This window comes from Dermochelys coriacea, chromosome 6 (assembly GCF_009764565.3).
Source record: "Dermochelys coriacea isolate rDerCor1 chromosome 6, rDerCor1.pri.v4, whole genome shotgun sequence".
In the NCBI taxonomy this organism is placed as follows: Eukaryota; Metazoa; Chordata; order Testudines; family Dermochelyidae; genus Dermochelys; species Dermochelys coriacea.
The window spans coordinates 105065711-105642426 of NC_050073.1; the positions used below are offsets into that span (position 1 = coordinate 105065711).

Sequence of the window (576716 nt, forward strand, 5' to 3'; positions counted from 1 at the left end):
CAGAACCCGTACCCCCTCCTGCACCCCAATCCCCTGCTCCAGCCCCCTCCTACACCAAACTCCCTCTCAGGAAAAAAACTTGTATACAGGGACCCCACAAAATCTAATAGCCCCGGGCCCACAGGAGAGTTAATCTGGCCCTGACTGTCTTTCCTGAGCAACACTTCCATACCAATATTCCAGTTGTATGTATTATTACATCACATCTCTGTGATGCCAACTATGTCATAGTTGTGACTATTCACTAGTATTTCTAGTTCTTCCTGTTTATACCCATGTAGGGAGGTTGCCTACATGTAAAGATAGAATGGGGATTCTCAAATTGGGGGTCATGAGCCCTTAGGGGGTCACAAGGTTATTACGTGAGGGTTGTGAGCTGTCAGCCTCCACCCCCAAATTCCCCTTCACCTCCAGCATTTATAATAGTGTTAACTATAAAAAAGTGTTTTTAATTTATAAGGGGGATTGCACACAGAGGCTTGCTGTGTGAAAGGGGTCACCAATACAAAACTTTGAGAACTACTGTATTATCAGGATGTTATGGGGGGAGGGGGAGAAGAGTGCTAGTAAGTTGCTAAAATTTTCTCAAGTAAATTTGTCTTAATTTGATCTTAAAGAAAAAAGGTTAGCGAAAGCATTAAGGAGGCAGTTTTACAGTGGAGTTAGTGATGGCACGTGACAGGAAGGGGGACTTTTTGTTGTTTTGGAGAGAGGGATCCTTCCAAACCCTAAGAACAGGGCATAGAAAAGTGTGTATCTTCCAGTTAGAGAGAAGGAGAGAAAACTTCCAACCAGTAGGCTCCAAGCTTAGAGCCTCATATTCTGCCATTTAAATCAACAGAGGGGGATTGAACTTGGTTTCTTAATAAAACAACGAAAAGGCAAGCGATGGAGGCTAAATTTTAACTACACATCACAGGAAAAAGTGGAGGTTTGGCCCCTGGATATTTTAAATATAGAAGATCAAGAGCCACTGAAGAATGTCCAGGACAAACTTGGCACGTAGCACTGAGTCCAATAGTGCTGCTTTACTCATTTGGAACCCTGATTGTATGGAGGGGGTGAGTTATAATTTACTATGAAAATTGGCCTCAGGAGCCTTGACAGTCAGAGGACGATTCATAGCAACATAGAAGTTTTCCCTGGCATCATGATTGTGATGTGGGTGCAAGAGTGTACAATCTCCCTCGTTGTAAGTGGATGAGGATTATGTATTGTTATTGTTTCACTGTGGTCTCCTTTTGGCTCCTATATTTCATGTCTTTTTGATGGCTTGCGGGAAGTGGGTTCTTCACATCTAGGTTGCCGGTGCTAGTCCACCCCATGTCAGTTGTTACCACACTGTCGGTAACCTGTCTGAAATGAGGTTAGTGACCCAGTTGAATTCTCTATGGATATGAGTCTATACCACAAAAACTGCCATCTAATTGTGAGTCTTGACATAATGATCAGTGATGGAGTAGGTCATGAAGACTCCCCCAGGGGATGATAAGGGTTGAAGCACATGCCAGCAGGCAAAGTAGAATGAGAACTGGTAGAACATTGTGTGCTGCTCACCATGCTGACCCTGCTCTGAACAAACAGTAGAGTTCTTTCAACTCAGTGCATTTCATGAGCACTAAAGACAAAGAGAAGAAAATATTAAAAAAGAAAATTCCAGTAAGCAGGCCCTTTCTTCTAGCAGGGTTTCTGTTTTCACTGTGTATTCTGTACAGAGATTTGTATATTATTAATAACTACATCCCCTCAATTCAGGCTATTAGAGCAGAGTTTTGAAGAACAAACTGGGCATTCCTGCTTATATTGGATCCTATTAGCACTGTCCTAAAGAGAGATTTTCAACAGTTAGCTGTCCAATTCTTATTGTATTTCAATGGGACATGGGTGCCTAACTCTTAGGGCAAGTCTACACTGCAATTAGACACCTGCGGCTGGCCCGTGCCAGCTGACTTGGGCTTGCAGGGCTATTTAATTGCGAGGTGGGAGGGTTCGAGAGCTCAGGCTGCAGCCCAAGCCGGAATGTCTACACTGCAATTGAACAGCCCCTTAGCCTGAGCTCTGCAAGAATCAGCTGGCACAGGCCAGATGCAGGTGTCTAATTGAAGTGTAGATATAGCCTTAGAGTCCATTGAAAATCTCAACTCTAGATGTCAGTTTTCAGCAGAAGTTTTTGTTAGCCTGAAGCACTTAGGGCCTGATTTTCAGAAGAGCTCCCTCACATTCAGGCACCATTAGAAGTAGCCAGATATTCAGTGGGAACTGCTGAATGCTGTGCAATTTTGAAAATCTAGCCACTGATCTAGGTACCTAACGGGGAGCTGAACTTTTTTTGAAAATCTGTCTTTTACAGGTTTATCTAGAATAAAATATATAGTCATTCCAGGAGGAAACAAACCCTATTGTTCTGTGGGGTTTAACTGTCAGGACTACACAAGCTGCATTGTTCCAGGTTTCAGACTGTTGGCTGAAGGAGTCCCCTCCAGGCTGTTGGACATTATTGTTAGATGGCACAATTAAAATGTTGGATCTGTTTCCCAGCTGTGTTAGATTACTGTAATCTATCTGTCCTTCGCATTGCTCTCTCACTGCTCAAACATCTTAAACATGGACTTTTATTCTGGCAGTAACCTGAAGAGAGTGCACAGACACAAGAGCAATTTACTTGGCTGTTCGCTCAGTGTTCCCTTGTCAATGTTTTTAATAAGAACTCTTTCCTTCCCTGTCCAGCCTCTCCTCCAGCTATAGCTTTTGGTGAAATCTTAATCCTGTATTTATGATGTTGTGTGTTGCCATAGAAATGATTGTTATGTCACACATTCAAGCACTGTGGCCTCACGGTGGTATCTAAAAAGAGCAGAAGGTGTGCGCTAAGAGATTCTGGCTGAGCCACAGTCTGAGTAGTTGGAGAGAAAGTGACAGGAGGCTCAGTTTAAGCTACAAACTTGCTCTGGCATTTCCAGTTCATTTCCAGTTCCTGTTTTGCAAAGGATCTGGCCACATGCAGTTTAACAGTTTGTACGTTCCAAACTCTCTGCAACCAAACAAGCACAGCACCTCCTCTGTATCCAACACAGTCTTAGACTGGCTTCTGATTGAAAAACCTGTTTTCCCACGTGATTAGCCCCATCCCCAGCCAGGTTCAGCTGCGCTTCACCTTCTAGCTGGGATTCTGAAAAGCACTCCTAGGATTTAATTAAAAAAACCAAACAAACCATGACACTATTTGGCTCAGTTGATGACTCCTCCTTAGGAAACAGCAGAAATGCAGGCCCCTGCCAAAGGGCCCCCAATCATCTTTATACCCCATCACAGAAATCAAGCCTTGTTCAAATGCATACTTCCATTTTTCTCTCCTGCTACAGCTCCTGCCCCATCCCATCTTACTGCAGCTCAGGCCTGTCTGTGGGTCCGCACTATGCTTAGTGTGTTGCCAACTCTAGCACTAGCCTGTAGGCCCCCCGTATCTCATCAGTCAAATCTTCTGGACTATCATAAAAAGGCAAGGGCAGGACCTAGGCTTTTGCCACACGATAATACTAGAGGTATCAGTGAGGATGCAGCTGCTGTTGGTGGTACAGCAAGCCCAGCATAAATTTATGGTGATGGATGGACCCAAACCCAATCCCCACATCTAAACGTTATTGCATTTGGGGGAAGCTTGGATTTGACTTTGCATCTAAACTTTGTGGCTACCCCACTCTCTACAACGAGCCAAAGCAAAAACCCTACACTTTATATCCTCCCTCAGCTTTGGGGAAGTTTAGAGTCAAACTTTGCCCTTCAGTAGACCTTCTTAGATATAAATATATAAAAATGACTTGGGGCACTGCCACATCTTCCCAGTACATGCTAAGCCAACTCCTTGCTGTAAGAAGTTCTTCTGAAGAGGTACTTTAATGAAGTAATGTCCTACACACTTTGGCAAAATCCTTCAGAGGAAATACATAAATCCAGATGATGGGAAAATCTGACATCTCTGAATAGCATCAGGCTTTATACAAGAGTATGAACCTAAGGAAAGCATGGAAGCTTCATGTCACAGGGTTTACTCACCGCTGGGACACCCCTTGTAGCTCTCTCTGGGGATCAGCTCTGCCTGGTCTGATATGCCACGACCCCACTTGCTCACTAGGAGTCACAGTGCTTCCTGGCTTGGCCCTCTGGCCAGGTCACTATGCAGAGTTCCCCTTCTGGGGTAGCCAAGTTGTACTGGCCAACCTGCCCACATGCCCTCTCAGGCAGTCTTCTGTAAGTGCTGCTTTCCCAGTGGCTGGTAGGGAAACCCAGGTCGACCCTCTACTCTGGGTTCCAGCCCAGGGACTTTGTCAGCAGCAACCAAAGTCTACACAGTCTCAACACTCAAAGATCTTTCCTTGAGCTTCTTACTACTCTGATTTCCACAGACTTTCTTCCCTGCAACTCCTCTGGATAAACCCTTTCTACAGGGCTAGGATCCCAGGACTCCCCCCCCCCCATGTTTCCTCTTACCCACCTCTCTGTCCCCAGAGAGTGACTGCAGACTCTCTGCCTGCAGCCCCCTTCTTCTTCAGTTTGATGGTGTAGCAGACTTGCTTCCTCAGCCTATGATCGCCATGAATTGTATCTTGTACCTTTGTTATGACTTAGAGTCTCACACCTTCCCCTTCTTTCTTAAAGAAATACAGAAGAGGGTTGTTGTTTATTTTTTTGTTTGTTTTTTTAAATTGGACTCCATTTTCCTTGTATTCTTGTTAGAAGTCACACAGAAAATTTTGTTATTCTGAGTTTCCATAAACCTTATAAACCTCTCCTTTCACAGGTATAGCCTTTGCAATCCTAAAGGATATGATTTATCATTTTCTGGACCTTAAACATTAGACATAATCCATTTTTGTACATGTTAATCAGAAATAAATTACTATTTAATCCACAATGCCCTTTTAGAATTCTAGAGTCATTTCACTCTTTCTCTCAGGGCCTTGGATTTCCTCAGCATTGTCAACTGTAGGGCATACTTAGCCCCCAGCTGCTCTAACTTGCTGGCTTTATATAAGCCCACCCTGCTCCTACCCAGCAGGGCTTTGTCTTCAATTAGTGCTTATCATTCAAGCCAGACTCTCCCCCAGGAGAAGCCTCTAAGATTGATTGGACCCTTCTGAGTCACCTTAGTTACTTCAGGGGTGGTGTGGGGTAAACATGCTTCAGGAGAAAATTATAAGAAGATGGGCAAATCAAGTAGCAAGAATCTCTTCATAGGACACTTCCTACATCCAAGTGTAGTTTCCAAAGTGACATTGTCTCTCTGATGGGAACAGCTCAATGATCACCATCCGACCATCTATTGATGTGACATTTCAGGCAATGGAGGATTTACCCAGAAGGACTGCATGCAGTTTTTCACTGACACTACCATTCCAGAGAAGGAGCAGGTGAATGGCTAATTCTGCAGTCTAAGGATAGAGTAGCAGTGGTGGAAAGGGTCGCTGGTGCTCTACACTTATGAGAGAAGATTCCTTCTAATCCACAGGGCTTCTAAGAGAAAACCCTGCACCAAGCCCTTTCATGTAGGCTGGGCCCAAAATACAAGATTGAACCCCTTGAAAAAGGTATTCTGCATCGGGTGGATCTAAGTGAAGACAGCTGAGGGGTGATGTCATTATGATCAAATGCTAGGGCCAGTGCAGTCAAGAGAGAAGCTTTGTGGTTTCCACTGGGACCAGGATTTGACTTGTAATGCAAGATGCTAATTTGTAGTCTATAGCCTGAGAAGTCTAAAGGGTAGGTTGTGCATTTATGGCAATACATTAAATGCCCTCTCCCTTTTTTTTTTCTTTAATACAAGAATATATCACTTGTAAAATATTTGGCCATTGTGCTCGGATAACTTTCTGCACTTCTTTATCACCTTTCATCATGTTACAAACACTTAAGCCTCGCATCACCTTAGAGAGGTTGCTATTATACACGCTTTATAGCTGGGGAAATTGAGGCACAGAGAGGTTGCAAGGTGCCTGAGGGTAATATCTACTAAGAGCTAGGATTAGAAGCTGAGAATCCTGATACCCAATCATTGACTCTAACCAATGGCCTACAGCCTCTCCTCATGCACAACTGTATGTGAATAGATGTATCATTACTATGGAGGCATCTTGTGTAGTATACTCTATTTATAAAGAGCCACAAAGATTCTGTATAATATCTAAAAGAAAAGGAGTATTTGTGGCACCTTAGAGACTAACAAATTTATTTGAGCGTAAGCTTTCGTGAGCTACAGCTCACTTCATCGGATGCGTTCAGTGACCCTGTGTATTGTGAAGCTGAGGCCTAAGGTATCTGAATAAATGCTTTGTTGCAGGCTTACATCAGATTTTCTTGCCTACTCTGGTTTTAGATCTTAACCATATTTACACGTTCTGTCCCCTGATCTCTTTTTCTCTCCCCACCCCCCTCCATTTGATACTGTAATTTGTCATCATGGACTTTAGTTTTAAGAAATATTTTTATTTAAAAATAAAAATCAACATTCTCACTTTTATTCATAGTTCAGATGCAATTAAAATTGCTATGAAACTCCATAGATTAATAAAAGCACTAGCGAACAAGGGCAATCTGTCATATAGCACATGGGCTGGTTTGAAGGGTTTCTCACAGAAAAGCCAAAGAAAATAGGTTTCATTTTTTTCTCATCATTTCTAGGTAAGCTTATTACATTCACGTGCATAAACTCATCCAAATCCCCTCTAATGGGGTTACTGGGAGGTAATTGATGGGACACCTTGAGTGTCACACCTGCTTTCAGACAGACTCTTCTGTTCCTTCATGCAAGTAAATGTGTTGTGCCTTCTTTGGACTCTCTGGGCCAGATATATGTAAACAATCAAGAGAAGATAATTCTCACTTTCCAAGCATTACTAAATAAAGTTAATTATATTTATGAAAAATGTGTGTGAATGTAAAGTTTACTTTGGAGCAAATAAATAGGACCATTGGCCATTTCTAATGGTTTCCTATGTACCACAGGCCCTTACTAACTCATACTAGCTGTTTGTTCACAAGGTGCCTTATTAACCTCTGAGCACCTGAATGAAAATTGCAATTACCAGAAGGCATCACTGCCCAATGAGTGCATAAAGCCCCGGAACCAGGATAAAATTTACGCAGCATTATTATGATGTATTATTTCTATAGCACTTGGAGTGCGCTAGGCGTGTGTATATGCAGTACTGCTTGTATGCATAGATTGCGGCTTGTTCTGTGCTCAGCACCGTCCTATGTGCGTGTTTATGGATGGTGTGTGTGCTGTGCCCCTGTGCACGTCTGTGCATGTGCTCTGCGGCCACTGTATTCTCTGCATTATGTGGGAGGTGCATAAACACTGTACGTGTGTGTGCATGTCTGCTGGGTGCACATGTGCATGCTCTGCGCGCGCTGTCTGGGTTGGCGGGTGGTGCAGGTCGTGGGCCGGCTGCCGGGGGAAAAGCCGAGCTCCCGGCGGCGGCAGCAGGCGTGGGGCTGGCTGCAGGCTGGCGGAAGTGTTTGTCGGCAGCAGTGGGCAGCAGAGCTCCGCGGGCTTTGTGTTGGTTTCCTCTCGCTCACGCGCCCAGGGAGCGGGGAAGATGGCAGGGCCCCGGGACCAGCTGTCAGCCGCCGGGGACCAGCTCCACAGCGAGCGCCCTTGACGCTGGAAGATGCGATTGCAAGGGCCGCGGGGGGAGAGCAGCCCCGGCGCAGCAGGGAGCCCCAGCCCCACGTCGTGCAGCCGATGCGGCAGCCTCCGCGCTTCCCTGGCGTTCACCGCGTTCGGGGGGGTCCGACATTAACCACCCGGCCGCAGCTCGCCGAGCCGGACGCGCAGACCGGCTTCCCCGGGGACGCACCGAGCGAGTCCCCTCAACTGCAGGGAAGATGAGGTGAGTGCGGCCGGGGCGGCGACGGATGCGCCCCGCGGGACCCCGCAGCCGCAGGCTGGCTCGGGGGAAGCAGCTCGGAGGCGGCTGATCGACGCGGCCGGAGCGGCCCATCTGGCGGCCGGGGGGGAACCCGGGCGCCCGGCTGCAGCCCCGCCTCTCCCCGGCGGGGAGCCCCGGCGGCCGGGCGTGTGTTCCCCGGGGGCCGCGTGTCCCCGGCCCCGCTGCCATGGCTGTGGCTGGCGGGTTCCGCCCACCTGGCTGCGCGCGTAGCCCCGGGGGCGGCCCCTGGCCTTGCCCGGGCACGCCGGGCTGCGAGCTTCGTTCCCCGCCCGCGGACACGCACCTGGCTCGCGGCGCGGGAGGGGAGCCCCGAGGGCAGGGCGGAGGCTGGGGGCTGGGGGGGGGCGCCGACGTGCTGCCGGGTCCACGCGGGTCAGTCATTCGCCTGTGACTTTTACGAAGGCGGGTGACTGGCCGGGGTGCAGCGCTGGGGCGATTGGAGCAGGGCAAGAGTAGTGGGGCGGGGGTCACTCCCCATCCGATGCAGTGAGCTGTAGCTCACGAAAGCTTAGGCTCTAATAAATGTGTTGGTCTCTAAGGTGCCACAAGTCCTCCTTTTCTTTTTTCAGGGTAACACAGTTGCTCTCACTCGCACCGCCCTTGCTTGGCTCAGTGTTTGTGCAGGGGGAGGGGACCCCCTCGGCCCCCACGCCGAGTTTGGGGGGGGGGGTTTCCCGTGGGCGCTTTTGGGTCAGCTGTCTGTCTCTCAAGGACTGGTGTAATTTGCTGCCCTTTGGAGGGAACGGGGGCATTTCCTGCACAGGGGGAGGAGGTTAAGCAGCGCTGCGCCTCCTTGTCCTTCCCCGGACGGATAATACTAGTGGGTGGTGACATCTTTGGCATGTTTGACTCTCATCACTTTAAATCCGTAGGCCAGATTATGTCCGTGGTTATAAAAGGCTGCAGGCGGGTTTGAAAGTAGTGCAGCAGCCCAGAGCTGGGGATCTCCAACGCTGATGTTGTTTGGGTAAAAAGAAAAGGAGGACTTGTGGCACCTTAGAGACTAACAAATTTATTAGAGCATAAGCTTTCGTGAGCTACAGCTCACTTGGGTAGCACACGCCAGCGTCTGCCGAGGCTCCTCTTCCCTTGCCCTCTGGGCTGCAGACCAGCATGTAAGATTGTAAAAGAGCTTCAGGGGAGCCGAGAAAGTGTCCCCTTGAAAGATTTCAGTGTAGATCCTTCCTGATCATGCAAAGACCTTCCTCTGACAGGGGGAGCCGGCCAGATTGCTGTAGGTTTTTTCCAGGGCAGTTTGGCTATCATGACTCTTAGGAGCAGAGAACATAGATTTCATGTAATCAGAACAGAGCTGGAAGGAAGAGGTCATCTGTTCTACACCGTAATTCCCCCCCCCCCCCCAACCAGTGCAGGAGTTCAGTCTCCTTGTAAATGTCTCAAAGCAATGTGGTTTCCACTGTTTCCCCATCCCACTGTATAATACTGTTGATTCCTTCTGCTTCACCATCCCCTTTATTTATTAAAGCACTATGGCTTGCCTCAGGAATGGGAATCACAATCAAAGACCAAATTGTCTTCTGTTCTGTGTCTTTGGTGACTTGGAAGACTTTTGTTTTGTATTGCTCATAAGAAAGACAATAGCATTTTTTTCCCCATAGGGCACTCATTATATGCAGCTATATCATGCTTCAAATGGTCTCTTTTTAAAACTATTTTTTTTTCTTTTGGGGAGAAATTTGTTTTGCCGCCTTAAGTGGGTAATTTGATTTTGTATTTTTATAGGTGTCCATTGTTGATATATTGGTGTCTTTTGGATACAATCATATTTTAATACATACCATGGATATTAGTATAAATACTGAATTGGTTAAATCCAATATATATCCATTTACTGGCAGGTTCTATCTAACTTACTTCCCTCCTCAGAAGGGAAAGAAAACCCACTTAAAATGTATTTAAGTATAAAATTCTCCTCTAATAAATGTAGGTTGTATTACTCCAAGAGATCCTGACGGACTGCAATCATTTAATAAAAACCTTCAAGAATCTTTCTATACGTGTGTTTATTTATATTGCTTTTCAATGGTGAATAGATTTCAGTATCTTTCTTTGCACTGAAATTAAATGTTTTTCAGTTTGAAGTAAAAATTTACTGTATGTTTTAATTTTTCCTTTGTGTCCTCGGTTTTGTCTTATTCCAAAGAGATGAGCTAGAACATAATAATGTATGAATAGAGAACATGCCATATATTATGGCTGACCTATTATAACTTATTTTCTCACTGTCTGATAAAAGTGCTTTGAGATCCTCCAAAGATAGATGCTATATAAGTGCAACGTATTATTACTTATTCAGTACTTAAATGTGCAGAAATATTACCTCTCACTGTACAATAAATATTGCTAGATTTTTTTTAGTAGCAGATTTCATTTATTTTTGCAAGCATCATACAGTTCTATCATTTTACAGAAATACATCTATAAACACAATCTCTTCATATTCTAGCAATTTTTGTATAGTTTCCTGCCGATTTGTTAATCTTCAGTATGGCTTATAAAACACCTCCTTGTGTTTTGAGAGGCATCCACAATAGAAATACATGGAGCCGGCCATAGTATTTTGGTCTGTCTTTTTCACCTTTACCCTCCCAAGTAGCTAACTTATGTCCACCTCGATCATACCACTGTACACACGGCTACAAGCTATACACCAGTTGAGAGGGCTCGCCCTCAACCTATGTAATTGGTTTTATCGAAAAATGGGTACTGAGAAGCTGAACCTCTTTTTTTTTTTTTTTTTTTTTTTTTTTTTTAACAGTGAGGGTGATCTAGCCATTGGAACAAATTACTGAGGGAAGTGGTAAACTCTACACCTCTCGAAGTCCTCAGAAAAAGACTGTATGCCTTTCTGGAAGGCAGCGTGTGCTTGAGTAAAGTACATTTGCCTTAATGCAGAGGTAACTGGGTGAAATTCGATGGCCTGTATTAGACAGGAGGTCAGACTAGATGATCTAATGGGTCTCTTCTGGCTTTAAAAATCTGTGAATCTCTCCAGACTTCTGTTGCAGAAGTGGTGCCGGCTTGTGCTGAGTCGCACAGAGGGGCATTGCTGGCACATGATGGCATATATCACATTGGTAGATGCGCAGGTGAACGAGCCTCTGAATAGGGAACACCATCATACTGTGGCTGATGTGATTAGGCCCCATGATGGTGTCCCCTATTCAGAGGCTCGTTCACCTGCGCATCTACCAATGTGATATCTGCCATCATGTGCCAGCAATGCCCCTCTGCCATGTACATTGGTCAAACTGGACAGTCTCTACGTAAAAGAATAAATGGACACAAATCAGACGTCAAGAATTATAACATTCAAAAACCAGTCGGAGAACACTTCAGTCTCTCTGGTCACTCGATTACAGACCTGAGAGTGGCTATCCTTCAACAAAAAAACTTCAAAAACAGACTCCAACGAGAGATTGCTGAATTGGAATTAATTTGCAAACTGGATACAATTAATTTAGGCTTGAATAGAGACTGGGAGTGGATGAGTCATTACATAAAGTAAAACTATTTCCCCATGTTATTTCTTCCCCCCACCCAACCCCCATTGTTCCTCAGATGTTCTTGTTAACTGCTGGAAATGGCTCACCTTGATTATCACCACAAAAGGTTTTCCTCCTTCCCTACCCTCCTTCCTGCTGGTAATAGCTCATCTGAAGTGATCACTCTTTTTACAGTGTGTATGATAAAACCCATTGTTTCATGTTCTCTGTGTGTGTGTATATAAATCTCCCCCCTGTATTTTCCACCTCTTGTGATTTAAGGACTTCAATAGCTCAGACATAGGTGAGGTTTTTCATAGGAGCGGGTGGGTGAGATTCTGTGGCCTGCGCTGTGCCGGAGGTCGGACTAGATGATCAGAATGGTCCCTTCTGACCTTAGTATCTATGAATCTATAAACGTCCCTTTGTTTTTTGAGTCCTACTAAGGTTTTTGCTTCAATGATGTCTTGTGATAAATGAGTTCCACAGGCTAATTATGAGGGTGGGTGGGTGGGTGGGTAGTAAGCAGTAGTATTTCCTTTTTATTAGTTTTAGATTTGCTGCCTTACAGTTTAATAGAATGTTCTCTTATTAAGAGTAAGGATGAGCAAAAGAGTCTGTTATGCCTTTTCTATGCTGATTCTTCTTTTTCATCTCTTCTCTAAACTGAAAAGACTGGAAGTATTTAATCTCTTTTCACATGGAGGTTTTTCCCCCCATATTACTAATTATTTACATCACTTGTCTCTGAATTCCTATTTCTGCTATATCCTTTTTTGAGATAGCATGTCCAGATCTGAACACTGCTCCAAGTGAGGGTATACTGCTGATATACATGCTACTATTGTTATATTTCATTACATTCCTTACACGTTGTAACGTTTTGTTTGGTTTTTTTTTTTTTGACTGCTGTTGCTTACTGTGCAGTGGTTTTAGTAGAGTTGCCTATAGCTTATTTGGAGTTGTTAGTTAATGTAGATTGTGTAGCAATGGTTAAAATTATTCCTTCTATTTGTTCATTGCTTTGCATTTATTAATATTGAATTTCATCTGCCATCATGTTACCTATTGACTTGGCTTTATTTATTCCCTCTGGAGTTCCTCACAGTTTTCTCTAGTTCTGACTAACTTAAATAATGTTATGTCAGTTGTGCAGAATTTGCCACTTTCCTGCTATAACCTTTTCCAGATCATGAATGACCATGTTAAATAACACTCATCCTGGCACAGGACCTTGGCACACCTCACAGTTAATACTATGCCACAGTGAAAGTTGACTATTTACTCCTCTTCTGTGGTTTTCTGCCTCTTAGTTTTTGTTCCATGACATTACAAGTACCTCTCTACCTTTGTGATACTTAATTTTCCTTAATAGCCTCCTGTGAGGGACCTTATCAAGGGGAAGTACATTTTATCAACCTGCTCTCCATTATTCCCTACTTAGTTGACATGCTCAAAGAATTCTAGTAGGCTAGAGAGACATGGTTCTCCTTTGCAGACACTCTGCTGATTAGTCCAAATCATGTCACGATCACCTAGGTGTTTTATAATTTTATATTTAGTTTATTGCTTCAACTGGTTTCCTTGCTAGTGAAATAGGTTTCACTGGTTTTGTCATTCCTAGAATCACTCCCTGGTGGTCCAGCAGACTGACTGATTCTCTTGCAGGTTTCCTGCTTCTGATATATTTAAGGGATTTCTCATTGTTCGTTGTTATATCTTTGACTATTTGTTCTTCAATTTCTACCTTGTCCCTCCTAATTTTCATTTTGCACCTTGTCCATCATAGCTGATGCTCCTTTCTATTCCCTTCACTAGGGTTAGATTTCCATTTTTGAAAGGATACTTGTTTGGCTCAAAAAAATCTCTTGAACCTTGCCATTTAGCTATTTTGCCATTTCTTGCCTTCTTGCTTCCTGCTCTCAATACTCTTTCTGTGTGCTGGCCATTGCATGTGATAAACCGTATTGAACCTCCTTTTTGTCTTAGATTTGAAGTATTGAGGAAATTTATTAAACTTCCAAATTAAATGGATTTTCCTTAATGTTGAGCCCACAAATTAAATTAATTAACTCAAGTATGGATTTCTTGTATCTGAGGAGATCCTAGTAACAACCTCATGTTTCCTTCCTGAATCTGGACCTGAAGATAAATATTCAGCTCTCCAATCTGCTTTTTATTTCCTTTGATCAGAGCTTTAGGAAATGTAGAAAACCTCAGTGTCAGTCTTCATCAATCTGATTTCCATGGTCTCCACTCATTTAAACATTGGCTTTATTCCTGTAGAAGTAGTTTGAGTTTTAAAATGTGTCCTATATTTTCTTTTCACTCATTTCAGAGCTGCCAGTGATCCATAAATCTTCTCTTATTCACCCCAAACCTTGGATCTCAAGGGTACCGAGGTAAAGTTGAAGTAACTATCATAATTTCTTTGCCTGGGCTGACACAGTTGGGTAAATAAATACTTTTACTTTTACCCGTAGGCAGATTTCATCAGCGGTAATTGAAGGCTTCCATTTCATCTGCTTTTCTGATCTAATGCGTAATAATGAGGGCAGTTGCTATCTCCACTCTAACTCAGAGCTCAACAGACATGTGTCTAAGCTATTCATGGACAAAGCTCCCCTCCTCCACTCCCCTGCTGAAGTTTTAGAGAGTTGCATACTAATAAAAGCACAGTTCTCATCGGAACAGAGGCATGACCTAGTAAACTGAGTCAGGCTGTGTGAAATTGCAAACATTTAAGTTTTTGATGAGAGACAATTTTGCCACCACCAGATTTTTCACAATTGAGTGTTCACATCAAAATGCAAACATTCAGATTTTTATAGATTGAGTCTCAAAAATCGATCTTAACCCATATGAAATTCTGAAATTCAAAATTATGAAAACAGTAAAGTTTTTCCAAAGAGGGATTAAGAGGCAAATCCTCCCTCAAAATACCCATGTAAACCCCCTGCCAGCAAAATGACCCCTCATGCAAAAAAAAGTCAATGTTTCAGTTTTCTGCTACCACTGATTGAAATCGTAACAAATTGCAAAGCTTTCAAATTTCACTGAATATTTCATGCAACCCTATTCTGAGAAGAGACTGGGGAGCCAGGAACTCATGAGCTCTGTTCCCAGTGCTGACTCTAACTGTATGCGTTCACTACAGAGTATGTCTTCACTTCTGTTGCTAGGATGCTGGCCCAAACCCTTCTCTTGTCCACTCACCCAGCCCTCTACCCTAAGTGTAGTGGTGCTTTACACCAGGGCTAACTGGCCCAGCTGGGGTATGCTACTTCAGATGCTGCTTTCGCACAGGCAACCCACTATGCAGTGAAGACTTGCGCTATATCACTTGAATGTTGATAGACTTCCAGTACCTTCCCACAGTTTCCCCTTTATGATCAGAAGGGCAGACTCATTCACTCACAGTTTACTTGGAAATAAAGCTGTTTATCTTACTGCAGCACCCAGAACCATGAGAGACGCCCCCAGAAATCCTAGCAACCCACCCAGGGGAGTGCAGCACCTGTGAGGACACCGTAACTTGGGTATGGCTTTCCATTGTGGCTGTTCAGACCCCGGCTAGGCTAACCCGGCATTCAGACCTGGGTGCTGATCACCTGGATTAACTCTGTAGTGAACACATACAGACTCATGGTCGTCTGCAGCAATTTAGTTATTTAACTACTTTGGCTCCACTATCCTATTTGCAGAATGAGGATGATAGTACCTACCCGATGACGTGTTAAGATGTATTAGTTCGGTCCCAATCCAGCAAAGGATTTAAGCATGTGCTTAATTTCAAGCACACGAGTAATCCCATTGAAGTGCTTATTTGCTTTCCTAGAGCGGAAGCTTAGTATTTGTGAAGCACTTTGAGGATGAAAAGATACAAATGCTAAGTAATATAATATGTATTCCCTGTATTCCATGCACCTCTCTCTATGTATCCTTCTGTCTCCCATGTGCTCTTCCCTCCCTCCTCATCAGTGCCTCTATTCCTTTCTTTCCCTGACTCTCATGCATCTGTTAACTACCCCACCACTGCTCCAATAACCAACAGACATAAAAGAGAATGAAATGGAACTCTGGGTATGTCTACACTTGAGCTGGGAGATGTGATTCCCAGTTCACACAGATGTACCTGTGTCAGCTCCGCTTTTGTTAGCATGCTAAAAATAGTAGTTTAACCAGAGTTGGTGCAGGTACTAGTGCACTACAAATAGTAAGGTAGCCAGGGTAGCCCAGGTGGTAGCTCAGGCTAGCCCCCCCCCAAATAAGTACCCACCCGAACCCCTGAATACATAGTCAGGTGGCTAGCCCAAGCTGCTGCTCAGGCTACCTCAGCTACCGTACTATTTTTATCACACTAATAAGAGCGGAGCTAGCACAGGTTGTCTTAAATACCTTTTAATGGCGTGCTCTCCCCTTTTCCCTCTTACTTTTTTTTAAATTGTTGGGCAATAACAGCGCTCCCTGTGTGTGCATGTGTGTATAGCAAGTAGGACAATTGGGCCCTATCCTGACTGGGACCTTTGGGAGTTGTCACAATATACAGTATAAATAAATAAAAGTGCAAATATTGTAGCTGATACAGAAATAAGTGGGTTTTTTTGTTCAGTCATTTTTGGTTAATATCTGTTTCAGTAAGTAGGAGCTTTAGCACAGACTAAAATTATCTCATAATGTAATGGCGTAATTTTAGTAACCTATTGTAATTTTACTGTATTATGAAAGTTGAAAGTTGCAATTTGTTTATACGCTAATCTCTGTCAATTGATGGCATCTTCTGGGTTGATTCAGATGAACTTCTGATCTCAGCAATCATTTTCTTAAGAAACAAAAGTTGATAGGCCACTAAATAAGTCGTGCTTGCTTTCCTCATTCAGCTAATCTCATTTTAGTGCCTCTAACCCAGTCAAGTAAGTAAAGCAAACAGGATTTGGCCTGTCACAAATGCACCAAATGTATTTACTTAGATTTACTTTTTATTTAGTGTTTTATACAGTGGCCTGGTTACAGAGTCACTTTCTTTTTGCCATATTTGTTGCTGTTACATTTTCCCCAAAATAAGAACTGTCCATTTATTCAAGCACAGACAGAAGAGTTGGGTAGCTTCTCTTAAGTATAGTACTTCAGGAACCTTACTGTATCTGAAATGCTGTTTTGTAGGCTGTGACAGAAATAGCCCTAACTCTGCCTTAGTAACCTTGTATAGCAGTAAGTATTTTCCCTTTCTCTCCTCTTGCAATGGACTGAAAGCAAACTTTTAAACCAGCGCACTGGCTATTTTCAAATTAATGGGTTTTGCATTCAGGCTGAGGAAAGCAAGGTACAAAAATCTGCTGTTGTTCTAAATTGAATTGTTCACTCCTTTTTGGTTCGCGGCTTGAAACTTTTTTCTTGATTACACCTGTTTGTGAGTAGAAGATTATCAACATGCCAAACTTCCCTTGCTTCATATGGAGTAAACATCTTAAGGCAACATTTAAAACAATTATTTTATTTAAAAAGGAAGAGGAGGAAAAAAAAAAAGGAAATTCTGTCATCCAGAGAGCTTGGAGAGCAGAGATGTGTGCAGGCAGCTATAACAGAGTGGAGATGAGTGTCAGATACAGATTAAGAGCCAAGCTGTGCCCTAGGATACGTGTATAAAACTCCCATTGAAGTCAAAAGGGATTAAGCATATGTACTGGATTCAAGAGCAATATGTATTCAGCCAAATGGGAGAGCAAAGAGGCTTTCTAGAGTCTGAACTGCTTGCTGGACTCGAGCAGCATCTGTCACCCTGACCAGAGTGCTGGGATGTAGAATATTAAACATACAAATACTGCAAAAGTACCTATGAGGGGTGGTACAGAGACACCATGATAGTATATAAGACATCGAATCACGAGCAGCCAAGCCAAACCACATCTTTCTCTCTTCTCAAGACCTTGCCAGATTTGGGCTCTGCTGGAGTCTGGAGCCTGCAACTCCTGACCATCCTTGCTGATCTTAACAGCTGCCCCAGCAAGGTATAAGATTGGAGGCAGAAATGAGGCTGGCTGATGCCAGGCATTAAGACCCCTACACACATGCTTAAGCTTACTAGTGTGGGAAGTTTCATTGATGTCAATGAGTTCAGTGCAAGATTGGGGCCCAATACAGGAGATGAAAATACTGTCCTGATCTTAATGTACCTGGATTAAAAAACAAAACAGCAACAAATATTTTCCTCTCTGAATTTTAAAGAACATGACACAGTAAGGGAAATCCTATACTCTAAAGAAAAGAAGACTACGTTTATTCTATTCCTTCTTTGTGTGCAGCAGTTATCTCTCAGCTAATATAGGGGACTCACTCTGAATTGTATTTTCATGTTGTTCATAGGTCCTGGCAGTTCACTGGTATCTGAACTAATTCCACAAAGAGATAAACATATACCCTGCATGTAACCCTTGTTTCTTGTACATCCAGGACATTGCTGCCCAAAGTCAACCTCATGGGTATATGTGACTACTCCTGTTCCACGGTCCTTGGAATGTGTTAGTTGTTTGTTATTTATACTGCATCTTGGGTATGTATGGTGCTTTACAAGGTGTTCTGAGAGATTACAATCTGGAATTAGAGCAAAGTCATAACAAATGGACAAAAGATCAGGAGCAATAAATGAAAGGATATCTCCCTTGCGAGATGTTGTTTCTTGCAGTGAATAAGAAACAAAAGGTTGCATCATGGTTGCTTTTAAAATATATAATATTAGATTTGAGGAAAGAACTAGTTGTGGTACAGTGGAGACTGAGAGTCTCTAGGCCAGACAGAAGTGAACGAGGAGGGGTGTTAGGACTGGGCAATGGGCGATCTGACCTACTGGTCACAGCAGGAGTCAAGGGTCAGGCCAGGTCCGATGGCAGGAGGTCAGAGTCCAAGACAGGCCAGAGGGTAAACAAGAGTAGGTGTCAGGAGCAGGCAGGGTCAGGTTACCAGGAGATCAGAAGCAGGCAGTAGGTGCCGGTATCGAAGGGGGAGTAGCCCAAAGCAGGGAGAACCCAGTTGCATGAACAGCTTCCTGTTCCTGTGCTTGGTTCACAGCTTCTAAACCCATCAGGATGCCCAGCATTCTGCCAATCAGTTTCTGTCAGAGTTCAGCGCCTATTCTGATGACCGTTAGCAGGTCACTGGGTGGCAAGTTGGAGCTTACTAGCTGCAAAGAACTCTGTGCAAAGCCAGACCAACATGTCTGAGGAGGAGTAAGGTGGGGCAGGGAAATGAGGGGGAAATGGCCTGATTCTGGGCCAGCTTCAAGACTGCTCTAAGTTACCCAGCTACAGAGGAGCTGCTTCACTGGCTGAGGATGAGAAGCACAGTTGGGGTCATGGATCTGTCCTAAGTTCAAGTCCCCTAGATTTGTTTCTTGACAAAGAAGTGCTTGAAATGTGTCATGAAAAACAGGAAGGTGGAATTAAGAGACACCAAATAGGTTGCTTGTGTTGAGCCAGGTGGCCTTTCCCTTGTCCTAAAGCAGGGGTAGTCAGTTCTTTTTTATCAAGGTTGAAATTTCTTAATCAAAGCATAGTCAAGGTCCAGACTCCCGAGAAAATTAAACAAAAAATAATAAGTAAATAAAAAGATTTTTAGGGGTCCATTCAAAAGTGTCTGGTGTTTTTGACTCTGCTATATTTCTCTTCACACTGGCTCTCTTAAGATACTAAAAGGGAAAAAGCCAAAGGGATTGGATTTCTCCCAGTTAATGGTCTTCCAACCTAACCAGTGAAGCACTAGTCAGTGCTTCTCCAAATTATATAGGAGGGTACAGAGGACCATTTTCTGACCTTACACACTATGAAATCCCATCGATTTCAGGATATAAGTCAGGGCAAAACTTGACCCGTTGTCTCTGAATTTGGTGGAGTGACACACCAGTAATTTCAAAGAAGGCAGTTAAGTAGCTTAGGACTCTGCCTCGTTCTTGTCAAAAGTTTAAACTTTGCTTTTGATTTAATTAAAAGTTCAGATTTAAACTTTACAATTTCCATCCACCCAATGTAAATAAGATTTGCTTGTTTTTCTGTCCTTAGCTGATAAACAAAAACTATTGGCAGAATTGTATAACCAAATGTAATTACAAGTCTTTGCTGGAAACAGAAAAAAAAAATCCAACAACCCATTGTTTTAAAATTATATAGTGTGAAAGCTTGTGAGCATTACAGAAATAGCACAGGAGAAAGTTTCAGAACTAGACATTGAACTGGAGAAGATGGAAACAAGTTCACAAAGGGAATAAATGCATATTGTGACTTGCCTCAGACGATGAAGCACCTATGTTGAAAGGTCTGCAATATGAATAGTATTTTTCAATTTAGCATCATGCAGTTAGTCAGTCAGTACCTCAAAGTATGAAATCTGTGTTGAATATTGGTTGTGTTACTGATGGATTTTTAACATTGCTTTCATTCAGGAAGGAGTGTACATGGAAAGAATTGTTCCTACTGCTTAGGGCTCAAGGCCTACATTTTCAAAAGGAGCTAGTCATTTTTGGGTAACATCAATTTTTAGATGCCTACTTGAGACATTGCCAGGTCACAGACTGTTTTGAGTAAATAAAATCCTTTGTAATAATTGCTGGAAAGCCACACATCTTGGCTCCATTCCCAGGCAATGTATTCTGCTGATGTTTCATCAGGTGATGGAAACCTTTCTGCCACTGCTTGTATGGGTACCAGTGAGAAAAGCCAGTCATTGTAGATTCTATATACAAATGTGTCCCAAATGCTTTAGAGAAACACTCTAGCAGTAAGGTCAAACTCTGGCATGTGTAGTCAATGAATATTTATTTAATTACTAATTTAATTCAGAGGTCAGATTGATTAACCAATATGAAGGGCATCAGATGTATAGACATATACAAGACTTCCAAGCTCAGGTGCTAAAACAATGCCTTCTTTTTTTCTTTAATGTACGCCTTCCATATCCGCTTGGGCATCTTGTCCATGATATGAGTCTGTTCTTTCAGTCTCCATCTCTTGTTGGCCAAAGTCTGTGGCCACAGATCCAATTTAGGCCTGATCCTGTGAACTTTCTGTGAGCAGAACTTCCATTCGCTGCCGTGGTCATTCCTCACATGGGGATGGTATGGGAGGAGCCCAGTCCTGCTAACTCAGAGTACGAGGATCCTGCTTTGACTATACAAGCAAATGAGAACAGAAGATTCCCTGAAAAAGCTTATTAGAAATGTCATTAGCTACTAGAGGTCATAGTCCAAATGTGATTCTCTCTTGGAAGCATGGCCTACACCTCCATGTCAGTGAGGTAGGGTTGGAGTGTTGGGTCAAATTTGAATACTCTGAGTCCAGAGCGAAGAAATGTGATGGATTTGAATTGCAGTTTGACTCCACAGATGGCACCTGCATAGGAAGGAAGTTTTAGAGATTCATGCCCTAAATATGATGATGTGCATTTATTTTGTGTCCATATTTTTGCATGCAGGACAAAATCTCAATGAAATTGAGTACCATAGGACAAACGTGTAAAGTACATTAGGAGGACCCGCTTTTGAACTTGCGCCACTGAGAATCGGCAGTGATGCTATGAAAGTCGGTAGAGTGTAAATAAGGTGAGAATTAGGTTAGAGACTGAATAAATACGAAAAGTGACTTTCGCACTTCATTGAATCCTTATGGTTGCTTTTTTTTTTCCTATTAAAAACCCTAGACAGGTACATTGCGTTTTTTGTGGGGTTTTTTTTTTTTTTTTTTTTTTTTTAACGTGCAGGATGTTTTCAAATATGGATTAGTAATCTGTTATTTTTTAAAATAGACATGTATTCATCCGTTTCTAGGAATTTTTTTTTCAGTACATCGTTATAATGTCCCATTAATGTCAGCCAGGATATTGCAAATGTTGAAAGACTGAGAAATGAAGATTTGCAGTTGCCAGGCCTCTCATTTCTTCAGTAGATTCAAGATGAGTTTTAACAAATCTAAAAAGCAAGAGGAAAAATCACATAGACAGGGAATTAGCTGAGCCCATAACCTGAACTCAATAGAGCACACCGACCCTGAGTTAGTGTCCAAACCCTACCCTGGCCTGGGGAATGAATTTTTTTGTATCTCAAAACCACTATCAACAAACTGTGACTGTTCCTAGGGGTTTCTCCAGGATTTCCTTTGTCCTAGTTTCCTATTGTCCAGTGGTGTCAAATATCTGTCCTTCACGTAGCTCACCTGGGCTACACAGAGTCAATAGAATCTAAGTTTTCATTTGGGGGAAAAAAAAAAGGTTTCTGACCCTCATGGTTGGAAAGATACCCTTCCAAATTTAAAGGATGTATAACTCAGTGTAGTCATGTCTTCCTGAGTGTGCAGAGAGCCTGAATCAATGGGAGTGTATTACAGCTAATTGCTGTCCCAGACCTATAGGCAACAAAATATAAGACAGCAGGGACTCCAGGTACTATACTGGTTCCAGACAATCCCAAAGCTGTCACCTATAGAAATAATTGTGACTGAAAATTGGAAAAGGTTCAGAGAAGAACTACAAGAATGATTCAAGGTCTGGAAAACATACTTTATAATGAGAGCTCAATCTGTTTACCTTAACAAATGGCTACATTTAGAGTACTAAACTGTACCGATATAAGCACTTACATCAACACATGCTAGAGATCCACGCTAAGGCATTGTGCTATTTGAACTATATCTGTTTCTAACAGATCTAATTAAAAACATGTAAGCCAAGCCAAAGAGAAGGTTTAGAGGTGACTTCATGGTCCATAAGTACCTGTACAGGAAGATGTCTGATACTGAAGGGTTTTTCTGTCTAACAGAAAAAAGTGTAACCAGATCGAATGTCTGGAACTTGAAGCTAGATGAATTCAAACTGGAAATAAAGTGCAATATTTAACCATGAGGGTAGTTAACAATTGAAACACTTTACCAAGGCATGTGGTGGATTCTCCATCACTTGAAATCTTTAAAACATGACTGGATAGCTTTCTAAAAGATATGAACTAGTTCAGACACAAGTTATGGGCTTGATGCAAGAATTACTGGGTGAAATTCTATATTCCCTGTTGTGCAGGAGGTCAGACCAGGTAGATGAACATAATGATTCTTTCTGCCCTTTTAAAATCAATTAATAATCAATTAATAATTCTAATTAACTTAGTTTAATATATTTAATGAATTAATGTAATTAATTTACTCTTAGATGTGATTTCCATGCATTACTCATGGCCTGATTCTGTATTGTATTGCTTTCCCCGATGTATAATCCCTAGCCATGGAATTTAAGTGCATATACCTTCTGACTAGCCACCAGCAGCACTCTTTTGGTCCACTCTACCCAATACCATAGGCTCCCTTACCTAGTTTTCATGTTGCTTTTCCTACATTTTCCCCTTTAACTTCCTTTTATCCTCTATGATGAACTGGTGATTTGGCCTTTATGTATACTATATGGATGAGTGCAACAGAAATGCAAAGATAAATCCGAAAATGGCAGAGATTTTTTTTTTCCCCCAAGAGTGGTTACTTATTGAACATGGATAATTTTAAAGTATAAAAATGAAAGAATTTCTAATCAAATAGCACCAAGAAAATGCAGTGCCATTTATTTTCCCCTTTAGGATTTTATCAATATTAAGGAAAATTGCTATTTTAAAAAAAATCATACGTATACATTTTATAAGTAGAACATGCAAATGTGAGAAATTACAGCAAATTTTCTATGATATTTAATAACATTTTAATAGAAAAATGTTTACATGATAGAATTAGGATTATATTAATTTTTATCCAAAAGTATCATTTGAAAGACTCAATATGTACAATTGTGGTAATATAAATTGTACATGTGATTTTAGTTAAGGCCTTTACAAATATGAAGAAAATTATAGAAACATTAGCCCTGACTCTGTAAATATTTATACACATGCATAATTTTAAATGAGTAGTCCAGTTGGCACTATTCACCTGAGTAAAATTGCATATGTGATGAAGTTTTTGCAAGATCGGGGCCATAGACAAGGAGCTTGATTTTGATCTCACATAATTCAGGAGTAAATGAATGGGGATGAGACATTTGTTAAAATCAAACTGTGCTTATCTTTAAAGTATAGTTATCATAGGTTGTGTGTGACACTGGGACAGAGTATGTGTTAGTTCTGTTAGGTAGAAAGCAGCTCTGTACTTTTGCATATGAGGGACTTCTCAATAACATCTTAAAGATAAGTTTAAATTGTATTTATAAATTAGCAAAAGGACACAGCAGTCATGCTGTTATTAGAGATGGGTGAGCCAATGTTGAGTAAATAAAGAACTTACCTGAAATTTAGCCCAAAATTTAACATGAATCAAAACTCGGATACTAAAATGATGGGGCTTGTAAGCACACAGTGTGAAGATTTTTAAAGGGATTTAGGAGCATTGTACTCCTAAATCCCTTTGAAAATCTCTCCCTAGAGCAGTGGTGCCCAAACTTTTCCTGTTCTGCCCAACCCTTACACGTAATGAAATCTGTCTGAACACCCCTCCCCCCCTCGATCCCATTACTACACAGTTGTCTCAGTAGAGGAGTTTGGGCTGAAGTGGGCAGAACTGGGTATTCGGGAGGAGCTAGGACTAGAGGCAGAGTTGACCTGGGAGCGGAGAGGGAATGAGGGCAGAGCTGGGCTGGGGGTACAGCAGGGGATGGAATGGAGCTGTGGCTAGGACCGGAGCTGGGCTGGGTGACGCTCCCTTCCCTCTCCCCATGGGGACTGACCCGAGCCCTACTGCATGCCCCCTCAAACGTTCTAGGGAGTTCTAGGGCATGCCCAACAGTTTGGAGACCAGTGCTCTAGAGAGAGGAAATGGTTATCTTTTGGGTTTAATTTTGTGTACCTATACACTTCCTGGTATCAACTCGGACTGGAAAAAATGCCAAAATACTGCATGAAAGGCTGGTCTCACCAGCTAGGAGGTTCCAGAAATCTTATGGGACTTCCAGCCCAATTTGATTTGAAACCAGCCTTTGAACTCTTCCCATTTCACCCCTATTGTAATATCAGCAAACCAGACGTTTATAAACAATATGGTTCTTCATTAGGTGATGACGTTTAGTAAGACTTTGAAAAAATGTACTGTTATCGCCTTATATGGAGAGTTGCTCCAAACTTGGCTGTCACCAGAGAATATTTTTGGCTCTGAGACAATTTCCTTTACATGGCTCTTCAGTAAATAATCTCCAGTGTTTGGATAGTGATGGTTAACAAGAGATGGGACTGTTGTATAGGATTATTTTTGTATGAAGAAGAGAGGATGGAATGCAATAAGTAGGTCAAAAATAGAAACACATCTTGTTTGGCCAGAAATTATATGTATAAATCTTAACTGACTTTTAAGTGGCCTGTTTTCAAGGCAGATTTTTTTTAGTGCGTTGAGTTTTGTAGATCTGTTTGCTCATTGTTTTGTTGTTGAGTGCTTCTAGATTTGTAGCATTAGTGGGATTCTGTAGATGCCACTCTAGAAATATATATGGTCAGATCTCTTTCCCCATCCCAATTCCCGCCATTGCAAACTGGCTCCTTGGGAAAAGTTTCAGTGAAGAAGGGGGTGGGAGGAAAAATAAGAGAGGCAACTATAATAAGGTATGTCTTCATTGCACAGTTAACATGGGGTTTAGCCCCAAGATTACTATCGGCCAAATCTCTGGTTTGGAGGAGCTATAAGCCTGGAAGTATGGATTACAACCATATCTGTCCTTCACTTGGCCTAGAACCGTGGTCCCCAAACTGTGGGGCGTGCCCCTCTAGGGGGCTTCAGAGAAATGTGCAGGGGAGCATGATGAGGCATGGGCCAGACTCCACAGTGGGCCGGGAGTGAGTGCCACCCAATCCTGCTCTGCCCCCAGCTCTGTTCCAGCCCTGCCCGCAGCCGAGGCCCCAGCCTTGTATGCTGACAGCTGCCCCACTCCTGGCCCCGGCTCCCGAGGTGGGGTGGGGGGCTCGGACAGATTACATTACAGGTAAGAGAGGGAGTGTTATAAACGTACAGCTAAGGGTAGCATAAAATCCCTCCTTTACCTGTAAGGGGTTAAGAAGCTCAAATAACCTGGTTGGCACCTAACCAAAAGGACCAATAAGGAAAGAAGATACTTTCAAATCTGGGGGGGGGGGTTTGTTTGTGCTCTCTTTGTTGTGCTCTCTCAGGACAGAGAGTGGGACCAGGCAGGAAAAAAACATTTCCTAAAACCCTACCTGAAATAAGCATCTAAGATTACAAAAATTGTAAGTAAAGGAAGGAAATGCATTAGATTATCTTTTGTTTTAGCTTGTGAATTTTCCCAATGCTAAGAGGGAGGTTTATTCCTATTTTTGGAACTTTGAAGTTAGGCCTAGAGGGGAATCCTCTATGTTTTAAATCTTATTACCCTGTAAAATTATCTTCTGTCCTGATTTTACAGAGGTGCTTCTTTTACCTTTTTTCTTTATAATAAAGTTCTTCTTTTTAGAACCTGATTGATTTTAGTGTCCTAAAGATAAAGGTGTACTTTTATTAAAGGCAATTGGTTAGTATATTATTCTCAAGTCTCCCCAGGAAAGGGGGTGAAGAGACTTGGGGGAATATTTGGGGGAAACAGGGACTCCAAGTGGCCCTTTCCCCTGGATGTTTTTCTAAATCACTTGGTTGTGGCAGCAATACCGTCCAAGGACAAAGAAAGGATTTGTGCCTTGGGGAAGTTTTAACCTAAGCTGGTAGAAATAAGTTTAGGGGGTCTTTCATGTAGGTCCCCACATCTGTACCCCAGAGTTCAGAGTGGGGAGGGAACCCTGACAGGGCGTGACACAAAAAGTTTGGGGACCACTGGCCTAGAACCAGCTCGCTTTGCAGTGAGCATGCAGGCTAAATCATTCAAGCGCTGACAGTCCACCAGTGCCTTCCCACAATTCCCCCTCCCCGCCCCAGTTACCCCGCAAATGACTGGGCAAGAATCTTAGAGCGTCTCAGTACAAAGAATTAGGGGAGATGCCCCCAGACACACATGAGTGCATGCAGAAACAGTGAGGATTCAGTAACTTGGGTAGGGCTTTGCCATGGGAATGCTTGCTAGGGAACACTGGTCTAGGCTAATCCAGGTGTTCAGACCCAGGTGCTGATCACCCAGCTTAATTGCACAGTGAAGAGACAGCCTTAGAGGCCAGTAGCAGGCTAGAGAGCATGATAGGAATGGAAGGACTGAAACAGAGAGGAGCGTGGTGAGTGTGAGAGAGGAGGATGATGGCATTAGCAGCCACATTTTAGAGTGACTTGAGAAGAGAGAGTTGAGAAACAGTGAGGCTAGACTAATCTGAGTGCAGAGCTTCCTGGCCATTTCCTCTCCAACCCCTAGCATGCCCTCATGTTGGACAGTGCCCAAGACAAAGGGGGCCTATGCCTGGCAAAATTCTCTAGTGGCTTATTGTACCCTCTATGCAGCTCCAGGGTGGATAGCAAGTATCCCATTGTACTATGCCAACAGGGAGACCATTGAGGTATTCCAGACAGATTGCTTAGGAAGTCTAGTTTAAGTGATAGGGATGACATGGTCAACTTAATGTGGAAAGCATTAGCTATACTGAGCCTAAGTCATCGTACTGTGTGGAAACCGACTCCACAGCCCCTTACTCAGATGTGAGAGTGCTACTAGTGCTATACATGGACAATCCCAATAGTAAAACCTTGGTAGATGTGCTTTAGATAGTGTGTGTGTGTGTGTGTGAGAGAGAGAGAGAATGGTAGCCTGTGGTTGAGAAATTACATCACTGGCAGTTATAGTTACCTGTCTCTGCTGGCTGTAGTCCATCATTCCGCATCATTGACCGTACATTTCTATGGCTACTAAAGCAATTTGTTTGTCATTGGTCTAATGATTGACCCCGGGGTCAGGTAGAAGATAAAATAAATGAATAACACCAAAAACATGTGCCAGTGGTACCCAGGGAAAATTGTTACATGTTGGAATTTTGCAATACCCATTCCACTTAGAGCCTCAAAATAGGACTTACCTGGGACGTAACTGGCACATAGGCTATGTGGTAGAGAAACTTCACCTAACAGGTCAAATTGCACTGTCATTTACACCTGTGCCATCTCATTGACTGCAGTGGTGTAAATGAAAGCAGAATTAGGCCCTCAGAAGATATTACTTTGTAGTTGAAAAGTGAGCTTTTAAGTCTTAATTCTCTATGCTGCATCCTACCATGTCATTAAGGAGTTCACTACTAAATGTTAGGAAAGTTTGTTCTTCTTCCTGTGTTTATTCAGATAGATGCCAAGGCATACATGGTAATATTTTCACAGGGTAAGACTTACCCGTGTCCTGACAACAGGCTTGATAATGACACCAAGATTTAATAGGCATTAATATGCTCAGCTGTGTGTGGGAAGTTGCTTAGTTCATGTTGGCTATAACTTTTGACTGCAAACACTCCACCATATAATTAAATGCTTTAGAAGATCCTCTGGGCCATTTGGTTACTTGAAAAATACTGCAGATATCCAGAGTATTTTTGGTGGCATGTGAATATTCTTCTTTGTATTAATATAACAGCATTCAAATATATATGTAATATTTATCCACCTTTACATGGCATGTTTTCAACATATGAAAGCCAAAAGGTCCACTGAAATTGCGTGGCTACTGGGGGTATCTATTCATATATTGTTTTAATTTCTGCTGAATATTCATTTGGTGGTGATTATATTGTAATACCAACACCCCCTCCTGCCCAAAAAAGCTGGCTTACCCTAATTATGGCCAGTTTGAGGGACATTTCCATGGAAAATTGACATCCATAGTTCATTTTATTTACTCACATAGTGCCTTTTCTGTCTGCTATTCAGTTTTTAAATAGGTTATTAGGATACTAATCAGAAGAGGTGTAACTACTATAAGATGTTATGGGTGTTTTCTTGTGAATGTTGATGTGGTATAATTCTTAATTGCTAGGACAACTTTTATGCTGTATGAGTCAAATTAAACTTTGTTGTATTAAAAAAGCTGTGGTTTACCATTTTTTATCTAGAACAAATAATACCTTGCTGCCTTTGATTTCAAATTCATGCTGTCCTGTACCTTTCCTTGGTATGGATTTTATAGTACATTAAATAATTTTCTGTACATAGGCAAAAATCCAGGTCAGGCATACATTTTGAAGGTTTTGATCATATATAGTAGTGTTTCAAACAACGTGTCTGAAAACAGTGAATCTTGTTAATTTTTGGTAAGGCAATAATGTGAATGCATTGGTTTTCAATGAAGTGAGCTGTAGCTCACGAAAGCTTATGCTCAAATAAATTAGTTAGTCTCTAAGGTGCCACAAGTACTCCTTTTCTTTTTGTGGCTACAGACAAACACGGCTGCTATTCTGAAATCTCTCATTACTTTTGACATTCAGAGCAAGTGTTCTTTCTCTATTACTGTTTTGCCATGTCTTGTCTATTTAAACTGTCGGCTCTTTGGGGCAGGAACCATGTCAGCTATATATTTATAGAGCACACAACACAATGGGGCTCCAAAACCCGACTAGGTTCTTTGAGCATGACCCCAATGAAAATGATAAAGAATGTAATTTTGTAATCACCTTTGTTTTTAGTTGATTGATTAATTCTATTCTCAATTGAATTGAGTTCTGTGTTATTGCAGAATCTGATACCACTTAACCCCAGTGGTTAGAAAGACCTTAGGAATTGTGTCCACTCTACCTGGTCTCCCCACCCTCCTTGAAGTATTAAAGCAAAGCAAATGGTTGTGTTGGAAACATTTCCGTTTCAAAGCTGTGATGAGTTACTGGTATGTGCTCATCAGCACCTTGGATCCTGTACAGAGCATCTATTAAAGAAAATGGGTGTGCTGTCCAAGCAGCAAGACTGACCTCAGAGGAGCACAAGCTTGGGACTGATCTCAGGACGTCCACTCCTGTGGTCATCCCTAGGCACTAGATCGGTTGCAGGGAGTAAAGCAGCTGATGTTCAGACAAAATCAGAGAGGGGTGAGGGCAGGTTTTTGTTGTGCAAATGTCCCTGATCTGGCATACTTTTAAAGCATCATCAGAAGTGCCTGTATGGGACAGGCGAGCTGGAGGAAGGGGAAACATGGTCATTAATGCATTACTACGCTAGCTTTTTCACAAACCAATTGTATTTACATTGGATATTAACAGTATTAAAGAGTATGTGGGGGGAAATCTGTTGCCAGACATACTCATGCAGCCCCTCCTGGGGTTGTGCAGGTGATGGAATTGGGTCCTGTGTGTTTGCAATCTTTTGCCATCAGAGTATTTTTCTCTCCACACACAGATTCAAGCTTCTTTTGCCAGAATAACCTCCATGCTGGTCAAAATAAAGACCACAGAATGAAGGAAGTGAGGAATTTCTCAGTCAAGAGAGTTATTGAAATGAACAAGAATAGTTTTCTTGTCTCATCACAGCATGTCACTATCTCATGACAAAACATGTTATAAGTACTATAGCTGAAAATGGAACATGTGATTCATTTTTTTTTTCCTACTTCAATATCTGGAGGTTCAATGATTGCCAGTGATGTTGCTACTAGTACCATGCTGTTGTGTCTATACTGTCACCAAAGATGCCGTAAATGCCATTGTTCACTAAAGTCTCTTGGGCTATTGGAATTGTTTTAGGGATTCTCCCAATATTAGAATAATCTAAGGTAACCTTTCCCACCCCCACTCCACTAAACACTTTCAAATCTTATTTTGCTAAACCCAATAAAGACCATTGAACTCAAAGAAAACTCTACTGAAGGAGATATTTAAGCAATATCCTTGGCTGCTGTCTATGATCTCCATACCTACCACTGTGCAGAAAAGATAGCGCTGATCAAATGTATCCATACTGCTCAATGTGCTGCCTTGTCTTTATTTTCCTTCTCCATTTCCACTCTGTTTTTGCCTCCTCTCCAACTTAAATTAATGCTGGATCATTCCATTGAGTTCCATTTTCAAAGAGGTCAAATCCACATCACCAAAATTATAACACAGTCCAATGACAAATGCAAACATAGTGAACTTCTTTCCCCTTGCCGAGGTAAACAAGCACTTTATTCAAATATTTCAATCTTGTGTGATCAGATGGTACCATTGAGCATCTGGATGGATAAAGCATCACTGGAAAATTGAGTCAACAGAGTGAGTGCTGGACAGGCAGAGAGAGTTCATACTCTTACACTAAATGAAACTGAGCTCTGTGTAGAGCAGAGGTGGGCAAGCTATGGCCCGCATGCCACATCTGACCCATGGGACCGTCCTGCCTGGCTCCTGAGCTCCCAGCTGGGGTGGCTAGCCCCACGGCCCCTCCCCTGCTGTTCCCCCCTCCCACACAGCCTCAGCATGCCGCACCACCAGTGCTCTGACCTGCCACTCCTGCCGGGCAGCACGGTGGCGTGGCTGGCTCTGGCATGGTAAGGGGGCAGGGAGTGGGGGTCCTGGCTCCCAGTCAGGGGACTGGGAGCAGGGGGCGGTTGGGTGAGGCGGAGGTTCTGGGGTGGAGGGTCAAGGAACGGGGATTGGGGGGGCTGGATAGGCATGGGAGTCCTGGGGGGCCTGTTAGGGGGCGGGGATGTGGATGCGGTCGGGGCAGTCAGGGGACAAGGGGTGATTGGATAGGGGGTGGGGTCCCCGGGGGGCCGTTAGGGGCAGTCAGGGGAAAAGGAGCAGGGGGGGATTGGATGGGTCGGGAGTTCTGAGGGGGGCAGTCAAGGGGCGGGAAGTGGGAGGGGACAGATGGGGGCAGGGGCCAGGCTGTTTGAGGAGGCACAGCCTTCCCTACCTGGCCCCCCATATAGTTTTGCAATCCCGTTGTGGCCCTTGGGCCAAAAAGTTTGCCTACCCCTGGTGTAGAGGGTTAACATAAGGCCTACATACAACTTGAGTCCCATTTAAGCACTGGGGGGAATTTCACCCACAGCCTCTGGCAACATGCCTCAACCCTGTTCTGGATTGTCATATTTCAAAGCCCCTTCAATCATTTTCTCCTTTGCTAAGATTTCCAACAGGGATGACCATTTTTGTCACATGGACACCTGTCTAGTAGGAACTAGACTGAAACCACCAACTCATTTTATATAAGCCACTGAACTGCTGTCAAATGATAATAAATTAAAGTAACTGGCATGGCTTTAACATGGGTCAGATTGGAAGGGAGAAACTGAAAGTCTGGATTTTCTGTTATTTTACTGTCCAGTTGCTGACATACACTTATGTTCTAGTTTATATGTTTCTGTTCCATAACGTAATAGCAATTTTTGGTGCAACGTGGGTCTTTTTCCCCAAGTGATTGAGCTTGGTATCCAAGCAGAGAATGAATGACCTTGCCATTGAGTGATTCTTTGTCTTTTGCTGATTCTGATGTACAGGACTCTAATTGTCTCCTTTTTGACACGTTAAAGCCAGTGTTAAATGCCCGTACTCGGTATGTCAGAAGTTGCAGCGCTTGCTTCTTTATTCCATCTTTGACGTGCTACATGATTTTGCAGGGTCTTCCAATTTAACTAGAAGGCCTCCGGCAGGATTATTCCATTCAGGTTTAAAATGCTGTATGACAATGATGGCAGTAGATCAATAAGGCTCTGGCATTTCTTTGCCCCCTTATGTCTTCTTTAGACACTTAAGTCATACAAGTTCTGTCAGGAAATCTTATGCTCATCTTCATTCATGTGGACACTGCGACATTATGCTCTAGATTGTCCAATCTAGTGGGAGTCTTAATAATTAATTTAATATCAAGAAATTACACCATTAATTCCCTTGTAGGCTGAGAATCATGCTTGAGCGGTAAGTGACACTACAAGCCACTGAGAAAACACTGGATAAAAATTTAAGTTTTAAAAGTTATCTCAATAAGAACTTTCAACAATTGACCTTTACTAAATGTAAAAGGTTTCTGGAGCGTGTTTACCTTTTTTGAGACTTTCTCCAGCCTTCACAGAGTGGCCATTGATGAGGGTGTCAGGGTTTGAACAGTAGACTGTTTCTTTAGCTCTTAAGGTTTTCCAACAATGAGAAAGCATGTCAGTGATTTAGTGAATTCAAGTGCAAGGTGAATGGATTTGTTTTTAAACAGTATTTTATTAATATAATATTTTAAAGCTGGCATTAGAAATCCCAATGTTGCACACAGAGGCCAACACTGTGGGAGCTTAGCCACAGTCTTCAGATCAGGGTTGGGCCAAAAAGAGGGTAGAAGAGAGTGCTTCACATTTTCTTTCCTCATACAGACTAACATGGCTGCTACTCTGAAACAAAAATCTCACAGGGCTCTATCTGTGTGCATCCCTAATCTGAAGGGATGAAATGAACCCACTGCCATGGGACAAACAGAACCAAATACGCATACAGTAACCATGTACTGTAGTAACAGTGTGCATCATGAGCTTTTTAATCCAATAGTTTTGATTGAAGATTTACCTGAGCGAAGTCTTGACAGTGTTGCAATAAACCCAGCATTTCAATTACCTTATTGCCCTCTCATTTCTACTCATTTAGCAGTTCATGTGGCAGCATATATATATAGTTGCCAGCATTTTTAGTTTGATGTAAAGAGAGCTGTATCTGCAGCTTAATGTTTAATGTTTGCTTTATTTATTTGCTCTAAATTCCTTTCTGTTTTGCCCACATAACAATCAGGATTATAATCACAGAAAAGGAGAGTATGCTGGTTTTTGTATATCATCTCATTTTTAATTGCCTTATTTGATCAGACCAACAGGTCCATCTAGTCCAGTATTTTGTCTCTGTCGGTGACTAGTACCATGTGCTTCAGAGGAAGAAGCAAAAAGAACCCCAAGTGGGTAATCATGTAACAACCTGCCTGTAGAGGAAGTTTTTTTCTATCCCTATCAGTTAGTAATTGGCTTAACCCCTGAAGCATGAAGTTTGTAGCCTTTCCAAACTTTGTTTTAATCTTATCTACTGTAACTGTGTTGTTTTCATTGTCTATATAAAAAATTTTGAAGGAGAAATTAGTTAAGGACATTGAAGTTAATGGTAAATGGGACAAAATACAACATGGTTTTACAAAAGGTAGATCGTGCCAAACCAACCTAATCTCCTTTTTTGAAAAAGTAACAGATTTTTTAGATAAAGGAAATGCAGTGGATCTAATTTACCTAGATTTCAGTAAGGCATTTAATACTGTGCCACATAGGGAATTATTAGTTAAATTGGAGAAGATGGGGATCAATATGAACATCAAAAGGTGGATAAGGAATTGGTTAAAGGGGAGACTGCAACGGGTCCTACTGAAAGGCGAACTGTCAGGTTGGAGGGAGGTTACCAGTGGAGTTCCTCAGGGATCGGTTTTGGGACCAATCTTATTTAATCTTTTATTACTGACCTTGGCACAAAAAGTGGGAGTGTGCTAATAAAGTCTGCAGATGATACAAAGTTGGGAGGTATTGCCAATTCAGAGAAGGATCGGGATATTATACAGGAGGATCTGGATGACCTTGTAAACTGGAGTAATAGTAATAGGATGAAATTTAATAGTGAGAAGTGTAAGGTTATGCATTTAGGGATTAATAACAAGAATTTTAGTTATAAATTGGGGACCCATCAATTAGAAGTAACGGAGGAGGAGAAGGACCTTGGAGTATTGGTTGATCATAGGATGACTATGAGCTGCCAATGGGATATGGCTGTGAAAAAAAGCTAATGCGGTTTTGGGATGCATCAGGAGAGGCATTTCCAGTAGGGATAAGGAGGTTTTAGTACCATTATACAAGGCACTGGTGAGACCTCACCTAGAATACTGTGTGCAGCTCTGGTCTCCCATGTTTAAAAAGGATGAATTCAAACTGGAGCAGGTACAGAGAAGGGCTACTAGGATGATCCGAGGAATGGAAAACTTGTCTTATGAAAGGAGACTTAAAGAGCTTGGCTTGTTTAGCCTAACTAAAAGAAGGTTGAGGGGAGATATGATTGCTCTCTATAAATATATCAGAGGGATAAATACAGGAGAGGGAGAGGAATTATTTAAGCTCAGCACCAATGTGGACACAAGAACAAATGGGTATAAACTGGCCACCAGGAAGTTTAGACTTGAAATCAGACGAAGGTTTCTAACCATCAGAGGAGTGAAGTTTTGGAATAGCCTTCCAAGGGAAGCAGTGGGGGCAAAAGATCTATCTGGCTTTAAGATTCTACTCGATAAGTTTATGGAGGAGATGGTATGATGGGATAATGGGATTTTGGTAAGTAATTGATCTTTAAATATTCAGGGTAAATAAGACTAATCCCCTGAGATGGGATATTAGATGGATGGGATCTGAGTTACTATAGAAAATTCTTTCCTGGGTATCTGGCTGGTGAATCTTGCCCATATGCTCAGGGTTTAGCTGATCGCCATATTTGGGGTCGGGAAAGAATTTTCCTCCAGGGCAGATTGGAGAGGCCCTGGAGGTTTTTCACCTTCCTCTGTAGCATGGGGCATGGGTGACTTGAGGGAGGCTTCTCTGCTTCTTGAAGTCTTTAAACCATGATTTAAGGACTTCAATAGCTCAGACATAGGTGAGGTTTTTCATAGGAGTGGGTGGGTGAGATTCTGTGGCCTGCGCTGTGCAGGAGGTTGGACTAGATGATCAGAATGGTCCCTTCTGACCTTGGTATCTATGAATCTATGAATCATTGTGGGATCTCCAGTCTTAATCCTGACTTTCAAGATCAAATCCTGGTCTTGGTGAAGTCAGTGGCAAAACTTCCATTATCTTCACTGGGGTCATTACACCCTCAGTGTCTAGGAATCTCATATACTTTCACTGGACCCTACCATGAAGAAGCAAGATGGTTTTCTGATGTCTTTGTTCCTCTTTCCTCTGATAACGTGGAGCTCTTCTTTTTTTCTAAGTAGGATACTCAGAAACACCTACTTTTCATTTCACCTCTCCATCTTAATGTTTATTTTTGAGGATAAGAAATACTTTGATGGCCAAATTCACCCTTCATTTACATCAGACATCAGATGGTGTACCCAAGGGCAAAATTTGGCCAGGTATGTTTTTCTGTTAAAATAGGAATAAATGTATATTATACTAACTTTTAATACTCTCTTTTAAACAAATGAGACAATGCAAACAAAATCTAGTGTCCTTTCTGTGCAAAAAATGCTCTTGCCCCAAATGAATTTAATGAAGATTTTCTATAAGTCTCCAGTGTCATTTCTTTCTCTTGTCTTTTCCTCTCACTCCAGCCTCTCTGCTCTCAAGCACACTTCCCAGTTGGAATCCTCAATGAAACGTCCTTGAGAACAAGGTGTATGCTTTACCTAAACAAATAGCTATTTTAGGGCCTGATCCTGCATTTCTTGCATACCCAAAATGCCCATTGAGGCTTGATGTTCAGGGAACACAGACTTCTATGGATTTCTCTCTCTCTCGTTTTTTTCTGCCATGTTTATAAAACACAAGGTCTCTAAAGCCTCTCCAGATTGTTTTGGAAGAACATATGCTTTGCCTTTTGAAGTATTCTAAGAATGTTGCTCTGGTGTCTGTCTTACTCCAGCATCCTTATGTTTTTTTCCTTATCTACATACAATACATGTAACTTTTGGCCTTTGTAACCGGAGCTTGAGGTATCTTCTGTTGTGTTGTGATTCTTGTCATATACCACTTATACTTTGGCAACTTCCTACCCTTGTGCTATTTGAGCCACGTTTTAATCATAAGGCATGTAAGGAAACCTGTTTTATTCACATTTTAAAGAAGCTTCCCATTTGGTTGAACCCCTGTCTCCTTTGCCTTAGAACTCTTCTTGTTGCTTTGGAGATGCATTGCTCTGTTGCTAGGCAGCTGAAGCATCTTCAGTTACATGCCACAATTTGTGAAATTCTTAAGTTATCTCCTTGTTATTTTCTTTCTTTTTATTTGGAAATGTGACTATTTGGCTTTGATCCCTCTTCATTCAGTTGCACTGATGTGATTTATTAGCATTAACCCCCTGAATTCCTAAGAGCCACATGTATTGGGGCAGATTGAAAGTGATAGCAAAGAAATGGGGAGTAAAGGAGTTAAATTGGTCAGGATTAGTCTACAGTAGGTGGTGATTTCTTGCAGCTAAACTATTTTAATGTGTTTTGGCTTCCATGGAAGGGGTGGATCGTAGTTGTAATTTGTTGCAACATTGACAGTTCATGTGAATAAAAACACTACATGATATTAAAGTATCAGTGCAAGGTAAGAAAATCTGTTTAGATAGGCCTAAATCTATCAGATTGTAACAGTAATACCATATTTCTGGTCTGTTTCCTCTTCCTCCTCCTCTATTTGAATTTATTTTTGATGTAAAATATGAACCCATAATTTAACCATTGAGTTTGTCATGTAAAGTATTTGACTTATTTGGCTTGAATAATAAAGATATCTGCCTTTTATTCTTGGAGTATACTGCATTAATCAGACTTGCTGGAATGATCACATGGTACTCTATGCCTTTCCCTGTTAGCTGCTGCTTGTCAGCAGCTGGCTGAGCTGTAGGCTGCAGGCCAGTATCTGCATACCCTTTCTCTTCAGAATATTTCAAATATACTGCTTCTTAATTATGCATTTTGCTGCAGTTTGACAAACTAAATGGTTCTCCTGCATGTTAAGAAGATTATTTTAAATTTCAGAGAATTTGTCTAGTTACTAGGCCATGTATGCATTTGAAGAATTCAGGTAGGCTCTCTATTTTATACATCAGTGTGCTTGGTTTTTGTTCTCACAAGGTTTTTGCTGAGTAATGTCAGACGGCTTCATAGTTAGTTCTCCAAAATGTAAATCTTTCTTGTATTTTAAAATCTCTACCCTGAGTATTGGGAGAAGTGTGTAGAAGAACGAGTTGCAGGTAAATGATAGCTAACTGCATGACGGAGAGTAAAACTGGATAATTGATTACATCTTGCCTCTTCTGGCTACATGACTATAAAATGTGTGCAAGTACAGTATAGAGTTATAAAACCGAAAGTGTTCTGCTGAAAAGGGTCTTTGCTATTTTTGGTTTCTGAGACCTGACAGATGCTGCTTCTCTAAAAAATACAGATTATGATAATTAAGGGGAAAATATTGATGCTTAGATCATAGCTAGGATTAGATTTTTGTGCTGCAGCACAATCTACATGCCTGTTTTTCATAATCCTGTAGCTGTAGAATTTCATACGATATTTCTAAATGTGATTCATATGGTTAGATTGGGGTTGGGTTGGGTTTTTGTTTGCAAACATTTGAACAGCTGTGCTTGTTAAAGTACAAAATTAGCATATTTTTATTTAATATTAGTGCTGTTCAATACTGGGTCCTCCCCCCCAAAATAACTCTCTCCCTATGCAGATTCAAGGTCTATTTAAACCATAACAAGTTTTTGAAGATAGCTGAAACAAAATGAATAGACATTCTAACACGATTGATGTTTTCACCTGCATTGAAACTGTACTCTATGAAAATTTCTGATCTTCAGTGGGTCTTTCACTTTGTTTTAGGTTTATTCACTGTTTCTTATAGGTCATACTATAATATTGGCCAGATAAAAATGTTGATAGTATTATGACAACATCGGGGTAATCTCTTGCTATATTTTCTGTTCTATATGCCATTGCTATAATATAATATAATGAAAAAATCCTTTGATTTATTTAGATGTAGAAAAAAATGGTTTAAGTATGTAACTAGATGTGAAGGAGATTGGCTTTGCATTCACAATACACATTCAGTGCCTGATTATTTTTTTCTATTAAACTTTTTTTAACATCAGACAAAATATTGATTCCATTTTGTTAATCTGTGCTTTGCCAGATGACGTACGTGTGTGTGAGTACACATCTTGATGCTGACAAGTAGTAGAAATGAGCAATTGGAAAAAATAATAATTAAAAAAACACCATATGTCTAGAATCTAACCATAAATGATGAAGAAATACAGGCTAACAGGGACTAGAACTTCTACTGCTTATGAAATGCTGCAGGATACTGCCTTAGTGAAAAGATTTTACTGTAACACTTTGTGATGCTATGTTACTGCAGTTGTCATAGGATTGTCAAGAGATGCTCACAAATCTTGATTTAGCCAATTGTTGGCAGTAAGTTAAATTGCAAACAGGCACACAGTCTACTATGTCATTATTTGATTTAATATTTCTTTATATTGCACCCAAGTGTTTAAAACATATTATTAATACAGCAATATTCTGATCAGATTTGTCACTAGGAAACAAATTAATTTGAAAAGTGTACTTAAAAAGCTGTAGCTAATTTCCAGTGGAGGCCCCACTCATGTCAAGACAAGGAAGATGTTTCCATAGTTTTGCAGCAGAGAGGTTTATTTTCTGGTCTATACCCCCTCATAAGGCTTGTGAATGTACTAGCCTTTCCTTCTTAGGCTTGCTTTTAATATTATGTTGAACTTTACATTCATGAACTACTAGTGCATTCTAAAATCCTCCAAGCTGGCAGGATTGTGGCATCTATGTAGTAACATTTAGAATGACATTTATTTTATTTCAGAGTAGCAGCCGTGTTAGTCTGTATTTGCAAAAAGAAAAGGAGTACTTGTGGCACCTTAGAGACTAACAAATTTATTAGAGCATAAGCTTTCGTGAGCTATAGCTCACTTCATCGGATGTATCCGAGGAAGTGAGCTGTAGCTCACGAAAGCTTATGCTCAAATAAATTTGTTAGTCTCTAATGTGCCACAAGTACTCCATTTATTTTATTAGGCATTTCAGTGGTATTCTGTTGAGGGTGAATCTGGATGATGATCTTCTTTATGGGATTATTATTCGCTCTTACTTCTATAGCTGTATTTATTTGTGATGGGACCACTCTGTATCTCACAAACTAAAAAAGGATTGGCCTAGTTCAGTATTTGGATGGAGGACCTATGCCTATAAGATATGGAGTTGATGATTCAGTAGTAGGTGGTGCTTTTCCCTGAATTAAAGACTCAACATGGTGTTAAAGGCACTATGCTGTTGGAGGTGCCATCTTTGTGGATAAAATATAGAACTGACATCATGGCCACTTGTGCTCACTCAGGGCCTGACTTCTGTTAACAAAGTAGGTGCTCACTTGCATTTGCTCACGTACAAAAACATGCATCCAGTTTAAATCTCGGTGTCTGTCTAGCCAAGTGCGAGCAAAGCTTCCATTTGTGCGTGCATATACAATTGAGCACATGCAAGTTTACACTTACTTTCTGACTAGATATTGGCCCTAAGGAACCCAAAAAAATCTCTGAGAAAGAGGTGCACAGCCATGGTGTCTTGGACAAATTCCAGATAGTGTAGAGTGATTGCGTTCTGTCTACCCAAGTTCCCCCTGGAGCTTCAATTTGCTATAGTGACCTTCGCTTCCTGGCAAATGGTTGGGTAGTGCTGGGTACTCTTAAACAGCTGCTGGACTTCTCTGCAGAAGCATCTCACTTCAGGACTGGATGAAGAAAGCAACCCCGGTGTGCTATTTATAAAACACTTATTTGTAAAGCACTTTGGGATGAAAGGCACTCGGTAAATATAACCAGTGTGGATGAGTGGGTGGATGAGCCAAGAGTTGAACCTCAGAGGAAACAAAGGAGCTAAAGTCCATTGGGAATTTCATAATTCCATGTTCTAGCCAAGGTCAGTTTTTTTTCCTGACATTGGGACAGGGCATTACCCCCTAAGCAAACTGAGGGTTACAGAAACTTACACGGCCAGGTCCTCAGTTTGTGAAGTCATTGGATCTTTACCTCCTGACATCAGCTGAGGATCTGGTCCCTTGTCTTTACTAATTATTTTTATCGTCAGCATAGGCTCAATAGCTTAACATGCATTTTTTTATATGTAAAATGAAGCCAATTTGCTCACGAGCTGGATTTTCTCAACCTCTCACTGATCTCCTCACCTCACTGTGATAGGTTGTTGTGGATAACGTTAAGAGAAGATTGCTGTGCTTTTGGCCAAGAATGTATTGTACTTTTGTTATGTCCAATCCAGATCAGTCTTTGTAGCAACAGAAAGCTTTGTTAAACCAAGTGTAGATTTTCCTCTTGTTGCGTTAGGTATATTAGCCTGAGGTATTACTTGGAATACTCCCCAATGAACTAGTGTCTGTCTGTTTCTAATGCACCTTCACCATCTGGGAACTTTTCTAGTCCCCTATGCACTGAGTAAAACTAGGAACAATACAAAAAAGGGAAATTTAGGCTCTACCGTTTGTGAATACGGCAAGTACATTTGTTTTTCAAAAACTGATATAATGCATTTCAAAACAGAAGTAGACTATTTATATTTTGTGAGCATATAGCACCTCTCATTTGAGGATCTCAAAGTGCTCAAGAACATTAATAAAGCCTTATAATAACTCTCTGAAGAAGATATTATGATGCCACTTCTGTAGATGGGTAAACTGAGGCACAGAGTGATTAAGTGAGTTGCAGAAGGCTACACCCATGAGTTTTGTTGCACAGTTGGAATAGAACCCAGGAGTCCTGATTCCTAGCCTTCTGCTTTAACCACTGCCAAATAAAAAATATAAATACCTCAAAATAGAAAAAAATACACCATTCTGAGTACTGTTTGACTAAAGCAAATTCCGGTGGTAAATAATCCTAGATTTACTTGTTGGCTGCAGTTTTTCCCATCCTATTTCCAGCATTTCAGGTACCTCTGGTTGGGAGCTCCAGTGGGATAAGTTTAATAAAGAATAAATAAAAGAAAGTTGCTTGTCTTCCATCCTACTCTATGAAAATGGAAATGATATTGAAATTTGAAGTGGAGGCAGATGGATGCATCTTCAGAAAGGAATAGCAGAAAGATCTCCAGACCAGATAAATTCAAGTGCTCTGGGTGGATGAGGGCCTAACTTTCCAAAAATGACTAGTTACTGTGGATGCATCAATTTTTCGGTGGGACATCTTAAAGGGGCCCTAATTTTCAGAAGTACTGAACAATCATCTTTTGAAAATCAGGCCCCCTTTTAAGGTGTCTTAAATTAGGCCCCAAATTCAGGAGTACTAAAATCCTGTAGTTACTTTTGAAAAGTTAGATCCTAACCTTTTTCTTGCTAGAGAAAATGACAATATTAATGATCAAGGGAGAGGAAAGGAGAAGTTCAAGGAACATTTCAGCCTTTGCAAGAATGTAGTTTTTGTGAGTGGCACTGGTATTATAATTGTTAGGGAAAGCCAAAGCTACTTATTGTTCTGAATCCAAGGGATTGTGACTTCACAGGTAAGATGAAGTGACTAGTGAAAAAAATTTATAAAGTGGGGTAGTTATTCTTTTCTGACAAGAAGAGAAGGAAGTTTAGAGAGTTAAGGAAGTAAAGCTGCTTAGGTTAAATGGTGTTAAAACAGAAGAGGCAGGGGAGAATGTTTAAAACAGGGTGTCAAGGGTTTTGCAGATTCAGATGCTATTTTTGAGCAGCATTTGGCAGACAGTGTCTCAAACCACTGAAGTAACCTGCAGCACTGAATTTACTGCAGTTGCAGCATCATGAACAAAACATTTGTGAGATTACTTAACCAATTGCAATTAAGAATGTTTGCAAGCCGGAGTTTAAAACTGACATTTCAATGTCAGTGGACCAAATCCAGTTATAGTTGAGATGGTGCTTTCGTTCAGAGTCTTTAGTGGCTTAAACCTTCCAACAGACCAACCAGTACCCTTCTTTTTATTCCTTCTTTACAAATAGGGAAGTTTAAAATAAAAAACTGACTGACATAAATGTAATATCCAGGTTGAAGATTTTAATTGCTCACCAGAGTCAGAAAATCCAGTTATAATTCCCATAGCAAATGTAACTCTGCCACATTATGCATCTCCTAAGGCAGTAAGAGAAAATAGTGCATGGGCACAAACAGGCCAACTTATGGTTGCTGTGAGAACCATTCCACTGACACTCTTGCATCTTGTGAGATTAAAATCTCAATTTTAATGTTATGACTAATTTAAGGCCAAATTCTGTGGGCTTTCCAGGAGCAAATCGCTAAGAGAAACAAGTTTGTTTACATTTATGAGAGATAATGCTGCCCACTTCTTAATTACAATGTCACCTGAAAGTTAGAACAGGCATTCGCATGGCACTTTTGTAGATGATGTTGCAAGATATTTATGTGCCACATGCGCTAAAGATTTATATGAATTTTGCTTGAATAAGGCCCACAAAATGTGGCCGTTCAGTGTTTTGTATTTAATTGTGTGAATGTTGAAATCACATTTAAAAATATGAAAAACCCTTCTTTTGGACAGCCAGTAAAGTTATTCAGGCATGTTACCAACCTATAACTGCTGAGAGAATGTTAATTCCTCATGCGAATGTTAAATTCCCTTCCTCTAATAGCTGATTATTGTATCAATGAAAGTTTTCAGCTACGTACATTGTTTTCTCGAGAACTGATACCACAGTTGGCCCCATGTTTCATTGATTTAGAAATTAGAGAAATTAGATGTTTGACAAAAAGGAGTTGTGGTTTTCTAAGGAGAAGTAACGTGAGAGAACATCCCTGAAGCACACATGACTCTGAATACACTTGCTGGAGATTAAGATATTCATGGAAGTAATATGTTCCTTCTATGTTGTAATGATTCTCTTAAGCTTTATCCCAGTGATAAAGGTACTAGGGAGTATGCTGGGTAGGGATGTTTTTACTAGGGAGTAAAAAATTCTGGTGAATGGGATGCACATAACCTTATCCTAGAGATCCAAATATTAGTAAATATGTCCATGTATACTGTGTTTATGCAGTGGGGCCCCAATCCTGACGAGGACATCTGAGAGCTTCTATAATATTAATAACTGTAATGGATAGAGATTCCAGCAGGCAGGAGGATTGCTATAGGTTCTACTAGTCTTCCAGCTATAGTGGTCCTGAATTTTGTGTCCTCATGGTCTCCACCTGGTCCTTGGAAAATATTTATCTAGTGTCCCTATTGTAATTGCTATGAACAAAATTTGACATTCTGTGTGTAGGCAAGATCCAGGCTTGAGTCTTGCAAGACTAATATGTATTATCAGAGATGTATGGAAATGTATGCCTGGCTTTTAAATAAAAACAAGATCCTGAATCCTTGAATATCTTACTTGAAAGGAATGAAGCAACTTGATCTATACAATGCAGTGATGGTTTTATTAAAAAATAAAAAAATCTATGTCTAGTAGGGAAGGATGAGCCAGCTTTAGCCTGATCTGCCTATGCACATCCTTGCATCAAAATTCAATAAAGGTTTGAAAAAGTGTGATCAAGATACTTCCCTACACACAACCACTACCCATTGCTTCTCACTCAGGGGGGTGTCTTCATTTGGATGGAGTGCTGGTTTCCACTAGCATAGTGTCCTCTTCAAGAGGTAGTCAGTGTCTCTCCCTCTAGCCCCAACTCCAGCCATTCATCTTCAAGGGAGGCCAGTTACCCACTCTCACCTGTTCCAGTACAGTGTGACCAAGTACACTTGCTGTAGGATCTGCTGTTTTCAACACCTATAAAACTTATATATCGTACTTTGTAGCTTCCCTACAACTTTCTCCCTAACAGCCTGATCTGAGAATCTTTCTATTGACTTCAGTGTGTTAGATTGGATTCCATATTCCTCATCTTGTTCTCAAAGTCAACGTTAGACTCCTCTTGACTTCAGTGGGAGTAGGAATATGGAGCCCAATCCAAAGCCAGAGCTTGGGAGATCCATGCTTTCCTCCCTTCTCATAAGAAGAGTGATTGTGTTGGCATTTGCGTGAACAAAAACTGAATAAGGACCTCACAATTTGGTACCATGAGAGACTGAATTTAAAAGACGTATTCCCAGCTGGAAAAACCATGCCCCATGAGCACTGCATTAACGGACTAGGAGAGGGAAGAAAAACATGGTTATGGACAAAAAAGGAATAACAAGAATAATAATATTCTGTGTATTGCTATAGCACCTTCCATATGAATCCTTAGCATGCTTTACAAACATTAATGAATTAAGCCTCACAATACGCCTCTGAGACTGGTGTTATCTTTGTGGGAACACAGAGGTTCAGGGAGGGACTTAACCTAAGTCACACACGCAAGCCTGTGGCAGAACGCAGAATAGAATCCATATCACCTGCCCCCATCCCTCTCATTTAAACATGATGACAGGTTTCAGAGTAGCAGCCGTGTTAGTCTGTATTCGCAAAAAGAAAAGGAGTACTTGTGGCACCACAAGTACTCCTTTTCTTTTTATTTAAACATGAGGTGTTACTAAACTGTGTGCTCTAACAAATCCTAGCACAGGGAGGCAGTATGGTCTAGTTATTGTAGCAGATGGGACTGGGAGTCAGGGTTCTTGGGTTCTATTCCCAAAGCTACCACACACTTCCTATGTGACCTTGACCTCTCATGCCTCAGTTCTCCCAGCTATCAGAAGGGTCTAATAATGATACCTGTTTTACAGGGTTATTGAGATGCTTCATTAATGTTTGTAAAGAGCTTTGAGAGACACAGAAATGAGGTACTTTGTAGAGTAAGTGGATTGTTACTTGATTAAAATACTAAATTTCATGAAGTGAGGTGAGAAGCTGGCAGGAGCACTGGAAAATCAGTTAAAACAAAAACCTGTGACCCTCCTGATTTTAACACATTGTGATGGCCACTGAGAAGACTTACTTACCAAAGTCCATGATTATGGGGTTACTGTCTCTTTAACATGACACTTACAGCTACAGACTGGTGAAGATCTGCACAGCTAAGCAGCAGCAGAAGGATTTCAGCCACATCAGGCTTGGAGAGTTCAAGCTTAGATCTAAACTGTGGATCAAACTGCTCTCTCGTGTAACAGGGCATGTCTCCTACTGAAGTCAAGGGGAGTTGTCTGCTAGTGGCAGGGCTGAATTTGGCTCTCCTCTTCAGTCAGTGGGGGTAGCACTCGTACGAGAGCAAAATTTGACCCACTGGATATTGCAAAGTTATCAGATAAATATCCAGGTATAAATAGCACCCATACTAGGTGATATATACAACTGTTTTAAAACACAAACAGACACACTGGCCATCCTCATAGCAATAGCTAGAGAGGCGGTAAGGCTGGGCAGAAAAGAGGAAGAATTCCCAGGATGAAGGGGCTGTAAAAATACCCCATTTCCTTCCAGTCTCAGCAACAATGAGAGCAATGTCTTGCTCTGCAGAAAAAAAGGAGGGAAAGTCCTCCTCTTTGGGAGAAGAGGAGGAAGGAACATGGAGAATAACCTTTCCAAAGTGCCTTGACTCCAATTGAGTGTGATTCTCAGACTGCTGTGCTGAATGGTGTTAATGTTTAAAGGGTACCCAGGATGCCAGGAAGATGGCAGCCCAATGAGGGCGATCACTAGAGCTGACCAGAGGACAATGATTCTCTTTTGTAGCAACTTTCAAGGTTTTGTTAATTCTACATTGGCACAAAAATGAATCCTCTTGAATGTTTTCATAAAAATGGGATTGTATGTCCATTTTCAGATCCAAACCTGAGCTTTTTGACTTGGGGAGGAGGGGGTGTAGCTTGATGGGTAGGGCACTGGCCTGAGAGAGATCAAAGTTCAAATCCTTGCTTTGCCTGATTCCAAGCCGAGTTTTTCATCCCAGATCACTCTGAATTAGACAGAGCAAGGGTTTGAACTAGGGTCTCCCATGTCCCATACCCTATCCAGCAGGTGCTAGGCTGTGAGAAAGTCCTGCTCTCTTAGTTGAAACTGATCCATCTCCATGAAACCTGTCCGCTTTGAGAAAACAGCATGTTTCCACTAATTTTAATTTAGGCAGAAATGTTCTAACCAGCTCTAGCAATTGCTCCCTTGCTGCTGTTTGGCTACAAACTGTTTTTACAAGGGTGGGTTAGCAGGGCAGCAGAGTATCAATTAACACAGGGTTCAGATTCAAGAGTATCCATTTTTCTGTCCAGGTTCCTATTTGGCCTTCATTACCATGTTATCCGGGATTCAAGTAAGAGGGTTTTTTTTGTTTTGTTTTTTTCCCTTCAACATGAGGGGGGAAAAAATCTAAGGACCAGAAGTCCACCTAACACTTCAGTTTAGGCACCTCAGTGGGCGTGGCCAGATTTTTCAAAAGTGCCCTGCACCCAGGTACTGCCATTTTTCCTAGCAGTAGCTGCTGGATGCTGAGCGCTCTTGAAAACTAGTTATCGTATTTAGGTGCCTGATTTGGAGTTGAATAGTTGAGTTCTTTTGAAAATGTGGCTCAATTGTGGGTGCTGAACTTTTTTTTTTAAATTGGGGCTCTAAACATATGTCTGTCTAAAAGGATGAGGTTAGATAAAATCTTAGATTGCAGAAAACGGAAACAAATGTAGAAAGCCCCTAAAATTGTAGAATCTGGTGTAGAATCTGTCAGGTTACAGGTTATTTACAAGTAAATAAGATTAGATAAAGTGTTCTCTCATAAGTGCACACTTAACTTGGCATGCAGACCTTACAGCTCCCTGCAGATGATTTTTCATACAAGGTGAGCGATATGTTTGAGGGTTTGGGCTTTGTTCTGTTTTTTTAGTTTAAAGATATGTTTGTTGATATTTCTTGTCTTCAGTGATAACATGGTGGTTGTAGCAAATGGTGGACAAAAGCATTTTCTGATAAGAAAACAAGGCAGGGCTAATGTCAAAAAGGTCCAGCTTAACCCTAGAAAAATTAGCTTCAGGTGAATGAAATGTACTCTGTCGTGTGACCTTGTCACCATGAAAAGCTTCAGACAATAGCATCTATCCCTAACCTTGCGTGTAAACAACAATTACAGCATTTCTTGGGAATAAATAAATGCATGTCCCAGTTATGCCAAGTTATTGCAGCATCAATATATGTGCTTTGAAAACAAAGCATACAGCCCAACCTTAATCATACACTAGAGCAAGGGAAACAAACCCTCCAAGCCAAATGAGTACTGAAACATTATGACATGTAAAAATGCAGTATAGCGCCATTGGACGCATCCCCATATGGATGGGGGGCAGTCTGATTGCAAGGGGCAGTCTGCAAGAAGGACAGTGTATAATGCCAGAGGGAGAAAAAAACCTATTCTCAGACTGGAAAAAGATGTGTCAAAACATAAAGATGAAATATCAAAGATTTTTCTTGCATCTTATTGCTGCCACTAGCACTGGGTAATAAATTCACTGAAGCAGGTTCTTGGCTGTTGTAAATCAGAATAGCTCCACTGAAGTCACTTTATTCTAATTTTTATCAGCTAAGGATCTGACCCATTGAACCTAACTCCAAATACACTTGGACACCAGGAGCTCATAATCCCAATTTACACATTTGTTGAATGATCTGTTTATGAGGGGTAGTGTAAAAAGGAGCAAAAGAAAAACTCACATGAAAAAATAGGGTAAAAGGCGGTGCAGCGAGCTAGGAGAGTGCATCACACACGCGGAGAGACTGCATGTGGGTGGAGATGCAGGTGGGGAGAAGATGAGGGGGAGCAGGAATTCCACCAACAAATAATACTGTGGGCCAGATTCTTGGCTGGTGTAAATTGATATAGCTCCATCGTTTCAGTCCTTCAGTGGTGTTATGATGTTTTACACCAACTGACAGTCTGGCCCAGTACATATTCTAGATCCTGCTGTACTTAAGGGGAAAGAACTGAAACTTGGGCCTGATTCAGAGTGAGACTAAGCACCCACTGAAGTCAGTGGTCGCAATTGCCCTTTATGATGTGGCCCCGTATGCTGCTCCAGTGGCATAAAGAGGATTTGACGGCAGACATCTGCAGAATAACCTAACATGGGGATTCTCTCTAGCCAGCATAGAACCAGGATAATGGCCCTATACCAGCCCCATTTCCCTATCCCCAGCATAGGGGGTATGTCAGGAGGAGGGACATGGAAGGGAGTGTTAGCTAATCTCTGTTGGCAAAACTGCTCATAGAGGGCCACTGGAAGCCAACCCAGGTTAGAGCATCCATGAGGCTGCTCTAAATTGTAATGGGCAAAAATTGGGGAGTTGCAAAAGGTGACTTCAAGTCAGCTTTCCCTGCTCCTATCCTGCATCCAATAGAGGAAAGGAGTATTGCAAAGTGAGGCCTAGTGAGTGTTGTGGGTGCCCAGCAACTCTGAGGATTTAAGATCTGTGATTGTCTGGAAACGACCATGGAATTGCACATGAAAGAAAACAATTTATGAAATCAGAATTCAATCAATTCCTGTGTACTGCAACAACGCAAGGGAGGAGGGATGTCATGTCCTTTTGAGGGAAGAAGATCCCTAGATCATAAACGGGCATGTGGATTTCAGGTAAGCATGCTCAAGTCCCAAGCCTGCTCAACCTGGTGGAAAAAAGCTGTTAAGAAAAGCTGACGAAGAGGCAAAATCTGTCCATTGCTGTGCAGAAGGTCACAGGCATACTGCAGCTAGGCACTCTTGCTAGCTAGATGATGATGATGAGCAGGAAAGCAGTACTCCAAAGCTCTCTGTATCCAGCAGATTAACCAGCGATTTCCTCAGCTGCATGATGAGCTCAGCTACAGAAGCATTAAAGTAAAAAATAGTTAGAAACTCTACTAAGATTGCTCGGTGAAAACATTACTAGACTGCAAACCTGTCAATAAAGCAAAGATTAGATGTGGCTAGATTTGGAAAATATCTGTAGGAAGAGGTGCTGTTTGTCTCTTCAGGTCCTACATCTGTGTTAGAGCAAACTCAGAAAGGCAGCAGTAAAGATGGGAGGCCAGAGCCTTCGCTGCTGGAATAGGCACAAGTCCACTGACTTTGCTGGAGCTACCACCATTACATGGGCAGAAGTTCTGGCCCAGAATCATTATTGTTTATTCTAGACCAGAGAAACCTTGGTTAACACAACATCTGTTTTACGTATGGTCACATTCCAAAGTTCTAGTCAGACTGTGTTTAGTCTACGGACTTGAGAGACATGTTTCCCTTGACAGTGGGGTCAATATAAGAGTGACACTTGGGGCAGGAGCCTGAGTATTTGTCTTGGATGCCAAGATTATTTGCAAACATTACCAGATATAATGTTGGAGCGACCACACACTAAAAAAAAGAAAAGGAGAACTTGTGACACCTTAGAGACTAACAAATTTAAGTTAATTAAGTTAGAGTAAGGAATATTTCCAACACACCTCTGACCAACATATTAACCCACAGAGACCTTCCTACCATAGTCTCTAAGGTGCCACAAGTTGTCCTTTTCTTTTTGCGAATACAGACTAACACGGCTGCTACTCTGAAACCACACACTAACAGTGACCTCTGTGCTTCAAAACACAAGCACTCAAGCGAGGTAGCAGTTGGTCAGTTGTCCTTGCTTACTCAAAAGTGCATTGCAGTGGATGTGGATTAGTTGAATACTTGCAAGTCTGAGTGAGGAGTACAAGTCCTTATCATGGTGTGTGAGGGTGTCCATAAAGATAAAGAATTGTGAAATGATCTTGGCAGCTGGGGAGCAGAGTAGAATCTACATGTCACACTATGTATGGAGTTGGACTGGCTAATCAAAACCAGCCTTTGTAGCTTTCAGTGGAATATTTTTTATTATGGCAGGTAGCCTCTGCTCTGCTTGCATAGCTGTGTGTGGCCAAGTAAGCTCTCTGTGGCAATGACTCAGCGTATTTCATTCACCTTAAGATTTCACTCACTCTCTACTCTTTAATGCATCCGATGAAGTGAGCTGTAGCTCACGAAAGCTTATGCTCTAATAAATTTGTTAGTCTCTAAGGTGCCACAAGTACTCCTTTTCTTTATGGGGAAATGGTTTTACTTTGTGTAATGACTCATCCATTCCCAGTCTCTATTCAAGCTTAAGTTAATTGTATCCAGTTTGCAAATTAATTCCAATTCAGCAGTCTCTCATTGGAGTCTGTTTTTTGAAGCTTTTTTGTTGAAGGATAGCCACTCTTAGGTCTGTAATCGAGTGACCAGAGAGATTGAAGTGTTCTCCAACTGGCTTTTGAATGTTATAATTCTTGACGTCGATTTGTGTCCATTCATTCTTTTACGTAGAGACTGTCCAGTTTGGCCAATGTACATGGCAGAGGGGCATTGCTGGCACATGATGGCATATATCACATTGGTAGATGCACAGGTGAACGAGCCTCTGATAGTGTGGCTGATGTGATTAGGCCCTATGATGGTATCCCCTGAATAGATATGTGGACAGAGTTGGCAACGGGCTTTGTTGCAAGGATAGATTCCTGGGTTAGTGGTTCTGTTGTGTGGTGTGTGGTTGCTGGTGAGTATTTGCTTCAGATTGGGGATCTATCTGTAAGCAAGCACTGGCCTGTCTCCCAAGATCTGTGAGAGTGATGGGTCGTCCTTCAGGATAGGTTGTAGATCCTTGATGATGCGTTGGAGAGGTTTTAGTTGGGGGCTGAAGGTGATGGCTAGTGGCGTTCTGTTATTTTCTTTGTTGGGCCTGTCCTGTAGTAGGTGACTTCTGGGTACTCTTCTGGCTCTGTCAGTCTGTTTCTTCACTTCAGCAGGTGGGTATTGTAGTTGTAGGAATGCATGATAGAGATCTTGTAGGTGTTTGTCTCTGTCTGAGGGGTTGGAGCAAATGCGGTTATATCGTAGAGCTTGGCTGTAGACAATGGATCGAGTGGTATGATCTGGATGAAAGCTAGAGGCACGTAGGTAGGAATAGCTGTCAGTAGGTTTCCGATATAGGGTGGTGTTTATGTGACCATCGCTTATTAGCACCGTAGTGTCCAGGAAGTGGATCTCTTGTGTGGACTGGTCCAGGCTGAGGTTGATGGTGGGATGGAAATTGTTGAAATCCTGGTAGAATTCCTCAAGGGCTTCTTTTCCATGGGTCCAGATGATGAAGATGTCATCAATGTAGCGCAAGTAAAGTAGGGGCATTAGGGGACGAGAGCTGAGGAAGCGTTGTTCTAAGTCAGCCATAAAAATGTTGGCATACTGTGGGGCCATGCGGGTACCCATCGCAGTGCCGCTGATTTGAAGGTATACATTGTCCCCAAATGTGAAATAGTTATGGGTGAGGACAAAGTCACAAAGTTCAGCCACCAGGTTAGCCGTGACATTATCGGGGATACTGTTCCTGACGGCTTGTAGTCCATCTTTGTGTGGAATGTTGGTGTAGAGGGCTTCTACATCCATAGTGGCTAGGATGGTGTTTTTAGGAAGATCACCAATGGACTGTAGTTTCCTCAGGAAGTCAGTGGTGTCTCGAAGATAGCTGGGAGTGCTGGTAACGTAGGGCCTGAGGAGGGAGTCTACATAACCAAACAATCCTGCTGTCAGGGTGCCAATGCCTGAGATGATGGGGCGTCCAGGATTTCCAGGTTTATGGATCTTGGGTAGCAGATAGAATACCCCAGGTCGGGGTTCTAGGGGTGTGTCTGTGCGGATTTGTTCTTGTGCTTTTTCAGGGAGTTTCTTGAGCAAATGCTGTAGTTTCTTTTGGTAACTCTCAGTGGGATCAGAGGGTAATGGCTTGTAGAAAATGGTGTTGGAGAGCTGCCTAGTAGCCTCTTGTTCATACTCCGACCTATTCATGATGACGACAGCACCTCCTTTGTCAGCCTTTTTGATTATGATGTCAGAGTTGTTTCTGAGGCTGTGGATGGCACTGTGTTCTTTAATGAGGCCAGAATGTCAATCCAAGTACCGTAGCCTACCCTAGATATGTGTACCCCTGGAGATGCACAGAGGTCTTCCAGGGGGTACATCAACTCATCTAAATATTTGCCTAGTTTTACAACAGGCTATATAAAAAGCACTAGTGAAGTCAGTACAAACTAAAATTTTATATGCAGACAGTGACTTGTTTATACTGCTCTATATATTATACACTGAAATGTAAGGACAATATTTATATTCCAATTGATTTATTTTATAATTATATGGTAAAAATGAGAAAGTAAGCCATTTTTCTGTAGTGTCTTGTGACACTTTAGGATTTTTATATCTGATTTTGTAAGCAAGTAGTTTTTAAGTGAGGTAAAACTTGGGGTACATAAGACAAATCAGACTTGTGAAAGGGCTGCAATAGTCTGGAAAGGTTGAGAGTCACTGCCCTAGCCCCTTGGATTGCATTGCTTCCAGGAGGTACACTCATGCATTGACAGGGATACATACGCCTAATAATGCAGTGTTATCTCCATGATTACCATCATGTTCCCCAGCCTCAGTTAGCTATTTGCCGCTTTTACAGATCCAGACTTACACGGCTACCTCGCTGATACTCAGAGATCAAGTATTCTTCAGTTTGTCTCAACCCAAGTCCTACTTAGGGCAGTACTTTGTAGTAGCTGCTGACAGCTTTTATTCAGAAAAAACCATCAACAGGCAAAGCTCTGAGTGATACCCATTGTATTCTTGTCAGACTGTATATTTATATCTACATTTCTATCTACTGCTGTAAGTGAAACCATTTACCTCATAGCTCAGGATACAGAATGTTGCAATGTGACCATCATCTTAGAGAGAAGACACATTTGTTTATAGGTTGGTGGGGTTCGAAAGGTGTAAGATGAAGGCAGTTTGATTTTGTTTTGTTTTTCCAGTCCAAGTTGTTGTGTACAGTGACAAGTGCGGTTTCTAGACCGGAATTATTTGTGTGTTAGTCCATTAGTCTTGGCAGAGGCCTGAAGATTTGCTTATGTTGCTGAATTCACATCTATTTGTCTGATGTACTTACTGGCAGAATGCTTTTTTTTTTTTTTTTTTTTTAAAGCAGACAGTAAGAAATAAATGAAAGTGCCTTGCATTCATACATGTTTTAGTGTGGGCAACTGTAAATATGGGATCCTGGTCAGTTTGCAAAGCATCTGAAAACAAGACTTGAAACCCTGAAGAAATATGGATAGGAATATTGTTAAGTATGAGTTATTCAGAGTAGTAGCGTATCGCTATTTATTCCAGTCTTCATGAAAGAAAAATGACCAGAAGGGCTGTTCCTATAAACGCAATGGATAATAATAGTTCTGTATACATCATAATTAATAGCTCTTTGGACTTCATTAGCTCCTCCCAACCAAGAATCCCAGAGCACTTTAAAGACGTTAATGAATTAAGACTCACAGCACCCCGTGGGATTGTTGTTATCGCTACTTCACATTTAGTGGAAAAAATGAGGTTAAATGACTTGCCCAAGATGCCAAGTTAGTGGAAGTGCTGGGAATACAAATCATATCTCCTGACTCCTCCAACCTCTAAACTGTACTCCCTCTCTAACACCTGGACTGGAATGTCTTGGCTTGGGTTAAAATTTCAGGCCAACCTTCTAGGAAAGCAGGATACCCTAGAGATTGTCTACAATGACGATTGGCTCCAATTTCAGCCAAAAAATAGCAAGCCAGAGCTCTCGTGTGAACAGGCAAACCTATTGTAAAATGCACTCGTGTAAATCGTGACTTATAGCAGTTTATCCTGTCTACAATAGGAGTTTGCACCATTGCAGCTCCACCTGTTGCTGACTACTAATGGCTTATATCAGGACAACTTCTCAGTATAGACAAGGCCTAAGGTGTATGTCTCAGACAAAGTGTAAAGGTGCTCCAGCATGTAAGAGTTTATTGAGTTCCTGCCTATCACATGGCTGAGGTGCATGATGTTATTTAAAGCAGGGGTTCTCAACCTTTTTCCTTCTGAGGCCCCCACAACATGCTATAAAAATTCCATGCCCATCTGTGCCTTAACAATTGTTTTTCTGCATATAAAAAACAGGGCCAGCGTTAGGGGTAGCAAGCAGGGCAATTGCCCGAGGCCCTATGCCACAGGGGGCCCTGTGAATCTAAATTGCTCAGACTTCGGCTTCAGCCCCGGATGGTGGGGCTTGGAGCACCAAACTTCCCAGGGTGGGCTTCAGCTTTCTGCCCTGGGCCCCAGCAAGTTAAGGCTAGCAGTGCTTGGCAGACCCCCTGGTTGAGGCTTGCAGCCCCCCAGTGGGCCCTGGACCCCTCGTTGAGGACCACTGATTTAAAGGTTTCAGAGTAGCAGCCGTGTTAGTCTGTATTCGCAAAAAGAAAAGGAGTACTTGTGGCACCTTAGAGACTAACAAATTTATTAGAGCATAAGCTTTTGTGAGCTACAGCTCACTAATGCATCCGATGAAGTGAGCTGTAGCTCACGAAAGCTTATGCTCTAATAAATTTGTTAGTCTCTAAGGTGCCACAAGTACTCCTTTTCTTTTTTCACTGATTTAAAGAAAGGGGGAAACTGGTGCAAAGGAAGCTATCAGAGGGAAAGAGTGTGCCCTTTCCACTCCCTGCTGGAAAACCTTTCATAGTTATTACCCAGTAGTCTGAGCTGATTTATTCTGATTTTGGGGAATAAGTCAAGCCCTGAAGAAAGGGATATGAGGAGACCTGTAGTTGGGACTCTTGTTCTGATCCCATATGTTGAGGCTGCTCATGAACTCTCAGGCAGACTTTTTTAGAAGGTTGGCCTGGAATTTGAACCCAAACTAGCACCTTCTGGTCCTTGAGCTGTAACCAAAGATTAACGGACAACACTGGGGAATGGGGTCTTTTTCTGGGTCAAATATTAACAGCTGGTGGCTGTGCCGTGCTTCTTTCTTTAAGGCTTGCATGTGTTCTAGAGAGTTTAAAATTCTGCTAGTATCACTTTTGTTTTCTGACCTCTTCTTTTCGTACTCTCCCTAACTTATAGCTTCTATATTTTGAAGATCTTTCATATCTAACTTCAGTTTTAAGTTTTAAACATGTGAATGCCAAATCTTTCTGATTTGAGCGATATCACAGCTTTGTGTGTTTATTGCTTGACTATGTTGCCTTTATTGTAAGTCAAGACAGAATTCACTTGTGATCTGGGTAGAAGCAAAAGAATGTTAAATGATTTCAACATTTTAAAGGTATTTTACACAGCGGCTACTGCACCCCATCAAACATGCTGATCCATTGCCCACTTGGAATGAGCACTTAACAGTTCTATTGTATTTCTCTGACACCGAAACAGTTCTCTGGGGTGTTGTAAGCTTACCTTAAATTCTTCCTTGAGGTATGTTTATAATGTGATTCCTGCAGTGCATATAGTAGTCTGCAATTTCTTGAAACCATCTTTCTATGTGAACGAGAATGACAGGGAAGTGTCCTTGTTTCCTCAAGACATTTTTCCATCAATGAGTTCCATCAACAGTAGGCCACAGAACAAATAGGAGAGAGACTTTCTTTTTTCCTTTCCTTTCTTGGCTCATATAGAGGAGAGAGTTCTTAGTGTTCTGGTTGTCTTGTATTTTCGGCCTCGTCATTTCTGGACCAGACTGTTCACTCACACTGTGTTTTCCAAACTTTTTGAAAGTTGAGTCCCCCCTTCTGGAAAATGATACAAGTTGTGCCCCAGATCAACCTCTCCTTATGTTAAAGGCCTACCCCCAAATGAGTGTTCCTTGTATGGTTCTTCTTTCTTATATGCTTCAGTGAGCAGTGAAATCGTTAACAAAGTTGACATTTAAAATATCATTGGCAGCTGAGTTAGTATCCATGGAAATAATGGGACTGTTCACAAGTTGTTTCATGTTCTCTGCAAACTCGGGCAGTTATCAAGTGCTCTGGAGAACAATTGAGACCATGTCCCTCCCCATCCCAAACTAATTCTTTGTGTCCCACTATCTATGGTAGTGCATCCCACGCTATGGGAAGTGCTGCATTAATATTTCTAAAGTAATATTTACAGCAACCTACCCTATGTGAAATTGAGGGCTATCTCTGCCCAGGAGCAGCATCTCTGCTCTCCTTGTGGTTTGCGGTGTTGTAGCCATATTAGTCCCAGGATATCACAGAGTGTGGATGAGGTAAGGTCTTTTACTGAACCAACTTCTGTTGCTAAAATAAACAAGCTTTCAAGCTACACAGAGCTCTTCTTCAGGTCTGGGAAAGGTACTTGGAGTGCCACAGCTAAATACAAAGTGGAACAGATTGTTTAGCAAAGGTAATTAACACACATTCTAAGGGACCATTCCAGGTGAAGTAGCCCATTAACACCCTTGCAGTCATAGGACAAAAAGGGGGTAATCCATGGGTTACAGATTGTTGTAATAAGCCATATTTCCAGTTTTCAGAGTAGCAGCTGTGTTAGTCTGTATTCGCAAAAAGAAAAGGAGGACTTGTGGCATCTTAGAGACCAACAAATTTATTTGAGCATAAGCTTTCGTGAGCTACAGCTCACTTCATTGGATGCAGTCAGTGGAAAATCCAGTGTCTTTATTAAAACCCTGATTTTTATAGTGTCTAGAAAAGTTATGAATTTTGTCCTATGACTGCATTCACTTAGCCTTGAATGGTCCATTACAATGTATGTTAACTACTTATGCTAAACAATTTGTTCCACCTTGTACTTAGCTGTGACACTCTGGGTATGTCTACACAACAACTAAACACCCATGGCTGGCCCATGCCAGCTGACTTGGTTTGATGGGGCTTGGACTGTGGGGCTGTTTCATTGCTGTGTAGACTTCCAAGCCCGACCTCTGGGACCCTCCCACCTTGCAGGGTCCTAGAGCCCATTTCAAGCTCAGAAGTTTACACAGCAGTGAAACAGCCCCACAAGATAAGTCGGCTGGCATGGGCCAGAACTCAGTAGCTGTATATTAGTGCACACTTTCTACTTACCCAGAATGCACTACTGTCAGTCAGATGAGTATGTAAATCACTCATTCTTAATGTTGCTGTGCTGACATCTTCATTGCAATTATAAAATACTAGTTGCCATCCCCTCAGCAAGAGAACTACTTTCACTTGAAAATGTACTGATAGCTTTCCTCCTGTCAGCTTAGACAAATGAGAAAATTAACTACACAAAGAAATTTTGCTTAGAGTAAAAGCCATCATCTATTTGACCTAGTTTTAAAGAAGGCAACTGGCTAAGTAAGCAGATGTTTTAGTTCAGGTTAAACCAGTAGTAAAACAGTGTACAGTGGCAAAAAACTCTCCATTTAAAATAAATGGCCACTAAAGAAATATATTTATCTAGTGACATACCATACCTTAAATGGCAAATATTTTGCTTCTAGAAATAAATGTACTAGAGATATTGAACAGTGTTCTGCAGCATTATAATTCTAAAAGAAAAGTGCTTGTGATGTCCTTATTCATGGAAGAAAAGGTACATATTGAATTAGCAGAGCTAGATTCTCTGAGGTAAAAAGAAAAGGAGTACTTGTGGCACCTTAGAGACTAACAAATATATTTGAGCATAAGCTTTCATAAGCTACAGCTCACTTCATCGGATGCATGCAGTGGAAAATACAGTGGGGAGATTTTATATACACAGAGAACATGAAACAATGGGTGTTACCATACGCACTGTAACAAGAGTGATCAGGTAAGGTGAGCTATTACCAGCAGGAGAGAAAAAAAAATTTTTTTGTAGTGATAATCAAGGTGGGCCATTTCCAGCAGTTGACAAGAACGTGTGAGGAATGGGGAGGAGGGGGGAATAGTTTTACTTTGTATAATGACACATCCGCTCCCAGTCTTTATTGAAGCTTAATTTAATGGTGTCCAGTTTGCAAATTAATTCCCATACAGCAGTCTCTCGTTGGAGTCTGTTTTTGAAGTTTTTTGTTGAAGAATTATGACTTTTAGGTCTGTAAGCGAGCAACCAGAGAGAGTGAAGTGTTCTCTGACTGGTTTTTGAATGTTATAATTCTTGACGTCTGATTTGTGAACCTATCCTTGAAACAAAGCCCGTTGCCAACTGTGTCCACGTATCTGTTCAGGGGACACCACCATAGGGCCTAATCACATCATCCACACTATCAGAGGCTCGTTCACCTGCACATCTACCAATGTGATATATGCCATCATGTGCCAGCAATGCCCCTCTGCCATGTACATTGGTCAAACCGGACAGTCTCTATGTAAAAGAATAAATGGACACAAATCAGACGTCAAGAATTATAACATTCAAAAACCAGTTGGAGAACACTTCAATCTCTCTGGTCACTCGATTATAGATCTAAAAGTGGCAATTCTTCAACAAAAAAAACTTCAAAAACAGACTCCAATGAGAGACTGCTGAATTGGAATTAATTTGCAAACTGGATACAAATAACTTAGGCTTGAATAGAGACTGGTAGTGGATGGGTCATTACACAAAGTAAAACTATTTCCCCATGTTATTTCACACCCCCCCCCCCGACCACTGTTCCTCAGACGTTCTTGTCAATTGCTGGAAATGGCCCACCTTGATTATCACTACAAAAGTTTTTTGTTTGTTTTTTTCCTCTTCCTGCTGGTAATAGCTCACCTTACCTGATCACTCTTGTTACATTGTGTATGGTAACACCCATTGTTTCATGTTCTCTTTGAATATAAAATCTCCCCACTGTATTTTCCACTGCATGCATCCAATGAAGTGAGCTGTAAAAAGCTTATGCTCAGATAAATTTGTTAGTCTCTAAAGTGCCACAAGTACTCCTTTTCTTTTTGCGGATACAGACTAACACGGCTGCTATTCTGAAACCTGTCATTCTTAGGAAAGACTCCCATTGACTCCAGCCCATGTTGCATTGCATATGTAAACTGCTGTCCACTATTCCCCAGGTATCTTTCTTCTTAAAAGTAATAGTGCAACTCATCCTAACTTTTGACTACTGCAGATCTGCTGATGCAACTTTTATAGCTCACTATCAGCTGAGCCAGAGAAATTAATGTATTGTCAACCTCATCCTGTAAGCTACAGTTGTTTATTTATAGCTTTTAGGTGACCACCATCACCTTTAATTTGTGAGCACCTCACACACACTAATGAATTTATTCACAGTACAAAGTCCCCATTTTGCAGACGGGTCTAGTCTTACTCTCAGAAGTTGCCTAACTAAAGTTACTAATCATGTAAGAAAAGCAAGCAGGATCTGGCCTCATCTCGCCAGGTCAGTTCAGAGGAGGAAATCACTAATGTGAGGCTCATTTCAGCAAAGCATTCACCATGTACTTAACTTTAAGCTGTGCTTAATTCTCATTAAGTTGGTTGGGGCTAAGGCCTAGATTTTTGGCATTGCAGCGCTCAGCGTTGTACCGCCTAACTGATTAAGGAGCTTAAATCTAATTTTCAGAAGGGATTTAGGCATTTAGTACCAACAGTCAATTGGATGTAGGCTCCTAAGTGCCTAAATCCCCTTTGAAAATTAGATTTAGGTTAATAAATTAGATGCTGTGACACTTTTTGCTCAGCAACGCCTGCTTACTTTAAAAATCTGGGGCCTAAGTGATTTGGTGAATTGGGCACTTAACCAAATGTTTATAGTTAGGAATGTGCTTGAGTGTTTTGTTGACTCAGGTTCTTATCCTCAAATAAAACTGGAATATGACTTAATTTCCGATTAGCCAAGACAGAAAATTCAGAGAATGCTACTTTCATTATGAGTGTAGATAACATATTTAGATATTAGACAGACATATTTAAATATCCACAGTCTCAAGTACTTTGGTTTAACTTCAAAAGTTGCAATAGTTCCAGGTTTGTAAGCAAGAACAAACCCTAGGGATTTCCAGTCCTAGGGAGGCTGGGCAGAAGGAGGAGGAATGGGAAGGTGTTACAACAGAACTGTTTGGAGAAATATAAAGCTAATATGGCTTATAATGGGAATAGAGCCTGTGTCCCCATATGGAATTTCAACTAGGCACTTCGATCTGGAAAGATAATATGAAACTGATGCACTTGGCAAATGGACTAGGAAGGGCTATATCTAATGCAATTGCAATGTTTTCTTCAGGATTAGTTACTTTTGATCGGATTTGCTGAGTATATTAGATCGAAACAGTCTATTTGAGCATAGTGATAATGTTATGTCCTGAATGGTGAAGGTATGGAGTACCGTGTTTTATGTTGTAATAACACATTTCATGCAATTTCTTATCTAATGTTCTCTCTGGGATTAATAATCTTCATTGATATTTTAGGGACCATTGACACTTGGCCAAACAAAATGTGCCAGAATCACCTGTGTACGTTACTGTTGAGCTGTGGCTCTCCACTCCCAACATTTTCTCATCTCTTTGCATCCAGAGCCTTCTATCCTCTCTTTATCTTGGATCATTCAAAACCTCTCCAGTTTGTGCCCTTTGAGTTTCTCTTTCCCTTGCATTTGCAGGCCTCTCTGCTGGAGGCTCCCCTCTTCTGGAGAGTGGTCCTCTCTAGCTAAAGATAAAACAATAAGGGAGGGAAGCCTAGTTTGCTGCTGTAGCACCTGTTTTCTGGATAAAGTTACCTTTGCCAGCCCCTCTCCCTGGGCTGCACCTTTTGGAGGTGCAGATTGAAATCTGAGCCTAGAAGTAATAACGGAGAAGCCCTAAAAACTTGCAGTAGTGCAGCTGAGTAATAAGACATATATTATATATCCAATCTAATGTACCATCTCAATTAGGGTACCTCCTGAGGCATTGGATATGAGATTCTGCTGTGAGGCGATCTGAATGTCTTACTGGCTTGTCTTAAGGAGCTTAAAAAAATTATCTTTCTCAATAATGTTTTTAATTGGATAAAAAGAAACCAACGTTTTAGAGTAAAAGGAATAGAAAAGAGAAAATATTTTTTTTTTTAAATTAAGGCTTAGAATTGACTCTGGTGAATAGCACATTGTGGCGATTCTTATCCATTCTGATGCCACTATTATTGCGGCTTCATTAACGACATACACAGGCAGGCTTCATTAAAACAGAGAAGAGCACCTCTAGGTGCAGGGCACTGTTACCCTGTGTTAAGCACGAGAGAGCTTTTTATTTTGAAATACGAACTGCAGCATAACAAACAGGTGCTAAAAGAGCAGAGCCGAAAGTCATCATTAGTCTGTTCTCTCCCATGTAATGTGCCTGCAGAAAAGATTCTGTCCTTTAAGTATTCCTGAGACAGTTTCTACTGGGGTCTGTGTTGAGATGGGAGCAGCATCTCATACTCTGAATGAAAAGAAGTACTTGTGGCACCTTAGAGACTAACAAATTTATTTTGAGCATAAGCTTTCGTGAGCTACAGCTCACTTCATCGGATGCATCGGAGCTGTAGCTCACGAAAGCCTATGCTCAAATAAATTTGTTAGTCTCTAAGGTGCCACAAGTACTCCTTTTCTTTTTGCGAATACAGACTAACACGGCTGCTACTCTGATACTCTGAATGGTATCATTTGAAGACAGAAGACACAAAACAGCCAGTGGGTTACATCTTCTTCTACCTGAATATACAGTACAGGGAAATGATATCTTTTCTTCCTTTTAGTCAGCATTCAAGGTACTTCTCAAGGATATTCCTGTTTGAATAGCTAGAATTTATGCCCTGAAATTGATGGCGTTATTTTATAGGGTCAGGATTTAAGAAAAATAAAGAATATTTGTATTTTAAACAATGATTAAATGTTTTCAGATGTGAGTTGGCTGGAGCCCATGCACGTCTGATCTTTCCATGTGTGTGGATCCTGGTTAAAATCTCCATTCCACAAGGGCAAGTGCTTTGATCAAAAGGTGCAAGTAGCACTGTAACCATGGAGTCTGGAAACACCATGTCCACAATGTGTCCGTGTTCTGCCAATTTTTAATTTCTTCCTTGGTAGTTAAGCCACTCACATTCCATCAGTGAAACCTTTATCGAAATTGTTGATTTGACTCTTGTCCCTGCTTGTTCAAAGCATTGTTCCTGATACCAGTTTGAGAGAGGTGGATGATGCAAGTGATTTTAGTTTTCCCCCCACTGAAATGTGTTGGACTAGTCACAGATCCACATTTCATGGCTGAACAGCATAGATCATGGAAAAGGCTCTTTGAGTTTTTGTCAGCAGCTGCAGCAGCTGGGAAATCGTGAATGAACAGGGAAGCGGAAGCTAGAAACCAGCAGCTCTGTAAATGTGAATTACAGAAATGAAATCAACGTACAGGACTCATTCTGAAACTGAGCTTGAAACAAGAAGATATTGAATGTGTGATTTGAATAGAATATTAGCAGTTGCTATAGTTAAGGCTCTGTGGGGAGAAAATTCACTCAGGGCTGAAAATGTCTGAGTTTGGGGTGGTGGGGTTGTCTTGGGTGGTGGGGTTTGTTTTCTTTTTTTGTTATGTTTTTTAGATGTTGTGATTTAAATGAAAGTTGTGCCTGTTTTGTCAGCTTAATAGTCCAAGAACCATGTGTCCAGCTGCTGCCACTGACTTTGTAATCCACTGTTGTATACATAACTGATTATTTATGTAAAAGAGAGTACGCAGCATTTCATGTACACACACAGAATTTGTGATGCAAACTGAGTACCCAGTTCCATGATTTGCAGACACCTGTTGCACATACTCATTTTTGCAGGCACCATCAAGATCCTTTAGATATTTGCACTGTTTAGGACCCGAGCTATGAGGTGACCGGGTTTTGCATTATCTTGGCTCCATGAATAACTCTCCAAAGAAGTGGGGGAAGCCTGTTTTTTTTAAAAAAAAAGGTAAATTCAATTACTATACCAGGAGTCAGATAGTGAAGTCTGTAGAGTTGCTACAGCTATACTCATGAGGGGTTATTTTTGTTTTGTTTTTTGTTTTGTTTTTTGTGATTCCATAAACGTGATTTCAGGCAGGAACTTTTTATTTAATTAAAGAAAACAAGTTCAGGCAAATACAAAGAGTGAAGTGCCAAACAATTTGGTAGAGCCACAAGTTCCCATGTTCGAGGCTAGTCCTTAATAACTCAAGACCGTTTAGTGTAATGGTAGCATGGACCGCTCCTTTAGAACTTTAGAATCCTCTTGAGCAGGATGTTTATGTAACATACTGGATGAATGTTATCTTTGTTCCCTTCTAGTGGCTAGAATACATAAGAAGTTTATGAATACACTACAGTCGCCAAGCTAATGTCTCTTTGTGCATTAGCTCAAGCAGTTGGGGGTCGTTGTTATTTTAGATGCCCCAGGTTCAATCCCTGCAGTGCAGATAAATGAATCAGGTGGTTAAATTGTCATCCAAACCCTCTCTTTGGTGCAGTTTAAACTCATTTGGGTCATATACGGCTTGACAGAGTTTTCTGGTGCGGACAGATATACATTCTTGAAAACAATCAGCACGTTTTACTTGTGACCCAGCTCAGTATTTATACTCCCTGTCACGCTGCCTGGAGTGGCTCTTGACCGTGAGTGCCTACTTTAGGGGCAGACTGTCAAAAACAGGGCATCATAATCAAAAAGGCTGACAAAGGAGGTGCTGTCATCATCATGAATAGGTCGGAATATGAACAAGAGGCTACTAGGCAGCTCTCCAACACCACTTTCTACAAGCCATTACCCTCTGATCCCACTGAGAGTTACCAAAAGAAACTACAGCATTTGCTCAAGAAACTCCCTGAAAAAGCACAAGAAGAAATCCGCACAGAACCCCTAGAACCCCGACCTGGAGTATTCTGTCTGCTACCCAAGATCCATAAACCTGGAAATCCTGGAAACCCCATCATCTCAGGCATTGGCACCCTGCCAGCAGGATTGTCTGGCTATGTAGACTCCCTCCTCAGGCCCTACGTTACCAGCACTCCCAGCTATCTTCGAGACACCACTGACTTCCTGAGGAAACTACAATCCATTGGTGATCTTCCTAAAAACACCATCCTAGCCACGATGGATGTAGAAGCCCTCTACACCAACATTCCACACAAAGATGGACTACAAGCCGCCAGGAACAGTATCCCCGATAATGTCACGGCTAACCTGGTGGCTGAACTTTGACTTTGTCCTCACCCATAACTATTTCACATTTGGGGACAATGTATACCTTCAAATCAGCGGCACTGCGATGGGTACCCGCATGGCCCCACAGTATGCCAACATTTTTATGGCTGACTTAGAACAACGCTTCCTCAGCTCTCGTCCCCTAATGCCCCTACTCTACTTGCGCTACATTGATGACATCTTCATCATCTGGACCCATGGAAAAGAAGCCCTTGAGGAATTCCACCATGATATCAACAATTTCCATCCCACCATCAACCTCAGCCTGGACCAGTCCACACAAGAGATCCACTTCCTGGACACTAAGGTGCTAATAAGCGATGGTCACATAAACACCACCCTATATCGGAAACCTACGGACAGCTATTCCTACCTACATGCCTCTAGCTTTCATCCAGATCATACCACACGATCCATTGTCTACAGCCAAGCTCTATGATATAACCGCATTTGCTCTAACCCCTCAGACAGAGACAAACACCTACAAGATCTCTATCATGCATTCCTACAACTACAATACCTACCTGCTGAAGTGAAGAAACAGATTGACAGAGCCAGAAGAGTACCCAGAAGTCACCTTCTACAGGACAGGCCCAACAAAGAAAATAACAGAACGCCACTAGCCATCACCTTCAGCCCCCAACTAAAACCTCTCCAACGCATCATCAAGGATCTACAACCTATCCTGAAGGACGACCCAGCACTTTCACAGATCTTGGGAGACAGGCCAGTGCTTGCTTACAGACAGCCCCCCAACTTGAAGCAAATGCTCACCAGCAACCACACACCACCCAACAGAACCACTAACCCAGGAACCTATCCTTGCAACAAAGCCCATTGCCAACTCTGTGCACATATCTATTCAGGGGACACCATCATAGGGCCTAATCACATCCTCTACACTATCGGAGGCTCGTTCACCTGCGCAACTACCAATGTGATATATGCCATCATGTGCCAGCAATGCCCCTCTGCCATGTACATTGGTCAAACTGGACAGTCTTTATGTAAAAGAATAAATGGACACAAATCAGACATCAAGAATTCTAACATTCAGAAACCAGTCGGAGAACACTTCAGTTTCTATGGTCACTCAATTACAGACCTGGGGGTGGCTATTCTTCAACAAAAAAACTTCAAAAACAGACTCCAACGAGAGACTGCTGAATTGGAATTAATTTGCAAACTGGATACAATTAACTTAGGCTTGAATAGGGACTGGGAATGGATGAGTCATTACACAAAGTAAAACTATTTCCCCGTGTTATTTCTCCCCCCCACCCCACCCCCCACTGTTCCTCAGATATTCTTGTTAACTGCTGGAAATAGCCTACCTTGCTTGTCACCATGAAAGGTTTTCCTCCCCCCCTCCCCCCCCCCCGCTGCTGGTGATGGCTTATCTTAAGTGATCACTCTCCTTACAGTGTGTATGATAAAACCCATTGTTTCATGTTCTCTGTGTGTGTATATAAATCTCCCCCCCTGTATTTTCCACCGAATGCATCCAATGAAGTGAGCTGTAGCTCACGAAAGCTTATGCTCAAATAAATTTGTTAGTCTCTAAGGTGCCAGAAGTACTCCTTTTCTTTTTGCAAAAACAGGGCAGACACCTCAAACTGGTGGTGTGTTCTATAGTTAGATTTTACCAAGCTAGTAGCAAATGTAAACTCCTGGATCACTATACCAGTCTTACAATGGATGGAGTCACAGACATCCCGTCTGTCTTACCCAGGCAAACTGGACTTAGTGATAAATGGTCACTTACACCAAAAATCACAGCACATTTAGGTTGCTTCCATTCCCAAGAGACCAGTCACTTACCCCAGATCAATTGGTACGCTAGACCCCATACCAAAGAAAAGGTCTGTAGCCAATCCTGTAATAAACTATCTAAAGGTTTAGGCGTAATTTACAGGTTAAAGCAAGCAAACATATGTAAAAATAAGTTGCCATCTGAATTCTAAGAGTAACAGAGTTGTAGTGATCTATCAATCCAAAGTGTCTTTCAGTGCTGACCCAGGAGGCAACCCCTGGGGATCTCTGGCTTCAGTTTGTGGTTGGCCCTGTGAGAGTTCAAACAGTAAAGAGATGAAAAATCTTCACATCACTTACGTCGCTCAGAGGTATTTTTTTCACACACAGGAGCGCCATAAGTTTTGACAACATAGGTCACGTCTACACTACCACTTAACATACAGGAGAACTGCTCTGGTCTCCAGCTATGAGTTTGTCAGTTCTTCACTAATGCCTGCAGTGTTGGCAAGAGCTGGCATCTGGCTTACCAGTGTCACACCTACCACTTCACACATGGAAATCTTGTGAAGTAGTCCCATACACTCTTCCTTAGCTCCCTGTGGGTTATGGAGTTTGTATGTTATTTTGAAGAATTGTGCTCATTGTGAATTTGCCTAATAGCATCCATCCGAATAATAGACAGCCTTAATGGAAAATTCCACTTGTAGTGACTTAGAGATTCAAGTTTCTTCCTCCTCCTTCTAAATCTCCATCTGAACAGCTGTTTGCATTTCAAGTAAGAAATGATGTACTGCTATAGTAACAAAAAATGCAGTAGGATCTTTACCCTTCATGAGACTTATATTTAAGCTGGGTTTTTTATTAGCACCTTTGTTTGATTACTATTTGAGAGATCAGGGGAGTTAGGCTTCAGTTAACTGGAGGACTAGGTAGTAATTTGTTCTTTGGCTACTGGCCTGGGCATCTGAGTTCTTGTCTCAGCTCTGCTGCTCATCTGGGCAAGTTGCTTTATCTCAATGTGCCTCTGTTTCACCTCCCCCCCCCCAATCCTAAACCTAACCCTAACCTAAGGATTTCTCTTACTATATGTTTGTACAGCACCTAGCAAAATGGATCTTCCAGGCACTACTATGATACAAATAATGTATGGAATAGAATATTATTAAATTTATTAAAATAACATATTTAATATTTGTATTGTAGTAGCACTAGAGGCCTCATTCTGGGAGCAGGGCTCCGTTGGGCTAAGCACTGTACGCACACTTAACAAAAAGACAGTTTTATTGCTTCAAGGAAAACAGATGCGTTTTGGCTGTAGCGGGGGAGAAATAACTGAGCATGCCATAAAGTCTGATGGTCCCAGAAAGGCCGTATAGTCTAATGTCTCTGTATAAGGAGAGGTTGGATTTTGTGTACAGGAATGCTTGCTAGGGGGAGAACTCATTAGAATAGTTTAAGAGCTAGCTTAAACCAAGAACAAAGAACTTCCACAAGCTTCAGCAGTTTCCTGTCCACATGCAAAACAAGTTTCTTTAACCTGGTTTCCCTAGGTAAGAACACATAGCACATCAGCGAAGAAACCATTTAATTAAAAACAATCAAGCACGTGCACATGCAGGACAGGAATAGAGAAAAGTCCCCCTTGATAGATGTTGGTATCTCTGTTTTGTTGCTTTTATCCTAGAAGGCACTTGGATACCACAGTGATGACCGTTGTTTAATAATTTAAACAGAATAGATGAGAAAAACGAACAACGTTTGCCTCATGGGTGAGGAGGAAACCCACCTTGTGCAGCCTCAAAGGATACACTCTGAAATTTAGGAAGGCATTCAAAAAGACCATAGATGGAGAGGGAAATGAAAAGCTTGTATGGCATGGGATACTGAGCTCACCTGGGAATATGGTGAATTGGATAATGCAATGATTGTGTATGTATTAGATCAGAGGTTCTCAAACTGTGGTTCAAGCTCCATTCAAGGCGGTCCGCGGGTAGTTCCCTCTAAGGTGTGTGCCTGGGTGACAGCACACAAGAGAATGAAGGGCCACCCACCTAATTAGTGGAGCAGCACAGGTGTGGCACCACTAATTAGGTGCCTGGACCCTGGAGAAGAAGCACGTGTAAGGTGAGGTGGTGGCCTTGGGGGGCAGTGGGCTGAGAAGAGGGTGTGGGGGGAATTTGGGACGTGGAGGGTTGCGGCAGCCAGAGAAAGAGGCAACTTTCCCCAGCTCCAGGGCTGCAGCTGCTGGGGAGAGACCCCCCTCCTTTGCAGCCTCAGTTCTGTGGCTACTGTGATGGAGGAGAGACCCCCCTCGTTCCCAGCCTCAGTTCTGTGGCAGCTGCGGTGGGGGAGAGACCCCTCCACCTTCCCAGCCCCAGCTCAGGGGCTGCCGCGGCGGGGGAGAGAGTGCACATCCATCGCATTAGAAAGGTAAGACTACTGATATTAAAAGTTGAGTTTTGTGCTTTTATTTGTAGAACAAAAAAATGTTGTTGTTGTTTTTTATATAGCGCTTTTATCCAAAGTGCTTAACAATAGTTAGCTAACGGTACAAAAAGCAACATTTGGAAAGATCGTTAAGTGGTCCACCGAGACCCTCACAAATTTTCAAGTGGTCTGTGGAAAAAAAAAAGTTTGCCTCTAATTCAGTGGTTCTTAATGTGAAATCCTTAAAAGAAAGCTGCAGAGAAGTACAAACAGAACACAGTACCTAGGAGAAGAATGACAGTCAAACCTGATTCCAGGGAAATTAATTAAACACCTCACAGGTTTACAATGAGGAAATACTAATCTGGAGAGTGTGATAAGGGTTTCCTTTATCCTTTATGATTAGGCCTCATAGCCTGTACTACTACAACAACTTTTCACATCTTCGGACTAGACAAGATTTATACTGAACGCTTTTTGTCTTTGTGTTTCTTCTCACGAGGTTTTTGTTTGTTTGTTTGTTTGTTTGTTTTGTAAATAAAAGTTTGTTTAGCTGGAACTATCAGGTCTTATCCAACTCCCAGTAGAATTAGAGGGAGTCTTTCCATCATCTTTAATTGGAGTGAGATCAGGTCCAGGCATTGGATTGGATGTTAATGTGGGGATATAGATGTGGAACGAACATCCCAGGAAGCAAAAGAATCTCTGCCCTCGATGGAGAAAGAGAAGATCAGGTGTTTGTAGAAATGGGCATACAAAGGGAGATGGTATATGCCTACAGCCATGCCACAGATTCAGGATGGTAAGCTCTATGCCGACTAGGACATGCATGAGACTTTCAGTGCCAGAGAATGGTCACCTGTTGTTTAAGGTTGAAAACCCCCTCCATTTTCTCTTACCTTTTTAAAATCCCCCTTTGATACCAAAAAACAAATCTATTATCCCAGTAAAGCAAGATTGTATTTCAACACCTAAAATCCCAGGCCCCCAGCTCAGTAATTAACCAGAAACTCCAGGATGCTAGGTGTGTTGCACATTAAAGTACAATATATATCCCAATCCCTCTGTCTGCCTGTTCCTCTGGGGATTGAGGGAGAAATGGGATATGACTAGGTCAAGGAGTAATGGTGTTGCCAGGAGTGCTTTCACTTCCTTGACCATAAGGTAGGATGGTGTTACAGGAAGAAGGACTGCTGAGTGCAGATGGGATCCACCTGTCGAGGAAGGAGAAGAGTATCTTTGGGTACAGACTGGTTAACATAGCAAGACAGGCTTTAAATTTCGGTGGGGGCCGGAGACAAAAGCCCACAGAGAAGTCAAAAACCTGAAGGTTTGGAACCTGGGGGGAGCATGGGCAATTATAACAGGTACAAAGGAGAGACAAGAGGGAATGTAGAGGGGAAATCAAATCAGCATCTTAGATATTTGCATACTGATGCAAGAAGTATGGGGAATAAACAAGAAGAACTGGGAATACTAGTGAATAATCACAACTATGACATAGTTGGCATCACAGGAACTGGAATCTTAGGCACTGACTACATGGGAGCACCCACGGAAAAAAATTAGTGGGTGATTTAGTACCCACTCGCAGCTAGCTTCCCGCCTCCCGTCCACCGGCGGCCCCAGCAGTCAGCTGTTCCACAGCATGCATGGGGAAGTGGGGGAGGAGCAGGGATGGGGCATGCTTGGGGGAGGGGGTGGGAAGAGGTGGGGGCAGGGCCTGGGGTGGAGCAGTGGCGAGAAGGGGCGGGCGTGGAGACTTGGAGGAAGGGATCGGGTGGGAGCGGGGCCTGGGGCGGAGCGGAGGGTTGAGCACCCCTGGCCGCAGAGGAAGCAAGCACCCGTGACTGACATTTTGAGTACAGCTTGCTCAGGAAAGACAGGCAGGAGAAAAAGGGATGAGGTATTGCATTGTATATCAAAGATGTATTCACTTCCACTGAGGTTGACATGGAAATAGGAGACTTGTTGAAAGTCTCTGGGTAAGGATAAAAAGGGGTGACTGTCATGGGGGGGGAGGTACAATAGACAGGAAGAAGAAGTGCCTGAGGTTTTTAAACAACAACAAAAAATCATCCAAAGCACAAGACTTGGTGGTGATGGGGGGACTTCAACTACCCAGACATCTGTTGGGAAAATAATACAGCAGAGTGCAGATTATCCAAATTACTGAAATGCAACAGAGACCATGTTTTCCAGAAGGCGGAGAAACCTACTAGGGGAAAGGCTGTTATAGATTTGATTTTGACAAACAAGGAGGAACTGGTTGAGAATTTTCAAGTGGAAGGCAGCTTCAGTGGAGGTGATCATGAAATGGTAGAGTTCTTGATTCTAAGGAATGGCAGGAAGGAAGCCAACGGAATAAATATAATGGATTTTAAGAAGACAGACTTTAGTGAATTCAGGGAGTTGGTAGGTAAGATCCCATGGGAAGCAAGTCTAAGGGGAAAAACAGTTTGAGAGAGGTGACAGTTTTTCAAAGAGACATTATTAATGGCACAGGCGCAAACTATCCTACTGTGTAGGAAAGATAGCACGTATGGCACAAGAGCACCCTGATTTAACCAGGAGCTCTTCAATGATCTGAAACTCAAAAAAGAGTCCCACAAAAAGTGGAAACTAGGTCAAATTACAAAGGATGAATATTAAAAAATCAACACACACAGGTAGGGACAAAATTAGAAAGGCCCAAGCACAAAATGAGATTAAAACATTCTAGAAATACATCAGAAGCAAGAGGAAGACCAAGGACAGGGTAAGTCCATTACTCAATGAGGGGGGAAAAGACAGGAACAGAAAATGGAAATGGGAGAAGTGCTAAATGATGTTTTTGTTTCAGTTTTCAGCAGAAAACTTAGTAGTGATCAGACATCTACCATGGTGAATGCCAGTGAAACTGAGGTAGGATCTGAAGCTCAAATAGGGAAAGAACAAGATAAAAATTACTTAGGCCATGTCTACACTACAGGCCTATGTTGGCATGACGATGTCACTGAGTGACGTAGTTATATCCATAACTCGCCATGTAGACAGCGCTATGTCGATGGAAAAGCTTCTCCTGTCGACAGAGCTATCCCCTCTCAGGGACATGGATTAACCATGCCGACGGGAGAGCTCTGTCATCAGCATAAGAGCATCTTCACTTAAATGCTACAACTGTGCCGATGCAGCATTTTGAGTGTAGACCAGCTTTTTTACAAGTTATATGTCTTTAGGTAGATACGGTCTGATGAAATACATCCTGGAATACTCAAGGAGCTGAGTAAGGAGATATCTGAGCCATTTACAATTATCTTAGAAAACTAATGGAAGATGGGAGAGATTCCAGGGACTAGAAGAAGTCAAAGATAGTGTCCATCTATAAAAAGGAGAGTAAGGACAATCCGGGGAATTACAGACCAATCTGCTTAACTGGAACAAATAATCAAGCAATCATTTTGCAAACACCTAGAAGATAATAAGATGATAAGTAACAGTTAATGTGAATTTGACAAAAACATCATGTCAAACCAACCTGATAGCTTTCTTTGACAGGGTAACAAGCCTTGTGGATGGGGGGAAACGGTTGATATGCTATAGCTCAGGGATGCCCAACCTGCGCCTAAGAAAGAGCCAGAATTTACCAATGTACATTACCAGAGAGCCACAGTAATACATCAGTAGACCCTACCATCAGCTTCCCCCTGCTCCCAGCACATTCTGCCAGCTGGCCGACAGCCCTGCCAGTCAGCACCTCCCCCTCCCTCCCCGCACCTCCCGATCAGCTGTTTTGTGGCCTGCAGGAGGCTTGGGGTGGGGAGGGGAGGAGTGAGGGTGTGGCAGGCTCAGGGGAGGAGGTGGGAAGGGGTGGAGTGGCGACAGGGCCTGTGGCAGAAGCAGGGGTTGAGCAGTGAGCACAATTGGAAAGTTGGAGCCTGTAGCTCCAGCCCCAGAGTCGGTGCCTATACAAGGAGCCGCATATTAACTTCTGAAGAGCCACATGTGGCTCTGGAGTCAGAGGTTGGCCATCCCTGCTATAGCTTGACTTTAGTAAGGCTTTTGATACTGTCTTGCATGACCTTCCACAAATAAACTAGGGAAATACAACCCAGATGGAGCTACTGTAATGTGGGTGCATAAGTAGTTGGACAACCGTTCCCAGAGACTAGTTATCAGTGGTTCACAGTCAAGCTGGAAGGGCATATTGAGTAGAGACCCACGGGGATCAGTTCTGGGTTCGGTTCTGTTCAATATCTTTATAAATAATTTAGATAATGGCATAGACAGTACACTAATAAATTTTGCAGATTATACAAAGCTGGGAGAGGTTACAAGTGTTTGGAGGATAGAATTAAAATTCAAAATGATCTGGACAAACTGGAGAAATGCTCTGAAGTAAATAGGATGAAATTCAATAAGGATAAATGCAAAGAACTCCATTTAGGAAGGAACAATCAATTGCATACATACCAAATGGGAAATGACTGCCTAGGAAGGAGTACTGCAGGAATGAGAAATGACTGCAGAATAGGATTGGGGAGTGCTTGTGGATCACAAGCTAAATATGAGTCAACAGCATAACACTGTGATAAAAAAAGCAAACATCATTCTAGGATGTATTAGCAGGAGTGTTGTAAGAAAGACCCAAGAAGTAATTCTTCCGCTCTACTCTGTGCTGATAAGGCCTCAACTGGAATATTGGGTCCAGTTCTGGGTGCCACATTTCAGGGAAGATGTGGACAAATTGCATAAAATCCAGAGGAGAGCAACAAAAATGATGAAAGGTCTAGAAAACATGGCCTATGAGAGAAGATTGAAAAAATTGGGTTTGTTTAGACTGGAGAAGAGATGACTGAGGGGGGACATAACAGCTTTTAAGTACATAAAAGGACATTACCAGGAGGAGGGTGAAAAAATGTTCTCCTTAACCTCTGAAGATAGGACAAGAGCGATGGGCTTAAATTATAGCAAGGGCAGTTTAGGTTGGACATTTACGAAAATCTTCCTAGCTGTCAGGGTGGTTAAGCACTGGAACAAATTGCCTAGGGAGGTTGTGAAATCTCCATCATTGGAGGTTTTTAAGAACAGGATAGACCAGAGGTGTGGAAACTAAGGTCCACTGGCTACATCCGGCCCACGGGACCGTCCTGCCCAGCCCTTGAGCTCCCCACCGGGAAGGCTAGCCCCCGGCCCTCCCCGGCAGCCATGCCATCGCGCGCAGGGCAGTGCAGCGCAGCGCAGCGCAGCAGCGTGTCTGGCTCCGGCTGGGCGGCTGCCAGACATGCTGCTCTGAGCGGTAAGGGGGCCGGGGCTGGGGGGGTCTCAAGGGGCAGTCAGGGAGCAGGGGGTGGTTGGATAGGTGTGGGAGTCCTGAAGGACCTGTCGGGGTGGTTGGATGGGGTGGAGGTTCTGGGGGGGCCTCAGGGGATGGAGAACGGGGGGGTTGGAAAGGCGTGGGAGTCTCGGGGGGCCTATCAGAGGGCGGGGATATGGATAGGGGTCAGGGAAGTCAGGGGACAAGGAGCAGGGGGGTTGAATGGGTCAGGAGTTCTGAGGGGAGTAGTCAGGGGGTGGGAAGTGGGAGGGGTCGGATAGGAGCAGGGCCAGGCTGTTTGGGGAGGCACAGCCTTTCCTATCCGGCCCTCCATACAGTTTTGCAACCCCAATGTTGCCCTTGGGCAAAAAGTTTGCCCACCCTGGGTTAGACAAACACCCATCAGAAATGGTCTAGTTCAGTGCTACTCAGACCTCAGGAGCCAAATTAGCGATCAACAGTGTGAATGACAGGGGAACTATTTAGTTTATATAATATTATTCTCACAGCAAATAAGTTAATAACAGTGCAAGTTGATAACTTAATTGGTTAATAACACGGTAAAGCATCTTGACTGGTTAATAACTTAGATTGTTAATATTAAAACACTGTGATTTAATTATTGTGTGCTGCAAAGAGCCTCAGGAGACACATTAAAGATCCACTTGTGGCTCGAGATCCACAGTCTGAGTATCACTGATCTAATTATTATTTAATTCTCCTTGAGTGCAGGGGACTGGACTAGATGACCTATTGAGGTCCCTTCCAGTTCTGTGCTTCCATGATTCTATGATCACAATGGAAGAGAGCTGGAACTGATTGAGAGTTTGTGCCATGGGAACAGGCATAGAATCTACCAGGAATGCAAGGAATGAGGAGAAATGTGGGGTGTTCTCTGATTCAATTCCCAAAGCTTATGAGTTTTGCTCACTGCTATTGTCCTGTTAAAAACAGGAGGCCGCAACTCAAATATTAATTTACTTACACACACGCACACATGCACACACACACACATACACACACGCTTAGGTAGAATAATCTTACAACTGTGTTGCAATAATGTTCTTCTAAACTGATATAAAAATAAGGTTTTGTATTTAATTGGTCTGTATTAGGTATTTTTTTCATATTCTCTAATGTATTTACAGCAAAATTACTAAAACGTCCAGAGCGTTTTAGATGAAATGCTATAAATAGCTGAGGGATTACTAAATAGTAATATGTGCTGAATAACCTTTGTACTTTAGCAAATTGCTAAACCTACAGTGAAAGCTGGTAGCTGAAGAATGTGTGTAAGGAATGACATACACCTGACTTCAGACATGGAACACAAAATCCTCATATCATTTCAATGGGAGCACTGCATTTGTAGGGAGACCATTGGAATGGAGTGCCTCCATGGGATCTTAACGAGAACTGAGTGCAGGATTTTGCCCTTAGATGTCTTTTGAGCAAATCAATGAAGTGCCCTGTAGAGCCACAACGGTTTTTCTCAAGTTTCTTCATCCTTTTTTAAAGGCAAAGCAGTGTTTTAACATCTTTCAGTGCAAGTCTCTGAAAATAAAACTGCTGCTGCTAAAGATTTTTCAAGAAAAATACAAAAGAAGCAGATGCAATGCAATGAACAAGACTATTGAAATTATTTAACGATCATCACCAAAATCAGGACGGAGGAATGTAAACAGAACAATCTATTACTTTACACTTCTGGTTTTCTGTTTGTTTGTTTCTAATTTAGACACTGTAAAGGACCCATGCATGATCATAGGATCAGTGTATACTAGCTACAGATGTAATCTAAAAATGTTGTTTTAATGGTGATGTCATGTATGAATCATGTTGTATCATAAGCGAATTAATGCGGTATGACATGACGCTTCGTCACCAATATGGAGGTACTTTCTCCAGCAGAGCTGTGTTTTAAAATTCTTTCAGCCATTTTCAAGAGCATATTTTTTAAAATAATGTTTTCTCATTAAGGCATATTTGCTATTACTGATTCAAACAAGCAAAAATATAGGGCCAAATTTCACCATGATTTATACTCCATTCTGCCTCAGTGAAATCGGTATACAAGTCAGCATGCAGTTTGACCTAGGATCTTCATTGTGAAGTATAGATAAGAAGAACATTTTATCATCACTGGCATTTGAAAATTATTTCCCAAAATCAATATTTCATTATCCCTAAAATTAATGGAATATTTTCAGCACATTTTTTAAAATGTTGATTGCCTCTTAATTGTGATAGAAATCATTTAGCTTTCTCTGAGAGACAGTGTTACAAATGTACCAGGGCCCACATAATCCCTGTTATCATGCTGACATCTGTGGAGCTACACCAGGGTTGAATTTGTTTCTGTATGTGTTAGGTTATATGTGCATGGAAATATAAGAGGGCTGGTATAGTGACTTTGCACATGCCAGAAAACTTGCTTACAGCAATGAGAACCCATGGCAGAAGTTAGTTACCCTGATTCTGTCTCCTCCAGTAAGTCATAGGGAGACCAATCCACAGGTCCTCCAGAACTGTCATTGCAGAGGGGAGCGTGAGGCAAATCGGTGTGATCTTGCATATGCAGCTAGACGTATCAAGCAGCGGTCCATACAAATAACCATCACTCTTGCATATTATTCTTACTCTTAGTAGCAATGGGATGAGAATAGTGCTGGTATCAAGCAGGACATATTAACACAGCTCTTACACTGTATAAGTTTCATTCTCCCATTCTTTAATATTTCAGTAAAAGCAACTGTTCGTGATATGAATTCATTGCTACAATAAAGGTCAGATCCACCACAGCACTTCTCCTTTCTGTCCTGTAGTCTAGCAGCATAAAACCGAACTAAGCTGAAACTGATAGTCTAGAAAAACAGAAAACCAAACCTTGTAGATTAAGGAACGGAAATGTACATCTATGTCTATAATAACCTCAACTTGAAAACCAGAGCTGCCCAAAGATCACCGCTTCTTCTAATGAATTATCGTGAGAACAGTCATGGTCTTTCTTTGCTTTCTTCATCTCTCTTCTGCAACAGCACATTGCACCCCTGAATTGTGTGCCAATAAAAGGCTTCTGTTTTCTGTTAGTGCCACATATTCTGGGTGTCAGAGCGTGCTTTGGTGCAGCTGGCATCCTCGTGGAGATTACAGGCATCAATTTCCAGATGCTTGGAGCATCTACGGCATAGCCCAGGGAACTGGAACCTCAGTCAGTTCCTGAACCGAATGGGTTTTCATTTAACAGCACAAAGACACCCCTAAGCACCAGTAATAGAAAGACATTATCAGAATTTAATTAGATTCAGCATTGTTTTACAAATCTGAAATTAAACACTTTCCTTACAGCATTCAACTAGTACCCAGACTTGGTAGCCAGAAAGTTTTATTGATGCCTTGTGTTTTCCAGAATGATAACGTATTCCTTTTTTGCTGGTGAGTCAGAAGAGTTCTTCCTACAACATTCCTTCTGAAAATAGTTAAGGCTTAAGCATTTGAATGTCTAAACTTGGCCTAAGATAGGACTGAAATGTAGAAGAACATAATGCAATAAGAGTATCCATTTGCACACATATATGGTCAGATCTTCCACTGGTGGAAAATAGCATGGTAGCTTAGCACATGCAAAATGTATTGTCCATAAGTAAAACTTGGAGGCCTTTTGAAATTTTTGGTCTGGAATGTCTTTCCCCGATATTTTGTTCCTCAGACACTAACCCCAATTCACAAAGGATTCTAGCCCTGACCATGATAACCCTAGAATATTAACCTAGAACAAGAACCCAGTCAGAGCAATTCTCTGTCTCAATAATGTGGAAGGTCTTGTATTTTCTAATCCCATTAGGCTGGTGTGTTTCTCTTAACATAGTTTACAGAGAGCCTATCAGTTTCTGGCCTGGTCTATACTTAAAATATATACCAGCCTATTTTTGTCGGTCAGGGGTCTGAACAAACCATATCCCCTAGCAACATAGCTATGCTTGCAAAACCCCTGGTGTAGATGCAGCTATGACAGAAGCGGGCTTCTGTTGGCATAGCTAACATCATTCAGGAGGTGATGTTCCGATACCACCAGACTGTTCCTTCTGTCAGCACACACACACTATATCTGCACTTGGGGACTCTGCCGGCATAGCAGCACAGCTATATTTATGCCAGCATGTCCTCCGTAGTGTAGACATTATCTCCAGAAGAGTCTCCTAAGGGACATGGTTAGGGACATTTAAAATTAAGAGTTCCCTCAACTGGTAGATTTCCAGATGGAAATCCTAATAGATGTAAATGCTGATGCTGGGCATAACAAAACTGTGATGAGAGAGGCAGTTGTAGCATGAGCAGAAATTTGTCTGAACTAACAACATGGATCTGAAAACCTCAGACTATTTCTTTCCCCCCGGAACCCAAACATAGATTTGGATCCGAACCCTGCATGCAACTTTATAACGAGTCCAATCAAACACTTGCAAACTTTGTGAATAGTGATTACAAAAAAAAATCAACGAGGAGTCCTTGTAGCACTTTAGAGACTAACAAATTTATTTGGGCATAAACTGTCATGGGCTAAAACCCACTTCATCAGATGCATGGAGTGGAACATACAGTAGGGAGGTATAAATACACAGCACCTCCCTACCGTATGTTCCACTCCATGCATCTGATGAAGTGGGTTTTAGCCCATGACAGTTTATGCCCAAATAAATTTGTTCATCTCTCAAGTGCCAAGGCACTTTGTTCATCTCTAAAGTGCCTCGTTGTTTCTGCTGATACAGACTAACATGGCTACCACTCTGAATAGTGATTGTTGACTTGAAATTTCAATCTGAGGTTTAGGCCCATCAACTCTTCTGGGTGAGCCATGCCGCTAGGGGGAAGAGGTAGGTTGGGGAGCATCACAGAGAGAAAAGCATGCTGCATGGATAGCTTGGGAACTGTGGGGCTGACACCAGATTCCTTGGTAGGATGCTGGGATTCCGTAGGCAGTTCCACTAACCCCTATGCTCAATAACTCTCTGATAAACAACTGTTAGTCCCATGATTTTGGCATGACAGTGATTTAAATGAGCTGTCACCATGATTATTCTAGAAACCACAATCAAGGTATTTCGACCACAAAAAAAGTGTAGTAATAAATTAATTCATTTAACATGTACATTTATTTACAGCAGCCTTGGGTTCTGCAGTGCGCAGCTGCTTAGTCTTCAAAGCTTCACTTGAAAGCGGCACTGGCTCCAAAGACATCTAGTCCACCATCCTATTATCTGGAGAAAAATAGTTTAATAATGGCCACTCGAAAGGCTGTGACAAGAGTGCACAGTATAGAGGCATATAAAAGAAATAGAACATCTACCTGAGTAACAATTAATGTAGAAAACTTGCTGCCCAAATTGCTAAATCCATATGGGCCTCGAAGCACTAAATAGCCTTATTTGCCATTACTTTGAGTGGTAATTTATCCTTGTGTGAAGTGGATATAAAAACGCTTTCCACAGCAGCTTTTTACACCCACTTTGCGTGGGTGGAAATAGCAATACAAGCTGTAGAGGAGCAGAAATTGAGGCCCAAAGATTCTTCTGCCATGAAACTTCGTAGCGCCACCAAGCTTTTCAATGTTCCTATGAAAAATAATTCTCCTCAGTGCTAAATTTGAGCCCGTTGGTGTAGTACCACATTTCCTCCACAGTGCTGTGGTGATTGTCAGACTTGAAAGAAGGACCTGGTTGGTGCTCCTTATTTGACAGTAGATCTGGCATAGTGAAGCTGCTCTGACTTGTCAGACTACAGCACTGGGTGGGAAACAGAAAAAGAAACTTCAAGTATGTGGAATGCAGATGTATGTTTGTTTTTTCAGAGGCCTTTTCAAGCCATTTATGTCCTAAATCTATCATACCTTTTGAAGTTGTGTGTTTGAAATGGGAATTCTGCTCTTTATTCTACCTGTGCCTGCATCTTGAGAGGACTTTGGACACTTGAGGTTCTGCCACCCAAGGAGAGTCTGAGTTGAAACCCTCGCTCCTTCCTGTGCTTTCTGGCAGGATTCAGGCAGGAGATGGAGGGAGCTGAAGCTCATCAGGCAGTTGTGGGCTATGGAAGAGAGGAAGCAGCCCCAATCACACGAGGAGCAGACTGTGTGTCACAAGCTCTGAACAAGGTCTCTGTCTGTGTTTGTGCTCTAGAAAGGAAGAACTTTTATTTTGGAGCTGTTTGTTACCTTGGCGATGGGGGGAAATGTGTGCCTGGAAGAGCCCAAGCTGTGACCTCACTTTTGAGGGGTGTTGCTTTTAAATTGCGAATTCCATTAATTATGCACTATGCACATCTCTGCAGGTGCCAGGATCATACCATGTGGACAATATCTGTCTCCTCCTTACAGATTGCTCTTTAAAAATTTATTCAGGGAATTGGGGAAAGTGATCTTCTTAACTTGCCTTCAGCAGGAGGTTGTTTTGTTTAAAAGATGTTTACATCATCCTTTGTTTCTGCTGTTAAAGTACTCTGGCCTTTCCCTTCAAAATTCTTATATCGTTGGAACACTAATGCCTATTAATTCATTATGTAAACAGCTGCTGTTGGCCCCAACTCCAATTTCATGTTCTCGGTTAGACTCTTTGGTGCCATCCTTTCAACACACAAAATATGTATGACTCCGGTTAAATCCGTGGAACTCATGCACATTCCAGGCACCTTTTTGCATTCTCCCATGCCATCCCTTATGTGTGCAAGGAGCTCCCCAAGTCACCACTTTGTCCTTCAAGTCCCTTAAACTGTCCTGTGCTATGAGACCAAGCGAGGTTGCAACGGTTAGGCAGTTGGCATGCTTTGCCCACAGCCGAGCATTGTATCCATAAAAAGAAAAGGAGTACTTGTGGCACCTTAGAGACTAACAAATTTATTAGAGCATAAGCTTTCGTGAGCTACAGCTCACTTCATCGGATGCATTTGGTGGAAAAAACAGAGGAGAGATTTATATACACACACACGCACAGAGAACATGAAACAATGGGTTTATCATACACACTGTAAGGAGAGTGATCACTTAAGATAAGCCATCACCAACAGCAGGGGGGGGAAGGAGGAAAACCTTTCATGGTGACAAGCAGGTAGGCTAATTCCAGCAGTTAACAAGAATATCAGAGGAACAGTGGGGGGTGGGGGGGGAGGGAGAAATACCATGGGGAAATAGTTTTACTTTGTGTAATGACTCATCCATTCCCAGTCTCTATTCAAGCCTAAGTTAATTGTATCCAGTTTGCAAATTAATTCCAATTCAGCAGTCTCTCGTTGGAGTCTGTTTTTGAAGCTTTTTTGTTGAAGTATAGCCACTCTTAGGTCTGTGATCGAGTGACCAGAGAGATTGAAGTGTTCTCCAACTGGTTTTTGAATGTTATAATTCTTGATGTCTGATTTGTGTCCATTCATTCTTTTACGTAGAGACTGTCCAGTTTGGCCAATGTACATGGCAGAGGGGCATTGCTGGCACATGATGGCATATATCACATTGGTAGATGCGCAGGTGAACGAGCCTCTGATAGTGTGGCTGATGTGATTAGGCCCTATGATGGTATCCCCTGAATAGATATGTGGACAGAGTTGGCAACGGGCTTTGTTGCAAGGATAGGTTCCTGGGTTAGTGGTTCTGTTGTGTGGTGTGTGGTTGCTGGTGAGTATTTGCTTCAGATTGGGGGGCTGTCTGTAAGCAAGGACTGGTCTGTCTCCCAAGATCTGAGAGAGCGATGGCTCGTCCTTCAGGATAGGTTGTAGATCCTTGATGATGTGTTGGAGGGGTTTTAGTTGGGGGCTGAAGGTGATGGCTAGTGGCGTTCTGTTGTTTTCTTTGTTGGGCCTGTCCTGTAGTAGGTGACTTCTGGGGACTCTTCTGGCTCTGTCAATCTGTTTCTTCACTTCAGCAGGTGGGTACTGTAGTTGTAGGAATGCATGATAGAGATCTTGTAGGTGTTTGTCTCTGTCTGAGGGGTTGGAGCAAATGCGGTTATATCGTAGCGCTTGGCTGTAGACAATGGATCGAGTGGTATGATCTGGATGAAAGCTAGAGGCATGTAGGTAGGAATAGCGGTCAGTAGGTTTCCGATATAGGGTGGTGTTTATGTGACCATCGCTTATTAGCACCGTAGTGTCCAGGAAGTGGATCTCTTGTGTGGACTGGTCCAGGCTGAGGTTGATGGTGGGATGGAAATTGTTGAAATCATGGTGGAATTCCTCAAGAGCTTCTTTTCCATGGGTCCAGATGATGAAGATGTCATCAATGTAGCGCAAGTAGAGTAGGGGCATTAGGGAACGAGAGCTGAGGAAGCGTTGTTCTAAGTCAGCCATAAAAATGTTGGCATACTGTGGGGCCATGCGGGTACCCATCGCAGTGCCGCTGATTTGAAGGTATACATTGTCACCAAATGTGAAATAGTTATGGGTCAGGACAAAGTCACAAAGTTCTGCCACCAGGTTAGCCGTGACAGTATCGGGGATACTGTTCCTGACGGCTTGTAGTCCATCTTTGTGTGGAATGTTGGTGTAGAGGGCTTCTACATCCATAGTGGCTAGGATGGTGTTTTTAGGAAGATCACCAATGGACTGTAGTTTCCTCAGGAAATCGGTGGTGTCTCGAAGATAGCTGGGAGTGCTGGTAACGAAGGGCCTGAGGAGGGAGTCTACATAGCCAGACAATCCTGCTGTCAGGGTGCCAATGCCTGAGATGATGGGGCGTCCAGGACTGCTGAATTGGAATTAATTTGCAAACTGGATACAATTAACTTAGGCTTGAATAGAGACTGGGAATGGATGAGTCATTACACAAAGTAAAACTATTTCCCCATGGTATTTCTCCCTCCCACCCCACCCCCCACTGTTCCTCTGATATTCTTGTTAACTGCTGGAATTAGCCTACCTGCTTGTCACCATGAAAGGTTTTCCTCCTTCCCCCCCCTGCTGTTGGTGATGGCTTATCTTAAGTGATCACTCTCCTTACAGTGTGTATGATAAACCCATTGTTTCATGTTCTCTGTGCGTGTGTGTGTATATAAATCTCTCCTCTGTTTTTTCCACCAAATGCATCCGATGAAGTGAGCTGTAGCTCACGAAAGCTTATGCTCTAATAAATTTGTTAGTCTCTAAGGTGCCACAAGTACTCCTTTTCTTTTTGCGAATACAGACTAACACGGCTGCTACTCTGAAACCATTGTATCCATAGTCATCTTTGCTATCTTGTGCTGTTCCCCTTCCCTCATCATGTCTGTTTGTTGTTTTCACCTGTTCTCTCCCATCTTACACTTAGATTGTTAGGTCTTTGGGGCAGGGACTGTCTTTTATGTTTGTACAGTGCTTAGTACAATATGGAGCCTGGTCTCTGATTGGCGTTCTTAGGTTCCCCTGCAATAAAAATAATAAATATAAATAATAATCTGCAAGGGGTGGGGAACAGAGCTGTTTGGCCTGATTCACTTCTCATGCAAGTGTAAACCACGAATGACTCCACCAAAGTCAATGGAGTTCTACCAGTGTAAAGCAGATAGGAGAGGAGAATCAGGTCTCTATTTTCAAGCCACTGTAATTCTCATGCTGGCTCCTGAAAATACTGCCTTTTGGATGCAAACGATCCTTTGGGGCTATTTCCTGTTACTTTGGTGGTGAATAGAAGGTAACATAGTTGCTGTGCTCTGGGGAATAGACTAGTCAGTTCCATCACTCCATAGAAGCATAGGTGCTGGAACTAGGGGTGCTGTCGCACCCCTCTAGCTTGAAGTGGTTTCCATTATATATAGGGTTTACAAGTTGGTTCAATGGCTCTCAGCACCCCCGCTATACAAATTGTTCCAGCACCCCTGCATGGAAGTGAAAGTTGCATTATGCTACAGGTTTCAGAGTAGCAGCCGGGTTAGTCTGTATTCGCAAAAAGAAAAGGAGTACTTGTGGCACCTTAGAGACTAACAAATTTATTTGAGTATAAGCTTTCGTAAGCTATAGCTCACTTCATCAGCTGCTACAGCTTTGCTCCCTTATCCCCCTGGCTTTAAGATTTTCCAGTCATGCTTTATATTCATGTATCTATTTGATTTCTGTGGGCCCCACCCCACAACAGATCTCAGCTTCCATCCAGCCCTTAGCCACCCTATCTTCCCCTCATATGTCCCTATGAACCCTGCTTTCCAATGCTCTTTTTCTGAACTACCCAACTATGGGCACCCCAACAATCCTAGCTACCCCTCCAGTCACCTACACATAGCTAGCCCCTAGAAGCTCCCTGGATACCCCACAAGCTTTTTCCCACATGGCTGCGTTTAAGATTTTCCCTTCACCCTGCATATTCATATATCTATTTGGTTTCTCTGGGGGCAGCAAGAAACTTTTCACAGGGACAGACAATCACATGCCCTTTTTTCTTGGCAAAATTCTAATAGGCTGCTCTAGGAGGGATCACTTTCAGTGCATTGAACCCATCACCTCAGAGACTCTTGGAGAGCTAGTATTTACTGTGGTGCACACCTTCCCTATGCTGCGCAGGAAGCACTTATAAGTGAATCCATCGCAAAACAGCTGGGGGGTTCGGGGACATTCTAGAGGTACAAAGTCTGTGGTGGATTTCCAGAGCTTTTTGAGTTTAGGGGGCTCCCAGTGACATCAGGAATGCAGGATTGGGCCCCAGAAGAGAATCACAGAAACTCCACATAAAACAAAAGAGATTGGCTATCACCCATGCAATCCATGTGTCACAATGGTAAGCACATTCAGTAAGTGTGAAGTAAATTGGCACTGGAAAGAAAGAATATTCTACAATAACTTTATTTAATTTTGACCTGTAAATTCGAAGTGCCCATCCGTTGCTCTGGGTACTTTCACTGTGCTTAAAACATACAATAGCAAATGTTTCCGTCAATGGAATAGAATAAGATACAATACAATAAAATCTGCAGCATATTTATAAATGACCTGAAGTAACTGGTTTCATACTTAAGTGAGTCTGTCATACATGAATGCACTAACCCATATACCCCACATACTCCTGGTGATTTTTTTTTTAAATTGTTTGGACAAAACCCCGTGTAAAACTGGACTATATTGAAGTTGGGAGGAAATACTACACTCCAGGGCATAAAACGAGTTCCTGTATTGCAGGTTGGTCTTCCTGAATGTTCTATCTGTGGTTTTTGTTATCAGTAAAATAAATTAAACTCTGAATCTATGAGTACTTGAATATTTAAAGGCCCCAGTATGCAATGCAGGGATGCTGTGATCTTTAGAAGGACTGACAGCTTTCCCGCTGGATATTAACATGTCTGCTTTATACACCATAAATGTCAGAATTGCTACTAGCCTAATTAAAGCAGTAGGTCAACCACTGTCTTTCTCTGTATAGGAGTTTGAGCCACTAGTGACATTAAAGAGAGCTCCTTTGTTGATTTTTCATTTTATCCTGTAATATCCTTAAAATGTTGTATTTCAGAATGTGGCATCACTGATTATAGCAAAAAGGGCGTCTACAAGGGATTGCACTGTAAAAGACAGTTCCACCCTCTACCCCCACTTTGAAAACATGAACCATAATGTATGGACTTGATGTGATAATGACAGGCCCTTACATGGCCCTTAGGTTTGACCTACATGGGCGAGGAGCATTGATTTATTTTTGTTCCAAAGCAAAATGTACATTCAAAATGACAGTTAAAGCAATAGCAGCATTATAGATCCCAAGACCTATACAGATAGACAAACAAAAAACTTACTGAAGGGTAAATAGTCTAGCTATTTCAAACTACTTTCTGTTAACTTGCAAGCAAAATAAAATTGCCATAATCTTATCCTTTCCTTACTTTAATGGAGAAATCAGTTTGGTGGTTTTGGTTTTTAAGTGGAATTTAGCAGTTGTGGCTTTTCCATTTCAAAATTTAGAAAACAGTGGCGCTCATATTGAATGTATGAAAGATGTGATGGCTGTTTACAGTTTAAACCATTAATTTTCTGATGGTTTCTTCAGTTGCTTCTCTTGCCATTTCACCTATCAAGACATGCACTGCACTACAAGAGAAGTTAGGGGAACAGAACGCAAATTATTTAAAGCCAGTTGCAGGTTTTAACGTGGGACCTCTTGTGCTTGTGTGTGTGTGTGTGTGTGTGTGTGTGTGTGTGTGATAAATATGTAAGGTGTTGAATTTTACAGTGGAAATCTTTGTGCAAAATTGCAGCATTTTTTAGAGAAGTGGGCAAAAATAATCAAGTACACAAGCAGTGATATAGTGTTCAGATCAAAGCCTGTACGCTGCAGTTGTTTCTTTGATGGGAGAATATCAGCAGTAGGCAAGAGATTTCATCTTTCACCAATGCTGAGTCTATCATTTCTCTTTAAAGAAAAACTTGCCACGGATCTGTGCAAGTCCTGGATAGGCCCTGACGAAGGCTGAAGGTGTGTGGGGTATGATTCTGGTCTTTCTTTATCATGTTATCACTAGCACTCAGTTGTTTTCATTGCTCAGCCCTGAATACCCATCTTTGATTCTTTCTGCTGTATGCTGTTACTCCCCTTTTCATATAATGTAACATGACCCCAAAATGGACTAGATTGGTTACATTCAATTTATTGAAGGCCAAATTTGCACTCACTCATACCCACAAGTAAATCTGAGTAAAGAGGCTTTGCACAGGATGCTCTAAAGAAGGCGGGAGGAAGACGAATCCTCTCACCTAATCCAATGGCTTGTGCTGCTACTACAAATTAAAGACATCATGAGCAGCTGGAGGCTTCTGATGCAGAGGCTTTAGGCCTGTAGATTTGTGTAGTGGGGCATCCATTGGCCATGCCACGACACACCTCCAGTCTGAGAGACAGCAGAGCTCTGTAGCATGCAGAGTATGGGGAGGTCTGCAGCCACTGAGTGGCCTCTCTGTGGCTCACCCACCCTTGCAGTAGAAGTGTAGCATTTCCACTTAGGCCTCATTTAGGAGCTTCCGTGCCCATCCTGGGAATGGCAGCATCAGTGCAATGTGAAGGAAGGAGAAAGGGGTGGTAGCAGCATTTGGTGGATAGCAGTTATTTGTTCCAGTTCTAGCCCATTCGTATTAGCTGTTTGCAGCTGAGTATCCTTCTCCTGCATGTAGCTCAGGGTGCTCTGGCTCATGTGCATACACTCTAAGCCTACTTATTCCCTTCCTGATGTCCCCTCCCCTTCAGATACTTCAGTGCACTATTCATTTCAGTGTGATCTGAGGAGAAAATTAGTCCTGGATCCTTTTGCAAACTATCAGAACTCTGTGTGTGTGTGTGTGTGTGTGTGTGTGTGTGTGTGTGTGTGTGTGTGTGTGTGAGTGATATCACATTCCTACTTGTAAGTTAAAAGATGAGAAGCTGAAATAGTTTAAAATCACAAGCAATGTCACAGAAGAGGGATCTTCATTCCCCTTCCTGCCTCACTCTCATTTCTGCCCCTCCCTCCTCCTACTCCCAACCCTGCACTTTTCTGCAATGCTGCCTCTGTAGAAATTGAAAATTACATAAAGGGATGTTTTCCATTTATAGGAGAGATTCATCGTTTGCTACTGTGTTCTTTTCTTTGTGGGGTGGTTGTCATTCCATGGAAAACGAAAGCTCTTGATTCCCCCAGACATACATGGTAGTTGCAAATTTATGTTGCCCTTTTCAAAAAAAAGATGGGCTCTTTCTGCCAAATTAGCTGCGGCGGATCTGTGGCCAGGGGCTGCTCTTCAACGGGAATGGAATTAAAACCACCTCACTCATTTCCGATGGGAACCGTAGCTGTATGTTCTGCTTGGGATTTTCAAATAAGCCTGAGGTGTTAGGTGTCAAACTCCCACTGAATTTCAAAGATGTTTGGGCACCTAACTCCCATAGGCCTTTTTGAAAATCCCAGCTAAACAATAAAGGCTTGTCTGCACACAACTGGAACTGAAATAATTGCATATGGTTTAACTCAGACTGTTCATTATTTCTCTGTAGGCCTGTGTCTGGACACTCTTATTTCAGGATTAGTGTCATGATTTTATTTAATTTCAAGCAATGCAAAAATCGCTCTTAATTTGGATTGAGTGTCCATATACAGGCTTGCACCAAAATAACATAAGGTGTAAATTAAAACTGATTTAGTTATTTTGGTGCCAGTTTGTGTGTAGAACAACCCTTAGGAGGAGAAGCATGCAAGAGGCAAAGATTATAATCAGCTTTTTGATTTATCCCATCAAATGGCAATGTTTCTTTCTGGGCCAGAGTGTGGTGATCATTTACTCATGTGAGTAGTCCATGTGAGTAAATAAGTAAGGGTTTCGCAGTCACCATAACTAGGTCAGCTGTACTATAGTTCCCACCCACTCAAAACAGAATTGCACAGCTGGCTATATGCATCACTGTTTTCTTTTCATGTCTTCCTAACCACCCACCCTATGTCATTCCATCCCTCAGAATTATTGTGAAGCTACTGTGGGAAAAACAGCTCCAGCCTAAGGGGATTAGTGAGACTGGCTGGGATTCTGCTTCTCTGCTCTTTGCAGTAGAGGCAAATTTTCTATAGCATTTACATTTCAAATTCTTCTAGTGCCCGTAGCTAGGTACCATTATAAATATTGAAATGCAGTTTTTTGTAGCCCTTTTGGTCCTGGATCTTAGAGAGACAAGGTGTGTGAGCTAATACCTTTTATTGGACCAACTCTCTCACCAGTGGAAGTTGATCCAATAAAAGATATTACCTCCCTCACCTTGTCTCTGTAAATACGGTTGGACCTTCATCATAGAACATGGGATTTGAAACCGCTTTGATGTGCATTGTAATTGACAGCACTACCAGGTGTGAGTGCTGTCTAGAGGTTGTTGGTAGTATGCTCCGTGCAGCACAAACTTCAAGGCAAATGCTGGAGGCGCTCAGAATACAAGGCCACCACAGGCTCTAGCAATGGGCATTGCCATTAAACACTCCCAGACTTAGTACGTGAAGGCAGATACATTCCCAAGGCTGGCAGGAAGGCACAATGGCTTATGCTGTTACAGTGAAGGCTCAACATTGGACGTTTCTAACTCAGGGCTACATCCAGCGCCACTGAAATCAAGAGGAGCAAGATCAAGGTCTCAGCCCCTGGGGCCACTCCAGTACAGGAGTATAAACGTAACTGTGCTCCATGGGGCTCCTCCAGTCCATCCCTGTTGTGTTGAAGGAAAAGGAAGTGACAGTCAGAATACAGAGCAGCTCAGGGACAGAACATGTGAGGTTGGAGCAGCAGGCGGGAAGAGGCAGACTGGAAGCCGGCTATAGACAGAAGGAAAGGGGACAGGTAGCCTGAGAGCTGGGACAAGGAGGCTGGGTGAAAAACCAAGCAAGAGAGCAGACTGTGGCTGGCACGGGGCCTGTAACAGAAGGACAGGCCTGGAACCCCACATCTGGTCAACAGGCTAGGTGACTACATGTGGGGTCCAGGCCTGTCCTGCTCTTACTGCCCCCCTGCCAGCCAAAGCCTGCTGGCCATGTGGTAAATGACTCCAGCTGGTTCTGAGAATCCCATGGTTATCTGGTAAATAATGTGTTCATGTGGTTAAAATACTGGTAGTGAAGATAGTTTAAGAGCTATAATCCTTCCTTTGCTGTACCAAAGGAGACCGATTGTTTGGGCTTATGAGATTGGCTGTCTGAAGTATTACTGATAGGGGCCAAATCCTGAGCCCACTTACGTGGGAATATCAGGCTCCAAATTTACATGGATGATGAGCTGTCACTGTGGATGTTAAGTGCTGCTTTGGCTACCAGGAAAATAGGATGCTGCTCTCCCATAGACAGCTGAGACTTCCTCCCAGAGGGCCTCACAAAGCCAGGAAGGTGGATTCAGTACATCCAAGTGTGACAGCAGTCATCTTGACTTACACACAGGTGACCGAACTGGGGAACCTCCAGAGCTAAATGCACGAGTCTTTGTTACCTGATCTTAAGGGCCAGACTTTGTAGCTGGACCTATATCTGCTGTGAACTGGGTGGAGGGGGAGACACACAATCCGCTAGTGTACATGGCTTGACACTGATTTAGGAGGGGAACAGTGATTCATTGGCACCATGGACATGAAATACATATTAAGATGGGGGTTCTCATCCTCCGCTTCACTGTGGAAATACATTTTCATGTGAGCAGGGCCCTTTCACTTGGGCCTGTCTGCGTTTTCTGAGATTATAATTATTATTAAATACTATAGTGTCACCCAGAGTCCCTAATCAGAATCAGGTCCCCAGTGAGCCAGACACTGTGCAGACATACCGAACGTGATGTGCTCTGCCCCAAATAGCTTATAGTCTAAGAATGAGTCTAAAATCTCAAAGACCCTAACAAAGCAACACCAGGTTTTCTTCTTATTTTCATTTGAAAACTGTGTGAATGTAATTCTAAGTGGGGATAAAAGCGAGTGACTGAGCGCAATGGGCATATGTAATACACATGAATAGCTTTGGTTTTAGTTTTCTCTTTTTTGTGGTGGGGGGAGGATTGTTGAAGACTCACTTTTTTTAAAACAACTATGTGGGTCAGTTGATCAATTGGAACTGGTACACAGCACTATACAGGTGGCAGATGAGAGGACATAAGAAATCTTGAAAACAACTTGAGGTGGCAGTTCTGCACCTACAAGTCCTACCTGAATCTAAGGTACAAAAGGTCCACAAAAGAGATCATAGGGGAAATAACAGATTCCATGAACTGCTTAATGCAGAGCTGTAAGCTGAAAAACATTCCACGCTCAAGGCTGAAATAATCTGCTGTGCGAGACGGGGACGTTTTGTTTTCACTTATCATGTATTTCACAAAAGTGTTCTCAAAATTCACTGCCTGATTTCCAGCGTGGTTGTATTATTAAGTAAATAAGGACCATTGTTTGTGTGTTAGAAGCCAATCATCCTAAACAGAGAAAGAGATGAAACAGGCAAGGACGGCAGAAATATTGAAGAGAAAAGGCTTATGGCAAAAATCAGACATTACTTTAGAAACTGCTGTTTGAAACTAATGCTCCCTAACCCCGTTCCACTACCTGTCATGAAACTACAATCTGGATTTGAAAGGAGGTCTCAGAGGTCAATGTTTTATCCATTAAGCTGCTACTGCCTAAACTGAGAGTGCTGCTGAAGAGACGATACAGAGTCTAGCTTGATTTTGTATTCTGTTTGCACGTTGGGGAGTTGGCTTAAACAGACCAAATAACAATAAGATATTCCTCAGATGATAACAGACCAATTATAAAGTTCACCTCATGCAATTGTGCTGTGAATTAAAGTTTCATGCACTGTCTTTAGTTTGGGTAGGTTCTTTGGGGTGCAGTAATAGCCCAGTTCAGACATAGGCAACCGAGTAGTCATAGAATCATAGAAGATTAGGCTTGGAAGAAACCTCAGGAGGTCATCTAGTCTAAGCCCCTGCTCAAAGCAGGACCAATCCCCAACTAAATCATCCCAGCCAGGGCTTTGTCAAGCCAGGCCTTAAAAACCTTTAAGGATGGAGATTCCACCACCTCCCTAGGTAATCCATTCCAGTGCTTCACCACCCACCTAGTTTTTCCTAATATCCAACCTAGACCTCCCCTACTGCAACTTGAGACCATTGCTCCTTGTCCTGTCATGTGCCACCACTGAGAACAGCCGAGCTCCATCCTCTTTGGAACCCCCTCTGGTATTTGAAGACTGCTATCAAATCCCCCCTCACTCTTCTCTTCTGCAGACTAAATAAGCCTCTGCCTCAGCCTCTCCTCATAAGTCATGTGCCCCAGCCTCCTAATCATTTTAGTTGCCGCACGCTAGACTCTCTCCAATTTGTCCACATCCTTTCTGTAGTGGGGGACTAAGTTCCCTCTAAGCTGCACTGCTGCACAGCTACCTATTAACCCAGCATGGACCTGCTGCAGCCGGGGGAGAGGCGCCCCTCCCCTGGCCCCAACGCAGACCTGCCCCAGACTTGCCAGGTCCACCAGAGCTCTTCCCTGTCCTGAGCTGCTGAGGCAAGAGAGGGCTGGGGGGAGTCCCCTCTCTCTCCCTACTGCAGCCCTGGGGCAGCCTACACCCCCAAACCCCCCATCCCTGGCCCCATCCCAGAGCCCACACATCACCTCCATGTTGGTGCACATAACAAAATTCATTCCTCACATGGGCGTAAAAAATTGGAACACTGGTGTGGGCCCCAAAACTGGACGCAAGATGTGGCCACACCAGTGCCAGATAAAGAGGAATAATCACTTCTCTCAATCTGCTACCTTATTTGAGGTAATATTAATTTAGTCAGACTTTCAAAACCTGTTTCTAACTTAAAGGTCTAATTATAATCTGGCTCTGGACACTGATTTCCACGTTCTTATTGAAGTTGAGAAGTACTGTTGATTGCATTTGAAAGAGAAGAATCTGCCTTTCCTAACTAGTCTGGCTGTGACTCTCAGCATCTTTAGAGGAGGTAAGGAGCGTTAGCCATTGGCTTAAAAAGCTGGCTTGAGAGCTTTCTGGCCATGGCTGATATGGAATTGATACTCGAGTGGACACCCCTGGTGCGTTATTGGAATGCCTCTGTCACATCGTATGAGCGCTCCCAATTTAGTTTCTTAAGGGAGAGTAAAGGTTTAAAGCTCAGCAGCTGGGTGACAGGAATTGGGGGGCACAAAGGAAGAATGAGGCAATTTAAAACTGCCCCCAACTCCATGCACACGTCTGTCTTTTCAACAGAGCTCACTGGTCCTCTAGGGCCTTTCATTTCTCACCACTTTCTGCTGTATTCTGATTCTCCACTGTTACACATCAGTTTTCCCCAAGTGCAACTCCAGATATTTCAGTAGTTTTCCACCTGGGTAAAATCAGTGTAGCATGATGAGAAACAGGTCCTATGCTGGTAGCTGTTAACACTCCCACTATGCTACTGAGGCATTTGCACTAGAATACTGGGTTGAAAGTGGTTCTTGGTTTACACACTGCTGCAAAAGAGTGAGGAGGATGCCCGAAGAGTCCTGGCAACCTTAGAAGCTAGTCAGAAAAACAGAATTTTAAAAATTTCAATATAGTTAATTATCGTCTCTTGCCCTTACCCTGGTGTAGTTATTGACACCTGGGCAGAGTGGGCAGATGCTGAGTGTGCAAATCCCACCATTCCCATTTGGTAGCATCTCACAACCCCTTTGCAGAGGAGGATATGACTACATAGGCCCAAAATGTTCACTCAACGTTTTGTTTAATCCTGCTTCTAGAAGCTATAGGCTTGATTCTATACATTCTTATTTATGTCTAGAATTAGGTCATATTTTTCACAGCTGGTGTATACCTGCATGCACCAAAGACAAACTCAAGGCCCACTGAACTCAATCAGAATCTTTCTGTTGAGGTCAGTGCATTTGGGGTGAGGCTCCAATCGCTCAGAGCTGTTAACCTTGTTTTGTTAATTTACTGGTGAGTTTTGTTCTCGCTTGTTACGAAACATAAATAGAAAAGTAGCAGAATGCTCTTGTCTGACATACACTATGCAAAGAACCTACTCTTGCTCGCGTTGAATAGGAAGCTTCCCATTTACTTCAATGGGGGTAGGAATAAGGGCCAAATAATGTTAAGATGCAACTCAGAATGCACTAAGAACCTCTCTGTTACACTGTAAGAGATGTTGAAAAAAGAGGAAGAAATACAGAGACATACTCAATTATAACTGTTATGATAAATCCCTTCCCAATAGGAGATGCTATAGTCTTAGGTGGATTGGCAAGTTTGGCAGTTTACTGTGTCTAAGAGCATTATGGAGAATTGTAATCTAATCCTTTGTTCTTGTTCTATTCATCTGGGGATAGATTTTCAGTTGGTTTATATGGGTGTAGCTCCAAAGAAGTCAAGCTTCTAGCCACCACAAGCCAATCTTTTCCTGACCCTCCATGTTCTCTGAGAAGTATCACTATTGAAAATACATTGCTATAACAATCTTTATCTAATGCTAGGCATTTACTTGGGATTGCCACTGTCCTACACGATATCCCCTTTGTAACCTTGACACATTCCTTCCTAGCTCTACTTCCTTCCTTAAACATTAAAGATAATAATTTAGCCCTCCTACAGAACATTACCTTCATTTTTTAAATTATATTTTGGGGTCTGTCTTTTGTAATGAGCAGTTCTTACTCATTGAGAAAGCACTTTCCAAATTTATCAAACCCATACTCAGTCTCTGGCAGTTTGAGCTACTGTATCCCTTTTCCTTTTGGCCCTCTGCCAGGGGCGAGAGGAGGGAACAAAACAGTAAAATCCACAATGAATATTCTCTCTCATTACCTTTGTGATTTGTCAGACTTTTAGCAGAGTCTTGCAGCTCTCTCATGTCTTCATCTCAGTCTAATGCCCCTTACTTCACATGACCTAACCACGTCTTCTCACTTGATAACCGTTATACCTCCCTCATCCATGCATTTCTAGAGTACTTATGATAAAAGCATTTCCATTAGTATCCAGAAGGCTGTGTCATGGTGCCCTTGCCACAATACATGGATCTTACACATTAAGTAAAACATGATATGCAGGTTACACTGTTCAGCAGTTTTGCTTCTGGTGTTGGGTAGCATTGGAAATAAGTTAAATCTAAAATTGAGCAACTATAAAACTTTCTGTAAGAGGTTCCTAGTCTCTGTTTTTTCATGATTGTAAAGTTAATACCCTTCTTAGCTATTTAAAATTTTTAAAAGATAGAATCCCTCTAAAATAAAAGTAAGGACAGAAATAACATATACAGCTCACCTTGCCTGCTGTCTATAGTTGTTAAAACCATTTGTGATAACCTTGTTTACTGAGGTAAAAGGAAATGTACAGGGTAAAAGTGAGAGTAACAGCTGTAGACCACATGTTCATTGACATTCCGTATTTGGTTCAATGTACATGAGAATGTCTCTCGACAACTCCTGTAATTAAAAATGAGTGTTAGCCAATATTCAGACCATAAATAGCTGCTCTTGAAGCTTAGATCATTTTCTACCTTTTATCTGAAATGTTTTTACAGGGAAAAATAAAGTAAATCTTTTACCAACATTAAAAGCTACAGTACAGAGCTGGACATAAAGCATTCTGTACCTTTTTAGTCCTCAACATCTAATTTGAAAAGGCAGGAAAACATTAGAAATGAGCCAAAGCCCATTAAAGTGAATGGGAGTCTTTTTGTTGACTTCAGTTGGTTTTGGATTAGACCCATAGTGCATGGTTGTTTCTAAACAGAAATATGGAGCTACTCATTTTCATCCTTAATTCGCAGGCTCTCCACACTTGGAACTGCTGTTCGCTATAATGCCAGTTCTGGCAGCCGAGAGATTGCAAGATTGGGCCTTTTCTTTAGCCTTTTCAGGCTAAAATGTAAATGCCAATGTTTATTTTATGATGACTGTAAAATGTCTCAGACACTCAGAATCCCAAGTCCTTTCATATTTTAAGGGGAACATTTTCTGTATCATATTAAATAAACTGCATTTAATTGTGGTGCTCCAGTTGTTATGAAATTGCTGATTTGTGGTTGTGCAATTAGCTGACTCCAACAAAAATGGCATTGTAGATATTCTGTACGTGAAGGGGCAGATGATGGTCTATGAATTGTTCCATTGCTGCTTAGCGTGGGGTCTGGGCTCATTGCTCTGGTATCACAGCTTATGGGAGAGGAGAATTTAAGGCAACCACAGAGTTAATACTTTGTAATTCAGCATCTCTAATACAGAACTTAAATTGCTAATGTGATACAAGCTATTTGTATCATCAAACAAAAGAGGCTGCTCCTTTGAAAGCAGATGAGGCCTGCGCATGCTGTGAAGCCAATCCGAGTTTTGCTGTTGACATACAGTGGAGCAGCGTTGGGCCAAGCCTTTAACTAAGTCTTTACCTTTTGGATTTAGAAAACTTTTTTTTCGGGATGTATAGTGGGTTCCCATGTTGAAGTGGTTAGAGGAAAAAAAAGACCACCTACTAGATATTCACGTCACGACTGGATGTAGTCCTCAGACAGCAAATGCATCTGATGATTTAACTTGACCTCAGAGCTGCTTATAATGCTGTAAGGTTGGAGGAAGGAATGGGGATTTTTGTGTGTGAAAGGACAGACATTTGTTAAAAGTGGTACTAATAGTCTCCGGATTATATTTATCATTTCACATATCTTTCCTGACAATATATTAGTTGTAACTGAAGCTCCTATTTCTTTCCCAGTGCACAGCTATTCCCTGCAGAGCTCCTTCAGAACCGTAGAGGTTGCAGTCCTGTCCCCATGCTGCATGGAGGAGCTCTCTATAGCTTTACTGAAGCCTCTGGGCACTGATTGTACCTGTCCCATCATTTAATGGTGAGGGATAGACAATACACAGGAACAGAGATCCACTTGCCTTTCCCTGGTTCTGCCCCCAAGTCCTCACCATACGCTAGCATATAAGAACTCTCCGTGAAGCTGGGCTTCATGAGTGTGTGGTAGACACCTTGTCCGCCTCGCCCAATCCTGCCCTTACTTGTGCAACAGAATCGTACATCATGTTGTTGTTATCATCTTGTCCCCTGATACTTGTGCCAGGCCATGAAGTTCAAGAATGAATTCAGTCCTTTGTGAGGGCTTGAGCCAAGGTGTCAGATCTGAAGAGTGTCACTTTCCTTACAATATTACATTCAAAAGCATGGGCTATATCTCAGTCCCCTCTCTGTTGATTTACATTCCTGTGGAGTGCCATGTCTGCAATCTCACAATAATGGGTATTTTTTCTGAGATGCTTGGATATTAATCACATGATTTTTTTTTATCTGTTGACCCTTTATTTCTGCTAATATTTTCCATGATAGGGCATCAAAATCCTTAGCCATTGTCTTTCTTACCTGAATTTCCAGTCTTCCAACTTCGGCCAAATCATCAGCTACCTCACTCCTATATATACCAAAGAGTGATGAAATCCATTGAAAACTCAATCTATGGCCTTGCTTTCTGATCCTCTTAGCCTCCTTATGAATTGTATTGTTGGTAGTGTTCTGGTTCCTCCTGCAAAAGGACACGCTATGATTGCAGAGGAGGGGGGAAGGATTTGTCTAAGGAAGAGCAAGTACACCACCTCAAAATCTGCATAATTAAGCTCATTAGAAAGATATTGGGGGTGCTTTATCTGCCAAATGTTTGCCTAGTTTTTAAGTAATTATTTTGGGTGCACACTAAGGTTGAAATCCAGGTCTCGTTTAAGTCAATGACAGAATTTCCATTGACTTCAGTGGGACCATGATTTCACTCTTAATTGAATAGCCTCTGACAACTACTGTTGTGGAGCTGGCATGCTAAGTAGGCACAATAGCTTCTCTGTCAGAACAATAATTAACATCTTATTAAATATTTAGAAACCTCCTAATACTAAACAAGTAGATCATATTATACCCTGAATTTTTTATTTTTTTACAGTTCCCTTTGAAGTGAAATGAAGGTTCTGTGGAACATGGGGAGACTAGAGCCCTGAAAGACTTGTATGGCATTTTTTACATACAGGGCTAATGGTTAGTGGACAAAGAATTTTTGATCCATCTGCACATGTAATGGATCCAAATCTGGGAGCATGAGGGAAAAAATGGTCTTATATATTTATATATGACTGACAGCTGTAAAATGAGTTTTGCAAATCTGGATCTATGTAGTGTATATTCGTGCATACCTTATGCAGCATTCATGCATATATTGTGCATACAATTTTTCTTACTGATTTTCAACATTTATTAGTGTGTCATTTTAGTAGTGAATTCTCATGTCTATTAATTATGCTGTCCGTAAATGAAAGACATTAGTCTATGCAAATACTTCCTTTTACTGTTCACTCATTGTAATGGGTTTCTTTTTAAGATAAATAAAAAAACCTAAATATGAAACAACAAATAAGTACGCTTAAAAAAGTAATTCAGATAGTCTGAAATATTGTGTTAATTGTGGAAAAAGCATGTTTTCAGCTTGTTTTCTTTCAAAATAGCTCATAGATAGTAGAGTTTATTTCGGATGATTGAGTATAAGAGTCTTGTTGTTCATTCAAACCTAGGACATCTTAAAGTGCTTCTTTTCATTCTTAAGGAAGTAAATGGTTTTCATATCTTGACATGATGTATCATTTTGAGACTGAGCCAGTAATCTATCTGGGTTCAATCGATAGCTCCTAGAACTGATAGCATATCATACATCTCATCCGAAAATCATGCGTGGCTTGCTGATGCAGCTTTCTCACAAATACAGCGCCTTGTCCTCCTTCAAATAGTATCCCTCATTTAATATGTTCAGTAGGTGTGTTGCTAAAAAGGTTCCGGTGATATTTATACCGTTGCAGCTAGGGCTAGGGTCTTGCATGCAAGAAATTCTGATCTTCTTGCAGAGATCTAAACCGATTGTTTAGACATATGTTCCTTTAACATTCAGTCCTTGTTAGGTCTCCATTTGTACTATTTGATCCTATTTGTACTTTGTCCCAAGGTGATATTTCCTTCACAGTACTCTCTTTCTAGTCTAAATCCATCAAGGCATTTTAGCAGTGCAAATGAATGATTAGAGATACTTCTGCTGGAATGTATACAGTAGTGATTAATTTAAATTAACTTGGCACTGGAAGTCAGCACTGGGTTTTATTCCACTTGCTGTCACTGATTTATTGTGTGACTTTGGGCAAATCTCTCAGGACCTGGTATTTTGAGGAGTTGCACACCTACAACTCCAGTTGAAGTTAGCTCAGCACCTCTGAAAATAGCACCCTCAAAGTGCAGCTATGGCCAGAAAAAACTGTTTTCTCTTGCTCAATGGATCCAATCACTGTGTATATTAAGAGTCAAAACTGCTTATTTTTAGCAGGAAAATTAAGTGGGGACTGAGTTTGAGCCTCTTTCCCCTCCACTCCCAGGCATTTGGCAGCTAGCCTAAAATATTTTTGCGAGGGACCAGACCTGTGCCTGTAGGATCAGAGAAATGTAAAGGTGGCTTAGAGGCACCTTTGCTGCAATCCCCACCAGACTTGTACAGAGCACAGCATGGCCACTTGGGTGACTTTGGCACAATTATTTTGTGATTTGGGATAATAATAATTTTTAGAGACAAATTTTTCAAGCCATGCCTCTGAAATATACAGCGAAATGCTGTTCATGCAGTGACAGATTGTATAGCAGTGAGATGAGTGTAAGTCTACCCCCCTGAACTTGTTGACAGAAACACCTGCTGCAGTGAGGCATTTACACACTAAGGGCATGTCTACAGTGGCAGAGTTACAGCGCCAGGAGTTATAGCGCTGCTCAGAGAGTGCTGAAGGGAAACCGCTGTTCTGTGTTCACACTGTCAGCTGCCTGAACAATAGTGTGTTCACACTCGCAGTACTTTCAGTGGTATTTGGAGCGGTGCACTCTGGGCAGCTGTCCCACAGAGCACCTCTTTCTCTTCTGCTGCTAAGAGTTGTGGGAAGATGGAGGAGGTTGCAGGGCATCCTGGGTCCTGTCTCATGTCTCAGTGCCCCGTGATGCATTGCTTCGCATCCCAGCAGTCCTTGTGCTTCTGTCTGCATTTGACACCATCTTTCAACGGAATGGATCTCGAACTGCTGACCAGTATGCTGTTCACTCTCACCAACACATCACGAGTGGTAGTGGAGTTTTATTCCTTAAACTACAAAGGCAAGAGGAGTGCGACATTGATCTCACCATGCATAGCAGCTACTACATGAAATTGCTTGTGGCATTCACGGAGGTGCTGACAACAGTAGAACACCCCTTTTGGGCTCGGGAAACAAGCACTGAGTGGTGGGGTCACATAATGATGCACGCCTGGGATGACGAGCAGTGGCTGCAGAACTTTTGGATGAGAAAAGCCACATTCATTGGACTGTGTGATGAGCTCACCTAGCCCTGCGGCGCGAGAGCTGCCCTGCCATTGGAGAAGCATGTGGAGATTGCATTGTAGAAGCTGGCTACTCCAGACTGCTACTGATCGGTTGCTAACCAGTTTGGAATGGGAAAGTCGACTGTTTGTTTCCCTAAGTCTGCAGGGCCATTAATCGCATCCTGCTCCGAAAGTCTGTGACTCTAGGCAACGTGTGTAACATTGTGAATTGCTTTGCACAAATGGGCTTCCCTAAATGCAGAGGGGTGATAGATGGCACACGCATCCCAATTCTGGCACCAGACCACCTAGCCCAGGGGTGGCCAACCTGAGCTTGAGAAGGAGACTGAATTTACCAATGTACATTGCCAAAGAGCCACAGTAATATGTCAGCAGCCTCCCATCAGATCCCCCCATCCCCAATCCCAGTGCCTCCTGCCCATCGGCAGCCCCGCCGATCAGCGCCTCCCCCTCCCTCTCCGCACTTCCTGATCAGCTTTTTTGTGGTATGCAGGAGCACCCGCCCAGCACATTGGAAAGTTGGCACCTGTAGCTCCAGCCCCGGAGTCGGTGCCTATACAAGGAGCCGTATATTAACTTCTGAAGAGCCGCATGTGGCTCTGGAGTTGGCCACCGCTGACCTAGCCACTGAATACATTAATCACAAGGGGTATTTCTCAATGGTTCTCCAGGTACTTGTAGATCACTGTGGGTGTTTCACAGACATTAATGCACGCTGGTCCGGAAAGGTTCATGATGCACACATCTTTCGGAACACTGGCCTGTTCAGGAAGCTTCAAGCAGGGACTTTCTTCCTGAACCAGAAGATCACCGTAGGGAAAGTCAAAATGTCCATTGTGATCCTGGGAGACCCTGCCTACCCCTTAATGCCATGGCTTATGAAGCCATAAACGGGGCAACCTGACGGCAGCAAGGAGTGGTTCAATGACAGGCTGAGTAAGTGCAGAATGACTGTTGAGTGTGCTTTTGACTGTTTAAAAGCCCGCTAGCACTGCCTCTATGGGAAGCTGGACCTGGCCGATTACAATATTCCTATGTTTATAGCTGCGTGCTGTGCACTCCAAAATATTTGTGAAGGGAAGGGTGAAAGCTTCGCTTAGGGCTGGACTGCAGAGATTCAGCACCTGGAGGCTGAGTTTGAACAGCTAGAGACCAGAGCTATTAGAGGGGTGCAGCGTGGGGCCATAAGGAACAGAGATGCTTTGAGGCAGCAATGTGAAGCTGAAAGCCACTAATATTCGTTGCTATGCTTGGGAGTGCAGTGCTTGTAATACTAGGAGATGATTGGTGCAGATGATGCAATGTGTGGGTTTAACATAATTGCATGTTGCTTTGCAGGTTTCTTTTTGCTTTAAATTAATAGAATAATTAAGTGGATGGCTAAAGATTTGTGTATGTCCAGGGATCTCATCCAGCCGCCTTCTTCGGAGTACAATGCAACGGGTGCTGTGCTTCAGCAGGGCCAAACTGCAGAGGGAGGGTGTTGAGTGCAGTGGGCAGTGGGAGTCCACAGTGTCACGCTATGCGGGGGGAGGAGGGGAATGCCGCAGATATAGACTGGAGCCAGGAGGTTCCTAAGTGTTTGTTGATGGTGTCTTGGGGGGGGGCGTGCATGGGAAAGAATTTTTTGACAGCGGCTGCAGGGGAGGGTGGGCGCGGAGCTGCTCGGTTTGAAGAGATAGTATCACCTGGAGCGTGTCTACTTGGCACTCCATAATCTTTAAGAGCCTAGCTCCATGGCTTTATTCTGGCATGCTGCATTCTCCTTTCAGTCCCCCTTCTTGCTGTCCCGCCACTCCTTCAATTCCTGTTTCTCAGCGGCGGAGTGCATCATAGCCTCACGCAGAAAGTCCTCCTTAGTTCTTCTTGGCCGCTTTCTAATTCTGCGCAGCCATTCAGCCGCCGATAACAAAGAGGGAGGCTGGGCTCCCAAGGTCATCTCTGTGAAGTTTAAACGCAACATTTTACAGAAGCAGTATTGTTTACAATACAGAGAACGCTGATTCATTGATTTAAAACACAGCCAGTACTCACACACCTGTCACTGTCTGGCTGACCTCAGGCAAGCACACATGAGCCACAAGACCCCCCAAAATGGTGAGTAGCCCCAGGGGCAGGGTAAATCACTCTTCCTGAACCCTGCTATACACTGGGCACGTGGCTCTTGGGAAGAGCCAGCACTGTAGGGGAGGCCTGATAATCATTTCTGTCCTCACACTTTCAACAGGATGTGATCATTATGGAAGATACCTCACTGCTGAGGGTGAGCAGGGAATCAAGGGAGGGTCTTCTCCAAGCCTGCGACTTTTGCCCTGGTCCCTATGCAGCTTGCCTGTGTGCAGCAATGGTCCCTCCGCTCCCATGATGTCACAGCAGCATGGGAAAGTTACCGTTAATGGGGCAAGAAACAAAGCAGTTCTGCTGAAGAACCTGTAGCAGCGGATTGCCCAGCGTCTCCATGAGAGTTTCCTGGAGATTTCCTCGGCAGATTCCCGTGAAGTGAGGGAGTCAATCAACAGCCTGTTCCGCTGCTCAGACTAGACATGCGGTGGGAGACAAGCCTGCTTCCGGCAACCTCCTACCCCCAACAACTCGCTTCAGCGATTCCCAAAATCAGATCCACTTAGCAGGGGCCTCCTCTCCTGTTTCCACTTCACCAACATCTGGCAGTTGTGACTGGCTAGCCTCCTCCAGGGTAGAAAAGAGCTCCTGGTTGCATGCATCTCTGACCTCTGAGTCATCCTCTGCCTCTGGGTCCTCTCCACATCCTCGTCCCAGATTTCCTCCTTCTGGCTTGATCCACTTTCGACTGGCACATGAGCCACCAAAATATCCACAATGCCATTCGCAGTGGAGGTGGGATCGCCACCAAGTATCATGTCCAGCTCTTTGTAGAACCAGCAGCTCGTGGGTGCAGCACCGGAGCAGTGGTTTGCCTCCCGTGGTTTGTGGTAGGTGTTCCACAGCTCCTTCACTTTGACCCTGCAGTGCAGTGTATCCTGGTCCTGGCCCCTTTCTGTCATGCATCGTGAAATCTGTCTGTAGGTATCATAACTCCTATGGCTGGAGTGCAGCTGGGACTGGACAGCCTCCTTTCCCCAAATGCTGATGAGTCCAGCAGCTCAGCATTGCTCCAAGCGGGGGATCATCTGCTGCGTGGCGCAGCCATTGCCACCTGGAAAGATGCGCTGAGACCACTGCACGCATCACCAAGCAAACAGGAAGGGGACTTCCAAAATTCCAAAGGAATTTATGGGGTGGGGATGATGGTTGGTCACCTGAGGGCAGGGCAGTAGAGTTCAAACTGATGACCAGAGAGGCAAGAACAGGCATTGTGGGACACCTCCCGGAGTCCAGTCGCAGTGCTGTAATCAACCAAGGTGTCTACACTGGCACCACAGCGCTGTAGCCCCGGCGCAGAAAGCCATACGCCTCACGTCGGGGCGGCTTTTTTACAGTGCTTCAGCTGCGCAGTTTCTGCGCCCTAAGTGGCTTGGCAGTTTGTACACCTCGGGAGTTATAGCACAGAAAGCTGCTTTACAGCGCGGAAACTTGCCAGTGTAGATATGGCCTAAGTAGATGTTGTTGTTGTCTCTTACTACGCGTAGGAGCCAGAGAAAGCACATGCCACTATGTCCAGGAGCCACTTGAGGTAAGCGATGCTCAGAGTCTGCACCCCCTGAGCATCTCCCCATACACCAACCTCCTGCCCCAGCCCTGATCCCCCTCCCACTCTCCAAACCCCTCGGTCTCAGCCCGGAGCACCCTCCTACTCCCCCAAACTCCTCATCCCGTAGCCCCACCCCAGAGCCCGCACCCCCTCCCGCACCCCAACCCCAATTTTGTGAGCATTCATGGCCCACCATACAATTTCTATTCCCCAATGTGGCCCTTGGGCTAAAAAGTTTGCCCACCCCTGGTCTATCATATAGTTTGGTGACATTTTCCTATCTCCCAGTGACTGCTGAGAATCCCACGCACACATCCTGTGATGTTTTACTGTGATCCCAATATGGGCCAGTTGAACAGGCTTTTAAAATCAGTTCTGTGATATTTTTTTTAAAAAAAAGACAAAATAAATTAAAATAAAATAAAAATGTCATAAAATAGCTCTCTATTATCATCTAGAAGCAGCTTTGTTTCCTTGCTCTTGTCACTCGCACTTCAGCTTTATTTTTTTAAAACCTTCAGGAGTTGTAACCTGGAATAGTATTTACATCAGGCCAGATTCTCTGTTGCATGTTGCGGGAGTCTTAGCACAGGCTGTGTAGCACAGGCTGGAAAAGGAAGAGGTGGCTGACTCCCACCTTTTCCCTCTCCAAATTTTGACCTGGCTGGGGGCCTGCCTGGTCCCTAGTGCAACTTAGACCAACCCAGGTTACCAACTCAGAACTGAATAAGTACTATTCAGCATGAGTAAGGAATGCATTGATTATCAACTCTTCTGAGCAGATACGCTCCACCAATGCAAATGGTGACTTTCCTTGCCTGCACAGAGGGTTTGCACTGATATGCTAGCTCAGTGGTTCTCAAGCTATTTTACTGATGACCCCTTTCAGATAGCAAGCCTCCGAGTGCGACCCCCCCCCTTATAAATTAAAAACACTTGTTTATATATTTAACACCATTATAAATGCTGGAGGCAAAGCAGGGTTTGGGGTGGAGGCTGACAGCTTGTGACCCCCCCATGTAATAACCTTGCGACCCCCTGAGGGGTCCTGACCCCCAGTTTGAGAACCCCTGTGCTAGCTGCTAAAATTAGAGGTATCCCTCAATATAGACAAGGTCTCTGTGTTTTGTACAGGATAAAGTACAGTGACTGTGTTGCACAAATGATAGTAATTTTGTTGGATTTTTTTTTCGTCACTGAACCCATGACAAGAAAAACTAATTAAATGCTTTTAATATCAACATTACCAAAATGGAAAAAATGGCAGTTGATCTCATCTTAATCCATATTCTCGGTCTTGGACTATTGCTTCTTTTCATCTTTTTATACTGAACAAATTTTCTTTTTCTTTTTTTTTTTTTAAACCTGGTGTTATTTCCTGCTCTCTTTTTTGGTAAAACTTCCGTTTTCCTGTTTGGGTATAGGGCTTTATGCATACATTCTCAAACTGCATTACTGCTGAGTTTTTGTTCCGCTCTATAAATTGGAGAAACAGAATACCTGATTTAGCACAAATTACATGTGACAGATTGATAATACGTTGTTTCTGAATCTTCTGCTAAATCCTTTCCTCAATGGCAAGCTGGTAAGTAACTGGGGACTCTACTGTGAATATATAATGACTTTGTTGAATAAAACTCATATGGTGTAATATAAAGAATAGCATGTCCTATTTAAACTGTTACTTTCAGAAGGTTTGTGTTTTAGTTATGAAAAGATAATTAGATTTTTGTGGCAATAATAGATTGCTCTGGTTCTGGCTTCCAGTGCTGAACTTGCATCCGATGAAGTGAGCTGTAGCTCGCGAAAGCTTACGCTCAAATAAATTTGTTAGTCTCTAAGGTGCCACAAGTACTCCTTTTCTTCTTTAGCGCTGAACTTTATTCACTGGGCCAAATTCATCTCTGGTGCAAGTCAAATGATTTCAGTGTAGTTATCAGAAATTCATTTGTCCGATTGAGAACTGAAAGGGAATAAGAATTCGCCTGTGTGGATCTCATTGGAGGATCGAGGCCTTATATAGTTTGTTGTGTTGTGTACAGTTATGCATGTGTCTGTGTCCTGATGGATAGTTTCGTGTTTGTAATTTGCATATGTTTGAATTTTTTAAAATCTTTGTTTAAAACTTTGTTCTACTCAAACACACTCCAATGGCTTTGAGAGTGTTTGTTTGAAAGCATTAGCTGGTGTCTAAAATTTGCATTTTCCGTTCACAGTATAGTTTCTGATTGTGCATGTTGTTTCAGTATTTTCCAGAATTAGTTACTTCTTGTTCTTATTTCTATAAAAAGGGAAGTAGTTTACATTAGCAATGGCCTGATCTTGTAAGGATACTTCATTACAATTATATCTCAGCATATGTAATAGACTAATCAAGTCTGTGTCGTTTTTCTTCCTACGCTTACCATCCTGATACTTACTTCTAAGAATTTGGTATGTGTCGTGGAGGTTGTTTGCAAGATAGCATGGGGGACGCTATAAAGTACCACACTTTATTACAGGAAGAAACAGTGAGTAGGTTAAAGAGTTAATGGATCAGTGCAAGGTGGAGGTGTGCATACATTGCTTAAATAGCTTGAAGGACAAGGGAAAGCTTCCGCCCGGGGGTATGGCATGTTCCTATGTATCTGATTATTTTGACAGGAATGATGTTTTTTAATGACTAAATTGCTGAGTATGCCTTTTGTTCAGTAGCTGTTTATATTTTTTTAAGATGCTGAGTTGATGTGTTCCCAAGTGGAGTTTGCCTTGAAACCCTTTTTTCCTTAAGTTAATTGCTCTATTTCGCAAGAATGTCTCAGAACAGGAGACAGAGGAGTTAAAATGAATCCACCAGCTACTACCCAAAATCTTAGCAGGATAAACTAAGTGCTGGGGCCAGATTCTGCTCCGAATTTTATTGGTGTAAATACAGAGCAACTCCATCAGCCCTGTTCTGAGTCGCTACTGACTCGCAGCTCATACGCCATTTATATGTGGGCACCAGACGCAAACACATCAGAATTCTCTATTCATTCACATCAGTGGTACAGTAGGATAGAATTGGTAGGAGATTACTATCAGACCTCTATGAATCATTTGTTTACTCTGTGGTGTCTCTTTACATATGTTATACTTGCATTCCAGATTACTTCTAACTTGCTGCATCAAAGCACTGAGACATGACCATGAGGTAAATAACTGTGAGCCTTATTGAGCGTGGCTGCACTACATGAATTTTCACACTGAAGTGACTAAGCCCCCAAAGTCCTGGTCTACTAGGACTGGACTCTCAGAGTAAAATCTGGATTCTCTATGACTTGTCTCTTCTTTGGTTTCTAGCTCACAAGTCTGGATGGATGTCTTCACACATTGCTCAATATAGTGTTTTAATAACCTCAGAAAGGAGACATCAATTAAGGGAACACCATCAGCATAAAGAGCAACTTCTGAACCCTGTTCTTTTGTAACAACACATAGTAGTTGGCATTGTGCTTGTTAGTCACACAAACCTTCTCTGTAAACTACTTCCTTATCTGTCAGGCATGTTCTGAGGCTTAATTCATTAACAATATCAAGCCTTTTTGAGATGTATGGATGAAAGATATTATATATATATATATGTATATGTATATGTATGCAGGGGTTCTCAAACTGGGGGTTGGGACCCCTCAGGGGTCACAAGGTTATTACATGGGGGGTCGCGAACTGTCAGCCCCTACCCCGAATCCCGCTTTGCCTCCAGCATTTATAATGGTGTTAAATATATTAAAAAGTATTTTTGACTTATAAGAGAGATCACACTCAGAGGCTTGCTATGTGAAAGGGGTCACCAGTACAAAAGTTTGAGAACCACTGAGTACAGGATTGTTATAATTTTTATTATTGGTATCTTTGGATTTAAGATATTTTATAGAGACATGGGAGTTTTAACAAAGAAGCAATTTAAGGGCAAGTCTGTGAATGGCTATACGCAGGTGCATAGTGTGGATGGATCTTCCCCCTTTGACAGCTCATCCAAGGGCCAGCCACAATTACAATCCCTCAATGCACATCAAAGGAGGTGGAAAGGAGGCTGGTGCATAGCTTGCCCCCTGTTCACCAGACTTCAGAGTGCATTAGAGAAGGGAGCATAAAAGGTGGTGTGACCTGAGGAGAGCCTTCTGTGCATTGGGTCATAGGGGGGATGAGAGACCATGCCTCCCCCTTAGTTGGGCCAGTGGCTAAATGCCCTCAACCTTCACAACAATTTTGGTCAAGGGAGTTTTCTACTTGTTCCCACTGCTGCTCTAATGCAGGAGCAGAGTCCTGCCTCGCTTGGTATCTGGTAGAGCAGGGGTGAGCAAACTTTTTGGCCCGAGAGCCACATCTGGGTGGGGAAATTGTATGCAGGGCTATAAATGTAGGGTAGGGGGTTGGGGTGTGGGAGGGGGTGCGGTGTGCAGGAAGGGGCTCAGGGCAAGGTGTTGTGGGCAGGAGGGGAATCAGGGCAGGGGGTTGGGGTGTGGGTGCAGGAAGGGTTCAAGGTGTGGGCTCCGGCCTAGTGTCGCTTACCTCGAGCAGTTCTGGGATGGCAACAGCGCGCAGTGGGGCTAAGGAAGGCTCCCTTTCTGCCCTAGCCATGCACTTCTCCCAGAAGTGGCCAGAATGTCCGGCAGTGACTCCTGCAGGTGGGGTGGGGCAGGCGGCACCACCACATGCTGCCCTCACCTGCATGTACCACCCCTGAAGCTCCCATTGGCCACGGTTCCCCATTCCCAGACAATGGGAGCTGCAGGGGGCAGTACCTGCAGGCGAGGGCAGTACATGGAGCCCTCTGCCCCTGCTCCCCCAGGGGCTGCAGGGACATGGTGCCAGTCGCTTCTGGGAGCGGTGCGGGCCCAGGGCAGGCAAGGAGCCTGCCTTATCCCCGCTGCGCCACATCCCGTGGGCTGGATTGAAAGCCCTGATGGGCCAGATCCGGCCTGCAGGCCATAGTTTGCTCTCCCCTGTGGTAGAGGATCCTCCAGAAGTGATGCTGGCTTCGGACAGGAAGTAGAAGTGATAGATTCTATGGCAGGACAAAATTAGTGACCTAGTCTGCAACAAATGCTAAGATGCCAAATATGGGAAGTGTTTTGCTTGTAGTAACTTGACTGAATGCTTTTTTGCCTTGAAGTTTCTAGAGGTATTTTTAAGCTCCATTTAAATAAGTAGGTTGGACAAAAACTGCAAATATGGTGCCAATCCACAAATGGCCATTTCTTTAAATAATTACATCTAATTAAAAAACATTTTCTATCCACCCTAATCATTACTTCATTTGGTGTGATGAAAATAACTGAAATAATTCTGTTTAGCAGAATAGTCCATTAGAGTTTGCAGCTGACCCCAGCTGCTGCAGGAATGTGGTCTCCACTTTTGTATCTTGTTAACCTTTGAGGTTGATGTTTGTATATCACACTAACCATACTTCTCGTTATGTACAATTTCTTATTTACATAGGTTTTTTAAAGATAATGTTGGATGAATTATATCGGCATGTGAACCCAGCTATTACTTGCACAGCAGGTTTAACCACACAAATGTGACTTCCTGTAAAAAGTACAATATGTTAAAAACATATTGTAGAGGTTTTTTGTAATTTTTCCTTGTGAAGTGGATTTGTTGCAAGGTAGAACAAGTCCTTGACCACCCAAATAACTTCTGATATCAATAATAACGATCAGGCTGGTGAGAAAAAATAGTACAAACCAAGTTTTGATAAACAAAATGAAAACAAAAGTTTAGGAAAATGTTCACTAACTAGCAGTTTGCAACTTCAAAGAACTTTACAAAAACATCTTAGTTAATGAAGAAAAACTAAGTGATTATTAGCATCCTCATTTTAAAAAGTGAGGCATATTCTTAGCTTTTGTGAAATATCAAGTCAGTGGAGCTATGGCTGTTTACACCAGCTGAGGATCTGCTCCAGGGAAACAGTCAGAGTTTTGTAAAAAAGAAAAGGAGTACTTGTGGCACCTTAGAGACTAACAAATTTATTTGAGCATAAGCTTTCGTGAGCTACAGCTCACTTCATCAGATGCATTCAGTGGAAAATACAGTGGGGAGATTTATATACATACACAGAGAACATGAAACAATGGGTTTTATCATACACACTGTAAGGAGAGTGATCACTTAATATGAGCTATTACCAGCCGGAAGGAGGGGGGAAAGGAGGAAAACCTTTTGTGGTGATAATCAAGGTGGGCCATTTCCAGCAGTTAACAAGAATATCTGAGGAACAGTGGGGGGTGAGGTGGGGGGAGAAATAACATGGGAAAATAGTTTTACTTTATGTAATGACCCATCCACTCCCAGTCTGTATTCAAGCCTAAATTAATTGTATCCAGGTTTGCAAATTCCAATTCAGCAGTCTCTTGTTGGAAACTGTTTTTGAAGTTTTTTTGTTGAAGGATAGCCACTCTCAGGTCTGTAATCGTGTGACTGGAGAGATTGAAGTGTTCTCCGACTGGTTTTTGAATGTTATAATTCTTGATGTCTGATTTGTGTCCGTTTATTCTTTTACGTAGAGACTGTCCAGTTTGACCAATGTACATGGCAGAGGGGCATTGCTGGCACATGATGGCATATATCACATTGGTAGATGCACAGGTGAATGAGCCTCTGATAGTGTGGCTGATGTGATTAGGCCCTATGATGGTGTCCCCTGAATAGATATGTGGACAGAGTTGGCAACGGGCTTTGTTGCAAGGATAGGTTCCTGGGTTAGTGGTTCTGTTGTGTGGTGTGTGGTTGCTGGTGAATATTTGCTTCCGGTTGGGGGGCTGTCTGTAAGCAAGGACTGGTCCATCTCCCAAGATCTGTGAGAGTGATGGGTCATCCTTCAGGATAGGTTGTAGATCCTTGATGATCCGTTGGAGAGGTTTTAGTTGGGGGCTGAAGGTGATGGCTAGTGGCATTCTGTTATTTTCTTTGTTGGTCCTGACCTGTAGTAGGTGACTTCTGGGTACTCTTCTGGCTCTATTTCTTCACTCTGTTTCTTCACTTCAGCAGGTGGGTATTGTAGTTGTAAGAATGCATGATAGAGATGTTTGTCTCTGTCTGAGGGGTTGGAGCAAATGCAGTTATATCGTAGAGCTTGGCCGTAGACAATGGATTGTGTGGTGTAATCTGGATGAAAGCTAGAGGCATGTAGGTAGGAATAGCGGTCAGTAGGTTTCCGATATAAGGTGGTGTTTATGTGACCATCGCTTATTAGCACCGTAGTGTCCAGGAAGTGGATCTCTTGTGTACACTTGTCAAAGCTGAGGTTGATGGTGAGATGGAAATTGTTGAAATCATGGTGGAATTTCTCAAGGGCTTCTTTTCCATGAGTCCAGATGATGAAGATGTCATCAATGTAGCGCAAGTAGAGTAGGGGCATTAGGGGACAAGAGCTGAGGAAGCGTTCTAAGTCAGCCATAAAAATGTCGGCATACTGTGGGGCCATGCAGGTGCCCATCGCAGTGCCGCTGATTTGAAGGTATACATTGTCCCCAAATGTAAAATAATTATGGGTAACAGAGTTTTGTGTAAGTCTGAGAGCCAGTATGGGCTTCAGTGGTACTACTCACATGCTCCAGTACTTTGCTGGATTGGGGTCCGAGTGCTCAACACTGTGCAGGATGCAGCCTTTAGTTCTGAAATTGGTTAATTCCATGGTCACTATAATCTTTTGTGGAGGTGAGTTCATGGCCAAATAAAGGCTATGATCAGCTGTCATGGTTACAGGGTGAGCTGCGGTTTAGCTCCTTTTAGTCCCTCTCAAGTGCATGCCTCTTGGGTGGAATTATGTGGCCCCAGTGTTCTTAGACTGGATCTCTGGGCTGCAGCTCCCCTGTGTAACAGTTAGCATGACAGACCAAACTGGGTTTGGCACCTAAGAGCCTCTGAGCAGTTGCTGATTAAAGAGACTCAAAAACAGCTTCTTCAAAACAAAGGGTTATTTATTAACCTGAAGGTACATAGCAAGCAGAGAAAGAGGCTAACAACAAAAGGCCTATCCACCTGGTCTTACCTAACTGTATTCTTTGCTTGCAAACTCCAGCAGCTTCTGCCTGCTCACCTCCCTTTCTCTCTATGCTAGTGTCTTTAATGGTTTAGTGCTCCTTTGATCTTGGGTTCCAGCCTGGGAAAGATTCCTTTAATTCCATGCAATCATGTAGGAAAATATCAAACAGGTAAATTGAAGTGCACCTGATATTCATAAAAATAATACAGATATCACTTGTTCTCCACATAAGCATTTTACATTCTCTTTCGTCACAGCTTCAGTATTGCTTACATTATCTTTGGTAAGCTTTACAATGAACATGGTTCTAACTGCTGCTATAAGAGGATGTGGTCCATTACATAGGGCACTGAACTGGAAGTCAAGAGACATGGGTTGTAATTGTTATTAGTCATCTTTCTTATGGTAGTCTCTAGGAGTCAACTAAGAACAGGGCTCCATTGTGCTAGCCACTGTACAAACATAGAATAAGAGACAGTCTCTACACTGAAGAGCTTACAATCAAAGGGCTTGTCTTCACTGCAGTATTAACTCAAGGTAATTTAAGTGTTGCCTCTAACGACTCTCAGGTGATAACCCATCCCTTATTTCAAGGGATCATCCCTTATTTCTTTGATTTGTCCCTTAGGGTAACCACCCATCCCTTATTTTAAAATGTATTGAATTGAATTAAAACTGATAGTAAGTACCATTTTAAACATTAAATTGAAGCTTATAATAATTGCATTGTATATCTGAGGGCAGTGGAAATATACACTTAAGAGAAAAATACATGATGTGCTAGAGGAAATGGTGTTTGCCTAAAATGTCCCTTACAATAAAGGAAATAATTTTTCCTGTGGTTTTCCCTTTTTTTCCATCCAACAAAGACGCTTACCTTACCCGACTTCCTTTCACGGTTCTCTACCGCAAGGTAGGTGGTGCTTTAAACTCGAGCTAGCTGATCTAAGAGGCGGTTGGGGTTGCAGCTCCCATGCTGCAGATAATTGAGCTAGTAATCCAGTGGGAATTCAGCTTCTCTGCTGTTAATTCAATCACTCTGTGCAAACGTTTTCACTTAAGCATCACTGACTGGAACGTGGGCAGTCGGGCTTAGTGACTGGAGTCCAGAGCCAAGAGTCAGGCTGAAGTCAGAAGTCAGAGACAAGGTTTAAAGTCAGGTTATCTGAAGTGGCAAAGCAGGGGAAAGGCTGGGTCCAGGACAGGAGTGGGGCTGGAACAAGGCAGGAGAAGAGCTGGAATGAACGTGGGAACAAGTAGGCAAAGGACCTAATGCAAATGTGGGTGAATACTTGAGCTGCCATTGGCCTAATACTGCTGCTGGGCTTAAGAGCATGTTTCTTGGTTCTTCTAGCCAATTGGGTGGCCTGGCCAATCAGGTGATTCTGCTGCAAGCCAACTCTTATTCAGCTCTCAGTCCTCTGTTCCTCACTAGGTGGGTGGAGCTAGGTGGTTCCAGCCCTAATTCATGACATCGAACTAGGCTAACTCAAGTAGTTAACTTGAGTGTGGCTAATTCAAGCTAACTGCAATAAAGACAAGGCCTAAGTAGACAAGACAGACAAGTGAACAATGCGCTGGCAGCAAATATCATATTCTGCATTTTATTTTATTTTTTTGCGAGGTGAGGAGGGTTTTTTTTTTTTTTTTAATTTCAATCCTTGGATGGAGTTATCTGAGGGGGGGATTCTATCCCTGGCCTGTATCTCAGGTACCCCAGTGTAAATGAGGATAATTATCATAATTTCTATAGTGCTTTGAGATCTGTGGATGAAAAATACAGCTGACCTAGCTTAATTGGTGTCTGTAAGTGTTTCTGTTGAAATAATAAAATTATTTTCGTATTAAAATTAAATACTATTGTTTAAAATCAGTTCAGCATAGTATAGTAGTTCAAATAACCTTATATTTGGAGATCAGTTTTTCCTTTTACTGTTTTTTACATAGAAAAGGGTGATCTGAACCTAAGTAATTCAGAGGTTAAATTTTTTCATTTTTAAGATTGTCCCTTTAAAAAAAAAAAAAACTACAGTATTGTACAGTAATGGCCCTTAGAGGTCCTGCAGTAATACACTGCAGTATCTCTCCTGTAAGCTGCAGTATTTTAGACCATTACAATAGAATACTTCAGTACTTTTCTCATAAGGGAGTGTTTATATCCAGCTATGGGCCTTAAGAGAAATACATTTGATTGTCTCAGCTCAGTTCATAGTAAATTATGGGTAAAAAAAACCCCAACAACCCTACTACAACTATAGGGCAGGGCTACACAAAACACAGTGGCGTGACTTCTCCCTAAAGGATCGTGTACATTGCAGGAAAACTCATTTGCCTTCACAACTTTTTCCCTGTGAATCAACAGAACATTTATTTTTCAGCTTGCATAAAAAAGAGCAACATATTTCACATGCATTCATGCTACCATGGATGTTTTCTGAATTATTACATTTTTTTAATATTATGGAGGGTAATTCTATAATAGCCAGAATGCAAATTAACAATTAAAGCCATGACATCAATAAAATCTGTTCAGTGGGTTTCATTAATATTACATCTCAATCAAACACTTATGCCATTTAAACAGTTTTTATTACTGCCCCAGCTACACGCCTTAAATGATCTAGAATTCTCTTGTTCTATCCTATGGCACAGTACTTTAAATATGTTGAAAACATAGATATCTCTGAGATATGTTTTCTAAAGTAGCTTTGCAAGTATATTCCATGGTTGCTTTACTTACACAAAAGTACTCAGATTTTAAATAAATTTAGGCCACATTCTGATATCCTTACTCATGTTGGATAGTGTGACAGATATGGCAATTTCCTGCAATGTCATTGGAAGACTTTATTGAATTATCTTTTTGTGCCCTTAACTGTGAAATATAGAACCTTAGTGAACAAATAACCCAATTGAAGTCAGTATTTCTTGTGTAGTAAGAAGCTGCTATATGTGAGCATAAAGATATCAAAATCCTGCCCTCTAATAATATGTAAATTAATGAGATCTGTGCATGGAGGGGTTCATCTATGTCTACATATCCCCACTCCTGTATGGAAGGTTAGCTCAGACCCATTCCAAAGGCTTCTCTGTGGACCAGCATCTAATCAAAGGTGCTCTGTATCCTTTGATATCACTGGCAGTGGAGGGCCGTTCGCACCTAACAGGATCAGGACCTTCAAGAACAACTCGTACGTCTTCCACAGCAACCCTGGAAACATATCACGTATCCTACAGTAGGTAAGATGTTAGCAATGCTGGTAAATGAGCCTTTATCTTTGAATGTTCCAGATTACATGTGTCAGTTTTCAGGGAAGCCAAACCATCCAGGAAGAAATTATATCTTAACTCATTGTTTCATAGATTCCAAGGCCAGAAGAAACCATTGTGATAATCTAGTCTGACTTCCTGTTTAACACAGGCCATAGAACTTCCCCAAAATTATTCAGAGAGCATATCTTTTAGAAGAACATTCAAACTTGATATTAAATTGGTCAGCAGTGGAGAATACACAATGATCCTTGGTAAATTGTTCCAATGGTTAATTACCCTCACAGTCAAAAATGTCCAGGTGAGTTGCATCATATGAGCATTTAACTTACATGAATTGAACTATACGCACTCAGCCAAAAAAAAAGAAAAATAACAAGATAACTGTAAATAGTGCTGGCGATTCCACCGACCATTCCACTCAATGAGTGTATGCCCCGGAGTAAGCGTGAGATGGGAGACGTGAATTTGCTGTTCCCTCAGTCAGTGTCAGTTCCCGCATACCTCTCATAGTGTGAGCATCTCAATGTGCTGAGTGTGATTCTAGTGTTTAAAGATACTGTACGTATTTTTCGTACAACATGGCCCCTAAGTGCAAGCTAACTACTTCATCTGGTACACAACCGAAGAAACAGTGATCTGTTCCAACGCTGGAGGAAAAACTGGCTGTGTTGGACTTACTGAGAGATAGTATGTCGGTCTCCAATGTGGCGTGTAAATATGGCTGCAACGAATCTAGCATCCATGCCATCAAGATTTTAGAGAGAGAAATTCGTCAAGCCGTGGCATCAAGTGCTCCAATAACTGCTAAGGTGACAAGCCAGGTGCATGATAAGACTTTAGTGAAGACTGAAAAAGCATTAAACTTATGGCTGGAAGACGTGAACCATAAAAGTTTGCCTATCGATGGCTCTTAGTCTCTACACACTGTTCAAACCTCCCCCCGAAGAGGGACAGAGGAATTCAAAGTCAGCCAAGGTTGGCTTAACAGTTTTAGGAACCGCTTCAATCTCAAAAACGTGCAGACTACTGGTGAAGCTGCATCTGTCAATGAAGGGGCAGCAAAAGTCTACCCTGAACAATTAAAGAAAATCATAGAAGAAAAGAGCTATCTTCCAGAACAAGTTTTTAATGCTGACGAGACTGGAAAAGTAAAATAAAAAATCATTTTTTGTCGAGCATGCTGTTTTGTTTTGACATAATTGTTCTGTTTTGCTTTTAACTTCTTAAAATGTTGCATTTATTAGAAAATATGGTTGTATATAACATAGCACAAAAGTTCAAAATGAAAACTAATTTCAAAAGAAATAAATGAAAACATTTCAATCTGAAAATATAAAAACTGGACCTTTCAGTATTGTCCGAACTTTTTTTCCTGGTTTTCTTCCAAAAGAAAATTCCAGTAAAATTGATTTGATTTTGCAAAGCATTTTAATTTGGATGCAATATGGTTTGGTCAAAATTTCTCCGAACAGCTGTCATCAATATGAATAAGGGTGCAGATGTGCAATTGATATAATGGAGAACATTGTATTTGGCTGCTGAAAGTAGATGTACTTTACTCTGAAGCAGCCTGTTCTTGATGTCCTAAACATTCACTGACTCCAGGAAGAGTTGCTTATGATCAGCAGGTACTCAGCCCTGTCTTAGTTTGGCCTGTAGTTAATCAAACAGCTGGGTTTTTTTTATAAGCAAACATATGCGTTATAATGAGAGAGTGGGGTAGGGGCAGGGCCATGAGCTCCATTTTGTAGTATGAACTATCCTCCCCTAAAAACATCAGAAGTTGAATTGTGCTTTTCAGAAAACCTTTCAAACAACTTATGATTACTCTGCCAAGAGGTTTGACCAAGTTGTTGTTGTGCTTAAAGGTCCTAAAGGATTTCGGCCCCATTGTACTATAATGAAAAATATTGGTAATAAAAAGTCATTCCCTGTCCCATATAACAAGACAACAACAGGTGGATGGACATGGGCATATCCTTATAAGAGACCTAAAGTACATACATAAAGAACATTAGCGTTAATATTTCAGACTATACAAGCTCCTTCTCCTATATGCTCCAGTAACATAACCTACCAATTTTCATGCTGTTAAGTAATAACAGTCTATTATTCTGGACTTCTTAGCTTTAGGATAATTAATGGATTGTCTGCCAATATAGGGCATACTGTCTGTCTCTGACTATCTATCTTACTTATCAGCATCACGTCTGAGCATCTCTCACAGGTAGAAATGACAACAATGAATCTCTCTCTTTCTACCTTGATGGCACAAGAGAGGATTGAAGTTTTTTCTGGTTACTGTTTGTTTCTTTGCTTGTTTTTTTAAAGATTAATAAGACAGCTCTTCAAGCGTTACTGCTTTTCATTAGATACTTGAAAATACTTTACCATCCGCCCATCCTAAACTAAGAAAGAGAGCTATGTATGAAGAGGTATGTAGGTATAAAATTATTAGGATTGTCATGAGCTCAGAATTTATGCTGGACATAATTATAACAATTTCATTTATATTTTTAAAAGGCCATAGGCTTGATCTTGCACTGGTTACTCATGCAAACTTATTGTTGTGTGCAGGATGAGAGCCCAGATCTTGGATCACAGAAATTTTGAGCATTTACCCATTTCTTGTGAGAGTAGTCCTAGTGTGTGCAACTGCTGGGAATTCAGGGTAGCAATAGTTGAAATACTGGTTGACAGTCCAAAAATGTCAGTGATGGATGTTGATTATTATGTTCTGTGTTCGTGTGACCTCAGCTATATACCAATGATATCGGTTTCATATGAAATATGTATTTTTACAGTAATCTGGAGGAGTGCACCGTTTGTCTGAGAGAACTGCTATTCAAATAATAAATTTCAGTGGGAGGGAAATAATAAACTCATGTGAAATTGCAGAACAAAAATAAACATTTACAGTAACTACCTTATAATGATTATGCACTTTAACAAGATACTTTTGTTGCTTAAAACTACAAATACACACTAGTACTCATAGGTGCTGGAACTAGAAGTGCTGGGGGTTCTGCCTCACTACTTGGCTTGAAGTGGTTTCCATCATATATGGGATTTACAGTTTGGTTCAATGGCTCTCACACTCCCACTATACAAATTGTTCCAGCACCTCTGCTAGTACTAAAAAAATAAAAAATATAAAAAACTTAGATAAAGTTCAGAAAAAAAGCAACCTCTGTTATACTTCTTCAGTTGGGGAAATCTTCCAACCACAGTTCCCCCAGAAAACTCCAGAATTCATGTTGTCATTATCTATATTTATTTAAAATTCTTCTTATTTAAAAGTTCTTCACATTTTTAGCTCAGGTTGAAAATAACTGAAATACGTGAATCCAGATATTCTGATTTTTTTAATGTAATCTTGTATTTCTTAACATTTTGGGCTACTTCTGAAAGGCGATTATTTCACTAATTGAACTGCATCTCCCCAACCCCTTGATCTTTCCTTCTTTGCTGATAGCTGAAGTAAAACTGTTTTTTAAAGAGCCTGTGCATCTTCTACAGTGAATTCTGGGACTTCTAAATGTGTCATCAAGTTCTGAGTATTACAGACTTTAGCTGGATTAGTGTAATTGATTTCTTCAGTTTACCTAACAGGGCTTTTGGTTTGAGGGTCCACTTGCTTCCAGTTTAAATTGTGTGTCTAAACTTTACTCCAATTAATTTGCCAATGAGCTACAACATATTAATAATGTCAAAGCAGATATGAAAGGCCTCACTTGTCAACAGGTGCAAATTAAATAGAGAAAATGCTTTTGGTTCCCTTTCTTAAAGTGTTTGTGAATTAAGTTTTCACTTAGGTCCTAGTATTGGTGTGCAAGATTAAAAAAAAAAGTCAAGAAAAGTAACACTGAAGAGTGTGTGTGTGTGTATATATGTTTACACACATATTTAACCATTAAAACATTAATTTGGCAGGCACAATGCAAAATGCCAGCCTTCTGAGGTTAAAAGACCGGGCATGCAATGTATGGTTAAAAAGTATTTGATAATTGTGTTTTCCTCAGAATAGTTTGCAATAAACCACACATTTACTGTATTTTATGGTTGTGTTACTTTTGTTCTCCAGCGAACAGAGTATTTGCCAAGCCCGGGCTTCAGTTATGGTCTATGATGATACCAGTAAGAAATGGGTGCCAATAAAGCCAGGACAGCAGGGATTCAGCAGAATCAACATATACCACAACACTGCCAGTAACACCTTTAGAGTAGTTGGAGTTAAACTACAAGATCAACAAGTGAGTAACTATTCTTTTGTGTCCTGTACATTATCCTTTGATCTCTAAAGATGTAATCAGTTATATAATTAATCCTACTCCTACAAAGGGTATATACATTTATACTCTGTTCCATAGAGCTCTGTCCTGTGTGATTTCTTGATCCAGGGCTGTACCTCTATTTATTATAGCTTGTTATTTGTCCTTTTATGTGAGAGAGAAATCTCATTGAACATGAGGCATGGAAGAATTTGCGTGTTTTCCGCTCCATTTTATTATTCCTATTTTCTACTGAAGGCTTTGCTCCCTGCAATTCCCCAACTGCTCTTTACTGCTCCATTCATGGTACAAACTTCTAGTGTTCCTGCCAAATAAGAAATCATTCACTCTTCCTGAGACTCCTGCCTTCTTGTGATGAGTAACTAAGTTCTCATATTGCATTTTAAAAACCTAGACACATATTCTGCTCTCATTTATAATGGCATAAATGGAGCTATGTGAGATTTACACCATCAAAACTGAGTTCAGACTCTGCTCCCTAGTCAATTGCTATCTGTATGATATGGGGGCACTGTCAGAGCAGTATCAGGTGTGTCAGGCTGAAGTGTGAAAGTGTGAAATTTGTTCCCAGGAACTATAAATAGATGTCTCATTCTAAATGTAATATTCACATTCAAGTGAACAAATCACATGATTCTGTAAACTGTTAAATCAATGAATTAGTCCCACTTTACATTTTAGAACAAGGGCCTGGGAGTCAAGAGTCCTAGCCCTGTCATTCACTTGTGTGATGGGGCATGTCACTTAACTTCTCTGTCTCAGTTTCTGCCTTTTGTAAAATGTAATGATGCTTACTACTCTGCTTAGAAAAGCGAACTGTGAATGGAAAGTGCTACATATGTGCTAATTAGTATTTAATGTTAGAAAATCTGATGCACCCACCACCTTCATGTTTTTTAAAAGGAAAACCAAATAATTTCTGGAAAATGTAGTATGTTGGTTTTCAACTATTTACAGTGTACTTTTGAAACTGTTTAAAATATTTTTTCATCTCTATTTTTATCCTTTTCTGGTCAGCAAAGATGTTATAAATATACATAAAACTTGAATCTTTTTCTTGTATTTTGAATAGTGCTGAAATATGTAAAGCTGCTGTGTTTAATTAGTAACAATATCAGATATCTTTGTTTATATTTTGGTATCATTGACTGATGTCAGGATGGTTGTGAAGTAGTGCACATTAATGAACTTCTAGTACTTAGCCCAGTAAGGGAAGCACAAATCGTTGTTTCACATTGGCCCAACATAAATAACAGCTGTTATATTTTGTATACAAAGTTTTCAGCAATTGGGTGATGGCTTTTTTTCCCCTGAACTACTTATTTGTAACCCAGTGGGCTTTCTTAATCAAATTATAACAATTTAAATTTAGGACAAATTCGAGACTTAAATTGTAAATCTTGGCAGTGGTGCTTTAAATATGTCAGTTAATTAGCTTTAGCCGCTGGATTGGATTACAAATGTCATTGTTTGCATGAAGTAAATAAGTAGACACAGGTCATCACTGAAAACATCTGAATTCAGAAGGAAACATATGTAAGAAGATAAAATCCATATGACTACTGAGTGGAGGTGTTCAGGCATTTGATGACAAAAAATAATTGTGAAGCTTCCTGGCACTAGGTTAAAATCTCTTCAGAAAATAAAAAGATATTAGAGAAAATACTAATTTAAAGATGATTACAAAAAATGCATCATAATCACAAAGTTCATTGGACAGAGCATAAACTGATAGATAAGACTGGGATTTAAAAGATCATTTCAAAGTTTTTCAGGTTCAGAATTTAAACTTCTTCACAGCTCTAAATATCACATCTTCTGTAGTGGTTTATTACTGCAACCAAGATTTGCTAAATAGTTGCTTTTAACAACAACAAATGCCATCCAATGCAAATTGTTCTCTGTTCAAACCAATTCATGTACCCTCATACTGACTTCAGTAAAGTCCCATTGAAAAGTGAGGGTTTGTTAAAATTAACTATTTAGCTAGCAAAGCATGTTTTCTGAAAATGGCCAGATCCTCAGCTAGTGTAAATTGGCATGAAGTGAAATCACCCGGAGCTATGCCGATGTATACCAACTGAGGATCTGGCCCAAAATCCCTAGCACAGGGTCAGTTTAAACTTGTATTGCATGCTGATTGGCAGGATGAGAGAGAGAGAGATCAGTATAATTTACATGACATGACCTTTGTTTGCTTTTAATGTCTTCTGTTTAATTTACTCCTTTCCCTAGATCTCTCAGAATCTTTCATTTTAATTTGCATTCTCTGTCTTCTGCTGCATCTTCTGCTGCATGTAGGTTTTCCCTTTCTTGTCTTTCTCTAGCTGCTTTTTCTTGCTTTTTCTTCTGTCCCTTTTCCTGGTTTTCATTTAACGACATTTACAACTTAGTCCTTATTTTCCTTACCTTTCTATCTCTGTTTGTCCTTTTCTCTAAATAGTCACCACTGAAACGCTCACCAAAAAGGTTCCATCTCACTAGTGTGGTTTTTAAGATGATGTTGAGTGTGATCATATGTAAATTTAACAACTGGAAGTGGTCATCAGACCATTTTATAGGTCTTACTTATGGGTCTCATTTGCACGCTTCGTTCTCTCTCTCTCTTGGCTGCAATGTTTAAGTACTTATTAATGACATAGTGCAAATGAAGTCATCTGTTTCCCCTGCACAGACGCACGTATCTGTGTAGACTCATACCAACATGATCAGCAACCCCAAAAAAGCAGCAGCAGTACAGAATGAAGCTCTGGTCACCAGCACTTTAACCACTTCCATTTTGTTAGTCATTCGCCTTGAATATTTGTCTGCAGAAGTCAGCTTCTTTTAGTTTAATTCAGAGGTATGATTGAGTGATTTTTTTAAGTGAGCAATTTAATATCAAGTGATATGGCCTCAGGAGGAGCGCCTTATTGAGATGCATGTGGCAGGGCTGTGCTGAAGAAATAGATGGGACAAGTCAAAAGTGAATCACGCTAGGCTGGAGGATTTACATAAAGTCCCGAGCTAGAAAATTATTATAAAAAGGGGCCTTTGGAGAAGGTGGCACTTTTCAGAATTGACCGCTGCAAGGTTTGGCCAGAATTGGAGCTTGTATCCTGACAGCATCCTTGTGGTATAAATTTGCCACATTTTTGAAAATGTTGGGTCAAATTCATCCCTGGTGTAGGTGGGTACCTCTTTTATTGAAGTTGTTGGGGCCTGGGCCTGCTTGTAGCAGGATTAAATTTGACCTGCCCTGTGGAGGTATTAGCCATTCTGAGGTTATTAGGCTATAACCCTCTGAATTTTAGAGTATGTACAGTTGGTGACAATCTGGGGAAATGTTGCAAGGGCCACAAACATCAAGCTGAAAGGAAATGTCCCTGCATTATTATCTTATAGTAGTGCCCAGATCCCAATCATAGACAAGGCCCCTGTTCCAGATGTCATACAGATCCATAACAAAAAGACAGGCCTGCCCCAAGGTCCTTACAATCTAAGCATAATACAAAAGACAACAGATGGCTACACAAACAAAGGGAGAACAAAGTAACATTGACACATTTCTGGCCATCATGAAAAGCAATGGTGGCATTGAAAGATGGCAAATATAATATGGATATACAAATATTTTTTCACACAATTCAGAATTAAGCTGTGGAACTCATTGCCAGAAGATGTCATCGAGGGCAAGAGCTTAGCAGGATTCAAAACAGGATTGGACGTTTATGTAGATGATACGATTATCTGGTGTTTCAACAGTAAATATTAAAAGGGATATGTGATGGGGTGTACGGATCCTGTGCTGCAACAGCTACAACAGGGTTAATGGACAAAGCAACTACTTCCTCGCGTGTAGCTGATTATATAACCAACAGCAGGGTGGGATACAAGGCTGCAGCTCAGGCAGAGAGGTGCTGCCGTCAGGGTGTCTGTGGAGAACTCTGCACCAGCCACAAAGTCAAAGACAGGAAGTGGCTCAGGGAATCAGCAGTGAGTCTGAGGAAGCAGAAGGTATCAGCTTAGTAGTACAGGGTTCCGGTACTGGAACACAGAGAAGAGGGAGAGTCTGGGTTCCCATAGAAGGGATGTAAATGCCTCCTGATGCAAGGGGGTAAGGACTACTGAGCTCAGGTTGGGGTTGAAGACCTGACATAAGCTCCTAGGACTGTTTGTTGGACTCTTTTTATTATCCTGGAAAGGGTGGAGCCTTATAAGTGACCTGATGGGAGGGCTGAGTTGTGAGAAGGGGCAAACCACCTCAGGCCCAAAGTGGCCATTGATAGGGTGTGCCAGAGGCTTCTACACCATGCCTAGCCATGATGGGGGCACACTGGCCAGTGAGTGAACCTTCTACAGGGAAAAAGGGTTTTCAGAGGGAACAAAACCATCATGCTTCAGGCCTGAAGTTAAACTCTAACTATTGGGAGTTAGAAAGGAGAATCCTTCCTGGTGGGCAGATTAATCCATCGCTGTTTTCTGCAAGGTTTCTTGCACTTTCCTGTTGGACAGCTGCTGCTGGCCACTGTTGGAGCTAAATACTTCTCTAGGTGGACCACTGGTCTCGTCCAGTGTGGCAAATCCTAGATTCTGACATATGTAGCTCTAGAGGAAACTTCCCCTAGAAATGTTATAAAAGCTATGTTCCAAACAGTGGAAAATTTTTCTGTATTTATTTATTTTATTTGCTACTTTGAAGCATTCAACTTTCCATTTCACAATTCGCCTTGTGATCTAAGCACCATCTACAGCAGATGCTACTCTGCCTTCATTCTTTCAGCAAGAGGCAAATCAGTCCCGTATTTGCTTTATTCTGAAACTACTGACTCATGCCACTTCCTTTCCATTTCCTTTTAACAAGAGCCACCCTTTGGAGCGTGAGGACAGGTTGTATACTTATTCTTCTACACGTCGGTTTTTCTGGCAACCTGGAAAGTAGCAGTATTCCAAGAGTTAATACGGGCGAGAGGGTTCAGAATTCTGTCTCTCCTCCACCTGAAGTGGTTAAACCCTCAAAGTGAAGGCAGCGTTCTGAATTCTTCAGACCACATGGGATTAAATGCTCTGAGACGCAAACTGAAGAGTTTACCTGCATTAGTAAATAATTCATTGGAGAGGCTTTTTGCAATTTTCATCTTTAATTATGTTAGTCATCAAATGCTCCACACCCTTTAGTGCTCTTCAGATTTGTACAGTCCTGCATCTGAAAACCAAAGACTCTCTCCAAATGAAGAGGACAGACTGTTCAGAGTCAAGAGAGAGCCACACACCAGTCTTCCCAAACGTTTCTTCAAAGGCCCTGGCTCTGCCTCCCTGACTTAAGTTAGTCAGAGATGGTTGAAAACCTTAATTTTTTAAAAATTGGTTTATGTGAAAAATACTTGCTTATTAGCCCAGACATAAGACCCCTTTCGCTCTCTACAGACCCATTTCATCATGGGCATCATTCTTGCAAACTTCCCTATATTCCTTGCCTAAGCCCAGAGGGATTGTCTGTAGGATGAGCAAGTAGTTCTGCCTCTGTGTGATTCATGCATTGCCCCCCTCCTCTCCCCCGCATCCCCTGCTGTGTCTGCCATCTAGTGGCAGTAATTGTGGTCTTGCAGAACTCGACTGATACTGCTAATTTATATCCCATAGTCAACTGAGCAGCCTTGTGACAGCAACAGACTTCATTCACTAGACACATGAGCTGGTTGGGAATAGGTAACAGAGGTGCAAGATTCTGGATCCCAGATTCAATCCTTTGAGTAATCTAAATGACAGCAGGGGCTGTCATTGGTAGGGTGGGGGTTGTTTGTTTTAATTATTACTGGGTTTTTTTGTTGCTTTATTTATTTTATTTGTATTACAATCGTGGTTTGCAAACCTAGTCGTAGACCAGAGCCCTATTGTGCTAGGTGCTATACAAACACAGAACAAAAAGACAATCCCTGCTCCAGAGAGATAATAATCTAGGTATGACATATATTTCTGAGGCATATATCACTTAAGTATTTGTAAAAAAAAAAAAAAAAAAAAAAAAAGATTCTTCTTAAAAAAAAAAAGAAGAAAAAAAAAGAAGGCAAAGCATAATTGCCCATTTTGCTTCTATTCAGATAAGCTTTTCAAATAAAAATCCCTGTGATCAATCCTGTGTGCCAGTTTGAAAATGCTGCTGTGGTAGGAATTATAGAATATCTACTATGAGAGCTCCAGATCCACCACGTTCTAAAGAGACAATGCTGATGTTAAACTAACTTGTGCTCTTAGTGTAACCGCTCTCATTCTGGTCTTTCTGTAGTTCTCTGGCTGGCCAAATCATTATCTGTACTGAAAAATATGAAATCTTAAACTCAACAATCCACAGGTATCTGTCTGAAACATCACCCAAAATGGCTATGTCTCCTGTTTCTCATCTCTCACAACTGTGAATCAGGAGCTTCTCCAGTGAAGTTGGTGGTGACAAAGTAATGTGAGATCAGAATTGTACCTGTGGTGATTAAAGTGTAAGTTTAATCATGATCTTCAGTTGATATTGATTCTTGAACCATTCACTAAGCACCAAGTCTATAGAACACAAAGGATGTGTCTAGAGCTAACAAGGAAAGTCTCATTTTAGGCTAATTTCCAGTATCTGGGTAGCGGGGAAACGGTGTTAAGGAAGCCATGATTGTATCATTAGTTACCCACTAATATAATACCTGTCTTTGGATTAAATAACATTAACATTTTATTTTATGTAAATTCTATATATGATTATCAGATGTCTGTTAAATATTTATTGTGGCAGGATTGTGCCATCCTAAAAATGGTAATGGAAATGTGTGGAAAGCAGGTACTGTGCTTATACGTTCGCTACTTGTCTAATATTCTTCAGCCAATTTAAATTTTTTCATCCACTGAAATGCCAAACTTCTTAGAGTGATGAGTCATCCATCTGTTAAATTGATTTAAAAAAAAAACCAAAACCTCAAAACCACTTTTGACTCAAAATGGAGGAAAAAATTATCAGAAACTTAATTAAACATACATATAATTAATAATCAAATTAATTACACATAATTATTAATAACATTCTAATAATACCAAATACTTACAATGAACCAGATAGATCACTGCTGCATTCTGAGAAAGATTTGCAGCTCGTGTATACAGGGAAACAAACATAGGTAGTACCCATAATCTCTGTGTTGCTAAATTGAAGATCAAGTTAAAGAGGATGAAGAAGGTTAAGAGGAAGAAAGCCCTTCAGAGGCACAGTTGAAAGATCCAAACACAAAAAGTGCTTTTCAGCTTGAACTGAAGAACAGATTAAGTGTTCTAATAGAATCAACTAAAGAAAACCAAGACAGTGATACTCTGTGGGAAAACGACAGGTTTCAGAGTAGCAGCCGTGTTAGTCTGTATTCGCAAAAAGAAAAGGAGTACTTGTGGCACCTTAGAGACTAACAAATGTATTAGAGCATAAGCTTTCGTGAGCTACAGCTCACTTCATCAGATGCATCAAATGCATCCGATGAAGTGAGCTGTAGCTCACGAAAGCTTATGCTCTAATAAATTTGTTAGTCTCTAAGGTGCCACAAGTACTCCTTTTCTTTCTGTGGGAAAACATTAGTGTGTGCCATCTAGATAGCGCAAAGACAGTCCTAATAATAACAAAATCTAAAGGGGAAGAATGCTGCTTGGGCAACAATGGAAAAGAGAAGCAGTAAAAAGAAAAAAATACAGAATGCTAAGATGTGTGAAGAATACAGAGCTCTACAGAAAGAGGCAAAAAGGAGGAGTGCTAGAAAGGATGAAAAGGCATACATGGACAGAAAATGTCATGAGGCTGAAGATGACAGCCAAAGAGGTGATTTTACAACCTTGTATAAAACAGTTAAACAGCCAAAGGAAACTTTAGCAGCACGGGAGGGCTTGTGCAAATGGAAAGACTCTTAGTGCAGAAGAAGAGCAAAGGAAAAGATGGGGAGAACATTTTTAGGCTGTTTTAAATAGACCAAGAACAAGCAAAACTCCAGAAATACATGATGAAGACTAACAACTGACTGCACGCATCTGAAGAAGTGGGTATTCACCCACGAAAGCTTATGCTCCAACACATCTGTTAGTCTAGAATGATCATGGATCTCTACAATAATGCAGAATGTGCAGTCAGAGATGGTTACAACATCAGCCAATGGTTTGTAGTGACAACTGCAGTAAGGCAAGGTTGTATTATGTCCCCACTATTTTGCGTTGGTCATTGACTGTGTAATGGCAGAAGGCAGCTGAGGAATTTTATGGACAAATGTATTGGATGATCTTATTTTTGCTGACGACATTTGTCTTGCTTTATGCAAGACAATGCAAGAAATTAATGCAAGATCACTTAATGCAAGAAAAATAATCCAGCTTTTGGCAAACATAACAAAACAATTTTGTTCATTAACAAGGGGAAGCCAAATATATGGCTATCAATGTCCCAAAAGCCACCATCAGAGTAGATGGAGAAGCACAAGAAGTCAGTCATTTTACCTATGTAGGGAGTGAGATGTGCAACAATGGTGATGCCATGCTATGTGTCAAGCAATGAATAGCAAAAGCAGCAAACAACTTTCATAAACTTGGAATTATGGAAAGGTAGCATGATTGGCACTGATATAAAAATACAATTCTTTAACACCAGCTTCATGTCTGTCCTCCTTTATGGAGACGAATCATGTAAATCTGCAACATAAATTCATGTTAAGACCATCTCATTCCAAAGTAAATGCCTGTGGTATATCTTCAGAGTCCATTAAAAAGAGTTTCTTGGACATCAGAAATTCTAAGTAGAGCAAACCAACCTAAAGCATCAAGCCTGGTAAGAAGACAACAGTGGTCACATTGAGGATACCCTTTAAAGATGCCATCAACTTCCATGTCAGGTGAGAACATGGACACCACCTGGGAAGAGAAAACAGGGCAACATAGAGAAACATTGTACAAAACAGAGAAAGAAGCCAAATCCATCAACATAACACTCAGAAGCCTGAACAGACCAGCACAATGCTGATATAAATGGCAGAAACTGGTGAATTCCCTAAGTACCTGAGAATGCAGGAGGATAAAGAAGAATACCTAATATGAACATAGGACTTTTTATCTCCGAAGAACTGTAAATCATTAGCTAATTAATCCTGCTGTTGATATTATTTGGGTTTGTGTCTCCTTAACTCCAAGCTACTATACTACTTTCAAGCTCTGAGACATGCAGGATGTCTGGTTTCATTGTTTGTGCCGTAGTTAAGCCTGGAGTGAATTTCACTGCAGAAAAAGACGATTCAGAAGAAGGATTTAGAACCGACCTTTCTGCTTATATTTGACATTATAGTTGTAAACACAGAAGAGACAAATCAATAGGCTTACCTGTTTGCTGGATATACGGTATATTGTTAATTACTAAAGTAGATAAGGCTGGAGATGGAGTTAAGAGATTTAAAATTTCTGCAGGTATCTCAGAGGGGAATGCATTTTTGTGACTTGCCGCTAGGGCAGTTAGGCCCCAATCCTACCCCTCACTCAGTCAACAGAATGAGATGTCACCCCCTATACAGAGCTCACCTGCCAACCACTAATGAGTTAAATATTTCAGTCTAACAGAGACACATTTTCAAAAGGGCAGCTTCCCTTTTGTGGGCAAAGTTTTCATCTACAGAATTCATGTCTGTAATTGCAACACTGGCACAAATCTAGGCAGCAGAGCATGAGTGTGAGTCAGGCAGCTAGAGTTGCAGGTACTCTGACTTACACTTGTAAGAAGGGAGGCTTCTTAAAGGTTTACCCCAAAGTTTCCTTCTGTATACGTCCTTGCTACACAAGCCACTCCGGGGGCTATTTAATTATCTGACACCTCAGTATTATTTTCCAATAGCCCTTCATGGTGAGTGGGCTGCCAAAATATGTCTGTTTTCTGCTTCCTTGGTCTTCTTTTCTCATTCCTATCTAAACACTTTCACTCATGCTGCCCCCTGCACTTAAAATAGTCTCCCAGACAGTGTGCTGCAAACCCCCTCCTCCTACTCCTGGAAGTCACTTCTTATCACTCAGTGATGGAGCTGATTCACATACTACCTAATCTCAACCCCACTGAAGAAAGACTCCCATTGACTTCAGGGCGCTTTCAATCAGAATTATAGCCTGGAGCTTGGTTGGGCCTATTGTAAAGTGAGGGTCAAAACAATCCCAGCTGTAGGGGCCAGCTATGAAGTTCGGACCTAGATTTGCAATACTTGAATATTTGGAATTGTTCTTATCCAGTTTCAGGCTTATCTCTCCCCCCAGCCCCACTTGTTTGGTAAAGAGACAACCTCCGCTGAGCACACTGATATTTTAATGGCACTGTATCTGTGTAACTTTGGACTGTGAGACCTTCAGGATAGGAATTTTTGTTTTGGCCTTACGTTACCTGTCATAAAGTGCCAGTGTAGCTTACTGGTGAGTGTGCATTATAGCTCCCCGTCTGTGCTCAGTCCAGAAAGTACCTGAGGCTATTATGGCATCAATTAGGGATCCTTCACTATTTAGTTTAAGCTATAGCAGCTCACGCTTTTAGCTTTGGAGGTTCCCAGTTCAGTCCCTGGTGTGTCAGCCAAGATGACAACCATCATGCTATAACTACAAACCTTTACTAATTAGATGCCAATTGTTTTCATTTGTCTCTGAGCATAGCACTTGGCAGCTCCATCTTTAGGAGAAGAAAAAGATGAAAATCAACAAAAAGATAAAAAAAACATTGTAAGCGTTTCTCTCCCCATGCCATTAAAATGCCTTTTTATTTCTGTAGCCATGAGTGGCAGCTACAGAACTTGCAGCAAGGCAGCAGGTCAAAGTGGACACTCTGAGTCCTCTGGTACTATCTGTGCCTATCTAATTCTAGACAAAACAATTCCTCCACTTGAGAAACTGGTAGTAACTTGGAGCATGCAGGAGGAGCAAGTCAGGCCTGTGGCATCCACTTAAATATGTAACCTTTTGTTGGGGGAGGATTGGTGCCAATGAATCAGTTCCTCCCTTTCTCCAACAACTGTGGGTGATTGCTCCCCAACAGTCGAACACCTATCTGCAACATGTACACAGCTGTATGGTGGAGCTTTTGAGGGAGGCATGAGCAGGTAACAGATTTTTCAGGTCGAGCCCGTGTGCCCCGACACTGAATTGAACAATTCTAAATCTCCTCAGCAGGTATGCATCTGTAAATGTCAAAACTCACTTTTGCCTATCTTGTTCTGGAAGGTGTGCATATATTTTTTTTTTTTTTTGCTATTACAGACCTGAAGTGATCCTTGCCTTTTCTTTCCTATCAGAGAGTTGAATATTTGTAACCTTCATCTATATCTCAAATTGCAGGTAGTGATTAATTATTCAATTGTGAAAGGACTGAAGTACAATCAAGCAACACCTACCTTTCATCAGTGGCGCGATGCACGGCAAGTCTACGGCTTGAACTTCGCAAGCAAGGAAGAGGCTACCACATTCTCCAATGCAATGTTGTTTGCGCTGAATATCATGAATTCACAGGATGGAGGTATTAGCAATCACTTTGCTCTACTCTTTTATTAATCGCTCTGCTAGCCTGTGGTGCTTGCTGTCTGCATTTAAGTACCTCAGTCATATGTTGCAGGTACACCCGCTATCTGTGCCATGCCAAAACAAGTAAGCACAAAGGTGTAATTTAATCTCCTTGTTGAGGGTCTTTAACCAACAGTTGCTGTGGTGGGCCTGTACATATTTGTATGATTTGCTTTTCCTTCTTTCTTTCCATTTTTCACTCCGTCTAGTCCACACCAAGAGATTATTGGCAAAATTTTGCCAAACTTACACTGCACAGTAGCTGACTGGGCAAGTAGCTCCATTTATTTATATGAAACTACTGGTGGAGTAATGTACAACTCAATATGAGTAAGAGAGGCAGAATCTGAATCTAAACAAACAAAAGCTAGAGGAAAGCTGCGACATCTCATAAAACTTCCAAAGTAAAACTATTTCCTCATGTTATTTCTCCCCCCCCACCCCACCCCTCACTGTTCCTCAGATGTTCTTGTTAACTGCTGGAAATGGCCCACCTTGTTTGTCACCATGAAAGGTTTTCCTCCTTCCCTTCCCCCCCGCTGGTTATGGCTCATATTAAGTGATCACTCTCCTTACAGTGTGTATGGTAAAACCCATTGTTTCATGTTCTCTGTGCGTGTATATAAATCTCCCCACTGTATTTTCCACCGAATGCATTGGATGAAGTGAGCTGTAGCTCACGAAAGCTTATGCTCAAATAAATTTGTTAGTCTCTAAGGTGCCACAAGTACTCCTTTTCTTTTTGCGAATACAGAATAACACGGCTGCTACTCTGAAACTTGGAGCTTGTATTTCTTCAGGTGTCTTATCTGTCAGTTACAAACATTGGCTACGTTGGCCTACCTCCCTTGCATAGAGAGTACATATATGTACAGTGTTTGGCTTCTGGTTATAGGACACAGTAATGGCCAAAAATTTAAACCTTGGCTTTGGCTTATGCTGTTACAAGTAGTATATTGACTGCAGTTCAGGTTTATAGTGGAAAGTAATTGCTTCATGAGTTGAAAAGGTGACTGATGGTTTCTTGCCAAAGACACAGACTAGGGGCCGTATTGCCCAGTGGAGGTCACTTTCATAACCTAAGAGGTTTTAAGTTTGTTCTGTAAGCTTAAAGCCTTTGATCTATAGTATCTGAATCAAATTCTGTGCTCAGTTATGTGTCTGTTACTGCACTGAAGCACATGGGCTAACTGAGTGTAGAATGTAACTCTAAACGCTTTGTTATACTATTTATTTTATTTTCCTGCCAAAAAATGCTTCAGGCCTCCATTTTCCCTCTGGAAGTGCTTCATCTCCAGTTGCCCTCCACTGAGGCATCTGTGTTCGATTATAGTTTCATGTTACCATCTCACCCAAGTGCAGTGCCTCATTGGCAGTAGTGGCAGCCATCTTAAATAAATTAAGTAATAACTCAAATATTTTAATAATTTCTGACTTACACAAAACACACTAAAATGCCATTTAAGCTCAGAGCAATGTCACACTCATCTCCTAATGACCCCCAGAGCATCTGGAAGTATGTCTTTTTTACTTTATATACCATGTGGCTGATATTTTCTCCCCACAGGTTTTATGTTTGATAGATTGATAAATTTAAAAAATCAACAGAGAGCAAGAAAATTTGCCCCACATGACACACATACCATGTCTCAGAAGGATCAGGGCATACATTCTGCCTTTTTCAGCCCAAGGGGTAGTGGGGGGCTCTGCTAAAGTAGGAGACTCCAGGAGGAATTCTGGCTGATTCAGCACTTCTTCCCCCTCACCCAAGCCCACCTTTGCAGGACCAGCACAATTTGACTCTGAATGTCTCCAATACCAGATCTTATGTTGTGCACATGTGAGGCACTTCAATTCAAAGAAGGGCAAAGCCTGAAACATTATTTTAGGGCACATGATAAGATCTCAACCAATTAGATTGTATTTTGGCAATTGAAGACTGTAATGATGAAGTCATTGGATTTAGCTGACTTTCCATGATTAACCTGGTTTTCTTCCAAAACTTCCTTAACTTTTCATCTGAAGTGTCTTATGCTTTTTGTCTAGCCAAAGAACAGTGTTTGTTTTTGCAAAGTATGACATTGTTCAAAGAAGGTGCCTTGCAACCGGGGGGTACTTTGAAAAATGATAGGTTTTTGCTTTTGGTTATTTAACTTTAATATATCTTAAAATGCTTCAGACTAAAAACTCCAAACTTGTGTTCTAAGCTAGTTGTCCTCATTGAGGACTAAGTGTCTCTAACAACAATGCATATTTTAGGAAGGAAATTGTTAAATGTATTCATTATCAAATTTTGAAACCTTGAAAACTCTGTCGGACCAAATTCTTAGCTGGCCTTCACAAATTCTATTTGTGGACACACAGAATTATGAGCATGTGTATTTATAGGCAAAAACCCTGCCTACACACTTTTAAAAACTCTGTCACCTGCATGTTGCACAAATGTTAGATTTTGCATATGGGAAAGCCATTAAGAGAAATAGATTTTTCAGTGCAAAATCCTAACAGTTATGCGAACATAGGCTTTAATGTTGTTCAAGTGCACATGCAGAGGTTTCCAACTGTAAGAGGTAGGAGTGCAGTGTATGCACACACAGGTTTCACACCCACAGGTGGAGGCCAGGCACTGAAATTCAGGACCCAAATCTTTACTGCAAAGTAGAGGTTCTCTTTGGAAATCGTAATCTAAACCTAACACATGGGGAAAATGTAAGCACAGTGCATCAGCACCTTCTGCTGCTTGTACTAGACATGATGTGCTATTTTTAGTGTGTGCTTGCTTCATATATCAGCTCCATGACCCTGTTGTTTTGGTGCCTGCAAGGCCCACTGTGGTTTGTTCGAGGTTTTGGCTTCAGCTACTACTACCCTCTTTAGCTCAAACACCCGACTGTATAGACTACAATTAATCATGAAGATTTGTAAGGAAAAACTGAGAATATATCATGCCACTAGCAGATGCAGAGCCAGTTTATTTTAACTGGAGTAAAACTGTAGAAAAGACAAAGCTTAGAGTCTGCCCTCAGAGCAATGATGTGGTCTCTGAGTGACACATTAATCTTAAATTTAGAGTTTAAGCAATTACGGCAGTCAGTTTTTCAGCAATAAAAGTAAACTTCTTATGCAGTGCTGACTTTTGAATAAATGAGGAGAAATGTCAAATACATAAATAGACATGAACTACAAGGGAAATACGTAATTGAATCCCCGGTCTCTTTACCTGTACATGCCACGGGGCTGCTATCTTCAGAGAAGCACCAGGATATATACAAAGGACTATGCAGTGATGCAGCTTTAAAATTCCACAGAGCTTGCCTTGTTGTGCAGAGTGAATGTCATTGTATGACAATGAGTTTCTGGTTTTAAAAATAAAAGACACCCTTCTCCCATAGATCCAGTGGATTATTAATGCTTCAGGCTATCCAGGTATTTCTTCAGCAAGTACACAGTGTGGGTTGCATTTTCAGACTGGCATATAAGGAAATACTAAAACAAAACCCCAGATAGCAACAGTTGGGTTAAAAATCTAGACCTAAACTTGCACCTAGCTCTTGGTTCTGTAGCAGTTGGTAACAGCCCTCTGGATGGATTATGTGCAGGAATTGCACCTGGTACTTCTTGATTTAAATATATAAGCATCTACCTCTATACTTGGAGGACTACGTCCTGTAGCCAGCACATACGCCTCTTATGTGGACCAGCCTCTAGAAGGGGACAAAGACCACCACTATGCTAAGGGAGGTTACAGGTTGACATAACCCCATAGATCCTATAATGGGTGAAATCAAATGCTTAGATACAAACTCCAAGGCTTATGTCAATATTAGGTATGTACGTAATTCCCAGTATTGTAATGGGAGCTGTGTGCTTAACCCTTCCTTTCAACTCCTTCAAAATGTACAACTGAATGTGCTCAGTGGGTTACAGGTAACTGTTCACGGCAGTAGCTGTATATGGTAGGGAGCATACTACAAGCATTCTATCCAAAACTTGTTCCTAACAAACACCATCCAGCCTTCAGAATTGTTGATTGTAGTCAATCTGAATCATGATTGTTTATTTGTCAGTGCTTGCATATGCCTCATTATTTTGATTTCCTTATGTCTCTCTTTATTCTGTTCTCCTTCAACTTTGTGCTAGAAAATAAAAAGCTGGTCCTAAGCCATCCAGCAAAGTTAGAAGTGATATCATTGATTTGTGGATAACTACTCCCATGCTTAATGTTATTAGTGGCACCATTTATTAAGGCCATCAAGATGACAAATGGGTTCCCATTAAATGAATGCCTTTCATGAGCCTCCACTTCACAGAGAGAAGTCCAAACTTGTTTCCTGGCACGAGTTACATCTTGCAGTTACTGCCCCTGGCTGCTCCTTCTCATTCACAGCCTAGTGTTCAGTTGGCAGAGGAAGCACCCCTTCTTACCCAACTCCAGACATCCTATGAGGAGTATTTCATATCACCCCTCTCCTGGTTCTTTAATACATATCATGCCAAAGGCATCTCTGGTGCTTTACAAATAGACAAATCTCTGACCCGTAGAGATGTCCAAGTCTCTGACCCTTGGAGATTACAGTCTACATTAGATCAAGTACGCAACAAAAACCAGCAGCAGAACAGTGGGTAGGGCAGGGAGGTAATGGGGGGAAGACATCAGCAAACAAAAGGGGGCAAATTAATCCCTGGCACAACTGTGTAGCTCCACTGAAGTCTATAATCTTAGATGAATGTAGCCTGAGAAGAGTGGTTATTCCCACAGTGCGAGGCTAAGCCTTTAGGTTCAGCTGTGCATAGGGGACAGCGCATGGCTGCGTTGCCTGAGGAGGGGAATCAGAGAGTCACATTTCCTTCCCTACTCCTCTCTTGCTCTGGAGAAAAGTAAATTGCTGGTGTTGGGGGCAGGCACAGTCATGGTTACACACACACACACACACACACCCATCTGTTTGCTTGCAGGTGGAGTCTCAGGAATGCAGTCTTTTCTCTCCTCCCCATCCCCACAGAACCCCAAAGCTGCAGCAGAGTAGATTCCGTGGGAGCCACACAGGGAAATTGAGGGTGTGGCTTTACTGCCATGTGACTATGTGGTTTCACATCTTTCTGACTGGGGACGCTGAGGGGCTTTCTGATATTAATAATTCAGTATGATTTGGAGAAAAATGGAGACTCTGGTTTATTTTTGGTGCTGCCTGATAATTTAGTATATTTTGTATGTTGTGGGATTGCGGTTTCCTTTTTGATGCAGGTGTCTGGAGCTTTCTGATAGATGCCTCGTCCTTGTTGTTTTACAAAGCTAGAGAATCAACAAAATATTTCTATTTCTGAATTTAAATTCTACCTGAGCCTTGTGGCTGGAGGGCCTCATGGACGGAGTGTGTGCTAGAGAGAATTGGTCGATGGAAACACAAGATCAGGCTGTACTTGCTGGGCAGTAGGCACAAGAACAAGAATAGGTTAAAGGGCGTGACTAGGGAATGACTTTCACTGTAGAAAGCAGTTTCCTTCTCTTGTGTATATTTGCCTTACACACACACACACACACACACACACACAGATAAATATATCTCTCTATATACAGTACAAAACTTGTAGAGTTCAGCTGACTACCTTCTGGCACAGATCAGCACATAGCACTGAGATGGCTGCAACTCAGGTTACCAATAAACTTTACATGGGGGACATGTTTTGGCAATGAGTAGGGATGTTCCTCCTGTTTTTCGGTTAGGAGCTCTGCTGGCAGCTCTTTTTCTTTTTCACCATTCTGTGTAGGTCATTTTACATGTACCTATCCAGCACCCTTTCCCCTGGGCTGGATCCCAGGGAGTTTTCAGAATTTAGGATCCTTTCCACTCCCTCGTCTTTTCAGCATGACTCCTCTTCCTCTGGTATTGCACTGTTCCAGGAATGGCTGCATTTCACTGGTGACATAGGAGTAGGATAAAGCACTTTGGGATCCTGAAGAAGGAAAGGCATGCTATCAATATAAGATATTAATCTATCAAGTTCCAGGTACACTGGTAAAAGTGCAGCCTATGACATAAAATCTCTCCCATTCATGATGCATCTATCAGCATGATATCTGAATGCAGATTATGGTGCGTATGACTCTGAATGAAATGTGATGCATGTGTGTCGTAGGGTAGCTGGTCCCTGTGGATAGACTAAGCCCAGCACCCCTGAATGAGAGCAGATGAGTCCAATCCAGCCAATTAAAGAGGGCTAGGCTACACCTGAACCTATAAAGGGCAGTTGGAGGAGGGGTTGTTTGAGACAGGCTGTGCCCTGGCAGGGAAAACCATACCAGAGCCGAGGGTCCTGTGGTGGGTCCCCTGTAGTAAGGGGGCCAGTTGCTCAGAGTGACTGCCCTGGGGCTGCTGCTGGTCAAGGAGTAGAATTGGTCAAGATTGGGAACCTGCCAAAGGTCCAAGAGGGATGGAGCAGAAACCTGAAAGCAAGGAGTTAGCTAAGACTGTTTTTCTATTTGTTTGCTGGCTTCTGTTAAGAAAATAAACCTCCTTGCAAGAGACTGGATGTGGCACTGCATAGTTTGGAGCTGGGGTGGTGGCAGGCCCAGTGACCATGTGCTTTTTATTTTTGGCAGTATTTCAGACAGTTATCAGTCAAATCATTTTCAGTTAGAACTATTCCAAGTAGTTGGGCATATTTCTTAATACCTGTATTTCAAAGACAGCACAAGCCACTGCCTGCACTTTAAAGAATGGAAAAGTTAGAGAGTCAGCCCTATGCATAGACCTTTACCCAGTGCCATCAGTGCTGTGGTAGATAACATTGCCCCAAGACTTTCCACTACAACAAAAGACACATTGTGTGGGAAGACAAAAGACTTCATCCTCATTACAGTGCTGCATAATGCATCAATAATGGAGTATGCCAGCCACAGAACATAAACCTACGAACCAAGACCCATTTGCCGCAAGCTAGGAAAAATTAATGGCTGATGACATTTCTTCCACCCTAACAAGTTTGCAAACCTCTGTGGAATAAAGAGTTGCCTGCCCCGAATTGTCCCACTGACATCATGAAGTGTGAAGCTGGTCTTCCATATTATGAGAGGTGGATACACCTCAGTAGTCTAAGTGGGATTCTCCTCTGCATGTCTAGGAAGCAGTATCCTGCCAACTGCCCTCCACTGGACCTTCTTCCTTGTTGGACCCTTCCTTCTAGAAGAGGACTAGAAGCACAGTGGGTATCAACGGAGCACCAACTCCTGTCATAGCTAGTAGTGACATCACCCACTGCTTTCAGCCAACAGATGGATTATGCTTGAGGATTAGCCCTGTGTGCACATTACCCATTGGTAAGTGTGTGTTACAGTTCCCCCCGTGCCCAGTCTGTATAGCAATTCATAATTTTAGCTCTGGAGGTCCTCAGTTCAACTCCTGGCATGCTGGCCAAGATGAAGGCTGTCATACGAGCCTGCTGTCCATGCTTCCCAAGGAGCCACTTCCTCCCTCTTTGTGGCTGCACAGAGAGTCACAATGCTCCTTTGCAGCATCCATGAGTGTGTAAAACCTTCTAAGTGGATGGACACCCCATCCCCACCCCGTGCCCTCTTCACTGTGTCAGTGGATACATGGCCCTTTCACAGCATATGGACCTTCATACTGCGTCTCCCTCATCCCATGATTTGACCTAATATTAATAAAAATTAATTTTAAATATCAGTGAGACCATTTTTGGAGTAGTTGGGGGAAGAGGTGTGGTGCTTTAAACATTCCGTCTGCAGCTAACCCAAACTTTGTAGGATTTGGCTAGAGCAGGAGAAGCAGAGAAGGAAACTGATTAATGTAGTGTGTGTTATCTTGGCTCAAGAGGAGTGAAAGGCAGGATGTAAAGAAATGGTATAAACGGTGAATAGATAAACTAGAGCTGAAGAATCCTTTGAGCTCTAGTGCTCGAAATGTTATCAGTATTTTCACATCAGGGAGCATCAGAGTGTCAGCTTAATTTTTCTGCTCTTGAAAGGTGGACGTCATTTACTTGGTTCAATAAGCTGTGGTGGAAAGTTTTCTCCTGTGTCCTTGACAACTCTCCATTTTGGGGCAACAGAGTTCTTTATTCTATCTGAAGTTCAACACCTCCTTGCCACTTTCCACAGGACTCCTGCATTATTGCACTTTAGACCAGCAACAGCAGCAGAACTACTGTAATTCATCTAGAACAAAGGATTTCCTGTCATCTTTGAAGAGCATAACAAATCTAACAGCTCTGTAGTCCCTTCTCTGCTGCACTGTGTGAAAAACACTTCAGGAAGGAAATTGAGTCTAAAGAAGAAAAAGTGTTGAGAGAGCTAAGAGGGACTGAAGTATGTGGAGAGAAAAAGGAGAGTAGTACATGTGAGACTCTCCAGCTTTATCACACTCTACCCTGTTTACATTCCAGAGAGATGTACAAACTGGTGAAATTCCCAGAGTTCAGGGACAAAAGGTGCTTTCACCCTGGCTTTTCCACTAGTCCTGATAAGTGACAGAAGTATTTGAAGAGCATGAGGATTTGGGAAAATATCCATCAGCCCTTAAGAAATGTAGTATTTTTTTTGTTAATGGCAACCTAATCTAGGCTTTAGTTCCTGATTCAGTGGAGGACATCTACAAACTGTTTCCTTCGTGAATGTGCTTTCTGGACTCACTAGTGATGACTCCATTTGGGGTTAATTTGACCTATAAATCAACATGTCCTACATTAAACATCTACCATCTTGTTATGTAGGGGTAGATTATGACTTCAGGAAAGGGATAATGTGGAAGTTCCTTCACCCCAGGAGGCATTGTTAGACCGAGACAGTCTTGTGAATCATTGAGTCACAATCCCTCCCCTGCTTCTTCCTTGCTCCGCATGAGAGGGTATGATGGGATCCCCGGGGTACAACCTGAAACTGTGGGACCACTGTGCTTCCTTAACTCTCTAGCCTGGGTTGTCTCTCACAAAGCTAGGCCAGTGACAAGCAGCAAAACCCCTCCAGGTGCTGTGATCACTCAGCCATCAACAGGTGGAGCTACACACCCAGCTAAATTGCATAAATACTCTCTGAGCCACTCATGAATCATACAGAGAGGCACCAGCAAATCACCCCAGCTCCCAGCCTTGCACCCCAGAAATACTGTCTTACACTGCTCAAGAATCCCTTGGACAGTGCAAGCTCACAAGTTCACCACTTCTTCAAAGGAAAGTCGACATGCACCAGCCTTTGTAATCTAAAGTGAGATTCCCCAAGCATTTCAACCAAAAACGCACTGTTTTACGTTTTACCTAAAACAGGTTTATTAACAACAGAAAGATAGATTTCAAGTGATTATAAGTAGCAGGCATAGAGATCATATTTGGTTACCTTAGAAATAAAAATAGAAACGCATTCTAAATTCTAACTTTAACGGACTAAGCAAGAATTGAATCAAGCAGTCTGTCACCCTAACAGATTTGCAGGCAGCTCACGGTTCCTCAATACACAGGCTGGATTCCCTTCCAGCCTAGACCAGTCTCCCTAGTTCAAAATCTTTGTCTTCCAGACTGTTTTCCAGGTGTTGAGACGTGTGGGAGAGAGGTCAAGTGACGATATTAGTGTTCCTCTTTTATACTTTCTTCCAGCTGCTAGAAAGACTCTGGCTGTGACGTGGGGTCAGGCAGTCCTCAGTGCATACGTGCCTTCTCTGAGAAGCTTCTGGGATAGCAATTCTTCTTGATGAGCTATAAACACCTGTCTGGCCCGTGATAGCTGCTCCTACTGAAAGGCTGGCTGTGGGTGTTTCCCAACCTCACAGAATATTTCAGCAATCATATAGCAATACTTCATATCTTCATATATAATGATAGCACATGCAATTCAACAAGATGTTATGGTTCAACAAATCAAGACCTACAAAACGATACCTCACAAGGCATGCATTGTACAAAACATATCATCATCATATGACAGTGGTGAATATGGGGGATCCAGGGCGCTATGTTGAGGTACAGAGTGTCACAGGGGGTTGTCCTATTCCATCAGGAAATTACTTCCATCCTCCCACCATGTTGCTCAGCTACCCTGGTCAGTGAGTAGGGAGAGTGGAGCCAAGACTCTGCCCAATCCCTGCCCGCTTTCTCCAGAGAGGAATAAACAGGGGAATAGCTCCACTTCTTCCTGTGGGCCTGAAGCCAAGGTCCAGATAGCAAGGTGAAGGGGTTCAGCAAGGCTTCCTACTCCCTTGTGCTGGCACATTGTCCCATCCTTAATCTAGCCCTCTTTCAGACAGAGAAAATCATGTAGTTTTTGTTGTTGACAAATAATTTGGTATATGCAGGGGGAGACCATAGCTTTTACGGCCTGATTCTGCAACTGTCACTCAGGTTGAGTAATGGTGTGTAATAACAGCAAAACCAGACTCCTAGACTGGGATCTTCAAGGAGCCAAGGGGAGATAGGCACTGCAATACCACTGAAAACTTAGTTGGCTCTGGTTGCCCAGTTCCCTTGGGCTCCCCTGAAACTTTCAGCATCAGTATTTGGTGGTTTCTCTAATACATTTCATTTCTGCTCTTTGCTGCATTTTGCTTGGAATCCTCAACCAAGTCTCTCTCAAAATCTGCAGCATAGAAGAAACAAATGACTTTCACTGATGCGAACTGTCGGCTTCTCTTTCCTTTCTCAGCTGGTTTAATCTGGTGTGTTGAGTCTCAGCACTGCCATTTTGGCTCGGTGATAATAGACTGGGGGATGTTTGTTTGTTTATCGGACACCAAATTTCTTTCAGAGAAAGAGAAATCAATCCTTGAAATAATTTTGATTTTTAAAACCTCTTTCAGTTTTATGTTCACTTGCTACCATCCTTATTTAAGTGTTTGGATAATCAATATCCTCTGGTGGCTGTAGAAAAGTGTGACTCATTTTATTAAGCATAAGAATTAGTTTAACAGGACAGGCATTTTATTTTTATCTTTTTCTTTGGCCCTGGTCTGTCAAATGTGCTTTCATTCAAAGTGGAACTGTGCTTTATTTAATTCTGTTCCTATAGATAATTGTTCCCCTCCCCCTTTTATTTTTATTGGTATTTTAAAGTCTTTTAAAACTAAAAATGTGAAAAGAAAATTCTGTGACGCTGCTGTCACTGATTAAATGAGAGGAAAACAATAAAAAATAAATTGTTGACAACATAGTGAATTTGCATGCAGTGTGATTGTAGCCATGTTGGCCCCAGGATATGAGAGGGACAACTCATATCCTGGGACCAACACAGCTACAATCACACTGCACACATCTCAAAATGTTGTTGACAACATAGTGAATTTAATATCTTTTATTGGACCAACTTCTGTTGGTGGAAGGGACAAGCTTTTGAGCTTCACAGAGCTCTTCCTCAGGTCTGGAAAAGGTGATGAGTATCCAAGCTCAATAAGAGGTGGGTCAGATTGTTAAGCATAAGGGGCTCACACATGCTGTAGGAGACCACTTAAAATGAAGTGGACAGTTAAGGATTAGCAAACAGTCTCAGGGGTTGTAATGAGCCATAAACAGCTGCATCAACATCAGACAGCTGCAGCGGCACAGGAGCTAGCAAACAGAGCTGTAAACAGGGGAGTTTGAGTGGGAGTTCTCTAGGAGGAGAGGGTATTTGTACTTGGTTTTGTATTTTTAGTATTTGTGTGTGTAGAGGCTTGTAGAGGCTTTGTGCTGGGAGAGAAGCTGAGCCCTGATTAGGGGGTGGGGCTTTTCTGACTAGAGGTCCTATAAAGGTAGCCAGCCAGTCAGGCAGCGGCACAGGAGCTAGCAAACAGAGCTGTAAACAGGGGAGTTTGTGTTGTGGTGCTTGTTTGGGGTTTGCTTTTGCTGTGGGGGAGGGTGGTCTTTTTGGTGTGGCTTGTGTTTCCAGATTAACAGGACTTAGGTGGGAAGGCGATGACAGATACAGAGGCAGCTGTGGGAGTGACTCCTGTAGTGGAAGACGCATTGAGGATGACTGGATGTGGAAGCTGTGGTATGTACATGATCCTGGAGGGGAGACCTGCTAAGAGCTTTTTCTGCACGAAATGCCGTCTGATAGGACTGATGGAGGAAAAGATCCGAGGTATGGAGATGCAGGTGGAAAGTCTGGTTGAGTTTAGGAAGGGGTTTGAGCAGATGATGGAGCAAAGACATGAGGTATCTGAAGGGAAAAGCTCAGACTTACAGATGGAAGCAGGGCTGGGGAATTTTGAGGGGAGACTGGGTGAGGAAAATGGTCAGTGGAAGCATGTGACTAAAAGAACCAGGCAGAGGAAAAGACGGGCTAGTGAAGGAGAAATAGAGCTTAGGAACAGGTTTGCAGAGTTGGAAAATGAAGAAGGGGCTCAGCAGGTAGTTGCTGAAGGTAGAAGGGTAAGGAAGAAGAGAAGAGAGGCTAGTCCTATAGGAAAAGGGGAAGAGTCAAGGGACACTACACCAAATATGAGCCCCAGGAGGATACAGGATGGGTTGAAGAGGATTATAAGGGAAAAAAGGAATGGAAAGAACTTGCAGCCAGAGGGAACAGGGGAGAGACTGGAGAATAGCACTGTCACCAGGAAAAGGCAGGTCTATGTGATCGGGGACTTTTTATTGAGAAGAATAGACAGGCCTGTAACTAGAGCTGATCCAGAGAATAGAAGAGTGTGCTGTCTTCCGGGTGCTAAGATACGGGATGTAGACCTGAGGTTGAAAAGGATCCTAAAGGGAGCGGGAAAGAATCCCTTAATTATCCTTCATGTGGGAACAAATGATACGGCTAGATTCTCGCTGGAAAGTATTAAGGGAGATTATGCTAGGCTGGAGAAGACGCTTAAGGAAATTGAGGCTCAGGTGATCTTTAGTGGGATCCTTCCTGTTCCTAGAGAAGGGCAACAAAGGTCTGACAAGATTGACTGTCAACAGATGGCTTAGGCAGTGGTGCTATAAGGAGGGCTTTGGGATGTATGGCCACTGAGAGGCATTCATGGACAGAGGACAGTTCTCTCGGGATGGACTTCATCTGAGTAGGGAAGGAAATAGACTTCTAGGATCAAGGCTGGCACAACTGATAGAGAGCTTTAAACTAGGAATTTGGGGGAGATGGTTGGGAGACGTCCAGGTAATCTCCACGCCAGATTTTAGCATTGAGAGGGAAGAAGACGAAGTAAGAAAGGATACAGCCGTGGGTAGGAGAATGTATATAAGGAGCGAGGGCAGTGTGGATACTAGTCTAATAGGTTATACTGGCTGTAGAATGACTGTGCCTAATAGGGTACAAAATGTGAGCGAGGCCAAACAGCAACAATTAAGATGTTTATACACCAATGCGAGGAGCCTAGGTAACAAAATGGAGGAACTAGAGCTCTGGTGCAGGAAGTGAAACCAGATATTATAGGGATAACAGAAACATGGTGGAATAGTAGTCATGACTGGACTACAGGTATTGAAGGGTATGTCCTGTTTAGGAAAGACAGAAACAAAGGTAAAGGTGGTGGAGTAGCATTGTATATCAATGATGAGGTAGAATGTAAAGAACTAAGAAGCGATGCAATGGATCAGACAGAGTCCGTCTGGGCAAAAATTACATTGGGGAAGATAACTAGTAAAGCCTTTCCTACGATAGTTCTTGGGGTGTGCTATAGAGCTCCGGGATCTAATTTGGATATGGATAGAGCCCTTTTTAAATCAAGTAAATACTAATGGAAACTGCGTGATCATGGGAGACTTTAACTTCCCAGATATAGACTGGAGGACTAGTGCTAGTAATAATAATAGGGCTCAGATTTTCCTAGATGCGATAGCTGATGGATACCTTCATCAAGTAGTTGCTGAACCGACTAGAGGGGATGCCATTTTAGATTTAATTTTGGTGAGTAGCGAGGACCTCATAGAAGAAATGGTTGTAGGGGATAATCTTGGCTCAAGTGATCATGAGCTAATTCAGTTCAAACTGAACGGAAGGATTAACAAAAATAAACCTGCAACTAGAGTTTTTGATTTCAGAAGGGCTGACTTTCAAAAATTAAGGAAATTAGTTAGGGAAGTGGATTGGACTGAAGAACTTATGGATCTAAAGATAGAGGAGGCCTGGGATTACTTTAAATCAAAGCTGCAGAAGCTATCGGAAGCCTGTATCCCAAGAAAGGGGAAAAAATTCATAGGAAGGAATTGTAGACCAAGCTGGATGAGCAAGCATCTTAGAGAGGCAATTAAGAAGAAGCAGAAAGCATACAGAGAGTGGAAGATGGGAGGGATCAGCAAGGAAAGCTACCTTATTGAGGTCAGAACATGTAGGGATAAAGTGAGACAGGCTAAAAGTCAAGTAGAGTTGGACCTTGCAAAGGGAATTAAAACCAATAGTAAAAGGTTCTATAGCCATATAAATAAGAAGAAAACTAAGAAAGAAGAAGTGGGACCACTAAACACTGAGGATGGAGTGGATCTTAGGGATAATGGTAGCATGACAAATGGGAATGAGGATATGGAGGTAGATATTACCATATCTGAGGTAGAAACGAAACTCAAACAGCTTAATGGGGCTAAATCGGAGTGCCCAGATAATCTTCATCCAAGAACATTAAAGGAATTGGCACCTGAAATTGCAAGCCCATTAGCAAGAATTTTTAATGAATCTGTAAACTCAGGAGTAGTACCGAATGATTGGAGAATTGCTAATATAGTTCCTATTTTTAAGAAAGGAAAAAAAAGTGATCCGGGTAACTACAGAATACAAAATACAACATGGTTTTACAAAAGGTAGATCGTGCCAAACCAACCTAATCTCCTTTTTTGAAAAAGTAACAGATTTTTTAGATAAAGGAAATGCAGTGGATCTAATTTACCTAGATTTCAGTAAGGCATTTGATACTGTGCCACATGGGGAATTATTAGTTAAATTGGAGAAGATGGGGATCAATATGAACATCAAAAGGTGGATAAGGAATTGGTTAAAGGGGAGACTGCAATGGGTCCTACTGAAAGGCGAACTGTCAGGCTGGAGGGAGGTTACGAGTGGAGTTCCTCAGGGTTCGGTTTTGGGACCAATCTTATTTAATCTTTTTATTACTGACCTTGGCACAAAAAGTGGGAGTGTGCTAATAAAGTTTGCAGATGATACAAAGCTGGGAGGTATTGCCAATTCAGAGAAGGATCGGGATATTATACAGGAGGATCTGGATGACCTTGTAAACTGGAGTAATAGTAATAAGATGAAATTTAATAATGAGAAGTGTAAGGTTATGCATTTAGGGATTAATAACAAGAATTTTAGTTATAAGTTGGGGACGCATCAATTAGAAGTAACAGAAGAGGAGAAGGACCTTGGAGTATTGGTTGATCATAGGATGACTATGAGCTGCCAATGTGATATGGCTGTGAAAAAAGCTAATGCGGTTTTGGGATGCATCAGGAGAGGCATTTCCAGTAGGGATTAGGAGGTTTTAGTACCATTATACAAGGCACTGGTGAGACCTCACCTAGAATACTGTGTGCAGTTCTGGTCTCCCATGTTTAAAAAGGATGAATTCAAACTGGAGCAGGTACAGAGAAGGGCTACTAGGATGATCCGAGGAATGGAAAACTTGTGTTATGAAAAGAGACTTAAGGAGCTTGGCTTGTTTAGCCTAACTAAAAGAAGATTGAGGGGAGATATGATTGCTCTCTATAAATATATCAGAGGGATAAATACAGGAGAGGGAGAGGAATTATTTAAGCTCAGCACCAATGTGGACACAAGAACAAATGGGTATAAACTGGCCACTAGGAAGTTTAGACTTGAAATTAGACGAAGGTTTCTAACCATCAGACGAAGGTTTCTAACCATCGGAGGAGTGAAGTTTTGGAATAGCCTTCCAAGGGAAGCAGTGGGGCCAAAAGATCTATCTGGCTTTAAGATTCTACTCGATAAGTTTATGGAGGAGATGGTATGATGGGATAATGGGATTTTGGTAAGTAATTGATCTTTAAATATTCAGGGTAAATAGGCCTAATCCCCTGAGATGGGATATTAGATGGATGGGATCTGAGTTACTATAGAAAATTCTTTCTTGGGTATCTGGCTGGTGAATCTTGCCCATATGCTCAGGGTTTAGCTGATCACCATATTTGGGGTCGGGAAGGAATTTTCCTCCAGGGCAGATTGGAGAGGCCCTGGAGGTTTTTCACCTTCCTCTGTAGCATGGGGCATGGGTGACTTGAGGGAGGCTTCTCTGCTCCTTGAACTCTTTAAACCACGATTTGAGGACTTCAATAGCTCAGACATGGGTGAGGTTTTTCGTAGGAGTGGGTGGGTGAGATTCTGTGGCCTGCGCTGTGCAGGAGGTCGAACTAGATGATCAGAATGGTCCCTTCTGACCTTAGTATCTATGAATCTATAAACCCAAGGTCTCTGTTAAGTCCATGGTTTTTATCAGGGAGTCCGACATTGGCACATGCAGGCCCACATTTTCAATGATCCTCAACAAATTCCCTAGAACAGTTAGTGAGTACACATGCAAATGTGTTTGTGCATTTTGCACACGTTTTTACTTCTCTGGCCACCAAATCTCTGCAAGCAGATGGCTCCTTTGCATGTGCAAATAGTTTGTTTTAAGTTACCAAAAGAAAGATGCCTTCACATTTTAAGAACAAAGTTAAGGAAGCCTATTGAAAATTTGTTCCTGAGATAAAAAGAAAAGGAGTACTTGTGGCACCTTAGAGACTAACAAATTTATTTGAGCATAACCTTTCGTGAGCTATAGCTCACTTCATCAGATGCATTTGGTGGAAAATACAGTGGGGAGATTTATATACATAGAGAACATGAAACAATGGGTGTTACCATACACACTGTAACCAGAGTGATCACTTAAGGTGAGCTATTACCCGCGGGGGAGGAGGGGAACCTTTTGTAGTGATAATCAAGGTGGGCCATTTCCAGCAGTTGACAAGTACGTCTGAGGAACGGGGGTGGGGTGGGGAATAAATATGGGGAAATAGTTTTACTTTGTGTAATGACCCATCCGCTCCAGTCTCTATTCAAGCCTAAGTTAATTGTATCCAGTTTGCAAATTAATTCCACTTCAGCAGTCTCTCCTTGGAGTCTGTTTTTGAAGTTTTTTTGTTGAAGAATAGAGACTGGGAGTGGATGGATCATTACACAAAGTAAATCCATTTCTCCATGTTTATTCCCCACCCCCCCCCCCACTGTTCCTCAGACATTCTTGTTAACTGCTGGAAATGGCCCACCTTGATTATCATTACAAAAGGTTCCCCTCCTCCCCCGCGGGTAATAGCTCATCTTAAGTGATCACTCTGGTTACAGTTTGTATGGTAACACCCATTGTTTCATGTTCTCTATGTATATAAATCTCCCCACTGTATTTTTCCACTGAATGCATCTGATGAAGTGAGCTGTAGCTCATGAAAGCTTATGCTCAAATAAATTTGTTAGTCTCTAAGGTGCCACAAGTACTCCTTTTCTTTTTGCAAATACAGACTAACACGGCTGCTACTCTGAAACCTGTTCCTGAGATGTTTCTTCCATGTAATCAAAATAAAAGGGATAGTGTTCTGGTCTGTCTTTCACCTTTAAATTAGGTAATTTAGCCACTGGACAAAAGATGGTCTCTTTAGCATACTTGAGTTCACTACAAGATGCGTTCTCAATCAAAACACTCCCCGCTGGGGAGCACAGAGTCCACCAATGGCATAGGTAATGATGCAGTTGAAGAGTTATGGCCCAACTATGCAGCCCTCTCTTGCAACAGACTCAACTGAGAGGAAAATCTCCTGTTTGATTCTAATTGTGCTGAGTGAATCACCATATGCTGCCTCTCCACAGCCCTTTCTGCACCTGGCCGTTCTCCACAGAGAAGTCACAAAACCTCTATTAATTGCCTTCCTCTATGGAGCCAGAGAAACATTCCCTGTGTGTTTTCATGCATCTTCAGAGTCTTTGCCACGTCAAACATCCTAGGTTGCCTGTTATATGACGTTCCAGAAACAAGGCTCATTTTCCTGGGGTAAATGCTCCCCTAATTTCTCCTGTCAGTCCCAGCAAATTGTAGACCAACAGCAAAATTCACTGAGCTTTTTTGCCTGACAAGCATATGTTATAATTCTGCCTCTTCAGCCTCCATTTTAGATAGACGCACTTAAGTGGGTGATGAAATTGAAAGTAAAACCCTTCTTCAGTACTTAATGACACAGCCTCCCCCACTTGGATGAATTTGCAAATGGCAGCTCATCACGACATCTGCATTAGCAGTATAAAGAAAAGGAGTACTTGTGGCACCTTAGAGACTAACAAATTTATTTGAGCATAAGCTTTCGCGAGCTACAGCTCACTTCATCGGATGCATTCGGTGGAAAATACAGAGGGGAGATTGATATACACACACAGAGAACATGAAACAATGGGTTTTATCATACACACTGTAAGGAGAGTGATCACTTAAGATGAGCTATTACCAGCAGGAAGGGGTTGGGGAGGAGGAAAACCTTTTATGGTGATAATCAAGGTGGGCCATTTCCAGCAGTTAACAAGAATGTCAGAGGAACAGTGGGGGGTGGGGTGGGGAGAGAAATAAAATGGGGAAATAGTTTTACTTTGTGTAATGACCCATCCACTCCCAGTCTCTATTCAAGCCTAAAGTTAATTGCAAACTGGATACAAATTAATTCCAATTCAGCAGTCACTCGTTGGAGTCTGTTTTTGAATTTTTTTGTTGAAGGATAGCCACTCTCCTAAACTAAACCTCAACTAAAACCCAACTAAAACCTCTCCAACGCATCATCAAGGATCTACAACCTATCCTGAAGGACGACCCATCACTCTCACAGATCTTGGGAGACAGGCCAGTCCTTGCTTACCGACAGCCCCCCAACCTGAAGCAAATACTCACCAGCAACCACACACCACACAACAGAACCACTAACCCAGGAACCTATTCTTGCAACAAAGCCTGTTGCCAACTCTGTCCACGTATCTATTCAGGGGACACCATCATAGGGCCTAATCACATCAGCCACACTATCAGAGGCTCTTTCACCTGTGCATCTACCAATGTGATATATGCCATCATGTGCCAGCAATGCCCCTCTGCCATGTACATTGGTCAAACTGGACAGTCTCTATGTAAAAGAATAAATGGACACAAATCAGACGTCAAGAATTATAACATTCAAAAACCAGTCGGAGAACACTTCAGTCTCTCCGGTCACTCGATTACAGACCTGAGAGTTGCTATCCTTCAACAAAAAAACTTCAAAAACAGACTCCAACGAGAGACTGCTGAATTGGAATTAATTTGCAAACTGGATACAATTAACTTAGGCTTGAATAGAGACTGGGAGTGGATGGGGTCATTACACAAAGTAAAACTATTTCCCCATGTTATTTCTCCCCCCACCCCACCCCCCACTGTTCCTCTGACATAAAAGGTTTTTCTCCTCCCCACCCCCTTCCTGCTGGTAATAGCTCATCTTAAGTGATCACTCTCCTTACAGTGTGTATGATAAAACCCATTGTTTCATGTTCTCTGTGTGTGTATATAAGTCTCCCCACTGTATTTTCCACTGAATGCATCCGATGAAGTGAGCTGTAGCTCACGAAAGCTTATGCTCAAATAAATTTGTTAGTCTCTAAGGTGCCAGAAGTACTCCTTTTCTTTTTGCGAATACAGACTAACACGGCTGCTACTCTGAAACCTGTCATTAGTAGTATAGGTAAAGATCTTTCCTCCAGGGTTCCCAATTCAATTAGTTTTGTTAACAGATTTTTTTTTAATTTTAAAGAAGAGTAGATCCTATTGGCAAATCACCACAAGCCTGAGAGCACCAAATGGCAAAGTCACATCCAAAGTACAATGCCCTCAGTGCAGAAGTGCACATTAAAATCTGCCAGGACATCAGAGTCTTTGTGGTAATGTGTCATTGTCAATAGAGCGCTGGATTGGCACTTGGGAGACCTGGTTCTGTTCTCCAGCTCTGCTACTGGCCTGCTGGGTAATCTTTGGCAACTCACGTCCCTCTTTGTGCCTCAGTTTTCCCATCTGTACAGTGGGGATGATACTGACCTGCTTTGTAAAGCGCAACTTGCCAAATGACTATGGGAGTGACTCTGTGGGGCTGAAAGCGTACATAATGCCATAGTGCAGATCATCTCAGATTTACACCAGAGTTAAATTGTTAAGAAAATTCTTCCGAAGAGTGGAGTGTTAATTGACATGTGTGTAAATGAAAATTGAGTGCTAGATCGCAATTTAACAAGCTGCCCTAAGAAAGGGATCTTGCCAGCATACCTGCAGTGTCCCTGGAGCAGAGCAGGGCATGAATTGTGACTCAGAGAGTCATTTAATTTCCTGATTTCCCCCTTGGTTTCAGGAGGTAATCCATTAGTGGCCTGTGCTGGTGGCAGATTACTTGTGCTTTTGCCATGGCTCAGCTGTGCTGGCTGGCGCCCATAAGGGAGATGGAGCAAAATCAGTGCAGCTTGTGCTCCTGAGTCATTTATGTGCTTTTGAAAATCCCACCCCAAAGCTACAATGGTACAAAGCTAAATGAGAAACCTTATATTTAAATAACCTAGAACATCAAACTGCAGGAATGGAAAACCATGTAACAGATGGAAAAAGCCTTTCAAGGCCATTATGGTTAGTGTAATCACTGGTTTAACTTAATTCACAACCCGTTAAAAGAAAATAATGCTCTAAATATAGAATTGAGATTTGTGAAAATCAAGCCCATGCAGCTAGTGTCATGGTACAGGGATCATACGAAAACATAAGAAAGGAAAATTTGAATAATTTTATGGAGAAGTGGTAGATGAAAATATTCATCTTATATAAAGAGAGAGGAAAAATTCTATATGGTTAAGAGCATTTAAAATTGCATACAAGAGTCTGGCAAATTACAGAGATTTAAATAGTTGGACTGAAAAAGTAAAGAAAAAGTACTGAAACATGTATGAGAACAAGGGAAATAGCATCTACATTCCAGCAAATTATTTTCTTCTCAGTTTTCAGCTTCTGTTAACAAAGAGCAGAGCTCGGATACCTGTGAGAAATATGTTCTTAAAACAAGGAGGTGGAAGCCGCAGTTTGTACACAGCAAAGCTAAGAGTGTCACATACCAGGAAATCATAAGTGAAATGTTGGTGGTGTTGAAGCCAATGAGTATGTTGCCATTGGCTTCATTAGGGACAGGATTTTACCCCATGTTTTGTGGGATGGAAGCAGCAGAACAGTTTCTGAACAAATTCAAACATGTATCCAGAAATGTCTCAGATTTAGACAGAGGTAATAGATAATAATAAGAGGGAATAGCCATTCTTTATTTTCAAAAGGACTTTTTGCTTTGGATGTTGTACTATATTTAGGAAAGGCAATTTACATTATTTTAGGCCAACAAAGAATTATAATCTTTCAAGCTAGAATTAAGCTAGTAAGAATTTCCGTTGAAAAAGTGGATTTTGGATTATTTTGTTGTTTACAGCTCAACATAAAATATTATTATTATACTTTGTTACTCTCTTGAAGTTAGATATTTTAAATCCTTCTGTAAAACTTTGGAGCAAATAATTTGCTGAATTGTATTTATATATGTTAAATACTGATGTCCAAACTGACTCATGTATTCCATACCATGTTGGTAGGATGCAGTTTTGTATCCACTAAAGATCCAAAAAATAAAAATAATTTTAAAACCAAAATCCAGGAACTCAAAACCAGAAATGGAATATTCTTTTATTTTCTTTAACCAGCAAAAGATACAGTCAATGCCAAATATAGGGCCAGGCTTTCACCTACAGGATCCAATCCTGAAGTCTTTACCAGGCAAAATTCCAGAACATCAGGATTTGGCCTATAAATCTGATTTTCATGAACTGTCGAGTACCTCTAGATCTTGGTATGAGCTAAGATATGTCATTTGTTTGGACTCCACAGCCCCATATATAATGTAAGAAGTTGTACTTGTTTTCCTCTATGTCTGTTTGTCTTTTTGGGCTCCTTCTTTTGGCTAATTTAACACCTGAAAATTATTGTGTGTGTATGTTTGTAAATATCTAATACAGTTTCATATATAAATTACATCATGAGCACAGCAATTAAAAGGGGAAATACAAACACACTGCATCCCCTAAAGGGAAAAGAAACTTAGAATAATTATTTGCTGTATTGTCTTTGCTTTATTTTGATTCAAGCTCATCCTCCAAATTTTTATTAGGGAGGACATAAAGTGATTAAATAAACCCACCTTTCAAACATAGGGACCACAATGCATTGCCTATGTCTTCTTGCATTTAAGGATCAATCAGGAGTACCTTTTAGCTTCCCAAACTCTCACTGAAGTCATTGAGAAAAGTTTGGTGGGCAAGGAATGCAGAGCCGGTCGTTAAATCAGCAGTTCAGGCCAGACTGGTCCAATTTTATAATAGGTTGAATCTAAAGATGGAGTAGTAAGAGTGCTAGGGCCAGATCCTCTGCTGGTTTAAATCAGCATCTCCATGATCTATGCTGATTTATACCATTTGAGAATCTGGCCACTGGTGCACAAAGCAACTTTAGGTAAGGAACTATATGATTAGAGTAGAATTTGTACTGCTAGACTTGGTAGAATCCACCAGCCCCACAAGTCATGGGGTAGATTCTGCTCCTCACTTTGTGAACACTCGGAACATCAACTGAGTAAAATGATAGAATGTCTGCGAGACTTAGGAGAAGTTTTAGAGTGTTAACAGTCTCAATTTAGCCTCTTAGGCAGAGGCAAGGACATAAGAATTTTCATAGCTGGAAATTCCAATATCTGGTCTGATATCTTGTCTCTAACAGTGGTCAGTATTGGATCTCCAAGAGAAAAGTATGGACCCACAGTGAACCTAAATTGTGTAATTTTCCACACTGAGTAGGAATGTGCCTTCAGCTGGTGATCCATTTGTGCTCTGAAGCTTGCAACTTTTATCCTAGTTAGTATAACGACAAATGCTGTTCTTTTTCAAACACCTGTGTAATCGTTCTTTGGAAAACCAAGCCTGATGAACTTGTCTCACTTAGCCAAAAGTGCATGAATCAAAGATGCCACTGGAGAAACAAATGCTGAGCAAGCCCAATGTGAAAGTAACTATTTAAACTAAAAGCAATGCAAAATATACATGTTAGAGTGCTGATGTTTGGAGCTCAGTATGAGTGACATTTACTCATCAGTGTAGGGGTTTCAATAGACCTCAGTACAGTGCAACCACATGGGCGTTTTTTATGCATAAAAGAGGACAAAGCCATGTGCAGGGGAACTCCACACCTCTTGCATGCAGTGAGCTAGGTTCTATGTCAACCCTACATAGTGCAGCAAGAGGGAGGGACATGATGTTGCTGGAGTGTGGACATGACACTTAGTCAGTAATCACAGAGATATGGTAACCATGAATTGCCAGGTAGGGAATGCACAGAGATTGTAGCCCTTGTTTCAGTACATGGGCTATAATGCAACAGGCTGTGTAGCTGCCCAGCCTTCAGGATGGCTAGTGGAATCTTTTCCCACCAGCATAGTTCTGTGCACACAGTCCTTTTACTCAGATTTTCTGAAAGGCTCTGGAGAAAACAAAGAGAACCAAGGGAATTGGTGGATTTCACTTACCTTAGGATGCTGATAGCATTCTGCAAACTGGCAGAAAGCTCCTGTGAGGAAACTGGCAGCAGCTGGCTTAGTGATGCTTTCAGAAAACAAGCCCCCATTAACAAATGCTGGAAGAAAAAAACAGCAATAGCTCTGGTGTAAAAATCAAAATATAGCTCACATGGAGGTGTTGTGCTTCCCAAGTTAGGAGCAAGAGGGAATACAAGACAGGTGAGCCTGACATTTTATATATACTAGTACTTGAAAAATCATGTGATACTCAGTTGGCGGGGATGAACTTTTCTCTCTTGTATATAGTCTCTTGTGGTATCATGTTGGCAAGCAATTTGCTAACAGTAATTTTAAATGGTTTGCAATAAGAGATACATATTGTATTATTAATAATACTTGCGTGGACAATATGCATTTTGGAGTGTAGGGTACAAATATAAAGACAGTCCCTGTGCTGAGAAACTTATCTAAAAAATGGGCACATATCAGACAAATTTGGAGACCTAGAGGAGAGTGCAAGCTTGAAATGTTTTGATTTGTTGGCTGATCTCACTCACCTTTAAAAGCAACTTGAATAGCTAGTGGGGAGCCAGGTGTGGGAAGGAGCAGATGTGTCAGGGTTTTAATTAGAGTAGTACTGCACTGTAACGAGCTGGTTCTGGTGGGACCCAACTGAGAGTGCCAATTCAGGACACATTACTTAAAGCAGGGCAGTTACAGCCCAAGGCTGGGGTTTTTTCACCTCTAAGGCAAACCAAACCAGCCAAACAGAGCAGACTTTGGTCTCACCCCACTGGCTAACCTCAAGTCACACAAGCAATTCCTTCAGACACTCCAGTTTCCCCAGTATCACCATCAGTGCCACTCGTTATGGGGATAAATTGTTATGAAAACCAATACCCCAGTAAAAGAAAAAAGGTTCTCTCAATCCCAAAGGATCAAGCCCCAGACCCAGGTCAATATACAAATCAGATCTTACCCACAAATCATGCTGTTGCCAGTCCTTTAGAATCTAAAATCTAAAGGTTTATTCATAAAAGGAAAGAAATATAGATGAGAGCTAGAATTGATTAAATGGAATCAATTACGTACAGTAATTGCAAAGTTTTTGGTTCAGGCTTGCAGCAGTGATAGAATAAACTGCAGGTTCAAATAAAGTCTCTGGAGAACATCCACAGCTGGGATGGATCATCAGTCCTTTGTTCAAAGCTTCAGTGTAGCAAAGTCCCTCCAGAGGTAAGAAGCAGGATTGAAGACAAGATGGAGGAGCTGCAGCAGCTTTTTGTATTCTCTTGCCATGTGATCTTTCTTTCTTTGTCCCAAATACAAGCTGTCCATCATATGGCATGAAAAAACCTCAGAGTTCTGTCCATAGGCATGTCCCTGCATACCTTGCTGAGTCATAAGGCAAGTCTGCCTTCTCTCAATGGGTCAATTGTATAGCTGATGGTCCTTAATGGGCCATCAAGCAGGCTAGGCAGAGCTGACACCAACTTGTCTGGAGTGTTCTCCAGAAGCATAGCACAAGTTTGAAATACAGACAGTATAGAGCCAATATTCATAACTTTAACTATAAAAATGATACACACCTATAGACAGCATAATCATAACCAGCAAACCATAACCTTGTCTTAGACACCTCATTTGACCCCTTTATACAAGGTTTGGTGCCACTACAGGACTTTGGTTGCAACAATGTTCTATACAGTCCCAGTTCAAGTCAATAACGTCACATGCACATGTTCAGAAATTGCATGTATTGCCCCCTCTCCCCTACCCCACGCCACTTCCTCACACAAAACGGTATTTTGAAGCCCCCAGACAGGTTTGATAGGTTGCAACTAGAGATGGATTCTTTTCCCTTGATCTATACCAATGGTGATTTGAACTTGCCTAAAGTATTCAAATCCAGGGCTTTGGTTTGGCCCATTCTGGAGCCAGAGTGCGGCTGTTAAGTTCAAATCCAGGATGCAGACCTAAGCTTTCCAAAATGTGGAGCAGATGGAATTGTTACTCCACTGTTATGTGTTGGAACATCATCCCTGAAAGCCGCTAAGACAGGGGATGAATGATCAGCATTCAGCCTGTTTCTTAGCTGATACTATGGCTTCTTTCAGTATTACTGGGGCTAATGTTACAGCATAGAATTCAAAACATACTGTGGCACACTAGGGCCATCAGTGGGCACCAAGTTTTCTGGTGGCAGCCCATCTTCACTGGTATCTTTGGATGTTGGTGTATGGAGCACTTGTATTTGGATAGTGTTTATTTTAATTAAATTAATATGTACATTAGTAATGCAGTTCACTAACTTATTGATCTCAGCAGGAGATGGAGGTGTTAGTCACTGAAATAAATATAGTTTGTTTAAGGAGCCTAGACAGGCTTTCTTCAAACCATTCAAGTAATGCAAGCGTTCATGTGGTATTAGTTACAAATGAGGCTAGTCTCCTCTTTTTACCCCATTAAGCTTACTAAATAAGAGTTCATAGACCTCATGAGAAATGCCATGTTCCCCACATCAAAATTTAGTGTAAACCCACCAGAAGTTAAAAATGTGACATAAGCATTTCACATTTTCCTTGAAATCTATAAAAGTTCAGGCGTGAAATTCTGGTCCCATTGAAGTCAACAGTCGGCTCCATTGAAGGCAATGACAAAGCAGGATTTCATCCTAAATTTGTATTATGTGCCCAGTCCTGCCAGACACTGAGTTCCCTCATCTTCCACTGACTTCACTCAATGCTTTTCAGGATTGGGTCCATGTTTGTAGCGCCTTTTTTACATCATTTTTCAGGCAAGTGTGCTTGTTTGATTTGCAATACAAAACATTCTATGTATAACAATGCATCTGATGAAGTGAGCTGTAGCTCACGAAAGCTTATGCTCAAATACATTTGTTAGTCTCTAAGGTGCCACAAGTACTCCTTTTCTTTTTTGCGAATACAGACTAACACGGCTGCTACTTTGAAACCTATTTACCAGTCTGATTTCCTTTGTTTCTAGATTTTATCACCTCTACTATCTGATTTCCTTAAGTATTTAGCACTTGACGCCCAAAGATATGAAAGCTTTTTAAATGAGTAAGAAACCATGGCACAAAGAGTTGTTGAAGGTCAAATCAGTGGCAGGTCTAGAACTAGAATTCTAGGTTCCTGATTCCCTACTTACTGAACCAGGATGCCACACACTGAAGTAAGTAAGACACTGAAAAGATCTGATAGTATGAGAGATGGGCTCCGTTGTATTCTGAAAGGCCCAAAAGTTCAAAGAGGGTTCAGATCTGGGGGTTTGGGTCAGTAAATTATTTTTTTAAAAGAAGGGGGGGGCATTTAAAAAATAAGGATCTGGATTTATATTTCAAACTCTGTTAAAAGTCAAGCATTTTAGATCCAGGTTTTGGGCTCTTTTCTAATTAGTGTTAGATCACTGTGCTAATCCTCTGTCGTATGTAATACACATAGTTCCCCAACAGGCAATATATTTATTCATTCACTGTGTTGCTTTTGTAGCAACTATTGCCGTAGCAACTAGGCACTTTAATTACAGTATTTTTAAAAAGCACATCTTATACTTTCATAGGCCTTGAACAACAAATAGTGTTGTATGCGTTAGAGATGGGTCTGAGTGGCTCAATTTGAAGCCATATTTCGAACATCGTAGAGTGTTTAAATCTGGGGGCTCAGGTTCAGCTGCATCTCTAATTTAAAAAAAAAAATCAAATCAAATAAGTCACTCCTGGGCCAGTTTGTCAGTACACAACTTTGGACAGTTAACTGAAAAACAAAACAATTCAAACCAGCAATAACAACAAAACTAACCAAATGATGAAGAAAATAAATGAGCCTTTCTCTGTACAGTCATGCCTGCTAGCTTAAAGCACCCTCAAGCCCATGTTAGAGATTTTTCTGTTTGGACAGAAAAGGTTAAGGGGCAACACCTGGGCTATAACCTGGGCTAACTCTGTAGCGAAGACATATGTTTGTTGAATAGGGGTGCTTTGGGATCTGAGGTCTTTGCTGTTGGAAGGCTCCTAATTGGCTTATCTAACTCTGTACCTTAAAACCTGTCAAACTACTAAGTGCTGTTTATGACTAAGAATGATCAATCACTGGCACATCTAATGCAAAGCCTCTCAGCAACAGCACCCAAAATATTGCAAGAAAGGAGAATGTTATAGATCAGTGTGATGTGCCAAATGAAAATAGCAGAATGTAGGCAGCTCTCTGTAGAATATATGGTGGGGGGTGCACTAGGGGAATGCAAGCCCCATCTGCAGAAGGACAGGATTTGCACACTCACGTTAAAGGCACAAAGAGAGTCAGAGTAAAATCCTAGTCCTCTTAAAGTTAATGGCAAAATTCCCACCGACTTCAGTGGAGCCAAGATTTCACCTGCAGTTTATAAAAGGAAGAAATGGTACATTCATCATGATAATATGAAAGAAAAGGTACACCATGCTTTCTGCTGACAGTTCTATTTCTGCTCTTGATGACCATTCTAATTCCTCTAACTTTAGTCATCAGAGACTTTAGATATAAATTCTGTGCTTGGCATTTAAAATATTATCAATAAATATGAACATACAGTACTCCATTTTAGGCTAGTTGATACCGGTTCTTTGTTTCTTGTCTGCTACAGTAAAATTTCCATTGTCATGAGCCTAGCCTGCTGCTTTTGTGTCTCATTGACTCTTTTCTCCCAGAGTAGATTGCTTTGTGGATTAGCCTATCAATATGTCATCATCATAAATGCTCACCCACATACGTCCTTCTTCCTGCAAGTCAGGGTTTACTGGTAGATTCAGAAGTTAACCAATTAGAGATATGCTGTATATTTTTTTGTTTTCTATCACATCTGTTTATGCAGATGAAATGTTCCAACATGACTGTGTTTCTAAATCATTTTTGCATTTACTGTGCAAATTATGTACAGAGGCATCAGATAGATGTGCATTGAAAAAACCACTGTGTTGGTTTTTTTTTTTTTTTTGGCCAGCAAGGCCTGATGTGCAAGGAAAGCGATTTTGTACATAACTTACTGACAAAAGCTTATAAAAAAACGCAACAGTGTAGAAATACATCCTCAGTGATCAGCTTGTTTGACTCATCTGTTACATCAGTGCAGATCATGTACACAAGACCTGCTTAGTAGCCAGTTTTACTTGCATATTCCTGTTTTCTTAAGAATTTACTCAAGCATTGGTAGGTGTTTTTGTGCCTTTTGCTTGTGCCTCTACTGTAAGGTTAATGGGATTATAACATAGGTCTGCAGAGCCTGGGACAGTTGCCCTTCCTACATTGCCATAAGGAGGCCAGGTAGTGTCACCTTCAAAGAGCACTGCAGGAAGTACCACCCAAAAGGTCCAGAGTGACAGCACCCTGCAGCCTTTTGATTGGTCAAGTGCACTATTTAATCTAGGAGAGTGGCCCAGGAAGTTGTCTGGGCAATCATATGGACTTTTGCCTTATTGTGACTCCAGACTGCACCTAGCTTTGTGATCTCCAGTGTCTGACCCCAGCCTGATCTTGGCTCTTGTCTCCTCATTCCAGCCTGGTAGCTATTTCTGATCTCCGACTCTAGCCTGACTCTGATTCTTATTTGTCGATCCTGACTGTAGTGATTATGCCAATCCCTGCTCACTGACTACCACCTTGTGGCCATCTTTGACTGGTGGAAACCAGCCTAGCTGTGACTGCTAGGCCAGGTTGCCTATACCCTTGTCCCTTTATAGCTGTTCAGGTTGTGGACTCACCAACAAATATTTCATTTCTCTTTCTGAGTAAGCCTTGTTGATGAATATCAAGCCCATGTAAATTACACAGGAGATGCATCATTCATGATTCAGGGGCTTGTGTGTCTAGTTACGTATGGAAACTAAAATTCCTGTTGTTTATAAATAATTCTTGCTGTGTACTTTTTTCCATTGACGTGATCCTAAATACAGGCCATACTAGGATATTCAAGGTAGGTAGCGGGCCCTTGGAGCTCTTCACTGACCTCTCTTACTCTTTCAGATGACAAGAAGAATCCCTGTGTTTGCTCTCCATGAGCATACATGGGGGAATCCTAGTACTCCCACTAATATTAAACCCCCTCAAAGACATGCTTTGGTGGGTAGCCCAGTACCAATAGTGGGGCAGTGCATGCTGCATCCTTTTAAAGGCCCCCTTCGCTACTTCTGTGTATGCTCCCAGAAGTATTCTGCCTTCCTCAGCTCATAGAATCATAGAATATCAGGGTTGGAAGGGACCTCACAAGGTCATCTAGTCCAACCCCCAGTGAAAGCAGGACCAATCCCCAACTAAATCATCCCAGCCAGGGCTTTGTCAAGCCTGACCTTAAAAACCTCAAAGGAAGGAGATTCCACCACCTCCCTAGGTAACGCATTCCAGTGCTTCACCACCCTCCTAGTGAAAAAGTTTTTCCTAATATCCAACCTAAACCTTCCCATTGCAAATTGAAACCATTACTCCTTGTTCTGTCATCTGCTATCACTGAGAACAGTCTAGATCCATCCTCTTTGGAACCCCCTTTCAGGTAGTTGAAAGCAGCTATCAAATCCCCCCTCATTCTTCTCTTCCTCAGACTAAACAATCCCAGTTCCCTCAGCCTCTCCTCAAAAGTCATGTGTTCTAATCCCGTAATCATTTTTGTTGCCCTCCGCTGGACGCTTTCCAATTTTTCTACATCCTTCTTGTAGTGTGGGGCCCAAAACTGGACACAGTACTCCAGATAAGGCCTCACCAATGTTGAATAAAGGGGAACGATCACATCCATCAATCTGCTGGCAATGCCCCTATGTATACAGCCCAAAATGCCATTAGGCTTCTTGGCAACAAGGGCACACTGTTGACTCATATCCAGCTTCTCGTCCACTGTAACTCCTAGGTCCTTTTCTGCAGAACTGCTACCTAGCCATTCGGTCCCTAGTCTGTAGCGGTGCATGGGATTCTTCCGTCCTCGGTGCAGGACTCTGCACTTGTCCTTGTTGAACCTCATCAGATTTCTTTTGGGCCCATCCTCCAATTTCTCTAGGTCACTCTGGACCCTATTCCTACCCTCCAGCATATCTATCTCTTCCCCCAGCTTAGTGTCATCTGCAAACTTGCTGAGGGTGGAGTTCACGCCATCCTCCAGATCATTAATGAAGATATTGAACAAAACCAGCTACAGGACCGACCCTTGGGGTACTCCACTTGATACCAGCTGCCAGCTAGACATGGAGCCATTGATCACTACCCGTTAAGCCCGACGATCTAGCCAGCTTTCTAGCCACCTTATAGTCCATTCATCCAGCCCATACTTCTTTAACTTGCTGGCAAGAATACTGTGGGAGACCATATCAAAAGCTTTGCTAAAGTCAAGGAACAACATGTCCACTGCTTTCCCCTCACCCACAGAGCCAGTTATCTTGTCACAGAAGGCAATTAGATTAATCAGGCATGACTTGCCCTTGGTGAATCCATGCTGACTGTTCCTGATCACTTTCCTCTCCTCTAAATGCTTCAGAATTGATTCCTTGAGGACGTGCTCCATGATTTTTCCAGGGACTGAGGTGAGGCTGACTGGCCTGTAGTTCTCCGAATCCTCCTCCTTCCCTTTTTTAAAGATGGGCACTACATTAGCCTTTTTCCAGTCGTCCGGGACCTCCCGCGTCGCCATGAGTTTTCAAAGATAATGTCCAATGGCTCTGCAATCACATCTGCCAACTCCTTTAGCACTCTCGGATGCAGCGCATCCGGCCCCATGGACTTGTGCTCATCCAGCTTTTCTAAATAGTCCCGAACCCTTCTTTCTCCACAGAGGGCTGGTCACCTCCTCCCCATGCTGAGCTGCCCAGTGCAGTAGTCTGAGAGCCGATCTTGTTCGTGAAGACAGAGGCAAAAAAAGCATTGAGTACATTAGCTTTTTCCACATCCTCTGTCACTACGTTGCCTCCCTCATTCAGTAAGGGGCCAACACTTTCCTTTACTTTCTTCTTGTTGCTAATATACCTGAAGAAACCCTTCTTAACATCTCTTGCTAGTTGCAACTCCAAGTGTGATTTGGCCTTCCTGATTTCACTCCTGCATGCCTGAGCAATATTTTTATACTCCTCCCTGCTCATTTTTCCAATCTTCCACTTCTTGTAAGCTTCTTTTTTGTGTTCAAGATCAGCAAGGATTCACTGTTAAGCCAAGCTGGTTGCCTGCCATATTTACTATTCTTTCTACACATCGGGATGCTTTGTTCCTGTAACCTCAATAAGGAGTCTTTAAAATACAGCCAGCTCTCCTGGACTCCTTTCCCCCTCATGTTATTCTCCTAGGGGATTCTGCCCATCAGTTCCCTGAGAAAGTCTAAGTCTGCTTTTCTGAAGTCCAGGGTCCGTATTCTGCTGCTCTCCTTTCTTCCTTGTCTCAGGATCCTGAACTCGACCATCTCATGGTCACTGCCTCCCCAGTTCCCATCCACTTTTGCTTCCCCTACTAATTCTTCCCGGTTTGTGAGCAGCAGGTCAAGAAGAGCTCTGCCCCTAGTTGGTTCCTCCAGCACTTGCACCAGGAAATTGTCTCCTACATTTTCCAAAATGGATTTCCTGGATTGTCTGTGCACCGCTGTATTACTCTCCCAGCAGATATCAGGGTGATTGAAGTCTCCCATGAGAACCAGAGCCTGCGATCTAGTAACTTCCGTTAGTTGATGGAAGAAAGGCTCATCCACCTCATCCCTCTGGTCTGGTGGTCTATATCAGACTCCCACCACGACATCACCCTTGTTGCTCACACTTCTAAACTTAATCCTGAGATTCTCAGGTTTTTCTGCAGTTTCATACCGGAGCTCTGAGCAGCCACACTGCTCTTGTACATACAATGCAACTCCCCAACCTTTTCTGCCCTGCCTGTCCTTCCTGAACAGTTTGTATCCATCCATGACAGTACTCCAGCCATGTGAGTTATCCGACTAAGTCTCTGTTATTCCAATCACATCATAATTCCTTGACTGTGCCAGGACTTCTAGTTCTCCCTGCTTGTTTCCCAGGCTTGCATTTGTGTATAGGCACTTAAGATAACTCGCTGATCGTCCCTCTTTCTCAGTGTGAGGCAGAAACCCTCTCCTCTTGCGCTCTCCTGCTCGTGGTTCCTCCCAGTATCCCACTTCCCCACTTACCTCAGGGCTTTGGTCTCCTTCCCCCGGTGAACCTAATTTAAAGCCCTCCTCACTAGGTTAGCCAGCTTGCTTGCGAAGATGCTCTTCCCTCTCTTCGTTAGGTGGAGCCCGTCTCTGCCTAGCACTCCTCCCTCTTGGAACACCATGCCATGGTCAAAGAATCCAAAACCTTCTCTCCGACAACACCTGCATAGCCATTCGTTGACTTCCACGATTCAACTGTCTGTACCCAGGCCTTTTCCTTCCACAGGGAGGGTGGACAAGAACACCACTTGGGCCTCAAACTCCTTTATCCTTCTTCCCAGAGCCACGTAGTCCACAGTGATCTGCTCAAGGTCATTCTTGGCAGTATCATTGGTGCCCATGTGGAGAAGCAGGAAGGGGTAGCGATTCGAGGGCTTGATGAGTCTCAACAGTCTCTCAGTTGCATCGTGAATCCTAACTCCTGTCAAGCAGCAGACTTCTCGGTTTTCCTGGTCGGGACAGCAGATAGATGACTCAGTTCCCCTGAGGAGAGAGTCCCCGACCACCACCACCCGCCTCATTCTCTTGGGAGCGGTGATCGTGGAACCCCCATCCCTAGGACAGTGCATCTCATGCCTTCCAATCGGCGGAGTCTCCTTCTGCTCCCTTCCCTCAAATGTATCATCTAGTCCACTCTCCTTAGTACCTGGGGAGAGAACATGAAAACGGTTGCTTACCTGTATCTGCATTGCTGGTATATGGACGCTCCCCTTTCTTCTTCTGGAGGTCACATGCTGCCAAATTTCTTCACCGTCCTTCTGTCCCTGCTGCGCAGCCTGCTCTGAATCTTCAGAACATTGTGCCCGTAGAAGCATATCCTGACGTCTGTCCAGGAAATCTTCAGTTTCTCTTATGCAACGCAGGGTCATTACTTGTTTCTCCAGACCTTGAACCTTCTCTTCCAATATGGAGACCAGCTTGCACTTTGTACAGACAAAGTCACTTCTGTCCTGTGGAAGAAAGACAAAGCTTGGCATATCTTGTGCAGGTAACAACAGCTGAACGCTCACCATCCATATTACCTTCCTTCTAAGTGCTTCCTCAGGTGTCGTAGTAACTACTCAGAGAAGCCTGCAAGATGCAAGCCTCAGTGGGCTCTCCCCAGGCAAACTCCCTCTGTTAGCCTCTCCATTGTTGTTCGCCGCTCAGCTGGTTCGCAGCTGACTGACTTTTTATAACAGTCAGGCCCACTCAAGGCTCACCTGGAACAAAGCACTCCCAATTCACACTTTTCAAACAATCATAACCTAATGTGGAACAGAGTGGAGGGGTTAGGGCCAGGGGAGGTTGCAGAGCAAGCGCATCTGCACTCACCCCCACATTGGTGACTCCTGTCATGGGGAGCTGGGCTTGGCTTCCGCGCTCCAGGCATTGTGACCTGGCACACAGCGTATCTGCGCTGCTCAGGTTTGGCCTGGCCACTACTCCATCATCATGATGGAGAGATGGTTGGGCCAAAGTTGCATGAGTGGTGCTGTGACCTTGTGTGCCAGGTCTCAACACCTGAGTGTAGGGAGCTGAATCCAGCCCTCCAGAATAGGAGCCATGGGAGCTGCTACTGTGGGACAAATTTTTATTTAGTTGTATGCATTGTGTATCATGTTGTTTTGTTTTTGCAAAAACTACATGGCTTTAAGTAGAATCATAAGTATATGTGGGAGAAGAGTCCCAATACTCCGCCCATTCAAATCAATGTGAAATTTGTCATTGACTTTAGCAGAAGCAGGCTCAGTAGACTAGGATCTATTGAAAAGTATTGTTTATTTAGTTTTGAAATGATTTAAACTAATATTATAGTTAAATGATAGATTCCAGATTATTTGTGAAAAATTTAAAAGGGGTGTGGGGGGTAAGATTAACATTTAACTGGTTAATTAAAAATACACAAATCACCCACGTGATGATACATCTTGTGTTGCCTTTCTGCTGAACAGTAACAGAGGCCAGGACTTGCAGGTTGGCTTCCCATTGGAGGAGAAATCAGTGACTCAGAGTCTGGGTATATCCTTAGTGTATTTTATTTTATTTATCCTATGTATAACAGTCCTGAAACAGAGGTGGTCAGACACCATTCAGGCAAACCTCTCTTTCTGAACTCATAGCCCAGTTGTATTCCCAGGGAGCAACTCTGTCCCAGGAATCAACTACAGTTAAAAAGCTTAAGTCTGAGAATAAATTCTGTTGCCACAGATCTTCCTCCCACCCCCATTAAACTACATCACAAAAGTAACAGCATTTCTTCAAAGAATCTACACTGCTTAACTTCAGTACCCAGAAAGATAATGGAGCAAATAATTAAGCAACCAGTTTGCAAACACCTAGAAGATGATAAGATGATAAGTAACAGCATGGGTTTGTCAAGAACAAATTGTGTTAAACCAATCTGATAGCTTTCTTTGACAGGGAACAAGCCTTGTGGATTGGGAGAAGTGGTAGATGTGGTATATCTTGACTTTAGTAAGGCTTTTGATACTGTCTCACATGACCTACTCATAAACAAACTAGGGAAATACAACCTAGATGGAGTTACTTAAATAAGGTGGGTGCATAACTGGTTGGAAAACCGTTCCCAGAGAGTAATTATCAGTGGTTGACATTCAAGTTGGAAGGGCATATCAAATGGGGTCCCACAGGAATCAGTTCTGGGTTTGGATCTGTTCAATATCTTTATCAATGATTTAGATAATGTCATAGAGAGTACACTTATAAAGTTTGCGGATGATATCAAGTTGGGAGAGGTTGCAAGTGCTTTGGAGGATAGGATTAAAATTCAAAATGATCTGGACAAACTTGGAAAAAATGTAAGTAAATAGGATGAAATTCAATAAGGACAAATGCAAAGTACTAGAAGAAACGATCAGTTGCACACATACAAAATGGGAAATGACTGCCTACAAAGGAGTATTGAGGAAAGGGATGTGGGGGTCATAGTAAATCACAAGCTAAATATGAATCAACAGTGTTGCAAAAAGCAAACATCATTCTTGGATGTACTAGGAAGAGTGCTGTAACCAAGACACAAAAAGTCATTCTTCTGCTCTACACCGTGCTGATTAGGCCTCAACTGGAGTATTGTGTCCAGTTCTGGGCACCACGTTTCAAGAAAGATGTGGACAAATTGGAGAAAGTCCAGAGAAGAGCAACAAAAATAATTAAAGGTCTAGAAAACATGACCTATGAGGGAGGATTGAAAAAAATGAGTTTGTTTAGTCTGGAGAAGAGAAGACTGAGGGGGGACATTACAGTTTTCAAGTATATAAGTATATAAAAGATTGTTACAAGAAGGAGGGAGAAAAATTGTTGTTCTTAACCTGTGAGGACAAGATAAGAAGCAATGTGGTTAAATTGCAGCAAGGGAGGTTTAGGTTGGACATTAGGAAAAACTTACTAACTGTCAGGGTGGTTAAGCACTGGAATAAATTGCCTAGGGAGGTTGTGGAATCTCCATCATTAGAGTTTTTTTTAAGAGCAGGTTAGACAAACACCTGTCAGGAATGGTCTAGATAATACTTAATCCTGTCATGAGTTTAGGGGGCTGGACTAGATGACCTCTCTTCCAGTCTTATGATTCTATGCTCACACACTGAAAAGATTTTTTTTTATTATTTTTTTTAAAAAAACAACTCTGTGTAACAGCAACACCTGGTGACCGTGCCATAACAGTATCCTGCTTTAATGGGTTTCACATTGTTTTATTAAAGGTTCTTTTTAAAGATAAGATTTGATTAGGGCTCATGTGATAACACCAGTTCCATAAATAGGAATTTTCACAACAAACACATTAATATCCGTCTTCACATTGCATAATCAAAACCAGCATTCCCTTATATTTCATGACTCATTAAGGTACTCTGACATTTACTTTATTTTTATTATTTACAATGAGGATTCAGTTGCTTTTCTTCAGTTGGGTCTAGATCCACAACCCACCCACCAGGCTGTTAGATATTCTGAGGCAAGTCTCTCAAAAGTGCCTCTTAAAACTGTTTCAATTTGTATAAATATTCATGGGAGCAGCGACTAGACTCTCCCACCTCCTCGCTGAATGTCCTAACCACCAGGCTAGAGAGTTATCTGCGCTGGCTCTCTCTAGCCCAGTGACTATTTAATTATTTATGCAAAGTGGAACAGCTTCTACAATAAAGGCGTAACGAGGAGTGGAAACATGGGTGAGCCCCGACTTTCGGGTGGACTGGAAAGGACAGACTGTGCTAGCTCAGCTTCCACTTGAAGCCACATCCCTCCACCCCCTTCCTAGCCCTGGTGCCCCCAGACACAGAGCTTCACTAGATTTCTGAAAGGGGGGTGGGAACAGCTCCGTCCAGCATTTCAGGTACCAGAGTGACACTCCACGAGTGCTCCAACCACTGAGCTCTACACACACACACACACACACACACAGACACACACACACGTGTGCGCGCTTGTCCCTGGATATCTTTGGTGTGGGTTAGGCATGCATTAAGCACTCCTACCAGATTGGGTCCCACAGGCAAGATAGGTTGGGGGGAATGCCTAGTTTGTGAATCCCGCCAGGTCTGAAGCATTAGTTAGTGTGCCGAACTGCGTGGTACCATTAGGGCTTAGGTGGCTTTGTGCATGCCATAGCAGGAACTTAGGTGCCATGGGAATTTAAGTCCCTACAGGGTTAGGCAGCTGCTGAGTGGGGTTTTGAGGCTGTCAGTGGTGTCTAAATGTTGGACTTAGGTGGCTAACTGCCATTTTACATGCCAAAGTCCCTCTGCAGATCTAGCCCTTGGTATCTTGTAGTTTTCAGGAGGGACGTGCCACATTGCATTTCTAAAATCAGCAGGAGCCTGGACATAAACAGTTAAGAATTGCATGCACAGAGCTCCTCTTCTGCCTCTCTCCACCCCCACCTTCTTCCCAGCACTTTCCCAGAGCTCAGACTCCAACACTGCCATGTAACAGCTGTGGGCTTGGAAAGCGTTCCAAATGTTGGCATGAACATGTCTCACTGTGTCGAGGGCTTTCCCCGCTTTTAGCCTCCATTCGTTTGAATGTGGTGTAAACATGGAGTCATGTCTTATTTAGGCATTATTTATGGTGGCTGGCTGCCATTGTTTTCCTTAGCAGTCTTTATAACTGGCTGTGGTAATCAGCTGTTTTATGTTTTCTTTGCTCTGCATTGGTATTTCCCCTCATCTATATTATAAATAAATTTGGGAGCTTTTTAAGCCAATTTTTACTTGTATTAGAGATTTAATCCTGTTAAGGTTTCTTAAATTATTTTAAAATGTCCTTTCGGTGCTATCCTTAGCCACCCTTAACCTTCCTTCTGAATTCAATAGCAGATCTGCATGCAGATCAAAGTTAGGTGAAGATCAAAAACAAGGTTAAGATTCAGTTTCTTCCCTCGGCCTAGTTTCCATTAATATTATTGTGTTTTAAAGGGTAATTATACTCCTTATATGCTATGTGGCCCATTCAGTCCTTGGCTTCCTGATAGGACTGTCAGCAATGCAGCTTCTTAACAGTTGTTTTAAGAAAATGAAAGTTAATCCTTTTCTGTCAGCAGTAAAATGTTTTTCAAATGCTTTTACATAAAGTTCCTGTATTTCTATTAGAAAGAGACAAGGTAGGTGACGTAATATCTTTTATTGGACCAATTTCTGTTGGCGAGAGACAAGCTTTTGAGCTTACACAGAGCTTTTCTGTGAGCTCAAAATTTTCTCTGACCAACAGAAATTGGTCCTATAAAAGATGTTGCCTTGCCCACCTTGTTTCTGTAATATCCTGGGACCAGCACGGCTACAACACAGCATAGGAATATATCTGTCAGAATATTGGGAACATATGCCAAGTCTTCTCCTTCTATAAGTGCCATGATTTCTCCGGCGCTACCCCTCACACTTGGGAGGAGCACCCCATAAACCTCGGCAAAGCTACCTTATTATCCTCAAAATTTTCCTTTGCCAAGATGCCTAGGGATTCATTTGTATTCATTCCCAAGAGATTGTATTAAAAAGTCATGATATTTACCCACATGAAATATATGTGTTCATTTATGTGAGTGCTATATAATTAGCATATATTTTACATGTGAGATCATGTCATGTCCAATAAGAACTGATATGAAAGCGTCTCCTCTCATATACTTCTGTCCTTACACATTTGTAACATCCATATAGAAATAGATGCCACGCTAGCTGCGTATAAGGAACACATGCCAATTTCACATGGACTGCTTGTTTGGAAATAAATGTCTATCATTCTTAAAGCGGAATGGGGATATAGATCCTTAATACTGTTGACATGTTCAGATAACCGCCTTTCAAAAATTAGACCCACAAACAGTCTAGATTTCAGAATCCAGTGTATCAAGCACCCTCTGACTGACAGCGCTTTATCAGAAGCCATGTTTGCCTCAACTTCAGGTATGAAAATCAATGAGGGGTATGCACTTCATCCAGAGAAATGAAAATGTGCTCTAAGAATGCCCACCTAAACAGACCCCTTGTTGTACCTGTAAAACAAATTGACCTGTAGTCAGTACTTTTGTTGTTTATTTGTTTGTTTGTTTGTTTGTTGTATTGAGCTGACAACAGTGTGAGATAATTATCACCCTGCTACTGACTTGAACCACATTTGAACCATTGACCTAGCAATGAAATGCTGTATATCTGTTTACCAATCCCTAAGCAATGCAGTCCTAAAAATTCACTTGACATGTTATTAATTAGTGTGTTGATGTTTTTCCAGTGAAAGTAAATCTTTAGATTAGAACTGAGAAAATGGTACAAAGCTATCCCATGAATATTCATTCAGATTTTTAAATGAACTTTTTTCAACTGTGATCATGTCCCTGGTTGTGTTTCCCTGCTATATATAGTATAGAGAATTAAGTTTGTTGGCAGGAGTGTTTGCTAAGTGAGCGTGCTTTAAGTGAATATTGCGGAAAGCAGACTTTGAATTGGTAATGACAAGTATTCATATCAGAATCCTCATTCTAAGAATTATTCTTGTCTGATCATGGAACAGATCACATGATATGTTTCTATGTGTCTAACCAAAACAGCTCATATCCGATGTTGTCAGTGAACTATTCACGTGCAAGAACTGGTAAAAGACCATTTGTTTGCAGAAACTCTTCGGTGAAAAAATGTCAGTAACACACAAGTTGTATCAAAAAACCATCTGTTGGCAGACAGTTTGCACATAGAAAAAGATAAAATTTGCAGAATAAATGGTAGATTTAAAATAATTTATCCAGCATTAACATTAATTTTCTTTTTTTAAGTGTGTTATTACAAAACAATACGGAAGTATCTAGTGACATTGCTGTCACTCTGGTGTCAGTTTAGCAGTTTAGAAGGGCTACATTATTATTGATTTCATTTCAGATTTTATAATTTCATTTTTTTGTGATTTGCACTTAGTATCACTCTAAATGGTAAAAATTAAATAACAACTCTTGAGTGAATGCTAGTCACTAAAGAATCAAAAATCCCAATCTAGCATGTGTATTCAAAACATAGCCCTGAATGCACTGGTGAATTTAAGAATCAGTTTGCTAAAAGAAGTTAACTGTGATTAAATTTATTAAAATTCACTGGAGACATAAATGTGGGTGCACAAGAGCGCTGGTCCAAAACAAAGTGTCTTCAAAACAGCATCAGACTGCTAATTTTTTCTGAGAGACTCGCTGGAGATTCTCAGGCAACTCTTCAGTATTGGTTTATATAGATCTAATGCTAAATAATATTTAGATTTGAAGACTTAATAAGTTATAAGCCTTAAAGTTAGTGTTTCATTTTAGCGTTGTCCTGCTTAATTGAAACTAGTTAGTGTTACCACGTTCACATTGCTATTTCAACTCTTGTGCTTAATGCATATTCTTTCTCCCCTTATGCTGCCTCTCAGACACGACCTATTAACCCTACTGTATTTCACATTGACAAGTGACATGTGATGCTGGTTATGGGTAGGCCGGGACTGATCTTGAAGACTCATCTCCTGTTTCAGTCTCTTCAAAGTCTGCCTAATCTAATACATATATGGTCTAGGAGGGCTTGCGTTCGTTTTTCCTGTCACCACGTTTCTGATTGGAGGACTTTAGGTCCAAAATATCCCAAGGAGTCTTAGGGTGCTTGACTGTACTTCAGATAAGTTTTTTTCCCCCCTTTCCTTGGGGAGTTTCTCTATACACCAGATTTCCCTGATTATGCTAGATGTTGATTGTCAGTGTGTAGCTACAAAACTCTTCCTGATGTGTCAGTTGGATACATTATCCTCTATGTCTAATGTGGAAATCAGTCCAAAGGATTGTTTAAACTGTCTCTCTTTGTATTGAAACTTGGGAAGTAATTTTATTTCTCTAAAATGCCAGTCTGTCGGGCTCGGCAGGATCATCTCAAAGGAGTGAGATGGGCCACGATCAGCCTGAGTATGCATGGTAAGTAGAATCTTAATGTTAATTAAGATGATTTCAAGGCAGTCAGTGCCATATCATGACATAAGTGTTTCAGGCAGAACTCTTCATTGATTTCAATGTGGACTTCTTTGCAAAAACTGATGGTGCAATATGGCCTTCACTGTTTTTGTTGGTTTTATTTTTAATTATTGTTATTTATAAGATCGGAAACTGCTTATTATAAACAGAATATGTTATGTAGCTGCTATAATCTTGGTTAAAGCAGATGTTTAGTATTCTTTCTTTTAAAAAAATAGAAAGTTAGTTTATCTCACATTAGTTGGAAGAAATTAACTAAGGCTAAATGCAACCACTGAATTCTTTGGTACTCATTGAAACTTGAAGATTTTCAGTTTTTGTATGGCTTGATTCTGGTTCCTCTTGTATCGCTTTTTACAGTGGTGTAACCACACTGACTAGTGGAACGATTCTTGATTTACATCTGTGTGTGAAGAGGGCAGAATGCAGGCCCTTTGAGACTAGCTTTGATTGTAAAATATGATTGATTGTCCTCTTGAATAATAGGAATAACCTGTGAAATCTACAGTTTGATCTAAATGTGACATGCACAGTTATTATCCCCCTTAACACAAATAGACTACATGCTTCTTGCAGGGCCCTCTGTTTTAAAGCCACACGAAGAGGCTTTCTAATTACACTTCTTATTCAGCTGACTTCTTTGCTCACCTCCACCTTTTTATGATAGATATGCCTATCTGCTTTACAGAGCTACTCTTGGACTAATCCACAGGGAAATGGAAGACAGATGTGTAATTTTACATATTTTATTTTGCACTCGTGGAAGCCATTCTTTCCTGAAAGCAGTCAGTTAGCAGGAGGATGGAATACCTTACCACTGAAATGTAATTCATTGTGCTAAATTGAAACAACCACATATTCTCTGTACAATGAGTTAAAATAGATCCAGAACTATGATTTATTATAACTTGTAAAGGATATGTATATTGTCTATATTTCCTTAATATCCAGGAAGCAGATCCTGTAGAGTTTGCTCCCCTCAAGCATTCCTAGAAGTTGAACTCACTACCAAAATAAAACCTTTTAGGCAAAGGATGTATATTAATTTCTGTAACATACTTCAAGTAATACAGTTAGTGTGAGCTTGGTCATATATAATGTGTAATGCATTGTTATTTAATTGGATGTGCATGGGATTAGAAGTGGGATATGGAGCTCTTTTTGTCTGGTTCAAATTTCAGCCATGATCAGTAGTGGGCAAAAGTCATTGTTCAACCGATTTCAGAGGTGCTGAGCTACCACCGCTCCTTTGATATCACTGGAAATTAAGGACGCTCAGTACCTTTGAAAATCAGACTTCATCTGTCCAGTCCCTGACTGAGACCTAATTCTTATAGGCACCTAAACAATCTGATTCTTACTGGACCCGTGTATACATCCTAAAAGCTACTTACTACTTAACTCAGCAGAGGGGCCCATGAGGAGGATCTGGATGACCTTGTAAACTGGAGTAATAGTAATGGGATGAAATTTAATAGTGAGAAGTGTAAGGTTATGCATTTAGGGATTAATAACAAGAATTTTAGTTATACGTTGGGGACGCATCAATTAGAAGTAACGGAGGAGGAGAAGGACCTTGGAGTATTGGTTGATCATAGGATGACTATGAGCTGCCAATGTGATATGGCTGTGAAAAAAGTTAATGCGGTCTTGGGATGCATCAGGAGAGGTATTTCCAGTAGGGATAAGGAGGTTTTAGTACCGTTATACAAGGCTCTGGTGAGACCTCACCTAGAATACTGTGTGCCGTTCTGGTCTCCCATGTTTAAAAAGGATGAATTCAAACTGGAACAAGTACAGAGAACGGCTACTAGGATGATCCGAGGAATGGAAAACTTGTCTTATGAAAGGAGACTCAAGGAGCTTGGCTTGTTTATCCTAACTAAAAGAAGATTGAGGGGAGATATGATTGCTCTCTATAAATATATCAGAGGGACAAATACCGAAGAGGGAGAGGAATTATTTAAACTCAGTACCAATGTGGACGCAAGAACAAATGGATATAAACTGGCCACCAAGAAGTTTAGACTTGAAATTAGACAAAGGTTTCTAACCATCAGAGGAATGAAGTTTTGGAATAGCCTTCCAAGGGAAGCAGTGGGGGCAAAAGATCTGTCTGGCTTTAAGATTAAACTCGATAAGTTTATGGAGGAGATGGTATGATGGGATAATGTGATTTTGGTAAGTAATTGATCTTTAAATATTCAGGGTAAATAGGCCTAATGGCCTGTGATGGGATATTAGATGGGTGGAATCTGAGTTACTACAGAAAATTCTTTCCTGGGTATCTGGCTGGTGAATCTTGCCCATATGCTCAGGGTTTAGCTGATTGCCATATTTGGGGTCAGGAAGGAATTTTCCTCCAGGGCAGATTGGAAGAGGTCCTGGAGGTTTTTCGCCTTCCTCTGTAGCATGGGGCACAGGTCACTTGATGGAGGATTCTCTGCTCCTTGAACTCTTTAAACCACGATTTGAGGACTTCAATAGCTCAGACATAGGTGAGGTTTTTCACAGGAGTGGGTGGGTGAGATTCTGTGGCCTGCGTTGTGCAGGAGGTCAGACTAGATGATCAGTATGGTCCCTTCTGACCTTAGTATCTATGTATCTATCTATGTATCTATGACTGACTGTCTTGCAGACAAACCTACCTTCTCACTTGTAGAGGGTTTTTTTTTCCAAAACCAGATTAAGGCACATTGGCACGTCACTGGGTGGAAGCATATCCTGCCACTGCTCAAACCATACTATTTTGGTGGGCTAAGAGAGAACTTTGGTCTCCAGGGCTGTTAGGCCAGCATCTTTCACAAAACTACAAGAATAGGAGAATTAAAATAATTAATTTGGCTCATTTTGCTACAAACATGTATATAGCTCTCTCGTTCTCCTTTGTTTCCCTTTATGGAACAGTTTCATGGACAGGTAGAGAGTGCATCATAAAGTATTGTGTCTGTAAAGAAACAATATAAAATACTTCAAACATCCACACTTTGGAAATTATTTTTCAATGGCTAACATGTAAAAACAAATCCAAATAATATAACAACCCATATGGAATTGTAAAATGTGTATGCAGCTAGAGCAGGAAGTGCTGTTAAAAAAAAAAAAAACTCAAGAAAACACATTACATTTCATTTATTCCTCTAAGCCTAGATCCAGAAAAACATTTTAGTGTGTGCTTCACATTAAGCTCTTTTGTAGTCCCTGGGGACTACTTGCCTGTTTTTCTTTGAGCTCGTGCTCAAGGGCTTTGCTGGACTGGGGCTCTAAAAAGAGAGTCATTTTCTGACAAGTTTTGGGAAAGGTCACTCTGGTGCCAAGTTCTTCTCTGAGCTTCCTTTACAGCTCAAAGCAGGCAAAGGGTGGGACAGGGGACCCTGTTTTCAGTGAGACCACACAGCCGTTCTGGCACTAACTGTCCAGACTCAGCACATCTTTGTAACCTCTCTCACTGTAGGGGTGCAATAATGTCTCACTTACGATGAAATCACAGTGGTGCACAGGGCCAGCACACCATTTAAATGATGTTGGCCTTCTTTGCAATGAAGAACATTACTCCAAGTGAGACTGGTTGTTTATATTTCCTTCTGAGGAGAGCCTTTAATCCAGGGGTGGGCAAACTTTTTGGCCCGAGGGCTACATCAGAGATGCGAAACTGTATGGAGGGCTGGGTAGGGAAGGCTGTGCCTCCCCAACGGCCTGGCCCCCTCCCACTTCCCGCCCCCCCTCAGGACTCCCGACCCATCCAACCTGCCCCCCCCGCTCCTTGTCCCTTGACCTCCCCCTCCCGGGACCCCCGTCCCTAACTGCCCCCCAGGACCTCACCCCCTATCAACCTGCCCCTGCTCCCTGTCCCCTGACTGCCCAGACTCCTATCCACACCCCCACACCTAACTGCCCCTCGGGACCCCACCCCCTATCTAACCCCCCCAATCCCTGTCCCCTGACCGCCCCCCTCCCCCGCACCTCCACCCGCTGTCCCCTGACTGCCCCCCGGGATCTCCTGCCCCTTATGCAACCCTCCTGCTCCCTTACCATGCTGCTCAGAGTGGCAGGAGCTCGCAGCCATGCTGCCACGCTGACCGGCAGAAGCGGCAGGACAGAGCGCTGGCAGAGCAGCAATCTGAGGCTGCGGGAGAGGGGGGACAGCTGGGGAGGGGCCGGGGCTAGCCTCCCCTGCCAGGAGCTCAGGGGCTGGGCAGGACAGTCCCGTGGGCCGTAGTTTGTCCACCTCTGCTTTAATCCCTAGTAGACCCTACCCTTACTTGTTCTGCATGGCAAACACCTGCAAGACAGATTCTCAAAGGCATAACAATTTGCATTCAGTATATTTGTCCACTGTGTCCGTCCCATACTGGTAAATGGAAAGGGGCTCCCATCTAGATGAGAGGTGGATATGGGGGTCCTGGTATGGAAAATGGGGTCCCTTTACAAAACAGTTTCAGAATTACTGATCTAGACTGTGACCTCTCTAGAGCAGAGTGGCTTCATATTTGTTTTTGTCAGCACTTAACAAATAGTAAACAATAATAAAACCAGGGAATCAATTACAGTGGTGACAGGTTTTTCATTTGTGACATGGATAATATTCTTCATTTTAATGTTCTTCTCCATTTAACAACTAATCCAAAAATAACTGTATATAAATTACTAGTATAGATTCAAAATATTCTTTGTGAATTTCAAAATTTCAGAGCACCATCTGAGAGAAAATGTCAAAAATGAAATTGGTTAGAGAAAGCATTTTTGCAGTGTGTATGGGCTCAGATGTCGTTTACTGTTGGGTCATATTTCTTTTATAAATGTATACTCAGAATTAGAGCATGAGGGGAGGTGTCAAACACACACATATTTGTTCCTTTTCTCATTCATACATATGTTGGCTAAGTTCTTTGGACCCTGCAGCTTGTTCTTCACACAACTCTAATCATTTACTAAGATGATTGACATTATGTCTGGTAAAGAAATTATTCAGAAGCCCGCTGTGAGTTAAACACTAAGAACAAAGCATATGGTACACCCCAAATTTGGAGTAAACATTGATCTTGTTTCCCAGATGTAGATAACATAGCTGTTGCTAGATCCATACCCACGCATCTGTGAAAATCAAAAGATGAGTTCTGGTATACATTCTGTTGACCTGATCCTGTGTGCAGAAATCCCCAGAAGTGTTCAAGTTAACCATGTAGATCTCTCAAATAGTAGAATTTGGACTTGGGTGTATAGATGAGCAGGCAGAACATCAGTGTTGAAGTGTTTTATTTCTCTTTACCTACAGTATGTCTTCAAACACTTATGCATGTGAGTAACTGTAAGTACGTGCACGGTTCCTTTAAAGTTAAGCACATGAGTTAATTGTTTGCAGGACTGCATCCTTTGTGAACAAAGGGCTTGTGGCTGATGCAGTATATTTGATACTGCACAGATGTAGGAGAACCCTTTGCCAATCCTACAGGGCAAGGGAAAACTCCAGTCATCCAACAGAGCAAGTTGAAGAAAACTTCATGGGTCAGATCCTCAGCTGCTGTAAATCAGCTCTGCTGGGGAAGAAGAGGTGACGCTGATTTTCACCAGCTGAGGATGCCCATGACAGGAGTGCAGACTTGTAAAATTTCCTCCTACTTGGGGAAAAAAAAAAAACAACAAGAGAGGCCATCTAAATCCAAAGTCCCAGCCTTAACTCTTCGTTCCCTTTCTCCTGCAGTAGTTCTTTACCTGACTTTCACCACAAAAGATAATAACTAAACCTCCATTCAGCAAAAAGATACAGTATGTTAAGGGGATCATTATTCCTCAATACATTAAAAAAGATACAATCCAGTGTACATCAAAGCAATCTCAGAAGTGCTTGCTATGTTTGAAGATGAGATGTTGGCTTAAAAAAATGCATAACATCCATCACAGTTATTTAGATCTCTAACTTTTTGTGTGTCAGGGTGATAAGTGTTACTCTTAATATGATTTTAAGTTTTTCCTGTGTTAATAATTTGAGTGCTTCCTTAGAAAGAAAGAAATTTATTATTATTTATTTATGAAACACTGTAGATAAAGAGAAATAAAAATGACAGGCGCCTGTCCCAGCTTCATTTTAATTTGCACAAAGCAGTCTTTTATTATTTTTTCCCCTTTGAAGTGTCAGATCTCGAAAATCTATTTTTTAAAAAAAACCTATGCATGAAAAATAAATATGCAGGGCAATGAGGAATGGATGCGAAATTTGGAGGAAAAATTAGACATTTTTAGGCCATTCTGGCCTACTAAAGTTGACACGACAGCTCTCCACTGAAAGGCTTTCTGTGTGCCATATTCAGTTCCCTGCACAGATGCGGTTCAGCAAGCAGACAGAAGCTTTTCTACTCGTCAATGAGCCAGCTGTTAGGGCAGATGACTGTGCTTAATTTCAGGTCATTTGGTAACTAGGACAGGCAGACCTGTTTTGTGGTTCAGGCTGGGTGGCAGACTAAAAACACCATCAGTGCAATACAAAATTGCAGTTATGAGCAGCTCAGATGTGTTAGGTTGACTTAGGAGGAGAAGTCAGCTCTGTTCCTTCACTAGGCTTGCACTTGCTTTGTGTGTTTCGGGGTAAGATATGTTTGGCACAAGAACAGTACAGGACATTGTGGTCTGTCTTAGCTGACTTGCCTGCCCCAGCACTGATGATAGCATTCAGAATGCTTTTCACCACACACTGTTTGCAGGCCATGTTAGCTCTGCTTACTCATGTCAGCTCTTTCTCAAATATAAATTATTTCTGTTCAGATGAGGGCTTGGTTTCCAGAGAGGCAAAGAAATGCTGGCACTATGATGGGGGCACACCAAGGGAGAATCCTCTGCTTCCCTTAATAACTGGTAAACGTGGGGCAGTAGGCAGGTAGATGATGCAGGGAGCCCACAGCGACACAGGGGTCGCAAAGCGGAGTAGCAGCTTGTCATTGGATCATGTTGGTGCTGGAAGATGGTCTCTGTGGGGGGCCTTTACTGTAATAAAAAAAAAATTGGGGAAAGGAGCTGCTCTTCGGTGATGGTCTGTTGTCTCGATTTGATGGAGATTTTTAATTTTAATAAAGTATCTTATGTCTCATAGTGGGGGCAGCTTGTCATTGTGGCTGAAAATCTAAACTTCCAGTGGCCCCTTGTTCAGCTTCTGTGCTGTTGGCAGTCCCCACCTACCAGAAGGCAGCACTCTGCATTCATACGCTTTAAGGCCAGAGGGGACCATTATGATCATCTAGTCTGACCTCCTGCATCAGACACGCCAGAGAAATCTCACCCAATAATTTCTGTATCAAGGCCGTAATGACTTTTCTTTGATCTGTAGTATGTATTTTAGGAAGTTATTCACATTCCTAGGTAAATTGTTCCAGTCGTATCATTATCCTTGCAGTTAAAAAACTGCACCTGGGTTCTAGTCTGAATTTGTCTAGTTTAAGCTTCCAACCAATGGATCTTGAAGAGCCATCTAGTGTCAGAAGTCTCTTCCACGTGTAGGTACTTGTAGAATGTGATCATGAGCCCTCCCAAGAGAGACAGACACTGTGACACACACACACAAGTCTCAGCATCTGGTGGTTCAAGCTAACACGCATGATTCTTGTTTAATAATACTGTGGTAGGGTTTCAAATCCTTGGGTGCCCATAAAGGACAGAATGTTATAAACCTGTGATTAATCTCTATGAATATATCCATTTAGAACTCCAATCATTATTGCAATTTCACATAAATCTTAGATTAAAGAGGTTCAGAGAGTTTTAGTGAAAAGATACTTTCAAAGAATAGTTGCTTTCGACTCATCAAAACTTTTTCCTGAGAACTTGTAGACCGAATGATAGATCACAGCATATGGCATATTTGGTCACCAGTTCATTTGTGAATGATTTAGCTAGCATGTTAATCAAATGAGTCTCCTGAGGTACATCTGTTTCTTTTGGTGGATTGGTACCTGGAGCAGTTTTCTTAGGCAAGCTAACATTTGATAGCATAATCAGACACTGAGAATATTTTAAACAACCAGAAACCTGTACATAGCAACAGACAATTTCAATTTCAAATAGTAATAAATTAACTGTTGTACTGCTGTTGCCTAATTTGACTGAGAACATATTGTTCAAAACTATTGCTATATTTCAAGTGCTTGAGCTAAAACTTTCTCTGTATGTTTGTTTGAATGTGGATATATCTCATAAACACCTTCAGGGCATGGCAGCTATTTTAACTCTCATTCAGGAAGTTCAGTAGCTCCTCCCTTTCTTTTCTGGGGGCTAAGTGCATATACCTTATCAGTTACCTTTTGGAATTGTTTACCAAATCACTTCTCAAAAGTATTGAGGAGCAATATAATAATCAGCAAATTTAACAGCAAAACCCAAATGATAGATAAGCCATTATACATCACAGGAAGGGACTGATTCTGCCAACAAAAGTCTCATTGGAGTCAGTGGGAGATTTCTCTATGTAGTGAGGTTGAATCAGATCCAAGATGTATTCACCAATGAAATAGTCACGGTGTAACTCAGATGACATAATTATTTTACAAGACCATTTCATATTGGAGAGAACGGTGCACCCAATCATGCATTCTCAGCAGCCAGGATACTGACTGGTGCTTCGCAAAAAAGAAAAGGAGTACTTGTGGCACCTTAGAGACTAACAAATTTGTTAGCCTCTAAGGTGCCACAAGTACTCCTTTTCTTTTTTGCAAATACAGACTAACACGGCTGCTACTCTGACTGGTGCTTGTTTCTCAGTAATTACTAATTTTTGCATCTAGCTCTAGATCGGATTGTTGACTAATCGCCAAGCCAATTACGGGTAGATGAGGCTGCCATATTTTATGTGTCACCCTTGCTGGCATCTGCCCCAGAATTATGGAGGTGGTGGTCACGACTCCTTCATTAAGTTGGAGTTCTGTTTTGTACCTAAAGCTGGCATTTAGCTTCTCTGTTTTGTGTGAAAAATACAGTGTAATTTCCCCATATTTACAGCACTTGCTCTTTAAATACAGAATGAATTTTCTGAGAATTTACAATTAAATCCATTAATTAGTTTGAGTTAAAATTTATTAAAACTGGGTTCTCTAGGAAGTTTAACATGTCAGTCTTTTCTTTGTCCTGAGTGATCTTAAATAATGTTGCAGCACAGATTCTTCAAACTTTCCAAATTGTTAAAATTAATGAAAATCTTATGCATAGGCCATCTTTGGAAGAAATTAGTTTGTAATTAAGTTAAATTATTAACAATTGTATTTAATTGTTATGTTTATATAGACTGTGGACAGATTGATAGCTTAGGTAACTCTTAAGTGGGGCCATTGTGACATCAGAAGTAACTCATCCAATCACCACCTTTCGTGTACAATTTTGCCCCACGGTGATACCATGGAGGGGTGGGGGAATATGAATAGCAAATGTGTCTAAAATCAGTTTAATCTAATCTTGTATCACAAACACTAAAATGCTTTCATCGTAACCTCATTGAAGTGTAACCTTGACTTTGAGTTTTCTGGGGTTGTGCTGCTTGGTTTGGAGCATCATAACCTCTCTGGAAAAAAATTTACTCTCTAATTACTGATAGGTGCTCCCCACCTTAACTCCAGTTTAACATAGTTATCTCTAAAATTGTCTCAGGAGATTCTCAAACTTCAGGCTCCTGAGGGGAAGCAAGGAAATTCCACAGGCCGTGGGGATGAGATGCTGTACTCATAAGCAATACCGATCCGTGTATGGCTGATCTTGCATCCATTGACTTCAGTGGTGCAGGATTAGGTACTATGCTGTATCAGGTCTCAGCTAGATTGTTTATCTCTGGTGGAAGCAACTTCATAGAGACTAGGAATGTGTGTTGGCATAATGCCTCCCCCTAGCTTCTGGTCAGATGACCTCTGAATTCTACTCTGTTTAGGTTTTTGTGTCATCCTTATCACCCTAGTATCTGAGTGCCTTCTCCAAGTGTATTAAGCTATGTGACTCACATCTGTCCCATGTCAGTGGTGTATGGGGGTAGAACACCTCACGCTCCCTGTGTAGCAGTTGTTGAGACTTTCAGAGTGGAAGCTGATAGTGGAGGTTGAGAGTGGGGGAAAGCAACAGCAGGAGCACACCCTGGAGATGGTGTCTATGATTTTTCAGGGGACAGAGCTGGTGAGCTAAAACATCCTGCCTAGGAGAGACATAATCTCTTTTAAAGAACCAAGAGTCTCAGGACTCCTCCTGCCGAGAATCCTGTGGGATGTGTAACATTAATGGAATTAACTTGGCTTTTTCACTGCATTTTGCTCACCACCGCAGTGTCTGGACTCCTCATGGTCCCGCTTGTAGTTGCCGGAGTCTCTGAATGGGAGACCCCCATCAGAATGTCAGCGAATAAAAATACTTCCAAAATCATAAATCCCAGCATTCACCTTCATTCAGCTTCTGTTTGTACTTCACTTTCACTAAGACCCCAAAGCTCTTAAATGTCTATTGTAGAGGTTCTCAATCAGTGGTCCGGGGCCTCCGGGAGGCCACGAGTAGGTTTCGGGGGGCCACCAAGCAGGGCCAACATTAGACTCACTGGGGCCTAGGGCAGAAAGCCAAAGCCCCACCTCATGGGGCTGAAACCCCCAGGGCTGCAGCCAAAGCCTGAGCAATGTAGCTTTGCAAGGCTACATTGAAACTGTACATTGGCTACATTGCAAGGCTACATTGAACTGTGAAAATTGTGGCGTGGGGCCACAGGCAATTGCCCTGCTTGCTACCCCCTAACACCAGCCCTGGCTTTTATATGCAGAAAACCAGTTCTTGTGGCACAGGTGGGCCATGGAGTTTTTATAACATGTTGGGGAGGCCTCAGAAAAAAAGGTTGAGAACCGCTCATTTACTGCCTTCTGTGGCATGTCTATGATTGATAATGTGATGGGAGCTGGGTATAGGAGTAGAAAAAAAACCCAACCTTAAATTAAAATAAAAAGACAGAGTGCACAAACAAGGTAATTCTCTAATTTTATATATAATGGTTATGTATTACCTCATTTTCATCAAATCTCTAGCTTTCCAGACCTTCATGCACAGACAGAAAACTGCAACCAAACAAAGCCCACTGACTTCACCCATCCTTCCTTAGACTTCTGTATGGCTTCATGCAGGCACAGCGGTCTGTCCACACACTATCACTTGCAGGATTGGAGTCTTACTTTGTTTTCATTGTTAAGGGTTTTGTAATTAAAGTTTTCCAACCTCAAAGAAAAGTCCCGTATCCTTCAGTTCAAAACTGTGTTGTCAGCACATCTCCTACAGCAGGATAAGCTAAGTAAACAATGGGCATAACAAGGGATTTGTCACTCTCTGCAATATATTTGCCAGTAGTTTGTCAAAATTCAGTTTGCACATTGATTTCCTGCAGGGTGAGGGGGGAGAACAGGACCAGCTAGTTGTGAAAACATTTGCCTTCCAGCCCACTGGCATCTGTTTGTACTCACTATAGGGTCAAGTTTTGCTTCTGATGAAGGAGCCAAAGTTGGGGAATTAAAAGTGCTTCATGAAGCCTTTTCATGTTCAGAGGCACAATGTCTGATCTAGCACCACTTGCAGAAATCTGCTACCCTGCCAGGGACATCTGGACCCTAACCTACATGAAGACAAGGACCAAATAACAATAATTCCTCCAAGATCTAAATGATTGAATGGTGTAGAAACATACCTTGGCCGCGCCTGAGAACTGCATTTCTTTCCAAACTTGAGTCAACACTGGCACACAGAGAAGAGCAGGGTCCAGCAAACCACACGCTGACTTATCCTAAACAGAAAGGAAAGGGGACTGATTGTTACAGACTCACTCTTTCCCACCACCGAGTCTCCCTGCTCATTGCTTTCTGGGATCCTTTCATCTTTCTCTTGGGCTTTCTCACTTTGGAAAGGAGCCATCTGGCTCTTGTGACCCAGTGCAGGACAAGTCCATATTCTCATTTAATAATTATGTATGGACATCAAGGCCTCTGAGTGACTGGGTAGCCCGCTCCCCCTGCTTCAGGGATCATCAGGCCAACCATCTCCCCTTCCCAGTATAAAAGTGTCATCATCGGGGGATGACCCAGTGGCATGCTTTCCTGCCCAGGTACAGCAAGGCATAGCAAATCCTCTATTGGATTGTCTGAGCTATCCCTTTCAAGCATCCTGGTCTTTGCCCATGAATGTACTAATAAAACTGCTGATTTCAGGGATGGGGCAGAGTGGAGGAGAGTGTTTTAACTGTCTCATGTGACTGGTTGGAAAGTGGACTTTGTTGCCAAGGTATCTTTTGCCAGTGGTAGGTGTATGGAGGGCTATGTGGTAGTTTGCTAATCCTCATCAGATCAGTCCAGGATTTCTCTGAGCTCTGCCTTGGCTATAAGAGGTATTTTCAGCTGTTGATGCATTTAACCCCTTTGCAAACAGAACCACAAGGTGTAACAGATAAATTCAGCAGCAAAGGAAACATGCGTGTAGCAGACATTCTTGGCAAGTTAAGCTACAGACAGGCAGTAAGTAGCTTTTTTTTTTTTTTTCCGGGCTGGAATCCATGATGGAGTATAGTTGTGGATTTCTGCTTTTTATAGATTTCCTCATTATTTTTGTAAATTGCCTTCCTTTGTTTTGTGCTGTTACTATTGAGAAAGCCAGCTTGTTCCACCAGCAAAGCAGAATAGGTCAGTGTTTTAGAGATTGGTGCTGATATTTTCCATTGGCCAGATGCTTCCCTTCATTGCATGATGCAGGAGGGAAATGAAAACATTGGAAATTCCTCAAACTGTGGGATTGTGAAGCAGTGATTTGAATGACATGCTCTTTTCTTCTAGGAAAAACCTTTGGAAGCACCTGTCCTAACACGACATATACTATAAACGTATTTACTAATAATATTAATATGAATAATTTTGTTTATTTCACAGCAAAATGTTTCATGTGACGAATGTGTAATTATGCAAAACCCTGGGCATGTAGTGCACTGCAGTATCTACCATTATAGTATCATTATCATTTTTTGCGTTTTCCTATCATTATTATTATTATCATGATTTATTTTACAGTATTGCACGGAGGCCCCATTCAAGGATCTGGGCACCATTGTGCTAATCACTGGACAAACAGATAACAATGACTCTTCCTGCCCATAGAGCTGACAGCCTAAGTGTATAGCAAGAGACAAGTGGATATAACAAACACAATGGAGCATAGGAGCCTCTTGAGGCAATTATGATTCATATAATAAGCTGTTGTTGCAGCACACCAGCTGCCTAAACTTTAAGTGTTTTGGAGGCATCATGGCATGGGTGATTTTTACAGAGAGATTTGAAGAAGGATAATGTAGTGGCTCTGCTGGTTTTTATAGGGATTTCCTTCCATGGAGAAGGGGCAGCATAGGAGCAACCACAGAGCTGCTTGTGGAAAAAACTGACTAATAGGCAAATGTCCCTGTAACTGTGCTATAACCCACATGCTGTTTTGAATTTAACTACAGCAGGTGGTAACTGTCTAGTTTTTAAGGGTGCCCAATGAGAAGTATAAATACTGTAGACTGAAAATGGGATATAAATAGTTAATAGAAATAAACATTGGAAAATAAAAAATATGCAGTTTGATCATAAAAAGTCTATAAATGTCACCCAATTGGTTTGAGAATATTTCATATACCAAGGATAGAGCTGCTTTAGAGACTGAGCCCACGGTCAGTAGTACTAAATAGGTATCAGGAGTGATGAGAGTGGTTCTGTTTGATATATTTCTAGTTAGCGGAATAAATTGACTCCAACAGATGATTCACATGTTCTAACTGTACCAAGAGCTTTTCAGTCTCTGTGCAGCAGCTCTCAAGAGTTAGATATGACATGAAAAAAAAAGGTTAAATTCAAGGGGCCAGATCACTAACTAGTGTAAATTAGAGCAGTTCCATTGACATGAATGGAGCTACACCAGTTTATACTACCTTTGGATCTGGCCCAGTGTGTGAAAAATGCAGGATTGGGCCAACTGAAATCACAGTAGGTAGAAGGAAGGGATAAAAGAGAGAAGGGACTGGTGGGGAAAGGAAAAAAGAGAGGCTGAATGAAAGAATAATAGGGAAAAGAAGACCAAGGGGTACGTGTGCACTGCAACTACTAAAAGCAGTAGTTTGGCTATTGCAGCATTGGTGGAGACTCAAGCTCAGACCCAGGGGCTCGGGTGCATTCGAACTCAAGTGACTAGCCCAAGCCTCTGCTGGTGTAGCCACTTCCACACTGCTATTTTTAGTGCATGAGCTAGAGCCCTATTAACATGAGTCTGTCTGCCTGCCCAGGCTGTGAGGCTCATTCCCAGGTGCAATGTAGCCACACTCAGAGAGTAAATATTCTGCAGAGCCTCCTCGCACAAATGACCCATTAACGTCTAGAGAGTCCTTTCTGAGGGATCTGGCTCATTTGAATAGGGAAGAAGTAGCAGACAAAGTGGGAAGGGAGGAAAGAGGTGATGGGGAGGATCAGAAGGAGAACAGGAATGATGGGATGATGAAAACGAGAACTGAGAGAGAGCAGATGGGGATTTTAAACAATACATATTTAATTCTAAATCCAGCATGTCAGCTGTTACCTAGTGGTCCAAATTCATCCCTTGGGTAACCCCAGTGATGCCAGTGGAGTGACACCAAGGGAAATTTGATCCAATATGTACAGAGTCCTTTTCATCAGTATGTATTAGCTTCTCTCGTCATTCTCGTCTTAATTTATTAAAATTAATTGCACATGAATAAGTCAGTAAAGCTTAGACCAAGGTGGTCCAGTACCTGCAGTTTATTTCTGGTTTTTGCAGTACTATTTCAGCAGTGTTTCTTCTCACTGTCCAGACAGTGTGTCAAATGATGAAGTCCAGCGTTCAAACAGTGTGATAGGTTAGGAAGAAAGTCTGAATAAATATTTAAATGGTGAGGCCCACTTCCCTGACATAGTGGTGTATTGATTACACTTGGTGTAACCTGGCCTGTAGTGGGACGGTAGGTAAGTGCTGATCATGAGAAAGTTGCATAGAGGATTGTTCTAAAGCAGGCGCTGCCATACTATGGTCAGCAGGGAATGGATTTGTCATTGCTTCTGCCTCTGCCACTGTGACTGCATCATCCTTTGCAGAATGTCATGTAGGTGATGGAATGTTTTTAATCTGCTGTACCTTGCCTTGCATGCCTCTTTCTGATGTGAATGCTGCTGGAGGCGGGAGCAGTATTTCTTCAAATTGTATAGGTTTGACGTGAGCACATTTTAAAATGGAAACATTCTGCACTTCCATCAGATTCTTGTGGCAAATAGTTTATATGCTTTAAATTATATTTGACTGGTTTCTTGTCTTCTGTTTTGTTAATTTCAGTAGATTGGTACTAAAATGCTGAGTTGTTAACAATATTTAATGGAAATGATCCAACCAGCTGGACCCTTACATCGGCAAGGGCTGTTAAACCAGGAGAAATCATTAGTGTACAGTGTATAATAATTACTCTTAGCAGCACGTTGGTTTGTTTTTCTTTCTTTCTTTCCTTTTATTTACTGCATTAAAATATCCTATTGCTCATGTACCAATGGAATTAGGTATCGTTTTAACAGTACCAAAGTATGTTGCAGTGTAGATGTTGGGGCTCGGGTGGGAGCCCGGGCTCTGAGACCCTGCAAGCGGGGAGGGTCACAGTGGAGACATACCCTTTATGTCCTTCTCCTACAAAGTGCTGAGCTTCTCCTGGAAGCTGCCTCGCACACTCCGCTCCTCTTGACTTCTCTGGAGTTGAGGGATTAGGCCCTTAGGCTGTAGAAATTCAAACCATTTAAGGAATGTATTTAGATTGAGGGGGGAAGTTCTTGCACCCATTGAAGCAAATGGAAGTTTTGCCTTTGACTTCAGTGTGAGCTGGGTGAGGTCCTAAATCTGCATTCTTTTTCCTAATATTTTTTATAAGGGTGGCCTGTTTATTTTTTATCTTGGAGTACTAATTTGCTGAAGTTGCACTTATAAGGCACTCTCAACTTCACACATGAAAATCCATATGTAATCTCTGGATACATACCAATATAAGGCCATGTTCCTGCACTAGTCCTTCAGATCCCTGCACCTGTCAGTATGGTCCCATTGGGTTCAGTAGGACTCTGGGCAGGTGTCTGTGCTCGCTGATCCTAATGCAGAATTATGATTAAAATCTGGTCAAAAGTTGTCCAATGTCTTTTACACAAATGAAAGTTAACTGTACCTTTTTCACTGCACCCTTGTTATTAATTATTAGTATTGCAGCACTCTGAGGCCACCAAAAAATGTATCCTGATAACCCCTGCACCAGACTTACTTCGGCTCCTTGATTGGGCCAGTCCTCCATATAGAGGAAGGGAAGGAAAGGGAAGTCTCCAAGTGTCACCTGCTCTGATTTTATTGCACGTTTTGCAATATTTACTGTTTTTCATAAAGCAAATAAAAGGGAAACAACTTTCGTTTTAAAAAAACGTTTCTAGCACTCCTCATTGCAGGAAAACAGCTTGAAAACATGAATCCTAAAGATTCAAAAGCGAGAAGAGAAATACAAAAAGAAAAGGAGTACTTGAGAAATACAAACAACCAAAATATTCTTTCTTTAAAATATCATGAGTTTTAAGCCTCATGATTGTGAGGCCTGACTTATGATTTCTGAACCCATTATGTTGGCATTACTGGCTTCTTGTGCCACCACCTTCTTCTGTGGATATGTACACAAAGCCAGATCTGAAGGAGCCCTAGCTCCAGAATTAATTAACCAGAGCAGAGTGACTTTGTTTTTTTAAAGGAGAAGGTCTTCCATAGGCTAAACATTCACAATCTATGATTTAATAAACTTTTCTTAGGAACCTTTTGATGGTCCTGCCATAAATGTAACTTAACATTTAACTGACTGAGGTGCTTATGTTCCATAAAGCTGTCTATGGAAACAAGGACATTTCTGTAAATGAAGCAAAGTTTCAGCCTCCCTTCCTAGCAGGAAGGAGTTGCTAACTGTTGTTCTGCTGCTCAGTGTTCCAGTAACAGGTGGCAAGCCTGTATTAGCCTGTATTTCATTAGGACATAATTGAACAGTTACTGAATTATTTGTTTCTGGCTCAGGGCTTTACACAGCAAAATAATACTCCTGGGATGCTCCAGTTCCACCTTTCCATGAACTCTGCTAAATGTGTTTTCTGCATTCATCTCACCAATCCCTCAGTATTTCACGGCTTATGCACACCGCAGGCCTGATTCTGCTACCACACACCAGTATAACTCTATTTACTTCAATGGATCTACTCCCTATTATACAGTACGAGCACAGAATCAGGCCCTGGCCGGTTTCATAAAGGGCTGTGTCTGTACAGTGGTTATCATGTCCAGTAATATACACTGACAAATTTAGTACTGTTCTTTTGCAGCGTAATGGACAGGAAAATTGTGTTGTATCATACTAGGTCTTCTGGGGGAGAGAAGGTTAATGGCAACAAGCGTCACATGGAAAAGGTGCTGAACCAGCAAAACAATTTGCCTTCTGCGGTGTGGAAAATTTTTATTTCAGTTGCACTGACTCTAGATTTGTACCAGTTTAGATGAGAGCACAATCTTCCTCTGTATTGCAGGCCTGTTTTAGCTGCTTGACACTTATGTGAGAGGTAACCCTACCTGATATTGACTGAGCAGATACTGCTAGGATGAAGTGGGCTTGACCAATGTCCCTAATATATTAAATATGAATACGGTCTCTCTTACCACAGGGCACCTACATCTGCTTAGTTTCAGGATCTACTTTATCACAGAAGCATCTTTATTGTGTCCAGAGCAAACAAAATTCACGTTCCCTCATGATTTTCTCTTCTACCTAACTAATTAAACCACTATTGTATAGGACTAGAAATTCCTATGCCAGGACAATGACTGATAATTGTTTTAATACCTACCTCACTGTGTGTGTATCTATCACAACAGATTTAAAATTCACTAATTAATAACCCTGGCAGTTGAGGACGCTAGACCAATAACTTGCTGGTATGTTCACTACTATTTCTTTATTGTGGGATTCCTCTTTTGAAATCTAGAATTGTTCTTGCACCCAATACTCTTTGAGCTTTTAGTGCATTAGGAGCCATATTTTCAAACAATTTTCTTGCACCTGTTTTTTTAACAAAACTGTACACATATTTGTGTGTACATTTGCACTTACAAAGGATGCAGTGTCGTGGTCAGAGGGGGGAACTGCCAGCCAGGACTGCAGGCTTTGTATTCTCAGCTTTGTCTCTGCCTTAGGCATTGTCTACATGAGAAAATTGCACAGGTTTAACTTAAATCAGATTTTAAGCTGGTTGTTAAATTAATGCAAGCACTTCTATGGACACTCTTATTTCAGTTTAAAATGGCTTGCTTTGGGTGAGCTTAAACTGATTTCTAATTGGCGTAAGCTAAACCGTAGTAAGTCTGGTTTAAACCAAAATAAGAGTATCCACACAACCTTTTGTACTGGTTTAACTAACTTAATTTAAAATCACACCTGTCATTAATCTGGGGCAAACTTTCTTGAGTAGATAGGCATTAGTCTAACGATGAGTACATCATTTAATTTTTTCTGCCTCTCAGGATTGCTGATGCTAAATTAACACTTGTAAAGTGCTTTGTCATCCTGAGAGGAAAAGTGCCACAGATGTGTAGCTGATGACATTGTAGTATTTATTCAATATGAAAAGTGCTCTATAAAATCAAGTTCTACCCTGCTACATTATTTAAAAGCAATTAGAGAAGCACAGCATCAATGAAGGATTTGTTTTAATGTATCTAAGTTTTCTGTCTGTCTAAGTATAACTTTGATTTACATAATAAAAAGAAGACACCTAGACAAAGTCTTAGTGCCCTGTGACATTATTAATATTACAACAAAACCCCAGCAGCTTTAATATAATTCAGAATGGAACTCTGCCAGCCAGCCACCTATGAAAAAGCTTCCTTTCATCATTCTGGAGGGCAGTCTCCAAAAAACCCATCAAATAGATGTCTTTTTGCAGCATGTCTGGAAGGTCACCAAATGTGGGCTGTTTCCAATCTAGTGGGGAACAGGGTCTAGAGTCCTCAAAGAGAACGCCCTGCCAGCCACCCCTTCTCTTTAATAATGAGGGGGATCCAGGTCAGGCACCCTTGCTGACCTCAGCTGCTGCAGTATGGCACGGGGAGAGAGGCAGTCTCCAGGCTGTCCCCCGGGTAAGCTGTCCCTAGGCCGCTTAGGGCTTAATAGGTCATAACCAACACCATAACCTCCACCCAGAGACTGATGGGAAGCCAGTGCTGATCCCAGAGCACTGATGTCAGGTGCTTGCTCAAGATGCAGTGCTCAATAAGTGAGCTGTTGTGTTCTGTACCAGCTTCAGTCTCCAAATTGTTTTAAGGAGTAGTCCCATGCAGAGTACATTGCAATAATCTAATCTGGACATAACATATGCATGGGTAATAATGGCAAAGTCCACATCTGAAAGAAGAGGTTCCAACCTCTTGGACAGAGGCAGATTGTAAAAATCTGACTAGGTCACTGCTTTAGTATGCTCATCAAACAGCAGCTAGGGTCTAAAATCACCCGTGTTGTGAACCCAAGAAACTAAGGGTGGACATACTCTCTCAGGCAAAGGGACTGATCTTATCTCTGCCATCTCCTCCAGCTGCTTCCGCCAACTCACCATCATCACCTCAGTCTTGTCTCGGTTGAACCTCAGCCAACTTGCTCTCATCCATGCCCCAGTTTCAACTAGCCTTGGCTAAGGTGCTGTATATGATATCACAATGAAGGGACTAAATTGGAGCCTAGATAGGAAGGAAATTCCTCTCAGCTTCTCAGGTGAAGTGAAGAGGCTGTGGTTGGGGAGACAAAATCCAGCCCCCAACCCAGGTCCTGGGCATGGGTCTGCAGCATAGCACCTCTTCAGCTGCTTCTTGAGCCCATTGGCTTCAATCCTCCAGTGCCACTTGTATGGTGAACTAGGGCCACTATATATTCATACAAATGTGGATCCCATGACCCTGTCATTAGGCCACCACCATGACCATGCTCAGCACACTAGCCTGTGTTTTGCTGGCACAGTGATCCACCCCCTGCATAGTCGGTATTGGTGTGGAGGCCCCACTGTGAAGCTGCTGTGCTGACTTGCAAAAATCAGTGTCAAAACTCGAGCACTTGGGAAACAACTGAGCTCTAGGCAAAACTTTGTGTGTCGTAGATGAGAGTTCCTGTTTCTCTGAATCCAGGTTCATGGATGTTCAGAAAAATGATTGTGGTTTGCTGTTTTCTTAAGTATGTCCAGGATCAGGTAGTGCTTGCATCAGTAAACACACACAAAAGAGCAGATTACAACAACTGTGTTAGGAAAAACGCTGCTTGAAATTGTGGGTTGTTCCCATATAAAACAATAAGAGGGCTCCTTCCTGCAAAGGCTTTCCATTCAGAGTCAATGCAAGCAGTAGCACATAATTTCTCTCAGTAACAGATATCTAGCTTTGATCTCATTTACTAACTAGTTTTCTGAGTCAAAACAATAATAATATCTTTCCCCCTACAATGGCAAAGTGCAGTGGTAATGAAATAGCCAGGTTTTATTAACAAAGTTCAACAAAAGTTCAATAGAAATTGGCAAATATACACAGTAAGACCCACAGTCAGAAAAACCTTGGTAACAGTATCATACTGCAGAGAGTTCCCTTTCAAGCCCTGTTAGTTCAGTCAGGGGAAAGGTGAAAGCTGTACAAAAGGTGACAGAGCAGCGTCAGCACCGGGAAATTGCATTCAGTTAGATTATAAGTAGGCCAAAGGCAGTGCTGCTGGGACTATCAATGTCACATAGGGCCAACGCAGGTGAGGAAGAAACCAGCCAGTGTCAGGATCTGATGTGCAAACAGCAAATGTTTTCTGGGTCAGGAAGCGTTATGGATAATTGTCATCAAACAAAAAAGGGAACAAAACTAATATGGAAATTTTCCAGTGTCTATACACCCAAAAATAGGCCTAGAGCTCAGTCACAAGATGTTCATATAAAATGCAATAAATTATTACAAAGCAAAGAGACATGGAAACATCAGACACCAGCAATACATCCCCTGAATTAATTAACAAAAATGTAGATTGCAGCAGCCATGAAACTGAAACAGTGTAGGAACTGAAGGGTATCCCCTGATCATTGTATTTAGTCACACTGGCGGGGGTGAGCGGGGGGGGGGGTTCCCAAAAGCTGTCAGGGTAGGAGGTAAATCACATTGCAACTTGAGAGGGATGTTTATATGGGGATGTCATTACCAGCTGCATTGATTGCACATGTCTGCTCATATTTAGAAAGCACATGAAAATGTGAGCAGTTAAATGCAGATAGCTCCATTAATTAAAAAAAATTCAGTTTAAGTTATTGTCTGTGATCTGTCTCCTGCAGCACATGCATATATGAAATCAGGCTATTATTAAAATAATCCCTGCGTTCAATATTTTTGTGAGCTTTGGCAGAGCACATTAGAAAACTAAAACAAGCCCAGGGATGAGGAGAGGATTTGAGCAGTGTGAGATTCCACCATTGTGGATTGTAAGACCCTTGCAAACTTTTAATCAGACTTGGGTTTGAATGGGTTTGCAGGGAACTCAAACTTGAAACAAAATTCAGCCAGAACCACAGTTTCCCATGATAATCCTGCCAGGTTTACCAGAAGCTCAGCCCAGGTTTGTAAATGTATTGGAAAACCTGACCTAAATGTTGGGTTTTGAACAAAATTGGATGCATTTTTGTCAGGTTTGCAGTGAAGGTTTCTCATTTCCCTAGAAAACAGCCATTTCTGCCTATATAAGGAGATCAGAGCTGGAATGTCTAAGGAATTATTTGGTGATGCTCGTATATAATCCTGTTAAGGAAGGCGGTGGGGGAAGTGAAGGGGAACAAACTGAGTTGGTATGTTCCCCTCCATGGTCTAGGTGGGGATGCAGGGGCAGCAAAAGCCTCAGAGGCTCAATATTCTCAGTTATCCCAAGTTAGCCCTTCTGAGGGACTTTTCCCCAACTCTCATGTCCAGACCACTGCCTACCCCCACTTTCCAGATTTGGCAGTAAGAATCCATGCTGCCACTGGCTAGGGTGAACCCTGTGACTAGAGTATGCAGCAAGCGTTAATGCTGGTTCGAGCAGCATTATTTTTCCACAAATTTTAATATCATTGTGCAGTCTTTTTGTTTTGCAGGAGAGAGGAGACAAATAAGCCACCCAATGCAATTTCGTTTTTCACTACTAAGCATACCTCTCTCTTGCCACACAGCCAGTGGGATATATGGAATTTCTGAAGTTTTGAATAGCCACGTTTCCTCTGTGCACGGCGTTGCCATGGAGTTTTATGTGGTTTTATTCTCACCTACCCACCAATGCAGAGGAGCATAGGGGATTGAGTCATTACATGCTGAGACTTCATTACTGTCCCTTCACTGACAGTGACATATTATGCATCCCAGTTATCAAGTCAGTTCCACGCTACCACCTCAAAAATGTAATTCTTTTACAAAATTCAGTAACCGCAAAATCACTGCATTTTATTGAAAGCAGCTTGAGGGGGATATTGGGTCAAACGCAAACATTTGTGCAGAAGAGAACTAACCTGTGCGGTGAAAGGAGTAAATTTTAAGTTGGAAAACATTTAAAGCAGTGGAGGATCTTTTTCTCTCCAAAGATTTTCATACATTATCCTACAGTGCAGGGATTTCTATCTAAGAACGTAACTCTGTTTTGCAGACACATTCTAATCTTACACTTATAGCGCTAATTGTCACAATATCCCAAGACATGACAGAGGACTAATGGAACTTTTTGAGCTATATGGCAGTATACACTGAGCATCTGAAATGACCATCTGGCCCTTTAAATGAATATACATGTAAATTCCACACCATCTTGATGGAAGGGGGGTGTGTGTGTGTGTGTGTGTGTGTGTGTGTGTGTGTGTGTGTGAGAGAGAGAGAGAGAGAGAGAGAGAGAGAGAGAGAGAATGTCAGTTGTTTAAGTCCTGAATAACTTCTTCCCATCTGACGACTTCTTTTGCATGTGTAGAGAAGGCCATTTCTTAAGATATCATAGAGAGTTTATCAGTTTCAACAGATAAGTGTTTTTAATGAGGAATAAAATGGCTTCACTTTAAGCACATTACACACTGTTAACAAATAAAAGAAAACAAGATGCCAATTAAAATTCTTTAACTAGGATCTTAAATAAGAGACCCTGCTTATGTGTTATTGTACAGAACAGAGGTATATAGAGCCCTCATCAAGGAGATGAAATCAAGTAATATTAATATAATTAAGCAAAAAAATTTAAAATAGAATTGGCAGAATTCAGTTCAGTCTGTTCCATACTCTAAGAGCTGGAGCTACATAGTATGATTTTTGAGATAAAGGAACAGATTTTTAAAACCTGGCCACCTTTTTGCATCTACAGGTATGTGTGGGCTATTGACCTGTGAGCCCAACCTGATCCTAGAGAGGTTACAAGGCAAGCTTCATTGAGATATTGTGTATAAAAGTGCTTTTATTAGTTATAAGTGATGCCAGTATAGCTAAAACACAAGTAGGGGAACATACAATATGAGTATTCATATTAAGGTAGGTGTGGCAATAAGCTGAGGCCTAGGGATGCCTAGTAGTTATAGTAGTTACAATTTTGTTAGTTTAAGAAGCATAAATACTTAGCATAAGTGACCTAGGACAGTGATTCTCAAGCAGGAGTACACGTACCCCTGGGGAACACAGAGGTCTTCCAAGGGGTATGTCAACTCATTTAGATATTTGCATAGTTTTACAACAGGCTACACAAAAAGCATTAGCAAATTCAGTACAAACTAACATTTCATACAGACAATGACTTGTTTATACTGCTCTGTATACTATATACTGAAATGTAAGCACAATATTTATATACCGGTTGATTTATTTTATAATTATATGATAAAAATGAGAAAGTAAGCAATTTTTTAGTAATAGTGTGCTCTGACACTTGAGAATTTTTTTGTCTGATTTTGAAAACAAGTAGTTTTTAAGTAAGGTGAAACTTGGGAATCCACAAGAGAAATCAGATTCCTGAAAGGGGTATAATAGTCTGGGAAGGTTGAGAGCCACTAAGCTAGAGTTATAGTATTTAGCAATAAGCGCCCTGTTGTAAACATGTTAACCGCAAGATAGTTTAAGCTGGAAAATAACCAGATCGTAGGTGGGTAGGTGTGGCAATAAGCTGAGGCCTAGGGATGCCTAGTAGTTATAGTAGTTACAATTTTGTTAGTTTAAGAAGCATAAATACTTAGCATAAGTGACCTAGGACAGTGATTCTCAAGCAGGAGTACACGTACCCCTGGGGAACACAGAGGTCTTCCAAGGGGTATGTCAACTCATTTAGATATTTGCATAGTTTTACAACAGGCTACACAAAAAGCATTAGCAAATTCAGTACAAACTAACATTTCATACAGACAATGACTTGTTTATACTGCTCTGTATACTATATACTGAAATGTAAGCACAATATTTATATACCGGTTGATTTATTTTATAATTATATGATAAAAATGAGAAAGTAAGCAATTTTTTAGTAATAGTGTGCTCTGACACTTGAGAATTTTTTTGTCTGATTTTGAAAACAAGTAGTTTTTAAGTAAGGTGAAACTTGGGAATCCACAAGAGAAATCAGATTCCTGAAAGGGGTATAATAGTCTGGGAAGGTTGAGAGCCACTAAGCTAGAGTTATAGTATTTAGCAATAAGCGCCCTGTTGTAAACATGTTAACCGCAAGATAGTTTAAGCTGGAAAATAACCAGATCGTAGGTGGGTTTTGAGCAACATGTACCCTCGCAGTTAGCCGCACTGACATACTAGAAATATTGGCAAAGGTGTTGATGGTGATGCAAATATATTGATGCATCTAGCCTATGGCAACAAACCGAACCCCCTAATTATGGTTACCTGAAAAGCTACTTATGCACAGGGACTGAGACTTAGTTGAGTGGTCACTGATATGTAAATTTATGAATTAAGAGATGTAACACCTGATTACTACTGGTGGGTTCATCCTATTATGATGTTCTCCATTTACTTTTCTGTCCAAAGTGAATCACCAGGGATGACACAGAATGGCAAAAGCCATAGTATGGTCATGCCGGGGATCTCCACTGACCTTGTTACTTCAAATGGTCCCCATAAAGTTGTAAGTATGAACAATGCAGGAAACCACTTTACTTATCTGATTCTTATACTTACGTTTATTTATTTTTCTGATTTCAATTATATTTGTCTAGGACCCTGTGAGGTGGGAGGGTCCAAGATCTTGGGCTCCAGCCTGAGCCCAGAAGTCTGCACAGCTATGAAACCGCTCCACAGCCTGAGCCCCGCGAGTCTAAGTCAATTGGCACAGGCCAGCCGCCGGTTTTTCTTTGCTGTGTAGACATACCTTCTGAATCCTTGCGCACAGTGGCGTTAATGACACTCAGGAAACCAGTCTTTACAAACAGAGAAAAATAGAACCAACAGTTTTTAAACCCTTATAAAATAATTTTTCAGTAGAATCTACTGTGTCATAGAAGAATATATGATTAGGTGGGGTAAGCTAAATGGGTGCCAATAAAACCTTTGATGCCCCGTTTAAACTCACTCCTGGCTTTTCCTTCTGTCAGTGATCATCAAAAACTCAGGCCTATAAAACCCTTATGCCACGTCACTCCATCATGTACATTATGTAAACTCGGTGTGTGTTTCTATCTGGAATATGCAGATATCGACACCCAGCCATCCACAGTATATTATTGCTGTCAGTAGTACAGACTGCTGTAGGTAAGGTTGCTAATCAATTTCCATTATACCCTCTTTTTTCATACACTCATAACTTTCAAAAATATTCACCTTTTCAATGCTTTTTGTCTTCCCAATGGGACATTTTTTTAAAAAAAATTGAAAATTTGAGAGAAATCTCAGCAATTTTTGAGTTATGAGAGGAATCTATTAGATATATATTTATAAATATTCTGATCGTAAACATTTTGTTCTGACTATCTTGGAGGATAACTCAAAAAAGGCTGAACCTTTAAATTTGAAGTTTTTCAAGCCCAAAGTCCATAATGATTCTGTGCATTAGGCACTTTATGGCCAAGTTATTTCAAAATGTTCCCTCTAAGGAGACTTCCTGTAGCATTTAATAGAGTTCTGTAAGTATCACCCATTGACTCCAATGGCAAAACTCCCATTGATTTCAATGGGGCCAGTATTTCACCCACATAATTTAATAGAGCATATATTATTAATAACTATGTTTGTTATTTATTTTCATTCCTCTCAGAAAATAACATGTAAACACTAGTGAACTTAATAAAGGTGTCCAAGAAGAGAAGCAGATTAAACTGCTAGGACCAAATGCAGAGATGTGACCTAAATTGGGACATAAGTTAAATGTTGGTAAATCAACATATGTTAGTGAGGATTTAACTTGGCGTAACTCCTTCTGGGAAAGTGGACAGTCAGAATTGGAGAAGGAAAAACAAAACCTGAAACAGACATGCTTTATCTTACATAGTCTCACATCCTCCTGGTTGTTGCTTTTTCCTGCTTTAACACTGCCCTTCTGCCGGCTTCGTACTTCAGAGGCACCAGCTTACATTCACTCACACTGACCTATGCAGAGTTACCAATATGGAATGTACACTGCTGTTTACATGACCCCCTCTGATTGCTATAAATCAATAAGTGCTGTTGAGGCTGCCTTTATGAATGGTGTGGATGAGAGAACAATGAAGTGAAGCTGAGCAACCCTTTTAGGGCAAAGAGCTCTCTCTGATCCATGCTGTGATCTCTTGTCCTTTGATACCTATCACCATTCTGTACTCTATTCTGCATACTGGATATCAGTGGAAGTTCCACACAGAGAACTTGCACAGTGTATGCAGCAAAGGATAGGTTGAAAAGAGCCTATCCAACCAGGCCTGGTTTAAACTCCGTAGAAACTTAAACTGTGCAGCCTGGTAGGATGGTCGATAGTTGTATCACATCATCCTTTCGAATGCTGCAGGTCTGCAGATCTTCACTCTAGCACAATTACATTATGTTGTCTAAAGTTATCACCAATGCCTATGAATTACTTGATAGATCTGTCCCGACATGCTGATATTGGGCCAGTTTCTCTCAATGAAACGGAAGCGATTTACTACACCAGCTCAGCATCTGACTCAGTGTATGTTAAAATTAATAAAGGGTAGAAAACCTGCTCCTTGAATCTTTGCGCTGATTTCTCTAATTACGGGTGTGCAAGAAGTCTGTGAACAGCGCTGTGTTTCAGAAATGGTAGCAATGTTGTCACCACATTTGCTTTGCTAATTATAATTTGTTGTATTTTACATAGGTCCAACTATCCAGCGCCAGGTTCAGAATGGACCCTCTCCGGATGAAATGGAAGTGCAGCGAAGGTAAGAAATAATATTTGAAAAGAATGTATTAGATTCAAATGATTTTATATTTAAAAGAATGACCCATGTTAATTATACTAATTATGGCCCCAATCATGCAGTTGTAGTCAGTGGGGCTCTACCAGGGCAGAGAAGTCTGCTTGTGTATATCCATTTGCAAAATCTGGCCCTGATTTGGTCACATTCAGGTTGATGGCACCTGTAACTGGTCAGACTTAACACTCTGTAGTTTCCCACAGTTCATCTTTGGTTTGTTTAAAGGTTTATCAAAAAAAATTTGAAATTAGGAAATGGCTCCAGCACACAAATTTAACACTGTATATCTCCAATGGGCAGAGTCCCCATTGTCCCATGTACACCCTGGATTCCCAAACAGAACCATTCCTGACTTTATAACAGTGGGCATCAGTGTGTCATTTGTGTACACACATACACATACATTCACACACATTTAAAAGAGAAACCTTCTACCGGCTCATTATTATACTTAAAAATCACTACCCAGACTGCTTTAACCAGCGCTTGGCTCACTTAGTAATGATAATTTTGTACTTTGAATATCATTATTCTGAAAATACTTGGTGAGTTCAAACTACTTAGTTTTAGTGAATTAACATGATTTTATATTTTATTTATGTGCAGTCATTGTATAGAAAGCAGGACACCTTTGCTAATAGATGCCATTTTTTCCATATTTAACTTTTTAGCTGTTTTATACAGCTAAATTCTGGCATGATTCTGGCTTATCTGCAATGATTTTTAGTTACTAAATAGTAAAGAACTCAAACCCCAGATATTTTTTTCAACTAAAAGGCAAGAATAAGATATACTGATATCCAGAGATACAGATAACACCAGTTTTAAAGTAATTTTCATCATGTTTTAGTGTGCTTTTTTCTTAAGCTTAATACGAGAGCTTTATATGATGCTGTATTGGATCAGTTCTTAGCAGTAGCAGATCATGTTGCATAGACCCCATGCTATTGGCAGTATGCGTTCCTGGTGATGAATTTAACCCTTTGGGTCTGGTGCTACTTCCTAAAAGGTTTATAGTTCCCTGTATTAGGACCATGCCTTGACCTAGGATGACAACTGAATAAAACTGTAAAATGGAGTTGTGAATCCAAATAAGAGTCCTGATCTAGATGTGTATCTTGGCTTATAGGCCACTGTTGTTTTCTGTCTCCTATTCTGCCTTGTCTCTGACTGTATGCGTGTCTGCATATTGACATCCAAAAGAAATTACGCTTAGGTTGCATTTTGTTGCATATGTCACCCATAGCCAAACTGTAATGCTAATTTTTGATGTGACGTGCTGATTCAGCCAGAATTCCTCCTGGGGCATTAGGAATGCACAATGGATCAGGAGCAGCCCCTTCCTTTGAAAGGTGCAGCATGCAGTTCTGTTCATAGTGGGCCAACTCTGCTGACCAGAGTGAAGAGTCAGGACTGTGTCCTTTTCCTCATTCCACCAATTTTATGGAGGCTGGCACTGTGGCTAGTAGTGCCTGTGCTCCCCTGTTAGACCGTGGGCAGGTGGACGAGAGGAGAAGGCTGTGTGTCCCAACTCCCCAGCCCTCATCCAGGCGTACAGTCTGTCCCATACCATGAACACCACTAAGTAGGCTTGCAGTTACATTCTGCCATAATACAGGTGACAAAGAATGATTGGGTCAGATCTTCAGCTGGTGTATGCTGGAGCACTGAAGTCAGTGGAGCTACCCCGATATTCGCCAGCAGAGGACAGAACTCTAAGAATTTAAGGAAAGGTTTATTGCCAAGATGTTTTAAATTAGAAAATTGTAAAAATTTCTCTAAATAAGTGGGCCCAAGTCATTGCTGGAGTGAGTGGAGTCACAGCAGGGGTGCAGTTGGACCTTTGGGGGAATTGACCTAAAGTTTGGAATAAATAAGAAATAGCTTTGTAAGGATTTTAGTGGAATGTATTTGCAGAACGCAGCTAAGACCAAGTAGCAGAAATTGTAGAAGTCCGTCTTAATGACATCACAAACACTCAGGGCTCAGAGGGCTTCTGCTATGCCTTGTAGGAACAGCTCACAGTCAGGATATCCCCCCAGGTTCCTTTGGGCCATGGTGCCGCTTATTACCCTACATGCCACTGATGTACTCTGTTTGCTGGTATGTGGGCACGCAGGAATCTCTCCCCTTTGGGACACTGCACCCCTGGTGGTATAGGGAGGGAGTAGTCGCTGCTCTCCACTAAGCACCAGTAGTACAATTCTGTCTGGTCCTTGCAATGCCCCACACACTGCAAATCCACGTAAGGATCAGGCAGGATGTGGCCCATAGAAAAGACTTCAGATTTAATGAAGGTTTCCACATCAGTATTAAAGGACAGGGGGAGAGACTGTTTCATTCCAGAGAGTCGAGATTTATTTCTGGGACTATTCAACTATCAGAAAGTTCACAGAAGAGACTCCCTGATGTGCACCAGTATGCTGGTGGTGGTTCAGAGAGATGTGAGGAATATGCGTGTTTTCTGCAGTGCTTTGTGTGAAATATGCCCTGCACAATACGAGCCTAATCTTGTTCTTATTTAATCACAGGTTTCAGAGTAGCAGCCATGTTAGTCTGTATTCGCAAAAAGAAAAGGAGTACTTGTGGCACCTTAGAGACTAACAAATTTATTAGAGCATAAGCTTTCGTGAGCTACAGCTCACTTCATCGGATGCATTGATGAAGTGAGCTGTAGCTCACGAAAGCTTATGCTCTAATAAATTTGTTAGTCTCTAAGGTGCCACAAGTACTCCTTTTCTTGTTCTTATTGAAGGCTAAGTCTGCACTGCAGACATATGCCAGCATAGCCCTGCTGGTCAGGGATGGGGAAAGGTGTGTGATCCCTGTGCTGGCAGAAGTCCCTAGCGTAGACACAGCTATACAGACAAAGCTGCACTTTTAGTGGTATAGCCCTGTTGTGTTTGTTGGAGGGGTGGTTTTACTTCAACGGTACAGAGCATAGCTTTGCCGATATAGCTGCATCCACACTAGGCGCTCTTTGCCAGTATAGTATACCTGTATTCCTATACCAGTAAAGAGCTCATTTTATAGATACTGTCTAAGTCAATGGGAGTGGCTGGGTGCTCAGAACTTTTGAAAATGAAGCCACAAATATAGGTGCCTAAATATAGACGTAGGAGCCTAAGACCTGGTTTACACTTAAGTTTTACCAGCATAATTATGTCAGTAAGGGATGTGGGATTTTTACCAACACATTGTACCATACATATGCTGGTAAAAGTCCTAGTGCAGTTACTGAACCAGTATTGGCTACGCCAGTAGATGCACTTTTATAAGTGTGTCTACTCTAGGGGAGAGTTCCTGCTTTGATGACGCCAGCATAGTGAGAGCAACCAAAGGCCTAACTGTAGGTGTGTCCGTTTTGAAAATTTTATCCTAAAGTTTTGTGTGGGCAGGAAAATGAAGATGAGGGAACAACGCAAAATGCATTTGTTTAAAAGATTTTATTTAACTGTTTTAAACACAACATAGATTAAAGTCACAGGGTTCAATCTGGCTACTCCTACTCATACTGAGTAGTACCATACTGGTATCAGTAGCCCTTAGTATGTACATAAGGCCCTCTCCTGCAAATCTTTACTCACGTAAATAATCTTTCCTTAGTTCCATTGAGATAAATGTGACAATTTATGTGTGTAAGGTCTGCTCACATAAACAAATGTTTGTAGGATTGGACCCTTAGCACATGTAGGGGGCAGCTGACCAGAGACAACCAGGGCCAGCCTGAAATTCAAGTGTCTGCATTGGGTCCTTCCCTTGGGAGTATATACAGACTTGCAGTTCCCAGCTGGGCCAAGCTCCCCCTCCAGCAGTGGGAACAGTTAAGGAGAAAACTTTCTGCTAGATTTTTCACTTCAGCCCAGCAATGGGACATGCAACACGCTGCCTGGTCTCCATCTCTTACAGTATAATTTCCATGTGCCCTTACTGCTCTTCCAAAAATTGCACCATTGCATACAATTTATACCCTGTGACTTTATGTGGAGGAGTTACATGCCAGGTTTCTATTGTGAATCTAGTACAAGATTGATCACTGCATAATGAATAATCCTAAATATGGATGGGCCAATCCATTGCTAGGAGCCTAAAATGTAGGAATGTCTATCATGCAAATTAAAGCATTTAACTTTATTTGTACATACCCTAATGTAATTTTTCTGGACATGTCTGTTACATATAGTAAAAATCATAAGTTCCACAGTAAATCAAATACATGTATTTTAAAATACAATGCATATAAAATATAACAGGGAAAACCTATTTAAAGCGGCCACTGTGTATTAATTCATTATAGGCAGAGCTGGTAGCACCACCTATAGTTAAGGTTACTCGATTGTACATAAAATGAGGCTGGGGTCCTATGGAAAATATATGATGGGATTATATAATTAGACAGTATCATAATGCATATACACAAAAGGACCAAATTAAGTGCTTTGACTTTTGAGTGCCTGACTTTGCAAATGTAACATTCTTTTGTGTCACCTTAGAGACTAACAAATTTGAGCATAAGCTTTCGTGCCACGAAAGCTTCTGCTCAAATAAATTTGTTAGTCTCTAAGGTGACACAAGTCCTCCTTTTCTTTTTGAGGATTCAGACTAACACGGCTGCTACTCTGAAACCATTCTTTTGTGTGTGTAATATAAATATAATTTCCTTCCACAATATGAGTCACATCTAAGTGTTGAAATATATAGTTCATATCATGTAGATTCTAAAATAACTAACTGTTAATCTAGTTTTAGCTGTTCGGCTTTTTAGTTAACCAAAGAAAAGTCAAATAGATATTATATCAATTATGGTGAGCAATATTTCTTCAGGACTGTTAGTGTGAAAGAGAGGACCTCTAGTGGGAAATTTGGGGAACTGCATAACTCAATAAAATGGAGAAGATTTTTGGAATGTTTTATTAAACCATTGATACTATTCTAATAGGTTGCTTTGTATTATGTATTGCCAACCAAGAGCCCAACCCTGCAAAGCTTTACATATGAAAGTATTGAAATCAACACTTTGCTCATGATCATAAGGCTATTAAAAATTCAGCAGGGTAATTTTGTGGTCATTGCTTATTCAGACAGTCAAGAAATATTGGTCCTGTTGACCTCAGCAGTAACTGAGGACAAAATGTGGCTCATGGTATTTAAAGTATCACATGATCATTCTGTTAACCAGGTGTCCAATACTTTGTTCACGTGCAAAACTCTATGGTTGTAATAAAGGAATTTTTTATATAGCTCTGTGAAGCAGTTGGCTATGTACAATCAACCGCTAAACACAAATAACATTTCTTTAAATTCTTATCAGTATACTGCCGTTCCTTGTGCCCTATATCAGCGCAATATTTAAGCATGTGCTTAATTTAAGCACATTAGGTATCCCATTGACTTTAGTGGAACTCCTCAGCTGCTTCAAGTTAAGCATATGCTTAAGAGCTGGGCTGGATTAGGATCTGAAACACTGCAGTACTCTCTTACTTTAAATTCATTGGCTATTCCACCTTTTAATATCCATTATAGAATTATCACATAAATTACAAGCTTCTGTTACAAGTATTTGCAATATGCTCCAAGTGCAGGGCCCTATTCTGATCTCAATTTCTCTGGTGTAAATCAAGAGAAACTCCCCCGAAATCAGTGGAGTTATACCAGTGTAAATGAGATCAGAACTCACCTCAGACCTTTTGGTCTAGCCCTTATTTCTATAATGGGCAGATTAATGCCCCCACAGATGCAAACTCTATTGCTTGGGCCCATCTCAGTGTATAGAACATTTTCTAAAAAGAGTAAAAAATAAAACCAGAATGTTTTAAAAACCGTTGTTCTAGGCAAGTGATGGAGCAGCAGCAGCAACAGCGCCAGGAATCTCTGGAAAGAAGAACCTCTACCACAGGCATGTATCAAACAGTGCAGTGCAATGTAACTGTAAACAATGCAAACATATTCCTCTCCTTTCCTGTCTCCTCTAGCTGTTGGTGGTTGTCATGTGTTATTACAGAAATAACTGGCCTGCTAAATATAGATATAATCATTATGGGATTTCAAAGCATTTTCAGTTAGAGACTTAAACTAATAAATTGGAACATGGCTGCATTATTTCACCAATTTGACTGAAATTTAAGGTTCAGACTTCAGTGCATACAGCGCAACTCAGATGGGACATGTAAAGGTGGATTTAAGCAAAGCTTTGTGCTCTTCCAGTCCCATGCTAGCTATGAGACCGGCTTAAGACTGAGCAGTGTAAAGGCTGCTCTAAATTATGCTGCTGCCCACAGTGCCAAGGGGCTGATGTCACTGGGGTGCAGAAAAGGCCACACTTTCTACACAGCCACAGGGAGAGTGGGTGGCATAGGAATCGCTCTACTAGCTCCATGGCACTATAGGATCCCCCTACCCAGAGATCAGCTGTCTGTGCCTGGCTCTTCCAGCTTTCCACGGGGTGTACAGAAGAGAATCTGACTGTAAGAATCCGTTAGTTGGAATAATAAGGTGAGAGGGCTTGTGTAAGTTTAGTGGGAAAGTATACCTGATAAGTGGTGAGGTGGGAAGAGAAGTTTCTGTCTACAAAATCTGGCTTTTGCTTTTGTGAAAAAATATGTGCAAAAGAAGCCAGAATTTTTTGTGAATCTGGGGGGAAAGATTAGGTTTTGCTCAACTTTTTTTAATTTAAAAGCAGCTCAGTTGTGTCCACAGAAAATGTCACCTGTGGCAGTCATATAGAACAATGCTCAGCAGCTTTGAACTCCTAATTTGGGCACACACAGCTGTGTGCCATTTTGTGTCAGTTAAAACAAATGAAACCCTGGCTCTGCTTCTGCGAGGAACCTTGACGTAGGCATGATATGTGAGCTAGTGACATTTCCAGCTGAGCGCCCTCTTGCATGTATGGAGGCATCTCTGTGCTGTTCACAACCTGTGTGCCTGTCTTTATGTTCAAAGCGTCACTTCCACTGTCCTTGGAACAAAGGTAATGTGTGTAATTCTGACTCAAGATGATTTGTAGGGTTAGAAGAAGCTTTACAAACATCAAAGCAAAACCTCTAGCCTATGCTGTGTGTGTCACTGCTTTGAACTAAAGGAAGAAACCGCTGTCGATTGCTGCGGTCATCTGGACATCGCTAAAATCATGACTATATACCATCCTTTTTTATTTATTATTTTCTGCTTTCATTTACTTTTTAATTCCTTGTCTCCTAACCACTCTGCCTTGTTTTCATTCCTTGCTGTATACCCATTTTATTCTTTTCACTTTTCTTTTCTGTTCTTTTAGTTTCTACCCTTCAGATAAAAGTGTCTTCTTCCCCCTCCCACTGCCAGTCTCCTCCTCCTGACTACAGTAACTACAGTGCTTCTACTTCCGCTGGTGCTGTCCCTCCACCGCCATCTTATGCCAACGTTATCTCTTCAGCATCTACCATCCCTGAGTCCAGTAGTAAAACCTCTTTCAAATCCTCTAACAGAGCCAGAGAATTCCCACAGTTTCGTCACAGACGTTCTGCCTCTGAGCTCTCACCCTCCCTGGGTTCCTTCTCCTCTCCAGTATGGCCAAACCACAGGACTGTAACACAAAGCATCAAACAGATCTCTTTGTCCCCACCACCTGAGCCTCCTTCCCATTTTCCATTTGCAACTCACCAGCCTCTTAGACGTTCCTCTCTTTCACACTCTCGTCAGTCTTCCTCTTCTCCTGTAACAACTACAACCCCCGTGCAGAAGGGTTTTGTCCTGCAGCCACATATTCCAGAGGTCCTTCCTGTGATTCCTGTCCAGAATGGCAGAATCAGGGAATCTACAGATATAACAGTCCAAGAAGCCTCTGCAGTTGTACCTCAGATAGGCCTGAACAGCCAACCCGAAGAACCTCTAACCATACAAATTCCTTTAAACTCCTCTAGAACCCAGGTAAAAAGCATGGATGGGTCTTTCTTCTCATACTTAGAAACTGTACCCATCTCTCAGCTACCAGTTATAACCAGCCCTGCTGGTTCCTTTATCCAGGCTTCTTTTCAGTCCTCCCAACCTTCACCTCATCCTCCAAAGCAATTGTACCAGGCCATGTCACACTTTGTTTCATTACCTCCTGCTTATGCTGCTGTATCTGAGGTGAATTTGTCCAAGAAGACCCCTCCTTTCATGACTTCATCAACCATTTCTCACTTGAGTAAGTACTTGTTTTGAATTAGTTATAACCGTTAAAAGAGCTTTAGATTTGACGTGATTGTTCATAAAGCCCAGTTTGCTCTGCCCCAGGACAATATGTGGGAAATACTCTTGAGTAATCAAAGACTAATACTACTGCACCAGATAGTTCAGACTAATAGGGAAAAAGTTAGTGCTATAACTGGTGGTGGACTTGACACAAAACCTCATATCCAAATGCTCCAATCTTTGGGGAGAGAGTGTTTTTAAAGTCTGAGGCCAGAACTACCCTAGTATCTGTTGCATGTGTAGTAATGACAGTTGGGGCATAATATTTTTAACGTTTTTTATCCTGATGAAAGGCCTAGTATAGATGCAGAAAAAGTGCTCTTGCCAGTCTGGCTTGTTTCATTTGGGGAACCAGTATAAGGTAGACCGGCAAAAACACTCTTTTGTCCAAATAAGTTGCATCTACAGTAGGAGGGTTTGCCAGGATAGCTGAACCAGCAAACCTTTTCCAGTGTAGACTAGCCCTGCGTGTGGATCTGTATTTTGCATATGTCCTGTATTGTTAAAATGCCTGGATTAGAACAGCTCTGTGTTATGCCTGTTCAAAATCCAGATCAGGTTTTGCAAGTTGGACCCATCTTTCTGTATAAACATATTGTGCTTAAATGGATGTGCCTAGAGAACTTAGGAAACATTTGTATATTTCGTCCTCTGACAAATTTCCTGCCCCAGATATTTCGGCTGCCTCTGTTGGGTCAGACCCACAACTGGTGTAGGTCACTGTATATCCATTTTCTTCAACACATTTATTCCAGTTTACACCAAAGAAGTATCTTGCCCATTATTTTTGAGTGAGGTCAATTTATAATCTCAATTATTTTTCAGCCAGGCCTCAGCCTGGCCTCTAATTTTGTGGATGTAAATTTGCACCTATAATTCACTGTGCTCGCAAGGAATTGCCAGCTATCTCATTTGTGGGCCCACATAGGTAGGGAGATAGCTGATGTACTGCTAATAGCACCTATAATTTGTTGCAGGAGCAGCATTGTGAGCATAGTTATTAGCAGGAGTAATGTTGGGCCCGTAACGTTAGAGGTTATCACTGACCACAATGATGGCTGACGTTATTAAAAAAGCAAAACTAAATAGATAGACAATCAGGTCTTATTGTCTGAATATCATTCCCAAATTTTCCGTGTAAACCAATAAAAAAAACCTCTTTCAAATTAATGTTTGTTGCACAGTTGAGTTTGTAATTGAATAGCAACAGAAGCCTTTGATGAGATGGAGTAATTCTAGGTGACATACCATTGATGGAATCCTCATTCTGTTGTCCCATTATAAATAGGAGAAATATACCAGAGGCGTTAACCTATTCGAATCAATCCATTGAAGGATGCTGCTACATGCAGTAGCTTTTGTTGAAGTACACCGTGGCTAAAATTGAACACTTGCCCCTTAATTTTCAAAGACTGGCAGAGGATTTAGCCACACAAATTTCATTAAATGGAAGTTGTATGGAAATGTGTAGCTAAAGCCGAGAATTTTATTTGAAAAGTGGACTTAGATGTTCACAGAGTTAGTTGATAACATTTATGTATCTGCATCTGAAAAGTCAAAATGAAGAAGAGATATCCCAATAGTAAACCAGAAAGTGTACTCTGTGTTGAGACAGAACCAGAGGAAGGGATAGGTGGTGTTTACATGTTTCAGGGGTTTTGCATAAGGACACAGCTGCCGATGATGTACCAACTAAAACGCAGATGATGTACCATTGACATACTCACTGTGTATCATTCTTCTGATTGTATGTCATCAGACCTTCATTCACCCAAGTGTCAATACAGGTTGTATGTGAGATGGGGGAGAATGTTCTTTATTTTTATTTAATCTTCTGTATGTTTCAGGTCCCATTCTTCCACCTGGTCATCCCTCTGCTGCCACAATCCCTGCTTCGTCCAGTGGGCCCCCACCTCCGCCACCCCCGCCAGTACCTCCTCCGCCTACAGGAGCAGCGCCACCTCCCCCACCTCCACTGCCGGCAGGTGGAGGACACGGGGGTAGCACTGACGATGGGTCAATGTCAGGACTAGCAGCAGCCCTGGCTGGTGCCAAACTCAGGAGAGTACAACGGGTAAGGTTTGTGGCACTGGGGTTTTCACACAATCTGGCCTTCACTGGAGAATGAGGAATGCTTGACCTAGTTTTATTTAACCTTCTGCTAATCTATTTCATGGATAGTCAGAATTCGTTACAAAGCCCAGTGAAATGTGTTTTAAGTGACCATTCCATGGACCGTGACAAGTCAGTTTCTTGTACAGGCTATTACTGAAAGGAAGGCTGAAAAAGATTTGTGCTGGAAACAGGGGTGAAAGTAAAATTAACCTCTTACTGATACAGGGCTGGCTCCTTCCCCCTCCCCCAAAAGGGGTGGGGCTAGGGGTCAGCATCCTCCAGCCACCCCATCTGTGCTGCCTGGCCCATGGCACCCGGGGCTCTAGCGGCGATTTAAAGGGCCCGGGGCTCCAGCAGCGGCAGCCAGAGCCCCGGGCCCTTTTAAATCGCAAGCCCCAGGGCAGCTGCTCCTTTTGCCTCCCCTCTCCCCCGCCCCCTCCCTCCCCGTCGGAGATCGCAACAGGGGTCCCAAAAGGGGAAGCAACATAAAGTCAGCTGTATGGACTGGTACCAGAAGACACTTTTTACCGGTACACCGTACCGACCTGTACTGCCGTACTTTCACCCCTGGCTGGAAACCTGTAGGGTGAAATCCTGGCCCTGTTGAATTCAATGGCAAAACTCCCATTGACTTCAGTGCAGCCAGGATTTCACTCCTAGAGTCAAATTTTTAAATAAGTTAGGTGCACAGTCGCATACACAATTACTGCAGGTGCACATTCAGTGGCTATTTATGACCGTTTGCACTTGCCTTTTCCTGAGCTGCGCGTGCAGTGTGGCTGGGCCTTTAAAGTGGCCACTTGTCCATTAGAAACAGTCCTTAAAGCAGATTTCTGTGTTTGGTTTTGTAATTTTCAGGAGGAAATTTTCCAGTTGGTTTTTTTTCCTGACTTGTTTTTACAGTAATTCACACTTTGATCCTCACTGCTCAGTGAAGATTAACTAGCAGGTGCCTGCATTGATCTCTCATATGACTAAGACATAATTGGTTTCTCTCCAGCGTAACCTGTAGAATATTCACTAGTATTATGCTATCAACCATGATGATAAGTAGTTAAAACTACACTAGACTTATCAAATAAAGGCTTGATTGTGCAGCCCGTGTGTGAGTAGGCGCTCACTGAGAGGAGTACGAGTTGCATAATCTCACCAGAAATTCAGAAGCATTTTATTGTCATTTTCATCATTTGCTCAGGTATTTACAAAATCCACGGTGGGTTTCCCAATCCTAATATGTGAACTAGCCACTGGGTTTGACCTGAATTACATTTGCTTCAGTTCTGACCCATTGTGCTTTCTGCCTCTGACTGCATGCTGCAATCATGGTGCTTTGCACCGAGTGATTATCTAAGATAGTCAGAAAGGGCCGGTGCTTACAATAAATTCCTCTGGTGACTTGCAATGTCAATTTGTGTCTTAAGCCAGAAGATGGTTCCGGAGGCTCCAGCCCCAGTGGGGCCTCTAAGAGCGATGCCAATCGAACAAGTAGTGGAGGAGGAGGAGGAGGACTAATGGAAGAAATGAATAAATTACTGGCAAAAAGGTTTGTACTCCGTCCTAAAGTAAACTTTAGAACAAGCGCACCATCAGACTGTGGAACAATACGCTTTCGGTAGCTACTAGCAATTGAGTACTCCAGTGCCTCTTTGAAACTGGCAAAACTCTGCATGGGATATAGTATTGTGGAAGTTCAAGAGATCAGTTTAACAGCCTGCCACGCTGCTATTCCTGTGTAGGTGTTATTCCCTGGACCCCATTTTTTTTGACATAGTAAACGCATAGATGTTGCCAACAATGGTGTCAGGCCAGCTTGAGCTGCTTTAGCTGAGCCTGCAGATTATGTGGGAGTGAGAGCCTTAGAAGTTACTGATTTTTCTCTCTGACTTTGCTGGTTTACAATCTAAGTCAAAGCTGCTGTGTTCTAAAGGAATGAACTTTAACAGAGCCCTGGGCAGATAATTATTACTGGGTATATCAAGGGGAATGGACCAAAAAAGTATCCAAAACTGTAATAACAAGATTGGTAGCCTTTGAGGTAGTAAAATAAAATAAATCAATGCAGTGCAGGGGGATTAATGCTTGTTATTAGCAATGACATAAGAGTATTTACTGGGTAGTGACAGCAGTACAGGATGCATTCATGTGACTTTTTGGTGTCACTGCAGCTTCTTTATGCTGCTGGAAATCAAAATTTACAGGTGAGTCGCATCCTATGCGCATTTAACTTGCGCAAATTCAGCTATATACGCTCGGCAGGAAAAAAACAAAAATAACGAGATACCTGTAAATAGTGCGGGTGATTCTGCCTACCATTCCACTCAATGAGCATATGACCTGAAGTGAGCGTGAGATGGGAGATGTGAATTTGCTGTTCCCTCAGTCGGTCTCAGTTCCCGTGTGCCTCTCATAGTGTGAGCATCTTGCCACGCTGAGTGTGATTCTAATTTTTAAAGATATGTATTTTTTGTACAACATGGCCCCTAAACGCAAGCCAACTACTTCTTCTGGTGCTCAGCCAAAGAAACAGTGATCTGTTCCAACGCTGGAGGAAAAACTGGCTGTGTTGGACTTATTGAGAGATGGTATGTCGGTCTCCAACGTGGTGCATAAATATGGCTGCAATGAATCTAGCATCCATGCCATCGAGATGCAAGAGAGAGAAATTCATTAAGCCGTGGCATCAAGTGCTCCAATAACTGCTAAGGTGACAAGCAAGGTGCGTGATAAGACTTTTTAGTGAAGACTGAAAAGGCATTAAACTTACGGCTGGAAGATATGAACCGTAAACGTGTGCCTATCAATGGCAACACGTTGCGAGAAAAGGCTCTTAGCCTCTACGCGCTGTTCAAACCTCCCCAGAAGAGGGACAGTCTTTTGAGGAGAAGGAATTCAAAGCCAGCCAAGGTTGGCTTAACAGTTTTAGTAACCGCTTCAACCTCAAAAACGTGCAGACTCCTGGTGAAGCTGCATCTGCCAATGAAGAGGCAGCAAAAGCCTACCCCGAATAATTAAAGAAAATCATAGAAGAAAAGGGCTATCTTCCGGAACAAGTTTTTAATGCTGACAAAACTGGGCTCATCTGGAAAAAAAATGCCCACCGCACTTACATTTCGAAATCAGAAAGACAAGCCCCGGCTTCAAAGCGTCGAAAGACCGTGTGACTGTGTTGTTTTGTGGCAATGCAGCTGGGCATTTAATAAAGCTGGGCTTGATCTACAGGGCTGCAAATCCCCATGCCCTAAAAGGCAAGAACAAAAATCTCCTGTCTGTGTTCTGGCAATCAGATAAAAAGGCTTAGGTGACGGCAACATTATTTCTGGATTGGTTCCACAAGTGTTTCATTCCGGAGGTCAAGCTGTACCTCGAAGAGAAAGGACTTGACTTTAAAGTGTTGCTGATCGTAGACAATGCTCTTGGCCACCCTGCGGCACTCCGGTTTGCACATAACAACGTTGAAGTCTTCTTTCTCTCCCCCAATACCACCTCCATCCTCCAACCTCTCGACCAAGGCGTGATTTGCTGTTTCAAGGCCACGTACATGAGGCTTAAATGCTCACGGATACGTAGCACTATGGATGCTGATCCCAATCATAATGTGATGGAGTGTTGGAAGTCCTTCAACATTGCCGATTGCATCACTTATATTGAACAGGCAGTGGATGCAATCAAGCCTGAAAAAGTCAATGCATGTTGGCAAAACTTATGGAAAGAATGTGTGAATGATTTTAAGGGTTTCCCGACATTGACAAAGAAGTGAAACGCATTGTTCAGGTGGCCAGGGAAGTGGGTGGTGATGGCTTTGTTCACATCCTTGAGGAAGAAATTGAAGAATTAATTGAGAGTCATAGAGAAACATTGCCTAACAAAAAGTTAGAGGAACTGATAAAATCATTTACAGAAGACGAAGATGCTGATGACAAACAGGAAGAGCCAGCAAGTTGGAATCTTCATAAATTTGCTGAAGTGTTCCAAGCAACGAAACACTTGAATGATTTAATTTCTGAATACAATCCCTCTATGGTACGAAGCCTCAAAATCACACGTAGTATTACAGACGATTTGAGACCATATCAAGAAATGTTTGAGCTGCTCAAGACACAACAGCGACAGTTGCCGATCACCATGTTTTTCAAGGAAAAACAACCAGCAGCAGATGAGCCTACGCAATCAACTTCTTGACCTGAACCAGAGCCAGCTACTTTGTCTACGACAAGCTCTCCGTCACCTCCGTCTCCTGGATTGACATCAATCCTTGACGACCCCCTGTAGTTACCCCCTGTAATTAAAAATACAGTACAGTAAAATTATATTTTGCATATGTACTCTTTATTATATACTGTACATTACTATATACATTATACATATTACTGTACAGGGATGTATACATAAAACCATATATAGTATACTGTACTTTATGGGCGATTTAAGGAATTTTCAAGGGTAATTTTGACTATATGCGATTTTCACCTTACACGCTGACTTTAGAACCTAACACCCGCGTAAGGTGCGACTCCACTTACTGCCTGTTGCATAGAGAACATAGACAAGACTGAGTGAAAATAGATGCCCAGTTCTGAGCGTGCAGGCTGGTTTAACCAGGAAAGCACATATCACTCAGAAGTCTGTCAAGACATAAGCAAATTCTGCCCTCAGTTACTTCTCTCCAATCCTGTGGAAGTCAGAGGGTTTGTTTGGGGTAACTGCCAGGAGAATATTCTCTATTCTAGGGCCTCACCTACAGTCAGATCCACATGGGTGCAAGGGTCCCCCTGCATGGATCCAGTTACAGGACTAGAGCCTACATTTTTAATTTTAACTGTTTATTCTTTTCCCCCTCTCTTTTCCCTTCCCTTAGAAACCTCTCCCACCATAGGTTGCCACCTCTCTTAAAACCTGTACAATAAATAATTCCCTCACAACATTCCATCCTTTACAGATTAATAAAATTCTCTCTACTACTTTACACCTTGAAGTATCCTTTGGCCATTATTAATAACATAACTTCTGGCATTGACTATTATTTGTACTGATTATATGTGCCAATGAAATGTTACTGGTCCTAAATATGTTTGGGCAAGTCCACACAAGTGTTTCTATTCCTTGGCAGGACATGAGATATCACGCCTTAAAAATCACATCATTCTGATTCCCTTCTTTGCTTTTTCTTCCTCCCCCCTTCCATTGTAATGTTCATTTTATCAGCCTGTAGCTCACAAGTCACTAATGTCAGAGATGCTTTTGAGTTTATCTTAAAGGATTTTTTATTGTTTTACAAAGTGTAAACAGGGAAAGAGTAAAAATGCAGGAAGAGAAGGAGAGGAATAAATAGGAACGGGTCCACTGTTACAAAGCATACAGATTTAAAATGGCTAACTAATGTTCTCTGCCCCAGAACTTTTCTTATTCAATTAGCCTAGTCCAGGCAGCTCTCCAGCCCCTATTGGTTTCAACCAGAGTTCTATCCACACAAGACAGGCAGTTGTAAAGCACCATGTAAATGTACAGTCCTGAAAAACTGGTTATGAACAATATAAAATGCCAAATATACAATTATCTCTGGTTCATTTGAATTAGAATAGTTATTCACTGGATTCAGAGGGTCAGATTCTGATCTCACTTTGTGCAGGTGTAAATAAAAAATGAAGAGTAAAACTGTTATATTAGAAGTTGTAATCAGGCCAGTGACTAGCACAGTATAAATAATCAGAACAGATGGACGGACAGACAGACTCCAAATGTTAAGGAAAGACTCCATCTCTTATGCTTGGAAGTATTAAGCCCCACAAAAGGTACATCTTTAATGTGTGGCTCTAATCTAAGAAAGTGGCTAATTAAGTGTGGCGTCTGTTTTCACCAACAGATGTGGACCTTTGGTGTATGCAGAGTCATATGTGCTCACTCCAGTGACAAAAATAAGCTTTCCCCACATTTTACTCCTGTTAGCACTGCACAGCCAACACAGCTGAGACTGAGTGAGCCGCAGGTTCTGTTTCCCTGTGGGAGTCGTCAGAAGAATTGTTTACCAAATTCCACCTGTGCAAACCCATTGAAGGCAATAAGACTGCACAGGTGTCCACTGAGAATGTCATCTGAACAAAGTGCAGTTACATGGGTGTGAGTGAGGACTTCCTGTGACCTGCAGAACTTTGTTACTGGTGATGATGTACAAGGTGCAAGGAGAACTTGACTCTTGTGGTGTCGCAGGTTGTGTTTGCAGGGCTGGCAGTCAGAAAAAAAATCGTTTTCCTTTTTCAATTGAACTCACACGATACAAAGTCATTGAGAGACCAACAGAATCCCCATTTTTCAGCGTAGGTCTGCACATTAAGGAGGGAATGTATCCAGGGTAGGCACAGTGTCTGAGAAGCTGGGTTTCAGGTGATATAAAGCATTGCTTGCAAGACTTAGTGATTCCCATGATAGCAGCTGCTATAATCATTTCAGAACTGAAGTGGAAACAAAGCAGAATGAAGTGCTGTCTCACAAACCACTATCATTTCTAGGCCCGTTAATTTTGCTGCAAGATACCAGAACTTAACTCTAACACCAGCCCCTCACCCCAGCAGTGCTTTTTTTGCATTGGTCCACAGAAGGATCTAGAAGTTCCAAGACCTCTGACCACTGGATTTGTCATTCCCCCAAGTGCTGACTTTTGTTTTTGCCAGTGGATGCTGCTCTCTGCCGCTTTCTGCCCACCCCCCATCCCCGTGCAAGCAGCAAGCAAGGTTGAGGCCCCAGGGGGAAGAGGCCGAGTGAGTGCGGGGCCTCGAAGCAGGGGGCGGGGCCCACAAAAGATTAACCCGTCCCTGTAGGTGCTGAGCACCTCTTGTTTTTTTTTTTTTTTCAGCAGGTGCTTGAGCCCTGGATCATCTATGGAATCAGCACCTATGGTGATTCCTTGGAGATAGCATTAATAACTTTACGGTATTTGATATTAAAACGATATAAACACTTCCTTGACTCCGTTCCCCACCTCCGGTACACATACACACCAGTCACACAGCATGGTAGATTTTAGTTTCATGCTTTTTCAGAATTTAAACACAGACTACCTCTGTTTTTGAAATCTGTGAAGCTTTTCCTGCCAACGGTAAGAAGGAAAATCCCTTCACAGATCTTTCCTATTCAAATTCCAAACCCCTAATTGGTTTTGAGAGTTGTGTGAGGTTTTATTTTCCTTCTGTGGGGTGGATGTTGCTGGCCTCAGAGTCAGAAACTAAATAAAAATGCTGCCAGGTTAGTGGAAGAAAAATCTAATGAAGTTGGTTCTGCAGGTGGAGGAGTATTTGATGGATTACAATCATCACAGCCAAGGTCCATGTGGTATGTGGAACCGCATTGCACCTAATAATCTAAAATAGGAAATCAAACATCCCTGAATCTTTCTGACTGAGAGCCCTACCCCCCAGATTAGGTGTTTTTTCCTACAGCTGCCAGGTAGCATTCGCACAATACAACCCTCCCATACAGCTCACACAGTCCATCAAAGAGACAAGGTGGGTGAGGTAATATCTTTTATTGACCCCGATTCTGTTGGTGAAAGAGACAAGTTTTCAAGCTTATTGAGAGCTTTTCTTTGGGTCTGGGAAAGGTGCTCTGTGGGTATGTCTACACTGCAATTAAACACCCGCAGCTGGCCAATGTCACCGGACTTAGGATCATGCGACTATAAAACTACAGTGTGGATGTCTGGGCTCATGCTGGAGTCCAGGCTCTGGGATTCTGCCTGAGCCCAAGTGTCTACACAGCAATTTTATAGCCTGAGCCCAAGTCAGCTGACATGAGCCAGCCATTGGTGTTTAATTGCGGTGTAGAGATACCCAGAGTGTCAGAGCTAAACAGGGTGGAATAGATTGTTTAGCATAAGTAGTTAACACATATTGTAAGAGACCATTCAGTGTGAAGTGGACAGTTAACACCTCTGCAGTCATAGAACAAAAAGTGGGAGTTAGTGGGTTATGGATTATTGTGATAAACTATAAATCCAGTATCTTTATTAAACCTGAAGTTTTAATGTCTAGCAAAGTGATTTTCAGGTTTTCTTTGAGGATGAGGACTGAGAGATCAGATGTGGAGTGATCACTTTGTGAAAAGCGTTCACACACAGGTAGTAAGGCATTTTTGACTTTTATAATTTTTTCTGTGAGAGTGAATAACTCTCCTTGTCTTTCTAATATTGTGGGACCAACATGGCTACAAGAACACTGCAAACAGTCCATCAAATTGAGTTGCACTTGAACGCATCTTGGGCTCGCTACTGCTGGCCACATATCAAAGCAGCCATGAAGTTTGTGCCCAAATGAAAAGGGTGAAGATTTGTAAATGGAGGTGAGGGGGTAAAGAATGAGGGAAAAGGAGGATCCCAGATGCACCTAGACTGTCATAGTAATGCATCCGATGAAGTGAGCTGTAGCTCACGAAAGCTTATGCTCTAATAAATTTGTTAGTCTCTAAGGTGCCACAAGTACTCCTTTTCTTTTTGCGAATACAGACTAACACGGCTGCTACTCTGAAACCAGTTCATAGTGTGTGATTTATGCTTTGAAGATGCAGTGGGCCTGAGTTTGCTTTCAGTTACGCTGGTGCAAATCAGGAGTGACTCCATTCACGACAATAGAGTTAAACTGATATAAAAAACTGTGTGAGCAGTAGAGTGAGTGGTTTTGTTAGGATTAGTTAGATGATGTTTGCACAGTACTTTGAAAATATAAAAGCACAACTTAAGTGCGAGGAATTATGCAGATGAGAAAATGAAAACAATCCACACTTCCCCCAACCTTGGCACCGAGCTTTGCAGAGGATAGAAATGTGGTATGTTTTCTCTAGTACTTTTAGACATTAAGCAGAGCTTGAGAATCAAATGTGCATGCTCCCGCTCCTCAGGAATCACATTATCATTGTGGCTTATGTACTAAAAAGAAAAAGAGAGTAGAAACTGAACAACACTTGCTTTCCTCTGAGCTACGTTGTGCTTTGTAAGCCTCTCTAGAGAGAGAGCAGGTGAACTCCTAAACAGCATGACCTCCCAGAGACACTGGTTAGTTCAACCAGATCTCCTCTTGTGTTGACTCTACTAGCCAGGATAGGAGGAAGGGCCATGGCTTCCTCTCTTCCAGCCCCTTGGCAGTGTCCAGCTACGTAAGTGCTCGTCTGTCCTGAGTGCAAGAGCAGGAGATGGGCCACAGGCCTTCCAGAACCTCCTTCTCCCACTTTCCTGGCCCTCTTATGTTTAGGTTGCACCATGCCCCTCATAGGAACTAAGATAGACTGAAGTGACCTATTAGGCCACTGTCCCATCCCTCTGCCAAGGCAGGATTGTTCCTATATAAATAGGCTTGGCAGAATTCAGTTTTGTTTTTATTTATAAGTTCAGCAGATAATATCAGTGTTTGCTTTTAAGCATTGTTTTATATTTTTATTGATTTCAGTTTTTGCAGTTGTGCAAAATAATGCAGGGGGGGCGGAGATCAGACGACAATTATTTAGTGACAGCAGATATTGAGATTCAAAAAGTTTAAACTTTATAACTATTAAATCACAAGTTGTCAGCATCACATATCAAAATATACAAAGTAAAGAGCCTTAAATTAATCTCTAATAATTTCCCAAGCAGCATTTTTTCTTACTTTGCCTGTCTGTCCATTTAGATTATTCTGCGTGGACATACGTTTTCAGCTGTCTATGTGTACACTGAAATTGATGTTTACCCACATGTACCAATAAAAATCGAATCCTTTCAAGCCTGTGTATAAATCACAGCTGTTTGTAACCTGTTTATCTGTTGAGCCACGTAGAGAATGATGCTTTGCCCTGTCTCAGGCTGACAAAGCAATACATAATCTTGATCTCAGCTCAGGTATTTTTCATTCAGCTTTCTCTAAAGCCCTTGAATGCTATAGGTACCATGAACCTGAGGGCTTAGCAGTTCTACAGCCTTTGGATTGGCTTTTGGGCATTCAGAATTTCCCAGGATCCACCAGAGGCACAGGGCTATCCATGTGAAAGCCCAGGCCTGACTACTGGCTCTGGCCCCCTCCTGGCTTCCAAGCAGCCAGAGCTTTCCCTCACCTCCTGCTACCCTGGAGCCCACACTCAGTGGAGATTGTGGCACATTGGAAATCTAAACATGTCCCCAGTCTGCACTAGCTGCTCTGTGGATGCCCTTTGAGGGTGGTGGGGCGTGTGTGTGTGGGGGGGGGGTTAATGTGCATTTCCCCCAGCCCCACATCTCCATGCCCATGTGCAGATCCTTGGGCCTACAGATTGTGCTCTCTGCGTCAGGGGTGGGGAAGGCAGAACAAGTGAGTTCTGTACATGGAGAGTCCACACTGCGTGTGGATTTAGGGGGGAAATAATCTGGCCCAGTATTAGAACATCCACCTGAGTAGCCTATGTGCCAGTTCTTTTTATTGTAGAAGCAGCCCTATACCTTGCAAGAAATTGCCTCTTAGTTGCTCAGTGCCATGTACATTTCCATTACCCCTGTTCCTTTATACTGTACAACCCTGTACTTCTGTATGGAACCTTGACTCAAAATATTGATCCCCTGCCTGAAGATCCTGCTTCACAGAGGCCTAGTTTGGATTCTTAACCATTGGTCAAATCCTTTGTGCAGCCTCTTCTGCTAAAGAAATTCCACTGCAGTAAAGATAATCCTCAGCAAGGCAGAAATCAGTCTTTCAAATGACAATTGAAGCCTTGTGCAGGAAATGCATTTCTAAAGGGTTGACTTTGTCCTACCTTTTTACCCCTGTGCAAAGGAGGAAAGCAGCGTCACAGTCAGACAAGCCAGCTGACAAAAAGGAAGAGGAAAGCCAAAACGTAAGTGAAACGTTCACCAGTGTTGTGTGTCTGAGAAGCAAAAAGGGATCTCCCAAACTAGCTGATATGTTGCCATCGCTTGAAGGCTGGAAGCATCATCCTTGCCCACTGCACACACAATAAAATGACTAGCAGATGTTCACACAAGCTAAATTCAACTGCTCCAGTGTACTTAGAAACAAGAATCCCTTCTTGTTTGTTCACAGACCAGATATTGTCTAAACCACGTCAGTGGTTGCCTCTTCACACTATGCTCACAGTGGTGTTTTTAAGGTTGAAGAGGCTCCCCCTCATTTATCCTTCAGGAATATTTGTGCCACCCAAAAGGAAAAGCCCCTGGTATGGTAAATCCTATTAGTATCTCATCTCAAATCAGTTCCACATATTTTAGTTCAAGTTTGTTGCATCCCTGGGCAGCAGACATCAGCTGAACTGACCTGTGTCATCCATTATACATGATGGCTTTGGAAAGTAGATTACTTAACCCTTCTGTAAAGCAAAAATCAGCTCGCTGCAGATGACAGATTACATTTAAAGCAGATTTCTAATGGGGAGGGGGACAGTACTTTAGCCACTGAGCTGTTCAAAAGCTGTAATGTATCTTTGTAAATGCATTCTATATCATCAAGTGTCCACTTGTGTCAGTTTGGTAGATCAAACAGTATGAAATTTGGGCTCATGGAGGGATAGTAGTTTCAGTGCATTTCTGTTTGAACCGTTCTGTCCGTGTGCTGCTGAATGTTTCAGTTGTCCTCTAAAAGATTAAATGAAGGCTTCGGTTTTGATTGAATTTTAAAGTGAACTTGGTGCTTGTGAAAGCAGCCACATTATCAGCCAGGAGACTGAAGTCCTTTGTTTATCCACAGAACAGTTACAGCCCAGGAGAGCTTCCCCACTAATCACCATACCTAGGGTATGTCTGCACTTCAATCAGAGGTGACTTCAGCATGTGTAGAAATACCTGAGCTAGCTTTGATCTAAGTAGCTCAAATGACAATAGCAGCAGAGCCGTGGCAGCATGGACTAGCAGTTTGAGTACATATCAAAGCTAGCTGGTATTTCTACATATGCTGCAGTCACCTCTCTGATTGCAGTATAGACATCCCATAGAGGCAGCATGTCTAGGAGGACAGGAGTAGTGCAGTCACCACTCCCATGCAGTCCTTTGCCTTTCTGCTGAGACTCCCATCTGTGCTGTTGCTATTGGCTTATGGCCTTGTAGTGCCTTTAAGGCAGAGCCCCATGCTGTGGAGGCTCACTGCCAATGCAGGAAAGTCCGGAGGCATCATGCCTTAGGCACACTGCTGCTGCAGCTTCAGAGAGCCACCAGCCTCAAAGACAAAGCACCACCTGCTCCCTCTCCTCTTTTGGGCATGGGAGGGCTTCCTACCCCAGGGCTTCCCACCATATTTGGAGAGGCTTGCTGCAATAGCAATGCTGAGGGTGCTTGCACTCCGTGAGAATGAAGGCTGATTTTGCATGATCCTTAGCTAGGTGAGCAGGGCTGAGGCTGCCACTATGGCCGTCCACTGTGCTCACAGCTTTTCCCGAAGCCTGGGTTTGAACCATTTACCTAGAAATGAAAGGCACAATTACCCAGATTCTGCTCCCCCTCAGCTGTTAAATGCTACTGTCTGCTTTGCCATTTGCTTTGTCATTAACTCATATTCCACTCAGACCTTTAGTTGAGTCACATTGTAACTGGCCTTCCTTAGTGTGATGGTTCTGGAATTCACCCATGGATTGTGCAACAATAACAACTTTGCAATACCTTTATTGTTGCTTTGGTACCGTCTATCAAGCCTAATGCAAAGCCAGCAGCCATTCAAACTAACGGACTGCTTTTTCATTTTAGCTGACATGTTTAGTGCTTTGTCATAGGAAGCTCTTAAATAATATTTACAGATCAAATACATTAGTCTGGATTTTGCTCTTTTGTAAAGATTCTCGATTCTGCTCTTTTACCCTTATGTAAACCCTAGTGACTTCAGCCCAATTTCTATGAAGAAATATTGACTGTCCTAGTTAGGATAGCTAAATAAACTGAAACTGCTACTACCATCATTTGTGGAAAGATTGGTCTAAATCCTGTTGTCACTTACTCCCATGCAATCCAGCTGAAATCAGTGGAATTATACGCGGGTAACAGACCAGTATCTGGTCCTGTATTTCTCCAGCAATACAGACAGTTTCTGAACTTTGGGATTAGTTAGCTCAAAGAATGGGCAATGGCAGCCAACACCTTTCAGTCATGAGCATGAGACCAGCCGTGGTTGGTAGGTAGGAAAGGAACAGTACCATTTATTGCCCACAGAAGGACAAGCAATGTTACCGTTTGCCCTCTGTTCACTGACCTGAGTTGGTAGGTTTCAGTTGAGTTCCTAATAGAAAAGTGTTCCCATTAAAAAGAAAAAGAAAACACCACCCATCCAAATGTTTCCCCTTGGTGGTGTTAGTGGAGCGACCAGAGTTTAAATGGACTTGGGAGTGACCTACCATCTCACCTTCGAGATGGTCCCCTCGTGTCAGGGTTAAGGCACATGGGCAAGAAGCTTGCACTGACACTGCCTGTTCTGTGGATGAGCGGAGAGCACAGTCCATCATGTCCATCAGTGACTGTTCACTTGAAAAATGTTGAGTCGAAATTTAAGAAACATCTTATTTTTCTTTATTAGGAAGATGCTAGCACCTCACCTTCACCAGTCACACGAGGCCCTAGCCAGCAGCTGAATTCTTCAGGTACTAAATCTAATTATTAGCACTCTTCATCTTCTCCTTAATCCAGTGAAACATTTTACCATTGGAATCTGGGTTGATTATCTTAGCTCTGAGTAAGGGGGATTTACTAACAGAACATCTACAAATAGTTTTTGTTTTAAAATCTCTTTTGAGCAATAAAGGGTGAATGTGAATTTTCTTCTCAGATCAGCATAAAGACAGAACGGTGAATCTAGTTGTTTGGGCCCAGATTCTCACACACACTGAAATCAATGAGAGTTAGGCCCCTAAATACCTTTGGGGATATGGATCTGGGTTTCTAAGGGTCAGATCTCCCATTAGCTTGTATCTGCGTACGCTTCCGTTATGGGAGTTAAGGGGAGCTGTACTGATTTATACCATCTGATCTGGCCCTTAATGCAATTGCTATTCACAATGGGCCTGATCCCACAAGGTGCCGTGCCAAACGAAGGAAGTTTGAGAGGCTCAGCACCAAACGGAATTGGGCCCGTAACATAATGTGGTTTTCAGTGATGAAGTTGAGAACAAAAGATTAAACCACAGATCATCTACAAGTCATACAGACACTTTGCAGTTCTGTTCTCCCATTGACATTTGAACTAAATATTATAAAATGTAAATAGCCTTTTTATTCATGATATTAGACATACGCACGAGAATCCACTTAACTGGGTTTATCAGAGGGATTCTCCACCTTTTTTTGTTCTGTAGACCACTTTGTAAGCATGAGAGCCTCTTGTAGACCCAGCTCCCCAGAATCCTACTGCTTTATTCTCAAAATGCTTCATACTGCAGACCACCAGGGATGATCCGGAGTCCAGAGACCACTAGTGGCCCATGGTCCCCAGCTGGAGAGCTGCATGTCTGTCATTTCAATGAAACAGTTGTCGCAATTAGTAGAAGAGGCCCTTTAAATGTAGAAAAGTCTAGAAAAACAAAATGAAAATATTGTAATTTAATTAAAATTATACTCATAGTATTTATTCCATATTTCTTCTTTTATTATTTGAGTGATTTTTGTATTAAAAAAGCAAAAGTCAGAATTCCACATCTTTTAGTATGAGGTTAAACATCACTTAACTGCTTGGCACTAGCTAAAGGGGATCAAGTGTCATTGCCCCTCCTCTGCATAGATTTTTACTAATACTGTCCCAATTAAAAGTAGCAGTCATTATTATTCATTATTGCTAGCCTATCTGCTCCCTTGGATACATCTCTGAAAAGCCTCCATCTCAGCTGAATGAATAAATATATAAGAAAAACAGTTCCATGTTTTTACTGGCAAGGGAAGAAACAGAACAAACAGTAATTCTTCATTATTACTTTACAGACCCTGGGAAGAAGCCATGGGAAAGAAGCAATTCTGTTGAAAAGCCTGTATCTTCATTACTCTCTAGGTGAGTTGCATGGGTTACTCTCTAGAATAGTAGCACAGTCTGGACTGTAAGCATGCTATCTACATAACGTGTGCTCAATTCATGTCTTATTTCATTCCATTGCCATAGAAATCCATCAGTGAAGAGTCTTGAAGCTAAGAGTCCCATACAATCCCAACTACCTTCTAAGTACTGAAAAATGATCTGGCTTCTTAATTGTCTCAGCTTGTCCTTCGGGAAATCATGTTGTCGTTGGTACAGCAACTAACATTCATTTGTCCTTGTCATGACTGTCCTCAGCCTGTTGTGCTTTGCTCCTGTCCGCTGCTTTACTAGCTCTGAGCCAGAGGCTGGTCTCAATTGGGCAGAGTGATTGTGAATTTGCAATTTCTGATATCAAAGAAAGTTTGGCTCAGGGAGTGAGTGGTAATGCCATGAACTGCCCTAGGATTTCTGCCCCTGGGCCCTCATTCAAGTAAGCATATGCTTCAGTATCACTGAAGTCAACGGGACTTAAGCACATGCTTCAGATTAAGTGATGCTTATGTGCTCTCCTAAATTGGGGCCCTGTCTCTTGTTTCCTGGGTAATGGGGAGTATTCTGTGCCACAGGGAAGATAAGGGCCTGTCTGGTGTGTCTCTTCATCACCTAACAGCCAGAAGAACCCTCCTCAACAGATCTTTCCGGGTGATCCTTCCTAACAGGAAACACTTTCATTGCCCAGCGCATGAGAACACTCAAAAGCAGAATCCATCTGCACCAAAGAGAGGAGAAATTATTTTTGCATCCAGTAAGGAACACGTGCAGCGAGGAGTGGGGAAGGAAAAATGAGCTGAGTGCAGCATAGGAGCCACCAGAGAGGGCAACCAGGAAAGAGGAGACAGGATGGGTCTGCTTTTGTAGATGGGAAAGTCAAAGGGAGGAGTCCAACAAAACTTGTCCATCCAAATGGCCAAATTACAGGCACAGAACATTGATCACCAGTATTGAAGGGTTAAAGTGTGACATTAGGAAGTTAGAAAGAGGCTTCCTTCCATTCCTTGGCCAGTACCACAATGTGACTATTGTATAGAGCTCTGACCGTTGTTGGAATAAGTTAGGGGTTGGAGGTGGAACATAGTGCTTTAAATTATTCATTTCAATAACGAACGCTTTCTCTTATTTGACACTGTTATTTTGTGCTACAGTGTTGTTAACACACAGAAAAGTAAGTGGGTGAGGGCAGATGTCGGTGCATACTGTGTGAAAGAACAGGGTCAAATCCTGCCCCACATTTCACTGACTTCAGTGGGGTTGCACAGGTGTAACTAAAGGCAAAATTTGGCTGCCTGGGTCTATCGCAGATCCACCATACAATGTCAGCCATTAAAGATGTGCCAGTTTTCATTAGATTCAGATGATCATAATATTCCCTGTCCTTGCAAATGCTGAGCTAAAGCTAGTTACCAAGTTTTCACACAGTAACTGTTGTAAGACCACTGCTGTTTGGAGGATGTTCAGTGGGAAGTGCATTCACGTTCTGTTCTAGGTCTAACACAAGAAACAACTCTGCTTGTTCTCTCATTCATATACTTTGTGGGTGGGATTTTCAAAAGCGCTCCCTGTTGGCCCAGCTCTGCTCCAGCAGCGTCAGTCGGCATTTGACCACAACCAGAGTGAGACGACCACTGAATCCCTTCAGAAAACCCCACTCATAATCTTGCTCATAGCTCACTTGAGCAGCATAAGGATCAGAATTTAGGAAACACAAAGGACTTGGTTGTGCAGCTCTTTCTTGGGCTAAAGGCCCACTGGAATCAATGCAAGACTTGCCTAAGAAAGAACTTGTGCCTAAAGACAATAGCAGAGCCGAGGTTGAAATGTTCTCATTAGGCATAGGCCACTTGATCTTTTTCTAAAACATTTCGTAAAGAGTCACCAATTTCAAAAAAGGGTTCATAACCTCTACTGGCTATTTTAACAAAGCAAGCCTCTCTTGAGGTCAGCCCTTTCAATAATGTCCATTGCGGTTGCCCTTGGCGATAGAAAAGAGACAGGACTCTGGTGTAGTTACACAAACCTGAAGTCTTTGGGATGCTGGGCCAAGGAACACAGCTTGTGCTGCACAGCCTTACCACTCAGCCTGCCTAAGGCAGAACTGAGCAATGGGATGGATTGCTGACTACATTCACTAATACAGTTAGGTTAAGCAAGCATCACTTTTTGGTTTTACCATTATTTTAGCAGCTGACTAAGTCCTGAGCAGTCAAGACAGTGTTTATTTTTTAGGAAATGCAGGTGTGGAGGAGAGACTTAATTTTCAAATGTTTGAGTTAGCCATTGATCCTGCAAACCTCCAGCACTGCTACATTAACTACACAGTGTTGCTGTAGCCGAGTTGGTCCCAGGCTGTTAGAGAGAGAAGGTGGGAGAGGTAATATCTTTTATTAGAGCAACTTCAGTTGGTGAGAGAGACAGGCTTTTGAGCTACACAGAGCTGTTCCTCAGGTCTGAGAAATGTTCTCAGTGCTGAGACTGGAAGAAGAGCTCTGTGACGCTCCAAAGCTTGTCTCTTTCACCAGCAGAAGTTGGGTCTAATAAAAAATATTACCTCACCTGCCTTGTCACTGTAAATAATTAACAGCCTTGAAGACTGCACTTTAAAGTACTATCTAGAACTTAATATTATTGATCAGAACTCTTTGGATAAAGTGTTACATATTAATTTACTCCTCAGCCTTTCCGCTGCATTTTAAGATTAGAAAACAAGCTCTCTTGCTGGATGGTAGTGATCAGCTGCAGTCTGCTGTCACAGTATAGTGCGGCTTGCTTCGCAAGATACGCTGGCTGCAAAATACTCCTGAATGGCACAAGAGGGAGTCATGGAACTTTTTAAAAAGTTAACCTACTCAAGAGCTGTGTGTTGGGATTTCATCTAGGTTAGGGCTTCTCAACCTTTTTCTTTCTCATTCCCAGCCCCCCCTCCACCCCCACGCTATAAAAACTCCAGGGCCCAGTGGCAGGAGGGGGCTGGGGCTCTGGACTTCAGACACCGGCTGGGGGATGGGAAGGCTGGGGCTTCAGCTGCAGGGTGGGGGGCTCAGGGCTTCTGCCCTGTGGGGGCACCAGGGCTCAGGGCTTTAGACTGAGGGGGAGCGCTGGGGTTCTCGCGGCTTCAGCCCCGTTGCTTTGCTCCCGGGTTCAGCCCCATAATGGGTACTGGAGCTTGGGGCTTTAGCCCTGAGGGAAGCACCAGGGCTTGGGGGTACTGGTGGCTCCACTACCAGTGACTCCGCTCCTGGCTTCAGCCCCGAAGGGGACACCGAGGCTCAGGGCTTCAGCCCCGCAGCTCCATTCCTGGCTTCCACCCTGCGGGGGCACTGGGCTTCAGCCCAACCGGGGCGCGGGACACCCAGCTTCACCCCCATGGCTTCACTCATGGCTTCAGACCCCCAGGGGGCACTGAGGTTTGGGGCTTCCTGTGGTTCTGCTCCCAGTTTCAGCCCCAAACTTCAGCTGTGGGGCCCCACAGCCCCCTGAAACCAGCTCAAGGCCTCCCCAGGCTGTGGACCCCTGGTTGAGAACTTCTGATCTAGTGTTTTGCAGCCAGTGACTATTAACATGCTTTAATCATAATGACAGTAGCAAACATCACATGGCTTAGTAAACATTGCAGAGAATTGATTTGCTCCTTTATCCTTTGTTTCCATTTCTCAAGGATGAAGCCCGTGAGCAGCAGCAATGATGTGGCTATGGATGCCTTAGATTTTGATCGAATGAAACAAGTGAGTGAGTGGGTTTTTTGAGCGTAGGGAATTTGATATGGTAGCTGTCTTTCCCCTTTGTGTTTGTCATACATGAAGGGCAACTGGTCAGGCTAAATGAAGATAGAAACATCACTTTTTGCCTTTCTGTTTGCCCAAACTTACAAAGCTCCTATTATGGAGAAGATCAGAGTAGATCATAGTGGTTCCTTGAAGCTCAAAGGGAAACACTCCCACTGTTATTGGATCAAAATGCTTGTGCAGCAGTGCCACCCCCTGTTCCCTGGTACATCAACAGGTACAGAACTCAACCCCTTTGGTAGTCAGAACACAGGTCCGGAATGCAGAACCACTGGAGTTAAAGGAGTAAAGTTATTTAGCTGGCAGCAATAGTGGGTTTTTATCATCTATATGGACCAGCCCATAATGGAGGCCATGGAATTCTGAAGTATATCTTTTGTTTTGTCTCATCAGGAAATATTGGAGGAAGTTGTAAGAGAGTTACACAAAGTGAAAGAAGAGATCATTGATGGTAAGAAATAGAAAAATAATGTATTTTGATAAGTTTGATCCTGAGAGATTTCACTCAGATTCAACACATAAGAAAATAAAAGCTGCAGAGAGTTCCCCAGAAAGTAATTTTACAACTACATTCCAAGAAGCTCTTTGCTAAATATGTATTAGTTATATGTAGATATGAAATAGATGTGACAAGTATGGATGTGACTATTGCTCAGAAGCTGGAGTGGAACCACAGGAGACAGAAGTATCTACCCAGAACTATCTACTGAATTTTGATCACTCAGTTGCATTTTTCCATGCCTTGTTTGTCTGTGCTCTGTTCTGAAGCTTGAACACAAGGCATTCAGTCTGAATCTTTTCAGCAGTTTTGCGTTGCCTTTTGGGGATGGCTTAGCTTTTACCCGACATCCTGATTTCATAGTCAACTGTGTATATATATCAAAGCTTCATGTAAGGTATTTTTACCAGCAATACAAAGACTGCACTCTTCCATGCATGTCTGAGATGCTCAGCACTGGTTTAAATGCAGACCAGAAAGAAGGAAGTTCTGCTGTCCTTGGTCTTTCAGTTACTCTGCTATGCTATGAATTCTCACCTGTGGTAAATAAAATAGGGTTTTAAATTCCCACATAGAACAAAACTGAGTTTGTCCACATGTGTGTGGCTTTGTTCATTCAGCAAGTTTTGCGCTACCTTAAACAAGCTAACTAGATTCCGATACTGGCTGCTGTTCTAGCCGAGAAAACACCTATCACCTAGTACTGTTCCAAGACCAAAGGATGTTGTTTATACAGCAATAAAAACACTCCATTACAGAATTGCTGAGGTCATTGAACTTGTTGCTAAGGCAACTGAAAAGAAGCAAGAAGAAATCTTGTTTTAGTGTTTACAACTCCATCCCCTAATTTGCTGTATGAGAATTATTAATTATAGGTGGTACCAATCAGAGCATTGATGTGTCAGGGTGATGGTTCTGAGAAATCCCCACAATGCATCCAGCAACGCGTGTAATAGCATAACACTGGGGCCAAACCCCCCTTCCAACAGCTGCAGTGATCATAAACTAAATCTCAGAAGATTTGTGTCTATTAAGCTTGTTTTTTAACCATATTCTAGCAAAATACAGTTTTCTAGAATTATTTTGAAACTACATAAAAAGAATACTAATTTCTATAGACTGCGACTGTCAATAGGAAGTTGTAAGACTTTTCCATGCACATCAGACACTAGCATAGAATCAACTGTGTGGTCCATTTGTTAGGTAGAGGAAAGGGAGTCAGAATTCTTTGGCTCTGATCCCACCTGGCTGTATGACCCAAATACTTGACCTGTACATATGTACACATAAGGGCAGTGTGAGGCTTAACTTATAAAGCACTAAACAGTATTATAGAAATGTGATCCTTATTTTTGTGTGTGTATTAATACAATGTATTGTTAAAAGGCATTGAAAAATTTGATACTATTTGAATAAGCTTTGCCGTTTGGGGCAACATAAATGGTGGTGTAAGGCAGCCTAATTGTGCTGCCATTGAAATCAGTGGGAGTTTTGTCTTTGATTTCAGTGGGAGCGGGAGCAGACACAAGGAGTGCAATTTGGGGGTGGCACGGGGCCAAATTTTAACAGGAGAAACAATCATTAGACGTGTGTAAGAAGGTACAAAATAGAATAGCCCTTTCAACCCTCCAGCCTTCCACACACACTTTTTTTACTGCTTCCTCTTGTTTTTCCCCAGCTGCAATCCCACCCTTCTGCCCCTCTTGCTATGAAAGTTACTGGCATCCTCTTACCAGTAAAAAGAAAAGGAGTACTTGTGGCACCTTAGAGACTAACAAATTTATTAGAGCATAAGCTTTCGTGAGCTACAGCTCACTTCATCGGATGATGAAGTGAGCTGTAGCTCACGAAAGCTTATGCTCTAATAAATTTGTTAGTCTCTAAGGTGCCACAAGTACTCCTTTTCTTTTTGCGAATACAGACTAACACGGCTGCTACTCTGAAACCTCTTACCAGTGTATAACTTACACTACTTCTGCCATTGGCTCTGAGTATTTACCACCTGTCACTGGGAGTAGTTGTCTGAATTAACCTTTTGGTTTGGTTTTCCAGCCATAAGGCAGGAGTTGAGTAGAATCAGTACAACATAATGACTGCACAGCATCTGCGAGGTACTAAGGATGCTAGGAAGATTGGATCATTTCTAAGTGTACCAAAGTCATGCAAGATGATGAAAGAGGACACCTGCACTGTCTTTATTCTTAAACCCTTTTTATTAGCAGACTGAGCACACTTTGAAGCTTGCTGCTGCCTTGGATTTGCTTCATTTTAAAAGTCTTAATCTAAAGAAAATATTAAATTTTAAATTTCTGGATTTTTTAGATTTCATCTGACATGGCACATCAGATTTGTCATCCTTTTTTTGTATTTTGTATTTGCTTATTTAAATGTATTATGTTTCTTTTTAGTAGTAGGTAAGAAAACGTGAACCATTTGCTTTTAATAGATGACTTCAAAGTAATTTTACTGGTAGTCTGCAATGTAAATGAAGACCCTTTGCCAACAGAAACGTATTGTGGCATCACCAGAAGAAACAGAGACATGTTAGTTGTCAGATGACAAGGTCTTTGACTCAGTTATCACAATATTAAAACGGTACGTCAGTGCACCACAGTATCTATGTTCATATTGGTAATAAACTGTTTATTGTCCATATGGCCCTGCTTTTGGTTTTGTTCATTAGTTGTTCTAGCTTTGCACTTTAATTTCACTGTGTTGCTGTGATGGGTTTTCTTGCTGGTTTTGGAGGCTCTGGTGAGAACACAAGAGCAAGGCTGCCTGCATGTTGTGAAATCTCATGTAACATTCATTTTTAATAAAAACAAGCAGGAGAGGCCCATCAATGTAGCATTAACCAGCATTTCAGAATCTGTCCAAGCAGGCAACTCGTTACCTACTCCCCTTTCCCTGACCACTCATAGTAGTGCAATGCCAGCTGTGCAGCAGCAGCTCCAGGAGGGGAACAGTTGGCTGCTAGCCCCATCTTCCTGCAGCAGTTGAGGCACAGAATCTTACCTCTGTCCTCCATCTATGTTGACCAGGGCCAGACTGCAAACAGGCTTCTAGAATCTGGAAATACCACATCCCAGAGTCTGTCACAGCCCTGCAAACTCATATTGTCATCAGTAACATTTACTGACCAGTAGTTAGTCCCACTGCTCCACTCAGACCACCACTAACCCCTCCACTCTCTCACTCATTCACTTCCTGCCTCCCTCCTCCCCCACAAAAACCCCAACCCCATTCCCTGACTTTTAATTTGTAAAGGCTTTCTTGTTTTGTTTTTAAGAAGGCTGCAGCCTACTCAGAGCAAGGGTAGGTGACAGTTAATAACTGCAGCCACGCTGTTGCAGCTTTACTGATGTTCTAAAAATTTCCCATGGCTGCTCACATGACCCTACTCCAGGCAAAGCTTAGAGGCTGCCTTTAGACAACATTTCAATTGAGATTGGGCATTTCAACCTCTGCATTGTCACACCGCAGGCCTGGAGGCAACGTTGGTACCCGGTATTTGACCTTTATTTTCTGTAGTCCAGCACTGCCTACCCACTCAGCTCTTACCACTTGTGCAATAAGTATGGGCTATTCTTTCAGCCAAGTATAGGCTTGAGAATTTCTACTAACTTAGGTCTGTTTAAGATTTACAAGAGCAGAACCCTTGTTCTATCCTCCTGCCCTGGATCATTGAGAGAAATCAAACAGTTTGAGCTCACTTCTTATTAAAACAGTCATTTTCCACCCACAACTGCTACTGAAGCAGTAGCTCCTGCAGTCAGCTTTTTAAAAGCCCAGATCACTTGAATTGTGCAAACTTCTTATTTCATGAGTGAAGTCTAATCAGCTAGTCTCCCAGCTGAAGAGCATGTAGTATTTTATTAGGCTTTTGGCCTCTCTTTGAGCAGTGCTAAATTAATAGCAAAACAGAAAAAGCAGCATAGAGGCAAGTAATGAAGTAGCAGCTGATACAACAGAGGAAGATGGTTTGCTCAATAGTAATCAAAGACAGCCAAGAAATTAGGAGAGGGTCAGGGTGCCTTGTAATGTTAGAAGTTTACTTAATAGAGATCCTGTTTATTAATCTTCCATAAATCTCTCAGGCAGGGTTAAGAAATCTGCCATGCTAGTTTATATCATAAACTGAAAGCAGCAAGACAGAATGAAGCAGGATGGAGGGAGCATTATGTTTAGAAATAGAAGTTTAGACATTTATGTACAGTTTTTCTGTACCAACAAAATGATTCACAGATGCTTTAAAGTAAGATAACATTGTAGAAGGGTGTTTAGTCTTAAGCTAGTCTGTTAACAGTTCAGCACATAGTGCAGTTATCCTGTAAGATGTTAAATGTTAATTCAAGGTATTAGAAACCCTGTTTCTCAGTTTGCACCTCTAAGAGAATAGAAGCTCATGGCTTTTCCCTGAGTGCATTAAGCCCAGAAAGGCTATGGCTGATCTACTCTTAGACTATGGTTCTGTGCTCAGGCATAATGGCGCCATTCTTATTCAACAGATGCATATGTACTATATGGATTGAATCATGCTTGCAACCATCTCAGGCAGGAGGTTAGCCCTGCAGAGCTAATTACAGAGAAAGTTGAACGAGCGGGCTTTTATTCTGACTCACATGTTCAACAGCAAGGGGAGTGTGCTTGGCAAACTGAAAAGCAGTCTCTCCACTATACTGATTGTTGATCTGACATAAATGAGAATAGGAAATAAAGTTCCATCTTCATTTGTACAGTCACTGTCCAGATAACTTCACTGGATGTAACAAATCATACCATTGTGTTGCTCATGGCAATAAGATTCCAGCGTTTTTTCCCCATCTACTCCATTTTGGGTCTGTCCCTGACTTCCCAATCCCATATGATGTGGCAGCAATATTGCAGTAGCTGTTTACCCAGCTGTAATCTGCTCAGAAACCAAGATGTAGCTCAGAGATGACTGTACTTGAAGTAGCATGTATAATACAGCCCTAGCCCTCATCCATCCAATGGAGCAAGAGGTTGAGTTTGCTCTTGAATCCAGGCTGCCTCCTGCTTGCATTGACCTATTAAGGCAAGCCAGCCACCTGTTTGAAGTATGTTTCTCCATTCCTCCCAAGCTTAGAAGCATTCTGCATCCCAGGACAGGTCTAAATTGAATCTCGCACCACCCATGCATGATTCTGATGAAAAGGGGGGGAAAAATGTTTAATATGGATTTAAAATGTAAAAGTTTCACTAAGATACAAAGGATAGTGAATCTATGTAGCCTCTGCTATAAACATACATGTGTGATATCCTGCCAAAGAGCAATGTTACATAAGCAAAAATCCTTTTAATAAAAGTTACAGTATTCTAAAAGACAGTACCTGTGGTTTGCTTCAATATTTCATCACCTTTAGTACTACAGAAAAGGTAAGTGCATAGAAATATTTCTTCAGATCATTTTTAGCTCTGAAAACTCAAGTTCTCAAATTTTGGATTTTTTTAAACAATATTAATGAAGACACTAAAGCAAATCTATTGGTTTTCTGTTGCTAGTTTGCATATTCTCTTAATCCGTGAGTAAGGACCAATGGTGTCATCAAAAACAAAATCCCAAAGAACTCGAACCCAAGATTGGTGCTGAGGAAGGTTGTCATAATATTCTGCTGCTATCTTCTTCACCTGAAAAGAAGAAGAGACCCATTTAACCAGCATTGCATTGTCAGGGGTTCTTCTGTATCTAGTTTAGATTGTGTCTTGCCCACTGTAACTTTAAGATCCACACCATTAAGTCTTTCAGTGAAAAGCATCCCATGTCACCATCTACTGAATGACTATGAATGATGTAGCATTTTTGACAACTATTTCTACTGGAAAGAAATGTTGAACTAGAATTCCATATTTTCCTCCGACTATTTTTGCACACAGTGTTTAGTAGTCCACTTTATATGACTGAAATACTCCAGCTACAGCCTTGCTTGCACTGGAAATAAAAAAATATTACAGAAACCAAAGTCTTTTTAGCTATAGCATCTAAATTCTGTACCACTTCAAGTTTTCCCATTTAATAGTTGCTGTTAATTTAGTCTCAAACTAATCTGGCATCCCGTTAAATTTTCCTGTAGATACAGGCCTGATAAAGAATTCAGGGATGTTCTGGTTCTAGAACTTTGGTTTAAAAAAACAAACAAACAGAAAACCCCCTCTGATCTGTATCCAGAGCCAGTTGGAAATTTCATAAGGGGCTCCTATCTCCAATGGACAGAACCAATTGTTTGGTCCAAACATGCCCTCAGAATTTGAAAAAAAATAAAAATATATGGCTCTGAATCTAATCTTTGTATTTTGGTTACACAGGACTGGAATTCAGCAGCCAGAACTAAGTCTTTTATAAGGAGGGAAGGGATACATGAATTAGTCTGATTCATCATGAGAACAAGGCCTTGTTTTGAGCTATCAGGACTCCATCACAGCATAAATTCATGCATTTTGTGCCACCCACTTCTGAACATGATTAAGGGTTCAAGAACAAGTGGCAAGTCCTTGAAAGATCAAACCAGTCCAGAAGACACTGAGTGCTGCTTGGCTACAGGTCTGTTTCTCCCTATGCGCCATTACTAGCTAGTATTGTAGCTGCACACCTGATCTCAGAGTGACAGAAATTCACCTTGCCTGCTCTCAGAAGTGCTCTCTCTGTTGCTGTAGGAATGTGCAGGCTGCCCTTCCCATATAGCTGAGTTTCCGTTTGAGGGCTTTAAACATTAAGTTTTTAAAATCATTTTAACGATTTTTAATGGGACAAGACGACATCTGAAGTGTAGCTTTGGCAGGGAGTTGGTTTTGCAGGCGGTAGGGACAGCATGAAAAGGAAGAGATTTCAAGAACTCATGGAATGGGGATGCTATAGCAACTTTAGCACGAGCAATACAGTGGTGATACAGTTGCTATTACCAATAAACAGCTCAGCACTCTGTTTCTGCACATACTTGAGTGTAGCAGCAAGACAATCAGTGGAGCTGCTGTATATTTGCATAAACCTGCCAAGATTATTCTTACCTAGGCAGTTTTTTTTTTTTAAATTGAACTCAGCCCTTTAGACAAACAAAAGCCATAGTGTCCCAGGCAAAGTAGGAGAGCTAAAAGCAGATTTCCTTCCAGATTTACCCAGTATTTAAAAGCCAGTGAGGTGGTTAAATGCAATAAAAATTCCCCCATCCCTTCCCCCATTTAAACTTGGACTTTTATGAGCCGTTCTTCCCATAGAGCCATTTATATGCAAGTTTTTGACCTTCAGTGAAAGAAGCTCAGATAAAGTTAAAGTGTAAACCAGTGTTAGTCACACTATAAATTAATTTACCTGTTTTTATACTTCTCCTTTAGCATGAATTGTGTAATACAGTCCCAACACCCAAGAAAAGAGGAAGTTACTATGTTAATAAGGACTTGGATGAATAGTGCTATATAAATGCAAGGGCCGAAAGCAATCCACAAGCCTTACAAACAAACAAACAATACACACCCCTCCTATAAGATAGGGTATTGTTCCAGGACACCAGGGTTAAGACCCAGTTCTGGTTATCACATTCTGCCATCTCATAAAAAGGCCATTGTTTCCATTAGAAAAATATTCTTCACAACCTATTTTAAAGCTATTGTGAAGGGCTGTTATGCAGTATTAAAACAGTTCCTTCATTTCACCCTAGAGATGGTGACCATGCCAAATGTTCCCTCTAATTTTTGACAGGCCACGTGCACAAAAAAAACTTTGTGCGCACAGTGTTTTGCCGTGTGCATGTGGTTTAGGATCTGTGTGCGTGTGCACACGCTCACAGCTTAGAGGGAACAGTGACCATGACCCGTATGTAGTATTCATGTTTCAGTTCAGGAAAGGAGGATTGTACGGGTAAGGTACTGGCCTAGGACTCTTGAGACCTGTAGTTACATCCTGGTTCTGCCACAAACTCCCTGTATGACCTTAATCTCAAATCATACTCCCTCCGTGCATCAATTCCCGCCCCCCCTTCTGTAAAATGGGATAATCCTTCCTTTCCCCCTGTCTTGTCCATTTAAATTATAAGCTCCTTGGGGCAAGCCTTATCATTATGTGGCGTCTACTAAATAGGGCCCAGAGCTCAAGCCTCTAGGTGCTACTGCAATACAAATTAATAGTTACATTGGCAAAGAACACTGGGATCTTCTGGGAAGTACAAAATCCTTTAAGACTATTAGATCATCTCCTTCTCCACTGAAATATAGCCACAACCAGAATGGAAAAGCAACTGCATATGACGGTTAGTGAAACTAGAGAGAATTTTAGGTAAACTGATTTGACCAGGATGCCAAGGTAACATCCTTACTCTTGCAATACTATCATGGACTTCTTTTTAAATGGCCCTGGATAATCAGGAGCTTGGTTTTATGTCCCAGGTCTACATCTCTAACAGCATATTTCTCTTCACCACTTCGCCTTCACCCTAATGCTAAGGCAGTGGTTCCATAAAGACTGAGTGCTATCTATTGAGCATCACCACCACTTCCTGAAGCACTGGGATTTTCCTCTGCCTGCCATGTGGGTATGGGCACAGGCTGTTTAATTTTCAACAGACATCAAGCTCCTCATTGTATTGTTCTCCAATCCCATGGTTTAAGCATCCTGTTGACAAACTCCTGCCATGTTTTGAAAGGAGCTGAACACAGCTGGCTTTGTTCAACAACAATCAGTTTAAATAGCAACTCTCAGGCGGTCTACACTACACAAGTTGAGTGTGCCCAGAATTGTATCGTCCCTTAATATGCTCCTAACATCTCATGTAAGAGTATCTACAGTTTATAAGCACACCAAATATAGGTTCAGTTAAATATTCTTCCAGCAAAGTTAGAGCCCAGTTTAGTGCTAACATGATTTAGGCTGGAACATTAGTGGAACAGCACTAATGAGTCAGAAAGTTTTCCCAATGTTGTCCCACTCTGCATGGGGAAGGAGGCTTTATATCTCCCAGAGTCCCACTGTTTCTGAGAGCAGAGCCAGGCTCTGCAGGATTGGTATCCAGGGGACATACTAAAATGATTTAGAGCAGCCCCACTGTGGCTGTAGGGCAAAATGGCAACACGAGTTGGCAGGTCTACTGTGGACCCAGCTTGTGCATAAAGTAGATTCATCCCACCAGTTCAGTTAGGAAGGGCAGTCCTATAACTGACCCCAGGGCATGAGTAGCAGCATCAATACAGCTCTGGGACTGGTACCAATAGAGAGCAAGAATGAAGCACTGAGCTTTGGAAACCTTACCACAGTAGTATTAGATTTAAGGAATTATCTACAATGCCAACATTTCTTATTGGATTATTAAAGTTCATGATATCTTTGTACCTAGACAGTCAACCTCCCTGCTTTTTATCCAGCACTTACAGATTGCAGATGTACCGTACTCCACATCCTAAACATTGATTAGCTAGTGTCTGGAATACACCAGCATTCTGAGGGTTAAGTTTGATGGCCTATTTCCTGTATTGTGACATACTGGAAAGTGCACTGAAATAAAAGCACTGAAGTTCTGTGCAGTTCTGCTTTGTAATGTTTGTTGACTAACTACCCATATGAAGAAATCCAACATGAAAACAGTGAGCATGTTTAGTTGTCTATGCTAACAGCATCACAAAACATGAACTATGTACATTGATTTGGACATAAGGAAGCGTATTTTAATGCTAATTTTATTTTAAAACTATAATACTAACAGATCAACAAACTGAAGTTAAATTGCTATTAAATGTACTCTGGCCTGAGAATGCAGATAAGACAGGTACCCTATACTAGTTATCTTTCCAGTCACTTAACATTTGCTATAGTATTACTGTGGACTACTGCCATTTGATTGCATTACCATTATCTCAAAGAAAATGGGCGCATTGTGATTAAAGTATAGGAATGGGAGCCAGCCTGACTCCTATTCCTGGCTGTGCCACTAGCTTCCTGCATTATCTTGAGTAAGTTACTTTACATCTCTGCCTCAGGTCCCCCCCTCTCCCATCTATAAAATGGGTATACCAATACTCCCTTTCCTCAGAGGGCTGGTGTGAGGTTTAACTTGTTGGTGTTTGTAGAGAGTTTTGATACCTTCAGATGGAAGGCACTACAGCAGCCTGAAGCATTGCCCTAATGTCTACAAGAGACTTGATAACTGGTTGGCAGGTGGTATGTTGAGGCCAGTGCTTATCATCCTAACCTGTACTGTGTCGTTGTTGCTTGTGCTCCCCCTTTAACCAACTGATGTCTCTTCTCTTAAAGTGCTTGCAAGCACTGAGACAGGGAGAGGACTGCCGAGACCTACTCAAGCCCTCGGATCGCTACCCCTTCCTGCTCTCCACGTGGGCCCACAATGATCCTCGCCAAGAACGACCCTTGAGGGATCACTGCGGAATACGTGGCTCTGGGACGAAGGATTTAAAGGAGTGGAGGCGCCCGGTGCGGTTTTCTCGTCCATCCTCCCCGTGACGGAAAAGGCCTGGGTAGGGGACCGTCCGAATCGTGGAGGTCAACGAATGGCTACGCAGGTGGTGTCGGAGAGAAGGCTTTGGATTCTTTGACCATGGGATGGTGTTCCATGAAGGAGGAGTGCTGGGCAGAGACGGGCTCCATCTTACGAAGAGAGGGAAGAACATCTTTGCCAGCAGGCTGGCTAACCTAGTGAGGAGGGCTTTAAACTAGGTTCACCGGGGGAAGGAGACCAAAGCCCTGAGGTAAGTGGGAAAGCGGGATACCGGGAGGAAGCACAGGCAGGAAGGTCTGTGAGGGGAGGGCTCCTGCCTCATACTGGGAATGAGGGGCGATCAACAGGTTATCTCAAGTGCTTATATACAAATGCACAAAGCCTTGGAAACAAGCAGGGAGAACTGGAGGTCCTGGTGATGTCAAGGAATTATGACGTGATTGGAATAACAGAGACTTGGTGGGATAACTCACATGACTGGAGTACAGTCATGGATGGTTATAAACTGTTCAGGAAGGACCGGCAGGGCAGAAAAGGTGGGGGAGTAGCACTGTATGTAAGGGAGCAGTATGACTGCTCAGAGCTCCGGTACGAAACTGTGGAAAAACCTGAGTGTCTCTGGATTAAGTTTAGAAGTGTGTGCAACAAGAGTGATGTCATGGTGGGAGTCTGCTATAGACCAACGGACCAGGGGGATGAGGTGGATGAGGCTTTCTTCCGGCAACTCACGGAAGCTACTAGATCGCATGCCCTGATTCTCATGGGTGACTTTAATTTTCCTGATATCGCTGGGGAGAGCAATACAGCGGTGCCTAGTACAATCCAGGAAGTTTTTTGGAAGCGTAGGGGACAATTTCCTGGTGCAAGTGCTAGGGGAGCCAAACTAGGGGGAGCGCTTTTTCTTGACCTGCTGCTCACAAACGGGTGTAGAATTAGTGGGGGAAGCAAAAGTGGATGGAATCTGGGAGGCAGTGACCATGAGTTGGTGAGTTCAGGCTCCTGACGCAGGGAAGAAAGGTAAGCAGCAGGCTACGGACCCTGGACTTCAGGAAACAGACTTTGACTCCCTCAGGGAACAGATGGCCAGGATCCCTGGGGGACTAACATGAAAGGGAAGGGAGTCCAGGAGAGCTGGCTGTATTTCAAGGAATCCCTGTTGAGGTTACAGGGACAAACCATCCCGATGACTCGAAAGAATAGTAAATATGGCAGGCGACCAGCTTGGCTTAATGGTGAAATCCTAGCGGATCTTAAACATAAAAAGAAGCTTACAAGAAGTGGAAGCTTGGACATATGACCAGGGAAGAGTATAAAATATTGCTCGGGCATGTAGGAAAGATATCAGGAGGGCCAAATCGCACCTGGAGCTGCAGCTAGCAAGAGATGTCAAGAGTAACAAGAAGGGTTTCTTCAGGTATGTTGGCAACAAGAAGAAAGCCAAGGAAAGTGTGGGCCCCTTACTGAATGAGGGAGGCAAGCTAGTGACAGAGGATGTGGAAAAAGCTAATTGTACTCAATGCTTTTTTTGCCTCTGTTTTCACTAACAAGGTCAGCTCCCAGACTGCTGTGCTGGGCAACACAAAATGGGGAAGAGATGGCCAGCCCTCTGTAGAGATAGAGGTGGTTAGGGACTATTTAGAAAAGCTGGACGTGCACAAGTCCATGGGGCCGGACGAATTGCATCCGAGAGTGCTGAAGGAATTGGCGGCTGTGATTGCAGAGCCCTGGCCATTATCTTTGAAAACTCGTGGCGAACGGGGGAAGTCCCGGATGACTGGAAAAGGCTAATGTAGTGCCCATCTTTAAAAAAGGGAAGAAGGAGGATCCTGGGAACTACAGGCCGGTCAGCCTAACCTCAGTCCCTGGAAAAATCATGGAGCAGGTCCTCAAAGAATCAATCCTGAAGCACTTAGAGGAGAGGAAAGTGATCAGGAACAGTCAGCATGGATTCACCAAGGGAAGGTCATGCCTGACTAATCTAATCGCCTTTTATGATGAGATTACTGGTTCTGTGGATGAAGGGAAAGCAGTGGATGTATTGTTTCTTGACTTTAGCAAAGCTTTTGACACGGTCTCCCACAGCCTTCTTGTCAGCAAGTTAAGGAAGTATGGGCTGGATGAATGCACTATAAGGTGGGTAGAAAGCTGGCTAGATTGTCGGGCTCAACGGGTAGTGATCAATGGCTCCATGTCTAGTTGGCAGCCGGTGTCAAGTGGAGTGCCCCAGGGGTCGGTCCTGGGGCCCGTTTTGTTCAATATCTTCATAAATGATCTGGAGGATGGTGTGGATTGCACTCTCAGCAAATTTGCGGATGATACCAAACTGGGAGGAGTGGTAGATACGCTGGAGGGGAGGGATAGGATACAGAAGGACCTAGACAAATTGGAGGATTGGGCCAAAAGAAATCTAATGAGGTTCAATAAGGATAAATGCAGGGTCCTGCACTTAGGATGGAAGAATCCAATGCACCGCTACAGACTAGGGACCGAATGGCTCGGCAGCAGTTCTGCGGAAAAGGACCTAGGGGTGACAGTGGACGAGAAGCTGGATATGAGTCAGCAGTGTGCCCTTGTTGCCAAGAAGGCCAATGGCATTTTGGGTTGTATAAGTAGGGGCATAGCGAGCAGATCGAGGGACGTGATCGTTCCCCTCTATTCGACACTGGTGAGGCCTCATCTGGAGTACTGTGTCCAGTTTTGGGCCCCACACTACAGGAAGGATGTGGATAAATTGGAAAGAGTACAACGAAGGGCAACGAAAATGATTAGGGGTCTAGAGCACATGACTTATGAGGAGAGGCTGAGGGAGCTGGGATTGTTTAGTCTGCAGAAGAGAAGAATGAGGGGGGATTTGATAGCTGCTTTCAACTACCTGAAAGGGGGTTTCAAAGAGGATGGCTCTAGACTGTTCTCAATGGTAGCAGATGACAGAACGAGGCGTAATGGTCTCAAGTTGCAATGGGGAAGGTTTAGATTGGATATTAGGAAAAACTTTTTCACTAAGAGGGTGGTGAAACACTGGAATGCGTTACCTAGGGAGGTGGTAGAATCTCCTTCCTTAGAGGTTTTTAAGGTCAGGCTTGACAAAGCCCTAGCTGGGATGATTTAACTGGGACTTGGTCCTGCTTTGAGCAGGGGGTTGGACTAGATGACCTTCTGGGGTCCCTTCCAACCCTGATATTCTATGATTCTATGATTCTATGATTCTAGGGACTTTTTTTGGTTTCTACAGCACCAAGGCACCATAGGGTACAAGGCTATAACTGGAGCTCCTAGGCGCTACTGCAATTCCAGTGCTTTACTACAGCATATGTATTCGTCATCTTCCAAAGTAAGTGCCTTAGTAGTGCTGAAAGTCTAAGGAAAGAATAGGAGAAGGACGACAAGTATATGATAAGCTAGTTGTGAGCAACTTGATAGTTCTAAGCTATGCGTAAAAATACAAAACCATTAATAAGCCAGCTAATTCCACTGCTTCTGCTATCAGCTTAACTTGTGCTTCAAACAAGCACAGCTACTAGAGTTATTTTGAGGCTGTCAATCTAGTAAGTCTGGTTTCACACCCTGCCTAGTACTTCCCCCTCAAGTTTTATGAATAACTCCTTTGCCTCAGATAATACCCAATGTAACAATAGATCTTTTTTTCTAATGCTAGGGGTGGGAAAGACTTGCGTTATCATTTGGAACATTTTACATGGGTGTCAACTCTGCAGATAAGTAGAATGGATCTCTTTCTTCCACTGGTCAGAAAAGAATGCAATATTATTAAACTTGAAAAAAAATTCACACAAAGACTAGCCAGCCTTTAGCATAACATTTTCTTCAGAATTGGTACTTCAGGACAGGATACTAATTTCATGGATACAAGAAAAGCAGTCATCCCACAGCTCATTGAAGGAGGAAAGGAGTTCTGCTGCCATCATATGAGGCTCACATTTTAACTGCTACTAGGTTACAGCATAGCCTAATGTTTCCTGTTTCTATTCAGAGATCCGAGAGCCACACTGATACAGGTTTTTCCAATGGCAAACATGTTGCTTGGGACATTCTGAATGAGCCATCTGTGGTAGAAGATGAAGCTAAATATCAATTTCTGATAAACAAATGAAAGTGCAGTACAAGGTCCATTTATTCTCTCATTTCCTCATTATGTGCGAGACCTGATCATACTCAAACAGCTCCCATTTTGTACTTGCTGAGAGATAAAGCTATAGATTCTACATCTAAAGGACCAACTATATTAGAGGATTCAACAATTCCAAGGTTAAGCACTGCAGTTAAGTAGACCTAATGAAGTAAGTTTTATCTGAATATGGTAACATTTCTTGAAATTTTATTCAACAAATCAATACAATTTTTCAACCATCAATACAGCAAAGTGTTCTGATGGCCACTCATTCCATCCTAGCCTGTCTCCTTTAAGTGAGCCAGTGCAGCATGTGCACAAAATGGTCCCTCCGACTGTTGCAGTACTTGTGCGTTGTGATATATCCCATAATTTTATCACAGCTCCCTGGAGCAGGTGCAGCATGCATGTGTTAGTCTTTGAGCTATTGACCTGAAGGGTTTTTGTAGTGCCCAAAGCCCTGAAAGCTTATTAATATAAAGAAGGTACAATATAACCACTCTGACTATATGCAATACTATATGACCTACATATTTGGCCTGTTCCAATGGCTCCTTCCATTGGTTGTCCTGCCCACAAAGTTACACAAGACTGAGAGCCAGGAGTTATTCCCTTGAGAGAGAAAAAAAAGAAAAGGAGTACTTGTGGCACCTTAGAGACTAAAATTTATTTGAGCATAAGCTTTTGAGAGCATCAGATGTAGTCCAATGAAGTGAGCTGTAGCTCACAAAAGCTTATGCTCAAATAAATTTGTTAGTCTCTAAGGTGCCACAAGTACTCCTTTTCTTTTTTGCGAATACAGACTAACATGGCTGCTACTCTGGTCCCTTGAGAGAGCTAGATTTAAGCTCACTACAACTAGTCCAGCTACTGCCTTTGGACAGGGATGCTCCAGATGGGTCAGGTGCTTGCTGTTAAAATAGAAATTAGAAACATAAAAATATATTTGCTAATGTTGTGAATTTTGTGCAATAGAGCTGGAAGAAGAAATAAAACAAAACTAATTTTTGCAGGGAAGTATATGTTCAAAGTTGGTCTTTAGCATTTTTGGTAACTGAAGAATGAAGGGAAAAGTTCAGTTTTGATCTTTCTAATTAAAGTCAAAAATTTCTACAAAAAAAAAAAGTAGCTTGCAAAAATTTCCACATCTGCCAAAAGCTATTTTCTGTCAAAGACATCCACAGAAAGTTTTCTGCCAGCTCAATGTGCAATAACTTTAAAAGTTTGTCATAATCACAACATACTCATTTCCTTCTCTTTGCTTCTCCCGCTAAGTTCCAAAAACCAGAGTAGTCTGTACACACTCACCTGCAAGTGGGACACGCTTCCAGACAAGTCCATGACTCTCAGCTAGTTTCACACCACCACCCCCCCACATCTGTCCATTTTATACAGTGTCCTCCTCCCCCACCCCCACCCCCTGGATTCGTCAGTGAGGAGGTGGGAAGAGGCACAAGTGGTTGTTTGAGGGCCATGAAGAGGCAGGGGTCACATTACTGTTTTTGCTAGTGTCCCTTTTTCAGGTCTCACTAGTCTGGAACACGTGCCTCACAGCCATCCCAAGCCCCCTCCCAGCAGAAGTACACACATTCACTTATGGAACACTATTTTGTTTGTGTGTGCAGAATGTACTCACTAACCTTGCTCTGCTTGGCATTGCAGAAGCAGATATCTTTTCACATTTTACAGCATATTTCACATTCACATTTTAAAGCATAATCAAAACTTTAAAATTAAAGCTACTTTCAGGAAGGCTGTCCCCTGCATTCCTCTCACTGGAAGCAGGGAAGCTTTGAGGGAGCCAAGACCAGCTGAAAACTAACTTGACTAATTTTGGGTCTGTCACCACCCTACTCCAGGCACAGGTGGCAGAGCCATCACCTGAAGGGAAAGAGAACTTTGGAGCAGGCATGGAAAGCCACTTAAAGAGTAACACCTGCACGTCCCCACAGATGCCGGCACTGAAGTAGCTCGCATTGAGCCTGTACAGGAGGAGCCATGCACAAGGATTGCTCAGATTCAGTGTGCCCACAACAGTCATGGGGATACTTGTGAAGTGTCAGGAGTACTTGCATGGACAGAGCATTACAAGCATAAAGTGGTGCTTGAATCAATATAGAGAACACCAGAGTTCTCTGCAGTAAACAGCAGTAAAGTGGAGTCCATGCCATAACTTTGCCTCAGCTTCTCCACTCCTTTTATATCCTTCTCTCCTGTTGGCCTGTACACAAAGCCTCCAAATATTCCATATTTAAATCCCTTCCTAAAAGGGGTTCTTCCATAAAGCCCAGCATCAACCACAAAAGCAAGAAGAGCTGTTAGGCACTTGTAACAAAACAGAGACCAAGGCAAAGCCATCCCTGGCCATCGACTTAGACTTCCAAGAGTGACATTTTGATTACCTAATTTTAGACATATAAACATGGCAGGATTTTCAGACAGTGAATACTTAGCACTTTCTGAACATCAAGCCAATTTCATACATTTCAGTTTCAGGGACCTATAACTGAAGCATCTACAATCACTAGTCACTTTTGGCCCGTGTCTCTGAACTGTGTTTTCAAGGGTTCAAATAGATTCCAAGGCCAAAAGGAACCACTGTAATCATCTAGTCTGACCTGTAGAACACAGGCTATAGAACGTTCCCAAAATTATTCCTAGAACAGATCTTTTAGAAGAACATCCAATCCTGATTTAAAAATGATCAGTGATGGAGAATCCACCACAACCCTTGGTAAGTTGTTCCAATGGTTAATTACCCTCACTGTTAAACATTTACCTTATTTCCAGTCTGAATTTGTCTAGCATCCTCTTTCAGCCATTGGATCATGTTAAAACTTTATCTGCTAGATGGAAAAGCTAGTTATCAAATATTCATTGCCCATGTAAATACTTTAGTCTAATCAAGTCACCCCTTAAATTTCTCTTTGTTAAGCTAAAAAAATTTAGCTCCATGAGTAACATGTAAGACAGGTTTATAATTCTTTAAACATTCTCATGGCTCTTCTCTAAACCCTCTTCAGTTTATCAGCAGCCTTCTTGAATTGTGAGCACCAGAACTGGACACAGTATTCCACCAGCAGTTGCACGAGTTCCAAATACAGACGTAAAAACTCCTACTCAAGATTCCCCTATTTATGCATCCCCAGGTTTGCGTTAACTTCTTTTTGGCCACAGCATCACACTGGCAGCTCATGTTCAGTTGATTATTCCCCATGACCACCAAATCTTTTTCAGAGAGTTACTACTTTCCAGGGCAGAGTCCCTCATTAATTAAGTATGGCCTACATTCATTGCTCCTAGATGTGTACATTTACTTTGAGCCATACTAAATTATAATATTGTTTGCTTGCACCCAGTTTACCAAGCTATCCAGATAGGTCACTAATTCAGAGCAATCTTATTTGCCACTTCCCCCCCACCATTTTTGGGTCATCTGCAAACTTTATCAGTGATTATTTTCTTCCAGGTAAGTGTTAAATAGCATAGGGTCAAGAACTGTTCCCTGCAGGACCCCACTAGAACATACCATTCAATTATGATTCCTTGTTTATAGGTTTCAAATGTAACTATCTGTTAGCCATTTTAAATCCATTGAAATGTGCACCATTTTATATTGTGCTAGCTTTTTAATCTAAATGTCAATCAGTACCAAGTCAAATACCTTACAGAAGCCTAAGTATATTATGTCAAGACTTACCTTTATCAACCAAACTTGTAATCTCATAAAAAAAAGTCATTGTGACAGAATCTATTTTCCATAAACCCATGTTGATTTGCATTAATCACATTCCCCTCCTCTAATACTTTATCAAGTCCCGTATCAGGTACTCCATTAATTTGCCCCGTTGTCCGTGTCAAGTTGGTAAGCTCGGTGAGGCTGAATCCAAGCCCTCATGTTCTGTTCAGCACCAAACACAGGGTCTGCAGTTACACTTCTTTACAACTCAACTGGTCCTGTGATCACGTCACCAGTTCCACTTGATAAATTGTTGCTGTTTCTAGTTTACACAGAAGCAACCAACTCATTTTTAAGCTATTCACAGATCCTGTTCAAGAACAGCCAAAGAGGATTTTGACACTAAATGTAAATAATCTGAGCCACCTCAACATCTGGTATGCAGAGTAGGATGTTGCATTGCCAACTTAGTGTACACAGCAGACACATGTGGCCATCTCAGCTATCCCCATGTACAGGAGCAGCTGAAGTTCTCTGGGGGGCGGGGGCATAAGCACCCAAACCATGGCCCCGCCCTTCCGCACTGTCCCTTCCCCACCCGAGGCCCCGCCCCTCCACTGCCCCTTCTCATTTGTAAAAGTGGGGGGGGCCATGGCCCCCTGCCCCCCATTCCAGTGCCCCTGCCCATATATGAAGGGCATCATTTTAGACTAGAGGTACCTCCATCCCATAAAAACACACTCATCTATTTCCACCATTGCACATATACTGTACAGCAGTGGTTCTCAAAGCTGGTCCACCGCTTCTTCAGGGAAAGCCCCTGGGGGGCCAGACCGGTTTGTTTACCTGCCGCGTCCGCAGGTTCGGCCAATTGCGGTTCCCACTGGCCACGGTTCGCCGCTCCAGGCCAATGGGGGCTGCGGGAAGCGGCGTGGGCCAAGGGACATGTTGGCCGCCCTTCCCGCAGCCCTCATTGGCCTGGAGCGGCGAACCACGGCCAGTGGGAACTGCAATGGCTGAACCTGCAGACGCGGCAGATAAACAAACCGGTCTGGCCCTCCAGGGGCTTTCCCTGAAGAAGCATCGGACCAGCTTTGAGAACCACTGCTGTACACACCATAATAAGCTGAAGAGGCCGAACTTAGGAAGTTGAAGAGTTGGAACTCTTAGGTAATGTTTTTCATGCAAAAGAAATCATCTTATTGTTAAACCTCCTTGCACTGTCTGTGTGTAAACCTCCGCGCCCGTGTCCCCTCTCCCCCCTGCATTCCCATTTCTGGCTCTGACTTCTATTTTCTCCCACAATGGCCTTTTGGCAGGTTGAAAGATGTGCTTTAGCCTTAGTTAAAAGTGGCTATTGCTATAATACACGCCATTCCAAATTAAACTGCTCTAGTAACTTTTACAAGGATCCACATATATACTACCATTGGCAGCTTGCATCCAGGAATGCTCGGGAAATCATGGTGCTCCATGTGGTAGCCTGCATTAAAGGTGATCCAGTTGAGAGGTCCATAATAAGAATAGGTTCATAGCCTTTAAGAACATGTAATGTTCTGCTATGAAGTGACCGGCAATAGGATGCAAACCCATGCAAAGTAACGTGCCTGATATAAATAACAATAGGCTTCAGGCCCCATAGGTAGTAGATTATAAAATCAACAGAGAATTGTACCAGGGCATTAAATATTTCCATCTGAGTAACTGTTTTGGGGTTCCACATAAAGAGGTCTCAGGCCATAGAAGAATGGTTGGAGGATGAGCAAAATAAATTTCCGAACGGAGTGCAAAAGAACCAGCCTTCGAAGTCAGTGGAACATCCACATCCAAAGTGTCTCCACCAAGGTATCGATGATGGTCAATGTGGTATTTCTTGAAGGAGGCGGAGTAAGGAAGTCCAATTGGCAGGTTGGCAAACACTGCAAACCATCTATTCCACTTAGCTGCTTGTTACCCAAGGCAACATGTGTGAAATATCATGGATGCTAGCGCCATTGAGTGATTGATGCAGCCCCCAAAAGCATAAGCCCAAAAGAAAATCCATTTTCCAAGATAAATCTTTCACCAAGTAGCAAAACTAGAAGCTGTGTCAACACCATTTCCGACCACAATCCATTTTAAGTGGGATCTGGTCCCATTAGAGATTTAATTGTTGGATATTTGCTGAAAGGGGGGAGAGAGAAACAAAACAAAACAAAATTAACTCATTAAGTATCAGGAAAGTAAGCATGGTCACCGCTTGCATTCCTCTCTAATTTCTTCCATTAAGTTTATGCACAGGGGCCTAGTCTTGTTGAAAGTAATGCACAGGTACAGAATTACTCCCATGCAGTATGCATTAACCCTACTGAAAGGGTAGTTTCAAACACTGTTACCCTGCATCAAGCCTCTCTTGAGCAAGTGTACAGCCCTGATGTCTGGTCCCTGGTACCATGTGCACTGGGAAGTGGGATGGGGAATGTGTGGTTGTATCCTAAGAGCCACTAAAGTAAAAACTTAAGGAGCACCTTGTGTCAAGCGAGTCACTCCCTTGGCTACTTAACCTGATCTGATGGTCATTTCTCTGCTCTGGATAAGGGCAGACTGATGGTAGACCCATAGAATGGACCCCAAAGTAGACAGAGATGTTTTGACACCCACAAACCAGGGATGCTAACAGGGGGGTCAGAATATTGGACACAAGACACATCCACAGAAAGTACTTTTGTGCTCTTTTGTACAGACCCTAATAAGGGAAAAACAAGCATTTTACTCATTAATCTGACCTTTTAAAAATCACTAATGGTTTATCATGAACCAGTCCTTGTTTGCACCGACAACATAAGAGAAACCAATGTTACAATTATCAGGAGAAAAGGAAGGAAGATAAGTGGTAGATTTCCATATCTTTGTGTTCATTAGCCTTAGTAAAGTTAAATACCAATGACAGGTATGAATGCCACCCAGAAAAATCCATAACAACCTGATATAGCTCTGATTGTCTTCACAGCACCATGGAAAAATATTGCAAAGAGCTAAGACATCTATTTATCCCCCAGGCTAGTTCAAGATTGCTGCCTACAGAACATTTACTAATGCTCTGTCCAATCCAATTTGAAGTAGTTATCAATATATGTAGCTACAGCATTAGACAGACATTTGTTATATGGTAGGAACATATTTCTGATATAAAAGATGTAAAGTATTTGGCAACATACTCCTTCAATTGATCAGGGTGTCCTATTTAGCACTTTACTCTTTTGGGTGTGTATCTATATGAAGTTCTATTTTAGCTGCTAAACCTCAATTTACACAACATGATGGGATAGAATTAGTGTGTAGTCAAAGATACTGATGCTGCTCAGCATTTCCAGTTAATACTAGCTGTTGGGGAACACTGAAACCCTTGGATGAAGGTGCTCTATAAAGGCAGAGTATTTGTTACTTTAAGTGCCCATAACAGGAGCTGTGGATATTCATGGAGCATCATGCACTTTAACATTGTCACTATTGAAGAAAAAAAAAAAAGAAGAAACCACCATATGTTTTACATAAGGATCATGAATTCAGATTCTTCCAGAAGGTATTACACATTCTATAAAGAAAAGGAGTACTCGCTAAGGTGCCACAAGTACTCCTTTTCTTTTTGCGAATACAGACTAACACGGCTGCTACTCTGAAACACATTCTATAAGTTATGATTTATTCTTTACAACAAAATCAGATTAAATTTGACTAAATGTATTGTGGGGAAATCTTGGAATCTCTACTCATGCTCTTGCTTGGGAGCCGGAGGGTTGATTGGGTGGGATTAGATCAGACTGACTGAGGATGAAGAGGAGTTAAATTAATTAAATCAGGGTTAGAATTGGTCTCTGCAACCCAGTAACATCTCACAGTGGCCAATACCATATGCTTCAAGGAAAGGTGCAAGAAATTCTACAGAAGGCAGTTATAGAATGAGGTTTTATATCCTTATTAGATAGGATAAAAAAAAACCTCTGGATGTTCTCCCCCATGCCAAGTAGTCTGATTTTGAACCATAAGGAGCTTTTTGCTTCAAGATATCATGCAGCAATGAATTCATAGGTTACTTATGTAAAGATGTATTTCTTTTTATCACTTTAAATACGTTCCCTTCTGGTTTTGTTGAATGTTCACTTGATTTACAAGAGGAAAAAAGCCACAAGAATGTGCAATTTACTTTTGTGTCCCATTTCAATAAAGCCTCCCATTAGGTCCCTTCTTTAAAGAAATCCTATATCCTTTCCAGTTTTTTCGCACATGGGAGTCTATGTCCTTATCACCCATCTTTGGAGTCTTTTGTTTCTGCACTACACATATTAGTAAGTATAACTCACATGGGGAAAGTTATAGGATCAATTTCTTAATCTGGGAACAGTGGCTGCAAACTGTATTTGTGTCCACACTGGAGGATGGGTGAATTTGTATAATTAGACAAGTAAAATGTCATCTGACCATTACACCACATTTGCTATTTCATCAAGATCAGATTATGAAGGTGTGGAACAGTGCTGCTGTGGATACTGTAAACATCGGAGGCAATGCAAATAAGTTCTGTGACTTTGCAGCAGTGACAAGTATAACATATACAGGATATGGAAGTTTTGTACTAAAATAAAGATTCAATTAAATAGAAAAGTGAATTTCCATAATCTCAGTAATTGAGTATTATTTATAATGTGGAGGTTCCCAGAGGCCCCATTGTGCTGGGCACTGTACAAATACACAGGAAGACGCACCAGTCCTTAGAAGCTTGCAACATCACTTTTTTATTCCTATTACCAAAGTACATATGAGCCCTAGTCACAGACCAGGACCCTGTTGTATTACATGCAGACATGCCAAACCCGTAGGGGGGTGGGGAGGAGAGACACGCAGAAATTGGGCTTGTTTTTGGCTTAATTGGCTTGTGAGTTTCTTGTTTGCTAGTTTCTGGCTTGTAGCTTGTTGCTTGCTTTTTTTTTTTTTAATTGGCTTCTGGCAAGCAGGGGCAAGGGAGGGGGAAAAGAGTCAGGGGTGCACAGCGGGTCCACCAGTCCCAGACTGCATACCGGGGGGATCTAGTCACAAAGTGTTGGGGTTCTAGGGATTGGCTTGTTTTGAAATGGGATTAGCTGGATTTTTGGTTATTGTGAAACTCAGGGTGCTTATTTACCATGTGAAAGTTGGCAACTGTGATCAGGTGTGTATAAACATACATAATTTAACAACTGCCACGTTCTTATTTCAGATGAAGTTAGTAGATTTATTTAGTATGCATGGGATCATTTCTCAATACCCAGTCAGCTAGCAGGATTTAAGACACAAGGCCTTCACATAACATCTCATCCTGAAGGATGGCATCATGCAGTCCTTTGGTCAGATTTCCCACTGTAGGTATTAAATCACATACAGTGCATTTCTACCTAACAAAAACACCCACTGGAAAAATGTCTACTCATGTATTCAAAGGAAAGCATCTCCTGAATAGTTACACAATTCAGATGCTTGTCCATTATTTCAAAGCCATTTAGTAGCTTAGAGTATTTTTGCATACATATTTAAAAGATAATAGAATAGTTGACCAATTGTGCAATATATGACCCCTTGCACTAGAATGTAGGCACCAACCACATCTGAAAGCAACGTTTTCTGATCAAGCCATACTGATTGTATTGAAAGATACAGTAATAAGTACAGAAAAGAGCTTGCAGTCAATACAAGTACCTTACTATCTGTATAAATTTAGCTTAGGAACAAGACTGTGGTTAATTTCAGAAACACTGTACATAAGAAACCCCAAAGTAAATACTGGCATAATAGTAAATGGCACAGAAAGATTGTCCTTGGGTTAATACTGCCAAACATTTGACGACTAATTTTCACATACCTTTTAGTCTCCTATGCCATTATTGCACTGCCAGAAATAGAATTGAAAAAAATAGCTGAGATTTCTAGGCTTGCTGTACTGACATACAGTGGGGGAGAAGTGTGTGGGGGGGGGGGGGGGGGGGGGAGATAATGAGGCTCTTAAAAAGGCTCCTGGTTCACGAGAGCAGCGCATGCGAAGTGTTCATTACTTTGTTGCTCAGACATATGTAAAACATCATGGCACATGCTAATGAGGCTCAACTTTAATATAAAGGATAAATTTCATCCCTTAGAATAGTTGATCATAATTGATAATTGCAGTTTAACCATAACTAAAAGACGACATGCAGATGAATGAGATCCATTGACTAAGAAGAGCTATGTCAAAGTGGGTGTTTTATACAAGGTCAACATTTATTTATGAATCAGGCTAAGGTATTCCAAAAGGCATAGGAAGAAAAAACTTAAATGTTTTCACTTGAAAAAGTAACACACATTCAGAGCCTGGGATACTACCATGATAACTTTTCATGAATGCCTAAGTTCTTTGGCCTGTGTGGGCTAACAATAGCTATCAATCCTTTCCGTGTCCTAAACAGAAACAATGGTTCTTTAAGAAAATCTCATATAAGGCTACTTGAATTGCTTGTGCAGCACTACAGGTAGGAAAACTCATATTTTAATGGACATTTCAGCCCTTTGTTGTAGCACAGCAACTTAGTAAAGCATCCTTAATGGTAGGTGGTATTATTAGTACAGAGCAGAGAAGAGTAGCTCAAGGGGATGCTGGTCAGAGCCTACCTCAATTTGCTTTTTGCTTAAATAGGGCTTGTACAGTGTGAAAGGCTGTGAATAGTTCTAGAGGTAACAGATCTTTTAACACCCTGAAGCATTTTTGGCTCAAACATATAAACAGCATTGGACTAGAGTCTGAAACCCTCACTAGAAAAAGTGACTAAACAAACACTGACTACTTGCATTGCACAATGGAAGTAAGGGAAGGTTGCACTGTGTTGCGATGGTGCCACATTGTGTGGCCATACTGAATGAATGGTGTGAGAACATGGCTTGATATGACTGAACTACGAAAGAGGATTCTGGGAGCAGAATCCTTCTCTTAGCATCAGGCATATGCCAGAGGTGAAACTGACTGGCTCCATGCTGCATGTATGATCAATATTGATCTTTGAGTCAGCAAATATGTCCACTTGAAGGCAAACAACATGTGTAGAACATCTTGAATGGATCCTGGGCTGATTGGGGCATCTCGACCCTGTTGAAGGACATCACGCAGGGGGCTGAAGTGAATGATTGATAAGGGAGTGAATGTGGGGTAATATTCAGTTGGCACCACTCTGCAGTCTCCTCCTAAAGTATTAATTGGGTAAAAATTAGTAGCCACGTGCCCACTTTTAAGACATGTGACTCCTTTGAAGACAGAGTATAAAAATCAAGCAAATTAAATTACTGTTGAGGGATTCCTTAATTAACGCTTAAAGAAGCAATGCTGCTAGACAGAGTAGCCAAAACTCTGCTCCGTGGGCTCAAGTAGGACTGTGAACCAGAGGGGTCTCCAGGCAGCCAAGGTCTTGCCTCAAGGGAATCCGAGACAGACCAGAGGGCTGAGGAGACCAGACCTGGAGAGAAGCAGCCGTCCATAGAATTGGTAACCACTTTCTCTGTTTGCCAAGCAGGAACTGCGTGAGGCTAGCACAGAGCCTGTTTGTGTATGTTTGTGAAAGAGAGGCTCACTAAGAGGAATGTATAGCTTAACGTATAGTTCTTAATGTCTAACATAGGAGTTATGTGCTTAATATAACCCTTTACAGCATGTGTAATTTCTTCTCAAACTGCAGTGTATGCAAGATAATTACTGTGGACCTTTTTCACTAGTATGACAGTAATCTGCTCCACCGGGAGCCATTAAAGATCCATTCAGGGGTAGTAGCCCCTTGGTGCCAACCACTACACTTTTAGAATGGAGACATCTCCTCCCTGCAGAGCTACCTGCCATTTTGTATTCAAAGGTAGCCTCCTCCAGGCACTGTGCTCTTTCATGGACATCTTATTTTTTGTTTTGTAGGGTTCCCTCATGCAATGAAGGTCATGATTGAGAGTAGATGGCTGTTCTTTGTGTATGGGAAACAAACCATTTTGTAATTATTTCTTTTAATAATCTAAGTTACTAGCAACAAAATTAAGGACGTTTACCCTAAAAATATCTCTTTAAAAGGTTCAGAATGAGGAGCATTAGTAGGCTACAAGTCATTAACTAGTAGTTGCTCACTGAGGTCACCCCAATCAAAAATGGTTTTGAAAATACTGTAGCACATTAGAGTCAGTCATCTTGTTACATGAATGTCATATGTGAAACTTGTGCTGTGGAATTAGTCTTCCCACATATGAGACCCCTCAGCCAAATAGGTGCAGGGCAGGATTATAGCTACACAAATAGAGATTTCCAATTACAGTTGGAGAAATCTTTTCAACATGGCAAGAAATAAATAGCAGATAAAACCTACTATTATTGGCAGAGGCTACTGCTCTGTGCTCCCTCTCTGCATCAAGAATGGCAGTTGATCTCTTGCTCTGGGCTCCCACAAGTGTTGTCTCAGAGATCTGAGCAAGTAGTCCATTCTCACATGCAGAGCAAGAGGTGGAGATCCAATCAGACCTGCAAATGGCAGGATAATGGGGCCATTTCTCCTTGCTGACATGAGAAGCTCACATCGTATATTTAATGTTTATAGTGGCATAATTATGCCCAGCATGTTAGAGAGAAAGACAGAAGGGATGCTGTATGGCAATAGTAAGGAAAGGGAACTCTAAATAAGTAGGGGTTGAAACTATACTTGTTTTTAGCAGAGACGAAGTTTTATTCCCTCATGCTCCTCTTTACTTTGACTCATGACTAAATGACAATAGCAGGAACATCCATGTGCAATGGAAGTAAGGACATTCTTCATCACATCAGGCTTTCAAAGGGCCTTATAAGCAAAGGGGAAAAAACCCAGTGACAGCTGGGCCCCCAAGACAGTGCCCAGTTAAACATGAAGTCACTCTGTAGTTACTCCCTGCCAGAACAAATAAGAGGCACCCAAAAGCACAGCATATTTAACCTTACCACACTGCTGCACCCTTTAATTGATCTGGTATTTATATGGAAGAAGGATCAAAGTAAATGTATTTTCACTTCATTCTCTCATGAAAAGACTGTTTTTCAGCAGCTCACCAGAATGAACAAACCCTTTTTTGTGTTTTAATCCCTCCTTTCACCCACAACCCCCAGCAAGCTATCTTGGGGATACTAGCACCACATAATGTATCATGATAAACTAGAAGGCTTTAGATACAGAAATATTGCACTCACCAACCCTTAAACTCCCTTCCCCCACCCCCGTTTTGGCCTAGGTGAGGCAATATATCCCCCATAGGTGGCCAAGGATTTCCTAATTTCTCTATTCCCTCGTAGACCTCTTGGACCAGATGAGGACTGGATAGATTCTGTTCAGAAACCCTCAATACAAATTTTAATTAACCACCAGGTGTGCTGTTGAGTGACAAGAGACACTGCAACCCATGGGATGTTTGTGGTGATTTTGTGTTATTCTCAATGTTGGCCCAAAAGCGACAGTTTGATATTGAGAAAGAGAGCAAAGCCAGTACTACTGCAGGTATTATAAATTAGAAAAGTATTTGCTATTAGGAGACCAAGGACCAAAAAATGTAGGACACTAGCCTAAATATTCCTGAAAAGTCACTCAAGGAGTCAAAATATACAAAAGCAAGGAACATTTTTTACAATCTGAACTTCAGTTAGTCTTAATTTGAGCAAGTCAAATAAAATAACTATTTAGTCTAAATGAGAGGTTGGTTGCGATGTTCCCTAAACATATCTGGGCTTTCAGATGGGATGGTTTATTTCAGATTAAAAGAATCAGTGAAGACAAAGTGTAAGTCTCCATGAGAGAAGCATAATATACAAGTGTCAACAGCAGCCATTTTGAACTCACTCATCACAAGAGTGTGCTTTTTAGGTACAGTAAGGTGCCCAATGTACTGCAGGATACATAGTAAAAACAGCCTTAGGCCACATACCGATGCAGCTGTTGCCACTGTAAAATCTCCCATGTAGCCACTCTATGCTGACAGGAGAAAGCTCTCCCATCGACATAATTAAACCACCCCCCATTAAGCGTCTGTAGCTATGTCAGCAGGCAGACTGCCTCCTGCTGACATAATGCTGTCCACAGCAGCACTTCTGGTGGTGTAATTTGTCGCTCCGGGGTATTTTTTTTCCCTCCCACCCCTTGAACACCACAAGTGCACTAACAAAATTGCTAGTGTAGATATAGCAGCCAATAGCCTCTATGCCAATGATTCCAACCATAAAGTCAGACACCAGAAAGCAATGGTGATTTTTTGCAGTAGCTCACTAAGGCTATGTCTACACTACAGCCTAAGTCACAAAACTTACGTTGCTCATTCACACCCAAGTTACACAAACATAAGAACTTGTTTCAGAGTAGCAGCCGTGTTAGTCTGTATTTCGCAAAAAGAAAGGAGTACTTGTGGCACCTTAGAGACTAACAAATTTATTAGAGCATCAGCTTTCGTGAGCTACAGCTCACTTCATCGGATGCATTTGCTCCTCTGTTTTTCCACCAAATGCATCCGATGAAGTGAGCTGTAGCTCACGAAAGCTTATGCTCTAATAAATTTGTTAGTCTCTAAGGTGCCACAAGTACTCCTTTTCTTTATAAGAACTTGTGTGCACAATGCTATGTCAGTGGGAGAGGTTCTCCTGTTGACAGCGTACGCTGCTCACAGAAGTGGTTTTTTTATGTCAATGGAACAGCTCAACCCCGTTGGCATAGAGCATCTTCACCAGATGTACTAGAGCTGCGCCACAGCAGTGCTGCACATATAGGCATAAGTCTCTTCACAAAAAAGACTTACCCTCTATTGTAAGAGCAAAGATGGCCATACTGGGTCAGACCAATGGTCCATCTAGCCCAACATCCTGTCTTCCAACAATGACCACTGCCAGAATGCTTCAAAGGGAACAGACCAGAACAGGGCAATCGAGTGATCCAGCCCCAGCATCTGGCAGTCAGAGGCTGAGGGACACCCATAGCATGGGTTGCATCCCTGACCATCAAGGCTAATAGCCACTGATGGACCTACCCTCCATGAACTTCTAATTTTTTTTTTAAACACAATTATAGTTTTGGCCTTCACAACATCCCCCTGGCAAAGAGATCCACAGGTTGAATATGCATCATTTACACTATTTTCCTTAACAGGAAACAAAAAGAATTTGTCCTCCTAGAGACCTGGGTAATTAGATTTAGAGTTAAAAGGTAAACCACTTTCAGCTATAACATTCAAAGCCAGCCACTGGCAAGGTTTAACTGATTCAGTCTTTATCTCAGCTGTATTTAAGCACCTTTGTTCTTTTAAAATAAGTTCTGTGAAGCAAAACACCATTCTCAGTAAAGTTTATTAGAATGTTTATAAACTAGACTTGATCGTGCATGCAAGTGAGGTCTCATTCTATCTAGGCCTTAATATTCTGCTCATTGTGCTATCTGGATGCCTTTATCTAACGGAAACTACATTTATTGTGTTTGAGTTATTGATTTTTAAATGGATGTTCTCCATCTTACAATTAAGAACTGGCACCACCCACTGTGGGTGAAAACAGTCAGGGCCAGGTAGTGACAGACACAGCACATCCTGGAGTCCAGGATGGGTTTCAATCTTATTATACCTGGTTGCAAACATAGGACACCTCCTGTACTTGCACCATACCTTCTAGCCCATATCTCATCAGGGAGAGTAGAATATTGACCTGCAGGGCTTCACACATGACCACTGGCTGATTGGGTCCTTTGTCTTCTCTATAAATTATCTGTCTTATGCTATAGAGTATAAAGGTAAATATGAACTAGGAAGCAAGTAGGAGTCAGCAAGGGCTTCCACTACCCTTAACACTACATGCAGGGAGAAGAAGAGAAATTTCTAGTCTGTATGGATACAGCACCAGGCAGGTGTCACTCTCAAATAATGGGATAGCCATGAGGAGGAGAGGGGAAGTGAGAAAGACAACAGGAAGGAGGAGAATAATGAGTAGGAACAGAACCTCAGAGGCTGAGGGGAAAAGAAAAAAGAATAAGATGAAGAAAAATTGGAGAATAAGAGCAATTAAATTCAAACAGAGGGCAAAAATGAAAGCAAGAAATGGGGGGGAGGGGAAGAAGGGGCACAAACAGGCTAAGGGAGCAAATCCAGTTCCTCCTTTGCCCCTGTTCAGGTATGAAGAGTTACATCATGGGATGGTCAGCAGTTCCAGACCTGTTGAACTCTGCTGCTGTGACATAAGATAGAGTGAAAGTCTATCCATCAGGTAGACAGACTATATTGTATAATCAAAATATTGAAACTCACTTTTTGAGCACTGGGCAGTTCGTACCAATTGTGGAGGATGACCATTACTGGCTCACAAGACGAGATGGTCAGAAAATAGTGAACATGTTTTGAAGTCTGAATTTTTTTATTTTTCTAGTCACCATCGCCCAAACATCCTTTTTCAGTGACAAAATGGAAGAAGAAAAGGAGAGAAATGGAAACAGGGGGGTGAGGGAGGAAGAGGGGACTAAAACAACTTTCATTTTTCTTTGAATTTTGTTGAAAAATTGGAACATTAAAAAACCTCTAACTCTTTCTGTTAAAGTTCTCTTTCAGGAGAGAGAACATTTCATCAGAAAAGTTTCAAATGAACAAATTCAGCTAGTTCTATTTCCACGTAATGGCCCACTGTGATGCAGGGTGCCATCTAGCAAAGGGTTCACATTGTTCTTTACCAGCAACTCCTGTCTGAGACCTGACAAACTCATACATCTAACACATTGCTTCCTTGGTGTTTATCCATAAAGGATAGCATATGAAGTCTCTTCTGAAAACTTGCAACTTATCAATACTCATTGTGAGATGTGTTTACAAGGAATAATGTAACTACGTTGAAAATTATGGCCTTGGAGTGAAAAAGTGAGTCACCAGGGAATCGTGTCACAGTAATAGGCCATTCAAGCAGGAGGGAGTTATCATCCCTCCTGGGCTAACCAATGACATAGTGTATTGTTCAATTGTCCACCTTTGCACCAATCCAGGAAAAAAAAAATCAATGAAAAACCATCAAAGAAACTATAAGCATCAAAACCATTTGCGACAAGGAATATGACAGTGAGAGGATGGTCCTGTTTGTGGATAAAGACAAAAGTTTGATTCAGTATATCACAGAGTGTAGAAAGACATTGTGCATCCATTCATTGAGGAGATACCTTGATGAATGAGGGTGCTTCATGAAAGATTGTGTCCTGGCTCCTTGGGGCCAAGAAACACTGCAAAAGACTAAACTTTGGGAGTGGGAATCTACACTATTAGATATTAATATTACTTTCCCACTGTGTTCTCATTTTGTTTTTATGTAATCATTTGTTTCCATCACTCACATTTATTTCTGTTTCAATCTCAATTTTCTAAGTTATTTTGTTTTACTATACTCAAAACAGAGGTGAAGTGATCAGAGGTAAAACTGCTAAACTATGGTGCACTGATCCATTGGGAACCAAGGATTCGGGATATCTGTGGGTATCCAGTGATTTGGGGATGGATATCACAAGGGAACACTTTGAAGTGACTCCAAGGCAAGGGTGCATCTATTGTCAATAGGTAGGGCTGGTATAGCCCAGAGGAGAGTGCTTGAGTGGCCAACAGGCTGCTTGTGTCAAGGAGGCTAGCACAGAAAAGATTCCCTTATGCTAAAGGCAGGTGGCCATAAGGTGACTCAGAGCTCTAGTTGCTCCAAGAAGTGTCACACTCATGAGAAAAAGAAAACCCATCAGAACACATACACATTTTTTCTATTTATTAAGTTGTTCCCCAGAAGGATGAATAAAGCACTGGACAAGGGCTCCAGAGACTGGGGATCAGCTCCCAGCTTGGGCCTAGCCATTCTGCTGGCTAGGATAGAAATAGTTTTTGCCCGCCCTCCTGCAGCTTTCCACATCTCCCCCTCTGCCCCAGGGGCTAAGCCAGTGGTGGGGAACGTTTTTCCCCCCCCCTATCAGGGGCCATTGACCCACAGAAAAAAAAAATCAGTCATGGGTCACAGCCCTGCAGGGGGGTGCGGAGGCTCGGGGCTTCCCCTAGGCTCTGGGGCAGCACCAGAAATGAGGGATTCAGGATGCAGGAGGGGACTGTGGCCTGGAGGTTGGGGTGTGGGATGGGGTGAGGGCTCCAGCTGGGGGTGCGGGCTCTGAGGCGGGGCTAGATATGAGGGGCCAGAGGCAGCTGAGGGTTGGGGCAGGAGGTTGGTGTGCGGGAGGAGGTTTGGGGTGCAGGAGGAGGTTCCAACCTGGGGCAGGGGTTCAGGATGTGGGCTCTGGCCAGGCAGTGCTTACCTCAGGCAACTCCCGGTCAGCGGTGCAACGTGGCTAAGGCAGGCTCTCTGCTTGCCCTGGCTCAGTGCTGCTCCCAGAAGTGCTGCCATGTCCAGCCCCTAGGTGGAGGGGCCAGGGGGCTCTGTGCCATGTGCATTGCCTGTGCCCACAGGCATCACCACCACAGCTCCCATTGGCCACAGTTTCCGGCCAATGGGAGCTGCGGGGGCAGCACTGGGGGCAGGGACAGCACACGGAACTTCCCTGATTGCCCCTGTGCCTAGTGGCTGCAGGGACATGCCGGTTGCTTCCAGGAGCTGACCAGACTTTTAACGGCCTGGTAACCACAGCTTTCCCCCACAGCAGGGAGAGTCAGTGCTTGTGGCTCCAGCCCTGCAGGGGGGCACCAACGCTCGGGGCTTCTGACCCATGGCGTGGAGACTTGCTGCAGGCCAGATCTGGCCCATGGGCCATAGTTTCCCCACCCCTGGCCTAATTAAAGAAAACCACAGCTAGCCAGTCAGAATGGAGCCCCCAAAAAGCCAGCCATTTGGAGCAGAGCAAAATAAATAAATAAATACAAACTAAATGGCACAGCAGCTTGGCACCCCTCGAAGCTGGCATTCAGAGCAACTGCTCTGTGCCCAACCCTAGAACTGGCCCTGACTACAAGCTTCCTGTGTTACAGTAACAACTGGTTCAAGGTAGTGCCTACATGAGTCCCACTGAGCTAAGCACTGTACAAACATATAAAGAGTCCCTCTCCTGAACAGCTTACTATCTAACTAGCCAGGACAGATGAAAGGTGGGAGAGAGAAGCATTATCCTGCTTTAAAGATAGGGAACTAAGACACAGCAGGATTAACTGAATTGTCTGAAATCCTACAGGAAGGCTGGCTGGGCCAGGGGTTCTGGTTCAGTTCCAGAATCCCACTCTACTGTCTTAACCACAAGACATATCTGCCTCTTTTACAAGTCATTTAAGAGCTGTGCCCCATTTCACAGGAAGAGATAATATCTCCCTACCTTATGGAGCGTTGTGAAGATACTAGCACGAGTACTTAGATTAGCAACAACACAGCTGTATTCTATACAATTGCAGCTGATGAGCAGCGCTGGATTTACAATAGTTCCAATGGCTCCATGGAGCTGGGCCCATGCTCAGAAGGGTCCCCGGCCTGCTCCACTTGCACTGCAGCCCGAGACCCCGCTGGCCCTACCCACCCAGCCCTTGCTCCTCTCGGCCTGCCTGCCAGCTGGCCGAGGCCTCCTCTCCACCCCCTGGCCCCAACAGCCGACTCCTCTCTCCCTGCCGGACCCCAGTGCACTTCTGGCTCTGGGCGTCTGCTTCCTACCACCTGTGGGGCCCCACCTGTGTCCCCGGAGCTGAGCCGTCTGGGACTGGTGCAGAAGCCTGGCCAGTCTCAGCCAGGTGGTTGAGGGAGACAGTGGGGGCTTGGCTGGGCCCCTCCAGGCAAGTCGGTCCTGAGGGAGCCCCGCTGGGGCAGGCCCTGGCCTGGCTGATTGTACCACTCTTGGGGGCCAGAGCGATTCCCCACCCCAGGACCAGCCACGGCTGCGCTGCCGGCTCAGCCCAGCAGGCACAGTCGCCTCCCAGCAGGGCCTGTGAGTGCGGCCGGGAGGCAGGGTATGGGGAAGGGGATCTCTGGGGGGTCTTAGAGGGGTGCTGGGTTGAGGGGGCAGGGAAGATCTGTGTTTGTTGGGGTACTAGGGAGTGGGGGTTCTGTGTGATGTGCTGGGTAGTTATGGTGGGGCTGGGGGTGTGCAGGGAGCTGTGCATTGTGGGGGATCTAAAGCGGGCACTGGGCACAGTGGGTTGGGGTGGGCGCTCTGTCCATAGGGAGTCAGGGAGGTGTTTGGGCGGGGGGGGGGGGCTGTGTGGTGTAGCATGGACCCACCCCTGAAGGGAAGGGGCATGATAGCACCACGGGCCAGGCAGGCCACTGTGCATCTGGCAACTGCTGGTTTTAAATAGTTTCCTCCACTGAGCTGGGCAGAGCAGGGCGGCCCCTGCCCTGCAATGCAACGCCCCCATTGCCTCTGGCTGGCCCTTCACTCTGGGGACTGACCTCCCGACACCATGCTCCACTGCCTTCAGGGGGGCCCACAATTGTTTGTCACCAGGCCCACAAAGGTTAATCCGGCCCTGCTAATGAATGTTTTTAGAGGTAGCCCCCATACACACACATTTCTGTACTGCAGCCTGGAAGTGAACATCATAGTGTACAAATGAGAAGTAGTAACCTATGACACACGAGTGGAAAGCATAGTGATTTTTGTGGCTTGGGTTCAAGCCCTGAAAAAACACACCAGAACACACTGTCTTATGTGCTTAACTACCATAATACTCATAGATTTATCTTATTTAAGAATCCTAGTCAATATACTCAATGCCTGTTTGATAATAGAATGCCAGGCTCTTTCCTCATTCATGTAACAAGAATTTAACTCTTCAAAAAAAAAAAAACTGTTCTAAGATTCCAGTTGTCTGGCTCAGAGGCTGGGAGAGTGGTCACGCAAAAGGAGAAGAAGAGGGGCTGTCTTGGGTGGGTGAGGTTATGTGCAGGAGGTCAAACTAGATCAGAGGCCTCTCACAAGAAAAATTTGGTGGTCTCAGAGTGCAGCCACCAACTCTTGCTGGCAGCCACTCTGACAATTTTTCCTAAAACACTTAATTAACTTTAGGGGAAAAAAAATAAATGTGCATGTATCAAGGTCCAAATCATTGTAGAGTTTTTTTGCAGAAGAAATAATCAACAGTTGTCTCTATTCTTTACTGGACCTAAACAGAATAGAAACACAAATAAGGTGCTTTGCATGTTTTGCTTTTAAAAAAAAAAAAAAAAAAAAAAAACTTGTAGCTAGCAAGTCTGTTACTGTGACAAGCGATTTGTTAATATTATTTTTCACAGCAGACTTTACTCCAGCCCCAGCAAGCTGGGGGGAAAATTAAGCCCTGGATGGGGAGGTGGGTAGGGAGAGGTGTGTGGGGGAGAGGCAGTGGCAATTGGGGGTGCAGATGGAGGGCTGGAGGAGGGCAGCAGAGGCCAAGGTGATGGTGGTGGGTTAACCTGGGTCCAGAACATGAAACCCTGTGGTTGGGGAGGAGCCCACCTCCACTTGGATGAAACCCGAGTCCCACTGCCCCCAGATAGGTAGTGAACTTCCACTCATCACCTGCTCCTACAGTGTTTGTGGCTCCAGAAGGGGACAGGGACCAACGCCTGCTGGTAGCCTGGGGCAAGGGCTGCTGCTTTGCCCCACTATCACCACCCAAGAGGTTGTGGCTGCACAAAAAGCCACCGGTGGCTGCATTTGTGAAACACTGAACTAGATGATCATGATGGTTCCTTCTGACCTTAAAGTCCAGAAGTCTACTTTTGAGGAAGTATCCCAAGGACCTCATTTTACTAAGAGGTAATTAGATTTGAATGTTTTGAAGTACTATATTTCTGGTGATCCAATCCCTGGTTATTATAAATCTTTACAGCTTTAATACCCATGCCAAGGCATATTGCGAGTCTCTAGAATGGGATTTTTTTTTTTTCTGGCTAGGGCATGGGTCCTATGAATTGCTGACCTCTTTGCCCCAACCTGTCAACTGTGCCTTGCAGGCCATTCTACACACCCTTAGAAAAATTGTACCCAGCTCTGTCCTGGAGTGAGCAGGGTGCATCTGATCAGCATCTGATCTTCACTTGATCTCTCCTGGCACTTGACATTTGGGTTACACTTCAGTACAACCCCCAGTATGGCTCATTGGCTTGCTGTTCCAAGCTGCAGCTGCTATTCTCTCCGAAAGGGAAGGCTGCTCAGTTCCAGTCTAAACTAACAGGTTTCAGAGTGGCAGCTGTGTTAGTCTGTATTCGCAAAAAAGTAAAGGAGGACTCGTGGCACCTTAGAGACTAACAAATTTATTTATTTGAGCATAAGCTTTCGTGAGCTACAGCTCACTTCACTGAAGCTTATGCTCAAAGCAATTTGTTAGTCTAAGGTGCCACAAGTCCTCCTTTTCTTTTTTTTAGTCTAAACTAACTTAGCTATGGGAAAACCTGCTAGATCAATAAGCCAGCGCCTTCCTTTGCAAGCAGGCCAGAAGGCTCCAGTAATAAGAGTTTGCAAGCTGGAGTAGGAATTTTCCTGCAGAACATGCCACAGCTGACCAGTTTAACCTTGCAGGCCTTAGGCCAGAGCAGTTGCTGCTGATTTCCCGATCCTGACTGAATCTCCCAGGGTTGAGGAGGGGGAAGGAAGGGTACAGAGAGGGAGAACAGGGCAAGGGAAGATTTTCACCCACAGGGCTTCGGAGCCACCGAGGAGACAAAGCAACTCCCCCACGACAGCAGCGTCCCCCGAAGGGCAGGGCAGGGCCGCCCTCTAGGCGCTGCAGCGGCTCCCCGGCGCGGGGGACGCGCTGCCTGCGGGAACGGGCGAGCGACGGAGGCAAAGCGGAGGGATGCGGCTCTGCCCCGAGAGCGCGGGGAGTCCCAGCGCGGGACTACAGCGGGGCAGGGCAGGGGCAGGGGCAGGGGCAAGGGGCAGAGCCGCTAATCGCCGTCTCGCCACGGGCGGCAGGAAAGCAGGTGCCTGCCCGCGACGGCTGCCGGCTGCCAGCCGCCGCTCACCGCCCTGCCCGCGCCTACCTAGGATCTCCCGCCGCCGCTGCGTGTGGGGCTGCTCCGTGTAAACCCACTCGAAGTCCCCGCGGGTGACCCTGTTGCCCATGTTCGCCCCGCCAGTGCTCCCAGCCGGCCCCGGGGCTTTATACCGCCTGGGCTCACCTGAGGGGCGGGGCGCAGGCTCGGCCCGGCCCCCGCCTCCCCCGCCCCGCCCAGCCCGGTTCCGGGACTGGCTGCTCCGTTCTGCCGCCAGCGCTTCCTCCCACCCCGGCCCCAGCCCTGCCCCGCGGCTCAGAGGGGAGGCCGGGTTGGGGGAGACACTGGGGTGAAATGTGGGTCAGACTGGTTACCCTGGCCCAGCTGCACCCGAATGGGATGGGTCAGGAAGCCAGGTGAGGGTGAGACTGGGTTACCTGGGGTGGGATGGGTCAGGAAGCCAGGTGAGGGTGAGACTGGGTAACCCCGGGGTGGGATGGGTCAGGAAGCCTGGTGAGGGTGAGACGGGTTACCTGGGTGGGATGAGGTGGGATGGGTCAGGAAGCGAGGTGAGGGTGAGACTGGGTAACCCCGGGGTGGGATGGGTCAGGAAGCCAGTGAGGGTGAGACTGGGTAACCCGGGGGTGGGATGAGTGGAAGGGGTGGAGTGCAAGAGTGAGACTGCAATGGGCTATGCTGGGTTACAGTGGCTGTGGAGGGTGGCCTGCCTTAGAAACTGATGGCTTGTGATGGGATGGGTTACTGGAAGGTGAGGGTGGGTTGGGTTGGTTGGGTTGGGAAAAAATGGGATGGCTCGTGTTAGAATAGGTTACACATGGCTGGGTTGGGATGTTGGATCATATTAAAGAAGTTCTGTATTAAAAAATTAAAATTTGACTCCCCATAGTTTAAATTCCAGGGTATTACTAATTAAGAGGTCTCTTGGTTTTTGGTACTTTTTCTCTCTGTGTGAAACTTACAAGCTGCTAATTGTGTTAGTACATTCTAAGACAGAGTCTGTTCTCAAAGCAATTCTTTGTAACAACAACAACTACTCACACAGAGAGAGACTCAAAGCAATACTCTGTAACAACAGAAACAGCACCCAGAGAATCCCTGCCCTTTTGTCGTATTCATCTCGCTTTGTTAACAATTGTGATTAAAATAGAGATAGAGGATGTATGTGGATCAATGCATGGTGTGGATAATAACTGAATGATCAGGGAGGTGCCAGCCTAAGAATCCAGTGTCCATCAGCTGAAGAAGGCATCAAGTGGAAACAACCAGAGGACCCCTGGAGGGCAGACTGGAATCCACCCAACAGCCTCAAGAATGGGAGAACCAGAGAACAAGATAACATCTGGCAGCACAGAGCCGTCAGAAATGTGCCATCTGCTGATTGATTCAGCAACAGCATGATGAAGCAATTCCTATAGACTGGCATAGGAAGAAATTCCTATAAAAATGGACTCTAGAAAGTGAGAACTTTGGGGTCTGATTCTGCAAACCAACTTCCAGGAGCATTGGATGAGCATCTGACAAGGCCTTGCTCCCTCCTCATGTCCAGGCCACCTGCCAGTGGCTTGGCATGAGCAACTCTAAGGCTGGTAACTATGATAACAACCTTGCAGAACCTCTGTGTGTGTGTGTGTGTGTGAATAAATATGAAATTGAATGGAATGTTATAGCTATAACTAACTGCCTACTATGATTCTTTCTGTATTCACAATAAATGTGGCATTTTGCCTTTTCCCCTTTAATAAGAGCCTGCTGGTTTTTATTTTATTGGTATAACAGGGATAGAGAGGGCTGGAATCAGCTGGGTTGGGTTGGATGAGTTTTTGGAAATAGGTTGGGATACAAGGGGTTGGAATGGACTGCGATGGTGTGTGTTAGAATGGCTTACATGTGCATGGGTTGGGAAACAATGAGTTGAAATGAGGTGGGTTGGGTTGGAATGGGTTATATGGAGATAGGTGGGTTGGGATACAAGAGTTTGTAATGGAATGGGATGGTTTTTGTTAGAATGGGTTACATGGGGATAGGATGGGATGGGTTCAAATGGGGTGGCATGGGTGGGTTATACAGGGATGGGGAAGGTTCAGATAGCTAGAAGAGTAAGGAATGGGCTTGACTGGAGTGGGTTAGCATTAACTGCTTCTGGAATTATTTATAAGTATTTTGTCCTGGGAGAGTTGTAACAAGACTTTCACTATAATGAACAGTATAGTTTCATTTCTTTTATTACATACTTAATGCAAGAGTGTAAAGAATGCTGCATGACACATGTCAAGGCTGATTCCCCACTCTGGCACTTTGAGTGGAGAAGATGGGAGCCCACAAGGATTCTAAAAATTACTACTGGCCACTCCAGGCTTGTATTAAACTCCCAAGATTACAGCTTTTTTGAGAACCCAGGAAGGTGCACTTGGGAATTCGTTCCTGTTGGGTACCCTCAAGCCCTTTACCCCCCCCCCCCCGGGGAATAGCTGAAAAAGAAAACAAAGGAAATCAGCTGTTGCCACCAGCTAATTAAATAATGTGCGCAAACCTTTTAGGACACAAAATCCAAACCTGTTCTTAAAAAAGGTAAATTTTATTAAAAACAAAAAGAAAGAAATACATTTGAAAACTCAGGCTATTGCTAGATTTAAAAAACCCACTTACAAAAATTAAGCATCAAGAATAACCTTCTTGAGGTCCAGCTTAAAGGTTACAAACAAAACAAAAGCATTTGGGTTTAGCACAGAGGAGTCCACAAGCCATAAAGAAATAAAAAGAAATAAACCTAATCGCATCTTCCTAGACATTTCCTGATCTATTTACGTATTTGGGGTTTCAAATGAGTAGTTTCTAGGTACGATCTGATGATTTTTCATACCTGGCCCAAAGCTTCTTACAGCATTGCTGCTCTGCTTCCTCTCTCTGGAGAACAACAGACAGACAAAGGGGAAGTTTTTTCCCAATTTTAAAAAGTTCTAGCCTTCCCATTGGCTCTTTTGGTTTGGTGCCCACTCCTTTTCTTTTACCTATTCAGGGAGACTTTTTAACCCTTTACAGGTAAAGCAAGTAGAGAACAACTACTAAGAGGGATTTTATAGCTAACTGGCTGGCTGAGTGTCCATAAAAGGGAACTACCCCCCACCCCTTTCATTTATCACATCACATATTTATCAAAAAGTCAAGAGTAGAAGTTCAGCGGAAGGAGTTCTTGCTACTTGACATTGTGACCTTTCCTCCCCAGGCTATGGTAGTAAATATTTAACAAGAAATAAGTGCCTTTGGGGATCATTTCTTCTTGGGGGGATTCTGGGTACATGTAGAATGGACTGTTGACATAACTTAGCTATTACTTCTTTATTACATGGACATTTTAATGTCAGATTGATACTATGTCTATAATGAAAAAACACCAGGTAAGTTCCTGGAGGATAGGTCCAGCAATGGCTATTAACCAGTATAGCCAGGCATGTAATACCATGCTCTAAGTGTCCCTACCCTCTGTTGCCAGAAGTTGGGAGTGGATGACATGGATTGGATCACTCAATGATTGCCTGTTCTGTTCATTCCCTCTGAAGCACCTGGCATTGGCCACTGTTGGAAGACAGGATACTGGGCTAGGTGGACCATTGGTCTGACTCAATATGGCCATACTTATGCTTTGGGATGTGTGTGGTTTGGTGAGGTGTATGCTACTAAGTGGGGGGCAGGGAGGGAAGCAGTGCTTCTGCATGATTTTCTAGAAATGAATGTCCATTATGGAATTTACATTGATTGATGGGATAATGATACAGCTTACGCTTCCTTATTTTGAGCATCTTCTCCCCTATGCACTTTTTTTTTTACTCCAATTGTGACAAATGATCCATCAGCATTTAATATCACCTCCATAGAAAAAGAAAATATCTTTGAATATTTCTCACTTTGCCCTAGTAAAGTCCATGCACTTGTTTCAGATGCAGGCAAAGCTTTGGAGCACCTCCTTTTGAGGAACTTGCCCAGTGAGAATTATACGAATCTTTATCCCTGTAATGTAGATAAATACTTCATGCTCATTTCCCCCACTTTCCTGTGTTGCACTGTGGAAATGCTAGACCTGGATGAGAACTCTTCCCTCTTTCTTCTTGATAGAAACAGGATATCACATTTCTCCAGTCTCCTGGCCATTTTCAGGCAGTATTTTCAGTAGCAATGAGCAGTCAAACCATGATGAATCTGTTGCTGCAGCTCCAGCTCTTACTATGGCATAATTCAAATATTTGAACACAATTGATCCTCATTCTAGAGATAAGAAGTAAAAAAGTAAGGTGGCCAAAATCTGAGACATCCATATATTAATTACTCTCTGTCTAGACATCTTTTCCTGAACACCTCAAGAAATACTTAAATAAGATTGTCAAGTAGGAGCTGAATCTATTCTTTGATCACTGCTTGTAATTTCTGGGATCCTTGTTATTCTCTACATCTCTTAATCCCGGGGTCCTTAGTTTATGTTTCCTTGTTCTGACTCTGCTTCTCAGGAAGAATGGGAAGTATTGTTGCTCCCTTAATGAAGTCAGACAAAGAAGGTTTCTCTTAACCCAAAGGTCTTTCTGATCTCAATGATTATATAGATGCCAATCTTAAATTGGAAATGTTAATCCCTCCCCCTAAGAGCCTAATGCCAGGAGGAATTGATGAGAAATATTTGTAGCTACTCATGACTCCTTTTGGGAATACTTTAGGAAGAATGGGATGGTGTTGATAAATTCCATGAACTCTCTTCCCCATCCACCACATCCTTAGGTTACCCAAAGAGCATCCTCTGCCTCTTCTGATATGGGTATTCTGCAATCTTCCATATACCTGTTGTCCCATAAATTGAAACTAGATGTGACATTTACAGAGAAAATCAGAGGAGACCTTGGCCACTGGTTTTGCTGGATTCCAAGGTCAGCTCTGCTCATCCCATTAGTCCTAGTTATACCCCATGTATGACCCTAAATAACTTACTCTAGACTTCTTTGCACTTTTAAAATAGCTGTAGATTATTAAGTCCCAGACCTTTTGTCCTCTCTTAGCTTGACTGCATATTTCTCCATCCTAATCTTTCTTCATAAATCAGTTCCTTGGCTTCAGCCTCCGCATATCTGAGTCACTCTTCTCTGAATTCCATCCAGTTTTTCAGTATCTTTCTGGCAGTAAGGTCCCCAGTAACGAATCCAGTATTCCAGGTAGTTATATCAGAGTCTTACAGAGGAGGACAATTGCTTCACTGCTTCATCATTTGATGCCTCTCCAGGTGCAGCCCTGAAATTATATTGGCTTTATTTATTGTTATTCATAATAATTATTATTAGGGCTGTTGATTAATCGCAGTTAACTCATGTGATTAACTAAAAAAAATCCATGATTAATTGCATTGTTAAACAATAGAATACCAATTGAAATTTATTAAATATTTTTGGATGTTTTTCTACATTTTCAAATATATTGATTTCAATTACAACACAGAATACAAAGTGTACAGTGCTCACTTTATATTATTATTTTTGATTAAAAACATTTGCACTGTAAAAATGTTAAACAAAAGAAACCATATTTTTCAATTCACCTCATACAAGTACTGTAGTGCAATCTTTATATTGTGGAAGTGCAACTTACAAATGTAGATTTTTTTGTTACATAACTGCACTCAAATAAACAATGCAAAACTTTAGAGCCTACAAGTCCACTCAGTCCTACTTCTCGTTCAGCCAATTGCTAAGACAAATAAGTTTCTTTACATTTATAGGAGATAATGCTTTCCACTTCTTATTTACAATGTCACCAGACAGTGAGAACTGGCATTCACATGGGACTTTTGTAGCCGGCATTGCAAGGTATTTACGTGCCAGATATGCTAAACATTTGTATGCCCCTTCATGCTCCAGCCACCATTCCAGGAGACGTGTTTCCATGCTGATGATGCTGTTAAATAAATAATGCGTTAATTAAATTATGACTGAACCCTTTGGGGAGAATTGTATGTCTCCGGCTCTATTTTACCCACATTCTGCCATATATTTCGTGTTATAGTAGTCTCAGATGATGACTCAGCACCTATTCATTTTAAGAACACTTTCACTGCAGATTTGACAGAACGCAAAGAAGGTATCACTATGAGATTTCTAAAGATAGCTACAGCAGTCGACCCAAGATTTTAAGAATCTGAAATGCCTCTCAAAATCTGAGAGGGACGAGGTGTGGAGCATGCTTTCAGAAGCCTTAAAAGAGCAACATTCCAATGCAGAAACTACAGAACCCGAACCACCAAAAAAGAAAATCAACCTTCTGCTGGTGGCATCTGACTCAGATGATGAAAATGAACACGCGTCGGTCTGAAGTGCTTTGGATTGTTATTGAGCAGAACCCATCATCAGTATGGACACGTCCTCTGGAATGGTGGTTGAAGCATATAGCGACATATGAATCTTTAGCACATCTGGCATGTAAATATCTTGCGACGCCAGCTACAACAGTGCCATGCAAACACCTGTTCTCACTTTCAGGTGACATTGTAAACAGGAATCAAGCAGCATTATCTCCTGCAAATGTAAAAAAACTTATTTGTCTGAGCAAATGGCTGAACACGAAATAGGACTGAATGGACTTGTAGGCGCTAAAGTTTTACATTGTTTTATTTTTGAATGCAGTTACATTTTTGTAAATAATTCTGCATTTGTAAGTTCAACTTTCATGATAAAGAGATTGCACTATAGTACTTGTAATGGGTGAATTGAAAATACTTTTTGTTTTTTACAGTGCAAATATTTGTAACAAAAATAAATACAAAGTGAGAATTGTACACTTTGTATTCTGCTATAATTCAAATAAATATAGTTGAATATGTAGAAAACATCCAAAAATATTTAAATAAATTGTATTCTATTATTGTTTAACAGTGCAATTAATTATGTGATTTTTAATCGCTTGACAGCCCTAATAATAATTATTTTTATTTTATTAATTTTTTTCCTAGAATTAACCATGGCAAATTCTTCTTTACTTTACTGTCCACCCTCTCCTCTGGGTATCTTTCAACAATATTGCCTTCCAACTTACTCCCTACCATTAAATATGCAGATTGTGGATCCTATTTGCCCAGATGTATTCACTTGCTTTTTTCCAAGATGAATTTCATTTTGTTAGGTTTCTGTCCATATTTTTAATCTCTCTAGATCCCTCTGTATTTCCTTGTCCTGACTGGCATCCACAAGCACTCCAAAATTACTATAATTCTATGCAATTATATATATATATATATATATATATATATATATATAATGTACACATATTAATATATGGTGAAATTCTACCCTCAGATACAGATGCCTATTCCTACTCCCAGTGAAGACAAGGAGAGCTGTATGTGTCTCTCACATGGAGGGATTTAGTCCAAGTAAATAAACCACAATAGAGATAATTTTAGTCATCATCTGTGAAGGAGGGTATATTCATACCACTGGGTTTAAGTTGGTTTACAAGAAAGTGCCAGTCTATTGGACAGTCATGGGGAATGAAGTCATATACTTATGTACAGAACAGCTGCAGCAACAATGTTGGATAAAATTCTCCAGACTACCCAACCAATGTGCTTTAATATTCACCTTAAAGGACCACTCCTGGAAGTGAGAGATGTATGTATTTGTCAGGCTTGTTCAGTCCTTGGCCTCTTTGCTCACACTGTCCACAAGACTAAACATTAGAGTCCATTAAAGTGGTGATTACTGAGCTATTGATGACTTTCTGCTCTGTGATCACCAACTAATAAACCATAGAACAACCTTACATAGCTTACTGACCTGTGATCTAGATTTGGTCCTGTAATATACAAGTAAAAGACTCTGTGTCCCATTAAGAATCCACTGAGTTATCCAGTCACATCTGCATTTATGTTTCTCTCTGTTATGAAAGAGTCTTGGAGTTTCATTGGCACAGCTATTTCGATCAGCTGAAGTTAATATAATAAAGATCAGTGTATTCATTTTATTAGAAACTGAGTCCCACAGGCTTTGTGATGCTTGAACCAGCACATTTGAAAAAATGTTGAACGTAGTGGTTTTCTCTTATGCACACAAATTATTAAGTAAGATGCACCTTTGTGAATATGGTGTGTGGAAAATATGGAAAAATCATATTTCAGATATTTATTCTGATTGGGCTATTTCGCTTTTAATAATACTTGGCTTTTATATAATATTTATCATCCATAGATCTCTAAGCACTTTACAAAGGCAGGTAGGTATCTCTAAACCCATTTTACAGGTGGAGAAACTGAAGCACAGAGAGGGGAATGACTTGACAGAACTGGAAATTCATCCCAGCTCTCCTGACTCCCAGTCCAGTGACATAGAGGCAAAATCATGATGAAAATTATTGATTTTATTATATCAAGTAAGTGATACAAGATCATTTGGTCATTCTACTTAAATAACTGCTGTACTTCCATTTCTCTCTTACACTTAAACTAGCTTCTTTAAGCCAAATCTTGCCACTGATCTACACCTGGAACTCTCCACTGAACTCAGGAGGAAGTTCTGAAGAACTGATGGCAAGATAAATGGACATTAGAGGATTTTTAGTTTGTTTGCTATGTAAACCACTCTTTTGATGGAATTCTGACATCTAGTGGTCAGTTAGATTAATCACAAATGAATTTTCTATAGATACTATTTAGTAACTTTTAGTTTTCTAGATCTGAATTAGCATTCCTTGGAACTTCTAATTAGAATAATTCTTCCTTGACATTAACTGTTGAAGATTTTAACAGAAATTCCATTATCTAATCTATTTACAATGCACTCTATAACCATGGAATCTAGACAGAATTAGATAAATATGTCTGTAAAACAGCAGTGCTTGGATTTAGGGTGAACGCAAGTGATTGTAACTCCCTCTCTGTCCAGTCCACAAAGGATATCTGTTTGTTAAGGGGGCAACTAGGAGCGCAAATCCTTTAGTTCAAGCAGCAGAAGCTTCTGCTTTAGCCCTGGAGGTACCAATTCAATCCACAGTGAATATCAAAATGATGATTCTTATGTGATGATACACCCAAAAAGGGATGCATATGTATTCTTAACCTTTTCTCATCCAGCAGAATTTGGCTCAAAGACTTATTTTAGCACCTAGTTACCATGGTGATGAGCATAATAACAATGCCTAGATCGTTTTATTATATTATATTAGTGGAATCCTTAAAGTAAAACCTACACCAAAGGACAGTTTTCAGAGCCAATCAATTTTTAAGATTAATCCTAACTTCTTTTACGATTGACTAATTAACCGCCTTTCTTTTCTATGCCTCTCTTAAGTCATGATTGTAGTGGATAAATGAACACCCAAATGGACAATTCTGTTCCCTAAAGCATTCCTGTTTATAATAGAAATTGCTTGACTTTACCATCTAAAAGTTTTAGATCATTTTGCAGTGAATTGTTTAAAATATTTTAGAATGTATTGGCCCGACCTTTATCCCGATCCTTATCTAATTCAGTCTTACAGCAATTAACTAGCAATTAACAGCACAAAGTATAGGCAGCAAGAAAGCCATCTGTATTGGGATTGGAAATAATTTATTTTACATAAATACTACTCCAATTTTATAATCTCATTCTCTCTTTCTCTACCACATCCAAAACAATTACAACCTTTCTGAAGATGGCTCTGTAAAGCATTTTATTTTGTTCGATGTTAGGATTTGTGGTTATTTTCTCAGTCGTGTGAGACAGATTTGCTGTTCCATACTATAAGCACTGAGCTATGAATAGGGAATGTAATCATGGAGCAATTCTGCCGTTCTGGGATTTCAGGAACAGTTTTACTTTGATCCCAGGATTCTAATATAAACTGTTAATAAGCCTCAGACAGGTATGCATTGCTTCTAAAGCAACAAGATTATATATAAATAGATATTAATATTCTCTAATTATGAATATACATGTAGATTATTCTAGTCTGATTGGTTGTTTTTCACATTATTTCTGTGTAGGCATTACATTTACCTTTGAGCCCAAAATATATGTGTCCTGAACACAGAGGGTACAGTCCACAAAGCAATTTAGGCACCTAAATTCCAGAATTAGGCACCTGCATCATTGGCATGACACCACTGCGATCCCAAAAACTTTGGCTTGGCTGCTGCCTAACCTAGTAGGCACCAAATTTTCTACTGTAAAAGTTCCCTAGGTAACTAAATTATAGAGCCTACCTTTGTTTAAAGTTTGCACATTGATACTTCCCTCTAGGTGCCTATGTCTTGCACATTTTCAGTATAGCCTTTTGAACTCCTAGGTCTCACCTCTGTCACATGTCCTCCCTAGAGAGTTTATATACAATGCTGTACCACAACAATGGCTTCCAAGCATATTGCAAGAAATTACCATATGTGTTACAATACTATAACTATTGAGCTATGGGATATTGAGCTGTAGGGCTCCCTCAGTGTATCTTGTTGAAGCAGTTCCACTGTAGATAAATAATGAAAGAGTGATTGGAGTAGGGGAACTGGACCTGACCCAGGATCTCTCACTTCCCACGTGGGTACCCTAACCACAGACTACAGAGTCTCTCTCTCTAGCTCTTGCTCTGGCCCAATGACTATTTAAATATTTAATGACAGTAGAACAGACATTGGGCCAGAGGTCAAGAGAGAAAATACATGCGAGTCTGACACTGTGGTTCAGGAGTTAGGGCACCAACACAGGAGACCCTGGATCCAGTTCCCCTGCCCCAGTCACACTTTTATTATTTATTGACAGTGAAATGGGTTCAACAGGAGAGACTGAGGGACTCCTCATATCAGAATATCCCATAGCTCAGGGGTTAGAGAACTTTAGTGAGAATGGGGAGACCCCTATTCAAATAATTTCTTCTCCCTCTGGCAGAGAGGGGGGAATTGAACTGAGTCTTCCACATCCCAGGTGAGTTCTCTAACCATTGTGCTAAAAGTTATTAGATGGACAGTGGCACTACCACCTAGTTCTTCTAGCTTAGGTGGCTCCCCACCTCGCATGCTGGTTTTTGTGAATTGCTGTGATATTGCACTCCATATGTTTTATGGAAATATGCTAATGAGTGTGAATATAACATAACTGGAATATGCTTTATGCAAATGGTCTCTTGTAAGGTATCATTATAAAGCTTATAATCTACTGAGTGTGTTTGTATGAATATATCATTCTTGTATCTGAAGCTAGAAATATGAAGTATTACTCTGAAGTTCTATTGTAATTATGCAAAGTGTGAGCCATTAATGGTGGCTTGGAATCTTGATGGCTCCCATTAACTAAGACAATTGGTTGTAAATGGCTCAGTTTACTTGTAAGCCTTCCTGGATACCATGGGTACCAGTCAGTGAGTAATTAAGTCTCACAGGACATGTGAACATGTCACATGATACTGGAATCCATCTGAAACCTGGTGCTTTTCCATTTAGAAGGAAGGGTGGGAACCCAGAGAGAGACAAAGGATTCCTGCCTTGTGCCAAAGATATAAAAGGGGGTGGAACAGAACAAAGGGGGCTGCCAGTTATGAGAAATCTCCTAGTTACCACCTGAACTGAAACTAACAAGAACTGTACCGGGGAAAGGATTGGGCCCAGACTAAGCAGGAGTATGTGAAAGAAGCTTATTGGAACATCTCTGAGGGTGAGATTTACCTGTATTCAGTTTCTTAAATGTATTAGGCTTAGACTTGTGTGTTTTATTTTATTTTGCTAGGTAACTTACTTTGTTCTGTCTTTTATTACTTGAAACCACTTCAATCCTACTTTTTATTCTTAATAAAATCACTTATTTTTTTTTGTTTAGTAAACCCAGAGTAAGTGATTAATACGTGGAGGAGCAAACAGCTATGCATATCTCTCTATCAGTAAAAAGAAAAGGAGTACTTGTGGCACCTTAGAGACTAACAAATTTATTAGAGCATAAGCTTTCGTGAGCTACAGCTCACTTCATCGGATGCATTATAGAGGGTGGACAATTTATAAGTTTATCCTGTATAAGCTTTATATAGAGTAAAATGGATTTATTTGGGGTTTGGCTTGGATCCCATTGGGAACTGGGTATCTGGGTGCTGGAGACAGGAGTACTTGCTGAGCCATTTTCAGTTAAGTCTACAGGTTTGAGGATGTGGTTCAGACCCTGGGTCTGTGTTGCAGCAGGCTTGCATGTCTGGCTCAACAAGGCAGGGTTCTGGAGTCCCAAGCCATCAGAGAAAACGGGCTCAGAGATAGTTTCAGCACATCAGGTGACAGTCCCAAGGGGGTCTCTGTGACTGAACTCATCACAATTGTATTCTTAGATGTCTCTCTCTCCCCATTCATTGTATAGGTGCTCAGATGTCTAACCCAGCTTTGTAGATCACAGGGTTGTGCCTATGATTTTCTAGGCTCCTACAAGATAAGCACCATGATGCTCAGCACTGCAACGTCTAATTCACTTCATGGATTCCATCTCAAAAACCCAATTTAATAAGAAGTAAAAGGAGAAGCAGTTTTCATATATTTTTCCACATCATTAGTACTGGCAGATTATGCTTTATTCTAAACTGGAGAGTGAGGAATAATCTGTCAATAAAAATGCCTGTTTGTACTAACCAGCTTCTGTTTCCCTGCTAATTCATGATGTTAGATTCCATGTGATACATTAGCAGATTTTGTGATATACACACAATCACGTTTTCAATCCTTTAAACACTTGATTCCAAGTAACATATTTCATCAATCATTTGAACTCAGAAATTCTCTTCTCCCACCCAAAAAAAGTTAGCTGCCTTGTTTGCAAGTGTAACCATATGTTTCAGCTGGTAAAGGTGGGTAGCTGTCATAAAAAATTCTATGGAGAGTCCAGACTCAGAAATATGTTTGCCAATCACAGGGAACTGTATGGTGCTTATTCAGCTAAATCATTTCTCTTGAAATGATTAGAAAATCTGGGATCCCCGATGGAAGATAAGGAAACAAGGTCAAGCTGTGATTTTCCCCTTTTAATAAGAAAAGGAGTACTTGTGGCACCTTAGAGACTAACAAATTTATTAGAGCATAAGCTTTCGTGAGCTACAGCTCACTTCATCGGATGCATTTGGTGGAAAAAACAGAGTAGAGATTTATATACACACACACAGAGAACATGAAACAATGGGTTTATCATACACACTGTAAGGAGAGTGATCACTTAAGATAAGCCATCACCAACAGCAGGGGGGGGAAGGAGGAAAACCTTTCATGGTGACAAGCAGGTAGGCTAATTCCAGCAGTTAACAAGAATATCAGAGGAACAGTGGGGGGTGGGGTGGGAGGGAGAAATACCATGGGGAAATAGTTTTACTTTGTGTAATGACTCATCCATTCCCAGTCTCTATTCAAGCCTAAGTTAATTGTATCCAGTTTGCAAATTAATTCCAATTCAGCAGTCTCTCGTTGGAGTCTGTTTTTGAAGCTTTTTTGTTGAAGTATAGCCACTCTTAGATCTGTGATCGAGTGACCAGAGAGATTGAAGTGTTCTCCAACTGGTTTTTGAATGTTATAATTCTTGACGTCTGATTTGTGTCCATTCATTCTTTTACGTAGAGACTGTCCAGTTTGGCCAATGTACATGGCAGAGGGGCATTGCTGGCACATGATGGCATATATCACATTGGTAGATGCGCAGGTGAAGGAGCCTCTGATAGTGTGGCTGATGTGATTAGGCCCTATGATGGTATCCCCTGAATAGATATGTGGACAGAGTTGGCAACGGGCTTTGTTGCAAGGATAGGTTCCTGGGTTAGTGGTTCTGTTGTGTGGTGTGTGGTTGCTGGTGAGTATTTGCTTCAGATTGGGGGGCTGTCTGTAAGCAAGGACTGGTCTATCTCCCAAGATCTGAGAGAGCGATGGCTCGTCCTTCAGGATAGGTTGTAGATCCTTGATGATGCGTTGGAGGGGTTTTAGTTGGGGGCTGAAGGTGATGGCTAGTGGCGTTCTGTTGTTTTCTTTGTTGGGCCTGTCCTGTAGTAGGTGACTTCTGGGTACTCTTCTGGCTCTGTCAATCTGTTTCTTCACTTCAGCAGGTGGGTACTGTAGTTGTAGGAATGCATGATAGAGATCTTGTAGGTGTTTGTCTCTGTCTGAGGGGTTGGAGCAAATGCGGTTATATCGTAGCGCTTGGCTGTAGACAATGGATCGAGTGGTATGATCTGGATGAAAGCTAGAGGCATGTAGGTAGGAATAGCGGTCAGTAGGTTTCCGATATAGGGTGGTGTTTATGTGACCATCGCTTATTAGCACCGTAGTGTCCAGGAAGTGGATCTCTTGTGTGGACTGGTCCAGGCTGAGGTTGATGGTGGGATGGAAATTGTTGAAATCATGGTGGAATTCCTCAAGAGCTTCTTTTCCATGGGTCCAGATGATGAAGATGTCATCAATGTAGCGCAAGTAGAGTAGGGGCATTAGGGAACGAGAGCTGAGGAAGCGTTGTTCTAAGTCAGCCATAAAAATGTTGGCATACTGTGGGGCCATGCGGGTACCCATCGCAGTGCCGCTGATTTGAAGGTATACATTGTCACCAAATGTGAAATAGTTATGGGTCAGGACAAAGTCACAAAGTTCTACCACCAGGTTAGCCGTGACAGTATCGGGGATACTGTTCCTGACGGCTTGTAGTCCATCTTTGTGTGGAATATTGGTGTAGAGGGCTTCTACATCCATAGTGGCTAGGATGGTGTTTTTAGGAAGATCACCAATGGACTGTAGTTTCCTCAGGAAATCGGTGGTGTCTCGAAGATAGCTGGGAGTGCTGGTAACGAAGGGCCTGAGGAGGGAGTCTACATAGCCAGACAATCCTGCTGTCAGGGTGCCAATGCCTGAGATGATGGGGCGTCCAGGATTTCCAGGTTTATGGATCTTGGGTAGCAGATAGAATACCCCAGGTCCTGGCTCCAGGGGTGTGTCTGGGCGGATTTGTTCTTGTGCTTTTTCAGGGAGTTTCTTGAGCAAATGCTGTAGTTTCTTTTGGTAACTCTCACTGGGATCAGAGGGTAATGGCTTGTAGAAAGTGGTGTTGGAGAGCTGCCTAGTAGCCTCTTGTTCATACTCTGACCTATTCATGATGACGACAGCACCTCCTTTGTCAGCCTTTTTGATTATGATGTCAGAGTTGTTTCTGAGGCTGTGGATGGCACTGTGTTCTGCATGGCTGAGGTTATGGGGTAAGCGATGCTGCTTTTCCACAATTTCAGCTCGTGCACGTCGGCGGAAGCAGTCTATGTAGAAATCCAGGCTGCTGTTTCGACCTTCAGGAGGAGTCCACCTAGAATCCTTCTTTTTGTAGTGTTGGCAGGAAGGTCTCTGTGGGTTAATATGTTGGTCAGAGGTGTGTTGGAAATATTCCTTGAGTCTGAGACGTCGAAAATAGGATTCTAGGTCACCACAGAACTGTATCATGTTCGTGGGGGTGGAGGGGCAAAAGGAGAGGCCCCGAGATAGGACAGATTCTTCCGCTGGGCTAAGAGTATAGTTGGATAGATTAACAATATTGCTGGGTGGGTTACGGGAACCATTGTTGTGGCCCCTTGTGGCATATAGTAGTTTAGATAGCTTAGTGTCCTTTTTCTTTTGTAGAGAATCAAAGTGTGTTTTGTAAATGGCTTGTCTAGTTTTTGTAAAGTCCAGCCACGAGGAAGTTTGTGTGGAAGGTTGGTTCTTTATGAGTGTATCCAGTTTTGAGAGCTCATTCTTAATCTTTCCCTGTTTGCTGTAGAGGATGTTGATCAGGTGGTTCCGCAGTTTCCTTGAGAGTGTGTGGCACAAGCTGTCAGCATAGTCTGTGTGGTATGTAGATTGTAATGGATTTTTTACCTTCAGTCCTTTCGGTATGATGTCCATCTGTTTGCATTTGGAGAGGAAGATGATGTCTGTCTGTATCTGTGCGAGTTTTTTCATGAAGTTGACAGATTTCCACTCTATACGGCTAAATTCAGTGCCTTGCATAATCACAGGTTTCAGAGTAGCAGCCGTGTTAGTCTGTATTCTCAAAAAGAAAAGGAGTACTTGTGGCACCTTAGAGACTAACAAATTTATTAGAGCATAAGCTTTCGTGAGCTACAGCTCACTTCATCGGATGCATTTGGTGGAAAAAACAGAGTAGAGATTTATATACACACACACAGAGAACATGAAACAATGGGTTTATCATACACACTGTAAGGAGAGTGATCACTTAAGATAAGCCATCACCAACAGCGGGGGGGGGAAGGAGGAAAACCTTTCATGGTGACAAGCAGGTAGGCTAATTCCAGCAGTTAACAAGAATATCAGAGGAACAGTGGGGGGTGGGGTGGGAGGGAGAAATACCATGGGGAAATAGTTTTACTTTGTGTAATGACTCATCCATTCCCAGTCTCTATTCAAGCCTAAGTTAATTGTATCCAGTTTGCAAATTAATTCCAATTCAGCAGTCTCTCGTTGGAGTCTGTTTTTGAAGCTTTTTTGTTGAAGTATAGCCACTCTTAGATCTGTGATCGAGTGACCAGAGAGATTGAAGTGTTCTCCAACTGGTTTTTGAATGTTATAATTCTTGACGTCTGATTTGTGTCCATTCATTCTTTTACGTAGAGACTGTCCAGTTTGGCCAATGTACATGGCAGAGGGGCATTGCTGGCACATGATGGCATATATCACATTGGTAGATGCGCAGGTGAAGGAGCCTCTGATAGTGTGGCTGATGTGATTAGGCCCTATGATGGTATCCCCTGAATAGATATGTGGACAGAGTTGGCAACGGGCTTTGTTGCAAGGATAGGTTCCTGGGTTAGTGGTTCTGTTGTGTGGTGTGTGGTTGCTGGTGAGTATTTGCTTCAGATTGGGGGGCTGTCTGTAAGCAAGGACTGGTCTATCTCCCAAGATCTGAGAGAGCGATGGCTCGTCCTTCAGGATAGGTTGTAGATCCTTGATGATGCGTTGGAGGGGTTTTAGTTGGGGGCTGAAGGTGATGGCTAGTGGCGTTCTGTTGTTTTCTTTGTTGGGCCTGTCCTGTAGTAGGTGACTTCTGGGTACTCTTCTGGCTCTGTCAATCTGTTTCTTCACTTCAGCAGGTGGGTACTGTAGTTGTAGGAATGCATGATAGAGATCTTGTAGGTGTTTGTCTCTGTCTGAGGGGTTGGAGCAAATGCGGTTATATCGTAGCGCTTGGCTGTAGACAATGGATCGAGTGGTATGATCTGGATGAAAGCTAGAGGCATGTAGGTAGGAATAGCGGTCAGTAGGTTTCCGATATAGGGTGGTGTTTATGTGACCATCGCTTATTAGCACCGTAGTGTCCAGGAAGTGGATCTCTTGTGTGGACTGGTCCAGGCTGAGGTTGATGGTGGGATGGAAATTGTTGAAATCATGGTGGAATTCCTCAAGAGCTTCTTTTCCATGGGTCCAGATGATGAAGATGTCATCAATGTAGCGCAAGTAGAGTAGGGGCATTAGGGAACGAGAGCTGAGGAAGCGTTGTTCTAAGTCAGCCATAAAAATGTTGGCATACTGTGGGGCCATGCGGGTACCCATCGCAGTGCCGCTGATTTGAAGGTATACATTGTCACCAAATGTGAAATAGTTATGGGTCAGGACAAAGTCACAAAGTTCTGCCACCAGGTTAGCCGTGACAGTATCGGGGATACTGTTCCTGACGGCTTGTAGTCCATCTTTGTGTGGAATATTGGTGTAGAGGGCTTCTACATCCATAGTGGCTAGGATGGTGTTTTTAGGAAGATCACCAATGGACTGTAGTTTCCTCAGGAAATCGGTGGTGTCTCGAAGATAGCTGGGAGTGCTGGTAACGAAGGGCCTGAGGAGGGAGTCTACATAGCCAGACAATCCTGCTGTCAGGGTGCCAATGCCTGAGATGATGGGGCGTCCAGGATTTCCAGGTTTATGGATCTTGGGTAGCAGATAGAATACCCCAGGTCCTGGCTCCAGGGGTGTGTCTGGGCGGATTTGTTCTTGTGCTTTTTCAGGGAGTTTCTTGAGCAAATGCTGTAGTTTCTTTTGGTAACTCTCACTGGGATCAGAGGGTAATGGCTTGTAGAAAGTGGTGTTGGAGAGCTGCCTAGTAGCCTCTTGTTCATACTCTGACCTATTCATGATGACGACAGCACCTCCTTTGTCAGCCTTTTTGATTATGATGTCAGAGTTGTTTCTGAGGCTGTGGATGGCACTGTGTTCTGCATGGCTGAGGTTATGGGGTAAGCGATGCTGCTTTTCCACAATTTCAGCTCGTGCACGTCGGCGGAAGCAGTCTATGTAGAAATCCAGGCTGCTGTTTCGACCTTCAGGAGGAGTCCACCTAGAATCCTTCTTTTTGTAGTGTTGGCAGGAAGGTCTCTGTGGGTTAATATGTTGGTCAGAGGTGTGTTGGAAATATTCCTTGAGTCTGAGACGTCGAAAATAGGATTCTAGGTCACCACAGAACTGTATCATGTTCGTGGGGGTGGAGGGGCAAAAGGAGAGGCCCCGAGATAGGACAGATTCTTCCGCTGGGCTAAGAGTATAGTTGGATAGATTAACAATATTGCTGGGTGGGTTACGGGAACCATTGTTGTGGCCCCTTGTGGCATATAGTAGTTTAGATAGCTTAGTGTCCTTTTTCTTTTGTAGAGAATCAAAGTGTGTTTTGTAAATGGCTTGTCTAGTTTTTGTAAAGTCCAGCCACGAGGAAGTTTGTGTGGAAGGTTGGTTCTTTATGAGTGTATCCAGTATTTCACATTTGGTGACAATGTATACCTTCAAATCAGCGGCACTGCGATGGGTACCCGCATGGCCCCACAGTATGCCAACATTTTTATGGCTGACTTAGAACAACGCTTCCTCAGCTCTCGTTCCCTAATGCCCCTACTCTACTTGCGCTACATTGATGACATCTTCATCATCTGGACCCATGGAAAAGAAGCTCTTGAGGAATTCCACCATGATTTCAACAATTTCCATCCCACCATCAACCTCAGCCTGGACCAGTCCACACAAGAGATCCACTTCCTGGACACTACGGTGCTAATAAGCGATGGTCACATAAACACCACCCTATATCGGAAACCTACTGACCGCTATTCCTACCTACATGCCTCTAGCTTTCATCCAGATCATACCACTCGATCCATTGTCTACAGCCAAGCGCTACGATATAACCGCATTTGCTCCAACCCCTCAGACAGAGACAAACACCTACAAGATCTCTATCATGCATTCCTACAACTACAGTACCCACCTGCTGAAGTGAAGAAACAGATTGACAGAGCCAGAAGAGTACCCAGAAGTCACCTACTACAGGACAGGCCCAACAAAGAAAACAACAGAACGCCACTAGCCATCACCTTCAGCCCCCAACTAAAACCCCTCCAACGCATCATCAAGGATCTACAACCTATCCTGAAGGACGAGCCATCGCTCTCTCAGATCTTGGGAGATAGACCAGTCCTTGCTTACAGACAGCCCCCCAATCTGAAGCAAATACTCACCAGCAACCACACACCACACAACAGAACCACTAACCCAGGAACCTATCCTTGCAACAAAGCCCGTTGCCAACTCTGTCCACATATCTATTCAGGGGATACCATCATAGGGCCTAATCACATCAGCCACACTATCAGAGGCTCCTTCACCTGCGCATCTACCAATGTGATATATGCCATCATGTGCCAGCAATGCCCCTCTGCCATGTACATTGGCCAAACTGGACAGTCTCTACGTAAAAGAATGAATGGACACAAATCAGACGTCAAGAATTATAACATTCAAAAACCAGTTGGAGAACACTTCAATCTCTCTGGTCACTCGATCACAGACCTAAGAGTGGCTATACTTCAACAAAAAAGCTTCAAAAACAGACTCCAACGAGAGACTGCTGAATTGGAATTAATTTGCAAACTGGATACAATTAACTTAGGCTTGAATAGAGACTGGGAATGGATGAGTCATTACACAAAGTAAAACTATTTCCCCATGGTATTTCTCCCTCCCACCCCACCCCCCACTGTTCCTCTGATATTCTTGTTAACTGCTGGAATTAGCCTACCTGCTTGTCACCATGAAAGGTTTTCCTCCTTCCCCCCCCTGCTGTTGGTGATGGCTTATCTTAAGTGATCACTCTCCTTACAGTGTGTATGATAAACCCATTGTTTCATGTTCTCTGTGTGTGTGTATATAAATCTCTACTCTGTTTTTTCCACCAAATGCATCCGATGAAGTGAGCTGTAGCTCACGAAAGCTTATGCTCTAATAAATTTGTTAGTCTCTAAGGTGCCACAAGTACTCCTTTTCTTTTTGAGAATACAGACTAACACGGCTGCTACTCTGTCCCCTTTTAATATTGATGATGGATTTCCTGTGTAACTTCACTACACATCATCAGTGCTTTGGCACACAGTAGGGCAGCATCCACTGGGCCACATCAGGCCCCGATGGACCTACACTTGTGAAAGTATCCACTAATTTTCAGTATTCAGTGTGAAACACCTAGGATCTAATTTTCAAAGCCGCAAACCACCTCTAAAAATCAGATCCAAGGTGCCTCGAAGTGAGTGCCGAAAACCTAATGCACTCAAAATGAGTGGGCTCTTGGAAAAAAATAGGCCATGGACTTTACATCAAAGGGCTTTATAGTTGAAGACTCACTGCTTTTTGGGTTGGACTAACAAAAGAACCAAAATCTCTGAGAGTCCTGCCTATCCAAAAGACAATCTTCTGAAAAGAGAGGGCTTAAGTAAGGGGCAGAGAGGTGAAACTGGCTGGTCCAAAAAAACCCACAAATCAGGGATTGAGCTTCAACTAGTGAAAAATTTCCCGACTTGGAAACAGATAGATGCTTCATCACAGGAACAATTCCACCTGGAAGTGCTCTTCAGATGTCAGTTTGAAAGCCACCATACAGTCCTAGGCTATTTGCCTTAATAATATGAAACTGCATTGAATTTCAAAGGTTATGTTGCATTACAAAATTCTTTTATATGGACCAGGACCCTATTGTGCTAGGCGCTGAAAAAGCACAGTACAAAAAGACACTTCCCACTCCAAAGAGTTTATAACCCACAACTATTTCTTGAAAATTGTTGGCATTTCTAAATGGGTATTTCAACAAAAAATATTAGCACACTGAAAAGTAAACTACACTTCTACATTTAAATACTTTTCATGCTTAGTTTTATGTGATAACATGCTAAAATATATTTTATTACATGTGACAGCTGTTGGAGTAAGTATTCATTTTGTGTTAACAGGCACAGCATATATTGTTTTGTAGAAACATGATTAGTTTGGCATAGGAAATTCTGCTGCCCTCATGCTGTCATAGGACTGCATTAACTTACCTTCGTTTTAGTAGTTTCCGTCAGTAATTCTTCTCTCATGTGGTGAAATGCTGGTTCAGGGTCTGATCTTTCATGCTGGGTGCCATCAACTCCCATTGACTTTAATGGGAGTGAATGGCTCAGCAGCTTGCAGGATCAGACCCAGAGTGCATAACCCATGTAAACAGATGCCCAAGTGTGGGGCTCACGAGCACTGCCATTACTGCAGGCAAAAGGTATGTGTAGCAGCTGCAGGCTGTTGCTTCCTGCTCCCAATATGTGGATAGGTTTACTGACCACACTGGCCATGACCCCACCACCTTCCCATCTTTGAAATCACCTCTGTGGACTCTCCACCCAGCTGATACACATTATTTTTCAGTGTTTTGGGCCTCCTGCATTCACTGTGATTTGGCTCTTTGAGACTTCAACACACCTATCACATGGACAGATCTATTCTGGACACCAAATGGAAAAATGAAGTTTGGCGAATTAGGAAAGCACAATTACAAATCTTCATCCATCAGAAAGAGGGGAAAATCGTGAATGAGTTAATGTATTTGCATTTGTCTTTCAGATTCACAATCTAATCAATAATAATAATAATTTTGCTTAGATATAATTTCACACATTAAATATAGGGGGTTAAATGATGCTCCCTTTGCTCACACAAGTACTCCTCTAGTGCCCGATTCTTCTCCCAACTCTTAATGCAGTCTAAATCAGGGATAACTACTGGGAGGCATATCACACCCATTGACTTAAGTGGGACTACTTGTGTGAGTAATGCAAGCAGACACCGTGTGTGTGTGTGTATATATAAACTACATAGAAGGGAAATAAAGGATAAAACTATCAGATGAGTGTTGTTGCTAGAACAGTTATACATAATTATAATGATTTAGAGGTGATAGTGGACAATACATTAGAAATGAATTTGCAGTGTGAGGTGGCAGCAAAAACCAGGGCCCTACTGTGCTGGTACGGTAAAAGCAAAGATAAAAGAAAATCCTATAAAATATGAACATGACAGGTAGAGGGAGAAGGATGTAACATATAAACAAATTAGTATGGTGAAAAATTGGTGCAGCTTTGTTAGTTATGTGTTTTGGTTTTCTGGTTTGATTTTTATTAATTGGGTTTGAAGTAGGGTAAAGAACAGCAGAAATGGGGCAATTAGTAAGAGTAAGTGAGAAAGAAAAGGAAGGCAGGGAAGAAGTGACAGTATAAGCAATTCATCACCTGCCTATCCACAATCAGTAGATAGAGTTTGGTAGTCATCATGGGAGAGGTGAATCTTAAGGGGAGAGTTGAAGGAGAATAAAGTAGTAGTTATACAGATTATATCCAGGATTTTTACCACATGTAAAAGGTGGTATGTGAGAAAGTACAAAGATATTTAACAGAAGTTGACAGGTAGGGAATAAAGAGTGGCTAAATTGTGAAGGGTCTTAATGATGAAGACAAAAATCTTGTTTGATGCAGAGATGAAGGCAGTCAATGGAGGGACTCAAAATGATTGACATCCTTCCTATGGTTTAGCTATAACAATAATTCATGAGATACTTTGAGATTCTGAGATACTTTGCCAGGAGCTGAGAATGGGCAACAGGGGATGGATCACTTGATGATTACCGGTTCTCTTCATTCCCTCTGGGGCACCTGGACCTGGCATTGACCACTGTCGGAAGACAGGATACTGGGCTAGATGGACCTTTATGGACATTTATGGACATCCTGACCCAGTATGGATATTCTTATGTTCTTACTAACCTAAATTTCCACCCTGAGCTTACCCCAGGTTTCCCCCTCCAAGACCTCTCTTGCCTTAACTCTATCAGTAGAAAGTCATTCCCAGGGAGAGGTAACACCTGCTACACTGAGTTAGCAGAATTTATTCAACAGCTTATGTGGGCCTCTAATAGCCATTAAGAGTGTGATCCAAGAGAAAAGTCTTGTCTTAAAAACAGTGACTTTATTTTCCTGTCGTGTGTAAATGTGTCTGACATTTGAACTCATTTATAAGCAATTCACAAATGCTTAACTATTTCTAAAACTGCTTAGTTTATATATTTTTAAGCCAGTAGTAAACAAAAACACTGGTCTTAATATATAATAGATAGGTGTTGGGTTACAAGGAAAGTGATATTCTTTTTCTCCAAAGCTATTCAAATATTGGGCAGAATTTTCTGGGTGATATATCTTTAACAAGAGAAAGGATGGAATATTAGAAGCAGAAAGTTCCAAGGGAGTGGATTTGGGCAGTTTGGGAGAGGAGGGGAAAAAAAACAAAAACAAAAAACCACCTTCAGTGACAGAAGTAGTACAGAAAGGAAAATGGGAATTGGTTGTGGAGGAGAAAGATAGCTAAGCTGCTTAAAGTATGTGAGAGAGGATGAGTATTAGAGAACTGAAAGTAAGCTGAAGAAAGAAAAGAAAAAAAAGAAAAGAATACTCAACTAGTAGGACTAGTTAGGAACAAAAACAATCCTGAGGGGGAAAAAAGGGTTGATCCTGGTTCTGTCTTTTACAGGATGGAAGATGTTTAAGGGTTTACATTTTTGTCTGATCTACCTTTTCTTTCAAATATATTTTTCTTCTAGTGAGTGATTTCTTGTTTTCAAGGGACTAGTTATCTAGTTCTGGTTAGATGTAATTGAGGTTAAGGGCCATTACTGAGGTATGGGGCATATGTTTACCTTACATGTGAGACAGCTAGTATGTGTTTTGTGTGAGAGAGGATTAGAGGTGACACAACAAGACTGGATTGGTGCAGTTACAGGGGCTATGATTTCAAATGCTGCCAACAAATAGACCACCAGAGGAAAACCAGGAGTGGAGAAATGTGGTATTAAGAGGCCAAAACTGCAAGATGTGCTGAGCACCAGCTGCAAGCTGCTTGGTGCCTGATCCAGCAAAGTACTGAATATTTTTTCTAGGCCCACATCCTGTGTAGACTTATGCATGTGTTTAACTCTGTGTACTGTGAATGGTCACATGGATTTCAATGGGACGACTCAGTATATAAAATTAAATATTGGTAAGTCTTTACAGATCTGTGGTTTTACATACTTAATTTTACATACTGAGTCGTCCCATTGAAATCCATGTGACCACTCCCAGTACACAGAGTTAGGATATGTCTACACTACGAAATTAGGTAGAATTTATAGAAGTCGTTTTTTTATAAATCATTTTCATATAGTCGATTGTGTGTGTCCCCACACAAAATGCTCTAGGGCATTAAGTGCATTAACTTGGCAGAGTGCTTCCACAATACCGAGGCTAGCGTCGACTTCTGGAGCGTTGCACTGTGGATAGCTATCCCACAGTTCCCACAATCTCTGCCGCCCATTGGAATTCTGGGTTGAGATCCCAATGCCTGATGGGGCAAAAACATTGTTGCGGGTGGTTCTGGGTACATGTCGTCAGGCTCTCCCTCTCTGCCTCCCTCCCTCCCTGCGTGAAAGCAACAGCAGACAATCATTTCGCGCCTTTTTTCCTGAGTTACCTGTGCAAACGCTGTATCATGGCAAGCATGGAGCCTGCTCAGCTCACTGTCACCCTACGTCTCCTGGGTGCTGGCAGACGCGGTACTGCATTGCTACACAGCAGCAGCTCATTGCCTTGTGGCAGCAGACAATGCAATAGGCTGATAACCATCGTCATCATGTCCAAGGTGCTCCTGGCCACCTCGGTAAGGTCAGTCAGGAGCGCCTGGGCAGACATAGGCGCAAGGACTAAAATAGGAGTGACTCGACCAGGTTATTCTCTTTAGTCCTGACGGCAGTCCTTTTGTACTGTCTTCTGCCAAGCAGCCAGGAGATGAAGATGGCTAGCAGTCCTACCGCACCGTCTGCTGCTAGCCAAAGATGTAAAAGATAGATGGAGTGGATCAAAACAAGAAACAGACCAGATTTGTTTTGTATTCATTTGCTCCCCCTTCCCTCCCTCTGTGAAATCAATGGCCGACAATCGTTTCGGTGAGGTCTGTCAGGGGCACCTTGAAAAGTTTAATGGAGATTCAGTCCTGCCTGAAATACCAGGGGGAGGGATAGCTCAGTGGGTTGAGCACTGGGTTGAGTATTGGCCTGCTAAAACTGGGGTTTTGAGTTCAATCCTTGAGGGGAGCCATTCTGTGTGATAGTTTTTTTTTCTCCTTGATGTAAAGCCACCCCCTTTGTTGAATTTAATTCCCTGTAAGTCAACTCTGTAAGCCATGTCGTCAATCGCTCCTCCCTCCATCAGAGCAACAGCAGACAATCATTCTGAGCCTTTTTTTCTGTGCAGACGCTATACCACAGCAAGCATGGAGCCCGCTCAGATCACTTTGGCAATTAGGAGCACATTAAACACCATGCACATTATCCAGCAGTATATGCAGCACCAGAACCTGGCAAAGCAAAACCGGGCGAGTAGGCAATGTCAGCGCAGTGACGAGAGTGATGAGGATATGGACACAGACTTCTCTCAAAGCACGGGCCCTGGGAATGTGGGCATCATGGTGCTAATGGGGCAGGTTCATGCAGTGGAACGCCAATTCTTGGCCCGGGGAAACAAGCACAGACTGGTGGGACCGCATAGTGTTGCAGGTCTGGGATGATTCCCAGTGGCTGCGAAACTTTTGCATGCATAAGGGCACTTTCATGGAACTTTGTGACTGCTTTCCCCTGCCCTGAGGTGCAAGAATACCCAGATGAGAGCAGCCCTCACAGTTGAGAAGCGAGTGGCAATAGCCCTGTAGAAGCTTGCAATGTCAGACAGCTACCGGTCAGTCAGGAATCAATTTAGAGTAGACAAATCTACTGTGGGGGCTGCTGTGATGCAAGTAGCCAATGCACTCAAAGATCTGATGATATCAAGGGTAGTGACCGTAGGAAATGGGCAGGTCATAGTGGATGGCGTTGCTGCAATGGGATTCCCTAACTGTGGTGGGGCCACAGACGGAACTCGTATCCCTATCTTGGCACCGGAACACCAAGCTGGTGAGTACAAAAACCGCAAAGGGTACTTTTCAATAGTTCTGCAAGCACTGGTGGATCACAAGGGATGTTTCACCAACATCAACGTGGGATGGCCAGGAAAGGTACATGACGCTCGCATCTTCAGGAACTCTGGTCTGTTTTAAAAGCTGCAGGAAGGGACTTTATTCCCAGACCAGAAAATAACCGTTGGGGATGTTGAAATGCCTATAGTTATCCTTGGGGACCCAGCCTACCCCTTAATGCCATGGCTCATGAAACCATACACAGGCAGCCTGGACAGTAATCAGGAGCTGTTCAACTACAGGCTGAGCAAGTGCAGAATGGTGGTAGAATGTGCATTTGGATGTTTAAAAGCGCGCTGGCGCAGTTTACTGACTTGCTTAGACCTCAGCGAAACCAATATTCCCATTGTTATTACTGCTTGCTATGCGCTCCACAATATCTGTGAAAGTAAGGGGGAGACGTTTATGGTGGGGTGGGAGGTTGAGGCAAATCGCCTGGCCGCTGGTTATGCGTAGCCAGACACCAGGGTGGTTAGAAGAGCACAGGAGGGTGCGGTGCACGTCAGAGAAAACCAGTTTCATGGCTGGCCAGGCTACGGTGTGAAAGTTCTGTTTGTTTCTCCTTGATGAACTTCCCCTCCCCCCCTTGGTTCACTCTACTTCCCTGTAAGCTAACCACCCTCCCCTCCCCCCTTCGATCACCGCTTGCAGAGGCAATAAAGTCATTGTTGCTTCACATTCCTGCATTCTTTATGAATTCATCACACAAATAGGGGGATAACTGCCAAGGTAGCCCGGGAGGGGTGGTGGAGGAGGGAAGCAACAGGTGGGGTGGTAGAGGAGGGAAGGACAAGGCCACACAGCACTTTAAAATTTTAAAAGTTTAAAACTTATTGAATGCCAGCCTTCTGTTGCTTGGGCAATCCTCTGGGATGGAGTGGCTGGGTGGCCGGAGGCCCCCCCCACTGCGTTCTTGGGCGTCTAGGTGAAGAGGCTATGGAACTTGGGGAGGAGGGCAGTTGGTTACACAGGGGCTGTAACGGCAGTCTGTGCTCCAGCTGCCTTTCCTGCAGCTCAACCATACACTGGAGCGTATCAGTTTGATCCTCCAGCAGCCTCAGCATTGAATCCTGCCTCCTCTCATCATGCTGCCGCCACCTTTCAACTTCAGCCCTCTCTTCAGCCCGCCACCTCTCCTCCTAGTCATTTTGTGCTTTCCTGCACTCTGACATTGTCTGCCTCCACGCATTCACCTGTGCTCTGTCAGTGTGGGAGAACAGCATGAGGCCAGAGAACATTTCATCGCAAGTGTGTTTTTTTTCGCCTTCTAATCTTCGGTAGCCTCTGGGAAGGAGAAGATCCTGTGATCCTTGAAACACATGCAGCTGGTGGAGGAGAAAAAAGGGACAGTGGTATTTAAAATGACACATTTTATAGAACAATGGGTACACTCTTTCATGGTAAACCTTGCCGTTAACATTACATACATAGCACATGTGCTTTCGTTACAAGGTCGCATTGTGCCTTCCCCTACCGTGTGGCTAACCCCTCCCCGTGGGTAACAGCGGGGATCATTTCTGTTCAGCCACAGGCAAACAGCCCAGCAGGAACGGGCACCTCTGAATGTCCCCTTAAGAAAAGCACCCTATTTCAACCAGGTGACCATGAATGATATCACTCTCCCGAGGATAACACAGAGAGATAAAGAACGGATGTTGTTTGAAAGCCAGCAAACATACGCTGCAATGCTTCGTTCCGCAATGATTCTCGACTACGTGTTACTGGCCTGGAGTGGTAAAGTGTCCTACCATGGCGGATGGAATAAGGCTGCCCTCCCCAGAAACTTTTTGCAAAGGCTTTGGGAGTACATCCAGGAGAGCTTTATGGAGATGTCCCTGGAGGATTTCTGCTCCATCCCCAGACACGTTAACAGACTTTTCCAGTAGCTGTACTGGTCGCCAATGCCAGGGCAAATTAATCATTAAACACGCTTGCTTTTAAACCATGTATACTATTTAAAAAGGTACACTCACCAGAGGTCCCTTCTCCACCTGGCAGGTCCAGGACGCAGCCTTGGGTGGGTTCGGGGAGTATTGGGTCCAGGTCCAGGGTGAGAAACAGTTCCTGGCTGTCAGGAAAACCGGTTTCTCCGCTTGCTTGCTGTGAGCTATCTTCCTTGTTCCCCAAACCTGCTTCCGTGTTGCCTCCCTCTCCATTAAAGGAGTCAAAGCACACGGTTGGGGTAGTGGTGGCTGAACCCCCTAAAATGGCATGCAGCTCATCATAGAAGCGGCACGTTTGGGGCTCTGACCCAGAGCGGCCGTTTGCCACTCTGGTTTTCTGGTAGGCTTGCCTCAGCTCCTTAAGTTTCACGGGGCACTGCTTCGGGTCCCTGTTATGGCCTATGCCCTGGGAGATTTTGACAAATATTTTGGCATTTTGAAAACTGGAACGGAGTTCTGATAGCACAGATTCCTCTCCCCATACAGCGATCAGATTCCGTACCTCCCATTCGGTCCATGCTGGAGCTCTTTTGCAATTCTGGGACTCCATCATGGTCACCTCTGCTGATGAGCTCTGCACTCACCTGCAGCTCGCCACGCTGGCCAAACAGGAAATGAAATTCAAAAGTTCGTGGGCCTTTTCCTGTCTATCTGACCAATGCATCTGAGTTGAGAGTGCTGTCCAGAGCGGTCACAATGGAGCACTCTGGGATAGCTCCCGGAGGCCTATACCGTCTAATTGCGTCCACAGTACCCCAAATTTGACCCGGCAAGGCTGATTTCAGTGCTAATCCCCTTGTCAGGAGTGGAGTAAAGAAATTGATTTTAAGAGCCCTTTAAGTCGGAAAAAAGGGCTTCATCGTATGGATGAGTACAGGGTTAAATCGATTTAGTGCTGCTAAATTTGACCTCAACTCCTAGTGTAGACCAGGGCTTAAACACATGCATAAGTCTGTGCAGGATATAAGCCTAGAAGAGCATTTAGGATCCATTCCTGAGAAGTAACTCAGCCAGTTACATGTAAGAAAAATGGTAGGGAGAAGAGACTTGTCAAGGGGAATTTAGTGTTGCTCTTGCCTGTAAGATGTGCACATGCATATCCGAAACTGATGCCCTGAAGAATTTAGCAGTACCAGGGAAGAGGAGTGAAGAAAAAGGAAATGATGAGCAGTGTTTAGAAATTGGCTCTGACAAACTAGGACTAGGATTTAGTTTAACAGATTTTAAGAAAGGAGGTGAATTATTTTAGAAAAATTATCATTTCTAAAAATGTTACATGTTTATTAGAGCTGATCAAAAATTATAAAGATTTTTCAAGAACATTTTTGAAATAGCTTTCCGCAGGCTTCACAAAAATGATTTTTCATAAAAACATGCATAGAAAATGTTCTTCTTTTGTTTCCCTCTCTTCCTTCCTCACCCTACTTTTTCCCCTATTTCCTCCTTGTATTTAATAGTTTGAGCAGACAGCCCCAGAACCACTGGTGAGAGAACATAGGACAAAAAGTCCCTTAAGTCTGAACAAGTTGATTCCTCCATTCTGCCCATCACCCTGTGCACCTCCAACAGGCCATCTCCATATTATTTGTCTTGATTTGTGTTGAGGGTGATATGGAGGAAACTATGAGCCCAATCACCCTTTCATTTGAGAAAACCCACAGGAACTGGGGGGAGGCATAGCAAAAATGTTTCCCCCCTGTGAATTGTCCTCCTGAACTGTTCTGTTGGGGTCTCCACTCAAACAGGGGATGTGCAGGAAGCCACTGGCATCCACTCCCTGTACTGGCTCTGGAGGCCTTCTACCCTGTTTATTATCTATTGCTGTTCCTCAGAACACCCTTAAAGGAGTGAGGGGTGGGGATGTTCACTGAAGATAGGGCTGCAAAAAGGTAACAGAAAAAGGACTTACCTTTTGTGTGGGCAGGGGCTCCCTTGACCCCTTCCAGACCCTGCTCTGTCCAATCCTCCCCAGTTCATAGCACACGAGGTGTTCTTTGAGTCAAACAAACATTTAGAAGAAAGGCACGTCCCTTCACATAACCTACCCCTGAAGATGGAAAGGCCATTCTGGGGCACCTTGTCTTCATCCCCGATCTCCTGTGAAAAGAAATCGGTGTTTCCCGCCTGATGATGTACTCTGAAACTATAGGATAGCGCAAGACATCAACACATAATACATTGGTTTGTGTCTTTCATGGTGTGGATCCAGCGCAGGGGTGAGTGATCTGTGACTAGCGAGAAAGGGCTACCCAACAGGTAATATCTGAGAGAGTCCACATCCTGTCCACTGCTAATTCCTCCTTTTCAATAATTGAACACATCTTTTCTATAGGTAATAGCTTCCTTCATAGGTATAGGATGGGCTGCTCTGCTCCCCCGAAAGCTTGCGAGAGGATGGCGCATCTGAGGCATCTGTGTGCAGTATGAACTCCCAGGAAAAATGGGGGCTGAACAGCATGGGTGCCTGGCATAGTCGTGTTTTCCGTTTGCTAAAACTTCCTCGCATTTCTCATCCCATTGGATCCTCTTATGGTTGCTCCCTTTCATGAGGTCCATAGGGGGAGGGTGCTGCAACTGAGGTGTAACCAGGGATAAACCTCCAGTAATATCCTGCCAGGCTGAGAAAATACCTCACTTGCCTCTTCATCTGGGGAATGGGGTATGCTGTGAGGACCTGTACTTTGTTGACCACTGGTTTCAGAAGGCCACCTCCTCTGCAGTATCCCAAATAGGTTATTTCCTCTACAGCTAACATACGTTTTTCAGGTTGGCCATAAATCCCACATCCTACTGGGCTTTTAACACTGCCTTTAAGTGCTGCAGGGGGTCTTCCCAGGTAGGACTATAGATGATGATGTTGTAGATGCAGCATATTGATGATGGGGGCAGAGGATCCTGTTCATAAGCAATTGGAAGGTTGCGGCAGTTCTGTGGAGGCCAAAAGGCATAGTCTTAAATTGGAAGTGCCCACAAGGGGGAGGAGAAAGTTCGCTTTTGGGAGGATGCAGAGAAGGGAATTGGCCAATAACCTTTTGTTAGGTCAGTAGTGCTCAGGTATTCTGCTGGTCCCAGCCACTCATCTATCCTTGGCATTGGGGAGGTATTGAATTTTGAAATGGCATTAACCTTCTTGAAGTCAATGCAAAAGCAAACCATCTGGTTTGGGTACAAGAACTATGGGGCTCTTCTATTCACTTTTGAATTTCACATTTCTCCCCCCCCCCCCCCCCACCCCCAACAGCATCGCTTGCATTTCCTCTCAGACTGTATCCTTTGTGGCAACAATTTAAGGTTCTCCCTCGGCAGGTGGAGAATACAGTCGTAAAATCCTCGATCAGTGGGATGAGCTGCCTCCTTTGCACAGGAGAGAGTCCCTCACTCCCGGAACTGTCGCCAGTTCTTGGCCGCTGGGTCCCTCGGGCCCTAATTTAGGTCCTGTCGGAGAGGGAGTTAGCAGCAGGGCCTCCCATATCTTCCAAAGTTTGAGAAAAGGAGTACTTGTGGCACCTTAGAGACTAACAAATTTATTTGAGCATAAGCTTTCATGAGCTACAGCTCACTTCATCGGATGCATAGAAGATTCACATGAAAGACCTTGGTTTTTCTCCTCTTATATCAAAGTCCATAGGCCTTACCTATCTGATCACTTCAAAAGGACCCTGCCATCAGGTCATTAATGTAGAGTTGGCTGAGGGTAGTAGTAGAAGGAGATGGTCACCTGGGTGAAATATCCACAGTCAAGCCCCTCTATTATAATTTTTTTCCCGAGTGTGTTGGGCCTTTCCTCAGATTCTCCCTGGTTAACACCCCTGAATTGTTCCCTTAACTGTAAAATATATTGGGTTGCACGGAAGGTCCCCCATGTCTTGTTCCTCCCAACCTTCTCGTAGCAAGTCCAGGATCCCCCCGCAGCTGGCGATCATAAAGCAACTCAAATGAAAAGAGCCACATAAAGGTTTGCAGGACCTCCCTTATGGCAAACAGGAGTGGTGGAAGTAGCTGGTTTCACTGCTTTGGATTGTGACTGACAAAGCATCTCAACATTCCCTTCAGCGTCTTATTAAAGTGCTCTAATAGGCCATTGGTCTGTTGGTGGTACACTGAGGTTTTCAAGGACTTGACCTTCAGAAGGGAGCATAATTCACACATCAACTGGGAGGTGAAGTTAGTCCCTTGATCTGTTAATATTTTACTGGGAAACCCCATGTGTGAGAAGAGCATCAAGAGTCATTTCTGTGGCTTTTGTGGAGCGAAGAGGAACAGCCTCCAGGTACCTGGTTGTGTAGTCGACAATCACTAATATGTACTGATGCCATGATGCAGTTTTTTCTAGGGGTCCAACCACATTCACTCGGATCCTCACAAAGCGTGTTTCAATCAAGGTCAGAGGGAACAAGGATGTCTAGCTGACACTCTGGGTAGGAACAACAATATTCTCTCACCTCATGATGCATGCCTGGGCCAACAGAAACAGGCTAATACTAGAAACAAAGTCGTCTTTCTTCCCAGCTGCCAGCGCATCATATATCATGCACAAACTGTAACACAGTCTGGCAGTTCCTGCGCAGCACCAGCAGCTGGGCCCTCACCACCCTGGTTTGCTAATTCCTTTCATTTGGTAGAAGCGCTCTTTCTTGAGCGTGAAGTGTGGATACTGCTCACCATGCTGAGGCTCAGTTACTTCTTCATTTATGGAAGCCAGTTGTTCATATGCATGGCTCAGTTTAGGGTCATTCGTCTGTTCTTGCACAAAATTCCCAGCCTATAGGAGGACTTCCAGGTCTCAACTGCTTGCCTCTTCTTTCCCTGTGGGGGTCAGTGGCCATGTTGCTTGGGATGTTCCTTCCTCGGGGTAGTTGACTTCCCCAAAGCTTACCAAGCTCCAGAGAACTGGTTGTAACAATTGGCCCAGGGTCTCCTTGCTACCCGGGCTTGTGTATTAATGACTTGGCTACGATATGTATTGACAACGCAATGGATACACTGCAGGTGGATCATATTCTTAGGAGTGATGTCACCTCCCTCCATGGCCCTCCCACTTTTTGAAAGTGGACAGGCCTGGCCCATCCACTTTTTGCCATGGGCCTCCCTGCCCCACCCCTGGCCAGGCTGGCAGCCGGAGCCCAGCCGGGGAGCCCAGGCAGCATGGAGTGCCCTCCAACAGCCAGAGGTGGGGGGGGCAAGAGCAGTCCCCAGCCTGTGTCCCCACCTCCCAGGTCCCCTGCCCAGGGCAGGTGGAGGGTCCATGCTGCAGCTCCCCAAAGCTGCCTGGCTCTTACTGTGGCTGGGCTACAGCTCTGAGGTCCTATCCCCTGGCTGGAGCCAGGCTGGGGGAGCCACAAACCCTCCATCTGCCCTGGGTGGGGGCCATCGAGGTGGGAACACAGGTGCGGGCTGCTTTTTGCACCCTCCATCCCAGGCGGAGGGTCCACAGCTCCTGGCCCGCTCCGGCTTCTGGCTTGGCTAGGGGCCCATGGCCCCCCACTTTTGGGAAGCCTCCACCACTGCTGCCTCCAGCCCCATGGGGGAACAGCAGGTGTGGGGGGATCTATCAGGGATGGGGTGGAGTAGAGGAGAGACACAGTGGGAAGGGGGGGGGGGTCTTGCAGGGCTGGGGATGGAGGAGAGACATGGCAGGCAGCCTCAAGGAGAAAGCGGTGTGAGGAGGGATGCCAGGAGCAGCAGGTGGGGAGACCTCATGGGGGTGGGGGGTCCTTGTGGGGAGGGGGTGGGGTCAGGGACAGAGCAGGAGTGGAACCCTACAGCCATGGGCAGAAGAGGTGGGATAGGGACTACCTTCCCCCAGGGGAAGCTTCACCCACCACCCATGTGGCCTGTGCAGCCTGCAATGGTCTCCTTCTTAGCTGACCTGTCTTTGTTGTCAGCAGTCTCTGAGGTAGATCCCCCCTCTTCTGTTAACCACCCCTTCTTGGGGCAGGTTTCCCTTTTTAAATTCCTCCCGTTCCTAGCAGAACAAGCCTTGCAGTTGCGCCTCCTTAGGCTTAACAGGCCCAGGAGAGTTTGTCAGTCTCCTCTCCACCAGAGTGAGAGCCTGTCCTTTCACATCTTTCCACAAAGCTGATGGGGAGGGCATGATGCATGCTCTCAATGCTGTCCCCAGCTCACTGCCTCCCCCATGCCAGATTTCTGAAATTGAGATGATCCCCCATCTTCATATGGAAAGGAGAGAGTCATGTGCCAATCAAGGGGTGGAACCAATATTCTTAAGAATCTGGGGAACTGAACTGGGTGCAAAATACTTCCATAATTGGCAAAAGTATTGAGTGCAGGGAAATGCACCTGGAAAGCAGAGATGTAGTACTTTGCACTTTCACAGAACCTTTCATTCAAGGATCTTAAAACATGGAGAGTGGATTTTTAGCCCTGAACCTGAAAACTCTTATGCACATGAGTAACTTTACCCAGGTGAGTTAACACAATAGGGCTAATGAAATTATTCATGTACATAAAAATACTGCAGGGCATTATGTTATGTCCCATCCATAATTTCGCCACTGTGAAAATTAAATTGATAAAAACGCTTTAAAATAAACATTGATATTATCTGTCAAAATATAAAAACATAACATTTGCATACTGTCAAGTCTACTCATATTTTGCAGAAAAAAATCTGTCAAATGTCTGAGTTTTAAAAATGTTACAAGCACTATTTTTCCATATCCCTCTGCCAGTAAATCAAGGATGCCTTAGGCCTAGGAATCAACTGCTCAGACAGAGGGAAAAATTACTACTCGTACCTTCTGGAAACTTTTATATGGAATCAAAAATAGCTTTTCTATACATAATGTTGCAATGCTAAGGTTTCGTATCATCCAGTTTAAGACTAGATGTAAGTTCTACAGATTACCACTGGTAAAGACCAGTCTCTTCTAACCCTGAAAATTCATGAGAAATTGGACTCTAATCCTGTCATTGGCCCAGAACTGAATGTTACCTATCCTGAACTTCAGACTTGTGTAACTTTGTGGGAAAACTCCACAATTAGGGGCAGCAGGAGGAAAGCTTGTTTGTTTTAAAGCAGGAATGTTTGTTTTTTAAATGGTGGCTATATGAAAGATGCACCCATGTTTGGAATATCAGTCTTGATACATGGTCTAGTTAGTGGTCACATAGCAGGTGTGGTCAGAGGTGCACGAAAAATGGAATTTAATTACATGACACCACCACAATATGAAATATTGAAAACCAAAACGTTATCTGAGGATCAAGAAACTTGGAGATTTCCAGGTAGGGAAGGAGTGAGGCTATCAAAAGGAGAAAAGAGAGAAAAAAAGTAGGAAGAGAAGTAGAGATGATAGCAAGGTAGGGCTTGAACTGTGTTAAATTATTTTTAAATCAGGCTAGCTTTCAGCAGCAGTCTAACAACACTTTTGCCCATTTTTTGTTTTCTTGTTTCCTTTAACATGTGAATATTATGTTTTTGTTATAAATGAAATGCTTGTTTACTCATTAAACATTTCCAGAGCTAATAATACCTCCAAGATGAGTTTATTTAACAATACCTATCTACCACTTATTTACAGCACTTTCCGTCAGTATATCTCAAAGCACTTTTCAAAGAAGGTAAGTATCGTATCCCCATTTTATAGATACAGAATCTGAGGCACAGAGAGGAATAGCTAGGCTGTTCTCAGTGGTGGCAATGACGGAACAAGGAGCTATGGTCTCAAATTGCAGTGGGGCAGGTCTAAGTTGGATATTAGGAAAAACTATTTCACTAGGAGGGTGATGAAGCACTGGAATGGGTTACCTAGGGAGGTGGTGGAATCTCCATCCTTAGAGGTTTTTAAGGCCCTGCTTGACAAAGCCGTGGCTGGGATGATTCAGTTGCAGTTGATCCTGCCTTGAGCAGATGACACTAGATGACCTCCTAAAGTCTCTTTCAATCCTAATCTTCTATGATTCTATGATTTGCCCTAAATCATCCAGCAGGCCAGTGGCAGAGCTAGGAAAAGAATCCAAATCTTCTGAGTCCCATCCAGCCCAGTGCTCTGTCTCCTAACTAGAGCATGCCTAATCGCAAACACTTTGACTTCTGCATTTATTCAGCCCAGGAGATAGCTTATAACAACAGGGAAAACAACTAATGTCTATTTGTTTAATTTTATATTTAAATGCACACATGCTTACACGTTTGCAAAGATAAAGAAAACACCCCCATGAATGCAGAGCATTTGGAGTGACATTTTTTTCCTCTTGCATAATGACAGGTTTCAGAGTAGCAGCCGTGTTAGTCTGTATTCGCAAAAAGAAAAGGAGTACTTGTGGCACCTTAGAGACTAACAAATTTATTTGAGCATAAGCTTTCGTGAGCTACAGCTCACTTCATTGGATGCATTTGGTGGAATGCATCCGATGAAGTGAGCTGTAGCTCACAAAAGCTTATGCTCAAATAAATTTGTTAGTCTCTAAGTGCCACAAGTACTCCTTTTATTTTTTTCCTCTGTAGCTATTCACACAATAAACTGTGTTTGGGCTAAAGTCCCTGGAACAGGAAAAGGGCTGGAATGCTGGGACTGGAAGGGTCTACAGCAGTTCGGGGGAGGGGAATCAAAGAAAGTGAAATGACTACAGCAGGAAGCCAATGCTTTTCAGCAATGTGTCCTTTTTTTGAGGGCTGTTAAGTTCTGTGACTGAAGAGGTTGTGTTTTCAGAAGAAAGAAGGCTAAAATAAAGACGTGCTTAAAATATCCATTCATACCTGGAGTCACCATTTGGGGACAAAATTCATCTGGCATAAGCCTTGCTAGGGGATGGGAAAATGCCCCACTTAACATGTCCATCCTCCCTCCCCAACCTGATTCTACTCATTATGGACCTTTAGTAGCAGGTAATTATATTGTAGATGTAGTGTTCACTCCAAATAGCATTTGTATACAACTAACAAATTACAATGTACTACTCGTATTAAATTCTACACTTCAGTGAACCAAGTTATTGTTCATTTCACTTGATTATAGAAGCTGCATTGCTTTTAATCTACAAATTCAGGAGACTGTCTTCAATATTGTTCATCTGCACAGGAGCAAGATGGAGCATTCTCATTGGCAAGTAGTATTTTAACTACATAATTTTAGTTTATGGTTGAATGAGATAGCTTGCTGAAAAACACTGTGCAGTATACACGTCTTCCCAGAAACAACTTTTTCCCCCCTTCTTGAGCATGTAGGCAGCAACACAGTTGTAAAATTCAAGTAGACCTTCATTATCCAAACTGCCCCATATGGATTTGTGGTGCTTTTCAGAGATAATACACAGCCCCTACTCCAAAGACTGTACAATCTAAGGCCCTGGTCCTGCATAGGGATCTTCTTCAGGAAGTGCTTCATTAGGACTTCATGTAGGTACAAGACTCTGCATTGGCAGATCTCAATGCAGGATTGGGGCCTAAAGGCCCAATTCTACAAGTCTTTCTTGTGTGGTAGTCCTACCAAAATCAGGGCTTGCATATCAGGTCAAACAGAGGAGGAAGGATCAGAGGGGAAAGTTAAAAAGTGATTAGGAAATAAGGATACTTGTTGGTTGTAGTCTACATTTACTATATTTTTAATATCACATTGAAAAGCTACATCTGATTTTTCATATTACTTGTTTTGATACATTTCATCTTGTTTCATTAAGGCTCTTTGATCACTTGAACTCTGTTTCATGTTTGAAGTTTTGCATATCTGATTAACTTGGCACAAGTATAATAGGCAGCCTATGCAGGTTGTTATTTGTACTTAGGTAGAGTAGAATGGAGGTGGTGTCATTATTTTTAGATTTGGCCTAGGTCAACAGAAAGGATTAAAAGGAAACAACCATCATAATCATGCAGTAATTCTTACCCATTACAAACCACAGAATATTAAATGAAATGTTTTGAAATCCATTTGCTGTCACTTTACTGGTGGACAATGACAATCAAATCAATTTCACTTTTGTTTAGTCAGTTTCATTTTAATGTTTTCAGTACTGGAAACTTAGTTTTAAAACAATTTTACAGTGGAATTTTTGAATAAGTTGTGGAGTCATTTTTATAAGCTTTTATGTTTAAAAGGAACTCATTCTTACAAACTGGAAACTTTGAACCAAATTTAAATTGACACTGTTTAATCTGTGACTGAAATAGACTACAAGGTTTTCCCAGACATCCTCCTTGAGAATTTAAATGCAGTCATTACTGTACTACCAGCCCAAAAGCTAGAAAACAAAACAACAAAACACTCCAGTTTCTAACACTGTACAATTACTTAAATAATAGCAAAGACAGGAGAGTAATCAGGTCGCTGTCTACTGGTGTTATTGATTGCTGTTGCCTGGACCTGCTCTGAGCAGAGTGGCTAGCCAGCAGTCAGTCTACACTAGTGCTCCACTCATTGATGACAGTGAGACACTTCACGAGGTGGGGTAGAATAGTTTAGTTGACACAACCTATTGGTTTTCCTTTGAATGGACAACAGCTAGTAAGTAGCCGTTTATTTTGCAGTTTGCTAGGGGTTCTTCACTTTTGATCCTAAACGGTTTGATTTTACGCAAGTATAAGACTTCTCCTTCAGCAGCCAGCTGCATGGCAGTAAAAGGGTAAAAGTAATTAACCGAGCTTGTACAGTACAGTACTGTAGATTTACAACAGTTTCCCCCTCTCGTCTTACTTGTTGCACAGATCCCAAAGCACCCTCCTCCTGCGAAGGTGCATGTCTTCCGGTTAACACTTGTCTGTTGTTTTGGCCAGGGCGAGTCATCCGGTTTAAAACACAGGGATGCGTTACACTAAAACCGTATCGCCGCAAGTGCTTGTTCTTCACTATAAATCTGATACAACTTCGTTAGAAAGCGTCAGACACGGAGCATGAGGCTCGCTTGGGAGAGCGCTACTTGACCCCAGCATTAGGAATAATAAAGGGAAGCGTCCACAGTCGCCTGCCAGCGGTGCCGAGCCAGGAGCGTGCGGACCAGAGGTGCGAGCTCTCGGGCCCTCCAGAAGAAGAGGCTGGAACCACAGCTAGCTCCGCCCGCCGGGGAGGCCGGGTTTCCAGGGCCGCGGCGGCAGCACGGAGCGAGCGCCCCGCAGCAGCCCCACGGGGGCGACTCACCCCGGCTCAGCCCTGGGGCGCGTTCCGCGGGGCGCTCGCAGCTCCGCCATGGCCCGTCACAGAGACCCGCAGGGAAGCGGGGTCATGAGCGTAGCAACCCTCCTCGTACGTCGTTTCCGCTCCGCAGGGGCGAAAGAAAGAAAGGACCGGGAGAGAGTGACAGCTTCCTCCCTAAAGAGAAAAGGAGTACTTGTGGCACCTCTTCCGCAAGAAGCAGGGATAGGCTGGGAGGCGCTAGGGGGCGTGCCCTGCTGCGCAGCGATAGGCTGTTGATGGTAAAGGGCAGGGCCTCGGTGCCAGACGCTCTCCAGTAGGCTGTCCGGGTTGAAGGGGCGTGTCCCCGGTGCTAGGCGCGGTATGATAGGCCGCTTAGCGCGAGAGGGTGAGTCCCGGCGGCAGCAGCCTCCAGGGGCTGAGGTCCGTCTCGGCGGTAGCGGCGGAAGTCTCGCGAGGGAGCGTAGCCGGGATTTGGCGGCTGGCTGCCTCCCTCTCGCTGGCTGCGAGGAGCTGCCTGGTGTTTGTGTGGAAGGGGGAGGAGGAGAAGGAAGGGAAGCGAGAGGAGCCCGAGCCCCGTAGCCTGCCCGCTGAGGGGAGCGGACTGGACCCCCCGCCCGCTCGTCCCCTCCCTCGCCCCGCCATGGCCTCGGGGGACACCCTCTACATCGCCACGGACGGCTCGGAGATGCCGGCCGAGATCGTGGAGCTGCACGAGATCGAGGTGGAGACCATCCCGGTGGAGACCATCGAGACGACCGTGGTGGGCGGCGAGGAGGACGAGGACGAGGAGGATGAGGATGAATGCTGCGAGGAGTGCGGCCCGCACCACCCGCCCCATCACTACCACCACCACCACCAGCCCATGATCGCGCTGCAGCCGCTCGTCTCGGACGGAGACCCCAGCGGAGCAGGCGGCGGCGCGGGTGGCGGCGGCGGCGGGCAGCTCCACCTGCACCATCACCAGGAGGTGATCCTGGTGCAGACCCGTGAGGAGGTAGTGGGGGGAGACGACTCGGACGGGCTGCGGGCCGACGACGGTTTCGAGGACCAGATCCTCATCCCGGTGCCGGCCCCCGCCGGGGAGGACGAGTATATCGAGCAGACCCTGGTCACCGTGGCCGCCGCCGGCAGCAAGAGCGGTGGGGGCGGCGGCTCGTCCTCGGCCGGAGGCCGCGTCAAGAAGGGCGGCAGCGGGAAGAAAAGCAGCAAGAAGAGTTACCTGAGCGGGGGAGGCGGCGGTGGGGCCGAAGGCGGCGGAGGCAGGAAATGGGAGCAGAAGCAGGTGCAGATCAAGACCCTGGAGGGGGAGTTCTCGGTCACCATGTGGGCCTCGGGTAAGTGCGCGTCGGGCCCCTCCCTCCCCGGGCCCTAGGCCCCGCCGGGCGCCCATCAGCTCTGCCAGGCCGGTTTTGTTTTGAAGGGAGGCCATGTTTTGATGTGTGTGATGGGCGCCGCCATGTTCATCGCCAGGGCAAGTATGGCGGCTCCCCCGAAAAGATGGCGGGGTCTGCGCTGCTGCTGCTCCTGCTCCTGCCCGGCTCCGGCGGGGGGAAGGAAAGATGGCGGCGGCCGCCAAGATGGCGGCGGGGGGGAGGGGGAGCGAGAGGGAGGCAGCGCGCTGCTGGCTTCTGGACTAGGCCGCAATGGCGTAGTTTCTGCAGCAGGGGGAGGCGGGGTGTGCGGGCGGGCACGGTGCGGGGTGAACCCAGCCTCCTTTCCTCGCCCCCATTGGCTCCATCTCCTCCCCCCCCCCCGCTTCTCTTTCTCCCCGGCTCTCTCTTCCCTGCCATCGGCTCTCTCCCTGCCCTGCTCCCACTTCTCCGCGTCGGCTCTTCTCCCTCGCAGCCGCCTCCACCAGCGCCCCGTCTCGCTCTGCCTGCCGGTTCCCTCCTTCCCCTCCCTTCTGTCCGCCGCACACCCGGGGCCCCATTGGGCTGCATTTTAATGCTGAACATGGGCCGCAACCCCGGATGACGCGTGTACTTCAGCCCGTGACCGTTATCTGAGGGGGGCGGAGGGGAATAAATGGCTGCCTGAGCGCCGCCTGCCTGGGCGCTCACGCTGCAAGTTGGTCGTTAGGGCAGTGGGAGGGTTACGGGCGCTGTCTGCCGAGGGCTGGATGCCTGTGCCTCATTGAGGCACTTATGACTTCCCTGGTTCCAAGTGAGTCCAGTGGGCGAGCCAGCCCTCGTGTGCCTCTGCACTGGGGACTCAAGCCCTTGGCAAGCGGGGCTGGGTGTGGGTGGATCCTCTGCCTGACATGGGGGTGGAGGCTAAGAGAGGAAAACACCTTTCTTATGACTTTTTTTTCTTCTTTTTTTTCTGCCTGTGTGCGCTCTTCTCTATCTAGAAGGTGCTCAGATACCAAAATGTGTTAGGGGCCTTAGAAATAACCGAGATAGGAGCCTGGATCTCTTGGCAGCCGCTCTGGAGGAAGGGGGTGGATCTTGTGTCAGAGAAGCCTTGGTCCTTGGCAGCATCTTGGAGGGTGGGGGAGGGTTTGCCTGTGGATCCTGTCTTGCCCTTGGAAATGTTTCAGCTCTGCCTTTTTCCATTTGATAATAGCTGTCGGAGGCTTTTTCAGTTCGTCTGTTTTAGGGGCGGGGAATTTACACCTGTCTAAGAAATTCTTAGAAAATAAATGTAAAATCCAGTGTAATACAACATTTTAACCTTTTGTGATAGGGATGGTGGAAGGTTGTGCCTGCAGGGTTAGGAATTAACCTGATTTTGTTTCTGGATTTGCGAATGTCTTTTATTCCAGATATTTTCTCTCCCTTACTTTTGAAGTGTTTTGTAGATTTCTGGAAGAGAGAGGCAACCTAATGTATTGTCCATCAGTGCAGAATTGTTACTTACTATGTCTTCTCTGTAAGAATTACATTAACACCTGCCTTCCAGCAAAATATATTAATAGATCAGTTGTTTGCTGAAACTGTGTGTATGTGTGTACGCTGTTCGTGAATAGCTGGCTGTTGTATGAGTCTTGAGGAAGAAGTTGGAATTCCATCTTCCACTGCTAACTACTACTAACCTTGAGTGTCATAATTTTGAAAAAATTTATACTCGTAGAATGCAATAGTGGTCAACCAGGTAGAAGAGACAATGTGAACAAAAAATACAGCTTAGAGCATCTGCCACTGTACGCTGTGTAGTGTTGCCATAGCCTGTGTCTAGTTGTGGTCGGTTGAAGGTACTGTTAAGATAGCTGAAAACAAATGATTGGGAGACAACTGAATAAACAGGCTACAGGAGATTGCCAAAAATCTGTTAGCAAGTGCTAGTGTGCATTTGAATTCTGCACTTCAAAGTGCCCAGTATGTTGCTTGCTAAAAACTTGTTATACATACAGATTAGTACTTGGTTTAAATGAAGTAAAATAGATGTAATGAATGAGTGTGATATCCTAATATAAAACTGGTCTAAATGAGAGAAATTCCATTGATTTCAGTGGACTCTGTTCCTTATACTAATGAGAGGAGAATCTGTCCATGTTTGTAACAGTTTATCAGAGATTTTTGAATTATACTGGCACAACTAACTGCTCCACATATTTAGATTGTAATCCAATGATGTGGGGTGCTTATTTTTAATTCTTATAGTAAGTCTTTTGCTAGAAATCAGGGCTACTTTCTTTGTTAGGGCTGGCCTACACTAGGAATTTACTAGCATAGCTGCATCTCAGGTGTGGTATGAGTATTGGGTATGAAAAATCCACGCCCCTGAGAGAGACATAGCTTTGCTGACTCTACCCCTGCTCTAGACAGTGCTTGGCCAGTGGAAGAATTCTTCTGTCCACCTAGCTTCTCTCAGGGAGGTGTATTACACAGATGGGAGAGCCCCTCCTGTCAGTGTAGACATTACCTATGCTGAAGTGCTACAATAGCACACTTAGGGCTTGGCTACACTTACGTTTCATAGTGCTCTAACTTGCTGGCTCAGGGGTGTGAAAAATCACCCCCCTGAGTGCAGCAAGTCAGAGCGCTTTAAAGCATTAATGTAAACAGTCTCCGAGCGCTAGGAGATGCACCCCTTGTGGAGGCGGATTACCAGGAGTGCTGGGAGAGCTCGCTCCCAGTGCTCGTGCGCAATCACACTTGCACTTCAAAGCGCTGCTGCGGGAGCACTCCCGCAACAACGCTTTGAAGTTTCCAGTGTAGCCATGCCCTTCTGTACAGTGTAGTTAGCTGAAGCAACATGTTGTTACTGTTGTGAGGGCCACAGAGACTATTCAGTTGGCTAGTCCATCCGTTGTGTGACCTATAGTCCTGAGACTTAACAATTAAGTCTGTTCTCAGAAGTTCCAGAGTATAAACAGAATGGATACCAGAATAACTCCCCAAGAAGCATACCCAAAAACTCCACCTCCCTCAACAGGGGAGAAGCTTGTTAGTAGTATACTCTTATCACAGAAGATAATAAAATAGGACTTTTGACACTACATATTTCAACTAAACAAGGTTTAAATTAGTGGCTTTTAAATGTTTTGCAACATTGAGCCAACTTAAGTTAAAACTGTGCAAACTGTATGGCGTGAACAGGTCCTTAATTACCTGGTAAGATTTCATGTCTGACTTAGAAATTTAGTAAAAAGTTCATCGAAGAGAGAAAAATAAACAAGTGGCATGTCAAGATATGGATTCTGTGTGGTTTGCCTCTGGGTGTTTCAATGAGGAACAAGGGCACTTTGCCTTCAAATGCTGTCGAGCAGTGGTCTACAACCTGTTTTATGCACAAGATCACATTTTGAATTTAACTGAAACCCAGGATCTACCCTTCCCCAAGGTCATGTCCCGTGTCTCCCCCCCCCCCATCTCCTGTTGCTTGCTCTCCCCCACCCTCCACTCACTTTCACTGGGTTGGGGTTTGGGAGGGCGTGTGGGCTCTGGCCTGGGGCTGAGGGGTTCAGAGTGTGGGAGAGGGCTCTGGGCTGAGCCTGGGGAGGGGGTGACGGGTGCAAGCTCTGGGAGGAAGTTTTGGTGTAGGAGGGGGCTCCAGGCTGGGGCAGAGTGTTGGGGTGTGGGGTACAGGCTCAGGGAGGGGGATCAGGGCAGGGGATGAGGAGTGCAGGAGGGGGTGTGGGTTCTGGGAGGGAGTTTGGATGCAGGAGAGGGTTCTGGGATGGGGCAGTGTTGGCGTGCAGGAGGAGGTATGGAGTGCTGGCTCTGGGAGGGAGCTCAGAGCTGGGGCAGTGGTTTGGGGTGCAGGACCGCGTATGGGGTGTTGGCTCCAGGAGGGAGTTGGGGTGCGGGCTCCTGTCAGGGGGAACTTGCCTCGGGTGGCTCCTAGTCAGCGGAGCAGCGGGGCTAAGGCAGGCTCCCGGCTGCACAATGCTCCCAGAAGCGGTCAGCATGCCCCTGGACTGGAGCACGTGGCTCTGCATGCTGCCTCTCTCTGCAGGCACTGCCCCCATAGCTCCCGTTGGCTACAGTTCCCCATTCCCAGCTAATGGGAGCTGCAGGGGTGGTGCTTGCAGGCAGGAGCAGGGTGCAGAGACCCTTGCATCCTCTTTTTTTTTTTTTTTTTTTTTTTTTTTTTTCCCCCTTCCCTCTGTCCCCTTGAGGCCGGAAGGGCATGTTGACTGCTTCTGGGAGTGGCATGGGGTCAGGGAAGGCAGGGAGCCTGCCTTAGCAGCAGCTCCGTTACACCCTTGGACTTTTAGCAGCCGGAGATTGCAATCAATTGGAAGAGTCTCCAGGATCGACCAGTTGATCGTGATTGACCAGTTGGTGACCACTGCTGTTGAGCAGCTCCATGCCATTTTCCAATGCTATTAAAGTGATTGATAAACCAGTGTTGTTAAATTTAGGGCTCAGATCTTTCCTTCAAATGAGCATTACCATACATCTTCTAAAATCATGCATATATAGTAATCTATTAGATGTGAACCTGTGTACCTAAAAAGGTGAGTATTTAGTGTTGTTGTATGGTTGTCCGTTGCAGCACTGTTGGTAACCATTTAGGCTTTCCATAAAAGTGCTCTTATGTCTCATTCTGTATTCTGCCGTATCAGAACTTGACAAACACAAGGTTGGTTTTAAATAAAATGTTAGTTTGAAAACAGTAATGCTTTATGGCAGTTCTTCAAGCTAACTTTAGCTTTGCATCTGGAAAGCTTTCTGACTTCCTTGTACTTCCACATGTGTGAAAGGAAGAAACAGTGATCTCTGATCTGTTAAATATTTCTTCAGATATTTGAAAATTATTATAAACTCTTCAAGTGTATTCTTATACCAGGTGTTCCCAAATTTGGTTTGCAACTTGTTCAGGGTAAGCCCCTGGCGTGCCGCAAGACGCTTTGTTTACAGGTACAGCTGCTTGCGGCTCCCAGGGGCTGTGGTTCGCCGTTCCCAGACAGTGTTTGGGAACCCCTGTCCTACACTGAGTAGCCTCTCTGTACTGTCCGTAGTTTATCTCCAACATATGCGTTGGGTGCCATTCATGATCAGAGAAAATTGTGTGTGGAATGAATGGTACTGTTTGTTCTAGTGAGGAAAAGGCCCTGATTCTCTTTATAAACTGGGAAAATTCTGCGATTTTTGTGGCACAAGAATGCACACTTGTTTTTTTTTATAACTTTAAATTACAGATTGTTTAAAAGTAATTAATTCAGCTTTTTAACTGATACTTCAAAATCTGTAACTTACTAGATCTGTTGCTTTTTGTTATACCTGTTGTCTGTTGCTGGCTTCAGACCCCACTGTTAAAATATATACTGTTGTAGCACTCAGAGGCCACGGTCTGGATCAGAGTCTCGTTATGGTAGGGACTATGCAAACAGTTTTTTGTTTTTTCCTTTCTATAATGAATCAAGTTGTCTGTCTTTACCCTTCTGTGTTCTTGATGTTTCCCTGACACCTTACAACTTTTTTGTTTTCTGGAAATGTGGAACAACTACATGCTTCTTTGTTGTAGGGAGAATGGGTTGAGGAAATGTGATTCTACACCTCCCTCCTCCCCAGCATCATAGCTATCTCTTCCACCACCCTCCCAGCTTTGATTTTGAGTCCTCGTCTTCAATGAATAGGGTCAGTGCTGGGTTCTGGATAGTAGCAGTAAAAACTTACAAAACCCCAGTCAGATTGCACACTTACTGAAGCTTGTCAAAGCTCGGAGCAGCACTGGAGCTCTTTGCAGACTGGGGAAGTCAGTACTGAAATTGTGGTTCCAGAAAGACTTGTTGTTTTAAACACTAAGCTTAGAACACTAGGGCCTGGTTTACACACACTGCATGGATTCAACTAAATTAGCTTCTAAATTATAACTTACTTCTGTGAGGCCTCTTAAAATAGGGTTGTGGCTAAAATTGATTTAGCTTAATTTGGTAATACCACAAAAGAGTTGCATTGATTTAGTTAAATTGTGCAATTTCTGTGAGTAGACCAGTCCTAAGCCATCCCCTTCAGCTGTTGAGCATTGTGTTCAAAAAAACAAAACAAAAACACATTTTTGAGTGTCATATGCTCAGATAGGAGTTGACACAAAAATTACTCCTGGGGGAATTCTGTGCCTGTGCTGAATTTGTCCCCCACAGATATTTCCCCCACCTCTGCAGAATATAGATTCTACTGGACAGGTGTTGCAGTTAAACCTTTTGCCCACCAGGGGCTGCCACGGTTCCAGAAGAGATGGCAGCCAGTGGGTGGAGAAGGATGAAAGACAGCATTCCTCACAGTCGGGACAGAGCAGGGCACGTGGGGCTGCTGGAGACAGGATGACACAGACTGGGGTTCAGAAGGGCTAGTGGAGGGACAGATAGGTGTGTGGGGGTGACAGCATAGAACCAGGAGTTGAATGGGAGGGAGCTGCAGGGACACATGGGGATGGGGGAGGGGCAGTTGCAGGGACACATGGGGATGAGGAAGGTCTGCCTGACTGAATGGGAGAGGTGAGGGGTTAGCTAGGGCCTGCATGGGCGAGGCTTCCCAACTCCCTACCAATCCACCACCACCAACAAAAAAAAACCAAAACCCCTAACAACTCTGTTCCATACTTCTCCGACCCACACCCAACAATCTTCCAGGTTCATTCCCAGGCTCCTTCCCTCTCCCTCAGCCCCTGATTCCCCCAAGCCTTTGCTTCTGAGGGATGCAGGAAATATGTTCTTGTTTTGTAGTTTAAAAGAATTACTCAAAATTCTGTATTAATATGCCTCGTTAGGAATCTATTTGTCAAAAAAACATTTCCTGACTCTGAGGGGGAGTGATCTGTTTTGTTACAGACTTGCTTTCTGACAGGTATTTTGAAATAAATTCTCAAACTAATTGAAACTGGTGTGGTTCTATTGTGGTGTTTTGACAAATAAAATATGCTGAATTTTAATTGTTTGTCACAGAATTCCCCTGGGAGTACAAGATGTAGTAGTCTGAGAGGGCCAAAATACATGAATGATAAAAATTGTAGTTGTCTTGATAATTTTATGGTTCCATCTCAGTGGGCTTCCTGAGTTTTATTTTGAGACTTTATGCTGAAGTTAGGGGGTGAGTCATTTAAAGGTCAGTTTAAGATTATGCTCAGCCTCGCATCAAAACATCTAGGAGGTTTTGACTTCTGACTTTCGTGGGTGGTTTTTCCTTCTCCAGCATCTAGTGCTGTCTGTCATTGGGAGTACAGTAACTGCCATACTTACCAGACCAGACATCTAATTCAGGAAGGTGCAAAAATCTCCAGGTAATGGACAACTATGGAATAAGGTGCTTATTGGAGAACTTATTCCCAGTTGAGGCAAGTAGTGATTGACCTATGCCCTCAAGCAGAGGACAATAACCTTTTTTTAATCCTGATTCATAAAACAGTGGGCGTTTTGGGGATCCCTAAGTATTAATCTGCTGTCAGCCTGTAAAACTGTCACAAGATCAACTGTAAATATTTTTTTCCCCTGTTTTAAATGTAATGTCTTTCAATTGTCAGGATAAGTCTCACATTTGGAACATTAATTATTTTAAATACCTATCAAGTTGCTTCCCATTTGGTTGTTTCTATACTAGAGTACTAACCTTTTAGCTTTTAGTCAACTTGCTCTAGCTTTAAATAGATAACTATAATGTATAATTAACATATAGTAGAAAAGGGTTTTTTTTGTTAGATTCAGTTGAAGATTTGCGCCTTGCAATTAAAATGAGAGCATGCACAACATATTTAAGAACCCTATAAGTCCTCCAGCAAAACAAAACATCAGACTTCATGTTCCTGATCTTTCTATGGAGAGAGAGAACTTTTCAGAACTTTTGCATACATCATAAAGAATCGGATACAAAGGATTTTTTAAGCTGGATTTTTAGGTAGTTCCTTATCTTGTGGTTGCATCATCCTGCGCAGTGGTGAAAGGTTAGGATCCTGTAGGCTGTATATGTTGTCAGGAGTTGCTGCTTCTATGCTCAGGAAGAGGTTAAGCAACCCAATGAAATACAGAAAAAATGTTTGGTTTTTTTTTGTTGCCATCTTCCATTGAGAATTGGAATTCTTAAGCTTCAAGTAGCTTTAAAAAGCTTTGTGCCGTCTCAGTGCTTGAGGTAACAGTTATTAAAATTGGGTTGGAATGGAGATGGGGAGCTGAGGCATGAAGTTAGTTAGAATGACTTAAGTTAAAGTTGGTATCTTTTTCAACTGCCACAGCTGGAAATGAATAGAATCCACCACTGTATAGGTGGACAACCCTCTTTTCAGTGGTGGGTAGCATTCATTTCTAGCTCCGCAGACAGAGGAAAAAGTACCTTAAATCTGGTATAGATTGTTTGGACAAGTGCAGTACTCCTTTGGTACCAATCCAGGAGTTGGTATAGGAAATCTCACACTGGTCTAAGGTCTAATTTTCAATCCCTCATTAATGGTGCATATGTGAATGAGGGGAAGAACATACATCTTCAGCAGTTGCTTAGTAGCTGAAGTTGGGTTCTGCTTTGCTTAATGCAACTTTATTGGCTTAGTTATTTAAAATAAAATCTTGTGTGTGGGCATAGACGTGTGCACAGAAACACTCCTTTTGGTGCCTTACACACACGGTCTACTCTTTATTGCCATGCTCCCTCCATTTTTTGACTTCCCATTTACTTTTTTTTGACCAGGTGGCCTTCAAGATCAGCCCCAGGTGAAGTCACAAAATATTATCTGGAGGTGACAAATGTTTGAACTGTTTGGCTGGGGAGGAGCACACAGCAGACTGGTCACCCCAAACCAGTGAGGTTTCTGGTAACTGCTGCAATGTGTGCATCTTGGAATAATTATAAGTGCTGTAAGAACTTTTGTGCAAGGTGGACTGCATACTACCTTGACCGCTAATGGGTAGTCCGCCTTAATGGAGGGTGAAGTCACAGTACCAACCAGTTCCTAAATCCTCACACTGTGGCTTTCTTCTCCCTTCCACTGGATGTTTGGTGACCTGGAGAGTTAATCTAAGTGTCATTGTTATGTTTCATGGTGGCCTCACATAAATGTTGAAGTCAAATCATGACAAGATCAATATGTGCAGCACTTAATCAATTCATACATCTAATGATGTGATGCATCAGGTTGGGTGACCTGGGCAGAGAAGAACCCTGTTCACAGTACGTGCAATGCACATTACAAACCCAACAGTCAATTAGGTAAACAGTAGATGAGGCAGAATGGAACTTGTAACAAGAGATTTGGCCCATAACTAGAGAATTTAGCAAGCTAGCAACAATTTTCTTCCAAACATAATAACTAAGCCATTTTGCAGAAGAGATCAATGAGCAGTGGCCACAGATGTGCTGTACCAGTCCTGCCACAGAAATCTGCTTGTATGTCTTTTAACCATTATTGCCATTGTCCAGGACAATGCAGAAAGTCAGCCTGTTGCAGGAGATTGTGATTCTGATGACAAGGCTTGAAGAGACCATTAGCAGATGGTCCTGTGTATTCCTCAGCCACTGAAGTCATTCTTCACGACAGAGTTTTATTCCAAAATTTTAACTTTTTTAAACCAAACATTCTAATCTTGTGATTATGAAGATAACATTGAAAAGGTGAATTGAGCACAAGGTGATGGAATGTTGTCTTTCAGAGTTTACAGAAGGCCTGAAACAATAGCTCTTAGATGCTTCTGCCCTGCATCTCAGTCAGGAGATTCAAAGATTGCAAAATTTGTGGCATCTTGGGGATTGGAGGGGGAAGGAGGGATGCAAGAATTTGGCATTTAATGAACAAAGCAACCAGCGACTTTGTCCTTGTGCCCTCTTAGGAGTTGTCTGCAGCTCCCTTATGTTCTCCAGCTTTCCCAGAAGTGGGATTTATTTGAATTACAGTATATTCTCCTTGCTCTGTAATCGATGGAGCCAGATAATAGGGCTCTGGGAAAAAAAACAGGTCATGGAAATGAAGGGTATCTATGGAGATCTAAACAAAAATATTGACTGCAGAAGCTAAGAGTTCTTTTCAAGGCATTTGGGAATGTTTGCTAGAGAATTTTGTCCCATTGTCCCAGAGTACGGAGGACCCTAATTATCGGACCTAATAAACATGACCGTTTCCACTGTTCCTACCAAACCGGCTGGCTGCCACTTGACAAGATATTTGGACAGGGTAATCTCTACCCTTTCACTTTCCAGATAAAATCCAACAACAGAATGTACCTTGTAATGTTACTGTAATTTAAAATCTGGCATACACAGTGGAGTTGCATCAAAATCAGTAAAATACATTGCATGCTAGGGGGTGTCTTCACAACACAGTTAGCTTGAGCATAACGTAAGTTGCTGTTGTGAACTCGTTTCCTTTATGGTAGTGTCAGTAGGAGTTTGAAGGTGCCCAGCTTAAGATGTGATCACATGTACCATGGTACTGGAAATGTCCAGTAGGAAGAACTTCCACTTCAGGTATGGAGCTTTATTCAAGCATTTTCTCTGTGTCCTCAGCAGAGACTCAGGATTCCACTTTGCAACAGGACGTTTAGCATGATGTAGACATCCCAATGTCTCTCTTGATTCTCTTAAAGGCAGTATCTCTGTATGCCTTCTGTCAGGTTTTTTTGTTTGTTTTTTTTTTGTTAGCAGTCATGTCAGCATGATGGGAATTGGAACTAGACGCTCTCTCCTTAGTGTGCTGGTAGAGCAATTTTCATGCTGATAAAGTGGTTCTTGGTGGGCAAACCTGTCATTCGTCCATGAAGTCACTTCTAGATCCCATAAATCACAGGAAATAACATGGGACAGGACTAATGTGTGCTGTCATTGGAAAAGCTGTGGCACACCTGACATATGGATGCTGTACTAAAATATGTTTAGTCAAATCCAGACTGTTGAGAAAATCAAGATAATCAGGGCTCTCACATGGCTGTAAGGGAAAAAAGTCTTGAAACCTAAAATATCTAGGGGCATAGCTGGTGTCTGAGATACAAGGCATAGATTGCCTTCACCCATGGCAGCTACTGTAGAGTTAGTTGGTGATCAGCATATGGATTAGTCTAGCCTGGGTATGAGGCTTAGTGGTGCTTTACTCACCTGTGTAGTACTAGGACTTCTGAGGGCATATCCCACAGTTCTTTATGCTGCAGTAAATTGAGCTGCTATATGCATCTTTCCCAGTGAATTGTGGGAGATCTTTTTCTTTCTGGACATTGTCAGCAGGGTGGGGAGTGGGAAGGTCCCTTTTGGCCCTGTACGTATCTGATTCTGTGAAGACCTTGGGGAACTATTAGCTTTGAGGTAGTTTAGCCTGCATTCTCACTACAAGTGGTGGGTTACCTGCTAGACTGAAAGCCTGACTTGGGCTTTTGTCTATAGCCCCACATGAACCAGCTAGCAAAGGTTGAAAGCACCAGTAACTATGGGTGAAAGTTTTTTGTGTATGGAAAGGATTGTGGTTAGAGGCAATCCCTGAGTAAGAACCAGGGCTTACAGAGAGACCCTAACAGCAGTAACGGGCTCTTTGGAAATGTATGCTTCCTAAGAAAAAATCTCCCAAACAGCTACCTGGTGGTCTTGTTCATTCGCTTATAAAATACTTCATAATAGAGGTGCAAGCCTGATCTGTTGCTGTCTTGGGGAGTGTCTCGAACTGCTTTATGCATAGTTATTTTAATTTGTTTTAGGTTACATTGGAAAATTTTCTCACTCTATGATACATACTGATGAAATTCCATTGTAAAAACTATAGAAACTACTGTGCTGAAAAACATTTACTACCTACCTGCCAAAAAGAAAATTTTGGGTAAGTTCCCCAGATAGTGGTGTGGTGTGTGTTTTGTTTTTGTTTTGGTTTGGTTTGGTTTTTTTTTTGTTAGCCTTGTGGCTGAAAAAAGGATCACTATTTGCTAGGTACCAAAACAAAGTTTTCATGCTTTGCGGTAGGCGCACTCATAGTGACTAGTGTTTTACTCAGTAATTTACTGGTTTTCAACATATTTGTGGAAATTATCTTGGTTGGCAGGCTCTTCAGAATGAGAGGCATATCTCTGAGGTAGTCTCTGACAGTTCTGAATTCTTCCTCCAAAGCTGTAAGTAAGCATTATAGAATCTATGGCTTGTGCTACTAGAAGAAAGGATACTCTTTAGGAATATATGTATACAATTTTCTTATTTACTAGCTCATCTGACATGAGGCTGAAAGTGAAAACTAACCTTTGTCTCTTGTAAATGTCACCAAACTCAGATTGGAAGTTGGGAGAGGGTATAGAATTAGCTAAACAAGAGAGGCTATCAAAATTTGTTTTGCTCCAAGGATTCAGGAGGTATAATACTTGATTCAGAAATACATAAAACTTCTAGGAAGCTTATAGTTCTGTTTCTACCTGTCATAAATGTCACTTAATACTGTTCATAAGCTACTAACCATTTGGAAGAATATTTGTTGAGCTTGAGGCTTCTGCATTTATAATACCTTCCTAAATTAGAGTGGTGGATTCTCTTGTAGGTACTGGAAAAAGTATATGTTAAACATTTTGTACTTTCATTTTTCGTTAAATGTGAACAGTATTTTTAGCAGTTATTAGAGATTGAAAGATGGAGAATCTGTAATATGAAGAGTAGGAAGACTTTCCAGTATCTTTTGCTCAATATGTATATTAGAGCTTTCTCTTTATAACTCTTTAACACGTTTTTATTTTATTTTTTATTTTGTTAGAAAAATGTTTAATTTTTCACCATGAAACATTTAAGTGAGCTGCTCTTTGAGCTGGTAGATCAGATTAAACTTCAAACTAGCAGTAACAATTCTAGAAGTAGCTTGGTGTGGCATAGTTTAAACACAGGCATTGCAAATTGGAGAGAGTTGTCACTTGTGTATTTTTTTAAACACACAGCTAAAAGAAAAGAGAAACTTCCTACAATGCAAGTCTTTTTTTAGGACTTTTTTTTTCTCTACTTTACTGAACAAAGGTGGTTTTACTTTCTGCATTTTTATTGTATTTCTGTAACATGAATAACTGGAGCATACTAACCCAGGCTAGTTCTTTCTTTTTCCTTTTTCTTGTTCACTGTAGTCCTCCTTCCCCACTCCTGCCCTATCTGGTACACTTTCTTTCTACTTCCTTTGCCTTGCCTTTTCTTAAAACTGGAGGAGCTGTATCTGCTCTCTCTCTCGTGCCAAGTCTTCGCTCTTTTCTGTTGCACTACAAAGTGGGATTTGCTGTTTTTCTGGTATGGGTCTGGAGCTCACTCATGGGACAAAGGTGGCTTGACAGAACTACCCTAAATAAGATGGGCAGTGGAAGTAGGATTATACTGTCAAGGAGGCTATTTATAACACTGTATGTACTGGACAGGTATACACCACAGCAGGGATCGATGCTCTGAGTTCGATCTACCGGTGGTGGATTTAGTGGGTCTAGTAAAGATCTGCCAAATCGACTGCAGATTGCTTTCCAATCAACCCCTGTACTTTACTGCCGATGAGAAGAGTAAGGTAAGTTGATGGGAGATTTTTCTCCCGTCAACCCCCCGTGGCGTTGACTCCAGCTACATACTTCATGTAGCAGGAGTTACGTAGCATAGGTCGACTTACCACGGTAGTGTAGACATAGCCACTGTGAGCTGTGGTAGAGGCATTATGAGCAGAATAAAGGTGCCCCATACCTACTAACATCATACCTGATGTTTCATTACTCTGATCCTCACTGTATTTCGGGAAGGCTCCTTGTGGATGTGGGTAAAAGGGGAGATGGCTCTGCAAGTCTTTCTCTCGGCAGGGAAACGCTATGAGATGAATACTTCCCTAAGGCCTTCTCCAAACTGAAGAGCTATTAGTCAGCTCCCCCTGCTAGCTCAGGGGCTTTAAAACAGCAGTAGAGAAACCAGTATCTTCACCACTTCAGCAGGCTTGGAGGTGAGTGTTGGGCAGCAGCACCAGGGACTCCTCCCTGCCCCCAGGCCTGGTGGGAACAGGGAATCCAAAGGAGGATCTGCAGAGCTGGCAGAGAGTTTTCTGGTCAAAGGTCTGAGTTATCCTGCCCTTTGTTTACACAATGGGATAGGGAGGTGGGAGCACAGTCTGATGTCCATGCTGGAAGAGAGAGCCCCTCAGCATGTGCTGGAGACTTTATTGACAGTCCTTTGCTCTCATGTTGTGTGATTAGGAAGGCAGCCAACAGAGTTGTCTCCACTGATTCGTGGATTTTCACTGTAGGACCTATATGAAGGTCTGAAAACCTGTAGTTTAAAGGAAAAACCCTAGAGTTGGCAGGACTTTTGCCAAAGTAGGCAGTAAAGAAATTCTATTTAGGCCATGTTTACTCTACAAGTTTATTTAAGCATAAGCTTTCGTGAGCTACAGCTCACTTCATCAGATGCATCTCGTAAAAAGAAAAGGAGTACTTGTGGCACCTTAGAGACTAACAAATTTATTTAAGCATAAGCTTTCGTGAGCTACAGCTGTAGCTACAAGTACTCCTTTTCTTTTTGTGAATACAGACTAACACGGCTGCTACTCTGAAACCTGTTTACACTACAGCGGCACAGCATAGACCAGCAGTTCTCAAACTGTGGGACCTGAAAGCGGGTTGGAACCCCATTTTAATGGGGTCACCAATGCCAGAATTACACTTGCTGGGACTCGGGGCTCTACCTCTCCCCCACACTCCAAGTGTTGACAAAGTAGTAACTTTGTTGTCAGAGGGTCGTGGTGCAATGAAGTTTGAGAATCCATGGCGTAGACACTTCTGTATCGATGGAAGAGGTTTTTCAATAGCTGTATGTAATCTACCTCTCTCTGAGTAAGTAGGTTGATGGAGGAAGTCTTCTGTTGATTTAGCTGCAGCTACTGTGGAGATAGTCAACCTAAACAGGTTGCACATGGTGCAAAACTTTTCATAGCCCTGAGCAATGTAGCTAGGTTGACCTAAGTTTCAGGTGTAGATCGGGCCGAAGTTAGACATATTGGGGTTTGCAGCAGGGAAACGGGTCAGGTATAGGAAGGTAGATGTGTTTTTTGTCTTCCATAATCATCTACACACTTGGCTCTGGCTACTAATATCCTCCACCAGATTCTCAGTATTTTGCCTTCAAAGGTGATCTCTGGAGGTGCTTTTACCCAGACCCTTTTATTTGAGTATTGTGGCATGCCGGTTTCCTTTTTTCTTTTTTTAAATACATACACTTAACAGATAGATCTTGGAATATGCCAAAGTATGTGTCATCTCTAGGATGTTCCTAGTTATTCCCCAAAACTTGCATTATTGCTAGATCTGTATACACACCTAATTAAAAAGTGTATGCATGTGTTCATCATGCCTCAGAAAATGTCTATTGTGGTTTTTATAATTTGTGGAACTGATTCCTGTTGACTCCTTACAAGTAGCATAGGAGTCTAGAAGTGCACTGAGATTAGCTGGAGAACATTAGAATTTTACTTGTTGCAATAGCTAATTTGCATTGAAATACTGGCCATGCAAGATGACTAATGATGGTGTTCATGGTGTTTGATTTAATATATGTAAACCAACAGGGTAATTTTGTCTATTTCAGATGATAAAAAAGATATTGACCATGAAACAGTGGTGGAAGAACAGATCATTGGTGAGAACTCTCCACCTGATTACTCAGAGTACATGACAGGAAAGAAACTTCCTCCTGGAGGAATACCAGGCATTGACCTTTCAGACCCCAAGCAGCTAGCTGAATTTGCTAGGTAAGTCACAAAAGAGCATCTGTTAAATCTAAAATGACTATCATTCCATTGTTTTCTTAAATAAAACCTTCAAAAAATGTGAATACTAGTAGTCAAATACTGACTCTATTGTGGCCTATATTACTTCACGTAAAGAGCCTGTGAAACGAGCAGTTAAAGTAACAGGAACTTGGATCCTTACAGTATTCTCAATACTTTGTTTCCATTTCCCAAATGCTATAGTCTTTTAAATATTTGATTTTTTATCTATGCCAGATAACTTTTTTAATCTTTAGTCTTTTTGTGGCTGACAGGAATCGGATACCTTGCATCTTTACACGTGTCCTTACTATTGCTGTTTTGAAAAATTACCTGAGGCTAAAAATGCATTTGAGTGAGAAGTGGCTACTTCCTTGTTAGATTTGACAAATCAAATGTGCGACACTCAAAAGTTGTTCAATACAATAAGAACAGACCAGTAGAGTTCAGTATGAAGATCTATTTATTTTATTTTCATTCTTTCATTCATCCACCTCAACCCCTACCAGTGTTTGTGGGTTCTACAACTTGCTCCACTATATCAAATTTAGTTTTAAACAATTGTAAAACTACAAAACCAATCTGATCCTTTTTTCTTAGTAATGAAGAATATCTTTTATATTTTGTTTATCGCAAAAAACCTTAACATCAAAAGAATGGTAAAGGTTGTATGGGCAGCACTTAAAAGTTTAGGAAACATCACCCCCGTTTGCCTGTGCAATCTTAATTTGGTCCATTGTGCGTATGCATTATGATGCAGCATCTAATTACATGATCGCTGACTGGTTGCTTGTATAAGCATCCTTAATTCTGGCGTTTCCTAAACTTAGAGCATTTAAGTAATCTTGTTTTTAAAACTGAAATATTAGCCCATGTGGTGTGGTACCACATGATTTGTCAGCCGAGCTTGGGAACATTAGACCCACAGCCCAGATTTCTGCCACTTGAGATAATAGCAAAATCAGTAGCAGTAGTCAGCTGTTATCTCTGTATGGGCCAGCCACTAGAGGGGGAAGAGACGTACAGTAGAACCTCAGAGTTACAAACACGAGAGTCACAAACTGACCAGTCAGCCACATACCTCATTTGGAAGTACACAATCAGGCAGCAGCAGAGACCACCAAAAAAACCCAAGTACAGAATTGTTAAATGTAAACTACTAAAAAAAATTAATGGAAAGCCGCATTTTTCTTTTGCATAGTAAAGTTTCAAAGCTATATTAAGTCAATTTCAGTTGTAAACTTTTAAAAGAACCATAACATTTTATTCAGTTAGGAGGCATTTATAACTCTGAGGTTCTACTGAACTTCTGCCACTGGGATTCACAGCTGTTTGCTAGACAGAAGGGGAATACTGGGTTCGATTCCAGGTTTTGGTGGGGAGTGTACATAGACCCTTCTGTCTCTGCTCCCTCTATTCCTGTTCCCGTTCCACAGCTCCTGTTGCTCATAGTCTACTTCTGCTTTTGTCATCTCCCTTGTGCTGCTTAGGTGCTAGCAGAGTAGCACTGACAAAACAGGATATAGTCTTCCTGCTGTTTCTGGTACCAAAGTGGCTCCCAGCAGCTGGGAGGAACAACTGTGGGGAAAATGTTTGTCTCCATGGTGGGGCATGCTCAAAATCTGAGGATGGCACATGTGCAGTTCAGCTGGCCTATAGGAACTGCGTGGCAATAGAGTATGCTCAGTGCATATAAAATCTGACTGTAAGGCTGCTAGCTTCTACCAACCTTTACTGAAAATGTGCAAACTGCAGTCCCCCCCCCCCCCCCAAATTCTTATATGTTGGCCAAATTAGTGCAGACTTTTCCAAGGATAGCAAAAAGTACGTTGCTGACATGATTGGAGCATGGACTTGAAATACGGTAGTCAAAGTGTGGAGGTACTGGAGCATTTCAATTAAATGGTGGTAAGAATTTTTTAATATGGGCAAAAATATATATTTTCCCTGTCCTTATTCTAGGAAATGGTTCAACTGTGGGATTGATTTTATTTTATTTATTTGAAACATTTTCCAGTAAGTCAGCCTGCAGCAGACATGAAAAAGTTCAGCCTGAACATTAAATATAGGTGGTTTCACCTGTGTGGCTTATAATATTTCATAACTACTTATGAAGTGTTGGTGTATATATTCCTACATTTGCTATTTATCATAAACTAACTTCAGAAAATAAGATTACATTACAAGAAAAACACTTGCTTTGATCTTAATTTATGTCAGTATTATCTAGAATTTTTGTCAAAGCAAGTTTAGTTCTGTATGCTATCCCGCATATACATATTGCTGTGGGTTGCATCCATCAGGCTAGTATTTGGGTGTTCATTTGTTTTTAAAATGAATGTAAATGTTTGGTTCTGTTGTGCTATTTTATAACTGAGTGTGGTTGCCTGCTACAGAATTAATTTAATACTCCTCTGGATTTTTTTTAATGTGAATTATTCTTGCAAATACTGAATGTTGCTATACTGTGGCTTGTCTGACTACTCAAACTGTTCTTATTGATGAATTGTCTGTTGCCAGGTTTAGAGTTTGAGGTTTTTAGCTCTAACTACCACATAGCTGCTTCTGCTGGGTCTTTTTACTAAAAAAAAACAAAGCAAAAAATTTATTGCATGTTATTTTACAGAGAAAAGAGACTTGTAAGCAAATATTGATGTTTTCAAGTTAGTTCATAACTTTTTTGCTAGCCTAGAATTTTTAGCAAATAGCATTATAAATCTAACAGGTAAATTTAAGTTTTTGAGCATACAATTATTTTTCAGATTTTCCTTGAAGTCACTTGTGTGTTTAAAATTATTCTATCTTTTTTTATACTGGAGCCATTCCTGTGGTATCTAATCACATTAGGAATGCTGTCAAAATTGACAAGCCTCAAACTTGACTTACCAACCATTATGTGTTCATCACTGTCAAGAAAACCCAACCATGTCACTGCCTGCTAGTATAATTGTGTCCTATATGAAGAATAGGATGGACAAAACCTTCCTAAAAAGTGAATGCTTTGAGGTTTTCAGTTAGTAGAGAATCGCTTTCAGGAAGTCCCTTCTTTTTGTTACCACCTTTGCTGTTGTGTTGTAAATTTATAGGGCCAGTTTTAGAGAGAACTGCTGACATACTAGTGTATAATTCAGTGTTATAACACTATGGATGGCACAGTAAACAGGTTCTAATCCTCTGATGCCCATGCATTGCTGTTTAGGGCCTCAGTCCTATTTGTGTTTGGGTCAATGGGGGGAAATGTCAACTTGAATGATGCAGGATCAAGCTCTAATTTTACCTTGGTTAAAGTTCACTACTGATTCCGTTTTTATCTTAATCAAGATACCTGAGTGCAAGGAAAGGGAACTGTGAGTACAAAACAAGGACAGAATAAAAAGTGAGAGAATTTAAACTTGACAGTTGATTAGGGCATATAAAGGTCTTGGAGGCTTGTTTTTGCTATAGTAGCAAATGGTCATATTTAGTGTGTGGTTTCTTGTTTGTAGCGACTTCAAAAAATTTGAGCCATGTTGATGACTTAAGGATTTCTAAAATTTTACTCATCTAGTAATATTTTGAAAGTGACAGTGAACTTGAAATTCAGTCAATTTAAAGAATTGATGAAGTAATTTACGGTACAAAATTTACTCCTGAGTCCCATTGGTAGTTTTCATGGTTTACCAATCCAGTCATATTTTGCTAGTTTTAAAAATGTGTTTTTTCTCTTTCTTGTTGCTGTGTATAAGATACACACAAACTTAAAGGGGAAATGGGAAAACTGGCTAGACAGTGTTATGGAGGCAACCACGACAGCTCTACATTCCTTAAATTGATAGGAGGATATGCAGTAGTGATTTGCAGAAATCACCTTACCAAGTTCACTATTGATGCATCTTATTGATCCTCGAACATTGTTCTGAGGCTAAAGATCATTTCCAAACCCACAGGCAGCTGTGGGTCAATTAACACTATAGGTGCCCTTGGGTAACCTAGCAGAATTTTTTCATGCTCATCTGTAACACCATTCTGCTACTTGAGCCTTTATGTTGGGATTGCATTCATGTTTAGTGGTCAACTTCAGACAAGCTTCTGGTATTTAGGTCATTCTCCTGTCCCTTTTTTAAAAGATACCATTTCACTTACTCTTTTAAAAACTAATCTCAGATCATATGTTGCTGTTACAGTGAGTAGGCAGATTGTCCCCTTAAAAAGCTTTTTAAAATAGCCGTTGTTCGTTCTTTCTTTCTTTCTTTCTTTCTTTCTTTCTTTCTTTCTTTCTTTCTTTCTTTCTTTCTTTCTTTCTTTCTTTCTTTCTTTCTTTCTTTCTTTCTTTCTTTCTTTCTTTGTCTCTGATTTTTTTGTTTTAAATTTTGTAGGAATTTTGTTTAAACCTTGCAGGAAATAGTACAGCTATGCCTGAAAGTAGTTCATTAGTTCTAAAATTGCTGAAAATATTGTATATAACAATATTAGTGTGATCTGTTGGGTAGCACTATCCAGTTAAGGCATATTCTGACATGAATGGAAGCATAAACTTTAGTTGTCCTTGTCACTTCCAAATCTTCTTAGAAGGTTTATGAAGAGTGCTGGCATTTATTGTGTTAAAGAGGACCAGAAAATATAACTAACTATATACTTCAAACAATGTGACTGATAGCCAATTTTTTTTTTCCTCTTCTGTTTGCTTATTACAGACAAGCAATTCTGTTGGGGGATTTAAAATATAAAATGTGAATGATTTTAAGCTCTTTACATTCAGTCAACTATTTAATAGATCTATCCTATAGATTTTGTCTTTGCATGGGATGGTGAAAATCTCTTTAAATGAAAGACTAAAATGGAGCATTTTCTAACTTTGGTGTTAAGCGAAACTTATGTTTGAAGTGTAACAATTCCATCGTTGTCTAGTACTAGAACCTAGTGGAAGTGAGTAAACAGTAGCTATAATTCTGGCCGTTATGAACTGTGGTGGCTTATTTTTTGCTTTTTCTTTAAAAATTAAATACATTTATTTAAACTTGAGTTTAAAAAGTTGGTCTCATTTTTTTTCTAAGCACTGTTTATGTGGCTGAACTGCTTAGAAACAGCAAAAGTACAAACTAAGAAAGAGGAAATAAAATGTGAAGAAAGAAAAAGGGGAAAATATAACGGGTGGGAAGTTGCCACAGGCTTGAGTCTTAGTCATAATGTTCTTGCTTGTTCAGCTTCTCCGTTTTTTTTTTTTCCTTTTGGCCCCTCTGTTCTTTCATACATACTCCTTTCTTCTTTCTCCCCTTCTGCATGCAGTCCAAGCAGTAATCCTCTTCCTCTCCAGCACCCCTTCACACCTCCCTAGTGCATTCATTGAATGAGGGCCAGTAGTGGCAACTCTCCTTGCAGTTGACCCCACCTCCCAGAATTGATAGAGCAAAGGAGAGGAAACTATTTTAGCTATTGGTCATGTCAACCGCTATCGCTTCTGTGACCAACTGAAGTGCTCTGGGCACTCTATTCCTGGAACAAGGGCAGGCCTAACTATAGAATTACTTTGCTATAATTACACTGATCGGGGTGTGGATTTTTCACATCTCTGAGTGACGTACTTATAGTGACCTAAGCGCCAGTATAGATGGTGCTATGTCAGCAGGAGAGCTTCTCTTGACCGCATAGCTACTGCTTCTTGTGGAGATGGTTAATCCTATGCTAATGGGAGAATTCTTTCTCATTGGTGTAGAAAGTGACACAGCTGCATTGGTGCAGCTATGCTGCTGCAGTTTTAAGTGTAAATCTGCCCTAAGTCTCCTAGGTTAATAGCCTTAAAGACGTCTGTGATTGTTGTGCTTGGATTTTTGTTTTTTTCTCACCAAAAAAGCTTGAAAAGCAGTAAACTAAAAAAGCTTGTTTCCTCACAAAAATGGCACATTTGTACATTCATTTCAAAATAAGACGCCTTGTTCTGCTCAACTGTGTGAGAACGTGGCCTTCACAGTGCAAAACGTGAATTGTTTTCTCTATTTGCAACAGAAACAATAATTGCATTTTCTAGGGCCTTGAATTGAAGGAGAAATTCTTACTGCATTTTATTGCAACTCTCTACCTTACTGTGATCCAACTATGCTAAAATGCTACCTAGAAACACCAGGATTAAAAATTCTTTAAAGATCATAGATTGTATTAGGGCAGCTTTGTACCACTCCTGTGGTGCAAAATTTAAAAATGACTTCTTAAAGACCAAAATCTCCTTTTTTCTAATAAACTTAAATATAAAGTTGAGTTCTTGCAATAGCAATTGTCCACTAGGATTCCACTCTTGGTGCACACGTGCTCGAGGTACATAAGATAAGGTTCTTTGGCCAGCAATGTCTGATGGAGCCACGACTTTGCCCTAGATGTCCTTACACCCCTTCTTAGGGCTTAAAGGGCAGAGCAGGCCCAACCTCCGTTTTTTACCTTGCACGGCAGTGAGATGGAACTCCCCACCTACTTCTCTGAGCACTGTGCTATTTTTAGTACTGGTTAGTCTTGTTGCCCCGGTGCAACCTGTGCACACGCAGATTCCTTATTTTATGCATGTTCTGTTTCTTAGGCTAGACCACCACCTCAGGGACTCTAGAAGAATGGTAGAAGCAAAATCTTCATGGTTTAAAACCTGCTTTAATTTGAAGCTTCAGTGCCGCTTATTGATGGACGCTCTAGGTGCCCGTTTAGTTTGAGGATACAGTCTTAAGTGGTGTACTGTATGTTGCTCCTTTCAAATGGACTCAAGTGTGAGGCTATCACTTGAAGCATTCAAAACAAGCCTCCTTGGACACAGCTAGACCTCAGTTGACTGGTCATTCCCTATGAAAGAGTTCCCAGGTGAGCCCAGAGTCCATGCGAAGCTCCTGAGCTTCATCGACCAAGAGATGTAGTCATCTGCCTTCATTCCAGCTTCTGATGGCTAGGAAGGAGCAGTGCTCCAGAGCTGACCCACGGTATAGGTACCCTAAGTCTTTTGCCTTGACCCATAAGTCTGATTCATCTTTGGCTCAACAATCAAAGGACCGCCAACAGCTTGAGAGGGGTCCCTCTGGCACCCTGGTACATTGGCAATAACCACTAAAGCTATGGACTGAATCTCCCTCGGAACCAGTCCTTTATCTCCCAGGGCTTCTGTTCAGGTAACCTCACAAATGTGTTCCCAAGTGTCCAGTGGATTGATACCTACTGGGTCAGTACCCCGGGCATATAAGGTACAGTGATTTCCCCCCCCCCCCAATCTGTGTGCTCAGTATCGGAATCTTCTCTCCTTGAGAGCTTGAAGATGGTGATGACTAATCCACCTTGGCCAGGTATTTTTTTGAAGTGATGACATAAATGCACTCAAGACAGCATTATACAGCAGCCAGTTGTTTTTGAGCCATACCCTACGTATCTGGCAATAAAGCTTGACTGCTCTGTCCATTCATCAAAACATCAAGAAGACTTGCAAAATCTGGTTGCGTTGCAGACTTGCTGGCAACTCATGGTCATTAGTGTTGCAACTTTACAGACAGCTACTAGTGCCCTAATGATTGCACCTGCTTAATACTGTGAAGCACCTTAGAGCTCCAGTTGTCATTGTGACAAGTTGGAATCAGTGATCAATTCTGCCTTGCATATCATCAATGGTACAACCCAGTCAACTCCAGTTTCCAACATTTCAGTCCTGGCTGGAATTGCTTCCCCGTAATTAGGCATAAGGCAAGGCCCTGGCCGCATTACTGTGCACAGTCAACTATCAAGACAGCTTACTTCATAATTTTATCTCAAAGCCATATCAGAAACACTTGCTAAAGTGTTTTCTGAAATAGTTGACCCCATCAGACAACCTTTCTAAGGCACAGTGGCAACAGGTAGTGCAGGACTATATTTTTGAAGCAGTGGCACATTTCTTGGCAGTTAGACAACTCAGATCTATGTTTCCTAGGCTCTCGGGATTAGCTCTCTCAAGCCCTTCAGAATAACCATATGAACCAAAAGATCCTTCTTTGTTACAATGGAATGTGTTGTGGTCATGGGCAGTTTAATTTGCATCTTTACCATTGGGTCTTCCTGAGCGTCCCGTCCTACTCTTATGGAGCTCAAGAACTATGCTATTTGGGTAAAGAATGCCCTCTTTATCATATTGATGGTGGGTGGATGCACTTAAGAGTGACTATATCACATACCCAACATCTAATTCATTTTTTGTGCCATCAGAAGCCATATACCAGAAGAAGAAAAAGCATTAGCTACCAAGTTGTTGGTATAGCAGGTCAAGAAGATATCTCTGGTACTGAATTAACCTTCTACTTGCTTAGGGAGAGCACAACAGAGCCATGGCACTCCTGACAGGATGACCCCTGTCTTGGAAGCCATGTATTCCTTGTCTGCATCCCTGTTGGGGCACAATAGGGACTCCTCCTTCCATCCCTTTTGGGTTGTACAGTGTGAGTCAGAAAGGGATCTGTAAGGGACAGCAGTAAATGACTTGGGGCTCATCCTTCCTGATTTTACATGCACACCCCTATGTGTCCCTCAATCCAGTATCCATACCCTTTTCAGCTCTGGCTTGACTAGACACCTAGGGGAATGTAGCTGTATTCAGGTAAGCCTAAGTAATCTGTCTCCTTGTGGATTAGATACTGCTGCCCAAAGAGGCAGTCAAGATAACAAGTCAAGTCAGCTAGTGCAGCCTTAGAGCCTCAAAGTATCAGGAGGAAAGTGATAAATGCTATAAGGGGAAGAATGAGGCAGTAAATTAACATTATTTTAGCTGATGACTTCAAGACATTTCAGGACCTCATGAGGTCTATGGCAGAGATTCTAGATACACCTCTGGAAGTGGTGCAGGAGAAACCTTTCAAACTTTTGCACATTTTACATGCTTCCATTGTTGGCAGGCTCGTCTTGCTTATAAATGAGGATCAGCCCACAAAAGAGCTGCGACATGCGCTAGCTTCTGTCTTGGCCACATCCAAGTGGGCTGACGGGGATTCCACATCTCTTCCAAAGAACTTGGAGTACTTTTATTCCCACTCAGTATCAAAATTGTTTCTGGAAGCTGTGGTCTAAGAGCAATCAAAGTGGCAGGGGTCTCTCAAATCCATATGTAAGGGGAGAGACTTAGAGACTGGACCTGTTTGGATGCAAAGTATTCATTTACCAGCCTCCATATGCTGGTGAATAATTACCAAGTGCTTCTGTCAAAATACAATTATTTGAATTGAGACACACTGTTTGTAGATAGGCTACCTCGATCACTGAAAAGAACTAATGACCATCCCCATCTGAGGGATAGCTGATAACCCGCATCCAATTGCAGGCTGCTGTAAACAATATAGTGGAATAAACTTTGTCTATGTTGGTGGTCATGAGAAGATCTTACTTTTTCCAATCTTGAGATTTTTTCCAGGGATGTCCAAACAAAAATTGAGAATCTTTTTGAAGTTAACTTTTTACTTCAAAGTGTGGTGAAGTCCTCTGTTCCTTAAAGGAGTCTAGGGTGACTATATTCTCTGGACCTCTTTTCCAGTACTAAGATGGAAGTAAGTGAGACAGGACTTCTTTCAGGTACTGTTTCTGTGCCCGCGTATGTTACATCCTCAGACCTTGGAGCTGTCCAGAAAGAAGAGGTTTCAGCCTTTCTCTGCTGCTGCATAGTCTGTTTTTCCCTAGGAAGCAGGTTTGATGCCATTACCGAGAGCCTGGCAGAACCTTGAGATCTCTTCCCTTCTGTCTCTCTTCCCCTCCTACCCGCCACCTTGGCAACTATCTCCTTTTATTTTTGGTAAGTCTGGACTCGGATCAACTCAGACAACTGAGTCTTGGAAATAGTAAACAATGGATATTCTCTCCCATTCCAGTATCTTCCTGACCTGTTAGCCCCGTTCGCCGCCATTTTTTTTTCCCCTTTTTTTTTGAGGGACCATTTTCACAAGATACCGTTCAAACAAAAAGTGGACTCCCCTTCTACAATTTGGAGGAGGGATTCAGAGATATAGGACAAGGGGTTATTCCCATTATTTTTCTCATCCAAAAGAAAACAAAGGACTAAAACAATCCTTGGATGCATAAACAGGGGAATCTTGGGACAGACCAGAGGTTTTTATCTCTGTTTTTGGCACTAGTGCAACTGCTGCTAGAAATACTGTCCAATTCTGGTATCCACGATTAGAGGATGTTTTATAGATTAGGGAGCGTTCAGAAAAAAAAGCCATAAGAATTTCTAAAGGATTAGAAAAGCTGCCATTGTAGTGATTAGACTCAAGAAGTTCTCTTTTTTAGCTTAATAAAGAGAAGGGTAAGAGGTAATTGATTAGTTTATAAATATCTACTTGGAACAAATATTTAATATTGGGCTCTTCAATCTAGCAGAGAAGTATAACACGATCCAATGGCTGGAAGTTGATGCTAGACAAATTCAGACTGGAAAGAAGGTGTATATTTTTATCAAACTCAAATTCTCTAACACTAGCAATTTTTAAAATCACGATTGGATGCTTTTCTAAAAGATAAGCGCCAGGAATGATTTTGGAGAAGTTCTGTGACCTGTGTTATCCAGTGGTCAGGCTAGATCAGGGATGGGCAAACTTTTTGGCCTGAGGGCCACATCAGGGTTGCGAAACTTTTATGGAGGGCCGGGTAGGGAAAGCTGTGCCTCCCCAAACAGCATGGACCCCATCTCCTGATTGCCCCCCCCCTCAGAACTTCCAACCCATCCAAACACCACCATCCCGTGCTCCTTGTCCCCTGACCGCCCTCTCCTCGGACTCCTGCCCCTAATCACCCCCGGGACCCCCCCAACCCCCCTGTTTGTCCAGAACCTGTGCCCCATCCAACCGCCCCCTGACAGGCCCCCTGGGACTCCCACGCCTATCCAGCCCCCCCCCCCCCGGACTGCCTGCCCATTATCCAATCCCTCCCCGCCCCCTTACCACACTGCTCAGAGCGGCAGGAGCTCACAGCCATGCTGCCGCCTTGCCCAGCAGCAGTGGCAAGCCGGAGCACTGTCAGCGCACTGTGCTGAGGCTGCGGGGCAGGGGGGATAGCGGGGGAGGAGCTGGAGTGGCCTCCCTGGTGGAGAGTTCGGGGCAGGACGGTCCCACGGGCCGTAGTTTGCCCATCTCTGGGCTAGATAATCACAGTGGTCCCTTCTGGATTTGGAATCTATAAGAGTTGAGACATTAAAGGTCCACAAGTTCATCCAGTGTTTCAAGTTCAGAATGGTGACTCTGACCTCCTATAGTTCCCTCATTAAATCCCTCAAGATGTTTTGTGGTTCTCGATCTGCAAGATGCCTATTTTCAGGTATACATCCATTCATCCAGCCCACAAGAAACTTTTCGAGTTCCTAGTGACAACATCTCTGTCAGTACAGGTCGTGTGCCCTCTCCACAACTCTGCACTTTCACGATAGAGATTGCACTACAGTACTTGTATTTTTCAATTCACCTCATATTATTTTTTCTTTTTTACAGTGCAAATATTTGTATTAAAAAATAAAGTGAGCACTGTACCCTTTGTATTCATGCTGTAATTAAAATGTGTATATTTGGAAATGTAGAAAAAATCCAAAAATAAGTATAATTTTAAATGGGTATTCTGTTTAACAATGCGTTTAAACCTGTTATTAATTGCAACTATTTTTAATCTAGTTTTGTTTGTTGCCTGTTAACTGCAATTAATTGACAGCCATGCTTTTAAATGTACAGTGTTCTGTGTCTGAAAGTTGCTTATATAAAGATCTTCAGATTTTAAAGTTTGTGTTGTATGGACTAAATTGCTTTTTCAAAATGCAAAAATATACTGTTACTGTGTTTTTTAAATTTTAATATATCCTCACTACAGCATTAAACTCCAAGTGCAGTTGATGTGTATAACTTGCAGGATTTTTTTAATATTAAAGCAAACCGTTTTAGGAAGATTGCTTCTATGCACTTACTGGTGTTTTCTTACTTTATTTTGTAAGAATGAAGCCACGAAAAATTAAAGAAGATGATGCTCCAAGAACGATAGCATGTCCTCACAAAGTAAGTGAAACTCTCTGAACTTAAAGCATTTCAGTGATTAGTCACTTGTGGAACTGAATTTTGTGCGGCTAACTTTTTTTTCTGTTAAGGTAGGAATAAGCTGAATATATTAAAGCTAAATATTGAGGCCTATTACTTTAAATACAGTTGTATCTCTTTAGGTGCTTTCCAGATGCTAAAAGATTTCCTCAACTCTTCCTACACAGTGTGAATGTCATAACACAAAAGGGAACCTTGTTTGCATGTAAGATGATCATGGGAGTATGGCAGGACCCTTTGTCCCAGTAATGTAATTTTCTGTCACTCTATGAAATACCTCATTAATCCTCTAGACTCAACCCAAACTATATTCCTTTAAGTTTCTGTACTGCTGTGTGTCATACCTGGCTCATGATATTGATAACGTGAAAGATCATTGGAGAACTTCATTCAATAAAGGTCAAGGGTATGTCTGTGTTGCAGCTAGGAGCTAGCCTCCCAGCTCCGGTACATGAATTTGTGCTAGAAATAGCTGTGTGGACATTGTGGCATTGGCAGAGGCACCTGAGCTCAAGCTACTCTTGGGGGAATTCTGTACCACTGCACAATGCAGAAATTTTCATAAATTAATGTTATGCACGCAGGATTTCCTTTTTTCCTCACAGAAATGGGTTGCAGAGATGCTGGCCGCCACTAGAGGCCACTGGACCTGGCACAGGGCTAGGGGGAAGAGGCAGGAACTGGAGGGTTCCCAATAGCTGCAGTTCTCAGCACGCCCTGAAGAAAGGAGGTGGTGGCGTGCAAGTCTTGGCCCCAGCAATCAGGCTGTTTCTCTCTCTGGTCTTGGAGAGTGAGAGTGTCGGGGGGGGGGGGGTGAGTGTCTGGCCCCCTGGCTGGGCTCTGGGAGGCAAGGGGGCAGAGAAACTGGGTTGTCATAGGGGTTTCTTTAACTCTCTACTCGTGGGTGAATTTTTGCTGACAGGTATCTTGAAATAAATTACCAAATAATTGAAACTGGCATGATTATATAGTGGTGTTCTTGACAAAATCTGCAGAATTTTAAAATATTGTGCACATAATTCCCCCAGGAGTAGCTCAAGCCCACGCCGGTGCCAAGCTTGTCCGGCTAGTGTGAGCCTCTGCCAGTGCCACAATGTCCACACAGCTATTTCTTTCACATAAGTGAGCCCCTCTAGCACAAGTCTCTATCCAAGCTGTAAGGCTGGCTCTCAGCTGCAATGTAGATACACCCCTAGATTAGTAACTCTCAACCTTTCCAGACTGTTGTACCACCGAGTCTGATTTGTCTTATGTACTCCCCAAGTTTCACCTCACTTAAAAACTTACAAAATCAGACACAAATATAAGTAACAACACACTATTACTGAAAAATTGCTTACTTTCTCATTTTTATGATACAATAAAATCAATCAATTGGAATATTAATATTGTACTTACATTTCAGTGTATAGTATACAAAACAGTATAAACAAATCATTGTCTACAAAATTTTAGTTTGTACTGACTTCACTAGTGCTTTTCATGTAGCCTGTTGTAAAACTAGGCAAATATCTAGAGGAGTTGATGTACCCCCTGGAAGACCTCTGAGTACCCCCAGACGTACACATACCCCTGGTTGAGAACCACTGCTCTAGACTATTTAATAATCAGATTTTTTCTGTGGCCACTTTTTAAATAAAGGAGAGCACTCTGGTCCCTTCTCTTATGGTTAGCGTGTCTGTATGTTGTTTTTTGATAGCTACCATACACTATTATGGACAAGATATTGCAACAATAATTTAGAATACTTATTTGATGGCATGAAAACTGTCCAGAGTGTATTCCTGAGATCTAGGTGTACCCAGCCTTGATACGAAATCATTACAGGTTGTGGGGCTTGGTTTCTAGATAGCGTGAGCCTAAGAATGTTTGCCTGTGCAGATTATTTAATAGTGCACGTTACAGATCAGTAACATAGACCAAAGATTTGTTCCTTACTAGCCTTGAGACCAAGCATCCAGTCTGGGAACGTTGAGTTCCTATTCAGGCTCTATATGTTGACTTTCTAATCCAGAGGTGGGCAAACTTTTTGGCCCGAGGGCCACATCTGGGTATGGAAATGGTATGGTGGGCTCACGAAATTGGGGTTGGGGTGCAAGAGGGAGTGAGGGCTCTGGGGTAAGGCCAGAAATGAGGAGTTCACAGTGCAGATGAGGGCTCTGGCTGGGGGTGTGGCTGAGGATGATGGGTTTGGGGCATAGGAGGGTGCTCCAAGCTAGAGCCAAGGGGTTTAGAGTGTGGGAGGGGGATTGGGGCATGGGGTGAGGGCTGCAGCTTGGGGTGAGACTAGGGGTGAGGAGTTTGGGGTGCAGAAGGGTGCCCCGGGCTGGGACTGAGGGGTTCGAAGGGTGGGAGGGGGCTCAGAGGTGGGGCATGGGAGGGGCTCCAAGAAGCAGTAGCGTGTCTCCCCTCTGGCTCCTACGTGGAGTCACAACCAGGCTGCTTTGTATGCTGCCCTGTCCACAGGCGCCACCCCTGCAGTTCCCATTAGCTATAGTTCCTGGTCAATGGGGGTGGCGTTCGGGGTGGGGGCAGCATGCAGAGCCCCCTGGCTGTAGGAGCCAGAGGGGGGACATGTCGCTGCTTCCAGGAGCCATGCAGAGCCACAGCATGCACGCAGGGTGCGGCACCCGACCCTGCTCCCCAGTGGGAGCTTGAGGGCCAGATTAAATCAGCTGGCAGGCCAGATGTGGCCCTGGGTCATAGTTTGCCAACCACTGTTCTAATTCCACACTTTCAGGATGTATGTTCATCTTTCCTTAAAGTTGTACTTGGAGACCCAGAGTTAAATTATTCTTCCTCTGAGGAGAAATGTATGTTCACAACTTGAAATCAGTCCTGCTCTTATTTCTCTGATTTAATTATACTTCTGATAAACATTATGTTGTCTATGTTAAGTGGGAGAAGAAAAGTAATACTTCCTTATTGCTGCTTTTCCACTTCCCCTCCCAAAAAAGTTCCTTTATCAGTGTAGAGGTAACTCTTAGGACAACTTTGTTACTTATGTGTAACCAAGAAATACCTCTTAAGGCTTCCCTTCTCCTTTCCACAGAGTAGTTGGGATTTCAAAGTCAGTATAAATAGCTTTTTTTTTCATCCCACCCATTTGTAAAGTTTAACTTTTGAATAAAGACATGGAAATCTTGAAGCCTGTTAGTCCAAAGGGATTGTGAAACCTGTGGGGGAAACTTTTTTATTTAGAAGTGGTGGCTCCTTGGTTTTTCAGAATTTAAGACATGTTCAGATATGGTTATTCCTAGTTTGGCAAAAGTAGCTCCCAAAGCTGCAGAATTGCAGATTGGAACCAGGAGTCCGGTGGCACCTTAAAGACTAACAGATTTATTTGAGCATGCTCAAATAAATCTGTTAGTCTTTAAGGTGCCACCGGACTCCTTGTTGTTTTTGTGGATACAGACTAACACGGTTCCCCCTGATAGATTGGAAGGTGGATCACTCAATCAATTGCTGTTTTCTAACTTGCACTCCTCTTGCAGTTGTATGGTACTACCAGTTCTGGTTTATTTTCATGTACGCTTCAAAATTCATATGGAAACTGAAACTCCTTAACAAAACTTAAGAATTTATTAAAGTTTCTGATACGCTTTGAGGGACCTTTGACAAATGAGTTCATCTATATTCCCATCTTGCATTTATTCAACAGGGAAGCCCTGGTAGCGCAGTTAATTTAGCTGGGTTGAATTTGTAAGAAGGGTTTCTGTCTTTACCATGAAATAGTCTTGATCCCACAAATCCATTGCCCCAACTTTTATGCTGGATAGTAGAAGTGATTTTTTTGGTCTGAGTGACTAAAAGTCATCTGGTTAGATCTTCTGTGTATGTAGGCCCCGAAGAAATCCATTTTATTGTGGATTTTTGTATTTATTTTGATTTCGTTTTTTAAAAATTCCACGTTTATGGTCTTTTAAATCAAAATTGTTTGATACATTGACCACAATTTAAGTAGCCTTACTGTAAATGCATTAAAATGTTCAGAATTGGATTGCAATGGGAAAAATTGATTTTACACAAAAATACCCCCTACAATTTAAACAATGTCCAGCAGATATACAGTATAAGGTAAAAGTAATACATTTTAAATTTGCTTTTTAAAGTAGCACTCGGTAATATGACCAAACTGACAATTCTGAACAGTAACACAAGAAGTCCACAAAACTGTGGTGGGGAAGTGTCTGCACAGTCCTCTCTTTAAGCAGAGCACTCACCAGCCGGAACGCTTGTTTAGACAGCAGCTATTGCACCCACTCCTGAGCCAGAGGCTGGTGTACAGACAGGTGCCCCCTGTTCTCCCATGTGTGCCCCCCCTCCCGCTCAGTGGAGGCTGGGTACGCCAGTGAGGGGAAGATTTGAGTAGCAGCCGTGTTAGTCTGTATTTGCAAAAAGAAAAGGAGTACTTGTGGCACCTTAGACTAACAAATTTATTAGAGCATAAGCTTTCGTGAGCTACAGCTCACTTCATCGGATGCATTTGGTGGAAAATACAGAGGGGAGATTTATATACGCACAGAGAACATGAAACAATGGATTTTATCATACATACTGTAAGGAGAGTGATCACTTAAGATGAGCCATCACCAGCAGCGGGGGGGAGGGAGGAAAACCTTTCATGGTGACAAGCAAGGTAGGCTATTTCCAGCAGTTAACAAGAACATCTGAGGAACAGTGGGGGGTGTGGTGGGGGGGAGAAATAACATGGGGATATAGTGTTACTTTGTGTAATGACTCATCCATTCCCAGCGAGGGGAAGGAGATGCCCCAACATCAGCCCCCACCCTGGACTGGCTTTGCAAAGCAGATCAGAAGGTTTGACTCTTAGCCTGCCTGCCCCTGCAGTCCTGGGGAGAGCAGAATTCTGCATTAATGTTTTGATTCTGTCCATGTTCTCAGTAATGCAGATTTCGTAGGGCCTTATGTATGGTAATTAGCCAAAGAGGCATTTGGGGACTTTTTCATAATCCAGTTGGTTTATTTCTGATGTAATGGTTTATGCATGAAATATAAAGCTTCTAGATTATTAACACTGTAGCTAGTCTTCGTCCTTTTGTGGACTAGCTTTGTAAAGAGGTGCTTTTTCAAAAAGGGTCTGGGCTTGCTCAGTTGTATGGAAGGTGAGGCTGCCTGGTATTGTAGGGGGAGGGGCTCAAGAGACACTGGCTCTACTCCTAGTTCTGTCACTGGTCTGCTGGGTGACCTTGGGCATGTTACTTCACCCCTCTGTCTCAGTATCTCCATCTATAAAATGCGGAGGATATTTACCACTTTTGGTGAGTCCTTTGAGATCTGATGTAAAAATAGGTGGTAATATTTATAAGTAACTTCTGTCCTTCGTCTGTCTATTGGTTGGTGTTTAGTGGCATTTAAGGTTGGCAAAGGGGTTGGGAAACACTCCTTTAAAAAAGGATGCCTAGAGGATGGCAGAAGCAGCAGGCAAACAAAGAAGGAATAGAACACAGTTGATCAGTAAGAAGGGGGATAGAAGAAATGTGTGGTGAAAGTTGAGAATTTTAAAGGTAGCATGAATTTCGAACAAGTAGATACCTGGGACAACAGAATTCTGTAAAAAATGATCATAATTCTGTTTTCCAAATCTTAACAACCAGGAAAGATAGAATGGGAAGTTCATAGATTAGGGGTGCAGAAAGGGAATAGCTTAGTCAAGAACCATTATGACTAGGTAGGACTTTCAGCCTAATCTTGTCTGTCTTTAGTCTCTCTGCAAATGCAATATTCAAAAAATAAGTGAATCTGCAGATGCAGGATCTTCAAGAAGTGGGGGGGAGTTCCCATTACTTGGGGTCATAGGCTCTCTTGGTGCTCAGGAGTGAGATCTGTATTCTGCCTTCCTGTGATGCAGGTGGTGGTCTTCAGGCTTCATGACCCAGCAGCACCAGATCCTCCTTTCCCCTCCCTGAACCCACACAGCTGTTACCTTTGTAATCCTAGTCAATTTATCAGATTAATTCTGCTCTCAGTGCATTATGGAATAGAGTTCTTCTGTAGCTGCTGTGCCTTGGAGACCCTCTTGCTTCTTTCTCTGTCAGGAACGGGAAACAGACAAAGAAAGAAGAAAGAGGGACAGTAGGAGATGGACAGAGACAGACATCACTTGCACAAAGAATATGGGGCCCACCAAAGGTAGCGGTGGACTACCATCATTTTACCTTTTGCTAGCCCTTGGACTACTGTAAATTTTGTTCAGTTTGTCACCTGTGCTTCTGTTAATAGGATATAATCTTATGGGGAAGATGCAGTGTATGTTAATAAAACTGGACTGCATGTAGTACACTAATGTTGTATGGGTGAGTGAATTGGATTTTTTCCTCACCTCTTAAATTATTGATATTTACTGTCTGTCTATAGTAAGAGTTTGTGATAATTTTACTGTAAAAGTGTTTTATTTTTAACCTAAGTCAAAGTAAAATATGTATCAATGTGAGGGAGTATGTCTTTTTAGGGCCAGCTTCTATTTTAAGGTATTTTTCCAGGGAAAAGGGAGGGGTAACTAAACTTTCATTTACTAAAATGCTAGAAATTTTATTATCAGAACTTGTTTATGTATTGACTAAAGATTTTTTTTGTTTGTTTGTTTTTTTTTTTAATTCTCTTTAAGGGCTGCACAAAAATGTTCAGGGACAACTCTGCTATGAGGAAGCATCTGCACACTCATGGTCCTCGAGTACACGTATGTGCAGAATGTGGCAAGGCCTTTGTGGAGAGTTCCAAACTAAAGCGACATCAGCTAGTTCATACTGGAGAGAAGCCCTTTCAGGTATGGCCACTTTCAAGACATGCAGAGTATTCAAGTTTTAATTAAAAAAAAAAAAAGGGGGGGGGGGCAAGAGACTATGCTTACCTGGCTTTCCTTCCAGTTGAGGCAAGGAAGCACCTTGTCTCAAAATAAAATTGCATGTGGTACTTGACATGCAAAATCAAAACATGATCCAAAGTCTGTTTGATACCAATAGCAGCCTTTCCATTGACTTTAGAGAGCATTGGATCAGATCCTTAGAGAAGTTAGAACAAGTTCTCTGTTCACTAATTATTAATGCTTAGACAAAATTATGATTGTTTATTTCCAGGTATACTTTGGAAGTGGGGTGCATTATAGCACAGAGATCAGCACATTTTAAATGTAACCATCATTCTAGCCTACTTGCAAGAAAATTAGACTTTGAAACCATGTTTGAGGAAACCCTTATTGCTTCCTCTTTTTCAACTTGATGTATTTTACCAATGTAAACAAGGCCCCAGGTTATGTTGATTACGGTGTGTAAGTGGAATGTCTTTCACTATTAAGAGTCCTACTGTGTAGCTTGGCAGCTTAAGACTGCAAAGCTGGATAACAATATATTAATTGTGTGGATTTTTGTTTTCTTTAGAGGCTGTTTTTGGAACACATTTGTAAACAAACTGCCTGAATTCTTTGTTAAAATCTACAGTGGGGATACTCACCATGGGGGGAGAAATTGTTTCATTCTCTCTCCTTTTTTTTTTTTTTAATGTCCCCCATGTTGTCAGCAGACACTTTTTTTTTTTTTCTTGTGCTGTTTGATGCACCATTGGCTAATCAGAATGCTTAACTTTCAAGTTCTGAGTGTTAATCAACTTAAAATTAAAGCCATGAACTACCCACTGAATATCCTCTGATGCTACGACAATGTAGGAGACGCTTGAGCTCCTGCCACCAGAGGTCCCCAGCCTTCTTCATATGGTAAATATCATTCAAAAATTACTTTAGACTCTGAATTATACAACATGCAGAAATAACTGATGCACATCAGTTCAGTTAAGATACCATCTTTTAATTTGTTTAGTTTCTTCAAGAAACTAATCTGTCATAAGACATAAACTGATACTCTAAAAATGAGATTCTTTAATACAGAAAACCTCAAACCTACCACGTCTTCTGGACCTACAAAAAGCCACTAAATATTCTTCCTAATCAATTTAAGAATTAAAAGTCTCCAAGTCATTGCCTGAATTATCCACCTCTGAGTGATTCTCTAGCCCAGTGGTAAGAGTATTCACCTGGAAGATGGGATACCCAAGTTCTTGCTCTACTCAGTATTGCATGAGTTATGTAGGAAGTCATACTAGACTAGATTATCACAGTGGTTCCTTTTGGCCTTAGAATCTATACTTTTCATAGAACGTGGCTTGAATTCAGTAAATTGTGGGTTTTGTTGTTTGTTTCCCAGAAACAAATATTCCTGTGACTGTGGAGTTTTTATTCATACATTTTATCTGTTTTTATTTGTAGCACACAAGAAAAACCACTCTGATCCAGGCTCTTGTGGCTCTTTATGTACATTAAGAACAATTGTATAACGCATGAGAGAGTTGCTCATCTTGCCCCTGCATGGCAACAACTCATAAAATAAATATCTTATCTGAACAGTAGCCCATCTGACCCACAGATAACAATTATTGTTCTGTGCCCTTCTCTCCCCAAAAACCTGGGGAAAATTGCAGTCCGAGTCCCTGCAGTTGAATGGAGTCTAACTGCTTTTTGGAGCAAGTGGGAAGGAGGGGTACCAAATTCTAAAACTGAGCGCTTCTTCTTTAACTGAGAGTTAAAGAAACCTCTGACAACCCAGTTCCTGTTTCTGTGCTCCCTCCCCTCTCCTCCCCTCCCCTAAGCCCAGCCAGGGGACCAGACGCCCACAATCCCTTTTCTCTCTTCCCCGCCCCCACCCCCCCTCAGCCCAAACACCCTCCTCCCTCCTGGGGATCCAGATTGAGAAGCAGCCTGATGCTTGGTCCCAGGCTTGCATGGAGTTTCCTCCATGGCGCACTCTCCTTCCCTCAAGGCATGCTGGGAACTGCAGCTGCCAGGAACTCTCTAGCTCCATCTCCCTTCCCCAGCATGTCAAGTGGCCCCTAGTGGTGGCTAGCAGGCACTGTAGTCCATTTCTGTGGGGGAAAGGAAATTCGGTGTGCACAGTGTTAATTTCTGCAAAATTCTGCATTGCACAGTGGTGCAGAATACTTCTAGGAGTAAAAGAGGGAGTGTGTAGCGAAAGTGCTTACTTTTTGCAAGCTTGGAGCTCTGCTGTCTTCAGAATTTTTGTTCACAGTAGTCTACTGTATACATTGCAACTGTTTTGAGAAAAATAATAGTAATCGGTTTTCTCTTTAGGCTTTCACTTAAAAAAAAACAAACCTTCATATGTTAAATGAGATGTAATGAATTCAATGTTGATATGCTAAGACCTGCAATTTATTTCTCAGGCAAAGCTCCCACTGGTTTTATTGGGAGTTTTCAGGGAAAATGGACTGCAGGATCAGGACCTAATATTTGTAAAGGGAATTCAGTAATGCAATCAAGAAACTTTTGCTGACTTACCAAGTATCTGTTACTCCTGTTAAGACTGTTTGTCTTTTTTTTTTTTTTTTTAATCTGACCTTTCCTTTCAACAGTGCACATTTGAAGGATGTGGAAAGCGATTTTCACTGGACTTCAATTTACGCACACATGTGCGAATTCACACTGGCGACAGGCCCTATGTGTGCCCGTTTGACGGCTGTAATAAGAAGTTTGCTCAATCAACTAACCTGAAATCTCACATCTTAACACACGCTAAGGCCAAAAACAACCAGTGAAAGTAAGCGAGAAGAAAGCTCTTGAACTCTCAAAGCATCTTACAGGAGTATGGGAATAAATATGCCTCCCCTTTGTATATTGTTTCTAGGAAAGAATTTTAAAAAAAGAACCCTACCCACCTAAAGGACGTGTTTTGATAAAGTAGTAAATAAATAAATAAAAAAACTTTAAGATGACGTTGCTAAGATGCTCTACCTTGCTCTGTAATCCAGTTTCAAGAACACGGTGTTTTGTAAAGTGTGCTCCCAACAGGAGGGGACAATTGATGAACTTGCATCAAAAAGAGACAATTCTTTATACAACAGTGCTAAAATTGGACTTCTTTTCACATTCTTATAAATATGAAGCTCACCTGTTGCTTACAATTTTTTTAATTTTGTATTTTCCAAGTGTGCATATTGTACACTTTTTGGGGATATGCTTAGTAATGCTATGTGTGATTTTTCTGGAGGTTGATAACTTTGCTTGCAGTAGATTTTCTTTAAAAGAATGGGCAGTTACATGCATACTTCAAAAGTATTTTCCTGTAAAGAAAAAAGTTATATAGGTTTTGTTTGCTATCTTAATTTTGGTTGTATTCTTTGATGTTAACACATTTTTGTATAATTGTATCGTATAGCTGTAATGAAATCATGTAGTATCAAATATTAGATGTGATTTAATAGTGTTAATCAATTTAAACCCATTTTAGTCACTTTTTTTGGAAAAATACTGCCAGATGCTGATGTTCAGTGTAATTTCTCTTTGCCTGTTCAGTTACGGAAAGTGGTGCTCAGTTGTAGAATGTATTGTACAGGCACTGACCTTTTATTAACACCTGATAATATGTACAACCCATGTAATAGAAAGGACAACAATAAAACAGTGGTCCTAAAGAAAGAGTATGGCAGAAGATGATCTGTAAGCACAGTCTATTTTCTTTTTTTGTCCAGAATAATTACAGTTCTTGAACCTCCCAGAAATTGGAAGCTTAAATAAAAACTCAAGTTTCCTTTACTTTGCATTCAATTACATGATTTTTGATTAAGTAATACATCTGTGGCAAAACAGAATATACCAAAGGTGGTAATTTTAGTCAGAATTGGCGACAGTAATTCTGGGTTTGGGAGTGACCTGGACTCCTATTAACTGGAATAATGGAGTTGGTGACAGTTTTCAGCACCCACAGCCAGCCAATCAGTGGAACAATACAGTGTCTAAATTAATAGCGCTTCTCTCCTTAATCAAGCTAAGGGGTGAGTAGAGTGGAGGTGTGTGGGTGGGGGGTGCTTTACTTAATCAAGGTAAAGGTGAATGGGTGGGTTCAATGGCGACACTAGAACATTGAGAGAACCCTTTATCTGATTAGGCTAGCCTTCAGTTTTGGACTAGATGCAGTAATGGAGATCCATGCTTAGAGCAAGGAACAAAAGACCATGAAAATTCCCAATAAGTTTTAACGTACACAATATTCCTTAGATGGTCTAATTGCAAATGATTTCAACACTTTTTTGTTACAAATGTTGAGTAATCTGTGTACTGTAGTAAACGGTGAAAGAGTGACAAACACAAGAATTTGCACAAAGAATGCATATGTATTGTTTTAAAAGAATGTCAAAAAAAAAAAACGCTTAAAGAGCGTTGTTTTAAACAGTGTCTGGTAGTAATATGTTTGTAGACCTCAATCTCTGCATCTGTTATGAGAATATAATCCATCAAATTTTACAAGATTAAAATTAGGTAGCAAAACATTTTTCCAAATTGTTGGACTTTGGTTTCAACTAGCGATGTTAAGTGCTTGCATAACACACAGGCCATTTTATAAATGGCAAAGAAGGATTTTCATATACAACTAATTTAATTTTATTCCTAAAATAGACCCTGTGTCTCCTGGTTTTGGAGGCAGAAGAATAGTGAAGTGGTTGGGTAACTTAAAAATGTGCATTGGACTATCGAAAAGACAATACTAGTTTTGTTGTGGTTTTTGTGTGGGTTTTTTTGTTGTACTCACCCCCCCCCCCACCACCACCACCCCATGCTACATTTTTGGGAGGCACTGGCAGATAGTTCATAGTTAACTTACTTTCTGCAGGAACTGATCATCATTGTAGTTGCATAAATGTGGCATTTTGTTTTTTGAAGAGGACAAGAACAACTTAGTCTAGTGTTATCCAAGCAGATTTTATCTGTATTTTAATACAGCACACATGGCATCTGAGCATCTCCACTAAAGAAGGTATATTTCTCTTAACCATTCTTCTCTCTCTCCTTTCTGTTGGATGTGGTATCTATTTTGTTCACTGTGGGGTTGGATTTTTTTTGGTTTGTTTTGAGGTTTGCTTAGGATGAAGCATGTATTGCACTTCATCTTTAACCAGTTTTGCCATTAGAACAAGAATGCCATTTGAGGCCAGGTTATTTAATTATATTCTGTATTGATCAGCTTATTATCTTAGAAACATAAATCAGCATGGTCACCCAGTGTATATACTGCGTATGAGAAAGCAGAGATCCCATTGAGCAGCTTGGTTGGAGTATTGGATCCCCGAGTAGATGCTGACTCTTGTTGCCAAAAAGAAGTTTCTCACAGTTGTGCTTACATAACTCTGGTGGTGAATGATTAGGAATTTCTATAGTCAAATTAAACACATCTTATTTTAATAGCTTCTTTAATAGCTTTAAATTCACTTCTTGGAATAGCTTTTAAAAATATAATTGGCACATCTTATTCTTAGAGCTCCACACTTCACTGATTCAGCAGCTCCCATTGTGGACTCTTTGAGGATATTGCAAGTAGGAGGAAGTCAACCTTGGGAAACCAGTGCTGTCAGTCTGCTACCACAAGAACCTGTATCATGCCACCAAGCCTGAGCAATATGAGGTAAGGGGAGAAAAATTTTTCTGGGACCCCACAGTGCAACCATTTGTAATTTCCAAGGAGTTTCAGGGAGGGCATTAGTGTCTGCCCTATGCATCATGCTCGTTTCATAGCCTAGTTACTCTTGCACTTCCTGTATTCCAAATAACTGTCACATAGTCAGCAGAGAGAAGGGGAGGAACTTTAGCTATGCTTGTGTGTGGGTTAGGACTCTGGTTCCCAAAGCTTGTAGGTCTTTGGACTTGAAATAGTTTTTAAAAAGCCCCGGCTAATTTGCAAAAGCTTTCTACCATTTTCACTGTCTGGCTGCCTCAGGAACATCAGCAAATTCATGTGGTGTAGGGGGAACCGCACCATTAGTCACAGTAACTGCTCTGTTTGCCTCCTTATGCTCAGAGGAGGAACTTCACACCAGAATTTATTTCCTTTTAGAGAGTCCTTCTGCCTGAAAGAAAAGACTGAGGGCTTGTCTACGCTTACCAAGCGGTGATCGATACATCGGTGGTCGATTTAGCGGGTCTAGTGAAGACCCACTAAATTGACCACAGATTGCTCTCCCATCGGCTCCTGTACTCCACTGGATCGAGACGAGTATGGGAGTCAACGGGAGGGTGTCTCCCATCAACATTGCGTAGTGTGGACCCTGCGGTAAGTAGATCCAAACTACATCAATTTGAGTTACGCTGTTCACGTAACCCAAATTGCGTGGCTTAGATTGAGTTTCCTCTGTAGTGTAGACACAGCCTAACAAATCTGTTTCTTTTCCACCTCACCCCATCCAACCCCCTTCAATCTTACCTGGTGAATGTGATTTATATAACAGAATAGTGGCAAAGTGCTATTTTTCTCTGCCAGGGACCCTCTTCAACTACCCAGTTTGACCTAGCTTATTCTGTCCTGTCCAGACCTCGTTGTGGTCCCTGAGGATGCTGTGCTCTATGCATTAGAGTGGTCATACAAGCAGCCTGTTGGTGATACTGCTCCTTCCCAGTGGATGTTGGCCCCAGTCTGTCCTGGACTTTCTCCTCACCCCCACAGCAATCAAACCTTCTTTAAGGGAGACAAGCATATCAGGGGCTTGAATCCAAACTACCCCATAGGAATTACTATTTCAAAATTACTATTTTGAAAGGTGACTCTGCCTAAAGTGGGGGAAAATCCAAACATCAAGAAACATAGCTTTCAAAGGACCAGCCATCAAGAAAAGGAAGCTATATCAGTCCCTAAAATTGTGGATTCTAGCTTAGGTGCAAGTGCTCCTGCAATTCTTGGAAAAACATTTTTTGATACTTTAGTAATCCTGAATTCTTGCTGGTTTTTATTTATTTATTTATTTAATTTTTTTAAAAGAGAGCCAGTCCCTCCCCCTTTTCTTTCCCAAGGGGATTAATCTAATTGGTCAAAAAGAAAAAGGAGTACTTGTGGCACCTTAGAAACTAACACATTTATTGGAGCATAAGCTTTTGTGAGCTACAGCTCACTTCATCAGATGCATTCAGTGGAAATGCATCCGATGAAGTGAGCTGTAGCTCATGAGAGACTAAAATTGATTTGAGCATAAGCCAAGGTGCCACAAGTCCTCCTTTTCTTTTTGCGAATACAGACTAACATGGCTGCTACTCTGAAAACTAATCGGTCAAGTTCCTTACAAGGATTAACTTGTATCTGACTTCATTTGAGCCCATTCTTAGATGGTCCCCAAGCACTCCTATCTTGTTGGGATAGTTGTATTTGGCCTTCTTTTCAGCTACCTAGTTCATTTGGAACTAGCTCTAGAAAACATTATGAATTTCATTTTGACAGGACTCATCAATTCAGATTCTTGTACAGCATCTCGGATGCACAGGGTGAATTTGCTGAATCAGGATTCCCTATGATAGGAGAAAAGAAAAGCTTTACTTTTCTTCCTCTGGATCACTCTCTAGGCAGATTTCCAAATACCGTTTACAAGGGCATGTCTAGTGTGTGTTCATTCTCTCTGCCTGAAACATTTTTAAATGGAAAGATTTAAGGATATCCAACATTAGTCCTACTTGATTTGGGAACCCACTGCTTCATCAGCATAGCTTGTCAGTCCTCACTGGAGGGGTTATTTTTCTTTCTTCTGTGTTTCAGGGATAGATGTGAGATTCCTCTTGTGATGGTTCTTTCACCAGGTCCAATACAGACTGCAGCTATGCTCCACCTGCTGCATCTGAAAAGTAGGGAAAGGTTTCACAGGCCTCTGTGTCTTCCATTCCTCCCAAGATTTTGGCTTCTCTTTCCTCCATCTTAAATATTCTGGTAGGAAGAAGGTCATTGAGGAGGATTTCAAGGGGATAAAAGTAATCTTGAGTAACCAGAGACTATTGGCACACACTCACTGCCCCTAACTACTGGCATGATGGTAGCCTGTATGGAGACAGTGCCATGGGTAGTATTTCCTGATTGACCGTCTGCCAGGAGCAGTTGATGGATCAGCAACTGAACTCCACCATCGGTTTGCTTTTCCTTCATCTGACAGAAATGTTTTCTTCATCTGCTCAAGGGCAAACCTATGAATGATAAATGTCAGTGTCCTCTTGGTGGTCACAGGTGTGGGACCCTATATGGCTCAGGGCAAATGGACTCCTCAGATCTCCAACATAGCATCAATTTTCTGGGAGAGAGGAGTAAATGCATTATTCTATCTGTTCGTAAGAATTCCTCGGAAACCTACATTTCTACATATGGAAAGCAACAACAAAGCTACAATGTCTCTGAACTGCCAAAGCAAAATAGGGAACTGGCCTGAATATGAGGTGAGATCTTCTCCTGTCCTTAGATCAGTGCCTGTCAATTGAGGCCACATATGCAGGACCAACAGAACGAACAAGGAAGCGGGAACTAAATAAAAGCACTTTTGTATAGTTGAAGATGTGGTTCCTGCCTCAAGTGGATCTCTTTGCTAGCTAATGCAACAGGAAAGTACTCAAATTTTACCAGCACTCCCAGGCTGGGAGGGAGGACATTTTCATTCCTTTGGACAGGGCTTTCTGGTTCATGTCTCTTTTTCTATTCCCTCTAATTGCAAGGGGGCCAGAAAAGTTACCAATCAGTGATTGTAGTAATTACCCCATGGAGGCCCATGTGCCCAAGGTTCCCTGACTACTTTGGATGCCCATTTGCCAGCTGTGGGTCTGGCCAATGTTATGAGATCTTATTCACTATGGGGTCACTCACAGAACCTAGTGGGCTTCTTGCTCAGAACAAGAAAGCTTCCGAGGAGTTGCGTTTGTGTGGGGGAGGGGTATTTGGAGTGAGATGGTTCTGGCATGTACAAAACAAGGCAAATCCCTTGTGCTTCTCTAGCATGTGTCTTAGAATTCCTCCTAAATAGCTAACTCCAGTTTTTTTCAATGTGTAAATATTGGCACTAGGAGCTGTCCTTATTCTATCAAAGTCCACTTTGTTGCTTCACCAGTGCATTTCCCAGCTTCTAAATTTAACTTCCTTTCAAAGATCTTGGCCAGGAGGGTGGCTGACAAGGAGCCTGTTTGTTCTGAAAATCCTCACCGAGCCCCTTTGAACCATTCAAAGAGAAGCATCCTTTTCCTTAGGTGGAAGAGGATTTCAGGTGGAAGAGGTGGTAGTGGTTGGGGAAGATGCAAAATTTTTATTTTTATTCTGATAAGGAAACCAATCCACTCACTTTACTCCTAGTCTTCCCACAATCTAGATATGGTATAAGAGGTAAAATTCTATTTGAATAGAACAAAACTTTTAAAGAAGTCTATGCCGTGGTTGTTAATGGGGCACCTATACAAGGGTGCAAAACATCTATATCCTGTTTCTAGGTGAATCAAATCAACTATTTCTTCTGAATTACAAATTATCCAGTAAGGACCTCACTAACATCTTGCAATAGTTACGGTTCACTCGACCTGAGACCTAGCCATCCCAGGCAGTGCAGCACAGAGCATGTTATTGGGAAACGTATTGTGAAAAGTAAGTTGGTGCACTATATCCCTTTGCTAAACTAAGCAAAATAGAGATTTGGCCTTTGGACAAATTTCAGAGTATTAGCCGTGTTAGTCTGTATTCGCAAAAAGAAAAGGAGTACTTATGTCACCTTAGAGACTTAACAAATTTATTTGAGCATAAGCTTTCATGAGCTACAGCTACACTGAATGCATCCAATGAAATGAGCTGTAGCTCACGAAAGCTTATGCTCAAATTGTAGTCTCTAAGGTGCCACAAGTCCTCCTTTTCCTTTGGACAAAGAGTCCCATGGCCTGGTCTGTCACTGATAGGGTCTTTGAGTCAACCTAACACTTTTTCAAATTTTTTGTTTTTGTTTGGAGTTAATGTTTTCTGTCCTTTTTTGGAGGATTTTTTTTTTACTGCTTGTTACTTTCCCATTAGCACTGAACTGGTGGAGCAGCAGGTGCCTCCACAAAAGCAAGGTAGTTAGTTACCTGTATATTGTACCCTTTCAAAGTGGATATCTGGTCCTTTGACAGAACATACCCTGTATTCATATAAAGGCTAAGCCTCAGTTTTGAAAGGGCATGTGAATAACATTCCTTGTTTGGGACTGGATGGCCGGGAGAGAGAACAGTCTGGTAGGCATTTTAGTTTACTTGAAAAGGTTTCTCTTCCTCCTTCTTGGACAACTTTATCCTTTTGGGACTAGTTTAACACAGTTCTTCTGTGTCTCCTCAGCTATGGCAGTGTGTCTGGGCTGTCTGCATTACCTAATTATGCTAAAAGGGGGGGGTAACCAGCTCACTTGAGAGGGGGCAAAAGACGAGGGATGTCACATGCATCTCCAGCGCATGGTATGAAGGTGAATAGCCCCATTGGTACTGCCCTGACTGAGCAGCAGTATTCATTTGGAGAAAATAAAATTAAGGTAAGGAAGCTTATTTTTACCTCTCTCTCCGTTAAGTGGTGTCTAATAATAGATGTGAACTCTTTAGGTCTTCAAACACACTATGAAGCTTGTACGTGGATGTTCTCTATCATAGTCTTCCTCAGATGGAAACTTGCAGGCAGCTTTCTCAGTGGCAAATTACTAGATACTTCCTGTATAGGTCATGAAAGAGCATTTTTTTTAAGGTGGTGAGGTTATAGGGTAATCCACATGGTCTAGTGTAGAGGCTTATCATGAAACTTTTGGGAGTGCTGTAATTGAGGTACTGCACCCTATATATGAAGAGGAATACCTTGTATAACATTGGAGAAAGGGACTAAATCCTTTCGCCACAAACCTTAAAACATGCTTTTCAGTTATAGGACTAACTAACTAGGTTTGATCCTACTAGGGCTGTCAAGCAATTAAAAAAAATTAATCCTGATCAATGGCATTGTTAAAGAATAATACAATACCATTTATTTAAATAATTGTGAATGCTTTCTACATTTTCAAATATATTGATTTCAGTTACCACACAGAATACGAAGTGTATAGTGCTCACTTTATATTATTTTTATTACAAATATTTGCACAGTAAAAAACAAAAGAAATAGTATTTTTCAATTCACTGAATACAAATAGTGTAATGCAGTGGTGGGCAAAGTACGCGCATCTGGCTCTCCAGACATTTTTAATCTGTCCCTTGAGCTCCCATTGGGGAGTGGGATCGGACTTTCCCTGTTCTGTGTGGATCCCAGAAGCGGTGTCTTGTCCGCCCTCTGGCCCCTACATGTAGGGGCAGCCAAAGGGCTCTGCACTCTGCCCCCACTCTAAGCGCTGCTCTGCAGCTCCCATTGTCCGGGAAATGTGGCCAATGGGAGCTGCAGGGGCGGTGCCTGCAGACCGGGCAGCGAGCAGAGTTGCCTGGCTGCACCTCTGCAAAGGAGCCAGAGGAATGACATGGCACTGCTTCTGGGTGCTGCTTGAGGTAAGCACTGCCTGGAGCCTGCATCCCAACCCCCTTCCCCAGCCCTTATCCCCCTCCTGCCCTCACTCCCAGCCTGAAGCACCCTCCTGCACCCCCAGCCCCACCCTGGAGCCTTCACCCCAACCTCCAATTTCGTGAGTTTTCATGCCTCGCCATACAATTTCCATACCCAGATGTGGCCCTTGGGTCACAAAGTTTGCCCACCCCGGTGTAGTGCAATCTCTTTATCATGAAAGTTGAACTTACAAAGGTAGAATTACATACAAAAAAATAAAAGGAGTACTTGTGGCACCTTAGAGACTAACAAATTTATTAGAGCATAAGCTTTCGTGAGCTACAGCTCACTTCATCGGATGCATTTAATAACTCCACTCAAAAAACAAAACAGTGTAAAACTTTAGAGCCTACAAGTCAACTCAGTCCTACTTGTTCAGCCAATCGCTCAAACAAATTTGTTTACATTTGCGGGAGATAATGCTGCCTGCTTCTTTACTGTGTCACCTGAAAGTGACAACAGGTGTTTGCGTGGCACTGTTGTAGCCAGTGTCACAAGATATTTACATGCCAGATGCGCTAAAGATTCATATGTCCCTTCATGCTTCAACAGTCCTTCCAGAGGACCTGCGTCCATGCTGATGATGGGTTCTGCTCGATAACAGTCCAAAGCAGTGCAGACCAACACATGTTCATTTTCATCATCTGAGTCAGATGCCACCAGCAGATGGCTGATTTTCTTTTTTGGTGGTTCAGTTTTGTAGCTTCCGCTTTGGAGTGTTGCTCTTTTAAGACTTCTGAAAGCATGCTCCACATTTCATCCCTCTCAGATTTTGGAGGGCATTTCAGATTCTTAAACCTTGGGTCGAATGGTGTAGCTATCTTTAGAAATCTCACATTGTTGCCGTCTTTGCTTTTTGTCAGATTTGAAGTGAAAGTGCTCTTAAAACCCAGTATGTGCTGGGTCATCATCCAAGATTGCTATAACATGAAATATATGGCAGAATGTGGGTAAAACCAAGCAGGAGACATACAGTTCTTTCCCAAGGAGTTCAGTCACAAATTTGATGAATGCATTTTTTTTAAATTTTTTTTTTTAACAAGTGTCATCAGCAGTGAAGTATGTCCTCTGAAATGATGGACAAAGCATGAAGGGGCATATGAATATTTAGCATATTTGGCATGTAGATACCTTGCAATGCTGGCTACAAAAGTGCCATGCAAACGCTTGTTTTCATTTTCAGGTGACATTGTAAACAAGAAGCGGGCAGCGTTATGTCCCATAAATGTAAACAAACTTTTGTTTTAGCGATTGGTTGAAGAAGTAGGAGTGAGTAGACTTGTAGGCCCTAAAGTTTTCATTGTTTTGTTTTTGAGTTCAGTTATGTAACAAAAAAAAAATTGACATTTGTAAGCTGCACTTTAATGATAGAGATAACACTACAATATTGTATGAGGTGAATAGAAAAATACTCTTTATCATTTTTACAGTGCAAATATATTTAATAAAAGTAATATAAATTGTGCACACTGTACACTTCGTATTCTGTGTTGTAATTGAAATCAATATATTTGAAAATGTAGAAAAACACAATATTTAATACATTTCAATTGGTATTCTATTGTTTAACTGCGATTAATCGCAATTTTTTAATTTTGATTTTTTTTGAGTTAATTGCATGAGTTAACTGTGATTAATCAACAGCCCTAGATCCTAGCAAATGAAAAATATTTTCTCTTCCAAATCACATACTGTCTAGGCAAGACTTTTTTTTTTTTTTTTTTTTTTTTCAGCAAGCTAACTCCTGTTTCTTTTGGCATTTGTAGGTTAACACTGCAGTAAGAGCTCTGCAAAATCATAATGAAAAGGTACTAATTCAGCACAAAAATCTACTTACAATTTTTGTGTGTGTCAAATAGTCTCAGTCTAGGTGGAAGGATGAATAGGAAGGAAGAGAAGGCAGTGTTATCTAGTGGACAACACTGGGTTGGTACTTGGGAGACCTGGCTTTCTATTCCCAACTCTGCCACTGGCCTGCTGGGTGACCTTGGGCAAATCACTTCTGTGCCTCAGTTCCCTTATCTGTGAAATGGGGATAATGATGCTTTCCTTGTGTGTAAAGTTCTTTGAGATCTATTGACGTAAAGAGTTGTACAAAAGCTAGATGGTGGTGTTTGCAAGGCTGCATAAACTAACTTTGCATGTAGTGGCTTTATATTTGTCTGAATGTGGTGGCTCATACAAACCACTTCCCCTGCAAACCTCAAGAGGATTGGTACCTTAGGACTTATCTACACATCAGGTTGGAAATGTGTATAGTTAAAGCTGTACATTTTTCCCCCCACCACCCGCCAAGCGTTATTGCAGTTACTCTGGTATTAAAAAATGCTTAATCTGTTTCTAAACCAGTATGGTTAAATCAATACAAAAACTGTATAAACAAGCCTTTTAATGTATATTGGCTCACATTTTACATATTTAACTTTTCTTCATGATTTTTTTTTTCTGTGAAAGCCTTGTATATCTTTTTCTATTAGTAATCGGCATTTATATGGATTGTTCTCTCTCTGGCTCTAGTGCTTAGTATTCGGGCCCTTGCATAATTGTTTCCGTTAGGAAGAGAAATGGATGATGAGAGTCAGGTATGTTCTTTGGTGCAGTCCTGTTTACTTACAGATAAGGTACACAAAGCCCTGAAGTCCAGGGAGATTACCGATGAACCCAGGAAGCTGAGTGGTACATGCCGCCGCCACCTCAGCTGCTCCAGAACTTGCATGGGACATAATAATAAGCAAAAACTTCCCCTTTGCAAACCACCAAAACCCTCAACCAGGTGTGCAGTGGCTGTGCCGGGGAGGCTAAGCCTCTCCTGGCCTATTATACCAGCCACCTATGCACATAAGTGAGTCTGAACCCAGGTCAACCGACTCCAGCTTGCACTATGGGGCTAAAAATAGCAGTGTAGACCTTCCCACTTGGGCAGGAGCTCAGGCTCTGTGACCAGGTTTCAGTGCCCATGTGGGAACATCTACACTGCTATTAGCCCCATAGCATGAGCCCAGGTCAGTTAACCTGGCCTCTGAGACTCGCTGCTGTGTGGACTCTGGGTTGGTTCATTCCCTTCAGTAGACCCTGTGACAGGTAGACTGGTCTTCTGACTCCCCTTAAAAAGCCACTATGACAGTGCTCACAGTCCACACAGCTTAACTTCTGATCAGGCCTTGTTTCCAGCTCTCTCTCTCTACAGAATGGGGCTTAATTGCTCCTTCCATTTAGCCTGAAAGAAGAGGGTGTAATACACCCATGGGATTTAACCAGGTCTGTGATGGTCTCTAGATCAAAGACCTGCTTAATGACTGTCAACATCTTCAAGCATAACAATATAGTAAACATATATGCCACTATATAGAACAAAGATGTGGTCCCTGCCTAGAAGAGATGACCTATTTTGCCATAAGACACTCAAATATATTAATGTGTCCATAACTAACAGCAAAAGGTATGGAACATCATCATGTGTGAGGCATCTACATTGAATGCCTAATTTTACATTGTTGTAAGCAGTATTCCTGTAGCCATGTCAGTCTCAGGATATTGGAGAGACAAGGTGGGTGAGTAATATCTTATTGGACCAACTTCTGTTGGTGAGAGAAGCTTTTGAGCTTACACAGAGCTCTTATACCTCGCCCCAAATGCCCCCTGCCCCTAATTGCCCACCACCACCCCATTCAACCCCCCCTCTCCTTTCTGACAGCCCCCCCCCGGACTTCTGCCCCCATTCAACCTGTTTCCCGCCCTCTGACCACTCTGACCCCTATCCACCACCCCAACCCTGCCAACTCCCCTGCCCTTTGTCCAACTCCACCCCTGCTTGCTGCCCCCTTACCACACTGCCTGGCGCACTGGTGGCTGGCAGCGCTGCTACTCCAGGACAGGCAGACGTGCATCACATTGCACCAGGTCAGGCCGGGCTCTGTAACCCCACTGCCCAGAGCATTGCGTGGCGTGGCTGCAGGGGAGGGGGGACAGCCTCCCAGGCCAGGAGTTCAGGGGCTGAGCAGGACAGTCCCGTGGGGCCATAGTTTGCCCACCTCAGGTCTAGATGATCCAGGACTATGGACCCACTTGAGCAGTAGCCTGAGAGACTTCCTTGTACTGCATGGGCCACAGCAAGTGAAAAACTTCATGTTCCCCAAAGACAATGAAAATAGAAGTTTCCATCCAACACATTACTGGCATGAAATCCCCAATGGTGACAAAGTGGAGAGGCCATGGCTTATGTACTCAAAAACCCAGAACGCTGCACACTGTTTTTGTTGCAAACTCTTTCAGTCTAATGTTCCAGCCACATAGGGTTCTACAGGAAGAAAGGACTGGAAATATCTGGCATGCCAAGAGAAGGCAGCAAATAGGAGAGCATTCCTTAGGTGGAAAGAACTTGAGATAAGACTCTGGTTAAAGGCCACCATAGATCAGCATCAACAGAAGATTGCATCAGAGTCTCTTTACTGGCAAAATGTTCTGAAAAGGCTCATTGCCATTGTGAGAATGCTTGCAACCCAAAACTTAGCACTGTGGCTCTTCAGATCAGCTGTATGTGCCAAACAATGGAAACTTACTTAAAATTGCAGAGCTGATGGCTGAGTTTGATCCTATACTCCAGAAGCACCTAAGAAGAGTCACCACCCAAGAAATGTACACATACCACTACCTTGGAAAAACCAATCAAAATGAGATCATACAGTTACTGGCAACAAAAGTCAAACAGAGTAATATCTTGCTGACTTCAGATCTGCCACAATCTTCTATTATTCTGGACTGCACACCTGACATCAACCATATGGAACAAATTACTTTAAGGGTTTCAGAGTAGCAGCCATGTTGGTCTGTATTCGCAAAAAGAAAAGGAGTCCTTCTGGCACCTTAGAGACCAACACATTTATTTGAGCATAAGCTTTCGTGAGCAAGTGAGCTGTAGCTCACAAAAGCTTATACTCAAATTTGTTGGTCTCTAAGGTGCCACAAGGACTCCTTTTCTTTTTACTTTAAGGGTGTGTTTTGTAACAATAGAATCTAGTGAAAGATGTCCCTGCAGTGGTGACTGTCAGAGCATTTTCTAAAATTTATGAGTCTCTAAGGTGGCACAAGTTCTCCTTTTCTTTTTGCAAATACAGACTAACAGCTGCTACTCTGAAACCTGGTTTGACAAATGTTTCTTAAAAAGCTGGAAGATACAGGATTTGCGATAGCTGACATGAGAGATCAGGGCTACGATAATGGTGCCAACATGAAAGGAAAGAATGGAGTGCAGACACGGATCCGAGAGTTAAACTCAAGTTTTTTTTTGTCCCGTGCAGTTCCCATTCATTGAACTTGGTGGTCAGTGATGCAGCACCAGCTTCTAGTGAGGCTGCTGAATTTTTTTTTAATGTAATACATAGATGCTTTGAATTTTTCTCTGCATCAGCTCATTGATGGCAAATTTTGAAGCAACATCTGGGAAGATCCTCTGACACTGAAACCACTGAGTGCCACACGATGGGAAAGTCGAGCGGAGGCAATAAAGCCTATCAAACACCAAGTTGGGAAGATAGTTGATGCCATAGTTGCCATTATAGAGGATAATGGTATGACAGGAACTGTTCGTGGGAGAACATTGGCAGAGGGAAATGGAATCACCAGAAACATACATAACTTCGAATTTCTGTGTGGCTTAGTGTTGTGGCATGACATACTGTTTGAAATCTTGTAAGCAAGAGACTCAAAGGTGTTGACCTTGATGTATCTGGAGCAATAGAACAACTGGACAAAGCAAAGTCATACCTACAGTCTTACCGGTCAGATGAGGGATTTCAAAACGTTCTGAAGAGTGCACAGAAGTTGGCAGAGGAACTTCACGCTGAAGCTATTTTCCCACCATTCAAGAATACAAGAGTCACCGAAGAAGACATTTTGATTACGAGGCATGGGATAATCCCATAAGAGACCCCAAATAACAATTCAAAGTTGAAATCTTTAACCAGGTGCTAGATTGTGCAATAGTCAGTTGAACATTTCATGCAGCTCAAGGAACACAGCAGTATATTTGGGATGTTGTACGATATTCCAAAACTCCTCACTATACCTGAAGACCTACACCAGCAATACTTGGGACTAGAGACAGTGACACGATGACATGCGCGATATTGATGTGAGTGATTTTTAGGTGATGAATTGAAAGCTCTTTCAAGATGCATTTCAGCAGGATCAACTCCAAAGGCTGTTCTGGAAAATATGTGGACAAATAAGATGAACACCCTCTTTCCAAATGCTTTTGTTGCTCTATGCATATTTCTAACACTTCCTGTAACCAGTGATGAGCTGTCAGAAGCTGAAGAACCGGTTCCTTCAGTCGCTCTGGGTCTTTGGTGGCATGTCCTTCAGTTGCTTCGGGTCTGCAGCAGCACTGAAGGACCTGCCGCTGAAGGCTCAGAGTGCCACCAGGTGAGTAAAAACTCACAGGGGAGCCTACCCAGCCGACAGCTCAGGCGGGACAAACAGGATGGTCCCGCGGGGGGCGCATGTGTCCCATGAGCCGGAGTTTGACCACCCCTTTAACAACCGGTTCTAAACCAGCTTCAAAATTTAACAACCAGCTCCAGCTCACCACTGCCTGTAACTGTTGCCAGTGGAGAACGCAGCTTCTCCAAGCTGAAGTTAATAAAAGCACATCTACGCTCCACAATGACACAGGAGAGGCTGGTTGGCCTTTCAACCATCTCAATATAGCATGAGCTGGCCCAGACTGTGGACGTTCAGAAAGCAGTTCAAATCTTTGCAACCAAGAAGGCATGGAAAGCACCACTTTGATTATTTAAACAGATAAAAATGCCAGTGTTTACTATGCAGACAAGAAAAGTTAAATTTGCTATTCAGGCGTTAAATGTTACTTAAAATTTTTGAACAAGGCATTTTAAGTTGTTAGTTCTCCTTTATTGGGGTAGGTAGCAGAGCAGCACCATGAGAGGAGTAGAACAGGAAGAAGGCAGAATTGAGACCTTTCAAAGTTTTGGCTCAAGCGAGGGGACGTGTGGGGGGGGTCATTTGAGCTCCCAGCCTCAGGTCCCAAAATGTTGTGGGCGGGCCCTGGATTTGGTAAGAGGCAGATACTTTGGTTGGCTGGGCTGGCTCACCAGATAACGCCTCACACTGAAGAGCGCCTCCAGAATTTTCTCTGCCTTCAAAGGCACAGCAGGCTTAAGAGTCAAGTCCTCTGATTGTGCATAACCTGGTTAATTTTGTGATCTTTTTTTCGAGGTTCCTTTTTTTAACTCCACACTCCTCCTCTTTTTGCATGGGTGTTACTGTGTTTGTTTTTTTTTGTTGTTGTTGTTTTTTAAGGGCTGTGCAATTGAGGGCTTAAATCAAGTGATCCCCTCCAGTTAGCCCTGCTAATGGCTGAAAAAAATAAACAGAAGGGGAAGGGTAGGTCTGTTGTACCCTGTTCTCAACACTCTTGGCTGAATGCATTGAAGGAGAAAAGTGTTCCTTTCATGCTCTCAACCTTGGTGCTACCACAGTTAGAAAGTAGCTGTAGCACAGCTGAAAGTAACACCCTGCCCCATAGGACAGCATGTTGGCGGCTGCTAGCAAATGAGGGACCCAGTAAGTCAAGGTGCTGAAGGAAGAGCCCAGGAGAACTGGGCCCCATCCATAGCCACAGATTCAGACCTGGCCCCCATTGCTGGGTATTGCCCCACAGGAAGGTGCACTAAGGAGATTCCAGACAACAGAACCAGCTTGTAGTAAAACACCAGACCCCCAGTCACCTTTCCTCCTCCCTTCCATCTGCCAAAGCATTGTGATGGGACGAGACGTGTTTTGTGTTTTGTTTTTTTTTTAATGACCCTGCCAGCGGGTTTGCTATAGCCAGGACACCCCCTCAGTTTCTCCAGGATCCCAAACTGTTCGCGGCACAGAGAAATCAGTTTCCTGCCTCTCCCTCTTCCTTCTTTTTGTAGCGAGGTCATGGCAGCTATTTTGGTGTCGGGAGCTCGTGTGCTACAGCCAAGAAGCCATTTTAGAACATGCTCCTGGCTTGTCTTTTCAGCAGCCATCTTAGAGTCCTCTCTGCAGAAGAGCAGAGGCGTTCCTCTCCTGACCCCTAGGCCCCCTCTCCCGCTTGTTTTCCCTCTAAGCGGAGTAAAGCTCAGAAACAGAGACGTTCTCATATGGCACAGGGCGGGGTGTGCAGAGATAAAAATGACCCCTTTTGGGGTAGCGCATTCTTTCCTCCCCCCGGGGCTGGAGGAGCTCGCTCTTCCTCCGGGGTCTCTGTACTTCTCCCTCCTACCTACTCCTGCCACAGGGTACTCTGTACTCCCCGCACTATCTCCCCCCTCAACTGATCCCGTCTTTGCCTGCCCCACACCCAGAGGCTCTGCTCGCTGCCCCACTACTATTGGTTAGGAGGATTCTCTCTGTGAATCATGGGGTGAGTGAGCTCTGGAAAACACTGGCTCCTGGAGAAGGGGATCTGGCTGCCCAGCACTGCAGCTAAGACTTCTGCCTAGGCGTGCACTGTGAGCAGACCTCCAGTACAAAAATTGGGGGACAGGTGCCCCCCACACCCAAGGGTCAAAGGAGCTATCCGCTCCCCCCCACAGCTCCTAGGCCTGAGGAGTTCACTCTACCCCCGCAGCCCCAGGCAGGGGAAGTTCTGTGCCCTTGCTGATTATTGGGGGTGGGGGAGGGCTGTGCCCTAGGTTGTCTTCTCTTGTGCCCCCTCTCCCCCCGCAACAGGGTTAGAGGACAGAAAGCTTCTAGGTCCTCCTTGATGGGCATTGGCTTTATTAACAAAAACATGTATGGATTTAAAAAAAAAAAAATCACCTCAAGCATTTTCTTCAGGCTTGTCTCTCCTAAAACTCCTTGCCTTGGGTCTGCAAAAATTTCACCTAGAGCTTAAGCTACTCTTATCTCCCTTGTATGTCATCGAGGCTTCCTGCCTCTCTATCTAGAAGAAAGAGGTGTATGTTGAACAAGTGTTAGCTAACATGTTTGGTAATTGCACACCACTTAACATAGTGTAGATGAAGTGTTAACCAAACGAGTTATTAAAGTGTTAACATGTTTGCTAAATACACCTCCCCTTTTCAGAATCTAGACAGGACCCAATGAGTCATTAGACCCCACTTAACTCTTTCCCAGCATTATCAGTGCTTGCTAGTGGGGGGCAAATACTGATGCCCTGTCGCAAGCGATTGTCTTGCCCTTTAACAAAAAGGCGTTCTGTAAAGCAGTACAGGTTAAGGCCTTGATTTTACTACATGCAGCTTATCAAGCATTTTCTTATTGGAGGATCACATTTCAATATTCAGTCTTGTGAACAATTCGTAATCCCACAGATGGCCTTTTTCTTCATTTCCCTGTGTCAATGTTAGCAGTTGCTCAACTGAAAAAGTAATATTAGCAAAGTCACAGTGCCCTTCGAAAACAGGACCCTGGCTTTCCATGATACCCAATCTCGAAAGCTGGAGAAATAAACCCCTCTGGCCAACACCCTGAGAGGGTGACAAGGTCCAAACTCACATGCTGATCATCGGAGCCCTGGGTGCATGAGACCCCGGTAACAAGCGAGTGCTGAGAGAATGTGAGTCGGTCAATGCTACGCTTGGCTGATGCGGCAACTTATGGTGTTGGACGCCATCAGGTGGTTGAGGGACATCTACATAGAACACATCACCAGACATTGGCAATATCCGGAGGAATGAGCTGGAGTGCCAAAATTCATTCACCTACATTTGGGTTGTTGCTGATTATTTACTATATGTATCTTTTGACTTTAAAAACAAACTTTGTATTTGTGGATAATCTAAGCACTATAACCAGATGTACAGACCCTCTTTTCTCAATCTATGTATTATATAATTTTTTAACATTCGTTTTAATAAAATTTTTAAATCTGTTTCTAAATATCATTTTGCTTCTTTTTTCCAGGTGCTAAATTAGCACCATGTTATCAACCAGCTTTCCAAGGACTGTTGGCCACAGTCCAAGACACTTAATGCTAGAGCAATGTATGTTAGCAGACCACCAATTTTTTACCCTCTGGATTCCCAACAAAAGGCCCAAAAAACTCACCAGATAGACTTCAAAATAAGTAGCTTCTACATTGGTGAGATGGAACAGGCTGCTGGAGAGGGAATGTTTGGTTGTAGCCATTTTACCAAGCTAACACATTTTAATTCAGACAGGAGCAATTTACATGACCATCCAGGAGACTGAGGCCTGGTTGTGAAACTGAAAAACTACTAGTTCCCTGTCAGAGCAAATACTGAGCATCAATGAGATGCCATTAGCTGGCATTAATGTGTGCTACATCAAAGGCTGTGATATCTGGGTTCACGGGAAGGAATGCTGGAACATGGAAGCCAAACTACTCTATTTCCACAGACCTTTGATAGGCAACTTGGTGATATTTGGCTTTCAGCAAGGGAATCAATGTGAAACTGGAAAAATTGTTGCTTTCCCATGCTGCTCTCCCTTTCTGAATGTTAAGTGGGTATTTAAGGATCGTCCTTGCTATGGTTTGTACCTAATATTTAAGGTTAAGATTGTCATGGTAACTTTTAGTAAAAATCACTGACAGGTCACATTCACGAGAGCCATGACTTATCCATGACTTTTAGGGAATGGCACCTGGATCCCCATGGGTCAGAGGATTGACAGCCCCAGCCCTATGGGGGGGAGGGGCAGCACAATCTTGGTTCCAGACCCACTGAAGCCACAGGGCTGAGGCACTGCCCCAGCTTGGGCTGCAGCAGCGGGGCACAGAGGGGGCACATGGCCCAGAGGCTGCTGATAGTTGAAGCCAAAGTTACAGAGGTCCAGTAAAGAACTGGATCTCCACTTCTGGTCCCAAACTAATTTGAAATAAGATGATTTTGCAATACTAGTTGACCAAACTTAACTGTGTGATATACTGATGTGAGGCTAGAATGGGAAACTTAAAACCCATCTACTCAGGGTTCATAACCTAGCCCTTGCGTATAGCACCATACCACCATGGCAGTAAGTGCTGATCTATGCATGGTTATAAATAGTACATAGCCTCCTCTAAGTAATATGTTGAAAACCAGTCTTGAACTAGTTATACTATCCTCAATCATTTTCACAAGAAAAGGAATCCTTGCCTGGTCCTGCCCAGTCTGTTACCTTACTTGTATTAGGTGAACAACTTTTGTATTAGGTACACACTACTTTTGTTGTTGTTCATGCATTTTCAACACATGAGCTGTGCAAAATAACTGTAAGAGTACAATCTTCAAGACGAGGAGATGAGGGTGGCTATAGAGTAGTAGAGAATCCATGATATTTTGATGAAAGATCTGAAAAGTGAGTAGAATTCAGCCAGGACTTTCCACAGCTGACCTCTCAAATGCTTCATGAAAAATAGTACTTTAGGGTTCCATTGGTATTTTATTTTAGACAGGGTGACTTGTCATAAAGAACTGTTATGTACAGATTCCAAATTAAACTGGTTTAAAAGACATCTGTTAAGGTCTCTGGTCAGACTGGTCTCTTTTTTTTTTTTTTTTTTTTTTAGTCCCACCACTTTGGATGATTGTCTCTTGCATTAACTGTAGGTACCTGCTGCTGTTGTATTCCATCAAAAACAATAGTCGTATCAAGGAACTGTTCTCTGGGGGTTAAAGATTCATAGATACTAAGGTCAGAAGGGACCATTCTGATCATCTAGTCCGACCTCCTGCACAGTGCAGGCCACAGAATCTCACCCACCCACTCCTATGAAAAACCTCACCCATGTCCGAGCTATTGAAGTCCTTAAATCATGGTTCAAAGACTTCAAGGAGCAGAGAAGCCTCCCTCAAGTCAACCATGCCCCATGCTACAGAGGAAGGCGAAAAACCTCCAGGGCCTCTCCAATCTGCCCTGGAGGAAAATTCCTTCCCGACCCCAAATATGGCAATCAGCTAAACCCTGAGCATATGGGCAAGATTCACCAGCCAGATACCCAGGAAAGAATTTTCTATAGTAACTCAGATCCCATCCATCTAATATCCCATCTCAGGGGATTTGGCCTATTTACCCTGAATATTTAAAGATCAATTACTTACCAAAATCCCATTATCCCATCAGACCATCTCCTCCATAAACTTATCAAGTTTAATCTTGAAGCCAGATAGATCTTTTGCCCCCACTGCTTCCCTTGGAAGGCTATTCCAAAACTTCATTCCTCTGATGGTTAAAAACCTTCGTCTGATTTCAAGTCTAAACTTCCTGGTGGCCAGTTTATACCCATTTGTTCTTGTGTCCACATTGGTGCTGAGCTTAAATAATTCCTCTCCCTCTCCTGTATTTATCCCTCTGATATATTTATAGAGAGCAATCATATCTCCCCTCAACCTTCTTTTAGTTAGGCTAAACAAGCCAAGCTCCTTAAGTCTCCTTTCATAAGACAAGTTTTCCATTCCTCGGATCATCCTGGTAGCCCTTCTCTGTACCTGCTCCAGTTTGAATTCATCCTTTTTAAACATGGGAGGCCAGAACTGCACACAGTATTCTAGGTGAGGTCTCACCAGTGTCTTGTATAACGGTACTAAAACCTCCTTATCCCTACTGGAAATGCCTCTCCTGATGCATCCCAAAACCGCATTAGCTTTTTTCACAGCCATATCACATTGGCAGCTCATAGTCATCCTATGATCAACCAATACTCCAAGGTCCTTCTCCTCTTCCGTTACTTCTAATTGATGCGTCCCCAACTTATAGCTAAAATTTTTGTTATTAATCCCTAAATGCATAACCTTACACTTCTCGCTATTAAATTTCATCCTATTACTATTACTCCAGTTTACAAGGTAATCCAGATCCTCCTGTATAATATCCCGATCCTTCTCCGAATTGGCAATACCTCCCAGCTTTGTATCATCTGCAAACTTTATTAGCACACTCCCACTTTTTGTGCCAAGGTTAGTAATAAAAAGATTGGTCCCAAAACCGATCCCTGAGGAACTCCACTGGTAACCTCCCTCCAACCTGACAGTTCGCCTTTCAGTAGGACCCGTTGCAGTCTCCCCTTTAACCAATTCCTTATCCACCTTTTGATGTTCATATTGATCCCCATCTTCTCCAATTTAACTAATAATTCCCCATGTGGCACGATATCAAATGCCTTACTGAAATCTAGGTAAATTAGATCCACTGCATTTCCTTTATCTAAAAAATCTGTTACTTTTTCAAAAAAGGAGATTAGGTTGGTTTGGCACGATCTACCTTTTGTAAAACTGTGTTGTATTTTGTCCCATTTACCATTGACTTCAATGTCCTTAACTAATTTCTCCTTCAAAATTTTTTCCAGGACCTTGCATACTACAGATGTCAAACTAACTGGCCTGTAGTTACCTGGATCACTTTTTTTTTCCTTCCTTAAAAATAGGAACTATATTAGCAATTCTCCAATCATTTGGTACTATTCCTGAGTTTACAGATTCATTAAAAATTTTTGCTAATGGGCTTGCAATTTCAGGTGCCAATTCCTTTAATATTCTTGGATGAAGATTATCTGGGCCCCCCGATTTAGTCCCATTAAGCTGTTTCAGTTTCGCTTCTACCTCTGATATGGTAATATCTACCTCTATATCCTCCTTCCCATTTGTCATGCTACCATTATCCCCAAGATCCTCTTTAGCCTTATTAAAGACTGAGGCAAAGTATTTGTTTAGATATTGGGCCATGCCTAGATTATCTTTAACCTCCACTCCATCCTCAGTGTTAAGCGGCCGCACTTCTTCCTTTTTAGTTTTCTTCTTATTTATATGGCTATAGAACCTTTTACTATTGGTTTTAATGCCCTTTGCAAGGTCCAACTCTACTCGACTTTTAGCCTGTCTCACTTGATCCCTACATGTTCTGACCTCAATTAGGTAGCTTTCCTTGCTGATCCCGCCCATCTTCCACTCCCTGTATGCTTTCTGCTTCTTCTTAATCACCTCTCTAAGATGCTTGCTCATCCAGCTTGGTCTACAACTCCTTCCTATGAATTTTTTCCCCTTTCTTGGGCTACAGGCTTCTGATAGCTTCTGCAGTTTTGATTTAAAGTAATCCCAGGCCTCCTCTACCTTTAGATCCATAAGTTCTTCAGTCCAATCCACTTCCCTAACTAATTTCCTTAATTTTTGAAAGTCAGCCCTTTTGAAATCAAAAACCCTAGTTGCAGATTTATTTTTGTTAATCCTTCCATTTAGTTTGAACTGAATTAGCTCATGATCACTTGAGCCAAGATTGTCCCCTACAACCATTTCTTCTATGAGGTCCTCGCTACTCACCAAAATTAAATCTAAAATGGCATCCCCTCTAGTCGGTTCAGCAACTACTTGATGAAGGAATCCATCAGCTATCGCATCTAGGAAAATCTGAGCCCTATTATTATTACTAGCACTGGTCCTCCAGTCTATATCTGGGAAGTTAAAAGAAAAGGAGTACTTGTGGCACCTTAGAGACTAACAAATTTATTAGAGCATAAGCTTTCGTGAGCGACAGCTCACTTCATTGGATGCATTTGGTGGAAAAAACAGAGGAGAGATTTTTTTCCACCAAATGCATCCGATGAAGTGAGCTGTCGCTCACGAAAGCTTATGCTCTAATAAGTTTGTTAGTCTCTAAGGTGCCACAAGTACTCCTTTTCTTTTTGCGAATACAGACTAACACGGCTGCTACTCTGAAACCTGGGAAGTTAAAGTCTCCCATGATCATGCAGTTTCCATTAGTATTTACTTTATTAAAGACATTAAAAAGCGCTTTATCCATATCCAAATTAGATCCCGGAGGTCTATAGCACACCCCAAGCACTATCGTAGGAGAGGCTTTACTAGTTTTCTACCCCAATGTAATTTTTGCCCAGACAGACTCTGTCTTATCTATTGCATCGCTTCTTATTTCTTTACATTCTACCTCATCATTGATATACAATGCTACTCCACCCCCTTTACCTTTGTTTCTGTCTTTCCTAAAGAGCACATACCCTTCAATACCTGTAGTCCAGTCATGACTACTATTCCACCATGTTTCTGTTATCCCTATAATATCTGGTTTCACTTCCTGCACCAGTAGCTCTAGTTCCTCCATTTTGTTACCTAGACTCCTTGCATTGGTGTACAAACATCTTAATTTTTGCTGTTTGGCCTCGCTCACATTTTGTACCCTATTAGGCACAGTCATTCTACATCCAGTATAACCTATTAGACTAGTATCCACACCGCCCTCACTCCTTATATACTTTCTCCTACTCACGGCTGTATCCATTCTTACTTCATCTTCTTCCCTCTCAATGCTAAAATCTGGCGTGGAGATTTTCTGGACATCTCCCATCCATCTCCCCCCAATTCCTAGTTTAAAGCTCTCTTTATCAGTTGTGCCAGCCTCGATCCTAGAAGTCTATTTCCTTCCCTACTCAGATGAAGTCCATCCCGAGAGAACTTACCTCTGTCCGTGAATGCCTCCCAGTGGCCATACATCCCAAAGCCCTCCTTACAGCACCACTGCCTAAGCCATCTGTTGACAGTCAAAATCTTGTCAGACCTTTGTTGCCCTTCTCTAGGAACAGGAAGGATCCCGCTAAAGATCACCTGAGTCTCAATTTCCTTAAGCGTCTTCCCCAGCCTAGCATAGTCTCCCTTAATACTTTCCAGCGAGAATCTAGCCGTATCATTTGTTCCCACATGAAGGATAATTAGGGGATTCTTTCCCGCTTCCTTTAGGATCCTTTTCAACCTCAGGTCTACATCCCGTATCTTAGCACCCGGAAGACAGCACACCCTTCTATTCTCAGGATCAGCTCTAGTTACAGGCCTGTCTATTCTTCTCAATAAAGAGTCCCCGATCACATAGACCTGCCTTTTCCTGGTGACAGTGCTATTCTCCAGTGTCTCCCCTGTTCCCTCTGGCTGCAAGTTCTTTCCATTCCTATTTTCCCTTACAATCTTCTTCAACCCATCCTGTATCCTCCTGGGGCTCATATTTGGTGTAGTCTCCCTTGACTCTTCCCCTTTTTCTATAGGACTAGCCTCTCTTGTCTTCTTCCTTACCCTTCCGCCTTCAACAAGTACCTGCTGAGCCCCTTCATTTTCCAACTCTGCAAACCTGTTCCTAAGCTCTATTTCTCCTTCACTAGCCCGTCTTTTTCTCTGCCTGGTTCTTTGAGTCACATGTTTCCACTGACCACTTTCCTCATCCAGTCTCTCCTCAAAATTCCCCAGCCCTGCTTCCATCTGTGAGTCTGAGCTTTTCCCTTCAGATACCTCATATCTTTGCTCCATCATTTGCTCAAACCCCTTCCTAAACTCAACCAGACTTTCCACCTGCATCTCCAAACCTCGGATCTCTTCCTCCATCAGCTTTATCAGATGGCATTTCATGCAGAAAAAACTCTTACCGGTTTCCCCCCTCCAGGATCATGTACATACCACAGCTTCCACATCCAGTCATCCTCAATGTGTCTTTCACTACAGGAGTCACTCCCACAGCTGCCTCTGTATCTGTCATCTCCTTCCCACCTAAATCCTGTTAATCTGGGAAACACAAGCCACACCAAAAAGACCACAACCCCCCAGCAAAAGCAAACCCCAAACAAGCACCACAATACAAACTCCCCTGTTTAGAGCTCTGTTTGCTAGCTCCTGTGCTGCTGCAGGACTGGCTGGCTACCTTTATAGGGCCCCTAGTCAGAAGCCCCACCCCCTAGGCAGGGCTCAGCTGCTCTCCCAGCACAAAACCCCTACACACACACACACAAATACTAAAAATACAAAACCAAGTACAACTACCTTCTCCTCCAACAGAACTCCCACTCAAACTCCCCTGTTTAGAGCTCTGTTTGCTAGCTCCTGTGCCGCTGCAGCTGTCTGGGTTGGAGGAGAGGACTGGGAATTGAGTCCTAGGTTTTATTTCTACCTCTGTTTGACTGCAGTGGGACCTTGACACAAGTGAAATGGGCTCTGCTTCTCCCCTTCCCACTGTAAAACAGGGATAATTATTTACCTATAGGCTTGGGGTAAGGAAGAATGTCTGTTAGAGCAGCTTTCATCTAAGGCTACCAATCTACACAGCAGTATATTCTCTAAACCCAATTTGAGAGATTTTACTGGGATAAAGAAACTTTTGAAGTAGAAATTTGTTAGAGGAGGTGGATGAGTACATGAGTGTTGGGGCAGTATTTTCTAAGCTGCCTTTGCAAGCGATAAGGATCTGACATTCTTACTCCCTTTAAATAAGAAGCATCCCAACCATAAGTCATAAGACAAATGTGCCACTGTATTTTGCTAAATAAGTAAAAATGGGAGTTGATGTCCACTATTGGGTCTTGCTTAGTTAAGAATGTGTATCTGCCTTGTGTTAAATGGGTGAAAGAAAGGAAATAATTCCAACAGTTGCATTCCCATGGAATATGAGCATAGGGTTTCCTTTTAATTCAGTTTTGTACCCTAAACCAGTGCTTAAATTGTTCCCTTTTTTCTCTAAAAAGAGGGTCAGTGAGGTGCTAATGTTATCTCCTCTGTAAAGCACTTTGATATCTACAGCTGAAACTCTATATAAAAAGGTAGGTGGTAATTTTGGCCCCTAAAGCAAATACTAACTTATTTTAAATGGAATTTCTCTGTCCTCTCTCTCACCCATTTTGTTATAGTAGGTTGCAAGGGAAAGCTAATAAAAATAGGAGAGAGAACTAGGGACAGTGTTCAGCTCTTAGGATTAAATTATACACAATTCCAAGAGCTCTTTGGGTTTCTTTCAAACAATTAGAGCAATGACCTATATTCTGATGTACACCTTGAATGGGCTTGCTGTTAACTGCTGGTTCATGTCTCCATCTCTACTGTATGCCTTCATCCAGCTGCTATAGGAGAGATGTGTGCCCAATTGTCTAATAATCCTGATTTACTGCTTGGTATTTGAACACCCAACAGGAAAATGAAATCATTTGTGACAAACACCCTGAATCTCCCTGAGAGGACTTAAAAGCTGTTGCCTAACTTGCTTTAATAGCACCAATGTTTGTCAAATAGCTACCTTTGTTGTAGCCCTGATGGTGCTAGGATATTAGAGATCAAAGATATTACCTCATCCAGCTGGTATTGAACAAGCTTTTGAACTTCCTGAAGAAAAGCTGTAAGTTTGAAAGCAGCACTCTCTCACCAACTGAAATTGGCACAATAAATGGTATTACTTCACTTGCTTTGTCTATCAATTAATTGGCATTCAAGATGTATTGGCAACTGGTTTCATTGGAGCAAGATGGCTGCCTTCACCACCACAGTAGTAGCAGTATTAACTTTTTTTTTGAGTTCTATTTTAGTTTTTATTCCTAGAGGGCTTTGCAAGTGTGTGGTTTGAGCAGAGTGGTATGCTGTCCCTTCAACCCTCCTCCCTGCTACTGCTGTGATAACTAAAGCAATATAGCAGCCTGGGCAATAGCTGAAAGATGATGGCTGGTTCCTAGAGCAGTAAAGGGAAAGGAGGAGCAATTCTGGTCAAACTGGTTAGTAATGAAAAGGAACAGTTAGTCTTCCATGTGGTTGGGGAAAAGAGCTAACTACAGATGAACTGTGCCAAGCCAAACATGAGCCTCCCTTTGCCAAGCATCACTAAATATAAAAAAAGGGAACAGCCATGGAGATCACTCCATTGCTGGTAGGAATTAGTAAATCATGTTCCTTTTATAGGTCAGATAACATGCATCAGAAGCCTGCTCATCTCAAGAGGATTTCTTATCCTGCATCATGCCTTTTTCATTTCCATGAAGTGCAGCCTGTAGTGAGTCAAGGTTTTTAGCCTGTAACCAGATCTATTTTTCCTTTAGCTGGAATGTAAAGAAGCTGTGCTGAGGCATTTTAATTATACAAGTTAGTGGGATTCCTCCCAACACTTACAGCATGTTCTAACTGTATATATCCCTTTAAAATACAATTATACTTCTGAAAGTGACTGAAGTCTGTTTCTTCCATGAGTTTGCTTCACTTTACTAGAAAAGCTTCCCCCCCCCACCCCCCCAACAAACATGACTAGCCCTGCACATTTGCACATGAATCTGGAAATCAAACTTATTTCTGGCTCATGCATCAACACCGATTGCACAATCAGAACTTAACTTTGTTGTGTAAGGAAGAACTGTAACTAGTCACCCTTGCCAACTAGTCACCCTACAGAAGAGTGAAAAAAATGGGGGGAGGGGGAAGGAGAGATGGTGTAGCTGGATCTAAGATAAAGCCTTTAATATCAGGCTGTCTAGTCACCCTACTCTTCTGGCCCTGAAGTATTGTTAGTAAACAGCTTGAAACACACCTTAAAATGTTGCTGTTTTAAAGAGATCAGTTTAGCTCAGCTTTTACACATGCTGAAAACAGCAAAAGCTATGGCAATGGGCTATCAGTAGCATGTGTGGAAAATAGCTTCCTTCAGGCAAAAAAAAAAAAAAAAAAAAAAAAAAAAAAAAAACCACGACATCTTTTACTCCTTTTGGAAGCTAGGTACATTAGACATGTCAAAGGTGTGTTTAAATACAGAAGTAATACAGATTCACTTCTATTTATAAAAAGATCAGAGGACTGATGTCAAAATTTTAAACTTTATTCCCCAAGTTTATATTACAGTAAATATAGAATACTGTACAAAGGTGTAAATTGTCTTTGCTCTGAATTATGCATATACAGCTTAGCAGACATGTTTCACATTCAGTTTGAATCTCAGTGCAAGTAGGCACCAAAACATCCAACATACCTCCAAGGTATAAAGAGACATACAAGTTTTACAGGTTTCTCCAGCAAATTTTGTTACAGTACAAAATGCTATAAACTGAAAGTTTCTTAAAAAATATAAACACATATTGCACCTATCCCAAGTAGAAGTGTAACATGTTCAACATCCACTGAGCAAGCGTGATGCTTTTAACATGCTTCCCTCCATCTGTTTGTGCCAAGCAATCGTAGTTATTATCCAAAATGACTAGTTTTGTTTAAAGCCATTAAAGTAATTCCCTTTTGGGCATACTGCTATAAATATAACACTTGGTGAATGTTAAAAGGGTTCTGGAGAACCTTTTGTCAGTATGACTTTATTCCAATGTGCTGTAACCAAACACACAGAGTAAATCAGGACAGTGTAGTATAAGAACTTAATACCATCAAACCCTAATCCCCTTTTAGGCATTTCAGCATAATACCCCTATCCATCACTCCACGGTGTGGTATGGAACCTCCACCTCTATGCCGCTGTGTATTTTCACCACTATATATTTAAAAAACATACGACTATACAAGTGATGACCCAACAGTTTAATATATGTAACAATTTGAACAGTAACAAAGAATAAACTTTGTATTACACATCACTGACTGCCATATTGCCTGTTCTGAGAACAGCCAGCAGTGGCATGTAATTACATAAACCTCTCCAGAAGAGCAAAAGTTGCTTGCACTAAAGCTAGTTAACACATTCCATGCACACACAAAAATGAATAAAGTTGAAGGTAAAAGCAAATCATGCCATCAAGCTCACTTGCCTTGAGTCTCCTTAACTCTGCAATTTAAACAAACAAATGTAGGTGGGATTCAAATGCTCCTTTTAAGTACAAAAAAAAAGAAATACATGTGTGTATAGAAGAAGGAAGTGAGAGAAGTTATGGAACAGATCAAGTGTTAATAAACTAGGCTGGCTACTTAAATAACTACACTGAAATTTACAAAAGCCAAGGGAAAAAAAAAAAAAAAAAACATGGCTAGCTGAAGGCTACTCCATGTCTTAAACATTTAAGCGTTATCTCTGTAACATCTCCAGCATAGTAAAACCATGACTTCTATGAAGGCTACAGGTGTCCCTGTCAAATACAAAAAATGCTCTTGTATTCAAATATGATCCACTTGGTCATTCAAAACATGATTGGAAAACTTGGTTTCTGGTACTACAAGATTCTCCGGACCATACGTAGCGATATAGCAGCTGTGTCCATACAGTATGTTTCTAAAGTCAGATCCCTACATGGCCTTTTATAATCAAAATATGTTAATCCAGGCAATAAACTGCTTATAGAACTGATGAGATGAAATTCTAAGTAACAGCCTTTATACAGATAAAAATTTACACAATTTCTATAGATAAAATGTTTACAAAAATAAGCCCCGTAAAATTAACTCCAGAGAATAAACATGTAACAGACGTGTTAAATCAATGAACAATGAATTCACAAGCTTGAAGGCTGCTGGATTGCTGGACCTGCCTCACATTCACGTAGATTCTCTTCTGACCTCATATACATAAGAAACACCGTGACAGTGGCAAAAGTAGCTGCATTGACAGGGAAAGCTCGGAGAAGTGTAGAAGTAAGACCTCTTGTAAACACCTTCCAACCTTCCTCATGGTAACTCTTTCTAACGCAGTCCAGAATTCCATTGTATTGAACAACTCCTCTGACTCCATCTGCCTGAAGCCGGGACTTGATCACATCCACAGGATAGGTAGACAGCCAGGATACAATTCCTGACATGCCTCCAGCCAACAGCAATTTGGGGATGATGTAACTGTCCTCCACTTCACAGCCTAGGTATCTGGTCAAAGAGTCGTATGTCAGGAAGTAAAAGCCAAAGCTTGGGGTCTCTCTTAGGAATGTGGACACCATGCCCCTGTTGATGCCTCTCAAACCTTCCTTTTGGTAGATTTTAAGCAAGCAATCTAGAGAATTCTTGTAATTCTTTGACTTTAGATTGTATTCACCTGTTCCCTGAAGTTGCATTCTTGTCTTAGCTAACTCCATAGGGCAGCAGATCACACACTGAATGGCTCCTGCTGCCGAACCTGCAAGAAACTGGTTTAGAGGAGTGTCTTTTCCGAGAGCACGAATAGTGTTTCCCTGAACGCCAAACACAAGTGCGTTAATGAAGGTAAGTCCCATCATTGGTGACCCAATACCTTTATAAAGTCCAAACGCCTAGGAAATAAATTAAACAAAATGCTGTTTAAGAATAGCGTTAAAGATTTTCTAAGAAAATAAGCTTCTCTTCAGCTCTTGTACAACTGTTGCTCTAACTCAGAGGTGGGCAAACTACAGCTTGTGGGCCCTTGAGCTCCTGGCCAGGGAGGCTAGCTCCCAGCCCCTCCCCTGCTGTCCCTCCTCCCCTGCAGTTATGCCACTGTGTAGGCAGCATGGCTGGCTCCACTGGGGTTGCAAGCTCCTGCTGCTGTGAGCTGCATGGTAAGGGGGCGGGGGGTTGGATAAGGAGCTGGGGGGCAGTTAGGGGACAGGGGGCAGTTGGATGGGGTGGAGGTTTGGGGGGGTTGGATGGGGGTGGGGTTCCAGGGGGCCTGTCAGGGGATAGGGAGCAGGGCAGTCAGGGGACAGGGAGCAGAGGGGGTTGGATGGGTCGAGGGTTTTGAGGGGGCGGGGGCCAGGCTGTTTGGGGAGGCACAGCTTTCCCTACCTGGCCCTCCATACAGTTTCACACCCCGATGTGGCTCTCGGGGCAAAAAAAGTTTGCTCACCCCTGCTCTAACTTCTCAACAAGGTGGCTGGTGGCAGACAGAGATATTCCCTACAAAGTACAACATTGTCTGTCTGCATTAAGCAGAATTTGATCAACAGCTAGAACTCCAAAAAGCATCTTTCAGTACAAGAACATGGTCAGTTAAATGTTTAAAGTTCTCGTAACTACTTAATGGTCGCAAGTACAATTATGATAATCTCATCTGATTTCCTGTATTATACATACCACAGATTTCACTCTGCTATTTTTGTAACCAGCCCAATAACTTGCTGTTGAATTAGAGCATCTTTCAGAAAGACATCCAGTCTTGTTTAAAGACTGAGTCAGTCGTGCCCAAATGTTTCCTGTCACGCTCCCCCCCTTAGCAATAATGGGCTCTGTCTGCACCCACTCCATTAATGCAGCTGACTCAGCAGATGAGCTACATCTGGAGACAGATCAGAGCTGCAGTGCTCCCTCCCCATCATACTGTGGGGACTGGCCCAGAGACCACAACATGCCTCCCTGAAAAGTTCCTCCATGCCCCCCCTAAGGGGCCATGCCTTACAGTTTGGGGACCACTGCTTCAAGTGATGAACCCTCCACAGGGATTTAACAGGTTCAATTGTTAATTTCCTTTTTTAAAATGGTATTTTATTTCCAAAGCGTTAACTTTGTTGACTTCAATTTCCAACCACTGGATCTTGTTTATGCATTTGACATCTAGATTACAAACCATGCCAGTGCTTTGACAACCAGGTTTGAAAAGTTTTGGTGCAAATTCTTAACTGTTCAGAAGATCCAGAGATAAACCTGTCCTGATGCAAAACTCACATTTCATCTGGAGCTCAATTAAGGTCAATGTAAAACACTACCATTTCAGAGTTTTTCTAATCACATTAAATACATTATTTATCCTTGTAAAAACAGCGGTTAGCTACTTACTGATTCATGCTTTATGATAGACTGAAAGCAATGGTAGGTCCCACGGTAGAGAGGTTTCTCTACACTTTGTACTTGAAGACGCACCTACAAGAAGTTTAGTAAGAAGAAATTATTTGTATGGCAATATCGATGTAAGTGTTACACTAGTGCTTGGTACCTATATATGAAGGTATATTATAGTAATGTCTACACAAATCACACAGTAAAGATACCAGAATGCCATAATGGCAATGTAAAATCATTTTAAAGAGATGTTCAGAGTTGATTGCCTTTGAGATGATGATAAAACCTGGGGGGAAGCATTAAACTAAGTCCTTTTTATAAAAAAAAAATGGGAAATATTTAGCCAATTTGAAAGTGCAGTACAGTGAAAAGTGGCTTTAGGTTTAACCAACGCTAAAAAAACAACAACAATGCTTTCTTAATCTAGATGTTATGATTTATCAACGCTTTGGGATGTAATGGAGAATTTTTATAACTGATCTACAAACTAGGCATGAAATCTGGCCAGTGATATACTAACAGTCCTCAAATGAACAATTTTAGAATGTCTGGATCAAGGTTTTCAAAAAACAGCCAGTGTTTGTGAATGCCCAACTTAAGACTCCTTAAGGAGGTCTGATTTTTCTCACAGGTGCTCAGCACTTTCTGAAAAATCAGGAACTGCTAAGGTGTCAAATTGGACACCCTCCCCCCCAAAAATAATCACAAGACTCTTTAAATCCTGGGCCTGCTTTTCTTTTTTCTCTTTTTTTTCCCCCCCATAAAGGCAGAATGCTAATTTAATATTTCAATAAGCTTCATAAAGCATATTTCTAAGCTACAGTGCTCTAAGTGATCTTTATTTACTCTGATTTGTATATACACTCCTTTTGTAACATGCACTTTACCCTTAGTATATTTTTGGTCAGAAAGATGCCACCATAACTGTGTGTGGAGTGAGATGGGGTAGGGTGAGAGAGGAAGGCCCCATATTCTCATGCATTTATAGGCCACTCCTTTAAGGCTTAAATTTGTCCCCCCACCCCAGCCTTAATTTGTCTCCTGCACTTTAAAAACATTTTTAAACTCAAATACACACATGTAAAAAGCCATATTCCAGTAACTAACATTGATTCTGGCTAGAATGATAAAGCTAGAACTTTGTCTTTGTTTATCAGAGTGCAGGGTTGTGAGCATTTTGGGGAGGGGATACTTATAAGCTATCCAATATGCTGCAATTTCAAAGCAAAACATGCTTTTTAAAAGAAGTTTTAATTCTAGATACCGTAGTTCTCCAATTTGCATGATGGATTCTTGACCCCAATAACTGTTCTCCCTATCTGCTTAAAGTTCCCACTGATGTCAATGGTGTCAAGACCCATGCATACAGCAACAGCAGAATATCTATGATAGTGAAGGCAATGCATGGGTCAGGAAAGGATTTTGGCCTTGTTAGTTTTTTGTTCAAGTTTCATATTTAGTTTTCACTTTTAAAGAGACAGTAAAATTTACTTTCAATGTTAAATATTAGTATTTTCCTCAAAGTAAATACTAGACCATGTAATATGCAAACTAAATGTCTAGGGTCACTTTAAAAAAAAAAAAAAAGATGGTTTGAACTATCCAAGCACAAGAATACCATTTTTAGCCTGCCTTATGGCAGGACAACTCACTCCAGGGAAGCTGCCTTGTTTACAATGAGTCCCAACTATACAGGCCTTGGAAGTAAAGAAAATAACTTAAGTTTAAGACCTTTCATTGCCCAATAACTTTGTATGCAAGTGTTTGCAGATAAAAGCTACCAAAAGTGTGCTCTGTATCCAAGTTGGAACCCTTGGTATAAAGCTTCAGTTTCTAGCCCTAATTATGAAATATTGGACCTTGAACCAATCACTGGACAGGACTGAATACTACCTCTCAAACCTTAGGCTAGTATAATTGGGCCTAAAAACAACACAAAATCTAGAGGTGAAGAGAGGGATTTTGTTCGTTTTTTAAATGGCAGCCTTTTGAAGACACTTCAATTGTTAATGTCGGAACTAGTCAGGGCAGAGGTGTTAATTGGCATAGTGGAGGTAAATGCTTGATAAACTGCATTTATCAATGGCTCACTGCCACATTTTAATATTTTGAGCAGAAAATAAAGTTTGTTGCTTTTATGCTATATTATTTGTCTTAAAAAGAGTCTGGCAGAGGTGGGGTTTATTACAAAATTATACTATATCATTAATCTGCTGATAAACTCTTCTCCTCCTCCTCGTCCCTGACAGTTCATGGTGATTTAAACAGGCTGACCCAAAAGTAACTTCACTTCACAATTTCAAGTTACTGAAAGTTTGTTTTAAGATATCAAAGAATGAGCAGCAAAACAAACAACAAAAAAACCCCTCAAATATTTAGTATGTACAAGTTTGGTGCATTTTAGATATGTCTAAACTAAACATACGCCCTCCAATTGAAAGTGTGCCCAAGATCCAGTTTCACAGCCACTTTGTGCACAACCTTAAGCACATGGTGAGAAATGCACACCAGAAAGAGTTTCAGGAAAAAAAAACAAAACAAAAAGAAAACAAACCACCACCACCCTATAGACTTAAATGTTCCCATTAAAAAGGGATTCTCATACCCCACTCCCTCCAATTCAGAACACTAGTAATGGGACACAACAGTTTAAAACTAAAAGGGGGAGGGAAAACTATATAAGGTTGTCTGTTTGAACTAATCATACATTTTGGAATAAATTAAGACTGAGAGAAACAGAAGTGTTCACCTGGTCTATACTTACTAGGTAACTCTCCAGTGATGAGGCTTATCTGTCATCTACAACAAAGTAACACTTTTGCTGTTAATGAAGACAGCCCCTAGCTCAGAAAGTAAAGGCAGTTAAAAGCAACAAAGCAATTTTACATATTACATCAACAAACCAGGGAAAGGGAGTTTGCCACTTTTGAGATTAGACTCAAATCAGTTTGATTTGTTTTAGCATGATTTTAGAAATTAATTCTTTATTCTACGTGTTTCCACCATCCCCTTCTCCCCCATCCCACCTTCCCTCTCCCCCATGTTTTTGCCCTCATGAAGCATGATCACTGGCAAAAAGGCTTAAAAGTTAAGGAAGCAGAATTCTGGCTCCACTGATGCAGCTTCCTCATTTTGAAACTACTGTATCAACAACACTTTAGAATAGTTAAAAATAAATAAATAAAGGCAATCCAATTAGTCATCTAATTCTCATTTTAGCAGAGCACACAAGAGACAGCATTTAAACTGTTCTCTCTTTTTAAAAGACTGGTTACAAATTCTTAGTTTTCCCCCACACTTTACTAGTGTTTACACTGGCTGATTATACAAATACTGGTTAGTATTTTATTCTCCAGCATGGAAAAGGTAGGGAAGGCTATTTCCTTCTACCACTAAGAAAATAAGTTACCCTGGATTTAATAAAGCAACAACTATTAAAACAATTACAGAAATTGACAATACTCCATTGAACTGTCATACCAGTTAGTCTTTGGCCAATCCAGCTCTCACTGTGCATTAAATAATGCTTAATTTAAAAAAGTTACAATATTCAACACTAGAGCATCAATCCTTCAGACATAAGCACTTGCTTAATTTTTATATCCTCTCAGTAGTTCCACTGACTTAAGCATCTCCCAAAACCTGAAGTTAAGCATGTATTTTAGTAGTTCCACTTTTGTCAATTAAACTAGACAAGCCATAAATTTAAGCATGCGATTAAATCTTTGTAGGCGTGGGACTGTAGTACTTTTCCTCTGCACCAACTCTAAAAATAGTTGCAAATCCAAGTAATACAATCAATGAGAATGTGTTTAGTGAAATTCAGCTGAATCTCTTTAATAGTGAAGGTTAACATATCCTGAAGTATTTAACTTTATATCAGAACGGCTTGCATTGGATTTATAGGAACTTAATGCCCAGTAATACGAGAGCTTTTCAATAACCATGTGGCTAAAATATGTAATAGGGTGATGCACACCCTTAATAGCAGTCAGATATTTCCCTTATTTATTGCATTTAGATATCCAGCTTTGTCCTGAACTTAAAATGTTAGATGACATGCTCTGTAGAGGAGAAAGTTATCAACTACAGTATGTTAATTTAGTATTGGGTACGTCTTCTATTGGGAGACTATATTCTGCCTTTACAGGTGACCAGACACAGTAAAGGTATCAAAGTGCCTATATCCCATTTTGAAAAGTGACTTAGACACTTAGGAGCCTAAGGGCAAGTCTTCACTACCTGCCAGATTGGAGGATAGCGACTGATCTTTCGGGGATCGATTTATTGTGTCTCGTCTAGACACAATAAATCAATCCCCGAACATGCTCCCCATTGACTCCAGTACTCTAGCTCGCAAGAGGCGGAAGTGGAGGCGACGGGGGAGCGGCAGCGGTCGACTCGCCACCCTCCTCACGGCCAGGTAAGTTGACCTAAGATACGCCAACTTCAGCTACGCTATTCACATAACTGAAATTGAATCTCCCCCCCACCCCCCAAGTGTAGACCAGGGATAAGCCTCATTGACTTTCCAAGAGACATAACCAATTCTGAAAATACTACCCTTTTATCTAATAGGTCTTCTATCTCTAGCTACTTGAATCCTAAGTCTCAGCCTATCTGCATACAATACATACAGCTGATAGTCATTAGTGTCTCAAAGGAAAATCAATTCTGGCTAGGAAAGGTAAAAGGATTCCTTGAAGAGGAAGAAAGAAAGAAGCCCAAAACAGTGTGTCAAATTGTGACACTGCTGCTTCATGCAGTTAATTGCTTTTGTTCACCAATGATATGACTATTGGCCAATATAACAAACAAATGAATGCTTTCAGAGTGAATAGGAAAGCTTTTCCTTTAAAAAAAAATTCCAGCCCATAACAAAATAAGATTAAATTATAAGAGAGGGTACAGGCAGTTTTAGATGTCAGTGATAAACAGCTGCAGGGAAGCAAGCCTGGATCCAAATTCTTAAGTTTAAACTCTGTCCTGTTACTGGTTTTAATCTTACATTGAAATGATTTTCATTTGCTTTTAAAGCTCTGGGACTCCAGCAAGTCTAGAAGACTACTTGAAAAGGATTGTTTCAAGTTTTGGACCAACAGGCTTACGCTTCTGAAATGCCGGTGTTTGTATTTTTTTCCCTTGTAAAAATACTTTTGCACTATTTTCTGCCTGGAGTGTGCGGAAGTTAAACCTGTTCAAAATCAACCCACCTTAACAGTGTCAAACGGATGTCCTACTAGCACCCCAGCAGCACCTGCAACAAGATAAATGGCAGTTTTATGGTTGAGCTAGTATTTTTTCCCCCCCTTACAGCAATCCAATGCTACAGTAGCCCTAGAATGAGCAGATAAAGTGCACCTAAAGTTACACCTAGAGTTGTTACAGGCAGGCCACACATGGAACAAGTTACCAGGGGAAGCAGTGGATTATCCATAATTTGACAACATCAAGAGAAGACTAGATAGCTTTCTGGAAAATATGCTTTAGTCAAACAAGTCACTGGACTAAAGAAAGGGTGAAATTCTGTGGTGTGTTACTCAGTAGGTCTGGTTATTTTATCTAATGATCCCTTCTGGCCTTAAAATCTAAGTCAGTCATCTCCAGCAGGCAAATATTGTGGTACCACAGGCATGTCCATGTAGAAGTGGAAGTGACTGTCAGGTATATATGATCTTTACTGGGTCGGAGCAAAACTGAGACAAACATTCTTGTAAGAATAGGCTGACAATAGTCTTTCCAGGTGTGGTGGAAAATAGTGCCGTAACTCAGTACTCCTGATAGAATTTGCTTGAGTCCTAACTGAATGGAGTGAAGAGATCTCACTACAGTGTGATTAGGCCTAAGGTTCTTTGCCTACTATTTTGAAGCACATAAAGGAAGTATTTTTTTAATACTTCTTTCCCAGAAACAACTCAGCGACAGAATTCTTTAAAAATGATTGATAGCTTTACTCTTACTCATCTAGTTACCATTAGACATTAAGGGCTTGCCTACGCCTCAAATGCCACTGCAGAGCAGGCGTGATGATAGTGAGTGTTGCCACGCCTAACCCACAGGTCCTGGAAAGTCACTGGGATTCACAAGGCTTGAGCTTGGCGCCTAGGCTTCCTATGCAATCAATGGGGAGAGACAGGCGCCTAAGAATAGGAGTCACAAAAAGCCAGCATACCAGGTGGCTCTTCACCTAACCTAGCCAAAGTCCAATCCGAAGCAGAGTGCCCTGTGATAAGCTCTGCCCCTTTCTTGGCGATAAGGGCCCAACTGTGGGCTGCAGTAAGGCACCTCCCTTTGTTTGGGATTCTCAGCTGCAAGCCCTCTCTTGGTGTTAAGTGCCTATGCCATTTTAGTAATAAGCAAGAAGAGAGAACTTCCCTCATTACCTTAGCCACTGGGCTGAAAGTTCTCACCTGGAATGTGGGAGACCCCTGGTTCAAGTCCCCCTCCATCTGAGGGGGAAAAAAAAATTAAGAGATCTGCCACCTCAGGTGAGTATCCTTACCACTGGGTTACAGGATAGTCTGATGTGGGGCTCCCTCTATATCGCCTGTGGTAAGATATTCCACTGTGGATGAAAGAATCAGTGGGTGAGAGAGAGAAAAATATATGGCTCTCTAGCCTGGTGGCCTTATTGGAAAAACCTGGGATGCGAGACCCTCAAAGTCCAGTCCCAAGCACCAATGATTCTTTCAGTAGTTATCTACAGTGGAACAGCTTCACCAGAAGAGATGGAGGAAACCCCACATCAGACTGACTAGAGCATTCACCTGAGAGGAGGGCAGATCCCTGTTCAAATACTTTCTCTAAGTAAAGGGGAAGTTGACCTAGGGGTCTCCGCCCAGGTGAGTACCTAACCACTGGCCTAAAAAAACCTCTTGCTGTTTTGTGTAAGCTCCCTTATAGGGGCCTGACCTGGTAGACAAGGCCTGGGTATGCTTTACCAGATTAGGCCAGTGGCAATTTAGGATAGGAACATCTATCTGCTGCTGATCATAGCTTTGCACTGGGGCTTAGGTGTCCAGGTGCCTTGTTGCAGCAAGCAAACACAAAGGCAAAAAATAGGCACCTAGAGAACTTTTACTGCAAAAAGTTAGGTGCTGACTCAGGGTGGATTTGATTTAAATCAAACTGAAGACTCAATTTAATCATGGATTTCTACATAAAAGTGCATTCTTGTCAGTTATACATATTCTTCACAACTCAGAGATAGAGGAGACCCAAACTGGGTCTCTTTTACGCCCTGCTGCCATTATAGGTTTTCCCTTCTAGTGAGAGAATGGGATGGTAGATCTCAAATGAGGGCTACACTCAGAAAGACCTCAAGACTTCTGGAGTATTCTGCTCAAATTAGTTTCAGTTTTGTTTCTACTGCCTGCCCCTCCCTTCTCACATTTATCTCCAGACTTCTTTTCCTTGTCCAAATCTATTCCGCCTCCAACAATCTTCTATTCATTGAACTTTTTTGAACCTTGCACTTTTAGAGAGAGGTAAGGGACTGACTCTGTGTACACAAATTTGCAGAGGGACAATAGGGTTGAGGTCGGAGGTCCCTAATCCATGAACTATTGGAACTCATTTTAAAAAAAAATTCTTAAACATTACATGAAGATATTGTCTCGTAGAATTATAATTTATAATCCCCATTCCACATCTTTGAGCTATAATGGATCTTAATTAAAACTCTCTCTACATAGATTTTTTTCCTCAAAAGAATTTTTATCAAAAATTCAATAAAATAAAATGCCAAAACAAATTTTTTTTAATAATTGATTTTTCTCCACCCTGGGGGCTGAGTAATTGTAGGCCGTTACAGGGTTAGGGGGCAGTTGAGCAGGCATTTTGTGACTGGAGCCTTGTTGTGGGTTAGGTATTTAAGTCCTTGTACAACTCTAACCTTAAGTATTTATATCCTCTATGAAATTCTGATGTAGAAAACAGGAGGTATGGTGTTAAATATCTAGCACAGCCCCTACAGCATGACTATATACACCTCATTTACAGAGCAGTGGATTCCAACAGTATTTTCCCCTCCCATCTCTACGTCTATGTAAAGGTTTTACTGCCATCAGTCAGCTAACCATTAAACATCTCTTCCAAGGGAGAAAGCTAAAGGTTACACTTGCATTGTTTTATTCAAACAGATGGCCCACTGATCCTTAGTCCTTGACTTGTTCATGGAAAAAGCCTCTATTCTTTCTCGCAGAGATACGATCTCTTGCTCTCTGGAGTTCACAGCTATAGCCAGAGGCAGGCAAGCAACTCCCTACACAGATGTTCGAGGCTGCGCACAACTGCGGAAGAAACGTAAGTACAGACTGCCAAGCGGATGCCATACCCTGCCATACCCTACCCCCTTGCAGGCCCTTCCCGCCCCCGCTTGCATCCTCCGCTAGGGGGAAGTACTTAAGCTTAAGGAAGCATCTAATGCCGCATCTAGGCACGTTTCCCATCAATGGGATGTAGCAGGAACGAGTTCCCTTTGTGTGCTTTGTACCTGTGGGCGGGCAGTGGAAGAGCTACCCGGGGCGCGTATCGCGCGCAAGGAACACCTGCGGATTCAGCATCGGGGGTTTGCACGTTGCGGGGGGGCTGGGAGGGAAGGGGGAGTGGTGGCTGTTCTAGGGGGAAGGGAGGTGAGGGGACTCCTAGGACGTGCGCCAGAGGTGGTGACCGGGTTGGGGAGCAGCCGTGGAGAAGAGCGTGATGCTCAGTTCGCGGGGAGGGGACAGAGGTGCGGCTCCTTGTTCGAGCTTTCCCCCCCCCCTTTGATCTTGGCGGCCGCTGGACGGAGCAGAACTTGGGTTTCCGCGAAGAAACCTGACTCCCGGGCGCTGACTCACCCCCTGCTCCTGCACCAGCTCCGCGCACGCTCCAGCCCGCCACTGCGGGCAGAGACAATGGGCCCAGCCCGGCCCCTACAAAGAGCCGGAGCCATTCAGGGCGCGCGGAGCCAGCGGAGGCGTGAAGCTCCCGGCGCTGGCAGAGAGAGGCTGCCACGCCAGCAGCCTGCCGAGCGGGGGAAGGACCCGCCAGCGCTTGGAATCCTTCTCCCCAGCCGGCCCGGCGCGGGAAGAGCCCGATCCACCCCCGCCTCCTGTGCGGCCCCCGCCCATACCCACCCACTGCTCTGCGCCCCGGGACCGGGCACGCGGCCCCAGCGCGTGGTCCCTTCGCTGTGCGCCCCCGCCAGGGATCAGGCCCCAGCGCCCCTGGCTCGGCTCCTGCCCCTCGCTGCTGGCAGCCGCTTATGTAACCGGATCACTGCAGCAATCCTCGCGCGGAGCCCCAGCGCCGGGGGAGCCTCGCTCCTCTCTTACCGCCAACGCATCCCGCTAGGAAATCCAGCGCCATCCTGCTCTCCGCGGACCCCTGCTGCAGGCCCGCTGCGTGCTGCTGCCGCTCCCCCCTCGCTGCACGGGGCACCACAGCGGCTGCTCCGGCGGCTTCCTGGGGCCTCCCGAGTCCCTCGGGGTTGCAGGGGCTGGATGCGGGGGGGGGGGGGGGGGTCGGCGGCTCGAGATCAGGGACTCCCCCGGGCAGCGATGGCAGCAGCGACCGGCCCCCGGACACGTTCCAGCCCTGCGCAGCGCAACCTCCGTCCCGGCCCGGCTCGGCTCTTGCCCTTTCTATTTCTGACGCCGCGGCAGCGAGGAGTGGGGGGAGACAGAGCCTTATGGGGAAGGGGAAGCCTCCAATCAGCGGCAGCGGGCGAGACAACACCCCTCCGCCCGGCCGCCGATTGGCGGCTCCTCGGGGGTGGCTGAAGCCTGGGGGAGGAGGGTGGAAGTGGCGGAGACAAAGAAGCCGAGAGGCTGGAGGGTGCTTCGTGCTCTCTCGTCTCCGGGCTGGGGCCCGGCGTTCAGCCTTGGGGCAGCGCCTCTCGCTGCCGTGCAAGATGCCAGCGGGGGCGGGCTGACAAAGGGCTTTTTCCAGGCTGGTCGTTCTTATAATAGTGCAGCAGCTGCCCCACCTTCACCCCGCCTGCCCTTGAGTCGGCCAAAGCCGCGCTTCTCAAGCCTTACGCAGTCTGCTGCCGATCGCCCCGAACTGGGCGGGGGTATCGGACGACCTAGGGGCTGCTACAGGTTCACACTTCCTAAAAATCTCTTGCGACTGTATTGGTTTAGGAACGGATACAGCTAAAGCAGTACGGCCCCCTGGCAGGGATGCTGTTATACCAGTAGCGCATTCACCATGCCTACGCTAGAGGGCTGTACCAATTTAACTGGATTTGTATAAAATCACACCCCTAACCAAAAAATGGTGTAGACCAGGCCTACATGCAGAATTAATGGCTCCCGAGAATCAGTGGCAGATTGTTATCATGACTTAGGCCCTGAAGGATGTGATATGTGTGTCTTTATAAAACACTATGCAGACATCTGTGGTATATATCGGTATTAGCAATATGCTGCTGTGAACTGCCTCGGTGGTGCTCCTTCCACTTTTATACAGTTTTTCCTATTCAGATTCCTAGGGTTCTAGTCAATATATATTTTCTGGGCAGAGAAGGAGGATTTCTCTCGAGTTCTGCACAGTGCCGTTTGCACAAGACCGAATCCTGTTAAGATGGCATAGCTTTTTTTAAAATCTGCTAACGGTATTCAGTTTCCTTCTTCATCAAAATGTGGACTCTTATCTTGCAAGCGGGGCCAGAGAAGAGCCTTGCTGAAGTCAGCTGGGGGTCTGTTCATGTGGTACTTGCAGCTTCAGACAAACCTGTGATTTTTCAAATTGATAGCTGGCTATCTTAAAAAGAAAAGGAGTACTTGCATGCATCCCATGAAGTGAGCTGTAGCTCACGAAAGCTTACGCTCAAATAAATTTGTTAGTCTCTAAGGTGCCACAAGTACTCCTTTTCTTCATGGTAAGTGGGGCACTTAAGTACTAAGACAGATAGAAGATGGTACTATTGTGTACACTACAGCCATCTGGTAGTGATCACTGAAAAGGAAAGTGTTTTCTATACAATTGTTGTCTACTGGCATTAGTAACATACTAGGGTGTAAATATCCTCAATTCCTGGTATAACTGTATGAATTTCTCATTTTCAACTGGACCTGCAGACTGCTGTTCATAACAAACATACAGCTGTTTACATGTAATACTTGTTATATATCATCTTTCTTTCATTTAACCGAAGAACCCTTTGCCCATGAAACCTGCTCTATCGATGTATTCCCTGTGCTCTGAAGCTCTAGAAGGTAAGGTTCCCATTTGTTGGTGCACAGGGGGAAGAATGGCCAAGTTGCTGTTTCATCTGTATAAAGCTATTTACCTGGAATTTCAGGTGTACCGAAACTCCAAAGGGGAAGGAGCTCTCTGCTATCTGTTTTTGAACGGGAGGGAATGGCTACAGAAAGTTTCCTTTGAATAAGAATTCTTCCAGTGACACTTGAGGAGTCACCATAAAGATACATAGCTCAGAACTGGTTGGGTAGTAGATTTGAACTGAAAGAAGGGGAAAGGTCTCCTATCTTGTGTAATAGAAGGAAGGGAACCTGGAGCACGGGTCTGGTGCAAGGCCTGATGCCTGAACCAAAGTCAGCAAGAACCATGCTATGTACCAAAATAAGACCCTGTCATAAAGCAGATACTTGTTTACAATTCACTGTCCGGTACATGATCTTGGCAAAAACACAGCTAGCGTGGCAAAAACAGAGGCAGTCCTAAGAAGTACTAGGTACTGGATATTAATATAAATAGATTCCAGAAGGCTAATATAGAGGTGACACTCTGTACCTCAAAATAGCACCCTGGAACCCCCACATTCACCACTGTGATATGGTATGTTTTGTACAAAATATGCCCTGTGAGGTATAATTTGAGAAGTCATGAATAAGGCTGCAATTTAGTCATGGCAATCACAGATTCCATGACTTTACTGGACCTCTGTGACTTCTAGGGCTTCAGGAGGCGGAGGCAGAGGCAGGACTGTACGCCGCTGCACTGCTACTGAGGCTGGAACCAGGAGGACCCTGCAGCCCCTGCCCGGCGACTTCCGCCGGGGCCGTGCACCCCAGTTGTGTGGCGTCCAGGGCTTGGGGAGTGCAGGGCTGCAGCAGGGGCTGTGCTCCCTAGCCCCAAGGTCCCGGGCTTGGTGGGGGCTGCGGGCTTGGCGGGGGCTGCAGCCGTGGCCGCGTTCCGCCAAGGGCTGTGCACCCCCTCACGGCTGCCCAGGGCCGTGCACCCCCCCCCCCCAGGGCTGGGGCTGCAGTGAGGCTGTGCACTCCTGTCTCGCAGCTGTGGTCAGATCCAGGGAGGGCCGCCCCAGGGTGGCCTCTCTTGCTGGAGCCAGGGCTGTGCCTGCCCCGACCATGGCAGGGGGCTCGGCTTGTCAGTCCCTCCCCATGGGACTCCATTCCCCTCCCTTACCTAATCCTGCCCCTCCCCCCCGGTTATTTTTAGTAAAGTCACAGACAGGTTACGGGCTCCGTGAATTTTTGTTTATTTCCCGTGACTGTCTGTGACTTTTACTAAAAATAACTGTGACTAAATCTTAGCCTTAGTCATGATCTGTTGAGCATTACTATCCTGTTGAATTATGTGTTACCATTGTATCTGAAATTATGAAGTTCTGCTATAGGTGTGTTACTGAAATGTTGAGTCTGGGAGACGCCCATAGCTGGCCTTTCGATGGCAACAAAGCCAACACCCTCAAGACAGATTTACAACAGAGCTAGCTGGCCATCTGTTGATGGCTCATTAAGGAGAATCCATTCTCCCAGTGGGACCTTCCCGATGCACATAGACAATGGGGATTGCTTAACCCAGTGACTCAACAGGGGACATAGAACATGTGATCCCTGACTTATTTGAAACAACATCTTTCCATGCACATGGATTGGGATATATCAATTGGAGTCTGTGACATCAGCCTTGGCCTCTCTCCTCCCCCACCTACTCTGAAGGCAACAAGAATGTTTGGAAGAAAAGACTTTGAACTGAGGGGATTCCAGGCTGAGCAAAGAATTTAGCCCTTACCACTTGAAACATCCAGTGGGGTGAGAAAAGATTTTTGATTCAAATCTCCCTTAGTCTAATAAAGTTTAAAATTTAGACTGTGATTTTATTTTTATTTCTTATGCAACCAACTTTGACCTCTAACACTTATAATCACTTAAAATCTATCTTTCTGTAGTTAATAAACGTATTTTAATGTTTTATCCTTACCAGTGAGTTTATCTAAAGTGCTTGGGGAATCTATCCTTTGATGAAGTGGCAAACTAATTAATGAGCTTGCATTGTTCAAAAGAAAGTCTTGAGCAGTGTAAGATGGCACATTTCTCGGGGTGCAAGGCTTGGAGCTAGTGGTATTTGCTGATGTCTCTCTTATGTATAGTTCCTCAGTGGCTTACAGAGTATTAATGCCAATTAGCTGGGTGTGTCTCTGCATGCTGTTGGCTGAGAGATCACAGCACCGGAGGGGTTGCTTCTTCTCACTAGCATGACATTGTAAGGGACAGCCCAGGGAGGAGAGTTAAGGGAGCACAGCGGTCCCACAGTTCCAGGTTGTTCCCCGGGGTATGTCACAACAGGTAAACCCCAACATAAAGATGTGGCATAAACACAACTCTGGGAGATAGTACAAGAACACTCCGACCCCGAGAAAGACAAGGATGGGAGGACAGGATGATAGATAGAGATGTTTTTGTTGGATCCATCAGGTACAAGGTGTAGGGTTGGCAGTTAACCTTGTCAGAAATGTAATACATAACTTGTTTGTATTAATATATAAAAAATAAATCAGAGGAGGGGTACCTTTCTCCAGCCGAGGGGACAGCAAAACGTCCTGGTACCATTGTGACAAGCATACATGTGTTAGCTTACCTGTAGACAAGGAGCCAGCGAGCTAGTACCACAATTCATCGATGATAAACCTGGCCAAGTGCCTTCATCACTGATCTGAATCGTGATCTTTCTGGGTAGTACTGTCACTATCTGCACAGAGCTGGGACAGCACACAGAGAGAAAACACGTGCACACCAGCTGACAACACCTTATAGCAAGAAATGCATCTTTGGTAGCAAAATGACAGGTTTCAGAGTAGCAGCCGTGTTAGTCTGTATTTGCAAAAAGAAAAGGAGTACTTGTGGCACCTTAGAGACTAACAAATTTATTAGAGCATAAGCTTTCGTGAGCTACAGCTCACTTCATCGGATGCATCCGATGAAGTGAGCTGTAGCTCACGAAAGCTTATGCTCTAATAAATTTGTTAGTCTCTAAGGTGCCACAAGTACTCCTTTTCTTTTTGGTAGCAAAAACTCTTTGAAAAGATCCTGTATGCGTTTCCTCTTTCTCTTCCCCCCCCTCAAGATTCTGTGCCATTAGGTGGATTCTTCAACGGGAGGCTGTGACACAGACTGAGCGATGGCTCCTCAGCAGGGTGCAGGGCTGAAGCCAGGGAGGACCGCAACAGAGCTGAGTGAACTCCGGTGAGGCCCCCTCCTACCCAGCTTCTAAAAAAAGCTGAATTCACCATAGCTAGTTTAGCTGGTGGAGCCTCAGGATAGGAACAGACAGCACTTCCCAAAGGACTGGAGACAGGCTTGCTTGAATGCACCTGAGAACTCTGGGACTACACTACCCACTGACATCAAACCGTGAATAGGGTTTAGCAGATGGGGAAGAGGGAAGTGATGTGATAAAGGGACATGTGCCTAGTATAGGATATTCACTCTGGCAGGTGCTGATCTCAGGTAATGAACTACTGCCAAAGTTACTGTGGAGCAGTGTTTTTGTTTCCTTCATATAGATAGTGATGCCGTTTTCCCAAACTGATCCTGTTTCTTTTTCCCCCTAAAAGTTTTCCTTGTTTCATGCACACAAAAACACACACACTGCTTGTGGGAGGGGAAGTATGCCTGTTAAGAGAACCCAGGGAAAGTATTTAGGGAGCCCAGAAATTCTGGGTGTGGATATGAGCCAGTGATGTTTGTTTTAAGATGGACCCTGGGTATTTGAAGCTGGCCCTGAGTCTCTCGTGGGGGTGGGGTATGAAGCAGCATGGAAAAAAGGTGAAAGGTGATTGGTAGAAAGAGTGACATTGTAGTGAAACCGGTTTAGTCTGTAGCCTTAAAACAAGCAGCGCCATATATGGGGGTATAGTCTGTCATGCTGAAACAAAACCTAACCCTATCCTGTGTTAATGTTGGTTCAAAGCTGATTCATCTCTGAATTATGGCTGGGGAAAGCCTTTCTTCAAACGCCCAATGCAGATGCAGTTATACGATTTAAAAGGGCCTATGCTGGTATATCTTATTCCCCTTCCCATGCACTCCCTCTGTTTGGTGAAGCTTATGGGTGCAGTGGAGTGCGAGTCAAAAGGGATGTGCTAATTCTTATATCTCTCAGGTTCTTTATAATTATCTCAGCTGAAGGAATAGCACTTGTTGAACATGTTCATCTCCATTCTGCTAAACCAGTTCCAAACATAATCTATAACAAACTGGGACTAGCTTGTAGATAGGAAGTAGTAGCTTTCTCTGGCTTGGAATGAGGACACACCAGGTAAGAATTGAAGTGGAAGGAGCTGGTGCCAGTCTGGGAAATGTCTGTGGTTCCCAGCCCTTCCTGTAGGTGGAGCAGAGCTGTAACAGTAATACCACCCGATGGGAGGGAGGGGTGGAAAGTGTCCTTGCTTAAAGATCCTGTTCCCTCAACAGTTATGCCTTCCTTCTAGGGAAGAGGGGAAGAAAGAGCTTCCTTGTTGCTGACTAAGGCAGGGGGAAATAGAAGAGGAGATCCAGTTACAACCAGGGAAATTATTGAACTTCTCTTCACATTTTGAACCACTTGTTAAACCTGGGCCCAGTGCCAAATACCCATGAACAATGGAAAAGTCTGATATAGACCTGGCTCTTATCAGCAACCACCTCCAAACTTTGGTTTGAAATTGGATTTTGTGGTTCAATTCCTCTCCACTCTGGATGCATGTCACAGAAAGCTCTTAAGTTAGTTCCAAAGAAAAATTTTAAATTTTGCCAGGTTGGGATTTAAATTCCATTAACCACAGAAAGCAATGTGGGACTTGAGAAGCAAATGATCTTTCATTGCTTGGCTAATGACCTAAAACAGGATGAGACAATAAATAATTTACATTGGTAGAATAATTGGGACTAAACATTAGAACAGTATAAAAGAAAAATGCACAAGTTGAGGGCCTATTGCTCAGCTGCTGTATGGAAACTCTCATTGTCTAACCCAAGAAATTCTTTTCTTCTCCAAGTGAATCACTGAGCATCTTTAAGGAACCTCACTGTGTGGGTTTATACCCATTTTCCTAGGTTTTCTAGCCTCTGTTGTATTCATCACCCCTCTCAGCTTCATACCATTGGCCAATGCCCGGAAGATATGTCTGCACAGCATTTTGGAGTGAATGCGACTGAGCCTTCTGCCCGGGGCCAACAGTCTCAGGCTAGCGGGGCTTGGGTTAGTGCTTTGAAAACAACTGTATAGACAGTGCTTTGAAATTGCAGCTTGGCGTGGAGCCCTGGCTCTGAAGCCCACCCACCTCCAGAGGCCGAGCTCTAGCCCAAGCCGCAACTTCTAAGTCCTGTCTGTACAGCTATTTTTAGAACACTAGCTGTCAACGTGGGCTCGGCAGCTTGCTCCTGCTCACCCCAAAATGCTGTGTAGACATACCTTTACTGTATTGGGTTTTATAGGTTAGAGCAGCCAATGCACTGCCCAGTGAGACAGTAAAGGTCTCTATTGTCCATTAATTTGGTTACCCTAAATTTGGTGACACACAGCCTCTGTGTGTTCACTGAAACCAATGGGACAATAAGATCGAAGTACCATATGATAAATATTGAAATTAGAAATGTTGAAATGCCTTGATAAGGCCAGGGTTTAAGAACCTGATGCTGCTTCACACAGCAAACTCCAGTGGAGGGCACGTCTCACTGAAACAGATTTTGCTTACAGTCTTCATCCACGAGGACAGGGAGGCAATGTTATAGCCTTTGCTAAGAGGTTAATCCTTGCAGAGGCAGTGTCATGCCCTTTAAATGCATACTTCCTCCGTACTTTACCAATTGCCACGTTTGCAATGGAGGACTTCTGTAATGTCAGACAGGATTTCTATACATCCTAGTCTTTACCTAGTGTGAATGCAATCTCTGATATTTGGCCTCCATGGTCAGACAGAGACCCTGTTTATCTGGCACCCACTTATCCCCAAATCCCAGTGATCTGTAACTGGACAATGCCCACAGAAATACGTCTTTCATGCTGAAATGTCTCTCCCTCCTTTATCTGAAACTGTCTGAATAAATTCCAGGTCCCCTGTCATATTCAAATATATGGGCCCAGTCCATCCCATCCGCTGTGTGACTTTAGATGGCAAGCTTTTTGGGAACGGGATTGTAGAGTGCTGAGCATGTCTTTTGTGCTAAATAAAAAGTTTGTAATTCAACAGATTTTCACAAGTGACTAGTAGTTTTGAGTGTCCAACTGGAAACACCTTAAAGGGACCTGCATTTCAGAAGGTGCTGTGCTATCCACCCTCTGAAAATCAGGTCCCTTCAATGTGTTTAAAGTTGGACACCCAAAAATTTTAGGCACTTTGGCCACAGTTTTCCAAAGCAAAGGTTTGAGATTCATGAGACTTGGATTTTATTCCCAGTTTCTGCCTCAGACTTCCTGTGTGACCTTAAGCACTTACAGTTTTGTTGCCCCAAATGCCTTTTAGGCACAGTGACTGTAAGAGTCCTTTCCAACCACACAGGAGCAGGTGAGACTTGAAAGATGTTTTTAAGTGTTCTAGAAGTTTAAAGTACTCCAATTTCTACTGTTCTTGAAAAAGACGTTAATTTTCAATTCTGTACATGTGTTTATATTTCTTTAAGCATCTGTTTTTCTTGTTAATGTGCAATAGAATTCCAGTTGTTTTAATGTGCTAATTGCTATGGGAATTGAGTGCAATTCCCAGGGTTTTAATATCTTATAATTACATTCAAACTTTTAAAATAGAGAACAAACATATCTTAAAAAATGATATAGAAAATGGTAATAAAATAAAATTTCAATCAAAAGCCTTGCCTTAAAGCCATGTGAGGAAAATTCCAATCTTCTTTTTTTGTATTAAAACATGATGTATCTTGCAAGTCTCTATTTTTAAATGCAGTGTGACTTTGACTCTGTGCAAAGATTGCACAATTCAGGGAGAATATTCTTGGGCAAACAGATCACGGGTATAAAATTCGTTATCACACCAACAGCTTTTGATACATGAAAAAGGATATTTTAGGAGAGCAAAAGTAAAGTGTCTATAGATAACTAACATTTGATAGCCAAAGCTGTGATTTCTGAGGCTAAAAGTCAGAGAAACACCTTACAGAAAGGGAGTGGCTTAGCACTTTAGTAGAAGGTATCTTGTGAATAAAGATGTCTGGACTGTAAAATACTACAGTAAGTTTGAGAGCATTTAGGTTTGATTCCTACAACATGTACACCAATGCAATGGGTAACAACTATAGTAGAGAGAGAGAGCGTGGGGTCTGGTGAAAGGCCTAAGGCCTGAAACAATCAGCAAAAGCCAGGCTATGAGCAAAAGTCAGACCCTGTCATAAAGCAGCTGCTTGCTTACAAGTTCACTGTCCAGTACATAAACTTGGCAAAATCATGGTAAATGTTGCTAAAACACAGGCACTCCTAAGAAGTACTAGGTATTGGGTATTCATGTGAACACATTCCAGAAGGCTAGTGCAGGTCCACCCCAACATAAAGTTATGGCATAAATACAATCATGGAAGATGGCACAGGAACACACTGACCCCAAATAAGACAAGGGTAGGAGGACATGATGATGGCTGGAGATGTTTTGTTCGAATCAACAGGTACAAGGGACAGGGTCGGTAACTACATCAGGAACATAATCCATCACTTGTTTGTATAAAAGAGGAATCATAGGATTTGTCACTTGTCCTGCCATGGGGGCATCAGAAAGCCCTGCTGTGGACTGAGTTGAGTCCATTTTCACAAGCAAATGTATTAGTGTACATTTAGAGTCTAGGGGCACTAGTACCATGTTTCATCGGCAATAAACCTAGCCGAGCGCCTTTGCCACCAAACTGAGTCTGTGGTCTTTCTGGATAATACTATTGAGGTCTGCTGGGCCAGCTATCTGTGCAGAGCTGGGACAGCACATGGAGAGAACACACACATGCATGCCAACTGACAACAATCGCAATCTTCTTTACGCAGATCCCATTCCTTTCCTTTCTGTCCTTCTTCCTGTCCCTTCAACTTCCCTTTCTTTTCTGTTGTCACTAAATATAGATTTCTACCAGTGGCAAAAAGGACATTTTAAGTTGAAGATAGTATTATATTTTATTCTATGTTCTAAAGCAGTGGTTCTTAACCATTACTGCAGCCTGCACCCCTTTGGTCTCAAAATTTGTTCTTGTACCCCTTATCAAAAATCGTTGAAGTAGATCAGTTCTTTAAACCTAGATATATTTTTGTTTGTATATTACAATAATCGCTAAAAATGTATAATGTTAATAAATTCATATGTTTGATGAAACAAAGTAGTTGTACTTACATGCCTGTGCTTAATTTGTGTTTTTGATGAATTACCTTCTAAAAAAATCTGGTATGTCTCGCACCCCCAGAAAGGGCATCTTGCAACCCCAGGGGGTATGTGCACCCCAGGTTAAGAACCACTGTTCTAAAGGTTCTTATCCCACCCTCATCACAGTAGTATCTGAGCAACTTCCAGTAGTTCAATAAGGGTAAGTGACTAACATTAGTCACATGGGGCTTGTGCTTTCTCTCTTCTCTCTAGGGAAGGAGAGAAATTCCAATTCATATTTAATTGTCTTACCTTGTTTTTTGTTTAATATGACTATACCTTGCACACCGCTTGTATTCTCTAGGCCGGCGATCTCTGTACATTCCTGAGAGCTGGTAGGCAAACTCATTGGCTAGAGGTAGACTAAAGTTCTCAACCACCACCTAGTCAAAATCCTGTCTTCAAGCCTGTCTCTATTGTCTCTGGCTGCCGCCTCTTCATTTTATGGCCAGGCCCCCGTGGCTGGTTCATGCTTCTGCCAGTGCAGTGGACTAAAAATAGAATACAGGCTCTTATACAGAGGGAAAGTTTTAAAATTAAGTTGTTCCCCTCTCACTTATGTATGGGCCCAATTAGTCATTGCATTTTGGCAGGAGGTTATTAATTTAACATAGATCCCCTCATGTGGGAGTCCATTCCACTTGTTCCTCATTCTCTGTAAAATAAAACCACCTTAAACTCTTTGTAGAAAGCCCCTCTTTAGGTAAGCTAGAATAATGCCAGTGCTTAGAAATGTTTTCTTCTCCTCAAAGCATTTGTGAAATGCTGCCTCTAAGTGCCTTTGCCACAATCTTTCCAATATGATAATTTACAAACTCTTGGAGAACAATGCTTTATAATTTCAGAGATGGGTTTCCTTCCAAATTTTCAGATGCTATGCTTGTCCCAGAGCCACAGGATCGGTGCTATGCCTTCAGTTCTGGAACAATCTTCTGTGTGCCAGGGTCTCACTCTTCCTTCAGGTTAGGCCATGCAGCCTCAGAGCCTCCTTAGACTGAATCTCTGGGGCTTCATCACTCCTACTTCACATCATGAACTCTGCTTAGCAAGTCCAACAGAGAGAGACTCCTGGTAGAGACTTGTACACTCTTCAGAGACCAACACACCTCACTCAGTATTTGCAGGTTTCAGAGTAGCAGCCGTGTTAGTCTGTATTCGCAAAAAGAAAAGGAGTACTTGTGGCACCTTAGAGACTAACAAATTTATTAGAGCATAAGCTTTCGTGAGCTACAGCTCACTTCATCGGCATCCGATGAAATAAATTTGTTAGTCTCTAAGGTGCCACAAGTACTCCTTTTCTTTTTCAGTATTTGCAGTGACACTCAAGCAGTGTTTTCAAAACAGTCAGGTTTATTGATCAACTGGAGCATAGCATAGTCCTTAGGTTAGCATAAAGAAATAAAGACTAAAACATAGTCCATTCGGGTCAGCCCAGAGAAGTTCACCAGCCAAGCTGTAGTGAACTCTATTTTCAGGCTCTGTGTCTCTCTCTCTGTCTCTGACTTTCTTCCTAGTCAGTTCCCAGGTGAGAGAGCCTAAACTTCTTCCACAGCCCATGTTTATCCCCCCATCTCACACCACCCAGTCCTTTGCTCTCGAGCTGAGGTCTCTGCTCAGATTCCCTGCTGAGAGGTGGGTAAATCCTTCACCCACTGGGTCTTTAATTGCTAGGTGTCAGTGTCCTGGTGATTGCTTTTTCCATTGTCTTCTCGGATTTTCCATATGGGTGTGCCTCAGCCAGCTTATTAATGGCTCTATTCATTCCACCCATACAGTGTGGTGACGCACAATCCTAGGTTTCTTGGCCTGCTCTGAGAGCAAACTTAATCCTTCCCCCGCTCCCCTCCCCCCTGGGTAGCAATGCAAAGCATAGGAGGAAACTGAGCCACACATAAGATTAATAAAAAATTACAAAGAATTCCCACTTTGTCACAAAGCTTCAAGGGGATCTCAAGTTGATGGTTGTTAACACATCAACAGTTAAGGTGGGAAGATAGTCAGGATAGTCATCAGAATTATCTGATTTCAGGCATGAGCTCAGGAGATTTTTCAGTGGGCAGAGCAGGTGCACAGAATCATTTGAGTTTGAGCATGATACAGGAGGAGACAGAAAGTTATTGGAGTGACTTGAAGGGGAAAGCAAGGGGGTGAAAGTGCATCTTTGCTACCTGCTAATGGAGCTGCTGTTTCTTTAGCTCAGCTGGTAGAAAAAGCCTGTTTTTGGAGCTGAACATCCTGGATTCTATCCTGGTTGCTCATCTGGGAGCAAGGGCACTATATTTACATCCTGAAAGGCAGATACAGTATGTATCCTCACCAGATGGAGAAACTGAGCCACAAGGGTGAAGACCTTGGCCAGAGGGAGTCAGTGTCAAAGCAGGATGTGGGAATTCTTGCCTCCCAAATCCTGTGCTCAGATCAGTAGACCAGGCGTACACTTCCCACGGAGTGGTAAAATGTGTACTAGAAATGCTGGAAAACTGTCCAATTATTGTACTGTCAGATAACTGTCCCGACAGTCCTTCTCTGCAGGGCAGCCATCACTCCCTTTCAAAGTGTCAGTAATATAAAATCAAGACTCCTTAGAAAGAGTTAATTGAGGTGCTCCAGCATCCATTTCCCCTCTGTTTTTTAAATCTCAATAGATGCTGAGATTAAAAATAGTAGCAGGATTTGAAGGAGTAGTTTGAAATAAACCATGCAAATGACATCATCAAGGCATTTTCATATTTTTTACAATACCTTTTCTTTTTGTTTCTCTATAATACTCTGTACTCCCATATCACCTTCCACCTGAAGATCTGAAAGTGTTTCACAAACATTATTGACTGCTGCAAGAATGAATCTAAGTGTCACCCCCATTTTAACAGGTGGGCAATTGAGGCACACAGAGGTTAACTGACTTGCTCTAAGTTATCCAAGAAGTCTGTGCTGGAGCTAGGAACAGATCCCCTCATCTCTTGAAACATTCTATCACCATCCTTCCTCCCTTTGGGAGTGTGAGATCAGCGGCATAACATCAGGATAAAACATAAGAGTGCAGTCAGCTTTTTCTTTCTTTCCTGGCTTTGTTGTTTGTCCTGGCGTACATAGGTTTGTCGTTGTAGGGCTGGATTGTCAATATCTGGGATCCTACCTTATTATATTTGTTTGTTTTTATTACTTAATTAAAGGAGAAATTAAGACTTTTTTTTGAAAAACCATTGCATGGACTTAGTAAAGAGATTCCACCCCCAGCCCATCCATCCAACTGCAAGCCAAGTTTTAGGCCTTGCCCAGGTCCGCTGACTGCAATTCTGGGCCCCAGGACAGAACAGGCAAAGGGGCTTCCACAGGCCCGCCCGGCTGCTTTTGCTGCGGCCAGTACCACCCCGTGTGCACCTAGGAGCCCTGTGGCCTGCCCGGGCAATTTAAAAGGGCATGGGGCTCCTGGCCACCACTGCCATTACCATAGCAGCGGAGGTGGTGGCAGCCGGGGGTCCCCTTTTAAATCGCTTGGACCCTGGGCAATTATCCCCTTTCCACCCTCCTGTCGGCTGTCTGGCCTTGCCAACTTGACGGCATCGCTGTAACTCTCTCCTGTTCTGCATCTTGCAAACAGCATAATGACCTACTGCTAGGCACGTTGTCTGGCATGTCTCTTCAATCAAGGAACTGCCAAAATAAAGTAGACAGAAATTAAACTGGTCTGTGTATGCATCTGATTTTATCAAGCACAAAGGCCATAGAAAACTGGACATGGGAAAGTTTTCCCAGTGAAGCTGGCCTTGAAGCCCCAGCAGATAAGGCAAAGAGAGATCAGAGACTAAAACATGCATGATGTTTTTTCTCTTTGCAGGGCAAATAATGGTGCTGGTATAGTCCTGGGAGTGGGGTTCTTCTCTCCTGGAAGAGCCTGGTGCACTCAAGTGCCTCTGACACATCTACATAATCCTGCCCATCCTCCAGCTGCTCTAGTGTCAGTTTATTCTCACCCTTTTCCCCTTTGCTCTATATGCTCTTCCTAATCTTCTCACCTTACTGCTGTCTTTGGCCTCTGATACTGCATTATTATCCATATGCATGGTGTGTTGCACCCACACGCTCACACTGTTGCAATTAGTGCAGCGGTCTATCCTGCAGATCCAATGCAGGATTGGGGCCTGTGTCTCTTTTTCCCGTTGTTGGCTTTGTAAATTCTAGCATCTTTCCCCTTCTGCCTGAAGCAGTCTCGCTGCCCAGTCTTCATCCGCCAAGCAAACTCCTTGCCTTCTCCTCCTTAAAACCCACCTCTTCCAAGCAAAAGACTTTTAAAAAAATTGTCTGATGGTATTTACTGTAAGATGAGTTGTTGTTTCTAATGAAATAATCTCCCTAGAACAGGCTCAGCATGTAAATTCCGTGTATCAGATTTCACTGAACAGATTTTTCACAAATCAGTAGAAAGCATAGGCACTGACTCTGTGGGTGCTCCGGGACTGGAGCACCCACAGAAAAAAAAATAGTGGATGCTCAGCACCCACTGGCAGACACATGGATCAGCTCCCCCTACCCCCAGCCCTCCTGCCAATCAGCTCCTCCCCTTCACTCCCAGCATTGCCCACCTGCCACGTCAGCTATTCAGCGGCATGCAGGAGGCACTGTGTGTGGGGGGGGGAGGTGGAATGGGGTGAGAAGAGGTGGAGCGGGGTGGAGCAGGGGTGGGAAGAGGGGGTTTGGGAGTTGGGGGAATGGGTGGAGAGCGGCTGAGGCCTAAGGAGATCCAGCACCTCTGGGGAAATCACAAAGTCAGTGCCTCTGGTAGAAAGGCAGAATTAACATCAGAACTGACGGTATTTGAGCACTACAGCTATTCATTGCATAGACTTGAGCTGCTTCAGTCCTCTGCTAGAATCATAAGTAACAATCGTAGCTATCCTTATTACATAGTCTTTGCATACCATGTTTAGAATGAAGTTATTAAAGTTTGATCAACTGCAGGACAAACTTGAAAATTTTCCCACAATTTTGATACTTCTGTGTTTGTTTATTTTATAGTGTAGGGCAGGGAGGGGCTGGATTTCTGAAATGTTTCTAATGGGATGATGCCTGGGGCTCATAACTATTTGAAGCCCCAAAGAACAGAGAATATGACCAAGAAGACTGTGTGTGTGCGAGAAGGAGCTCAGGTCTTACAATGACTCCATGCTTCAGACATTTTTATGATGACCCCTGGGAGAGGCTGAGTCATTGGATCATGACCTCTTTCTCCTTTGGGGCCTATTTATATTGGGTATCTGTGGCAGTATAGCTACACTGTATCCATTTGATTTAGTTAGTGTTACTGAAATCCGGTGGGATGATTCACACAACTGGAATGTTAAAAGCAATCGTTATAACCTATTTAGAAAGGCTCAAGTGGAAAAGGAGCAGGGGGACTGGCACTCTGTCAAAAATGGCATTACCTGTTTCCAGGTCATCAGTAACTCTGAAGAAAATGATCTTGAATGCTTATGGATCAATGTGCTAAGATAAGGTACAAGATGGGGTACTAGTTGGTGTGTGCTATAACCCACAAAATCACACTAGGAAACAGGATGATCAGCTCCTTATGCACTTATCTACAATGTGTGGGGTGGGAAAAAATGGTATGTGATCATGGAGGACTTCAATTTGAGTGATATATGCTGTGGAGGTTTCATGTGGCCAATACTAAAACATACTTGGAATTTCTAAACATAATAGATGACAATTTTCTAACTCAAAACATTTTGCAGCCAACACAGGGGAATTCTGTATTACAGCTTGTCTTGACAGATAAAGAGTAACTGATCATTGAACTAAAAATTAATAGTAGCTTAGGTTCCATTCTGACTTGTTCATATTTATTATGTGCAAGCAGAATAAAGTCCAGAGCAGTCATAGCTATCTATCTGTCACAAAGCAAAAACAATTATGAGCCAAATCAGCGGGAGGAAGAATTTAAACAGAAAAATGTGAATGATAATTGGAAATCATTAAGAACGTCATACTACATGCCCAAAAGCCACAGCTGAGGAAGAAGGTCATGCTGGTTAAAAACCTGACTGATTTAGAGGGAAAGTGAAGGCAGCTGTAAAAATAAATAAATAAATACAAATTAATAATATGTAACAAATGGAAGAAAGGGGAAGTTAATAGTAATGAATATAAATCAGAAGTTAGGAATTGTAGAAAAGTGAAAAGTGAAGCCAAGGGATACAAGGCAAACTGTATGTCCAGCAGACTAAAGGACAATAAGGAAAAGTTTTTAAAAATATATTAGGAACAAAAAGAATCCTGATATTGGTTCATTAGATAGAAATTGTATAGTTCTTATTAATAATTCAGAAAAGGCAGAAGTGTTTAATAACTGTTTCTCTACCATATTTGGGAAAAAACAGATTATATAGTCCCACCATATGGTGATGATAACGTGCTTTCCATTCCACTAGTATCTCTGGGGGACGTTAAACAGAAGCAATTAAAGTTACACATTTTTAAATCAGCAGGTCCAGATAAATTACATCCAAGAGTTTTACAAGAGCTGGCTGAGGAGCTTGCTGGTTTATTAATGTTGACTTTATATAAATAAGTCTCAGTCCACTGTGGAAGTTCAAGAAGATTGGAAAAAAGCTAATATTGTGCCAATATTTAAAAAGGGTAAACGGGATGACCCAGGTGATTATAGGCCTGTCAGTCTGACATCGATCCCGGGCAAGATAATGGAGTGGCTGATACGGGACTCAATTAATAAAGAATTAAAAGGAGAGTGATGTATTTAATGGAAATCAACATGGGTTTTTGAAAAATGGATCTTGACAAACTAACATGATATCTTTTTTTTGCTGAGATTACAAATTTGGCTGATAAAGGGAATAGTGTTGACACAATATACTTATACTTCTGTAAGGCATTTGACTTGTACTGCATGACATTTTGATCAAAAAACTAGAATGATCTAAAATTAACATGGCACACATTAATTGTTTTATAAACTGGCTAAGTGATAGGACTCAAAATGTAACTGTAAATGGGGAATCTCCAGTGGGGTTATGCAGGGAGTGGTTCTTGGCCCTATACTATTTAACATTGTTATCAATGACCTGAAAGAAAACATAAAATCATCACTAATAAAGTTTGCAGATGACCGCAAAACTGGGGGAGGGGTAAATAAGGAAAAGGACAGGTCACTGATACAGAGAGATTTGGATTGCTTGGTAAACTGGGTGCAAACAAATAATATGTGTTTTAATATTGTTAAATGTAAAGGTATACATCTAGGAATAAATAATGTGTGCCATATTTACAGGACAGGAGACTCTATCCTAGGAAGCAGTGACTCTGAAAAAGATGTGGGAGTCATGCTGGATAATCAGCTGAACATGAGCTCTTAGTGTGACTTTGCAAACAAAAGAGCTAATGTGATCCTGTGATGCATAAACAGGGGATGCTCCAGTAGGAGTAGACAGGTTTTTTATCTCTGTATTTGGCACTGGTATGACCACTGCTGTAATACTGTGTCCAGTTCTAGTGTCCACAATTCAAGAAGTATCTACAGGGGGAACAAATATTTAATAATGGCTCTTCAATGTAGCAGAGAAAAGTATAACTTGAGCCAATGACTGGAAGTTGAAGCTAGACAAATTCAGACTGGAAATAAGGTGTACATTTTTAACAGTGAGAGTAATTAACCACTGGAACACTTTCCCAAGGGTCGTGATAGATTCTTCATCACTTATAATTTTTAAATCAAGATTGGATGTTCATCAAGTAATGTCCCCATGGGTGCTCCACTGTAGGTGCGGCAGCACCCCCGTGCCTGTGATCAGAGATCTTTAGCAGCCGTGCCCGTCGGACCACACATGCGCACCTCCTGCATCTCAAGCCATGAACGGGACATATGTATATAGCATTGTGTGGTCCAGCCAGACCCCAGTTCCTTCTCTACTGCCTTTGGTCTGAGACAGAATCTGCAGCAGAGCCCACTTCTTTTTGACTAGATAGTGCCTTACCCATCAGTTTTAGTGTAGTTAGTACTTCCTTCTTTTTCTTTCCTCTATGTTAAAAAAATGTTTTCGCTTTACTCTACTCATTACTTCATAGGTTAGGTCTTCATTTCCCCGCTTCCTGCCGACCCGACCGGGAAGCTTTTTCCTCGCCCTTATGCCCGGATTAAGAGGTGTGCTAACTTGTTAACTCACCTTCCCAGTATCAGATGACCACCCACAGTATATTCGCTGTGTGGCAGAAGGACAAAAATGTTCCCACTGCCATGACTTGACTGCCAGAGTTCAAAAAGACCGGGATTCTCTTCACGGAGAAATAACTGCATCCAGCAGTGGACCAGGGCCCGGACTCTCCCCATATTCAATTTTCCTGCTTTGACGAGAAGAAATGGGCTCCTTCATCACTCCCTGAGGCACTGCCTGCTAGAACACCATTCCCTGCGAGATCAGTCACCTAGACATCATTGGACAGGGGACATAGCTCCAGGGCCTGCCCAAATACCTCTAGTCCTGGAACAAAACAACAATCTAAAGACCCTAACTGGGCAGACCTACAGCTCTTGGCACAGTCTCTCAGCTCTGGAGACCAAGACAGACCAACTTTGGGCACTAACTGTTGGCACTTATGAAGCCATCGGCACTGGGCAAGTCTCCAGCTCCACCTACTGGCTGCTTAAGAGACTGAATCTCTTCCTCTGCACCGATTCATGCATGAGCGTGGATGATGTTGCTACCTCCTCCTAAGGAGTTCAGATACCCTAAAAAACTACTTGTATCTGATGTGCCTGAGTCACCACTGCTCAAACACGACCTCCTACCACTTCCACCCTCCTCTCTGGGCTCATGACATTCTTTCCTTTTATCTTTGAGGACCACAACTCCTTTCCCCAGTGACAAGGAGGAAGAAGAGGAGGAGGAGTGCTCCATCACACCCTCTTGTTTGAGACAGGCACAAATGACTTCCTCTACATGTCCTCACTATTCACAATCCACTCCTGGACCAGAACCTTGGTAGGAACCACTGTGGATGCAACCCCGAACATTCCACTCCCTCCACATTGGCCATACTGGTTCCCCTGGCCCATGTACAGAGCTCAGTTCAGGAAGCCTCCTCTGGAGCAAAGCCAGAGACTTACACCTTTGCCTTCTCCACCAATTTCTCTTCCACCAGAGACCAAGCCTCCCCTGGTAACAGATGAAGAGGAAGAACAGGAAGAGGAAGCTCCACTACAATTCTCCTCTTCTTCCCTTGATGAGGCTCTCATGCCTCTGTCTCCTACTGCTGCTGATGACTTCAAGCATTTTCAAGAATTATTTCACAGGATTGCAGACTCCTTCCAGATTCCTTTGGAGGAAGTGCAAGATCAGCAACATAAACTGCTCAATATCCTGCATACACCCTCCTCCACAATAGCCCTCCCGATTAATGATGCCATTCTTGATCCCACTAAACTGCTTGGCAGACCCTGGCATCCATCCCTCCGACCTGCAAATGGGCAGAAAAAAAATATGATGTCCCCGCAAAGGATATGGTTATACGGTTACACAGGTGATGTCTTCAAGTGGGGCTATGTACAATATGTGTCCCTCACAGACACAGCCTGCACAAACTCTTATCCATGCCCATGAAGTTCAAGGACTCGCTAGTGTGGTGGACACAGCCCAAGAACGTCTGTGTAGGGATTCCTTTCCTTCAACCAGCACCCGCCGACCATGATTCCAACAACGTTAATCGGTTGGGGAGCGCAACTTCACACTCATACAGTGCAGGGCAGATGGTCCTTAGTTGAACCCACCCTACACATCAACCTTCTAGAGCTATGAGCTGTCCGCATTTTCTCTCACTGATCTCACATTGCACCATCAGAGTCATGACGGATGGACAAATCATCTGCATGTTTTATATCAACAGGCAAGGAGGAGTGAAGTCCCATTTTTTTGGATGCACTGAAATTATGGAACTGGTTTATCCAACACAACATCACCATCGCAGCCACATACGTCCCTGGACACTGGGGAACAATACTGAAGGCTCATTGAGCAGGAGATTCTTCCATGCTCATGAGTGGGAACTGGATATGCAAATCCTTCAGTTTATCTTCAACCACTGTGGATTCCTCACCATAGATCTTTTTGCCACACTACAAAACTCCTACTGCCCTCAATTCTGCTCCAAGGTGGGACTGGGACACGGATCTCTGGGAGACGCATTCATCACATGGGATGCGCCGCTACCCTATGCCTTCCCTCCCTTTCCCCTTCTGTTTTAAGTGCTCCACAAGAAACAGGAGCACTGGGCCCTTGTCATCCTTATAGCTCAGACATGGCCACGACACATCTGGTATACTGACCTCCTTCACATGACGATATGCCCTACGATCTCTTGCCATCTGAGTTCGTGACTCCTTTCACAGGCTGCGGGTTGCATCTTCCATCCCAATCCACAACTGCTCCACCTGAAAGCCTGGCTCCTTCATGATTCTGGGATTCAGAAATAACCTGTTCAGAAACAGTTAAACAGGTACTCTTGAATAGCAGACGTGATACTACTAGACACACTAATTTCCAAAAATGGACTAGATTCCCATGCTGGTGCGTCTCCCATCATGTTGATGCAACAAGTGCTCCATTACCACTTATCCTGGACTATATTTTAAACCTTAAACAATTGGGATTATTCGCTAGCTCCAGTTGTGTGCATTTGGCTGCCATCACAACCGTCACTGCCACATAGACAGCCACTTTGTCTTCACACACCCACTCAAGAAAAGTTTCCGGAAGGGTCTTCAAAATCTTTACCCGCACATACAAGATCCAACCCTGGCCTGGGACCCTGGTCTTGTCTTACGCTCTCTTACTAAGCCTGTGTTTGAACCAATGGCAATGTGCTCCTACTTCACTTATCTATGAAAACAGCATTTCTTGTTGCTATTACCTGTGTCCGATGGACTGGTGAAATTGGAGCACTTATGACATACCCCCCCGTATACACTTTTTTATAAAGACAAAGTTATGTTATGTCCGCACCCCAAATTTTTTACCCAAGATACCATCTGCTTTCCCTCTTAATCAATCTATCCACCTGACTTGCTTCTTTCCAAAGCCCCATAGCAACCAACAGGAGTCAGCGCTGCACACTATTAGCTTTCTACCTGGACAGAACTAAACCTTTCTGAAAATTGCCACGCTTATTCCTTTTAATGGCCAAAAGATCCAAGGGTGCAACCATCTCTAAGCAATGCCTTTCCAAGTGGATCTTGCAGTGTATACATCTATCCTATCAACTACACAATTGACAATCTCCTCATGGAACTAGAGCACATTCCACTTGCCACCTCCATTGCTTTTCTCAATAATGTCCCAACTGCTGACATTTGCAAAGCGGCCACATGGGCATGAGCAGGCACTTTTCCCCCATCACTATGCCATCATTCATGCCGCCACCACAGATACTGTCCTAGGGCACGCTGTCCTATCATCTGCAGGAAATGCTGCTTCAAAGCCCCAGTCTTCCTATTGGGGCACTGCTTCCTAGTCACCTACAGTCAAGCACTCATAGGCCATCATTCAAAGAAGAAAAGAAGGTTACTCACCCTGTGCAAAAAGAAAAGGAGTACCGGTGGCACCTTAGAGACTAACAAATTTATTAGAGCATAAGCTTTCGTGAGCTACAGCTCACTTCATCGGATGCATTTGGTACCCTGTGCAGTAATTGAGGTTCTTTTAGATGTGTGTCCCTATGGGTGCTCTATTACCTATCCTCCTCCACAGTGCTTTGGAGCTGAAACATAAGCTCAGCAGCAGGACGAAACTGGGGGAGGAGGGGCGGTCAGGCTGCCCAGCACTAAAAATATATGTCCCTCTCACCAAGTGAGATGAGGGAGGTGCGCATGTGCAGTCTGATGGCCACTGCTGCTGCTGATCTCCGATTCCAGGTGCACGGGTGCTGCCGCACTGACAGTGGAGCACCCATAGAGAAACACATCTTGAGGAACCTCGGTTACTGACAGGGTGAGTAACCGTCTCTTTTCTAAAAGCTCTGCTCTAGGAATTAATTTTGGGAAGTTCTATGGCCTGTGTTATACCAGAGGTCAGACTAGACAATCCTAATCAGAGGCGATGTGTGGGGGGGGGCATGCAGGGTCAAGTGCCCCTCAATTGTCCTGCTGGAGGTGGGGAAGGAGAGGAGGTCTGTTCTTCTCTCCCTGCACCTCTTTCTTGTCACGTTCAGCCGCTCTCCCTGGCAGCCGGGCAGGGAGCTGGACGGAGCCATTTCTGCCTGACAGAGCCTGGCTGGGAGGCAGCAGCGGCCCACACCCTGCCAGGGATCTGTTGCTGGGGACAGGGGTTGAGCGAGTCGGAGCCCCCTGTCACCCACCTGGCATGCTCAGCCCCTGTCCCTGGCAACCGAGGGCGGGTGGGGGGAGGGCAGTTACATGTCCAGTATGAGGAGGCACCAGTCATCTATGATCCTAATGGTCCCTTCTGGCCTTAGAATCTATGATTCAAGAATAAGCTGCAATGTTGCAGCTCCAGTTTACATCAGTTCAGTATGTATACACTTGGAGTTTGCACCAGCATAGCTGCTTTGGTACAGCTATGCCAGTACAAATATCTGCAGTCTGTCCCCCAGAAAGAGCTTCTTCTTGGGTAGCCATTCCCTGCACTAGCTGACATTTTTCAAACCCTAAAGTAATTTTCTCTAAAAATGGCTTTTTTTCTTAACTGGATGGGGGGGGGGGGTGGAAAATTGTCAACTTTATAAAATGTTCTTTTCTCATGATATTTGTTTTCTCAAAATGATGATTGAAAACCACTATCAGAATGGTTATCAGAATTCTTTCATTTGTCCTAGCCCTTGTTTCAATCACCATTTTAATAAACATTTTGATGAAAATGATTGCAAAAAATTCATGACAAAATAGGCCCATTTTTCACCCTCTGAGATGAGAACAGCTTCAACGTTTTTCTTTGCCAGAGGAAAAGGTCAAGGTCAAGACTATAATAGGGTTCAAAAAAGAACTAGATAAATTCATGGCGGATAGGTCCATCAATGGCTATTAGCCAGGATCATCAGGATGGTGTCCCTAATCTCTGTTTGCCAGAAGCTGGGAATGGGCAACAGGATGGATCACTTGATGATTACCTGTTCTTTTCATTCCCTCTGGGGCACCTGGCACTGGCTACTGTCGGAAAACAGGATACTGGGCTAGATGGACCATTGGTCTGACCCAGTATGGCCATTTTATGTTCTTCTGTTTTCCTGAGAGGGAGAAATCACATTTTGACCATCACTATTCACAGTTAATAAAGGTAAAAATCCTTGATTAGGCTTGTACAATTCAAGGGTGACATATTTGTTAGATCTAATATTGATGACTTGATATCTGTGAGTCAGAAAATTCCATTAGATAATATTCTCTCTCTCTCTTTGCTATTTCTAGGTGCTGATACTGCTTTCAAAATGGTGGCAGGGAGGTAAGTAACAGCTCTTTGATAGCAGGAATAGAGTGAATTTTTTCACTTGCTCCAGGCAGCTGCTTGTGAAAGAATGATGGAAGGAATGCAAATGAAGACACCCTTTACCATATTTGGAAATGTTTGATTAATCACATGGACCATGGGTGAAGCACTGTTAATAAATCATGTAGGGTTACTAAATATAAAAAGGGATGGCTACTGAATAACTCAGCACATGTGTAGCAGTTACATTGCTACTTCCCTAGGTAATATTTTACTTTTCTCTTTGCATTCATGCTGTACTCACATGATATTATATTGTGGAGTAAAAGTTCTCTTCTCGTTGGAAAATAATGGCCCGTCTGACAAAAAATGTAAATTTGATATAAATCTTTTGAATAATCTTCAGTTCCCATCCACTCCCCACTTTCTGTAGCCTATGATGCTATAATTCTACAAGGGGACATTGATAAGTATATTTATCCGAACTATGTTCTTTGAAGTGAATTTGGTGCTTGTGAAAAGGATGAGAGCCATAGCAGTGGGAACTAAAGCTCTCAGCTTACCAGTGAAACAGATATGCCAGAAGGAGGGGCAGTGCAATTATCCCCTCAGGTGGGTCTGCCAATGGGTTGCCAACAGTCCCTTATTTTTTTCATTTCTGTACAGCAAGATCAGGAGTTGCTGAGTGCTGCAAAAAGCATCAGGAAATACCCCTGGAAGATGTAGGTGAGTAATGCTTATTATTATTATTATTATTATTTATTGTTAATAATGATAATAATAATACTGGGAGGAGGAGTGGGGTAGGGATGCTAAGAAAATAGTCCCTTATTTTTGAAATACAATGTTGGCAACCCTACGTGACCTGGTACAATCTCTGTTAGAAATGTGTGATTCAGGCCTTGATACAACAAAGCGCATAAACACATGTGCAGTCCTGTTGGCACAGCACATGCTTAAGTACTTTGCAGGATCAGGATTTTGGTTTCCATGATCATTCAGAGGAAATCCAGCCCGCTCCTCCACAGATATGGATGCCACCTGGGCCTCAGAACTGGTGCAGTTCTACTGTGCAAAACAGGAGGCTGTATTTGGGGATGTATCACATGAGCTGACCCTTCTCCCTCTTTGGTTTCCCCTTTCCCCTCCTGTAGGTCTGAGGTCAGTCTTCCACGTATAGCACAGAACAGTTACCATCCATTCACAGGCTGTTACTTTTCCTTACTAACCTTATTGAACCGTTTACATTGACAGTGTTTAGTGTTGGCTTCTCTTATCTCATTGAACTTTGCTAGCTATGGCTAAATTTTCAGAGATTAGCTCCCCTGGCCCCACAGTGTCTGAGCATGGAAAAATTACTGGCACCAGCATGCATCTTTATTAAAGCCACTCTTCCATCTCCTCCCAAATTAAAATAATTGGAAAACAAACCAACCCAACCCCCTGAAAAAATTCAAAGTGTCAAAATTGATAAACAATTAACTGATGGTAAAATTCAGTTTGCATTTTCTAGTTCAGAAGGGGCACTGGACCAAAGCTCCACTGTTTTTCCTGATTAAGCAGCTGATATCAGTGTTGTTACCTTTGATACAGTCTATTTGATCAGCCAAAATAGTCCAGGTTTGATTTGGGTTATGTTTGTTGGTTTGGAGGACTAGATGACTTGGGATCAGAAATGAGATACAAAACTAATCACCTCTAAGTCATAAACATCATTGTTGTCCAGATAGGAAATGACTGGCAGTTTCTGTTACCTGCTGGCTCAGGGGCCTATCTGAAAAGAGCTGATGGTCTCAGTCCAGTTCCTACTGGACAGGTGTGCCTGTCACAGTAGAACTTACCAGCATTGCACCCAAGCTGACCCTTTCTGCAGAACGGCAAAGGAATGGAGGATGGGCAACCAACTCCCTAGAGTCCTAGAGATGGTTCCTCCTAGCCCCGGTCTGAGCAGAGTAGTGAAATGGTAGGAGGAATAGTGGATATGCAGAGGGTGGCCTCTGTTGCTGCTCCTGTTTCCTCATTAATTGCAGAACCCAACCCTGTGGTGACCTTTCTGGTTACTTGACAGCCAATCATACCAAATCTCTGATAGGTTTTTGAGATCGTGTTACAATATGCTTTTGCAGTAAAAAGACACTAAACCCCACTGAAACCTCCACTTACTGCTCATTTAAAATTCCTGTGGTATCACTTGGGTTGCTTCCCATAGGGCATTCCTTTGATGGACATGCACATGCAGAAGCTGCTCTGGTTAGGTTGCCTGTGGTTAAACATTGTATAATGGATCTCTTAGCTTGCTAGCCTAAATTCAGGCATAAATTTTACATATGGAAATGTCAATGCACCAGTCTCTCTAGACCAGTCATACGGGATTTTATTTGGGAAGCAGAGAACAGACAAAACAGGCATCTTTGGTGGAGATGTTGTGGAGTGTACTAAGCTGAGGGCCAACAGGGAGTGAGATCACAGCACAGTTTGCTTTGTGGTCCTAACCTAGGTGAAAAGGTGTTCTAATTGGAATGCCTTAAGCTTCAATGCATGTGAATTGCTATGCCCTGTGCTTATATATGATAGGACATTTTACAAGCACTAGTTACAAGCTGGTTGCAACCCTTGTGCTAAGGAGCCAAATTTATCTCTAATGTAACTCAACTGACTTTTGATGAATTATACTTGGGATGAGGTTGACCAAGTTCCTTAGCTCAGATCCACCGAAACCAATGCAAATTGAATCTGTTTCTCCCCAACGTGGTCTGGAATCTACAAGTGTTCTAGCTGCATCCACTGATCCTCTAAACCCCATCCCATGATCTGTAGATTCATAGATTATAAATCCAGACAAGACCACTGTAATCATCTAGTTTGACCTGCATAATACAGGCCATAGAACTTCTCTGAATTAATCCCTGTTTGAGCTAGAGCATAATTTTTAGAAAAGCATCCAATCTTGATTTTAAAGTTACCAGTGATGGAGAATCTACCACACCCCTTGGTAAACTGTTCTGATAGTTAATTACCCTCACCATTAAAAATTGTGTTTATTTCCTGTCTGAATTATGTTTAGCTTCAGCTTCCAGGCATTGGATCTTGTTATGCCTTGCTTTGTCTGCTAGACTGCTAGACTGCTAGCACTATAGGTGCTTATGGTCTGGGATCGAGTCACCCCTTAGATTTCGCTTTGCTAAATATATAAGCTAAATATATTGAGCTCCTTGAGTCTATCACTATAAGACAGGTTTTCCTATTCTTTAATTATCTTAGTTCTTCTCTGAACCCTCTCCAGTTTATCAACTTGCCTTCTTGCATTGTGGACACCAGAACTGGATGCAGTGATGTAGTGCTGTGTGTGTGCATGCGTGTGTATGACCAACATTCAACAAGTCGTCCTGCAGATTTGGCTCCCTGCTCCCCAACAGGATGGGCAGGTTTGTGAATGGGAGGTGGCAGCTCAGGAACTGCTTCCATGGAGCTCAGGAACTGCGGAGCTCAGGAACTGCTTCCATGGAGAGTCCTCCGTCCCATTCCTTCTCCCCTAGAGCTCCCACGTGAGAGGTCACCTCCTGGAGCTCCAGAGTGCTCCCCCTTTCCGAAGCTGAGCTCTCTGGTGTTTATGAGCACCACTCAGCCATGGCCAATGCCTTCATATATAACTGTATCCGCCTCTGTTTTTAAGAGTTGGCAAGGATGAGTTAAGCACTGTGCAAGGCTGAAGACCCAAGGCTGTAAGGAGGAAGGTCAGGATGAATGGCAAGGGAAGAGGGGGTGACATGCTTTGCCCTGGATTGGGAAGGGAGTCTACTTTGACATAGTGCTTGTGGGGGACTCTCCCAAAATCTCCACTCCTATGTGTGTGTGTGTGGATGTACCTGGGAGAGTTATGGAAGAGACCATTTCCTGCGGTTAATTCATACAACAGGGATGATGTGGCAGCTCCATGTTCAACATCATCATTGTTTCATAAGGCCGGTCACCTAGCGATTTGCAGGGTAAAAGGCACTGGAATAGAGGTTTCAGGTCAATGTTCTGGTTCACTTCTTCATGGGATTATTTATTCACAATATTCTTGGAACCAATTCAATCTTTGTCTCTTCCTGCACATGCATAGTTCATCAAATTTCCCCAGAGTACATAACCTCTGGAGGAAGGTGGAGTTAGCAGGGTTAGCTTTAATATATTACGAACTATATCATTTCCAAAGGACTGAAGTTGGCTTGTGCACAGAAAGGCTGAATTTTCCTCCTTGCCTCCTCTACAATCCTAACATTTGATCAGGACAGTCAAAGCAGCAGACTTTGTCCAGATGGATTTCATTGCTGGAGCCATTGGAGGTAAATAAAGAAATAAAATGGTGTATGATGAAAGCTGTTTTTCCTATTAATTTAAAGGCAACTCCTAATGCCACAAATGGCAATGCTATAGTTGAGAGTCTTTCAGTGATTTATTGAGAAATCTCTTTTTTTTAAAAACGTATTCTGTTAATTTAAAGAATCAGCAAATTTACAGAGCTGTTAAATGAATATAGTTAAACAAATGGTTAGCTAAGGTTATTGCTCTGTAACGCCCAGTCTAATTCCAAATGTATTAAGCAAAACAACATGAAAACCCACACGTGGCAGCAGGAGACAAGAAGATGGAACAAATTGAATGCAGCTACTGGCAGACACTGCTGATGTGGTACAGCCTCAGTTATCTGATATCCTAGGAGTACAGTTAGGCAGTAAGAGTAGGAAGAACGGAGGTCATTTTCAGTATAATTAATAGTGCGGAGGACTGACTGTTTCAATTAACAAGGAGGTTTGGATTAGTGACATTTGGATAACTTTAAGTTGATCTTTATTTGCAGTTTCAGGGGTTATTACAACACAGACTTGTTGCACAGCAGAAGTTGATCTGGGAGCAAATTGTTTACCAATTTTTTTAAAAGGTACCACTTAGTTTTAGATTTTTTCGGAGCGCTTGTACATATGAAAGCTAGCTTTGTTTTAAACAATGAAATTCGGCAAGTGATCAGCAAAGAGTGTGGTCTAATTACCTGGGAGATTTTGAAAGAGAAAAGTGCTAAACGGCTAAGATTGATCAGAACTGGAGAAAAGCAGTGTCATCTTTGCTAGCGAGGGTCAGACAAATTTGGCATATGGCTGAGACATATGCTACCAACAATTCCAACCAGGCTTCCAGATCCTCTGAACTTTGGCAGCCCTTTGCTGGTCAGTTCAGGAGAGGCTCATTGCCCATGTAGAGTTTTAAGTAGGAGAACATACTTAAGGTCTGTCTCTATGTGATAATTGGGAGGCACAGTGAGCCCTGGGTGGGATCCGGAATGACTGCAGGAGCAGGAGAGATGGATTCAGTCCCTTCATTGTGGTTCCCTTCCCTTCTCTGTACTCAGTCACCTCAGACTGTGTGGTTTGGGGAGCCTGGGCATTGGAGGTATATGGTTGACAATGATGAATTGGGGCAAGGCTGTGAAAGAGATTCTTTAAGCCTTGGTACTGACTGCCACCTTGGGCAGCAGCTGTGCAGTAAGCGTATCTGTGGGAATGGGAATGGAAGGCTCTCAGTACTTGTTGGATCCTGCCCTACGTAGATGCATTGTGGGAGTGGGCCATCGCTCTGGGGTTGTAATCAGAAATACTTTTGGTTATTTTAAATGCACCACATTGCTATGCATACAGAATCCTCCTAGCTGCTACCTAAGGCAAACTCGCTGCTTTTCTATGATGTGCAATGCCTATAGAAAGCAAGCTCCTCTGAGATATTTTGTCCAATACCCTAGAGAGTTTGAATGTAAGTCAGTGGGAATTTTGTCTGTGCAAGGACGTCAGAGACTGGCCCAATGCCCATCATTACCAGTCTGATGTGGGTGATGCCATTGTCTCTTTGAAGGGTGTTTTCCAGATCAGAGATTTCTTGGAGAACAGACATTTGTGGTTGACTTTCTCTGAGCCTTGCAGTTGGTGTATGGCTTGTGTTTGATTCTGACAAATGTTAAAGAGTTGAAGCAGTCTCATCTTGTGTATTTTCACATTTCCAAATATGTTGCAAACCCAGACAATTTGCATCAAACAACTAAATGGTGACACAGTGTTTCTGTTTAGTTAACTGCACTCCTAAGACCTTGATGTGTTTTCGCTTTTTGGAGAAAACACTGCCCGGCTCCTAGTTGGAGAATAGCAAAGAGGCACAGCCCCCTTAAAATCCTGGCTGATGTCTATGTTGAAAATATTCAAGGTGATAAGTTATCTACAAGCACAAACATGCACAGAACTATTGTGCAGCTCCTCACATGTGCACATTCACACACACACACACAACCTACTGCCCAGCTCCTCCCATTGCTGTCGCTTCTAAGTATATCGAACTAGCTCAGAATCAAGGGAAGGTTTGAATGCACAAAAAGAAAAGGAGTACTTGTGGCACCTTAGAGACTAACAAATTTATTTGAGCATAAGCTTTCGTGAGCTACAGCTCACTTCATCGGATGCATCCGACGCATCCGATGAAGTGAGCTGTAGCTCACGAAAGCTTATGCTCAAATAAATTTGTTAGTCTCTAAGGTGCCACAAGTACTGCTTTTCTTTTTGTGAATACAGACTTACATGGCTGCTACTCTGAACCATGTCATTTTGAATGTACAGTGACACAGTGTGAGACATGCCTGAGAGAAATCAGAGGATGCACAATACCTGCGCTTGTGACACCACGTGTTGGCAACGTGAAACCAATGTAAACATGTCCATTGCTCAGAAAGACCTTCAGTAATCAGGACATGGGCTGGAGATGCTAGAAAGCTTATCCCTTCATGTATAACTGGGTCCACCTCTGCTTTCTGGCCTGCATATTGCAGGTGCCCAGGCAGGGTGGAGATGACTGAAAGGGCTCTTTTCTGCCTTTCTGTTCTCTTAGGCAGAAGACAAGGTGTGTCCAGCATTGCTCTGTAGCCTTCAGGGAAGTGTGACCAGTCAGCTGTGGACATGTCCTGGCTCCCCTGCCAACTGCTACCATCAATAGCTGGTGCTATATAAACCAACCACACACTGCCCAGGGTCAGAAAAACTTCCCTTATGGGCAGGTTACTCTATAATTGTCCATTAAGGGACAATACACTGGATCGGATGAACCAGGGGTCTGACCTGGTATAGCAATTCCTATACTCTACTGCTCCTTTGCAAGGAGTTCTTCAGAGCTTATCTTCCTTCCCCAGCACACATGAGCCAGGGTGGTTGCTTCTCTCTGTGCCTTGTGCTAGCAAGGCCAGGATTTCACGTATAGCTATTGCAGTCAGTGGTGTTAATATAATTATAATTTGTCTTCCACTATATTATTTTTTCATTGAAGATCACCTGCACAGTTTGCTTCTTCTCAATCCATATCCTCACAGGACCCCCAGCTATGTTTCATATCAGGAACTACTGGCGCAGCGGAACACAAGCTGCTGTGATAACTGTGTACCAAAAAAAAAACCCCAAACAAAAAAACCATCCAATTTGGGCACAAAGACAGGGACTCTGAAGTTCTGTTCCTGGCTTGGTCACTGGGTGACATTAGGCAAGTCACTTCACTGCTCTGTGACTCAGTTTCCCCATATGTAAAATGAGCATAGTGACACTGGTCTCCTTTGTAAAGCGCTTTAAGATCAACTGATGAAAAGCTCTATAAAAGAGCTAGGTATTATTAAAACCCAGATGGGTGCTTAACTTGATTTCACTCTTTATCTTCTATCCAATTTACAGCAGCCAGGCACCACCTTACTGAACAGTCTTTTTATAAGTTCTGCCTCCCTTATGTGTTCTATACAGAGATGCTCTTGTTTGGTTCTGCTGTGTAAACCAGGGGTCTCAAACTCAAATGACCACGAGGGCCACATGAGGACAAGTACATTGGCCCGAGGGCCGCACCACTGACCATGCCCTCCCCGCCACTGCTGCCTCGGCCCCGCCCCCACTCCACCCTTTCCATGAGGCCCTGCCCCTGCCCTGCCTCTTCCCTTCCCTGCCCCCATTCCAACCCCTTCCCTGAAATCCCCACCCCAACTCCGCCCCCTCCATGCCCCCAGGGGGTGCAGGGTGCGGCAGGGGGTTGGGGTGCAGGAAGGGTGTGGGATGCGGCAGGGGGCTCAGGGAGGGAGTTGGGGTGCAGGAGGGGTGCGGCAGGGGGCTTAGGGCGGGGGGCAGGGTGTAGCAGGGGGCTCAGGCAGGGGATTCGGCTGCAGGAGGGATTCGGGGGGCGGGTCCGGCCCAAGAACGGGGAACTGTGGCCAATGGGAGCTTTGGGGGAGGTACCTGGAGGAGCGGCCAGGGCAACACGCAGACCCCTGTGCCCCCCCTCCCCAGGTCCCAGCCGCTTCCTGGAGCGGCGCGGGGGCAAGGCAGGCAGGCGGCCGGGCTGGAGCCACTCTAGGTAAGCGCTGGGGAGGCGGGGGCACCGCAGGGAGCTGGCGGGCTGCAGAAAATAACCCCACTGACTGCGTGTTTGAGACCCTGGATGTAAACAGTACAGGCAGCTCATGCTATCACTGTCCAAGGCTATTTATAGAAAGTGACAGTAGTTCACAGCATTGCAGCTTTCCACAACCTTTGATAAACGTGACTGGACACCTCCAATGTGTAAAAGCTTCATGCCTTGGGTGCATAATCCCTTCTCAGGAGAATAAAAAGCACACCTGGAATTCGGTAGACTTCGGGGCTTGTGGTGCAGAGAGGAGCTAAAGTGAAACTGTGGGAAAAGTACCAAGGAGGGGTATCCGTGTTGCTAACTCCTCTTCCCCAGTCAGGGGATTCTGGCCAGGGAAGCAGTCAGTCTGGCATTGAGGAAAAGCTCCCGGCCTTGCTCAGATTTCGACCTTGCCCGGGGATGTGGACAGGTCCGGTGCAACCACTAGGCAAACCAGGCGGTCACCTAGGGTGCCAACTGGTTGGGGGTGCCAAAAAGCGGTGCACTGGCTTGGCAGGGAGGAGCCACCTTCTGGAGGCACCGGAGAGCCAGAGTGTCGGCTTGCGGGAGCGGCGAGCCCCAGCCATTGAGGAGCTGGCGTGGCGCGGGGGGGGGCAGCAGCCCTGCAAAGGTGGTGGTGCCGATAGCGGGGAGCACCTGTGCCCCCCGCCCCTCCCGCCTCCAGGGGGCTCCTGCAGGCTGCAGCAGATGCATGTGGGCTGTGGCTCCTCGCCACGTTCGGGCTCCGCGGCTCCCGGGCACGTGAGCCGGCGCCGCCACTGAGGCGCGGGGCCCTGAGCCTGCTCCGGGAGGGACGGTGGTGGCTCACGCTCCCGGGAGCCACAGAGCCCAACCGTGGCGAGTGGGGAGCTGGGGGGGGGGGCCACAACCCGGGCAGGCCCGTCCCCCGGCTCCCTCCTCACCGCACTCCAGTTTTGCGGCTCCTGGGCGTGTGAGCCATCACTGCCCCTCCCGCTGCCTCAGCACTCTGCGCGGGAGGGGCTGTGCGTGCGGCAGCCGGGCAGCGTGTTTTGCCTCCACGTGGAGCCAGCATCTGACTGGCACGGGCAGGGTCAGGAGTTCCGGCGGGGGAGCAGTCAGGGAGCAGGCGGAGGGTTGGATGGGTCAGGAGTTCTGGGGGGGGGGGATTGGAGCAGTCAGGGGACAGGGAGTCGGGGGGGTTAGATGGGTCGGGAATTCTGGGGTCCTGTCAGGGGGCGGGGAGTGGTTGGATGGGGTGTGGATAAGGGTTGGAGTGGTCAGGGGACAGGTAGGGGGTAGGATCCTAGGGAGGCAGTTAGGGTGGGGGGGAGTCTCAGGAGGGGGCAGTCGGGACAAGGAACAGAGGCTTAGGTGGGGGTGGGGTTCTGGGGGACAGTTAGGGGCAGGGGTCCCAGGAGGGGGCAGTCAGGGGACAAGGAGCGGCGGGGGGGGGGGTGTTGGGTGTCCTGAGGGAGGCAGTCAGGGGGTGGGAAGTGGGAGGGAGTGGATGGGGGCAGGGCTAGGGTGGGGCTCTCTCCCCCATCCTTTTTTTTTGATTGTTGAAATATGGTAACCCTAGGCGAGGGGGGAGCCTGGGGGCGCATGGGAGCTGGCGCCCGCATGCATCCGCTGCAGCCTGCAGGAGCCCCCGGGGGGTGGGAGGGGATGCCAGGCTGCAGCCTGGTCAGGAGGGGCGTGGGGGTGCAGCTGCTCCCCGCTAGTGGCGCCGCCGCCTTGGCCGGGCTGCTGCCCCCTGCGCCCTGCCGGCTCCTCCATGGCTGGGGCTTGCCGCCGCCGCAAGCGGGACACTCTGGCTCCAGAAGGCGGCTCCACCCTGCTGAGCCAGGGCACCGCTTTTTGGCACCCCCAACCACTTGGTGCCCTAGGCAACTGCCTAGTGGTTGCACCGGCCCTGACTGCATTGGTTATATGTCAGGGCACATTTTCAAGCTTTTCTTACCAACCCTGACGGCTAGAAAATACTTTTTTAAAAAACGAAAGCATAGATTCTGATGTAATTACAGAACCCCAAGAGCTCTCAGACTAATAGTGTCTATGTCTTATTCTAGCCCAGGGCAGAAGGAGTCAGGGATCAACACAATATGTACCTAAACTTCAGCTTAATTTACAATGTATTTGCCATTACTGCTGTTACTCAGAGGAGCGAAACAGGAGAGAGTTTATGAATGTTCCATGGCCTTGGAACAGCATGAGGGACTGTTGTGGGCTGGAGGTGGCGCTATGCAGAGCTGTCTCTTGTATATCCCTAGCTCTGTAACATTTGCAGGCCACTTCCTCTCTCAGTCCCTCAAGCTGTTTTCTCCAGAGGGACAGGTGGTAGTAACAGCCTTGTAAGAGGGTCTATGTGTCTGTTTTTTGCATTCTGCATATTTTTATGTGTGACAAGGCTGATTAATCCCTATCAAAATGCTAAATATACCCAATATTAACCCAAATTGAAAAGGAAGGCAGGAATTCACTGGTCCCTGCCTGTGAGCCAAGAATGTATCACAAAGCAGCAGGGAGTTCTTCCTTCTTGAGCGCAGTGGGGGCAGTCAGAAGACTACGTTTTAGCTCTGCCACACACAAAGATCCCTTTCTTAAAAGGTCTTCCAGTAGCCACAAGTGCCACCTTAAACCACTGAGAAGCTTGCAACTCACATAAAGCCAAATCCTGCCCTTGGTTGAGGACATGCTCTTGCATGGAGGGACCACTGGGTGTGAGTGAGGTCTGCACAGAAGGGCACAGTAACTTACTCACTGCCATGACCTTGCTTTCCAGGAAACCCTCCTCCCAGTTTAGTGATCTGCCCTGGGTACATTTGCAAGAGGCCAATGCTGGAGGCTCTGTCAGTGAGCGGGAAAGCCAGGCTGGCTGGGGCATGTTTTCATTCTCTGCACGCTCCATTACCTAGACTGAATAAGCTCCTTTCCCCCCCCCTAAACTCCATCTTTTTCCTATGTATTTTTCTTTACTGCTCTAGATATTCCTTCCCCTTCGCACAATGTACTTTACTGTAGCTTTTACATACAAAAAGGTGTTTTCTGACCTATTTGTTACCGCCTATTGAGCTTTCCCACTGCACAGATTTGATGGAGTGTGTGGATGGACCATGCATAGCAATTAAAATAAAGGGCTTTTTTTTTTTTTTTTTTTGGTAAGTGAGCAAGGATCATGTAAATCTTTTCCAGGATTGTCTACAATGCACTGCAGGATTCGCTGCACTGCAGGATTAGCTGTTGGGAACCTTGGTGACTCAGTCAAACAGACGCTGTTTACTTAACCATGTAGTAGTTATAGTCAGTTACCAAGACGGCCTTGTTATTTCAGGTGAAATGTGTCTTGTGCAAAGACTATAGCACCCAACACTAACTTTGTGAAAGAGCTAAATTACAAACACCTTTTAATTGGTGAACCTCCAGGAAACAGATCTGTGTAATTTCCCTGCTCCCTGAAAGGGCTTATACAATACATTAAGACAACTAAATCTGCTTTCAAAACAATGGGACTGGCCACTATAAATGTCCCCTTGATATGGCTCCATTGTTACTGAGCCAGATTTCCTTTGAGGTCACTTGCAGTTCATGTATTAACCAGAAGTTAGCCAGTAGGTTGGCTGTAATAACTTTGCATTAATGTAGTGTCATTTAACAGAGGAGTGATAACCATTGGCTGAGAAATATGGTGGACATAATGACAGTAATGAAAATCTATTTGCTTTTGTTAAGTAAAGAATCCTACATGAAAACTATGTGTCTTGTCACGGCCCACCCTCCCAAATTGTCACAGCAACTTTGCCTCCTAGAACAATGGAGCTTCCATCTCTAGTGACTATTTTAAGATCTAGAAATGTTCCTGGGTGTCTATATTTGGGACAGATAAATCCCTGTTGAATGTTAAAAGCAATCTTTGCTGTCACACCATGGTAATAAAGGACAGCTTGTGTCCAGACAAGCTCTGTTGACCAGCCTGACTTTGTGCATACCCCATCATTAGTCCTCCTCAGCACTGTCACAGTGAGGTGACACTTTAAGCTTGCCAAAGCTGAAACAACAAGGGCAGTTTAGCCTAAGGTCAGCTCTGCCATGCTGATTTGCAAAGCAGTCATTTGGCTTGTGCTTTATGTTGTACACAGCATTACTGCCCTGACATTGCATCACATCACAGTGCAGGGATTCTAAAATCAGATTGGCTCCTTTTCAAGGGATGTTTCCTGGGTAAGCATTAATCCTTTGTTTTTGTTCATCTTTCTTTGCAGTGTAGTGTATTTGTTCACTGCACGTGTAAAACACACAAATGTGACTATTGCTTTATGGGCTCGATCCTGGAAGGTGTTGGGTGCCCTTAACTCCCATTGAGTAGTCTAGTCTGGGGCTTCATATGTAGCTCTTGAAGAGTAACCAAAATGTGCTCCAACATTGCCCTATGAAGTTATAGAATAAAATCACTGGCTACCTCTGCTTTGATCAAGATGGCGTATTGCTGGCTGGAACCTGTAGCCTGTAAACCTCGGTTAATATCTGAATGGCTTCATGCATTATTACTTACTACTTCTGATACAGTAGCATCTAGAGGCTCCAGCAGGGGGTATTCAGTAACATCCAGAGGCCTAGGTGTTGCCAATGAAGTGGGAGCCACAGTGTGCTACGTATGAAGGCTTGGTCCTTGCCCCAGAAAGCTTACAGTCTAAGATGAGAAAGGACATGCAAAAAGCAGGGGAGTAGGAAACAATCAACTATTTTCTTGACATTTCCTGTTAAAACTCCAGACACAACTAAAGTCCAATGTCAACAGGGCAGCCCACAGCCTGTGACATTAGCGCTGTGCATAGCAACACTTGTGTTACTTTTTCTTTTGTAAACCTGGCTTTCATTATGCTGCTGTTACCTCTGGGATGTTTCCTTTGCCACTCCAAAGTTTTTCTTTTAATTTGTCTCAGCCTCTCTTTTTTGCAACTTGATCTTTGGCTTAGACTTTCTGGTTATCTACAAATTAGAGATATGGTATCAAAAACAACTTGACTTTCTGGAATTGAATTTCACTGAAATTCATTTAATGACTTCCTTTGCATTAGGAAATTGGTCCTGTAATTATGTACATTCTTAACCTTGTTTAATAAAATATCTGTTTCAGGTGGCTTAAGTGCTGTTGTGGGTTATCCACTGGATACAGTAAAGGTATTTGTTTTAACTTTACTTCTAAAACTTAACTTTTTGCTCTTGCCTGTTCCTCTACATTTCTCCCCATTTGGTAAATCAGTGATATAACTGAATGCTTTAAATTTTTCTTTCAAATTCTTTATGCAAATGCATTCTATAATTAATATCTGATAGTATCTGCTGTCTGCTTGAGAACAAGATTCTACAGCAAATAAAATGGTATGGTATTAATGTATTCATTAATATTTTCTGAATATGATGTCCTTTATTTATAGGTGAGAATTCAGACGGAGAGGAGCTATAATGGAATTTGGCACTGCATTCGAGAAACATACAAAGCTGAAAAAGTAAGCACATCTAGTGTAATACATTATATTTATCATAAAAGCGAAAGTAACAACCGGAACAATGATCCAATGAACCCACTTGTTAGAAGGTGATGAACTGCTAAGTGTGTCTTGCTGATTCATATTGCAAGCAGCTCACCAATTCCACTCTAGGTAGAAGGGAGGAGAGATCTCAGAAGTGACCAAAGAAAACCTACGGTCTGGACTGGTCAACCCTGAATGGGGACTGTACAAACAGCCAGCCCTGGGGAGAAGACTTAGGTTGAACTTTATTTTATTGTTAAATTGTTAAGAAAGCTAACTGCAGGCTGAGGGTGACTCTACAGTAAATGGATTGCGTTTCAGAGCAGACTGGATAGGGCATTTGCATAAGTACAGGCTATTTCCTTTCTAATCCATTCTTTCTCTCTCTCTTTCAAACTAGGCATGGGGATTTTACAAAGGCATGTCACTGTCAGTCTCCACAGTGTCGCTTGTTTCTTCTTTTTCATTTGGAGCATACAGAAACTTCCTTTATAACATCTGCAGATTAAGATATGGCACTTCAGATGTGAAGCCATCAAAGGTGGATATTTCTCTTGCTGGATGTGCTACTGGTGCTGTTCGGGTAGGTAAATCACAAAAAAGACCACAAAGAAAGGTCCCGGTTCCATATATGTGAGGCTGGAAAGAGAGTGAATAACTTTTGTTCAGTCCTTATAGGAAGGTCATTGGAACCCACTGTTTATAATAACCCTTTGGAATCTTGCAACAGAATTTAAAAAAAGATGGAAGTAGTTCTACTCTTCCTCTGTTGTGCCCACATGCTGGTTTGGTTTGGCTCAGTATCGTTGGGTGTCTGACATTGTTTTTATTTTAGAGAAGAAGATTAAAATATTTAAAAAACACTTATCATGAGTTACATGTATATGTTTTCTTGCCCCATCTGGTGGACCATTCAGTAGATAATTTTTCATAGCAGATCACATTGTATAGAGCAACTTAATGCCCAGATTAGATTTAGAGCGTGCTCAGTTGAATTTGAGGAGGCTGGGATTGGCTAGCCTTAGGCTGTAAAACTGCTACTGTTGCCTGGAAAAGTCAAGTGTGAGTGATTCATTGGCTCAGGAAGGATAATGATGTTAATCCAAACACTGTGAAAGTTTAAAAGTTATATGTTCTTTTAATTTCCCAGGTGGTGCTAATATCGCCTACCGAAACAGCTAAAGTTCGAATGCAAACTCAGAAGCAATCACATTACTCAGTTACAGCATCTCACCTCCCCAAGCCAAAGTATCAAGGACCTGTGCATTGTCTGAGGATGATAGCAAAAGAGGAAGGTTTTGGGGGTCTATACAAAGGTTGTTCTGCATTACTGTGCAGGGACTGCCACTCATTTGCAACGTATTTCCTAACCTATAATATCCTGTGTGATTGGTTTACTCCAGCTGGAAAAAATAAACCAGGTATGTGGAGAAAACAGTTCAGGATTGCCTACAAAAATAGCTTCATTTATATTGCATTAACAGGGAAGGTATATTTTGAGTATATATTCTTTTTACCTATCTCCTTGGAAATTTGACTCATAAAAGGTCCTTATTATAGGCTGTTGTGCATTGGTTTTCAACCACAAAGCTTAAAATTATTGCATTTACATAGTACCATTCATCCCAGTGGCTTCCATAATGATTTACTTACGAATGCACAAACTATATATAGTGAAATCTGTATGAGGTGACTATTTTAAAGTATCAACAAGTCTTTCAGTATAGTTTTGATCACCCTTATTTAGACCCCCGCAAGCTAAGCAAAGTAGGGTGGGATTCCTTGAATAAGTGACATGTAGTGGTTACCCAAAACAGGTTTCCAAGTCAATAGGAATCACATTGCTTAAGAATAAATTGCTTCAAGTTGCAGTGGGGTGATTTAGGTTGGATATTAGGAAAAACTTTTTCACTAGGAGGGTGGTGAAACACTGGAATGCGTTACCTAGGGAGGTGGTGGAATCTCCTTCCTTAGAAGTTTTAAAGATCAGGCTTGACAAAGCCCTGGCTGGGATGATTTAGTTGGGGATTGGTCCTGCTTTGAGCGGGGGGTTGGACTAGATGACCTCCTGAGGTCCCTTCCAACCCTGATATTCTATGATTCTATGAAATGCAGCTACCTCTGGGATGAAACAAGACACAGATTTAAAAATGCAAAACAATATGACTAAAGTCATTTAGGATAAGAAGCAAAGATTGTCATATTTATTTGAAGATGCAGAGGCTACTTACTATAAGAAGAATGGAACTGAAATTTGACTAAACATGTTGGGGATGACACCGCTACTCTTAGATAATATGCCGTGCAGTTTTTAATGACTGCTAGGGGTTGGAACCATCCAATTTATGGTAGCACAGTCTCCTGCAGTAATACATGGGGAACTGGTTCTGTACTAAGGGGTTAATTGTACGAGGTGCCGAGTGACCTCAGGTCTCATTTGAATAAACCCTTTAACAAAGGATTTAATTCAATCAGAGAGAGTGGCAGGCCCTCAATCCCTTTAAAAATTGGGTTTTTAAAGCGAGGAGGGCCAGCTAGTGTATCATATCCACCACTTCTTGCAGGATATGAGTCTTCCTTAAGCAATTTCCCATCTGGGTGGTGTTGCACTCAACGCTGCTTGGATTGTGAAATCAGACCAACTTCATTAGACTGTAATTATTCCGTGTGTATCAATCTCTTCTGTAGACTTGGAATGCTTCGTTCTCAAGTCATGCACCTCCTCTTCAGATAGCGATGGGGAGGAATTCCAGCAAATGAGACAAAACAAGCATTCTACATCCCACAGCACTGCAAGTGCGACATGCCCAGGCTGAAGTTTGAAAACAAAGGCCTTTGAACTATCCCAGACACAGAAACAAAAAAATTTCTTAAGTTTCCTAATAGGCAAATGACCCCAGGATGACTACAAAATGCCTCCCACTGGGGCTAAGACCATCTGTGAGAAGTTTCAGCAAAGATTATTCTTGGGGAGAAAGTTATATAAGCAATTGGAAACAGGTGGTGGACTCCAGCTGCAGAGGAGCTGAACACCTTGAGTTGGGGGCATTCATCACCCTGTAGTGGCAGGCTCCAGCTCAGCCTTAACTATAGTGTCTCAAAAACAAATGCTACATTAAAATAGGTAAGGTGGCCCGAGCCATGAAAAAAATGAATATGCTGTGAAATCAAAAGGTAGCACATTTAAAATATTGGAAACATTGGAACTATATATAATATACAGGTGCTAGATATCCTGCAGAATTTACTGCTACAGGCAATACAGGATAGCAGGATTGCTATCTAGAGAAAGAAGTTACAAGGCACAGTTTTGTTAAGAACACAACTTTGTCTTTGGGCAGAAAGGAATTCCTTCTTCCCCTTCCTGAATTGCATAAATGGTCAGGTTCATTGTAGATATGTTTCACTTTATTTCAGCATCAGGTCAAGCACTGGAGGTCACACCTGGAGGCAGCATCTGAAACTTGATGGTGTATCAACAGTGCTGTTTGAATGGTTATACAGTGTAAATGGACTTGCATACTGTAGTGATGGGAACAATACAACCCCCTAGAATGGTCTGATATGGCATGACAAATCCAGTGGACTGGCTGAGGTTGTTAGAACTCTAGTTGAAGTCAATGGAAAGTCTGCATGAAGAGACTCTGATTTCACTTATATGGTTGTAATGCTATTGACATCAGTGGAGTTACTTCTGATTTGGACTGTTGTGAGGTCAGTCACGCTGTACACAACTAATTTTTAGTAAAACAGTCTCTTTCTGCAGTTTTTCCTCTTCTCCTAAAACTGTTCACAGTGTTAGATTTGAACGAGTAGCTGGAAAAAGTCTCTCTGGAAATGCTTACTGCTATATCATTACCACGCTCTGGTTAATTACTCCTACTGTTGGTTCTCTTTTTGCAGACATACTGACTGTGCTTATTTCTGGTGGCTCTGCTGGAGTGTTTGGGTGGGCCGTAGCTACTCCTATGGATGTAATTAAATCGCGACTGCAAGTAGATAACTTGGGACAACGCAAGTACAAAGGACTCGTACACTGCATCCGAGTAAGTGTGAAAGAAGAAGGAATAAGAGTTCTTTTCAAAGGACTTGGATTAAACTGCATTCGTGCTTTTCCAGTGAACATGGTGGTGTTTGTAACATATGAAGGTGTAATGAGACTTGCAGACCATCTTATGAAGTAAAAGCATATTACATCACTCGATTTTAAGGTGGCTGCTTCCTTTGAGAAGACTTTTCATATAACAGAACACTCAAACAACAGTCCACCAACGGAGGTCTTGGGTGAAATCAGTAGACTTATGGGGGCGTGAAATACAGAATTGGAGAGAAGTGGCTGATTACTACTACGTTTCGTCCATTTAGTTGTCTTGTCAAGTTGTCTCCTACTTTTGTACAAACTTGATCTAACTTGTGTAGCACCTTTCTTCACCTGGTTACCTGTTTTAGTGGAAATATCCTTACGGGTTTTGATGGACAGGCCTGTATTTTTCTGGATCCTGCCTCAGCTCAGTAGGGTGTAACTTCTGTATTCCCATATGAATTTATTTGGCGGTGCCTCAACCCCCCCTTGCTCCTTCCTGGCAGGGCAGGGTCACCAGGGCAGCTTGGAAGTAAAATTCTAACCATCATAACCCACTTACTTGCCAACTCCCAAGAAATAACACAAACACACACAATATATTCAACACAGTAATTATATTAAACAGGAAGTAAATATAACTGGGTAAAACACTACTCTTGGGGTCACCAGTGCCCACACTGATAATATCTGTCAATTTCCCCAGTCATGTGACCTGACACAGCAAATGCAAAATTAGTGGCTGGTTGGTACGCGCACTTTATAGGGGCCCTTGACCACTATATTGTCTGTAGCAGCAATTAGCAACTTGGCTGACTTGGCTTAGTGCAGCCCACACTTGGGATAAGGTGGTAAGCTCCTCCATAGGTTAATAGGCAGGATTTTTCCCAACAAAGCCCTCTAAACTGGGAGTTGCCTCAAAGAAGGGGCCAAGCTGAGGGATTTTGCATCCAGGTCCCCAGAGACTGGTTCTCAGGGGGAACCCTGCATGCAGGCCTGGGACTCACCAGCTCCCCACACTACCAGTCCTGCCCTTTTTGTGGTTGGCTCCAGACTGCTCCAACATAGCTCCTCCCTCCTTTTCAGGGCTCCCGAGGCAGGCATCTCCCTTCCTATTGGTGCAGCTAGTTATTCTTCCTGGGCTTGCACTTGCCAGTCATTTGACGCTACCGCCCTCCTTGCTCTCAGGCACTGCCCCTCCTGTCAGCAGGCACCCTGCTGTCCTCCCCGGGACAACAGGGGCCCTGGACACTCAGTGTCTCTCCTCTCTGTTGCCTAGCAAAATAAAAACTGGTCTTCACTCCACATGCGTGATTAATAAAACAACACAAACAAACAAGCCCACTTTTGCTGTAAGTCTAACACCATATGCTGTGTATGTACCACAGACACAGGTAAATTGCAAATATACCAAGCAAAGTGTTTTTGATGTGTGAATGCTGGGATCCAGGAATTGACTGTTCTGTTTTGCTTAATGTTGCCTTGACTATGAGCTATTAATTGCAACTTTAATTATCAGAGAACTATTTCTTCTGATAAATTATCCAGGCTGAAGGCCAGTCAGCACAAGGAAGACAACACATTTGCCATGCTCATTACCAAACACTTTTTGCCAGAAACTGCAGCTTTCTGTGTATAAAAGTCTCTTTTGTACCATGAAGTGAATGGCCTTACACTTAAAGCAGTGTTGTGATAGAGGGGCCAGTCTGCGGCATATATTTTTGTCTTGCCTTTTACTTCCTGTTTCTGAGGCAATGTTCTCAGCTATTGCCATGTGGTTTCCAGGGTGCATCACACTAAGAAGTGAGGCAATTTAGCGAGGCTAGTCACAAGGAGTATTTGTCATTTTGAACCATGCTTCATTCTGGAGAGCCATATTTTTGAGTTACTCTTGTTATGCCAAACCTACTGAGACACTGTGGCAATAGCTTTGATAGCTTTTATACCCTTAAGTGCCCCCACATAGTTCATCTGTAGATAGCTGTCCAGCTTTACTGCCCTGTTATGGAGTGCTGGAGACTAACTCTGAGCTCAGGTTCAACTGGCAGTATGCAGTGAGCAGAATCTCTTGGAGGAATCCTTAATTCACAGGAACTATAGAGGATCCAAACTTGGGGGCAACTTCAGACCTTACAGAGTTTGGACAAGCAGTATCTGTGAGTGACTGATCCAGTCTTTGCAAGAACAGGGACAGGGGCTAAAAGAAGTGTGAAATGAAAGTAGATGCCCCTGTTAAGTACCGGGAGCTGAAAGAAGAAATTAAACAAACTTGATCCATATTTTTATTATACTGACGTAAACAAAATACCAGCAAGTCAAGGTAAAGTTTGTCAGTTGATCATTATCTGACAAAAGTTCTCAAGGATTTCATTGAAACTTTTGAAGACTCTGTTCTCCCCTGACCTCTGGGATTTGTTGAGTGACATTTTCCAGTGGAAATTTGAGTTGGTCAGTCTTGTTTGGAAAATATTAATCTGGCAGTTGTTATATGTAAACTTCAGTTTTCAGAAACGTACTTTTTTGTAAGAAATAACTACAGTACTTTATTAAAGCATTATATCAGCAAACATGTTTAATTCATTCTGTTTTCACATTCCTTTCTAGTACTCTCCAGCTGGATTTTAGATACTTAAATACAAAATAAATCTGTACATCCGAGTTAAAAAGTTACAGAATTGCACACTCCGTTCCTTTTTCTCCTACAGTAATGTAAGTTTGTTGAAACAAATTAGGACATATTGCTGCACTGCCTGGGAAATCTGCACAAACAGAAAAAATTTGCATTGGAAGTTCTTTAAAGAAATTAGAAAAATATCCATAAACCCATAATACCCTGCAATATTGAGAGTGTGGATCAAACATGGTTAAAGTTGGATTGTGGGAAGCTAGAAAGGTCACCATTAAAAAGTCCAGATTAATCAAACAGTTAACTTCTCATATACAGAGGCATCGTATTTCACCTTTCTAGTACAGGGAAATATTTTAACCTCTTTAAATATGGCAGGATGGAAGTCAAGTTAGTTTGCCTACAGGCTGGGAAGGAAGATAGATGGAGATTATTTAATTTTTAAATACTTGGAGGTGCTCAGATACTATGGTGATGTGATGGACTATATAACTGGGTAACTGTTAGTAAAGTTGACTTCAGTGTACTAAACCCAGTGAGATTTTATCTGTGACATCAGGCCACCATATTTTAGGAGAAAAAACTAACCTCTTTGTTTTGTAGCCTGTTTTGCTAACTCTTATAACCCTAGGTCAAAAGCACTTAGGTTAACTATTTAGGCTTGATGCTAACTGATTACACCTCATACTTTTTGCAAAGCCTGTTACAAATACTTATACACTTTATTTCCCCTACTTGTATTACAGCTTTATTTATTTTTATTATCAACATCTTTAAGCTTCTTAGCTTTTCCTAACATATAGATTATAGTTTGATTTTAGACATCAACCTCCCAAAATCAGGTCGGGGTGAGAGAGGTCAATAGTTTTCAGCACATAAATAATGAAGTTTAAACAAGTGGTAGCAAGATTCCAACTTTAACATGTTTCATAGTTACCTCCTGGTCCCAGGTGGACGTGTCCGCATCATACTAAAAAACCACTCAACATAACTCCTGAGCAGCAGCTGCCATTTGTGCCAAATTGTGAGACTGCAGGACCCAAGTGCATTGACAGAATTCGGAGGATGGGAAGGGAGAAATTGTGCAGTGTCTGCTAGCTCTAAGCAGGATTATTGAATTAGTCCTTCATGTTCTTATGCATTAAGGGCCTGATTCAAGACCCATTGAAAGTTAATGGAAAAGCTCTCTTTGATTGCAATGGGGTTTGGATCAGATATTAAGTTCAGCCATTAAACATCTCCCTCCCTTCCCACAATAACCCACTATGTCGGGATCCACGGGGTGCAGCCTGAGGCTGTGGGACCGCTGTGCCCCCTGAACTCTTGCCAGCCTGGGCTGTCTCTCACAATGCTTGGCTAGGGACCAACAGCAAACCCCTCCGGGTGCTGTTATCACTCAGTACAACCGCATGTGGCAACCCCACAGCCAGCTAGATTGCACGAATGCTCGCAGAGCCACTCATGAATCACACAGAGAAAGGCACTAGAGCCGAATCCCCCCAGCTCCCAGTATTGTATCTCAGGAAAATATAGTCTTGCACTGCTCAAGACTAGCAGTGCAAATTTATTAATTGGTTCACCACTTCATCAATGGAAAGTGGATATACACCAACCTTTGCAAACCCGAGCAGATTCACCAGACACTTCATACAAACTCACTGGTAAAGATGAACAGTAAAAGAAGTTTATTGACTACAAAAGATAGATTTTGTACTCCTCTATCTAGTAAGGTATGAAAAAAGTTGGGAGTGTATCTTTACATAGGGAAAGGACTACTAGGGCACTGTTCACTGTACAAACACCACAGACTTTGGTTTGCATGTACTCAGGTCCTATAGTATAGAAGTCCTGGCAAACTGATCCCCTTTCTTACGATATACAGAGTTTATTGAATCAACCTCTAATGGATGGAATCTTACAAACAGTCCTAGCTACTTTCATTTCACTTTAAATGAATGTCATATATTACAACATAACACTATTTTCTGTCAAGTATCAGAGGGGTAGCCGTGTTAGTCTGTATACACAAAAACAATGGGGAGTCTAGTGGCACCTTAAAGACGAACAGATTTATTTGGGCATAAGCTTTCATGGGTAAAACACCACTTCTTCAGATGCTCAACTGTATTTCCAATGCTATCATCCAGACAGGTATGAGTTATAAATACACATAGATTGTTATACTTTAGATCCAGTCTAACGAATAAAGTTTTCAGCACTATCAAAAATGTCAGTTGATTGTTTGTATTGCTAATGCATGTGTTGCACTAAAGATTGTAAGAGTCTGTTGCAGAAAAAGAAACTGGACATGGAAATAGTTTATGGGGTATTTCAAAGAAGTAGATTTTCTAACAAATGCACAACTTAAAAAGAAATACCTTAGCATAAGGGGTTTCTTAGCATAATCTGAGGCATTTTAGATTCCGGTAATGGAAAAATAATTTGCACTTCTATAGTGTCTTCCATTTGAGGATAAAAACTTTACAAACATTAGTGAACTTGGCCCAACTTTACAAACATTAGTGAACACTTACCTTGGGGAGGTAAGTATTATCACTCCATTGTTACAGATGTGGAAATGAAGGGAGAGGAGGTTCTATGACTTGCCGAAAGGCTGTGGCAGAGTCAGTGTGACTCTCAGTTCTCTGCTTTAGCAACAGAGATGTGTATACTCCTTATCCATTTAACATCTAGAACATATTCCTGTACAATTTACCCTGTAAAACTCACCTACTTTGTATGTGCAATATGTCCCTGAGCAGCCACCATTATAACCCAGTCCATTAAGCTGAGCACCACAGATAAAAAAAGTTGGATTTACTAAGAATTTAATTTCTTTTTGAGATATGGACTCTTACTAGCATATCTAGAACAATTTACAAGTTAGACTTTGGCATTACAATAGAAATTTTATTATACTTTAATATTTTCAACTTAAATACAGTAATAGGGTCCTCTGTTAACATGGTTTGCCATACAATCTGGCAGCTCTGACATTTCTGTTACAATGAAATTGATACCTCGCCTAACAAGTTTTGGTTTTTTAAATACAGATATGAATAATATCTTAACAATTCTTCCAAATAGTCACCGATCGTACACTGAAAATAATTTGTTAAAAGCAACATTTATAAAGCACTGATTGCAGCCTTTGCATAATTAGGGAGTGATGACATACAACAGAAAACTATTTCCAATCTATTGATAAATTACATCTACATTATTAAAAATCGAATGCCAGTTTCCGTGGAGTCATAAATTGTTTCACCATTTCATCTGTGATCTGTTTGCGTCTCTGCTGATGAGCTGCTATCAAGGGTTGCAGTGTTTCAATAAGCATTTTCTTTAGCTCTCCTGTGAGCAGTGCTCCGCTTGTGTAAGCCTGCCAAGAAAGCGTCAGTTGTTAAAACTAATCCAGTAATATGGAAAAGAGCCTCAATGTTGAGCAGAATATCTTTAAAAGCACAGCTCCTGGCAAATAAAGATTTGCATGTATATTAAAATTATATACGTCAGAAGATCACCTGATATCACACTGATAGTGTAATCTGCAACATCACTCACTGATTTTTAAAGGGTTTATCAACACAGTACAGCAAGTTTTTTTTATTGAACATGCTTATGTGAGTAAACTAAGTGAGCAGAGTTTTAACTTGAAAATCCAGTTACAGTAAAAGCTGTTTTGTCCGGCATGTTGGAGAAATTGTGTGTGGGGGGGGGGAGGTGGTGGAAAGAGGCGGGGGTGCCAGTAAGTGAAAATGCCAGTTAACTAAAAGGGAGGGAGTTTAGGTGCAGGAGGGGGTGAGGGGCTGGGGGGGGCATGGGAGGGGGTGCGGGGCACGGGCTCTGGGAGGAAGTTTGGGTGCAGGAGAGGGCTCAGTGCAGCAGGTTGGAGCACGGGGGAGGGGGGTGCAGGGTGCTGGATCCTGGGGGGCGCTCACCTTGGGTGGCTCCACACAAGCAGCGACCTGTCCCGGCTGCTCCTAGGCAGAGGTGTGGCAGGCGGTTCTGCGTGCTGTCTTTGCCCACAGGCATTGCCCCTACAGCTCCAATTGGTCATGGTTCCCAGTCAGTGGAGCTAGCGCTCAGTGCAGGGTCAGGGGAAGTGCACGGAGCTGCCTGCCGTGCCTCCATCTAGGAACAGCTGGGACAAGTCATACCTTGAGGGGAGATCTGGCACCCCACACCTCCTTCCACGCCCCAACCTGCTGCCCCTCCCACACCCAAACTCCCTCCCAGAGCCAGCACCCTACCCCCCTGCCAGGCCTGTGCCAACCGGACTATAAACCGGAATTTCAGTGAAGATCAGAAATGTTGGTTTATAGAGCTTTCTGGTTGGTGAAGTGCCGCATAAAAACAACTTTTACTGTATTATCTACAGGAAACCATTTTTTCCTCCTTAGGATTTCAGTTTAAAGAAAAAGTATTAGTAGCCATCTTGTATTTCACAACAGCATACACAAACTGTCATTTTTCTTTCACAGGGTTTAACAGAGAATCTATACATGAATAGTGGATCCTGTTTATACTGAATGGCACTGAAAGTCTCTGTCCACACTAGGAAACATATGATTTGTCGGCAATTCATTCAACAGCACCGCTGTTAAATGGGCGAGTTGCACATGTACACAGGACCAAACTGTTCCGCACTGGGTTAGAAACTGTGGCGGTGGCTTAGGGGAGCTCAGCCCTGGTTTTGAAGTGGTAACGAAGACAGTTTGGTCTCATCTCCCCTTAAGCCATTTCTTGGTATCTCTTCAAGCCGCAGCTGTTGCCAACACTCAAGGACTACATTTTAAGGACAAAATACAATTATTCCAATGCATTTTGGGACTTTTAGTCTTTTAATGATGTTTCACTCAGCTAGGAAGCTCTCTATAATGTCTCTATAATGACCATTTTTTGAAAGCCTCCGACTATCTCACTACAACTGGCTCAGTTCCATTCGTGCTAGGCTGGCTGAAATATTTTTGCCACCATGTTTTCTAACCTTGCTTTGAGACAGCGTGGTGGCAAAAATCCTAGCAGAAGCGTGCACTAGCACTGGGAGAGCTGGGCTGTTGCTGATGCAGTGCTAGGAGATCTTCAGGAAACCACTCAGCCGGCATGTCCCCCTGTGCTCCTGGAACACACAAGGACTTGGCTGCAGTATTCCAAGAGGAACAACGACTTCCTGAACTCTGCTTCCTTCCCTGTTCAGGGAAAGTTGTGTGGGGAGAGATAAAGAGGAATTGGCAGCTCCTGGTCTTTCTAACAGCTATTCTGAGTGGGGAAAGTCAACAAACTAGTCTTGGTCCAGCTGCTTTCAGTAGTGAGTGAAAGTACTGTTTTCCAAAGAACACATGTCCTGCTTAGACCCATCAATGACCCTTACAACCCTTACCCTGCCAGCAATCCCATGATGAGGAGTTCTTGCTAGATAGGTTTTAGTGGGAAATTACTTACATTAGTGAGATCTTTTGTGTGGACTTCATTGTATATCAATATAAACATGTCAAAAGTTGAGTTAGTCCATAACGACTATCAGCATATGAAATAAACTTTTCACTAACTTTAAAAGCTACAAAGGGTTTAGAGACATCACACACTAAATAAGTAGGGTTAATATGCATAATATACTTAAAACTTAATGAAAACATATTAAAAAAGCCAAACTAAGTAAAATAATTTAAAAAGGGGTAAAGAGAGGGAAGAGATCCTCCTACACAAGACCCCATGAAAATATAGGGGGTTGCCTTTCCCCACTTTTTAAAAAGAAAAAGAAAGTGGTACATGTGAGGAGAGAATGCCACAACCATCACACACAAATCTGGATCATTTGCAGAGTTCAACTAGGATAGAGAAACCCTTATAAAGGGAGGATATAACATTATATCATGGATATATTCCATGAGGAGGTTCAAATAGGAGGTCTTGATTGTAGCCAGGTCCCTCCCCACGAAAAGACAAATAGTAATGATCTTTAAGTTGGCTCCTTACCTGCTTCATTTTTTCAAGTTTGTCATCATCTTCAAGGAAGAAGGTAAGATACATGTAAGAGACATCAACCTCACAGTTACCCCCATACTTCCGGTGTTCTTCAATAGTATCTTTACCTCCAGAGAAGGCATGCTTGTTGATCTAGAACAACATAATTATTTGATGGCATAACATCTGTCAAATGGGAATTACACTATAAACAGTTGATATGGAAGGGCCATAAGTACTTATATCAATATTACATACAAATATTACAAAAAAAATCGGTTTTAAAGACTAGCTGAGGTGTAAGCTGGAGCAGATTTGTGCAGAGCCTTATGCAGAAGGTAATGGCAGGACACGTCGAGGGGAGTGACAAGCTGTGAGCAGCAGGACAAGATGATGAAGCACACAATCAACCCATAAACAGGTCCCTTAGGTCTAATTAAGTCGCATCAAAAATTTACCCAGATTTTCATTAAGAACACTAGTCCTTTCTGCTGCAGTTGTCACCACTTGTAAGGAAGGCTATGTATTATTATTATTATTGCACAAAACTATCTTCATACAAACAACAGCAACATTGTTAGGTATATCCTATATTCACCTCACTGAGAAATTAATTTTGAAGGAGAATGGAGTGGAGCAGACAGATTTTAGAGAGGTTAGAGAGAGAATACAACCGGTAGGATTTAGCAATTATCAAGAGCGACGAGAGAAGGAGAAGAGAGGAGCTGAAGACAACAATGGCCAAGGCTGGAAAGAGACAGTGTCCAGCACCTTCATTTTTGCTATTTGCCTTTTTTCATTTTCTTCTGTTTACAGATGAAATCCTGTTTGGGATTTACTGTATTTTCTCTAACTGGGTATTCTTAGTCATAAAAATGTCTAATCTACATTTGAATTTTGCTAAAATCTGGATCTTAAATGATATCTTGGGGCAATGAGTTTCATGGGTTAATTATTTACTGTCTGAAAACTTAAAACATTTTTTTAAAATCAATTCTGAATTTGTCACCTTCCAATTTCATGGAATGTCCCCTTGTTCTTGTGCTAGGAGACAGGCTGAACAGCAGCTCACAATCTGCCTTTTCTAGAACACTCTTTATTTTATATACTTCTATCACGTCTCTACTCCTCTGCACCGGCACAGTAAGGCAAACTATTCCAGTCTTTTGACTCTTCAAATAAGAATTTTCTCTTACTCTGAATTGTTCATGTTTCCAATCTCTGAATCTCATCTAATTGTGCAATATACTTGCTGAGAAGGGATGACTAGTACTGAAAGAAGAATTCCAGGTGAGTGCATACCATTGTTTCATATATTGATATATTCTGTATAATTCTTGCCCTCATTCCTTAAGCATGCAAACTCTGTTTGTTTTTTTTGACTGCTTCTGCACATTAAGCAGAGGGTTTCATTGAGCTGTCCACGATGATGAAGGTCTTTTTCCTGAGCTGATGCAGTTAATTTGAAATCCAGTTAGATGTATAAGTAGTTGAGATTATTATGCTATACATGTATCAGCAATTAATTTAATGTACCATAGTGTTGCCCATTCACCCAGCTTGGTTAGGTCCCTCTCAAGCTCCACAGTCTTCTAATCTTGACTAACCTAATTAGCCCTTGCCATCTGCAAGTTTTACCACCTCACTGCTCAAACACTTTTCCATATCATTAATAAAATTATTAATAGAATTATTAAAAATCAGTTCTAGTAAAGAATCTTGTGGCACCCTGCTGTTAATCTTTTGCCATGATGGAAATTTGCCATTTATTCCTACTCTGTTTTGTCTCCTAGCCACTTTTGATCACAGACAGTACTTCGCCTTTCTCTCCATGACTTCTTAATTGTCTCTTGAAATAGACTTTTTCAAAGGCCTTTGAAAGTTTACATCAATATTAATTAGTTTTCCTTTATACAAAATTTTACTGACATGTTTAAAAAATTCTATTCCAATCCATAATTTTCCTTTGTAGAAGAAATGCCTATCATATTGTGATCTGGTGTTTATAATTCTACCTTTAATTATTGTTTAAACCAGTTTACTGGGTGCAGAAATAGGATTTATTGTCTTACAATACCTTGGATTGCCCCTAGAGTATATTTGATACCCTCCAAGAGACAGAAGGTAAACTACCAATATTGTATTTAAATGCATATCACTATTTTAAAGCAAGGGATTAGAGTTTTTTCCTCTCCCAATAAAACAGAAGAGTTCATCTACCTACTTAAACCAAAATTCTGCATAATTGTGGAATTCTTCCACACAAATGCAAGAGGACACAATGCTGAAGTCGTAATTATAATTCTTAAACAAATACTGCTTCCTCAAGACACACCCAGCAGTTCACATGCAGGACACTTATTGTTCACAGAAAAAAAACATACCAGAGATCCTAGCTGCTACATTCCATGACAGTTTGTCAGACATGTTAGGAATGCTGCCTAACCAGCTATAAGATGCAACAAATCTTTCTTCTATTTTGACTGACAGTGATCCCCACCAATCAATACATGGGCCGAACGCTCCTTTGCTGCATACTTTCTATGTACAAGGAGGTTTACCTACATGTAGATACCAACCCCTAAATCAAGGGTATCGTATGCCTAGAAGACAGGTTTCCTCTTGTCTAACTTCGTAATGTTTTCAGAATATTCTAAAGATGACTCATTCTTTGTGCAAATTCCATAGTGCACCATGTCATAGGCAACAAACCTAGTCCAACTTAGTCTCTTGTCATTATGAATGCATGATTTTCTTTAGGATTAAGAGGAGTTATGGGGATGCACTGGAGAGGAGATAGATACTCTTTTTAAAACCAAAGAGAAAGTTAATGTAATATTTCTGTTCACAGACTAATTAGCTGGAGAAGTACATGGCAGTAGCAGATCCACTGAGCCGCAGTGAAAATTTGGCCTGCCTAGCAACTGTCACTGTGTAACACGTGGTATTCGGTGCCATGGAGTAGTCAACAGAGAACAAGAGCTCTTCGTTTGATTTACATCACAGGATCAGACTAGGTTAGTTATGTGTGTCTTACTCAGTCCAACTCTGAAGGTACATTAGAATAAATTATAAAAGGAAAAAGGATGTGGATATGTTTAAAAAAATGGTCAACAAAACAAAACAAAAAAAGAGGGCTTATTGTAACATTCGGTTCTTACCTTTGTCTTGATCTGCTTGGGTGTGTCAGTGAGGAAGATGGAGGAGTTGGGGTCACTAGCACTCATTTTTGTCTGTGCTCCTTGCAGCGCTGGGAAGAAGATCGAATGCAATAAGGCTGGCTTAAGATATCCAATCCTTGGTGCTACATCCCTTGTCATTCTAAAATAAGGATCCTAGAGCAACCACCAATAAAAGTCTTGAATAAAAGTGAATATACATAGTTCAGAACTGTTTGATTACAACTCATCTGGTTCAGATTCCAACCAGTGACAAAATGTCTCATAGCCTATTTCCAATCCCCCTTGAAGAATCCCTTCTTATATCTCTGGTTTCTTTTTAGAGCCCATCCTTTCATAACAAACCATGAAGTTTATTTAAGAAGAAACTGTGTGAACTTGGCACTTATGAAAATGAAGTTTGACTGCACAGGAGACAGAAGTCTGCTATTTATCAACAGGATGCTAAGTTCTGGGCAAGAGCAGTGTAAACTTCTTATCAAAAGTACCCTGGCAACATACACAGCTTGTAAATTAGAGAAGCCTCCTCCTCCAGGATCCAGTAGGTAGTGCTGCCTTCATGCCTGTTAGTTTCTTGATCTCTAACAAGACTTTCAAACAAGGGAGCCAACAGCAGTGGTTTTACAACGTTGATATGTGACACAGGGCCAGAAAGGCTTGCATAACTAGCAGGCTAATTGACCTAGATTCAACCTTTAAAGACATATTAGTAAATAATGTTTGCGTTTTGTGTGTCTTTACGTATATATTGTTAGAGGCTGACAATGTAACCAAACGGTTCCTGTCTTTCGCTGTATTCTGTTGATTCGGAGAGCAAAAGTAGATGTTCACATTTAAATAAGCTGTGAATGTAGTAATATCGTCCTTATTTCTCTTTGAAGTTTGTAGTGAACTACCTGTAAATGGCTGAAGATGGGTAATTATCTTATGTTACTCTATGTAGCTAATTACAGGTGGTGCTTAGGAAATAGGAGGTTACTTCAAAGACACCATTCTTCACCTAACGAACACCTGCTGTCAAGGGATCTATAAAAACTCTTGGGCCCTGATCCTTTCATCTCAGATCTGCTTAAGCTTTATATGGGGAAGTTTGAGTTGCAAGACTGAAGTCTCCAGTTCCATTCTAGATCACCCTAATATTGGGCATTGGACTATAACCTGATGAACTGATTCTGGAAAGGACTCGTTGCAACTCTAAAGCTCACAATCTCCACTAGAAACTGACCTAAGAAGTCTATTCATACCTGTATATATAATGCTCTTTTAACCAATACTCTCTCTCTTTTCTTTCTAAATAAATCTTAGTTTAGTTAATAAAATTGGCTGTAAGCGTGTATTTGGGTAAGATCGGAACTATTCATTAACCTGGTGGGTAATGTGCCTGATCCTTTGGGATTAGTAGAACTTTGTATATGATGCACAAGATTTTCAGTAATCCTCCTCATATTTGACTTGGCTGTCTGGGTGGGAGTTCCAAGCTGGGTTGCTTTAAGGCAGGGGCGGGCAAACTTTTTGGCCTGTGGGCCGCATCGGGTTAATGAAATTGTATGGAGGGCCAGTTAGCGGAGGTTGTGCCTCTCCAAACAGCCAGGCATGGCCAGGCCCCCTGCCCCCTATCCGGCCCCCCCTACTTCTCAGCCCCTGACAGCTCCCCCCAGGACTCCTGCCCCATCCAACCCCCCTGTTCCCTGACGGCCCCCTGGGACCCCTGCCCCATCCACCCCCTGCACTCTGTCCGCTGACCGCCCCCGAACCCCTACCCCTAACTGTCCCCCGCTGCCCCATCCAACCCCCCCCTCCTTCCTGACAGCCCCCCTGGAACCCCTGCCACATCCAACCACCCCTCTCCCTGTCCCCTGACTGCCCCTGGAACCCCTGCCCCTGAGTGCTGGGGTATCAAACTCACAATTTACATTGGCTACTGACCATCTCCAGAAAGGTCAGGAATAAACAATTCATACAGCATATTTTGATTGGAACATTTTTCAGTCCAAAAATTTAGACCAGTTCTAAATTTAGACTATAAACATTTATAAGGCCATACTGGCAATGTAAAGGAGCCTAAAACTTTTACACCTGTTTTATACTCCTGGGGGAATTCATTAAGAACACTGGGAACAATTCACTAAGCAGACAGCCTGTTAAATTCTGCACTGCCTGAGGGGACTGAGCCTGTCCCATGCCTACCTCCTCAGAAACACCCCGAAGCCTTGCCACCCACGCTGGGCATGCTATAATAGCAAGCAAGAGGGACAGAGCCTCTCTTGCTCGCCGGCATACACGCTCTCCCCGCCTCCCGCACATGACTGACGTCTCCCCATGCATGCATACCAGCCCAGCCCCAGGGGTTATTTATGTTTCCGCTGGCTGCTCCGGGCACTCGAACTGACATGCCCATGCTGCTGGGGAGAGGGGCATGACCATTCTTGCGGTTTCCCTTTGCTTCCCCATCAGAAGACATTTTTCTGCAGGGGGACATTAATTCTGTGCATGCACAGTACTGCGGATTTCCCACCTCTGAGTAATTTATAGCGTGGCAGTGTGGTCTAGTGGAAAGACCACCAGACTAGAACTCAGGAGACATGAGTTCTATTCCAGGCTCTGCCACTGACATGCTAGGTGATCCTGGGGAAGTCACTTCCCTTTCCTGTAGCTCAGTTTTCCGATCTGTAAAACAGGGATAATGATACTGACTTTGTAGTGCTTTGAGATCTGTAAGAGCCACATGTTTCATGTGACCATTGTACATTCGTGTACACGTGCACACTAGGGACTAGTCTGATATCATGACACGTTCAAGATTTAATGGGAATTAGTATGAAATTAGTAAAGTGCCTACTGGGCTGATACAGCCTGTATTATTCCTATCAGGACACAGTTTAAGACCTATCAAGTATCCTCAGAGGACTTCTGCCTGAGGAGATGGCCCGTGAGAAGGATGTTTTCTATTTTTTTGGTCACCTCATGAAAGTCTGAGGGTGCATTTTAAAAATCCCAAAATAAAATAAAATAATTTCTAACCTGATCAATGGCACATGGGATAAGACACTGAATGTCTTTCTTGTCCTTGAAGATTTGTGGAAATGATGAGCTAAAGGATGGAGCAGCTTGAATAGCAGGAAAACTGATCTTTCCTAGGAAAGAACACATTTTAGAACATTTGTATTTCACCTTGCCAGTTCAATTACATCCAACACATGCGTCTTTAACACTACAGTAAGATAATTAAGAATTGTATTATAGAGATGTATTTAGTGTGTCACCACACAGAAAAGTGCATTATTCAGTTCAGAAAGATGAGAATAGCTGTCTTTCTAAAAGATATGCTTTTATCCACCTTCTGTGAGCAATTCTGCAGCCTGTTTGAGGGTGGGGCATTAGCCTGGCCCCTTCTGGCCTTGGAATCTGTGAATCCCCCTGTTCATTCCCTTCTTTCATAGGCCACAGGGAGAACAGAAAGCTCTGCACTGCCATCAATATGTTCATTCTACATTAAGACAGTAACTATCATCAAATCTCATGTTCAGACTCTTCCTTTTGCCCTCTCCAGAAGGGGCACAGGAGATGGGGTGTATGACCTCCTTACCCGTCCCCCATGACAGAGATTCATGGCCCAACTCCCTCTCCAAATTGAAGAAGGGCTATGGCGGATTTTCCCAAACTGGTTAAGAGTGCTCAGTGTCCCCACAGAGCATAAATAACAGTGGCTGTTTATAACAAACATGTTTTTTTCTATCCAGAGCCCAGCCAGAATGTGGGAATCATATCCCAGAGAAGCTATAAGAGAGGCCTGACCTAGTAGTTCAAGAACAGGGCTGGGAGCCAGGAACTCCTGAGTTCTAATCTCATATTTGAGCCCCAAGCCAATTTGAACCTTATTGTGAGGGGAGTTAAGCACCTACAACTGTGTCAACAGAAGCTGTGGCTGCTCAGCACCTCTGAAAATTAGGCCTTTAGGACTCTATTTTCCCATCTGAAAAATATAGATAGTATACCTATAATTTATCCTAAAAAAACAAGCAAACCCAAAAAGTAAGACTTGGAAAATGCATTTAAGGTAGAAAGTGCAATAGAAGTGTTATTATTAGGTATTAGTTGTAGCAGTAAATTACACAAAGAATTACTCTCTACACTGTGGACATTGCATGCACGTCAACAACTCCTGTATTTCATAATTCATTGCCATCATGGCCATAAACAACAGCTCTTATACTGGGAAAACTTACAGTGGTAGCTAACAGTGTTCTGCCTGAGTAAAGACGCCAGGACTATGTCCGATGTGAGCAGTTTCAAAATATTAATATTTGTGCTTCTCCTGTCACTTTTTCCAATGAGCAGTCTGTTTACACAATCAAAGTGCCTTTGGTATCACACAAAGTGCAAACAGCAGTCCTTTCCAGTAACTCATATTCATGCTCTTACCAATGCAATCACTGTCTGTAAAGCCAAAGATTCCCTTCACTTGGTTAAATGTAACATGCTTCTGAATCTGTACAACATTCTTGTAGAATCCTGAACTTATCCTGTAAAAAAGTGGGGAGGGAGTCAAAAGGGAGAGAATTTAGTGTTAAAGAGGGGAGACTACATTTCTGTAATAACATCTATACAACATGGGTATATTGTCATACCATCTTAGAAGCACTGCTTCCTGGTATTTATTAATAAATTTAGAACACAATTTTTAAAAACCAAGATTAAATAATTTTGGAAGTTTATATTTTTTTCTCCGCAAGCTTACATACCCTTGATCAGTAGGGCTGGTCAAAACTGTTCTGCCAAAACTGGTTTTCAATAGAAAATTGGGTTTTTAACAAAACAAAGTGTTTGGTTTCTGTAGAAAATTTCAATTTTTTGTAAAAAAACAAAACAAAACCCAAATGTCTGAAAAATCAAAATATTTTGATTTGGAAATACTAGTGAGGTGCCTCATGGGAATTGAGATTCAGTCACATCCTGTACAGTTCTCCTCCATGGGCTGGGATTCCTGGCAGACTAAAGCTCCTATGATGCACCCTGGCCAGGGACTTCCATGATGCATCTCCTCCCTCTCCAAGAGGAAGACTGTAGTGTATCATGGGAGACCCCAAGTCAGGCTGGTCAACGGGGAAAAGGAGCTTGAGGCACCTGAACTACAACTCCCATGAAGCACTGCAACAAGATACCCAGAGAGACCCTTCTTCAGAAGGACAGGCTTGGAAGTTCTTTTTGCTACAAGAAAAAAACAAACAAACAACAAAAAAGAAACTCTTTTTCCTCCAGGGAAGCAGGAGGAGGTAAGGCTAGTGAAAACCTCCAACACTGTCCTCAAAGTCATCAAGCCCTCCCTGAACTATCATAGTTTTTAAATGTTAGTCATCATCACCATGGTACCTGAACACCTAACTGACTCTTCTTCCCTAAGCATCCAAAAGTAGATTCTTCTTCTCGTGTGGAAGAAGATCTAAATATCTGAATTAATTTTATTCAAAGTTGGCTTGATTTACAGGTCTCATTAAGACATAAAACCTCAGGTTTCACTTGAAAATTGCTCACTTTGTTGTGTATAAGTTTGTGTAAGAAATTCAAGTTTGTGCTGTATTTACAAATAATTCTAGGGAGAGAGCCCATATTTTGCATAAGCACACGGAGGCAGAGTTAGGCCATGTCTACACTAGCGAGCTTATAGAACACAATCATGGCAATGCAACTGCACTGCTGTAAAATTACTCATGTAGCTACTCTCCCGTTGACATAATAAAACCACCTCAATGAGCGGCAGTAGCTAGGTTGGCGGGAGAAGCTCTCCTGCCAACATAGCGCTGTGCACTATACCATTTATGCTGGCGAAACTTATGTTGCTCAGGGTGTGGTATTTTCACACCCCTGAGCAACATAACTTTTGCCGACATAAGTGGTAGTATAGATATAGCCTTGATGTTAACTGTTCAACATTTACTCTAAATTTCTTCAGACTGTATGATTTTTTCCCTTAAATCTTGCATTAGCTCTAGACTTTTACATGGGATATGAAACACTATATACACTTGTGTATGTAGTAAGTAGACAAGCTTACAAAATGCACTATAAGCAAAATATATCTGTTCTTTGATGATAAAACTTTATCAATTTTTAATTCACTTTCCCTGGAAAGAAGATTAACAGACACTCAGTTATGGCCTTACACCCGTGGGAACATTTCTCAATACCTGCAGATGCATGAGAATATATAGAAATACTGCAGCCCCAGCAACATTGCTGCTATTTCTGTTCAAGGATAAAATAGATCTCCAAATATACTCCAATATATTTGTACAACATGAGTGTGTTTGTAAATATGGTATGGGTGGAATTTTCAGATGCAGTCTGTGTTGATCAAACTCGGCTCCCATTGAAGTCAATGGGAGTACCATTAACACCAATAGGCGCAGAGTTAGGCCAATGTTGAGTGCTTAGAAAATCCCTCCTTATATATTTTTTTGAAATTGGCAGGTAGGAAGAAATGAACTAATTTATTAGAGATATTTCAAAATCTTGTTAATTAATGTGAGATTGGAGAGTTTGGAACTTCTCATCTGCTTTGTTCTTCCTCATAATTAGATGCCATTTCTACTGCCATTAAAATGTTAAATCAATATAAAATACTTGAGGTCTTATGACTTGGAGGCTCCCAAACTGGCATGGATCTCTCCAAGCACTGATCCTATATATGTATTTTTGTTCTTTTGTTTTATAAAAAAAAGTTTTAAAATATAAATTTTAAAAAAACCAAATAAACAAAGAGGCTCTGCAAGAAACTAAAGTTGTTCCATTATTACAGTGTATGCCTTAATAATGTTCCTTTGCCCCTTGTTTCAAAACTTGTTTTGTTTCCTGCAAACTCTACATAGAAAAAAGGTTTTATAATAATACTGTTGTGAGTATTTTTATTCACATGGCTAGTCCCACTGAAGTCAATTTTCACATGGGTATGAGCTACTCAGGTAAGTAAGATTTGCAGGATGGGACCCGTATGAGCAAATCATGCACAGTGTTTTCCCCTCCTTTTTAATGAGGTGAGACCCAATACCATGGGGGAAAAAAGGGGAAGTGCTGGCTCTACAGTATATTCCCTTGTCCCTAGGTCTCCATGGAAGTTCCTTATTCTCACCAGTTTAAGTGACAGAAGAATCAGGACCATGACTTCTAAAATTTTGATCTCTTCTATGGGGGCTTCTTTCTTCTAAGCAGGCAACCATCATGGCTACCTTTTTTTTAAAACTGCAAGAATCTTGTGGATTTGTATTAGCAGCACACCCCTACTGGAAGTTAAAATGTTAACCATTTAAGTTCTATTATAGTCATAGATCAACATGAAAGTAACTTGTTTATCCCTAACAGAAAAAGAACATAGCCCAAAAAAACCTATGACATGAGACTATAAAGACATCTGAGATTTTGATAGCGTCCTAAAGAAATGAAGCTTCAGTCTTGATGTTCCCAGGAGACCTATGTACTCAGTTATTTTTATAATATTCTCTTTATTACATACTCATATTTAATATATAAAATATTATGTATATTTTATATTGTTATAAATACACACCCACCCAGCCACATGTTCATACATTGCAAAGATATATTATAAAACATGGCCAATAAGGTACTGTGTGAAGTAGAGCAAAAATTGCCTGGAAGGTTTCAGATCTAGAGACATTAGTCAATGTGTTTATATTGCTAGCTGTTGCAAGATCACAGAGATTATTTGAAAACTTTTGATCAAGAGGTTTTACAAACTCTTATAACCTTACCCCAAGTAGTCAAGATCAGAAAAGATAAAGGTTTTATTGATGTCAAAACCACAGGCTATGATGTCCTTTGCATTTTCTATAGCATATTCATAAGCTTTCTGAACTGTCAGATCTTTCCACAGGTATTTCTCATCATCAGTCAACTGTATAACCAAGGGAACATTAAATACTTCTTGCAGCCATCTAACAGAAATAAAAATATTTTATTTTGCAGAACAACTTAAAGCAAATGGGTTGCACAACCAAAATATTTAAATGAATTCAGGCAGTATAAAAGTTAAGGGGCTTGATTCTCCATTGCTTTGTACATATGCTTATCTAAAATGGATGACAAATTCCACCAAATCAGAGTTCTCCAGTCACTCGCCTCAGGATTAGTGTTTTACATGCATGTGCCACAGATGTAAACGGCTACCCAGGGCAGTGGAGAATCGGGCTCAAGGTTTCTGTTGCTATGTTAGTGACCATACTGTACTTTTTGCCTCTTTGATACCTATTTAACAAGAAAAAGAAGAATGGAGAATAATGTGTGCGCGCCATGTGAGAGAGGTAACAGCGGTGTAGGGACAGCAACAGACTTGCTTTAACCAGGCCACTGTAAGAGTTTCATTAACAGGATTTTTGCATTTAATTTTATATGCAGCTGATATAACATAGATAGTGGGTATGATGTACAGTTTTTATAGCTTTAAATACTGTTCAATATTTCAGATGAGAACCAAATATTTGTTTAATAATAAACTAGCAACTTAGAGGCAGAAGCTACTTACTTTGTGAAAATAAATGGGATAAGATGACCAACATGCATTGCCTCTGAGGAGGGGCCTCTACCTGTATAAAGGTAAAAGGACTTCTTATTTTCATACGCATCGAGAATTTGGTTCATATCTCTAGAAAATAAAACAGAGGAAACATGGTATGACTTATAGAATTTAACCAAAGACAACCAATGTAGGTAAATAAAGTAGCTCTAAAAGGAACAGATGGCAAGCTAGAGCAAAAATTTTGAATAGAAAAGTGAAAGCTTTTGAATGCAAAATGTATTCACAAACCAAATATAGTAACTTATATTTACAAGACTTTTTTATAGTACACTTCATAAAAGATATTTTAAAAAGAGAAGGTATTAGTTGAGCACATTTAAAAGATTCAGTTTAAAAAAAAGCAAAACAGAATTATTTAATAGAAAAATATAGGTCCTGTATATGGACTGTATGATAATAAATTAAGGTCCCACATGTCTATTGGGATCAAATGATGTAGACTCATGTGTCTATGTTGAGTCTCATTGAAGTCATGAGCATGGAGGTCTATGCCAGCAGATCCCAATACAGGACTGGGGCCTAAGCATACAGCCAGGTTTGGAAATTATACTATGTTCAACACTTGAAAATGTTCACTCTTGGAATGATAACTCTTTTCCTCTACCAACAAACAAAAACAAAAACAAAAACAAAAACCCAGCCCCTTCCCTGCCCCTCTCATTTCTGACAACCATACAAAGCTTTGAAAGAAAATTATGTTGGAACCCAAGCAGATCTACCTAGTTCCGTTGTTGCTATATATGTGGAATGCTCAGTGAAGTCAAAGAGAAGTCAGTGCATGGGGAACCACTGAATCAGACCCTTTGACACTGGCAGCTTTTGAACCAAAACCCCCGCACCTCCCTGATTACTTAACATGGTCTAATTTAAAAAAAATGCACATTTTTGACCTTGCTCACATTTTCCTTAATGACTAAAATGTATGCAAACAGTTTTTGTATAGGCAAGATAATTTAAAAGTCAACTCCTATCATGGCCATGAATCATGCTAAAATAAAAATGCAATTTACTTTTTAGAAAGCTTTTAACTTTTTAGTACCTAACTTCAAGAGGAAGTATGACACTTCAGAACTTCTAGGATTTCTCCCTAGACTTCACATTTCAAAATAAACTGTCCTTTGTTAAATCAGTGAGATGAAAGAGTACTCATACTCTTAACTGTATTTCCACTTGATATCTTCCATGTTATTCATTTATTCAATCACAAGTCCATACACAGAAAGTGCCCTTTCTCATAATACAAGGCTGAATGAGTAAGAGGATGAAACAGCAACGATTCTCCATGCATTTCTCCCCCAAACTTCCCCTACTTTTTGGGGCCAGGTTTTGCTCCCAGTGACGACATTGTAAACCAGGAATAACTTCATTAATTTCAAGCACTTTATTCTGGGTATTTATTGGTGTAAATGAGAATAGAATATGGGTCTCTGTTGGACACAGGATGCTCCCGCTGAGATGAATGGAAACTGCATGGATCCTGATCCATATGTTTCTGTGTTTACTCATCTCTGAGTATTACCAAAGGGACAAAAAGAAAACCTCACCCACCTGTGAGAAAAAAAGATGCCTCGGCGCAGAAAGTGGTGAGGCGTTTTTCCAGTAACTCTCTCTATTCGATTGATTAGCTCTTTATCAATTTTACTGCTTCCAAATCGAACTGAAAGAACAAATGCACAACAAATTATATACACTGCTGGCTGAAACCCACTCATGGATTTAAACAGAACATAGTGCTTAGACACAATGACGAAGAAATATAAAACCAGAAGCATCGATCAAAAAGAATCTGGACAGTGGTTAACTAAAGTAAACATGAGTATTATGTCCAGTTTTGGGTACCACAATTTATCAAGCATGTGGATAAACTGGAAAGAGTCCCGAGGAGAGCAACAAAAATGCTCAAAGACACAGAAAACCTGCCCTATGAGGAAAGATTAAAAAAACAGAATATGTTTACTCCTGAGTAAAGACAACTAAAGGGCGACCTGATAAAAGTCTTCACATATATTAAGGGTTATTATAAAGAGGATAGAGCCCAATTGTTCTCCACACCTGACTTTATCTGCAGCAAGGAAGATTTAGGTTAGATATCAAGAAGAATGTCTAACTCTTAAGGATAGTTAAGCACTGGAATAGGCTTCCAAGGAAAGAAGTTGTGGAATCCCTGTCAGTGGAGGTTTTTAAGAACATGTTGGACAAACATCTGTCAGGGATGGTCACTCTAAAGTTTACTTGGTGCTGCTTCAGAATGCGGGGGAAGAACAAGATTACCACTCGAGGTCCCTTGCAGCCCTACTTTTCTATGATGGGACTGGTGGCTATCTCCAATAGTGCTGAAGAATATAGATGTGACATTATGCCCCCATATTCTTCATAGAAATATTGTTATGATATGAATATGGCATAACTAAGATAGGTTTAATGCAAGATGGGTCATGTGAGGGATCACTGGAAAGGTTATAATTTACTGAATGTAATTATCCAATTTGTATGCATGTATCATTTCTGTACCTGACTATGTAACAATTACAACTGTATGTGTACTTGGGGAATGCCCACCAGACAGTATGTAATCAGTATGAATGGGCCATAAAGGGTCTTTGAAGATGCTGATCTCCCATCTTCCTGGAGTTCCTTCCTGTGGATGTTACAAATAAACCTTGTCTCAAGGTTGCTTTAATACAGCAAGGTCATGTGATGATGTCACCTGGTACGAAATACCACCTTGGACACTGCTGGTACTTTTCCACTGAAGAAGGGGGTTGGGGATCAAACAGGGAAACAAAAGATTCTATTTAAGGCTGGAGAGTGAGTTAATCAAGGTCACTGGTTCTTCATTGAATCCCCACCCAGGATAATTGCTGTAAACACCTAATGACTGATCTGGGGAGAAAGGACTGGAACCAGTCTGAGACAGAGGTCTAGCCTGTGAAGAGAAATACCTGGAACTCTAAGCTGTAGAAACTCTGCAACCTACCCAAAACAACATTTAGGGTGAGAAATTACTATTTGTAACCAGTTTCTTCAGTGAATTAAGCTTAAGTTGCATGTTTGTTTATTTTGCTCAGTAATCTGCTTTGTCCTGTTTGCTACCCCTTATAATCACTTAATATTAATCCTTTGTAGTTAATAAACATATTTTGTTTTCTAAAACCCAGTTTGTGCAATTCATAATGGGGCCGGGGGGAGGGGCAAAGAGCTATGCATATCTTCCTCCACATTGAGGGAGGGGGCGATTTTCATGAGCTTATGCTATATACATCTCTATACAGTGCAAGACAATATAATCACTCCAGAGGGTATGGGCACAGGAGTGCTGGGCAATCCCCTAGTTGAGTCCTCCCACGGAGACCTGATCGCAGACTGTGCGATTCTACAGCTGGGCGTGTCCCTACCTGTGTGTGTGTGCTGAAAGGAGGTTTGAGAGCCTGACAAAGCAGCACAGAGTGGCGGGGACCGAGGCTGGTGGGCCAGGCGGGCTAAGTGGGACTCTAGCACATGAGGTGGCACCCTGGAAGGGGGGTCCAACTCGTCACAATAGACTTTTGAAATAGCACCAGAAATTCATTCTACCCTGAAGAGCGAAACTGCTTGTTATTAGAATCTTGGACATTACGATTTGTAGAGAAAGGAGTAGCAGAAAGTTAATATGTACTAATATGTTAATACAAACTACCACCATCATGGAGCGCTCAGTATTCTCATGAAGAAAAGCCCACACTGTTTCCAAGAAACTTAAAGGAAACTTCTCCCTCCCAATATACAATTACAGTATGACAGGGCAAAAATCAATGAGTGTGCATGTACACAATAAGCAGCTGAAGCAACACAAGCTAATTACATTGTTCTAATATTAAGCCCCACTATTCTTTAATATCACTCCTCATTTATAATATATTCAATGCCAGTCATTGTTATGTCAGGTAACTGATACTCATAAATCATCAAGGGATTATGACAGTAGAGATCTCTTATCCTCCCCACTTCTCCATTTCCTCTCTTTCACCAGGCAAAGTGCTAAATAATATAAAACCACCACCTAGAGATAGACCAGATAGTATAAAAGGTCTTTCAATCTCTAGATTCTATGATTCCTTTCCTTTTTCTCTTTTCCACCTCACATCTCTCTCTTTATACCTCTCCCCTCCCAATTTAGAAATATAATCTCTCTCCTCTGCATCTTCCCTCCCTTAGAGTTTATTTCCTCTATAGGTTGCAGCCAGTAGGAATCAATACATAGGAGGATGTGCAGACTTGTAAAGCAACACACAAGTGCTGGGTTAATGCAATGTTAAGGTTGCACAGTTAAAAAAGTAAGGAGATGCAAAATGGACACCATCATACCAGTTTCAAAAAGCAAGTTAAAAGCCTTTTCAGGTATTGCATGTGCCCATGGGTGCCCCCAGATGATTTTGTTTTTCCACAACCCCATTTTCCTATTTAAAATGTTTTTCTCTCTCTCATGTTGCTATGTGACAGACCCACACAAACAGGGAAACTAAACTGACTACACACAAAGTAAAGAAATATTTTTTCTCTAGCCTCTTTCAATTACTCTTATCTTACCAAATTGTAAAAATAAAAAGTAAAATGCTCTCAATTTGATGAACATTCTTTATACGGGCTGCATTCCTTCAATTCCAACAGTACTTAACCTGGCCATGGCTCATATACTCTCTGACAGTGCAACAGCATGATGACCTCGTTTCAGAGCCTCTGTAACAGTGCTACATGGGCCCCTCTCTGTCCAAGTCCCAGGAATCAAGTTGGGGGTCAACAGAGGGCAGGGAAGACACTCAGGCTTGGCCACAGCACATTCCACATGTTCTGAAAGTTATTACAAAACAGTGCAACCTCTTCAAAACACTTTCTAATTACATTGTTCTCATAGGAAAATAACATGTACCACAGCACTTGTGTTAAAGAAATGAAATATATGAATGGGAAAGATAAGTTTAAAGGGGAAAAAAAGAGAATGGAAGGAATTTTGCTCAAATTTTAAAAAACGAAATTCACAAAGTGGAGACCAACCCCTGCATGTTTTCAGTCCAAAAGACGAATGCTTCAGAAAGACACTAGCGTGTAAAGACACAATATAATGGAAACTGGTCCCTACCACCTCTCCCTGTTACAAGAACCTATTCATGTAAAATATAAGTGACATTAATATCAAAGTGACACAAGTGAAACACTGTAGCTCACGAAAGCTTATGCTCTAATAAATTTGTTAGTCTCTAAGGTGCCACAAGTACTCCTTTTCTTTTTGCGAATACAGACTAACACGGCTGCTACTCTGAAACCTGTCATTATGCAAGGCACTGAATTTAGCCGTATAGAGTGGAAATCTGTCAACTTCATGAAAAAACTCGTACAGATACAGACAGACATCATCTTCCTCTCCAAATGCAAACAGATGGACATCATACCGAAAGGACTGAAGGTCAAAAATCCATTACAATCTACATAACCACACAGACTATGCTGACAGCTTGTGCCACACACTCTCAAAGAAACTGCGGAACCACCTGATCAACATCCTCTACAGCAAACAGGGAAAGATTAAGAATGAGCTCTCAAAACTCTCATAAAGAACCAACCTTCCACGCAAACTTCCTTGTGGCTGGACTTTACAAAAACTAGACAAGCCATTTACAACACACACTTTGCTTCTCTACAAAAGAAAAAGGACACTAAGCTATCTAAACTACTACATGCCACAAGGGGCCACAACAGTGGTTCCCATAACCCACCCAGCAATATTGTTAATCTATCCAACTATACTCTTAGCCCAGCAGAAGAATCTGTCCTATCTTGGGGCCTCTCCTTTTGCCCCTCCACCCCCATGAACATGATACAGTTCTGTGGTGACCTAGAATCCTATTTTCGACGTCTCCGACGCAAGGAATATTTCCAACACACCTCTGACCAACATATTAACCCACAGAGACCTTCCTACCAACACTACAAAAAGAAGGATTCTGGGTGGACTCCTCCTGAAGGTCGAAACAACAAACTAGACTTCTACATAGAGTGCTTCCGCCGACGTGCACGAGCTGAAATTGTGGAAAAGCAGCATCGCTTGCCCCATAACCTCAGCCATGCAGAACACAATGCCATCCACAGCCTCAGAAACAACTCTGACATCATAATCAAAAAGGCTGACAAAGGAGGTGCTGTCGTCACCATGAATAGGTCTGAGTATGAACAAGAGGCTACCAGGCAGCTCTCCAACACCACTTTCTACAAGCCATTACCCTCTGATCCCACTGAGAGTTACCAAAAGAAACTACAGCATTTGCTCAAGAAACTCCCTGAAAAAGCACAAGAACAAATCCGCACAGACACACCCCTAGAACCCCGACCTGGGGTATTCTATCTGCTACCCAAGATCCATAAACCTGGAAATCCTGGACGACCCATCATCTCAGGCATTGGCACCCTGACAGGAGGATTGTCTGGCTATGTAGACTCCCTCCTCAGGCCCTAGCTACCAGCACTCCCAGCTATCTTTGAGACACTACTGACTTCCTGAGGAAACTACAGTCCATTGGTGATCTTCCTAAAAACACCATCCTAGCCACTATGGATGTAGAAGCCCTCTACACCAACATTCCACACAAAGATGGACTACAAGCCGTCAGGAACAGTATCCCCGATAATGTCACGGCTAACCTGGTGGCTGGACTTTGTCCTCACCCATAACTATTTCACATTTGGGGACAATGTATACCTTCAAATAAGCGGCACTGCGATGGGTACCCACATGGCCCCACAGTATGCCAACATTTTTATGGCTGACTTAGAACAACGCTTCCTCAGCTCTCGTCCCCTAATGCCCCTACTCTACTTGCGCTACATTGATGACATCTTCATCATCTGGACCCATGGAAAAGAAGCCCTTGAGGAATTCCACCAGGATTTCAACAATTTCCATCCCACCATCAACCTCAGCGTGGACCAGTCCACACAAGAGATCCACTTCCTGGACACTACGGTGCTAATAAGCGATGGTCACATAAACACCACCCTATATCGGAAACCTACTGACCGCTATTCCTACCTATATGCCTCTAGCTTTCATCCAGATCATACCACACGATCCACTGTCTACAGCCAAGCTCTACGATATAACCGCATTTGCTCCAACCCCTCAGACAGAGACAAACACCTACAAGATCTCTATCATGCATACCTACAACTACAATACCCACCTGCTGAAGTGAAGAAACAGATTGACAGAGCCAGAAGAGTACCCAGAAGTCACCTACTACAGGACAGGCCCAACAAAGAAAATAACAGAACGCCACTAGCCATCACCTTCAGCCCCCAACTAAAACCTCTCCAATGCATCATCAAGGATCTACAACCTATCCTGAAGGACAACCCATCACTCTCACAGATCTTGGGAGACAGGCCAGTCCTCGCTTACAGACAGCCCCCCAATCTGAAGAAAATACTCACCAGCAACCACACACCACACAACAGAACCACTAACCCAGGAACCTATCCTTGCAACAAAGCCCGTTGCCAACTCTGTCCACATATCTAATCAGGGGACACCATCATAGGGCCTAATCACATCAGCCACACTATCAGAGGCTCGTTCACCTGCACATCTACCAACGTGATATATGCCATCATGTGCCAGCAATGCCCCTCTGCCATGTACATTGGCCAAACTGGACAGTCTCTGTGTAAAAGAATAAATGGACACAAATCAGACGTTAAGAATTATAACATTCAAAAACCAGTCAGAGAACACTTCAATCTCTCTGGTCACTCGATCACAGACCTAAGAGTGGCTATCCTTCAACAAAAAAGCTTCAAAAACAGACTCCAACGAGAGACTGCTGAATTGGAATTAATTTGCAAACTGGATACAATTAACTTAGGCTTGAATAGAGACTGGGAATGGATGAGTCATTACACAAAGTAAAACTATTTCCCCATGTTATTTCTCCCCCCCCACCTCACCCCACCCCACCCCCCACTATTCCTCAGATATTCTTGTTAACTGCTGGAAATAGCCTACCTTGCTTGTCACCATGAAAGGTTTTCCTCCTTTCCCCCCCACGGTGCTGGTGATGGCTTATCTTAAGTGATCACTCTCCTTACAGTGTGTATGATAAACCCATTGTTTCATGTTCTCTGTGTGTGTATATCAATCTCCCCTCTGTTTTTTCCACCAAATGTATCCGATGAAGTGAGCTGTAGCTCACGAAAGCTTATGCTCTAATAAATTCGTTAGTCTCTAAGGTGCCACACGTACTCCTTTTCTTTTTGCGAATACAGACTAACACGGCTGCTACTCTGAAAAGTGAAACATCCTGGCAACAGAGGCTCTATTTCAAAATGAGAAAATATAGTAAAACTTTTGCTATTTTTACAGTCATTAGAATAATCAGACTCATCTTACAGATGTTACATTTTACTAACGGTGCTTTTTAAAATGAGAGAGTAGAATACCTATAAGTTTGTCGTAGTCTACGCCTTTCGCATTGGATGTCTGCACTGTCCAAGGGTCTACAAAATCCTCATCCTGTGTAGTAGTTGGACCATTATTGCTTACTGGTGAGAAATCTACTGGAGGAGAACCAGCCTTGTAATCTTGTCCTGCTGCTGTTTTATAGGTCACTTTTAATGACAATAACAGCTTCACTGCTGCATCAATTTCATCCTGAGCAAAGGGAAAACAATTTAAAGATGGAATGTGCTTCAGACAAAGTGTGTTAGTGCAGCCTTCCTCCTCCAAACGCTTACACGCATGCATTGACTTCAATGGGCCTACTCATGTGCTTCAAGTTAAGCAGGATCCATGTCCAAGATAAAAGAAAAGGAGAACTTGTGGCACCTTAGAAACTAACAAATTTATTTGAGCATAAGCTTTCGTGAGCTACAGCTCACTTCATCGGATGCATCGGATGCTGTAGCTCACGAAAGCTTATGCTCAAATAAATTTGTTAGTCTCTAAGGTGCCACAAGTTCTCCTTTTCTTTTTGCGAATACAGACTAACACGGCTGCTACTCTGAACCAAGATAAAAGAATAGGAAATGACAGGTGGGACAGTTTCTTAACACTCCCTGTACACAAATCATAAGAATTTACTGTATAAACTTGGGCAAGTCACTCAAGGCACGTCCTGTGCCTCACTTTTCCATTTGTAAAACAGGGACAAAGATATTTACCTGCCTCACAGGGAAGTGGCGAGGCTTAATTCATTTAAGTATAAAGTTTGTAGATATGCTTAGATAGAAGGTGCTATAAAATTATTAGTTACTCTAGAAATACTCCTGTAGTAGTTATATTTAACATTTTGAGTTTGCAGGCAAGACTTGATAACTGTAACACCTTCTTTACACCTCACATAGTTATTTTATGTTCTATATAATTTAATGTTATTGTAACAGCTCATACATGCACACAGTCCCATGTGATAAGATTTCTTATCGAAGTTTCACTTGAAAAACAAATCTTAAGAGCCAAAACCTGTAGCCAGTCCCCATGTAGCTCACCTACTGAAATTAATTCTATTTGCACACAGACTGATGACAGGATCAGGTATTTAGAGCCAAATGCTGATCCCACTTAAGTTAACAGAAAATTGTCAAATGACTTCCACAAGACTAGGAGTTGGCCCTCAGTGCACATACACTGAAAACCACATTTCTAACAGGTATGATAATACTTTTATATAGTGCTTTGCATCTAAAGATCTCAAAATAATTTAGAAAGGTCCGTATTACTATCTATATTTTAAAGATAAGAAAACAGAAATGCAACAAGACTAACTGATTTAAGCAAAGCAATGTAGCAAGTCAATGGCAGAATTAGACCCTAAGTCTAGTGACTCCCAGTTCCTGCTCCAGGAAAAACAACTTTGGTCATTTTGAGTGGTAATAGTAATAATTCCAAAGTTTGTATTTTGGACAACAAAACATTTTTAAAAGAAAAGATTCTTTTACTACTGGAATACAAAATAGCATCTGAAGCCACAAAACTGTTCAATGTCTTAAGAGAGAACTAAGTTGCAAAATGGAAAGAGTTCAACAAATGAAATAAAATTACCGTTGATGCTTTCCCTGCTTTCAGTGATCTGACTTTTTCTCCTTGTGCAGTGACTCTTTCAAACAGCTTGAGTGGACTTGAAGAGCAAGAGTCACAGTTCTGAAAGTCTGCCATTTTTCCAGAGTGTAAATTATCCCTTTTATTCACAATATAAAGTATTTTATCCAGCAGATTCAAAATAGCTGCAGCAACAGACTGGAGAAGGAGAACTGTAAAGAGATAACCAGGTCATATGTTTTATTTTATTGTAATTTTAAAGACTTCTGTTCAAATTCTTATTCTACCCACCTGAAATAATACTATTTAATTTCACCCATAGCAAGTAATAAGTTTGGAGAGTGTGTTTTTTCAGCACTGTTTTTCAGAAACCAAAGACACATAGCACAATAAAATCGTTTCAAAGCAGGTGTTTAGATGTTTGTACTAGAAGATGGGCATTGCTCTGGAGGAAAAAAAAAAAATCAAAGGTTGATTCATAATACTATTCCTCTAAATATATGTATGTGCACTAACTAAACTATGCTGGCTCATTTTATGTTTCAATGTACGTTATAATTCTCCCATCAACACACCCAATCTTGCAACAACAACAAAAATAATTAAAAAAAAATCAACAAAATACATCTTGAGCTCATCATATATCAGGTAAGTTTTTAGTTTTCTTTCTCTCCTAAATCTCTTCTTTTGTCCTTTTTAATATTTATGTTTTCGTTTATTTAGCAGTAGTCCACAAAAGTACAATGAAGGTGCTTTAACAATTTGCAAAAACATAAGTTCACATTGTACTGGTTATACACTAAATTCTTAACTCCCACTTGATTATAAGTTCTCTGTCTAAAGGACCACCTGAGCTGTAGGTGGTCTGGCCTAGTGGTCACAGCTGGGCTGAGGTCTGCCCAACAGGTACGGTTGCCTCTAGGATTGGCCTGGAGTCTCCCAGAATCGGCATTGATCTCCTGGTGACTATTGAAAGCAATCCAGGAGATTTTAATAGGATATTTTAATAAAATGACATTATGTCATGTTGGGGGGAAAAAAAATCTCCCAGAATAGCTTCAGAGGTAGCACCAGATTAGAATTGAGAGGCAGGAATCAGGTCAGAGTCAGGCTGGAGTAGGAGACTGGAGATCAGGAGACGAGGCGAAGTCTGGTATTGCAGCAGGCCAAAGTCCGTGTGGTTGCCCAGACAACTTATTGGGCCAACCCCTGAGGTTAAGTAGGGGCACATAGCCAATCAGAAGGCCATGGGGTACTGTCACTCTGGGTCTCTTGGACAGTACTTCCTGTGGTATCTGCTCTCCACAGTGCTCCCTGGCTATGCCTCTGCATGTGGCACTCTGGGAATATCAAATGCCCCAGGCTCTGCAGACCAGGTTCCAGTCCCCAGGTTCTGACGCCACCTTCTACTACTGGAATTTCTTCCGCCTCTTTCAGGTTTTAGTCTTTAAAGACAATTTAATTAGAAAAAAGAAAAGGAGTACTTGTGGCACCTTAGAGACTAACAAATTTATTTGAGCAAGCTTATGCTCAAATAAATTTGTTCGTCTCTAAGATGCCACAAGTACTTCTTTTCTTTTTGCGAATACAGACTAACACGGCTGCTACTCTGAAACCTGTTAATTTAATTAGAGTAACCTTTTTACAGGTGCTGCAGGATTGTTTATTCTAATAAAGGGTTTGCATTTATGACTAAGAAATGTGGCAACCTGTTATCCATTAGCCCAATTATAATGAAAACATGGTTGGGTTGTGGGGATAGAGCTTTTCCTATTTGATCCTGAAAGAATTGTTAATATTCAGGAAGGAATATAATAAGCAGATGCTCAAGCAAAAAATAGGCTATGTCATAAGAACGGCTGTACTGCGTCAGGGTAAAGGTCTGCCTAGCCCAGTATCCTGTCTTCTGACAGTGGCCAATGCCAGGTGCCGCAAAGGGAATGAACAGAACATGCAATCATCAAGTGATCCATCCCCTGTTGCCCATTCCCAGCAAACAGAATGCAAATAGCTTTTAAAATAGTAATAGTGGTTATGTGTAAAAATGCAAGCACACTAGTATAATCAATGTTCAGGCATCAATCAAGGATTTATTTAATCTTGTAACTTGATACAGAAAAATAGAAGATTACAAAAACATGTTTACATTTACAGTGAGTTCGCCATATTGTCAAAGAAAAAAGATTAGTGCGTTGGAAGAAGAGGGGATGTCATAATTCAGAAAAAGCAACCTTATTGGGTGAACTGTGATTGTCCCAAAGAAGACCTATCATACATCTGTGATGAATACAGCATGAGCGCAAGACACAGAGAGGGATTTCTAGCAGAGAGTGCTCGTTTTGAAATGCACTTCATTCATATGTGATGGATACACAACAAACTGAAGACTAAATTAGCCTTGTAACAGTATAGCTATCATCAGTGGTCAGTTTGAAAGATGCACCTCACACCTTAAGTATCCCTTATCAGACTAAGACCCAGGAGCCCATTTGGCACCTCACTCACTTCAAAGGGACACATGGGCATAGAGGTCTATCTGCAGAGAACAAGTTGCAGGATCAGGGACTAGAAGATTATCCCTAATGCTACTGAGGGGCAAATCTGCTTTGAAGATTGATCTTAACATGCATCCAACTATTTAAGAACTCTTAAAAAACAGATTCCTAAACAACTTATTGATGGAATTCTGTATATGATGCATAATTAGAAATGTATTTACAAGACCTAACTTTAATTAATCCTAAAAGAAAGTTACAAAAAATCACCCACTTGATTTCACTGTTCCAGAGTTCCAAAAACAAGGCCACAGTATTCACACTAGCTGTTCAACACTACACAGTCTTCTTCCTGCAAAGCAGTCTGATCACAACTTGGTTACAAAATATATATTTAGACTGTCACCATACTATGAGCCTTTTGCTTGCTTGGGAAACATAAAGAGGGGTTGCCATGGTTAACTAAAATGTAGCTAACCATCAGGGTTCTGTTCCTTAACCAACTGCAATGTTTCCAAGTTATAGAACAGCTGAGCACCAACTACAGCTAATGTTATCATCTTACCAGCGCACTACTATATCAAATTCTTATTTTAAATAAAACTGTCCTGATTAAGGGTACATGCAGATTGAATGGTCACTAGTTTTGATTGATTAGTTCAGTAACCCTTTAATAAGATGTTGTTTAAATAACAGGCCATTTAGCCTTATTTCATTCAATTATATTATGACTGATTTAACAGTGTTTCTTCCATAAAGGGAAATTCTTTTACAAACTCCTACATAACTCATTTTCATATTCTATTTTGGAGTCTAGTATTTTCCTTGTTTCTTTGTAGACAAAAAATGTTTGGTTGGATAAGGAAATGACATTATAAACCCACAAATCCGAAAAGGTTTTTATATAGTCTTTTATGAAGGTTAACACAGCATCCTTATGTGGGGATACCATGGTTATATTATCTGGCTTCAAATTTTACAATGTATGAAGTTAAACACCAGTTTTTGTATGAACCGTTAACATCGATGCATAGTTTGACTTAATTTAATTATTCTATTTCCTTCCTATTTGCAGCACATCTCCATCCTGAAAGGTTGAAATGATACAGCCTCAAGCTAATGGGCTTCAGTAGTACACTAGAGAAGACCACTCCCTGTCTGAGAAAAGTAAAATCGGATGACTCTTGAAAGAGGACTAAAGTAGTGTTATGCTATTCAGCTGAGCAGAATTGCATAAAGAAGGTTGAATTTTTGGAGGAAGCAAAGGTAATGCAGTCAGTGCAGTGAAAGATGCAGGTAGTGAGAACTGCAGGTTGTAAAAAGTAACTCTCCAAAGCTAAAATCTAGTTGCCTGAGCTCAGGATGAAGTGGAGTGTGGCATCCAGCTGTGTTGATGGAATGGAGATTGAGAACACCACCACCACCACCAAGATGGACAGCATTCTTCACTGAGCTCTGAAGTTGAGGAGAACTATTATGTTGAATTATTCATAAGAAAGAACAGGATTTATCTCATATTTTGACCTGACACATTCTTTTGAATCCTTTCCAGTGTTAAGAATATAAATAGTCGTAAAACAGAGCGTAGGATAGGAATTTGTTTTGTGACTAAGAACATTCAAAACATCCTGATACCCATAATCAGGAATGTTTTCAGGAAAGTAATATGTACTGGAGTTTAAAAACAGCTTACCTAAGACATTTAGTCTTTGCTTCTGGCAGTGGACAATTCCTGATGAGTCAGAGAAAAACAATAACCATTATTATGCAAAGGCTTTAGCAAGGTGATAAGCCAACAATTTAGAAGATGAGGCTCATTTTCCTTTGGATCATAATTACAAAATGCAATTGTCTTAATTTTGCATAAGCTCATTTGTATTAACTTTTCCTATGAAAGATTGAGAAATGACAAAGCTTCCAAGATGAAATGAAAAGAGAAAATAGAATACGGTAGTAATAAATTAGAACCATATTTCAAGTGTAACTTTTGATCTCAGATGCAGCCAGAGAATAACTTGTGCTATAACTATTTTTACAGTCATGGTCCAACAGCACTGGTCCCAGTACATATCTTTGGGGGACTCCACTATTCACCTCTCTCCACTGTGAAAACTGACCATTTATACCTACCCTTTGTTTCCCATCTTTTAACCAGTTACTGATCCATGAGAGGACCTTCCCTCTTATCCTATGACTGCCTACTTTGCTTAAGAGCCTTTGGTGGGGGACCTTGTGAAAGGCTTTCTGAAAGTCCAAGTACACTATATCTACTAGATCACCCTTGTCCACATTAGCTCTCCACCAGTCATCTGGTACAGAGGCTTATACAAAGTTTACACAAAGTAAAACTATTTCCCCATGTTTATTTCCCCTCCCCCCCACTGTTCCTCACAGTTCTTGTCAACTGCTTGATTATCACTACAAAAGATTTTTTTCTCTCTCCTGCTGATAATAGCTCACCTTATCTGGTCACTCTCATTACAGCGTGCATGGTAACACCCATTGTTTCATGTTCTCTGTGTATATAAAATCCCCCTACTGTATTTTCCACTGCATGCATCCGATGAAGTGAGCTGTAGCTCACGAAAGCTTATGCTCAAATAAATTTGTTAGTCTCTAAGACGCCACAAGTACTCCTTTTCTTTAGGCTGACTTAAGTGACAGGTTATATACCACAGTTAGGAGTTCTGTGATTTCATGTTTGATTTCCTTCAGAACATCTGGTCCTGCTGACTTATTACTGTTTAATTTATCAATCTGTTCCAAAACCTCTTTTACTGACACCTCACATCTGGGACAGTTTCTCAGATTTGTCACCTAAGATGAACAGCTCAGGTGTGGGAATCTCCCTCACCTCATATGCATTGAAGATCAATGAAAATAATTCATTTATCTACTCTGCAATGGCCTTGTCTTCCTGGAGCGCTCCTTTAGCACCTCAATCATCCAGTTTCCCCACTTATTCTTTGGCAGGCTTCCTGCTTCTGATATCCTTGAAAAAAATGCTTGCTTTTAGTTTTTGAGTCTTTTACTAGTTGCTCTTCTAATTCTTTTTTGGCCTGCCTAATTATACTTTTACATTTGACTTGACTTTATGTTTCTTTCCATTTTCCTTAGTAGGATTTGACTTCCAATTTTTAAAATATGCCTTTTTCTCTTTAACCACCTTCTTTTTTTACTCTGTTGTTTAGCTAATGTGGAGTTTTTTTGGTCCTCTTATTGTTTTTTTAATTTGGAATTCACATATCATTTGCAGCTTCTACTATCATGTTTTTAGAAGTGTCCATGCAGCTTGCAGGCATTTCACTCTTGTGACTGTTCCTTTTAAATTTCTATTTAACTAGCTTCCTCATTTTTGTGTAGTTCTCCTTTTTGATGTTAAAAGCTATTTGTGGTTGGTTTCTTTGGACTATCCCCCCCTACAAGGATGTAAAATTCAATTACTTTATGGTCACTATTGCTGAGTAGGTCAGTTATATTCACCTCTTGGATCAGAATCTGTGCACTACTTAGGACTAAGTCAAGAATTACCTCTCCCCTTGTGGGTTCCAGGACTAGCTGCTACAGGAAGCAGTCATGAATAGTGTCCCGAAATTTTATCACTGCAACCCATCTTGAAGTGACTATATCCAGTCAATATGGGGATAGTTGAAGTCCCTCATTATTATTGGGTTTTCTGTTTTTGTAGCCCCTCTAATCTCTCTCAATCACCGTCACCATCCTGGTCAGGTTGTTGGTAGTATATTCCTGCTGCTGTACTCTTATTATTCAAAAGCATGGAATTTCTAGCCATAGAGATGCTATTGTATTGTTTGATTCATTTAAGATTTTACTATATTGGACTCTATACTTTTTTTTCACATATAGCGCCACTTCCCCACCAGCGCAACTGACTCTGTCATTCCTATATATTTTGTACCCTGATATTAAGTGTCCCATTGATTATCATTGTTCCAACAAGTTTCTGTGATGCCTATTATATCAACATCCTTATTTAATACCAGACACTCAAGTTCACCCATCTTAGTATTCAAACTTCTTGCCTTTGTATACAAATACTTATAAAATTTGTCAATATTTAGTTGTGTGTCTTCATGTGATGTAACTGAATGTGACTCTTTTTTGTTTGGCTGATCCTCTTCAGTTGCTATCAGTACTCTGATGAACAGAACACAAGAACAGCCATACAGGGTCAGATTAATGGTCCATTTAGCTGTCTGTGACAGTGACCAGTGCCAGATGCCTCAGAGAGAATTAGCAAAACAGGGCAATTTCAAGTGCGCCATCCCCTGTCATCCAGTTCCAGTTTCTGGCAGTTGGAAATTTATGGATACCTGGAGCATGGGGTTGACCATCTTTGACCATCTTTGTTAATAGTCATTGATGGACCTATCCTCCATGAATTTATCTAATTCTTTTTTGAACCCAGTTACACTTTTGGCCTTCATCCCTGGCAATGAGTTACGAGTTTCACAGATTGACTCTGCATGATGTGAAGAAGTACTTCCTTCTGTTTGTTTTAAACGTGCTTCCTATTAATTTCATTGGGTGAGCCCTAGTTCTTGTGTTATGCTGAAAGTTAAATGACACTTCCCTATTCACTTTCTTCACATCATTCGTGATTTTATAGACCTCTGTTATATCCTCCCTTAATCAATTCTTTTCTAAACTGAATGTTGCAAGTCTTTTTAATCTCTATTGTCATAGAAGCTGTTTCATACCCCCAGTAATATTTGTTGCACCTTTTCCAACGCTAGTATATTTTTTGGATATACAATGGATTTATATAGACACATTATCAGATTTTGTATTAACTATCCCTTTCCTAATGGTTCCTAATGTTAGTGTTTTTGACTGCCACTGCACATTGAGCAGATATTTTCAGACTATGCCTGCACTGTACAGCTGTGTATGCAGAGCTGTTGCAGCTGTGTTAACCCCAGGATATCAGAGAGATAAGGTAATCTCTTTTATTAGACCAACTCCTGTTGGTGAGAGAGACAACCTTTCCAGCTTACACAGACACCTGAAGAAGAGCTCTGAGTAATCTCGAAAGCTGGTCTCCTCACCATCAAAAGTTGGGCAAATACAAGCTATCACCTCACCCTCCACACACGCATCCCCGTCTCTACACAGTTGGTGACAGCTTATAGAGCCCTCCTTCTCAACCGGGGGCAGATAGAGATCTTCTACGGGGTGCATCAGCTCATCTAGATATTTGCCTAGTTTTACAACAGGCTACATAAAAATGTCAGTACAAACTAAACCTTCCTATGGACAAAGTGAGACAGGAAGCGATTTTTCAGCAATAGTGTGCTATGACATTTTGTATTTTGGGGTCTGATTTTGTAAGTTTTTAAACGAGACGAAACCTGGGGGTACGCAAGCCAAATCCAACTCCGGAGAGGGGTACAACAGCCTGGAAAGGTTGAGGACCACTGCTCTACCGTGTGCCCAGACAGCCTGTGCCAACGCTGGCCAGCTCCGACGGCTGATGGCAGCGCACTGCGCAGTCACTCAGCCCTTCCCCCGTGGCTGCAGCGGCCATGGAGACTGATGTCTCCCGGCCGGGGGCCGCACCAAGGGAAGTGTCGGGCCTCCGCTCTGAGGCGTGACTCTCCCAAGCCCCCAAAGGGCGATGGAGATGAATGACCGTCCCGAGCGCCCACAGGGCGTGAACCCACACGAGAGCCCTCCCGCCCAAAGGCCATCGCCATCCCGGAGCCGCCGCCCCCCGGCCGCGGCCAGGCCCCCGTCCCCTTACCCGAGCGAGGCCAGCTCCCCTGCTCAGCGCCTCTGCCACCATCAGCACCGGACACCCACACCAGAGCCGGCCCGGCGCGTTGCTCAACCCGGCCCGGTCGGAAACACGCACCCGGGCCGGAACCATTCGCTACCCGGGCAAGCAGGGCGGCCGTGGAGTCGCCTGTCGTTGCGGACGCTTGACTACAGCGCTAGGGTGGCCTGTGAGGGATTTACACGCGGCCGGCCGCGCGCTGGGGCTGTTAGCGGAGCAGCCCCTGTTTCCACCCGGCTGGCTTGGCGGGGCGGACCCGCCGCTGGCTGCCTTGGGGTGTCTCTGGGCAAGGGTGTGGTGAGTTTCTTCCCTTCAGGTAACTGACGTGGGTTTCCCGCATAGGTAGGGCGCGTGGGGCCCAGCCTCGCCAGGCCTCAGGAGGGGTCTCCTCCATAGGAGGAGCTGCAGGGTCAGGCTGCCCCCGGGAACGAGCTGCCCCTCCCCCCGCGTCTCTGGGGGGCGCCTGCCCCCGGGAACGAGCTGCCCCTCCCCCCGCGTCTCTGGGGGGCGCCTGCCCCCGGGAACGAGCTGCCCCTCCCCCCGCGTCTCTGGGGGGCGCCTGCCCCCGGGAACGAGCTGCCCCTCCCCCCGCGTCTCTGGGGGGCGCCTGCCCCCGGGAACGAGCTGCCCCTCCCCCCGTGTCGCTAGAGGGGAGTGAAGGGAGACTGCCCATGGACTGAATTGCCCACTGCCTCGGGCACTGGGAGGGTGACCCCAGGTTGCAGTGAAGTGGAGGTTTCCCGTTCATAAGCATTCTGGGTAGTTCACATTTAAGAAACTATTTATGTTATCTCAGTGAGAGCTGGGGGAAAGAAGGGTTGGGGGATATGAAGGATTTTACTTTTTGTCTTTAACTGAAACATTAAAATAAAAAAAAAATTCCTATCTCCTATCACTCTAAGCGCCTTCAGAAGAAGAATGTTCTGGATGGTTTTAATCTGTCTGTTGTCTAACATTGTCATTCTGAATCTGAGGTGCCTTTCTCTTGTATGGGCTGGAGTGAGTTGAACAAGGGGAGATTTTATCAAGTTTAAATGTGCACTGAGATTTTGAAGGGCCTGATTATCAAAGCTGAGAATGTGCAAACATACTAAGTGTTTGTGCAAGTGGCCCACTATGTGTCTTATTGGCCTTTTGTGTGTGCCCCATAATCCAATTTGTATGCTGCTCTCTGTCTTTCCAGAGTGAGTTATGCTTATTCATTAGGTACCTGCAATGCATATACTGAGTTTAGATGCTCAATGTCTAGTTCTCATTAAAAAAACATGCAAGTAAACCTTCCTCGTGAAAAAGAGACTGGAGAAATACTTAAGCTGCACTGTCAACTTAAAAATAGTATGTGGTCAACCCATGCTACAAATGCATAATGGTTGAAAAACCATACTCATAGAGTTATCATCAATGGTTCACTGTCAAATTGGGAGGATGTATCTGCTCGGGCCCTTCAGGTGTCTGTCTTGGGTCTGGTACTATTAAATGTTAATGAATTGGATAATGGAGTGGAGAGTATGCTTATAAAATTGTGGATGAACCAAGCTGAGAGGGCTTGCAAGCACTCTGGAGGATAGGATTACAATTCAGGGTGACCTGGACAAATTGAAGACTTGGGCTGAAATCAACAAGATGAAATTCAATAAAAACAAGTGCAAAGTACTACATTAGAAAGGAAAAATCAAATGTGCACCTACAAATAGGGAATAATTGACTAAGAAATAGTTCTGCTGAAAAGAAGTAGGCATGTTTAGTCTTGAGAAAGAAGACTGAAGGGGGATCAGATAACAGTGTTTGAATATTGTAAAGGCTTGTTATAAAGAGAACAGTAGGAATGTAAAATGTTAACTGGTAAGCATTAGTTTTACCAGTTAACCCGCCTTAACCCCTGGACAGCCCTGGCCCCGGCCCCAGCTGCGCTGGCCCTGGATGGATTGGCCCCGGCCCAGTTTCAGTGCCTGTATGAGAGCATTTTAGATCAGTAAAAGCGAGAATTTGAAATCCAGTGGATTTATAACTGTTTTGTCTACTTTTTTGCACTTCTCTTCAGTTTTAACAATGAAAAATAGAGAGAAAATTTTGGGGAATATTTATTTGCATAAAAACATGCTTTCACTGCAACCTTTAAACAAAATTTTGGAAACATTTATATTATTTTCACAAAATGTAAGGCCCCAATCTTGCAATTGGCTGTGTGCGAGAGTGGGCATGCACACACTGTCAATTTCAGGATTGGGGCCTAAACTTGGCCAAATTTAAGTTGACAGTGTCCTTTCAGTCCTTAAAGAGTGAGGTTTTTCTCCCCGTGGATGTGAATTGAGGCAGGTCCGTTTCACGCACTCAGTTGTGAAAGCATCTGTCTTCCACAGCCTTTGTTGTTGTTAGTTATAAAACAGAGTTATATTATAAAACAAAAATAAAATCTGTTGTATTTTTTGGTGGCTTTGTTTTGTTTTCAGGCCTATTACAACTGCTATCCCTTACAGAAAAAAACTTTTCTTGAACTTAAAAAGAAAATTCCCATCACTTGTTTGGACATCCTATTTCAAGTTATCATATAAAAGCAATTTTTATCTTAGAGCACAAAATCAGTCTTTTAAAGTCTAACAAAATCACTTCTCTTTCCTCTCTCCCCCGCTTTGTCTGTCCTTTCCGTTTATATTGTAAGCTTTTTTAGGGGAGAGTCTGTAGCTTACTACACATTGGTTCAGTGTTTAGCACAATGGAGCACCAGTCTTGGCTGGGGCCACTACTGTAAAACAAATAATTTAATATCTGTTTGTTGTAGTTGTTACTTTTAGCAATGGCTCATAAGCAGCATTTTCATGCATAGATTTTTAGAACCCAAATGTTTGTGTCAGGAAAGAGCTACATTGTCCACTCAGGGACTTCGTCTTTAAAGAAATTCAGTTATTAACTCTGATAAATTGACTTTTATAAGAGATATTACAAGTAAAAATTGACCTGGATGAATTTTTATTACCCATTTTGTTTTGAACAGGATTTGATAGTCATGCTACCTTTTAAATGCTTTTCCAATTTTTCTTCTCTCTTTTGCACAGGTTTAACAATGAATCCCATTTAAATCAACAGTGTTTCATGATGTAGCAGAGATGAGTTTGGCCCCTTCTTATCTGTTTTTGTTGTTGTTGTTTATGAAATAGTCCCACTGTTTTAAATTAATGCATCCGATGAAGTGAGCTGTAGCTCACGAAAGCTTATGCTCAAATAAATTTGTTAGTCTCTAAGGTGCCACAAGTACTCCTTTTCTTTTTGCGAATACAGACTAACACGGCTGCTACTCTGAAACCTGTTTTATATTATGATAAACTTCAGATAAAGACATGGGTTGCCCTCTAGAGGGAGGATTTAATGTTTTTATACTTAGCTCTATGCTCCTTTTTTAAACTTCTGCTAAATATTTAGGTCACTCTCCTGCAAAGGGATTTGAAAGAATCAACCTATAGTTCTGGATAGAGTCTTGTTTGCTTCAGTGGGACCCTGCTCAGGAGTAAGGGTTTGTGCTCGAGGATCCTATTGTAAAATAGAAGCACAACCTACAATGTAAAGTTCTTGTAATAAAATGTGCATATTGGAGACTTGTTCTGTTTATACCAGAGGTTTTCAAATTGTGAGTTGTGTTCCCCTAGAGGGAAACAGAGGACTGTTTGGCAGTGACACCAGGTGGGGCTTCCCCTCTCTCCTCAGTAGGCCACCTAGTCAGTGGGTCAGTCTCAACAGCTGCGCCGATTTCCGCTCCCAGCACCCTCCGCACGCAGTGCTGGCTCCGCTCTCCTTCCCCCACTCTGAAAACCTGAGGGGGGCAGGTATTATGTCTATTTTTATCTGGATTGGGGGTGGGGGGCGCAACCAAAAATTGTAATTCGGGGCGGGGAGGGAACTCAGCTCAAAAAGTTTGAAAACCGCTGATTTATACTAAGGTCTGAATCCTGCAAACACTGAGTCCTGTGAATAACTTTATGCATCTAAGTAGTCCCATTGAATTCTAATGGACTGCTCACATGCGTAAGTGTTTGTAGGATGGGATATAAACTGCTGATTCTGCAAATACTTGGGTATGTCCTTAACTCTACTACTGTGAGTAGTTCAATTTCCACTTTCTTTTCAATGTTACTTCGCAGAGTAATAAAGTTAAGCACCTGTGCAAGTGTTTGCAGGATAAGGGCCTAAGGTTGCAAGGGACATGGACCATATCTTCAGATATATGTGAAGTGCTATACATATCCCTGGTGTCAATACACAGATGGATTACTATCAAGGTTAAGATTTAGTCACAGTTATTTTTAGTAAAAGTCACAGACAGGTCGCAGGCAATGTACAAAAATTCATGGAAGCCCAAGACATATCTATAACTTTTCCTCAGAATAAGGGGGGGTGGGTTTGACTGCTAGTGGGAGGGGGGGATATGATAGCACTGGGGCCCCTGCTGGTGGTGGTGGCGGCTAACAGTTCTGGGACATGAGGCTGAAGCAGAAAATGTCATGGAAGTCTCTGAAAGTCACGGAATACATGACTTCTGTGACCTCCATGACAAAATTTTATCCTTAATTATTATGGATAAAACTTCATCATTCATACTAGATATAAGCGTCTAAAAGGAACTTTTTATTTCAAACTACAGTGACACAAAATTACAATTTTTTTTTTAGATGGACACTAGATAATAGCGTCACAAATATCTTGAGCCAATGTCATTACATGCTAGACCACAGATGGGCAAACTACAGCCCAAGTGTCACATCTGGCCCTTCAGACATTTTAGTTCGATCCTCAAGCTCCTGCCGGGGAGCGGGGTCCGGGGCTTGCCCCACTCCGTATGTGCCGTGGCTCCGCACAGCTCCCAGAAGCAGTGTCATGTCCCCCCCTCTGGCTCCTACGCCTAGGGACAGCCAGGGGACTTTGCATGCTTCCCCCATCCCAAGTGCCGCCATCACATCTCCCATTGGCCAGGAACCGCAGCAAATGGGAGCTGCAGGGGCAGCGCTTGCAGACAGGGCAGTGCTATGTCTCCAAGTAGGAGCTGGAGGTGGGACATACCGCTGCTTCTGGGAGCTGCTTGAGGTAAGCACCATCCAGAGCCTGCACCCTTAACCCCTTCCTGTACCCCAACCCCCTGCCCTAGCACTGATCCCCTCCTGCTTCCTGAGCCCCTCGGTCCCAACCAAGAACACCCCCTTGAACCCCCGCCCCTCATTTCCAGCCCCACCCCAGAGCACGCCCCCCCCAGCTGGAACGCCCCCCCCATCCATGCCCTAGTCCGGAGCCCCCTCCCACACCCTGAACTCCTCATTTCTGGCCCCATCCCAGAGCCCTCACCGCCTCCCACACCCCAACCCCCAATTTCATGAGCATTCATGAACCGCTATACAATTTCCATACTCAGATGTGGCTCTTGGGCCAAAAAGTTTGCCCACTCCTGTGCTAGACCAATCTCAGCTTTTGTCATTGACTACATAAATGGCTAAAGTTAATCAAATCACATTTTTGTATGAAATAAGTAAAAGCATGTATGCTTTTATTTTCTAGAGATATCAACATGGGCAGTGATTTCATTATGGCCTTTGATATAAAACTGAAGATGATGCTGAGTTTACTATGTGGGTGTGGTTAGATTTACATATTGCACTTTTAACACATTCTGTGATTCATTTAGTAATTTTGTGGTTGCTTCTTTTTTCTTCTGTCACTTGGGCCACATTCCTGCTCTTTTACAGTACCAATGTGGTGGAAGAAAGACTGGCATATTGGCTCCATTTGTAGTTGTTCCTCTGCATAAAGATGCACATCCCCAAGCTACAGCATAATTCTTAATATCCTGTCAGGATACACCTGGTGGCAGGTCAGGTTAAAAGTGTGCTATCATAACTGCATGCATAAGTCTGTGCTTTTTTTGTTGTAATCCTTTGCATCAGTTTTGTGGAATGCAGCTTATCTATGCAAAATGTAACTAATGTTTATAAAGTGCTGAGAGATCCCGAGATGAAAGATGTTCTAGAAGTGCAAGTATAGGTGTGTTGAATTAAAGATTAAATTGTGTGGGTAAATATTCATACAAATGCATATTTATATTTGCAAAAACTATGTTTTTAAGTGATTAGAACCTTAAATATTTTATAGTGAAATATCTTTTGAATTATTGATTCCTTTAATTGCAGATGTTCATCATTTTGGAGGATTTCAGCACAGAGATTATTGGATTTTGCCATATCTGACCAGGATGAATTCATCATTGGTTGCTTATGATGATTCAGATTCTGACACTGAGACTGGAAAGGCTGAAAATCTCAATCTTTCTGGCAGAGAAACCAGACTTGCAAATTATGCTATGAATCCTATTCAGTGTTTTGCACCCGGTGGATTGGGCACAAAATCTACATACAAAATGCAGACTGTTGAGAATACTGCCAGCACTGGGACAAGCATTATTTGTGAAGGTGCTCCTGCATATAAGGTACAGGCTAATAACAGGGATTTGGCAACTGTTTATCCTTGGAAAGAATATTCTAACCAGGTTGAAACGCTTTCTGGAAATGGAAGCTTCTCTCAGAAGAGAGTACATCGGGACAAGATTGTTACCATAAAGGGAATTAGACCATATATCCCTAAAAGACTTCGACAAGAAAAAACTTCTGAAGTGTATGAAAAAAAAGAATCTGAAGAACACAGAGAGAGTTGTGCAATACCAGGAGAGCAAATTTCCACAGAGGTTTCTGAATTTATTAAGCCATATTTAGGGTCTAAGTACAAATCAACTGAAATCCCAAGGAACTTGGTGTTTCAGATGTCCAAACACAGTGGTCCAGTTAATAAAGTCCAGTGGTGTCCTGTACAAGGATGGAGCCATATGCTTCTTTCCACTTCCATGGATAAAACTTTCAAGGTAATGTACTTACATAGTGGAATGTTTTGTGTTATGTAGCACTCACTTTAAATAGTAAAACAGATGGGAATGGGTTTTTAGTCTGCCTGTATTTGATAATTGATCCCATGTATGTAGTACCTACTAAGACCTTGATCAGATCCTTTGCCAGACCAGAGTCTATTGTAGGCCCCAATACTGCAAGCCTTCTCAGCACACTGTTCCATTTTTCCTGGTGGGTAATTAAGGATTGCAGGGAGGTTGTGGAATCTCCGTCATTGGAGGTTTTTAAGAGTAGGTTAGACAATCGCCTGTCAGGGATGGTCTAGATGATACTTAATCCTACCTTGAGTGCAGGGGACTGGACTAGATGACCTCTCCAGGTGTCTTCCAGTCCTATGAGTCTATGTTTCGTCCCTTTGCATATTATATACCAAAATAAAAGCTTGCGGAGATGATTTAGAATTCATATTTCTAAATCAATTAAACTATTGAACATAAGCTGTTTTAAAAGTCTATAGACTATGATAATGGTGCTTGTAGGACTTTTACTAATGTTGTTAGAATTTATAGAACAGTGCTTTTATATTAGACACATAATCATTTTTGTTTTTAATTGAAGAAGCCAAATACACAGTAGTCTGCCTATAGCTCTTGGTATGAAATAAGGAACAGATATTGTATAAATTCTATTGCTCTAATATTTGATTTTTTTAAAAAAAAATTGCTGTAATTTTCAATATATGTGTGTGTGTGTGTGTGTGTGTGTGTGTGTGATATATATATTTGTGGTAGAAGAATACATCTAAATCCTCATGTATATTAATGAAGGACTGTTGCCAGAAGCTGGGATTGGGTGACAGGGGATAGATCGCTTGATATTTACCTGTTCTGTTCATTCCCTCTGAAGCACTTGACACTGGCCACTGTTGGAAGATAAGATATTGGGCTAGATTGACCTTTGGTCTGACCCAGTATTGCTGTTCTTATGTTTTTATGACCGTGTATTCCAGAGAATATCCCAAAGAGATTAAAAAAAAATACTGGGGTGGATATTGGTTGGTTTTTTTAAAAAAAATTCTTACATGTTTAGGGAAGGAAATGTTGTTTAATGATTAGAAAGGACTTGGAGTTGGGATTCCTTAAATGGAAGTTGCTTGTTCCTACTAGTTGGGAGGGAAAACAATAGGCAACCCTGGCTTTTATTTTCAACTCTGGTATGGATTCACAGTGTCATGTGAAAGTCACTTAAATGTTGTAAGTCTGAGTTTACTAGTCTCTAAAATGAGTATAAAGATTCTCCCCCATCTCGTGAGGGTGTTGTGAGGCTTTGAGGCTTGTAAAGCTCTTTGAAATCCTCACATAAAATATGATACTGAAGTACATATTATTATTGTGAGGGGGGATTTTCAACTAGATCACTATATTTTCAGCAGTTAATTATTTATATTATTTTTTTGTTTGCATTGAGCTATCACCCAAAGATCCTAGTCTGGATGGGATTCCCATCATACTAGCACCGTACAAACACATAGGAAGAGACTGTCTTTGCTCTGAAGAGCATTCAGCATAAGTCTTTGATCCTCCAAACTGCTCTGTGTGGTTGAACCCCTGTACCCGAACAGAGTCACACTGACTTTAGTTGGGCAACACATGGTGTCAAGGGTCTATCCTTGCAGAACTATTTGCGAGATCATGGTTCAAGGTTCCACTCCTGCAGTTGGATGTGCATGGACAGACCCTTAGATTGGCTATATGACTGGTAAGTGGGGAACATGACTGTTTACAGATAATACAAACACACAGGATGGAGAGGAAGTATTTAGTATGGCACAGTGGGGCATAAGTGAGAAAAATTAGATAAAATGAAGGAAATATTTTCGGTTGACTATCGGACTATAATCAAGAAAGAGGACAGCTTTTTAGTTAACATACCATCTGGTTCAGTGGTGCAGCAAAAAAAATTAGAAATGAAAAAGCAATATATAACTAAAGGAAAAAGGGGAAAATAGCAATCAATAGAAATTAGAAGTTATGAAGGCAGAAAATTGATAATTGAAGTTAAAAAGCAAAACATCCATGGCAGGCAAGGACTTCAAAAGAAATCCTAGCATTGTATCAGCTCATTAGTAGTTGGAGGTGGTAAAATTATTAATAATGATCAATAAATATTTCTGTTTTGTATTTGGAAAGGAGCAGAATGATGTACTTGTATCATATGAGGATGTGACATTAGTAGCTGAGGAGATGTTAGACATCAACAGCTGGAGCAGGGGTGGCCAACCTGTGGCTCTGGAGCCACATGTGGCTCTTCAGAAGTTAATATGCGGCCCCTTGTATAGGCATCGACTCTGGGCTGGAGCTTTAGGTGCCAACTTTCCAATGTGCTGGGGTGTTCTCACTGCTCAATCCCTGGCTATGCCGCAGGCTCTGCCCCCACTCCACCCCTTCCCACCCCCTCCCCTGAGCATGCCATGCCCTTGCTCCTTCCCCTCTCCCCCAGAGCCTCCTGCATGCCACGAAACAGCTGACTGGGAGGTGTGGGGAGGTAGGGAGAGGTGCTGATCTGCTGGGCTGCCGGTGGGCGGGAGGTGCTGGGAGCAGGGCAGGGGAGCTGATGGGGGGTTGCTGAATTATTACTGTGGCTCTTTGGCAATATACCTTGTTAAATTCTAGCTCCTTCTCAGGCTCAGTTGGCCACCCCTGTGCTAAAGATAAACATTTTTCAATCAGCATGATCAGATAATTTGCACTCAAGAGTCCAAAAAGAATTTGCTGAGATTTCTGACCCTCTGATGTTCATTTTTAATAAATCTTGCAATACTGGGGCAATTCCAGAAGACTGAGGGAGTACTAATGTTGTGCCAATATTAAAAAAGGGCAAGCTAGATGACCCAGGTAACTATAGTCCTATTAACCTGACAGCATTCCTGGGCAAAATAATGGAAGAGCTGAGATGGAATTCATTTGATAAAGAATTAAATGATAGGAACAGAGCTGTCCCTTGGGTAGGGAAAATTGGGGCGACTGCTCCAAATCCCAGGGGCCGATGCAATTGGCTGGCGTGGTCGGTCCTGGAAGACATAGGCATGGGAACTAGGGGGTGCTGCGAAATCCCCGGGCTCCTGGCTGTCAGCTCTGCGCGCCTGGGGTCTCAGCTCTGGGGGGGAGGGGGAGACAGGGGTAAGGAGGCTGGTGCTTTCAGTATCCCCACTATTAAAAATGTTCCAGCGTCACTGCCAGAAGACGAATCCGCCACTTCCGTGGGGCCCGCCATCTTGTTGGCAGTTAGTGGAGACAGTGCCTGGCTCGGCTGCCCACGTTTTGGTGCAGTGAGTCCCCCACCCTGGTTGGAACTCTGAGGTACCGTGGCGCTATTGCTAACAATAGCCCTGCGGTAGGCGCCGGCAACTGCCAGCAGCAGCTGGCTGCCTACCACCATGCCGGATCCATCCCACCAGCCCAGCCGCCAATGCAGAGTGGGGGGCCCCCAAGCCACGCAACTCCCTAGGGATGGTCCTGGATAGGAATATAATTGATGCCAGTCAACTTGATTTTATGGAAAATAGGTCTTATCAAACAAACATGATTAAATTCTTTGAGAGTACCTTTATTAATCTAATTTTGTAACTGCAAAGTCTACACTTAGGGTATGTCTACACTACGAAATTAGATCAATTTTATAGAAGTTGATTTTTAGAAATTGATTTTATACAGTCGATTGCGTATGTCCCCACTAAGTGCATTAAGTTGGAGGAGTGCGTCTTCACTACCGTGGCTAGAATAGACTTGCAGAGCGGTGCACTGTGGGTAGCTATCTCACAGTTACCGTAGTCTCCGCTGCCCATTGGAATTCTGGGTTAAGCTCCCAATGCCTGATGGAGCAAAAACACTTCCCAGACCAGAAAATTACCATTGAGGATGTTGAAATGCCAATAGTTATCCTTATGGACCCAGCCTACCCCTTGCTCCCATGGCTCATGAAGCCTTACACAGGCAGCCTGGACAGTAGTAAGGAGCAGTTCAACTATAGGCTGAGCAAGTGCAGAATGGTGGTAGAATATGCCTTGGATGTTTAAAAGTTCGCTGGTGCTGATTGCTGACTAGATCAGACCTCAGCGCAACTAACATTCCCATTGTTATTGCTGCTTGCTGTGTGCTCCATAATATCTGTGAGAGTAAGAGGGAGACGTTTATGGTGGGGTGGGAGGTTGAGGTAAATCACCTGGCATCCGCTTTTGAGCAGCCAGACACCAGGGTAATTAGAAGAGCCCAGGAAGGCATGCTGCGTGTCAGAGAGGCTTTGAAAACCAGTTTCATGACTGGCCAAGCTTCGGTGTGACAGTTGTGTGTGTTTGTCCTTGATGCAAACCCACCCCCTTTGTTGATTTTAATTCCCTGTAAGCCAACCACCCTTTCCCCTTCGAAATAAAGTAACTATTGTTTTGAAACCATGTATTCTTTCTTTCTTAATTTTTTTAAAAAATGAGATAATGGACAAGGTAGCCCGGATGGGGTGGGGAAGGAGGGAAGGACGGACAAGGCCACATTGTTTATTGTAGCCACACTAAAAATCAAACTGTTTGAATGACAGCCTTCTGTTGCTTGGGCGATCCTCTGGAGTGGAGTGGTTGGGTGCCCGGAGCCTCCCCCCCGTGTTCTTAGGTGTCTGGGTGAGGCGGATATGGAACTTGGGGAGGAGAGCATGCAGTTATACAGTGGATGCAGCAGTGCTCTTGTTGGCTTTCCTGAAGCTCCAACGGATGCTTCATCATGTGCGTTTGCTCCCCCATTAGCCTCAGCGTTTCGTCCTGCCTCTGCTCTTCACGCTCACTTAATTCTTTCCTGGCCTCTGCCACTGAATGCCTCCATGCATTAAGCTGTGCCATCAGTGCAGGAGGGCTGCATGAGCTCAGAAAACATGTTATCGTGAGTGCGTTTTTTTCACCTTCTAATCTACGATAACCTCAAGGACCGAGATGATAGGGGGGAGTGTAGAAACATTTGCACCTGGGGGGAGATAAAAATGGAGAGTAAAATTTAAGATGATACGTTTCTGAGAACAAAAGGGAGACTCTTTCACAGTGAATCAAGCAATTCACAGCAGACAGCACATGTGCTTTAGGTACAAGGTCGCACTTTGCCTTTTATATTGGATGCCTGCCATTATGGTGACACATCACATGCGGCTGGGCAACAGAATTCAGTTTCCAGGCAGCCATGGTAAGCCTTTTGGTACGCAGGGTTGGCTTCTTACACCTTCATAACATGTGGGAATGTTTTCAAACTTTCAGTGGCAATGAAGGAGGCAATGCCTCCTTTCCCAGAGCAAGCAATGGGTTGGATTTCACATTTAAAAGGATGTGCAGCACACATCTACCCCCGCCCCACCGCATGGCTATTCTCTGGGATGATCCTTCTTAGCCAAGCGCAAACAGCCCCGCATGAACGGGGTCCTTTTACTGTTCCTTTACAAAAATTCCCCTATTTCAACCAGGTGACAATGAATGATATCACTCTACTGAGGCTAACACAGAAAGATATAGACCGAATGTTGCTTGAATGTGACCAAAACCCAGGACCATTTGCTGCCATGCTTTGTGCTGCAATGATTCCAGACTACTTGCTACTGGCTTGGTGTGGTAAAGTGTCCTACTGTGGAGGACAAAATAAGGCAACCCTCCCCAGAAACCTTCTGCAAAGGCTTTCAGAGTACCTCCAGGAGAGCTTCATGGAAATGTCCCTGGAGGATTCCTGCTCCATCCCCAGATGTGTGAACAGACTTTTCCAGTAGCTGTTCTGGCCACGAATGCATCTCAATTCTTCACGCCAAATCAAACATTAAACGCTATTGCTTTTAAACCCTGTACTGTAGTTACAAATGCGCACTCACCAGAGATGTCTTCTCCGGCTTCAGGGTCGGGGATCCCCTTTGGCAGAGTATTGGCTCCAGCGTGATGAAAAGGTCCTGGCTGCCGGGGAGAACAGATTCATTGCTTGCCTGCTGCGCATTCTCACCTTCTCTTCCTCCTCCATCTGAAAATCCTCCTCCCTGTTACATGAGGCTCCCCCCTTGCAGGTGTCCATGAGCAGTGGTGGAATAGTGGTAGGGTCCCCCTCTAGAATGCCATGCAGCTGATCATAGAAGCGCCATGTAGGGGGCTCTGACCTGCAGTGATGGTTTGCCTCCTTTGTCTTTTGTTAGGCTTGCCTGAGCTCCTTAACTTTCATGCGGCACTGCTGTGTGTCCCTGTTGTAGCCTCTGTCCAACGTGCCCTGTGAGATTTTGGCAAATATATTTGCATTTCTTCTTTTTGATCGGAGTTCAGCCTGCACAGATGCTTCTCCCCATACAGCAATCAGATTCAGTGTCTCCCTTTCGGTCCAGCTCGTTTGCAATTCTGGAGGGACTGCATGGTCACCTGTGCTGCTGAGTTCGCCACGCTGACCAAACAGGAAATGAAATTCAAAAGTTCCTGGGGCTTTTCCTGTGTACCTGGCTAGTGCATCGGAGTTCAAAGTGCTGTCCAGAGTGGTCACAATGGAGCACTCTGTGGGGAGGGATTGCTCAGTGGTTTGAGCATTGGCCTGCTAAACCCAGGGTTCTGAGTTCAATTCTTGAGGGGGCCATTTAGGGATCTGGGGCAAAAATTTGGGATTGGTCTTGCTTTGAACAGGGGGTTGGACTAGATGACTTCCTGAGGTCCCTTCCAACCCTGATATTCTATGATAGCTCCCGGAGGCCAATATCATCGATTTGCATCTGTACTACCCCAAATTTGACCCAGCAAGGTCGATTTTAGTGCTACTCCTCTCATCGGGGAGGAGTACAGAAGTCAATTTTAAGAGCCCTTTAGGTGGATGGAACGGGGTTGGTTGTGTGGACGCAGTCATTTTTAAATTGACCTAACGCGACTAAATTCGACCTAACTCTGTAGTGTAGACCAGGCCTTAGACTTTTGTAAGGCATTTTATTTAGTACCGCACTACACTGTGATTAAAAAATTAGCATTATACAAGATTAGTTGAACACACATTACATTCATTAAGAACTGACTAACTGAAAGATCTCAAAAAGTAATTGTCAATGGGGTATCATCACTGAATAGTGGGGGTCCGAAGAGACTGGCAGTGGGCTCAGTGCTGTTCAATGTTTTTCATTAATTATCTGAAAGTAAGTATAAAATAACTCCTGATAAAATTTGTGGATGACACAAAGATTGGTGGAGTGGTTAATGGTGTGGACAGGGCAGTCATACAGAGCGATTTGGTAAGCTTGGGCGCATTCAAACAAAATGTGTTTAAGTACGCCCAAATACAAAGTCATACATCATGGAACAAGGAATGCAGTCCATACCTATGGAATGGGAGACTATATCTTGGAAAGTAGAAACTCTGAAAAGGTTTTATTGTTCTAGAGGACAAGTAACTCATTGTGAATTCCCAGTGTCATGCTGTGGGTAAAAGGGCTAATGTGATCCTTGGCTGTATAAACAGGAGAGTAGGGGTCTAGTTTTGGTGTCCACATTTTAAAAGGATGTTGAAAAATTGGGGAGTATTCAGAAAATAGCCTGTGGTAGGGCCTGCTTGCTCCTGCCCCTTTGGCCTTAAAGTCTATGAACAACAATCAAACGGAGGATAACCCAATGACTTCCGGACAGTGAGATGTTGAATGGTCCACAAATAGCTGGCCCACAAATAGCTGGTAAAACACCCATTGCAGTTTATTTACAATACGAGTTTCCTCTACCCTTATACCCTGTATAGCCTCACCCCTACTGTCCTAGGGAACCCTCTGCTCCTGAGGCAAGCAGAGAAGAACAGTCTCTCTCTTTCTGCTTCCTCCTCTTCCCACTTCCTTCCTGTGCGTTTTGCATAATCTGCCTGGTGGCGTAATTAGCAGCTTAGTTCTCCTCAGCCCATCAGTTAGGCCGAGCTCTTTTTAATGAGGTCTGTTCTGAAGTAATTAATTAGAGTTGCACTGAGCAGAGTACTGGCTCAGCTGCTGTTGCCCAGTCCTCTGTCACAGAGCCCCAAAAATGATTTGAGAGCTGGAGAAAATGCCTAATGCTGAGAGACTTTAAGAGCTCAATCTGTTTAGTTGATCAAAAGAAGATGTGAGAGGTGGCTTGATTACAGTGTATATAAACCACCTTCTTCCCCTTATCCTATTGTCTGGGGTTGGGCTGTTTATGAGCATCTACCATCTTCATCTGTCTAAGGTAGCACTAAAGTCCACCTACTTATTATTTTCTTTGATGCAATCCATCCATAGCTTCCTTGGCTTTCCTCAGAGTCTCTTTCTTTTTAACCTCTCTTGTTATGCTATCCTCACCAGCTTTCTCTTCATTCATCCTCTGTATGTGCCCAAACCAGCAAAGTCACACTTCCTGGATTTTGTCAGCCACATCATGGACTTTGCAAAAAGAAAAGGAGTACTTGTGGCACCTTAGAGACTAACAAATTTATTAGAGCATAAACTTTCGTGAGCTACAGCTCACTTCATCGGCCCCGATGAAGTGAGCTGTAGCTCACGAAAGCTTATGCTCTAATAAATTTGTTAGTCTCTAAGGTGCCACAAGTACTCCTTTTCTTTTTGCGAATACAGACTAACACGGCTGCTACTCTGAAACCTGTCATCATGGACTTTGTCTTCCATCCTAATGCTTTAATTTAGAAATCTTTCTCTTTGTGTAACTCCTTTTATAGTGCAAAGACATTGCATCTTGAATACCCGTAGGGGTTGAACCTGCCGTCTCTTTATGACCCATGCTTCTGCATCGTACAGCATTGTGGCACGCACCATTGTGCTATACAGATGGGATTTCAGTCTCAGTGACTTACACTTATCGTGCATGACACCTGAGATGATATTCCACATTCTTCCAGTGCTCCCCAGACTGGAATGCATCTCACATTTAAGGTCACTGTCTTCTGTAACCCAGCTGCCAAGGTATTTAAACTGGTCATTCTGGTTTAGTTGCACTCCATTAATCTCTGTATCCAGTTTCCCTGTGGTACCTCTACTGACCCTCATGATCTCAGTTTTAGTCATGCTCGTTTTCATCCCATACCTGTTGAGCTGGTCTTACAACGGGTTTACTATTTCCCATAGGTCTCCTTTTGAGGACAACCTTTTTGCTATGTCGTCTGCGTAAAGTAGCTCCCCACCTTTTCACATTGGTATCTTACTGGTGATGTAATCCATCAGGATGCTAAACTGCAGCGGACTGACGGTCAACCCCTGACACAGTCCAATTTTCACTTCAGAGGGCTTGTCGTTCCAAAACATGTTCAGAACACTGTTTTAGGCAATCTGTATAGTACGTTCACCAGAGTTATTAAATCCTCAGAAACTCCATGTTTCCTCAGCACTGATGTGAGCATCCTTCTATCCTCTTTATTTTATACCTTTTCTAGGTCTATAAAGGCCCCCACATATCCTGTTGGTACTCTAGCTGCTTCTGTATCACTTGCCGAATTACAAATGTGGCTTCTTTGGTTCTTCATCCTTTCCTAATGTCAAAGTATTCTTGTTTGAGGAGTGGTTCAACCATTCTCTAATCTGAGCATCCATGATGCATTCCTGTATCTTCATTCATGGAATAGTAACTTTATCATGAGATAGTTTCCACATACATGGATGCTTCCCTCCTTATATATTGGGACCAAGATAGACTTGCATCAATATTCAGGGATTCTTTTGTCTTGCTATAAAGTTTGAACTATTCTGCCCCTCAATTTTATACCTCTCTTGCTTAAGACTTCCACCAGATCCGCTGTCATTTCATCAGGACTTGGTGCTTTACTATTTGTCATTTTTTGGTACTGTTTCTCACCTTCTTCTTTGTTTTGTCAGACTCAAGCACCACATTAGGATCACATGTTGACACTCTGCCCACTGGGATTTTGACTCATTTAAGAGACTCTGAAAGTATTATTTCCTCCTCTCCTTCACTTGTTCAGTGTTGATAGGCTCCCCATGTTATCATTTACAAATGATGTTGCAATATCAACCTCCTTCCTTATGCATCTCATTTTTTGCAGTGCTGTAGATTTTTTTGCCAGCCAGCTGTAGGTGGTTCAGAAACTCAGTGTACAGGTCATCTAGGGTATTCTTTTTTGCCTTCCTCACTGCCCATTTGGCACCTTGCTTTGCATTCTTTCATTTGTACTTGGATTAATTTCTTTTTCTTTAGATGCCATTTCTTGTTTTGGATTGCTATCTGCACTTCATCAGTCCTCCATCGCTAACCTCTCTCCTTTGGTTTTCCTCATCTGCATTGTCCATAAACCTTTTCTGCAGCTGCAATCCACGTTATTTTCAGGTAGTTCCACTCCTCTTCAGTCGATGCCAAATCTGTTTCCAGGTACTTATCCTCTACTGCTTGCACAAACTTCTTTGTGGCACTTCCCCTTGACTTTCCATACTTTTAATCTTGTTCTTTTGAGCTTAATTCTCTCCTCGTCCAATGCTCTACCATAATCTTTGCCACATCAGGCTTTTGCTACAGTGCTATCATCTCTTTAGTTATCACTTTGCAGTCCATAAATTGAGTCCACTGAGATTTCTTCGCCAACATCATGTCAATCTGGCTTTTGTTTCAACCAGTGATGTATGTGATCCAATGACTTATCCTCTTTTGAAAGCATGTATTGGCTACCATCCATTGGTTTGCAATACATGTCTAATAATGTTTTCTCTTCCTCTTTTATGGGGCTGAGGCTGAAATTTCCTAAGCACATTTCATATCCCTCGGGATTTTGCTTGTGTGTGCATTCATATTGCCAGCACCAACAACAGCTGCCTTGAAACTGCTGTGTCTGACGGTGCCTGAAAGTGTTGGTGTAAACTATGTCTCTCATTTGTCATGTCCTTATTGAGATGCATACACAAACAGAGCATTCTGTTGGGTTCGTACAGCCATCATTCTGTCACTTCTCTAAAAACATCAATCACCACCTTCCTCAGTTCTCCTCTCACTTCCACCCCAGCTCTATTATCCCCATTTTGTCACCTACATAGAAGAGTTTACAACCTAAATTCAACTCTTTTGCTGCATTCCTTGGCCATCATGTTTCCTATAGGCACAGAACATCCGTACTTCTCCTTACCATCATATCCGCTACTTCCTTTACAAGTCAAACTGGATACATTCGGTGTTGTTAAATGTATAATATGGGTTTTTTCTGGCTGTTCAGGTCACTGCTTTTCACCTGGCTTTTTGCTCTGACCACTAGTCCCCCTGATCCTCTAGAGGATAGCTCAGATTCTGGCCACCAGAAATCCTGTTGGCCACCGGCTTGAGGTGTGTAAACTTCTAGCATGGTGCTGAGATGCCCTCCCTTCCTTAGCAGTGGTCCCTGAAAAGTACAGTGATTGAGAAGCATCCATTCCAGTCTTACCCTCACCGCTTCTTACAACCAGTATTTACTACTGCCCTTTGGCAACTCTCCAAAAATACAAAACTGCTTGCATCAACATAGTCACCTTGCGCCAAAAAAAGTATAGTGTATCGCTTGGTATTCCTGACATACACCATGCATCCGATGAAGTGAGCTGTAGCTCACGAAAGCTTATGCTCAAATAAATTTGTTAGTCTCTAAGGTGCCACAAGTACTCCTTTTCTTTTTTTACACCACAATGAGAGGACCTTTCTCCAGTTTGAACTAAGTACATGCCTGCTCTCTTCCTACATTGTTGTGGTAGATTTGGTGGACTGTCAACAGGTGGTACTTGTATTGATGCTGCCCAATATCAGGCTTCGTTTGACACAGGGATGGAAGTTTGAAATCAGAGTTTTTCTTTTCCTGGGTAGGCTGGCTTCCTGGACTGAAGAACCCCACTTGCCCTGAGCTGTCTGGTTATTTTTAAAAGGTGCCAGATACCTGCCTTTCACACACCTATTTTTGGTTTAAAAACCAAAACCAAAAACCTACACCTCTGCCACATGAAGGATATTTTTTTGGGAACTATCATGGGGAGAAAATCCTGTGTACTGAAGGGCTTTTCAATTTAGCGGAGACAGGTAGAACAAAAACCAGCAGCAGGAAGCTGAAGTCTGATACATTTATCAGAAATTAGGCACAGATTTTTGTATTTTTTTTTTTTTTTTTAAACTGAGGGTGATTGTTCTGGTGGTGACTCTTCCAAGGGTACTGGTGGATTCTCCATCTCTTGATGTCTTCAGATCAAGACTGGGTGACTTTCTGGAAGTTATGCTTTAGTTCAACACAAGTTCTTGGGGTCAATTCAGTGGTTAATGGGTGAAAATGGATGATGCATAGGAGGTCAGTCTAGATGATCTAGGTCCCTTTGGCCTTAAAGTTTATGAACAGCAATCAAACTGAGGATTACCCAATGACTTCCAGACAGTGAGATGTTGAATGGTTTTTCAGAAAAGTAGTAGAAGTGCCATCTATTGAGACCGTTAATAGAGTGGGCAGAACAATATAAAATAGACTTCAGGGAATAATCCTGCATGGACGGTGAGATGGAATGCATGATTATAGAAGGAATTTTCCATGGCTAATTTGTATGATTCTATAAAAATAGCACAACTTATGGTTGAGATTCCCTTGTTCAGTTGAAGATTTGTACAGTATCCAGCTACATTAAGTGTTTATTAATAATTTTCTACCACTGAAACATATACTAGAACAGTGCAGATGTAATATTTCTAACAATACCTTTGGAGAAATTTTGGATTACTAAATAAATCTGAAATAAATGTAAATGTTTCACAACGCTTTGACTGTTCTGTTTTCATAAAGACAAAACAATTGGTGAATAACTCAAAAGGTTCAATGCTAAGGGCAATGAAACAAAAAACTTCATTTCAAAATAGTTTTACAATTGATCTTTGAATTTCTGATTTTTTTTTGTTTTTTAATTCTGTTTTTTTAAAAAACAAACCGATATGAAACTATCAATTTGGTCCCCAGCTATTGTGGCCTGTTATAACAATGATTTCTTTTCCTTTTGTAAAAAGCCTGTCTCGCTGTATTGATTGTAAACCATTGCTCACAAGATAACCTTATAATTAAAGCACTTTAGATGTTTACTGTAATGACCTTGCCAAGAGTGATAAGGTTCTGATGTAAGACTCTCCACAGTTCCATGCTTCTCATTCCTTCTGCTAATTTTTCAAAATCAGTAGTTGAATACTTCATGTTTAATCAATGTGATGTCTTGTTTTTACTTTCCCTAAGGAAATTGCATATCTTCCCACAAGAGGGACTATCGCTTTCGTATGATTCACATTAGAAATTGCCACCTTTTATTAACCTTCCAGTTATTTAACTTGTCGTAATGATCACTGCAAATGGCACTTCACCAATAGGTGATGCTGTATCTGTAACTTAGCAAAACAGGACAATTTTAAACTACTATGTTGTTGTCTTTGTTTGGGAGAGAGGAGATGATCTAGAAGGAGTTTAAGTCCTGCCTGTGTGTGCTGGAGTTACTTTCAGTGTTCCAGTAAATCTTTCAGTGACTGTGTCACCACATACTTTGAGGCGATGTCATGTGCTATCAAAAAATAAAATAGTAATCTCCAGCTGGTGTTTCTGGGGGCCTTTCAGGTCAATCTCTGTGACCTCCCAGGACTTACTAGGATGGAGCATTTCCTCTAAAGGAGTTCTGCCATTGCTTTCTGGTGCTTTACAGGTAAGTCAGGAAAGCCTGTTGCTTGGTTATCATGAAGACTCTTCAGTTCTTGCCAGATATCTTCACGAGACCAGTCTGCTCATACTCTCACTGCCCTCATCTGGCTAAAAACATCTGTAACTAGATTTTGCTTTCCAGGTTTATGATACTCTGTGAATCCATCTTCCTGGGCATCCTTCCAGTTTGTGCTTTGTAAGGAGAAATGCAGGGCACTGTGGCCTGTGTATGCTGTGAATTCTGTACCTAATTGTGACAGGGCAAGGCCAGATGGCTATAGAAAAGTAATGGGAGATAGATATATTAGCTCCAGACTAAACAAATCCCTGGTACCAGGTTAAGTGAAATGGCAGCTGCTCCAGGTCAATTAAGACACCTGGGACCAATTAAGAACTTTCCAGAAGGCAGGGAGAAGGCTAGGTTGATTGGGACACCTGAAGCCAATCAGGGGCTGGCTGAAACTAGTTAAAAGCTTCCCAGTCAGTCAGGTGGGTGTGCATGTCAGGAGCTGTGGGAAGAAGTTGCGCTGTTGGAGAGGCTGAGTAGTACACACCATATCAGGTACAAGGAAGGAGGCCCTGAGGTAAGGGTGAAGTGGAGCTTGAGGAAGTGAGGGCTGCTGTGGGGGAAGTAGCCCAGGGAATTGTACATGTCATGTTTCTAAAAGGTCAGCTACCATAGCTGATACTATTAGGGTCCCTGGGCTGGAGCCCGTAGTAGAGGGTGTGCCAGGGCTCCCCCCCGACCTTTGCCCCCTGTTTAATCACTGAGACTGGGAGACAACAGAGACTGTGCAAGGAAGGATAATTTCTCCTCACCTCCATCGCTGGCTTATGATGAAAATGGCTCAGTAGACTGTGACCCTTGTCTCTAGAGAAAGAAGGGTTACGTGGAGGCTCACAGTGAGCCACTGAGGCTAGTGAAATCCGCCATGAAACGCAGGACCCACGGAGGCAAGGACAGAGCTTTGTCACACTAGTAAATATGGACAAATAGGCCTTTTAGGGCCTCCACAGTATCCAGATATTCCAGTTTTGCAGCTGAATACTTGGTTCCCTTCTCATTCAATTTGCGACTTCCAGAAGCTACTGGTCTGTGCTTACTGAGCTTATCAGTTTGTTCAAGTGCAAATCCAGGTTACTGTGAATAGGCAGGGTGGATCTGAGAATTTAAGCACAGTATGGTTCAGAAGTCCTTCCTTCAGTGACTCAAAAGCTTTTGGGGGTTTCTCTGTTAGGACAAAGTCACTCTTAGCTGGTGTAATGATGCTACCTGCTCTGTGAAATTTGGGACAAATTTCCTGTAGACTCCATAAAGGCTTACAAACTGAAGTACCTCCTCCAGGTTTGTGGGAACCCTCCAGTCCTTTATAACATTCAGTTTCCGGGGTTGGGGCTCCAGCTCATCATTACTGACTGTATGTCCAGTGAAGGTGATGTGAATCTTAAATTGACACATGCTTCCTGTAGGTTTAAACCCTGACTCCTTAAAAAGCTTTAGAATCTTTTCCACTCCTACCAGATTTTTCTCCAATGTTTTTTGAAAACAAATGAAGTAATGTAAGTAAAGTAAATCATCCATAGGGTATCACCAAGACAGTTTTTTTCATTGCTCTGCAGGAATCTCTTTAAGATGGTATCCAGATACCAAATGAAAACCATAAAATATTTTGCACCTGACATTTCATCCAGGGTATGAGTTCAAGTTAGCTACCATCTGTGAATTAAATCTCCTGTAGTCAGATGGTGTCGGCGAGAGGTTTTTGGCTTCTTTGACAATAAGCTGATGTTCCAGGAAGGAGAATTACTGTGCTGGGATGGGTTCTCTCTATCAAAGACTGAGAAGACTATCTTTGGACATTGTCTGGCTAACCTGATAAGGAAAGCTTTAAACTAGGTTTTATGGGGGATGGTGACAAAAATCTGGCCAATGTGCATCCAGGCTTAAGTAATGAAGACAAGGAAGGGGAAGGGACTGGAAACCACAATTGCATTAAAGAGGCAAGAATTAAAACAGGGCAGTCTGCAAAGTATTTTTGATGCCTGTATACCAATGCAAGGAGTATGGGGAACAAGCAGGATGAACTGGATGTTATGGTATATGAAGAAAATTGACTTAATTGGCAATACAGAGACTAAGTGGGACGACTCCCATGATTGGAGTACCAGCATTGAGGGATATCGCTTGTTCTGGAAGGACAGGTATGGGGAAAAAGGAGATGGTGTTGCACTGAATGTCAAGAATGTATATACTTGCTCTGAGGTCCAAGAGGAAGGGAGCGACAAACCTACTGAGAGTCTCTGGGTGAGGACAAAAAAGGAAAAGAATGGTAACAATGTTATGGTGGGGGTCTATTATAGACCCCCAAATCAAGAAAAGGCAGTGGAAGACACATTTTACAAGCAGGTAGCTAATTTTGTTAACACACATGAGCTAGTATTAACGGGGGATTTTAACTTCCCTGATATCTGTTGGAAGACTATTACAGCAAAATATAGTATGTCCTGCAAGTTCTTAGCATGGGTAGGGGAAAACTTTCTGATTCAGAAAGTTGAGGAAACAGTTAGGAGGTCATCTATTTTTGGATCTGTTTTTGACCAACAGGGATGAATTAGTTGTGAAGGTGGTTAGGAACTTGGGAGGAAATGATAATGATAGGTGCCACATTTCAGGAAAGATGTGGGACAAATTGGAGAAAGTCCAGAGAAGAGCAACAAAAATGATGAAAAGTCTAGAAAACATGACCTATGAGGGAAGATTGAAAAAATTGGGTTTGTTTAGTCTGAAAAAGAGAAGACAGAGTGGGGATATGATAAACAGTTTTCAAGTACATAAAAGGTTGTTACAAGGAGGAGGGAGAAAAATTGTTCTTCTTAACCTCTGAGGATAGGCAAGAAGCAATGGGCTTAAAGTGCAGCAAGGGTGGTTTAGGTTGGACATTAGGAAAAAATTCCTAACTGTCAGAGTTGTTGAGCACTGGAATAAATTGCCTAGGAAGGTTGTGGAATCTCCATCACGGGGGATTATTAAGAGCAGGTTGGTGAAGATAATACTTAGTCCTGCCTTGAGTGCAGGGGATTGGACTAGATGACCTCTCGAGGTCCCTTCCAGTTCTATGATTCTATGATCCAATAGAATTCAAGATCATAAGGAAAGGAGGAAATGAGAACAGCAAAACAAGAACACTGGACTTCTGAAAGACAGATTTCGACCAATTCAGGAAAATAGTAGGCAAGGTCCCATGGAAAGACCAGTTAGGAAGAAAAGGAGTCGAAGGGGCATGGAAGTTCCTAAAAGATGTAATACTAGAGGCTCGATATCAAGTTATTCCAGTTCAGAGGAAAGATGAGAAGAGCCACAAGTGGCCAATGTGGTTGCATAAGATGCATTTTAGCTATCTAAAAACCAAAAGAGATACATACAGGAAATGGAAGGAGGAGCATGTCACCAAGGAAGTATACTTAAGAATAGCGCGAGCATGTAGGGACAAAATCAGGAAAGCCACGGTAAAGAATGAGTTATTGCTGAAATGTTGGCAAGAACAAGAAAATGGTTCTACAGATATGTCAGACAAAGATCAGGGATGGTGTGGGTCCACTGCTCAATGGAGAAGGTGAGCTGGTAACGGAAGATGATAGGAAGGCAGAGCTGATCAATGCCTTCTTTGCTTTAGTCTATTCACAAAAAATAACGTGACCAGACAACTAGTGAAGTTACCAAAGACAATAAAGGGAAAGGGATTCAGATCAGGCTAAGTAAAGAACACGTCAGTGAACCAATTTGATTGAATTCAAGTCAGCAGGGCCTGATGTTATTCGCCTGAGGGTACTGAAGGAATTAGCTGAAGAAATCTCAGAGCCACTGGCAATAATATTTACAAACTTGTGGATGACAGGAGAGGTCCTGGAAGACTGGAGAAGGGATAGCACCTGTCTTTACAAACGGGGAAAAGGAGAAGCTGGGAACTATAGACCAGTCAGACTGACCTTGATACCTGGGAAGCTACTAGAGTAATGTATGAAACATTCAATTTGCAAATACCTGGAGGATGAAGGGGTAATCACTAGCAGCCAGCATGGATTTACTAAGAACAAATCATGCCATACCTGCTTGATTTCCTTCTTTGGCAGGGTAACTGGTTTGGTGGATAGGAGGCATGTGAAGGACATAATATACCAGGACTTTTAGCAAGGCTTTTGACATAGTCCCACCTGACATTTTGATAAATAGACTGGAGAAATGCAGGCTCAGTTACATAATTGGTTAAACAACCGCAAGCAACGAGTAATTATTAATGGAATAAAGAAAAGGAGTACTTGTGGCACCTTAGAGACTAACAAATTTATTTGAGTATAAGCTTTCGTGAGCTACAACTCACTTCATCAGATGCAAAGTGAGCTGTAGCTCACAAAAGCTTATGCTCAAATAAATGTGTTAGTCTCTAAGGTGCCACAAGTACTCCTTTTCTTTTTGCGAATACAGACTAACACGGCTGCTACTCTGAAACCTATTAATGGAATGATATCAGATTGGAAGGAGGTCTCAAGTGGGGTTCCACAGGGATCTATTCTAGGCCCGGTGTTGTTTAGCATCTTTATGAATGACCTCTATCTAAGAATAGAGAGCATATTGATCAAATTTGCAGATGACACGAAGCTGTTGGGGGTTGCAAACACTTTGGAGGATAGAGTTAAAATTCAAAGGGATCTTGATAAATTGGAGAACTGGGCTATAGACGACAAACCGAAATTCAAAGACCAGTGTAAGGTGCTAGCGAAGAAAAACCAAATGCACAAATACAGAACGGGGGATAATTGGCTTGACAGCAGCACTGTTGAGAAGGATCTGGGAGTTGTGGTGGATCACAACCTCAACATGAGTCAACAGTGTGATGCTGTTGCAAAAAAAAACAAATGCAGTTTTGTGTTGCATTAACAGAGGCACAGCATGCAAGTCCCGGGAGGTGAGAGTACTGCTGTGCTCGGTGCTGGTTAGGCCTCAGCTGGCGTGCTGAATCCAATTTTGGTCACCAATATATACAAAGGATGTAGAGAAACTAGAAATGATCCAGAGGCGAGTGACAAAGATGAACAAAGGGATGGAATGCAGGCCAAATGAGCAAAGGCAGAAGGAACTGGGTATGTTTCATTTGGAAAAAGAAGAGATGGAGGGGAGGACATGATAGCAGTCTTCAAATACTTGAAAGGCTGCCATAAAAAGATGGAGAAATGTTGTTCTTCCTTGCCACAGTGGGTAGGACAAGAGGCAATGGGTTCAAAATATAGCATAGCGGATGTAGAGTAAGTGTAAGGAAAAACTTCCTATTTTTAAGAACAGTAGGACAATGGAACAGACTGCCTACAGAAGTCATGGAAGCTCCTTCCCTAGAGGTTTTCAAAAAGAGGCTGGATAACCATCTGTCTTGGATGGTTTAGACACAAAAAATTCTGCATTTTGACAGGGGTTTAGACTAGATAACCCTTGCAGTCCTTTCTAACCCTATGGTCCTATGACTCTAATGTGTCTCCTCAAGTCTCCATTGAGCTTTTCCACAATAACAATTAGGGATGTCCAAAATGATGTTGATTGTTCTATCAGGCCATGCTTCAGCAAGTGATTTATCTTCTTTTTCACTGCTGCCTGGCTTAAACACAATCTGATGTTTCACCTTCTCATATCTCCCAAGTTCTTTGTTTTTGAAAAAACACATTAGCATACTATAAGAGCAGCTGTTTTAATATGGCTGCTCCTATCAAGTCAACCCCAAGCTCTTTCATTGACTGGGATGCTTCACAGCTCTTGGTCTCTGACCCTGTGAGAGATGTTGAGACACCAGCTACATTGAACACTGTTCCTATGATCTGCCTTTTCACTAGATGCTTTCCCTGGTCTGTCACATTATTTGTTTGTATGCAGAACTCCCCTTTTGGTCCAGCTTGAAATAGAGTTCTGCTAAACAGAAATCCTGAGTGGATACTTGTTGCATTCAAACACTCTTACAAGGGATACCAGCAAGAATAGATGTCATGGAATTCCATTCATTAGTATGATTCTTAGCTTGTAATAGTGTAACGTTTCCAGGGCTCTGGGTTCAGATAATGTTCTTCTGGATTGGATTTGCACAGGAATGTATTTTTGGTGGGAGAAATAAACTTCTAGAGAGAGCATACAATATAATGTAGCATGTACTGTTATTCTAAAACTGCTCCTATTAAAATACAAGCCTTTTTTTTTTGGTGAGTTACTTTTACAAAATGAAGAAGAAAGGCCAATATTTTGTAATGGATCATTTGAAAAGAAGAATACTGTAAAACAGTAAGAACAGACTCTGGTACCCAGCATATTTCTAATAAGCTAAATCAGGGAAAGGAACTCCAAAACTGAGTTTGCATTTCCATTTCATTTGAGATTGTACTTTCATTAGAGTTAAGTTACTTACACAGGATTTATTAAAATTGGGATTTTGCCCTTTTTAGCTACTTTCTTAAGCAAAAAGGAGGTCTGAAAACATTGGGTTTCTTTTTGTTTTTAAATTGTCCTTGTTTTTTGTCTTAAAAGCATCATGACCAGTCTGGTTTTCCCTAGTTTTTCTGGAGGACTCTTTGGCATGTCATGAGATATGCATTGTGAGTTCTCAAACCTTCAGTGAAGCAGTGGGAGTCTTGAATCTTTGAGAAATAGATGTTTTCTTCTAAATGCCCATTAGGCATTGGTGTTTACAAAAATAAAGAGATCTTTAAACAACCTGCCTAAAAATTGCTTCCCCTCTCAGTTGCTCAGTTTTGAGTCTCTTGTGATGTAATAATTTCACTAGTTGTCTAGTCACCATAGTCTTTCAAGCAGACAAAATTTGAATTCCTAATTTGAAAATGTCTTTTTGACAAAATCCTTTTATGTCTTCTTTATATAAGATGAAATGGAGACCACAAGCCAATATTCCTTTTCTCCCTCCCCCCCACTTGCAAGTCAGCTTTAACACTCTAAACAGGGTCAGCCCTTTTCAGTACTTGAAGGACAAGACTTCCAGTGGAAACCTTGGAGTGCTTCAGGAAGTGCTGCTGGTTATTTTGGTAAAGTTAGCACTAAACCTGCTCCAGTATGAGTGTGGATGAGTCATTGGCATTGTGACGCTGGAGATGCTGATCAGTTTCAAATGGAAATAGTATTCTTCACTTCAGTTTAAAGTCAGATCTGATAAAACCAGTTTCAGCTCCAGTGACTTCAACAGGTCTAAATTTGACCTCTTGCCCTAAACTGTTGTGCCATGTACTTAGTGGTTGAATACTGCCCCAGAGTTGCATTTCGATGATGGGTGAAATGAATTGTATACATAAAAGGTTTGGTAAAGCACTTTGGGATTAAAGTTGTTATAGCCATGTAAGATTGTTATTAATAGAAGATCTTAACCATACCTGTTATGTTATCCATCTTGTCCTTTTAATAGAAAGAAAGGCTAACGTTCTGGAGATGAAGGGAAAAAAACAAAAAATCCAGAATCGTCTTTCACCTGGAGCAATCTTAAAACACTAAGCTGGTATTTTCAAACGAGTTTAAGGGAGTTAGGTTCCCAAATCCAATTGAAATTCAGTACAAAATGGCCACATACTCCCTTAAGCACCTTTAAACATACCACACTAAATATTATCAAAATAATAATTTGGCAGAAATGAAATTACTATGCAGAACAGAATATTAAAAATGTTTTTAAAAAATGCAAAAGTGCTTTCCTGAATAGGGATGGACTTAATCATGTACTCAAGTGCTTTCCTGAATTGGGGCCACAGTGCCCAACCCATTTCATAGAATCATAGAATCATAGAATATCAGGGTTGGAAGGGACCCCAGAAGGTCATCTAGTCCAACCCCCTGCTCAAAGCAGGACCAAGTCCCAGTTAAATCATCCTAGCCAGGGCTTTGTCAAGCCTGACCTTAAAAACCTCTAAGGAAGGAGATTCTACCACCTCCCTAGGTAACGCATTCCAGTGTTTCACCACCCTCTTAGTGAAAAAGTTTTTCCTAATATCCAATCTAAACCTCCCCCATTGCAACTTGAGACCATTACTCCTCGTTCTGTCATCTGCTACCATTGAGAACAGTCTAGAGCCATCCTCTTTGAAACCCCCTTTCAGGTAGTTGAAAGCAGCTATCAAATCCCCCCTCATTCTTCTCTTCTGCAGACTAAACAATCCCAGCTCCCTCAGCCTCTCCTCGTAAGTCATGTGCTCTAGACCCCTAATCATTTTTGTTGCCCTTCGCTGTACTCTTTCCAATTTATCCACATCCTTCTTGTAGTGTGGGGCCCAAAACTGGACACAGTACTCCAGATGAGGCCTCACCAGTGTCGAATAGAGGGGAACGATCACGTCCCTCGATCTGCTCGCTATGCCCCTACTTATACATCCCAAAATGCCATTGGCCTTCTTGGCAACAAGGGCACACTGCTGACTCATATCCAGCTTCACGTCCACTGTCACCCCTAGGTCCTTTTCCGCAGAACTGCTGCCGAGCCATTCGGTCCCTAGTCTGTAGCGGTGCATTGGATTCTTCCATCCTAAGTGCAGGACCCTGCACTTATCCTTATTGAACCTCATTAGATTTCTTTTGGCCCAATCTTCCAATTTGTCTAGGTCCTTCTGTATCCTATCCCTCCCCTCCAGCGTATCTACCACTCCTCCCAGTTTAGTATCATCCGCAAATTTGCTGAGAGTGCAATCCACACCATCCTCCAGATCATTTATGAAGATATTGAACAAAACGGGCCCCAGGACCGACCCCTGGGGCACTCCACTTGACACCGGCTGCCAACTAGACATGGAGCCATTGATCACTACCCGTTGAGCCCGACAATCTAGCCAGCTTTCTACCCACCTTATAGTGCATTCATCCAGCCCATACTTCCTTAACTTGCTGACAAGAATGCTGTGGGAGACCGTGTCAAAAGCTTTGCTAAAGTCAAGAAACAATACATCCACTGCTTTCCCTTCATCCACAGAACCAGTAATCTCATCATAAAAGGCGATTAGATTAGTCAGGCATGACCTTCCCTTGGTGAATCCATGCTGACTGTTCCTGATCACTTTCCTCTCCTCTAAGTGCTTCAGGATTGATTCTTTGAGGACCTGCTCCATGATTTTTCCAGGGACTGAGGTGAGGCTGACCGGCCTGTAGTTCCCAGGATCCTCCTTCTTCCCTTTTTTAAAGATGGGCACTACATTAGCCTTTTTCCAGTCATCCGGGACTTCCCCCGTTCGCCACGAGTTTTCAAAGATAATGGCCAAGGGCTCTGCAATCACAGCCGCCAATTCCCTCAGCACTCTCGGATGCAATTCGTCCGGCCCCATGGACTTGTGCACGTCCAGCTTTTCTAAATAGTCCCTAACCACCTCTATCTCTACAGAGGGCTGGCCATCTCTTCCCCATTTTGTGATGCCCAGCACAGCAGTCTGGGAGCTGACCTTGTTAGTGAAAACAGAGGCAAAAAAAGCATTGAGTACATTAGCTTTTTCCACATCCTCTGTCACTAGCTTGCCTCCCTCATTCAGTAAGGGGCCCACACTTTCCTTGGCTTTCTTCTTGTTGCCAACATACCTGAAGAAACCCTTCTTGTTACTCTTGACATCTCTTGCTAGCTGCAGCTCCAGGTGCGATTTGGCCCTCCTGATATCTTTCCTACATGCCCGAGCAATATTTTTATACTCTTCCCTGGTCATATGTCCAACCTTCCACTTCTTGTAAGCTTCTTTTTTATGTTTAAGATCCGCTAAGATTTCACCATTAAGCCAAGCTGGTCTCCTGCCATATTTACTATTCTTTCGACTCATCGGGATGGTTTGTCCCTGTAACCTCAACAGGGATTCCTTGAAATACAGCCAGCTCTCCTGGACTCCCTTCCCTTTCATGTTAGTCCCCCAGGGGATCCTGGCCATCTGTTCCCTGAGGGAGTCAAAGTCTGCTTTCCTGAAGTCCAGGGTCCGTATCCTGCTGCTTACCTTTCTTCCCTGCGTCAGGATCCTGAACTCAACCAACTCATGGTCACTGCCTCCCAGATTCCCATCCACTTTTGCTTCCCCCACTAATTCTACCCGGTTTGTGAGCAGCAGGTCAAGAAAAGCGCTCCCCCTAGTTGGCTCCCCTAGCACTTGCACCAGGAAATTGTCCCCTACGCTTTCCAAAAACTTCCTGGATTGTCTATGCACCGCTGTATTGCTCTCCCAGCAGATATCAGGAAAATTAAAGTCACCCATGAGAATCAGGGCATGCGATCTAGTAGCTTCCGTGAGTTGCCGGAAGAAAGCCTCATCCACCTCATCCCCCTGGTCCGGTGGTCTATAGCAGACTCCCACCATGACATCACTCTTGTTGCACACACTTCTAAACTTAATCCAGAGACACTCAGGTTTTTCCACAGTTTCGTACCGGAGCTCTGAGCAGTCATACTGCTCCCTTACATACAGTGCTACTCCCCCACCTTTTCTGCCCTGCCTGTCCTTCCTGAACAGTTTATAACCATCCATGACTGTACTCCAGTCATGTGAGTTATCCCACCAAGTCTCTGTTATTCCAATCACGTCATAATTCCTTGACATCACCAGGACCTCCAGTTCTCCCTGCTTGTTTCCAAGGCTTTGTGCATTTGTATATAAGCACTTGAGATAACCTGTTGATCGCCCCTCATTCCCAGTATGAGGCAGGAGCCCTCCCCTCACAGACCTTCCTGCCTGTGCTTCCTCCCGGTATCCCGCTTTCCCACTTACCTCAGGGCTTTGGTCTCCTTCCCCCGGTGAACCTAGTTTAAAGCCCTCCTCACTAGGTTAGCCAGCCTGCTGGCAAAGATGTTCTTCCCTCTCTTCGTAAGATGGAGCCCGTCTCTGCCCAGCACTCCTCCTTCATGGAACACCATCCCATGGTCAAAGAATCCAAAGCCTTCTCTCCGACACCACCTGCGTAGCCATTCGTTGACCTCCACGATTCGACGGTCCCTACCCAGGCCTTTTCCTTCCACGGGGAGGATGGACGAGAACACCACTTGCGCCTCCAACTCCTTTATCCTTCTTCCCAGAGCCACGTAGTCCGCAGTGATCCGCTCAAGGTCATTCTTGGCAGTATCATTGGTGCCCACGTGGAGAAGCAGGAAGGGGTAGCGATCCGAGGGCTTGATGAGTCTCGGCAGTCTCTCCGTCACATCACGAATCTTAGCCCCTGGCAAGCAGCAGACTTCTCGGTTTTCCCGGTCAGGGCGGCAGATAGATGACTCAGTCCCCCGGAGGAGAGAGTCCCCGACCACCACCACCCGCCTTCTCCTCTTGGGAGTGGTGGTCGTGGAACCCCCAACCTCAGGACATCGCATCTCATGCCTCCCAACCAGCGGAGTCTCCTTCTGCTTTCTCCCCCCAGACATATCATCTGGTCCACTCTCCGCATTGGTACCTGTGGAGAGAACATGAAAGCGGTTAGTTACCTGTGTCTGTGTTACTGGAACCCGGACATTCCGCTTACCTCTTCTGGAGGTCACATGTTGCCAAGCTTCTTCACTGGCCTCTTGGCTCCTCTGTGCAACCTGCTCTATATCTTTAGAGCTTTGTGCCCCTAGAAGGCTATCCTGAGTTTGGTCCAGAAAATCCTCAGTCTCTCGTATACAACGCAGGGTCGTTACCTGTTGCTCCAGACCTTCAATCTTCTCTTCCAATATGGAGACCAGCTTGCACTTTGTACAGACAAAGTCGCTTCTGTCCTGTGGAAGAAAGACAAACATGGCACATCCAGTGCAGGTCACAACAGCTGAATCCCCCCCTTCCATATCACCTACCTACTATGAGCTTCCTCAGAGACGTTGGCAAGATGTAAGCCTCACTGGGCTCACTCCAGGCGAACTCCCAGGCAAACTCCTGCTGTGAGCTGCTCTGCTGTCCCCGCTGCTCAGCTGGTTCGCGAGGCTCTGGCTATTTTTAAACAGCCAGGCTTCCCTGACGCAAACACACAGACACCCTAATGCCCGCCCCCTGCAGGCTAGCAGCCAATCAGACACTCACTCAGGCTCTCTCCCTGCCCTCCCAGCAAACACACGCTCGGATACTTCCTCAGCAAGCAAACACACACACTCGGATACTTACCAGTCCCAGGCAAACTCCTGCTGTGAGCTGCTCTGCTGTCCCCGCTGCTCCGCTGGTTCGCTGCCGCTCAGCTGGTTCGCGAGGCTCTGGCTATTTTTAAACATTTTTAATGACCAATAATGCAAAAAATGATGTTCTTAGTAGCTCTGCAATAACAAATGCAAAATAAAATTAAAACACTATGAAAAGGTTATAAATATTTAAAATAAACCTGCCCCAGAGAAAAAAAAATGTTCATTATAGAATAATTCTCAAATGTAATATTAAAAAAGAAAAACTCCAGTTGTGAAAGACTTCTGAAATATTTTAGATATTAAATATTTAAAAAAAAACTGTTGGACATACAGCAATCTTTAATATTAAAAATAACTGAAAAAGTATTTCATAGTTATTCCTCAAAAGTAAATGCAGGTTTTTAATAGTGTGTTAGGGTTGCCACCTCTGAGATGTTGAAAGCCTGGCCACTGACACCACCCCACCAGCAGAAACAGGCCATTCCCCTACCAACAAAAAGTGTCCTGGTGTCAACTATAGCTAACTATTACTAAAATGTTTGAAATCCATTTTACATGTGCCATATGTGTATTTTTATGTTGTTTTTCTCATTTTTCCTGTTTTACCCTAACATGGTGCCGGTCCCAGATTACCAGGGTGTGAATTGTAGAGCAGTCTAACACATGCCAGGTGGGAACTGCTCTACCATTTCCCCAGCATATTAAATGTTTTAATCAACAAAGCAGTAAAAACACTGGCCAGGCCAGCTGAAAACCAGATAGGTGACAACCCTATGATCTGTAACATCTTTAGCACTTACATACTTTCTTGTATGCATCCTTCAAGCCAGTAGGGGGCACAGTTAGATTAAATATGGGCATCATAGGGATCTGAGACTAATTCTATTAAGGTTTCACTGTCACAGGCCCATGAATCTCCAATCACTGTGGAAAGAGTACTTTGTAATTTAGGAAATCAGGTAATGGTGAACAGCTTAAGGAATTTCTTTCTTTCCACATACAAGTTTTTCGAAAAAGTATGTGATTGAAAATAGTGATTTGTGTTATAAAATGTGGATTTTTCTCACAGTGCCACTTTTCTTTGAAACTATGAGGTATCAAGAAGTATGTAAAGTGCTTATGAAAAGGTTGCATGTGAATATGAAGAAACATTTTGCGATCTCTGTTAAAGGAGATACAGTGAGTATGTAGCATGAAGAATAGACAGCCAGAATGGATGATTTGTTAATCTGAGCTTCAGGTTTGAAACATTTAGCCTTCTTGGAACTACAGGTTTGAATCCTAGCAATGCTGACTCAGTCCTTTTTCCTTCAATGAGAGTATTCATGTTACTAAATAACAATTTGTCTAATAGTAAATATTTGTAGGATTAAACCCATAGGCTTCAGTCGTGCAATCTGATCAACACAGGCGATTGCTGATGTTTGCATTGTCTCACTGAAGTCAGTAAGGCTTCATGTTAGCGTGGGGTCCTGCCTGTGCAGATCAGATTGGCCATGGCTGATGCTGCATAGTTTAGAAGGCTTTTTTTTTTTAAATGAAAATAACCATACACTCATAAAATACTACTATTATTTCAACTTTCGTATCCTGTGAGAATCTGCAGCAACATAACTTTGCTGCATTATTTCCTAAATTGAACAATTTTACATCTTTTTTGGTTCATGTACGCTTGAATACTCTGACCTTCTTAAATTGTTTTTCATCACAAACTAAGAATGTTCTACTTGGTTGCTTTGGGAAATGATCTATTTTATTAAGAAAAAATAAATGTATAGTACTTCCAAATTTTAGATCAGGCTTTATATGGGAAAAAAGAAAAATTGAATAAGTGTCCTGTGTATTATATTCCACATAGGATAATAGTCCTATAATATGCACATGGAACTTACTACTTTTGAAGTAATGTGTGGAATGTGATATGCATTCTGTGTTTAATCAGGAACAAACACAGCCCATATGTCATGCGGTCCCGATTTAAGGACCATGCATGGTGTCCTTATCCAGGTCAACCTTACAAATCAGTGTTGGAATCTACTACAAAATTTGTAAAGGTCAGGGGGCAGTTTTCAACTGGCATTTCACAACAAAATAACAAATAATCAGAGAGAGGAACTGTTTTGGGTAATGTATAAACATTTTGAATATTTAACAGGGATGTTTTTAATTAAAAGTAGTTCGTCTAGGTAAACATTTGTTTGCTTTCTTTTATTCAGTAATGGAGGGATAGGTCAGTGGTTTGAGCATTGGCCTGCGAAACCCAGGGTTTTGAGTTCAATCTTTGAGGGGGACATTTAGGGATCTGGGGCAAAAATTAGGGATTGGTCCTGCTTTGAGCAGGGGTTGGACTAGATGACCTCTTGAGGTCCCTTCCAACCCTGATATTCTATGATAATTACAGTACAACTTCATGGTTATAGTTCCTTTTTATAATCATTCTACCAATAGGTGGGGCTATTCAGCACCTTAGAGAGTAAAACACGAATTAATATGCTGTGAAAGAAGAGAAAATTTGAAGGTTGCCTCCAATTTATATGTGAAAAGGCAAAATGAAAAATCTTTTGTTCATTTTTCTAGATAGAGTATGAAACACTTTGGAGGGAGAAAGAGCAACAGGAAAAATAAAATGTCTAAGATTACATCTATATTTATGGCGTCATGTAAAGTAGATTTCAGAGTAGCAGCCGTTTTAGTCTGTATTTGCAAAAAGAAAAGGAGTAGTTGTGGCACCTTAGAGACTAACAAATTTATTTGAGCATAAACTTTCGTGAGCTACAGCTCGCTTCATCGGATGCAGAGATGTAGAGATACTGCACGCTCAGTTAGCGCTGATATAAATAGCAAAGATGGTGAGACCCGGCCTACATGCCTGAACCTCCAGGGTATATACCTTACAAAGCTCTTTATGTGCCCAAGTCTATCCTGCTGTTTTTAGCTGTGTAGTGTTCTGCTGCCTCCCCACTGCCGGATCCTTTCCCCACCACAGTGAAAAGCTTCAGCAGTGGGAAAGCCTCTGCTATTGGGGGAGACAGTGCGGAAAGGCTCTGGCAGTGGGGAGCAGCTGGAATCTTTTCCTGCTGCCTCCTGGCTGCCCAAACCTTTCACTGCAACATGTAGCTACACACAGTAGTGCAAGTGTGGATGCAGCCTGACTTTCACTGCATTGTGTAGCTATATATATAATGCCCGTACTCTACATGCTGCCATAAATTTAGACAAAGTCTAATAAACCTTCATAGAGAACTGGAAGCAGGTTAGAACTTCACAAAGGAAAGTGATTTTAATGTGTATATTACAAATATATATTTGTTACAAATATATATATATTACAAATATATTACAAATAACTTAATCAGTATACTCATTTCCCCACTCTGGAGCATTCTGATTAAGAATGGCTATTCCATGCTGCATTAAGAATGGCAGGGAATGCTGACAAATTTTAAAAAAGGACGTATGGCCCATAATTTAGTAACACTAAAGTGATGAGGGAAGGAGAAATAAATTGAAATGAATCAGGAAGGCCATTTAATCAGCATAGATGCATTGCATAACTACCAGATTATTGGGGTGTGTATGACTTGTATTTTAGGACACCATTCTCAGTGTGACCATGGTATTTGTGATAGTCTCAAAGCCATGATACACTAACTTCATATGGCAGCTAACATGCTTTTGATTAAGGATATTGTGTAAATACTTATGACAGCCCCTATAACTTATTGTTTTAGTTTTATGCTGTATAAAATTGGGTGGAAAAAAATTGTTCCTAGTATGAGTCCAAATATTCCAAATTTTAGAACAGAAGGATAATATTCCAAAATTTAATGTCAAAGTTCTATCTGACCAAAAAATAAGGAGGTTGTATTGAAGTCCCATCTCAACCTTAGGTAGAGTTACTGCACTGCTATGATAAGTATACGATTCCCCACCCTGTGTGGGAGGTTTCTTCATATTGTTAAGGGAACCGTGCTCCATTTCCTCTTGTTTTAACCATTCACCCTTTAAGTTCTCTATTGCAGGCTTTCAGCTGAGGAGTGGATAAGACTTCCTTTAGAGTCCACAACTGTTTTCTCTTAACTGGTCAGAAGAGCCAGTCCTGATTGTCGGAGTCACAGCCTTCCTGCAGGCTCAGTTGCTGTTTTTGTAATACTGTACTTCTAATTCATAGAGCTAGAAGTGGGGCAGGTTTAACTCAGGGTGAGGGAAGGAGAGTTGGAAGTTTTTCCCATGGCAGTACAGAACATTTTCACCTCCAATAAACCAGCTAAGTTTGTAAAGCAATACATCCAGTCCCAGTTTGGGGAGTATGTGTATGAGGGTTGTGGGGACATGGACACACAATTGTCTGCCTGAACTGCTATAATATGAAATCTCCCTTTCTTTCACTCTTTAGATAATAACATTCTTATACATGTTGAATTGCTGCTTTATGTAAATTCTAGGAATGTGTGATATATTTAATATTAATGCCATGTATTTTTGCCTTAATCTTCTAAACCTAGTAAAAGTGGCTGAGATTTTCAAAACTGAGTAGTAATTTTTGATGCCACCATTTTTGGGGCCCAATTTGAGATCCTTTTAAGAGGCCTGATTTTCAAAGGGCGGACGCTCAGCATTTTCTGAAAATTAGGCCCCGTTGAGGTGATTCAAGTTTAGCAGCCAATAATCATAGAACCCCAAATCACTAGTCACTTTTGAAAATCTTGGGCATTGTCTCTATTTTAGGTGCCAGGATAGATGGAAATTGTTCTGTGAAAGATAGCTATTTTAACAGGTGTACTGAAAATACTTCTAATTCCAAAGCTTCGGAGTCTGTTAGCAGGAAAATGTCATAAACATACAGCACCATTGAAGAGTAGGTACATTTTTGGTAGTTTCTGATGCTGTGCTGCCATTTTTTCTGGAACAAGTGTTGAACAAAGAGACGCACAAAACCCCAACATTCCCACATTTTGTATTTCCTTCAAAATATTTCAGTCAACAAAATTAAATCAAGTTAATGTCTTTGCTATCCTTGTTTGAAAGTCTTTGGCCCTTATTTCTCATTTCCATCAATTTAGCCTGTTCCACTTCATAGTGTTGGCAGTGGCAGCAGCTGTGTTCCAGTTGTTGCAAAACACACTATTCCCTTTTGGTTTCTCCCATTTCTGTGCATATGGGACTGAGCCTAAGGAATGCAAGAACTGTACGCTCCAATACATAAGCCATTCAAAATATACCCTAAATAAACTGGTGAAACCATAATAGTATATATGATAAACTCACTTTATTTCTGTTAATTTCTGATGACTTTTCATAACTCACAGAAATTAATCATATTTTATATGCTCCATAGATGTATTAACTTTCCTTATTCTGGAGGGAGTATAATCGTGTTAGAACTGGTGACTTGGAGTTGGGTTTTGTGTATTCTTTTCTTTACTGAGATGCTGTGTGACTCTGGACAAGTCTCTTAAACTCTTCATATCTATGTTTACCTCTTTGTAGTACTGATGTAATAATGCTAACCTCCTAAAGTACTGTGAGGTTTCATATCTGCAAAGCACTTGGAAATCACTGGATCAGAAGTTCTATATTAAAAACATCATATTATTCATACTATCCAGATTTAATGTACAGGTTTTACAGCCTGCAGTACATTTAAGTACTATATGAAGCCATATTTGTATTCTGATTTTCAAAACTTTGTTTTCCCTATCGGTCTATGCTCGAGAGCAAAAATAGCAGACTAGGGCATGTATCTCTAGAAGTTTATTCCTGTAGAAGCTTCCTGCCTAAATCCTTTGGTGTCAGACTGAAAGGAATGGAAACAGAAGTCTTCTGCTCATCTATATAATAAGTGTAGCATGGACAGTAGTGATGCAAATTTCCTCAAGGCTATGATTTCGCCCTGTCCTGGAGGGATCACTTCTAAAGTTATTTCAGTCTTGAAGCCAATTCGGTGCTTGGTGTCTCTGATGAAATATCCAATATAGGTGATAATTCTGAGTATATGTTTTTGACATGGATGTATGTTTACTAGTTAATGAACTGAGACTGCCAACTTATTTCACATAAGTCCATGGACAGCTGTTAATTGGTATGACCTTGTCACTAGTGATCTGGGCTAGATTCAAACTGGTGATATAGTGGTGAGAGCCTCTGTATCACATTGCCAATCCTCTGAGCTGTCTACTTTGTGTCCTAAAGCAGATTCATTTTAAAGTTCAACAGTCTTGTCAGTATTCCTTTAACTGCTGCCAGAATATTTCTAAGATGGATGCTTGATGAGCTTTTTCTTAGAAAATTTCTATTACTTTAAATGTGAAAACTCAAAAAACAAAACAAACAAACAAAAAAAACCAAAACAAACAAACCCAACCTTGTGGTCTGTGGAGGTCTATTTTTAATACTACATTTCTACAATAACAAGAAGTTGCATCCATCATGTCTTGCTTACAACGCTCCTGGGATGTATTAGAAGGAGTGTTGTAAGCAAGACATGAGAAGTAATTCTCCCACTTTACTGAGCGCTTGTAAGGCCTCAGCTGGGGTAATGTGTACAGTTCTGAGCACCACACTTTGGGAGAGCAAAAAAAATTATATAAGGTCTAGAAAACCTGACCTGTGAAGAAAGATTGAAAACATTGGGATTGTTTAGTCTGGAGAAGAGAAGACTGGGTAAAAGATTGTTATAAAGAGGAGGATAATTAATTGTTCTCCTTAATCACTGAGGATTGAACAAGAAGCAATGGGCTTAAATTGCAGCAAGGGAGATTTAGGTTAGACATTAAGAAAAACTTCCTAACTGTCAGAGTAGTTAAGCACTGGAACAAATTACCTAGAGAGTTTTTGAATCTTTGTCACTGGAGGTTTTTAAGAACAGATTAGACAAAAACCTGACAGCGATGGTAGAGATAATACTTCGTCCTGCCTTAGTGCGGGGGACTGAACTAGATGACATACCAAGGTCCCTTCAAAAAGAAAAGGAGTGCTTGTGGCACCTTAGAGACTAACAAATTTATTTGAGCATAAGCTTTTGTGAGCTACAGCTCACTTCATCGGATGAAGTGAGCTGTAGCTCATGAAAGCTTATGCTCAAATAAATTTTAGTCTCTAAGGTGCCACAAGTACTCCTTTTCTTTCTGCGGATACAGACTAACATGGCTGCTACTCTGAAAAGAGGTCCCTTCGAGTGTTACTTTTCTGTGATCATCAGGTGGCCAGAGGAAAACCACTTCTGATGCTGTTATTAGATGTGCGTCTGATGGAGTGCTGCTTTACTGCTCTTGTGAAAATAGCACCATCTTCTTACCATCATTACAGAGTAGCATGGGAGGCTAGTGGCGGGCAAGCAGACTTTCAGAATGATTTTACAAGTGATAGGCAGGCTTCATCTCTTCCTAATGCTGAGTAGAACTTCAATAAATAATCCTATTTAAATATCAATGAGCCTATTACTTGCCTAAGTAACTGATCAACATATGTAAGGGTAGCAGAATTAAACACACATGAAGGCGGGGATTTAAATCTCTTCTTTGGAAAACTCCCCTTATGGGGAAACCATAATCAATTTAAAAAAGATTGATAGCTGTGCTGTAGAATTCTGATGGATAATTAAAGAAACCTAAAGAATAGATGTAATTCTGTACTGAATTCTATAGGTTTTTAGTGTGTTTTTTTTGTAGAACCCTAGTGGTTTCATCTCCATAAATTCTATAATATTTTTCCACAAGTGTCCAGCTCTTTAAAAAAAAAAATCCCTAAAAGTAAAAAACAAACAACGGTCTTCTGTATCCCTACATAATTTTTTTTTTAAGAAGGGGAACAAATTTCCTCCCCTTTCTAAATCAAGCTCCACCACACTCGTCTCTGCACCCATCAAAGTGCGTCTCAGTACTGTCCTTATTTCTTTCCCTCCAGTAGTACATTGTTAACAGAAGGGTAGGAACAACTCTGTGATATCAGTGCTATGCATTCCTTTTGTTAGGGGAGGGGAATGCTGCCTGTGCTGAAAGCTGGCATTACAAGGGTCTTGTGAATGTAATTACTTGGGTAATAAAAATATTTTGCTGCATGGCACTCAGAGTTGACACACAGGCTGTCAAAGTGATTAGCACACTACACTTTGTTAAATAAAGCAGCATGTTGGAGACTCTGTCATAGAAAAGTAGGGCTAAAAGAGACCTCACGAGGTCATCTTGTTTATCTTCCCATGCTCAAGCAGGACTAAGTATACCTAGACCATTCATGGAATGCCCATGCATGTAAGGATGCAAGAAAGGAGAAGGACAGGGCACTTTAATGAGAAGTCGACTTTACTAGTTCAGAGTAGGAAGTCTCGAATCCTATAGATCTATTTTTTTATTTAGTTTTTTTTAACTTGCTAATTACTAATATACAGGCACAGTAATATTCAAGTTTATTTGTAGAAATGTGTATTAATATATATTTGCCAGCCACTGAAAATGATGATTTTGTCCATATATTTGAAATTTTGCCATTTTAAAATCTGTTAAATGGGAAATAGTCTTTTGAATACTCATTGTACCATATATAAAATGAGCATTCTGTAGGAAGGAATTTATTTGATAACCAAAACTTCTGACTTTACTGGTATCCAGATAATAATATTGGTCAAGACTTAATAGTCAGTTGTTATAAAAGAAATTTTATAAAAGCCAATATACACGTCATCAAAGTGTAGTTCTTGGGTGATAAAGGTGCTTGGCTTTGGCCCACTTGTCACAGAAGTGCTTGGAATGTACAGGTGTCTGCAGCTTACTGCTATGGTATGTTACTGCTTAAATATACTTGAGATTTTTATTACAAAGATTTATTTTTTAATTATTTTCTCAGTTGTTTTTGGCAATGTTGTTGCCAAGGAAACAGAAATCTTTGTAATGCCTTGCTCCACTTTCTATCATTCCTTGACTGGAGATGACTTGCATAGTATTTATCTTGATTTAAGTAATAGGCAAGTTCTTCTGCCTCTAAATGATCCTTTTTGAAATGAGTTTGTTTCCTTGATTATGAATAGCATCAGCCTGACCTTTCCATTGATAGTAGGTAATTATTCCTTTTTTTTAAAGGATCAAATATTACACACATGCTGTTTGGCCTCTAGAGCCCAAATTCATCTACATTCCAGTACGTAACCCAGCACAAAGACAAGGCGGGGAGGGAGGGGGAAGCAGTGCACCTTCTCTGGCCGAAGAATATGCTAACATCTTACAACCCTGTTGCGATGAAGACCTCATCTGTCTTGAAACACCTCTGTAATGCCTCCAGGGTTGGGGCACGTGGGGGTTTGTAGAGCAACATCCCTATATATGGGCTATTCCATGGGAAGCTATATGGCTGCTTCATGGCCCATTTTTGATGGCATAGCTGTCACAAAAGGATCATGGGGCACAAATGAAGTGCTTCCTCTTTCTCCGCACAAAAGAGCTAGGAAGTGAAGAATTGCAAGAAAATAATGTGACAGAGTAAAAATATATTCTTCACTTCATATACCAGAGAACATCCACTACATCATCCATGCAAAGGGATACCTGTGAGATACTTTTAAAGGTGGCCTGAAATGAGTGGTAGGGCCAAAAACCTGGATTATGCTTTTTTTCTTTATGATATACAGAATAAAAGACTGAAAATAGGTGTGTATGTGGTTTAAAGTTGGATCTTCCTTGTTTCGTTGGAGATCTCGATGGGAGCCCTCTCATCCCTTGCGTCTCAGACTTGCTTGAGGGGATGATGGCATTAAGTTTTACTAGAAGAAAGAGCTTTTCCTCCAGCTGTGTGCAAGATGTCTCAGTTAAATAGGTGTTAACAGAAACAAACAAACAAAAATCTTATTGAACAGTCTGTACAAAAATAATTCCCCCTCTTAATTTATCAGATGTCACATCCCTGGTATCTGTGATGTCATAAACCTACTCGTTCTTCAGTTATCCATAGACTCTTTCAGGAAAATCAAAATTGACAAGATCTGAAAAAAAAAGGAGAGGAAAAGTTTATTTTTTGCAAAAACCTTTCAGGCTTTCATGTAATCATGAAAAAATGAGATGCACACATCTCATATTTTCCTTTACAGGTCCGCTTCAAATCAAGTAATGTAGAACAGTCCAGGGGAAGGAAGTATATTGCTTTGTTTTTCCTTGTTCTGGAGACTTAAATAAGAGCTTCTTAGAAAGTGTCATGACTTTTAAGCTTTGAAAAAATAACACAGTCCAAAGGAATAGTTCTTCGAGTGCTGGCATAGGTCCGTTTTACTATTGGTGTGTGCTTGCCCTTATGAACAGTTCTCGGAGAACTTCTTCCCCCAGTGGTACCCATCAGGGCAGATTGAGCTCCCTCTGCTGGCACAAACCACTGCATGCTGGCATAAGAGAGTGGGGCTGCCCCCCAACCCTCCTCCCCCCCCCAAGTTCCTTCATACTGCCAGTGACAATTGTCAGAGCAATCTTACGGTAGTTACTGTGTTTCCCTGATTCCTTGTATATAGTACCATCTCTTGTTGTTTCTGGTTAGTTAAGCTAGATAGGCTAGTTATCCTAGGTCCTTTGCACTAAAATTTTGTTCCTTGGTACTGGGCTTGGTACTGAAACTATGCCACGCTGACCAAGATTTAAGTTCTGCAACACTTGCACTAAATCCGTGCTCAGTGACTCACCCCCAACCTGTTTAAAGTGCTTGGGAGGATCCCATATCAGTAACAAATGCCATATTTGCAAGGTATTTAAGTCCCACTCATAGAGGGATAGAGCAGCAAGATTCAAGTGGAGGCAGCACTTCGGCCTCTGCCAGAATCCTCTCATGCAGAGAGCATCCTGAGTATTTTGGCTTTGGTGCAGAGCACACCAGAAATGTCTGTGCCTTCTCGGTCCAAATCATCAGTGCTGAATAAAAGGCTTTTCTCAGGCTTGGTACCATGCTTGGCCAGGTCGGTACCTAAGCCTGGTAGAGACAGACACTCCAAGAAACACGCTGGAGAAAGTCTCTCAGTGGAGCAAGTTCCAGCTAAAAAGAGGGGTTCGCTACCTCCAGAACCTGTGCCAGGTCCATTGAAGGCATCCCCAGAAAAGTCTCTGAGGGATGAACACAGCCCCGAGACCTGCTTTCCCTCTCAGTACCAGTCTCTCTGGCTGGCAAGAAAGTTTGCATTCAGCACCATTGCATGCAGTTCCTATCTCACCATGTCAGGACATTACTGTACTGTTACCTACCAAGCCTATTCAAAGGTCAATGCAGTCTAAGTGCAAGCCTATGATGATTTCCCTAGTTCCTCCTTTCCTGGGCTTGAGGTACTTGTCCCTGGTACCGACTGGCTTTTTGCGCTGTTCCCCTCTACCCCCTTCCCCCCGGATGTCTGATGATTCTTACTCTTCATCCTCTGACTTAGAGGTATGTTTGTCTGTGTCCCCTCCAGGATAGAAGTCGTACCCTTTGACTGACACTTGGGAGCTGTGGGCAGTGCAATAGTCTCAACACTGGCCTGCTCCTACCTTCAAAGGACAATGGCCCAGTCAAGGTTGGGTTATCAGCAGCCTTTCTGGGCACTGCATAATAACAGGTTTCAGAGTAGCAGCCGTGTTAGTGTGTATTCGCAAAAAAGAAAAGGAGTACCTGTGGCACCTTAGAGACTAACACATTTATTTGAGCATCAGCTTTCATGAGCTACAGCTCACTTAATTGGATGCATCGTGTAACTCATGAAAGCTTATGCTCAAATAAATTTGTTAGTCTCTAAGATGCCACAAGTACTCCTTTTCTTTTTTTCTGGGCACTGTGGGGTATTCTTTCCCCCACTCAGTCTTCCTCGCAAGCCGCCTCATTCCATTTCACCAAGACCTCTGTGAGTTACTGGCACAGAGAATATCATTCCGCAGTATCTGGTACCGACATTAGTACCAAACACCCAGCTGCATCTCAGACAGCTTTCCCGCCACACATCATGGAGCAGCCACCTGCCCAGAATCCTGTGTCATCCTCTTCCTTGTCTCCAGATGAAGAAATGGGGACAGTAAGTGATTCACCACTGCCAGAAGACCACAGGGCTCACCAAGACCTATTGAGAAGTGTGGCTTCTGTTCTAGATATTCAAGCAGAGGAGTTGAATGAAAGTTCCCACAAGTTGGTGGACATTTTGGTATTGGCAGCCCCTTCCTGGGTGGATCTGCTGATCAATGAAGCCATCATGGAGCCAGTCAAAGCACTATTGCAGACACCATTTTTCTTGCTTCCCGCAGCAAAGTGAGCGGAGAGGTGGTATTATGTCCCCTCTAAAGGATCTGAGTATTTGTCTTCCCACCCTTCCCCAGATTCCTTGTGGTGGTGGTTCCTAATGAACAGCAGAGACAAGGACATCAGGCATCCTTCTCCCTGTGCTGGAAAACTCCCCAAGTGGACCTATTTGCAAACAGGGTAAAGTTTCTATCCTAACTTAAAATTTCTCTCCAAGGTAGTCTCTAATTTCCATGTCAATCAAGCAATCTACTTGCCCCATGCACATATAATACTAGGAGAGGCTTCATTCATTGGATGTGAGAAGGGCTTTACCTTTCTACCTGTACTGTACTTAGCACTTTAGAGCCTGCACTCAGTTGTTCATTGCAGTTGCGGATGGGATTAAGGGCTAACCAATCTCCATGGAGAGCATCTTGTCCTGGATCTCATTGTGCATTCGTTTATGCTGTGAGTTAACTGAAGTAACTCCACTACCATTGGTGCATTCTACTAGAGTGCAAGCAACCTCAGCGGCCTTCTTTGCATGTGTGTCTATCATGGATATTTGCAAAGCAACAATGTAAAATCATAGAACCATAAGGTTAGAAGGAACCACAAGGGTCATCTAGTTTAACCACTTGCCAAGATGCAGGGTTTGTTTTGTCTAAACCACCCAAGACAGATGGCTGTACATCTTTTTGAAACCTCCAGCAGAGGAGCTTCCACAACTTCCGTAGGCAGTTTGTTTAATTGTCCTTCTGTTTTTACAGTTAGGAAGTTTTTTTCCCTCCGATTTAATCTAAATCTGCTCTGCTGTAGTTTGAACCCATTGTCTCTAGTCTTGCCCTCTGTAGCAGGAGAGAACAATGTTTCTCCATCTTTTTTATGGCAGCCTTTCAAGTATTTGAAGACCACTATCACGTCCCCCCCAATCTCCTCTTTTCCAAACTAAGCATACCCAGTTCTTTCAGCCTTTGCTCGTATGGCTTGCATTCCATCCTTTTGATCATCTTTGTCACTCACCTCTGGATTTTCCAGTTTCTCTACATCCTTTCTATGCAGCGGTGACCAACATTGGACACCGTACTCTGAGGCCTAACCAGCTCTGAGTAGAGTGGTACTGTTCACCTACTGTGACTTGCATGCTGTGTCTCTGTAAATGTGACACAAAATTGAATTTGCTTTTTCTGCAATAGCATCGCATTATTGATACATGTTGAGGTTGCGATCCACCACAACTCCCAGATCCTTCTCAGCAGTGCTGCTGCCAAGCCAATTATCCTCCATTCTGTATTTATGCCTTTGTTTTTTCTTCCTAAGTGTAGCACCTTAAATTTGTCTTCGTCATCAGTACACACTTTTGCTTCACATGCCATTTCCAGAGATGATGCTAGCTTCAGACAGGTTGTTTTATAATCACTATTCAAGTAGACTCCAAACCTACCTCCTTGCATGTTTTGCTTGTGAGTCAGAATTAAAAGTCAAAGAATTAAAAAAGTTACCTACCTTTCTGTAACGGTTGCTCTTCGAGATGTGATGTACATGTCCATTCCATAACCTACCCACCTTCCCCTCTCTATCTGAATCTATACCAGGGGTCGGCAACCTGTGGCATGCGTGCTGATTTTTACTGGCACACTGCTGCCAGCTGGGGTCGGGGTCCGGCCCACCGGCCCCACTCAGCCTGCTGCCAGCCAGGGGTTCCATTCATCCAGGTCAGCAGCAGGCTGAGTGGGGCTGGCGGCCGGGACCCCGGCTGGCAGGATCCGGCGGAACCCCAGACCGGCAGCAGGTGAGCCGCTGCCGGTCTGGGGTTCTATCTGCCACCCCGCTCAGCCTGCTGACGGTCTGGGGTTCCGGCCACCAGCCCCTTGCTAGCCGGGGTCTCAGCCATCGGCCCCGCTCAGCCTGCTGCCAGCCTCACTCACCTTGCTTCTGGTCTGGGGTCCCTGCCAGCCGAGGTCCTGGCCACCGGCCCGCTCAGCCCGCTGCCAGTATGGGGTTCCGTCAGGGGGCCCCTGTAAATGAAAAATTTATTACTGGCATGCAAAACCTTAAATTAATGAAGACTTGGCAAGCCACTTCTCAAAGGTTGCCGACCCCTGATCTATACAGTACAAAGAAACTGAGGGGGGTTGGCTCTGCCCTTCTTTTCCAGCGTCCAGTGGCCTAGCCAGCAAAGGGAGGTCGAGCAACCCCAGCGGATGCCGTTGAGGGGAAAAAAATTCTGATAATTGATCACGAAGGTGAGCACACACGTAATGTAAAATGGGCATAAGCAGCACATCTTAAAGAACAATTACAGAAAAGTAGGTAACTGTTTTTTTTCTATTCCTAATGTAAAATAATAAATTTCAAGAATGCCTCACTTAAAATCTTTTACAACAGTTGAAAAATTTCCAAAGGCTTTTTAAATATATGCACATTTATAAAACCTGCTAAGAAAGGTGCAATGTATTTTACACTTGAGTTTCTTTACCTCTCTTTGTCAGTGAGGTTGTCAAGGAAACCCAAATCTTTGAGAAGCTTTGCTCTGCTTTTTTAGATTCCATAGAAAAAGAGAGATTATTTCTATCCCAGTGTTATAACGGAAACAAATTTGCATTACATTTCTATTCTTTCTAAGGTGTTCATGTACTTGCTTATTTTTATTAGAAGCAGATTTTGTTTCGAGCATAGCGTAAAATAACTACATAGTGAAGGTCATAGTCTATGAGAATATACTGAAAAAGTTTAGTTAACATTGGTTTCTTTGTATCAACTTTAGTGTAAGCAGCATTACCACACAAAAATATGTTTAAATGTCATTAAGGCAGAGCTAGCCTTTGAGGTCTTGGGGAGCTGTTGTCTGCGGGTCCCCCTAATTTAGGAGAACAAGAAAAGTAATGAAAAATTTCCACGTTCGTTAAAAAAAAAAGTCTAGCCCCTTGTGAAGTTAGCCTTCAGAATACAAACCAATCATTAGAGTTGAAATCTTGTTCCTGATTTTTCTAAAGATCATAGATAATTCAGTTTCCTTGCTGCTACGATAGAGAAAATACCTATTCATTCTGACTTTGAGTAGGAGTGGAAAAGGAAGCTACAGTACAAAGTTTTGCCGCAGTAATACAGACTATTATAATTGGAAAATCTTATTTTGGTCCAGTGCATGCCTGTGGCACAAGGAAGATGAGCATGGTTCATTCGCCGCCAGCATATGGAAGTGGTGCAGATGAGCTGTTTGTAGTCTCCTTACTTACTGTACTACCTAGTATCTATGACAAACCTGGACTTGGTCCCTGAAATGCAGCTGTGCTCGGTCAGTCTACTGGCAGATTCACCAGCTCAGCTAGCTGTGAGCTACGTGAGGAGTCCAATCTGCCAAGATTTTCAGAAGAAAGGACAAAACAGTTTCCTTTAATAGGAACAGGGACAGGCTCTGAAAACAGGGAGATATTGTAATCTTATAGTTTGTAAAAATGAGATCTTGTTCATTCATCTTAATGGGCAATCTGAGATTTTGATACGAGGTGTGGGAGTAAGTAAAATATATATATTGAAGGGGGAGGATGTGTGTGGAGTTAGTGGCCAAGTATTTCAGAGTCTAGACCCCCTCGCCCCAAATGCTAAGGCTGGCCCTTCTTTGAGGCCTTGAAACAAACAGGGAAAAACAAAAAAGGAAAAAAGAAAAGAAATGATCTTGTCTGGTAGTTCTGAGATATTGCTAGGCATATGTGTTACCCTTGCACTGAGGTTATTCTGTTGCATAAGCTTCCAGGTACTGTTGTTCATTAGAGATCTGCTCCTGTTTGAAGTCCATGAGAGTTTCGTCATTGACTTCAATTGGATTGGGTCTATATACGGTATAGTTTATATAGTTCATTTCACCTAAGGACTTTACGAGCAATTAAACCTGTCAACACTCTTGTGAGACAAATAAGCAGTAGTATTCCCAGTTTAATGAAAGGGTGAATATTGATGCACAGGTCTGCTATTTGCTCAGGGTCACATAGTGAGTATGTAGCAGAATCATAAATAAAGCACAGGATCCTATCTCAAGAACACAGCTCTAATCAGTAGACTACGCTGTCTCCCACGTTTAAGTGATATTTCAAATTAATTTGGGCCATTAGGACGCGCTGTTTATGTTTTTTTTAAAGAGTCAACCAATGACATCTCCAGGATCTAACACTGGGGGTGACAAAGAATCCCCACTTCCCCCAGATAAGGGGATTTAACCATAATCATTCCTTCACCCACAGCAGGAAGTCTTAATTTAAAGCAATAAAGTTAATTGCCATTAGGGTATATTTAGAACTGTATTGTACCAGTATATTACTCCCTGAGTTACTGTATATATGCTGATAATAGCTGAACACATTGCAAGCAGGTGCAGCATGTAGTGCTTTGGTACAGCTGCCACTCGTGTGATAGCTGGATTGGCAGAGCTTTTCCATAGATTTCTTCAACCCTTTTGCAGACTCCCTCAATGGATAATAAGGTTCAGGAATAAGACGTCTAAAACAATTCTTATCCTTTTTTGTTTTTTGTTTGTTCTTATTTCTTTATTAAGTTTAACAATAAAAACAGGAAATAACACACAATGCATACAGTACTGCAATACACCAACAGCAGTGCTACTGCATCTGTGATCAGTGGAGGTATTTGAGGTAAAGTCCACTGGTGAGCTGGCAGAGTCACTAGCCATGGTGCTATACTACAAGCACAATATACTGACTTGCAAAAGTACTATTCAAATAATAACTTTTGAGTTTTGTTATCCAGTGTGCCACCAAAGCTAAAAAGCTGCTATACATAGTACGCATAATTAGATAGCATCTTTTCCCCCATCCCAATATATAGTTATTCTCCCACTTGAAAATGGCTAAGACTATATTCTTTAGGAAGTAGAGCTGAGATGCTAAGATTGTAACTACGCTCTGCATAAACTGAGTAGACCACTTTTGGTAGTATTTAGTGGCTAGATTCTGCAAGGTGTGAATACCTCCTTCAAGGTGCATATCCAATGATATTACCAATTACTCAGTGAGGATTGAGGGCACTCTGGGACTGGCTATGCTGGGAACCAAGGCCCCCTTCCTAAATAGAAATAAACACAAGGTTTCCCTTATAGAGAAAACAGCTCTTTACTGAGGAGAAGACTTTTTCCTTTGCTGTACACTGACCTTCTGCAGCTTTTCTCCCATCCCTCCTCTGTCTCCTGGAAGAGTTTTTTAAAGGTCACAGGCTGCCTTTAGTTGTCCATAATTAACCTGAGAAATCTCTTTCACTTTATAGGAAAAAGGGCTTTAATTATTCTACAAAAGATATTCTACAACTTTTTCAGAACTGTCAAGTTTGACTTTGTCACGGGAACTAATTAAACTTCCTTGGAGGACTCCTTTTATTTCTTGTCCAAAAATATTCTGGCCACTGTTAGAGAGAAGATACTGGACTCAGTGGCCCACTGACTTGATCCAATATTATATTTCCTATGCTTCTTTGTTCTTCAGGTTGCAAACATCGTAAATGAACAAAATGTATAAATTTATGAGGTACAACACTATGTCCATGATCTATGTAAACAGGCCAAGAGGCATCAGGTCATCCGTTCTCTTCAAAAAGCCAAATGCCTATTGTCTGGAGCAGTGGTTCTCAACCTTTTTACAATGTTATATGGGCCGCATCTAATACTACCTCTATGGCCAGGAGGATATCGGAAGGGCTGCAGCTCTGTGCTGATTGGGCCTCAAGTGGCTCGCGGGCCACAGGTTGAGAATCACTGGTCTGGAGCTACAAAAACCCTACATGCCGGGAGCTAAAGAAACTCAAATATGAAACTGAAGAACTACTAACTGTGGTATATAGCCTATCACCTAAATCAGCCTCTGTACCAGATGACTGGTGGATAGCTAACATCATGTTGGTTTTTAAAAAACGGGTCTAGTAACTGGTAGATCTAACTTCAGTACCGTGCAAATGGCTGAAACTATAGTAAAGAACAGAATGATCAGACACACAGATGAAAACAATATGTTAGGGAAGAGTCAACAGCTTTTGTAAAGGGAAATCATGCCTCACCAATTTATTAGAATTCTTGAATGGGGTCAACAAGCATGGGCGATCCAGTTGATATAGCATACTTGGAATGTCAGGAAGTCTTTGACAGGATCCCAAGCCAAAGGCTCTTAAGTAAAGTAGGCAGTCACGGGGTAAGAGAGAAGGTCATCTTATGGATCACTGACTGGTAAAAAGATAGGGAACAAAGAGTAGGAATAAATGGTCAGTTTTCACCGTGGAGAGAAGTAAATTATGAGGTCTCAAGAAGCTGTATGGGGACCAATGTTGTTCAACATATTCATAAATGATCTGGAAAAAGAGGTAAACAGCGGGGTGACAAAGTTTGTATATGAAACAAAATTATTCAAGATTGTTAAATCCAAAGCTGACTGTCAAGAATTACAAATGGATCTCACAAAGCTGGATTATTGGACAAGAAAATCGCAGATGCAATTGTGTTAATAAATGCAAAGTAATGAACATTGGTGAACATAATCCCAACTATACATACGACATGATGGAGTCTAAATTAGCTGTTACCACTCAAGAAAGAGATCTTGGAGTCATCTTGGAGTGTTCTCTGAAAACATTTGCTCAATATGCAGTGGCAGTCAAAAAGCTGTTAGAATGATAGAAACCATTAGGAAAGGGAGAGATAAGGCAGAAAATAACTTAATGCCCCTATCAATATCCATGAATAGTACATGCAGTTCTGGTTGCCCTATCTCAGAAAAGATATATTAGAATTGGAAAAAGTACAAAGAAGGGAACAATAATAATTAGGGGCATGGGACAAAGAAGGGAATAATAATAATTAGGGGCATATGAGGAGAGATTAAAAAGACTGGACTGTTCATCTTAGAAAAGAGATGCCTGAGGAGGGATATGATGGAGGTCTATAAAATAATTAATGGTGTGAAGAAAGTGACTAAGGAAGTGTTATTTACCTTTTCACATACCACAAAAACCAGGGGTCACCCAATGAAATTTAATAGGCAGCAGGTTTAAAATAAACATAAGGAAGTACTTTTTCACACAAAGCAGTCAACCTGTGGAACTCATTGCCTGGGGATGTTGGGAAGGCCAAAAGTATAACTGGCCTTCAAAAAACAATTAGGTAAATTCAGGGATGATAGGCCCATCAGTGACTATTGGCTAAGATGGTGAGAGACACAACCTATGGTCCTCTAACTGCCAGAACTGGGACTCGAGGCCAGGGGATGGATCATTCAATAATTGTCCTGTTCTGTTCATTCCCTATGAATCATATGGCATTGGCCACTGCTGGAAGACACGATACTAAGTTTCGTGAATGTTTGGCCATTCTTATGTTCTTCTGATCAGAGTACGATATAGTAGAATTGGCTTAGCAGATGCATCTTAGGACCTATCAAATAGAGCTTAAACATATCAGTCTGTCACCTTCTATTCAGTGCATAAGTTGCTCCAGTGATGAGTTTCTTAATTTCCAGGTGTCATAAAAATAAAGAGAAGGGTAACCACCTTTCTGTATACAGTGCTATAAAATCCATCCTGGCCAGAGGCAAAACTCTTTCACCTGTAAAGAGTTAAGAAGCTAAGATAACCTCACTGGTACCTGACCAAAATGACCAATGAGGAGACAAGATACTTTCAAAGCTGGAGGGGGGGAAACAAAGGGTCTGTCTGTCTGCGTGATGTTTTTGCCGGGAACAGATCAGGAATGCAGTCTCAGAACTTCTGGTAGTTAGGAAGTAATCTAGCTAGAAATGTGTTAATTTTCTTTTGTTTAATGGCTGGTAAAATAAGATGTGCTGAATGGAATGTATATCCTGCTTTTTTGTCTTTTTGTAACTTAAGGTTTTGCCTAGAGGGTTCTCTATGTTTTGAATGTGATTACCCTGTAAGGTATTTACCATCTTGATTTTACAGAGGTGATTCTTTTACCTTTTCTTTAATTAAAATTCTTCTTTTAAGAACCTGATTGATTTTTCATTGTTCTTAGGATCCAAGGGTTTGGATCTGTGTTCACCTGTACCAATTAATGAGGATTTTTATCAAGCCTTCCCCAGGAAGGGGGGTGTAGAGCTTGGGGGGATATTTTGGAGGAAGACATCTCCAAGTGGGCTCTTTTCCTGTTCTTTGTTTAACATGCTTGGTGGTGGCAGCATGCGGTTCAAGGACAAGGCAAAGTTTGTACCTTGGGGAAGTTTTTAACCTAAGCTGTAAAAATAAGCTTAGGGGGTCTTTCATGCAGGTCCCCACATCTGTACCCTAGAGTTCAGAGTGGGGAAAGAACCTTGACATGGTGGCAGAGCGGTGGGATCATTTTGAGATTTTTTTGAGATCATTTTGAACCAGAAGCATAGCAGGATTTTAAAGGGTTTTGTAAAAGAGGATTGCAGCTGTACATTCTGTGTCTTTGCCTGGAGACAGAGGTGTTAGTTTTTTTACAAAGGGATTTTTCTTTTTTGAGCTGGAGTTTTCTCTACCTAAAGACAGGGTGGTTAACCTCCTGCAGGAAAATTCACAAGTTTTTCACAGACTTGAAGAGGTTTTTTTTTTTTTAAGCTGAGAGCAGCTAGAGGGTTTTCTGTCTATTTGCCTGGAGACAGAGGTGTTAGGTTTTTTTTTTTTTAAACAAAGGACTTTTCTGTAGGCTGAGAATAGCTATCAGAGAACATAGGTATCATATTACAGCACAATTTTACAAGCCAGGTTTTTTGGTTTTGTTTTGTGGCTTTCTTTCTAACTCTCAGGTGTAAAGTTAGTTAAAAACAGAGAGGGTAGGATGACAGAAACCAAGGCACAACACAAACTGGAGTTAACCAGACAGTTAACTGGAGGAGGCAGTGAAAGAGGCAGAAAAAGCCCAAGAGGCTGCCCACCAGAGAGCTGTGGAGACAGAAAAAGTCCAAGAAGCTGCCCACAGGAGAGCTATGAAGGCAGCGGAAATAGCAGAAAAAGTCCAGGAGGCTGCCCACAGGAGAGCTATGGAGGCAAGGGAAAAAGAACTGGAAGAGAAGGAAAAAGAGAGGAAGCATGCACTGGAAATGGAGAAGGCAAAGGCTCAGCAGAATATACTGGCTAACCCTAACAAGAGCAATGTTCATAATGAGCATATAACCAGTTTTCCCAGCCCCCGATTTATGCCTACCACATTGTTTATAGCATTATATTTGGAAAGAGGTATTATTGAGAAGAATTCCATCTTTGTGTTTATGTGATTTATTCATTCAAAAATGCAAATAAAAATAAATCTAAAAGCTAATACAGATCTTATCCTGTGTGCATAAACTGTAGTACTATCGACTTCATTACTGGGGAAGATTTTAACAAAGTATCAGGGCCATCAGCCTCTTGAATTTGAGAGCTACTGGATAAGTGCAATTGGTTTAATTTTTATTTCCACCTGTTGGTGGAGGAATTCATACCAAAGAGTTGGAATTGAATAGGAGCAATCAGAAAAATTAAGGACCGATTTCTCTACTCAATGAGTAGGAGTCTCTCTACACAGTTACCTTTGGCATGAAGGGGAATTTCGTTGCTAAAACCTCTCGTAAGCTTGTATACATATCTCTATAAGAGCAAGTAAGCAAAGCCATCTCATTTTACAAAGCAACAAAATACTTGATTACAGGTCTAATGATAATTTAAGAGGTGTTTTCATATCTGCTGGAATCAAGGCCTTGCAGCAGATGAATGTAATTATCTTTGTGAATATACACAGTCACATTATGTGCTTTAAATGTCACATTTGGAAATAGTGCCACGTTGCTAGTTAATTAACAATAATTACTAAAGGCAGTGGTTATGTTTCTGGAATTTCTTACCTACTGAGCAAAACATTTTTTGTATGTACAAATTTAGTCATTTAAAATCTAGAATTTTGAACCCATTCTTAAAGTGCTTCTGTTGCTTAGTCTCTGAGCATTTCATCTTTTGTTTTCTTACAAAGATAATCACAATAGTTAATAAATCATAACACTTTACTTTGCCTTCTCTTTCAGATAGCCAACACTTTCAATGGCTAAATCCCATAGTTTATAACTATTTTCTCTTATAAAATTCAAGTAGCAGAGCTACTTCAGCTGCTTTGAGACATTCACTCATTCAGAGTCAAGCCACTAGGAATTTTATATTCAACCTCTAGGATTGGGAGATCTGAGCTAAATTGTGGCTACAACTTACAGTGCTGTTGTGGAGGCATATTACCAGCTGGAACTCTGGGGGAACGTGGCCACTGAGATGCTTCACAGCTGCAAGAGGGCAGCTCACCTGCACAGGACAATGGTTCCATCACACCTTCTCTCTTTTAGGGGTTTTAATGGTGTCGCCATCACAGGAGATCCAGTGTCCCTGAGCTAAAGGAACACAAGGTCAAGATTATGGCTCACTTCTTGCACAAGGCAATGGGAAAGGTTTCTATACTCTTTCCCTCCTGCCCTCTGTACACTGATATAGGACCATTGTGGTGTTTTGGTTAAGGCATTGTCTTGTGAGTTGAAGGTCAGGGTTTTCTACCTGACTCTACAAGAAACTTCCTGCATCACCCAGGGCAAGTCACTAACCTTTTATTGCCTCAAGTTTCCTTTTTTGTAAAATAAGGATAATACTTCCTTGTTGCTCTTGGATGTTGTGGATAAATTAATATACGTGACATGCTCAGATAAAACTATGGTGTTGAGTGCCACAAAAAAGTCCATAATAGATAAAGTCTAGGCCAGTATGATTTAGTTGTTGCCTTTTCTCCCTACCTTCCCCCCCCCAAAAAAAGAGGTTGGGAAAGGTTTAAAATAACTAACAGATAGCCTTAAGCTAAGAAATTATTAATTGGACTGAAATATACAGACTGGCTGTTCTTTCCACCCGGGGTCGGGTGGTGGGGGAAGGAGGAAAGATTCTGAATTACCTGCATGAACAAGTAATTTCCACTGAAGTCTTAGCAACAACATGTTCACTGTACAAACTATGTTTTCATAATCCACTTATCTTTTAAAATATATGAATTGACTAACATTTTAAGTAAACCTTTTATCTCAGATTATATCTGCAGCACATGAAATACATGATTAAATTAATAATGTTTGGGAATTGGAAAAAAATGAATTCAGAGGGGAGCAAGAAAAACTATTAAATGGTTGTCGAGACTGAAGATTAATAGAACTATTTATATATGCTTAGTACAATTGCAATAATGGGGGTAATAGTAACTATATACAGGTATTTGAAGGTATAACACCAGGGTGAGGTTTAGGATGGTACAAGAGGTTATAACTATGGAAATGAGGAATGAAATTTAAGATGAGTAATAGGAAATTGGAATCATTAAATCAATCAGATTGTGGAATAGTCTTCAATTTAATAGATGAAAAGCATAGTGGAAGTGCTAAGTATTGTATTAGAAAGAGCTTCCAAACAGTGAGTTTTGTTAGTCTTCAAGGAGAGTGGTGGAAGGCCTTATTTCCTTCAAGTAATTTGGGCTTGAAAAAGCACAGGAGCCTATAATGTAGAAAACAATTCTGTATTAGAAAGCGTGGTGTAGAAGGGCAAATAGGACTTTTGTATGCCTAATCTCTGTTTTTTATGAAACTATAAATGGACTGACACTGAATAGAACTTTGTTAATTTCTTCTTTACACCAAAAGGACTTGCCCTGTTGTGGTAATCGCTATTTAAACATAGTAAATGACAGTCCATGCCCCAAAGAACTTGCCAGTTGGCTTCAACAGATGATGTGTCCAAGTATGCACATCAGGCCTTGTAAAAATGTAGTGCCTAATCCTGCAGACATACAAACACATGTACAATTTTGCTCACATCAGTAATACCATTATGTGCCAGGTGATATTACATTTCCAATTCTGTTATTGCCCACCAGCTGGTAACCCTTAATTGTTAGGGGTTCAGGACTTTATCAGTATCTTATCTCATAAAGCAATTTTTTATTTGATGCCAAATCTTCAGCATTATTGCGTACTGTTTTGATTTTAGCCTTGAAGACATGAAGAATTTAGTTCTTATGTAACAGCTAAAGTTAAGATTTTGTCAGGCTTATTTTTAGTAAAAGTCATGGACAGGTCATGGGCAATAAACAAAAATTCACGGAATCCCACGATGCCACCTGTCCGTGACTTTAACTAAAAATAAAGGGGAGGGGAGGTGAGTTGACCAGAGGGACGACTGAAGCCTAAGAAGTTGGTGGGGGATTAGAGCCTGAGCCCCATGAGGGGCGGGTTCCAGTGGTGGATGACAGCTCTGGGGCCAGTGGCTTGTAGCTCTGGGGCTCCTGCCGCCCACCACAGTTCGGAGCTCTGGGCTCCTGTTGCCCATGGCAGCTGAGAGCTCTGGAGAGGGTGGCTTGGAGCTCCAGGGTCCCCACTGCCCGCAGTGACTCAGAGTTCTGGGGCCGGCAGCTCAGACCTGCAGGAGCCCCGGTGACTGAGAGCTCCATGGTCCCTGCCGTCTGTGGCAGGTGACAGCTCCAGGGCCGGTGGCTCAGAGCTGTGGGACCCCCGCTGTCTGGGGTGACTGAGAGCTCTGGGGCTGGTGGCTCGGAGTTCCAGGGTCCCTGCTACCTATGGTGATTTGGAGGTCTATTTTTATTTTTTGTTTTTTAAAAGCTACAGTAAAGAATAGTGAATCAATAAATTGGTTTTATTCCTTTAGTGAACGTCATAGTAATATTCTGGTGAGTAAGCATATTTTCTTTCAATCATTTGTCTCTCCACAAATGTTTTAAAGGAAGACTGTCAAGATTTAATATCTGTATTATTTGAACTTATAAATTTTAAATAAAAAAACTCCCAAAATTCAACCATAGGACATTAGCAGTTGTGGAAGGTCAACATACATTCTTCAAAAACACCGTTCACATTTTTAAAAATGTATATGAAAAGCAATTAAATTATTGTCCTTGAGTAAATTATAATATGATTAATCATGTCTAGTTTCATATGGAACCCTTTTTACTTGTGTAGAAACTCAGCTTTCTTTGTGTGTATTTATATGTTATTTTAGGATATAGTGAAGCACTTTCATTTTGTAAAAAACATTGTCTCTAATCCTGCAAACACTTATACACATGCTTAATTTAAGCAGTTCCACTAATTTCACTGGATCTACATGTGTGCTAAAAATGAGGCAGGTGTCTAGGCCTGGGCTACACTTGGGGGAGGTTTCGAACTAAGATACGCAACTTCAGCTACGCTGTTTGCATAGCTGAAGTCAAAGTATCTTAGTTCGACTTACCTGGCCATCCTCACAGCGGCAAGTCAACAGCGGCGGCTCCCCCGTCGACTCTGTTTACTCCTTCTGCCGAGGTGAAGTACAGGTGTCAATTCGGGGATCGATTTATTGCGTCTAAACGAGATGTGATAAATCGATCCCAGATAGATCGATCACTACTCGCCAATCCGGGTGTTTGTAGCGTCAGGGTCCTTATCCATGTGAGTTTGGAATGGAAACATAAAGGGCTGGCTGGAAAACAATTCTGTTTCATGAAAAATTTTGAGATTTCAAAATTTGTTTTTGGTCCAATGTGGAATAAAAATGAAACCTTTGGAAATTTTTTGTGGAAAAAAATTGAGACACAAAGAACCACACACCCCAGAATAGCTGATCACCCAGTAATTAAGGCACTCATTTGGGATGTGGGAGATTCTGTTCCGAATCAGGTAGAGCGGGAGGATAGGCTAATCTGGGATTGGGTCTCTCCCTCTCCTCTCCCCACCCCTCCAGAAATTCTGTACTGGATCTGAGAAATTCTCCTGCCTAGATTTTCATGAAAACTGATATGTTATGGAGTCAAACTATTTTTTCATATTTTTCTGACTGTTAATCTCAGTTGTGAGTTCACCTAGGCAGGCTCAGAAAAAACTAATACAGATTTCTGAAAATGTACGAAGAAAGCTCCTTCCTCTTGGATATTCTGTACTCATCCAGACTGGTGCATTCCTCTATAATTCCTATATTTGAAAAATTAATATTTTTTCCCCCACTGATATTAAGATTCTTTAGTAAAAAAGATTTTTGACATGAGAATTTACTTGGAGTATCTTTATCTGTAATTATATGTAGGTGAAGACTAGTGCAGTAATGATCATGTAGCTCAAGGTGTATTACAGCAGCTCTATAATACATTTTGTTTAATTTATTTGAGCATAAGCTTTCGTGAGCTACAGCTCACTTCATCGGATGCATTCAGTGGAAAGTACAGTGGGGAGATTTATATTCATAGAGAACATGAAACAATGGGTGTTACCATACACACTGTAACGAGAGTGATCACTTAAGGTGAACTATTACCAGCAGGAGAGCGGGGGGGGGGACCTTTTGTAGTGATAATCAAGGTAGGCCATTTCCAGCAGTTAACAAGAACGTCTGAGGAATGGTTGGGGGGGAGGTTATTAGGCCCTATGATGGTGTCCCCTGAATAGATATGTGGACACAGTTGGCAACTGGCTTTGTTGCAAGGATAGGTTCCTAGGTTAGTGGTTCTGTTGTGTGGTGTGTGGTTGCTGGTGAGTATTTGCTTCAGGTTGGGGGGCTGTCTGTAAGCGAGGACTGGCCTGTCTCCCAAGATTTGTGAGAGTGATGGGTCGTCCTTCAGGATTGGTTGTAGATCCTTGATGATGCTCTGGAGAGGGTTTAGTTGGGGGCTGAAGGTGATGGCGATTGGCATTCTGTTATTTTCTTTGTTGGGCCTGTCCTATAGTAAGTGACTTCTGGGTACTCTTCTGGCTCTGTCAATCTGTTTCTTCACTTCAGCAGGTAGGTATTGTAGTTGTAAGAACGCTTGATAGAGATCTTGTAGGTGTTTGTCTCTGAGGGGTTGGAGCAAATGCGGTTGTATCGTAGAGCTTGGCTGTAGACAGTGGATCGTGTGGTGTGGTCTGGATGAAAGCTGGAAGCATGTAGGTAGGTAGCGGTCAGTAGGTTTCCGATATAGGGTGGTGTTTATGTGACCATCACTTATTAGAACCATAGTGTCCAGGAAGTGGATCTCTTGTGTGGACTGGTCCAGGCTGAGGTTGATGGTGGGATGGAAATTGTTGAAATCATGATGGAATTCCTCAAGGGCTTCTTTTTCATGGGTCCAAATGATGAAGATGTCATCAATGTAGCTCAAGTAGAGTAGGAGCATTAGGAGACGAGAGCTGAGGAAGCGTTGTTCTAAGTCAGCCATAAAAATATTGGCAAACTGTGGGGCCATGCAGATACCCATCACAGTGCCGCTGATTTGAAGGTATACATTGTCCCCAAATGTGAAGTAGTTATGGGTGAGGAGAAAGTCACAAAGTTCAGCCACCAGGTTTGCCGTGACATTATCAGGGATACTGTTCCTGACGGCTTGTAGTCCATCTTTGTGTAGAATGTTGGTGTAGAAGGCTTCTACATCCATAGTGGCCAGGATGGGAGAACACTTCAATCTCTGTGGCCACTCAATTACACACCTAAAAGTTGCAATTCTTCAACAAAAAAACTTCAGAAACAGACTCCAACGAGAGACTGCTGAATTGGAATTAAGTTGCAAACTGGATACAATTAACTTAGGCTTGAATACAGATTGGGAGTGGATGGGTCATTACATAAAGTAAAACTATTTCCCCTTGTTTATTCCCCCCCACCCCACACTGTTCCTCAGACATTCTTGTCAACCGCTGGAAATGGCCCACCTTGATTATCAGTACAAAAGGCCCCCCCTCCACCCTATTATCCTTGCAACAAAGCCCGTTGACAACTGTGTCCACATATCTATTCAGGAGACACCATAATAGGGCCTGATCACATCAGCCACACTATCAGAGGTTCGTTCACCTGCACATCTACCAATGTGATATATGCCATCATGTGCCAGCAATGCCCCTCTGCTGTGTACATTGGCCAAACCGGACAGTCTCTACATAAAAGAATAAATGGACACAAATCAGACGTTAAGAATTATAACATTCAAAAACCAGTTGGAGAACACTTCAATCTCTCCAGTCACTCGATTACAGACCTGAGAGTGGCTATCCTTCAACAAAAAAGCTTCAAAAACAGACTCCAACGAGAGACTGCTGAATTGGAATTAATTTGCAAACTGGATTCAATTAACTTACGCTTGAATAGGGAGACTGGGAGTGGATTGGTCATTACATAAAGTAAAACTATTTCCCCATGTTATTTCTCCCCCACCCCACCCCACCTCACCCCACCCCCCACTGTTCCTCATACATTCTTGTTAACTGCTGGAAATGGCCCACCTTGATTATCACCACAAAAGGTTTCCCTCCTTCCCCCCCTCCTTCCTGCTGGTAATAGCTCATCTTAAGTGATCACTCTCCTTACAGTGTGTATGATAAAACCCATTGTTTCATGTTCTCTCTGTGTGTATATAAATCTCCCCACTGTATTTTCCACTGAATGCATCCGATGAAGTGAGCTGTAGCTCACGAAAGCTTATGCTCAAATAAATTTGTTAGTCTCTAAGGTGCCACAAGTTCTCCTTTTCTTTTTTGCGAATACAGACTAACGCGGCTGCTACTCTGAAACCTATCTGTGGTAAATCAGCCTCTGTACCAGATGACTGGTGGATAATAATGTAACACTGATTTTTTAAAAAGGCTCCAGAAGTGATTCTGGCAATTACAGGCTAGTAAGTCTATCAGTACTGGGCAAATTGGTTGAAAGTATAGTGAAGAACAGAATGATCAGATGCATAGATGAACACAATATATTGGGGAAGAGTCAACAAGGCTTTTGTAAAGAGAAATTGTGCCTCACCAACCTATTAGAATTCTTTGAGGGGGGTCAACAGACATTTGGTCCAGCATGATCTAGTACATATAGTGTACTTAGACTTTCAGAAAGCCTTTGACGAGGCCCCTCACCAAAGACATCTAAGCAAAGTAGGCAGTCGTGGGATGAAGAGAGAAGGTCTTTCCATGGATCAGTAACTAATTAAAAGATAGGAAACAAAAGTTAGGAATAAATGGTCTGTTTTCACAGTGGGGAGAGGTAAATAGTGGAGTCTCCCAAGGATCTCTACTGGGACCTGTGCTGTTCAACATATAAATGATCTGGAAAAATGCTAAACAATGAGGTGGCAAAGTTTGCAGATGATATAAAATTACGCAAGATAGTTAAATCCAAAGCACACTGCAAAAAGTTACAAAGGGATCTCACTAAACTGGGTGACTGGGCTAGAAAATGGCAGATGAAATTCAGTGTTGATAAATGCAAAGTAATGCACATTAGAAAACATAATACCAATTATACATACAACATGATGGAGTCTAAATTAGCTGTTACACTCAAGAAAGAGATCTTGAAGTCGTCTTGGATTGTTCTCTGAAAACATCGGCTCAATGTGCAGTGGCAATCAAAAAAAACTACCAGAATGTTATGAACCATGAGCAAGAAGATAGATCAGGGGTCGGCAACCTTTCAGAAGTGGTGTGCCGAGTCTTCATTTATTCACTCTAATTTAAGGTTTCACGTGCCAGTAATACATTTTAAGATTTTTAGGTTGTCTCTTTTTGTAAGTCTTTAATATATAACTAAACTATTGTTGTATATAAAATAAATAAGATTTTAAAAAATGTTTAAGAAGCTTCATTTAAAATTAAATTAAAATGCAGAGCCCCCTGGACTGGTGGCCAGGACCCGGCCAGTGTAAGTGCCACTGAAAATCAGCTCGCGTGCTGCCTTTGGCACATATTCCATAGGTTGCCTACCCCTGGGATAGATAATAAGATAGAAAAATATCATAATACCACTTTATAAATCCATAGTGTACCCACATCTTGAATACCGTGGGCAGTTTTGATTGCTCCCATCTTAAAAAGATATATTAGAATTGGAAAAGTCCAGTGATTAGCGGGTATGGAACAGCTTCCATATAAGGAGAGATTTGAAACTCTGAGACTGTTCATTTTAGAAAAGAGATGATTTTGTGGGGATGTGATAGAGATCTATAAAAATGAATGGTGTGTGGAAAGTGAATAAGGAAGTGCTATTTTCCCCTTCACATAACACACGAGCTAGCAGTCACCCAATGAAATGAATAATAAGCAGGTTTAAAACAAACATAAGGAAGTACTTTTTCACAAAAAGTAGAGTCAACCCATGGAACTCATTACCAGGGGATGTTGTGAAGGCTAAAAGTATAACTGGATTAAAAAAAGAATTAGATAAGTTCATGGAGGATAGGTCTATCAATGACTATCATCCAAGATGGTCAGGGACGCAACCCCCTGGTCTAGGTGTCCCTAAATTTCTGATTTCTTGAGGCTGGAACTGGATGATGGCATGGATTACTCAATAATTGCCTGTTCTGTTCATTCCCTCTGAAGCATCTGGCCCTGGCTTTTATTGGAAGTCAGGATACTGGGCTAATTTGACCATTGGTCTGATCCAGTATGGCCATTCTTGTGTTTTTAGGTTCTAACGAAATGCAGGATTTTAATTTTATGCAGGACTTCAGTCCTTCGTGTACAAAGCAGGAAAAGAACTTCAGTTTAATGATTCTAGGTATGTGTTCCCTTTTTGCAGTGAATGCTTTATGCTATTGGTGTCTCATCCCCTATTATATATGTTTTGTTCTTCAATGTATTGTGAGCTTTTCTGATTGTGTAAGAAAAAGGAGAGCAAACCACATATACTGTAGTTTCTCATTTAGGCTAATGTGTCTGCCAGAACATGTTTTCAAAAGTAATCTTGCAAAAACACATTGGCTGGTGTCCAAATATTTTTCTAAAGAGTGTGCTGTAGTACACTAATGGATGATATTGTACCAATGTCTCTCACCTCACATATCTCCTGATCGTGTTTGCAAAAACTGTGATGTTGGCAGACCAGATGCCAGCTCATGCAAGAGCCCCAGGCCAATTCACTTATATGGTTGTATAGAGCAAAGCGATTGTTAAATGTATAAGAGTATATTTGGCGTTTAACCTAGGGCTGTCAAACGATTAAAAATTTAATCACAAGTAATCATGAGATAAAAAAATAGTCACTATTAATTGCAGTTTTAATTGCACTGTTAATAATAGAATACCAATTTAAATTTATTATAAATATTTTTGGATTTTTTTTTCCTTTTCAAATATACTGCTTTCAATTACAACACAGAATACAAAGCATACAGTGCTCACTTTATTTTTGATTACAAATATTTGCATTGTAAAAAAGTTAAACAAAAGAAATAGTATTTTTCAATTCACCTCATACTTTAGTGCAATCTATTTATTATGAAAGTGCTACTTACAATTGTAGAATTTTTTTTTTTACATAACTACACTCAAAACCAGAACAATATAAAACTTTAGAGACTACAAGTCGAATCGTGAAGGGGCATACAAATGTTTAACATATCTGGCATGTAAATACCTTGCAACGCTGACTACAACAGTGGCATGCAAACTCCTGCTCTAACTTTCAAGTGACTTTGTAAATAAGAAGTGGGCAGCATTATCTCCCATAAATGTAAACAAACTTGTTTTTCTTAGCGATTGGCTGAACTAGAAGTAGGACGAGTGGACTTGTATGATGTGAATTGAAAAATACTTTCTTTTGTTTATCTTTTTACAGTGCAAATATCTGTAATAAAAATTATACTATAAAGTGAGCACTGTACACTTTGTATTCTGTATTGTAATTGAAATCAATATATTTGAAAATGTAGAAAACATCCAAAAATATTTATAATACATTTAAATTGGTATTCTACTATTGTTTAACAGTGTGATTAAAACTGTAATTAATTATGACAATTTTTTAATCTAGTTAATTTGTTTTGCGTTAATCGCATGCATTAACTCTGATAAACTTCATGAAAACTAATGGGATGTTCTTTTGAATTGTTTTCACGTATCGGTATCCTGTTATAGTGTAACAGCAAATGTTTACATTGTATATAACCCTATAACTAAATAACCCATCAAACGAAAGAATGCAAATGAAGAACTTTAGCAGAAAAGTGCTCAAAGACTCAAAGTGTATTCGTCACTAGGTTAGCCAACTGTGTCAAAGACCATTCATGTTGGTCCCTTATGGCTGAAACTTGGAAGCAAAGACTATTTAACAGCAATGTGGTGTGTAGAGCTGAATTAAGGATCCTTAAGAATGGAGGGAACTAACATAGTTAAAATGGCTGTCTTGTAGAGCAGTCAAAATAGAGCAAAAACATGCAATTTAGTAGATAGCAAGGACTTGATCAGGCCCGTTGACAGGAGAGTGGGGGGCAAAAGGGGCAATTGCCCAGAGGCCCAGGGGATTTAAAAGGGCCCGAGGGCCCCCGGCCCTTTTAAATTGCTCAGGCAGGCTGCGGGGCTCCTAGGTGCGTGCTTCAATAGCTCAGACATAGGTGAGGTTTTTCGTAGGAGTGGGTGGGTGAGATTCTGTGGCCTGCGCTGTGCAGGAGGTCAGACTAGATGATCAGAATGGTCCCTTCTGACCTTAGTATCTATGCCTTGAAGTCACCTTTTTTCTATGACTTACCATAATCAAAGGAAAAGCCCACATGGGTAGTGACAGTGTCAGCTTGTTTTCTGTGAGAAGAAGCTGTAATCATGGATTCAAGGAAAGATCCTGGATCTCTAGACAGGTTGGACTCTTAGATGGAAGTGACCAGATGTGAAGCGGAAATCTCCAGAGATAATCTGGGAACCCTGAAAAGACTTTTGGAAAACTGGCAGTTTACTACATCTCCATCACCATTTGCAATTACAAACTGTGACTCATCTGTACATATATTTTACCTGCTTTAACCTCTTAACAACTCTCATTTCATTTTCTTAGCTAATATACCTTTAGTTAGTTTACTATAGAATTGTCTGCCATCGTTGTCTTCGGTGTAGGATCTGGAGTAGCAGCTGTTCTGGGGTAAGTGAGTGATCTCTTGGGACTGAAAGCAACCTGGTGTGGTGTGATTTTTGGTTTAAGTGACCTTTTATCACAAAGTTCAGGTTGTCTGGGTGGCAAGATAGACTGGAGAGTCTAAGGGGACTGTCTGTGATTCCATGGTAAGACCGTTATAATGATCCAGGTGTTCACATTTATTACTGGCCTGTTGAAATATAATTATAGAACATACCACCAGTTCGGGGTGTCTGCCATGTTTTCTGAGAGTCTACTCTGAGTTAGGCAGTCACAGTTGTGAACCACTCCAGACAGCGTGACAAAAACATTTATTCATACATTTTTGTTAAAATTCAAACCAGTTTACACTTCCATGTTGAAGTAATACTTGCCTTCTGAAGAAAGATTTAATAAGTTGACAACCCCTGGAAAGAGAAATATGCTCAGGTAGAAAGTTGAGTATCAGTCTATTGTAGGAAGTGTGCATTAAAACATGTCAATTTGTGGAAGAGTATTTTCAGACAATGCAGAGAATATGAAAACAAGTGCAAGGTTACAAACATTACATGCAAATGAATTAACACAAATGTATAGAAAAAGATGCTACATTAAATAGTTATGACCTTTGTATTGTTTGGAGAGAAACTGAATAATCAGTAACTTCACTGAAACCTGCTGGTGTTCCTGTGACATCCATTGGTCTTGCACCGTGGACTTTCCGAAGGTCTTGTTTTTCAATCATTTTTTAATAATGTTGTTCTGGGTTATTTAAGTTATACTTGTCCTATGTGCTAAGAGCTAATGCTGTCAGCACTCTGACCCTTTTCGGTAAAATGTGCTGATGGGAGTGGTCAGCTTCCCAAAGTCAAATAATGCTTTTATGTTCTGTGATCCAGGTCAGAAATTTCAGACTAAATGTTATTTCACTGTTGGGAACTTTTTCTGTATATAATAGGTTCTCATTTCTAAAGCTTCAGGATTGAGAGATATCAGTCTTTAAAACTGTTGCTGGTCCAAGCCTGAATATTGCATACCCTGTACCCCAGACAATGGTTGAAATGGTTTAAATATAATCAGAGTTAGGAATCTTTCATTTCAGCTGCTCATTTCCAGCTTCCATTTACATTGATAAGAGTTGTAAGCATATAATGAGGGGAGAATATACCCCACTGCACTGCTTTTTTCTTGAGGATATATATATCCTAGATCAGGGATCGGCAACCTTTGGTACGTGGCCTTCCAGGGTAAGCCCCTGGTGGGCTGGGCCGGTTTGTTTACCTGCCGCATCCACAGGTTTGGCTGTTCGCAGCTCCCACTGGCCGCGGTTCGCTGTCCCAGGCCAATGGGAGCTGTGGGAAGTGGTGCGGGCTGAGGGATGTGCTGGCCATCGCTTCTGGGATGGCGAACTGCGGCCAGTGGGAGCTGCTGTCGGCCAAACTTGCGGATGCGGCAGGTAAACAAACTGGCCCGACCCACCAGGGGGCTTACCCTGGGGAGCCGCGTGCCAAAGGTTGCTGATCCCTGTCCTAAGTTAAAGGGAAGAACGTGACTTTCACAGATGAAGTATCAATGAATGTGTAATAAGCAAGAAAGTGATGTATTGATGCATGTCCTTCCTTTTCTTATATTCCATCTATTTCCTTGCTTTCTTTGGCCCTTATAAATCTTAGCTAACTCTATTCCTTTCCACTTGAAGTCACACTTTCACTTCTGCTGCACCCTTTGTCTGAATCTTTTCCATCCAGATCATTGAATCACTTCCTCACTTTGAATCACATCTTAAAACTTTCTTTTACTCTTCAGTCTACTATGGACTCTTTTTTTGCTGTAAATTGTTTTACTATATTTCATTTTAAGGATGATTTATATGCAATTAAAATATATTTTGGAGTCAGTGTTTTCGGAAGGGGCTCCTGTACAATTCTCCCCTATTCAATCTGCAGATGGTCGGAAAGGCTCTAGTGAAGGGAAGTTGGAACCAGCTCCCTCCAGAGCCCATCGGTATTTCTCCTCTGATTTGGAAGAGGAGTTGCTGTAGAGGCCTTTTGAAGACTAAACTCATTGCTTCCTCAGTGCTTTCAGCTGATACCAGCTTGATACTATATTGCATTGCTACTGCACCAGTGACCAAAATAGTGGCTCATGCTAGAGCTTTCAAACAAAGGTTTGCCATGCTTCCCATGCATTATAGTTGCATGGGCTCATGAGTGTTATTTTTGGGACGCCACTGTGTTCTACTGGTTAGCATATGGGGCTGAGAATCTACCTTGTATTACAGACTTCTCCACTGTGTGGCCATAGAGAAATCATTTAACATCTCGATGCTTAAACTTTTCCATCAGTACACTGGAGATAATACTTGTAAGTCACTTTTTAGATGAAATGTGCTAAATAAGTACAAATTATTAGTCTTAATTATTCTTTATTTGTATTTTTGTAGTGCCTAGAAGCTCCATTCATCCACCAGAACCCCATTATGTTAAATACTGTACAAAGGCAGAACAAAAAAGACAATTTCTTCCCCCAAAGAGATTAAAATCTATAAGACAAAAGACATGAGTTAGACAAACAGGGGAATAACAAGGAAACAATGGGACAGTACTGGTCAGAATTATAGGTAGTGATCTCAGCAATGGTAAATATTATACATACCTGGTTGTTCTTTACAAGTAATAATATTTAGCACATATTCACTCAAGCAAAGCTGATTAGTGTAAGGAATATTTGGCCAGCTGTAGAAGGAAATGTTATAGTGGGCCATTTATACTGCATTATCTAGACATAAAAGCCAACATTTTCAAACTTTGCCTAGAATTAGTCACCTAAGTTTCTATTTGGGCAGCTAACATAAAAACTCTCATTTTCGGAGGTATGGAACACTCAGAACTCCCCTTGGCATTAATAAAAAGAAAAGGAGTACTTGTGGCACCACAAGTACTCCTTTTCTTTTTGCGAATACAGACTAACACGGCTGCTACTCTGAAACTTGGCATTAATGACACTGGTAGGTGCACAGAACCTCTGAAAATGAGGCCACTTAAATTTAGGTGCCTAAATAGGAACTCTAGTTGATTAACCTGATGTAACCAAATTAAAGATGTCAGTGAAAGGGTGAAGATGAAGTGCTGTGGTCATCTTAATGTAGAATATCCTTGCTTTTGTGATAATTTGTGATTGTCATTGTTTTTTAGTATCAAGGAGTCCGGTGGCACCTTAAAGACTAAAAGATTTATTTGAGCATAAGCTTTTGTGGGTAAAAACCCCACTTCTTCAGATGCATTGTCTTTAATGTAGCTTTTGTATTCAATTTTGTTTGTTTTTAAAATGATAATATGATTTATAATGAAAATAGTTTACTGTTGAAATTACACATCATAATGGTCCTTTAATGGCATCTTAATGGCATCCCCCAGGATTTACATTGAAATGGTTACTTCACAGTGGCTTTTAATGGCATCATTTACAGTCTCCATAAATTTTGTATTGATTTAATTAATGTACCAATGATTTCTAAGTCTAAATTCCCATTCTTGGAAATAGAAAGAGAGCAGTGTTGGGAAAAACTGCTTGATATACATAGCATCTGTTTTTCAAACATTTCAGCTGTCTCAGTATTGGTAAAATACTCAGTATTTATGAGATACTAATTTACATTTATAAGGATATTGTCAACATCAGTAGATCACCAAAATCCATGTGCATTAAGTTGATTTTCTTTCCAGTTAGGAAGATCAGAATTCCTTTTTATCATTACATTGCTGCAAGGTGTCCAGCATTACCATAAAATAATAACTTATTGCGCAACCTATGCTGTACCTATACATATCATACTGTATGATAATAGTGTCTACACTGGAACTGAATGACAAATTTTTTGTCGTTCAGAGGGGTGAAACCACTCCCCCCCCCCACCGCTGACAAAGCTACCAAAACTCATTGGGGGTGGAAGTTTGTTTTTGGCAGGAGAGCTCTCTCCTGCCAACAAACAGCAGCTACACTGTGTGCCTTTTTGTGGCATGACTGTAGCAGCACAGCAGTGTCACTAAAAGGTGCATAGTGTAGACAAAGCCTAATAGACCAGGGTGTTGTAACAATTTGTATAGAGGGGGTGCTGAGAGCCATTGAATCAAACTATAACCCTGTATATAATGGAAACAATTTCAAGCCAGGATGTGCGGCAGCAACCCCCAGTATCCCTAGTTCCAGCACCTATGCTAATAGGGAACAACAGAGGATCAAGCAATGTAAAACTAAAGAAATTCTAGTGGCACCATACTGGATCAGAATTCATAGTTTTAAAATTGGGGGATGGATATGTACCATAAAACTGACTGGCAATGGCAGAAATATGGTATAAGCTTACTGGACTGGAAAATTCCAAAACCTTAAAGTTCAGTTCATTCAAGTAAAAACATTCTTTAAATTTCATTTGAATCTTGGCATTGTGTTGCCTCAAAATATTGAGTTATTAGAGACTAATCTGTAGACAAGTTTGGTTTCCTGACTGAAAGAACTCAGTGTATTTCTTTAAAAGCCTGAGAAGAGGTGTTTTTTACTGTTGAGTCAACATTTCCATTATAACTACAGAGGTAGGAATAATGCCTCAGTAATAAAAAGGGAGCCATGTTCTTTCTTGAAAAAAAACCCAAATAAACAAACTTTATGAACAGAAGGGATTAAAAAGCTTATTGTTCATAATTGAAATCATGTACTGTTACATGTAAAGTAATATTTTCAAAGTAGCACCTCGAAGTGTGTGAGTTTAACTTGTTAGCTAAGCAATTGAAAATCCAATCCACTGTCCTAGGATAAAAGAGCGACCTTAGTTTAAAAAAAAAAAAAAAGCAGATGTTTCTGTGTTCCACCCAATGATAATGGTGAGCATCTTAAAAGATTTAGAGTTTTGAAAGAATGTGGCATGTGACACCTGCTTTAAAAATAGCTTTCTGTGTCAAAATAGGTAAAAGGAATCAAAGATAAATTCTTTCCAACTTTATAGCTTAGATTTGCATGATTGCATGGAATCCCATAAAACTAAATAGGTATTAATATATATGCATCAAGGAGTATGCAATCTCAGTCTATATTTTTAATTGAGTCCTTATATTCCTCCTGATTTTTGTTCTTTTTATAGATTTTAATATGTAAAATCATGCTCCTATATCGCCAGAAAAAACTTTTCTCCCAAAATTTTGCCTGAAAAATGCAGATTCAGATTGACTGAAACATTACGTGAACTCGTGTTGAAAACTATCTCCAAAGAGCTTGATTTTTTGGATATTTACAAATTCTGCTTTGTTCTACTCCGTTGCCTCAATTTTGTTCTGTATAGGTTCTTATACTGCGCTCATCATTGTAGTATCTTAGTGAGATGTCTGCCTAGAAAAAAGACTGGGATATTCTGCTCGACGGGTTTGGAGCGTGCAAGATAATATTTTATTTTAGGTAGTATGCTATGTAAAAATTAATATATAGACTTATAAATCTCATATATGCATAATACATTGTATTTTTATAGTATGGCAAAAAATATCCCAACAATTCATTGTTTCGTAGCAAAAATTAATCGGAATAAACATTTGTAAATAAGTATATATATATATATATATATATATATATATATATATAATATAAAAAAAGCAGTGTATTAAACAACATGACTGACATCTGTCATGTGATGTTTGTTCTCTAATCCTCTCCCCATGCATTTATTGGAATCTCTTGTTTTGATAGATTTTTTTAAAAAAAAATACTGTGTATTGATATTAGTGAAATGCACCTTGCACTGGAGCAGTAAGTGCTGTGGTTTGTGATAGCCCTTCATTGTGGGGGAGCTCATTCCACAGTTTTAGACCTGCCCCCAAGAATGTCCTGTCTCCTGGCATTGAAAATCAGTGGTTTGTGTTACATTCTTGCCCTGTACCCCGTCAGGCCCCACATGCTTCCAAGCTGACTGAATCTGGGTAGAGTCTAGTCACTGTTTCTAGCTCTGGGACTCTAGGACAGACTCCCAGGCTCAGACCTGGCTATGACACCCTTCCTTGTGTGTGACTGCCATTCTAGACCCCAAAATCAGTGTCTGAAACCTCCTGAGTCCTACTGGTCCCTAGCACACACTCCCCCAGAGCTCCAGCTAAGCTGTGGACACTCCAAACTTCTAGTTAAGCCCCTTTGAAGAAAACATGGTGGGAAAGGAAGGAACACAGGCTTAGCAAAGGAATTTCATAACCACAGAAACTTTACCCCTAAAACACTTAAGAGTTCCAGATCATTGAAAAGAAAACAAAAGTCATGAGAGAGACTTTTCCCTGGTCGGATTTCACCCTTTCTTGTGAGTCTAATGTTTTTCAGCTTTTCAGAATAGTCAAAGTACCTCCTGCTCTCTCACCCTCCTGCAAGTCTTACATGTGGTGAGGGTTGGTTCCCCTGTACAAAGCAGAATCCTACTCTTTAATTCTTTAAGTCTCTTTTTCTCTGCCATGTCCTCCACAGAGAAGCTCCAACACCCCTCAAGGCATGCTTCCCCTAGCTCCCCATAAGAGCTGCTTAATATAAAGTCCATTGTCTCATCTCACAATAACCAGCCCCTTGCAATCAAAGTTGATGATTGCCATCCTGATGGTTTCTTGGTGATAGTCCTTTAACGTGGTGTCAAGCACCTTCCTCAGTTAGGACAGCTGTCCAGAAAGCAGTTCAATAGGTTGTATTTGGACATGTCCGGACTTATGCATTCACAGTATCCAATACTTCACACAGAGAACAAGATAGAGTTAATAATTTGACTCATTTCAGAGTAGCAGCCGTGTTAGTCTGTATTCGCAAAAAAGAAAAGGAGAACTTGTGGCACCTCAGAGACTAACAAATTTATTTGAGCATAAGCTTTCGTGAGCTACAGCTCACTTCATCGGATGCATTCATTGGAAAATACAGTGGGGAGATTTATATACACACACAGAGAACATGAAACAATGGGTTTTATCATACACACTGTATGGAGAATGATCACTTAAGATGAGCTATTACCAGCAGGAAGGGGGTGGGGAGAGGAAAACCTTTTGTGGTGATAATCAAGGTGGGCCATTTCCATCAGTTAACAAGAACCTCTGAGGAACGGTGGGGGGTGGGGTGGGGGGAGAAATAACATGGGGTAATAGTTTTACTTTGTGTAATGACCCATCCACTCCCAGTCTGTATTCAAGCCCAAGTTAATTGTATCCAGTTTGCAAATTAATTCCAATTCAGCAGTCTCTTGTTCGAGTCTGTTTTAGAAGTATTTTGTTGAAGAATAGCCACTCTCAGGTCTGTAATCTTGTGTCTGGAGAGATTGAAGTGTTCTCCAACTGGTTTTTGAATGTTATAATTCTTGACGTCTGATTTGTGTCCATTTATTCTTTTACGTAGAGACTGTCCAGTTTGACCAATGTACATGGCAGAGGGGCATTGCTGGCACATGATGGCATATATCACATTGATAGATGCGCAGGTGAACGAGCCTCTGATAGTGTGGCTGATGTGATTAGGCCCTATGATGGTGTCCCCTGAATAGATATGTGGACAGAGTTGGCAACGGGCTTTGTTGCAAGGATAGGTTCCTGGGTTAGTGGTTCTGTTGTGTGGTGTGTGGTTGCTGGTGAGTATTTGCTTCAGATTGGGGGGCTGTCTGTAAGCAAGGACTGGCCTGTCTCCCAAGATCTGTGAGAGTGATGGGTCATCCTTCAGGATAGGTTGTAGATCCTTGATGATGCGCTGGAGAGGTTTTAGTTGGGGGCTGAAGGTGATGGCTAGTGGCATTCTGTTATTTTCTTTGTTGGGCCTGTCCTGTAGTAGGTGACTTCTGGGTACTCTTCTGGCTCTGTCAATCTGTTTCTTCACTTCAGCAGGTGGGTATTGTATTTGTAGGAATGCATGATAGAGATCTTGTAGGTGTTTGACTCTGTCTGAGGGGTTGGAGCAAATGCAGTTATATCGTAGAGCTTGGCTGTAGACAATGGATTGTGTGGTGTGATCTGGATGAAAGCTAGAGGCATGTAGGTAGGAATAGTGGTCAGTAGGTTTCCGATATAGGGTGGTGTTTATGTGACCATCGCTTATTAGCACCGTAGTGTCCAGGAAGTGCATCTCTTGTGTGGACTGGTCCAGGCTGAGGTTGATGGTGGGATGCAAATTGTTGAAATCCTGGTGGAATTCCTCAAGGGCTTCTTTTCCATGGGTCCAGATGATGAAGATGTCATCAATATAGCGCAAGTAGAGTAGGAGCATTAGGGGACGAGAGCTGAGGAAGTGTTATTCTAAGTCAGCCATAAAAATGTTGGCATACTGTGAGGCCATGCAGATACCCATCGCAGTGCCATTGATTTGAAGGTATACATTGTCCCCAAATGTGAAATATTTATGGGTGAGGACAAAGTCACAAAGTTCAGCCACCAGGTTTGCCGTGACATTATCGAGGATACTGTTCCTGACGGCTTGTAGTCCATCTTTGTGTGGAGTGTTGGTATAGAGGGCTTCTACGTCCATAGTGGCTAGGATGGTGTTTTTAGGAAGATCACCAATGGATTGTAGTTTCCTCAGGAAGTCAGTGGTGTCTCGAAGATAGTTGGGAGTGCGGGTAACGTAGGGCCTGAGGAGGGAGTCTACATAGCCAGACAATCCTGCTGTCAGGGTGCCAATGCCTGAGATGATGGGGCATCCAGGATTTCCAGGTTTATGGATCTTGGGTAGCAGATAGAATACCCCAGGTTGGGGTTCCAGGGGTGTGTCTGTGCGGATTTGTTCTTGTGCTTTTTCAGGGAGTTTCTTGAGCAAATGGTGTAGTTTCTTTTGGTAACCCTCAGTGGGATCAGAGACATGACTTTCAACCTCTGAATAGTTTACTATTCACATGGAAAGTGCACAACTACTTTCCTTGGACAGTCTTGCCTTGACTCTTGAACACCAAGGTTGTTCCTTGATGCCCTTCTCTGTCAGTGACTTACCTTAGTGTTGTTTTTCATATGTATTACTACATCATTATAATTGGTGTTTTAGGGGCTCCCCGTGATATCACTGGTCTCTTTGGTAGCCTCAGATTCTTGTAAACAATAGGCCATATTTGCCTGTGGAAGAAGAAAAAGGCATGCTTACATTAAAACTGGTGAGTTCTTTTGGAAAAAATGCAGCATGCTATCCTTCCCACAGCAGGGCAGAGAGCTGTGTCTGTATCACAGAGCTGTGTCTAGCCAAAACCATGTAGGCCAGCGATTTGTAGGCAATTCTGGAAGAAACCTTAAGAAATTTTGTTTGACATGGAACATCTCTTTCTGAGCCTTTCCTATCATTGCCCTACACATAATATTGACAACACTACCTGATCTGTTGCCTTGCTTTTATTGTGCGATCTCTACTTTTTTTGAGGTTTCAGAGTAGCAGCCGTGTTAGTCTGTATTCGCAAAAAGAAAAGGAGTACTTGTGGCACCTTAGAGACTAACAAATTTATTAGAGCATAAGCTTTCGTGAGCTACAGCTCACTTCATCGGATGCATTTGGTGGAAAAAACAGAGGAGAGATTTATATACACACACACAGAGAACATGAAACAATGGGTTTATCATACACACTGTAAGGAGAGTGATCACTTAAGATAAGCCATCACCAACAGCGGGGGGGGGGAAGGAGGAAAACCTTTCATGGTGACAAGCAGGTAGGCTAATTCCAGCAGTTAACAAGAATATCAGAGGAACAGTGGGGGGTGGGGTGGGAGGGAGAAATACCATGGGGAAATAGTTTTACTTTGTGTAATGACTCATCCATTCCCAGTCTCTATTCAAGCCTAAGTTAATTGTATCCAGTTTGCAAATTAATTCCAATTCAGCAGTCTCTCGTTGGAGTCTGTTTTTGAAGCTTTTTTGTTGAAGTATAGCCACTCTTAGGTCTGTGATCGAGTGACCAGAGAGATTGAAGTGTTCTCCAACTGGTTTTTGAATGTTATAATTCTTGACGTCTGATTTGTGTCCATTCATTCGTTTACGTAGAGACTGTCCAGTTTGGCCAATGTACATGGCAGAGGGGCATTGCTGGCACATGATGGCATATATCACATTGGTAGATGCGCAGGTGAACAAGCCTCTGATAGTGTGGCTGATGTGATTAGGCCCTATGATGGTATCCCCTGAATAGATATGTAGACAGAGTTGGCAACGGGTTTTGTTGCAAGGATAGGTTCCTGGGTTAGTGGTTCTGTTGTGTGGTGTGTGGTTGCTGGTGAGTATTTGCTTCAGATTGGGGGGCTGTCTGTAAGCAAGGACTGGTCTGTCTCCCAAGATCTGAGAGAGCGATGGCTCGTCCTTCAGGATAGGTTGTAGATCCTTGATGATGCGTTGGAGAGGTTAGACTACAACGAGAGACTGCTGAATTGGAATTAATTTGCAAACAGTGTGTATGATAAACCCATTGTTTCATGTTCTCTGTGTGTGTGTATATAAATCTCTCCTCTGTTTTTTCCACCAAATGCATCCGATGAAGTGAGCTGTAGCTCACGAAAGCTTATGCTCTAATAAATTTGTTAGTCTCTAAGGTGCCACAAGTACTCCTTTTCTTTTTACTTTTTTTGAGTGTCTCTTAAAGTTGGGTGTGAGGCCACAGTAGATGTTGAACCTATCAGCATTAACTAACAGCAACATCTTCTGCAAGTTCAGGTTAATTTGCATAGGATCATGCCTCCAAAAGCAACTGTATTCTAACTCCACTTCTCATAACTGGCCACCTAACTCCTAAAAGACATATGTTCCAAATAAACATTATTTAAGTTTGATGCGCTGCATCTGAAAGTGCTAAAGGAGTTGGCGGATATGATTGCAGAGCCATTGGCCATTATCTTTGAAAACTCATGGCGATCGGGGAAAGTCCTGGATGACTGGAAAAAGGCTAATGTAGTGCCCATCTTTAAAAAAGGGAAGAAGGTGGATCCGGGGAACTACAGGACAGTCAGCTTCACCTCAGTCCCTGGAAAAATCATGGAGCAGGTCCTCAAGGAATCAATTCTGAAGCACTTAGAGGAGAAGAAAGTGATCAGGAAGAGTCAACATGGATTCACCAAGGGCAAGTCATGCCTGACTAATCTAATTGCCTTCTATGGTGAGATAACTGGCTCTATGGATGAGGGGAAAGCAGTGGACATGTTATTCCTTGACTTTAGCAAAGCTTTTGATACAGTCTCCCACAGTATTCTTGCCAGCAAGTTAAAGAAGTATGGGCTGGATGAATGGACTATAAGGTGGCTAGAAAGCTGGCTTGATTGTCGGGCTCAACGGGAAGTGATCAATGGCTCTAGGTCTAGTTGTCAGCTGGTTTCAAGTGGAGTGCCCCAAGGATCGATCCTGGGGCCAGTTTTGTTCAATATCTTCATTAATGATCTGGAGGATGACGTGGATTTCATCCTCAGCAAGTTTGCAGATGACACTAAACTGGGAGGAGGGGTAGATACGCTGAGGGTAGAGATAGGATACAGAGGGACTTAGACAAATTAGAGGATTGGGCCAAAAGAAATCTGATGAGCTTCAAGGACAAGTGCAGAGTCGTGCACTTAGGATGGAAGAATCCCATGCACCGCTAAAGACTAGGGACCAAATGGGTAGGCAGCCGTTCTGCAGAAAAGGACCTAGGGGTTACAGTAGATGAGAAGCTGGATATGAGTTAACTGTGTGCTCTTGTTGCCAAGAAGGCCAATGGCATGTTGGGCTGTATAAGTAGGGGCATTGCCTGCAAATTGAGGGACATGATCATTCCCCTCTATTCGATATTGGTAAGGCCTCATCTGGAGTACTGTGTCCAGTTTTGGGCCCCACACTACAAGAAGGATGTGAAAAAATGGGAAAACATCCAGTGGAGGACAACAAAAATAATTAGGGGACTGGAACACATGACTTTTGAGGAGAGGCTGAGGGAACTGGGATTGTTTAGTCTGCGGAAGAGAAAAATATGGGGGGATTTGATAGCTGCTTTCAACTACCTGAAAGGGGGTTCCAAAGAAGATGGATCTAGAGTATTCTCAGTGGTAGCAGATGACAGAGCGAGGAGTAATGGTCTCAAGTTGCAGTGGGGGAAGTTTAGGTTGGATATTAGGAAAAACTTTTTCACTAGGAGGGTGGTGAAGCACTGGAATGCATTACCTAGGGAGGTCATGGAATCTCCTTCCTTTGAAGTTTTTAAGGTCAGGCTTGACAAATCCCTGGCTGGGATAATTTAGTTGGGGATTGGTCCTGCTTTGAGCAGGGGGTTGGACTAGATGACCTCCTGTGGTCCCTTCCAACCATGATATTCTATGATTCTAAAGCAACTGACAGAAGCTTATGGGGTAGAAATGGAAAGGATGCCATTTAGTGATTTTTCCCTTTCACACAGTCTCTAATGGTTTAGAGGTATAAAATGTTTGCTCCTTTCCATAAAATGGAGGAGAACATTAAGCACACTCTGTGTTAGAGAAAAATGTGCATTATACAGATTTTCTATTCTTAAATCCAAACAATGCAATGCTGTTAAAGCTTGTTTTACTTTTTCTTTCTTGAGGAAATTGTTTTTTCATATTTAATCATTAAAACATGATAGGGACTTTTTTTTTAAGCATTTACCACCTGTTTTTCCTTTCATCTTGATTCAGTCAGTAGCTTCCTCGTGCTAAAATAGCTCTTGGAGATAATTAACTCCCTTTTTTGTATAGTAATGTCTGAAATGATTGTTAAAAGTCATTAAAGGATGATAGAAACTAATTTCCAAAAGTATTTTAATATTTTTTCTTGATTTCCCTGCTCATAGTTAGGGTAGAATAGATAGAACTTTTGTGAAGCCTGCTTAAATGACCAGTGGAGGAACTAACAATAATTGGTTGCTTATCAGAGTAAAATTATATTAAGTACATGATATGGGGATACTTTGAAGCAGTGTCATAAGACAGAATGTTGCCTGTGAAGAGTGGTCTGTTATACAAATAATGTTGTCAACAAATCCTTCCCAGATAGTAACCCTTTCTAGTCCAGTAAAAAGAAAAAATGGTGAAGGACATAAAAATAAATACCAAAACATTTTTCTTCTGCTGTTTTCTTCTTACATCTCAGTGTTCCTGGTCTATGCTGTTATTACAATGAAAAAGACAACCAGTCATGTGTTGACATTTGTAGCATTCATTTTGCCTTTAATGCACATTTAATTGTTTTAAATATAGAACCATAATCAACTGTATCTTACTAATTAATAGTTTAATTCAGGGGAGTTGTTTGGCTGTAAATGAGGGCAGAATCTGGCCCTCAGTTTCTTAGATAAGCTCTTTGAGGCAGGGACTGTGCGTTTTCTATGTTATGTAAATTGCTTAGCACTTTCAACCATTATATAAATAATAATACAGATCAAGGCTTAGAAAATAAGTAGTTAATTAGGATAGAAAAAATAAAGACCGTCTTTGGTGAGCTCACAGGCAACTTTTGTTTGAAATATGCAGCAAGATTTAGGCTATGTCTATGCTACAATCTTAAGTTGACCTATTTTAGGTCGACTTACAGCCACCGCATTAATTACTGCCGTGGCTGATATCCACACTACCCTCCTTCTGTTGGTGGTGCATGTCCTCACCTGGAGTTCTTCCACTTACTGAAGAGAGGCTGTGTGGGGGAGCTGGGAGTGGGAGGGAAGCCATCCAGGGAGATCCACACCAGGAGTCCAGTTGGCTGCCGTGCTCCTGGCAGGGAGCCGGCACCCCAGGAGACAGTAGGGCTCTCAGAGGGGAGTGGGGAGCTCAGGCAGCAGCCGAAGCCAGGAGCCTGGGTGGCAGCGAGCGGAGACCCCAAAGCAACCCGCCTCAGGAGCTGAGAGCCAGCTTTCTTGTCAATTTCATGGCTCCAGTGGATAACAGCCAACAGCCAATGTAAGGACCCCAGTGTCTACACAGACGCGCCACCCTAACTACACTGAAATAAGACCTATGCCTCTTGTTGAGGTGATTTTATTATGTTGGGATAGCATATACTACATTGCCAGGAGGAGCATTTCAGTGTGTACACCTCCACTGTTTTATCGACAAAAGCTGACTGTGTAGTGTAGATGAGGCCTTAGTATGATGGTAATATATTGACAAACCACAAAGAGTCTTATTATTTCTGGTACAACTTTAAGCCATATACTATCCGTCTTTCAACCACAAATACAATAAAATTGTTATCTAGCACCATTAAAACGTTGATCTTCTTGCACTACTAATACTGGCATGGAAAACACATTGGGGTTCACTAGCAGCTAATTGTAGTATTTGGTTAAAAGCCAGATAACTGGAAAAAATAGTTTTGTCTGAGACAAATCATAGATATAGCAATAAATGATATATTCAAATTGTATAAGCCAGTGTTAATTGCTGCAGGATATTAATAATAAACAATAATATCAATAGTTAACCTAATCTCAAATCTGAATTTGCTAGACATTATTTTTCACATATAATTTGATCAATTTTGATTGTCATAATATATGATAAACTCTGCATATAGAATGTGTGCTTTTGATTAATGAGTTGTACTGCATATTTGATCACCCAAATCATAATTAAAGAGTTAATAGTTGCTATAAATACCTTGTGACAACTACTTTGATTCAGAAAATTATTACTTTTTCCTTTATCAAATAATTGTTTTTGTTTTTAGAATGTGAACTAGATTAAGACATTCCAGAAAAGTTAAAGATTGAATACTCTTGTTTTTCCTAACGATTAAAAGATTTAAGGTAATCAGTAGAGGTGGGATTTTCAGAAGTGCTCAGATTGGCCTAATTTTGCTTCAGTTGAAGCTAAAGAATGAGCAGAGTTAGGCCAGTGCTGAGCACTTTAGAGAACCCTACCCAAGTCTCCGTGACAATATTCATATCTAGCTCTTAAGCAAAGTTTGATAGTGGCAAAATGCTGCATGAAATTATTATCTGCAAGACTGAAGAATCAGTCCTAGCCAACATATAGGCAAATCTCATATCTGTAATCTGCCAGAGTTCTTGTTCACTACCAAATGGGGTTGATTACAGGTGAAGTATGTGGGAGAGAAACAAGAGGGAACAATTAGGAGTTGTTGGGGTAGTTTCTCGCCATGGAAGGAGACGAGGGAATGGCAGTGGGAAGATCTGACATGAACTGCCACTGAGAACAGTTTATGAATTCTCAGGAAATTATGCCTGCCACAAGAATGCTTATTGTCTTTATTCTCTTGCTAATAAGGCTTTTGACACAGTCCCTCGTGACATTCTTATAAGCAAACTAGGGAAATGTGGTATAGGTGAAATTACTATAAAGGGGTTGCACAACTAGTTGAAAGACCATATTCAGAGAGTATTAGAGTAGCAGCCGTGTTAGTCTGTATTCGCAAAAAGAAAAGGAGTACTTGTGGCACCTTAGAGACTAACAAAAATTTATTAGAGCATAAGCTTTCGTGAGCTACAGCTCACTTCATCGGATGCATTTGGTGGAAAATACAGAGGGGAGATCGATATACACACACAGAGAACATGAAACAATGGGTTTATCATACACACTGTAAGGAGAGTGATCACTTAAAATAAGCCATCACCAGCAGCGGGGTGGGAAAGGAGGAAAATCTTTCATGGTGACAAGCAAGGTAGGCTATTTCCAGCAGTTAAGAAGAATATCTGAGGAACAGTGGGGAGTGTGGGGGAGAAATAACATGGGGAAATAGTTTTACTTTGTGTAATGACTCATCCATTCCCCGTCTCTATTCAAGCCTAAGTTATCAATGGCTTGCTATCAAACTGGGAGGGTGTATTTAGTGGGGTCCCACAGGGGTCAGTCCTGGGTCCAGTACTATTCAATATTTTAATTATTGACATGGATAATGAGTTGAGAATCTGTTTATAAAATTTGCAGATGACACCAAGTTGGGCTGGGTTGCAAGCACTTTGGAGGACAGGATTAGAATTCAAAATGACCTTGACAAATTGGAAAATTTGTCTGAATTCAACAAGATGAAATTCAATAAAGATAAGTGTAAAACACTACACTTAAGAGGAAAAATCAAATGCACAACTACAAAATGGGAAATAACTGGCTATGTAGTAGTAGTAGTGAAAGAAATCTGGGGGTTCTAGTGGATCACAAATTGAATATGAGTAAACAATGTGGTGATAATATAATTTTGGGATTTATTAACAGAAATGTTGTATGTAAGACACAGGAGGTAATTGTTCCACTCACCTCAGCTAGAGTACGGTGTCTGGGTGCCACACTTTAAGAAAAATGTGGACAAATTGGAAAGAGTCCAGAGGTGAGCAACAAAAATGATAAAAGGTTTAGGGAACCTGACTGATGAGGAGAGGTTATAAAAACTGGGCATGTTCATCTTCAAATCTGTTAAGGGTTGTTATAAAGAGGATGGGGATCAATTGTTCTCCATGTCCAGCACAAGAAGTAATGGGCCATATCTGCAGCAAGGGAGATTTAGGTTGGATATTAGGAAAAACTTTCTAACAATCAGTATAGTTAAGTTCTAAAATAGGCTTTGGGAGTTTTGGGAATGTCCATAATTGGAGGTTTTTAAAAACAGATTGGACAAACATGTGAGGGATTGGTTTACTTGGTGCTCCTCAGTGCAATGGACTGGACTAGCTGATTTCAAGGTCTCTTCCAATCCTACATTTCTATGATTCTGTAAAAATATTTTCATAAATTAAGGGAGTGCAGTATTACTTTACCCATCCTCATAGCAAAATCAAATCTGTTAAAATATATGAAGCTTTCTCAGATGGGCTGATTGATTTGTTCTGATTCTTTATCAGCAGGTTGAATAATTTATTTACTGGTATTTTTAAATTTATATTTAGAACTGTCATTATGTTTCTTTTTAAGATATGGAACGCTGTAGATACAGGCTGTTGTTTAAAAACGTACTCCTGTCACAGTTGTGCTGTTCGAACTGCTGAGTGGTCTTTGTGCGGAAGAAGAATTCTCAGTGGAGGCTTTGATTCTATGCTTCATTTAACAGATGTTGAAACAGGTAAATGTAATTTAAAGTTACATTTTTAACATTGTTTTCCAACTTCAGCCTGGATAGTGTGGCATGAGACTATTAGCCCAATTCTCCCATAAAAGTGGTTAAATCTCAAAATATCAAGGCCAAAATTCATATGGGTACTTAAATGTAGTCAATTATATCCACATTTAAGACACTTAAATGGGTGTGTTAATTTTCAGAGGTATTGAACCTAGAGCATATTATTTCATATAGTTAGGGCTCCATTTCAACAAAGCACTGAAATAACATATATAAGTCCACGCTTATTCAGCAAAGCATTAAGCATATGCTTAACTTTAAGGTTGACATCAGTGAGATTTACATATGTGATTAAGCATATGTTTAAGTGGTTTGCTAAGTAGGGATAGACTTAAGCAGGTGCTTACAGTTTATTCAGTAGATAATGTGCTTTGCTCAAGAGGTGCCTAATTATTGGATATAGATTCCTAACTTTAGGACTGAAAGTTTGAAAATTTTGACCTATTAAAAAGTGATTTGTAGAATCATGAACTTGAGGTTGGACTGCACTTTTGTTACCTCATTGGTCTGGTTGCTAAAATGCCATTTTTTCCCAGGCTGCTTCAAGAATTGGAAGGGCATTTTTGAGAGTCTTCCAGATCTCCCCACATTCTTTGTTTAGTACATTATTTCATCAGTCCTGCAATGGCATCTATGCAGCTGAATCCTTGCACTTTAATGGAGGCCCATTGGCTTCTGTGGGCTCTGCATGAGCACAGGCATCCAACTGTGCCAATGAAATTGCAGGTTTCGGGCCTAAGATAGCACCTTGCCAGCTGAAGAGATACATTTTAATAAATCTTGGCCATTTAATGTACATTGAAATATATTTAACTGTTTTACAAAGTAATTTATTTTATGAGCATATGATTTTATATTTAAAAAGATTATATTTATAAAGTAGCATTTATCTAGTAGGTTTTTTTCCTGATGTAAAATTAAAAATCACCTTGTAAAGTGAGGTCTGATGTCTTTTGGAGAGCAGAGTGGCTGCAGATTAACCATAAAATGGTCCTCTTCTAATGAATTGGGAAGCTGCCCAAAAGACTGAGAAAACTGATCATACAAATGATTAAAGAGAAGGTTTCATTCCCTATCATAGGAATCGATTTCCCAAGATATGTCATGCCATGTGATTTTAAATTCAGTCATGGCTATAAATGGGTTGCTATATGCTGAGACTGTAAAACACATATCTAGAACTGGAATATTGATGTTTCTGGAGTATTCAAGTTTCACACCAGTATAAATGAATTTGCCTGGATGGCATTCTGTGTAGTTAATATACCAGCGTTTTCATTTCAAATAGACTTTATTATGTTGTCTTTTTTTCCCCACAGTCTCATTTCAGTGTTATTTTCGTTTTCATTTTCATTCTGATTGAACCTAATGAGCTTAAATTCCGGTGCAATGCTCAGGAAGTTATGCACACAATGACTGCTATTGCTAATGGGAATTTGACATAAAGTACATTTATTCCAGTGTTCTAAATCAATATGGATGAAATCGCTACGTTATAAAATGTCAATACAAATTCCTAAGAGATATAATTCTAAGATTATATAGTAATATTTTATGTCTTCTGGCTGCTTGACTTACAGAACTACCATGAATCAACATTTAAATATAATTCTTTCTTGGATTAATTATTTTTAGTATTTCCTTTGCCTCTAAGGGTAATTTTAATAATAAAATATTGCCAGTATTTTGGACTGTGGCAGCATGAGTGGAAAATGAGCTGATTTAGAGCTCAGTATGCTAAGTGGAAATAGTATATGTCTATTCTGTTAAGATTTATGCATCTCTGGTATTTTTTAAGGGCCTCATTTTAAGAGGAGGATAGCTCCTGTTGATCTGTAGTGTTCGTACTCAGAACTTCTGAAAATACAAGGCCCAAGGTGACTAATAAATCTCCAAAACAATACAGGTAATATGACCCCTTCCATGCACATCCAGCCCAAACTTATAATTTTCCTGCAACTTGTAATGGTACCTCTCTTTCTCTCCTACATTTTCAGTAACTCTTTCAGAGAAACAGGGCAAGTAGTTTGCAGATGGAATCCAAATCAGGTTGATATAAAAAGCCTCATTTCCATTTGAAAATACAAAGCCAGTTACTAGAATCAGATCTGCATTAGTTCACTGAACCATTCACCTCACCCTACTCTTCATTACTTCTGAGATGATTTCATCTTTGATTAACTTCAGATAGATTTTACAACTATAGCTTCATAAAAGTGACTCATTCTTTTTTGGGCTTTTGTTCTTAATTATCTTTCCTTGCTAGGCCGAACTCACTGTCACTACATTTAAATATAGTGAATGCTACACCCGGGGTGCCATATAAATAACAATGCCATCTGCAATTAATAGCTTAGCCCTAAACTCTGTTCCCTGTGCACTTTTTCCCAGCTATGTTTACTGAAGTCTAATCTCATCTGTCCTCATTTTCATTACAGTTTTTGTGTGTAAACTGCTATGTTTATTTAGAGAAAGGGAATATAATAGTCCCAAATTACTTGTATCATGTAGAATCCTTTTTAAAGCTGTAGAAGAGAACTAGCTTTCAAAAAAAAAAATCCAGCTCATTAAAATTGTATTGATTCTTTGGAATTATTTTATATATTTTGTTATTTCTTTTTTCTTTCACCTAAAAACGTATTAAGACTAAAATTCTATGAATTCATATTTAGTACAAAGTTCTTCTTTAGAAGGACATCTAAATTAATCTATTTATAATTAAAAAATTAATTATATTCTTTAGTTTATTGAAACACAAATTTTATGTTTAAAAATATTTTGAGATGGGGCAAATGATTATTGATTATGGAGCACCCAGTAAAGTATGTTGACAATCCTGTAACGTCCCTCCAAGACAAATATCTTTACCACATACAGTACCTTTATCTCTAAAAGTTGCTAAAGTAAAGTTTTATGGTAATTTTCCAATTCAGTACTGGAGTATTATGTTACTATGGGCAAATTTAGGGTCAAAAGCTGATGCCCTCTACTGGATGCAAAAATATATGCACACATGCAGTTGCAGTTGCATGTGCATTTTCCGCAAATGGGTGGAAAAATTGGTTAAATGCATGCAGAAAGCAACATAAACATCTAACTAGCTGTGTGCCTTGGTTTATTTGATCTCCAAGTACATAGAAGCACAGTAATTACCGTGTGTGTGTGTGTGTGTTATTTTGTTCATGGACCTCTGCTGCTACTCAGTTTGGGGATGGCTATAAAAAGGATGTAACACTTGCAAAATTGCAGAACTGCCTCTCTCTCCTCTCCTTTCTGTTTTTTCTTTCTTTCTGTTAGTAATCTAGAAATTATGACACTGAATCAAAATTGTGCTCCCGCTAGCTGATTGTCCAGTCTTTGAAAATGGGTGGTATCAAATATTTCAAAGGAAAGTGTTAGAATACCTGTAATAAACAATACTAGAATAACCTGTCTGTGACTGTGGGATCTCTTAATGTCAACAGGCAGTGTTTTTAAAGGTTAGCAGAATCCCTGGAGCTGGTATTTATATTCTGGTTCTCCAAAGAATGTCATGTGAGGTTTTAATAAAAGCCAATGTCACTCTGGATATCAGTATCATTGTGAAATGTATGTATAGATACTATGTAAAGAGTTATGTATATATACATTGAAAATTATGCTCTTAAGGTGTGCAGCTGGGGAGCTGGTCACCAGGAAAGGTGAAAAAGATGTTTTTTCAAGACTCAAAATGTTTATCCATGTGTATATATATTTATATATAAATTGAGTATTGTCTGGTTCACAGTGGGCAACCAAATGCTAATGAAGAACTGTCGGGAACTTAAGAAGGAAACTAACAGGAAGAGGTAAACAGTGGAGGAGGGTGGAACCCTATCTTGAGGTGCACATCAAAAGTTTGTTCTGGTATATTTGGCGGACAAGGAAGACACCTTGTCATCCTTCACCTAGGAAGTAAATGGACAGCAAGGTGCTTCATGAAAGAGTGGTCTCAGCCAGGCTTGGTTGAAAATGCTGGAGACAACTTTGGGTGAGATACGCTTCTTTAGACAGGAGGATAACATGTTAGTTAAGTCTCTGGAAATCATAGAATCATAGAATCATAGAATATCAGGGTTGGAAGGGACCCCAGAAGGTCATCTAGTCCAACCCCCTGCTCAAAGCAGGACCAAGTCCCAGTTAAATCATCCTAGCCAGGGCTTTGTCAAGCCTGACCTTAAAAACCTCTAAGGAAGGAGATTCTACCACCTCCCTAGGTAACGCATTCCAGTGTTTCACCACCCTCTTAGTGAAAAAGTTTTTCCTAATATCCAATCTAAACCTCCCCCATTGCAACTTGAGACCATTACTCCTCGTTCTGTCATCTGCTACCATTGAGAACAGTCTAGAGCCATCCTCTTTGAAACCCCCTTTCAGGTAGTTGAAAGCAGCTATCAAATCCCCCCTCATTCTTCTCTTCTGCAGACTAAACAATCCCAGCTCCCTCAGCCTCTCCTCGTAAGTCATGTGCTCTAGACCCCTAATCATTTTTGTTGCCCTTCGCTGTACTCTTTCCAATTTATCCACATCCTTCTTGTAGTGTGGGGCCCAAAACTGGACACAGTACTCCAGATGAGGCCTCACCAGTGTCGAATAGAGGGGAACGATCACGTCCCTCGATCTGCTCGCTATGCCCCTACTTATACATCCCAAAATGCCATTGGCCTTCTTGGCAACAAGGGCACACTGCTGACTCATATCCAGCTTCTCGTCCACTGTCACCCCTAGGTCCTTTTCCGCAGAACTGCTGCCGAGCCATTCGGTCCCTAGTCTGTAGCGGTGCATTGGATTCTTCCATCCTAAGTGCAGGACCCTGCACTTATCCTTATTGAACCTCATTAGATTTCTTTTGGCCCAATCTTCCAATTTGTCTAGGTCCTTCTGTATCCTATCCCTCCCCTCCAGCGTATCTACCACTCCTCCCAGTTTAGTATCATCCGCAAATTTGCTGAGAGTGCAATCCACACCATCCTCCAGATCATTTATGAAGATATTGAACAAAACGGGCCCCAGGACCGACCCCTGGGGCACTCCACTTGACACCGGCTGCCAACTAGACATGGAGCCATTGATCACTACCCGTTGAGCCCGACAATCTAGCCAGCTTTCTACCCACCTTATAGTGCATTCATCCAGCCCATACTTCCTTAACTTGCTGACAAGAATGCTGTGGGAGACCGTGTCAAAAGCTTTGCTAAAGTCAAGAAACAATACATCCACTGCTTTCCCTTCATCCACAGAACCAGTAATCTCATCATAAAAGGCGATTAGATTAGTCAGGCATGACCTTCCCTTGGTGAATCCATGCTGACTGTTCCTGATCACTTTCCTCTCCTCTAAGTGCTTCAGGATTGATTCTTTGAGGACCTGCTCCATGATTTTTCCAGGGACTGAGGTGAGGCTGACCGGCCTGTAGTTCCCAGGATCCTCCTTCTTCCCTTTTTTAAAGATGGGCACTACATTAGCCTTTTTCCAGTCATCCGGGACTTCCCCCGTTCGCCACGAGTTTTCAAAGATAATGGCCAAGGGCTCTGCAATCACAGCCGCCAATTCCCTCAGCACTCTCGGATGCAATTCGTCCGGCCCCATGGACTTGTGCACGTCCAGCTTTTCTAAATAGTCCCTAACCACCTCTATCTCTACAGAGGGCTGGCCATCTCTTCCCCATTTTGTGATGCCCAGCACAGCAGTCTGGGAGCTGACCTTGTTAGTGAAAACAGAGGCAAAAAAAGCATTGAGTACATTAGCTTTTTCCACATCCTCTGTCACTAGCTTGCCTCCCTCATTCAGTAAGGGGCCCACACTTTCCTTGGCTTTCTTCTTGTTGCCAACATACCTGAAGAAACCCTTCTTGTTACTCTTGACATCTCTTGCTAGCTGCAGCTCCAGGTGCGATTTGGCCCTCCTGATATCTTTCCTACATGCCCGAGCAATATTTTTATACTCTTCCCTGGTCATATGTCCAACCTTCCACTTCTTGTAAGCTTCTTTTTTATGTTTAAGATCCGCTAAGATTTCACCATTAAGCCAAGCTGGTCTCCTGCCATATTTACTATTCTTTCGACTCATCGGGATGGTTTGTCCCTGTAACCTCAACAGGGATTCCTTGAAATACAGCCAGCTCTCCTGGACTCCCTTCCCTTTCATGTTAGTCCCCCAGGGGATCCTGGCCATCTGTTCCCTGAGGGAGTCAAAGTCTGCTTTCCTGAAGTCCAGGGTCCGTATCCTGCTGCTTACCTTTCTTCCCTGCGTCAGGATCCTGAACTCAACCAACTCATGGTCACTGCCTCCCAGATTCCCATCCACTTTTACTTCCCCCACTAATTCTACCCGGTTTGTGAGCAGCAGGTCAAGAAAAGCGCTCCCCCTAGTTGGCTCCCCTAGCACTTGCACCAGGAAATTGTCCCCTACGCTTTCCAAAAACTTCCTGGATTGTCTATGCACCGCTGTATTGCTCTCCCAGCAGATATCAGGAAAATTAAAGTCACCCATGAGAATCAGGGCATGCGATCTAGTAGCTTCCGTGAGTTGCCGGAAGAAAGCCTCATCCACCTCATCCCCCTGGTCCGGTGGTCTATAGCAGACTCCCACCATGACATCACTCTTGTTGCACACACTTCTAAACTTAATCCAGAGACACTCAGGTTTTTCCACAGTTTCGTACCGGAGCTCTGAGCAGTCATACTGCTCCCTTACATATAGTGCTACTCCCCCACCTTTTCTGCCCTGCCTGTCCTTCCTGAACAGTTTATAACCATCCATGACTGTACTCCAGTCATGTGAGTTATCCCACCAAGTCTCTGTTATTCCAATCACGTCATAATTCCTTGACATCACCAGGACCTCCAGTTCTCCCTGCTTGTTTCCAAGGCTTTGTGCATTTGTATATAAGCACTTGAGATAACCTGTTGATCGCCCCTCATTCCCAGTATGAGGCAGGAGCCCTCCCCTCACAGACATTCCTGCCTGTGCTTCCTCCCGGTATCCCGCTTTCCCACTTACCTCAGGGCTTTGGTCTCCTTCCCCCGGTGAACCTAGTTTAAAGCCTTCCTCACTAGGTTAGCCAGCCTGCTGGCAAAGATGTTCTTCCCTCTCTTCGTAAGATGGAGCCCGTCTCTGCCCAGCACTCCCAGCATGTTATGATTTTAATTTATATATAACCATTGATTTCCAGTATTCTTATTCACTGTCACTTGAATCTCTGGTCTTTGATAATAAACTAATTCTTGTTTTCACTATATCTGTGTGTTTAGTAGAACTTTGTTCTAACATATAACTAATAAGCTGGGGTTTACTGTTCCTTGGGAACAGCAGGCCTGGTAAGTCTGAGTGATCAGTGGATGAGGGGCTAGACTCTACAGGGAATGCGCCGAACACTTGGGAGTTGATATGTGCCTATTGTATACCTATATGGCGAGAGCGAGGATAGTGCTTATGTTGCCAAAGGCTGATGGTTTCAGGGAGCTGACCCACAGCAGGCAGACAAGACTCGTCACGCTGAGAGCAGATGGTGGAAGAGGTGCCTCACAACCCTCAGTACCCCTGGGGAGTGTCACTTTGTCCATAAGGGAAGTTTCTTCCTAATCCCTCTAAGTGTTATTGATTGGCTTATGCCCCAAAGCACGAGGGTTTATTAGTTATGGAGATACTGTATGTCACAGTTTTAAAATTTGTTGCTAAAATTATCTGCTACTTTTCAAATCTGAGGTTTTGCACATGCTAAAAACTCAGTTGTGTGTGTTCAAACTGCATTTGTGCATGCAAATTTAGTGCACCCACACAAATCAAAGTGACTTTACATGCCAAAACACTGATGTGGAAAATTGCAAACAGTTGTGGAGAGAATGTGTTGACATTGCTTGGAAATTTGGCTTTGTGCATCTACAAGATGCATTATATTTAATAATCTACTTTAGGTTTTTGTTAGGTGCCTATCACCATGTACTTCTATACTAAATTCATAGTATTGATTAAGAGTGGATTTGAGGAGTCTGTTTGTGGAAGCCCAAAGGGAGAGTGGAGAAGAGAAGGAAAAGGCGAGAAAATACTACATTAACTGATGCATTTTAATGTTGTAAAAGTAATTTGAGCTCTTGAGAGGAAAGTCACTGTACAGCATACAATAAGTGCAAAGTATTATACATAGTACACTTGAAGGGGGTAGAAAGCTTTGCATTTGTTGACATAGAAATCCCCTGTACTTGCTTCAGGAAATGGAAATGACAGACATGAGATAATATATAGCCCAATCTTGCAGTCTTAATGCAAGCAAAACTCCCTCTATATTCAATGGAAGTTTTGCATGTGTAATGGTTATAGGATAGAGACCATGGGGTGGGGGGGAGGTTCAATTGATGAGATTCAATGAAAGTCAGTGCAGAGATCACTCCTGCTTCAGTGAGTTTCAAAATAGAGCATTTGTTTCAATATTTTTTTTAAACTCAGTCTGTCTAAAAGTTGTCTATTAGTCTGATGTCAAAATGATAGGCTCTGACTTTTAGTATGGCTTTCTTTAAAATTGTCATTCATATGCTGTAAAGTAAGGGCTTGGTCCCACAAGCCCTTAAATAGCAATTTATTTGAGTAGTCCCATTGACTTCTATGGGTATATTCGTGTGAGTAAAATTATCCGTGTACTTAAGCTATTGCAGGATACGAGACTAATACTGTGCTGTAAATTTTAGATCTTTAATATTAGATCAAAAATACAGCTGAGCTGCTCTATTACTTTTTGTCAGTGTTTCTTAAATGTACTTTTGTCACCTTTCCAGATTTTTCAACAATATACAAAACCTACAAAAATGGTTATATACAAAAAAAGGCACTTCTGGGACAGGCATATACTTCCTGCAAAGTTGTTTTAAAACTTTACTGCTAACTTTCTGGAAACATAACCTTTGATGCAGTCATAGAATATGTGGCTATATCTCTGTAAATTATGGATGAACTCAACAGTTAAGGGGAGGAACGAAAAATAGATACAAAATCTACAAAATCTCAAAGGTTCTTTATTGCTGTTTTTCACTGCCCTATTTTAGATATAATTTTTCATTATAAAATGCAGCTCTTCTGTTTGCTATACTAATAATATCACATTTGTGAAACATTTACATATTCTATGAATCAGTTAGAGAAAATGTTTTGGTTATTCAATCATTCTTTGCTGCTATCTATTTTTCGTGCCTCCCCTTAGCAGTTGAGTTCATCCATAATTTACATAGATATAGCCACATATTCTATGACTGCATCAAAGGTTATGTTTCCAGAAAGTTAGCAGTAAAGTTTTAAAACAACTTTGCAGGAAGTATATGCCTGTTCCTATATATCACTTATTATTTACTCCTCATACACTTTTTAAACTACTGGCCATTATTTTTAGATGTAATTTATATGCTCAGCAAACTTTAGTCATGTCTGTTTTTCTTTACATTTGTATATCTGTGTGTTTATGCACAGCTCTCTCTCTCTAAATAAATAAATAAATGAATATTTATATATTTGTACAAGTCATGAAAGCAATACTGCAATCACATATGTAGAATTCTAGCAAAGATAACGTTATTTACATGCCATGGATACCATTCAGTCCTTCATATTATGGAAGAGTCATTGCTCCAGGATCTTCGGGAGACTTTACTAAGTGCACTTCAAATTGCCTAACATAGCAATTACATTACAGCTCATTAATTTAATATGCACCTCCCTCATAAGTACATTGGGTCACTTAATACCCTGGTTTGTGCTACTAAGATTACATCTAGCTTTAAAGGAAAATATAGATTACTTAAAGTAGTGTTTAAATTTGATGGATTTTTTTTTGCTTGTTTTATTTTATAAAGCCATGTAGAGTCCCTCAGTAGTAATACTTTGCACTGCCAAGTGGGGGACCTAGTTTTGATTTCTTGTCTTGGTGGTCCTGCTGACATAGTTTATTATTATTTATTTGTGAGTATGTCAGTTTTAGAAGTCACAGGTGATGATCCCAGCAGGCTTGATATAGCTCTCCATCTTCTTATGAAGATGGAATAGTGTGCAGTTTACTGTGTAGGAATCTTTCAGATGATACCTCAAGAAACAGTGGTGTGATTTTTGAAAAGGTACTCCGCGCCTTTGAGAATGAAGCCAGAAGATGTTTAGTAGTAGGGTTTTGTCTAGGTGTCCTTGACAAATTTTTTTTCTTCCCAGCCATTGTTGAGTAGTAACATGCTGTTTATCTGTCACCCTCCACTTGAGATGTGACTGCCTTTCATTGGTTTTGTATACAAAGTGTGTAAAGGGCTTTGGGGGAAAAAAGAATGAAAATATTATTTATTACCATGGAGTTATTCTGAAGGATGTCCAGCTCCTCAGTGGAAAAAACTATTAAACATATCCAATATGCAAAGTTTTAGGTTCATTTTAAAGGTTAAAAAGTTTTAATAAATTAAATCCAAATGGATAGCTGGATGATAAGCCTTTGTCCACATTTGGCAGGATTTTAAAGATGTACAGAATCTAAGACACATTACCTAGGAAGTATTTCCAAAAATGTTAAACTATTCTTCAGCAATGTAGTATGGCCATTTGAAATAACTCACCAGAAGTGGGTTTTTCAAATGTGCTGAGCCTCAGGCTAATTCTGCTCCCACTAAAGGCAATGAGAGTTTTACCATTGATCTCAGTGGGAGCATGAATGCAAGAGAGTTCTCTGAAAACATCCACTCAATGTGCAGCGGCAGTCCAAAAAGCTAACAGAATTTTGGGAATAATAGGAAAGGAATAGATAATAATACAGAAAATATCATATAGCCTCTATATAAATCCATGGTACGCCCACATCTTGAGTACTGCGTGCAGATCTGGTTGCCCCATCTCAACAAAGAGATATTGGAATTGGAAAAGGTACAGAAAAGGGCAACAAAAATGATTAGGTGTATGGAACGGCTGCCATATGAGGAGAGACTAATAAGACTGGGACTTTTCAGTTTGGAAAAGAGTCCACTAAGGGGGGATATGATAGAGGTCTATAAAATCATGGCTGGTGTGGAGAAAGTAAATAAGAAAATGTTATTTTACTCATTCTCATAACACAAGAACTAGTGGTCACCAAATGAAATTAATAGGTAGTAGGTTTAACACAAACAGAAGGAAGTATTTCTTCACACAACACACAGTCAACCTGTGGAACTCCTTGCCAGAGGATGTTGTGAAGGCCAAGACTATAAGAGGGTTCAAAAAAGAACTAGATAAGTTCATGGAGGATAGGTCCATCAATAGCTATTAGCTAGGAGGGGCAGGGATGCAAAACCATGCTCTTAAGTGCCCCTAACCTCTGTTTGCCAGAAGCTGGGAATGGGCGATGGGGTGGATCACTTGATGATTACCTATTATGTTAATTTCCTCTGAAGCACTTGGCACTGGCCGCTCTCAGAAGACAGGATCCTGGACTTGATGGACCATTGGTCTGACCCAGTATGGCCATTCTTATGTTCTTATGAATACAGAATACTTTTGAAATCCCACCATAATTGGAGACATACTGTTACACTGGCAGGCACCCTCCCTTCCCTGGCCCAGTCCCTATGCCAGAAGTAGGAAGAGGCCAACTCTACACTGCAAAATAGAAGTATTTTGCAAGGTCCAGTTACACTCCTTTTATGACCCCATTATTCCAGAACAGCATAAATGGGCTGCAACATATGGGAGAATGGGGCAGTCCCTGTTCTAGAGATTTTACAGTCTGGATTATAATAAGATGCAGCCCGTGGAGGAAACAGATTAATATGGACGGGGGTGGCAGGATGCAAATGAGCAAGTTTTCAATAATAAGTAATAGTCTCAGCTTACCATTGGCCTGCTCATCACCTTTGCCTTCTAGTGCCTGTTGTCTTAACTTTATTTGAGAAGATTGAATGGCAAATTACAAATTTTAAACACTCTTGGGAACTCGGAGATAGCAACGTGGTCCAGCTGCTTGACCCTGTGATTGTAGTAACTAATTCAAATGGGTATGGAAGGAGTGTGTCAGATATTATGGACACATGAAGTATTCAGAGACTATTGTATCAACTTTATACATTTTATATGTATCTTCATGCGCTAAAAATTGTATTCTGGCTCTACAAAGGAGTTACAGGGTTTTCTGCAGAATTTAAAATTACTGGGAGTGGGGAAGGTAATTAATGCAAATCCCTAGGCAGGTTACAAATCTGGAGAAGCCTTATCCCCTGGAGGAAGTTGCATGTATTAGTTTGACCTGGTTCAATAGGCCTGACAAAGAAAGAACTGAAAATGATATAAAATGACTACCCTTGTATAGGGAAGAAGGTCACTCTCACCTGACGGAACATCTGACATGAGACTGTGACCCAGAGGGACAGGCCCTGTGAGAGGACCTGAAATACTTTGAAACCTTCCAGGGTCATGATGTGGACTGATGGGTGCAGAGGTGCTGGAATGATTTTTATAGTGGGGGTGCTGATGACAGAAACCATGTATTTGGTGTTTGTTATTACTACTTCAAGCCAGGGGTTGCGGTAGCACCCCCAGAACCCCTAGTTACAGCACCATTGGATGGGTGATATCTGGTAAGATAGGCATGCATGTAAGCTGTTTATTGTTTTTAAGATATATTTTCTCTGTAATGCTTTTGTTCTGAATAATTAGTATTTTGTTTGGCTGGCTGGTAGCAGGTTAACCCTGTCATCGCCCTCAAGGGAAGTTCAGTTAGCCAAAGAGAAGTGACTTTGAACTCACATTTTTTAAGCCTTTATAAAAAACAACCCACAAGTTGCTGCCTGTGGGTTTTGGTGCTTAATTCTAATAGGTTGCTTTTTATCTGGATTTTTTTTTTATTGTGCTTCAATCAAGTCCCATCTGGCCACGCCCGTGCCCAGCGTGACTGAGGAACAACTCCCTGCCACCTGCTGTTCTCTAACCCGGTACTCACTTCTGCCTGACAGTCAACAGACTGCAATGATTTTTTTTTAAGTGAGTGATGGCATATGATTGGCCATTCCCCTCACTTTAAAAAAAAAAAACACCAACATGTGAATTTCACTGATTGGTTCTGTGTGGTTATTTAAAGAGCAAAATATTTCTCTCTCTTGGGTTTCTTAAGGGCTTTTAGAGTCAATGATATTGCTACTCCAAGGAATCATCCCCTTTCCTACTCAGAATATTAGCTGTAAGAATATCCTTTTCAACATATTCATAAATGATCTGGAAAAAGGTAAACAATGAGGTGGCAAAATTTGCAGATGATACAAAACTACTCAAGATAGTTAAGCCCCAGGCAGACTGCAAAGAGCTACAAAAGGATCTCTCAAAACTGGGTGGCTGGGCAGCAAAATGGCAGATGAAATTCAATGTAGATAACTGAAAAGTATTGCACATTGGAAAACACAATCCCAACTATAGATATAAAATGATGGGGTCTAAATTAACTGTTACCACTCAAGAAAGAGATCTTGGAGTCATTGTAGATAGTTCTCTGACAACATCCACTCAATGTGCAGCGGCAGTCAAAAAAGCGAACAGAATGTTGGGAGTCATTAAGAAAGGGATAGATAAAACAAAAGATATCATATTGCCTCTATATAAATCCATGGTATGCCCACATAGAATCATAGAACTGGAAGGGACCTCAACAGGTCATCTAGTCCAGTCCTTAGCCTCGTGGGGACTGAACTAATTATCTAGACCTGACAGGAGTTTGTCTAACCTGTTCTTAAAAATCTCCAATGATGAAGATTCCACAACCTCCCTAGGCAATTTACTCCAGTGCTTAACCACCCTGACAGTTAGGAAGTTTTTCCTAATGTCCAACTTAAACCTCCCTTGCTGCAATTTAAGTCTATTGCTTTTGACCTATCCTCAGAGGTTAAGAAAAACAATTTTTCTTCCTCCTCCTCATAATAACCTTTAAATACTTGAAAACTGTTATCATGTCCCCGCTCAGTCTTCTCTTTTCCAGACTAAACAAACCCAATTTTTTCAATCTTCCCTCATAGGTCATGTTTTCTAAACCTTTAATCATTTTTGTTGCTCTTCTCTCGACTTTCTCCAGTTTGTCCACAACCTTCCTGAAATGTTTCACCCAGACCTGGACACAGTACTCCAGTTGAGGCCTAATCAGAGTGGAATAGAGCGCAAGAATTACTTCTTGTGTCTTGCTTACAACACTCCTGCTAATACATCCCGGAGTTATGTTTGCTTTATTTGCAACAGCATTACCCTGTTGACTCCTATTTAGCTTGTGGTCCACTATGACCCTCAGATCCCTTTCCTCCGTACTCCTTTCTAGGCAGTCATTTCCCATTTTGTATGTGTGCAACTGACTGTTCCTTCCTAAGTGGAGTACTTTGCATTTGTCCTTATTGAATTTCATGCTATTTACTTCAGACTATTTATCCAGTTTGTCCAGATCGTTTTGAATTTTAATCCTATCCTCCAAAGCACTTGCAACCCCTCCCAGCTTGTTGTTATCCACAAACTTTATAAGTGTACTCTGTATGACATTATCTAAATCATTGATGAAGATATTAAACAGAACTGGACCCAGAAGTGATCCCTACAGGAAGGACCACACTCGTTATGCCCTTCCAGCATGACTGTGAACCACTGATAACTACTCTCTGGGAACGCTTTCCCAACCAGTTTTGCACCCACCTTATCGTAGCTCCATCTAGGTGGTGTTTTCCTAATTTATTTATGAGAAGGTAATGCAAGACAGTATCAAAAGCTTTACTAAAGTCAAGATATACCACATCTACCACTTCCCTCCATCCACAAGTCTTGTTACCCTGTCAAAGAAAGCTATCAGGTTGATTTGACACAATTTGTTTTTGACAAATCCATGCTGACTGTTACTTTATTATTATATTATATAAACTATATTATCTTATAGATATTTGCAAACTGATGGCTTAATTATTTGCTCCATTGTCTTTCTGGGTACAGAAGTTAAGCTGATTGGTCTTTAATTCCCTGGGCTGTCCTTATTTCCCTTTTTATAGATGGGCACTAATTTTCCCTTTTCCAGTCTTCTGGAATCTCTCCCATCTTCCATGACTTCTCAAAGATAACCATGAATGGCTCAGATATCTCCTCAGTCAGCTCCTTGAGTATTCTAGGATGCATTCCATCAGGCCCTGGTGACTTGAAGGCATCTAATTTGTCCAAGTAATTTTTAACTTGTTCTTTCCCTATTTTAGCCTTTTCTGATCCTACTTCATTTTTACTGGCATTCACTATGTTAGACGTCCAATCATGATCAACCTTCTTGGTGAAAACTGAAACAAAGAAGTCATTAAGCACCTATGCAATTTCCACATTTTTTGTTATTTCCCCCCTCTCATTGAATAACAGGCCTACCCTGTCCTTGATCTACCTCTTGGTTCTAATGTATTTGTAGAATGTTTTCTTGTTACCCTTTATGTCTTTAGCTAGTTTGATCTCATTTTGTGCCTTGGCCTTTCTAATTTTGTCCCTGCATACTTGTGTTATTTGTTTATATTCATCCTTTGTAATTTGACCTAGTTCCCACTTTGTGTAGGACTCTCTTGATTTTTAGATCATTGAAGATCTCCTGGTTAAGCCAGGGTGGTCTCTTGCCATACTTTCTGTCTTTCCAACGCAGTAGGATAGTTTCCTCTTGTGCCCTTAATAATGTCTCTTTGAAAAACTGCCAACTGTCTTCTATTGTTTTTCCCCTTAGGCTTGCTTCCCATGGAATCTTACCTACCAGGTCCCTGAGTTTGCTAAAGTCTGCCTTCTTGAAATCCATTGTCTTTATTTTGCTGTTCTCCCTCCCATCATTGCTTCGAATCATAAACTCTATCATTTCATGACCACTTTCACCCAAGCTGCCTTCCACTTTCAAATTCTCAACCAGTTCCGCCCTGTATGTCAAAATCAAATCTAGAACAGCCTCTCTCCTGGTAGCTGTCTCCACTTTCTGAAATAAAAAATTGTCTCCAATACATTCCCAGAACTTGCTGAATAATCTGTGCCCTGCTGTGTTATTTTCCACCACCACCACATCACCACCAAGTCCTGTGCTTTGGATGATTTTGTTAGCTGTTTAAAAAAAGCTTCATCCACCTCTTCTTCCTAGTTACGTGGTCTGTAGTAGACCTCTACCATGACATTACCCTTGTTTTTTACCCTTTTTATCCTTACCCAGAGACTTTCAACAAGTCTGTCTCCTATTTCCATCTCAATCTCAGTCTAAGTGTATACATTTTTAATATATAAGGCAACACCTCCTCCCTTTTTTCCCTGCCTGTCCTTCCTGAGCAAGCTGTACCCTTCTATACTAACATTCCGGTCATGCATGCATATTATCCCACCAGATCTCTGTGATGCCAGCTATGTCATACTTGTGTTTATTTACTAGCATTGCAAGTTCTTCCTGCTTATTCCCCATACTTCCTGCATTAGTATACAGATATCTAAGATACTGATTTGATTTCCCCCCCCAGTTCTGTCATGTCTTTCCTTTATCCTTGCTATAGTAGCCCATGCTCCCCCCAAATTCCAAACCTTCTCCCAGGTCTCCATGTTCTTGACTTACCTATGGGCTTTGGTCACCTGCCCCCTTTGAGCCTAGTTTAAAGCTCTCCTCAATAGGTTAGCCAATCTATATTGTGACGGGGCAAGGCCAGATGGTTATGGAAGAGTAGTGGGAGATAGATATATTAGCTCCAGGCTAAACAAATCCCTGGTACCAGGATAAGTGAAATGGCAGCTGCTCCAGGTCAATTAAGACACCTGGGGCCAATTAAGAACTTTCCAGAAAGCAGGGGGAAGGCTAGGTTGATTGGGACACCTGAAGCCAATCAGGGGCTGGCTGAAACTAGTTAAAAGCCTCCTAGTTAGTTTGGTGGGTGTGCATGTCAGGAGCTGTGGGAAGAAGTTGCGCTGTTGGAGAGGCTGAGTAGTACACACCATATCAGGTACAAGAAAGGAGGCCCTGAGGTAAGGGTGAAGTGGAGCTTGAGGAAGTGAGGGCTGCTGTGGGGGAAGTAGCCCAGGGAATTGTACATGTCATGTTTCTAAAAGGTTAGCTATCATAGCTGATACTATTAGGGTTCCTGGGCTGGAGCCCATAGTAGAGGGTGGGCTCGGGTCCCCCCCCCATCTTTGCCCCCAGATTAATCACTGAGACTGGGAGTCAACAGAGACTGTGCAAGGAAAGATAACTTCTCCTCACCTCCCTCGCTGGCTTATGATGAAAATGGCTCAGAAGACCGTGACCCTTGTCGCAAGAGAAATAAGGATTACATGGAGGGTCACAGTGAGCCTTTGAGGCTATCGAAATCCATCAGGAAATGCGGGACCCACGGAGGCAAGGACAGAGCTTTGTCACAGTATCCAAATATGCTCTTCTCCTTCCTCAGAAGGTGGACCCCATCTCTGCTTAGCAGTCCTTCTTCCTGGAAAGGCATCCCTTGGTCAAGGAAGCCGAAGCCCTCCTGGTGACAGCATCCTCGCAGACAGGCATTCACCTCCAGGATGCATCCGTTTCTGCCAAGGCCCCAACCCTTGACCAGAAGGATTGAAGAGAACACCACTTGTGCTCTGAACTCCTTCACCCGTACTCTCAGAGCTCTGTAGTTACTTCTGATTTGCTAAGGCTCTTGAATACTGCGTGCAGGTGTGGAACCCCATCTCAAAAAAGAAAAAATTGGAATTGGAAAAGTTTCAGAAAAGGGCAACAAACATTATTAGGGGCATGGGACGACTTCCATATTAGGAGAGATTAATAGGACTGGGACTTTTCAGCTTGGAAAAGAGACGACTAAGAGATGACTATGATAGAGGTCTATGAAATCATGACTGGTGTGGAGAAAGTAAATAAGGAAGTGTTATTTACTCCTTCTCCTAACACGAGAACTAGGGGTCACCAAATGAAATTAATAGGCAGCAGGTTTAAAACAAACAAAAGGAAGCATTTGTTCACACAACGCACAGTCAATGTGTGGAACTCTTTGCTAGAGGATGTTGTGAAAGGAAAGACTATAACAGGGTTTAAAAAAGAACTGGATAAATTCATGGAGGATAGGTCCATCAATGGCTATTAGCCAGGATGATCAGGGATGGTGTCCCTAGCCTCTGTTTGCCAGAAGCTGGGAATGAGTGACAGGGAATGGATCACTTGATGATTACCTATTCATTCCCTCTGGGGCACCTAGCATTGGCCACTGTCGGAAGACAGAATATTGGGCGAGATGGACAGTATGGCTGTTCTTATGTGGGGAGTGTGGTGATGAGGAGTGTGGGAGGGGATGTTAGATGTCGGTGTGTGTGAAATTATGTCCTCAGCACTCACTGATGGCTGGGTGCTTGTTTTCAGAGTTTGAGGCTGCTTTTGACATCCATTTCAGCTTGTGTTTTTTGAAATATCTGGCAATCCTTCTGTAGGTGCTGAACTAAAGTCAGACCAGCTGAAGTGATCAAAGTGAATTGCAGAAGAAATTGCAACCTAGATTCCCAGTCTGGAGGGAGAGAGTCATGGGACTCTGCCATGAGAAAGGTGATGGCTAGAGGCCTGAAACTTAAGTGGGGTGCCCTCAAAGAGGCCATGAAGGGGTCAGAGGTGCAGTTACCTTGGAAACCGAGACATGGAGATACTCATGTAAATGTTAGAAAGGTTCATATTTGGTTTTGATCCAGGGTTGGACTGAATTCAAGCATATTCATATTCTATGCAATCTGGGTTACTCATCCGTAACAGCCCACTGATAAACTTTTTGGGGGGTCAGGGGTGTAATAACCCATTATCACACTTGTCTCCCCTTCTGAACAATGGTGTTTTTCCTCTTCCTTCACCCGCAGTCTTTTTATTTTCCTACTTCCATCCTCTTCTGCTGTTCTGTTCCCTGACAGTGGAGTGAAATATGTATAATAAATTTGTCCTCTCCAAAGTATTGCTTGCTGGCCTTTCAAAGAGAGAGAGCTCTCCCGTAGTAGGTGACTTCTGGCTACTCTTCTGGCTCTGTCAATCTGTTTCTTCACTTAAGCAGGTGGGTATTGTAGTTGTAAAATGCATGATAGAGATCTTGTAGGTGTTTGTCTCTGTCTGAGGGGTTGGAGCAAATGCAGTTATGTCGTAGAGCTTGGCTGTAGACAATGGATCGTGTGGTGTGGTCTGGATGAAAGCTGGAGGCATGTAGGTAGGAAAAGCGGTCAGTAGGTTTCCGGTATAGGGTGGTGTTTATGTGACCATCGCTCATTAGCACTGTAGTGTCCAGGAAGTGGATCTCTTGTGTGGACTGATCCAGGCTGAGGTTGATGGTGGGATGGAAATTGTTGAAATCCTGGTGGAATTCCTCAAGGGCTTCTTTTCCATGGGTCCAGATGATGAAGATGTCATCAGTGTAGCGCAAGTAGAGTAGGAGCATTAGGAGACGAGAGTTGAGGAAGTGGTGTTCTAAGTCAGCCATAAAAATGTTGGCATACTGTGGGGCCATGCGGGTACCCATCGCAGTGCCGCTGATTTGAAGGTATAATTGTCCCCAAATGTGAAGTAGTTATGGGTGAGGACAAAGTTCAGCCACCAGGTTAGCCGTGACATTATCGGGGATACTGTTCCTGACGGCTTGTAGTCCATCTTTGTGTGGAATGTTGGTGTTTATGGCTTCTGCATCCATAGTGGCCAGGAAGGTGTTTTCAGGAAGATCACCAATGGATTGTAGTTTCCTCAGGAAGTCAGTGGTGTCTCGAAGATAGCTGGGAGTGCTGGTAACATAGGGCCTGAGGAGGGAGTCTACATAGCCAGACAATCCTGCTGTCAGGGTGCCAATGCCTGAGATGATGGGGTGTCCAGGATTTCCAGGTTTATGGATCTTGGGTAGCAGATAGAATACCCCAGGTCGGGGTTGCAGGTGTGTGTCTGTGCGGATTTGTTCTTGTGCTTTTTCAGCGAGTTTCTTGAGCAAATGCTGTAGTTTCTTTTGGTAACCCTCAGTGGGATCAGAGGGTAATGGCTTGTAGAAAGTGGTGTTGGAGAGCTGCCTAGTGGCCTCTTGTTCATTCCGAACTATTCATGATGACGACAGCACCTCCTTTGTCAGCCTTTTTGATGATGATGTCAGAGTTGTTTCTGAGGCTTTGTGTTCTGCACGGCTGAGGTTATGGGACAAGTGATACTGCTTTTCCACAATTTCAGCCCGTGCCCGTCGGCGGAAGCGCTCTATGTAGAAGTCCAGGCTGCTGTTTCGACCTTCAGGAGGAGTCCACCCAGAATCCTTCTTTTTGTAGTCTTGGTAGGAAGGTCTCTGTGGGTTAGTATGTTGTTCAGAGATGTATTGGATATATTCCTTTAGTCAGAGACGTCAAAAATAGGATTGTAGGTCACCACAGAACTGTATCATGTTCGTGGGGGTGGAGGGGCAGAAGGAGAGGCCCCGAGATAGGACAGATTCTTCTGCTGGGCTAAGAGTATAATTGGATAGATTAACAATATTGCTGGGTGGGTTAAGGGAACCACTGTTGTGGCCCCTTGTGGCATGTAGTAGTTTAGATAGTTTAGTGTCCTTTTTTCTTTTGTAGAGAAGCAAAGTGTGTGTTGTAAATGGCTTGTCTAGTTTTTGTAAAGTCCAGCCACGAGGAAGTTTGTGTGGAAGGTTGTTTTTTTATGAGAGTATCTAGTTTTGAGAGCTCATTCTACAGGACAGGCCCAACAAAGAAAATAACAGAACGCCACTAGCCATCACCTTCAGCCCCCAACTAAAACGTCTCCAACGGATCATCAAGGATCTACGACCCATCACTCTCACAGATCTTGGGAGACAGACCAGCTTTGCTTACAGACAGCCCCCCAACCTGAAGCAAATACTCACCAGCAACCACACACACCACACAACAGAACCACTAACCCAGGAACCTATCCTTGCAACAAAGCCCGTTGCCAACTCTGTCCACATATCTATTCAGGGGACACCATCATAGGGCCTAATCACATCAGCCACACTATCAGAGGCTTGTTCACCTGCGCATCTACCAATGTGATATATGCCATCATGTGCCAGCAATGCCCCTCTGCCATGTACATTGGTCAAACTGGACAGTCTCAATGTAAAAGAATAAAGGGACACAAATCAGACGTCAAGAATTATGACATTCAAAAATCAATTGGAGAACACTTCAATCTCTCTGGTCACTCGATTACAGACCTGAGGGTGGCTATCCTTCAACAAAAAAAACTTCAAAAAACAGACTCCCAAGGAGAGACTGCTGAATTGGAATTAATTTGCAAACTGGATACAATTAACTTAGGCTTGAATAGAGACTGGGAGTGGATGGGTCATTACACAAAGTAAAACTATTTCCCCATGTTATTTCTCTGCCCCTCCCTCCCCCCTGCTGTTCCTCAGATGTTCTTGTCAACTGCTGGAAATGGCCCATCTTGATTATCACTAATAAAGGTTTTCTTCCCCTCCCCCCCCGCTCTCCTGCTGGTAATAGCTCATCTTAAGTGATCACTCTCCTTACAGTGTGTTTGTTAACAGCCATTGTTTCATGTTCTCTGTGTATATAAATCTCCCCACTGTATTTTCCACTGAATGCATCCGATGAAGTGAGCTGTAGCTCACGAAATCTTATGCTCAAATAAATTTGTTAGTCTCTAAGGTGCCACAAGTACTCCTTTTCTTTTTGCGAATACAGACTAACACGGCTGCTACTCTGAAACCTTTCACTTTCAGTCACTGCTATTCTTTTTTGGATTTGAATTGGAGACCTAGAAGCATTTGTATCATTTTACCAGTGCCCTGAGCCTTCCAGTCCCCAATGAGTATAATCAATTAGGAAAATCAGAAATACATACTACAGATATTTTAAGCTTTCAGTAGACGAGACAGTTTTATACACACATGCATTGCATGGTCTCAATGTGAAAATATATAACATGAGAAAACAATTTCCTTATTGCAAAAGCCTGCTTTTACTTACTGTGTAGACATTTCATTTCTTGGAGGAAAATTGGTAGTTCATTTTTAATGCTCTCAATTTTGAAAAAGAAAAGTTGGGAAGAAATACTTCTATATTCCAGAATATTCCCCCATCTCCTCCACTGTTGCACTTCAAAGTATATTTGAACAAAAATCCTTTACATTTCATTTTATTCAAAAGCAGAATCCTTATGAATTTTACAAACAGCCATTTTGCTGCTTATTAAATCTAAGAAACTTCATCTTAATAACAGCTCAGATTTCTTTTATTTTAAAAAAGGCAGGAGACTTCCAAACTCTGCATTTGCTTTGTCATAAAAATACTATAATAATTGTACTTGTGAACTGTTTAGTATAGGTAGATGAAATAGTCTCAATAAAGCTTGCCCTTATCTCAAAGGAGAATTTAGGTTTTCTCTGTGGAATATTACCAGAAATTGTGTCCCAGTTCAGCTAAGAAACAAATGACAAAATATCTTTGTTAGGGATCAACAAAAGAGATTAAAAAAACCCTTCTGCATTTGGTTTAACAAAAGACAACTTTTCTCCATATAGGTAGTATATTATTTAGTAAAAGTTGGACTTGGGAAGAATGGAAATGAACTATATATCTTTTTCCCCCCCTGAAGTTGCTCATTTTGGGTATGAGATGTGAAACCTTCATTGTAATATTATATAGTTTCTTTTTATATTTTCATAGTCTTCTAAAATATAGTTAACTAGATGTTGCTAGAAGGCATAAAATAACTGACCACAAATGGAAAACCTATTCTGAAAATTAGAGTGAAATGTTCCAAACACAAAAGTTAAGTTGCCTATTGTATGTATGCAAAAAGTACACAAAATTGCATATAAAATGGAACAGAATTAAATAAAAATTCCCACTCTTTTTGTTTATTTAGTTTCTTGTTTTAAAAATATCTTAATAAAGTGAATATTTTGCAGGTTTCCTCTTCTTGTTTAACAAAAAAGTTCATATTCAACTTTTCCCACTTTTTAACCACTTGAGATAAATTTCTTATTTTCCTTTTTTTGTTGTCTAATAATTTGCTTTGTGCTTTATATCTGACAACATTTTAGATATCTGATTATTAAATCATTGTGTATTTGTTATAGTAACAATGATCCACTCTTATTCAGCACATTTAACCGGAGTTGTTAGCCAGCTATTTTTCTTCCCATGTGTTGGGAAGGTTCTGCACTCAAGATCCCACACTAATCAAGATCCTTCCGAGGCAGAAGGTCAAGCTGAGGGATGTAGCAGCTATTAGATCAAGATAGTGGCCTAGATGAGAGTAATCTCCTGTTGGTACTGCTACTGACCTCCTTACTTTTGAGTATCTCCTTTCTTCCTTCTCCTGTCCATGGGAATATTGCAGGTTCCCAGGAGGAAAAGCCACTAGAGGTGGCATGTAACTTTGGAAGGAAGGACTGCTGGCCTGCTAACCACCCATTCTTTATTTTATTTTTAAAAAGCTTTGTAGGATGGATGTTCTCCCTGTGAGTGTTTACAGGAGCCCTTACAAATTTTGAATTGACAATCTGTCAGGCAACAATAAGCAACCATCCAACCCCCCTCCCCCAGCTGCAGTAGGGAACAGCACATTTTGTTTTGCACTGTTTTGTTTTTTTCTGCTTTTCTACTCTGGCTCTGAGTGAACATGCGTAATGAAATCTCACTCTTTTTGAGAAAGTGACTCAGAATGGCTTCTTGTAAAACCTGATTATCATGTAAAATTGGCTAATCCAATGAGGGGGTCTGGATCAATTCCTATGTAAAAACCAACCAGACCAGCTCCAGAGTGAAGAAAGTAGTGTGAAAATTTATTACATTTTTACTTTCAACCTAATAGCCAAAAGTGTTCACATCATGACTTTTTATAGAACAAAATATTGTACATTATAAAAGATAATTTGTCTGAAAGTCTGATTTGCTGTACAACTGGTGAGATGCACATTTTTAAGGTGCCCTCATCATATTTTAAGGTGCACAGGGGCCCTTAACTTACTCAGTGATCTGGTAAAGTATGAAAACAGTGAAGTGGCAAAGTTTGCAGACAATACAAAACTACTCATAGTTAAAGCCAAAGTTGTCTATGAAGAGTTACAAAGGGATTTCTCAAAACTGGGTGACTGGGCAACAAAATGGCAGATAAAATTCAATGTTGATAAGTGCAAAGTAATGCACACTGGAAAACATAAACCCAACTGTACATACACAATGACGGGGTCTAAATTAGCTGTTACTGCTCAAGAAAGAGATATTATAATTATCATGGAAACATCTGGTCAATGTGCAACGGCAGTCAAAAAAGCTACCAGAATGTTAGGAATCATTAGAAATGGGATAGATGAGGATGGAAAAAACATAATGTCAGTATATAAATCCATGGTATGCCCCCATCTTGAATACTGGGTGAAGTTCTGGTCATCCCATCTCAAAATTGATATATTAGAATAGGAAAAAGCATAGAGAAGGGCAACAAAAATGATGAGGGATATAGAACAGCTTCTGTATGAGGAGAGAGTAAAAAGACTGGGACTGTTCAGCTTAGAAAGAGAGACAACTAAGGGGGGATACGATAGAGGGCTATAAAATCATGACTGATGTGGAGAAAGTGAATAAGGAAGTGTTATTTATTCCTTCATAAAAAGAAAAGGAGCACTTGTGGCACCTTAGAGACTAACAAATTCCTTCATGTAACACAAGTTCCAGGTCTTTATATAATGTACAGTCAACCTGTGGAATTTATTGCCAGGAGATGTTGTGAAGGCCAAAAGTATACCAGGGTTTAAAAAAGAGTTAGATAGGTTCATGGAAGATAGCTGGGCTATTAGCCAAGATGGTCAGGGATACAACCCCATGCTCTGGGTGTCCCTAAACCTCTGACTGCCAGTAGCTGGGACTGGACAGCAGTAGATGGATCACTTGATAATTGCCCGGTTGTGTTCATTCCCTCTGAAGTATCTAACACCAGGCACTGTCAGAGGACAGGATGCTGGGCTGAATGGACCCTGTATGGACTCTATGTGTTCCTACCCAGTATGGCTGTTCTTATGTTAGTGCACACCATATAATATATTCTCAATATATGTGGTTATTATATATTCTTCAATGCAGATACCATGTGTAATACAATAGAATATAAAATGTGAAATTGTGAAAACTTAAATGCATTTAGCTTAGGATATGTTGCTATTTCAGAATAGTATATTGATATATTCATTGATATATCAATGAATGTACATTATGAATTTGATAAGTATAACAGCAATGAACTGAAGATAAAACCTACAAATTCATGTAGCTGAATTTCCTGAGGTATTAATTTATGAATTATATAATTTGGAAGTGTTGTTTGCAAGCCAATTACTATTAAGCCACAGGATCCTTTGAAGATTATCATACACAATTAAATTTAGAGAACAGCGTATCCATGGGAACAGATATTGCCTTAGAATGAGGGTATGCAAATTATTTTCTGTTGCAAGGGCAAAATTCACTGCTCCTCCACAAAATCCAAGCAAGCAAAATCCAAGAGGAAATGTATGTGGCTGGTCGGATGGAATTCCACTCCCTGCAACATACATGCAGGCCACTGGGTTTCAATGCAGCCCCTTCTCTAGCTGCTGGAAAACAAGCACAGCTCCACTGCACAGGAGTTCCCATCCGAGGGATCTGCATATGTAACTCCTGCGTGCCATCCTAACTGGGACCTTTGTGGAACCCCCATCCACAGTGTAAAAGTGACTCAGAAGTCTCTCTGCATATCCACTCTGCCCTGTTCTTGTCTGCGCAAGGGCACTGCCCAGCAAATGGCATAGCAGGCCAGGAATAGGATGAATTTCACCTAAATGGAATAAAGTTAATTCAATTCCAGATTTTTTCAGTAAGGCAAAACAATCCCACATGTTTATGCTACCATTTACATATTGACTTTTGGCAACCTACATTTTATTTTAATATTTATTTGCTATATAAAAATGCAATATTCTGTTTAATGAAAGTATTATTCATGTTCAAATTTTAACCCTGTTTTTTTCTTTGTATTTTAGGGACACAGGTATTTAGCAGCAACAATGAATTTAGGATCAGCACACTGAAGTTTCACCTTGCTGAGCCTAATATTTTTATTTGTGGAGGATTCAGCCCAGAAGTTAAAGCCTGGGATATAAGGAATTGTAAGGTAACAGATGTCTGATTCATTTCTTGTTCGCCAGATTATTTTAACTTGTCTGATATATAGATGCATTCTGAAGCGTAGCGAGTGTGGGTAGCTAATCAAACTTTGTTTTGGAGGGGTATGGGATTATTGGAAAATAAGAACATGTTTTTGTCTCTCATTCTTGCTGTATGTTAAAAGGGAACAATAAGTCAGTGTTTGTGCTCCGTCTTGAGCAAAAACATATGTTTAAAAAGCATTTCTTTAAAAGAGTCTTTTCTTGTTCTGAGAACTGTACAATTCAGTGGCTGTGTGAAGGCTCAACTGTCAGAAATTAATGAGTAATGCATTTTCACTAGTAATCATTGGTGGATGGGTAGGAAAAGGCTGCCAGCATAGCCTGTAATACCTATTAAGTTTTTTTAATTGTTTCATTTTCTCTTGAGTTGTGAGATCATTTACAAAAATCTATATTCCTGTTAGTATCTTTGATGAAGTTTGTAACACTATTTTCTGTGTCATATTATCATTCAAGTCACTTAGGATCTAGGATGTACCCAAAGTTGACATTTCTGTGCAGCATGAAAGGGATATAGTCCCTTGTGCCCATCTCTAGTGACTCTCCATTTGGAAGTTAAATGATGCCTTTTTTACTCTCTTTGCAACACTTTTAGGGAAATATGTGTACAATTAACCTGATTTTTCTTTCTTCTACCACTATGGATAGTGTGCAACTGAATTAAGCAGGGTCACCACCTTGTTTGAGGGTAAGGGGGTGGTAATTTTTGAACCAATGGGTTTTTTTATATATATATAAATGGTTATATATAGTGTGTGACAGGGTAGGGCCAGATGGCTATAAGAGAGTAATAGAAGGCAGATATATTAGCCCCAGGCTCAGTAGGTCCCTTTTCCCTGGGTAAGGTAACAGGGAAGGTTCCAGAACAATCAGGAACCTTCTGGAGCCAATTAAGACAGGCTGATTAGAACACCTGCAGCCAATCAAGAAGCTGCTAGAATCAATAAAGGCAGGCTAATCAGGGCACCTGGGTTTTAAAAAGGAGCTCACTTCAGTTTGTGGTGTGCGTGTGAGGAGCTGGGAGCAAGAGGCACTAGGAGCTGAGAGTGAGAACGCGGACTGTTGGAGGACTGAGGTGTACAAGCATTATCAGACACCAGGAGGAAGGTCCTCTGGTGAGGATAAAGAAGGTGTTGGGAGGAGGCCGTGGGGAAGTAGCCCAGGGAGTTGTAGCTGTGCACAGCTGTTCCAGGAGGCCCTCTAGACAGCTGCATTCCACAGGGCCCTGAGCTGGAACCCGGAGTAGAGGGCGGGCCCGGGTTCCCGCCAAATCCTCCCAACTCCTGGTCAGACATAGGAGTCGACCTGGACTGTGAATTCAGAAAAATGGCCAAGCTGAGGGCTGCCATGAAGCTCCAAGGCGAGAAAATTCGCCAATAAGCGCAAGACCCACCAAGATAGAGCAGGAACTTTGTCACAATATATATATAATGTCTGTCACAGAGGTCATGTAAGTCACAACATTTATTGTTAATTAACCACTGTAAATTACTAACAGATCAATAGTTGAGTTTTTCTGTCATTTCAAATTTATATTCTGATGTCTCTGTTGTGGGATTCAGACAATATTTATGTTTTCACTGCCTACCCAACCAATGGGGCTCTTTTAACTCTTCCATACGCTGACTCAAACTGTGAGACATCATCAGGTGGGGTCAGGAGGTGTTCATGTGCACCTGGACCAATGCTTGTTCTCATTTGAATTCCACCTTACAACCCAAGAGTGCTCAAGAGCATTGCGGTATGAGCTTTTCCTTGGAGGCTGAGAATATTCCCACTGTGATGTTTCTAAGTACAAGTTCTGAAGTGCTTTGGTCTCACTTAATGTCTAATTTTACAGCCCACTGTAGAGGATACCATGAAGTTCACAATAGCTGAATGATGTATTTCTGTGTCATTTGCTGACCATATTTTTCTTTCCCAGTACTGGAGTTTCATGTTTAGAAGCTATTTTAAGTAACGTGTTGAACAATGAAAAACTAAGAATTGGTACTCTTCATAAACTGATCCCGAGGCAAACC

General features: G+C 42.2%; 7 protein-coding genes and 1 long non-coding RNA gene across 26 annotated transcripts in view; 5 read left to right on the forward strand and 3 right to left on the reverse strand.

The window, feature by feature from the left end:
- The first annotated feature begins 7287 nt into the window (after positions 1–7287).
- On the forward strand, positions 7288–231084 carry EVL (Enah/Vasp-like). 6 transcript variants are annotated; one of them, XM_043515960.1, is made up of 14 exons: positions 7288–7889; positions 118395–118563; positions 129937–130114; positions 198747–198810; positions 204678–204742; positions 208905–209131; positions 210594–210715; positions 219933–219993; positions 222669–222732; positions 224063–224129; positions 224238–224297; positions 227806–227872; positions 228326–228383; positions 230484–231084. In XM_043515960.1, the coding sequence occupies exons 1-14, from the start codon at positions 7303–7305 to the stop codon at positions 230519–230521; spliced, it is 1827 nt and encodes a 608-aa protein (XP_043371895.1). In that variant the 5' UTR covers positions 7288–7302; the 3' UTR covers positions 230522–231084. The 6 variants fall into 6 exon arrangements, with proteins under 6 accessions (XP_043371895.1, XP_038262652.2, XP_038262650.1 ...); XM_043515961.1 differs by lacking the exon at positions 7288–7889 and adding an exon at positions 36956–37114; XM_043515962.1 differs by lacking the exon at positions 7288–7889 and adding an exon at positions 104414–104608.
- A 2512-nt stretch (positions 231085–233596) lies between these two features.
- Positions 233597–265799, reverse strand: DEGS2 (delta 4-desaturase, sphingolipid 2). Of its 4 annotated transcripts, none has more exons than XR_006281888.1 (3): positions 265652–265799; positions 248118–248853; positions 233597–234080 (listed from the first exon to the last, which is right to left on the reverse strand). XR_006281888.1 is itself a non-coding variant. In XM_038406725.2 (3 exons), exons 1-3 carry the CDS (start codon positions 265731–265733, stop codon positions 233934–233936), a joined length of 285 nt encoding a protein of 94 aa, XP_038262653.1. In that variant the 5' UTR covers positions 265734–265785; the 3' UTR covers positions 233597–233933. The 4 variants fall into 4 exon arrangements, 1 of the variants encoding a protein (XP_038262653.1); XM_038406725.2 differs by having other exon boundaries at positions 248118–248173; positions 265652–265785; XR_006281889.1 differs by lacking the exon at positions 233597–234080 and adding an exon at positions 242598–242946.
- Positions 265800–303539: 37740 nt separating this feature from the next.
- YY1 (YY1 transcription factor) lies at positions 303540–344754 on the forward strand. 4 transcript variants are annotated; one of them, XR_006282144.1, is made up of 7 exons: positions 303540–306344; positions 321927–322089; positions 334037–334097; positions 340196–340289; positions 340765–340923; positions 341534–341865; positions 343575–343784. XR_006282144.1 is itself a non-coding variant. In XM_043516811.1 (6 exons), the coding sequence occupies exons 1-6, from the start codon at positions 305651–305653 to the stop codon at positions 343583–343585; spliced, it is 1182 nt and encodes a 393-aa protein (XP_043372746.1). In that variant the 5' UTR covers positions 303540–305650; the 3' UTR covers positions 343586–344754. The 4 variants fall into 4 exon arrangements, 2 of the variants coding, with proteins under 2 accessions (XP_043372746.1, XP_038261337.1); XR_005293490.2 differs by lacking the exon at positions 340196–340289; XM_043516811.1 differs by lacking the exon at positions 341534–341865 and having other exon boundaries at positions 343575–344754.
- Positions 344755–372084: 27330 nt separating this feature from the next.
- On the reverse strand, positions 372085–385576 carry SLC25A29 (solute carrier family 25 member 29). 2 transcript variants are annotated; one of them, XR_006282145.1, is made up of 5 exons: positions 385251–385576; positions 381147–381190; positions 375931–376014; positions 373324–374453; positions 372085–373184 (listed from the first exon to the last, which is right to left on the reverse strand). XR_006282145.1 is itself a non-coding variant. In XM_043516812.1 (5 exons), exons 2-5 carry the CDS (start codon positions 385282–385284, stop codon positions 373710–373712), a joined length of 906 nt encoding a protein of 301 aa, XP_043372747.1. In that variant the 5' UTR covers positions 385285–385387; positions 385472–385553; the 3' UTR covers positions 372085–373709. The 2 variants fall into 2 exon arrangements, 1 of the variants encoding a protein (XP_043372747.1); XM_043516812.1 differs by having other exon boundaries at positions 372085–374453; positions 385251–385387; positions 385472–385553.
- Positions 385577–385693: 117 nt separating this feature from the next.
- On the forward strand, positions 385694–389097 carry LOC119857445. The gene is made up of 2 exons (XR_006282146.1): positions 385694–387137; positions 387224–389097. It is a non-coding gene; the product is annotated as an uncharacterized LOC119857445 (long non-coding RNA).
- Positions 389098–409663: 20566 nt separating this feature from the next.
- SLC25A47 (solute carrier family 25 member 47) lies at positions 409664–429652 on the forward strand. Of its 2 annotated transcripts, XM_038408072.2 has the most exons (7): positions 409664–409682; positions 413159–413288; positions 422510–422553; positions 422811–422882; positions 423307–423489; positions 424057–424327; positions 426810–429614. In XM_038408072.2, the coding sequence occupies exons 2-7, from the start codon at positions 413261–413263 to the stop codon at positions 427088–427090; spliced, it is 879 nt and encodes a 292-aa protein (XP_038264000.1). In that variant the 5' UTR covers positions 409664–409682; positions 413159–413260; the 3' UTR covers positions 427091–429614. The 2 variants fall into 2 exon arrangements, with proteins under 2 accessions (XP_038264000.1, XP_038264001.1); XM_038408073.1 differs by lacking the exons at positions 409664–409682; positions 413159–413288 and adding an exon at positions 417238–417360 and having other exon boundaries at positions 426810–429652.
- Positions 429653–431663: 2011 nt separating this feature from the next.
- WARS1 (tryptophanyl-tRNA synthetase 1) lies at positions 431664–465852 on the reverse strand. Of its 4 annotated transcripts, XM_038405239.2 has the most exons (13): positions 465672–465852; positions 461601–461639; positions 457704–457857; positions 457416–457624; positions 455816–456026; positions 448898–449006; positions 447296–447415; positions 446526–446708; positions 443182–443282; positions 441781–441893; positions 438742–438915; positions 435593–435733; positions 431664–432995 (listed from the first exon to the last, which is right to left on the reverse strand). In XM_038405239.2, the coding sequence occupies exons 4-13, from the start codon at positions 457527–457529 to the stop codon at positions 432837–432839; spliced, it is 1425 nt and encodes a 474-aa protein (XP_038261167.1). In that variant the 5' UTR covers positions 457530–457624; positions 457704–457857; positions 461601–461639; positions 465672–465852; the 3' UTR covers positions 431664–432836. The 4 variants fall into 4 exon arrangements, with proteins under 4 accessions (XP_038261167.1, XP_043372744.1, XP_038261165.1 ...); XM_043516809.1 differs by lacking the exon at positions 461601–461639; XM_038405237.2 differs by lacking the exon at positions 457704–457857.
- A 38-nt stretch (positions 465853–465890) lies between these two features.
- The window catches only part of WDR25 (WD repeat domain 25), a 134163-nt gene continuing 23337 nt past the window's right edge, over positions 465891–576716 (forward strand). The window contains exons 1-4 of one of the 3 annotated variants that reach the window (XM_038405233.2): positions 465891–466001; positions 471872–472596; positions 548296–548443; positions 574510–574640. In XM_038405233.2, coding sequence (XP_038261161.1) covers positions 471934–472596; positions 548296–548443; positions 574510–574640 — 942 coding nt within the window. In that variant the 5' untranslated portion in view covers positions 465891–466001; positions 471872–471933. Of the gene's footprint in view, positions 466021–469011; positions 469520–471867; positions 472597–548295; positions 548444–574509; positions 574641–576716 lie in introns of those variants that run through there. The other 2 variants (XM_038405235.2, XM_043516808.1) reach the window with 2 other exon arrangements.

Coding starts and splice junctions, on each gene's coding strand:
- DEGS2 (XM_038406725.2), bottom strand. CDS start 265,733: ATGGGCAACAGGGTCACCCGCGGGGACTTCGAGTGGGTTTACACGGAG. Junction 248,174..265,651: donor GCGGCGGCGGGAGATCCTAG/GTAGGCGCGGGC, acceptor CCTTTAATGCAG/GCTACCACATGGAGCACCAT. Junction 234,081..248,117: donor CTGGATGCAAGCTGCCAATG/GTAGTATATATG, acceptor TCTTCTTTTCAG/GTGAAGAAGATAGCAGCAGA.
- YY1 (XM_038405409.2), top strand. CDS start 305,651: ATGGCCTCGGGGGACACCCTCTACATCGCCACGGACGGCTCGGAGATG. Junction 322,090..334,036: donor CAGCTAGCTGAATTTGCTAG/GTAAGTCACAAA, acceptor TTATTTTGTAAG/AATGAAGCCACGAAAAATTA. Junction 334,098..340,764: donor CGATAGCATGTCCTCACAAA/GTAAGTGAAACT, acceptor ATTCTCTTTAAG/GGCTGCACAAAAATGTTCAG.
- WARS1 (XM_043516809.1), bottom strand. CDS start 457,529: ATGGCAGACTTTCAGAACTGTGACTCTTGCTCTTCAAGTCCACTCAAG. Junction 443,283..446,525: donor TCTGATCTTGACTACTTGGG/GTAAGGTTATAA, acceptor ACTTTTTTACAG/GATAAGTTCAGGATTCTACA. Junction 435,734..438,741: donor CCAAGCAGATCAAGACAAAG/GTAAGAACCGAA, acceptor ATGTTGTTCTAG/ATCAACAAGCATGCCTTCTC.
- SLC25A47 (XM_038408072.2), top strand. CDS start 413,261: ATGGATTTCATTGCTGGAGCCATTGGAG. Junction 422,554..422,810: donor ATCCACTGGATACAGTAAAG/GTATTTGTTTTA, acceptor CTTTATTTATAG/GTGAGAATTCAGACGGAGAG. Junction 424,328..426,809: donor AGCTGGAAAAAATAAACCAG/GTATGTGGAGAA, acceptor CTCTTTTTGCAG/ACATACTGACTGTGCTTATT.
- EVL (XM_043515960.1), top strand. CDS start 7,303: ATGTGCTCTGCGGCCACTGTATTCTCTGCATTATGTGGGAGGTGCATA. Junction 118,564..129,936: donor TTAAACTACAAGATCAACAA/GTGAGTAACTAT, acceptor CTCAAATTGCAG/GTAGTGATTAATTATTCAAT. Junction 224,298..227,805: donor CAATCCCAACTACCTTCTAA/GTACTGAAAAAT, acceptor CCATTTCTCAAG/GATGAAGCCCGTGAGCAGCA.
- SLC25A29 (XM_043516812.1), bottom strand. CDS start 385,284: ATGGCGCTGGATTTCCTAGCGGGATGCGTTGGCG. Junction 376,015..381,146: donor ATCCGTTTGACACTGTTAAG/GTGGGTTGATTT, acceptor AACTTCTTGTAG/GTGCGTCTTCAAGTACAAAG. Junction 374,454..375,930: donor CTATCATAAAGCATGAATCA/GTAAGTAGCTAA, acceptor TTTATTTCCTAG/GCGTTTGGACTTTATAAAGG.